Source organism: Lithobates pipiens, unplaced genomic scaffold (assembly GCF_037356315.1).
Source record: "Lithobates pipiens isolate NorthernLeopardFrog02 unplaced genomic scaffold, aLitPip1_a1.2 Scaffold_3, whole genome shotgun sequence".
NCBI lineage: Eukaryota > Metazoa > Chordata > Amphibia > Anura > Ranidae > Lithobates > Lithobates pipiens.
In genome coordinates, this window is record NW_027507790.1 from 167,816,549 (window position 1) to 168,393,264 (window position 576,716).

General features: G+C 43.4%; 2 protein-coding genes across 2 annotated transcripts; one reads left to right on the forward strand and one right to left on the reverse strand.

The window, feature by feature from the left end:
• Positions 1-101,666: 101,666 nt before the first annotated feature.
• MSH3 (mutS homolog 3) lies at positions 101,667-392,337 on the reverse strand. Its single transcript, XM_077462464.1, has 24 exons — positions 392,144-392,337; positions 385,898-385,997; positions 380,700-380,899; positions 379,567-379,770; positions 371,155-371,271; positions 365,116-365,233; positions 353,603-353,745; positions 345,755-345,921; positions 315,519-315,622; positions 281,744-281,864; positions 268,448-268,532; positions 260,647-260,756; positions 250,344-250,476; positions 222,038-222,225; positions 219,705-219,873; positions 206,172-206,236; positions 204,661-204,777; positions 188,977-189,084; positions 185,627-185,741; positions 161,392-161,549; positions 128,848-129,034; positions 120,632-120,761; positions 116,962-117,136; positions 101,667-102,471 (listed from the first exon to the last, which is right to left on the reverse strand). The coding sequence occupies exons 1-24, from the start codon at positions 392,264-392,266 to the stop codon at positions 102,384-102,386; spliced, it is 3,225 nt and encodes a 1,074-aa protein (XP_077318590.1). The 5' UTR covers positions 392,267-392,337; the 3' UTR covers positions 101,667-102,383.
• Positions 392,338-392,501: 164 nt separating this feature from the next.
• Positions 392,502-453,240, forward strand: DHFR (dihydrofolate reductase). The gene is made up of 6 exons (XM_077462463.1): positions 392,502-392,718; positions 396,812-396,861; positions 400,688-400,793; positions 411,592-411,718; positions 451,262-451,377; positions 453,109-453,240. The coding sequence occupies exons 1-6, from the start codon at positions 392,627-392,629 to the stop codon at positions 453,185-453,187; spliced, it is 570 nt and encodes a 189-aa protein (XP_077318589.1). The 5' UTR covers positions 392,502-392,626; the 3' UTR covers positions 453,188-453,240.
• Positions 453,241-576,716: the final 123,476 nt, after the last annotated feature.

Here is a 576,716-nt window from a genome sequence, read left to right on the forward strand (position 1 = left end):
TTGGGGAAGGGGGGCCGCGCGGCCCCCCACCCCACATGTCACATGGCTTTATGTCACATAGATTGGTGTCACATGGTGACCCCGCCCCCTTACGATGTCATAGTCCCCATGTGACATCAACCCATGTGACCAACCCATGTGACATAAAGCCATGTGACACCGCCCCTTGTCCCTATATAAGTGGCCGCGCAGCACGGCCCTGGCATTGTGGCCGGAGAGAGCGTCGAGTCAACATCTCCTGGAGAAGAAGGAAAAGAAGAAGAAGAAGAATGGAAGGCGGCGGCGGCGGAGGCGACAGAAGACCGGGCCACCGCCTGTAAAAGAGCTATAAGAAGGCGCGGTGGCCCGGCAGAAGAAGGGGGACAAGACCCCCGAAGTCGGGAGAAGAGGCCGGCGGCGAGGAAGAAAGCCGGACTCCTCCGCTAGCAAAAGAGCTACAAGAAGATAGCGGAGGAGTCCGGCGAGAAGACCCCCGAAGACGGAAGACCCCCGGAGCTGTGCAATAAAGTATTTTATCTCGTGTGTTGTGTTTTTTTTTTGTACTTTTATTTTACAGGTGAATGGGTAGGGGTACATTGTACCCCATACTCATTCACATAGGGTGGGGGGCCGGTATCAGGGGGCCCCCTTATTAAAGGGGGCTCCCGGATTCCGATAAGCCCCCCGCCCGCAGACCCCGACAACCAACGGCCAGGGTTGTCGGGAAGAGGCCCTTGTCCTCATCAACATGGGGACAAGGTGCTTTGGGGTGGGGGGGCCGCGCGGCCCCCCCTTCCCCAAGGCACCCCCCATGTTGAGGGCACGTGGCCTGGTACGGCTCAGGAGGGGGGGCGCTCGCTCGCCCCCTTTCCTGGCTGGCCGGGTAGCGTGCTCGGACAAGGGTCTGTTGTGGACTTGGGGGGGACCCCCACGCCGATTTTTTTCGGCGTTGGGGTTCCCCTTTAAGTCCATACCAGGCGGCGGGGCCAGCGACGTCTCCTTCGCGGGCCCCGCCTACCTGGATACCCGCTCGAAATGAGCGGACTTTTCTCCGGGCGGGAAAAGTCCGCTCATTTCAAAAGTACGGCGGACTGGCATACACACGGCCGGATTGTCCGCCGAAATGCGAGTACGACGGACAGAATTTCGAAAAAAACAAAATTCTTAGTACGCTGGACGGCACGCTGAAAAAGTCCGCTGAAGCCCATACACGAGCGGACTGTCCGCTGAAATGTGTTTCGGCGGACTAAGTACGCCATACAGTCCGCTCGTGTGTACGCGGCATTAGGAGGGCAGTCTGTCCTTCGAAGTTTGAATTCTCCTTGCCTTATAACCCCCGGAAAGAGCAACAAGGCAGCAGATGCCTTATGGCTGCACTCACTATCCAGACCTCACCAAGATGTGGATGAAGAAACTGAAGAGATAGAAATCTCTGACTTAAATAACTTGAACATATTCTCTGACTTCCTGGATTCAGGAATGGAAATTACATCTCTGACCAGTGGCAGTTAGTTACCTCTTCATGCTGCATTAGCGGTCAGTGGTAGTGGTTACTAACCACTTCATGTTGCAAGGGGTTATTTAACATTGCCACTGGTCACTGCTGCATTAGCAACCATTGACAGTGTTAGTTAACCCCTGGTGCTGCATTACGAACCAGTGGCAGTTTTAATGACCCCTTCATGCTTCATTAGTGGACAGAGGCAGTGCTAATTAACCCCTCCTTCTTGCTGCATTAGTGGCCCGTGGCAGTGTTAATTAACCCCGTCATGGTGCACTATGAAGTTAGGAGTTAATAAACACAGCATGGCTTACAGTGCCGGACCTTCAGAGTCCGTGCTGGAAATGTGGTGGCTCCCGGGCACATGTGCTGGAGTGACGTCATCGATGCTCCAGCCAATCACATCCAGCTCGATAACCCAAGAGACAGACAGGGGGAACATGTCAGCTCTTTCAGCAGTGACTTTACAGCACTGGACGGCTTTGAAGCATTTCATGATTTGCTATTGCTAGTATGCAATGATAATAGCACACTATGCCATTGCCTTGCAGGTTTTTTTTTTTAACATCGGTGGTTTACAACCACATTAAACTGCTGGAGTATGGGGGAAAAGACACTGCAGGGATGAGTTTAGTAGTGCAGAGGAGCGTAGGACCAGGTAAGTAAATCCACTTTAGCAAAAGTGCCCTAGACCTAGACAACCAGGACATTGATTGATGTGGGTGACATTTGTGTTCACTGTGCAAGCATCAAATGTTCACATAAATAGATATAATGTGATTCAAATTTTTAGCCACCACAGACCTGTGAAATTACGGGGGGAAATTACAAGTTTTTTTTTCAATTTTTTCAATTTTTTTTACAATTTATTCCTAATAAAAACCACAGAAGTAAAAATAGATGCATCCAAACTTGCTACAAAGTTTAAGCCTTAGATGTCCCCCCAAAATATGATATATAATATTTTAGTGTAGACTGCAAAACCTAGAAGAGAGTTTGGAAATGAGCAACATTTTTTGGGACTTTAGGGAATTTAAGGATAAAAGCATCTGGAGACTCAAGTGGTTAAAAATAGTGTAGAATAGACTCTACCGTATTGCTGGCAGGTAGGAAAGCACTCCTCTACTGACATAGTGTGCTATAGTCCCTCGCTCCACCACCTTATGAATACCATAGATGATAACTCTGGTTTTGATGCAGATGTTGGCTTTTCTGCAAGAATGCCAAAAATATAGGCTGCATTAAAAGAACTCAGGTCCACATTATTGTCTCTATTCCCATTTACACAGCAGGTTGGAGTATAGCATTATTGTTTGGAAGGAGGAGAAAGTTTAATTCCCAGATGGAGGAGAATATTTCTGCCTGGAAGCAGTACAGGGAGTAGATGTGAATATGCCTTTGCATTTTTTGTAGGAGTGTTAGCACAGATATTACCAGCACTTAGTTTTTTGGCTGCAGGACATTGTGCATGAATACAGCACTGACAATACTGGTCACACACAAAGCACTTTTCAGTCAATATCAACTACTTTTAACGTGAAGAAATCTTCCATCAGCTGTTTCTGTTGAAACATGAAATGGCGGTAGTCTGTAGAACTTTATACAGTGTATACATACATTGCCAAGGTTGCCTGGATAGGTACAATTACAAATTAATAACAGAGATTTCCTTAAACGTGGGACTTTAAATGTGCTTAATAATATAGTGCATATAAAATACTGTTAAAATTCCATCAGTTTATTCCATTCATAAAATCATTAAAACACGTGGCGTACTTTGTTCAGCATAGCTTCTTTTTTATATACACAGACATATTGTGTGTAGAAATTGTACATATTCAGTATGTTTGACAGCATGTCGTTTCTGTGAGACTACAAAAACATTCAATGTTAATTCAAAAACTAATAAATTAAAACATCAAAAAATATCTTAGCAATATCATTTACCTTTCACCAAAAATTGGAATCAGGAGCCTGAAGGTCCCACATGTTTTAATGTTTTTTATGAATGGCATAAACTGATGGAATTTTAACAGTATTGTACAGTATATGTACTGTATTATTAGGCCCCTTTAAAGTCCCATGTTAGAGGAATTTATTTTATTTATGGTGGTAGGCTGTGTTGCTCCAGTTAGTTGTTTTGAGGCTGAAAGTTGATTAACAGTGGTGAAAATAACCTGAAAATTTCCTCTAATTGTGGGTGATCAGTATTCTTTTGTTGGTTAGTATTCACTGGTATCAGTCATTCCTATAATGCTTATATTGTTGCTAAATTAATGTATAATGCTATGTCTATGTCTCTTTAGGACATTTTCAGACATACAGTATATACGCACACACACACTGCTTTTTTATGCAGAAACACAAGGGAACACAGTTCCAGCACCTCCATAACTGAATGTATGTAATGGCAAGGGGTGCTGGGATGCGCTGGAGGATCTATTTTTGCTCGCTGATGGGGTATCTATGGTCACTAGGGGGAACCATTGCTGCAGGGGGAATATTGTTGCTGGGGGGTCAGCTTTTGATGGACCAGATCTACTGTTGAGGAAGGGGTCCACTGATGGAGGAAGGGTCTACTGTTGCTGGGGGGGGGGGTTGTTGTGAGGAGTTATGTTGTTGCTATTGACAAATTCCATATACATTTAAGTAAATAGGTCTGTGCAAAATTGCAGGTTTAATTGAAAGAAAAATGATGATCAATTACACAAAAAAATGAGAAAAAAAGAAAAACAAATACAAAAACCTAAAACTAAAATAAGATAAATGACCCTAAGTACATGCATTAAAAACCTCACACCCTATAAATAAAAAAGAAAAATCTTAAAAGCAACAGTACACAAGAACCATCAATTACACATAAAAATGGAAAAAATGGGGAAAATAAAGTATCCTAAATGCTCAAGAAAACACCACACCTAAATAGTGGGAAAAAGTAGACTGTGGGTTTTTTTCTTCCACCAAACTTTTGCTGAAGTAACTCATTGAGCGAAATTAAGATTAAACGGTACTGATGGCTAAATCAATTTAGCCATACTCACCCTGCTTGTCCTTACTAATAACACATATATTATAGGGCAGAATAAATCAACCTATAAGTTGCAAACCTGCAGTCACATTTTGAGGTTCCCCAGATTGATCAAGTATTCGCTCAGGAACCATTAGTAATCAAATCATTCTGAGGCCACAGAATATTGCATACTGCAAATGGAGTCCTTAAGAAATGTCACTTTGATAATTAAGCCTACCATATACAATAAAATCTAACCATACAATCACTTTTAAATCTACCAACAACTAGACAGTGCAGGGCAAAACCACTTGGATATAAAGTGAATTGTTTGTTTAGGTAGGCCTTTCAATTACAGTAGCATTGGTAAATTCAAAGTAGACTGTGCAGAGATTAAACAGTCAGACTGTAAGGTGAATGGTCATCTTACGGGCCCCAACACAAAATTGATTTAGGTTTAAAAAAATGAGGATTACCTCAGTAACCCAATTTTATCAGGTTTTATCAGATTTTATGCACAGCCTATTATAGAATAAATATTCACATTGCTGTGTGTCAGGGCTGGGCTCTCAGCCCTTCCTTCTCTGTCTTCAGGTTGCTCAGCTGTCGGTTAATTGCCAGTACTCATCGTTCCACAGTGGCTCACCTGTTGATCATCTCCTGCTTGTCAGTCAAGCCCACAGCCAGCCCCTTCTGGCTATTTAAAATGCCTGGTTAATTTCTTCAATGCCTTCACCTTGGTCAACATATCTAGAGACTCTCTGCTGTGTTCCCGTTGAAGACTTGCCTGGCTGACAGTCCTTCTGGTTCCTGATCCTGTCTACTGCCTCTGACTATGCCGATCTCTGGCTTCCTGATTACCTGGCTTGTTCTGACTACCCAATTTGGCTACTGAACCCTGGCTATGTTTTGACTACATTTGCCAGTTGTACCATTTTTACCATTTTATTAAAAGGTGTAATTTTTACTACATTTTCTGTTTCGGTCTGTTTCAAGGTTCCCGACAGTAGGCGAAGGCCATGAATTCAGAAGATGCAGGCAATCCACCAAGTGGTAACATTTTTTCTATGTTGAATGAGCAGGATCACAGACGCTCCTGATTTGCACTGCTCATCTTGATCCTCCCACTGTGGCTGTTCCGGTTCAACCTGTGTTGCAGGCTGTCCCTGCTGCTGCTCCAGTCTCTGTGCAGGCACCCGCCTTGGATATAACCTCTGTATGCAAGCTTTGGCTGTACTTCTTTAATATTTCCATACAACCAATTTATTTGTCCCTGGACTTTAAATGAGGCACAGCACATACAACCAATAAATAACTAGTTTCCTACATTGTTGATTGATAAATGAATAAATATTGCATACTAAAAGAGGATAAAATGGTAAGAAGCTGATTTGTAATGAATCCATATTAATGCATTTTATACATAATTAAATATAATGTTGACCATATACAATTCAACTGTCAAGCACATAATTAAAACAAACATTGATTCTTTGTTTACTCTTCAGGAATAGATGCATGTATAGTATCTGTAAGATAAAACATCAGGCATGTAACATACCTAATGGTATCTTGTAGTACATAAGGTAATTCCAAACTCAAAGCCACCAGAGGGGCTCTAATACTTGCAAATCAGGTAAGAATAAATATGACAATTTTCCAAATGTTGAATGCCAAAGAGTTATGACACGCATTCAGTTTATTGATGCATTTTTTTTTTAAATGCTGTATTGCCAGTTGGATTGTATATGGTCAACACTATATTTAATTATGAATGAAATGCATTAATATGGATTCATTACAAATCAGTTTGTTATCATTTTATCCTATTTTTGTATGCAATATTTATTAATTTATTAACCACCTCAATACTGGGCACTTTCACCGGTTTCCTGCCCAGGCCATTTTTCAGCTTTTAAGTGAGTTTTTTATGATTTTCTTCCCTCAAATAGAATTTTTTTTTTGGTGGCATTTAATCACCACTGGGTTTTTTTCTTTTTTCTAACAAAATAAAAATAAAAAAAAGATTGACAATTTTGAAAAAATAAAAGTTTTTCTTAATTTCTGTCAGAAAAATTTGTGAATAAGTAATTTCTCCTTCACTGCTGTTCGATGATGAGGCTGCACTAATGAGGTGGCACTGAAGGGCACTGATAGGGTGGCACTGATGGGGAGGCACTAACATGCATCACTGATGTGTACTAATAGGTGACACTGTTATGCAGCACTGATAGCTGGAATTGATGTTCACTGATAGGTAGCATCATGGGCACTGATGGATGGCACTTATGGGCAATGATAGCTGGCACTGATGGGAACTGATAGGCGGTGCACTTATGGGCAATGATAGGTGGCACTGATGGGCACTGAAAGGCAGCACAGATGGGCAATGATATGTGGCACAGATGGGCGGCACTGATGGGCACTGAAAGGCAGCACAGATTGGCCTCACTGACCTATACAAGTCTCCCCTGTGAGGAGATGCCACTGATCAGCTCCCCTCACACTGTCAGTGTGAGGCCAGGAGAGCCGATAAGCAACAATGTTAGAAACTAGTTATTCATATTCGTATGTACTGTGCCTCATTTCAAGTCCCAGGACCAATAAATTGGTTGTATAGGCGAATAAATACATGACACTACAAACTGCAACCACAATATCTAGCCCATCATTACAAGGTAATGGAAACAAACAGCACAGGGAATATAACTACACTAATACTTAGCCAAAACAATGAAAAACATTTGAAAGTGTTCAATGCCTTTAAGGAGAAACTCTGCAGCAGACTGGTTGCTGTTACAACTGCCTGTTCTATAGTAGCTCACTTTTTTCAAGCAACCCGTGCAATTGCAACTTTGCAACTATACAGTATATATTTCCATACTTAGAACACATAACCTCTTCACCATGATTGCCCATTTGTTACCCATGTATTCTAACAATTGTTGATTGTAGTCCAGGTATTTCATATTTTTTTGTCTTTGTATTATCAAGTCTGGCCTATTTGTTTAGAGCAGGGGTCTCCAAACTTTCTAAACAGGGGGCCATGTTACTGTCCCTCAGACTTTAGGGGGGGCCAGACTGGCCATTGGGAGTAGAAAAGGTCCCGACCTCAATGGGAATAAACAATGCTCCATCTTTGGTGTCAGTGGGAGGGATTATGCCTTATAGTTGGTGTCATTGAGAGAAATTGTGTTCCGTCATTGGGTGCAATTGTTGGTGTCTTTGGGAGGGATTGTGCCCCATCATTAGTGTCATTGTGCCTAATTGTTGATGTCATTGGGAGGAATTGTGCCCCATCGTTAGTGTCAGTGGGAGGAATTGTGCCCCATCGTTGGTGTGAGTGGGAGGGATTGTGCCCCATCGTTGGTGTGAGTGGGAGGGATTGTGCCTTATCGTTGATGTCATTTGGAGGAATTATGTCCCATCATTGGGCCCAATTGTTGGTGTCATTGGGAGGAATTGTGCCCCAACGTTGACGTCGTTGGGCCAAATTGTTGGTGTAATTGGGAAGAATTGTGCTCCTTCATTAGTGTCGGTGGGAGGAGTTTTGCCCCATCATTGGTGTCATTGGGTGGAATTGTGCCCCATTGTTAGTGTAATTGGGAGGAGTTGTGCCCCTTCACTGGTCTCAGTGCAAGGGACTTACAGTGGTGTGAAAAAGTGTTTGCCCCCTTCCTCATTTCCTGTTCCTTTGCATGTTTGTCACACTTAAGTGTTTCGGAAAACATCAAACCAATTTAAACAATAGTCAAGGACAACACAAGTAAACACAAAATGCAATTTGTAAATGAAGGTGTTTATTATTAAAGGTGAAAAAAAATCCAAACCATCATGGCCCTGTGTGAAAAAGTGATTGCCCCCTAAACCTAATAACTGGTTGGGCCACCCTTAGCAGCAACAACTGCAACCAAGCGTTTGCGATAACGTGCAATGAGGCTTTTACAGCATCCTGGAGGAATTTTGGCCCACTCATCTTTGCAGAATTGTCCTAATTCAGTTACTATAGAGGGTTTTCGAGCATGAACGGCCTTTTTAAGGTCATACCACAACATCTCAATAGGATTCAGGTCAGGACTTTGGCTAGGCCACTCCAAAGTCTTCATTTTGTTTTTCTTCAGCCATTCGGTGGTGGACTTGCTGGTGTGTTTAGGATCATTGTCCTGCTGCAGAACCCAAGTTCGTTTCAGCTTGAGTACACGAACAGATGGTCGGACATTCTCCTTCAGGATCTCTTGGTAGACAGCAGAATTCATAGTTCCTTTTATCACGGCAAGTCTTCCAGGTCCTGAAGCAGCAAAACAGCCCCAGACCATCACACTACCACCACCATATTTTACTGTTGGTATAATGTTCTTTTTATGAAATGCAGTGTTCCTTCTACGCCAGATATACTTGGACACACACCTTCCAAAGAGTTCCACTTTTGTCTCATCGGTCCACAGAATGTTGTCCCAAAAGTCTTGGGGATCATCAAGATGTGTTGTGGAGAAATTGAGACGAGCTTTGATGTTCTTTTTGCTCAGCGGTGGTTTTCTCCTTGGAACTCTGCCATGCAGGCCATTTTTGCCCAGTCTTTTCCTGATGGTGGAGGCATGAACGCTGACCTTAACTGAGGCAAGTGAGGCCTGCAGTTCCTTGGACGTTGTTGTGGGGTCTTTTGTGACCTCTTGGATGAGTCGTCGCTGCGCTCTGGGGGCAATTTTGGGCGGCCGGCCACTCCTGGGAAGGTTCACCACTGTTCCATGTCTTCGCCATTTGTGGATAATGGCTCTCACTGTGGTTCGCTGGATTCCCAAAGCTTTGGAAATGGCTTTATAACCCTTTCCAGACTGATAGATCTCAATTACTTTCTTTCTCAATTGTTCCTGAATTTCTTTGGGTCTCGGCATGATGTGTAGCTTTTAAGGATCTTCTGGTGGACCTTACTGTGTCAAGCAGCTCCTATTTAAGTGATGCCTTGATTGTGAACAGGTGTGGCAATAATCAGGCCTGGGTGTGGCTAGAGAAATTGAACTCAGGTGTGGACAACCACAGTTATAGTATGTTTTAACAAGGGGGGCAATCACTTTTTCACACAGGGCCATGATGGTTTGGATTTTTTTTCACCTTTAATAATAAACACCTTCATTTACAAATTGCATTTTGTGTTTACTTGTGTTGTCCTTGACTATTGTTTAAATTGGTTTGATGTTCCGAAACACTTAAGTGTGACAAACATGCAAAGGAACAGGAAATGAGGAAGGGGGCAAACACTTTTTCACACCACTGTATGCTCCATTGTTGGTATCAGTGGATAAAATAGTGCCCCAAGGGCCCAATAAAAGCAAGCAAGGGGCTGCATCTGGCCCCCGGGTCGCAGTTTGGAGATCACTGGTTTAGAGGACCATATTAATATATAATTTAATCCCCTGCAGGTGTGACACTACCAACAAACCAATTTGTTAGCCGCTATGAAATCATTGCTTTCATTTTATCAGTCAGCTAAGTCCCCTCTTTCTTCACCTTATTCCATCTAAATCTAGGCATACTAACCATGGAAAGTTTCCCAGGTATGGTTATCATAAACAGTAGACACTGCATTATAAATTCTTGAATTCTATTGCATCCAGACAGTGATTAAGGTTGCAATTGAGGTTTATTATAATAAATAAATAAAGGGGTTAATATATTTTTCCTATTTTCCATCAATTATGGCAAAATTAAGGAAGAATCTGATTGGCTGGTAGGAGCAATTTAGGCAGTTTTTTTCCTCTAAAGTGTCATCAAAGGGAAAAAAAATGAACAGGCATGTTATACTTACCTGCTAGGTGCAATGGTTTTGCACAGAGCAGACCCAATCCTCCTCTTCTCGGGTCCCCCACCAACTTTCTGGACTCCCCCTCCCTGCTGAGTGTCTCCATAGCAAACCACTTGCTATGGGGGCACTCACGCATACTCGCTCCCGAGCCCCACTCTGCGTGTCCATTGACACATAGAGTGGGTCTCAGCCCCACCCCCTCCCTCCTCACTGGTTGTGATTGACAATGGTGGGAGCCAATGGCTATATCTGCTGTATCTGAGCCAAGGGAGAGATTTGGGAGAGCAGCTGCTCAGATTCATGTGTGAAGGTAAAAAACCTTTAGCCCTTAGATCCACTTTAATTCAGGTTGCATGCTTTAAATACATTTGACTTAAAGCATGTCACAGTCCTGGGCAGTTGAAAGGAGAAGTGTAGGTTAGCAAAAAAATAAACAGACATATTAACCTATATGGCTACAGCATTGATAGGATACTGCAGCTGTCCCCACTGGCTTTAAGACTGAAAACTGAGTGATCACATGACCACTGAACGTTCAGTTCTTGGTCTTCATTGACAGTCACCACTCTCTGCTCTGTCCCCCCCAGCATTCATTGGAGGATTAGAGAAAAATTTATTTGCTATGCCCTGTGGTAGCAATTACACCTCTGAATAATAGCTTGCCACATCCTAGTAATATATTTGTTATGAATAAGGAAAAATTGACTTTAACCTCTTCCCGCCTGCCCTATAGCCGAATGACGGCTATAGAGCAGATGCTTTCGTTCGGGAGGCCGTCCCTGGATGTCCTGGTGTTTACTTCCACAATACGCGCCGCCGCGGGCACGCATCGGGGAATTTTTGTGTTTGCCGTGTCCCCCGGAGACAGGCAAACACAGATCGCTTTAAACGGCCAATCAAAGCGGCTGTTTACAGCGCGATTGGCGTGTCCAATGTGAGATGATCTCATATGTAAACATATGAGATCATCTCTCAGCGCCGCTCTCCCTCCTCACACAGACAGCATGTGAGAGGGGAGAGATGAATGGCTGCAGCGGCCGTAAGTGTGAAAATAAATAAATAAATAAAGTGCCATGCTCCCCCAGTGCCATCCTCCCCCAGTGCCATGCTCCCCCAGTGCCATCCTCCCCCAGTGCCATCCTGCCCCAGTGCCATCCTGCCCCAGTGCCATCCACCACAGTGCCGTCCGCCCCAGTGCCATCCACCCCAGTGCTACCTGCCCCCAGTGCCACCTGTTAGTGCTATCTGTCCCCAGTGCCACCTGTTGTCAGTGCCATTTGTCCCCTGTGCCATCTGTCATCAGTGCCACGTATAAGTGCCATCTGTCATCAGTGCCACGTGTCATCAGTGCCACATAGTGCCATCTGTCATCAGTACCACATATTAGTGCCATCTATCATCAGTGCCACGTATCAGTGCCATTTGTCATCAGTGCCACCTGTCAGTGCCATGTGCCAACTGTTGTCAGTGTCACATGTCATCAATGCCACTTATCAGTGCCATCTGTCATCAGTGTCACGCGTCATCGGTGCCATGTATTAGTGCCATCTGTCATTGGTGCCACGTATTAGTGCCAGGTATTAGTGCCATCTGTCATCAGTGGCACGTATTAGTGCCACGTGTCATCAGTGCCACGTATAAGTGCCATCTGTCATCAGTGTCAGATATTAGTGCCATTTGTCATCAGTGCCACGTGTCATCAGTGCCATGTATAAGTGCCATCTGTCATCAGTGTCACATGTCATTGTCCTGGTGCTCCAGGGCCTTCAAAAGTGTAATAGGTTGTCAACAAGTTAGATGTGTAATTTATGCTCCTAGAACACCTGATGGTGCTCCCTGCATGTTGGGCCTCTCTATGTGGCCAGGCTGTGAAAAAGTCCCACACATGTGGTATTGTAATACTCAGGAGGAGTAGCAGAATTTTTTGGGGGGTGTCATTTGTGGTATACACATGCCACGTGAGAGAAATAACCTATTACAATGACAATTTTGTGGAAAAAAATAAAAAAAATGAAAAATCTTAATTTTGCAAAGAATTGTGGGAAAAAAATGACAACATCAAAAAGCTCACCATGCCTCTTACTAAATACCTTGGAATGTCTACTTTACAAAAAGGGGTCATTTGGGGGGTATTTGTACTTTCCTGGCTTGTTCAGGTCGCAAGAAGCGAGATAGGCCACCAGTACATCAGATGTGATCAACTTACATATTTTATAATCACTCTAGTTACTGGATGTACCCCCATATCCCCCATTCCATCCCTTGATGTCTGTCTGGGTTCATCTGGGGTGGTACCCCTGTGGAATTCTTCCCCGCGACGTACAGGTCACGAAACATGTTAAGCAAGTTTTTAACCTCCTCGCGCCCGCCCTATAGCCGAATGACGGCCGTAGAGCAGGCGCTTTCGTCCGGGAGGCCATCCCTGGACGTCCTGATGTTTACTTCCGCAATGCGCGCCGCCACGGGCGCGCATCGGGGAAGTTCTGTGTTTGCCGTGTCCCCCGGAGACAGGCAAACACAGATCGCTGTAAACGGCCAATCACAGCGGCCGTTTACAGCGCGATCGGCGTGTCCAATGGGAGATGATCTCATATGTAAACATATGAGATCATCTCTCAGCGCCGCTCTCCCTCCTCACACAGACAGTGTGTGAGGAGGGAGAGATGAACGGCTGCAGCGGCCGTGAGTGTAAAAAAAAAAAAATAAAGTAAAAAAAGTGCCATCCTCCCCCAGTGCCATCCTGCCCCAGTGCCATCCGCCCCAGTGCCATCCTGCCCCAGTGCCATCCGCTCCAGTGCCATCCACCCCAGTGCTACCTGCCCCCAGTGCCACCTGTTAGTGCTATCTGTCCCCAGTGCCACCTGTTGTCAGTGCCATTTGTCCCCAGTGCCATCTGTCATCAGTGCCACGTATAAGTGCCATCTGTCATTAGTGCCACATAGTGCCATCTGTCATCAGTGCCACATATTAGTGCCATCTCTCAGTGCCACGTATCAGTGCCATTTGTCATCAGTGCCACCTGTCAGTGTCACGTGCCATCTGTTGTCAGTGTCACATGTCATCAATGCCACTTATCAGTGCCATCTGTCATCAGTTTCACGCGTCATCGGTGCCACGTATTAGTGCCATCTGTCATCGGTGGCACGTATTAGTGCCACGTATTAGTGCCATCTGTCATCAGTGCCACGTATTAGTGCCACGTGTCTTCAGTGCCACGTATTAGTGCCACGTGTCATCAGTGCCACGCATAAGTGCCACGTATAAGTGCCATCTGTCATCAGTGCCACATATTAGTGCCATCTGTCATCAGTGCCACGTGTCATCAGTGCCACGTATAAGTGTCATCATTGCCACGTATCAGTGCCATCTGTCATCAGTGTCACGTGTCATTGTCCTGGTGCTCCAGGGCCTTCAAAAGTGATATACAGGACTTTCTCGGCCATCCAGGACTCTCCCTCCTGATTGGCTGGGACATAGCAGTGATGCAATTGTCTCCCGCTGCTGTCAATCAAAGTCAATTGCCAATGAGGAGAGAGGGGGGGCAGAGCTGAACTGCGTCTCTGTGTCTGAATGGATGAATTACATATAATTAATATTTTATTGGTGCATTTTGCGCTGCAGCTATTTCACAAGACTATGCTGGTGCTTCTACATTGCTGCTCACATTGAGGACCATGTCACACTGGCGATCACAACACAGGGTGAAATAAACCATACTTGCTTACATGTCTCTGCTGGATATTTTGCAGCAATTTTAGCAGCGAAGGAATGACAATTCCCAGCTTGGGAGAAGCAACTACAAAGAAGGCATGTGTCTTCCCTGTAATTACTCATAAAGTCTAGCTAGCATCAGGATCACTAGTGTGACATAGCTCTTACAGAAAGTACTAGGGGGGCTGAGGCACACTAAAGGTTTTTTTATCTTAATACATAGAATGCATTAAGATAAAAAAAAAACTTTTGCTTTTACAACCACTTTAAGCCTAGTACACACTATTAGTTATTTTTCATCCAACCCAACTGGCTGAACGAAAAAAAAAACTGAAGAGCCTGGGAGGGGCCGCTGTACTAATTATGTGATGTTTGTACAGTGATCTCCCTCACTGAGCTATTTTGTTCTGACAGGGGGATTGCCCCCCGCCAGAATACACCGGCCAGCACTCTCAGCCATTTTTCAATTGGCAGACATTTTTTTTGTCAACTTCTGTCAGATCGACTGCCGTACACACGGCAACTCAGACCGTGATATTCGGCCCGTGTGTACAACCCTTTGCATCAACTCTTAGGCCGCGTACACACGGGCGGATTGTCTGCCCAACTAAGTTCGTCAGACAATCCGACAGACAGTCCGTCCAACATTTGAATGAACGGACTTGACCACACACGATGAACAGACAGTCCGCTGAAAGCTTGCGCGATGACGTGTACAGCACGTACGACGGGACTAGAAAAACGACGTCCAATACACTGCAATGCAACCTTCGGCCGTGTAAATCCTTTCTGAGCATGCGCCATACTTAGTCCGTCCAACTTGCCTACACACGAGTGGACTGTCCGCTGAAACCAAGTTTGGACGGACAAAACCAAGTTTGGACGGACAAAATTACGGAAATTCCGAAAGACTTTGTCCGTCAGACTGTCCGCTGAAAAAGTCAGCTGAAGCCCACACACGAGCGGATTGTCCGCTGAAACACGGTTCAGCGGACTAAGTTGGGCAGACAATCCGCCCGTGTGTACGCGGCCTTAGGCTGGATTCACAACTATTTTTTTTTTGTGCTTTTTGCATTTTGCAGATTTTCTCTACAGAACATGTTCAATAGGAAACCATGTTAAATTGGCTGTAGTGCAAATCTGCAAAATGCAAAAAGCATTTAAAATGCATATTTGTGAATCCAGCCTTAAGGGGAAGCTACTCAATGCGATCGATCCAATGCAAGGTTTTGGGCTCCAACAAGCTGACGAGCAGAAGGTTCAGTACCCGTGGTCTACTGACTGTTGACTGTTGATGCTGTAACCACCTATAAGTCCTCTACATTCTCCTTAGCTAGGTCACCTTTTTAGATTAAGGAAAGAGGTGGATTATTGGATTCATTGTTTGCAGTTTGTTAATCATCTCAGTTAATCACTACAATATTAGTTAACAATAAGAAATCCTGTTTCAGTTTGCGAGAAGCCTTGTGGGAGGACACAGCAAACATGTGGAAGAAGGTGCTCCTGTCAGATGAGACCAAAATTTAACTTCTGGCCTAAAAGCAAAATCGCTATGTATGGCAGAAAACGTAAGCCCCATACACACGATCAGAAATTCTGCCAGCAAAAGTCAGATATGAGCTTTTGGTCAGAAATTCCGACCCTGTGTATGCTCCATTGGACTTTTGCTGGAAGAATTCCGGCCAGCAAAAGATTGAGAACAGGCTCTCTATTTTTCAGTCGGAAAAGGTTCCAATCAGAAAAGGTTCCAATCGGAAATTCCGATCCTCTGTACAAATTCCTACCCGCACAGTTCCTACGCATGCTCTGTAACAATTTGACGCATACTCAGAAACATTGAACTTCATTTTCTCGGCTTGTCGTAGTGTTGTACATCACCACATTCTTGATGGTCGAAATTTCAGAAAACTTTTGTGTGACCGGGCGTATACAAGCCAAGCTTGAGCTTAATTCCATCGGAAAAACCATCCAAGTTTTTTTCTGCCGGAAAATCGGCTCATGTGTACGAGGCATTACACTGCGTATCACCCTGAACACACCATCCCCACCGTGAAATGAGGTGGTGGCAGCATCATGTTGTGGGGATGATTTTCTTCAGCAGGGACAGGGAAGCAGGTCAGAGCTGATGGGAAGATTGATGGAGCCAAATACAGGGCAATCTTAGAAGAAAACCTGTTAGAGTCTGCAAAAGACTTGAGACTTTTGCAGACTCTAAGTAGAGGTTAAACTTCCAGCAGGACAACGACCCTAAACATACAGCCAGAGCTACAATGGAATGGTTTCGATCAAAGCATATTCATGTGTTAGAATGGCCCAGTCAATGTTCAGACCTAAATCCAATTGAGAATCTGTAGCAGGATTTGAAAATTGCTGATCACAGACGCTCTCCATCCAATCTGACAGAGCCTGAGCTATTTTGTAAAGAACAGGCAAAAAGTTCGCTCTCTAGATATGCAAAGCTGGTAGCCCTTGTACACACGGTTGGAGATTCTGACAACCAAATCCGTCGGATTTTGTCCGAAACTGTTGCATACATACGGTCGGACAAAGTTGTCGGAAAATCCGAAGTGATGACGTTATTTTGTTTCGACGGGACTACGTTCCCGCTAGTAGCCAATAGCTTTGGTGTAGGAATATGATCTGAGCATGCGTGGCACTTTGTCCGATCTGAATTCTCTACACATGATTGGAGTATGTCCGATCGGAGCATTGTGTCGGAAAATTTTACCAGCAAGTTGGAAAAGTTGGTTCGTCGGATACTCTGACGGAAACAATCTGATGCAGACCACACACAGTCGGAATATCCGACAAAACGGTCCAATGGGACATATTCCGTCTGAAAATCTCCGACCGTGTGTACAAGGGCGTAGAGACATCCCCAAAAACACTTGCAGTTGTAATTGCAGTGAAAGGTGGTTGTAGAAAGTATAGAGTCGGGGGGGGGGGGGGGGGCTGAATACAAATGCACACCACACTTTTTACATATTTATTTGTAAAAAAAATTGAAAACCATTTATCATTTTCCTTCCACTTCACAATTATGTGCCACTCACTTTGTGTTGGTCTATCACATAAAATTCCACCAACATTTTTTTTGGGCTGTAACATGCCAAAATGTGGAACATTTCAAAGGGTATGAATACTTTTTCAAGGCACTGTATAATATTAAGATATTATAGTGGTAATTTTACTGTATTTCTATATTTACTTATATATATTTGTTATTGATATAATATGTAATAGCAGAACACCCTTTTTCACTTTAGGGCTGTAGTAAAATTATACAATAAGACCACGCTGTTGTTAACTCAATTATATTAGATTTGATCTGCCACTCTAGTACAAAAAGAGATGAATGAACAAAAGCAGCTATAACCTCCATTAAATGTCCCTGTAGCTGCTGGACATACTTACATAATGGTTAGCAGGAATTTTAAACCATTCTGGTTTGCAAATTTGTTTCATAGGTTGTCTGAAAAAAATAAAAAATAAAGACTAAAACGGAAAATAAAATATGGCCATTGTTTGTAGTAAAAACTGTTTTATTTTAGGAAAATAAAATATAAAGGAATGTGTGGAAAAACAGACCAAAAAACAAGAAAGACATGGTTCTTGCTTCCTGTTTTTGAAAAAAAAAAAAGAAAAGAATAAATAATAAAAAATAAGAAAAAAGATTAGAAACAGATGTTGAAAATCTTCATTATGCTAACACAGCTCCTTGAGCTATCTTGTCCTTTTAAGAGGAATGTAAAACATTGGTTTGTATATATTGTTGATATTTATTGTGGTTAGGATTTAAAAAAATAATCAAAATAATTTTAGGCAGGTAAATATTAAATACTTGTATGCTAAAACCAAAGGTATGCTAACATTTTTTCTGTGCTTTCAACTGTATTTGACAGGCCATAAATCGCCAAATAAGCGTTCATTGTTAGAGTTTATTTACTTTTTAAGGTATGCAGTTAGGCTATGGGGTAGGTGCTAAGGATTAACCCCTAAAACTTGGCTCAAACATAATTAAAGCCAAAGTGTCAGCATAGCAAATGGGTAAATTTGATTTTAACCACTTGACCGCCAGATGATTTAGCCCACTTCATGACTAGGCCATTTTTTGAGATATGGCACTGTGTTACTTTAAATGACAATTGCATGGTTGTGCAACACATCAAAATAAAATTGATGTCCTTTTTTTCCCCACAAATAGAGCTTTCTTTTGGTGGTATTTTATCACCTCTGTGGTTTTTATTTTTTGTGCTATAAACAAAAAAGTGCGACAATTTAAAAAAGAACAATACTTTTTACTTTCTGCTTTAAAACATATCCAATAAAAAAAAATGTGAAAAATAAAATTTCTTCATAAAATTTAAGTCAATATGTATTCTGCTACATATTTTTGGTAAAAAAAAAAAAAAATCCAATAAGTGTATATTGATTGGTTTGCGCAAAAGTTATAGCGTCTACACACTACGGGATATTGTTTTTCTAAATGTATTTATAATGTTTTTTACTAGTAATGGTGGCGATCAGCGACTTATAGCGGGACTGCGATATTGCAGCAGATAAATCAGACACTAAGACACTAACTGACACTTTTTAGGGACCAGTGACACTAATACAGTGATCAGTGCTAAAAATATGCACTGTCACTGTACTAATCACACTGGCTGGGAAGGGGTTAACATCAAAGGGGTTAAATGTGTACCTAGCCTGTGCTTTCTCATTGTGTGGGGAGTGCTTTTACTATGGAAAGGCATTGATCTATATTCCTGCTTTGCAGGAACACAGGATCAATACCTTCCTTACTGACAGAATGGCAATCTGTCTGTTTTATATAGGCAGATTGCCATTCTGCCTGTGCACTATACAATCGGTGGGTGCTGGTGGACATCGAATCCACAGCAGCCCGCCGCTGGGCTCCCGCGGTGTTAAATCACACGCGGGCGCACTCCAGACCTGGAAATTTCAGACCATGTACTAGGCACATGATTTGGCACAGAGCAGCCACCCTTCTGCAGTATATCTGTGGTGGGCGGTCTGGAACTGGTTAAGAAGAAATACAACTTCAAGGCTGGCCACAGATGGAGGCGAGAGATACATTGTATCTCTCCCTCTCCTTGTAAAGAAAGAAAAAGTGCGTATAAAAAAAAAAAAATACCAAAAAATACCTAGATCAAGGTTTGATCTAGGTCAGTGCAGGGTTAGTGCTTGGGTCAAGGTTAGGATCAGTATTTTTTTTTTTGTCAGTGTGTTTTAGGTAGGATAAAAAAAGCAAAATGTGCACTATTGTTATTGGGCTGTACTACAGGTACAGACAACAACTAACATACACATACAGTATGTGATATCGTTGCGATCGTCAGGAGCAGGAGAATTTAATTTGGGTTTACATTTTGTTGGAATTTTTTTTTTTTTTTTACTATTTAAAAAATAAAAAAATTCAGGAGATGTTCACTATCATTTACCACCAAATAAAAGCCCAATTTGTCCTAAAAAACAGGTATAATCTACCTGGAAGTAGTTGTGGGGATTTGTACGATTTTAATAACACATGTCAAAGTTGCAAAAGTGTGCTTAGACATTTAGATTTATTTTACTCTTAGGCACAAAGGGGTTAATATGTATGATTTCATTAACCACTCCAGCCCCAGAAGAATGTATCCCTTCCTGACTGGGCCATTTTTTGTGATATGGCACTGCGTCGCTTTAATTGACAATTGCATGGTCGTGCGACACTGTACCCAAACAAAATGTACGTCCTTTTTTTTGGTGGTATTTTATCACCTCTGCAGTTTTTATTTTTTGTGCTATAAACAAAAATACACTGACTATTTAAAAAAAAGCAATATTTTTTACTTTTTGCTATAATAGATATCCCCAAAAAAATACATTAAAAAAGTCTTCCTCAGTTTAGGCCGATATGTATACTTCTACATATTTTTGGTAAAACAAAAATCGCAATAAGCGTATATTGATTGGTTTGCACACAAGTTATAGTGTCTACAAAATAGGTGATAGATTTATGGCATTTTTATTATTATTATGTATTTTTTACCAGTAATGGTGGCGATCTGCAATTTTTATTGTGACATGCGACATCGCAGCAGAGAGATCGGAAACTTTTCACACTATTTTGGGACCATTGACATTTATACAGCGATCAGAGCTATAAAAAGCTATTGATTACTGTATAAATGTCACTGGCAGGTAAGGAGTTAACACTAGGGGGCGATCAAGGGGTTAAATGTGTGTCCTAGGGAGTGATTCTAACTGTGGGGGGATGGGACTGCCTGGGGAAGGAGATTGATTGTTGTTCCTAAGCATAAGGAACAATAGATCGCTCTCCTCAGCCCTGACAGAATGGAGATCTGTCTGTTTACATTGACAGATCACCATTCTCTGCTTCTCATGAGCAATTGCAGGTAGCCGACGGCCATCGTGGCCGACGGCCACGCGCACAGGCTCCTATGTCATGCGGAGTGCGCCCTATACTTCTTTAAAGTGCCCGCCAGCTACGGCGATTCATACAGGAGTGCCATTCTGCCATCATCAATCGATGGCAGGTGTGTGGTTGGCAAGTGGTTAAAATAGTAAACAGTATATATGTTTTTTTTTTTACTTTTTTATATTCTCTGTGGAACTCTAGCTTCTGAATTGAAAACTTTTGGCGGCCTCTGCTCTATAGGAAATAAAACAACTTGGCAGTTTTGGATGTAACAGAGCTGAAAGGAGATTTTAAATGAAGTTCCACTGTAAAACAATTTGATTCTCAGTTTGCCCTTTAGTCTCCGGACCAGACTTGACCAATCCACACCCTTTTATCTGTATAGAGATCCAATTCCCAGCATATCCTGTCAGCTACTGTAAGGTTGTGCAATATTTTTCTTTTTAGACATTACTAAAAAGTTGGTTGGTGGGAAAGTTTACAAAACAAATATCTCTTAACATATCTCAGTGCTAAAAAATATTTTTTATGATTTTTTTTTTTACCCTGCTTAAAGGTCCACTAGAGCAGTGGTCCCCAACCTTTTTGGCACCGGGGACCGGTTGCATGGAAGAAAATTGTGGCAAGGCCCGGGGTGGCGGAGGTTAGGGATGGCACGCGAGGGGTAAGCGATTTTTCACGGGCAATTTGTCAGCGCATTATTTCTTTATTACTGTTATTACATTGTAGTATTAAATGAAATTTTTCTACTCACCATAGTGCAGAATCAGTGGGAGCCCTGAGCGTGTCACTTGCCATGTCGCGTGCCACCATAGTTACATAGTAATGTTGAATAAAGACACCAGTCCATCCAGATGTAGTAAAGTCGCCACAGATGAAGGTAGCCCCCCCACAGATGAAGGTAGCCCCCTCACAGATGAAGGTAGCCCCCCCCACAGATGAAGGTAGCCCCCCCCACAGATGAAGGTAGCCCCCCCCACAGATGAAATTAGTGCCCCCACTAGGCCCTGCACACTCCATGCACACAGGTGACCCCACTCCCAGTCAGTCCCCACTCACACTGACCCTGTCACTGGTAGTGTTGTCATACTCGCCCCCCCCCCCCCCGCACCTCTCCTCCAGAGCTCAGTCATGTTGGTGAGTGTTCAGTGATGAGGGCTGAGGATTAGCAGCAGGTAAGTATATGGAGGGATCAGAGGGGAGGGGGCGGCTCCCTGCTCTCCCGGAAGAAGTGTGCACTGGTCTCCTCTCAGCTCTAGCCACCCTCAGCCCCGTTACCAAGGGACACCAGTGGCTTCCCTGCTACTGTGGGCTGTCCTGGAGGTGATGGTGTGCTGCACCTTCCCCTATGACAGAAAGACGGAGTGAGGCCAGTGAGGAGGGGGCACGTTCATTCACATCGTACGGAGAGTGTCCGTGTGATAGACAAAGGGAGGGTCCACTGTGCATAACAAACACAGCGCTCAGCAATAGACAACACTAACTGCTGTGTACAGGAGGTGAGGGAGAGCACGTGACCACACTGAGCAATGGAATGCGCGCTTCACTCTCACCATCCCCGACATTGTTCATCCACTCCGAGGAACTTCACATTCTACAGCTGGCCGCCGGGCTCTCTCATGCCACCCGTCCGCACCCGCGGCCCGGCTGCAGAAGAGCCACGGCCCGGTAGTGGGCCGTGGCCTGGGGGTTGATGACCCCTGCACTAGAGCAAAAAATATTTTATTACTGTAAGTTTATGAGGTTATTCCCTGTTATAACAATATTCAATAAATTATTTCCTTTTTTTATTTTACAAAACTTAGTTCATATTTTTCTTCAACTTTACATGCAAGCAAACTGTGGTGACAATGTAGATCCATGATAAGCAATGCCCTGATGACTTGCCAACACAAACATTAAGACCTGTGCACGATCATCTTCTCCCATCGTTCTCTCTCCACAAATGACAGCTCGATGGTTGAATGCTGGTCATGACCATATTTAGGGAATGACACCACCCAGGTTACACAGCTGCTTTGTTGATATTCAATAAAATGTAATTTGCAACAAGATTCCTGGAGGAGAGGATCAGGGACAATTGTAACTTTTTTTGTGTTACTTTTGTAGCACAAATGAACTACCACAGCGCTATTCGGCACTACATTGAGAACTACATATTGACAGCCACAAAGGCTGTGGGACCTTGTAGTTTTCCCAATCACAGAACACTGTGAATGGACGACACATCTGGGTGGGCGGAGCCTCGCGCAGCTGCGTTTGTTGCAGATTGTGACAGCTAGAAGGGGGGGGGGGGGATCCCCTATTAGAACGGTGGAGCAGGGAGAGCAGTTTACATGTTACATGTAAAACCTTAAATATGGGTGAAATGTAACATGTTACAAAAGGTGAACTTATCCTTTAACTTATAGATTTTTGACTGGAGATAAATTTTTATTTATTATTATTATTATTATTATTATTTTTGAAGTTAAATTCTTTTTTGACTGGATCTAAATTTATTTTGACAGTTCTGCTTCTGCAATCTAAGCACTGAATGTGTGATCTCCATAAGTGATCTAGTTGTGGTGAGATGGCTTAATTTGCAGTCTCAGTAGCTTGGCAGACAGTGACTCGATCCAAATGGCATCTTGCAAATCATAGAAAGCTTTCATTCAAAAACTTGTGCAGATCATAAGAGATGAACACCAGATGTACAGTACATGTGGTAAATGAATGCATAATCATGAAGATTAAGGGGACTAACTACATAGAATATCCCCTAGCTACGGGGAGAAAAGGGTAAACAAAAAGACAATGTATGTGAAACATGATAGGAAGTTATTTGGTACATTTCAAGTGTTACTTGTGAATTCTCAATAGCTGTAAATAACAGTGGATCTTCACTAGCAGATGATGGCTGTAAGCCAACAAGTAGAAGACCTAAGTGTGGCTGTAGTACAATTTACAATGCAGCACCATTGAAGGATCTTGTTTAATTTTCAGATACCATCAAAGTAATCTGTAGCTGATAGGTATAATGAGGTTGGATGCATCCCGATGTTTTGTTATCCGACGCAAGAGTTTCTTTTTGCAGGAAAAACCTACTTAAAACCTTTTCTGGCTGTGTGACTGTTTTGATTGTCTCCATTTAACAGCTGAAGGACTGGATATATTTTTGTTTTTTTGTTTTATTTTTGATCTCTGGGTGGGAAAAGTTGTTATCAAAGTAAGATGAACTCAGTTCAACAGCTGCAATAATATTATTATCAACAACTTCTCGCTGCTTAGCCTATCACATTTTAGGTATACCGTTGAGTTAGACGGCATGGACTTTGATAGAGGATCTATCCACGGCGCGGAAAGCAGCTGAATTAGGTCCCATCCCCCCCCTCCCCTTCTTATTTTTTTTTTTTTTCTTTTCTGAGAGTAAGCTAGCCGTTGTTGTTGATATCCTTGATCTAATTGTATTTCATTGTGGGTGGTTCTAGGTCTCTGGGAGATTTTCAGTGGTTCGGACGCAGGTATACTAGATTAGGTTGGAGGTAGGAGGGAAGAGCAGGAAGGAAGGAAAAGAGAGGGGGCTGATAGTAAAAAGGAATACCTGGTGAGCGTTAGATAAAGGGAGGAGGGTTTTCAGTCCTGTCAAAATGAGGGGAAAGACAAGTAAAGTTAACAAGACAGTCACCCCGGCTACAAGCCCGGTCGGGATTCAAAAATATTTGGCTGCAAATTCTAGTATAAGAGAGGATGAAGGGACCGATAGCCCCAGAACAGAAAAATCTATTCGCTCGGGCCCAAGTAGACAGAAGGGGGAAGAGGGAAGGGGGGTAAAAAATCCCACCATAAAGTCAAGTGAGCTTAAAAAAAAAAGCGGGGTAAATCTACAGAATGTAGAAGTAGACCAGAATAATCCCTGGGGAGAGGGGGAGGTGGTTAATAGGGAGACAGAAGAAATGGTTCCGGATAGCCATAAAGAAACCCCCCAACCCCCACAAATCAGGGAGATGCTCTCTGAGATGTTCTCGAGAATGGAGATCTCCCTAAGGGCAGATATCGCAACAATAAGAAGCGATATAGGTTTGGTATTGGGGAGAGTTGAGGAGTTAGAAAACAGAGTCGAGACTCAAGAGAGTAAGATGGAGGGAATCCTAGAGCAGATAACAGCCCTCCGGAAATCAAATAGAACAATTAGATATAAGCTGGAGGACCAAGAAAATAGAAGTAGGAGGAAGAATATACGGATAAAAGGTCTCCCCGAGACATATGGTGGGTCCGCCCTGGGAGAGATAGCTCAACAGATTTTTAACCCTTTATTGGACAAGGAAGTCACAGCCCCTTTGAAAATTGATAGAATACATAGAATGACTCGACCCCGGGGGATTAGAACAGAAGCACCTCGAGACGTTATAGTGAGATTTCATAATGTAGTAGAAAAAATGCAGGTAATGAGAAGAGGGAGAATACAGTCTGGGGTGGTCCATGAGGGCACGGAACTGCAGATTTACCCTGATTTAGCGGGTGAGACATTGGGAAGGAGGAGATGCTTAAAACCACTCACTGAACTACTGAGAGCGGCGGACATCCCATATCAATGGGGATTTCCTGCATGCCTCATAGGGAAGAAAGAGGGACGATCTGCAGTTCTGCGCTACCCTGAAGACCTCCCAGAATTTTGTGAACAGTTAGGTATAGACCCCGCCCCTCAGATAGAATGGGGTAGTGAAGATGTATTAGGGGCTGAAGGGAATAGTACCCGGGGGAGGAAAGGGCAGGGCCGACCGAACAGGTGGAGTCGAAAGTAGATTACTGGAATTGAGCTGAACTGATGAATTCGCACTGAGAGTTGAGGGGTGCGGGGGGGGGAGTTGGGGGGAGGGAGGGAGGGAAGGCGAGGGGAGTCTTGGGCGGATAAGGGTTCAAGCTCTAGGGATACTATGGGGGTGAGGCGAACACAAACAGCGGCCCACCAATGCCATAGGCTTAACGGGAAGGGGGGTGTCCTACCCAGTCTCATGAGACGTTCCGTTATAGGACAAAGGGGGAGTAGGGAGGGGAGATGGGGGGAGGGAGGGAGAGGGAGGGGGGTGGTTTTTGGTTGCTTTTTGGGGCTCTCACTCGGTCCTCCCATGGGACTAGCGGGGACAGGCACCACTGGATCCACTAGACGCTTAAAAAGGAAAAGAAAAAGGAAAGAAGAAAGGGAAAAAAATAGGGAGGGGAATTACCCCTGTAGAGAGGTATGGTAGTCCTTAATGTTGTTACGTATAACGTAAGGGGTTTAAACTCAAAAAGGAAAAGATTCCGGGTAAATGACGAACTGCAATATATGGATGCAAATATAGTGTGTTTGCAGGAGACGCATATAACATGCACTTCTGGGGTTAGACTGAATTCGGCCAATTACCCGGTGTGGTTCTATGGGGATTCCCCATCCCCCTTTTCGAGAGGGGTTGCAATAGGGTTCAGTAGAACAACAAGATTCAACCTAGATGAGCGACTGGTGGATCCGGAGGGTCGTTACCTGTGCTTAAAAGGTATGCTGTTTAATTTTAAATGTACAATTGTTAATATTTATGCCCCAAACAAGAATACGGGTAGATTCTTGAAGAAAGTTTTGAATAAAATAGAAGACTTTAAAGAAGGGAAATTAATCCTGGCAGGTGATTTCAATTGGAGTATGAACCCTAAAATAGATACCACAGGGGCGGGGCCTAGGATATCCGAACATAAACAGAGGATGTTTTTAAGGGCGTTAACTGCATACCAATTACATGATACTTGGAGAACACTGCACCCTAAAGATAGGGATTATACATGTTTCTCCTCGGTCCATGGTTCCTTTTCCCGAATAGATTATATTTTCCTGGAGCATTCATTTTTAAGGGCACTTAAGAAGGCTGAAATAAAGATAAGAACTGTTTCAGATCACGCTCCTGTGTTGATCCAGTGGGGGGGACCATGGACCGAGGTTGAATTGGAGACTGAATGAATCTCTACTACAGGATAAAGATACAGCAGAAAGGATTGAGCAGGAGATTATACAATTTTTTAGTCTGAATGATATACCGGAAACATCTAGCCCTGTATTATGGGAAGCGCACAAGGCAGTCATAAGAGGCGTATTAATAGGGATTGGTGCAGGGAAAAAGAGAGAGAGGGAGAAGAAGAAATCCCTATTATACGAGGAAATTCAGAGATTGGAACAGTTGGGGAGACCATGGGGGCTTCGGGACACCCAAGACTTAATAACAAAAAAACGTGAGTTAGAGGATTGCTTAGAGCAGAATAGGAGATCGATCTATCATATTCTGGGAAGAGAAAGGTACCAATGGGGGAATAAATCAGGTAAATGGCTGGCTAGGAGGGTGAAGGAAAAAAAAAAATAGAACTTTCATCCCAAAAGTAAGAAATGCTGCGGGGGACTTACAAAATATGCCAGATGATATTGTTAACACATTCTTCACATATTATCAGGGCCTGTATAATATCGGGCAACAGGATAAGGTTGAGAATCAAGTAGAGGAGGGAATAAAGGAATACTTAAATCGGTTAGATATCCCCAGGGCCAAGCAATTAGAAATGGAAGCATTAGAAGCCCCAATAACAAGGGCGGAGGTTGAGAGGGCGATCAAAAATACAGCTAAAGGAGGGTGCCCGGGGCCCGATGGTTTCCCGATCTCATACTACAAACAATTCCAAAAACAGCTAGTCCCAAAATTATGCGACTATTTTAATGCAGTGGGGAAGGGTGAAGAATTTCGCGAAGAAACACTTCGGACACATGTGGTCCTGATCTTAAAAGAGGGAAAGGACCCGGCGGCAGTAGAAAGCTATAGGCCAATTTCTTTATTAAATTCAGATATTAAATTGTTTGCAAAAATTATTGCAGAGAGATTGGGACCACATGTGCCAGAATGGATATTGCAGGACCAGGTTGGATTTATCGAGGGGAGAGAGGGTCGGGATAACACACTAAAGACCATTATGCTATGCCAAGAAGCGGTAAGACGGGGTACCCCTGCGGTACTCATGTCAATAGATGCGGAAAAGGCATTTGACCGAGTGGGGTGGAGGTTCTTGTTTGAAGTCCTGGAAAGGTATGGAGTGGGGGACCGTATGAGGGGTTGGGTAGATGCCCTTTACACCCACCCTAAAGCTAGAATAAGAATAAATGGGGCCCTGTCCTGCCCCCTCGAGTTGTTCAATGGGACAAGACAGGGCTGCCCGTTATCCCCATTATTATTTATATTGTCGCTTGAACCCCTGTTGAGGGCCATCAGGATGAATCCAAACATTCATGGGATATGGGCCGCTGAGAGGGAGTTCAAGGTCGCGGCGTTTGCCGACGACCTTTTGCTCTACATTTCCAACCCCGGGTCTTCCATACCAGCAATAATGGAAGAACTATCAAATTATGGGAAGGTCTCTAACTTTAAGGTTAATATATCTAAATCCGAAATTTTGAATTTGAATATTTCAATAACAGAGCAGAGCCGCCTTCAGTCTAAATTCCCCTTCAGATGGTGTGGGAGGGAATTGGTCTATTTGGGAATAAGGCTGACAGCAGAGGTGAGTGATCTGTTCGAGGCCAATTACATACCCTTATTAAATAAAATTAAACAACATTTGGAAAGATGTCAATATAAAGCTCTATCATGGACAGGTAGAATAAACGTAGTTAAAATGTTTATTTTACCAATTTTCACCTATACATGCCAAATGATCCCAATAGTGTTACCACAGGTTTATCTAAATAAATTAAAAATTTTGATTAATAGATTTATATGGAAAAAAAAAGCGGCGAGGGTGGCTCGGAATACCCTGATTAGAAGTAAAGAAAGGGGAGGGCTGGCAATGCCGGATCTCCAAAAGTATTATGAGGCCATAGCAATCTCTCGAATACCGGACTGGATTTATAATAAAAAGGGTAAGGACTGGGCTGAATTAGAAATTAAGTTAAGTAGAAGGGAATTAGGGGAAATAGTATGGATACCTGCAAAACACAGAGAATTAGGCCCTAACACAAGCACACTCACAAAAAATTTATTTCAGATATGGGACACAATAAACAAGCGACACAACTGGGAACACAACTCACCATTAATGCCACTACTGGATACTAAATTTTTTATCCCAGGTCAAGAGGAATATTTATATTATAGTAGTTGGGTTAAGAAAGATAACATTAAAGTACAGGAGGTGATGGAAGGTAATAGGATGTGCACATACGAAGAAATTATAGGGAAATGGGGACATAAACCATTAGACAAATGGAGATATTTTCAATTATATTATTTCATTCAGTCTTTACCACAGCCACTACGGGGTATGGAACAACTTAGACCGTTGGAGAAGCTATTAGTGAACCGTCAGTGCCTTCAAAAAAGAATCTCAAAATTTTATAAAATTCTAATAGAAAGAATAGAGCAAAATAACCCCCCCTATCTAGAAAAATGGGAAAGCGAAATCGGGTCCTTAGGTAACGATGGCCATAGAAATAGGATAATTAGACGAACCTATTCGGTTACCGTAGATTCGCAAACACGAGAGATGTCATATAAACTTTTAACAAGATGGTACATAACCCCACAACAAGGAAATAAAATATGTAGTGCGACCCCCCGGCTATGCTGGAGAGGCTGCATGGGGGAGGGGTCTTTTGCCCACATATGGTGGTTGTGCCCTAAGATACAGATATTTTGGGATAAAGTAATAGAAACTATTTTTGAAATAACAGGGGAAAGGATTAGGAGGGATCCATGGGTATGTTTGTTTCATGATATAGAAAAAGGAGAGAAGGAGTATGGGTATTCCTTGATACCCTCTTTATTAAATGCTGCTAAATCATTGATACCGCTTAGATGGAAAAGATCTGACCCTCCCTCAATGAGGGAGTGGGCAGATAGACTAGAAAAGATTCGAATCATAGAAGAGTCAATGTACAAACTGGATAACTTGGAGGAAAGGTACCAGAATAAATGGCGTCTTTGGGTATTGTTTGGTAAAACTGAAAGTTATTTGAAGATGGTGGAATGCTAGTCAAAAGGAGTCCCATGGAGTAGGATCGAGTGAGAGAGGGGTGGGAAGGGGGGGGGGGGAGGGAAAAGGAAGATAACCTGTATAAGAAATGATGTTGTATTTATTATGCGAAATGGTTTATATATGAATTGTGGCTTTTTGTAAATTTTGGAAAATCTTATAAATAAAGAATTAAAAAAAAAAAGTAATCTGTAGCTGAAGAGAGGCAACAATCTTGTTTTATTTTTTTGTCATTTTAACAATTGACATCTAAATGAATTCAGAAGTGACAGGGACCTAGGACTCAGGTTTCAGAAATCATTAGGTTTTTTTAAGCTAGCATCCAAAGTTATACAACAATTTAAAAATAACAATAATGCATTATTATAATAAGCAGCACAAATGGAATTTATCTGGCTATAACAGATATTGAACTAAAACAGAATTTGTGCATTGTGAGATAAAATTGTACACTTATACAAATTCTTCTTGGTGTCACTGGGCAGGGTTTTTAATATAATCCCCACAGCTATTAGTGTGATGAGAGTGACTAAACATGGTTAAATGTGCGCTAAATCTTTCTTGCAATAGACAAGGGAAGGCAGATGTTGTCACATCTGTGCTTAATTGCCTAATTAGCGCAAGAGATCGGAAATCAGCAGTGCTTTATTTGGTGACAGAGTAGGCACGTATGGGTAGATTATTTTAGTGGAATTGGATGCTCAAACACTACTCCAGATGCTTAGTCAAAGGAACCCTATACTGAGAGAAATATGCAGGCAGTTTTACCCTGGCAGTCTGGACATAGTCTTCAATGTCCTAAGCTGCGCTAAAACATTCTGCCTTACACAAGTGTGAGTATACACATATGACATGTAAATTACATTAAAAAAATGCAATTTTTAACTATTTAGATGGATTGGGTGGGATCACATTTTTTATGTATTTGTTATTTGTTTGTATTATTTTATCAGTATTTTTTAATATATATATATATATATATATATATATATATATATTTGTTAATTTATGTAATTATGTATTTAATGGCCGTTTTATATAAATATGTATTTAATGGCCATTCCTTTACTCTTTTGAGCTGCTGAGATGGTTATGGAACTGATAATCCTTGGCTAGTATAATTATTTTCCACTAGATGTCGCATGATTTATTTCTGCATCTTTAAGTGTCAAACTACTACCTTTTTTCCTCATTCAGAGTCTGGCATGACTAGTGACGTTTGGAGGAACTATCCAAACTGAGGCTTGGTCATATGGTGGAGTGTGATCCAAATCCGGACTTAGATTAGATTGAGGCTTGGTTGTGGCCATTCTAGTATATAAGATAATGACGCAGCATGGTGCCCGTGCCCTGGAAGATGTCATTTATGACGAAATGCGTAGGATGGAGCTGCATGCTGATGTCATCACATTCCTACAATTCCAGATTGTGCAGGTGGTTTGAAGTGTTTGCCAGCAAAAGGATAAATTAATTGTGCAATATCTACATTTTTGGGTGTAAGTGCATTTCTATTTTGATAAATCTGATAAAAAGCTTTTTTTACTCTATGTGGAATGCTTGTTTTCATGTTCCCACATGAATGCTCCTGGAATGGTGCTGTGTAGAGCATCTTTATAAGGAACCTGGCCATCTTGGGATTGTGTCAAGGAAAGTGTGGTGACTCCAATGCAGTTTGAATGGGCTCTTTGTGATCTTTTGGTCATGTACAGCTGGTAAGCTTGTATTTTTACCATTGAGGTGGTGGCATTTGTTGCATAGATTTTCCAATATATTATTGGTGGAGAACCAGCTTTGATGCTGTGGCTTCTATATGACCTTTCAATAAGAGGACTTTTTGATACATGGACTGCATTTTCATTTTTTCTTCTATTGTTATGTTTTTTTTAATGCAATTTACAAGTGATATGTGTATACTCACATTTTGGTAAGGTAGAATGTTTCCGCACAACTTAGCACATTGAAGATTAGCATTTACTGTGAAAAATATATCATAGTAGAGCTGCTGCTTTTATATAGTTTAAAGTATTTATGTAACTTAATGTTTGATCTACATGAGAGCGCATTTTTTTTCTTGATTTTTTCAAGTCTGGACATAGTGCCTTTGCTTAGGCAGCATCTATAGTATACCTTAGAGACGACAACAAGCTGACACTTCTACTTTAATAAGGGAAATGCAAGTATACAGTATTCCAATATAATACACCAATAGATGCGAGTGTCAGGGCTGGCTTAGCCCTTCCTCTGGGCTGGCCGCTCAGCTGTCGGCTAATTGCCAGCTCTCTTCTCTTTCCACAGTTACCAACTGTTCCCGATGATGCTCGTCTGACCTGCCTATTTAAAGCCTTCCTGCTCACTTTTTCATTTGCCTTCGCGTTGGTCACATCACAGGAAACCATCTCCTGCTGTTTGTTTCAAGACTGGCTTGCTGACATCTCACCTGGCTTCTTATCCTGCTTGCGGTGGCTCTCCTTGGATCCCTGACTTCCAGCCTGCCTGATTAACCGATCTGGTTAATGAACTTTGGACTGGCTGACTACCCGATCTGGCTACAGGACTCTGGCTATGCTTGACTACGCTTTTTTCTATTTACCTTTTTATTTTTATTAATAAACAAGTGTGATTTGATTGTACTTCTGTCTCTGTCTGTTTCATGGTTTCTGACAGGGAGGTAAGGCTGCACTAATATAATATCTTAAAATAAGCTGAAATAGCTCTATTTGTGTGTAAAAAATATACAAACTTTGTATGGGTACAGTGTTGCATGACCATGCAATTATCAGTTAAGCTAGCACGGTGTCGAATAGCAAAAAAGGAGTATGTAACATCTGATATCCCTTCCTCCTTCTGAAGCCATCGCATACCATATGTTACCAGTAGAGGTCGACCGATATACCGGCTGGCCGATATATGGCATTATTTAATTAATCGGCAACGCCGATTGTGCTGATAAAAAAGACCAATTATAACTTCAGCAAGACTTGCAAATGACTTCTGTAATAGAAGTCTATGCAAGTTGCCTAGGTCTTCCATGGAGCGACTTGTTTCTCCTCTCTGGGCAGTCTGCTAAGAAAAGACCAAAGAGATGCAATGTTTCTACTTATCAATGAGCTGAACTCTGTGTGTAGGAGTTCTCAGTTTAACCATTTAAAGACTAAATCTTTTCTGACACTTGTTGCTTACAAGTAAAAATCCTGTATTTTCTGCTAGAAAATCACTTGGAACCCCCAAAAATTATATATATATTTTTTAGCAGAGACCCTAGGGAAAAAAAAAGCAGTTTTTGCAATATTTTATGTCACATGGTATTTGCGCAGCGGTATTTCAAACACAATTTTCTTGGAAAAAATACACTAATGATTTAAAAAAAAAAAAATGAAAACATTAAAGTCAGCCCATTTTTTTTTCATCCAAAAGTTTTGAGTGTATTTAATATATAGTTTTTTTGGAGGTTTGTTTTGTTTAATAAATGTTTAAATGTAAGAAATTTTCTGTATCACTTATTACTTAAGGCTGCTTACATACAGGAGTGGGCAGGCGTTGACGGTAAAAACGCTGCTAGTTTTAGAGGCGCTTTACCGTCATTTAAGCTGCACTATTCAGCTGCTAGCAGGGTGCTTATAACCCAACTAGTAGCCGAGGAAGGGGTTAAATGCGCATTGCAGGCGCTTCGGCAGCAGTGCCCATTCATTTCAATGGGCAGGAGTGGTGGAGGAACGGTATTCACCACTCCAATGATGCTGCTTGCAGGACTTTTTTTAACATCCTGCCAGCGCATCGCCTCAGTGTGAAAACACTCGGGCTTTCACACCGAGACTGCAGGGGAGCTGTTTTGCAGGCACTTTACAGGTGCTATTTTTAGCCCAAAAGTGCCTGAAAAACGCCCCAGTGGGAAAGGTGTCTAACTGTTCGATTTTATGAGATGAAGGGAAAAAAAATAAAAAATAAATCGGCCTAACATATCGGCCCAAAAAACGGCATTATATATCGGCCATTGGCCGCCGCGATTTCTAAATATCGGCATCAGCATCGCTCCCTCTGTACAGAGCTCTGTGTTGTTTACTAGAACAGAGCTCTGGGCGGTGATTGCACACAGCTGATTAGCAGGTCTCGGCCAAGAATCATTGGCTAGGACTTGCTGACAGGCTTCCGCTGTGTACAATGACAGCGGGAGCCGCTTTGCCTACAGCCGCCACTTGCCCGCAGTATATTGTGGACAGGTGGTTGGCAACTGGCTAAAGCCCAACTCTGGGAAACCTTAATAATTATCCCTTGCAGTGGGGCTATGACTGCACTGCAAGAGTTAATTTCTTCTTTAGTCTAGGGCAGAGTAAAATCACTTTTAGCCCACATTCACCCGCACAGATGTCTGTCAAATCGCCCCCGAAGTCAGACTGCTTTGCCGGTTTTAAATTGTGCTAAGCTTACTTACCTGATCTTCCATTTTGCCGGCAAGGGATGTATTGTTCTTTCTGCGTGAATCTGATAGGGCACAATCACTGTTCACCAGATAATTTTCTATCTGGCTCAGCTGGGTGGTGCTTGCATTAGACGCTCCATGAGGGAAGAGCAGAAATCTTCCTGAGATTTTAGCACCATGTGTAAAGTAAGAAGATATTTGCACTTCAGAATTTTAGCTGCCAAATCTTTTCAGAAGTAGTGCAAGTGTTCTTATTCCTTTTACTAACTGTAACACAGAAACTGATAACAAAAATAATCCTGCCAGGTACAATGGGTGTGCATGTGTATAGTGTATTTAAATGTAGCACTAACCCCCAAAGGAGCTGCTGGTTAGATTGGGCTTACCTTCTTTTTCCTCACTTCACGTCTAGGTGCGTCCCGTGGTAGATGGCCCATTAACTTGAGAGTCTGGCGACAGATCCACTTAAATAGATTTTATTTGCAAAAACGTAGACAATGAACAGTCTCTTAAAATAGGATCAGAGGGTTGGAAAGGAAGTTCAGGTACTCTTAAGCCCCGTACACACGAGCGGACTTAAGTCCGAAGGAGTTTCCGCCGGAGTTCCGCCGGAGTTCCGACAGAGTTCCGTGGAAACGGACTTGCCTACACACGATCCCACTAAAGTCCGCCCGTCTGGTACGCGGTGACGTACACCAGGTCCGACGAGACTATAAAACGGAAGTTCAATACCAAGTGCGCCACCCTTTGGGCTCCTAATTTCGTGTTTATCTCGTGTTAGTAGAAGTTTGGTGAGAGACGATTCGCGTTTTTCAGACTCGTATTTTTCAGAAAGTTTTTCACTGCTTTTCAGTTTGTGCTTGTGAGGTTTGTATCTGTTTTTTAGTGCGTGTAGTCAGTTCGTCTCTGTATTTTGCAGTGCGATCTAACTGCGCTCGCTGACTTTCAGCACGCTCTTCACAGGCCTTGCTGTTCTTCAGTGACTTCTGTTAAGTTCGTTCTGACAAGCCGACCGTTTTGAAGCCATGTTGCGTGTACGTACTCGTCGTCGAGTTCGTGCTTTGCTTGCGCTTGGTGTTGTAGTTCATTCTTCAACCCAAGAACAGTCCGTGGACGGGGTGTTGAGGAGTTCATGGACGAAGAATTGGTTGCTCCAGCGTGACCAGTTCTCGCACATGCCTTTGCTTCGTGAGATCCGGGAGAATAATCCTGATGATTTCAGGAATTATCTCCGGATGACGGACCCCGTTTTTCACCGTCTGCTGGCTTTGCTGACCCCTTATATCAGCAGGCAGGATACCTGCATGCGGCAAGCCATCATTCCGGAGCAGAGGCTCGTCGCCACGTTGCGCTACTTGGCGACAGGGAGAAGCCTTCAGGACCTCAAGTTCTCGACAGGCATCTCCCCCCAGGCTCTGGGGATCATTATCCCAAAGACCTGTTCTGCCATCATACAGGTCCTGCAGGAGGACTATATTAAGGTAAGATTTATCATTTAACATCACATTTTATTGTCTTTAATGTTTGCTAATGCCTTGTATTTCTTTCCTCAATCTCTAATTACCATGATTGCAATATGCTGTGAATGTCCCCTTTGTCCTCATGCATGCTGTAATCTTTTAATGCTCCTTTTTTGTCTTTCCTGCATATTTGCCTTCATTAAACCTCACCAACATGCTATGGTAGGCCCATATCCACCTAGTCTAGTCACTTAAAATGTCTTTTGTCAGCTCCATTCTATTGCTTTATCCTAAAACCAAACATTTAAAGATTATTCCAAATGGTCTGTGTCCCCTTAACTGAATCCCCCCCCCCCTTAATAGTATCCCAAATGGTCTGTGTGTCCTTTAACTGGATCCCCCCCCCCACTTAATATAATTCCAACTAGTCTGTGTGTCCTTAAATTAATGTGGAGTTATATATTGTATTTTTAACCCACTTCAACCCTGGAATGATTTTCCCCCTTCCTGACCTTCAGCACTTTTTTGGGTGATTTGGCAGTGCGTTGTTTGAATTGACAATTGTGCATCCTTGTAACATGGCTCCTCCTAGTAAATTATCTTCATTTTATTAGCACAAATAGATTTTGTATTTGGTTGTCTTTGATCACCTCTGCTTTTTTATTTTTGGTGATTAACCACCAACAAACCCAAAATGCATTTTTCAAAATATGCATTATTTTTCACTTTTCGCTCTAAGAAATATAGGCACAAAAATATATCACCCTGATTTTTTTGGACATCATTTGATGCCGATACGTATTCTTTTAGTAAACAAATGTGTTAAAATGAATCACAATAAGCGTTTATTGATTGTTTTGTGCAAAAGTTCTATCGTTTCGTAAATATGGTCTATTTTGCTGGCATTTGTAAAATCTTGCTATTTTTTAAAATAGTAATGGCGGTGCTAACCGTTTGTTTTTTTTTTCTGGTGACTGCCACATTATGGCGGACACATTGGCCAATTTCCATACATTTTTGTGACCATTGTCATTAATACAGTGATCAATGCTGTAAAAAATTGTATTGATTACTGTAAAAATGTCACATGCAGTGAAGGTGTTATTAAGCACAAGGGAGCTGAGGAATGGTTTAAAGTGTGTTCTGGGTGAGTGTTTATCAACTGTCTGGGGGATGGGCTAGCAGTGACATGACCCTGATCACTGCTCCCAATGACAGGGAGCAGACGATCGGTGTCCTGTGACTAGGCAGAAGCGGGAAAGAAAGTTTGTGTTGTAATGTACAATGTTTAATGTGCAAAAGTACTTATTTTTGTTTTTTCTGCTTTGCCTCCCCAGTTTCCTTCATCGCCACAGGAATGGCAGACTGTGGCATCCCATTTTGCCACCCGTTGGGACTTTCCTAACTGCGGTGGTGCGATAGATGGGAAGCACGTCCACATTGTGCCACCACCCCATTCGGGGTCATACTATTATAACTACAAGGGGTTTCACAGTATTGTGTTAATGGCGGTGGTGTCGGCACAGTATGAATTTCTGTATGTGGACGTGGGGAAGAATGGCCGGATGTCGGATGGAGGAGTCTTCGCCCAGACGGAGTTCTACCGCCGTATACAGACAGGTGGACTGGGATTGCCACCTGATTCCGAGAATGTGGAAGAACTCCCCTTCGTGTTCATCGCTGATGAGGCTTTTGCTCTGGACGACCACATCATGAGGCCATTCCCCCAAAGAACCCTCACCCCGGAGAGGAGGGTTTTCAACTACCGGCTGGCCAGAGCAAGAAGAGTTGTGGAAAATGCGTTTGGAATAATGGCCAGCCGGTTCCGTGTTTTTCTGACTGCTATTAACCTAGCCGAATACAAACTGAACCATGTAGTACTTACGTGCTGCATTTTGCACAATTTTTTACATAAAAACTCCACAAATTATTTATCTACAATAATGCCTGAGGCTGGACTTGGTCCGGAATCGCTGACAGGCCTGGATACTGGCCGTACTGGCTTGGCCCCCCAAAGTGCCCGTGAAGTTCGGCAAAGATATGTCACTTATTTTAACGGTAGGGGGGCCATTGCAATGCCACAGAATATTTAATTTTTAAAACCAGTAAAATAATAAAAGAACCTCAAATCTGAAATGTGTTTTCTTGCTTGCTTTTGGTTTGTGCTGTCTCCTATGTTATCCTAGTGCACTTGTAGTGCCAAGTGTATTTTCATTAATTCAATAAGGCCCATTGTCACTGGATACACAAAATCACTTTTCCCAAACTGGTATTGAGCATTGAAAGAATACGCCACACATTCTTGATTCTTCAAAATTTTAATTTGGCCACATTCACATGTGCCATTGAATATTTATTGATATAATTTTTTTTAGGTTAATTTAACTTTCTTTGCCAAACATTTTTTAGTTTCCTTTTTTTTATAATTTTAAAAAACAATTTTTTTTGGGGGGTTTTCTTTTTCTTAAAAAAATATGAAAAATGTAACAACAATCAGCCACAATATTTAAAATTTTGGAAGTAACAATCTTTGAACTAAAACAAGGGAAATGAAGAACATGATCGATATTATGGAGAAACGGATTATATTCTCCCCAAAATATCGATCATGTTCTTCATTTCCAGCTGCATATTGTCAATCCGATTCTTCAGGAGGTCCAGGCTAGTTCGCATGGCATCTAGTTCCCCATTCCAGCCCATTATCTGGCCAATCAGCCTATGTGTGCTGTCACTGGAAAACGGGGCCCTTTCCACAACCAGAACATCACCTACAATAGATGGTAAAAATTGGGTCAAAAAATATGCAGTCATACATGGATTTCAACAAGCTGGGGTGTCAGACACTCACCTGGTGGGGTGCCCATCTCCCCTACTTCCTCCACCTCTCCTTCCTCAACCTCTCCTTCCTCGACATCCTCGGGGGGGCACTGGTGCTTGGAAATGTGTCGCTTTCCACAACCAGAACATCACCTAAAATAGATGTAAAAACATGTGTTTTGAAATATGCAGGTATACATCGATTACCTGAAGCTGTGGTGTCAGACACTCACCTGGTGGGGTGCCCATCTCCTCTCCTTCCTCCACCTCTCCTTCCTCCACATGCACATCCACGGGGGGGATTGGGCTAACCTCACATTCATGCTGGCAAGGGTGGCGGTCCCTGGGATCCTGCTTTGTGAGTCTTTTCTCCCCTATGAGAAATTAACAAACAAAAAGGTATACTTTAGCACACAGATATTTAAGGCCAGAACTAGGAAGATGAAACCTTGATTAGAAGTGTTGTACAATTGTCGGTTTATGAAGAGATGCAAAATGTGAAGACATGATAAATCAATTCACTTTGCCAAAAAATAAACTAATTGGCTTGTTTGCCCAAGTTTCACACCTGCCCAAACCCCCCCCCCCCCCCAAGTATACAAAGGAACCCCGTGTGGTTTACCCTAATAAATGTTCTCTGGTGTCCCACACTTTTGCTCATGAGTGCAGATGTGTTTTTAGCCAGCTGCCAAGTGTCCTCTCCTTCAATTACACTGAATGTTCTTTTCTAGTCATTGTATTTTGAAACACATCTAAACCACAATGTCCTAATCTTTTTTTGGGTCCTAAAAATTACACAGCCAAAAAATGCTGTTTAAACCCTGTATCATAAACGAGGTTTGCCACGAACAAATTACGAGGGTTTGTTAAGAACGATACGATTATTACTGTATCCAACATGAAAGCAGCATTTTTTACATTGTACAAAGGTAAAGCATATGGATCTGTATGCAATAATCATAAAATAGGAACACACGACAAGTACTTACTTTTTTTAAGAACTTTCTTGATCCTTCTGTATTGATCCGGCTCCCTCAATTTAAGGTCGGACCACCGTTTCCTCAATTGGTCTTTTGACCGTCGTACCCCAAAACGATTGTGCAGGGTCTTAACTACTTTGCCCATGATTCTGGCCTTGCGCAAGTTCGGATGGGTGTATGGTCCATGCTTGCCATCATAATCCTTACTTCGCAAGATTGCCACCATCTCCACCATCTCTTCAAATGCCATATTTGAGGCCTTAAATCTCTTTCCGGATTGGGACGTTTGTGGCTCCGGGGATTCGTGACTACTGGAGTCGTTAATATCAAGCACCTGTTGTGTTTCCGCCATGTTTCTCCTACTGCGCACCGTAGAGAAAAGGGGGCGGGAAATATTCTTGGAAAAGAACGTCATGGGCGGGCAACGCAGGCGTAGTTCTACGCGTACGCACTGGATCTTAAGCCAAAATGCACATGTCGTACGTACGTTATGTGCGCAGAAAGGGGCGGGAAAACAAGAACTTGACTAAAAGAACGTCATGGGTGGGCAACGCAAGCGTAGTTCTACGCGTACGCACTGGATCTTAAGCCAAAATGCACATGTCGTACGTACGTTATGTGCGCAGAAAGGGGCGGGAAAACAAGAACTTGACTAAAAGAACGTCATGGGCGGGCAACGCAAGCGTAGTTCTACGCGTACGCACTGTATACAACGACAAAATGCACATGTCGTACGTACGTTATGTGCGCAGAAAAGGGCGGGAAACCAAGAACTTGACTAAAAGAACGTCATGGGCGGGCAACGCAGGCGTAGTTCTACGCGTACGCACTGTATACAACGACAAAATGCACATGTCGTACGTACGTTATGTGCGCAGAAAGGGGCGGGAAAACAAGAACTTGACTAAAAGAACGTCAGGGGCGGGCAACGCAGGCGTGGTTCTACGCGTACGCCCTGTATATAACGACAAAAATCACATGTCGTATGTTCGTTTGCGAAAGTAGGAACGGAAGTTGGGAGCAAGCAAAACGAAGGTAAGTTTAAACAAATTCCCCAAATAAGTGGCAGATCCTGGGGTCTATATTGGGCTAAGATTAGGAGAGTCTGAGCTAACATTATTGTTTTTGGCTTGTGTATTGTCTTTCAGAAAAATGAATCAGAAATTTAAGGATCCGGAATTTTTAAGTCTATTTATAGACAAATATAAAGAGCTGACAAATCTGTGGCATTCCAAGCACATTGATTATTATAATAAACCAGTAAGGAGGGCAACACTGGCGAAATTTGCGACATTTGTGCAGCCTTGGATCCCAGAGGCAGACGTGGACTTTGTGGAAAGGAAAATTCAATTATTGCGAAATATGTACCGAAAGGAAAATAAGAAAATCGAGAAATCCAAAGCATCAGGAGCAGCACCAGGTGCTGTGTATGTACCCAGGCTGTGGTACTTTAACAAGCTACGGTTTATTGGCGACCAGTGTAAAGCCAGGGAGTCGCTTTCACTCTTCCCTCCACCCTTCCCTCCACCCTTCCCTGCAGCATTCCCTCCACCTCAGCAGAGGCTGATGAGCAAGCGGAGCCTTCCATCCTGGAAGAAGCGGATGCACCCAGCTGGAGCCAGGTATTTTGTTACAAAAAATAGTGATATTCATAATATTAATGATGTTAACTAGATGTTAGAATTTTAACGCTATTATTGATGTTAAAAAAACCTAAAAATTTGGACATATCAATTTACAGTAGTCGCCACAAATGTTTGTCACCAGCAGAAACAAGAAATAGTGGTGTCATAATGATACTCTTTTATATGTATTAACAGAATTTTGAAGTCAGGAGCTGAAAAATGTTGATGATTGATGAACAAAAAACTAAAACAATGTCCCTTTTTTATACACAGGATGAGCTCAGCCAGGAGGAAGGTGGGGAAAGTGGCAGGCAAGAGGAGGCTGGGCCCACTGTCAGCCAGGAGGAGGCCGGGCCCACTGTCAGCCAGGAGGAGGCCGGGCCCACTGTCAGCCAGGAGGTGGCCGGGCCCAGTAGAAGACTGACAAAATCACAGGTGCCTCCCCTCCGTCTTCCAGCAAAAAGGGCAAATAAAATTACAGTAACACAGGAGGAATCCCTGCGCCTAATTCGAGAGGCTACTAATGTGTTAAAGAGCCCCCCTGAAGCTGAAGAGGCCTATGGCTGCTACATCGCCAGCCGTCTACAGCAATTGGAGATGGGTCAACGTCTCCAGTGTGAGAGACTAATTTTCTTGGCGTTGCAGAAGGGGCTGAGTGGCGAATTAACTGCCACCAGCGATATTGTGGAGCAAGTTCCTCCTGTTCCTCCTCCTCCTCCTGCCACGAGTCCACCACCGGAGACACAGCCTCCCAGGAAGGCTACAGGGAAGTCTGCAGGGAAGGGTGCAGTGAAGGGTGGAGCGAAGAGAAGAAGGTGCTGACCTGGCTTCACTCTGGTCTGACCAAAGACGCAGCCTGTTGTACCACAGCCTGGGGACATATATACCATCTGATGCTGCTCTTGATGTCTGGGATTCTGGGACCATATTGTATTTCGGAATATTTGAATTTTCTTTTCCAAAGAGTTTAATGTTTGCCCTGGGGCCAAAAGGCTACACAAATGTCACCTGTTTCTCCAGTGTTGCCTTCATTTTTTTTTTTTTTTTTGAACCAGAATAAATGGATATTTTTGTTTGAAAATATAATTGCCTATGTGTTTTTGGGTCAAATACATTTCTAAAAGACAATGTGAAATTAACAAGGGACACTAACCTCCTTGAGGTTACAAACAAAATAAAAATGTTATTGTGGTAACTTGTCACCAGAATAAAAATAAAAAGGTTATTGTGGTAATGAAAAACACACAAAAAAAAAAAAAAAGGTTTTTGGTGTTAACTTGACAGAATAATTAAATATGGAGATCACAAGAAAAAATGGTAAAGAATTCTACAAAAAATATGGAGGAAAAAATTACTAAAAAAAAAAAAAAAAAAACTGGTGTTAACTTGACAGAATAATTAAATATGGAGATCACAAGAAAAAAAATGGTAAAGAATTCTACAAAAAATATGGAGGAAAAAATTACTAAAAAAAAAAAAAAAAAAAAAAAAAAAATGGTGTTAACTTGACAGAAAAATTAAATATGGAGATCACAAGAAAAAAAATGGTAAAGAATTCTACAAAAAATATGGAGGAAAAAATTACTAAAAAAAAAAAAAAATGGTGTTAACTTGACAGAATAATTAAATATGGAGATCACAAGAAAAAAAAATGGTAAAGAATTCTACAAAGAATATGGAGGAAAAAATTACTAAAAAAAAAAAAAAAAAAAAAAATTGTGTTAACTTGACAGAATAATTAAATATGGAGATCACAAGAAAAAAAATGGTAAAGAATTCTACAAAAAATATGGAGGAAAAAATTACTAAAAAAAAATATAAAAATAAAAATAAAAAAATATTAATGAGATGAGGCTTTAAAATAAAAACAAGATCATTCATCAGATGAGGAGAAATAAGACAGAAATGTGTTTTGTGAGAACTCTGTGAGTGAATATGAGCAGCAAAGCAACTTCGTTCTTCTAGCATTATAAATAAAGACTTCATTCTTCTAGCATTATAAATAAAGACTTCGTTCTTCTAGCATTATAAAGAAGATGCGCTACATTTAAACGAGCACAGAATTTGCAGCATGACGAATGTGCTACTTCCAATACGAACTGGAGTTTTACAAGACCAAGCACTTCCGTCTCGTACTTGCTTCAGAGCATGCGTCGTTTTAGGTCTGTCGGAACAGCATACAGACGAGCGGACTTCTACATTGGAACTGGGTCTGACGGAGTTCCGTCGGAAAAATTTGTAGCATGTTCCATATTCTAAAGTCCTTCGGACTTTGGCGAGTCAAAAGTCCGTTGCAGCCCACACACGATCGGATAGTCTGACGGACTCAGTCCTTCGGACTTTGGATGTTGAAAAGTCCGCTCGTGTGTACGCGGCATTAGTGTCAAAGTCATGTTGAAGAACTTGCTTACTTTGACTGCATCCAGAGAATAGCCATTCACAATTGTATGTTCACTCAAGTTGGATAGTCCCTCTCTCATAAGGCCTAGCAGCCAACAAGGTGCTTACTCAGGAACAACTCTCTGCCACAGACGTTGTTGTAGAACATACAAGGATAAGTCTCTGCCACAGACGTTGTAGAACACGTAGGAAAACTAAACTTGTAGAACACTCGTGTGATACCTGGATCTTTCAGCCAGCTTGGCGATATCCACGAGAGCGGATTCTCTTGGGTAATTCAGCTCCTCTAGGCTCTTGCTAAGAAACCAACCCATACATGGCCTTCTTCTGAAGAGTCCTCCCCCGGATAGTGTGAAGTCACTGGGTCTCTCCCAAACCAGAGACGGCACCCAAACACCTCAAAATCCTCCTTTAGTTTCCTTGCCCCGGGCTAGCCAGCCCCGAGACAACAAGATCGTGTGGATCCGCACCCCAGGCCATATCCTTCCTGGGGGCTGGTCAGGAGGACCAGGACCATGAAGTCAGTACATCCTTCTGGACTGGAACCCCAAACCACGTGACCTCCGCATCTTAAATACCCTCTCCCAGAAAGCACAGAAAGAGCGCCACTCCCACTGGGCGGGCTCTGAGAGAGTAACTTAAGCACCCAATCAGACCATAGTTCCATGCCTGCCAGAAGAGACAGTGCCCCCTGTGGCCAGGCTGCACATCCCATAGTCCAGTCAGACTGATGCTGAGGTCCCAATTTAAACAATTGTACCCAAACCAAACTGCAGTTCAGGTGTAACCTTAAATTTGAAAAACACATAGTGCATGCTCTTCAGGAGCTGGCGCTACATAAACGATGATACACTTGTACACCCATTGTACCTTGCAGGATTATTTCTATGTTATCTGACACCATTGCATATGTCTGAAAAGACTATACCTCTGCAAATGATTAAACTCTACATTTCAAATCCTTCAGAAAAAACGTATTATGCCATCAAATCCATGTCCATGTCCAAAGTACTATTAATCCATCAATGGGATTTTTTTCACCAGAATTGTGTTAGTTGAGTTTATTGCAATGGTCTAGACTCTACAGCAACTTTTCCTAACCCTTTTTACTTTGGGAACCCTTGAAATAACTTTCAGGTTTTAGGGAACCCTTCGTAATAATCTATCTAATGATCACAGTGCATTCAAAAAGTATTCAGTCCCCCTGCACTTTTTTCAATGTTGTTATGCTGCATTCTATTTTTTTCTCATTAATCTACACTCAGTACCCAATAATAACAAAGTGAAAACAAACATTTAGAAATAAAATATCACATTGACATAAGTATTCAGACCCTTTGCAGCACTACTTGAAATTTATCTTAAGTGCCTTCCATTTCTCTTGCTCATCACTGAGATATTTCTACACCTTGATTGGAGTTCACATGTGGTAAATTAAATTGTTGAAACAATACAATCAGCGCAAACCTTAATATCTACTAAATTGAATAAAATACACCAGCTGAACACCTGGGAAACTCTGAGGCCCAATGGAAATGTAAAAATCAAGAAGGCGCAGCACATACAATTTAATAAAAATGTCCATGTATGATAAAATGTACAAAAAACAGAAGGGTGTAGATGTATAATGTAAACAGTCCACAGCCAAGAAGGAATCCACAAAAGACAGAATCCAGATGAATAACCCAAGGTACAGGAAATAATGGACCATTTAAGTGAATATAATCCACCACCAAATGCGGGTTGCTTCGTTCACCACCAAGACTGACCTCCAAGACTGACCCAGTCATAAAGTGCCCTTTTCCAACTATCCCGGGGGAAATGGATGTAAAGGTGATTACTTGCCTCAATTAATAGGGTCTTTACTGACAACCAAATGGCATTTTAAGAAACATGAAAAAAAGAGAGACTCTAAGTGCTCACCGTATAATAAAAATTTATCATGTTTTATTGAGTATTACTTACAAGATTCCTTGTCTTGTTCCAGCAAATAAACATCTGACAACGGCTGAAGGAACAAACGGTAAATTCATTTGATTGGACATGATTTAGAAAGGCACACCCTTCTCTATAATTGGACTCAACGCTGACAGTAGACATGTGCACAACAAAAAAAAATGCGTTTTGTTTCTTTTTGTTACATTACATTTCCGTTGATTCGTAACGATTCGTAATTTCGTAAGACACAAGTTTTCTCATTTTCTTGAAATTCGTACTTTTGTTGGATAATCATTTTAATTTATTCGGTACGCTAATCGTAATTTAGTAATTGCTACTTTAGTGAGATTGCCTTTTTCATAGATTTTTCATTGATTCGTACTTTCGTAAGAAATAAAGAATAATAATCCTATGCTTGCTTTTCTAATAAGTCCTATACATACTCCAGTCCACTCCCTCAGTCACGAGCTCTGACTCCTCCTCAACTGAATCTAAAAAGATTCAGGAAGTCAGTGTGACTCAGACACAAAAGGGATAAGCTGATTGGCTAAAGATGTTACAATACATCACTAATACACTGCCCATTCGAAAGAGCGATTCGAGGACACGAAATTACGAACATATATATTAAGATACACTTACACTGTCCATTTAAAAGAACAGTTCGAAAACACGAACAAACAAAATTATGATCAGACGAAGAAACAAAATTACAACACACAAATTAAAATACGAACATACGAAATTATGAACAGACAAAGGATTGAAAATACAAAATGTAAATCATTCATTATCAATGTAATTTTCTTTCTTTTACAGTTTCGGAGTTTCGGATTGTCCATTCGTAAGTTTGTATTTTCGTGTGTTCGTTATTTTGCTTATTCGTAATTCCATAATTTTCGTATTATGGTTAATTCAGCTATTCGGATGTTCAAATTGTACGAATACTAACAAATTAATACAAAAATCGATTTGTTACGAATTAAATGTCTAGCTGACAGTGCATACTGTATCAGAGCAAAAGCCACAATGTCAGAGGAACTGCCTGTAGAGCTCAGAGACAGGATTATTGCAAGACACAGACCTGGGGAAAGCTACAAAAAAAAAATTCTGCTGCACTGATGGTTCCCAGGAGCACAGTGCCTCCATCACTCTCAAATGGAGGAAGTTTGGCACAGCTAGGACTATATGTATGCTGCTACATGCCTTTGTTTAAAAAAATCCCAATAAGTGTATATTAATAGATTTGTGTAAAAGTTATAGTGTCTACAAAACTATAGTTTATATATTTGAAATTTAATCACACCTTATGTACTGACAGCCTATTTCATTTTTTTTAGGCCCTTAAAATGCCAGAACAGTACAGATTCCTCCTAAACTACCCCTTTTTGGAAAGTTGACAGTCTGAGGTAATTAGTAAGAGGCATGGCAAGTTTTCTGAAGATGTAATTTTTTTATCACAATTTTTGAGAAAATTAAGAAACAAAATTATTTTTTTTCACATTTGTTTTATCACCAGTGCAGTACAGCATCATCATCATATGACTGCTTTGGTGGTGATCAGAGATACTGACTGGTGACAATATGTTAAATTACAGCATCACTCTATAGGAAACACAGCTGTTATAAATGAAATTCATTCATAACAGCTTTGTTGACATTGTGATTATCTGATTGCATAGTGGTTACATGATCCCCCAGCAGCCGAAAGCGAACGTACACGAGAACCCGCAATCAGCTGTCTCTGGTGGACACAGCGGTTGCAGGAGCGGTATGCCGGCCGCCTGCAGTAAATGCACTGTGGGCAGTTAGCAAGTGGTTAAACAATTGTAGTATCAGGCTACAACATAACAAAATTTTAAAAAGTGAAGGAAGTCTGAATACTTTATGAATGCATTGTATGCATGATTAGTATGTTGAAATACTCTTCTATGATACAACAAAATTAGTTTCAGTAATAAAAATTTTATAAAAGAATGATCATGGAAATGAACAGAAAAGGCACAGCCAGTGAAAATTATACGGAATGTGTTCCCTCACATGTGTGGTCAATGAAGAAATTCCCCCTAAATTGCTGGTCTGTGAAGTGCCCCCCTACATTGGTAGTCAGTGGAAGAAGGACCCCTTTACACGGGTAAGAACCCGTGTGCAGGCAACTAGGCCAAAACCTAATAGGATGCAGCTTCTCAATAAGACCCAGCTACTATGGAGAGCCCCTTCCTGAGTGATATGAGAGTGCTCCATTTCAGTGGATCATGGATGCTGGTGGAGGAGATGTTAACCACATATTAATTGAAAAAAAGATTTTGGCCCTTGTCTGACTAGATTTGTCTATTGATCCCATCCCTAGATACATGTAGTAAAGACAAGTTCCTCAGAAAGGTGGGACTTTAAATGGATCACAGACAAAATGTTTAGAAAAATATTCAATTTTAATACATAAATGAACAACTCATGATGAAACGTATAGTACAATACATTGGATAAAACCAGAAGATGCAAATGAAAACCTAAAATTAAAAGACCAATTAGGAACCAAAACCCAGAATCTGTCACAACGACATACCATCCAACACGTTTTGAAAAACACACATGGTATATTTATCTTCTTCAAGGACTTAACCAAGCTTATTATTTTCAGAGCTGAGAGCTGTTCCGAGAGTTTCACCAACCCAAATATGATAATTCAGTCAAAAGATAAAAGGATCAGAGAGGAGTATTCATCCGCCAAGTGCACATGTAAGTCAAAGAATATTATATACCCAAAATTGGACTTGTGTCCCCAGGGATATGCTGTGTTGAGCAATGAGGAATCCTGACCACCAGAAGTATTAATAATGAATATTCTCAAAAGATTGATAATAGCGTATCAAGTAGATCCATAAGAGATCGGCCAGCTTTTGGCATGATCTGTTGTCCGTGTTCCAATTTTGTCTGGTAATTTGGGCAGGGCACCATGGAGGAAAAGGTATAACCTCAACTGGGATCTGTAATAGTCTTACTTCTGTATTAGCCAGACGTGGCTCCAATCGTTGGTCAGCAAGATAGAGATATTATTAATTGAAGTTCACCTTTAATTGCCTTTGAAATACTGCACTTTTTTGGAACATCCATCATTGGACATTGAAGTTATTTTGCACAATCTGCATATTTCACTTCTTTGCACATCTTTTGCACTATATATATATAATTTGTTTGTTTTTCTGCTAATTATGGACCTTTGAGTTTATATCCTCTGGACTTGTTTATTATTATTGCACATGCACTTTGCACATTTTTATTTGCTGGTTGTATTTGAAGATCTCTGAGAGAATCCTGGCTGAGGAAGGCTTGTCTAGGGGAAGCATTTGCAAGAAGCTTCTGAAATATAATTAACAAAATTTACAGCCACAATCAAGTGAAGATGTGAAAGTCACATGAAAAATAAAATACTGCAATAAAAACTCAAAATATACGTTTACTTAAAACAGTAAAGTTCTACCTGTATTCTATAATGCCATGACATGCTATAATATAACCAATCTAGGACTTTTAATTAAAATGCTTATCCTCAAAACATGTCTACAATTTTTCAGGAGTGACATTTGAGAAAGTCCTTATAGATGTTACACTGTTCACTATACCATTCTCAAGCACTTGAATTAATAAGATGACCCCCGAATCAATTTTTCCTGGGCAAATTTTTCATTCTGTCTTGTATGGTTAATGTCATGTTTCCTTCACTCTCTGTAGGACATCAGATAAACATGTGTCTTATCAGGCATTACAGGCTCTGCTTTTTAAATGAAATTGATTTCAGTTTGGTAATGTCCACTGGTTTGCCTAGCAGGCGTTCCACGGCAGGAAGTGTTTATGTGTGGGCTTGACATGGCTTACTGCTTCCAATCAATTTATCCAGATGATGTATATAAGCGAATAATCTTTAAACATGGACTACATGTGTCTAATGCCAACTATAATAATTTCCTTCGTATTTTCTTTGTTCAGTGCTACTGCAGTCAGCTATTATTTGTGAATTTTCTTGCAGAACTGTTTCCTAAACATTATTTAAGTTCATTCTATATATCAGATATAGAATACAAACGTGCATTGAAAACAGGCAGAATTTGAACATTGCTAATGAAAACAGAGGCATTGCTTCATTTATGTGAAATATCATTTGGACAGAGCTTATATCATTAACTCTATTGGATTTTATTCTTAGAATAAACTAAAGTCATGTATAACTAAGTGGTTACTTTAGGTTCCTTTAATTATGAATATGAAGATAAATATACAACTCGTCTTATTCATTTGCATGATAAATCTTTAGTGATCCATGTTGCTTTCACTAAAACTCCAATTTTCCCTGAGTTATAATCCCCTCCAGATGAACCATAACTAGTGGAGCGCCCATTTACTCACCATGCTCAGATGCAGGACACTTTAACTCCTTTCCCACAACCTCTTGGATTCCTGGACAAGCCAAGGGAGTAAAAAACTCCTCAGCTTCCCTCTCTCAGCAACTCAGAAAGGCCAGATGAGGCAGACGTAACTGGGCAAGTGATCAGCAGCCAGGTAGGCAGCCCTCCACTGTCAAAACCCATGTCCAGGTAGCTAGGCCAAAACCTAATAGGATACAGCTTCTCCATAGGACCCAGCCACTATGGAGAGCCCCTTCCTGAGTGATATGAGAGTGCTCCAATTCAGTGGGTTGTCCTAGGGTCTTGGTCCCCTCCTGCTGTTCACCTGTGTTACCAGAGCTGCCCTGGATTTCATTGAGATGGACACTGTTTTTGGGGATAATTGCTTGTTCTAAACTCCCTATACATGGCTCCTGCAATGTGGGAGGAAGTGAGGTAGCATGGCTGGGTAAATATACAGTACGTGTCTGAAGTGTGGGTTTCACAAAGCAAAGTGACAATGTCTCTTTAACCACTAGACCTCCAGAAGATTTACCCCCCTTCATGAGCAGGTAATTTTTTTGTGATACAGCACTACGTTACTTTAACTGACAATTGCGTGGTCATGCAGTGTTGTACCCAAAATTATCATTATATCATTTTTTGGTGGTATTTGATCACCAATGCGGTATTAATTTTTTGCGGTATAAAAAAAAAAATACGTTGACAAAAAAACTATATTTTTTACTTTCTGCTATAAAACATATCCAAAAATAAAATATTCATATATATATAGGCCAATATTTATTCTACTACACATTTTTGGTAAAAAAAATCCCAAGTGTGTATTGATTGGTTTGCACAAAAGTCTACAATCTATGGGATATATACTGGATTTTTTTTTAAACTAGTAATAGCGGCGATCAGTGACTTATAACGAAACCACAATATTGGAGTGGATAGTAGGACACTAACTGACACTTTTTGTGGGAACCAGTGACACTAATACAGTAATCAGTGCTAAAAATATGCACTGTACTAATGACACTGGCAGAGAAGGGATTAACATCAGGTCCGATCAAGGGGGTTAACTGTGTGCTTAATCAGTGTTTTACTGTACTGCATGCTGCTGTGTTTGCTGCTTTTACTTCCCCCCTGTCAGAATGGAGATCTGGCTTGTTTACTTAGGCCGTTCTATGTCTACCTGGTGGTTGGCGGGTGCCATTGAACATCTAATGCCTGGCACCCGCAGATCAGCTTCTGCTGTGAGTAATCACAGCAATAGTGGACCACAGGGGGTGCAAGAGCGCCCCTAGGCGGAAGTGCAGAATCACATACAGGTATATATATGTGATTCTGCACAGGAGGGCTGCCCTGTAGCAGTATATTTACTATGGGGTGGTCCTTAAGCAGGTAAAGTCCAATTTTTTTTTCAGGTTGCAAGTGTACAAAACATGGAGAGGTCCATGTGGAGTGAGTAAAAATGCAAAGCACTGTTCAGTTTTATAGTTCTCTCTCTCTCTCTCTCTCTCTCTCTCTCTCTCTCTCTCTCTCTCTCTCTCTCTCTCTCTGTGTCAAGAGCTCTGTGAGACATTGTGATAAAATAAATATATATATATATATATATATATATATACATATAAAATGGTTACACTTAAAGTCACAGGCAATATTAATGTTTTAAAGCCTAGCAATCATGTGAGACCTAGATGAAGAAAGTCCCAGAATCACTGGTTATAATTAATGTGTCAGCGCAGTTTAAAATTCATTCATTTAATTTTGCATAGATTATGTTCTCTTTGTTCCTACAGTGGGCCCTTATAAATTATTTGTGGGCCCTGCATGCAGCCCGACCCCGGATGTGCAGCTTATTCCTAAAGGACTGAATAAATAAATTGATTTACAGTATGAGGGAAGCTAATGCCATACAAAGATCATTAAGAGATCGCTCTTTATAAATTTTCGCTCAAGTCACATTACCAGTCAAGTTAACAGTAAAATCACTATGAAAACCAAATACACATGGGTGACATTCCTAGGTATTTATAGATGTCCATTGGAACCATCTCAGCTTCAACTTGTTCTTGCTCTACTGTAGCTCCAAATTAGGACATTTCTGGAAATCTGCCCATTTTCCATTAAATACTAGAATGTGAACACTGCTTGTGTTTGGGAAATTCTAACTTCATTTCTAAATGTATTTTTCTAATCTCTTCTGATTAAAAATAGCTTTTAAAGTAAACCTGTGCTGAAATCATGAGAACATCAATCTCTGCCCCAATTGTAATGACTAGAGAAAATAACCCAGAACATAGTATTGTATAGATCAAAAGGCTCAATTTAGAAAGCTAACATATCAGGGGAAGGATACAAATTAAAAAAAAGTGACAACTATCTTTAGCTAACCCCAAGGAGATTTGAAAATTAGTCACATGGTTTAAAATAAAGGTGCATATCCTGGTGTTACTATGCACAGGATTGGAACAGTGATATGAGTGCTCCCATCTTGGATTTTTTTTAGGAGAATCAGGTAGACAAGAGCGAAATTAGACAATTTTGCTTTGCTGGACTTTTGATGAAATTTTGGATACTTATAAAAACATGAGATTGACCTTACAACATATGGGTTGGATGGAAAAATATGTGTTTGAGTATATGGTGAAAGTGGTGGTCGGGGCAACATGAATTGCTGTTAATTTGCTTGAGAAAATAGTATTAAAAATAAAAATGAAAATAAGAAAGACAATGAAAATGAAGATTATTCATATTTGTACACTTTTTAGAAATGGTGTTGGAGTAGACCACAACAAACCAGGAGACATTCTTTATTATTGAATATGGTATTATAACTTTAGACCAGGGGCGCCCAAACTTTTTTTTTTAAAGAGGGCCAGATTTGATGAAGTGAACATGCTTGAGGGCCGACCAATTTTGCCTGACATTCTTGCAGCCTCACTATTGCCAGGAATGCAGCCTCACCATTACCATGAATGCGGCCTTACCATTGCCATGATGATGCAGCCTTACCATTGCCATGATGAATGCAGCCTTACCATTGCCATCAGTCCAGCCTGATCGATGCCCACCTGCAGCCTTGGAGGGGACAGGGTGAGCGCCGACAGATTACAAGTCCTGCCTCCTATGATAGACAGAACAGTCATCCAATGGAGATTCTCCTGTATGTAATCCGAGGCAGCGTGCGATAAATACGTTATATATGTTTTTTGGCCGGGGGGGGGGGGGCGGCGGGGGAGTATTAAACCGGAACCCGGGCCGGACTTTGGACATGCCTGCTTCAGACTAATAATTGTTACTATGGGTACTTACTTTTGTAGTTGAAGACCTTGAGTGTCCGGGATAAATATGTGAACTGAAAGGGAGGAAAAATTGATTAAATATGATTATTATATAATGATTTAATATCCTACAAAAATAATATTTATATCTAACACAGAACATGTGGTGTATGAATCCATACATGTATTTGATCACACGCTCACATGTGCCAACATACTGCATAAAGCATTGTGTTCTATAACTTACAATAGCACTATCTGTACTTAACCATGCCATTTTATGAACCCACGGGAGGGATGGGGAATTAGTATATAAATGCGTGTATGGGCCCACACTGGCACCACCTTAAACACACACGTGCATGGGGAGGGCAATAGAGGGGTTGGTTTTTTGGGGAATGGGAAAGGAAAGGACTAACACTGAGGAGATGGCGGGAGACAGATGTATCAGATCAAACTGTTGACCTCTATTTCCTCGTTTAAACCTCCAGGCGTAAGGGAATCCAATGTGTATATCCAATACGTTTCCCTCTGGCAGAGGCGTATGAAACGCTCTGCCAGTGGAAGCGTGCCAGGAATAGATTCTATGATCCACAGACTGAGGCCCGCGGAGGATTTACTGTGTTGTTTTAGAAAGCATTGGGGCAAACTATGTTTGTCTCCGTTCACAAAGCGGCAGTGTACCCCAAACCTCTTCCTCAACATCTGTATGATTCTTCCAACGTTATGTAGGCCACAAGGGCAAATAAGACAATAGACCACAAATTCTGTGGAACAGTTGAAAAAACTAAGACTCTGATAGGTTTTCCCTTTTGCCATAAAATTCCTTTTGGCCCTGGTTAACATGTTTATATGTCAGGTACAGTGCCTTACGGCACTGGTACACGTCCACTAGGGGAATAAGGCATAAAGTCTGTGTCAGTGAAGCGGAGTGAGATTTGTACTTACTAGGGGCTACCAAGTTTTCGATATTTCTGGCTTTTCTATATGAAAATTTAGGTATTGCCAGGATGCTAGATTGCAACTGAGGGTCCTCAAGCAGAATGGACCAGTGTTTACCCACTATACATTCCATTTCCTTATGTTTGGTATGGAATTGGGTGACAAACCTAACTGGTTGGAGGATGGAATTGTTTGTGTCTTTGGGCTGCACAGAATGGTCAGATAAATAAAAATTCAAGGCTTCATCTATGAATTTGACTGGGATGGCTTTCTCTGTAAATTTTTGTTTTAGATAGGACCCTTGTTCGATATATTCTGATTCCCTGGTACAGTTCCTGGGCAGGCAGCAGAACTGACTCTTTATTTTTATTAATATTATTATAATTTTCTCAAGCAAATTACCAGCAATTTATGTCCCCCCGACCACCACTTTCACCATATACCCATACACATATTTTTCCATCCAACCCATATGTTGTATGGTCAATCTCATGTTTTATAAGTATCTGTAATGTGCTTTTTTAATGTGCGTGTGTTCTTTTGCAGTGTGTTGTTTTATAATGCTGTTCTTAACATTGTTTTATAATGCTTTTATCAAGTCTATCCATATTAATGCCCAATCAGTGAGGTAGCTCTGTATTTTCATATGCTCCGTTATATAGCCAGCAATGTATATATTCAAAAGCCGTGGGACTTTAAGACCCAGCAGCAGTGGCTCCAATGTTTAAAATCCCTCATCCAACATGGCCCCTGTTAGGCCTGAAGAAGGAGCACATAAACGCGTTGCCTACTGGTTCATTATATTCCGGAAGTGATATCATCCCCTGGCTCTCTGTGCGTTCCCGATCCAGGACGTAGCGGTGACCACCGACGTGGCCCGCTCTGAGCCACTAGCAAGAAGCTCCTCGGATGTACTCTCTTCACGGACACCCGGCAATTAGTGCCCAATGCCTGTTACTACCTTACCCTTGTGTGTACCTATACCTGTTTGTGAATTAAATTAACTTTCATACTGCACTTGAGTGGCGCCTGTGTTTTATCCTCAGCTAAAAATTTGTTGTGTGCTTTGGTTTTAGGTGTGGTTTGTTGTAAAGGCAGGTACACACTAGACGAATATCAGCTGATATTAGCTGGTTCAACAGAAACCGGGAGACGTTCTAAAATGTGTACAGCAGCTTGTCAAGCTTCTGTTGCATGGGCATGCTGGAAAACCAACAGCTAATCAGCAGCCAATGGCTGCCAGCGCTGACCAGTGTGTTCTGGTGGAGGGGCGATCCCCCTGTCCGAACACAATAGCTCAGCAAGGAGATCGCTGTATTAATATCGCTTAGTCAGTACAGTGAGCTACTCAGCTTTTTTCTTTCTTCTCGCTGTGTGTACCAGGCTTTAGTTAACATGCTTTTGACAATAAAAGTGTGATAAAGGTATAAAAATGGCACCTTGAAAATTTTAAATTGACAGTATACTGTAGGGTTTCTTGTCTTTTTTATCTTTATATTTTTAGTTTTTTTAATGGTGTGTTTTGTTGCCCATTGAGTTTTGTAAAAATAGCTTGTGTTACAGCAATTTTCGTTCCATTGTTAAAATACACACACAAAAAACACTGAAAGGGCCAAAAATAGTTTTTGCATATTTTACCTATTTTGTGGGGAATATCCATGTTTTTTTCCCATTACAACATGCATGATCATGATCCCACAATACGTGATTTAAAAAATAACATATAAATTCAATTCCCCTAAAAATGTGGAAAATAAAGATTAAAAAAAAAAAGTTCTATTTTTATGTTTTTCACATATGCTTAGGTGTATTTTGTTTTTTTTGAGCTGAGATTTTTGCGCTTTTAACATTGAGTGCATCACAAATATAATTATAAATTTTTTTTAAACAATTTTGAGCATTTATTTTTCTGCTTCTAGAAGCTAATAGTTTTATCCTATGTGTCCATGCACACTATTTTAGTCTAGTAGGGTTTTGGAAGCTTCAACTTGTAGAAGCAGAAAAAAACTGCTCTTTTTTTTGTTTGTTTTTAGGTGTGACTTGCAGAAAAAAAAGCGCTGAATGCTCCTAACTGCTGCTAAAACGCTGCTTAAAGCTGGCACAAAAACGCTATTATGAGAATTTTTACAGCATTGTTAGCTTATAGTGTGCATGGAGCCTAAGCCCCCATTAACACTGGTATGGCTTTGAAATCACGTAACTTCAGAGATTTTGAACTGTCAAATCTCATCACGGTAGCTAAAAAGGGAAGAGACTCAAAATTATTATTTTTGTTTTGATTTATTTAACCACTTGCTTACTGGGCATTTAAACACCCTTCCTGCCCAGACCAATTTTCAGCTTTCGGTGCTCTCACACTTTGAATGACAATTACTCAGTCATGCAACACTGTACCCAAATTAATTTTTTGTCCTTTTTTTCCCACAAATAGAGCTTTCTTTTGGTGGTATTTGATCACCTCTGGGGTTTTTATTTTTTGTGCTATAAATGAAAAAAGACGCATATTTCTTTGTTTCTGTGACAAAATTATGCAAATTATTAATTTTTCTTCATAAATTTGGCCACAATTTATACTGCTTCATATCTTTGGTAAAAATAACCCAAATTAGTGGATATTATTTGGTCTTTGTGAAAGTTAGAGAGTCTACAAGCTGTGGTGCGAATCATACAAAATTGATCACATCTGATGTACTGGTAGCCTATCTCATTTCTTGCGACCCGAACAAGTCAGGAAAGTACAAATAACCCCCAAATTACCCCTTTTTAGAAAGTAGACATTCCAAGGTATTAAGTAAGAGGCATAGTGAGCTTTTTGATGTTGTTATTTTTTTCCCACAATTCTTTGCAAAATTAAGATTTTTTATTTTTTTTATTTTTTTCCACAAAATTGTCATTGTAATAGGTTATTTTTCTCACATGGCATGTGTATACCACAAATGACACCCCCAAAAAAATTCTGCTACTCCTCCTGAGTATTACAATACAACATGTGTGGGACTTTTTCACAGCCTGGCCACATCTAACTTGTTGACTACCTATTACACTTTTGAAGGCCCTGGAGCACCAGGACAATGACACGTGACACTGATGACAGATGCACTGATACGTGGCAATGATGACACTTATACGTGGCACTGATGACACGTAGCACTGATGACAGATGGCACTAATATGTGGCACTGATGACAGATGGCACTTATACGAGGCACTGATGACACGTGGCACTAATACGTGGCACTGATGACAGATGGCACTAATACGTGGCACCGATGACAGATGGCACTAATACGTGGCACTAATACGTAGCACCGATGACAGATGGCACTAATACGTGGCACCGATGACGCGTGACACTGATGACAGATGGCACTGATAAGTGACATTGATGACACGTGACACTGACAACAGATGGCACGTGACACTGACAGGTGGCACTGATGACAAATGGCACTGATACGTGGCACTGATGACAGATGGCACTAATATGTGGCACTGATGACAGATGGCACTATGTGGCACTGATGACACGTGGCACTGATGACAGATGGCACTTATACATGGCACTGATGACAGATGGCACTGGGGACAAATGGCACTGACAACAGGTGGCACTGGGGTGGCACTGGGAGCAGGTAGCACTGGAGAGGATGGCACTGGGCGAGGATGGCACTGAGGAGGATGGCACTGGGGTGGATGGCACTGGGGAGGATGGCACTGGGGGAGGATGGCACTGGGGCGGATGGCACTTTTTTTTTTTTTTTCATCTCTCCCTTCTCACACGCTGTCTGTGTGAGAAGGGAGAGCGGCGCTGAGAGATGATCTCATATGTTTACATATGAGATCATCTCTCATTGGATAGGCCGATCGCGCTGTAAACGGCCGCTGTGATTGGCCGTTTACAGCGATCTGTGACTGGCTGTGTCCGAGGGACACGGCCAGCACAGAACTTCCCCGATGTGCGCTCCCGGGAGCGCGCATTGCGGAAGTAAACAGGAGGACGTCCAGGGACGGCCTCCACGCAGATAGCGTCCGCTCTGTAGCCGTCTTTCGGCTATAGGGCGGGTGCGAAGCGGTTAAAGCGGCGTTCCACCCAAAAGTAGAACTGCCACTCATTTGCCACATTTGGCACCTTTTCGGAGGGGAGCAGATACCTGTTGTTAGACGTTATCCTGTTCCCACTTCCAAAAGCCACAATCGCGGCTGTTGATGTCACTGCTCAGCACCCTCCTCCTTCTTCTGTCGCCGGGCCAGTAGGGTTCCCGGCGTGAAGCTATCAGGCTACACTACCGGGTTGTCTTTCCCGCAATGGCGGTGGCAGCACCTGACAGATGGTGGAAACATCAGCTGCAGTGTCAACATCGCTGGACTCCAGGACAGGTAGGTGTACTATTATTAAAGGCAGCAGCTGCAGTATGTGTAGCTACTGGTTTTTAATTTTTGCGGTGGTGGGCAGACCTCCGCTTTAAGCTAAGGAATGGGCAGCATTGTAAACAAATGTCAATACACGTGTGACTGATAATATGGTGAGTTGGCATGTCCTCATTTCATCTGTTCAGAGATTATTTTGGGGGATTTATTTCTAAAGCCATAACGATCATTTGCCTTGCACTGCTAGGCTAGCAGACTAAATGTTCACTTTGCAAAGTTAATGTGGAATAAGGTGAATCATTTTGAAAACCCAATCATGTTTCCCATGCAAGAAGGTGACAAGCATCCGCTAACTTTAATTCATGTCTGATCAATACCTTTGTTGATTGTTAAAACTTCTTATTTGATAATGACAGGCAATGTAAAATGTACACTGCTTGATACAGCGTCTTCAGTTAATATTATTATTATGACTTAGATGAAGATCAGGTAGCATCATCCCAGATAGCAAGTAATTGTGCTGCAAGTTTGAAAATGACTTGCTAAGCTATTGTTAGACTTCACAAGTTTGGTGCACAATTGCAGCAAGTCCGCATTGCATGACACCAGATCAACTTTCTTTGCAAACATTCTGCAAGTCTGCTGCAAGTTCTGGTTCAGTTATGATGTGCAATAGTCCTCCCACCACAGGGGTCACTGTGGCTGAATTTTAATGCTATAGACTTGCAGAGCTGTTGCTGTAGACTCACTACTTTGCTCTTGCTAGAGACTTGCCACGCAAATTTGCTGGAAACTTGTCAACTAGAACTTGTGCTTCAAGTGCTCTGCAAGTGTATAACTTGCCAGTGAAAATGTGCAGCAAATTACCATACTTACAATTCAACACTTTCCTACTGAATGAGCTGGATCCTAAGTGGATGGTGACCAGGCTTAGACTCCTATGGTGGATTGCTGCAGTATACTGACCCAATTTAACTGTAAATGCACCTTACCTGAGAGTAGGTCATATCCTGGAGGTAAGACACAGCAGAGAAAGGTGGTGGGACACAGAGGTGGTGCACATTAAAATTATGTTTGAGAGCACATATGAAGGACAGACACACATGAGATTACCGTTTCACTGATATTTAATTACACTTGTAAGATATTTTATATTTTGATTCCTTATTAATTGTTGTAGTTTTATTTTCATTTTTGTTGCGCTGTGCTTTTTGGAGATTACAGTGATTTGTTGTGTGGGAAAACATGACAGTGATTGGTGTCAACATTCACATTGATGATAATTTGACATTGTCTATGATAGTTGGGGAGCGCGGAGATATTTTTTGGCTTCACTTTGGAAAGCTTTACTCTCACTTCCTGTTTTATCTCCAGGATAGGAAGTGAAGTGAAATCTCCGAAATGGGACCTAAATGACAAAAAACAGACAGATTTTAACCATTTATACTTTCATGTTTATTGAAGTGCAACATTAGACACAACTTTTTTTTCTTTTGGAGAGAGGTTTACAAAAAGTGGGAAGAAATAGAACCTCTGTCAGGTTTAAATTGCTGTCTGTGTCCCCATTGGGTACATTTCTGTTCCATTGGTGGTGACATAATATAAACTGAAATCGACCTGTCTGGGCTCTTGGTAGGTCATAATTTCTTTCTGTAATACGTTATTCTTGTACCCTCCAAACTCAAAACAATACCTTAAAAAAATAGCCGTACCCAAAAAAAGACATGTGAAGCTTAATATGGATGTAAACCCTCACATATACCCAGTGAAGTGAACAGCCTCAGATGATACACGGAGATTAAACAAATCTCCTTACATAAGATTTACATGTATATCTGCTGTCTTCAGCTTGCTATATTCTTTAGAGCGTGCACATTGTGTTGGAGATTTTCTCTTCCTGTTCAGCACTGGGAGTGTAGTCTTGACATACACTGTGTGACAGTTGATTGGAGGAAAGGCACAGTCCCTCCGCCCCCCCTCCACATAGGCAGTGGAATGTGCTGTGAACAGACCAGCTCTCTGCCAATCTATTCATAGCACCCACCCCAACAACACAAATTTCAGGCTGGTTTTATCTCTGTTGTGGGAGAACTTATCTGATGCTTATGATTATGCTGATAACAGAAGAATGGAGCAGCAGAAAGACACAGGACTTAGGGCTTTGGAGAGAGAGAAGAAAACACTACAGCTATATGTGCCTAGGTCAAATTTCATGAATCAGGTTTACACCCACTTTAGGAATCAGATTCCATTATTACCTGTAGGCTCCCTGTAGCTGATCTTATCCTTATTGCTGATTTACCATGTCTTCTTTCCCACTAGTCTCTGTGTGCAGATGGCAATCTTGGAGAAGGAGCAGGGCATTGCTTCCACATGTAAAACCTTTCTAATGACTAGTGATTTGATGATAGGTGGGGTAATGAGAAGAGGTAGAGGAACACAGATCCAAAGGATAAATGAAGCTGTAGCACAGTGATCGTATCTTCTGGTAAAGCTTCCTCTTCATCAGGCCTTCATGAGAACAATGAGCAGCACAGTTGTAGGATATCATTAAATCTCCTTACAAATATCACAAGATTAGCAGTCAGAGGCAGCATCTTTAGCTATACAGCTATGAGGCTACGAAACAGGAGTGCCTAGGCACCCTCATGTGCCAGAAAGTGCACTGCTATTTTTTTTAGGAATAATTTAAAGAATTTAGATTCTTTAAGGTACTGCTTTGAGACAATTAACGTTTCTTGATGTTCCCTCTATAACAGTAACTTTTTAAGTTCAGGTCCACTTTAATTATTTCTGTTAACCAGGTTCACCCTTTATGCCAATACTTGGTAGTCTGGATGGAACATAAAATGGCATAGTGATCTGGGTAAACATTAATACCTGCTTATGTGCACTATAGGACTCCTTAGATACCATTCTTTGCAGCAGTCGGTGTACCTGTCTCAATACCAGACTCAGAAAGGAAGCATCGGTTTATTTTCCTGCACCTTATGTTGCTTATCATGGTAACCGACGCATTTCCTGTACTTTATCAAGCACAGACCCTGAGCTAATTCACACTGCAAATATTAATGGCACATGTACAATGAAATGTAAGCTACATGACAATGGTATGCTGTCATCTGACTGTACATTGCCCCCACAAGAACATCACATTCCCCATGTCATCAAATCTGACCTATTCAGAATCATTTTTTGTGATGTCAGTGGAGACACACATATTAGAATAATGACAATAGGTAAAGGTTTGTCAATAAAGAGCTCTGTGCACTTTGCATAGAGGAATAGAAGGATGGTATTTATAATCACTCTATAATGAATATCTGCAGAACAGATTTGATAAATGATGTGCCAATAAAAAATAAGGAACTTATTCCATGATACAACAATAATAGGAATGTTACTTCATTTGACAAGGAAGCCAAACTTAGAAGACTGAGACTAGAGGATCTTGCGCTAAATTGTGATGATAGACTTAAAGGGAACTTTACATGAAAATTCAATGTCTGTATCTAGTAGCCTTCCAACTCCATGATTAAAATACACCAGGTGAAAACCATTCACAAAAAAAAAAAAAAAAGGAAAGAAAAATATAAGAAAAGAAGAATTACTTTATTCACCGACTTCCTGACATCACTGGCTCTCGCTACAGAATCCTGGTAAAGTCGAGGATCCCAAATCTCAAAGGTAGACTTTCTAGAAATATGCAAGACTGTGTTTTTGTGAAGAAAAAGGCCCAGTAATATCACCCGGTCCTAGACAAGCCTGCTAGAGGCAGGGCTGTAGAGGGGAGAACTTTTTACAACCCCCCCCCCCCCCCCATACCTTATCAACTGTGGGAACTTTTTGAATTCTGCCAATTGTAGGAGAAGGGCCAGCTCTTCAATTCAAATCTCTTCTACATACATGCATGCAACCTCAACATATGCATGCTTAGCCCATCTATTCTACTGCATCAAGGGGATGGGAGGGCTGCGGGTACACAAACAGGCCAGACACTGTAATTGACAGCCCAGATAATGGCCCGGTGTACTAGTACAATCAGAGCTGGAGTAATACTTTCTTTTCCCCTAGGCTAGCTGCCTTGTACCGCCTACACACACTTTACCAAGAATTACAATATTATAAAAAATATTATTTTTATAGATGTTACAACTAAACAAAATTAACACAACCATAATTAGTAACCTGTTTTCAGAGACATTATAAGTACTGTATTAACATACCCAGAGGCCTCTGCAGAGATGAAAACAGTGCCATACTGACAAGGTGACCATATGACTATACAACAGATTCCTGCTGCAAGCATAAGCAGTGAACAAGTCTGTATAGTTGTAGTATGTAGATGTATGTGATAAGGCTAGACACTATTTGTTATACTGTATATTATGCTCTATATTACGATAGACTTTCAGGTTATGATGCATATTTTTGGTACATCAATATATATTGCTTTGCGTTTGATTAACCAATTTCTATAGGCCCACAGACTAAAAAAATGCATCTGACTTTTTTTCAATGAGCCACACGCATTCTTTACTACATGCTTAACACTGTATACACTGCATGTTGTTGCAACCCATGTGCACTGCAATAACTGCAACATTGTGAATATCCCATAAACAAACATATATAAATAAAAACATACTATGTAGCATACTTTTTTTTTTTTTTTGCTCTAGCCCTATTAACTGTGCCTAAATACTACATTTAGAAGTAAAATTCATTCCCACCAGTAATTGTGTATTTGTTCACAGTTAATAACTATAAATTGCTACAATGAAAAATTCAGCCAAACTTTTCTTTAGTATTTATGGGCCTCGGTCAAAGATTGAAATCATCCTAATTCACCGTATGTTTGTGATTCACTGAATGAAGTTCAACACACGTGGATAGGTGTGTTTGCTTCTTAACCACTTGAATACTGGGCACTTTACCCCCTTCCTGCCAAGGACAATTTTCAGCTTTCAGCGCTGTCGCAATTTGAATGACAATTGCACAGTCATGTAACACTGTACCGAAACTAAATTTTTACACGTGTTAAGGAGTGTCCATCAGAGGCTCCTTACTACGATTGGAGATGGAGTGTGTCAGAGTGACACACAGCATCAGTGATCACCTTCATATGACGTCCAGTCAGCATAACTGAACCACCACCCAGCCGTCATTCTGCTATAGGCCATAAGGGAAGTGGTTAAAGAATATGGAGTTTATTTTCTCTTGGTTTGGTCTATAATCAATCAAATTCAAACTTCTAAGGCTACTTTCACACTGAGGTGCAGTGTGACTTTTCACACTGGGGCGGTGCACTTGCAGGGCGTTACGAAAAGTCCTGCAAGCAGCATCTTTGGGGCGGGTTGGGAGCGCTGTATTTAGCACTCCAAAAATGCCCTTCCCATTGCAATGAATGGACAGTGCTTCCAAACTGGACTGTTTAAAAAATTTTGGGGGTAAAAAGTGCACTGTTTTAGCGGTCAAAAAGCGCGCTAAAACAGTGCTAAAGTGCTGCCAAAATGAGCGACGCTTTAGCGCTAGTGGCGCCAGTGTGAAAGTAGTCTAAAGGAAGATTGAATCTCATTGGTGGCTGTAAGAAAAGTCTTATTAATTACATATTCATTCAAGTTTTCATATGTGAGAAACATTGAGGAGATAGCAATGGGTGTGTTTAGGAACAGTCTGCATTACAAAAAGGGTTCCCAGTTCACCAAATTATAAACAAAGAGGAGTGGATTGGAATAGTTCACCACAGGATTGCTTGAATAGAAGCTTTGATCATGTAGGCTGTGTTCACTTTAACATGTTTGATTTCGGGTGGAGTGTACCTTTTTGTATTTGGTGACAGAAATTCAAGATCTTTTTTGAGTAGGACACAATATTTTCTATTAACAGGATGTGGCCGCAATATCATGGAAATAACAATGCCGTTTTCTACTCCAGTTCACTACATGATATCACTAAATGAAATAGAGTATAATTTGGGAAATCTCTGCCAGTTTCATCCAAATTACACAATGCTTGGGACAAACATAGATCTATAGTCAGACAATAAACTTAACGAAAAACAAAACAAAAAATAAAATAAAAAATGGTCAGACTTCATGGACTACCTGGTCTTTTTTTGTGCTGTAATTTTTCCTTTTTTTTATCCTTTTTCTGCTGTGGAAGACGGGATATTTGTGTTGTCAGTTAAATTTGCTAGTGTATGGGAGCCTATAGTGCACAAATGACAAAGGGTTTCCACCGTAAAAAGACTGTTATACATCTGATAGTATTAATCAGTTAGTTATAAACATTTTGATTCCTCATACTGTAGATACTAAATCCCTTGGAAGAAAATTAAAAAAAACAGCCTGGGTATGGCTTTTGCTAAAGGAGGGCTGATGCAAACATAACATGTATCACGTGGATTTGTCTTATTTAGCTTTCTTGGGACAATTGTGGGCAAGGATATGTAAGAGGATACACAACGCTGTGATTATCCCCAACAACGTATATTTATTCTTTTACAGTGGTGGACCGCCCAGTCAGTGAATCAGATTTATAGGTGGGGGCATGAAATAAAAATGTATAGGCAGGGCTCAAGTCCTGCGGGAACGCATGGGAACGGAGTTCCTGTACTTTTTCCACAACAGGAACTCAATTCCCATTAGCAGCCGTGTCCTGCAAGACTTTGAAGTATGCGAGCTGTGTGGTAGGTGCTACACCAGCAGCCGCCGACACAGCTCGCAATAGTAAGTGCCCCACACCTGACCAGACCATTCAGGCATTGCCAGTAGAGGGCCCCGTGACAGCTTCCACTTTGATCTACCTGTCAATCACAGCTAGCTGATGGGTAGATCAGGTCCCTGCTGCTAAGAGATTGTATTCAGTCAGACCTCTCGTGATGCGCTCCTTCCCACTGGCCCCTCCTGATTTTCTGTCTCCTCATCCTCCCCCCCCCCCAGTCTCCTGCATACTTGCCCTGTGTGTCCCGCTGAATCCCCCCCCCCCTCCTCTACCTTCAGTGCCATATGATGAGAGAACCCAGGGGGGGAGCACAGCTATTCCGCTCACAGGACATGCGGGAGAGAGGTGAGCTAAGGGAGGAACATCAGGGGTGGTAAGCTGAGCACAATACCTGGCAAAGTTTAATGCCAGGAGGAAAGTTTATGTGGAAATATATGAAGGGTTGGAATAGCAGCGAGTGTGTGTTGGAGCCCTGCAGAGTTTGCAGCCCCCCAAGCTAACATACATCTCCTAAGCAGGAAGACATCACTATCTCCCCAAGCATTCTGTCCAGATAATGAGCAGTTAATTAACCATGTGTTATCCAAACTCTGTTCAATGAAAACTCACCACATACAGGGGGTCCCCGACTTACGAACGCCCGACCTACGAACAACTCCTACTTATGAACCGGGCACTGCGGGGACCCTCTGCCGTTCTGCGTGGACATCGGCCGTTCTGCGCAGCCAGATGGAGCCATGGAAAACAGTTAAGCTTCATACACACAATACGAAAATTGGATGAAAAATACCCCTTTTGAAGCGTTCGTGCATATGAGCGTGTCTTTTCTTTTTTCTTTTGGTGGACAAGGGGATCTTGGGTGGGAGTTCCCACACTTTTTTCCCCAGGACTTGACCCCTGTCTTTGACACTATGTTTTGTTAAGTTTGTTCTGCCTCCTTTTTGGAAGGCTGTTAGTTGAGTTTTGAAATACCTAATATAAATACTGTTGTGTCTATCGGTCCAGTAATACATTCTTATAGAGGTATAGGAAACAGTACACTAGCTGAGATTACCTACCCTTGCTACTGGTAACAACATGTATTTCTGTCACCTGTACCAAATCACTTTCACTGTATTTTCTTTATACCTGTATTAATTGTTTGCTTTTGTACCTTTATCGTTTAACTTTATGACACAATAAAATCTTTTCTGATTTAAAAAAAAAAAAAAAAACATGATCTTCACTTCCCCAATTAAGGGCACAGACAACTTTTCTTCAAAATGAAAACTCCACTTACTGAATCATTTTGAAATGTAAAACTTTAGGTATTTAACTTTTAGTGCAGTACATATCCTCTCATACAAGGCTGTACAATGCATTTGATTGGCTGTGCATAAATTTGGTGATGTATAGATTAGCTGTGCTGTCCCTAGTGGTGCTGCCTATGCCCTATAGGAGTCCATAAATGTGAATGCCCTAAAGAATGGGTCCAATTGGAAGGGAATGCAGTCAGGAAAAATGGATTACATGGTACACTGGTCCCTCACTTATACAGCTCCCACACCATACTTCTTATAACAAGGCGGGTTCCCCTGTATATATATGCCCTAGGAAAATGGGAAGTGAAACACATGCAGGGGAAACCATGTCACAGAATACATTAACCCCCTACATGCATCAGTCAATACCTAAGGCAGTGTTTCTCAACTCCAGTCCTCAAGGTGCCCCAACAGGTCACGTTTTCAGGCTGTCCATTATTTTGCACAGGTGATTCCATCAGTTTCACTGCCTTAGTAATTACCACAGCCAATTCATCAGAGGGAAATCCTGTAAACATGACCTGTTAGGGTGCCTTGAGGACTGGAGTTGAGAAACACTGACCTAAGGTACACAACACAGTGATACAAGAATGCAGTATAAAGTAGGCAACTAACTACACACTGATTGCACATCTACATCCTTTTGGTCTTGTGAATCCCCTGTATTGTATATTTACTATATTGGTTTTACTAGTGCTACTTCCCTTTATATACACCGTATTGTATACAATTGCAAATTTATAGTCCAAGTATTGCCAGTGTTGCCTTTTTTTAATGCCTCCATATTGTCAAATTACCTCTGTTTGGAGGACTATAATAGACCCGCAGGGACATCCCTATTAAAGCATGTTACTATTATCCCCATGTTGTGCCATGGTTCACTGTGGGGTTGGGTTATGGTTGTTTTATCCCTTTAATGCAACAGTTGGAAGACATTGTTGAGTACTCTGAGGTTCTAAGCCATGCAGGGTGAGAGATTCTGTGGCAGTCCAGTTGGAGAGGAGAGGACCATTTTTCAGTACTCTCTGGATTGGTAAGTCCCCATTAGGGAATCATAATTTCAGTGGTTCAAAGACTATTGATGGGGAAGAACCTCCAAACTCTGATTACAGGGACTCTGATCCTGCAAGGGAGTCTTGAAAAGTAGCAGGATTTGAGAGGTAATGCCTAGTGGTTCACAACTGTGAACGAGGGGGGGGTGGATTTTCTGGAGATTGAGACTCTTCATTTTTCTGAACTCCTGTGGATTGTCTTGTACCCTGAAACAAGAGGGAATGGGTGTGGGATGGAAGGACTGGCAGGGAGTTGTGTTGTGTGGTTTTCTGTAAACCGGGACTGCGAACTGTTTACTTTTGCTGAAGAAAGACATTTGCAGTTTGCTTGATTTGAGAGTCCAATACAGACCATTTACTTTTACAAGTAGCTTACTAATCATCTCAGGCCCTTCATATGACAATTTTTTAAATCTACCATTTATGTAATTTTGTGATTATTATTGAAAATGTTGTCATATTAAGGAGTCAGGGCTGATAAAAAATAAAAATTGCCCTTGGTGCTAAATAGGCATCTGCATACGGTTTATAATTCTTACAAGCATTTATAAGGACTCTCAGTACATTCCACATTTGTTGCTTTGTGCAGTAGATGATGAACTGTTTCTCATAAATATGAAATCAAATCAACATATATTGGCAGTCTAATGTCTTACTATTTACAATTGTAATAATTATAAAAATAAGCTCTGGGCATATAAAATTATATATTTTTTTTTTGCTTAGTTTTGTTACATTTAGACAATTAAGTTCATTCTAGCATGAAGTTTCATTGTTGATGGCTCCCAGTTACTATAGCTACATTCCATAAATGAATGCATAATGACTGTTGAGCTCCTAACTCCATAACCCAGGGGCACATTAAACTCCTGAGGATTGGCTGACAACACAATATATGTCCATTTGAAGCAGGGTGCCAAATTTGTTACCTGACTGTGATGATGCAGCTTGTCAGCCTTTACACTTGTGTGGAGTTGATGTGTTGATGTGTGTTAAGCGGCCTGCTTTCTCTGATGCAGAATTAATGTTTGATGCTCACGTCATCCTGGCTGATTATATAATAAATCTCAGAGGTTTTACAAAGATGTTCTACTTGTCAATCATGCTCTGCCACTTCCATGGACCATTTGCAAATAAAGTTTTACTTTTTTTGTCTCTGAAAAAATGAATAACGTTGGTGTAGGAACCCTACCCTATAGGGTGATGTCCCTAATTACATTTATTGTTTGTTGCTAGGCTGTAACCAGCCTGAACATTTGTTTACTTTTTTCTAGATCAGTGGGTTAATTACTTCTGTCTGTTACTTTGAAGGAGCTTCCAGTAATCAGAGTGGCAGAGGCATAACTAGAATCTTCAGGGCCCCAGTGCAAGAAACCATGAAGGGCCCCCACCACGGGCATTGCTGGGTCTACAAAAGATCTTGGGCTGCAGCCGATAGCAACAAAGTAAAGAAAATCATACACTTGGGTGGGAATACACATGTATATAATATACATGTGTGTGTGTGTGTGTGTATATATATATATATATATATATATATATATATATATAAATATATCGTTACATATCTGAATGCGGATCCCCCACTTACATCGGGGTCCCCAGAACCCCCCCTCATTACATCAGGGTCCCTAGAGAGCCTCCCTACTTACATCAGGATCCCCAGAGAGTATCACCTTAAATCAGGGTCCCCAGAGAGCCTCCCCTTACATCAGGGGCCCCAGAAATTCCCCCCTTATATCAGTTGCCCCCAGAGAGCCCTTCATACATCAGGGTCCCCAGAGAGCCCCTCTTACATCAAGGTCCCCAGAGATTTCCCCTTACATTAGTGTCCCGAGAGAGCCCCTTCCTTACATCAGTGTCCTCAGAGAGGCTCCCCTTCCATCAGTGTCCCCAGAGAGGCTCCCCTTACATCAGTGTCCCCAGAGAGGCCCTCCTTACATCAGTGTCCCTAGAAGAACCCCTTACATCAGTGCCCCCAGAGAGCCTCCCTTACATCAGGGTCCCAAGAGAGCCTCCCCTTTACATCAATGTCCCCAGAGAGACCCCCCCTTTACATCAGTGTACCCAGAGGGCCCTCCCTTACAATAGTTTCTCCAGAGGGCCCCTTCCTTACATCAGTGTCTCCAGATGTCTTATATCTTACCTTTGTTGCAATATTAAGCTGAAATGCCTATCCGGCATTAGTACCTCACAGCATACTATACTACAGTCACTTGCAAGGGAGATCATGCAGTAGGAGCATCAACAACTGGTCACCAGGGAATAAATGGAGACCACAAAGGGTGCAGCCTACCACGCACCCTCTCCTGCCCATGACTGCACTAAACCCTGGGTACCTGTGATAAGCTACCACTTGTAGACGCAGAAGCTGAACTTCAGTGTTACCAAGTGATAGTGGTGAGCAGGGAGCAGAAGACCTGTGCCAGAGGTGGTGTAACTGAGTTCCACCTAGTTCCTGCTGAAAAAAAGCCCTGAATGTATATATCTGACTCAAACATTCCCATAGGTCCTTGTTCAAAGGTATGGCTTGGGAGATTATAAATACTCTGGAATGGTGATCCAAATATTTAACGTGTCTTGGGTAATACATCAGCCTGCGGCATGTGCTGTAGGCCCAAGAACCTAAGCTGGAGTGTACATCTGGAGGTATTTGGACTTTCAAAGAATCTTGCTGAAGAGTGTGGCAGAGAAGCTGGGTAGAAGTGACTACTGGCCATTGTAAGGATTCACTCATCAATCAAATTATCTTTGACTGCCAATTTGCTGGCATTTTTTAAGTGATAATTTTTGTGTCTTCTAGCGCATTTTCAGCTTTGTTCGCAAATGAGGCTGCTTTTCCTCTAGTCACACCATAAGGGAATGTGCTTTCAGGTTTTCTGTGTATGGAGCTGATTCAGCATGAATGATTTTACACTTCTGTTTGCAGCTGCCACAGCAACTATTGGTGTCTTTATTAGGACTGAGCACATGGCAGATGAATGGTAGCTGAGCACATAGCAGATATCCAAGGGAAGCACTTGTAACTCTGAGATGACAAGCTGCCATGTGTTCACACACAACATGAAACTGCCATGCACTCCCATAGACTTCAATGGGCCATAAAATGCATACAGATGCATGTAAAATCAGACATTCCTAATTTTTAACAAACATATGTTTTTATGCATTACAGAATACAGATAAAAACACAAAGGTGTGATCTGTCTGGCTGCTCTTACAGGATCAGCAATTACCAAGAGGCTGCACTTAACCGCTTCCATACTGGGCTAATTCCGTATTTTCTCTCCTACATGTAAAAATCTTAATTTTTTTTGCTAGAAAATTACTCAGAACCACCAAACATTTTATATATATATATCTATATATATAGATATATATATATATATATATATATATATATATATATAAAGCAGAGACCCTAGCGAGTAAAACAGTGGTCATTGCAATTTTTTTATGTCACACAGTATTAACGCAGCAATTTTTCAAACAAATTTTTTGGGGAAAAAAAACAATTTCATGAATTAAAAAAAAAAAAAGTAAAGTTAGTCCAACTTTTTTAAATAGATATTTAACATGTCACATTTTAAAATTGCACATGCGGCACAATGTACAGGGATAGGGACAATTGTAGACACGCACCCACACTCACTCAGGTTGAACAGGATGAACTGGTGTCTTTATTCAACCTTCCCAACTATGTAACTATGATGACATCATGCCAGCTGATTGGGAGATCAGCTGAAGTGATGTTATATACTGAGCATGCACAGATTTCAGAGGCATTATCCGACGATCTGCAAAGTGTGATCATCAGATTCTTCCCTGCTCTGTACGCACCCGTAATTGGCTGTGTAAAGAAGCCCTAAACGGGAGGGGGAAGTGTTGGGATCACATTATCTACTGCGGTGTACAGAGCGAGGCAGAATATGACGATCAGATTTTGCCTCCGCGCTTTGCAGATCATCGGACAATGCCTCCGAAATCTGTGCATGCGCAGTACGCAACGTCACGCCAGCTGATCTCATGATCAGTTGGCCTGACGTCATCACTGCACATGCGCGGATTGTCGGCATTATCTGACGATCTGCACTATTCGACAGAACACCGGCTCACTGATCACACGGGCGAGCCATTAGAAGCGCCGGAGGGCAGCGGGAGGGGAAAGGTCCCCTCCTGTAGCTGCAGGCATATCTGAATTATGCCTGTAGCTGCAGGCATCATTCAGACATCTCCACTGAAAGCCCATGGCGTCATAGAACGTTCAGCGTTATGGAAGTGGTTAAACTACTCCTACTTGTTTTTGTGCTATTTTTTATTTTATTTTTTTGGGGCATCCTGCATCTTCTAATTGATTTCAGTAAAAAAAAATGGCAAAAAAATAATAAAGTGACTGCCAACCAATGCATTTCACCCCACCATACACCAAGGACAAGTTGCTGAGATTGGTATGGTAGCCTTTCAGGAAGAGTGCTACATCAAAATGGAGATGTCCCTCTTTGCCCAAATACCAATCTATTCTAGGTAACTAAATAAATGTGCTGGGAAAATACTACTACTGTTAAGCAAATGCTATAATATTAAATCTGGAAGTCTTTTCAATTTATTTTTATCTGGGCACTGTATAAGCTGCTGCAGCCAGATTCCAGCTAATGTATGGTGGGTGAGTTTGTCCACAAAGCTTGTGTTGTATAACTTTCTCTGGTTCTCTCTTCTCTATTACAAATCAGATTCAAATTTCCAATCTGTCTCAATTACAACTGGTGGTGGATAAATACTGACATCAAGATTTCTGTATTTGGAAATCTATGGTGGGTGAGTGGACTGGGAGAGAAACAATGCAACTCTATGGAAATGCAAAACCCGCTAGAAGGTCAAATGCAGGTCGGAAGAAGGTCAGGTCAACTAAGGTTTAAATCGCCTGTCCGTGATTTTTGAATGAGCTCTTAAGCATGCCAAACGGATATCATTGTAGCCGGGTGCTGCCACTTGCTGTGATTGGATTCCTCCCCCTTCCTAAATGTCTGAAGTCAGAGCAGCTCTGTGTAAAAAGAGTGACTGATGCTGCGTACACACGATCAAACTATCCGGCGGAAAAGTGTGTGGGCTCTGGCGGACTTTTTTTTACCCAAAAGTCCAGCGGACTTAGAAAGTAGTTTTGACTAAAAAAAATTCCGCCAGACTCGCAGTCCGGCGGACAATCCGGCCACGTGGGTGCTAGTCTGCCGTACTTTTGAAATGAAGGACTTTCCCGTGCACGGAGGGAAGTCCATTCATTTTGAACGCGGCTCCAAGTAGCTGGGACTAGCGAAGGAAGTCAATTTTGCCGCCTTCGGCGGCGAGATTGACACGTCGCTGGCCCGGTCAGCCCTACGCTGAAAAAACAGTGTGGGCCCCCCCCCCAGGTCCATATCAGACCCTTATCTGAGCACGCAACCCAGCCGGTCAGGAAAGGGGGTGGGGATGAGCGAGTGGCCCCCCTACCCCAAAGCACCTTGTCCCCATATTAATGAGGACAAGGGCCTCTTCCTGACAACCCTGGCCGTTGGTTGTCGGGGTCTGCGGGCGGGGGGCTTATCGGAAGCCGGGAGCCCCCTTTAATAAGGGAGGGCCCCGAATACTGGCCCCCCACCCTATGTGAATGAGTATGGGGTACAATGTACCCCTACCCATTCACCTGTGAAAAAAAATGTAAATAAAACACAACACACAAGGGTTAAAAATAATTATTTGCACAGCTCTGGGGGTCTTCTCGCCGGATTCCTCCGCTATCTTCTGCTAGCTCTTTTACTAGTGGAGGAGCCCGGTCTCTTGTCGCCGCTGTCTTCGCCGCCTTCTGTTCTTCTCTTCTTCAGATGTTGACTCGTCGCTGTCTCTGGCCGCAATGACAGGGACGCGGCGTGTGGATTCCGATAAGCTCCCCACCCGCAGACCCCGACAACCAACGGCCAGGGTTGACGGGAAGAGGCCCTTGTCCTCATCAACATGGGGACAAGGTGCTTTGGGGTGGGGGGGCTGCATGGCCCCCCTTCCCCAAAGCACCCCCCGTGTTGAGGGCACGCAGCCTGGTACGGCTCGGGGGGTGCTCGCTCGTCCCCACCCCCTTTCCTGACCGGCCGGGTTGAGTGCTCACATAAGGGTCTGATGCGGACCTGGGGGGAGTCCCCCCCACTCTGTTTTTTTCAGCATAGGGCTTCCCCTTTAAGTCCATACCAGGTGACGGGGCCAGCGACGTGTCAATCTCGCCGCCGAAGGCGGCAAGATTGACTTCCTTTGCTAGTCCCGGCTACCTGGAGCCGTGTTCAAAATGCCATGCGCAGGAAAGGCCGTTCATTTCAAAAGTACGGCGAATAGTCCGGCGAACTATACGGCAGATAGTCTGGTGGACCTAGTCCGGCGGAAAAGTCCCGTGTGTGGTCAGGTCCGCTTGTTCGGACAGTCCGGCGGACTTGACGGTGGTTTGTCTAGCGGAAGTCTGCCAGACTAAGTCCGCCGGATAGTCTGATCGTGTGTACGCGGCATGAGAGCTTCAGAGCTGGACCGTGTGCACCTGCTTTCTACACCCTTCTCGTGCTGCATATGCAAGCTTCGGGCTGTGTTCACTGGTGCCCTGTTCCCCTCAGCTGCTGCTGAAACTATGAATGTGACAGAGGGGCTCTGGGGTTGATTTACTAAAGGCACATAGACTATGCACTTTGCAAAGAGCAGTTGCTCCAGAGCTGAGCAAAAGCTCTGCTGACTTCCATCATCCAAACATGTGCAAGCAAATATGCATTTTTTTTTTCTTTGCACATGATTGGGTATTCTTTGTAAAGTGAAGTGTTACCTCATTTACTTAGCTCTGAAGCAACTGCACTTTGCAAAGTGCAAAGCCTATTTGCCTTTAGTAAATCAACCCGTGAGTCTTCAGCCAACTCTCTCCCTTCTCAATGCAGGCTATGGATCAGTGTCATTTCCCCACTCGTTCTCTGCTCTTTATCCTCCCTCCTGGCAGTTGGATCAGACTTTATCAGAGGACAGGAGAGAGACAGCCAATGAAAGCATCAGAGAGGCCACACTGGGCAGCCAATGGAACTTGTACTTCTTAAAGTGGTACAGCACCATACAAGTCAATGGGGGGTAGATGAACTCTAAACTACAGGACCCAAAATTGCTGCAGAAAGAGGTGTAGAAGATGGACTGTTTTTCTTGGGCAAAGGAGAGACACTGGGGTCTTTTACAGAGGAAAACCATGCTGAGAGGACCTACAGAAGGCTGTTCCACAGCTGTACCAGAGAAAGTGTTCCACAGAGGGGACCTGCTGCTTGATCCTCTCTGCATACTTCAGAGGGAGGACAGATCTGCTGCTGAGGCTGCCAGCACTTACTAGAGACTGGGCCATGTGGGTGAACCAGAGCAGAGAGAGACAAAGCCTACAGAACACGACGACTTGAACTACTAACTGCCACGATTGTAGAGTCAGACCTGTTGCCTGCCAGGAGCGGTGAGAGGAGATACAACATCTAACCCCTTACAGACTGCTCATTAATGTGCAGCCCTGTAACTATTCTCAACATACATTTAAAGAGACAGGGTGTATCTGTGTGCACTATCCACAAAAGGGCCCCACTGCAAGCTGACCAACACTTACATTAGGGCACCAGGTACTTTGTATTTACCTTCTAGGAGGTATCCCGCTCAGGAACACTTACGGATACCAATATGGGGGTATCACTATAGAGTGCACTCGGCACATTTATTGAGTTAATTTGGTCTGACACCGCTCATTAACCACTTCAGCCCCAGAAGGATTTACCCCCTTCATGACCAGAGCACTTTTTTTGATTCGGCACTGTGTAGTTTTAACCTCCCTGGCGGTATGATTATTTCGGATTTTAGGTGCTGAAAGTGGTACAGTTATTTTGCATGAAAATTTGGTGTTTTATATTGTAGTCCTGTAATTCTTAGGAATAACTCACTTAAATCTGTCCAAACCAAAGTCTAGCAGACATCCCGGGTATGATAAAGTTTGAAAAATGAAATCATAAATTATAATATAATAAATGCACTTTTACCAGCTGCCCCCCTATGGTTGAACCCCACCCTTGAACATATTTACAAATTGCCTGAACCCCATGCTTGGACTAAATTCAACATCAAAACAGTGGTCCAAATAGTCTCCAATCAATCTCTGTTTCTGTTCCCCAAATTGGTTTCTGATTTCAATGTCCCTCAGACCTATCTTTTTAGATATCTACAACTTTCCCATGCCTTCAGTCACCAATTTTCCAGTTCTCCCCTCCAGATCATCCAATCCACTCTAGAGGACCTCCTTAGATCCAAGTGTGCAAATAAGCCCACCTCACAACTTTATGCTCATTTGATAATGACCTCCCTTCCCTCTCTAGACAAGCTTAGAAATAAATGGCTGCAAGACATCCCCGACTTTGACTATGACGATTGGGACGATTTGTGGGACTCCCTCTTCAGATCCCTGGTCTCCCTGAGAGACCGACTAATACAATTTAAGATGGTCCATCGTGCAAATTTTACTCCACACAGATTGCACAAGATGAACCCTGCTTCCCCCCTGGCTGCTGGCACTGTGGAACAATACCAGGTGATTTCACTCATTTTCTGGACCTGCCCAGCCATTGCCGAATACTGGAAAGAGATATTACAGGTCATCAAGCAGCTCACCACCATTTCACTCCAACCCTCCATGGCAATATGTATGCTTGGCCTGATAGAACAGATAATCCCCACTGTGCCAAGCCGCACTCTGGTCAGGCTACTTCTTTTTTACGCCCACAAAGCCAAAACCCTAAGTTGGCGTAAGCCCACTCCTCCTCCTCTCTCTCTCTCTGGAAACACCTGGTCAACCATAGTCTGCCTCTATATAAGGATTGTTATACCAATAGGGGTTGCCCTCAAAAACATGATAAAGTTTGGTCCAAATGTTTGGCAGATTCCTTCACAGCCTTAGACTCAACTCTTTCTTAACCCAGTATTTCCTGTTAATAAATAGGAATCTGCAACTGTGAAAGCACTATATGCTTCTGGAACACATGCTTTAGCCCCACGGTGTCCTCCTACCCATGAAGGTAAACCTGTTGAGATCATTGTGAAGTTTTGAGCTCCCTGCTGTATTTCGTATAATTGTTTGCCTTATAGTACACCTCTGTATGTACCCCAGTAAGTCTACTCTGTCATGACCAGTGTATATTGTTTTTTCTGTTGAATGTTATTAAATTTAATAAACAGATTTAAAAAAATAAAATAAATAATTATTCAATAATGTAATCAAATAAAAAACACTGAAATTTGCTCAGTTGCAGAATTGTCACGATCATTACTTTTCAGTATTTGATGACGGATCTCCCCACAAATCACTATCCCTCAATTCTGCGAGTGATTCCAATTTATTATCGCTGTTTTCTAGCTGGTCTAAAATCATTTCAATCAAGTGACAGTTTTGGTTGCTATGGACAATCTCCAGTTTTCAGGCATAAAGAACAGTTTTTATATTATAAAACTGCATGCAGGACACTGGACAGAACACTAGGGACAAAGGGGATGTGAAATAATTACATACAGCAATGTAATCTGTAAGATTACATTATACTGTATGTATACTGTGTGTTTCACTTTTTGAATTTGGCGCTGATCTCCGTCCCCGTGCATTGCAACGCTCGCAGGGAATGGAGATCGGCTCCGTGATGAATCGAGCAGAGGACGAGCCGCTCGTACAGCGGGGGGACATCGCTGGATCCAAGGGAGACGGTAAGTAAACCTCCTCCTGCATTCAGCGATGTGGTCCTGTGTCTGGCTCCAGGTTACCGCTTTTGGTATAAACTTCCACCCCGAGCCAGACTCGGGAACACCGCCAGGGGGGTTAACTGACAATTGCACAGTCGTGCGACGTGGCTCCCAAACAAAATTGATGCCTTTTTTTCCCCACAAATAAAGCTTTCTTTTGGTGGTATTCGATCACCTCTGCGGTTTTAATTTTTTGCGCTATAAACAAAAAAAGCGTAAATTTTGAAAAAAATATTTTTTTTACTTTTTGCTATAATAAATATCCCCCAAAAATATATTAAAAAAACATATTTTTTCCTCAGTTTAGGCCAATATGTATTCTTCAACATATTTTTAGTTAAAAAAAAATCGCAATAACCACTAGGGGGCTGGGAGAGGGGTTAAGTGTGTCCTGGGGGAGTGTTTCAAACTGTCTGGGGGATGGGCTGTGTGTGACATGACACTGATCTCTGCTCCCAATGACAGAAAGCAGACGATCAGTGTCCTGTCACTAGGCAGAATGGGGAGATGCTGTTTACATTGGCATCTCCCCGTTCTTCAGCTCCGTGACACGATCGCGGGTATCCCAGCGGCGATCAAGTCGGCAAGTATATTCACAGAGCTCGCGGCGCCCACGCACGGCGAGAAATTCAAAGTAATGTACGGGTACAATACTTTGCCCAGCCGTGCCATTCTGCCGCCGCATATTTGCTGACAGCGGTTGGCAAGTGGTTAATATTTATTTCAGTTAAAACTTAGACTAACAATTAAGGCGATTGTGTATGCTTTGGTCAATGTATATTTTTCTCCTCCTTTCAACCAGCATGTCTTGTACAAGGTATATGAAAAATTGGCCACATTGCAATTCTCCAGGCTCTATATAGCAGGGGACTTCAATTCCATTTTAGACCCATGTTTAGACTCGTCTAATCCTAATAGGGTTTATACACCTGATTTACTCCACTGGGCACAGGCCTTTAATTACACTGAAATATGGAGATGGAAAAAAAATAATAATAGGGCCTACTCATTTCACTCCACTACTCATAAATTGGTTCCAGGATCGACCTGGTCTTTGGCGGCAGTGGGGGAGGTCTCGTACCTACCTAGGGGCCTCTCTGACCCATACCCCTTTGGAGATTAACCACATCATTACAGAGCAGTTACACCCCCTTCCTGACCAGACCAATTTTCAGCTTTCAGCGCTCTCACAGTTTGGATGACAATTACTCAGTCATCCAAACACTGTACCCATATGAAACTTGCGTCCTTTTTTCCACACAAATAGAGCTTTCTTTTAGTGGTATTTAATCACTAGGGGTTTTTTTATTTTTTGTGCTATAAATAAAATAAAACGTAAATTTTGTGAAAAAAAATGCCTTTTTCTTTGTTTCTGTCATAAATTTTTGCTAATTATTAATTTTTCTTCATAGATTTTGGCCAAAATTTATACTGCTACCTATCTTTGGTAAAAATAACCCACATTAGTATATATTATTTGGTCCTTGTGAAAGTTATAGAGTCTACAAACTATGGTGCCAATCACTGAAAATTGATCACTTCTGATCAGGCCTTCAGAACATCAGGTGTACCTCATTTCTTGAGACACTAACAAGTCAGGAAAGTACAAATACCCCCCAAATGACCCCTTTTTACAAAGTAGACATTCCAAGGTATTAAGTAAGTAGCATGGTGAGTTTTTTTAAGTTGTCATTTTTTCCCCCAATTCTTTGCAAAATGAAGATTTTTTTTTATTATTATTTTTTTTTACAAAATTGTCATATTATCAGGTTATTTCTCACACACAGCATATGCATACAACAAATTACACCCCAAAATACATTCTGCTACTCTTCCCGAGTATGGCGATACCACATGTGTGAGACTTTTACACAGCCTGGCCACATACAGAGCACCAACATTGATGTAGTACCTTCAGACGTTCAACGAGGAAAAATTACGCATCTCATTTCTCAACCACCTATTACACTTTTGAAGGCCCTGGAGTACCAGGACAAAGGAATTTCCCATAAAATGACCCCATTTTGGAAAGCAAACACCCCAACGTATAATCTGTGAGGCATAATGAGTCTTTTGAATAGTTAATTATTTTTCCAGAAGTTTTTGGAATATGTGGAAAAAAATTAAAACGCATTTTTTTTTTTTTTACACAAAATTGTCAATTTATAAGATATTTCTAACACATAGCATGTATATAGCAAAAATTACACCCCAAAATACATTTTGCTACTCTTCCCGAGTATGGCAATACCACATGTGTAGGACTTTTACACAGCGTGGTCACATAGAGAGGCCGAACATTGAAGTAGTACGTTCAGGCGTTCTAGGAGAATAAATGACACATCTCATTTCATTCCTACCTATCACACTTTTGAAGGTCCTGGACCACCAGGACAGTGAAATTACCCACAAAATGACCCCATTTTGGAAAGCAAACACCCCAACGTATATTCTATGAGACATGGGCTGCAAATAGTTACTCGGGTACTCTGATGGGCTGGATATAGGTACTCTGGTACTCTGATGGCCTGGTGACAGGTACTCGGTTACTCTGATGGCCTGGTGACAGGTACTCGGGTACTCTGATGGCCTGGTGACAGGTACTCAGATGAACTGTGACAGGTACTTGGGTACTCAGATGAACTGTGACAGGTACTCGGGTACTCAGATGGACTGGCACAGGTACTCGGGTACTCAGATGGACTGGCACAGGTACTCAGATGGGCTGTGACAGGTACTCGGGTACTCAGATGGGCTGTGACAGGTACTCGGATGAACCGTGACAGGTACTCGGGTACTTTGATGGGCTGTGACAGCTACTCGAATGAACCGTGACAGCTACTCGGGTACTTTGATGGGCTGTGACAGGTACTCGGGTACTTTGATGGGCTGTGACAGGTACTCGGGTACTTTGTTGGGCTGTGACAGGTACTCAGGTACCCTGATGGACCGTGACAGGTACTCGGGTACTCTGATGGACCGTGACAAGTACTCTGGTACCCTGATAGACCGTGACAGGTACTCAGGTACCCTGATGGACCGTGACAGGTACTCAGGTACCCTGATGGACCGTGACAGGTACTCAGGTACCCTGATGGACCGTGACAGGTACTCGGGTACCCTGATGGACCGTGACAGGGACTCGGGTACCCTGATGGACCGTGACAGGGACTCGGGTACTCTGATGGACTGTGACAGGTACTCGGGTACTCTGATGTGCCGTGACAGGTACTCGGGTACTCTGATGGGCTGACAGGTACTCGGGTACTCTGATGGGCTGTGACAGGTACTCGGGTACTCTGATGGGCTGTGACAGGTACTCGGGTACTCTGATGGGCTGTGACAGGTACTCGGATGGGCTGGGACAGGTACTCGGGTACTCTGATGAACTGGGACAGGTACTCGGGTACTCTGATGGGCCGTGACAGGTACTCGGATACTCTGATGGGCCGTGACAGGTACTCGGATACTCTGATGGGCCGTGACAGGTACTCGGATACTCTGATGGGCCGTGACAGGTACTCGGATACTCTGATGGGCCGTGACAGGTACTCGGGTACTCTGATGGACTGGGACAGGTACTCGGGTACTCAGATGGACTGGGACAGGTACTCGGGTACTCAGATGGACTGGGACAGGTACTCGGGTACTCAGATGGACTGGGAAAGGTATTCGGGTACTCTGATGGGCTGTGACAGGTACTCAAATACTCTGATGGACTGTGACAGGTACTCTGATGGACTGTGATTGACAGGTACTATGAGGGGTGGTGACAGGTCCTCTTTATTGGGGGGGGCAATCAGTGTGCTTGATGTGTACTGTGGGCGGTAACGAGATGTTACCGCAATCTCCTCCTTACACACAATCGGTGTGTGAGGAGGAGAACCCGGTAACATCTCGTTACCGCGGTTTGTTTACATTTTAGTGATCGGCTGTGAAAGGATCACAGCCGATCACGTGGGTAAACAGATTACCAGCGTCGGTGACGAGCAGTGTTCCCGGGGAACACGCCGCCACCGACGTGCACGTGCAGCGCGCTCACGATCGCACGCATGCACCGTGCACAGTCGGGGTGTGACCATCTGTGATCGACCGTGACTTCATCATGGCCGATCACGTGGTAAACAGCCATAACCAATGGCTGTTCACCCCCTTCGGTGGCGAGCGGTGTCTCCGTGACACGCCGCCACCGAAGAAACAGGGGTGTGCGTGCATGATCGCGCGCATTCCCTGTTTAAACGGGAGGCCGTCATATGATGGCCTTCCGCCACAATAGGGGCGCCGCCTGGCCGTCATTGGACGGCCGGCGGTCAGCAACTAGTTAAGCTGGTGTTATCGGAGAACAGAAGTGAGAGATGCTAGTCTAGGTGCCAAGTGGTTGTAGGACCCTAAGGTTGAGGAGATAGTTTCCCCTAAACTACAAAAATACTGGGACTTTAATGAGGGCTCCGCCTCAACTCATGTGGTCTGGGAGGGTTTTAAGGCCAACACTAGGGGAGTGTACATCTCAGCTATCAAGACAGTCAGATCTGAGATGTCCTCTCAACTACAACAGCTCGAGTCCAGAGAAACTGAGGCTGCCAAGGCTTTTTCTGACTCCCCGCCTCCTGATCATTGCAGCTAACTGGCCGAGACGAAGAGAGTTTTGTCTCTTCATCTTACTTCAGTCATGCACTTAGATCTAGGTTCTTTGGCTGGCAGGATCTTTGAGCCTGGAGGCAAGAATAGCAAACTTCTGGCAAATCTGGTTGCGGAATCTAAAATGCAAACAGTGGTATCTGAAATTTGTTGTCCAGATGGCAGAGTGGTCTCCGATTCCAATCAAATCCTAAATGAATTTAAAGATTTTTATGAAAATCTCTATACAGCACCCCCTAATTGGGCAGCTGACTATCTACAGTCCTTACATTTACCCACTCTATAGCAGGAAGATTGTGAATCTCTGGATAGGGAGTTTACTGCTGAGGAAATAGAAGCAGCAATCCGCTCGTTCCCAGGCAACAAAACTCCGGGCCCAGACAGCCTTCCTGGCGACTGGTAGAAAAACATATGCAGCATTAATTGCAGCTAAACTTTTACAGGTATACGCTGAGTGTAAAAAGCAGATGTCCCTGCCCCCTATGTACCAAGATCATATTGATTTACTTCCTAAAATGGGTAAGGACAAGTCCCATTGTGCCTCATACAGGTCGAGCTCTTTACTGAATTATGACTTATCCCGCTTACACACGACCGGATTTTCCGGCAGACTAGGCCCGACGGTCTTCCTGGCGGACTTTTGGCGGAGTTCCAATGGACTTTCCGAACGAACGGACTTGGCCACACACGAACAAATTAAGTCCATTCGAAAGTCTGTTTGTTTTGAACGTGATGACGTAAACGGGACTAAACAAGGAAGTTCAATAGCCAGTAACCAATAGCTTCCCTTGCATTGTATTTGGTCTGTCGGACCAGCACACAGACTAACGGTTTTCCCGATTTTAGTCTGTTGGAATTGAGTCCATTGGACAGATTTCAAACATGTTCTATTTCTAGGTCCGTCTGATTTTTTTCCCGAAAAATTATTGGACTAGCCCACACATGATCGGATTGTCCGACGGACTAATCCCTTCGGACCTAGTCTGCCGGAATGTCTGGTCGTGTGTACGCGGCTTTAAAGATATTAACCAAGATGTTGGCAACTTGTTTACAGACGATTCTCCCATCTTTGGTCAACATAGATCAAACTTGGTTTATATCAGGAAAATCGACAGACCTCAACTTATGCAGTCTTCACCCACTTGCAATTACCGCCTTCTGAGAACTCCGCTAGGGTACTGGTGGCATTGGATATAGAGAAGGCATTTGACTCAAGGGCTTCGCCATATATGTCCTCAGCTCTGGAAGTCATGGAAAATCGGGGTTGAATTCCGCAGGTGCATTGAAAGTCTATATAGGTGCCCGACAGCAGAGGTTAAGCTAGGTGGTACCCTTTTGCCCCTCTCACAATTGGTAGAGGTACGAGGCACATTTTGCCCTGGTGATGGAGCCACTCGCCTTGGACCTTAGACAAGCGAACATGGACAGGGCCATTCAGGGCAGCTTCATGCATGAAAAACTAGCCATGTATGCAGACGATCTTATTCTATTCCTAAATGACCCAGGTCCTTCCCTTCAAGCAGCTCTAGGCATCCTCTCCAGTTTCACTGACTGCTCAGGACACAAAGTCAACTGGGACAAATCCCAAATATTGCCGATTGACACTGTGGCAAAATCTTTACAAGACCCTAATCTCCCCTTAATATGGACCAACAAAATTAAAGCGGAGCTACACCCTAAAGTGGAACTTGTGCTCATCGGACCCCCCCCTCCGGTGCCACAATTGGCACCTTTCAAGGCGGGAGGGGGGTGCGGATACTTGTATAATACAGGTATTTGCACCCACTTCCGAGCATAGAGAGCTGCAGAATCTGTGGGAATTTATGCCACTTCCTATCCCTTCCCCACTGTCTGCTGGGAAACACACGGGTCCCAGAGACAGCAGGGACCATCCATATTAGGGCTGCAACTAACGATTATTTTAAAAATTGATTAGTTGGCCGATTATTGTTTCGATTAATCGGTTAATAACCTTAAAAAAAAAAGTGGCTCAAATTGAGGTTCATTTTCAACCACAGTGATGGGAAAATTTGGAAATAATAGAAAACTGCTTGGTCAAAGGAATTTTCAGACAATGTATGTGGTTTTCAATCAGAAATTACATTCATTTTAAAAACACATCATTAAAAACAAGTGAAAATTTCAAACAAAATTCTTTCATTCAGCGAATATACAAAGATTTTTCATCTGAAAATTGATCTGTGTGGCCAGCATAAGGCTCGGTACACACCTATGCAGTTTGCTTTTGATCTGTTTCTGCAGTGCATTTTGCTGTGCGTTTTTGATTTCTGCGCATGTGATTTTACTGCAATTTGCATTTTTGCATTTTAAAAATGTTTAAAAAACATTTGCTGCAAAAAACGCATTACATGCATTTCTGCAGCTTCTCCATTGAAGTATATTGAACCATAGAAGCCCCGTTTTGCGTTTAAAAGTTCCTGACCCTTTCCAAATACGCAGCGGCTGATAAAAGCACAGATATGAACATGTCCCATGGGAAACATTTAATGAACTGTAGTGCGTTTCTGCAAAAAGCACCAACAAACATATGGATTATATGTTATAGATTATAGCTATACCAGGTCTAAGACGTTTAGTAACATAATGGGATTAAAAAGACTAAAATGAGCCCTTTATAGTAAAAAAAAAAAAAGCAGATTATGCACTACTTTAAGCGGTTCATTTTTTACTGTAGAACTGTGAAAGTAATATTTACAGTAGCAATTGTTTTCTCTTTTTGTACTATAAAGAGTTAATTTTTTTTTTTAAATCCCATTATGTTACTGGCTGATTAATGGATTATAAAAATAGTAATTGATTAATTTCATAATCGATTAGTTGTTGATTAATCGATTAGTTGTTTCAGCCCTAATCCATATTGTGCAGCGCAACTTGCACATGCACAGTAAGAACGGAGAAGTGAAGCTGCAAGGCTTCACTTCCTGATTCCCATAGCGAAGATGGCAGCTGCAGCAGCTGAGAGCCAAGCAACAGATCGGCTTCAGGTGCCGACATCGCGGGCGCGCTGGACAGGTGAGTGTCCATATTTTAAAAGTCAGCAGCTACAGTAAAAAAAAAAACAAAAAAAAAAAACACACACACAGCGGAACTCCCTCTTTAAATATCTGGGTATCTACATTTCCTCATCCACTGCTGACTATTATACATTAAACATGGCTCCGTTCATACAAAATATGAAAGCTAAACTGAAAGCATAGGCTCAGCTCACCCCTTTCTCCGTTTGCGAATTCATGTATTCAAGATGAAGCTCTTGCCTGCTTTTCTCTATGTTCTTAGACATTCCCCAGTGTGTATACCCAAGAAGGTGTTCGGTTTAAAAAAATACTACCCTGCTTGCTTTTTTCTGGGGCACAGGCCAGCCGAGATTTAAGTTAGCGGTTTTGCAGAGACCTTGGAAGGAGGGTGGTTTGGCTTGTCCTGGCCTACATAAATATTTCTTGGCAGCCCAGTTGTTGCACGTACACAATTGCTTAGTCTCTGATGAATCCAACGCAGCAGTGGTTCTGGAGGCAACATGTTTGGGCTCCTATGAGGCGTTGCGGAACCTAATCTATCGTGGACCCAGGGCACCTTTTCACCTGATAGTTGCTATGCGAACTGTCCTAAGGGCGTGGTCAGCAGCTCTCTCTCTACGCCCCATGCCTTTTGGACACATCTCACCACATACTCCCCTTCGGTTTAACCCGTCACTGTCGGAGTTTATTGGTGTTGTTTTAGTTATGTTTGCTGTTGTATGTTCGAGCCTGGATATGCCTAATAGGCTCTATTCTGTACTTCAATTGAAATGCAATTAAAAAATAAAAATAAACTTAGACTAACATTGCAGCAGTTTTGTTATTCCCTCCTGTTATAAGCCAGAGCCTGCTCTGCATAGTTCTGCAGTTTTGATGTGTTCTTTTTGTCTGGTGCGGTTTACCCTGCCTTGACATAGTACATTTATTTGACCTACCATCTGGTAGTCATTGGCCTCATTTCTTTGCATTATTATATCGCTGTGGCTTACCAACACTTGATTATACAGGTGTGAGCAGTCCTCTACCATTAACTGAGTGTGTCATTGGGGACCAAGCAGTTTTAAAATGTATAACAGAACAGAGGACCCATCATCAACAGAGGCTCTTGCAGCGGTAAGCACTACATCATCAAACGCAGGCCCATATATTTAACAGCTTTATTTTTTAATTCCATTATGTCATATTCTGCCATTCCTCAACTCTGCTCAGCATATACAGTAGTCCTTAGTAAAAAATAAAATAAAAATAATCATCAGCTGTGGGGTCTGTGGAAGCATCTTATACAGGCTTGTAATTTTATATAATATACTATACACGCAGAACAAGGAAGTAATACCAATGCCATAAAAATATCTACTTGCCTGCCGTTCGTTGAAACTGCTCTTTTGAAAGAAAAGCTAATAGTTTATCTCAGGCGTAATTATCTCTCAAAGACCTCTGAGCAGGTTTGGGCTCATACTGGTCTTGTCTACTGCTAGTGTGGCCCTCAATGTACACAGTAATACTACTCAGTGTAAGGTAAAAGCAGGTAAATACACTGTAAAAGCAACGATTAGTATAGCAGCTGGAAGGCAGAGATGCTGAGGGTTTTTTCTATTTCATAGATATATCACATAATGCCTAACAAGGCAACAGTTCATTGCATTTCATGAATGGAAGCTGGATTAACTTTCCCTAATATTACTAAAGCCATGTATACACGACCAGACTTTCCGGCAGAAAAAAGTCAGACGGTCTTCCCAACGGACCTCCGACCGAACGGACTTGCCCACAAATTAATGAAGTCCGTTCATTTTGAACGTGATGACGTACGACGGGACTAGAAAAAAAGTTCAATAGGCAGTAGTCAATAGCTGCCCTAGCGTCGTATTTGGTCTATTTCTAGGTCTGTCTGAATTTTTGAAGAAAAAAGTCAGATGAAGCCCACACATGACCTTTTCTGCCAGAAAGTTTGGTTGTGTGTACTCGGCCTAAGTGTTACTCAACCCACAATAGTGAAATCAAGCTGTATATGCAGTAAAGCTTGCCCATTATACTCACTGTGGAACGTAAGGGGTTAATCCTTTGCATTGTGTAAAAAGGCCCACACATGACCTTTTCTGCCGGAAAGTTTGGTTGTGCGTACACGGCATAAGTGTTACTCAACCCACAACAGTAAAATCAAGCTGTATGTGCAGTAAAGCATGCACATTATACTCACTGTGGAACGTAAGGGATTAATCCTTTGCTTTGTGTAAAAAGGCTGTTTGATCCTGTCTTCTCTGACCCTCCCCTTCTTCCACAGTCTCCAATTCATCTCCTGCTATTACAGAGCCTTGGGGAAACTCTGCATATGTTTCGTTTGGTGTTTATTGCTAGTTTTTTTTTTTGGAGGGTACATGTGACCAGCACAGGGCCAATTAGCACTGTCCAGACAGAGGGTCAGGTGTCATGAAACCTCCTACAAGTTTTAACCAGTGCTCAGCCAGACACTGATAGAAGTCATAAGTCTGCTTTATACTGCTGATGAGAAAAGGTATTTAGTAATTTATATTTACTAAAATAATTGCATCTCCATGTTCTGTGTATTGTGGGAGACCAGATATAGTGAATGCAGGGTCCTGGGTTTAGTAACACTAAGGCCTCAAGTCTGTATTTGCCTTTTTTTTATTTTTATTATTATTATTCAAATTTGCATTTTAGACCCATGTTTTTACCAGTCTGGCTACATTTCTTTTATTAGGACATTTTGATGAAATTTCCGCATGCAAAAAATGAGAAGAGGTCTATAAATCATATTATATAACACAACCATCATAGAATACAACACCATTACATTTAATTGTTTTCAAGCTCGCATAGTGAAATTTTACATACATTCAAAAGAAGGGTTGACATAGTAAAACTTTTAAATGGTATTTTGTTAACTATGCTTTCCAAACTTTACAGAATTTATTAAGAAATTCCCCCGTCTCTCTCCTCACTGGCTGTGATTCACAGTGGCAGGAGTCAATGGCTCCCACTGCTGCTTCCAGGACCAGTGAGGAGAAAGAGGGGAGAGAGCTGCTGCTCTCAAGACAGTCAAGACAGGCTCAAGTAAGTATAAGGAGGGAAGCTGAACAAAGGTTTTTTACTTTAATGCAGGGAATGCATGAAGGTGAAAAGCCTTCCGCCTTTAGCATCACGTTTTAAACTCCAGGACAATTAGGAAGTGCTCAGGCTGGGGTTCCTATGAACATCAGAAAGGGAAACGTATGCAATCACATAATACTCAATGTGTTTTTGTGGTATATCGGCAAACTTCATAAAATATATTTTCTCTTATATTCACCGACCGACACAGCTCCTGTCTTAGCTATTAGGTTGTATACCTTACCTCAAGGAGAAATACTAGGCAAAGTTGTAATACAACACTCAGACCTTTCAGTTCCGCCCATGGGGACGGTCCCTTAGGTATCAACCCTCCTGCCTGCTAGCAGACCTCAGTTTTATTTTGCCTAGTGAAGGAGAAAGACCTAGGAACCCTGGGGGCCCATAGGTCCGTGTTTTTTATGCAGAAGCTTCGCTTTTTGCGCAAGATGAGTAATCCTGTGATCCTCTATCAACAGCCGGCTGGGTGAAAGGCTGGTTCACTTGACCTTGTAGTCTCCCCAGTCCGGCCATTGAGCATGTGCAGGTCGCAGCTACGGCTCGGCAGGCCACAACATACCTCAGCTCCAGAGGTGGTCATGAGCTTTTATGCTCCGGGGCATACATATGACCGGGCTACTGATGTCTGCGTCACAGTATGCCGAGGCCAGTAGCCTTCCCTGTACTGATCAGGAGTAGGTCTACAGTGGAATGTCTCCCAGCTCTTCAGGACTGGTAAGTACAGCTCTCCCTGTTCTGATGGGGCTGAACAGCTGGGCATTCCCTGGGAGGTCGATTCAGGGGCCCCCTCACCTCCCTATCTTCTCTCCCCTGTCCCTATCTTCCCTCCCTCCCCCCTTCGGGGGGTAATGCTGCATGTGGCTGCTGAGCGGTGTCTGTGTGCCTATATAGGGGCTCTCACCTGACATGGGGGTGCTGGCTGAATGGCGGTGGTCCTGGGGCCTGTATGGTATGCCCCTGAAAGGTGCCTGTGTGGGTCTGCTGAGAATAGTGCAGAGCTGTGGCTTTGCAGGGGGCTTTTTATTTCTACCTCATGGCAATGTTTGGTGGCCATTTTAGGTGTGGGCAGAGCAGGCTGACTATCTGGGCTTCAGCGGCCATTTTCTATGTGATTACTATTCAAGGCACTGGCGGACATTTTCTGGAAGCCTGAACACATTTTCAGTTCCCTGACAGCAGCATGGCTCATGTACTCTCACAGCTTTTTCCCCTGTATTTCCGGTCTGTGTACTGGACGCTGAGCGGCCATTTTATTGAAGCCTGAGCATTTTTTCTGATTGTTTTAGCGATCACTTGTTGACAGCGCAGAACTCCCCAGGGTGGTGGGTCCGGCGGGAATGGGCCCCTCAGTCAGCGGCAGCAGGGAGGGTGGGACTGTCACTGTACTAATTCCCCTTCGGGTGGCAGACAGAATAGGGTCAGCATGGCTTCAGAAACTAGTGTTTCTTCCCCCAAAGTCCAGGCAATGGCAACCGGGTCACCTGCAGACTGCACAGTGCCCATGGACACCCTGATGGCGGGCCTCAACTCATTCATTGCTAGTAGGAGGCGGTGCGTGGGAAGATGGGTGCAATAAGGTGGCCCCTGTTCCTCCCCGTCCTCTGGGGAGAGCTCTGGCACAGACTCGGGCCCTGATAAGGCTGGTTACCCCTGCTCTGTTTTGTCAGATGACGCTGACCAGGACCGTTCGGAGAGTGAGAATGACTCCCCGTCCGGGCGCCAACAAAAAAAAAAGTGCTTGTTGGAGCACTTATCACAGCTGTGCGTGATACCCTGAGGATTCAGGAGCCAGCAGGTCCCCCTGCTGATGTATCGGTCCCTTTTAGGTCCAGCAAGCCAGCATGTTCACCTAAGGTGTTCCCGTATCTGACTTATTTGACAAGTTCACTTACAAGGAATGGGGGTCGCACGCAACGGACCTTTTTGGTCCCAGACACAGGGCGGTGCGTTACCCCTTTGAGGAAAGCCTTCTCACGAAGTGGTCGGCTCCTCCGGTCGCAGACCCTCCCAGTATCCAGGTTAAATAAGTAACCAGGATCCCAGAACTCCTGCATTTAAGGATCCCCGCGGACAGGAAGGCCAAGGCAGTGGCTCGTTCCTTGTTTACAGTTGTGGGGTCCGCTGTGCGACCAGTACTGGCATCCGCACTTGTGTCGCAGACACTGACTGAGTGGGCAAAACTTTGCACCGCAAATTGGGAGAGTGTCAGGCTTTTCCTGTCTGCATGAAACTGGCAGACCAACTAGTGCAAGGCCTTAAGTACATTTGTGACGAGGCCCTGGATACCTCCCTCTGTATCTAGGGCTTCAGTGTCAGCTGTGGCGCCTGATTTGACTGAGATGCTGGTCTGTTGACAAGGCATCAGGTGGGGGGGTCGCCTTCGGGAGTTTGCAGCCTGGTGGTCCCCCCGGTTTTCGACCAATGGACCTGCGATCTGATTTCCTCAGGCTACAAGATAGAGTTTTGGTCGCCAGACAAATTCTTTCCTTCCACCATATCCGTATCCCTGGCTCGCCGGGAGGCCCTCTTGGGGGCAGTAAGGGATCTGCTGAGTCGCAGCATGGTTGTACCGGTTCCGGAACGTTTCCAAGGATTCTACTCAAATATTTTGTAGTTTCCAAGAAGGAAGGGGTACGTCCAATCTTGGACCCAAAAGCCCTCTATCATTTTGTTAAGGTGTAGAGGTTCAGAATGGAATCAGTCGCCCAGTAGTTGCTGCACTCCATCAAGGGTACTCCCTGGCGCCCTTGGACATCCAGGATGCATACCTGCACGTACCCATATTCCCATGGCAGCAGAAGTTCTGCGATTTGCAGTCAGGGAAGCCCACTACCAGTTTGTGGCTCTCCTTTTTGGTCTGGCATCAGCCCCAGAGTCTTTACCAAGGTTTTGGCTCGGGTTTTGACGTTGCTACGGCAACGTGGGATCGCGATCGTGGGATATCTAGACGATCTCCTCCTGGGAGCATCTTCCACCTCAGAGTTAGAGGAGGATGTAGCGATCGCCATGCAGACTCTGCGAGAATTTGGGTGGCTGTTGAACCTAAAGAACTCGGTGATGGTACCGACTCAGCGTTTGGAGTACCTAGGCTTGCTGCTAGACTCTATGGAAGCAAGAGGTTTTTCTCCCTTCAGACAAGCTGCAGACTCTCAGATCCGAGGTAAGACTGCTGATGAACCGCAGGTGGTCGTCGCTTCGCTTTTGCATGCGAGTCCTGGGACTCATGGTGGCCTCCTTTGAGGCTGTACCGTTTGCCCAGTTTCTACACCAGAGTCCTGCAGAAGGAGATCTTGTCTAAATGGGACAAATTTCAGTTGTCCCTGGATCATCAGATTCAGGTGAGCCAATCTGTCAGAGAATCACTGATCTAGTGGCTGAGGCCCCCAGTGATTCAGGCCGGAAAGTTGTTCCTACCTCTAAAGTGGACAGTGATCACAACGGACACCAGCCTTTTTGGCTGGGATGGAGTAATGGGGTTTCAGTCAGCTCAGGGCCTCTGGTCGACGAAAGAATCCGAGTTGCCGATCTGCTCGAACTGAGAGCGATCAGGCTGTGCCTCTCCACATGGTCAATGAGACTGCAAGGACGTCCAATCAGGGTCCAGTCAGACAACGCCACTGCAGTGGCATACGTCAATCACCAAGGGGGGACAAGAAGCTCAGTCGCGGCACAGGAGGTCGCTTACATACTTCGGTGGGCAGAGCGACATGTGCCGGTTTACATTCCCGGAGTGGAGAACTGGCAGGCGGACTATTTGAGTCGCCAGATGCTGGACCCAGGAGAATGGGCGTTGCAGCTGGAGGTATTCAGGTTACTGTGCCTGAGGTGGGGCACACCAGACGGGAATCTTCTGGCCTCCCGTTTCAATCAGAGGGTGCCAAGATTCGTGTCCAGGACAAGAGATCTGTGGGCGGACGCGTCAGACGCGCTGGTGGCTCAGTGGGATCAGTACCAGCTGATCTATGCCTTTCTTACACTAAAGCTGTTACCATGTATGATTCGCAGAGTGGAAGCCGAGGCGATCACAGTAATACTGGTGGCCCCAGATTGGCCGTAGCATCCATGGTACGCAGACCTGGTGCGTCTGGTGGCAGATGCTCCCTGGCGACTGCCATTACGAGAGGACCTTCTGTCTCAAGGTCTGATTCTCCATCCTGTTTTACCATCGCTGGCTTTAACAGCATGGCTATTGAGAGCCAGGTGTTGAGGAACCGGGGTCTATCAGACTCGGTGATCCCAACTATGTTGAGAGCACGGAAATCTTCTTCTAGGAAGATATATCATTGTACCTGGATGGCATGCATCTCCATATGTGAGGAGAAAGGTTGGCATCCGCACTCTTTTTCCATATCCAGGATCCTGCTGTTTCTTCAACAAGGAGTAGACCAGAAATTGGCGTTAAGCACTATTAAAGGGCAAGTTTCAGCTTTGACTGTCTTTTTTCAGCGACCCCTGGCGTCTCACTCATTAGTGAGTACTTTTGTTCAGGGGGTCCGTCATGTAGTCCCTCTGGTGCATCCACCTTTACCCCCATGGGATTTGAACCTGGTGTTATCGGCGCTTCAAAAACTGACGCTTAAAAATATCAGGGTGTTTCCCCAGTTGACTTTTTTTCAGAAAGTGGTATTTCTAGTGGCCATCATATCGGCCAGGAGGGTCTCGGAACTGGCGGCCTTGTCTTGCAAGTTGCCTTATCTGGTTATCCATAGGATAAGATGGTGTTATGTTCACAAACGCCCTTTCTACCGAAGGTGGTCGCGGCTTTTCACATTAATGAGGATATTGTGTTACCATCTCTCTGTCCTAGGCCAAAACACCCTAAGGAGGTGGCCCTTCACCCTCTAGGCGTGGTTTGGGCTCTGAAAGTGTATTTGTCTACCACGGCTCCTTTTCGGAAGTCAGAGTCGCTGTTTGTCTCGGTAGCTGGTCCCAAGAAAGGCATGGCGGTCTCATCAGCCACCATTTCCAGGTGGATCAGACAGATTGTAGTACAAGCCTACACCTTAAAGGGGCAGGTGCCCCTCTTTTTGGTTACGGCCCACTCCACAGGGCAATCGGAATGTCTTAGGCCTTCTGACACCAAGCGTCTGACGCTCAGGTGTGTAGGGGGTGGCGACCTGGGGGTCTGTCCACACGTTTACCAAGTTCTACAAGGTAGACGTCAGTGCATCGGCTGATGCCTGTATTTGGCCACAAAGTTTTGCAGGCGGCTGTATAGTTACAATTGAATATGAAATATTTTGCCTTTTTTCCTGTTTTTTCGATAAAAACACAGTACTTTTAAGTTAATGCACTGTTGCATTACATTCCGCAGTTTTTTGTGCGGTTGTGGGTAGTCATTCCTGTTGAGGGAACCCTGATTTTGTGGTGGATTTCTCCACGCACTGTTCTTTTTTGTGGGTAAAGTTTCACTTGTTCCCACTTGCCACAGTGGATGAAGTGTTTATGCTGTTTTCCCACCCCTCGTTTGGCACTGCTTGGGAACGTCCCAGTGGCTAAGAGAGGAGCTGCATCGGTCGGTGAATATAAGAGAAAATAGGATTTTTTGTACTCACCGTAAAATCCTTTTCGCTGTAATTCACCGACCAACACAGCACCCGCCCCTCCTTTTTTCTTTATGTTATACTGCTTGTTGGCGTACTGAGGTCTGCTAGCAGGCAGGAGGGTTGATACCTAAGGGACCGCCCCCATGGGCGGAACTGAAAGTTCAGAGTGTTGTATTACAACTTTGCCTAGTATTTCTCCTAGAGGTAAGGTATACAACCCAATGGCTAAGAGAGGAGCTGTGTCGGTCAGTGAATTACAGAGAAAAGGATTTTATGGCGAGTACAAAAAATCCTATTTCAGTTAATCTAAATATTGCAGTTTTGCACTGCCTTGATGATCTGTACAATTAAAATTGATAAATGCCCTCCAATTCCTTCTTTTCCTCAGTTGTGACAGCTCTTGTGTGTGTGTGGGCTGTATGATTGTGCCTTTGTATGGTCTGAGACCTAGCTGATGAGCAAAAGAAACGCAGAATACAAAACATTTAAAACCTAAACACAATAAACCTGCTGGAAAGAGACCTGTGTATAGAAATATCAATTCCACTTAGACATCTTCTATCTGGTCAAGAGGGAGGAAAACATTTCTTGTGTGACCTCCCTGACCACCTCTGTGGTCATGCTGCTGAGCAACGATATCTTTGGTCACCACAGTTCAGCTTTGTGATCATGTATTGTGTAATCACATGCTTTTTTTTTTTAACCTCTGGATGGTATAAGTATGGATGGAGAAATTACTTTTACAACATATTGCTTTCATAGCATTTGGTTAGCAGCTTGTAATTCTCTTGGGATCAGCAAACTGAACCATGTAACACAATTGTATATTGCTATGCAATATCTGTGTTACAGACCTACTGATATTGACACTGGTAACTTGACAATGAGGGGGCATATCTTCTTGATGGCACATGTCACTGAGATGTTATAAGCACACAGTGATGCAGGAAAGATTACATTTATAAACACATTATATTCCTATTACATTTAGAATACAAAAAAATTAAAATAACATTCATTGTAGGCAAAAACACATTTAACCCTGAAGGAAAGACCTCACACAATACAGCCAAAATTGTTCTACAAACAATAGCCCATATTGACAACGTGAAAAAGGGGTTTGTTTGAAATCTTTGCAAATTTATTAAAAATAAAAAAACAACATCCAAGGAATTGTCTGTAGACCTCCATAACAGTATTGTATAGAGGCACAGATCTGGGGAAGTGTACAGAAACATTTCTGCAGCATTTAAGGTCCTAGTGAGCAGTGGCCTCCATCATTCATAAACGGAAGAAGTTTGGAACCACCAGAACTCTTCTTAGAGCAGGCCGTCCAGCCAAACTGAGTGATAAGGGGAGAAGGGCCTTAGTGTGGGAGGTGACCAAGATCCCGATGGTCACCCTGACAGAGCTCCATCATTTCTGTGAGGGGAGGAGAACCTTCCAGAAGAACAACCATCTCTGCAGCACTTCACCAATCAGGCCTGTATGGTAGAGCCACCAGACGGAAACTACTCCTCAGTTAAAGGCACATGACAGCCCACCTGAAGTTTACCAAAAGGCAGCTGAAGGACTCTCAAACCATGAGAAATAAATTCAGAGAAGGAAATTCTCTGGTCTGATGAAACAAAGATTGGGAATGGTATGTCTGGAGGAAACCAGACACCGCTCATCAGCTGGCCCATACCATCCCCACAGTGACGCATCATGCTGTGGGGTTTTTCAGCGGCAGGAACTGGGAGACTAGTCAGGATTGAGAAAAAGATGAATGCAGCAATGTACAGAGACATCCTTGATGAAAACCTGCTCCAGAGCGGTCTGGACCTCATACTGGGGGTCGAAGGTTCATCTTCCAACAGGACAACAACCCTAAGCACACAGCCAAGATAACAAAGGAGTAGCTAACGGACAACTCTGTGAATGTCCTTGAGTGGCCCAGCCAGTGCCCAGGCTTGAACATCTCTGGAGAGATCTGAAAATGCACCGACGTGCCCCATCCAACCTAATGGAGCTTGAGAGACCCTGCAAAGAAGAATGGGAGAAACTGCCTAAAAATAGGTGTACCAAAGCTTGTAGCATTATACTCAAAAATACTTGAGGCTGTAATTGGTGAGGAAGGTGCTTCAAAGTATTGAGCACAAGGTGCGAAATACTTATGTAGCCATGGTGATAGCACTACCAACAAACAATCTGCCAAATCACCCCACTGCCAGACTTCATGCATCCTTTCAGAGACAATGAACAGTCATTTGCGAGCTTTGTTTTTGTTGTTTTATTGGGGAGTAAAAATTGGATAGGGATTGGGATATGGGATGCCCATAGAATTAATAATTTCCATTATATTTACAGGTTTCAATATACTTTGATCTGTTTAGAGCCTGAAGATAGAATGTGCACACTTGACTAAGTAGAAATCTTCTCCTGCAGCTCCATGCAGACTGTTATTCCCTCTTCATCTCCTACGCAGACTAGTGCTCCCTGCATCTCCATGCAGACTGCTGTTACTAAGAGTTCTCCATCCATCACTGTATGAGGGACAGAAACATCACTTTTGACCATGTAAAAGTAATGGTCTTAGTTCTCTTCACCACCTGCCCAGACTTGCTTCTCCTTGCACACCTGGTTTCCTCCTGCACAACTTGTAATTACATTAGAGTATAACACATCCTCTTCTAATGGGTATGAAGAACTCACTCTGAATGAGCCCCTCTTCTGGCTCTGGGGACTCGCTGCTACTAGGCCTGAGGCCTGCAGAACCTCTCCCCCAGAGGCCTAGTAGGTTAAAGTCTATTCTCTAGGAAATGGATTACTGCCCCTAGCCAGTCCAACTTTCAAATCATGTGTTTGCTGGCCACACTGATTTGACACACACATCCCCAGAGTCTCTTTTTTGGACCAGGACTCCTCACTATCCACAGTGTGCATGATGAAGACTCTGCTAGTGACCATGTAGAAGCAAAGTTCCCTTACAGACTCCCTGGCACATCCTCGAGCCATCCACTGTGGTAACACTCACCGACCTTCCAACCTTCCAGCCCTGAGTCTTTGATGAGGAACATGCGTTCCAACAGCTTCTCCTGCCCCTTCATCTCCAGGAGTTCCCTACCAAATGGGTGACAGACAATGCCAATGACCGTGTAAAGGCAATGTTCCTTCACAGCTCTCCCCGGGCCTCCTCCTGTGATCCCACACCCTATCCCCCAGATGGGGGTGTGATCCTGCGGCTGTCTAGCACTCAATTCCTCACGTCACCCAATCAACTCCTCCTCCCCAGCAGCATGTGACCTCAGCATATATAGGAGGCCTGCCCCCACCAATACCAGTTAGGGATTGGTCAGAGCTCCCACATGTACTGCCTGCCACTCCAGCTCTAGGCCCAGCCTCCTCTTCCAGAACCTTCTCCCTGGAAGCAGGGGAGGCGCCTCAGAGTGGAGCCCAGGTGGTCACACCCACTGCTACTCTAACTACTCCCTGTCCCAGAATCTGCTCTGTTTTCCTTAACTTGCTATCTTAAAGAGACAAGAGTAAGAGATCTCCCAAAAGTGAGGAGATATCCCCACTTAGACTGTTGTCATCAGAACAAGTTTACTCATTGAAGGACTTTTCCTCACTTTCTGTTAATGGGATAAAAATGCTTTGGATTTTCCATCACTTTCATTCTCATTGACAATGTTCACCAGAGGCGATTGTGAGAATGAATATCTCCAACAGGGACACAGGCAGCAATAAAGACCTGACAGGGATTCTAACCCTTCAACTCCCCAGGCAAAGCTACAGTAAAATAAAAAAAATAAAAAAAGTTTTAAACTTTGCATACATTTTAACCATTAGCTAAAAGGCTTTTGTATGTCCTAAAAAATTTTTATTTACTGTAAATTAAACACTGCCATCTCAGACAGGATTAATTTCCTTTCCCAACAGTCCTTGTATGCAGGAACTGAAGTATCTGCCATTGTCATTACCCTAAAAACATGTCTAGAATGCTTCAGGACTGTCCTCCATTCTTCTTTGTCCTTGGCTTTAACACACCATCTTCTAATTCTTATCTGCACAGCATCCTCATTGATTTTATCCATCCAGAGGAGAGCACCCACTAAAATAGATTTCAACAAGAAAGGAGCAACACCCATACTGGATCTCATCAAGAAAGGAACACCCACCATTGGATCTCGCCAAGAAACAGCACCCACCAAACTGGATCACAAGAAAGGTATGCTACCCGTACTGGATCTCACCAAGAAAAGCGCACTCCCCCCCATACTGAACTTGTCCCTCCCCTTTAATGTCTCTTTTAAACTACACTTCCCACAATCCTCCACCATTTTCCTCAGTCTCTCTTGTACTCTGTTTCCTCTAGTGGATGGAGGCAGAAAGAACACTGGCTGTAATTAGTGTGGAAGTCTTTTGTGGCTACACACACAAAAGTAGCAACAGCACAGTGAGATGGTAACTACTCCCCTCTTGCCAGGTAAATACCAGGCCACACATACCATGTTTTGTGAAACCTCTATCATGCAATTTGATCTAGGACCTGTCTCACATGTACAGCATAAGTCCTTGTCAATAACTAAAACAATTGGGAAAAATAAGCTGTGTATAATACATCCGGATACATCAACATCATGGCCGATCACGCATATCCATACATGTTTGTATTACACAAGGGAAGTTTCCTATATAATAGGCTTGCATACAGTCTTGTCTGTTTTTCACAGCACATTCTACTTTCCAGGGATCCAAATTACACAGCTGTTTTACTTTCCACAAAAAAGAGATAATACGTTAGAAGACAATCAGTATGAATTATTCATAGAAAAGAATTTCCCTTTAAACTGCTGAGTGACACAAATTACAAAGCTCATTGTAAGCAAATGGGCTGCTTCATGCGCTGTATCATGAATTTGCGGAATTAGTCGGCGCAGTGTGCGTAGCTGGGAAGCGTGAGACAATTTGTCTTTCCTGGAAATAGAATTACACAAAGCAGATGTGTCAATGAGTTGCATATGGTGTTAAATGCAGGTGCTATGCAGCAATATCTCTCTTATACGTCATTACTTTGATGTTGTATACCATGGTTATGGCAAACATCTAAGCCTCTGGAGAGATGGGCAAGAAGTAGAGTGAGGGCAAAATGGCCCCTACTTGAGTCTATGCCCTTGCAGGACCGGGGAGACGTCTCACGTCACTTTCGCCTAACAGACTTATTTTTTTTGCTTTTAAGTGTAAATGTGAGATCCGAGGTCTTTTTGACTCTAGATCTTGCAATAAAGAGAATCTGTCGTTACATTTCTATTATAAGGGAGGTTTACATTTCTTGTAATGGGAATAAAAGTGATCAAAAATGTTTTTTTTAAAAGGGACAGTGTAAAAAAAATAAAAATAAAATAAAAGTGCCCCGTCCCCCTGAGCTCGCACGCAGAAGCGAACTCAAAAGCAAGTCGCGCTCACATATGTAAACGGTGTTCAAACCACACATGCAAGGTATCTCTGCAATCGTTAGAGTGCGAGCAATAATCTCTCTGGACATCTTCTGTAACTCTAAACAGGTAACCTGTAAGTAATTTGAAAGCGTCGCCCATAGAGATTTGTAAGTATTGTAGTTTGTCGCCATTATATACGCAATTGTGAAGCATGACATGTTAGGTATCTATTTACTCAGCGTAACATCAACTTTCACACTATATAAAAAAATTGGGCCCACTTTACGTTTTTTTTTTTAACTCATGAAAGTGTATTTTTTCCCCACAAAATTTGATCTAAAAAAAACACTGAGCAAATACAGTGTGATATAAAACATTGCAACGACCACCATTTTATTCTCTAGGATCTCAGCTAAAAAAATATATATACAGTATCTAACAAAAGTGAGTGCACCCCTTTTTTGTCAATATTTTATTATATCTTTTCACGTGACAACACTGTAGAAATTACACTTTGCTATAATGTAAAGTAGTTAGTGTACAGCTTGTATAATAATGTACATTTGCCTTCCCCTCAAAATAACTCACCACACAGCCATTAATGTCAAAACCGCTGACAACAAAAGTGAGTACACCCCTAAGTGAAAATGTCCAAATTGGACCCAAAGTGTCAATATTTTGTGTGGCCACCATTATTTTACACACACACACACATCTGGTCTGATCGGCGTATATTGTCAAGGTTGTGTTTATGCATAATGTAACTGTAAAAATAAAATAAAATCAGGTAACATTACAAATAACTTCGGTATCATCTCACTCCCATATTTTATAGGAGTGAAGCACCACTATTTTTAATTCCATAATTCTAGTAGTTAAAGTGGTAGTAAACTGGTTCATAATCCTATTAAACACAAATCTCCAAGGCAAACCACATCACAATCTAACCAGGCATGTCACAGCACCATTGGACTGTCCTTAGTTTTATTGCTGCTGAAGTTTTTTATTCTTCCGGTGCTGCTTAAGCCAATGCCATCTTTTGGGAAACCTCCTGATGCCCTTCTGCCCTTCTACTACATCACCGTGGCAATCTCATGCATGTGTTGTATGATATAGCAAAGCCTAATGAAAATACTCTAAGCTCTCCCGGGAATGAGCTACAATGCCAGGAAGTGAGGACTATGTCACTACAGCACATCGCTATGTACATTCATGGCACAGTCAGTGTGCTGTCCATGCTGTGCCCAAGTGATGTACACACAAAATCTCCTAAATAGCACATCTCCAAGAGCATTTACCGGAAACTACAGATCTATACTACCACCTTTAATAATAGACAAATGTTCCCAAATACAATTTGAAAGGAAAGAACAGACTTGTAGGCCAGAACGGACATCTATATGCCAACAGAGTTCCCACATTCTTGTAGCTAAAGATACTGTAAGCCTAAACACACAGTTACCTTACTGAGCCTCAATGTCACTCTCTAGCCATTTCAATTATAAGCTCAGCCGGGGAAGAGGGCTGTACAGTCAGACGACTCCAAACCGTCTACCAACAATTGACCTTGTTTTAAAGACCAGAAGATTCTTTTTTTGAGCTTCCATCAAACATAAAATTGTAGTTGCAGAGAGATGCAACTAATGATAATGCACATTTCAGGCTATGTGCAAAAAAAAAAAAAAATGGTATGTGTCAGTAGTACAGAAACCCTGAGAGATCTGCAAAACAGTTGTATGAAGCCTGCTTGCATTTTGACCCAGCACTCAGAACCGGACGGTTAATTTAACCCATCGCCACTTCAGAAGGTGGAAACTCTCCTAGTAGGGGAGGCACCACCCCGGCCTTGACTGGCCAAAGGTTAGAGTCCAGCCCACATCAATATCTCAATCAAGGAGCATGAGATATGGACAGTGTTCTACACAAGACCAATTGCTGGACCTCAGCATGCTCCCGTCAGCAGGATAAACAATATTGTTTATTTCTAGTTTTTTCTCCCATTTTATTTAATAGCCACTAGCCAAACTTTGCATGTCCTTTTGTCTTTTTTCCTCTTTGTACATATTTGACGCACTGCCCATCTTTGGGATACTTAATTACAAAAAGAATAAGTGGCTCATGTGTACTAAGTTAAAACTTAATGTATATCCCCAGAGACAGCGTTATGTTGTAGGATCAGTCTAAGCAACTTAATAGTTATATAGTTATTCTATATATTGTGTGTTGCGGAGTGCAAGCAGATTCAGTATTCGTGTGTAAAGTATTCAGATTTGCCAGAGAACTGTGTGTGTGTGCATGTTCGCCTAACACACCAGTCAGGGGACAAACTGCTAATTAGCAGCAAGCTATTGTAAGTCGTGTTTCTGGCAGGGGCGGACTGACAACTCATGGGACCCCCGGGCAATAGGAGATTATGGGGCCCCCAGACATTATGGGGTCACACAGTATACACAAACACACACAGTATACAATCACACAGTATACACAGACATGTTTCTATTGGCTGAGAAGGTACTGGAGAGGTGGGGTAGCTATAATGTAAGGATTTTTAGACCAAAAGGATGTTGGTAAGGGACATTTCAGAGACAGATGTAAAAGAAATCAGATTTTTACATACTTTCCCTGGTTTTAATGAGGCTGGCAACCCTGGGGCCTAGTGGCACGGGGCCCTCGGGAGTGGCCCAATGGTCAGTCCGTCCCTGGTGTCTGGTGTGTGTGGGCAGTGGGAACAGTGAGTAACACCAGTATTGTAGCTGGCAGGTAAATTTGAGGGTTGCAGATAAGATTTGTATCTGCCTGTACATGGTCAGTCAGTTAGATTTGGGTCTCCTCATTTCCTCCTACACCAAACAAGGTTCTCATCTTGCTTAGCTAGTCGCGACAGGCTTGTATCCTTCACATTAATAGTTTGGGAAATGATGATAATAGCACCTTATACTTAAAAGATTTTATTGACAGAAGTTGATGATTACATTTTGTAGTCAACAGTGACAAAAATGTTAATGTTAAGAGAAAACGCCAGCACATATACGAGTAACTGTTAAATGAAGTTCTCCTAAAGCGTATCTAAACCCCAAAACAAAAATGTAATGTTTTTCAGTTTACAGGTCCTTAGGTGTGGTGGCTTGCATTTGTTGATTTTTTTCAGGCTTTTTTCCCTTTATTTTCACCTAATTTTTAAACGAATCAAATTCTAATAAAAAACATAAATATTAGTAAATAACACACTTTCTGTCTCTGGGTGGCTACACTCATCCCATTGTATTTATGAAGGAAGCTATGGTTGCATTTCTGGCAAAGTCAACAGGTATTTTTCTGTACTTGCTAAAAATGTTCTTAGACTGAAAACAAATGCAGCCACCACATGTAAGGACTAGTAAGCTGCAATATAATACATGTTTGTTTTTAGGTTTTGTTATATTTTACGTTAAATGAAATCCTTACACTTTAACCAAACTGTGTAGGAGTCTACGTATTATTTGCTGAGTCTATATCTAAACAGCTAGAGACCTCTAATCAAGGAAGAGAGATTCCCAGCTGCATTTAACAAACATGAAAAACGGATTTCGGTATCACCAGCGAATAATGACTAGTCTTTCAGCACAGGGACATCATGATGTTGGTATGTTCAGTTTGTTGCAATGTATATTTAGTTAAGATGCTTAGCATCTAATAATTCCCGTAGATCCTCCGAATTCTGACTATTCCAGGCTCCTTGAAATGTCTTCATTTTCTTCCTGGCAAAACACAACATGCAAAAGGAAGGTTTAAAATATATTATGCCCATTGAAGATAGGATGCCTTCTTATTGTTTGATTAGGATAATAGCTTAAAAACAAGACATTCAAGTAAATACAGATCAAACTTTCTGCTTTTCTTCCCTCGATTTGTTATTTTCTAACCATGTTTATTTTCAGCAATTTATGTCTATTATCTCACAAGTTGACCGTTATCAACTACTTGCCTTCAGGACATTTGTTTAATTTAATGAAATCTCTCCCATCTTTTGTGGGACCAGCACATATCTCCAGCTTCAGCAAGCAAGAAGGAACCAATGAAAGCAGCTCCTGCTTGAATGATCGATGCAAAAATTGACTGCAATAGACTGGGAATTTTGTCTTTAACCACTTGACCACTGGCCAATTAAACACCCTTAATAACCAGACCAATTTTCAGCTTTCGGTGCGCTCACATTTTGAATGACAATTACTCAGTCATGCAACACTGTACCCATAGGAAATTTTTGTCCTTTTTTCACATAGAGCTCTCTTTTGGTGGTATTTAATCACCGCTGTTTTTTTTTATTTTTTTTGCTATAAAAGAAAAAAGACAGAAAATTCTGTAAAAAAAAAAAATGAATTTTTCTTTGTTTCTGTTATAAAATTTAGCAGATTAGTAATTTTTCTTCATACATTTTGGCCAAAATTTATACTACTACATATCTTTGGTAAAAATAAGTACAAATTGGTGGATATTATTTGGTTTTTGTGAAAGTTATAAAGTCAATATCTGAAAATTGATCACACCCGAAGGACTGACGACCTATCTCATTTCTTGAGACCCTAACATGCCAGAAAAGTACAAATACCCCCCAAATGACCCCTTTTTGGAAAGAAGACATTCCAAGGTATTTAGTAAGAGGCATGGTGAGGTTTTTGAAGTTGTCATCTTTTCCCACAATTCTTTGCAAAATCAAGATTTTTTTTCCTTTTTTTTTTTCACAAAATTGCCATATTATCAGGTTATTTCTCACACACGGCATATGCATACGACAAATTACACCCCAAAACACATTCTGCTATTACTCCCGAGTATGGTGATACCACATGTGTGAGACTTTTACACAGAGTGGCCACATACAGAGGCCCAACATGCAGGGAGCTCCATCAGGCTTTCTGGAGCACCCAGGCCAATTCTGACATTTCTCCCCTACATGTAAAAATCATCATTTATTTGCTAGAAAATTACATAGAACCCCAAAACATTATATATGTTTTTTTAGCAAAGACCGTAGAGAATACAATGGTGGTATTTGCGCTGCAATTTTTGGAAACACGTTTAAAAAAAAAAAACCAAAAAACTGTTTTGTGCTTAAGAAAACAAAACAGTAAAGTTTGCCCAATGTTTTTGCATAATGTGAAAGATGAAGTTATGCTGAGTAGATACCTAACATGTCACTCTTCAAAATTGCACACGCTCGTGGAATGGCGCCAAACGTCGCTACTTAAAAATCCCCATAGGCGACGCTTTAAATTTTTTTACTGGTTACATGTTTTGAGTTACAGAGGAGGTCTAGGGCCAAAATTATTGCTCTCGCTCGAACGTTAGCAGCGATACCTCACGTGTGGTTTGAACACCGTTTTCATATGTGGGCGGGACTTACGTATGCGTTCGCTTCTGCATGCGAGCACATGGGGACAGGGGTGCTTTAATTTTTTTTTTCTTTTTTAGTGTTAATTTTACTTTATTTATTTTAGTTTGACATTTTTTTTCCCCAAAAATAAATTTTTGGATTACTTTTAATCCTATTACAAGGAATGTAAACATCCCTTGTAATAGGAGTATGGCATGACAGGTCCTATTTACAGTAAGATATGGGGTCAATAAGACCACACATCTCACCTCTAGGCTGGGAAGCCTGAAATAAATAAATAAAAAATATAAAAAAAATGGCAGGGTATTGCAGAGTATTGGCAGGGTATTGCAGAGTATTGGCAGGGTACTGCAGAGTATTGGCGGGTATTGCAGAGTATTGGCAGGGTATTGGGTATTGCAGAGTATTGGCAGGGTATTGGGTATTGCAGAGTATTGGCAGGGTACTGCAGAGTATTGGCGGGTATTGCAGAGTATTGGCAGGGTATTGGGTATTGCAGAGTATTGGCAGGGAGTTGAGGAGTTAAATTTCGGTGAGCAGCGATGTGGGCACTGCAGATGCAGCCCACAGCGCTGCTGACACCGATCTCTTCCCCCTCCGCTGTACCGATCGGTACAGAGAGGGGAGGGAGGACCTTACAAGTGATCGCTCCATCATTTGACGGAGCGATCACGTGGTAAACGGCCGCGATGATACCGCGATGCGCCGGGTCCTGTGGACACGGCGGTCACGGATGCTCTCGAGTGCACGCCCCAGGGGGTGCGCGAGAGCGGAATTCCAGGAGGCCATTAATTAACGGCCTTGCAGAGTTAAACAACCGCCCTGTAGCCATTAATCGGCTATGGGCCGGTTGTTAAGTGGTTAAACTGATTGTAAAGGATGTTTTTTTTTCAATAACAAACATGTCATACTTGCCTCCACTGTGCAGGTAGTTTTGCACAGAGTGGCCCCAAACATCCTCTTATGGGGTCCCCTGACGGCTCTCGTAGCTCCTCCCCACATCAGATAACCCCCTAGGAGAAGTGCTCTCCCGAGGGAGTTACCTTGCGGGCTCGCTCCTGAGTCCAGCATTTGTGTCCACAGACCAGAATGCCGAACTCGGCCCCGCCCCCCGCATCATTGGATTTGAGCCAATGGCTGCGCTGCTATCAATCTATCCAATCAAGAGCCGGGACCCCATTGGGAGAAGGACAGCACATCCCTGAAGAGATGAAGGGGCTCAGGTAAGTAAAAACGGGAGGCTGGTGACTGCCAAGTGATTTTTCACCTTAACCACTTTCAGACCGGACCATTTTGCTGGCTTAAGACCAGACCACTTTTTGCGATTCGGCCCTGCGTCGATTTAACTCACAATTGCGCAGTTGTGCGACGTAGCTCCCAAACAAAATTGGTGTCCTTTTTTTCCCACAAATAGAGCTTTCTTTTGGTGGTATTTGATCTCCCCTGCGTTTTTTATTTTTTGCGCTATAAACAAAAAAGAGCAACAATTTTGAAAAAAAAAAACACATTATTTTTTACTTTTTGCTATAATAAATATCCCCAAAAATATATATAAAAAAAACATTTTTTTCCTTCAGTTTAGGCCGATACGTATTCTTCTACATATTTTTGGTAAAAAAAAAAAAAAATATCGCAATAAGCGATTATTGATTGGTTTTTATAGCGTTTACAAAATAGGGGATAGTTTTATGGCATTTTTATTAATTTTTTTTTTTACTAGTAATGGCGGTGATCAGCGATTTTTATTGTGACTGCGACATAATGGTGGGCACATTGGACATTTTGACACTTTTTTGGGACCATTGGCATTAATACAGCGATCAGTGCTATACAAATGCACTGATTCCTGTGTAAATGACATTGGCAGTGAGGTTAACCAGGGGGTGGCAGTGTAGGGGTTAAGTGTGTCCTAGGAGCGTGTTACTGTGGGGGCGTGGCTGTGTTAGTGAACACTGTTCTCTGCTCCAATCACAGGGAGCAGAGATCAGTGTCATTTGTTACTAGGCAGAACGGGGAGATGCTGTTTACTTCCGCATCTCCCCGTTCAGCTTCCCTGTGAGACGATCGAGTATGCGGGACCCGAGACTGGACTCACGGGGGTCCCAACCGGAACGTGCGATGGCACGGCGGCAATTTTAAATGGATGTACCTGTACGCCAATTTGCCTGTCCGTGCCATTCTGCCGACTTAGATCGTCGTGCGCCGGTCGGGAAGCGGTTAATGCACAGGATACATTAAGGTGAAAAAACACGAGTTTCCTGAACCACTTGCCTACTGATTACTTTCACCCCCTTCCTGCCCAGGCCAATTTTCAGCTTTCAGGGCTGTCACACTTTGAATAACAATTGCCCAATCATGCAACACTGTACCAAAAACTAATTTTATATATATATATATTTTTTTATAGACAGATATAGTTTTCTTTTGGTGGTTTCTGTTATACAAATTTTGTAAATAAGTAATTTTTCTCCTTCACTGATGTGTGCTGATGAGGCTGCACTGATGGGCACTGATAGGCTGCACTGATGGGGTGGCACTAATATGCATCACTGATATGCCCTTATAGGCAGCCCTGATAGGAAGAACTTTATGAACACTGATAGGTGGAAATGACAGATGGCCCTGATAGACATCAGTGGTGGGCACTGTTGGGGCTGCACTGATCACCAGGACACTGATGATCAGTGCCCTAATGGTCAGTGCAGATGTCCCCGCTGAGGAATGCAGATTACCGGCTCTCCACATGCGCTGTAAGTGTGTGGAGAGGAATGCCAATAACCGGCATTTCCTGTGTACACTGTGATCAGCTGTGATTGGACACAGCTGATCACATATTAAAGAGCCTTTGTCACAGGCTCTTTACAGTGATCAATGATGCCCTGTATCCCAGGGACACGGCGCACCACCGATCACTGAGCTGTGCACATGCAAGAGTGCTCCTGCCTATCTGTCATTTTACTATACGGCGGTCGGGAAACAGTTAAAGAAGTTAAGAGTTGGGATTGAATGCCGAGTTTGAGGGGGGACCTTCAGGTAGCAAATTCTCTGCTGTAAAAACAAGCAGTGCCGATGTCCCTGATGCCAACTGCATAAACTGTGTTTAGGGCTTGGACGACGCATAGGAAAGCTAGGTGGCCGTCTTGGGCACGGCATGCTACAGCAGTGCAAGTAGTGCAGCCCCAATGTTTCAGTGGGGCTGATAGATGCTGTGCATTACCTAAAGCCTAGTACATACGGGCCAAATGTTGGGTGACATTGGCTGGTTCAATAAAAAATGTCAGACATTCGGTCCATGTGTAGGGCAGCCAGTCCAACAGAAGCCGTTTGGTTGGCTTCTGTCAGACAAGCATGATGGAAAACCAGCACAGTTCACACGATCACTTTGCATATAGACACATGGATGCGGCATCCTGCTACAGCCATGATCCTGGCATCACCACTTGTTCCCAAGGACGTTGGGTATTGTCCCAAGGATGGGAAGTGGTTAAAATTAAGTTTCTAACTAAATAAAATGTTTTCTAAAGCCGTTGATGGCATAAGATCACGTGCAACTTTGTTATGGTATGATTAAGGGCTAACTACACATTTTGCAACATTTTACACTCATACTTGGGGTCTAACATGTTCCTAAGCAAAATCCACCCCCAGAACCCCCCCCCCCCCCCCGTGACAGCATGAAGGGATTCATTTTTTTCAGCCATTGACTTTTTTTTGTACAAGTGATCCGAGCGGCTCTACAGCCACCCAATTACTTTTGCAGGTGGTGAAAGGGGTCCCCCCCCCCAAACCACCTTTCACAGGCTCTCTCATCCCACCGGGGAGCCTAGGACCGATGCGACCATCTAATCTCCAGCAAAGCTTTAAAAAAATATATAATAGCTAGCTCTCCTACATTGCCCGGTACCTGGTTTGCGGGGCCCTCAACAGAAGTTGGCTACTTATCTATTTATAGCGGCCAAGCGGACCATTGCCCAAGCCTGGAAGTCCCAACGGGTAGATTTTCAAGGTGTTAAAACCCGCATGACTGCAATGTTACTTCAGGAACGTATGTCCAGTATTGTTCATGATTCTCATGCTAAATTTCTAAAAATCTGGGAGCCGTGGATCTCCTATGAGTTCCCCGCGCTCCAAGCTGCATGCCTGGGCTTGGTCTGACTCCTCTTGGCGAGGCACCCACACCCGAACGTTCCCCCCCCCCCTTCCTTCCCCTTCTTGTCTCTCTATCTTTTCTTCTTTTGTTCCCTATTTTTCTTCACTTTTCTTTGTAATCTCTCCCATTGCTAACGAATTCTGCTGCCCCCCGTAGGAGGGGGTGGTGGAAGAAGGGCCTGCCCTCTGGAAACCACGAGGGAACGAGTTGCCTGGTTCTGGAACCAGTCTAAATACCATCCCCTACTCATATTCCCTCTTTTTTCTTCTGTTTATTATAAGTATAATGTGATGGCTGGCCCTTTGGTTTTACATCCATGCTTTGTAGCCCCTGCGAGGGCGCACAAGGAGCAGATTGTAGTCTCTTGTTTGTTCCTGTTTATTCTACTTTTCAATAAAAATATTGAAACAGAAAAAAATATATAATGTTTGAGGTTCTAAGTAATTTTCTAGCAAAAAAAAAAATCAGATTTTAACATGCATGAGAGAAATATCAGAATTGTTATTACTCCTATATACCCGATAAAGCCTCAAAATGATCCCTTTCAAGCCCTTTTTATTTTTTCCTCTTTAGGTTTGTTTTCTAGTGGTTTAAAAAAAAAAATGAAAATAATTGCATAAACGTAAAAGAGAAGAAAAAAACTGGCAAGTAAAAACTTTGATTTCAAAATTAATTACAAATTGGAACAGAGCTGAAATTTAAATTTGCTCTAGTCTATAAGTGGTAAGCAAGTGCTTTTACTCTGGTGATGCATTACTAAAGTATGTCCACTCATGAACTGATACATAGAGGGATCAAAAGCAGCTGGGAGAATATTAGTACAAACTCTAATGAAGCATAAGTACTACAGTAAGTGAAGATGCAACCAGAGGACTTCATTTAGTGAGGGATGCATTTTAGTTTCCTCAGATTCCATTTAGATTGCTAGGTGTCACGGAAATTAAGAGCAAGTCCATCAAAGCAACTCATCAGTTGTAAAATGTAACATCGACCTATATAAGACCAAAACAATGATATAATACCCTCTTGGAACATTTTCTCATTTCAGTATTTATATCAGCAAAATAAAATGTACCAATATAAAAACTGGGACAAGATTTTTTTTTACTATTAACAATATACAATAATATAAATAATAATAATAAAATACACACAGTCATGTAAAACGTTTATGTGGGCATTTTGTATAGCTGACAACTGTCTCGCACATTGTTTCTAAAAACTTTTTGGCTCAATGCTGGTCTTATTTGTATGATAGGATAAACCTATTTCCATCCACGCTATAGCTGAATGACGGCTACAGCGCGGACCTACATTGCTGGGAGGCCGGCAATAGACGTCCTCCCCTTTGCATGCTCCGCTGTGATCACAGAGTCAATGGGACTTGGGTGCCAATCCTGGCCCCTTACCACATGATCAGCTGTCAGCCAATGACAGTTGATCACGTGATGTAAACAGAAGATCGGTAATCGTTTTTTATCATCACGCTGACAGCGAAAAAAAAAAAGCCGATCACCGGGTTCTGTGTAAGGGACATCGGTCCCGAAGAGGAAGAGGCACAGCCGCTGCATCTGTGCCAACCAGTACCGCCTGCCAGTGCCCACACAGTGCATCAGTGCCACCAATCAGTGCCCATGAGTGCCACCTATCAATGTCCACCATTGGTTCCAAAAAAAAGTCTCATTAGTACCACCTAGCAGTGCTGCCTATCAGTGTCACCTACTAGTACCCATCACTGCCACCTATCAGTGCCCAGAAGTGCCACGTATCAGTGCTGTCTCTCAGTGCCACCTCATCAGTGCCCACCAGTGATCATCAGTGCAGCCTATTGATGCCCATCAGCAGCCTCATCAATAAAGGAGAAAAATTGCCCAATTACAAAATTTTATAACAAAATATAAAACGGTTTTGTATTTTTATTCAAAATTTCCGATCTTTTAAAAAAAAAAAATTAACAAAAAATAAAAATTCAAGGGGTGATCAACTACTACCAAAAGAAAGCTCTTTGTGGGAAAAAAGAATGATAAAAATGTAATTTGGGTACAGTGTAGCATAACCTGCAATTGTCATTCAAAGTGTGCCAGCGCTGAAAGCTTTGAATGGTCTATTTCTTCTTTATCAGCCATTCATTGAACATGATGATGTGCTTTGGATAATTATGAGATCCATTTCCAGTTCAAATTCAACTTTCAGACAGATGGCATTACCTTCTCCTTAACCATCTGCTGCCCGCCCTATAGCAGTTCTACTGTGCAAAGCAGGGACTCCAATCCATCTCTTCCCCTTGTAAAAGCAGCACACATAGTAAACACAAACACTAGCTAGACACAGTAAACCCTTCCATAAACCTCTGGTGTTTAACCCCTTCCCAGCCAGTGTCATTACTGTGACAGTGCATATTTTTAGCACTGATCACTGAATTAGCTTGCCTTTATCTGGCCCTTGGGACACTATTCCTCCCACTGACACCAAAGATGGGGCACTATTCCTCCCACTGACACCAACTATGGGGCACTATTCCTCCAACTGACACCAACTATGGGGCACTACTCCTCCCACTGACACCAGTGATGGGTGTACTATTCCACCCACTAATACCAATCATTGGGAACTATTCCTCCTCCACCTAACCACAGGGGTGCTATATAATTTTCTACTCCCACCAAGCTTGAGGCATTATCCATTCCTATTGTTTACAGTACGGCCCCCCTAAAGTCTGAAGAACAGTAAACTGGCCCTTTATTTACACCCCTGGTGTAAACCAACCAATATACACTTTTTGGGATTTTTTTTTTATTTTTTATCAAAAACATGTAGCAGAATACATATTGGCCTAAATTTATAAAGAAATTCGATTTTTTTCAATTTTTGTATTGTTGATGTTTTATAGCAGAAAATAATTTTTTTGATTACATTTTTTCTTTTTTAAATTGTCTTTTGTTTATAACGCAAAAAATAAAAACCGCAGAGGTGATCAAATACCACCAAAAGAAAGCTCTATTTGTGGGGAAACAAAATGTAAAATTTTATTTGGGTAAAATGTAGCATTCCTACAGAAATGTCAGTTAAAATAATGCAGTGCTGTATCGCAAAAAGTAACCTGGTCATGAAGGGGGGTAAATCTTCCAAAGGCCAAGTGGTTAAAGAAGAGCTTCAGTCTCCACCAAAAAAAAACTGTAGCTGTTGACTATTTATAAGGACACTGTACCTGTCCAGGAGTCCAGGGCAGTCCTCTCCCGAGTTTCAGGTCCCTAGTGCCAGAATCCGTACTAAGGGAAACCAGCTGTAAAACCGCAAGGCGAGCCGTGCTTTGTGAATGGTCCCAGTGTCTTCTGGGGCCTGTGATGTGTCCCGGAACCCCTTGCAGACTCATATCCACACCAAAGAGAGTTCTTTTAATCTTGGCATGATAGCACCACACCTCAGTAGCAGCCCCTAGATAACACCTTCACACTTCTTAGGAAGGTTCTAATCAATTGCATCTAACCTAGGAAACCTGATCTTAGTTTCATAGATTTGAAGTGGTGTTAAATGTAGGGATGTATTTACTATTTCCATGTGAAAAATATGCATTTTGCAAATTTAGATTTTGAGAATGTTTACTACTTGTGCTCTAATGCCCTGTACACACGGTCAGATATTCTGACCACAAAATGCGCAAGTATTTTCTGAATCTTGTGTTGCATACACATGGTCGCGCAAAGTTGGCAGAAAATCCGATCGCTCTGAACGAGGTGACGTCAAACGCGTACGTCGGGACTATAAACTGGCCAGTAGCGAATAGCTTTTGTCTCTTATTTTATTCTAAGCATGCGTGGCACTTTGTCCGTTGGAATTGTCTGCACACGATTGGAATTTATGCGATCTAATTTTGTTGGAAAAATTTTAGATCCAGCTCCCAAACGTTGTGCGTCGGAAATTCCGATGGAAAAAGTCCGATAGAGCCTGCACACAATCGTATTTTCTGACGACATAATCCGATCTGACTTTTTCCATCAGAATTTCTGACCGTGTGTACAGGGCATAAGGCTTCATGCACATGGGATGTCGTTTAACCTCTCCTGAAAGATTTAAATTGACAGCTAGAATCCGACATTTAAAAAAGTCAGTTTAGCCGCGTTTGCGAAAAAAATAAAAATAAATTATATATATATATATATATATATATATATATATATATATATATATATATGTATATAAAAAATTGTTAAAATGAAAAGCGTCTGTAAACGAAACAATGCTAAACGCGAGTTACGTAAGTTGTTACAGGCATTTTGCGTTCCAAAAAATGCTTATAAACTCAACTGCCTAGAAAAGACCCTGTGTACATGTACTGATAAGATAACATGTTTAGGGACAGCTGAACCAACTGCTCCTAAATGTCCATTTACCAGCAAGTGTACATGAAGCTTAAGAGGTGCAGCAGGAATTCCCAGGTTTTGGTTCTGTGTACTTTGCCTCCTCCTCATTAACCTGAAGCATAGCTATAATAAACACTGCACACAGAGGGTTTAAAAAAAAAAAAAAAAAAAACATTTTAGGAAGTAAAACAATATTTCCCCCATTCATCACTTTTTTTTGAATAGTAAAATAAAATGTTGTTAAAAGGGATCTTATTTCACACATGCCATCCTTGCATTTGCCTGGTATACTGGGGAACTATCACTTGATTTTAAATAAACCACTTCAGCCCCAGAAGGATTTGCCCCAGTAATGACCAGGCCATTTTTTGCGATATGGCACTGCATCGCTTTAACTGACAATTGCGCGGTTATGCAACGTTGTACCCAAACAAAATTGACGTTCTTTTTTTCCCACAAATAGAGCTTTCTTTTGGTGGTATTTGATCACCTCTGTAGTTTTTATTTTTTGCGCTGTATACAAAGAGCGACAATTTAAAAAACAAAACAAAAAACAACAACAATCTTTTACTTTTTGCTTTAATACATATCCAATATATATATATATATATATATATATATATATATATATATATATAAAAGCTACTTTATTCATCAGTTTAGGCAGATATATATTCTTTTATGTATTTTTGGTAAAAATAAATCCCAATAGGCGTATATTGAGTTGTTTTTGCAAACGTTATTGCATCTACAACTATGGGATAGATTTAGGGACTTTTAAAAAAAATGTTTTATTGTTTATACTAGTAATGTTGGTGATCTGCGATTTTTAGCTGGACAGACATTGTAGCGGACAAATCTGACCCCAAATTACACTTTTTGGGGACCAGCGACATAAAAATGCTACAAAAATGCATTGATCAATGTAAAAATTACATTGGCAGGGAAAGGGTTAACACTAGGGGGCGATCAAGGGGTTAAGTGTGTTCCCTGGGTGTGTTCTAACTGTAGGGGGGTGGGCTGCCAGGGACATGACAGAGATCACTGTTCCCGATCACTGGGAACAGTAGATCTCTGTCATGTCTCCTGTCAGAACGGGGATTCGCCTGTGCTCCCCCCGCAACTGCGTTAGCCGACATTCAGCTACTGTGATTCGCGCAGGAGAGTCAACCTGCCGCCGTATAATGACGGCAGCTGGTTGGCAATCAGTTAAATGAATACTCATAAAAAAAAGGAAACATCTGCAAATCTCTTTCCTGTGTGAATCTTACACTTCCTGATTGCAATTGAAAAAGCTGGCCAGTCTTTTACTGCCTCTTCCTATTGGCCAGTGAGGCCATCACAGGGAAGAGCCACAGTGCGCGTGTGTTGGGGCAGGGTTCGGTAGCAAGGTCTGACACAACTGGAAAATGTGATGCTTTGCTGTTAGGGGAGCTCCACATTTGGCTTGCACCTTAGAATGTACCTCCAGCAGTTTTGGCTTTTTTTCCCCATGACCAGGTCTTTAAGATTTTAAATGGGTACCGTATATACTCGAGTATAAGCCGAGATTTTCAGCCTCTTTTTTGAGGCTGAAAGTGCCCCCTCGGCTTATACTCGAGTCGCCGCTGTCTGACTGCTCGATCAGCGTATCGAGCAGACAGACGGCGGACATTAATTTTCAAAAGCCGCGCCTCCTTCTCCGCCTCCGCCTGTGATAGGCGGAACACTGAATTTCCCAGCAGTCAGTGTTCCGCCTATCACGGACATCCGCTCATTCTCATACTACGGACGAGTATGAGAGGATGTCCGTGATAGGCGGAACACAGGCTGCTGGGAAATTGAGTGTTCCGCCTATCACAGGCGGAGGCGGAATTTTGAATTGTAGAATGGCCGCCGAGAAGAGCGGCGATCCATCGGCACGGGACGGAGGAGGCACGGGACGGAGGAGGCACGGCACGGGACGGAGGAGACACGGGACGGAGGAGGCACGGCACGGGACGGAGGAGGCACGGGACGGAGGAGGCACGGCACGGGACGGAGGAGGCTCGGGACGACGGCGGCTCGGGACAGAGGCTTGGGACACAGGTAGGCTGGACACACACACAAGGCTGCACGGACACACACACACACACACACACACACACACACACACACACACACAGGGATGGATGGATGGATGGATGGATACACACACACACACACACACACACACACACACACAGGGATGGATGGATGGATGGATACACACACACACACACACACACACACACACAGGGATGGATGGATGGATGGATGGATACACACACACACACACACACACACACACAGGGATGGATGGATGGATACACACACAGGGATGGATGGATGGATGGACACACACACAGGGATGGATGGACGGACACACACACAGGGATGGACGGACACACAGGGATGGACAGCCATGTCTCACCCTCGGCTTATACACGAGTCAATAAGTTTTCCAGTTTTTTGGGGGTAAATTGGGGGCCTCGGCTTATACTCGGGTCGGCCTATACTCGAGTATATACGGTATATGAATTTGCTCCTCTCTAGCAAGATAAAAGTGTGTATAAGAGCGCACTGAGTAACAGACAAGCAGATTTCAGTCTATGTAGACATAGAAGAGGGTCTTCATGCACCTCTGGTAGCACTTTAAAGCGGGAGTCCACCGTTTTTTTTTTTTTTTTAAAGCCAGCAGCTACAAATACTGCAGCTGCTGACTTTTAAAATAATGACACTTACTGACACTTACCCGCCCAGCGCGCCCGCGATGTCGGCATCTCTCAATCATCTCTCGGGTGCTGCCGCCGCCATCTTGGGTATGGGAATCAGGAAGTGGAGCCTTTTCGGCTTCATTTCCCAGTTCCCTACTGCGCATGCGCGAGTCGCAACGCGCAATAAGGGTGGTCCCCGCTGTCTCTGGGATCCGTGCGTTTCCCAGCAGGCAGCAGGGGACCTTCGGAAAGGGGCGTCGATTCTGCGGAAAGGGGCATACCTTCTGCAGAATCTACGCCGGAAGTGGGTGCAGATACCTGTACTGTACAGGTACCTGCACCCCCTCCCCCCTGAAAGGTGCCAATTGTGGTGCCAGAGGGGGGGTTCCAATGAGCGGAAGGTCCACTTTAGGGTGGACCTCCGCTTTAAGAGAAGCAAACTCTGGAAGTAAAATGAAAAGAAAAAAAGGAGCCTCTAAGTGCACAATTAAAACGTTATACTCCCAAAAGAGTTAAAAACACTTACAAAAGGATGGATTGATAGAAGCATATCATATTAGTAATATGGCAAGTGGTCCGGCATTCCGGTAGTCCCAAGAAGTCTCAGGCATATTTGGAGGTGTAATTCTATGGTAGCATATTCTGAAGTGGCCGGCAGATGGAAGCCACAACTCTCCTGGATACTGGGAAAACAGCTAGGCTTTCAGACAGCATCGAAGCCGAATCCAGGAAGTGACGTCAACAGGAAGGGGCCAACAACCAGCGTAGACAGCAAACCGGAAGTGATGTCATCAACATGTCGTATTACTGATATGATGTGCTCCTACTCATCCGCCCCTTTTTTAAGTGTTTTTAACCCTTTTGGGAATATAAAGTTTTACTTCTGCACTCAGAGGTGACTTGTTTTCTTTTCATACTCCTCTCTAGCAAGGAATTGAAATATAAATGATAAAGCAGGCCTCAATAAAAGCAAAGGAGCCCAACTCAAACATCAATAGTACCTAGGGTATATTAAAGTAGCCTCTCAAGCAGCACCGTCGCATGTGATAAGCTTGAGAGCTACTTTAGCGATTGCAATAAGATGAATCATGGACAAAAAAGTAGAACTGGGGCAGAGTCCTGTTGTTGCAAGCTTGCTTTTACACACACTTTAGTTTTAGTACTTCCTTCATAAAGAGTATTTTTTTTCCCCCAAAACAGATATTTTAAGTTATAGGTTAAATCTGGTATACTGAGACACCTGCTGACCACTTTTACGTCTTGCAGAAGGAATCAAATATTCCCTCTTGGGGCTGCTGGCTTTCTTCTCATCCACAAAGATCAGAGTATTCCTGCTCAGGTGTTTTACTTATCTTCTTCACAGTATAAAATAATTGTATCATCCCATATGGGGAGATAGGCCTTTGTGACTGCAGCAGGTGTGCAACTGCTCCATTTTTCCTCCAGTTCTTGGAAATCAGCCAAACAGTATATATATATATATATATATATATATATAAAAAAAGACATAAAAAATATTTGCTTACACATAAGTCAATTAACTGATAAAGAATAGATATGGAATCCTCTGGTGTGAAAAAGAAAGACATACAGGGCTTTAGAATGAAGCATGCTGTTGATGTACTCACCTTTTCATCTCCACTAACCCCTCCAGCTCTTTTGATTTACAAGCTGCTTTCTTTAAAACTTCCTCTGGGACATCTGCCAGTTTAGCTACATTCAATCCATAACTCCTAGCAGCAATTCCTCTGGTTATCTGATACAAAAATGTAATATACTCAGGGTTATCCGCAACTTCAGACTCTGAAAAAAGAATTAATAAAGCATACAATGGCGGATCAGACATTTATAACAAGACATTTTCAACCTGAACACTGCTTTTTTTCTAAATGCCTTTATTTCTCCAATAAACAACTCTGCATTACAAAGATTTTATGTAAGATATGACTATGTATACATATGAAGAGCAACAGATTAGAAATAAAAGTGGAACTCCAGTAAACACTTTTTTTCTCCAAATTTTGAGTATAGTGGGGAATGGTTATTAAAGTTGTCCCTATTGGAGACATTCACACTTACTTTCTGTCATTATGACCAAGACCTAACGTTTTACTGCTGTTACAAGAACAGGAGGTGAATCTTGCAATAGGGACTATTTATGTCACCTTTATGCTTCCCTCCTGAGAGACACATCATAAAAGTGACAATTGTTATAGGAAGACAACATGAAATGTCCACCAATAGGGACAATGACATCAATAAAAGTCTGGCAGAATTTCTAACCATTTCCCATTCTATCAAAAAATAAAAAAAATAAAAGCTTTTGCATGAAGTTCCCCTTAAACTCCGTTAGAACAGGAACTAAATATAAGACATGTCCATTCTCAGCAGAACCGATTTCTCTTTCCTTTTAAGAAAGGGGAATGATCATTTATCAACAGTGAGATGTTTATAAAAGTTATAAGAATCATCACTAAGCAATTCTTAAATTTAGAAACCAGTGTTATTGTTCTGCTGTCAACACCTAGATGGCCCATTCGCATCAAGCAATGCTGCTATTTGTGGCAGTTATCAGGCCAGGTATGACAAAATACCAGAAAATAATGGCAGCTTTTTAAATAATGTGAATTTAATGACAGGAGGCAATATGACAATAGAGGATTGCAGAAGGTAGGATGGGGGGCAGTATGTGTAGGAGCTCAGAGGAAATACAAGCGGGTAGCATGCACAGAGAAGTGCAGAAAGTATAGCAGTGGGTAGTATGTGCAGGAGAGGAGTGTGACAGGTATGACAGTGGGCCATATGTGCAGGAGAGGAGTGTGAAAGGTATGACAGTGGGCCATATGTGCAGGAGAGGCATGGGGGGGTATCACAGTGGGCCACATGTGCAGGAGAGGCATGGGGGGGTATGACAGTGGGCCATATGTGCAGGAGAGGCATGGGGGGGGTATGACAGTGGGCTATATGTGCAGGACAGGAGTGTGGGGGGTATGACAGCGGGCCATGTGTGCAGTAGAGGAGTCCAGGACATGGCCAGTTAAAGTTGAAGCAGGTTATTCTGGGACAGTGGAGGTGGTAAGCAGGGTGTTAGTAGTACTGCATTCCACAAAACTCGGACACACTCCTCACCACTGAAGGTGGTGGAGAGGACCCAGGATAAAACAAAAGGTGTGGAATTGAGGACAATGCAGAAAAGTGGACACTAAAATGTAAGCAGCTTATTAGTAGAGACTGTGTCATGGTATCCAGGAACAGTGGAAGTGTTGTTGGGGACGTGAGAAATGGCACAGGGGTTTGTTGCAGGGGATGTGTATACAGGAAATGGCACAGTGGAGCTGAGAATACAACTGGACCAGAGTCAGTGGAGATGAGGCTGATATTTGGTGTTGTACACTGAATAATGAGGGATTATTCGCTCTTCTCAAGACCTCCTACTCTTAAGCTCTCTCGTCTCCTCCTCTCATGCTTGTCTCCAGAGCCTCTCCCATCCTCTGGAACTCGCTACCACCACGAAAGCCCATCATGTCTACAACTAATCTCCTACCACTTCCATCAGCTCATTCCCCACAGTTACAACCTTTTGTACCACCTGCCCCACCCTATTAGACTGTAAGCTCTTCTGAGCAGGGCCCTCTTAATCCTCTTGTATTTTATTGTATTGTAACTGTATTGTCTCGTTTGATATTGTAAAGTGCTGCGTAAACTGTTGGTGCTATATAAATCCTGTATAATAATATTCCAACTGATGGAAGGTTAAGGCACATGTACAGGCCATGGAAAGGAACAATCTGCTAGGTACTGGCTGTTGAGGGTTAACATGTGCTGGTGACCTGCTCCTGATCATTTCTAAATATTACTATAAAGCTGACCATCTGGCTGTACTTGTGCGTGCATATATATTTTAATAAAGAAGTATATATTTTTTAATAATACTGCACCATTGGCGATGTTTCTTTCTTTCCCTGGGAGTGACACTCTTTAATATAGAGATGTAAAACCAAATCTCTTAAAGGGAATGGTCTACCATTTTTCCCCACATGAAGGATCATATCCTGGAAGGTGGAGAGGTTGATTTCCTTTATGATCTGCAGTGAGAAATCACAAGCCTGTGTGACCTATATGATATCGTTTTTAAGGTTACAATACCAGAGGTGAGCAAAAAAAGCGCACAAACGTTGACCACAGGTTTATCACAGTCATTCGGGAGTGTGCTTCCACGATTAAAGTGGAAACTTCAGCACTTGGCTATGTGGACTTTGTTTTTGCACAGGTTTAGTATTATATGTATTTGGATTGGTAAATTGGTTGTGGTACCTTCAGTTGTATTGTACTTATTGTGATTGTGTGGCACTCCAAGTGTGATGGGAGTTGTAGTCACAGTAGGATTGTGGTATCACCATTATTATAGTTATGGTATTTTTCATAGCTGAATGATAATAGGGGTAATCGTCTTTGAATTTTATTCACATACAAAACATTTGTGTATTTAGTAACATTTTGATTACTTTATTATATATATATATATATATATATGTATATATATATATATATATATATATATATATATATATATATATATATATATTTCTTTTTTTTTCTTTTTTTTTTTGCTCTCGGCGGCTTTCGGGTATTTTCGGCTGCACTTGCCATTCTTGGCTATTTTCGGCCACACTCGACGGCTTTCGGCTTTCCAAAAGCCACCAAAAATGGCCGAGTGCGGCCGAAAATAGCCGAGAATGGCCGAAGATAGCCGAGAACGGCCGAAAATACCCAGAAGCCGCAGAGAGCGGCAGAAAGGGTTAGAAATAGCGGGGGATCTGCGTTTAACACGCACCCCCGATTTCCCCCTGATTTTAGGGGGAAAAAAAGTGTGTGTTATATGCCAATAAATACGGTATATTGTATTTGCAGCTTTCATTAAAATAATACCTTGTTATCCTCCCATGAAAGTTCTTGTTCAGGCACCTCCTGTTATGGGGTGATAATGCCCTTTCCCTGTCTCCCAGTTGGTCTTCTGTGTCGTCACACTTTCATACCTGGTTTCAGTGGGGACTACAAACAGCTGCGCTGATGCTTATTGCAAGGGTATGTTCTGAAATTATTACCATCGAGAAGCCTAACTTGCTGCTACTGCTTTAAAACACATGTGTTCAAGCAGACAGGGCTGCAGAAAATCAGCAGCACCGAGATGCAACAAAAGGGTGAAAACATGACAAAACAGTATTTTCTAAGGAAAGAAAGCACTAGTTAAGGTTTACATCTACTTTAGAGGCAAGAAAGAATTTCTTCATATCATACCTTTTGTAGTACCTTGATGTTCTTCATCAACGAAGAAAGCCATATGATAGTTTCCAACACATGCAGGATAGCGCTTCTCCAGCTCACACAGAGGTGGGTAATGTGTGACAAATAATGTTAATGATGAAACCTGAAATAAATGAATAAATAAATTATCTATACAGCAGGTAAAATAAGTATTGAACACCACCATTTTTTCTAGGCAATAAAGATTTCTAAAGGGGCCAAAATCACACCAGAGCAATGCATGCGACTAGATTCTCCATACAGGAAGCATCTTGAAGCTGTCATTACCAACAAAGGATTCAGTGCGAAGTATTAAAAGAGAAGTATGGGAATCGGGGTTACTGCAGATTTACTACCTAGGTGGATGTAGCATTAGTCCGATGCTGCATCTGTCCCCCGATGCCTCTTCATTGAGAATCGAGCGATTGAACATCGCCAATGACTTGGTTCTCTTAGTTCCCTGAGCAGAGAACTGCTGCCTATCAGCAGCTCTCCTGCTCTGCTCCTCCACACTCACTGGAGCGCTGAGCTGTGGAGGGGTGGGGAGCGGTCGTCCCTGCGGCTCGCCGAGAAGACTATCAGTTCAGGCACGGATCTAGACTCCCAGAGTTGGGATGACGCGGTGCCTGGACTGATATTGGCGACGTCAGCAGAGAGTGGACTTCAGACTGCTCTCTGATGAAAACGGGTCACAGGCGTGGAAAACTAATTGCACTCTTTTTGCCCATAGGTGAAGCCCAGCCAAACAAGCTCAGGCTGGACTTCTCATTTAAATGAATTTCAGTTAGCGTGTTCAATACTTTTTCCCTGTCATTCCATTTTATTACACATCATTTCTGAATGGATTTGTTTTGGTTTCTTTGTATGGATTGCATGGGTTGTTACCGACATGTGGTGAAATATATTTACCTAGCAAAATGGTAACGTACTCTATACTTATTTTACCCGCTATGTGTAATATATATATATATATATATATATATATATATATATATATATATATATATATATATATACACATACATATACACACACACGTGTATATATATATATATATATATATATATATATATATATATATACATATACACACACATAAAATTAAAATAGAAGCCCAGTCAAATACTATCTAAGCTTAAACCAGCTCCCACACTAATTCTAAGCCCTATGCCAACTACCCTGTACAGGGATGTCTTTACTTACCTATTCTGAAAACACTCTGGTCCAGTCACATGAACTCCCCAACAGCTGGCTTTAGTGAAATGGAGAGATCGTTGACAATGGCTGCATTGCCTTTGCACTAACGTTACCTATAGGCTTTGTTGGCTGCGTCTTCTCTACACTGAAGTCAGCTCTGGGAGCCAATCATGTATCTAGGCCACAGCACCCTCAGAATGGGCAAGTATAGATATCTTTTATTTACAGAGTATCATAGGTGTGGGAGCAGGTTTAAGACTCCTGAGCTGTCAGGTTTTTTTTTTTTTGTTCAGCCCGCTAGGTTGAACAAAAAAAGAAAAACAGCTAGCGTGTACGAGGCATTAGGCTTAGATAGTATTTGACTGGACTTCTATCTTAGCAAAAAGAAAATTCAAACTGAATGAGTACCAAAGGAATGAAGAATCCAGTGCTGATATAAAGAAGGACACTGGCGCCCAGTTGTTTTTTATTTAATAAAAATAAACTTTATTGAGAAATCAATAAAACAGAGAAACAATACAGAATTGCATAGCGATACAAATTACACTGAAACACCTGGCATTTAGTATACAGCACCCACGGCACATAATCACATTTCAACCGCATACATAGTAAGGTTGAATAAAGACACCAGTCCATCCAGTTCAACCTGAGTGAGTGTCTACAATTGTCCCTATCCCTGTACATTGCACACTCACATCGGTCCCTACCCTCAAGGAGCCCACGATCCAAGGTCCCAATTCATATACTAGGGCCAATTTTGGACAGAAACCAATTAACATACCTGCAAATCAGTTGTAACAATGGAATACATTCAGTCACAGAGTAGCTGAAACAATCAAGGCCTCGGGCTGGAGGATCCAGCCCTTTCACCAACGCAGCCTAATTACATGAGTAAGAGGTCCATAATCAGGTCTACAGGGGTTAAACCAGGAACAGCTAGCCATGATGCCCACCTTTTTGGGAATTTTGTCACACTAACCCTGTGTAGGTAGATATATTTTTCCAACCTTATAGCGTCGCTTATTTGCGTCAACCACTTCTTCACCGTGGGAGATCTGTCGATTTCCTGTGCATCAAAATTAATTTCCTGGCCTGGAAAAGGGCCCTGGCTATAGCTAGTCTAGAGGTCTCCTCCACGGGACTTCATCTATAATTCCTAACAGGCATAGTTTAGGGTGTTCTACAAGATGAATATGAAATACACGATTAATAGTCCCCATCACCTCCTTCCAATATATGTGCAGTTTGGGGCGCCTCCACAACATATGGATCAAGTCCCCATGATCCCCCATGCATCTAGTGCAAGATGGATCATCACGCACCCTCATTCTCACCAGTTTAGCCTTAAAGTTTTCCCACACCACTCCTGCGTCTGGGTGGCCAACGTGATCCTGCCAAAAATCTGTAATTTTCTTCCCCATCTGGGCTTGAGCTGGGAAAAGATTAATCCAAAAAGCATTCAGTTTCCATGGGGCCCTAGATAGTGTTGAGGGGGTGCATACTGCAAGAGTGAGAACCAGTAGGGAATGGTCTGAAAACCCCCCAAGTGCATATTTAATCTCTGACACAGATCTGACAGCAATGTCTGAGCTAAGGCATAGATCTATGCGGGAAAATAAGTGGGATTTAAAAAGGCATAAAAATTGTCTTTCCCCAGGGTTTTCTTTACAGGCAGGTATCCTGTACAGCACAGATAACAGGGAGATACTTGCACAGGGATGTAAATACCATAGCCCGCTTGAAGGGGTCACCCAACCCTCTAACGCTCCAAGACACCACAAGGCCCATATGTCATGATGTAACTTGCTATTAAGCATTGAACATTAGGACTGTAAATAGGACAACAGATCCCATCATCCACTGGCCACACAACTACCAGCAGCAAGAACCACATTTGAAATCGCCTCGCATCTCATTACCCAACTTATTGAAATATCTGGAGTACTTTGGCAGTCTATCCAACCTCAAGATCAATTATTCTAAATCACATGCCTTAAACGTAACTCTTCCCATTCAGGAAGTAACTCATTGTCAGGATGCCTTCCCATTTCGTTGGGAGAAGGAGGCGATCACATACCTGGGAATTAGAATCATGTCCCGGCTGTCAGACCTTTATATGTCCAACTTTCATATAGCCCTTACCAAAATCCAAAACCATTTTAAGGAGTGGATGGGCTTGAACGTTTCCTGGTCCGGCCACTCGGCACTAATTAAAATGATCATCCAGCTGAGATTATTATATCTAATGCAAACCATCCCTATCCATCTTTCCCCAGCTTTTTTCTCAGCCTACCATAAGGCTTGTTCTGCCTTTATCTGGAGGAACTCGCCACCTCGCATAAAATATTCCGGTCTTGCGCTGCAGAAAAAGAATGGGGGCATCGGCCTCCCAGATCTATATAGATACTACCTGGCGTGTCACCTAACTAGGATAGTTGACTGGAATGTGCACGCCACCAGGAAGACCTGGGTGGCTTTAGAAAAATCAGTTATACCGGGTCCTCTACATTTACGTCCCTGGATATCTCCGAAAAACTGGCCACAGGAGACCCTCACACATCCCCTCATCCGCCCCTCCCTCCTGGCCTTTGGGGGAGCGACAGGTTATCCGTCTCTGTGCTGGGACCATTAACATCCCTAAGAGAAAATTCAGCTTTCCCCCTGGGTGATTCCCGCTTCTTCCTGCTCCACGAATGGCCACATGATGATGTCCTAGTTCTCCACTTTTTCTCAAAAGAAAAAAAAATTAAAATTAAAGAAATAGAAGAGCTGATCCATATTTCACAGGAAAGAACACACAAATTCTCACTTACCTGGGCATGTTGGTCTCACTTCAGGACTACTGAACGCTACCGCCAGTTTGTACTGTAAAGGCTGGCACATGAATGTAGAACCTAACTGTGGACTCTCCTCAGCTGGTGGGATGTGGTGGTGAGCGGGCCCCCTGGGGGTGGTGTCTATGGCACCTGCTCAACCCCCTCCCATCCCTGGAGCCCCTTCCCTCCCTATCTTTTTCTGAGGTCCTGATCTTACTTTCTTTGTCCCTTCCTCTCTCTTCCCCCTCATGCTCTGTGTCCTTACCTTTCCTACTTTGGTCGTCTACTTGACGACCGACCACAACAAATAGATCATACCAATGCCCTGCCCACATACCCTCTAGGATACCTCACACATGATTTCCTAACTGGGACCAACCATTCCAAACATTTTCTCTCCTTGGTTGGCCTTCATTGCTTGGGGGGGAATGAACAATGGGCCTCCCCCCCACCTCTATTACAATATGTATATCTGATTGTGTTGCTGGTTTTCTAATTAATATAGTGTACATAAGATGTATCCTACGTTTCTTTTGTCTGTAAACCCTACATGTTAATTACCTTACCATGTCTTTTGATGTGAATTGTTACCTTTCTTCTGTACACTAAATAAAATCTTTATGGGGAAAGAAAAAAGAACCACGTCTGTCAGAACATGGTACATTTAACACTGTGTAGAAAGTTGCCTCACACATGCTCTCCTTAGGGAGAAATAGCACATCAAATCAACATTTGTTCCCAACTCGGCTTTGAGCGGTGGAGTGGCTAGGATAGAAAAACAGGTATTGTAAGGAGCCAAACGGGGTATTTCCAAGGCACATGGAGGTAAGTAATTTTCTGGAACCTGGATTATGACAATCCTCTTAAGCCGCAAGTCTTCTGGCCTGACGAAAGGTGTTTTCATTGGCATCCAGCCAAACAGAGGCATCTGGTTGGCTAGCACTTTCAAAGAAATGGGCTTGACCATTTTCAGTGATCTGAAGCCTGGCAGGATAGAGCATCGCACACGGTGCCTGCAATTTCTGCAGCCTTTTTTTCATGTCTGATTGGATGTCAGGGTAGCAGAAGGCACGTGCTCCATTGAACAATATTTTTTGCCTATTCCAAGCCAGGAGCAGGATGATATTTCCATCTCTTTAGTGTAGCATGTGTGTCAAAATAGGGTGGGGAGGGTGCCCTGGTGGCAAGGGCCTCGTGGGAACCCTGTGGGCTCTCCACCGCATACAGAGCAGTAAATGACTCCTTCCCAAAGACATCTAGCAGCCATCTTTCCACAAAATCAGTGGGGTCTCTAGCCTTTGTTTTCTCAGGTAGACCCACTATGCGCACATTGTTGCGTATCAGCCTGTTTTCAAGATCGTCTGCACATCGATCGACCACTGTAGCCAGCCTGGTATTAAATTAGGGCATCTCTGATCAATGGAGAAAGTTTTTCTTCTATGTCACTTATCCTGCTTTCTGCAGCAGTGGTTCTCTCCCTGATCTTTGGCAGATCCTGTCTTATCAGAGACACCTCCTCCTTCAGACCAGCAAAGCATTCCTCTAATGTGTTAACTGAGACAGTACATTTATTAACTGCTTTCAGAATCATAGCTACGGTCGGCTGTTCAAATTCCTCTCCTCCACTGTCCTCTGTCTGTGCCCCCATGTGTTCTGTGTCTGTTCCTCTTATGTCTTCCTCCTGCTCTGCAGCTTCCCCCTCAGGTCCAACCCCCACTGCTGCTGAGTCTGTGAGCATCAATGTGCCTGCCAGCTTCTGTGCATAGGACCGTATGTCCTTAAGTGGAACCCCACCAGTGTTTAGTGGTTTTCGGAGGTTTACTCACAGATTCCTTTGGCTTCTCTGTGCAACGTAGGCCGCAGTGCTGGAAGCCCGCGGTGGCGCCATTTAGGATCTCCGTATGCTGGAGGTCCTCTCTTCCCTTTCCCCGGGTAACTGTCATGGATCCAAGCATACTGGAGGGTAGCGCGGGGGTCACAAGAGGTTCTGGAGCTGCCAGGTGCCCGGGAGCCTGTGTATCTGAGCCGGGAACAGGATCAAATCAGGGTAATCTGTGGGAACTCTGAAAGATGCAGCTGCTCATATGCCAGTCCTGGCCACCCCCCCCCCCCCCCACTGCTGTCCAGTTGGGGAACAGGCCTTGTTTATCTGTAAACTAATAGGCTGATCTAGCGCCTCAATATATACAGTGGTGTGAAAAAGTGTTTGCCCCCTTCCTCATTTCCTGTTCCTTTGCATGTTTGTCACACTTAAGTGTTTCGGAACATCAAACCAATTTAAACAATAGTCAAGGACAACACAAGTAAACACAAAATGCAATTTGTAAATGAAGGCGTTTATTATTAAAGGTGAAAAAAAATCCAAACCATCATGGCCCTGTGTGAAAAAGTGATTGCCCCCTAAACCTAATAACTGGTTGGGCCACCCTTAGCAGCAACAACTGCAACCAAGCGTTTGCGATAACGTGCAATGAGGCTTTTACAGCGTCCTGGAGCAATTTTGGCCCACTCATCTTTGCAGAATTGTCCTAATTCAGTTACATTAGAGGGTTTTCGAGCATGAACGGCCTTTTTAAGGTCATACCACAACATCTCAATAGGATTCAGGTCAGGACTTTGGCTAGGCCACTCCAAAGTCTTCATTTTGTTTTTCTTCAGCCATTCGGTGGTGGACTTGCTGGTGTGTTTAGGATCATTGTCCTGCTGCAGAACCCAAGTTCGTTTCAGCTTGAGTACACGAACAGATGGTCGGACATTCTCCTTCAGGATCTCTTGGTAGACAGCAGAATTCATAGTTCCTTTTATCACGGCAAGTCTTCCAGGTCCTGAAGCAGCAAAACAGCCCCAGACCATCACACTACCACCACCATATTTTACTGTTGGTATAATGTTCTTTTTATGAAATGCAGTGTTCCTTCTACGCCAGATATACTTGGACACACACCTTCCAAAGAGTTCCACTTTTGTCTCATCGGTCCACAGAATGTTGTCCCAAAAGTCTTGGGGATCATCAAGATGTGTTGTGGAGAAATTGAGACGAGCTTTGATGTTCTTTTTGCTCAGCAGTGGTTTTCTCCTTGGAACTCTGCCATGCAGGCCATTTTTGCCCAGTCTTTTCCTGATGGTGGAGGCATGAACGCTGACCTTAACTGAGGCAAGTGAGGCCTGCAGTTCCTTGGACGTTGTTGTGGGGTCTTTTGTGACCTCTTGGATGAGTCGTCGCTGCGCTCTTGGGGTAATTTTGGGCGGCCGGCCACTCCTGGGAAGGTTCACCACTGTTCCATGTCTTCGCCATTTGTGGATAATGGCTCTCACTGTGGTTCGCTGGATTTCCAAAGCTTTGGAAATGGCTTTATAACCCTTTCCAGACTGATAGATCTCAATTACTTTCTTTCTCAATTGTTCCTGAATTTCTTTGGGTCTCGGCATGATGTGTAGCTTTTAAGGATCTTCTGGTGGACCTTACTGTGTCAAGCAGCTCCTATTTAAGTGATGCCTTGATTGTGAACAGGTGTGGCAATAATCAGGCCTGGGTGTGGCTAGAGAAATTGAACTCAGGTGTGGACAACCACAGTTATAGTATGTTTTAACAAGGGGGGCAATCACTTTTTCACACAGGGCCATGATGGTTTGGATTTTTTTTCACCTTTAATAATAAACACCTTCATTTACAAATTGCATTTTGTGTTTACTTGTGTTGTCCTTGACTATTGTTTAAATTGGTTTGATGTTCCGAAACACTTAAGTGTGACAAACATGCAAAGGAACAGGAAATGAAGAAGGGGGCAAACACTTTTTCACACCACTGTATTCAAGTTAGCAACATGAAAGGCACTGCCTACAATTTTCCTTTCCTAGAGCTGTAGGGTAAGAATTCTCTCAGTCTTTGATGAAGAATTCTCTCAGACAGTTCATCCCAGATCCTCTGCTCCATCTCTCATACTGCAAAAGAATCTGTTTTTTATGAGCCAAAAGAATATTTAACACTTTAATAACAAATGTGACAAAATAAAATAACTAACTGCATAAGTTTACACATCTCTTGCTGTGTGATCTCTCACCGACTTGGAAAACAGTAAATATACAGCCAAACCAAAACCACTACCTATTTTCATTGATTTAAGATTAAAATATGGTTATAAACAATATCTCATACTTCAAACCTAATATATAAAAAGAGATAACTCTACTTACATCTTTGATGAAGTATTCAAGAGTGGCATATGCAATGGCAATGCCATCATGAGTACTGGTGCCTCTTCCCAATTCATCCAAAATAACAAGAGAGCGAGGAGTAGCTTGTTTTAGTATCTCCGATGTCTCAGATAACTCTTCCATAAATGTGCTTCTCCCTTTATATATATTATCCGCAGCGCCCATTCTGGAGAGATCAACAAAAATTCTTCTATAAAGAAGATACTTATCCGAATAGAACTCCAACACATGCATAAAACAACTCTTGAAAAAAACTGCACCGTAAATTAGCAAAGAAGTCTAATTTGGGGCTAGTCTTGGTAGTATCAAGTTGACATCTTAAAAAACTCCTGAAATCATTCCGAATTAAGTGGCAGGTACATTTGACCTACATTTAGCCTTCTCAGGTGGGTCTTGCATACTATAGACTAACATGGAAGGGGCGAATTACTTGTTTTTACAATTAAGTTTTGTTGCATATTAGCACATGTGATCTCCAGCAGCCTAATTGCAACATTGCCTAAAAATAATGAACACTGGGCCCTTGCATATTTTATAAATTCATTAACTCCCATAGACCACTCACCCATGGTCACTATAACCAAACATACAGTGTATTTACACAACCCTAGCAATAAGCTATCTGGAATACCAAAGGGGTTTTGTGACAGTTGATTTTAGTGCTGAAATAATTTTTGATATCAAGCCATGAATAAAGTTTATTTATTTATTTTTTGCCATTAAAACCTATTACATGCAACATTGGCTTTTCTGTATGTATGCATTGCAGCAACTGCTGCTACTCATTTCTCGTGGCAAATTTACTGATGGTGATAAGAGTTTAGCATCTGTTATGCAATGTGCATGACGTGCTGACAGTGCAGGAGCACAACTGAGAGACAGGAACAGTGTCACTATATAAAAGGAAGTGCCTTCATACAAAGACTGAAAGGTTTATTTTTATAAAATCTGCAGGATTAGTATGTTGTAATTTTGAAAATGACCTGAAATTACCTTAACCACCTCAATACAGTGCAGTTACACCCCCTTCCTGACCAGACCAATTTTCAGCTTTCAGCGCTCTCACAGTTTGAATGACAATTACTCAGTCATCCAACACTGTATCCATATGAAACTTGCGTCCTTTTTTCCACACAAATAGAGCTTTCTTTTAGTGGTATTTAATCACTAGTGGGTTTTTTATTTTTTGTGCTATAAATAAAAGAAAACGTAAATTTTGTGAAAAAAATGCCTTTTTCTTTGTTTCTGTCATAATTTTTGCTAATTAGTAATTTTTCTTCATAAATTTTGGCCAAAATTTATACTGCTACATATCTTTGGTAAAAATAACCCACATTAGTATATATTATTTGGTCTTTGTGAAAGTTATAGAGTCTACAAACTATGGTGCCAATCACTGAAAATTGATCACTTGTACCTCATTTCTTGAGACACTAACAAGTCAGGAAAGTACAAATACCCCCAAAATGACCCCTTTTTACAAAGTAGACATCCCAAGGTATTAAGTAAGTAGCATGGTGAGTTTTTTTAAGTTGTCATTTTTTCCCACAATTCTTTGCAAAATGAAGATTTTTTTATTTTTTTTTTAACTAAATTGTCATATTATCAGGTTATTTCTCACACACAACATATGCATACAACAAATTACACCCCAAAATACATTCTGCTACTCTTCCCGAGTACGGCGATACCACATGTGTGAGACTTTTACACAGCCTGGCCACATACAGAGCACTAACATTGAAGTAGTACCTTCAGACGTTCTACGAGCAAAAATGACGCATCTCATTTCTCAACCACCTATTACACTTTTGAAGGCCCTGGAGTACCAGGACAATGGAATTTCCCATATAATGACCCCATTTTGGAAAGAAACACCCCAACGTATAATCTGTGAGGCATAATGAGTCTTTTGAATGGTTAATTTTTTTCCAGACGTTTTTGGAATATGTATATTTTTTTTACACAAAATTGTCAATTTATAAGATATTTCTAACACATAGCATGTATATAGCAAAAATTACACCCCAAAATACATTCTGCTACTCCTCCCGAGTACGGCGATACCACATGTGTAGGACTTTTACACAGCCTGGCCACATAGAGAGGCCGAACATTGAAGTAGTACGTTCAGGCGTTCTAGGAGCATAAATGACACATCTCATTTCATTCCTACCCATCACACTTTTGAAGGTCCTGGACCACCAGGACAGTGAAATTACCCACAAAATGACCCCATTTTGGAAAGCAAACACCCCAACGTATATTCTATGAGACATGGGCTGCAAATAGGTACTCGGGTACTCTTATGGCCTGGTGACAGGTACTCGGGTACTCTGATGGCCTGGTGACAGGTACTCGGGTACTCTGATGGCCTGGTGACAGGTACTCGGGTACTCTGATGGCCTGGTGACAGGTACTCGGGTACTCTGATGGCCTGGTGACAGGTACTCGGGTACTCTGATGGCCTGGTGACAGGTACTCGGGTACTCCGATGGCCTGGTGACAGGTACTCGGGTACTCTGATGGCCTGGTGACAGGTACTCAGGTACTCTGATGGCCTGGTGACAGGTACTCTGATGGTTTGGTGACTGGTATTTGGGTACTCTGAAGGGCGGTGACAGGTACTCATATGGACTGTGACAGGTACTCGGGTACTCAGATGAACTGTGACAGGTACTCGGGTACTCAGATGGACTGTGACAGGTACTCGGGTACCCTAATGGACTGTGACAGGTACTCGGTACTCTAATGGACTGTGACAGGTACTCGGGGTACCCTGATGGACTGTGACAGGTACTCGGGTACCCTGATGGACTGTGACAGGTACTCGGTACTCTAATGGACTGTGACAGGTACTCGGTACTCTAATGGACTGTGACAGGTACTCGGGTACCCTGATGGGCCGTGACAGGTACTCGGGTACCCTGATGGGCCGTGACAGGTACTCGGGTACCCTGATGGGCCGTGACAGGTACTCGGGTGTGCCGTGACAGGTACTCGGGTACTCTGATGTGCCGTGACAGGTACTCGGGTACTCTGATGTGCCGTGACAGGTACTCGGGTACTCTGATGTGCCGTGACAGGTACTCGGGTACTCTGATGTGCCGTGAGAGGTACTCGGGTACTCTGATGTGCCGTGACAGGTACTCGGGTACTCTGATGGGCTGTGACAGGTACTCTGATGGGCTGGGACAGGTACTTGGGTACTCTGATGGGCTGTGACAGGTACTCGGGTACTCTGATGGACTGTGACAGGTACTCTGATGGACTGTGATTGACAGGTACTATGAGGGGTGGTGACAGGTCCTCTTTATTGGGGGGGGGGGGCAGGCAGGCAATCAGTGTGATTGGTGTACACTAGGCGGTAACGAGATGTTACCGCAATCTCCTCCTCACACACGATCGGTGTGAGAGGAGGAGAACAACCCGGTAACATCTCGTTACCGCGGTTTGTTTACATCTTAGTGATCGGCTGTGAAAGGATCACAGCCGATCACGTGTGTAAACAGCCGGCCAATGACGGTTTACCAGCGTCGGTGACGAGCAGTGTTCCCGGGGAACACGCCGCCACCGATGTGATCGCGCGCATGCGCCGTGCACAGTCGGGGTGTGACCATCTGTGATCGGCCATGACTTCATCACGGCCGATCACCTGGTAAACAGCCATAACGAATGGCTGTTCACCCCCTTCGGTGGCGAGCGGTGTCTCCGTGACACGCCGCCACCGAAGAAACAGGGATGCATGCGCACGATCGCGCGCTTTCCCTGTTTAAACGGGAGGCCGTCATATGACGGCCTCCCGCCACAATAGGAGCGCCGCCTGGCCGTCATTTCACAGCCGGCGGTCGGCATCTAGTTAATGTGCTACAGCTAGTATAAGATTATAGTGACTGGGTGCACATATACTTTAAATTTACCTCCAACTTTTTTGTTTTTTAATACTTCACCATAAGGTGTCATACAAAAATACTCAGAGCACCAAGTGATTATTATTTTTTTTTTAATTGGATACTGTGTTGGGAGGCAAAATAAAAAAATGTGCATAATGGTGTTTGCATAAATATTGAATCCCTACATCTACTGTAACTGCAGGTCATCAGTTAAATACAATAGAAATACATGTATGAGAATTGTTTTATCTGACTAAAACATGTAATTCTGTGCAGCCAGAACCTTGACTTCCATTAGAAAAGCAGTAGGACATCAGCTTGATAAAAAAAAAAGCATCCTCAGTCTTGTGATTGGAAAATTAAAGAACAGCAGCACACTGATGACCTCTCCTCCTGGCCCTCCCTGTCTGGATGCTTATGTGCCACAGCTTTACCCCGGATGCCTACATACTTAGATGTGCCTGTTTTATTCATCAACCATGTGAGTTGCTAAATGTTGTACCTTCATTACATGTAACCATATTGCTACACTTAGAGGTGCCTCTTCTCTTTTATACTCAGTTGTGACATGACGCTACTTGTATATCAAGCTAAAATTTATCAAAAAATTTGTCTTGTTTTGGAAAACGCTCTCAAACCAAGGTTTTACTTTATGTGTTAGGAAACTGCTGCATGCCACATACTGTCAAAACACTCCTGAGCACAACATTAATGAACAGTCTCAGCAGCAAGCATTGAAATTGCTTGTGTTTAAGCATTTAAAAAATACAAATGTACCTAGAACATTTATATTTTGATGGAACACAATAATAAATAAAAAATGGGACTCTAAGGTGCCTGAGCATACCTTCATACGCGATAGGGGCCATATCTTAATTTGCAACCTTTTCATTTTCCTGCCCCCCTCCTGCATATGCCTATTGGGCTGTAAGTTTACCCATAATAGTATTGGGCCAATTGGGAAACGTAATTAGTTGTACAACCTTTGGGACAATCATGATATAATAAAGCTTACTGTTTAAAATGTCCCATGTTTTAAGAGTGCCACAGTCCTCTTTGTAGACTTGTAAGTGTACAAAGTGCTCTTACTTTGCTATCTTTGTAAACATAGGTGTATTTTAAACGCATTACCATGCTCACGATTACTACAGCTATCTGGAAAAAAAAATGCTAAAAGTTTAAAAGTAAATCTAAAGCCAAATTTTGTTTCCACTTTGAACAGAGCAGGATATAGTTAAAACTATCAGGTTATTTTCACCATTGTGTCTTATAGACAAAAAAGGAAATTAGGGGCAATTCCTCCAGATCAAGGGGAAAAGTTTCCCTGTTGAAAGATTACTTCTGATGACAACTCTAAATTTAGGATTGTCCTTCAGTCCCAGAGATAGTGGTCATCAGGACAAATGGAGAGGGTGAATTTAAACTAGTGGGGACACATACAACAATAAAAGCTGGGTAGGAGTTTTAACCTATCACAGTTCTATAAAAAAAAAAAAAAGAAGAAGAAAAGAATTACCCATGTATTCACTCAAGTCCATGATAAAAGAGGTATCCCTGCGCTATCGTAGATAAAATCTATTAAACCTCAAATAGGGTTGCAGCAAAACACCGACAGAGGTATAAACCCTACCACTGAAACATATAGCGAAAAATCAAATAAATGGTGCTGCGCTCCCTTAAACCAATAAACTAGATAAATTATTCCATAAAGTGCTAACCAATAAATAAATAAACTATCTGTGAATAAATTCTGATTCCCGTGACAAATCGTGATCAGTGATTAAAGTGACTAGTGCAAAAAAACATTCCAAACGAATATATATGTGCAAAAATAAAAAAACATATATAAAATCGCATAAACCAAAGCAAAATCGCATAAAATCACACAGTGATAGTGATGAATGCAAATAAATAAATTATCTCACTAAGTGTAAATACAAACATATAAAATCGCATCAGCAAAAGGAAAATCCCATACAACCGTACAGTGATAGTGATAAATGCGAGTAAGTAAAATATCTCACAGAGTGTGTATAAAAATAATAAAACCAAACTTAATGATAGTGAATCATTCAGTGCAAAAAAATGAATAAGTCTCTCAGACTGCAAAATAAGTAAAGGGTGGCAGAAAATCCATAAGGTGCTTCTCGTAGTAGCAGGTGCAATACAACGCAAACTGTGCACACTCTGGTGTCTCTTCAGTGTCCCGCACCTAACAGTTAGGGTGGCCCCTTACCTTACTGCTGTAAGGTGAACAGCATATAGAGACCAGAGTCTAAGATGGTAACAGCGGTGTACCCTTAATTCCAACTAGGAGGTCTTATCCCCACATCAGGGTGTCAAACTGGCAAGATCTCACAGAAAGGGAAACAGGAGGGCTCCAAATAGTGAAGTATGTATACACTTTTTATTGAAAAACTCAAACAATGGAAAGGTACTCACAAACAATCAGTTTAAAAACGCCAGATATGCAGTTAAGTGTTTCTTTTCATTTCTCAGACGTGACTTCCGGTATCCACAAACGCTTCCTTCCGACGCGTATCGTCATGTGACTTCATCAGGGAATGCATTATGGGTATAAGGAAGTGTCTTTTATATTATTATCTACGGCGGCCATTTTCCCGAAGTCCCCTATTCATTAACATTAGGTCGGCCATTTTCCCGAAGTATTTATATAGTTAGGTCCGGCGGCCATTTTCCTATAGTCTCCTATTCGTTCCCATCAAATCGGCCATTTTGCCGAAGTCCGGGCTCGACGTATGGCCATCTCTCCCGTGTTCCGCCATCGGTCCCTTTTCGTTTCCGATGGCCTCCCAACGGGAAATACTGGGTAACAAAATACACTTATATTCGCCATCTATTTCTAAATGCTGGCAATTTCTACGAGGCCCGGGTAGCCGCCCCCTGCCATTCCTTTCATATCAGGTCGGCGGCCATTTTCCCGTAGACCTCTCATAGGAATACACTGTAAAGTGTATTTACCTATGGCATTTCTAAAAAACATATATAAGACCTATACCATAACAAAATAATCGACCCATATGGGCTATAAATTAACTCTCTCATATCTAATATTGAGTAGAGCTACTGTATATATAATAAAATCTACTAAGTAATAAAAAGTTCTTTATACAGTCCCTATTTAAAAAGGCTTTACTTGAAATATAAAATATTAACTATATGTTGCCCCTAATGGCTAAAACTGCTAAAACATATGATAAAAGTTATATATAAAAAGTCTATTAAAATATATAAAATATTAGATAAAATTTGTAATGGCATCCATTTTCCTAAGTAATTAGTATGCACTGCCACCAATGCATACTATTAAAACAGTGCTATGAAGAAAAAAAAAATCTAATAGGTTGCCACAATTACTCCAGATTATGCAAATCCTAAAACAGTAAACGAGAACAGAGGCGTGGATACCGAGAATAACGTTTAAGATACCCAGAGGTTAATCATTAAAAATTACCACAAATCAATACTATATGTTCTCATCTTCTAAATCCCTTAGTTATCCTCAACGTTATATCATTAAAAATCACTAATAAAACAGTTAACATCAAACTCTATATTCAGGCCTTGAGGTGAAAAAGTATCTAAAATAAAGATCCATTTGGATTCAAGCTGGCTGAGTGTCCTGACTTTATGGCTACCTCTCCAATGTTTTTTATAGGGTTCGATCCCCCAAAACGTGAGGTGGGTGGGATCCCTATTATGGTGAGTGCTAAAATGTCTGGTCACACTATGTTTGTCAAAGCCGCTCATGATGTTTTTTACGTGTTCCTTAATCCTTACTTTTAGTGGTCTTTTTGTTCGTCCTACATACTGTAGGCCACAGCTGCATTGGAGAACATATACCGCTCCTTCCGTATTACAACTTATGACGTTTTTTATTTCATATGAATTACCGGTACTGGTCGACATAAATTTAAATTTCTTCTCAACCGGTCTTTTAATCCTTGTACAGGCATAGCAGCATTTACATGGATAAAATCCTTTTCCAGTAAAAAACGTAACCCCATTAAAAGGTGGATCGGGGACGTTCTTCACAATTTTATCTCTTAGCGTCGGGGCCTTCTTATAAATAAATTTCGGATGCTGAGGTAAAATTCCTTGTAAGTGTACATCTGATCGTAATATGTGCCAATGCTTTTTGATCATTTTTTCTATACTTTTGTATTGCATATTATAATTAAGTATTATTGGTACTTCATTCGGTTTGTCTATGGTCGATTCTTTGTCTTTAATTAATGTTGTTCTATCCATCTCTTTTACTTCCATGATTTTCCTCTCAATTTCTACGTTTCTGTATCCTTTATCAGTGAACCTTTGTCCAATTTTCCTTGCATGCATCAAAAAATCTCCAGGAAGGGAGCAATTCCTTCGCAGCCTAATCAGTTGGCCCTTCTGAATATTGCATAACCACGTACGATGCTGACAACTATCTATTGGCAGGTAACTATTTCTATCAACATTTTTAAAATGTGTTTTAGTATAAGTAGGTTATCTTCCTGCCAAATTTCTAAATCCAAAAAGGAAATTGATTTCTCACTTATTTCCCATGATAAACTAATACTTCTATCATTGTTGTTCAATTTTTCTAAGAACATGGTCAGGCTATCTTTTTCTCCCTTCCACAGTATCAGGATATCATCATTATATCTCTTAAAGATTATTAATTCTTCTGGAGGGTTCTTAAATACAGACTCTTCTTGCCATTGGGACATAAAAAGGCATGCCACACTAGGTGCAAATTTTGCCCCCATTGCAACTCCTATTTTCTGATGATAGTAACTTCTATCGTACCAAAAATAACTATTTTTTAAATTTATGTCGACCAGTACCGGTAATTCATATGAAATAAAAAACTTCATAAGTTGTAATACGGAAGGAGCGGTATATGTTCTCCAATGCAGCTGTGGCCTACAGTATGTAGGACGAACAAAAAGACCACTAAAAGTAAGGATTAAGGAACACGTAAAAAACATCATGAGCGGCTTTGACAAACATAGTGTGACCAGACATTTTAGCACTCACCATAATAGGGATCCCACCCACCTCAGGTTTTGGGGGATCGAACCCTATAAAAAACATTGGAGAGGTACCCATAAAATCAGGACACTCAGCCAGCTTGAATCCAAATGGATCTTTATTTTAGATACTTTTTCACCTCAAGGCCTGAATATAGAGTTTGATGTTAACTGTTTTATTAGTGATTTTTAATGATATAACCTTGAGGATAACTAAGGGATTTAGAAGATGAGAACATATAGTATTGATTTGTGGTAATTTTTAATGATTAACCTCTGGGTATCTTAAACGTTATTCTCGGTATCCACGCCTCTGTTCTCGTTTACTGTTTTAGGATTTGCATAATCTGGAGTAATTGTGGCAACCTATTAGATTTTTTTTTTCTTCATAGCACTGTTTTAATAGTATGCATTGGTGGCAGTGCATACTAATTACTTAGGAAAATGGATGCCATTACAAATTTTATCTAATATTTTATATATTTTAATAGACTTTTTATATATAACTTTTATCATATGTTTTAGCAGTTTTAGCCATTAGGGGCAACACATAGTTAATATTTTATATTTCAAGTAAAGCCTTTTTAAATAGGGACTGTATAAAGAACTTTTTATTACTTAGTAGATTTTATTGTATATACAGTAGCTCTACTCAATATTAGATAGGAGAGAGTTAATTTATAGCCCATATGGGTCGATTATTTTGTTATGGTATAGGTCTTATATATGTTTTTTAGAAATGCCATAGGTAAATACACTTTACAGTGTATTCCTATGAGAGGTCTACGGGAAAATGGCCGCCGACCTGATATGAAAGGAACGGCAGGGGGCGGCTACCCGGGCCTCATAGAAATTGCCAGCATTTAGAAATAGATGGCGAATATAAGTGTATTTTGTTACCCAGTATTTCCCGTTGGGAGGCCATCGGAAACGAAAAGGGACCGATGGCGGAACACGGGAGAGACGGCCATACGTCGAGCCCGGACTTTGGCAAAATGGCCGATTCGATGGGAAGGAATAGGAGACTATAGGAAAATGCCCGCCGGACCTAACTATATAAATACTTCGGGAAAATGGCCGACCTAATGTTAATTAATAGGGGACTTCGGGAAAATGGCCGCAGTAGATAATAATATAAAAGACACTTCCTTATACCCATAATGCATTCCCTGATGAAGTCACATGACGATACGCGTCGGAAGGAAGCGTTTGTGGATACCGGAAGTCACGTCTGAGAAACGAAAAGAAACACTTAACTGCATATCTGGCGTTTTAAACTGATTGTTTGTGAGTACCTTTCCATTGTTTGAGTTTTTCAATAAAAAGTGTATACATACTTCACTATTTGGAGCCCTCCTGTTTCCCTTTCTGTGAGATCTTGCCAGTTTGACACCCTGATGTGGGGATAAGACCTCCTAGTTGGAATTAAGGGTACACCGCTGTTACCATCTGAGACTCTGGTCTCTATATGCTGTTCACCTTACAGCAGTAAGGTAAGGGGCCACCCTAACTGTTAGGTGCGGGACACTGAAGAGACACCAGAGTGTGCACAGTTTGCGTTGTATTGCACCTGCTACTACGAGAAGCACCTTATGGATTTTCTGCCACCCTTTACTTATTTTGCAGTCTGAGAGACTTATTCATTTTTTTGCACTGAATGATTCACTATCATTAAGTTTGGTTTTATTATTTTTATACACACTCTGTGAGATATTTTACTTACTCGCATTTATCACTATCACTGTACGGTTGTATGGGATTTTCCTTTTACTGATGCGATTTTATGTGTTTGTATTTACACTTAGTGAGATAATTTATTTATTTGCATTTATCACTATCACTGTGTGATTTTATGCGATTTTGCTTTGGTTTATGCGATTTTATATATGTTTTTTTATTTTTGCACATATATATATTCGTTTGGAATGTTTTTTTGCACTAGTCACTTTAATCACTGATCACGATTTGTCACGGGAATCAGAATTTATTCACAGATAGTTTATTTATTCACTCAAGTCCATGTTTTAAAACAGGATTACACAGCAATCACAACCTGATATTATTATTATACAGGATTTATATAGCGCCAACAGTTTGCGCAGCGCTTTGCAACATGAGGGCAGACAGTACACTTACAATACAAATCAATACAGGAGGGACTAGAGGGCCCTGCTTGTTCGAGCTTACAATCTAGAAGGGAGGGTCAAGTTGAAACAAAAAGGTAATAACTGTGGGGGATGAGCTGATGGAGAAAATGAAAATACGGTTGTTAGGTGTGGGTAGGATAGGCTTCTCTGAAGAGAAGGGTTTTCAGGGATCGCCTAAAAGCTAATAAAGTAGGGGATAGGCAGACAGATTGGGGTAGGGCATTCCATAGGATTGGAGAGGCTTTGGAAAAGTCCTGGAGGCGAGTATGGGAGGAGGTGATGAAGGAGCTAGAGAGCAGGAGGTCTTGAGAGGAACAAAGAGAACGAGTAGGTTGGTATTTAGAGACTAAGCTAGTGATGTAGCTGGGGGCAAAATTGTGGATGGCTTTGTACGTAGTTGTTAGTATTTTGAGTTTAATTCTTTGGCCGAGCGGAAGCCAGTGGAGGGATTGACAGAGAGGAGTAGCAGATATCTTTCCATGCTTGCTTGCCTCACCTGGAAAGGTCACAATCTTCCCCCAACTTAGCAGATGTGTTGATATGATATATGTGCCATGGGAGAGGCATTTCATTTTTCTCCATGGGACAGGGAACAATATAAGACACAAACAATGGGTGGAAGTAAAACAACCATTGGCAGAATACCCCATTAAGGGGATCACCATTGGTACATCCACCCATCCCCTTAACCCCCGATCCATTCCAACTGCCTTGGAATCTGACCCTTACACATTTGTGTTCTTTACTAAATACTCAACAAACTTGATCATCTCTCAAAGTCCATCTTCCCTTCCTGGGTAACCCTGACTTCCCAACTGGTAGCATTCGATACTTAAGATATTCCAGTATAAATGCAAGGTAGTACACCAAACAGCTTATATAGATATAATACAGCTAACAATCACACATCAGAACTCACCATCAAGAACATGAAAGTAGACATACGCAAATCTATATATCAGGAATCTGGTGAGATTTTAAGTATCAAGAAGTGTACACATAAGATAGTAGCAGAAAGGTGCCAGAGACAAAATAGCTAAATTGTATGCTGGTAAACAGGATGGCAGTGAAGGAGATTGAACATGTTACAGGGAGAACGTATTTTTCAAGTTAGATCCACCTTTTAAGGTGTGGTCCAACCGCCTAATGCTGAAGGGTTGAAACAATAGCAACAATAGTTGATCTGACTTGAGTGTTTATTGCCCTCTAAGGCTTCTTGCACATGGGCATTAGCTCTGCATGCTGATTCCTGCTGACAGAAAAAAAATGGATCCATTAACCACAGCCCAAACAATGGAAAATTTAATGGAACAATACATAATCTTTCCCAAAGAGGGACCACCCTTAAATCTTCCCAAGAATACAGATAAACTCTAATAATGACTTAAAAGTAACCATAGAAAGAACATCAAGAGATTGTCTAAACTTTTTATTTAGCTTAAATCACAGATCATATATTGTACATTTATAATTAGCCATAAGTTTATGACCACCCACCTAATATTGAGTAGGTCCCCCTTTTGCTGTCAAAAACAACCGTGACCCATTGAGGCATTAACTACACTAGACCTCTGAAGGTATAGCCTTCAGTTATAGATCCTTTAAGTTTTGGAAGTTGCAAGGTGGGGGCTCGATGGATTGAATTTGCTTTTCAAGCACATCCCACAGATGCCCGATTGAGGTCTGGAGGCCAAAATCAACACCTCAAACCATTCTTGAACCATTTTTGAAATATGGCAGGGCAAGTTATTCTGCATTTTGGCTGTGGACATGGGTCAGTCCCTACGCAGCCCTATTGACAGGATATGGATCTGAACCCACGGCCTCTGCTACATCTGGCTGTTCTTGCTGAGCCACCCAAGATGCTGGACAGCACGCTGTCTGATCCTTTGGACAATCCTGCCTTGTGCGTTGTTTCTGGTGAACCTTGGACTCCTTGCTCTTCCCATGAACTCCCTATTTAAGCTATGCCTCTGCGCTGTTTGCCAGATCATTGTGCTCTACTCCAGATAATATCTTACGCTCGCTTTGTCCCTGCTGCCATCTGTATCTTCACTACTACTCATTACTGACTTTGGCTTGTTCCTTTACTACACTTCAGCACGATCCCAACCTGCAACCACTCGTTACCTACCTTAGGCTAGTTCCTAGACTACGCTTCTGCTTGATCCCAAACCGCAAACCACTTGTCACCAAGTTTTGGAATGTTTACTGACTATGCTTATTCCTTGTCTACTATATCTGCTACTGGACCCTGGCTTGCTCCTGGTGGGGCAATCCTGAGGACTATGCCTTGGTACTAACAAGCAAAACCCATCTCCACAATCAATAACTCTGCTGAATACCGGTCAGTGCTTAGACCCTGCATCATCCACCAGTGTAACCTGCTTGTGCACTCATCTAGCTGGTTGGTGAGAGTCTCTCTACTGCTATAGCTACTGGTCTCTGAGCCTGACCCCTGACTGTGACACCCATATACAACAAACTGAAATGCCCATTTTTATCTGCTTTCAACACATCAACTGCAGGGACAACATATTTACTTGTAGCCCAATATATCATATGACTTTCAGATGCCTTTGTAACAAGATAATCAATTGTATTAACATAATAAAACCGACAAAGGGTCTAATCCAAAAATACACTTGGACTAATCCTTTTCTATACAACAAAACCGCAAATGCACAGAAATAAATCTTGAAAAATGTACCATCAATGACATGTCTATACCTAATGTCGGGTACACATGGAAGGAATATTAGCTGGTACAATAGAAACTTGCCAAACGTTTAGCCCGTGTGTACAGTTGTCTGTCTGACAGAAGCCGGTCTCGCAACTGGAACAAGTATGCTGGTAAACCAGCATCCGATCAGCATGAAATGGCTGCGAGCGCTGACCAGTGTGTCCCCTTCTCAGCACACAAAAAGCGCAGATGGGGAAATTGCTGTACTTGTGTTAGTATAGTGATCTCACTATACTAACACAATATATTCATATTTTTATATGAGATCACTGGGCTGAAAGGAAAAGGAAAAAAAAAAAAAAAAAAAAGTAGTGTGTACAAGGCTTAAGGGTTAATTGACACAGGCATACTTATCCCTACACCTGTGTGAAGGGGCATCGATACCCACGTGGGATGCACTGGTGTTCTGTAAATACCTGTGCAAGTAGCCTGTTAAAATCAATAACAGCCCGTCAGCTGCACAGATCTTGAAAACGCATCCCCAAATGTACATTAATATGGGTCCGATGCACAGATCAGATTGCATTCTGATCTGTGAATCGGACCCGTCAGGATGTACAGATGGGGATGCGTGTGGGGTGATCTGGCTACCTGCATGGGTCTGCCTGAAACATCGGTGCATCCTGCATGGGTTATGCCAGGCGTAGACATCAGTAAAAGTCTATGCTAATGAGCCGGAACAGTTTTTTTCGAATCACCTGTGAACAATGATAGTACTTTGTAACACGTTTGTGTTATATGATGGATAAGGAAAGAAAACAGACAGAAAACAACGTAAGATACTTAATTTTCGCTCTTTCAATAGAATACACGAGTGAAGGCTCAGCTGTAAGTGTTCTGACACAGAAACACGCTCAATGTGGATTAGCTGGTAATCGTGGAACTAATCAATACATCAACACAATGGAGCCTTATGTATAGTTATGGTTGTAGAACTCAGCCCAGGCTCCCCTGGCTGCTGTGAAACCACAGCTGCGGAGTCTGTCACAACAGTCAATGTGAGCCTCGGAGGAGCCACTTTCTCCCTACAAGGGAAGAGAATTTATTTTTAATGTCTGCAGGCATGCTCTCCAACACAGAAGCATGTTTTATAGCGTCTACTGAACTGAATCCATGGCAGACTGCTTCAGTGGATTAATAACATTGAAAACTGTTGAAGCTTTACATACCCCGATAGCTTAATTAGTCAGCAGCCGCAATATCTGTTTATCTTATAAATTACTAGGAACGTTTCCTTATAAACAGACAAAAGGAAGCCGAGTACAGGGATAATTGGGCTTGCACTCTAACTAGGTTGACAAGTTTCAAGAATAAAGTTGCATGTTGGAAAGGATTGAAGTTCACGCATGGCACCGATTTCATAAACCCAGTGTAATATCCGGGGACAGAGTAGTCGTATGCCTCGCTACAGTAGTTAAAGAGGAGAGCCAGTTATGAAAAAAAAAATGTAAAAGTCAGCAGCTGCAAACACTGTAGCTGCTGACTTTTAATAAGCAGACTTACCTGTCCACGGTGCCCGCGATGTCGGCCGCCTGAGGCTGACCCGTCCCTCGGCTCTCGGGTCCCGGCGCCGCCATTTTAACTAAGGGAAACAGGCAGTGGAGCCTTGTCGGCTTCACTGCCCGTTCCCTACTGCGCATGCGCGAGTCGCGCAGCGCTTTGTGAATGGGACGCGCTGTGTTCTGGGACACGCAGTTCCCAGAACACACAGCGCCCCATTACCCAGAAGACGCCGCACGGAGGAGAGAAGACCAAAGATCACCGCGGAGGAGGAAGAGGCAGATTAGGACAATGTGCCTAGCAACAGGCATTTCTGGTAAGTTAAAAAAAAAATACATTTTTTTTTCAGATTTTTTTCTAAATTTTAATGTATTTTTGTTTTTCAAGGTGGCCCTCCACTTTAAAAACCAAAATTTCTACATATTGTAAGCTCTAACTAGCCATGCCCTCTGATTCCTCCTGTATTGAATTGTATTTTAACTGTACTGTCTGCCCTCATGTAAAGTGCTGCGCAAACTGTTGGCTCTGTATAAATCCTGTATAATAATATTTTATACATTCATGTGAAAAAGTAATTACATCGCATAGAAATTGTTGATGGTTTCAACATATATGATCAAGAAAACAATGCCTACAAATAAAAAGTGATGTACTTGAATACATAACACATACAACTGACACTGGGGGTTATTTACGAAAGGCAAATCCACTTTGCACTGCAAGCGCACTTGGAAGTGCGGTGGCTCTAAATCAAAGGGGTAGATCTGAAATGAGGGGAAGCTCTGCTGATTTTATCGTCCAATCATGTGCAAGTTAAAAAGCTGTTTTTTATTTTCCTTGAATGTCCCCCTCGGATCCACAGCGACTTTACTTACAAGTGCACTTGCAGTGCAAAGTGGATATTCCTTTAGTAAATAACCCCCATTGTGTATTTACGCTCAATCCAAATAAAAAAAAAGATTTCTCATGTGCAAACGTAAGCACACCTCTACACGAGCGATTGTGGGCATGAGAAGCAGAACAGGGATGTGTGTGTACACACACACACACACACACACACACACACACACACACATCTCTGTTCTGAGAGGAGATGCAGATTGTGAGTTCCTAATAGCTAGGAACCATGATCTGTCATCTCCTATAGCCAGTCCCCTCCCCCCACAGTTAGAACACAGTCAGGGAACACAGTTAACCCCTTGACCGACCCCTAGTGTTAACCCCTTTCTCTGCCAGTGACATTAAGACAGTAATCAGTGCATTTTTATAGCACTGATCGCTGTATAATTGTCAATCTTCCCAAAAATTTGTCAAAAGTGTCCGCCATAATGTCGCAGTCAAGGTAAAAATCGCAGATTGCCGCCATTACTAGTAAGATAATAAATAATAAAATGCAATAAATCTATCCCGTTTTGTAGATGCTATAACTTTTGCGCAAACCAATTAATGTACACTTACTGCGATTTTTAGTACTAAAAATATGTAGAATACCTATCGGCCTAAACGGAGCAAAAAATTGTCTTTTTTTAAAAAAAAATTGGGGATTTTTATTATAGCAAAAAGTACAAAATAATGTTTTTTTCAAAATTGTCGCTTTTTTTGTTTACAGCGCAAAAAAACAAAAACGCAGATATGATCAAATGCCACCAAAAGAAAGCTCTATTTGTGGGTAAAAAGGATGTCAATTTTGTTAGAGTACATCGTCGCACGACCACGCAATTGTCAGTTAAAGCGACGCAGTGGCGTATCATGAAAAAAATGCTCTAGTCATTGAGCAGCCAAATCTTCCCTGGCTGAAGTGGTTAAAGGGATGAGGTGGCAACCCTGTGTGAATCTGGCTTAAACTTCTGACAATGAGGGTTCGTTGTTCTCTCTGCTAGTGACGTGTGGTTTCATAATATGTATAAAACTGCCAATAGATTTAATCACTTCAACACTGGACACTTTTACCCCCTCCTTCCCAGGCCAGTTTTCAGAGCTGTCACACTTTGAATGGCAGTTGCACGGTCATGCAACATTGTACCCAAATTATTTATCTTTTTTTGTACACAAATAAAGCTTTTTGTGATATTTAACCACCACTGGGTCCTTTTTATGTTTTGCTAAATAAACAAAAAAATCCCCAAAATGTTTTAAAAAAATGTTTTGCAAACAGATAATCTTTCTTCATAAATTGAGCATAAAATGTATTCTGCTACAATTCTTTGGCAGGAATAACCCAAATCAGTGTTTATTATTTAGTCTGTAGGAAAGTTCACAAACTGTAGGAGTCCACAAATTCTGGTATATATATATATATATATATATATATATATATATATATATATAAAAATCGATCATATCTGATGACTCTTTGGGGCTGGTATGGATTTTAAGGGGAACCCCATGGCAACACAAAAGGGGGAAAAAAACAAAGAAAAAAAAACGTGAGGCTCCCCTCTGAATCCATACCTGACCCTTATCCGAGCATGTAGCCTGTCAGGCCAGGAAGGGGGGGGGGGCGGATGAGCGAGCGCCCCCCCCCTTCCTGAACCATACCAGGCCACATGCCGTAAACATAGAGGGGGTACCCCCCCAAGAACCTTGTCTTCATGTTGATGAGGACAAGGCCCCCCCCCATGTGCATGACTACTCATTCACCGAAAAGGTGTCAAAAAGTAAATACAAATGCACACAGTTTTTGGTAGATCCTTTATGAAAAAACAAACAAAAATAATGGCCCCCAGTGTAGATCCATCTTCAATCACATCACCAAAAAATTTTCATACCCGACGAAGGCTTGCGCAGATAAATTAAGTACTGGAGCCTGCTGGGTCAATGATGTCACAAGGGGACATCATTCTGTGGCCCTGTCCCTTCGTTTATTTATCTGCAGAGCTGTCAAGCCTACGCCAGGTACGCGCCTTTTTTTTCACAATTTTTTTTCTAATGCTGGCAATTGTTTTTACATTCGGCCTGGTTTCCCCACTGACAGCTGCTGACTCATCTGTTGTCAAGGATGTGGCAGTTGCCTTACTGGCCCGCTCCTTAACAGCCAGCTATTTACTGGTTGTTGAGGACACCGGCGGCCTTCGCTTAGAAAAGGAGAAAAACTGATGGGCATCAGCGTTTAACAGAGATTGTGAGCTGACAGCGTTTTTTTCTATAAAAGCACTGCTGCTCCACTATATGTTGGCAGCAGGGTTTTATTTCTGCCACAAAATGCTGCTAAAATCCTATGTGTACATTAACACACAGAATTAACATGCCAGGCAGTTGAAAGGCAGTTTAAAAAAAAAAAAAAAGTCTGACACCCAAAACAGCAGCTGCAAAAATGATTGGAGGAAAGGCATAACACCCCCCCCCCCCCCCCAAATTGGTAAAGACTTGTAGAGCTCTGCTCTGAATAGACCAGTTTTCTGCTAATCAATTTATAGCAACCCCACACACCACAAACTTTAGGCTGCTTTTATCTCCTGTCTCTGAGAACTTGTCAGGCTGATAACAGAGCTACTGAGCAGCACAAACACACGGGACATAGTGCTTTAGAGAGAGAGAGAGAGGAAAAAAATATAGATATAGGTGCCCAGCTTAAATTTCATGAATCAGGTTTACATCCACTTTAAAGCAGCCCATAGGGATGGCCTGATTTCCCCATACACACACTCAATGTGGGAATCCTCCCTATTGAGCTACTGCATTCTGATGGGCAGATCTCATTGCCATCAGAATACTATGGCAGGGAGGTCTGGGATGGCTGTCCACAAGGTTTAGGAGTGTGCTATCGCCTGCAGTGCTGATGTCACGGTGAAAATTCGACAAGGTGATCATACAGAGGTAGATCGACGTCTGTATAAACTTAGTGCCCATACATGGATTGCAACTCAGCTGCTCACTGCTAAACTGGCTGAATTTCACTCCATGAATAGGCAGCTTAAAGAGGAACTGCAGTGTGCTCACATAATTTGTAATAAAAACATCTTTGCCATCCTGAAGCTTCCCTCCAACCACTTTGCATATTTTACACATACTGGGATTCTGTACTTGCCAAATATGCTGCAGAAATCTCCCTCCACTGAGTCTAGCTGCAACCATTTTAACTGTGGGCAACTGAAGCTGCTACCTGTTCACATCCTGGATTTACACAGACACACTTCCAGCTCTGCAGCTCTCACTGGCCCTCTTATGACTCATCCCCCCTCCCTTTCTGGCAAACTCTCAGGAGAGTGTGAGAGAGAGCATGATGTCATAAGCCTAGGCTATTTACTAGACAAGAAAAAGGAAGTGGGTTGTGTACGGTATTTACTGGTAGAAAACAAAATGTTTTACTATCCAAAGTTAAACAACAAGGGCAGAAGATTTACTAGATGGAAAGATGAAAAAAATTACTGAAGGTCCACTTTAACTAGGCTGATTATTGAGACCAGATGCACTGTGAGAGCAATTGAAATACATCATATATTTTTATACCATTGACAGACTTTAACCGCTTGCCAACTGCACCATACCCATTGACAGACTTTAACCACTTGCCAACTGCACCATAGCTGATAAACGGCTACAGCGCGTTTGTGTTTTTCTGGGTGGGCGTCCATAGATGTCCTCCCAGAATGTTGCTCGGCACGCTCCCGCAAACATCCGTGACCGCCAGGTCCGGAAGACCCGGCGCATCACAGATCGTGGTAAACAGCCACTGGTAGTGCCCGTTTACCATGTGATTGCTCCGTCAAATGACAGAGCGATCACATGTAAACAAACCGGCGTCATGTCATGATCCCGGTTCCTCCCTCCCGATCGATACAGTGAGAGGGGAGAGGCGGAGAGATGGCATTAGCGCTGTGGGCTGGATGTGTAGTGCAATATGCCTCTTTATCCTCTTTAATGAGTGGCTAAAAACAGTTTTGTGTCACTTTATGAGGCTTGAGGACAGTAGCCAAGAACCTCTGGACTACACTACTGCTACAAGCGTTTTTTTTTTTTTTTTGTATCTATAAATTGCAGCAAACAGTATATATCACTGCTCTCTTGTATACATTGGAATGTCACAGTAGGACTGTACTCTGACTTGAGATTATCTACAAAGAAAAATATACTTTACTGTGTTGCACGAATATCTCAACCCAACCCCCTAGTGATATCTAGAGTGATTACAGACACTCTATACTTCTTTATACATTAATTCAAAGTAAGTGACGCTCTACTCTTTATTTTAGCTGCAAATGCCATGGCTTATGACACAGGGGAAGCACAATATCAAAGTACAAATTCTTTGATTTTAAATCAAACTGTATCTGAATCTGATATCAAACACTGTTGGACATTCTTCATTTACCAGATAGTGCTTTTTTTGGCAGAATTTCCCTTCAGCTATTTATACACTGAAATTTTATATCAAAAGCAAAGGTCACAGCGAACAATAAAGTTCACAATCTCCATATAGCAGAGATATGACATACATATGCATAGGGAAATGGAAAGAAAACATCAGCGTGGTGCCTTCCTCATTTATGAATCCAGATAACAAGTACTGAGCTACAAACGTGGACAAACTTGTTGCTACCCTTACAGCTCTTTGAAACAATGCTTCTATCCTCCTAAGAAGTGATGACATTAAACATACTGGACATATGTATACCTGTATGCCTTTGGTATGTTATAGAGCAGTGGTCTCCAAATTGAGGCCCCTTGCTTGCTCTTATCTGGCCCTTGGGGCACCATTCTTCCAACTGATATGAGGCATTATTCCTCTCACTAACACCAACAATGAATGGGGCACCATTTCTCCCACTAACACCAACAATGGTTCACTATTTCTCCCACTGACACCAACCATGATCTCTATTCCTTCCACTGACACCAACCATGGATCACTATTCCTTCCACTGACACCAACCATGGATCACTATTCCTTCCACTGATACCAACCATGGATCACTATTCCTTCCACTGACACCAACCATGGATCTCTATTCCTTCCACTGACACCAACAATGGGTCTATTTATATATACCCATTTAAATCATATTTAAATCATTGGCCATGATCCTTACCACTGAAACCACTAATGGAGCACTATTCCTCACACTAATACCAATGATGGGGCACAGTTTCTCCTACTCATATAAATGACTGGGCATTATTCTTTACATCATTGATATCAACAATGGGGATCTATTCCTGCCACTGACCACAGGTGCTACGTAATTTATTCTACTCACACCGATCACAAACCCACAGACATTGGGGTTAATTTTCTAAAGCAGGAGAGGCTCACTTCTGCATAGAAACCAATCAGCTTCAAGGCTGTATTTCCAAAGCTTAAATGAAAAAGGTGAGGTTAGAAGCTGACTGGCTACCATGCAAAGCTGCACCAGATTCTGAGCGCCCCAGTTTTAGTAAATTTACCCCATTGTCTACTCCCACTGGCCATACTCTGCTGTACCCCCCCTCCCCCAAAGTCTAATGGACAGTTAACTGACCCTTTGTTTAGAAAGTTTGGAGACCCCTGTTATAAAGTAATGGAAAAAGAGAAGAGAGATAATTTATTGCTTATTATACAAGATATGTTAAAATAGCCTAGGCAGATTTGTTGGTACCTGTAGAAAAGATAATAAATAGTTTGATCATGGTGATATTTCAAACTAACGGTTGTCTATAATTAGTATTGCACGCATCTTCAAATCTTGTAATTAGTCGGTCAATTTAAATGCAGAAAAGTAATCGCTGTAATCTACTGTAACATTGTGTGCACCACACTGAAAATAGACCAGAGAGAGCAAAGAAAAGAGTTATCAGAGGAGATCAGAAAGAACATTATAGACCAGTTAAAGATAAAGGCTCCATGACCATCTAGAAGCAGCTTTATGTTCCTGTGACTACAGTTGCAAAGATTATTAGGTAGTGGCAACATTCCCATGCAAGGTCCTATGGAGTCACCCTAAAGTGCATCTAGGGTGATGTAATGACGCCGCCTGTGCCAAAATGCATAGGCAGTCTGAGAAGACACCCCTCGTCTTCTCTTCCAGGGAAGGCGATTGGCAAGTGGATTTTGAAGCTCAGTCTCTGGAGCCACTGTCATTCACTTTCTTTAGAGGAGGAACAAAGGACGTGCTGTGTGTTTAGTAAGGGCTACCTGTGTGCGCGGGTACAGGCATATCATAGCGGAGCAACTCTATTGGAGTCAAAACATTTTTCACCAGCGTATGCATTACAGAGGCAGGTTACTTATTATTGGTATACCACAATGATTTACAAAAGGTTTGTTTTTTTAGTGATTTTATGGGCTAGAGCAGGGGTCTCCAAACTACGACCCCCTGCCAGATTTTAACTGGCCCTTTGATGTAAGAGGGTAACCTGATGGGGATCCTTATAAGGGGGAACTCAGATGTAAGGGGGACTTTAATGAGAGCTGTGATGCAACAAAGAACCTGATGTAAGGGGCGATACTGATGGGCTCATAATTATTTGGAATTTATTTTCTTTGTTTTACTGTTACTGTTTTTCAGGGAATTGCCAACTAAAATGAATTTAAATTAGATTAATTCATTTATTTTTATTTTTTTTGATTAGTTGAAAAATTGATAAAAAGTTTTTTGGTTGTTGTTTGTAGAATTTTCAGTGGGGTAGATCCCTTTTCACAGTTGTGCTGTGCAATATGTTGATCATCATCAAGTTCCTCTGGCACAGACCAACAGTGATCACTGGAGAATGAGTATGGTTAGTCACAGACAATAGAAGCTCTGTATAGGATCTAACCCTGCCTCACTATACCAAGACTAAAAAAATAAAATAAAATAAAATAAACTTAAATGCTTAGAATATAATTATCCAGTCCACAGTTCACATTGAATATGCAGTTTCCCCCTTTATTTGGCTACTTTTTACAGCATATCTATTTGCAAAAAAAAAAATTGCCTGGTGACCTTTACAATTGCCTTTGTTAGTGAAGAAAATAATTAACACAAGGTCCCTGCAGGCTGTCTGCTTGTTGTCTACATTCCAATTAAATCAATCCTGGATCACACAAGGCAGGAACATATTTTTCTCAAAGTTGTTGTGAGTAAAAAGTCAGGACACTTTCTATTTAACCACTTGCCGCCCGCCACACACAGATGTACGTCAGCAGAATGGCACAGGCAGGCAAATGGGCATACCTGTACGTCCCTTTGAATCTGCCACCTATCGGGCATGCGCGCCCACCAAGCGCGATAGGAGCATGACCACGGGTCCTGGGAACTCTATGTTCGCCAGTGGCCCGCGATTGCAGTGAGGAGAGGCGGAACGGGGACATGCCTATGTAAACAAGGCATTTCCCTGTTCTGCCTAGCAACATGACAGAGACTGTGGCTATTTGTAGCTCTAATCACTGTATAAATGACAATGGTCACAAAATCATGTCAAAAGTGTCCGATGTGTCTGCCATAATGTTGCAAAGCCCGATAAAACTCGCAGATTGCCATTACTAGTAAAAAAAAATAAAAAATAAAAAATAGAAAAAATCTATTCCCTATTTGGAGAAGGCTATAACTTTTGCGCAAACCAATCAATATACACTTAAGATTTTTTTTTACCAAAAATACGTAGAATACATATCGGCCTAAACTGAGAAAGAAATTCGTTTTTTTACATTTTTGGGGAGGATATTTATTATAGTAAAAAATATTGCTTTTTTTTTCAAAATTGACGGCCTTTTTTTGTCAAAAAATAAAAACCGCAGAGGTGATCAAAAGAAACCTATTTCTGGGAAAAAAAAAGGATGTCAATTTTGTTCGGGTACAACATTGCACGGCCGCGCAATTGTCAGCTAAAGTGACACAGTGCTGAATCGCAAAAAATGCTCTGGTCAGGAAGGGGGTAAAATCTGCCAGGGCTGAAGTGGTTAATAGCTAGTACTTATTCTGTATTAAGAGAAATAGCAGCACCACTGTTTGAAAAACATGTCAGGTTGAAAAAAGTATTAAAAGTGAACTATTGTCTCACATTAAAAAACGTGCTGAGCATTTAACGATCAGTGCATCTGTTTTTACGGTTTTCTCTTAAGGCCCGTACGGCCCACATGATATGAAAATCATAAGAAACATTTCGTCCGACGAACGAGCTGCCGATTTTCAGATTGTTAGTACGGTGCTTTCTACAGCCAATTCAGATTTTTCATCCGACAAAAGCTTGATGTGCAGACTATAAAATTTTTGTCGTACGTGAACTCAATGCCTGATTTTTGTTTAACTAGTATGGTTTTTGTCTGGAAAAAAAAAAAAATCGTAAGATTAAGACTACGCATGCTCAGAAATGAAAGAATAAATACAAAACTATTCAACACATTAAGTCACTTCTGAAGTGGTACTCTGTCTTTTTCGAATGGTTGGTAACCTCTTCACTTTTGACATGAGACTAGCATGCAACAAAAAATGGAACGAAGAGTCATCCGAAAACCTGTTCGTGTATACGAGGTTTTAGGGGCTGTGATGTTAACTGGGCCCTGTAATGTAAAGTGGGGCTGTATTGTAAAGAGGGTGCTATGATGTAAAGGGGGGGGGGGGGGGGGAGTTGCAATGTATGGCTTTTTAAAAAGCAACCATCTTGAAGGAACTTGTTCTGGTAAGTGTGCGCTGCACTGATGGGAAGTGTAATCAGCAGCACTCATATCTGCTGATGCTAGTTCTTCAAGCCAGCAGACCCTTTGATTTCCCCAAAGCACAGACCAAACTAGGTGTCGGGCACCTAATACATCCACTCAGACCCACTGCCACCGCAGGGACACAGAGGGCCCATCCTCCCAGCAAAACACACAGTACATAGTAGGTGAGGTTGAAAAAAAAAGACACAAGTCCATCAAGTCCAACCTATGAGTACTTTGCGGACTCAATCAAAGCCTTGCCCCTGAGTCTGTTGTGGCATCTCTCTTCCCTCCACTGTGCTCCTAAGAAGTTCAACATCACCAGATCTTAGACAGACACCTGTAATCATATGCGACAGTGAGTTGCAGAATTTCCCTAAATCTCGGCCCACCAAAGTGGATCTGAACACCTAGCCAAAGATGCACTGCACGCTGAAATTAAAGAGTTATGCTAATACAAATATCTCATGGACTCTAGGGTCACCTCACTGGAACACTCACACACAGACCTTAGGTGGTACTTAACCCACAGCAGTAAAATCAGTGTGAATATGCAGTAAAGCATTCTGGTTATACTCACTGTGGAACCTAAGTGGTCAATCATCTAAATTGTGTAAAAAAAACTATTTGATCCCATCTTCTCTGATCCTCCCCTTCTTCCACAGTCCCCAAACCATCTCCTGATAGAACAGAGGCTAAGGGATAAGCTGCACATGCTCAGTTTGGTGTGTATTGCTAGAGAGTTTTTTTTTCCTTGGGAGAGTGCATGTGATCAGCACAAGGCCAATTAGCACTGTCAAGACAAAGGGTCAGGGGTCATGCAGCCTCACAGGACAGTCAGTGCAGAATGAAAACTCATCCTACAAGCTTTAACCAGACACTGAGAGAAATCACTAGACTGCTTTCACCGCTAATGAGAAAAAGTATTTTGCAGTTTATATTTACTAAAACTATTGCATTTCCATGTTCTGTGTACTGTGGGAGACCAGATATAGTAAATGCAGGGCCCTGGGTTTAGCAACACTTAGAAAATGACACAAAGGCACAATCTGAGTTACTCCTTCAGCTGAACATTAAGAATTGCAACAGCAAGAATAATCTTGTCATCATAGGCCTTCCCCCCTTAACACTATGTTAATCCAGCTACCACATGCTGACCTGTAAATCAAATGGAGGCACAAAATATTTTATGGGTTCGGCAACAAACCAGGCGAACTACTTGCTCAAGTCCTTAGAACAGTGGTTCTCAACCTCTGTCCTCAAGTACCCCCAACAGGTCATTAGGAATCTCTCAGATAAAATAGCTGTCCAAAAATACCAAGCCACTGACTCTGATTTAAAGCACCTGTGCAATATAAAGGAAAACATGCAAACATGGCCTGTTGGGGGTACTTGAGGACTGAGGTTGAGAACTACTGCCTTAGAAAACGGTGGTCCGCCTAACATTCCTACCATTACCTCCCCAAATAGAAAACTCCTCCACAGACAATACAAAATAGTGGCAATGTTCAAAACAGTTCCAGTCCATATAACCTGCAACCCCATGATGCCTCCCAACTTGCCCAAAACACAGAAGACTCAGATTAAAAATAATATTTTAGATGCAGGTCTCCCCTCTGATCTTGTGGATCTGCACTGAATTGGAAACACTTCTAAAAACTGGGAATTTAACCCCTTGCTTACTGGGCACGTATACCCCCTCTTCCTGCCCAGGCCAATTTTAAGCATTCTTACAATTTGAATAACATGCAACACTCTATCCATATGACATTTTTATAATTTTTTTTCACACAAATAGAGCTTTCTTTTGGTGGTATTTAATCAACAATTGCTTTTTGATTTTTTGCTAAAACAAAAAAAAAGTCCAAAAATTTTGAAAAAAACAAACAAAACCAAAACAGTTTTCATTATTTGTTATAACATTTTTCTTCTTCACTGATGGGCACTGATAGGTGGCATAAATGGGCACTGATAGGAGGCGCTGTAGGGGGGACCGATTAGCAGAACTAATAGGCAGTAAGGGGACCGATGTCCCTCTAACAGAAGGAGGTGAACGGCTTTCTTCTTTTCTTCACGCTAACAGTGTGAGGAAAATAAAAAAAAGAAGCAGAATACCAGCTTCTGTTCACTTCCATGATCAGCTGTCATTGGCTGACAGCTGATCACGTGGTAAAGGGCCCGCTGTCATTGGCCATTTACCTTTATCTGTGATCAGCCAAGTCCCAAGGACTCAACGATCACAGAGCTTGTCACCCACATGCCCCCTGGGGTGAACATCGGCAGTGCGAGTACGGGGGGACGTCGATGTATGCCCTGCCAACAAAAGAAGCCTGTGCTGTAGCCGTCTTTTCAACTATAGCGCAGGCGCCAAGTATTTAACCTGCACCATTTCCTACACCAAAACTGGCAAGGCCCCAGGCACAGGTAGTTTCACTCTGCCATATTACAAGTTTCTACCTCTCTTGTCCATTCATTTCTTGGCAGTCTACAATATTTTGGTTACGGACCACAACATCCACAAAGACACTCTGCAAGTGCACATTACAAATATTTACAAGGAAAACAAGGACCCAAAGAAATATAAAAACTATCGTCCCATTTCTTTACTCAACTAGGATCATAAACTAGACTCAAAAATCCTCTTATGCTGGCTCGTTTATCTTGACCCAGTAGGCTTCATATCCTCCAACAAAGAACCATGAGAGCTAACACCCTTATTCATATGGCCAGATAAAGGGCCATCCTAATACTTCTAATATCCACTGACAAGACCTTTTATTGAGTTTACTGGGAATTCTCCCACTTCACCCTTGAACACAATGGCCTTCAGACCAAGCTATAACGGACGGGTGCGCATATTCAAGGTCAAAGTCAACATCATCCTTTCTGATTCATTAACAGATAAATTCACCCTTTGGAACATGGTACACGTTAAACCCATATTTAGGGTGTCACTATAAGCTCGCCCTTGTTATTTAATGCTCCTTCATGACATGTTATGATCTCTCCCCCATCAAAAAAAAGAATTCGGCATCTCCAGCAAATATTTGTATTTTCTTTTTGTCAACAACTGGATGTGTAATACAAGGTAGCTCTAGCACCACAATATTCCTTCTCTTTTTGATGCAGCCTTATCTAAAACCTGTGGATAGATATCAAGCCAGAACTTCAGGCATTTATTCAGTAATTTTTTATTTTTTTGCACTGTCACATCTCAGGAGATGCCATTATAGGGGGCAACTTGTAGTGAGACAAACCAGCTGAGTAGCAAAGGTTAGTAAACAGAAAGTGCCAGCTGGCACAAGGAAGTCTGTCTGAAAAAGCAGAGAAAAAGAGGGAGAAAGGGAACCATCTAGTCGAAAATATAAACATGTTTCTTAAGCTGCAGGGTACAAAATAGTCTCTACCAGCTTTGCACATCGCAAGCTTTGTCAGATTGGATGGAGAGCGTCTGTAAACAGCAATTCAAGTCTTGACATCGATTCTCAATTGGATTTAGGTCTGGACTTTGACTGGGCCATTCTAACACATGAATATGCTTTGATATAAACCATTATATTGTAGCTCTGGCTGTATGTTTAAGGATGTTGTCCTGCTGGAAGCTGAACCTCTGTCCCAGTCTCAAGCCTTTAGCAGACTAACAGGTTTTCTTCTAAAAGGGCCCTGCATTTGGCTCGTCATCTTCCCATCAACTCTGACCAGCTCCCCTGTCCCTGCTGAAGAAAAGCATCCCCACAACATGTTGAAGCTATCACCATGTTTCCGAGTGGTGATGGTGTGTTCAGGGTGCCCCTGAATTCCAATTATAATGCCCTAACATAAAATAATAGCCAATGCATAACTTCTCTCAGCTGAGCTGTTGATCTCTGCAGCTCCTCCAGAGTTAACATGGGCCTCTTGGCTGCTTCTCTGATGAATACTCTCCTTGCCCGGCCTGTCAGTTTAGGTGGACGGCCATGTCTTGGTAGGTTTGCAGTTGTGTCAGCTCTGATAAGATGTTCAAAGCTTGGGATATTTTTTTTTATACTCTAACCCTGCTTTAAATTTCTCCACAACTTTATCTCTGACCTGTCTGGTGTGTCCTTGGCCTTCAGGATGCTGTTTGTTCACCAAGATTCTCAAATAAACCTCTGAGGGCTTCACGGAACAGCTGTCATTTATATGTCATTCATTTATAATGAGATTAAATTACACACAGATGGACTCTATTTACTAATTAGGTGACTTCTGAAGGCAATTGGTACCACTAGATTTTAGTTTGAGGTATCAGAGTAAATAAGGTTGAATATAAATGCATGCCACACTTTTTAGAGATTTCTAAAAATTTCTGAAAACCGTTTATCATTTTCCTTCCACTTCACAATTATGTGCCACTTTGTGTTGGTCTCACACAAAATCCCAATAAAATACATTTATGTTTTTAGTTGCAACATGACAAAACGTGGAAAATTTCAAGGAGTATGAATACTTTTTCAACCAGGGTGCCTTCTGGATTCTTTAAGGGTGCCAATTTGCCCAAAAATTGTCCACAAGCCGCCGACTGGATCAAGCCTGCCTTTTTTATTACACAAAGACACAGTTTTTTATTGTGCATCATTACAACCTTAGGCCCTGTGTAGGCCAGCTGCCAGCCTGTTTGCCCGTTCCCTGTCCCTCTCTATCAGCACTGGGGTTACATTGGCTGAATAAGGAAGAAAAATTGAGGGGGAGGAGGAATGCTTGAATACTAGTTAATTCCAGTGTGAAAAGGTATTCTGCTTTGTAAAAATGAATCATCTCTAATGTTGGGTGGCCCACGTGTGTGAATACTGCTGTAATATGTAAAACTATTAGTTCCGAGGGCATGGCCTGAAGCGGCATAGCATAGGGTGCTTTAGCTGTGAGCTCCACTGTACATTACTCCTGTTGTCAGAAATCCTGGGGATATCCTGTCAATTTTTGCTACTCAATCTCCGCCATGAGCAGCGGGAGACTGAGAAGGAAATGGAACTGAACCCCCTGCAGAGCTTGAGCAGGCTGCCGGTGAGACACCGTCAGGATACTTGAGGCAATATCACAGTGCCAGACTACATTAACCGCAAAAAATTGAAGAGGTGACGGTGGACATCTTTCTGCTAAGGCAAGATTTCCAGAAACTGTGTGAAAGGGTGACAGACTGAGCGACAGATCAGCCAAGTAGAGGATGACACCCCCCCCCCCCCCCCCTCGATACAGGTCTTCACGGAGCAACTACAATACCAGTTTCATTCACTTATGCAGAAACAAGACGACATGGAGAACAGGCTGAGACTCTGTAACCTCTGATTTGTGGGCTTGCCCAAAGGCACGGAGGGCTTGGATCCCCAATCCTTTCCTGAAAATCTGCTTACCAACACTTATGGCAGGGAGACCTTCTCAACTTCCATCGTTTTGGAACACACACATCGCCTGACCGCTAGACCCCCTCCTAGTGGCGCTCCTCCGTGTACCTTTATCGCTAAATTTCTGAACTTTAGAGATTGAGATGCCATTCTCAGACTTGCTCAATAGAAAGGGAATATACCATTCCACAACCCGAAGGTGGCAGTGTATCCGGACCTCTCCGTTGAGGTCCAGCATCGACGCGCCCAATTCACCGAGACCAAGCGCCAGCTGCAGGTCAAACACCTGAAGTAAGCCCTGCCAGGTTGCATTTAGTGGGTGATGATCACGTGCACTTCTTTGAGGACCCAGATTCGGCAATCGCATGGCTGGAGCGCTGCAATGGCACCAAACAACCTCCATCATGATCCACGCACCTGGATGTCTTCACTTGTTGTCTAACTTTTGGGTCGCAATGCCCATCAAAACACCATATATCCTTATCCCATTTTCGACTTGGATTCTCCAACTGCATCTGAGTTTCTCTCCTACGATCTGTGCCCCATCTATTTTTTCTGCTTGCACATAACTGTTCTCCCTTTACTCAAGCATTCTTTGATGCTGCAAAATGCAATATTTCCTCCCATGCCTAACCAATTATTCCCCAATTCTCACTTATTATACACTGGCTGGGGCTCCTGGAGACTTCTGAATGGACTGTCAACGCCCCCCCCCCCCGCCTGCCTAAACATCTCCCCGCGGGCTGTGTTCAATGGCATATCCACACCTAGCAGATGAACCCCCTGCGCCAAGGCAGGCTTTTCAGCGAATGTTCGCTCTCTTCTGCACTAGAGTAGTGCTGGAACGTTATTTCTGTATTTGGTCCATGCTCATTGTTCAAGCTGAGTTCCATGGCCAGCACATGCATCCCTGTTGCACCCAAGCAACCCTGACTGTTTTCTCAGGCTGGTCCAGTGAATGTAGTTCACTTTATTTTTTTTAATTTTTTTGTTATTGTTGTTATATATTGCTAATGAGGTTATATAGAAATCTTTATTCCTTACATCATTAATGATTCTCGCCATGTTGAATATTTTATCCTTGCAATATAGTAAAATGTTAAAACTATTGGTTCCATTTTCAAATAGGGACCCTTGAGATTGTGTATAATTTTAAAGGGTGCTTTGACTGAATAAAGGATGAGAAGCACTTGATTAGCCAAAGACCTGTTCAGATAATACATAAAGTTCCATTGGGAATGCATGGTTTTGAATGTGTTGGCCTACTCACAGGCTAGCATGGTGTGAAGGAGCAGTAAAACACAATTATTGCATATTACAGCATAGCAGGAAGGAGTCTGAGTATGTAATATGCAAATATGGCTGCCCTTATGTATGGTCGTAAGTAGCTATCAATAGATCAATGAAACATTTCAAACTCTCTTTTACAAATACAATATGTAACCCTTTGAGAAGACTATATATTTACTTTCAATTATTCAGGTTAAAGTGCTACTAAACCCACAACAGTAAAATCAGTCTGTATATGCAGCAAAACGTGCTTATAATATTCACTATGGAACCTAAGTGGTTAATTTTCAGCAAAAGGCTGTTTGATCCCATCTTCTCTGATCCTCCCCTTCTTATACTGTCCCCAATCAATCTACTGATAGAACAGAGCCTTGGAGGCACTCTGCACATGCTCAGTTTGGTGTGAGTGAATGCAGGGTCCTGGGTTTAGTAACACTTTAAGCATTTTTGGTGTTGCTTCCATCTGGACTGGAAAGCATCCATTTTGGAATGTCTGGAATTTGTCTGATAGCTTGTGTGGACTATTAGCTCATACTAGAAGCAGAAGTATTTGAATCAGGACCACATAAAAAATGGCTAGAGTTCTCTTCTAATTAAAATTAACACTATAATTCTCGAATAGTGGGAGACCATGTAGTAAATCTATTATGGCAAATACAGGGAGGCTGTCTTAGCTGCCATTTTTTTTTAAATGCTGGTTGACTGGCTGTTATGCTGACCCATTTTTTGAATGCAGACATACATTTTGATTTCCAAAAAGAGTCAAATATATGACTAATAATGTAAATAGCTTAGTAAGTTGTGTGACCTAAGGTCTTATCATATGACTGATGAGCTATGTTTAGCCAGTGCAGTAGCATCATTCAGCACCTGCTGGATGTCAACATGCATGGGCACCAAGGTTCTTCTTTAATCTTCAGTCTTCACTATGTTGATATAGAGCACAAGGTGTACTGTACCTGGTATACATTCCATCCACAATACCAATAGTGGCTTCTTCTGCGGGCACATAGGAGCCTAACTGTGCCATGACTGTTATAAGAGCCACCTGTTTGATGTATGAGCTCTTTCCACCCATGTTAGGCCCAGTGATTATCATTACTCTTTCCGTGTTTGCCTGCAGAAAGGGGGGAAAGCCAAGATTTATTATTCTAGCAATTACAGCCATGATTTTTTTTTAACACACAGGCAGTTCTGATGGAAACTTAAACAGACATTTTCAAACATGAGGCCCAGGATAGGGAGAACTAACATTTAACTGAATAGACACCTAACTGTGCTGAAGATGTTAATAAAAAGATCACGACCAACACCTGTCGTTTTCCTGCTTTCCAAATCCTTAGGTTTATGGGTTCTTATGTTAAGCAAAGCTGTACAGTACCTATGGTGATTTTTAAATTCACATTTTAGAGCAAAAAAAAATAAAATAAATACTCTTGAGGCCATAACTCAAAAATAAAAATATAACAAAGTCTAATCTAAACATATGAACCTTTTTTTTTTACGTTTAAAGCTGAACAAATGCACTCCCTAGAATACTCTGACCCTTGTCATTATTAAAACCATTTTTTAAATGTTTATATTACGTTACCTTATGTTGTCATTCTGTCAGTCTTTGTGCATTTCCATCTCCATTTGAAATGCCTGCTCGGGGTAGGGTAGTGCTATGGTTCATTTGGTGATGAAGGTTAATGCTAAAAAAATATATATATTTCCAGGAAATGGACTAATGTGCTGTTGGAAGCTCATGAGCCATTTTATATAGCAATTATGTGGTATTGACAGCAACTAAAATGGCAAATTTCAGTCTAAGTGGGTATGACTGGGGAGCAACAGTTTTCTGGGAACAACCATACAAAGGCCAGGCTGAGCTGTAAGTGGGCAGGTAACAGACCCATCACTTGTCACTAATGCAACTGGCAGCAGTAACTGGTCCTCATGGCATGAAGCAGCATGAAAAGACGTAGTATCACTTGAAGTTAGGCATTTAACACTCAAAGGAAACATTCATATGTATATAAACAGGGCTTCAAAATGTTATATGGTACCTATTCTATCATTGTAATTTCTTTCTCATTCATGAAGGGACAACTGATTCAGAGCCATTTTGGGTATACAGAAGCATATAGAAGGACTTGAACACCCATAAAACAACAAATCAATACAAATATAATGTTGACCGTATAACCCCTCGCATGCTTCCATTTTTGTAAAAGAGCTGTACTAGGCATAGATTACAAATACAGAGGAGTGGGACTTATATGATATAGCATATACAAGAATCCTATTTTCTCTCTCATTCAAGGGATACAAGATTTAGAATCAAACTGGATGCCCAAAAAACAACCCAACTAAGGAGTGGGTAACAGTAACCAAACTCTAATAAACCCACATAATAAAACAGTAAAACTGGAGACAGCCTGGAGCTGCCTACTGTTAGCACAGGTACTTTTACCTGACTACTCAGGGGAAAAAGTCAGACCAAATAGTAGGGTCACAAGTTGTGCCGAGCACCCACAGCTAAAAGGTAAAGAGGATATGCAAAAAAAAAAAAAATAGGGGCATGCAAATATGCATTATTGAGGACCACAAAAGCTATAGAAGTCTCTTTCATGGAGGGAACCATGTGTACCCACAAACCAGCTGCTGAAAGCAGGAGAGGTGTAAAATGGCCATAACCAAGTGTTGGCAGCAGCAAGGACTGAGGTGAAACGGCTTGTCTCCTGCAAATAGCAGGAATGGCAGGAAAATTGCTACCTCATGCTGAAAACATAGGAACAGGAGATGTGAAGTGCACCCACAACACATTAGCCAGTTATGCAGAAAAAAATTCTTCAGTTTGTTACACCTTCCCATCGAAACAATAGAAAAAAGATGGTATTGATGGCGCCTAGTGGTACCAATAACCGTAGCTCCTGATGCTTGCCCCAAACTGAACACTCACCAGAGTTTTCAGAGATTGGGTCACAACAAAGCCACACCAAAGTCCATGTCCCAGCTCTGGATCAGGAAAGCACTCTGACTAACACAGTGCACAAAGGTCTGGAAAATGTTACAAACACAGTCCAGTGCCCACATGCAACATTCCAGGCAGGCCCCAGGTACACGGTCTGGGTATGGCCTATCGCGATATTGTATACCCTCAGCTATTGCTAAGGATATGCTAATCCAGATGGCTTCATATTGAGCCCAGCTCAGCAGCATGTAGAAGAAAACTTGGTTGAAGAAAAAAAAAAACCTATCCTGAAAATGAGAAAATAGCTAGTATAGAAGTCAAACTTTTCAGTAGAGAAAAGACATCTATCCTCCCTGGATAGTAGCAAAACACTGAAGTACGCTGGGAGTGGGAGATTTATACCTGGCTGACTAAAGTCTTTTTTGTTTATCTGTGGCCAAATCCCCCTGTAGGTGGCAGTATAACCAAACTGTCTCTGAATTTTGTGTCCCTAATAAACTCTAAGAGAAAGTATTTACGATATCCTATTTTATTTTTATCAGAAAGAAGCTTAAAATAAATAATAAGGCTACACACAAAAAATGGTCTACCTTGTTTTACTCATATTTTTGCCTTTCTGCTTAGCTAATCACCAACATGGAACAAGTCCTGACCAGCTTACCGGTGTTAGGTCAGTGATTCGCTAAAAGCATGTAAACAATGGCATCCTCATTATTTTAAGCAATTAGAATGATGCATGCTGGGACATTTCTTAGGATCTCATGCAAGGTATTGAGAAGCACAGTGAGATTGTATAGCTAGAATCAGGCATGTTTTGATTTTTTCTAATAAAAGGCAGCTCATGTGCATGTTAAAATTTACTCATACAAGCTATAAAAGCATACAAAACAATCAGTATAACACAGGTTTAGTAATAAACCACGTGCTCATTAATTTGGAGTTGTAAATGTCGGTTATATCTCAGCAACAAAAAGTACGAATAGACTAACATTTGGTCTGGTCTATTGCGGCACACTGTCTGCCAGATGTCTGGCATATAACAGTGATCACTAGTGATCCTTGTCTTACTGAAAAGCAGCAAATTGAGACATAACAGAGATACATCCCTCCATTCAAGTTCCACATGCTTTCTGCCAATCCTGTTAATATCAGTGTAGTATGGGGATTTTATTCAAAATAGATTAATAGAGATATGGTCATATTCTTTTGGCCGCTCATATTTTACAAAAGAAAATCTTTTTCATAGTTTACTCTTTTTCCCAAATGATACAGTATCTGCTTATTTTGGGTTTGCTTCAGCTCCAACATAAGACTCAATTCACACTACTATGATGTCACATGCAACTTCTGACATAAGTGCATGACAATGGAAATCAAACGGTTATCAATGGTGCCCATTCACATCAATGCAACTCAGCACAGTGCTATTTTGGAAAAGGTTACTGTACTCTTTTAGTGTCTAAGAATACAGGCATCCATGTTAAATAAAAAAATACATATTAGGCCCTTACATTTAACCTGCTTAGGTTTTCTGGAAGGGGCAAAGTGAAAAATATAATTTTACCATTTGTTCTGAAATGTTCAAAATATATTTAGTTGTAAATACTAATTGAAAGAAAGACCTAATGTTTTGCCTTTAAGTTAAGAAAATTGGAATTCTGCTTAGCTGATAGGAGCTGAAACCGGTTGTTTTGTTAGTACTGTGCAGCGGTGATCACACATCTAGTCCTCTATACCCAAGGCCAGTTTACATCACTGAACCTTTCTACTTAGCTTCAGGGCATTCACTGATGTTGTTTCAAATAAAGATTACAGGTTACAGGCTATCATTAGATTGCCGCATAAATTGTCAGCTGGGGCTAGAAAAAAAACACTGATGTACTACATAGCAACAATTCAATCTGAATACATGAAATTCAAAAATTACATCTTAAAGACGAAGCATTCATGCTGTATAAATATGTAATTGATTTCTCCACACAAACAGGATATTTTGTGAGGCAATGCCATTTCCTTTACATAAATATGACTAATAGATTATACTGTATATTACCCATCTTAAAGTATGCATTTGATCAAATGGTAGATGATCACATGTTGCTTTTTGCCATGAAGTAGAAAGGCGTGAGACATGGTTCGTCATTTTCTATAAAATAGTAAAATCCCCATCTGATAAAGGGATTTATTAAAGTGGACCTACAGTCATATATATTTTTCACTGTACTAAAATGTTTAAGGGGCATATTTATAAAGCAGTGAACGTGAGTTTAATCAAACATGGTCTGATGGTGGGTCAGTCACTGTCATTTAAAACAAATGCACCCAGAAGGTTCACCTGCAGTGAATATCAGATTCACTGCTTTATAAAAATGACTTTACGTATAATACTTGCAGGTATGTATTACCTCTTGAAGAGATTACAGAATGTACCATGGAGAGGGATGACAATACTTTCCTATCCAGCACAGGATGTAATCCACTTCCAATGATACCTCTGGACTCGCAGGTCCCCCTAGGTAAACTACAGGAGTGCCATTTTCAAACTGCACCCTTAGGCTGGATTCACACCTATGCATTTTTAATGCTTTTTACAGAACGTGTTCCATAGGAAACAATGCTAAATGGACTGTAGTGCAAATCTGCAAAAATGCACTAAAACTGCATAGGTGTGAATCCAGCCTTACCGTGTACCTTACAAGGAGAATTGTCCATTGAAGGAGATTCAGCTGAATTGCCAGGAGCTCAAGGACATTAAAGGACATTGAAGGAAGGTCTTCCTACGTTCCCCCTCCCTGCACTGTGAGGGTGCCCAATACACCTTTATAGTTTTGGCGATTTACATTGGTCATCAGACTCTTCTACCAAACTGGAAGAAAGGGCCCTCCCAGAGCATAACATCAGAGATTCTGGCAACTAGTGCAGAGGTAATGACAGGTGAGAGCACAGCACACCCATAAATCCATATCCAGGGATAATGTCTATGTTTCCCCTTGTCACTGAATTGTATTTTGTGCAAAGTAGACCGCCTCAAAGGAAGCTACGTGCACTTTCATGCATCAACTCAGGGAAGACCAGAAACTACTCTAATTAAGTCTCAACTAGTCTTGTAATTTCTCAAATAAACTGGTGTTCTAATTCAGATCCAGATATTTTAGGCTCAGAGAGGGAGACAGGGAAAACTTTTTGAAGTTCAGAAACCAAACTAGAATCCTAAGACGACTCCCCTCAAAGTAGCAGGTCACTTTCCTATCCAATCATTGAGACAACCCTCAGGTATAAAGCAGCCAGCACTTTGGTGAACACCTGTAGTGCCAACCCCAGTCCAAACTGATGCTTTTTCCCTACCACAAATTGAAAAAACAGCCAATTTACAAAGATTGGTTCATAAAGGTACACATTTTAATGTTGATTGATGAAGAGATGCTACCACAGAGTGAATCAACTCACATGAATACAAAAAATCCAAAAAGATCCCATTTCTTGCCAAATTCTAGTATAACGGTCTCATCCATTCCCTACTGCTTTGGGAAATGACCAACAAGGCTAACACTGGATGAAATATCCATTCAGCAAAATATATAGACCCTAATTTCTCATTTGTGGGATCCTTGAAGTAGGTAGAATCCTCTTTAGGAATAATCATAGCCCTTTGGATAGGGATGCCTATTTCTTAGCAAAGTTCTCTGCAAAGGGGTAACACATTAAAAATAGTTTGAGAAGATTTGCTTGGGCACTTACATTATTTATAGATGAAACTATCAAAAAATAGAGTGGTAGGGGACTAAGCTGGAAGACCGCTTAGGTTTGTGTTGTGCATGCCAAATGCTAAAGCACATCTGAGCGGACATGAACTACAACTTATTGGTCTCATGGGCCTTGATAATTAACCTCCCTGGCGGTATGATTATTTCAGATTTTAGGTGCTGAAAGCGGCACCATTATTTTGCACGGAAAATTTGGCGTTTCATATTGTAGGCATATAATTCTTAGGAATAACTCACTCAAATCTGTCCAAACCAGAGTCTAGTAGACATCTCAGGTATGATAAAGTTTGAAACACAAAATTATAAATTATAATATAATAAATAACTATAAATAATAACAAATAATACTTTTCATTCAATAAATTTTAGTAAATAGAATAAAAAACACTGACTTTTTTTGGCCAAACAAGGGTGCAATATTAGTAGTCATATTGCTTCAGTAAAAGTCCTGGGTATGGAAAATTTTAAAACATGGTATAGCACGAAGTCCGAAGTCACAGTCAGGACAGTAGAACCTGGTTTCTTTTCTGATTTTTCTTACAGTGTCGTCACGCTTAGAGCAGCAAACCACACACATCCTTGTGGGTGCTGCCTTCTTTTTCGTTGGTGGAACATGGACCATAAAGTGCCGACCAGTCAGGTGTTCTGGGTTCACAACGCCAGCAGCACAATGTCCAGATCTATTTACAGTCGTTGGTGTTTGGTGCTTGAGAAATATAAGTTTGGCAACTTTCCAAACAAAGTCCGCATGAGCAACAGGCTTGTCGCTTTTTTTTTTTTTGAAGAAGAAGAAGAATGAAAGCATTCTACATGCACTGCTCAAGAAGGTGCCTGAAGATTTTTTTAAATTATTTTTTTGTTGCTTTCTCATGGCTGGGTAAAAAGTCATGGCCTGGTCAGCTTGGTCAACACCTCCCATAGTGTGCTTGTAGTCCATCACGACTTGTGGTTTCATTACGTCTTTTCCACCTAGTGTGTGTACCATGACAGTAGAGGTGTTGTGAATAGTACTCATTAGGCTCACATCTTTTTTGTTGCGCCATCTCAGTGCCATCATTTTTTTTTTTAACAGTTAAATTTTATTAAAGAAATAGCCAGTTACAGTACAACATAACAAAGCATAATGATCGCAGATGCATCTGCCTGAGTGAACAATAGGGTAGCAACAGCGTTACAGACTCATACTTTTAGACATCTTGATTGCGTATAAACGGATTGACAAAAATCCCATTAAGCTAGTGGGCCCCTCCAAAAAGTAGAAAAACTTCTTAATAAAAGGATAGGTACATTGCCATTCCTAGTGCATCAATAGGACCTAAATATATACACTAATGTATTGTAAAAGCCTGTCCCAACATATCTGCATTATAACTTTATGCCAATCAGATTACACCCCATTATTTATAATCCAAAAGCCAAATGTGGCAAATGAAGATAGAAAGAAAAAGAGGTGACAGCCTGTCTCAAGGCTGGCACCTTAGAAAAAGATAGAAAAAGAAAGGGAAAAGATGCGGTTCTCCCTAGGTAAAAAGCGGGCCTTGTCAGCCCAGACACTCAGCGCCCCCTCCACCTCATGCTCGTGTCGGGGAAGCATATGCAGAGGAATAGATAAACACGACCCAAGGTCGCCAGGTAACCATGTACTTATCCGTGCTTTCATGAGCTATGGCCCTAATTTCTTCCATTTTGTGCAGATATCTTATCTCTCCCAACCATTCCGTAATTGAGGGAGTCGTAGTGTTCCTCCAGTATCTCGGTACCACCGCCTTGGCGGCCGTTAATAGGAATCTGATCAACGATTTTTTATATTTTCTCATTGAAAGGTCAGTAATATGTAATAGACAACATTTAGCGTCTAGGAGGATATGTGTATCGGTTATTTGTTGTATAATGCTAATCACTTGAACCCAATATGGTCTAATTAGGTCGCATTCCCACCATATATGTTGTAAAGTGCCCTTAGCTTGGTTAGAACGCCAACATAAGTCCGAAACGGCTGGGAACCATTTATGTAATTTAATTGGCGTATTATACCAATTCGTCAAAAGTTTAAAAGAAGTTTCCTGTAATCGAGTGCTAATTGCACATTTATGGGCAAATACACATGCCTGTAACCATTGATCGTTTGTAAATGATGCATTTAATGCTGCTTCCCAGAAAAGCTTATGTTTATTGGGTTCCAGACGTGCTGCGGATTGCAACCAAGCATACAGTGGTGTGAAAAAGTGTTTGCCCCCTTCCTCATTTCCTGTTCCTTTGCATGTTTGTCACACTTAAGTGTTTCAGAACATCAAACCAATTTAAACAATAGTCAAGGACAACACAAGTAAACACAAAATGCAATTTGTAAATGAAGGTGTTTATTATTAAAGGTGAAAAAAAATCCAAACCATCATGGCCCTGTGTGAAAAAGTGATTGCCCCCCTTGTTAAAACATACTATAACTGTGGTTGTCCACACCTGAGTTCAATTTCTATAGCCACACCCAGGCCTGATTATTGCCACACCTGTTCACAATCAAGGCATCACTTAAATAGGAGCTGCTTGACACAGTAAGGTCCACCAGAAGATCCTTAAAAGCTACACATCATGCCGAGACCCAAAGAAATTCAGGAACAATTGAGAAAGAAAGTAATTGAGATCTATCAGTCTGGAAAGGGTTATAAAGCCATTTCCAAAGCTTTGGGAATCCAGCGAACCACAGTGAGAGCCATTATCCACAAATGGCGAAGACATGGAACAGTGGTGAACCTTCCCAGGAGTGGCCGGCCGCCCAAAATTACCCCAAGAGCGCAGCGACGACTCATCCAAGAGGTCAAAAAAGACCCCACAACAACGTCCAAGGAACTGCAGGCCTCACTTGCCTCAGTTAAGGTCAGCGTTCATGCCTCCCCCATCAGGAAAAGACTGGGCAAAAATGGCCTGCATGGCAGAGTTCCAAGGAGAAAACCACTGCTGAGCAAAAAGAACATCAAAGCTCATCTCAATTTCTCCACAACACATCTTGATGATCCCCAAGACTTTTGGGACAACATTCTGTGGACCGATGAGACAAAAGTGGAACTCTTTGGAAGGTGTGTGTCCAAGTATATCTGGCGTAGAAGGAACACTGCATTTCATAAAAAGAACATTATACCAACAGTAAAATATGGTGGTGGTAGTGTGATGGTCTGGGGCTGTTTTGCTGCTTCAGGACCTGGAAGACTTGCCGTGGTAAAAGGAACTATGAATTCTGCTGTCTACCAAGAGATCCTGAAGGAGAATGTCCGACCATCTGTTCGTGTACTCAAGCTGAAACGAACTTGGGTTCTGCAGCAGGACAATGATTCTAAACACACCAGCAAGTCCACCACCGAATGGCTGAAGAAAAACAAAATGAAGACTTTGGAGTGGCCTAGCCAAAGTCCTGACCTGAATCCTATTGAGATGTTGTGGTATGACCTTAAAAAGGCCGTTCATGCTCGAAAACCCTCTAATGTAACTGAATTAGGACAATTCTGCAAAGATGAGTGGGCCAAAATTCCTTCAGGACGCTGTAAAAGCCTCATTGCACGTTATCGCAAACGCTTGGTTGCAGTTGTTGCTGCTAAGGGTGGCCCAACCAGTTATTAGGTTTAGGGGGCAATCACTTTTTCACACAGGGCCATGATGGTTTGGATTTTTTTTCACCTTTAATAATAAACAACTTCATTTATAAATTGCATTTTGTGTTTACTTGTGTTGTCCTTGACTATTGTTTAAATTGGTTTGATGTTCCGAAACACTTAAGTGTGACAAACATGCAAAGGAACAGGAAATGAGGAAGGGGGCAAACACTTTTTCACACCACTGTACGTAAGGGAGATATTTTTTGTCGAGGTGGTGGCTTGAAAGCAAACCACCTCAAATGGCGTTAGTGGTCGTATAAAATGTTTGAGCCTCCGTGGGCTCAAAATATAGTCGTGTATTTGTCTATATGTCCAGTGGCCCAGGAAGGTTAAGCCCAGAGTATGTTGTAGGTCCGACATTGATTTAATCTTGTTACCCTCGAAGCAATGAATGGCTAATAACGGCGAATTCCCACATGTATAGAGCCGGATAGGTTTATACATGCCTGGGATAAAGTCCGGATTATCTACTAACGGTGTTAATGGGCCAGGTGAAGTAGTCAAACCCGTCGTTTGAGTCACTGTTTGTAGTAATCTTAAAGTGGTCCCTATGAGAGGATGTTGCTTAAGTTGTTTAGGGCATAGGTCCCACAGAATCCAGGGGGAATATGTCACTGGAATAGGGCCTACATCGTTTTCAAGTGTCACCCAGTCTTTATTGTCCGCATGGCAGGTCCAGTCAATCATTCTAGTAAGATGGGTGGCCTTATAATAATTTTTGAAATTGGGGAATCCCATTCCCCCGCTGCCTTTATCTCTAGTGAGTATTACAAGGCTTATGCGTGGCTTTTTGGACGCCCATAGGAAGTGTCTAAGAATGGCATTCAGTGACCGAAAGAAATTTGCAGGCAACCATATGGGCAAAGTCTGGAAATGATACAGAACTCTGGGCAGAATTGTCATTTTGACAATAGCTGCCCTACCAAACCAGGAGAAGTGTTTAAGTGTCCATCTCTCCAGGTCTTTTTTTACGTTTTGTAACAGTGGCAAGAAATTTTGGCTATATATCTCGTTCAAACTAGGGGTCAAAAGAACTCCTAAGTATTTAAGGGCGCGGGATTCCCATTTAAATTTGCAATTGCGTAAAACGGCCTCTCGCGTGGTCTCATGTAGCGTTAAATTGAGGGCTTCAGATTTTTTGTAATTTATTTTGAAGTTCGTTATATAGCTATAATGCTTAAATATAGTGCACAAGTTGGGCATAGTAACATGCGGCTGAGTTATAAAAAACAACAAATCGTCCGCATAAGCAGCACACTTGTATTTCTTATCGCCTACATGAAAACCATGTATAGAGGATGATAAGTTAACTGTGCGGATTAACGGTTCCAAGGTAAGTATAAACAGCAAGGGTGAAAGAGGACACCCTTGCCTAGTCCCATTCCGTATCTGCACCGTGTCTGACAGTGTCCCATTCACCTTAATATGTGCCGTCGGGTTATAATAAATAGTTTTAATCCAGGATAGCATATGTGCTCTCAGGCCTATATGGGAACAAGTCGCATACAGGAAGTCCCACGACACACGGTCGAAGGCCTTCTCAGCATCTGTAGATAAAAGCATGCCTTCAAATTGTTCTGTTTGGGCCTTGTGTATAAGATTAAGGGCCTTAATCACGTTATCTTTCGCCTCCCTACCAGGCATAAAACCTACCTGTTCGGGGCCTATAAATTTGTGCAATAGTGGGCGCAGTCTGTTCGCTAGTATTTTCGTGTAAAGTTTTAGGTCCACATTCAATAAAGAAATCGGCCTATAACTGGCACAGTCTAAAGGATCCTTATTAGGTTTAGGCAGTACTGTAACATGCGCTCTCAGAAAATCTTCTGGTAATGCTTGCGTGTCTCTAAAGTGATTAAATGTCCTGGTCATGTGTGGTATCAATAGTTCCGTGAAGATTTTATAGTAGTGGGCTGTCAAACCGTCCGGTCCGGGGCTTTTCCCCTTTTTTAATTCCTTAATAGCTGCGGTGAGTTCACCTTCAGTTATCGGTTCTTCCAGCGACAGCGCATCCTCCTCGGTAAGTTTGGGGAGTCCGCTGTCGGCAAGAAATTTGTAAGTAATCTCTGCTGACGTCCCCCTTAAATCACTAGGTTTATGTAGCTGCGGTAAATTATACAAGTTGGAATAATATTCCTGAAATCTTTGCGCGATCTTTGCGGCATCCTGTGTTATCTGTCCAGCACTGGTTTTAATTGCAGCAATATTTGTCGATAGAAGTGTTTCTTTAAGGGCCTTCGCTAAAAATTTGCCTGTTTTATCCCTGTGTTCATAGAAGAACCCCTTCCTAAAGAAAAGGATCTTCTGTGCTTTAAGGTTCAGGTGAGCTTGTAGTTTTTTCCTCAAATCAAGTAAAGTTACTGCTGTATCAGTTGCTAAAGATTGCTTGTGCTTCCCCTCTAGGTCTCTAATGGTCTGTATAAGGTCATTGGTCTCCCTCTCCGCGACCCTTTTTCTCGCCGCCCCCAACCGTATGAGCTCCCCCCGAACCACGCATTTATGAGCCGCCCAAATTGTAAGAGGCGACAATTCCTCTGTAACATTTTCTATAAAATACAGTTTAATTGTATCCGCTATTTTGTCAATATTGTCCTTGTCCGTAAGTAGGGAGGGGTTTAGTCTCCACGAGTGGGGGTGTCGATGTATATTCATTCTGTAAAATTGCAGCGATATAGGGGCATGATCAGAGAGGGTCTGCACACCTATTTTGGCAGATTTTATACGGGATATATCCCTTTGAGTAACAAAAATGTAGTCTATGCGTGTAAATTTGTTATGCAAGGAAGAAAAGTAAGTATAGTCCCTACTTGAAGGGTTTGCCAAACGCCAAGTATCTACTAAAGTGAGGGAAGCTAAAAGTGTCTTAATTTTACGCAACTTTTTATACGGGATACTGGACCTGCCATCTGATGTATCCTGAAGGGGATTTAGTGCTAAATTGAAATCTCCCCCCAACACCACACAGCCAGATGCAAAGCCCTTCAATTCGTCTACCACATGTTGACAAAAAGTGACCTGTGCAGTATTGGGGAAGTAGACATTAGCCAAGGTAACCGAAGTTCCCGCCCAGATCCCCATCATTTTGCCTTTCTGCCAGGCAACTATTTCTCCTGCCTTGAGCTTTTTATTGCCAAAGGTTGGTGGCATGTCACGCCGGTTAGCTTTAACGGTCCCATATGCATCCGTCTTATGCTGGAGAAGGAACTCAAGAGTTCTGGAGAACTGTAAAAATTATCTGTGATTACACAGTAGCCCCGATTCAACAATAATTCAATCAAAGTAAGAACAGAAGTGGTTGCCATTCCATAATTACTGAATCTTTTGTTGAACTTGGTTCCTTTCCCAGTGTAAAGGATCGAATTCCATATGTAACCAGTGCTGGATTCAGAGCATGAATGATTTTATGCCAAATCGTGCTCTCTTAGACGCAATATACTGTATCCAGCTGAGTGTTCCTTTGTAGGCCATTAGACTTTCGTCGATACTAATGTCTCTATCAGGTCTGCTGGAAATTTTTCTGAATAATTTGATATACCCCACAAATCTTTTTGAGTTTTGGTGCTGGATGAGAAGTCTCGTCAAATTCTTCATTATTTTCAAAGTGCAAATATTTCATAATAAGAGAAAATTTGTACTCTGACATGATGGTGCCAAAGAGTGGCTAGTAATTTGTTGGTTGTCCAATACCACTTCTGCGGGGCTTTTCCCACCAATCCCTGAAGAATTATGAGGCCCAGAAACTTCCAGATGTCCTCCTTGGTTACTGGTTCCCACTTTTTGCTCCTTGCAAACCTCTGATGCGTAGCAGCTTGTTGTTCCTGATACCGATTTGTCTCCGCAAATTTTTTTTTCTATAACCTCATTGGTCACAAAGAGTTGGAGGTATGCGAATGGGTTGTCATCTTTCACATACAATTTGATACCAGGTGTTCCAGTAAATGGGAATCTTGGGGGCACAGTCGCTGGATCATCGCTGAAATTGCTTTCCGTGCCTGATGACGAACTTCCCCACGAATTGCTATCACTCAATTCTGCAAGCGATTCTGTATCGCTGTTTTCCAACAGGTCATATGCCGAATTCGATGTAGTGGTGCGCATTTTTGATGCCATGGTCACTCTGCAGTTTCCAGACACAAAGTACAGTAAAACTGCAGGCCAGGGCACTGGATAAAGCACTGGGGGCAAACTTAGGTCAATTTTATTTTATTTAGTAATGTAATCCAATAGGATTGCAAAGTATCCGTGTGTTTGTGTTTTATACTTTTTGAATTTGCCATTGGTTCCACCTCCCTGCGTCGCAACGCTCGCAGGGAACGGAAAGCAGGGCACAGTGCATCAGGCGGAACATGCGGAAGATCCAGCCGCCGTACACAGCAAGAATACATCGCGGGATTCCGGGGAAAAGATAAGTAACCTCTTCCAGGATCCAGCGATGCAATCCCGACTCGGGGTTACCACTAATGGTACTGAAATCTCACCCCGAGCCACACTTGGGAATACCGCCGGGGGGGTTAAGGCTGAAATGAGGTATCTTCAGATTCCATCTGCAGATTTAGTTCTGAATCATTCAGATACTCAAAGTCAGAATCCTCTGAGGAAATCAGTAACTTTAGGGCACTTTCTATATGACTGGTGCTCAGGCTGCGACAATGTCTACCCCAAGGTACAAGGCAAAAGTCAGCCCTTCTAGTGTCTCAGAGTAGCTGCTGGAGAGATATAGCAGATCACAGGATCTTTAATCTTGCGCAAAAAGCAAAGCTTCTGCAGAAAAAACATGGGTTCCTGGGTCCTTCTCCTTCACTAGGCAAAATAAAACTGAGGCTGCATGGCAGGCTGGGGGGGTTGTTACCTAAGGGACCTTGTGCGGAACTAAAAGTTCTGTGTTTTTCATAACATGTTATGTCTAGTCCTCTTCTAAAGGTGGCATAACAACCCAATGGCTAAGAGAGGAGCTGTGTCAGTTGGTGAATATAAGAGAAAAATGCACTATAACAAGGAAGGTAAGTGCCATGTGCCACGTGTGAAGAGCCCAGAAAAATACCACAGATGATAATTATATTTAAATAATTTATAGTATGAAAAAGAGTATACCAAATACCATAAAAAATGACAATGGAGAAAAAATCCTACACCTAACATCATGTAGACAATGTTGTCTGGGACAAAGGACAAACACCTAGAAACAAACAACAAAGCAACAGACAAAACCCAAGCAAATATATTATATCTGCCACAGCAAAGCATTTCATCAAGCATCCCCCCAAGGGAGCCACAAAAATCAGAAGATTTTCAGGTAGTTTCAAGGAGAGGGAACTGCAGCTCTGTAGCCTGGAGGGACTACACTGACAATGACAGGTAATAGAGAACAACCAGCAGAGGTAAGGTTTTTTTTCTTGTGTGTTTTTTTTTTATGTACCCAATGTCCTCCTTGTGCAGTTAGTGATAGAATCCTACTGATCTTGAATAAAGCTGTGTCCCTCAATGCATAATAAAGAAAACTGACTTAAAGTGCATGCAAGCCCCAGGAATATGTAGTATATTGCAGCATAGCAGACCTTAGATATTGTGGCTACATTAATTATTTTCTGTCTTTTTTTCCCTTTATTTTCACCTGATCTTCTTACAAGTTACACAGCTCCTGTGCCTGTGTGGCTATGCTCTGTCCTTCATGGAATCTATGGGAACAGCCATGGTTGCTACCCAGGCTGGATTTCAAACACATCTGACCGTGTTCATTTAAATTACATGGGGGATGATGGAATTAGTAGTCACATAAATAAGGTGACATTGTTTTCTTATTCTGGGGAAAATCATAGGTAGTGGCAAGGCCACTGCATTTCTGGTGAGATTATTACACAGGATTTATATAGTGCCAACAGTTTGTGCAACGCTTTACAATATAAAGGGAGACAATAGAGTGACTGTACAATTCAATACAAGTGGGTTAGGAGGGCCCTGTGAGCTTACAATCTAATAGGGAGGGGCTGGAGGAACAAAGGGTAATAACTGTGAGGGATGAACTAATTGGAGAAATACAAGATTCCACTATTAGCTGAAGGCAGAATAGTATTCCCTGAAGAGATAAGTCTTCAGGGATCACCTTAAAGTGGACAGAGTAGGAGATAGCTGGACAGATTGGAATAGTGAGTTCCAGGAGGATGGTAAAGGGTCTGGAGAGGTCCTGGAGATGAGTGTGGAAGGAGGAGACAAGGGAGCTAGAGGGCAGGAGGTCATGGGAGGGGCAGAGAGGATGGTTTGGGTGATATTTGGAGATAAGATTGGTGATGTAGCTCAGGGCAGAGTTGTAAATGGCTTTATATGTTATTGTTAGGGTTTTGAATTGTATCCATTGGCTAATGGGAAGCCAGTCGAGGGGTTTGGCAGAGAGGAGTGGCAGACACTGAATGGTTGGTAAGGTGGATGAGTCTGGCAGCGGCATTCATGTTAGACTGAAGAAGGGAGAGCCTATGGAGAGGCAGGCCAATGAGGAGGGTGTTACAATAGTCAAGGCTAGAGATAACAAGGGAGTAAATAAGTTGCTTAGTTCAACAGGTATTTTCTGTACTTGATGAAAATATTTACACAGAAAAATTGAAATGAACGCAGCCACCACATCTAAGGATTTGTATGCTGTAATATAAAAACCATTTTTGTTCTTGAGCTTAGTTACATTCTAATAATATTAAAAGCAAAAGCGTGTCACAAGAAACAGTTATTAAAAATGCCTGCAAAACACTGTATTATAAAGAAAAGTAGGTCTTTGCCTCTTTTAAAATGTATGTTCTAGCAACTGTATAGAAAAGTGTCTGAATTTTCAGAGAAAGTTTAGGATTAGCTTCAAAAGGAACTTAGTAAAAAAAAAAAAAAAAAAACCCCCAAAAAATAAACAGAGAACTAGTAATTCTGAAGCCAGCAGCGTGAAGTCACTAGATACAGCAGATAGCAAACATGTATAACATCCTGCATGGATCAATAAAAAATAGATGTCTAAAACAGTAGTGCTTTGGAATTATACTTAGCAGAAGCCCCAGGGTTCAGCAGAGCCCCACTATCTGGAAGGACCTCTATACTGGATCAAACACAGTGTGCATGCTGATAATCCACAGCTCCAACGAAACCCCTTTAAGAATTCTCATCGCCATTAGCTAGAATTTTGACAGCTCTCACTGCTGGCTCCTCTAGCTCTGCCACCGGCCACAGCATATGTATATTCTGTATACAGATCTTGTGAATTCCACCCTGCTAAGTGTTAAGTGCACGACTGTTTTTTACTTCATTTTTTTACTGATCTCCCAAACCAGGTATTGTACATTTTTGCTATCTGCTTAAAAAGGAAACTAAGCATGATATACAGTGCATGAGCAAAGTAATCACATCGCTTCACTTTTTCTACATTTTGTTAAGTTACACCCTTATTCCAAAATGGATTAAATTAATTATTTTCCTCAAAATGCTACAAACAATAGACCATAATGACAACGTGAAAAAAGTTTGCTTGAAATCTTTAAAAATTCATAAAAGAAAAAAATCACATGTACATAAGTATTCACAGCCTTTACCGTGACACTCAATATTGGGCTCAGGTGCATCCTTTTTCCACTGACCATCCTTAAGATGTTTCTACAACTTGGAGTCCACCTGTTGTAAATTCAGTTGATTGGACAGGATTTGAAAAGGCACACACCTGTCTATATAAGGTCCCACAGTTAACAGTGCATGTCAGTGCACAAACGAAGCCATGAAGTCCAAGGAATTGTCTGTAGACCACCTAGACAGGATTGCATCAAGGCACAGACAGGGCAAGGGTACAGAAACATTTCTGAAGCATTGAAGGTCCCAATGGGCACAGTGGCCTTCATCATCCATAAATGAAGGATGTTTGGGACCACCAGGACTCTTCCTAGAACAGGCCACCAGGCGAAACTTAGCAATCAGAGGGAGAAGGGCCTTAGTCAGGGAGGTGACCAAAAACCACATGGTCACTCTGACAGAGCTACAGTGTTTCTCTATGGAGTGTGGAGAACCTTCCAGAACAACAACCATTTCTGCAGCACTCCACCAATCAGGCCTGTACGGTAGAGTGGCCACTCCTCAGTAAAAGGCACATGACAGCCCTTCTGGACTCTCAGACCATGAGAAACACAATTCTCTGGTCTGATGAAACAAAGATTGAACCCTTTGGCCTGAGTGGCAAGCATGTCTGGAAGAAACCAGGCATTGCCTGGCCAAAACCATCCCTACAGTAAAGCATGGTGGTGGCAGCACCATGCTGTGGGAGATTTTTTTTTAGCAGCAGGAGCTGAGAGACTAGTTAGGATGGGGGGAAAGAGGAATGCAGCAACGTACAGAGACATCCTTGATGAAAACCTGTTGCAGAGAGCTCTGTACCTCAGACTGGGGAGAAGGTTTATCTTCCAAAAGGACAATGAATCTAAGCACAAAGCCAAGATAACAAAGAAGTTGCTATGGGACAACTCTGTGAATGTCCTCGATTGGCCCAGCTAGAGCCCAGACTTTAACCCGATTGAACTTCCGTGGAGAGATCTGGAAATGGCTGTGCATCGATGCACCCTATCCACCCTTATGAAGCTTGAGGGGTTCTGCAAAAAAGAATGGGAGAAACTGCCCAAAAATAGATGTGCCAAGCTTGCAGCACCATACTCAAATAGACTTGAGGCTGTATTTGGTGCCAAAGGTGCTTCAACAAAGTATTGAGCAAAGGCTGTGAATACTTATGTACATGGGTTTATTTTGTTTTTTAATAAGAATTTGCAATGATTTCAAACAAACTTTGTTCACATTGTCATTATGGGGTATTGTTTGTAGAATTTTGTAGGAAAACAATAAATGTATTTCATTTTGGAATAAGGCTGTAACATAACAAAATGTGGAAAAAGTGAAGCGTTGTGAATACTTTCCGAATGCACTGTAAAATATGGGGACAGGCATTGCTCCAGGACTTTCTCAATTTTTTTCTCACTTCCCAAAAACAAGCTTGTTCCAGAGTCAAAAATGTACATAAGAAATGATAAAACTGCAGCACAACACTTATACACTTTCAAAAGGCAAAACCAGCAATGACAGCTACCACATTTTTAGACTGACAGGTTTTCTTTTAAAGATAGCTCCTGCGAATGTAGGCCTAGCAACTTTTTTTTTTTAACAGAGTATATACTTTACATTTAAATGTTGATAATGCTTCAATGGAAAATTACTACCGAGTGCACATAATGAGGCAAGTTATTCCAAACTTTTTTTACATTAAAAACTGATTTTTAAAAAAAATGAAGTACTTTGCAAACCTTACTAAAAAGTAAGTGAAGCATTAAAAATGTAGGCTGCTCCTCTCCATAGCAACAGCTTTCTACAGGAAGCCTACATGAATATGGAAATAGAAACACATAAATGGCAAGTTTGCACTTTACAGACAACGATAAAGTCAGTCTATTATGTCAGATAACGCATTTACCAAAGCTTGCTTTAAATAACCTCAAAGTATTATTGAGTATATCTATGCTAGGCAAGCTTCTTGACTGTGATAACACACCACTGACATTTAGATGTTAAAGTGACATGGCCTCTTGCATGGTAAAATACATACCATCACTTTCAAAAATACAATTTAAGGTGCTATGTGCCGCATCAAAATCTCAGAAATGGATGGACAGACCATGGTGTTCCTTGGACTTGTAGGAGGTTGCTCTAAAATGAACTTGTTAGTAAATACTATTTGTGTAGTTACTATGTTGTTTAATGCATAGCACCAGTCTGTCACTTTTGAAATATTTTAAAGTGTTTCTTAACCCAAAAATAAATTAAAATCCTGGTCCCTTAAAGCATATTAAACAGCACAGTGCTTGTGCTGTATAATCTACCCCCTCTAAACTGTAAAAAAACAAAACAAAAAAAGACCCTGAATATGCCACTTCCTCTATGCCCTCTCTAAACAGACCACAATAACCAGGGCTGCTTTGCCCTGATCACCATGGTCAAAGTGCGTCCCTCTGTCAGGCACTGCCTGCTCCCCGCTCTACCCCCCCCCCCCCTCCTTCCTGCCCGTCATCTCCCTCTCTGTCTGTCTCCGCTGATAAGGAAAATTCGTCTTGTATAATTTATATATGTTTTTATTGTTATCCAACAGTCACTATGATCATGGAAAATTACTTTATTCTGTCAGTTAGTGGCCAATTCGCTTTTGGCTGACGAATAATCGTTTAGTCTGCAAACGGCTGAGATTCTGTGTGTGTATGGCCAGTATAAGTTACATAGTAGCTAAGTCTATTGCTTTTAAACAGAACAAGTTGTCCTACAAATGTATCACTTAGAGAACTGAGACAAACTATTTACCACTGACGAGGGTGCTTATAACAATCAGTTTTTATTTATTAACCACTTGCTTACTGGGCACTTATACCCCCTTCCTGCCCAGGCCAATTTTCAGCTTTCAGCTCTGTTGTACTTTGAATTACAATTGCGTGGTCATGCAACACTGTACCCAAACTAAATGTGTATCATTTTTTTTTTCACACAAATAGAGCTTTCTTTTGAGGGTATTTAATCACCACTTGTTTTTTTTTTTATTAAACAAAAAAAACACGAAAATGTTGAAGGAACATTTATTTTTTCATACTTTGTTATAAAATTTTGTGCGCTGATGAGGCTGCACTGATGAGGTGGTAATGATGGTCACTGATGAGGCTGCACTGATAGGCACTAATGAGGCAGCACTGGAGGGCACTAATGAAGCGGCACTGATAGGGACCACTGACGGGCACTTATAGGTGGCACAATAAGTGACATTGATGATGAGGCACTGTTTGGCACTGATTAGCAGCACTAGTTGGCACTGATAGGTGGTACTAATCAGCAGCATTGGTAGGCACCGAGGCAGAGACCGATGACCCTGTAACAGAAGTCGGTTACCGGCATTATTCTTTTCTCGTCGTGCTGATAGTGAGAGTAAAAAAAAAAAGGCGATAACCGGCTTCTGTTTACTGTTGCTGACGGCTGATCACGCTGTAATTGGCCTTTAACCCTGTTCTGTGATCAGCTGAGTCCAACGGACTTTGCGATCACAGAACGTAGCCGGAGAGCAGCACGCTCATGGGAGGTGGTCTATTGATGCCCTCCAGGCACTGGTAGCCTGTGCTATAGCCATCATTTAGGTATAGCATGGACGTAAAGTGGTTAATGTAAAACCCCTTTATCCCAAAAGGAAAAAAACTGTTTGCTGTAACTGCAATGTGAGCTGTAGTTTGGCTTCAATTTGTTAGTGTATCTAAATCTGCTAACACATTTAACACTACCTTCTCCCAGGCCGACAATGCTGCTCTCTTCTGTGCCTCCTATGCTCATTCCTCCAGGGTTGTGTCTCGCTAATACAGGAGGTATGTTACTGGTCAGATCACCAGGTGAAAACAGAGGGAAAAAAAGCCTGACAAAGAAAACTAATGCAGCCATCACATCAAATGATTGGTAGGATGCAATACAATACATTACATTTTTTGTTTTGGGTTTAATATGACTTCAAAAAAGATGCAGCTCCACCTTCGTTTAGATACTGTCATTTTAGTAAAATTACATTTACATACATAAAGGATAACTTTTTTAGATGCCTAAACCTGCAACCAGTTCTAGGTTTAGTCCTACTGTGGGTTCTATAATGTAGCAGCTGCAGGAAGGTGACATGGATGCTTTTAGCTGGCAGGAAGTACGTTCAGCCAGAGCCACTGATTTGTAAAACAGCCTGAACGACAACCCGCCTGACGACAACCCCTTCATCGCATGGCCTGGCGACAACCCCTTCATCGTATGGCCTGACGACAACCCCTTCATCGTATGGCCCCGACGACAACCCCTTCCTCGTATGGCCCGGCGACAACCCCTTCATCGTATGGCCCGGCGACAACCCCTTCATCGTATGGCCTGGCGACAACCCCTTCATCGTATGGCCTGGCGACAACCCCTTCATCGTATGGCCTGGCGACAACCCCTTCATCGTATGGCCCGACGACAACCCCTTCATCGCATGGCCCGTTTCCAGGGACCAAACCCGGGCCATGTGAAAACAACATTATCAGTGAAGTATGATAAAGTCAGAAAGGGAGACTAATATAAGTTTGTACAAAAGATGTGGTATCAGGTAATACCCCAGTTAAAAGTAGGTACATACTGCATATCCAACATTAAAGAAGAAGTTATAGTGATACTAAAGGTTCATTTTTTATTTGTTTAAAATAACAAACATGTCACACTTACCTCCACTGTGCAGCTCGTTTTGCACAGAACATCCTCTTTGAGAGTCCCTCGGCGGCTCTCACGGTTCCTCCCCACATCAGATAACACCCTAGGAGAAGCGCTCAGCTGGGCGGTTACCTTGCGGGCATGCTCCTGAGTCCAGCATTTGCGTCCATAGACACGAATGCTGGACTCAGCCCCCGCATTATTGGATTTGACTGACAGCAGCGGGAGCCAATGGCTGTGCTGCTATCAATCCATCGAATCAGGACCCGAGACACCAGCTTTTACTACTGTGCTTGTCACTGGTATGAGATAGAGGGGATACAAGTAATTAAAATGGGGGCTTGGGGGGGGGGCAGCAGCATTACAGGTTTTTCACCTCAATGCATAGAATGAATGCATTGAGGTGAAAAACCTTGAAGGTTTACACTTATATTTAGAGTGTAACATGCTCCAGGTCTGCCCCCCAAATTCACTGATCATAGGTGCAGGCTCATCAGAAAATAATAGTGCACTTTTTTTTCTGTTGCATGTTTAATGACGTAACACATCCAAGGGTAGGGCCAGAGATGTCATTACACAAGTACAGGAAGTGAACAGGTACCAGCTTGAGCGATGCTGCTCATGGAACACAGAGTTCTTAAGGGGACATGTATTTTCGAATATTGCAATGCACCAAATTAGTGGACAGACATATGTTTATTTATGTTTTTTTAATAATGAAAAATGTGATACCGAAAGTACTATGATCCTTATGTGTTTACTTTGAGCTAGATTACTAGCGGATTACTATAAAATGGACTTTGGAGCTTTTACCCATTTAAAGGGAAAGAGTTGCCTAATTGTGCTACAAGGTGGACAGTGGAATTGGAGGGAAAAGGGATTTCTTAAAGCTTAAAAAAATAAAAAAAGTTAGCAGCTACAAATACTGCAGCTGCTGACTTTTCATAAATCGAACACTTACCTGTCCCAGGGTCCAGCAATGCGGCGGGGGGGGGGGGATAGATAATGCCCCACTTGTCGCCCCCTCCTCTCTGCGGCGCTGCCATTGTAACTGTGAGTGCCCGGCTGTGACTTCACAGCCAGGCACCCACTGCACATGCACGAGCTGCGCCGCAACGGGCCCAGGCAATCATCTGAGACTAGTGACGTGTCCCAGATGATTGCTGAGAGGGAGGGGGAGAAGTGATCTCCCCACTGGTGCCGTGGTGCGCCAGGAGGAAGAGTTAGGACCCTCTAAAAAGAGGTTATCTGCTCCCCCCACCCCCCCCCCCAAAAAAAATGACATGCCAAATGTGGCATGTCAGGGGGTCACCTACCTTAAAGTGGAAGTTCCATTTTTGGGTGGAACTCCGCTTTAAAGAGGAAGGCACATATTTGATCTATAAACAATGCATTGGTCGACAACAGAGGTGAGCGCATAATAAGTACAAAGGGTGAAGTTTTACATTACCGAGCATTTATTCTGTTATGAGCACTAGAGTTGGATTTATTTATTAGGTATTGATTTTGAAACAACATTAAAAATGTATTTTGGTTGTTTTTTTCGCACTGAGTAAAATATGAATCAGACTTTTTAATAAGTACAAGCACAGCACATGTTTATTTGTACAAGAGGTGGGAATTAAGACATTTTAGCTTGAAACGTAGTAATTAGATAATTTACACATTTTCCAGCACGCTGGACACCTTTCTGTCCAATTGTTGATTTACATAGGTTTATGTTTAAAGCAGTGCTGCACTTTATTGGGTGAAAGGCAAATAGCTTGTAGCTCTAAATGAGCTGTGAGGGCGCTAATGAGTAGCCAACGCTTTCTCCAGATTTGTTGCCGTCTGTCCACATGGAGGTATAAGCAGGCAAGCTGGACGCAGTGCCTGCAGGAGCCTTATATTGATCTACTGATTGTGGGTGCAATGCTCTGCAGTCTCATCATAAAAAAATAAAATAAAAAAAAAGAATTTAAAAAGATAATGCACTTTTTTTGCTGCAAAAATAGGTTGATTTATTTATTTTTTCTAAAAAGGTGAACTTAGCCCTTAATATGAACAATTTCATTTAATAGCACAAAGCAACAGTGCATGTCATGGCAAAAACAACAAAGATGCTTTACTGTGATCATTTTTGCCATGTCACTTTCTACAAAGAAATTTTTTTACAGCTGACATTTTTCTTCAACGGTATGGATAACATCTAAAGATGTCGTCACATTATTGTCTAATGTCATGCCTTGTGATGTTTTGCACAGCTCTCCCTGTAACTGCTATACTTGTTACTAACTGGAAAAATGAATTAAAAATAAATAATGAAATTGGGCAATTTGCGCCCCAACCACAAAACTGATTTACTTGACACAGTTGAGATTCTTAATAAATTGTAAATGTTTTCTATTTGAATACCCAATCATGTGTAGATGAAATAAAAGGAATTTGGCTTTCACATGATTGGATACTCGAAAAGAAATTTCATGCAATTTGTTATTACCTTTGTACATATCAGCATCAGTAATGCAAGACTTACTGGTGAGTTTGCAACATTTATATTAATCGATGCATACGACTACAAAATGCTTTCTTTTGGAGCTTTACCTACCGAGAGGCTGGTACTGTTCGGAACGTACTGGTTTTGTTCTTCAAGAAGTAAGTCAATTACTGGATGTCTACCGTTTTTAATGACTATTTCACATCCCTGGTCATGAACCGTAGGCCTGGAAACACATTTATACTAAGAATTACATGCTATTTTGTTAAGATAAAGTGTCTCACAGTTCTTGCACATTTTGATTAGGTAATGCAACTTGACTTATCAAAAAAATTAGAAAAATGTCAGCATTGCCTGAAGCAACCAATCAGAATACAGATGTCATTGCTTGTGCAGGGTCATAAAACTTTTAGGGAAACTTTCAAAAACAAATCTTTTTGCCTGCTAAAGATCCACACCTGCTGCACTATAAATGTAGGCTGTTTTAAAGTTCTTCAGAGTTCATGCTACCACTCTGCTAGCTTGGTTAGGCATCACAACATTGGTAACACCCACCCAGAGCCCTTTTTATTCTGTAAATCCATTCGAAACACCAAAAATGTATTCATGTATATAGAGCAGGAACTCCAAATGCAAGTATGGTTTCAAAATTGCAAAGACTTCCGGCAACTCCATTGTGTCTTCTTAAATCTTTATTGAGCACAGACAGCAGTGTGACATCAAAACGCTAACATGTTTCGGCAAAAGCCTTCCTCACATTGAGGAAGGCTTTTGCCAAAACATGTTAGCGTTTTGATGTCGCACTGCTGTCTGTGCTCAATAAAGATTTAAGAAGACACAATGGAGTTGCCGGAAGTCTTTGCAATTTTGAAACCATACTTGCATTTGGAGTTCCTGCTCTATATACATGAATACATTTTTGGTGTTTCGAATGGATTTACAGAGCACAGACAGCAGTGTGACATCAAAACGCAAACATGTTTCGGCAAAAGCCTTCCTCATAGCATTGAGGAAGGCTTTTGCCAAAACATGTTAGCGTTTTGATGTCGCACTGCTGTCTGTGCTCAATAAAGATTTAAGAAGACGCAATCGAGTTGCCAGCATTCTTTTTGCAATTTTGATGTATCGGACACAATGGCCTGAGCACCGTTATTCAGCTCATTATCCTATAAATATGTGGTAAAGCTTGGGTGAGTTTGTGTCCAAGTAAGATTTCAACCTTAAGAACTTGTGAGTAAATGCTCAGGCAATTATACTAGCTGAACTAAAATGGTTGCTCATTTGAGGCTTGTCCATTTTATGCACCAGCTTGAGCTGCACACAAAGTATAAATCCAAACTTCAGGTTCCTAATTTTTCTTAAAATGGTATTAAACCCAAAATCAAAAATATAATCTATTGCAGCTTACCAATTCTTAGATGTTGTGGGTGCATTTCGTTTTCTTTTTAGACCTTTCTCCCCTCTGTTTTCATCTGGTGATCTTGACAGTAATGCAGCTCCTGTAATAGAGTGTCCCCCACTCTAGATGAAGGATCACAGGAGCACTCTTTGGGCAGCAGCATAGTTAATTGGGGGGGGGAGCGTTAGATGTACTAGCAGATTTATATACACTAACAAGCTAAACTCCAGCGCACACTTTATAACCAGTTACAGCAAAAAAAAAACAAAAAAAAAACAGACTTACTGGGCAGATCACCAGGAGAAAATAAGAGAATTAAAGGCTAAAAAATAAAACTAATGTAGCCACCGCAATGTAGACTTGGAAAGCTGCAATATAATAAATGCTTTTGAGTTTAATAACTCTTTAAAAATATTTGTATTTGGTCTTTGCTACGGTAGTTACCGCCTCTTCTTCCTTCTCTGACAGTGTGAAGGTCTTGAACTGCGGCACACTGGTGCCACTTTCTACAGCATTCTCTTGTAAGCTCAGGGCAACCTAATGAAACATCACTTCCCCCAGAGATAAGCATCTAATACACAGGGCTCACATGAAGTGAGGTGAATGGGTGTCATTTAACCTTAAAGAGCACCGGCACAGGATTGAAATTTGATGAGTTTGCAGGGAACATGAAGATAAGGTGAGTATTGCAACTATTGCATTGTAAATTATTATTTTTTTTTTTTTACTTTGCTGGAAACTTGAAGTTGGGCTAGTATACTAAGAATTGCAGTTCTACTAGGCAACAAGTGAAACAAATCCCTGAGCTACTCATCAGAAAACATCACTCAATTTATCTTCAAGGAAGCACGTCATGAGTGAAATCCAAAGGCATTGTTTGAATGTTGTGCTAAAGCTTTGGCTTTAATACTTTAAAAATTACTGGCATGGAACAAGTACCGATGTGAGGAAATCAGACTTGACTTTTATTTAGCTCTTGCTTGCAAATGAGTTAAATACCAAAAACCAGAGAGTCACAACTTAGCATTTTCAGAAGACGGTTAGCAATCACTTCTATTGTTTTCATGATGTGTTTTCCTTATCCTGAATTCTCTAGATTCTCTTGTGCCCAGAATTCAATGAAGACCTCACAGGGTCACTGGGAGTACACTCCTTGACGTTTGAGCTTTGATTATTATTGGGGTATGTCTTGTATTATACCAATGACATTCAAAATCCCAAAGTAGGTTTATTTCAAATTTGTTTTTGGGAGAAACATTGTGGTATTGGTTCCATTTTTATGGTTTTCTGTATGCAAGAGACCCACATAACAAGATCACCAAATTATTAAAACAAGGGGCTATAGAAAATCACTTTAATACAATAATTATTGAATGAAAAACAGGAGCACTTGGCAGGTCGGCTCTATTCCCTGTATACATCCTAAAGTTGTTTTAAACTCAAAGTCCATACAACATTTAATGTGCTACTGCGATTTAAAAAAAAAAAAAAGTTTTTTTAAATCTGCAGCTTTTATTAAAAGAACACCTGGTAATCCTACCATGAAGGTACCCATGCACCCCTGGTGGAGACTATAGATCGTTCAAGCAAATGTGGAGACTATAAGGACCCATGTCGATACTCATTGCACAGGCAAGATCCATCATGGTCACCATCAGGAAGCTGAAGCAGTGTGGTGCCATTGACACTGGGGTTGATGCATGCATAGATAGGAGAAAATTCTGGAGATGATCAACACAATGATGCAAAAAAATAAAAAGAATAAAAAAAAGATAAAAAATTTGAAAACAGCGCGTTTATAAAAACAAATTCACAGAAATTTTTAATTTATTGTTAGCAAACTAAATGTCAGCTCTATAGGGTTTAATTTTCAATTTTAACTTGTGTACTTTAATTATGGTTATTGTAATTTTCTACAGAAACTAATTTTTAAACATTTTAAATCCAAATGCTGTGGGTGATCCCCTCACTTTTTTTTCCCCTCAGTTTGTTTTGTAAAGTACATTATATTAAATATACAAAAATATACAAAAATGAACATGCAGACACTAAACTGATTTACCTGCAATAACCGCCTTGTTTTGCTACTTCCGCCAGAGAGAAAATGCAGTCAGCAGTTGCTAGGTGATTAACAGCTTTAGACACTGAATGATAATGTTCTCCAAATTTGCTATAAATAAAACACTAATTAGAAACTTGAATCGTGTACAGGTAAGACTACTACAAAATGTATGTTATGGTAACCAAGTTAATGCCAGGAAATGAAAGATCACATGTAGCAGGAAATTAATACCTGCCAAAGCAAAGCATTCGTGCATTTTTCTATAACGTCATATGGAAAAAAAACGTAAGTTCAACAGTGGATATACAGTATAACAGTCTATGGGTCTGCTTCTTGTTTCTAAAAGCATTGTTTAGCAAGTACAAAATTGTTTTAAAATCCCTTGGGCACCTGGTCGCAAAAAGAGCCTGGATTTAGGCTCACCTGATTTATAAGGTTTCATTCAAACCTGCAAATAGGCCCGTCACAAACTACATGCAAGAATCCCAGGGGGGGAGAAGGGTTCTTAAGCCCCATACACACTATCAGATTTTCTGCAGATTTTTTCCTTCATATTTACCAAAACTATGTAGTGCAAGGTCCTGCCTGATTACATACAAATTGAAACTCCTAAGGATTGACCTCATATTATATGGTTTTGGTAAATCTGAAGGAAAAAAATCAGCAGAAAATCTGATAGTGTGTATGGGGCTTTAGAGATTAGCTGTGGAGGGCATCCCAATTGAAAGCAATGGGATTCTGCTGGTTCCTGCAGCTAATTGTGGCCACTAACATATAAGCACTCATGCAATGATAACCTGCCAGTGATTGGGTCTAGACGCAGACAGCAATTAACTGAAGGAGCTTGTACCCTACCATTGCTTTCAATGGGGCTGCTTCCCACAGCTAACTGCTGGGAACCCCCACTGTGGTTCTCTCATTTAATCGGTGTTGGACCCCATTCACATTCTGCCATTGCTTACATTGATAATAGGTTTGTAACTTCCATAAGCAGGTAAATGTTGAAGACATTAAAAATGTAATTTAACCAGAGGACCCACTGCGTATTTGCAGCATATGCAGTGAATCATCGGTTTAATTGTAACTGCTTAACATTTCATGGGCCTCGCAATTGCTGATCTTAGTATACCAGGAATGTTTCCAGATAAATATTAGCTGTACATTTGGGTTCCTATATTGACCCAGGTTTATAAAAAAAGGGCTCAATTTCAACCCTCCCTTTTTTCCACATATATACATGGGGATGGAGACATGTGTATGACATAATCAGGTTGGACTCAAGGGGGTCACTCCTTGCTTTGTTTTCAATGTAAACCCAATTTACAGAGATCTCTGCTACCATCTGATTATTAATAAAAATAAAAAAAACAGGGGTCACCGGAGATACTCAAGGTCACTGAAAACATAGGAGCACTCGGGTCACTGGAATCAAAGGAGACACATGAACACAGAAGCACCAAGGTTGTTGGAGACACCACAGACAGGTAGGGTGCTCAGTTTAGGTGTAACGAGCAACTCATCACCTAGCCCTTTAGATGGTGCTGTCTGCTGAATGGCTGTTGCACCTGCATTTCAGGTCAAAGCCATAACTGTTGGTGGTTGTGCTCTGGAGAGAAGACCAGACACTGAATCAAGGAGGAGGCGAGTGATAAGCTTTCCATGAAATCTAGGGAAAATAAGAATATGATCATAAAATCCCAACCCATTGATTACAGAAATAGATACAAGTCATAGTCTCTATTCATACCATTAGAACGAAGAGACTGTAACTTCTTAATCCATCATACCTCACTTTTCTTGAGTTTTAAAATTCTGTCACCCCCTCTTTTATCTCTGGATGCTTCCTCTAATACCATGAAAGCAAATCAGAATCTTTATGTCCCCTTTCTAGGCAATGTCTTGATACCGGTAAACCCAGCTGTTTAAGTCTTATCGTGCTGCAATGTTGGGCTGTTCTATCCTTGATCTTTTGTCTCATCTATATATATATCAAATTACAAGGGCATGTGAGGATATATACCACATATGAGGATTGGCATGTGTGGAATCCATTAATTACTACTTTTTCTCTACTGGTGGGATGAATGAAATGATCACCTTTGAGTAGCAAACTGCATTGAATGCAATTCAAAAACAGGGAAAACATCCCTTTCTTTTTCTACCCAGAAATGTCATTTTTGTTTCATGTGTATTGGTCCTAAATTCAGATTTGACTAAGGAATCCCTTAGAGTCTTATTACGCCAATAGGCTCTCATGGGGACTTGTTGTAAAATGTCAATCTGAGGATAGGACCGTTTCAGAAGGGGCCAATGTTTTTTAATGATATTAAAAATCTTTTCACTGTAACTATGAAACTGAAAAACAAATGATAATCTTGGTCTCTCCTGTTTTAGTTTTCTCAGAGTGCAAATCGCATCCTCTTTCTGAATTCTAATCAATTCCTGTGTAATCATCCTTTCTGGGTAACCTCGTTCCTTACATTTTTGGCACATCTCCTGTAGTCTCATTTGCCTTACTATCTCATTACTAGCAATGCCCTTAACCCTTAGTAGTTGACTTCTCACGATTGATTTAAACAAGGTGCATGATAGCAGTTAAACAATACGTTGATTCCTATCAGTGGGTTTAATATACAAATTTAGAATTAATACGACCCTGGTCAATACAGACCCTTGCATCCAGGAAAGGAATCGAATTACCACCAATGTTGATTTTAAACTGTATATCTGGGCTGAACCCATTCAACATCTCATCAAAGGTTTCAATGTTGCCCCGCCACACTGCAAAGACATTATCTATATAGCACCACCAGGTGGCGCAATGCCTCTGAAACAATTCCTTAATAAAGATGTGTCTGTGTTCAAATTCATTCATAAATGAGCAGGCGTATGGCGGGGCAACATTGGAGTCCATGTAAAATTGTTCTTTAAACAAAAAATAATTGTTACACAACACAACATGGAATAACTTCAAATAGCGTCACTTGGGCATCAGAATACTCATTACTATTTCTAATAAGTCCAATCGCAGCATCAATCCCTGCCTTATGTGGGATAGATGTATATAGACTTGTAACATCCCAAGTGACTAAGATTTCGTCACCATGGCATATGGGTTCTTCCCTGATTTTTGTTAAAAAGTCATTAGTGTCCCTAATGTAACATTTAGTGTTCTTCACAATGGGGGGGGCAGAATTTTACCAAGAAGTTGTGCCGTTGGAACAAAGATAGAGTCTCTCCCCGAGACTATGGAACGTCCTGGCGGAGATTGACTGTCCTTGTGTATTTTCGGCAACATATGCAGGACTGTAATCCGTGTATGGGATGGTAATAAGAATTCAAATAGGTCCCGGGAGATCAACCCATCCTTCAGTGCAGGTTTCAAAATGTTCTCCAATTGTTTCCTTATACCCCATGTGGGATCAGTAGTAACCTTTTTATATACCGTATGATCACTTAGCTGACAACTTAATTCATCTTCATACATTTGTGGATCCATGATCACTACTGTGCGCCCCCTTTGTCAGCTGGTTTCAGTACTATATCATCACATTTGCTTAAGTTTTTCTAAGCAAACCTTTCTTTCTGTGACAGGTTGTTCGGTATATGATCCCTGTAGTCAACTTGAGAGAGCTCCTTAACAAAAGGTTTCCACTGGGTCTTACAATTCAATGCATCCTCCAATGGTTTCCCATATGTAAATGGTCTTTGAATAAAGTGCACCTTCCACCTTATTTTACAAAACAATCTATAAAGGTCTTAATCAAGTAAAAAAGGATTTAAATAGCTTTTGGGACAAAAGGAGAGGCCGCAATTTATCAGTCCTACCTCCTAAGACAATAAAACCCATCTGGATATGTTATGGACTAGATCTCCTTTGCTCATCCAGACCTCCTGCTTCATCTCTACTGAGTCGGGATCTGGTTTGCAACCAGGGGGAGGGGGGGGCCTCCTCTCCGACCTGACTGTAAAAAATTTGAGGCGGAATCTGTGCCTGTGTTAGTGGAGGAATTATCCGAAACATCCCTCCTAGTGCTTCCATAGTCCAAGCGACCTCGTCGGTTGTATAGACGGGGCCATCTGTAAACTTGATTACGCTCATAATATTCGATGTCACGATCAAATTTATTCCTCTTTGTTATTTCCAAATTGGAGCAATGTTTAGTCACATTTTCATCCACCAAATCCTTACATTTAGTGAATGCCTCAGCTGTCAACAATGATTTCAAATCCTGTTCGACTTTAGAAAATTGTTCCAATAGTAAAATCAGTTCCTTACGTAAAAATGAAATGGTAAGGGTCATCAAATCAAAAGAACACTTATTCAGAATCTGCATGAAGGTATTTTTATATTCATCATTATCACTGGAAAGTGTAGGGACATACTTCATCCGTAGACCCCTTGGAATTCTCTGTACCCGAGGTATTCTGCCAAGGTCAATCTATGTAGTTCCAAAGAAGTATCTTTTTTCTGCAATTTCTCCCAAACAGGAGTATTATGGGTATGTGTGTTCTCAACAACAAAAAATTCCTTGAACCAGATATTTGGGACATAATCGGGTTCAGCCCAGATATACAGTTTGTTGTTTTGTTTAACAGCTATCATCCACCTTATGTGTTTAAATCGATTGTGAGAAGTCAACTACTAAGGGTTAAGCACATTGTTAGTAATGAGTTAGTATGGCAAACAAGACTACAGGAGATGTGCCAAAACTTTAAGGAACCAGGTTACCCAAAGAGGATGATTACACAGGAGCTGATTCGAATTCAGCAAGAGGATGCGATTTGCACTCTGAGAAAAGGAAAACAGGAGAGACCAAGATTATCATTTGTTTTTCAGTTTCATAGTTACAGTGAAAAGATTTTTAAAATATTTAACATCGCAGCACGATAAGACATAAACAGCCGGGTTTTACTGGTATCAAGACATTTCCTAGAAAGAGGACATAAAGATTCTGATTTGCATTTCATGGTATTAGAGGAAGCATCCAGGGATAAAAGAGGGGGCGACCGAATTTTAAAACTCAAGAAAAGTGAGGTATGGTGGATTAATAAGTTACAGTCTCTTCATCCTAATGGTATGAATAGAGACTATGACTTGTATCTATTTCTGTAATCAATGGATTGGGATTATATGATCATATTCTTCTTTTCCCTAGATTTCATGGAAACGACATGGAAGTTGAGATTGGGAATATTACTTTGATGATGATCATGTGAAAATAATGTTCTGATGTAGCACTTTTGATAATTATTTGGACTTTATTGTTGATAGTGATGTGCATCTGGAGATGGGCGTGGGATGTTAGATGTTTACAGTTTAAGATATTATGTTTCATGCGGTATATATATGTCATTCCCCTCCCATCTTCAGTGTACTCTATAGTTAAATTCTTGTTTGACTAGGTTCTTTTGATTTATATGTTTATTAATGGATCTGTTTTTTCACATAGTAGGTATAGGGTTTAGTTAATTCAGCAAGAGGATGAGATTTGCACTGAAAAGTGAAAAGATTTTTAATATCATTAAAAAACATTGGCCCCTTCTGAAACAGTCCTATCCTCAGATTGACATTTTGCAACAAGTCCCCATGAGAGCCTATTGGCGTAATAAGACTCTAAAGGATTCCTTAGTCAAATCTGAATTTAGGACCGATACACATGAAACAAAAATTACATTTCTGGGTAGAAAAAGAAAGGGATGTTTTCCCTGTTTGAATTGCATTCAATGTAGTTTGGTACTCAAAGGTGATCATTTCATTCATCCCACCAGTAGAGAAAAAGTAGTAATTAATGGATTCCACACATGCCAATCCTCATATGGCATGTCAAGCCTCATACGGTATGTAAGGATAATTGGGTTGCATGTTTGTGGTGGCACACTCTTTTTTTTGGGATAAAGGTATGCGTTTCATGATAGTACGTTACACATAGCCAGATAAGCCTGATGAAGAGCGTTGTCCCTCGTAACTGTACAGTGGCTTGCTTACAGATTTGTAAATTTTTTCTAAAATATATACACTTTATTATATAAATATCTATAATATATATATATATATATATATATATATATATATATATATATATTATATATTATATATATTAGGGTTGTTACTGATTAAAAATGTTGTGTTCCATTAATCGATTTTTTTTAATCGATTAATCGACTAATTTTGATTAATTATAACGCACATACAGATTTAAATACTTTTAGCTGATCTCCTTGCATTGCAAGTCTGCATAAGTCAGTGGTAAATGTGGTATACACTATATACAATCACCTGACACTAGTTAGGTTCCACAATCCATGACTTAACTACACAGTTCACACAAACATTTTAAATTCAAACTGCAGCACTGAAATAAGTATTTTTTTTTTCCACAGTAGCGTGACAATCCCTCCACCTCCGGTCTAACTAATCCCTCTCACCTTATGGCATGGACCCCTGTGCAAACAGGTGGTCATGCATGCGGGTATCAAAAGGGTTAACACGGGCCATAAACTTCTCTCACAATCTCAGGTCATGGGTAGAAAGAAAAGATCTAAGTGCTCACCGCTTAAGTATAAGATTAAATGTGTGTGTTCAAAGTCAAACTACTCACATAAAGATGATAAAAACACAGCATGTAAAGCTGACAATCATGTTAGTTCCGTAGGGTGGCAGCAGCGGCTGGCGTCATGTGTAGCTCCTCCCCCGTACATGTTACGTTCAATCAAAAACTTCAACGTCACCGGACTCCTCCCCCCTTCCCTTTGTTAGCAGACGGAGGCACTTGGGGAAGGGGGGAGGAGTCTGGTGACGTCCCCGGATCTCCGGCGGAACTCCCTGAAGACCCGGGAAGTCGGCAGAGAGGTAAGTATTGGTCAAAAGAATTTTGATCGATCAAAAAAATTAACGATTAATCGGGGAATTCATCTTTAAATTTTCACAGCCCTAATATATATATATATATATATATATATATATATATATATATATATATATATATATATATATATTAGGGGTGCAACGGATCATCACCAATCTGTAATCCGGTTCCTCTCTCCCCTCTGTGTAGTGATCTGTACAGTGGAGGGGAGAGATCAGATGGCAGCAGCACTGAGAGCTGGACCTGTAGTGCCCACAGCGCTGCTCTGTGACAATTGCAGTCACATCCCTCCATACTCTGGCAATAGTCTGCAATACCCTGCCAATACTCTGCAATACCCAGCCATGCTCAGCCATACCCAGCCATGCTCCATACTCTCCATTAAAGTGGGGGAGATGATGTGGAAATTACAGTGGGGGAGATGACGTGGATATTACAGTGGGGACTATATGGTGGTGGAATTTTCACAGGTTTTTGCAAATTCAATTATTATTTGCTGATCCGAAAAATAATCCGATACATGACTCTGATCTGAGGAACGATCCGATAGTTTTTTGATCCACTGCACCCTATATATATATATATATATATATATATATATATATATATATATATATATATATATATATATATATATATATATATACACACATACACACACACACACACACACACAGTGCTTTGCGAAAGTATTCGGCCCCCTTGAACTTTTCAACCTTTTGCCACATTTCAGGCTTCAAACAAAGATATAACATTTTTATTTTTTGTGAAGAATCACCAACAAGTGGGACACAATTGTGAAGTGGAACGAAATCTATTGGATTTTTGAAACTTTTTTAACTAATAAAAAAATGAAAAGTGGGGCGTGCAAAATTATTCGGCCCCCTTGCGTTAATACTTTGTAGAGCCACCTTTTGCTGCGATTACAGCTGCAAGACGCTTGGGGTATGTCTCTATCAGTTTTGCACATCGAGAAACTGAAATTCTTGCCCATTCTTCCTTGCAAAACAGCTCGAGCTCAGTGAGGTTGGATGGAGAGCGTTTGTGAACAGCAGTTTTCAGCTCTTTCCACAGATTCTCGATTGGATTCAGGTCTGGACTTTGACTTGGCCATTCTAACACCTGGATACGTTTATTTGTGAACCATTCCTTTGTAGATTTTGCTGTATGTTTGGGATCATTGTCTTGTTGGAAGATAAATCTCCGTCCCAGTTTCAGGTCTTTTGCAGACTCCAACAGGTTTTCATCCAGAATGGTCCTGTATTTGGCTGCATCCATCTTCCCCTCAATTTTAACCATCTTCCCTGTCCCTGCTGAAGAAAAGCAGGCCCAAACCATGATGCTGCCACCACCATGTTTGACAGTGGGGATGGTGTGTTGAGGGTGATGAGCTGTGTTGCTTTTACGCCAAACATATCGTTTTGCATTGTGGGCAAAAAGTTCGATTTTGGTTTCATCTGACCAGAGCACCTTCTTCCACTTGTTTGGTGTGTCTCCCAGGTGGCTTGTGGCAAACTTTAGACGAGACTTTTTATGGATATCTTTGAGAAATGGCTTTCTTCTTGCCACTCTTCCATAAAGGCCAGATTTGTGCAGTGTACGACTAATTGTTGTCCTATGGACACTCTCCCACCTCAGCTGTAGTTCTCTGCAGTTCATCCAGAGTGATCATGGGCCTCGTGGCTGCATCTCTGATCAGTCTTCTCCTTGTCTAAGCTGAAAGTTTAGAGGGACGGCCAGGTCTTGGTAGATTTGCAGTGGTCTGATACTCCTTCCATTTCAAAATGATCGCTTGCACAGTGCTCCTTGGGATGTTTAAAGCTTGGGAAATCTTTTTGTATCCAAATCCGGCTTTAAACTGCTCCACAACAGTATTACGGACCTGCCTGGTGTGTTCCTTGGTCTTCATGATGCTCTCTGCGCTTTCAACAGAACCCTGAGACTATCACAGAGCAGGTGCATTTATACAGAGACTTGATTACACACAGGTGGATTCTATTTATCACCATCAGTCATTTAGGACAACATTGGATCATTCAGAGATCCTCGCTGAACTTCTGGAGTGAGTTTGCTGCACTGAAAGTAAAGGGGCCGAATAATTTTGCACGCACCACTTTTCTGTTTTTTATTTGCTAAAAAAGTTTAAAATATCCAATAGATTCCGTTCCACTTCACAATTGTGTCCCACTTGTTGGCGATTCTTCACAAAAAATTACATTTTTATATCTTTATGTTTGAAGCCTGAAATGTGGCAAAAGGTTGAAAAGTTCAAGGGGGCCGAATACTTTCGCAAGGCACTATATATATATATATATATATATATATATACACATACACACACACACACACACACACACACACACACACACACACACACACTTACATACTCACTGAAAAGGCATCTACCACTGAGCTAGACATCCCCCAATGGCACACTATATAAATATACATAGCTACACACATACAGAATTATTTTTTCGATGTTTGCCTAAAGATCACAATAAAGCGTACGCTTACATTCCATGCAGAAAAATAAATGCATCTTAAAGGGACTTTACACTTTCAACGTGCACTGCCACTGCAACATGCAGTGGCTGATAAGTTTGAGATATAAACTAAAATATTATATAAATAGCTGTTGGTAAATAGGAATCCTAGGTATATTTTCAACACAATCTGTATGTTTAGGCAAGGGACAATGGTAAATACCTTATACATGCTGTAAAATATTAGGAAGACATAAAGCAACATTACATAGAGCTCTGTAAACAACAGAATTAGAATTGCATTTTACCTTGTTTAATACGCCATAGCCGTTTTACCAGTAAATAAGAATGTTGAAAGTGTACAATAATTCCCTTATGGTTACTGACATCACTAGAAGCATCTATCAAATTGATTAATAAAACCAATTTTACTCTCCACCAACTGACTTCTCTAGGGTAATTTAACAGTAAACCAGTAGTGTCCAAAGGCTACGTTCTGATAACAGAGATATATGAACGGGTTAGAGAACTATTGTACAAGTGAAATTAAAGCTTTATTTTTCCGTTGCTATATAGAGTAAACCCTGACCGTATTTGTGTATATGGAGATCTAAACTGTCACATATTTATTACATGACAAATGTATTTGTCATGTAATTGTTAATATTTAGAAGGAGAATTTAGTCCCAAAAAAATAAAAATAAATAAATCATAATTTAATGCAATACTACATTCATATAATACTGTATATTATATAATTATAATATTTTAGCGCTGTGTAGCAGGATGTAGAAACTTCTGCTGAGTTCAGGTTTACCAAAACCATGTAGTGCAAGAGCCTGCCTGATTGCATATCAATTTAAACTCTTAAGGTTTAACCTCATATTATATGGTTTTGGTAAATCTGAAGGAAAAACCCAGCATAAAACCTAATAGTGTGTATGGGGCATTAGAGCAGTTTTCAGCAGCAGGTTTCCGCAGGGAGCACCGATAATTAAAAAAAACACTATAAGGCTCCATGCACACTGGGCATTAAAATAACTTTATAAAAACACCAGTAGCTTTGCAGTGAGTCTTTTTTTTTTGCAATAGCGTTTATTAGCGTTTTTTTCCCCCGATGAATCAAAAACATTGAACGCTGGTGAGCCAGAAATGTAGGCAGAGAGCAGAGGCAGGCGCAGCCGACAGGAATCCTCACTGGGTCGAGGATACTCCACTCCGCTGAGTGAAGCACAGTGCAGGAACTTCTTCTGGCATTGGCTTCATTCCGAGGAGCCTTTGATGGGATCCTCTACTGGCTCCTCTGGGCCCTTGGGCAGTGCCCGATGGGTCAGTCTGCCCCTGCACCTTTGGCTATCATGGTAGCCATACAAGAAAGTGATACCCTAGAGTTACCTAAAGGCCTGGATCAGTTTGGGCTTTTGCCAGTGGGTAATAGCAGCTGGATTCTAACATTACTTTGAGACACTGCGTATATTTAGACCAGCCTTCAGGTTTCTTCAAGGGTGCCTTGGAAAAATGCCTAAAATTGGCCCAAAAATGTACACAGGTGGATCAAGCCTGCTTTTTAGTTACACAAAGCCACAGGTTTTTATTGTGCACCATTTGAACCTTCCAGCTACCGATGTCCTAATAACCAGTGAGGTCATCAGCGTTGATCGCCTGCACAGCTTCCTTGTTTGACCACCCCCTGCCCTTCTCCATCAATACTGGGGTCACATTAGCTGAGTGATGGAGAGAAGCTGAGGGAGAAGAGAAATATTGGAATACTAGCCAGTACTAGTTTGCATAAGTGTATTTGCTTTGAAAGAATAAATCATCTTGAATGTTGGGTGTCCTACATGTCGATGCTGCCGCATTATGTAAAACTATTTGAAATCTTTTATATATTTCAGAATGGGGTGCCTTGAGTCCATAATTTTAAAGGGTGCCTTGAGACTGTCCATAATTTTAAAGGGTGCCTTGACTGAAAAAATGTTGTGAAGCACTGATTAAGAGTACCGTATATACTCGAGTATAGGCCGACCCGAATATAAGCCGAGGCCCCCAATTTACCCCCCAAAAAACTGGCAAACTTATTGACTCGTGTATAAGCCGAGGGTGAGACATGCCTGTCCATCCCTGTGTGTGTGTCCGTCCATCCCTGTGTGTCCGTCCATCCCTGTGTGTCCGTCCATCCCTGTGTGTCCGTCCATCCCTGTGTGTCCGTCCATCCCTGTGTGTCCGTCCATCCCTGTGTGTCCGTCCATCCATCCATCCCTGTGTGTGTGTGTCTCCATCCATCCATCCATCCCTGTGTGTGTCTCCATCCATCCACCCATCCCTGTGTGTGTGTGTGTGTGTGTGTATGTGTGTGTGTGTGTGTGTGTGTGTGTGTGTGTGTGTGTGTGTGTGTGTGTGTGTGTGTGTGTGTGTGTGTGTGTGTGTGTGTGTGTGTGTGTGTGTGTGTGTGTGTGTGTGTGTGTGTGTGTCCAGCCTACCTTTGTCCCGAGCCTCCGTCCCGTGCCTTGCCTCCTTGCCTCCGTTCCGTCCCGTGCCGTGCCTTGCCTTGCCGTCGTGTCGTGCCTTGCCTTGCCTCCGTCCCGTCCCGTGCCGTGCCGTGCCGTGCCGTGCCGTGCCGTGCCGTGCCGTGCCGTGCCTTGCCTCCGTCCCGTGCCCTCTTCGGCGGCCATTGTAAAATTCAAAAGCCGCGCCTCCTCCTTCGCCTGTGATAGGCGGAACACTGAATTTCCCAGCAGCCTGTGTTCCGCCTATCACTGCCTTCGTATCATCCTCGTCCGTAGTACGAGGATGATACGATGTCCGTGATAGGCGGAACACAGGCTGCTGGGAAATTCAGTGTTCCGCCTATCACAGGCGAAGGCGGAGCCGGAGGAACGGCTTTTGAATAGAATGGCCGCTGTCTGTCTGCTCGACACGCTGATCGAGCGGGCAGACAGCGATGACTCGAGTATAAGCCGAGGGGGGCACTTTCAGCCTCAAAAAAGAGGCTGAAAATCTCGGCTTATACTCGAGTATATACGGTACTTTGATTTGGCCTGCAGTTAAAAGTGAAACGAAACCCTCCTATCCTTCATAGACAGGCTGCCATCTTAGTCTCTGTTTGCCGTGGTGCTGCACAAATGAACAGTTATGCCACCAGCCATTTAACGGCTTGACAGATTTGTTGAGAGTGTAAAGCCACTGTGACAGGTATTGACGGAATCCCATGAATGTAATCATTTTGGGAAAAAATTAAATCTATGGGTTTAGTTCCGCTTTAACCTCCTTATGCAAGCGGATTTTACATCCCCAACACAAATCTTTAATCCGGCATTGCTTATATCTCCAAAGTACCAGAAGATGTTTAACATAAACAAAATACATTGTCTTTCCAAGAACCCTTTCACACGAGCACCTTCTATTCCAATCAGCATGGGATCTGTGAGCCGATCCTCCGCTGATCAAAGCAGAGCAGGGGGATGACAGGTCTGTGTCGCCTCAGTTTATGCAGTGTGAACATGAGCAGACCCAGCTCTGTTATATGGGTGGCTGGGGGTAAACAGACTATTAAATATTGAAAAAAATGCTAAAAGTATTTAAAAATAAGGCCAAGACATTATTTTTGTTTAGAGTAGGAAATGGTTTTGGAAAAGGTTTTTAATTGCCACCCGTCTCCCATTAAAGAGACTTGCCTTTGCCTGTCTAACACACAACAGAGAGAGAGAAAATTTAATTTTTACACAGTTGTCACCAAAACCAGTATCCAGTTTGGAAGAATTTTTCAGCTATTTGTGATCTGGTAACAACCCAATATTTCGGATTTTTTTCCCCTTTTAGTGCTGGCTACAGTGGCCACCAGAACTAAGGGAGGGAGAGCCCCCCCTAACAGGAACACCAGTAAGAGCCTAAAAAGGGGTTACGACCCTTTCACATGCTATCCAAAACAAAAAAAAAATGGCTTTGGTTACCCCTTCAAGGATAAGTTCACCTTTAAAAATAAATGCACATCTTTTGCAGTTAAAAAAATGTGCATTATTTTTTTACTTTTAGTCTGCAAAGCATTGCACCCGCAATCATCAGATCACGGGTGCCATGCAGGACTCCGGCAGACTTGTCAGTGTATCTATCTGCTTGTACCTCGTATGGGCAGGCAGATATACATTGACAGGAAGAGACGATGAACTACCAGGAGTACTAACAGCACTATGATAGTTCATTGAGAACTAAAAGCTGTTGCTACTTGTAGTTTCCCAGTCACAGAAATTTGAATAAATGATGCAGCCGGGTGGGCAGAGCAGTTCTTTTTTAACCACATGCCTACCAGCCGCTGTGTGGCCACGCCCCCCGCTCGCCCATGCGAGTGCCCGGTGGTCTCGATCACCGCCAGGCTCCCACAGAGACACGGAGAACCTGGAACTGTGTGTGTAAACACACAGTTTCCGGTTCTCTGAGGGGAAAAGTGACATATCGTCTGTTCATACAGAGTATGAACAGCAATCTGTTATCTTCCCTGCACAGTCCCCATCCCCCTTCAGTTAGAACACAAACTAGGACACACTTAACCCCTTCACTGCCCGTGACATTTTTACAGTAATGAATGCATTTTTAATCGCACTGATTGCTGTATTAATGCCAATGGTCCCAAAAATATGTCAAAATTGTCTGACATGTCCGCCATAATATCGCAGTCACGATAAAAATCGCAGCCACTACTAGGAAAAAAAATATATATATATAATAAAAATGCTATAAATCTATCCCCTATTTTGTAGACGCTATAACTTTTGTGCAAACCAATCAATATGCACTTATTGCGATTTTTTATCGCAAATATGTAGAAGATTAAATATCAGCCTAAACTGAGGAAAAATAAATCTTTTTTTTTATATATTTTTGGGGGACATTATAGAAAATAAAATAATGTGTTTTTTCCAAAATTGCTGCTCGTTTTTTTGTTTATAGTGCAAAAAATAAAAACCGCAGAGTTGATCAAATACCACAAAAAGAAAGCTCTATTTATGGGGGAAAAAAATTTTGGTGCAACGTCGCACAACCGCGTAATTGTCAGTTAAAGAGTCACAGTGCCAAATCGCAAAAAGTGCTCTGGTCAGGAAGGGGATAGAATATTCCGGGGCTGAAGTGATTAAATAGTGACAGGAAGTGGGGGAGAAGATCCCCCGCTTGCTTTAACTAGAGGCAGAGTGGGCAGCGGCTGCAAGGGTGAGAACGGATTACACCCTAAAAATGGGTGGAACGTGTAACATGTTCTCAAAAGTGAACTTATCTTTTAAAGCCTAAATACAGCCAAAAAAAATAAACACACAAGGGATGTAAAACAGCATGAGGGACATACAGTAACTTAGAATCAATAGGTCGTGTCCCTTGTGCTGATGCCTCTTCTGTTAGGGGACATCCCCTCTGTCCATAAACTACGGCTGCAACCTTCTGGTGTGGCGGGGATTTAGGGAACTTAGGAGAGCTGTCACAGACTCCCATTAAGAATGCCCGACTATACCTGCCCTTTGTGTCCAGCTAATCCAGTCATAGAAGCCATTTTACAACTTCTATGAATGAAACTGGATCTATAAATGGAGGAGGGGTGGTTGATTGAGAGGTCCGCCTACCCCATTCATAGATTATTTTTTATTTAAAGAAGCTTTGATAAATGGAGCAGCTCAGAAAAGGTGGGCATAGTCGGGCACTTTTGATAAAAGCCTGTGACCCGCAGTTCTAAGCGATAAAGTCTAGTTTTTTTTTGTTAAAAAATAAACAAACATGTTATACTTACCTGCCCTGTGCAGTGGTTTTGCACAGAGCAGCGGATCCTCCTCTTCTCAGGTCTTCGGCACTCCTGGTCCCTCCCTCCTGTTGTGCCCCCACAGCAAGCAGCTTGCTATGGTGGCACCCGAGCCAAGCCGCAGCCCCACCAGGTCTCTCTCCTCATTGGCTCCCCGCCTTTGATTGACAGCAGCGGGAGCCAATGGCACATCTCAGCCAATGAGGATGGCGCGTTTTGGACAGCCCTACCACAGTAAAGACATTAGTTACGCGAGCTCCTCAGCCAGTTGCATTTCATACTATGCTGGCAGAGAATACAGAAATGAGGGTAGTGATCTATGTTGTGTATTGAGCTAATCCAAATGTCATCACTTGGCTCCTAATACCAAGATTTCATGGCACATGTTTTATGTTAAAAGACCATTTCATTCTTAAGATTGGTGTATATCAAGCCAGAGCGTAATAACTCTCCCATTCTGTTGCTGGACCAATGATGTTAGTCTCTGGTACAGCAATCCAGCACTACAAGCAAACGGTCTATAAATGTTTAGACTGTTTGAAGAACTCACTCAAGAAAACGTAGCCATTCAGTATTGCAGTCAAGGACTAACTGCTCCCGAAGCCGATTCAGATGTCTGTAATGTTCTACAATAAAAGGAGAGTGGAAGCGACTGACAGCCTTTGTACTGAGAAGAGAGAAAAGAAGAAATCAAGGTTACTAAGAAATCAGTTATGTAATCACTGAGAACAATTCGACTAAATTTTTTTATTTATTTTCTTGAACTTCCACCAAACCTTCGAATAAATGGATTGCAATAAAAAATAGCTCCATTATGGAGAACTTAGGCTCGGTTGATTCATATATCCCTTTTTATAAATAGAGCAGCAGGTTACTATGGTGAAGAGCACTGAGAATGTCTTTCATGGAATACATAATACAAGTTTGCGAACATAAGGACATTTTTATGAACTGAACAAATAAAATGCTGTACCCCCCCCCCCCCAAAACAATCTTGTTTAGGAACGTGAAAAGGATTATGCTCATTTGAATAAATATGTGCTGTGTAACTGTTCCCACTGGATTATGGTAATTGGATCACATTTAAATTTAAATAAAGGGCAATAAAATGAACATGTGCTTACTTGTTATGACAGGGTTATTGGATATGAATGTTGGTGCAGCAAACGCTCACGATTCAAAAAGCGGAAAAAAAAAAAGAGGGCTGCCAGTGTTGGGGTGCATTCACACCCGAGCGATGCAACGTGATGCATTTTGCGTATTTTGGCAAGACAGTCTTTTTGGCACGACAGCCCATTGACTTGAAAAGGCTGCCTGTCACGCGACAAACGTGGCAACAGAGCTGAAGTACTCATTTTTGGCACTGAGCCGAGCGCGTTTGGAGACATGCGTTTTTTCCTGTGACAAAATGTGTCACTGCTACCCTTTTGGGGTGCAATTAGTAAACAATTATTTATTGTTTTGGAATGTTATTAGCAGGTTTCTGCATGCGTTTCCAAGTCACTCAGGTGTGAATGCACCCTTAGAGCTTACTCACTTCTCTCCCTCCTTGAAACGTCCAGGTAAAAATGTAGTCGCACTGTGTAGATGTTATTCTATTACCGGCAATTGCGGGCCGGCATTCCTTCTCTCCAGCTCTTCCATTGCAGCAGTGGGAGCTGTGCAGGCATCAAACTAATATGGGGGCTCTCGCTGCCCAACCATACAATATTTCCACAAGTGCGCAAGATGGAGCATCAGGGCACAAATGAATTCACAACTCTGTGTTTGCATCTGCGCAGTGGGACTAATATGTTAGTGCTTCTGCCCACTGGGAAAAATTGTTTGCCATAAACAGACCCCTCAATACAGGGAGAATGGTAACCATATCTTAAAGGATAAGTTCATCTTTGGGAACATGTTACATGCATGTTCCACTTGTTTTTAGGTGGAATGCTTTCCAGACTTCTACAAATAAAAAACTTAACTTGCAAACAAAATTTGATTTAGATTTTTTTTTTAAACAGTGAATTTATCCTTTAACAGGAACAACATATATACAATAGCAAATCAAACACATACCTGCTTACAGTGACCCAGTTGGATGGCACTTTAGACACCAAGGAATTCTTCACTTCTATTAAAAACTTAAAAAAAATAAAAAATCAATACAAGTAAAATAAAATTTACAGCATAACAAGAAAATGCAACCTAGGTTTTGTAGTAAAGATGCAAGAAAATGAAAAGGTACGATCACAAAAGTACCAAACACCGTTAGGGTTGTTAACAACCAATTTTAACGCACAACCATAATCAATTTTGATTAAAGAAAACCTGTACTAAAAAAACAAACTGGTCATTACTTACTCCTGCCTGAGAATGCAATCCTGTTACTTATTCCCTCCAAAAAAATGAAATGCATTTTTTTACATTAAACTTCAAATACTATGATAGCTAGACAACAAGGACATACAATATAGCTATCCCGCATTGTACCCCAGTAGCATGACCCCAAACTCTTCGTTTCAGCGCCCCCCTCTCTAAACTGCTCCCCCAGAGCATGCCTAACCTATAGGTATCTAAAAAAGGATTTATTCGGTATTGTGTATGGCTAATAGACTTTATTCCACACCTTTCCCATTCCTTAGTTGTCCCCACCTTCTGGATGTCTCCCAGATTTCTATTCTCTCATTGCGGGTGGATGTGTTTAGTATACACTGTGAATCCCTTATACCCCAGCAGTGTCTTCACTGTATTTGATACTCTCACCATTAAGCTTACTGTGGAGAGCCTAGAAGACAAAGAGCCCGCCTCCATGGCTTCCACCATTAATCCAGGCGGAGTGGTTTGTAGCAACATTTCCCTCCCTACATATCCCCTTACAACCCATTACACCCTCCCATATGCTGTAACTGTCGCAAGGAAATAACTGAGGGTGTGGAAGTGCAACCCCTCCTTCCTGCCTTTGGAATTGGAGGATATGTAAGCAGATTCTTGTCAGACCACCTTTCCAGATTAATTCTCTAAAGATAACATCTAACTTTTGGAACCACTTTTTGTATACCTACACTGGCGAATTATGTAATGCATACAAAAGCTGTAGCATCCATAGCATTTTAATCAAGTTACATCATTCTGCTACTGATAATGGGTGACGTTTCCATATTTAGATTTTTCCTCTGAATTTTTCCAGAAGTGGGACAATATTATTTGTGATATACTGTTTGGGGTCTCTTGTAATGTTAATTCCCAAATATTTAATTTTGTCCACTATTTGAATTTGAGCAACCTCCCCAGGCAAAGGATCCCCCAGGGGGTCGACTGGTAATAATGTCGATTTTTCCCAGTTTATGGAAAGTATGGAAAATAGGCCAAAATGTGTAATTATTTCCATTGCCCTCAACAGGGAAGTCTGCGTGTCACCCAGAAATAGTAGATGTTCATCCGCGTATAATGTCACGTTTTCTTCCACTACTCCGCTGTTAAATCCTCTTACCTCCAGGGAGGACCAGAGAACCACTGCCAGAGGTTCCATTGTGAGGGTAAAGAGCAGGGGGGAACATAGGTCACACCTGTCTCGTTCCCCTCAGCAATCAAAATTTGTCAGAGTATTCACTGTTCACGCTCACGTTTGCTTCTGGCACTTTGTATAGCAATTTTATCCAGTTAATAAAGCAAGGACCAAATTAGAACTCGGCCAGGACCCTCCACAGTTATTGCCATTCGAGGCTGTCGAAGGCCTTGGTGGCATCCAAACACAAAATAGTCCTCAATCCATCCCCATCACCCGCGATCTGTAAATTCAAATACAAGCGTCTTATATTTATACTAATAGATCTTCCAGGGATAAATCCCGACTGATCAGTGTGGACAAGTTTCTGGATGACCCTGTTTAACCAGCCACCAAGACCTTTGCCAGGATTTTTATATCTGTATTCAATAAGGAAATGGGTCCATCACAACTATGCTATATTTCCATCATACATGTAGGGAGCACCCCCACTGTCGCTGACAAGTTTAAGATCCCCAGCAGCTCGGGCAGTAACACCTTCCCATATCTTCTGATACAGAAGGCCATCGGGTCCTAGAGATTCCTGACCAGCCATCTTCCTTGTGGCCCACTGTAGTACCTCTACTGTTATAAGCGAGTCCAACGCATCCCTATAGGTTTCAGAGAGGGTCGGAATTGCCAGACCCCTAAAAAAAAAAAAAAAAGGTCCACTTCCTCCCCATCTTTTCTTTGCCGAGCGGTATACAGATGCTCGTAATATTCTTTGAACTTATCTACAATTTCCAGAGTGTGCGATGAAACCCTGCCCACTCCATTACTAATCGCGGGGACCATAGATGGGGGCAAGTTTGCCTTAAACCAGGTGGGCCAGCATTCGCCCCTCCCCTTCCCCCTCCCCAAAAGGTATCCTGCCTCTAAAAAAGTAGTTTATTCTCTGCCTTCCTAACCATTAGTGTCCTATAAGTCTGTTGTTCCTCTGACCAAGCCCTGAGAGTATCAGGGGTCGGGTTGCTCACATATTGCTCTTCCATTGTTGCCACCCTTTCTCCAGCCATCCTTTCCCAGTCCTTGATCCGTTTTTTGTTTTTGACACTTGTTGTATCATTATACAATGAAGGAAGGCCTTCAAAATGTCCAAAATTACCCCCACAGGAGCAGTTTCTCTATTCAAGTCTACAAATTCACTTAAAGCTGTGAGCACCTCACCTGGGTCGCCCATCAATTCTATCCAAAAGGGGCTTATTTTCCACTCCCCGGGGCGATAATTCTCTCTTACTTCTACTGATACGGTCATCGGGGAGTGATCCGATAGACTTCTTGGCATATAACTAACATTTTGTATTACCTCATTTCCCAGTATCAGATCAATTCTGGAAAGAGTGGAGTCTGTCCTGTTAAAACACAAATACTGCCGGAATTTCGGATTTGGCACTTTCCATATATCCATTAATCCAGCCTCTCCCAAAAATGGGGACAGTCGGTCATCAACTATAGCACCCATCTGTGTTCCCTGGGGGAGCCTATCCGCCTTTCGGTCCATGACCATGTTAAAGTCTCCCATAACAATAACCTGCAAACCTGGTTTGTCCAGAACAAACTCCATTAATTTTAAAAAAAATTTAAGTATTGACAGGAGGAGGAATATATAAATTAGCCAGTACATAGGTTCTATTCTATATTGTACAATATAAAAAGATGTAATGCCCCAATTTGTAAGTCTTAATCTGCCTGTAGGTGAACATCACTCCAGATCTAATCAAAATGCTCACCCCCGCTAGAACAAAAGGTGTGAACGGAATGATACCGGGTTCGAAAATCACCCCAACCCTGCTGCGGGATAGAGACATTGATGAGATGCATCTCCTGGAGACAGAGTAGTCCCACCCCATACATTTTTGCTACAGAAAGGACTGTGTTTTTGCGGGGTCTCCCAACCCCCGGACATTCCAAGAGCATATAATTTACTTTTTTGCCTGCATAAGATTAACCATTTAGTGTTCAACAAACGCTTATAATTTAAAATACCCAATCCTATTTGTCTGATTTCCGTGTACTTTGTGTAATCTTTCTTTAAAAACAAGTAGCCGTTATTATATTTCTTCTGTGATAGTTTTGTCACATAATGTTTCCTTTTTGAAGTGCATTTATTCTACACCTTTCATACCTATCACACCATCTGTGTCTCATTCCCACTCCACTCACCACCCCTTTGGGTCCTCTCTGGGCCTTCCCATGTGCTCAAAATGATAATTATTATTTCCTTCGAGTATAACCCCCGCCCCCTCCCATCCCCCAAAAAACCTCATACAAATAAAAAAAGAATAACAAATTCTCCCAAATCTCTTTGAGAAAGGGGGCCATATACACATTAATCCCCTTAACCTAAAATGTAAACCCCCACCTCAGCTACTTAATGTGCCAAATAAGTGGTCAGCTGTGCCCTAAAATCACCCATGCAGTTATTATACTTTTATCTTTAAAACTTTATTTTCCAGTACTTCTATAATTTTCCCTTATGGGATGTTAACCACTGCGCCATCCCCTCTGGGGAATCAAGGCGTTCCCCCGCAGTCTCGCTGGATATAGCAGGGAATAGGATACTTTCAGATGTTGTAATTTGCATATAATTTCCAGAAACGTAGCCCTCCGTTTTTGCAGTTCCAGTGAGAAATCTGGGTAGATGGATAACCTTGCACCTTCATAGAGAATTTAGAGAATTTCATACCAATTTCCCTGGCCTTCTGTAATATGGTTACTCTGTCTTTATAAAAAGGCATTTTTACCGGGAGGGATCTTAGGTGACCCCCTGGTGGAGGAGGCCTAGAGGGCACCCTATCAGCTCTCTCCATTGCGAAAAAGGGTGAGAAAGTGTCCTTTCCAAATAGTTCCCAGAACCATTTTTAGAAAAATTCCACCAGGTCGGGGCCCTCACTGCGCTCGAGGAGCCCGACAATCGTTACATTTTTCCTTTACATCCTGGTTTCCATATTGTCCATTTTTATCTTGTAATTAGCCATTTGCTCTCTTACGGTCATCTCCTGCTTAAGGGGCTTCAGGTCATCCTCCACTAGACTCGCTCTCCCTTCAAGGGCGCTAGTTCTCATACTTTTTGCAGATCGTGCCTAATAAAAGAAAGCTATTCCCCGATGGTTTTAAGCTGGTTAGACAGTTCACCCAAAGATGTCCTACATTAATTGCCTGCAGGACCTCCTTCAGTGTTGGTTCACCCTATGTTAAGGCTCCAGCTCCAGTCAAGGGTTCTGGGGCATCCTGGATATCCTCACCTGCCAGTTTCAACCCTGTGCAGTCTACCTCTGGTGCTGCTATAGCTTGCCCTTGACCTTAGCTTGTCCTCACAGCGGCAGCCCCAGTATGCACCTTAGGCTGTGCTTGCAAGTTCTGTTGCCCGCCTTTTGTGGGGGTCTGACCCAGGGTATGGGTAAATTTCTCTAATTTGGCAGCCGCCTGGTTCCCCTTCACAATTCATTGTGACTGGGAACTGGAGCCGGCACTGTCCTGTTGCGCTGGGTCTTCCCCTCTCTATCTCGATATAAATACTGTGCCTTGCAAAAAGTATTCACCCCCTTGGCTTTTTACCTATTTTGTTACATTACAGCCTTTAGTTCAATGTTTTTTTAATCTGAAATATATATGATGGATCAGAACACAATAGTCTATATTGGTGAAGTAAAATTAGAAATATATACATAAAACTATTTTTTAGACTAAAAAAAAAACAGATAATTGGCATGTGCGTATGTATTCACCCCCTTTGTTATGAAGCCCATAAAAAGCTCTGGTGCAACCAATTATCTTCAGAAGTCACATACTTATTGAAATGATGCAACACCTAAGCAAGAGGCATCACTAACAAAACCCTCTCATGAAGACCAAGGAACTCTTCAAACAAGTAAGGACAAGGACAATGTTGTTGAGAAGTACAAGTCAAGGTTAGGTTATAAAAAAAATCCAAATCTTTGATGACCCCTAGGAGCATCATCAAATCTATCATAACCAAATGGAAAGAACATGGCACAACAGCAAACCTGCCAAGAGATGGCCGCACACCAAAATTCACAGACTGGGAAAGGAGGGCATTAATCAGAGAGGCAGCACAGGCCTAAGGTAACCCTGGAGGAGCTGCAGAGTTCCACAGCAGAGACTGGTGTATCTGTACATAGGGCGACAGCAAGCCGTACGCTCCATAGAGTTGGGCTTTATGGCAGAGTGGCCAGAAGAAAACCATTACTTTCAGAAAAAAATAAAATGGCACATTTTGAGTTTGCAAAAAGGCATGTGGGAGACTCCCAAAATGTATGGAGGAAGGTGCTCTGGTCTGCTAAGACTTTAAATTGAACTTTTTGGCCAAAGAAAACGCTATGTCTGGAGCAAACGCAACACATTACATTACCCAAAGAACACCATTCCCACAGTGAAACATGGTGGTGGCAGCACCCTGACACTCAGCTGCAGAAAATTGGGTATTGCAGACACAGGGTGCAATGTCCACCAGGTGCCACTAAGGACAAAGTCTAGTCTCCTCTATTAGATGTATTGCAAATGCAGGACTCACGTTTCAGCTTTAAGGTTTCTCCCCTCTATGAACGGTATCCAAGCTGTGTGGTCAATCCCCTTGCTCAGCGTCAGACTGTCCATGCAGCACGGAATCTCCAGGACAATAGCAGAGGGTAATGCAGCATGGTATTCACAGGACAATGGCGCAGGGTACTGCAAACACACCAGCGGCTTCCCTCTATTTCCGGTCCTTCGATTCCTCTGTGAGAGCTGGGTTTCCCCTGACAGAGCGGTGAGGCAGAACGGCGAGGCAGCGGAGTGGCTGGATCAAGGGCAAGCCGTCCCAACGCTACTGCATTGGCTCCAGCTTGCAGGATTTCTTCCGGAGCTACGGCAGAGCTGGATCACATGTGGCTGCACTCTAGAGCATATGGTCCCACCACCCCCTCCCAGGGACATCTAACACTTATTGGACCAAGGGCAAACATTTTCTTGGCCCCAGCCCAGACCCCCACCCCGAGAGATACAGGAAATAGCTCATTGACTGGTTGCTAGAGTTTACAACACACATTACAGCTTACTTATTGGTTGCTAGAGGTTACGGCACATCATTACCGCTCACAAATTGGTGGCTGGGCTGGCGAGATTTCGAATTGGATCAATGGCAGTGCTGGAAATTGGGATCAGTAGCAAATGGCACCTGAACATGGGGGTGGAGAAAGTGCTCACTGTGAAAAAAATAGACTAAGGCCCCTTTCACACTGGCAATCTGATCGGGTCCCTCTGACTGTTTTTCAGGTGGATCAGATTGAACCGTCCATTCTCCTCTATGGAGCGGCGGGTATAATTCCGTCTACATCTAATCTGAACCTATCTGACCGCCCGTAGAGGAGAACGGGACTGTCTGTGTCCACTCTGCAAAGCGGAGATCAGCGGACAGAGCCTCTGCTCATCAAGCACACTCCTGGCAGGGTCTGAGAATCTTAGTCACCAGATTACAAGAGAAGAAAACTGCAGTGACCTGTGAAGAGAGTGCGCACTCCTGTTGTCAGGTCAGTTCAGCCTATATCCCACATTTATCCCACAGTTAAATCGCTTTTGCCTCTTACCAATAAATTAAAAAAAATGTGGCTCAGGATTCTTCTGCATCTGGTAGACAGTGATTGCCTCGCCACCACCTTATGATACCTCCTGGACTGTTTTTAGAAGCTGCTCTCACCCTCTGCACAGCCCTGCCCCCTCCCTCTGGATCATTAAAGCCAAGCATTGGCAATTGCAAGCGGCCGCCGTCTTTAAGCCACTGGTTCATCCACTGACAAGGTAAGTGGAGTGCAGAGAGGCCAGTTCCAGATCAAACACGTAGAGTGGAGTTCATGCTCGTGACATCACCACAAATGATGAAACCATGAGGTGGTTGGATCGGATCCCCGGACTGGTATTTTTACATACATGCTTGTTTTTATGATTAACATTGTAATCAATTGGTACTTTATTGCTTTAATTTACCATACAGTTTCATACTATGTGGATATCTTTGATTATTTTTCTCTGCCTGATATGATGGAGCAATTCACATCATTACTTGTGATATTGCTCTAACTAGAGAGGAGGAAAGGAGTCATCGGTTTCCACCCCAAGTGATATTTATTTACACAGCGCATTTGACTGTGATTGCGAGTCCATCATTTTTGGTAAGAAGCCACTTTTTACCCTATGGTGGAGGTGCACTTGGCCGATTCACATTTTGGCTGGTCATCATATTGTACACACTTGCTGGGTGTATAAAAATAATTGGAATCTTCACACTTTCCTGTTGTGTTATAAAGGACGGTTTTATCACATGAGACTCACCTTTTGACACATTTGATTTGTTTCATATTTCTATATGTTGTCACATTACATTTTATGGATTGTTAGCGCAGCAAACCTAATCTTGCACGTACTTACAATTTCATCTGATTGTTATTTGTTTTGTTTTTGCCAGCGGCTGGTTTGATCTACCAGCACAGTCGTTGTTTTTCTGAGGTCTTCGCACCTGCCTAAAACTTTTGCACAGTACAGTATATTTTATATATATATATATATATATATATATATATATATATATATATATAAATAATGTGTATGTCAACATCTCCAGGTGACAGATTGAAAGGAGGTGGAGAACACAAGAGATTCACTGGATAGTATCAGTCATGAGCACGTGTGAAGAATTGACTTATATGTCTAAGGAGAAAGAACCAATAATAACAGATCTGTTTTGTCCACATATTATTTAGGGTACAGTATTACTAATATGAATTATTCTCGTGGATTATGCTCATATAATTATTTTAAGTACATAGGCAATTTTTTTTTTTGATTTGATTTATATGTATTTTTTATTTAATAATGCTGTATTTTAGTTTGCAACATACTACAGGTGTATGATCATTTCTAGCACACAGATAATTTTTTCTGATCATCGTGTATTTGTATTGTGATTTGATTCATGATGATTTATTCAGAGCACTCTCACTTTTATAACATATTTAGTTTGTTTGGATTAAGAATACATGTCAGTGTTGGTGGCAACTGAAGGGTATACACACAGCCTTTGGCAATAGAGAACAAAACTGATTGCGCAGAGGGTTATTTGGTTATTACTAATCCTGTCAACTATGTTGAATCAATTAATTGTGATTGATGTTATGTATAAGACTATCTTGCCCTGGGACCACAATAGTCTTCACGATCAAGCCCTTTAAGGCGAAATGCATTGGAGCAGGTGAATGACAGGTGGCAAATAACACTGTGGATTTGTGTTGCTGGAATAAAGCTTTTTAATCATTGTGAGGTCAGTGTATTTCCCTTTCTTTCCTTTCAATTACATTTTTTGCCTATTTAACTACACAGGTTATGGAGAGATTGGGAGTTAAAGTGAACCAACGCATAGCCCATGCAGTTTAGGTTCCCATTAACGCTGGCCCTGCCAGTAATATATACTAATCCTTACCTTTGATCCTCTGGATCAAAGACTGGATACTTCTAGGAATGGAGGAACATAGGATTTAGGCCTGCCATACACAGAGTGAAAATTTGCTTGATTCCCCATTAACGCAGACAGTATTGATCCCTCCTGCAGAGCCATTGTCTTCTCCCAGCGGGGGAGGGGGGGTGGAAGCCATTATTGTCTAAACCGCTGGCAAGAAAAGTGAGTACACCCCTAAGTAAAAGTGTCCAAATTGGGCACAAAAGTATCAATATTTTGTGTAGCCACCATTATTTTCCAGCACTGCCTTAACCCTCTTGGGTATGGAGTTCACCAGAGCTTTACAGATTGCCACTGGGGTCCTCTTCTACTCACCCAAGATGACATTACGGAGCTGTTGGATGTTAGAGACTGCTCCTCCACCTTCCGTTTGAGTATGCCCCACAGATGCTCAATAGAGTTTAGGTCTGGAGACATGCTTGGGCAGTCCATCATCTTTATCTTCAGTTTCTTTAGCAAGGCAGTAGTCATCTTGGAGGTGTGTTTAGTGTCGTTATGTTGGAATACTGCCCTGCTACCCAGTCTCTGAAGGGAAGGCATCATGCTCTGCTTCAGTATGTCACAGTAGATGTTGGCATTCATGGTTCCCTCAATGAAATGTAGCTCCCCAAGGCCGGCAGCACTTATGCAGCCCCAGACCAGGACACACTCACCACCATGCTTAACTGCCGGAAAGACACAATCGTCTTTGTACTCCTCACCTGGTTGCTGCCACACATGCTTGACACCATCTGAACCAAACAAGTTCACCTTGGTCTCATCAGACCACAGCACATGGTTCCAGTAATCCATGTCTTTAGTATGCTTGTCTTCAGCAAATTGTTTGCGGTCTTTCTTGTTCATCATCTTTAGAAGAGGCTTCCCCCTGGGATAACAGCCATGCAGACCAATTTGATGCAGTGTGTGGTGTATGGTCTGAGCACTCACAGGCTGACCACCCACCCCTTCAACCTCTGCAGCAATGCTGGCAGCACTTATACGTCTATTTCCCAAAGACAACCTCAGTCTGGTTATGATGCTGAGCATCTGCACTCAACTTCTTTGGTCGACTGTGGCAAGTCCTGTTCTGAGTGGAACCTGTCCTGTTAAACCACTGTATGATCTTGGCCACCGTGCTGCAGCTCAGTTTCAGGGTCTTGTAGCCTAGGCCATTATTATGTAAAGCAACAATTATTTTTTTCAGATCCTCAGTGAGGTCTTTGCCATGATGTGCCATGTTGAACTTCCAGTGACTAGCATGACAGAGACTGATAACACCAAATTTTAAGACACCTGCTCCCCATTCACATCTGAGACCTTGTAACACTAACGAGTCACATGACACCAGGGAGGGAAAATGGCTAATTGGGCCCAATTTGGACATTTTCACTTAGGGGTGTACTCACTTTTGTTGCCAGCGGTTTATACATTAATGACTGTGGGTTGAGTTATATTGAGGGGACAGTAAATTTACACTGTTATACAAGCTAGTCACTCACTACTTTACATTGTAGCAATGTTTTATGTCTCCAGTGTTGTCACATGAAAAGATATAATAAAATATTTACAAAAATATGAGGAGTGTACTTGTGTGAGATTATATATATATATATATATATATATATATATACATACATATACATACACACACACACACACACACCTCACTTCTGTCCTCTCCTTATTACTGCACCCACCAACTCCTGCTAATTCTAAATCCACACAAGAAAAAAAAAAAAATCTCCAGGACCCTAGGGCATGTCCTTTCATATAAATCTCACTCCCATATTACATCCCTCATCCTCCTGCTTCTCCTAACCTGTGGAGATATATCCCCAAACTCCGGGCCTCCATCATTTAACTCTACCCCATGCATCCATCACCCTGCATCCTCTGGCAGCAGCCCCAATCAACACAATTTAATTCCCATTTCAATTCTAGTTCTAATCCGACACTGCGTCTTCTGCTGCCCTATCCCATGGTGGACTTCTCTGGACTCATTCCCCCAGATCCAGTGGACGCAAGGGAGGAGGTGTCGGAATCCTTCTAGCCCCACATAACGCCTTTCAGGTACTTCAACCACCTCCCTCTCTGTCATCCTCCTCTTTCGAAGCACACTGCATTCATCTTTTCTCCAGTTTCTCTAAGGATAGCTGTGATCTACAGGCCCCCTGGACCTGTATCAACCTTTCTGGATGACTTCTCTGCCTGGATACCCTACTTTCTTTCTTCTGAAAACCCCACAATCATTCTCTGGGACTTCGACATCCCTATTAATACACTCCTGCCACTTCCAAACTTCTCAGCCTAACCTCCTCCTTTGACCTGAAGAAGTGGATACATGCTCCTACTCACTCTGAAGGCAATACCTTGAATATGGTTGGTCATTAGGCAAACATAACATGGATTAACAGTGGGCAAGACACAATTTAGCATACAAACTGATTAACAGTAAGGACTAGTCATAAGATGAGATTTGGTGTCCAGATCAGTAAAGCCACCTCAAGTGCATCAGTGAGCAGTAGTATTGTTTAATCTGTAGAGTTCTGGGAGCTATACTACCAGAGTGCATTTATGGTGGCGATGCTAGTCCTAAAGTGATTGGATATGTACTGTCTAAAAGAAAGGAGAATGGTATAGGAGATGGCAGGGAGACAAAGGGGACTTGCATAAAAAATATTTGGGGAAGGGCATTCCTTTGAGATGTTTTTCTGCTGGGTAATGCTGGGGCCATTTAAGAGTGTTGGTGCACTTAATGACAGTTTCAGTTAACCTGCATGCACTATAGGTACAGTGTAGTCTTAGCACAAGTGCAAGGTAGATGTGATTCAGATGCAGTAAAGGTTTGGCATAATGCAGCATAGTTAGTATACAGTATGTGCAGTCTAGGTTTGGAATAAAGGCCGTATAGAGTGTAGCATGGGTGCAGTATGGATTTGGTATACTTGGTGCCCTGCGCTCCGTGGCTCAGTCCCTGTTAGCAGTGTCAGTAATGGGTGAACTGCCCACTCACCAGTCCCCAGAATGCTGGAGAGACCACTCTCTGTAGAAGAGGGGTCCTCGGACCTTCACTCGGTCGGTGATTAACAGTGGAAAGCAGAAGCTGAGTGGACGAACAGAGTTTAACTGCTGCAGCAGTGCAGGTGCTGTGATAAGGGTGGTGCTGCACTGCCTCCAGGTGCCCTCACTCCCAGTCTCACTGCTGGTAGGGTCTCTCGCTGCAGGCAAATATCCAAAGGTGCTCTATCTCTCTAACTGCCTTATTGCCCAGAAGAACTTTCCTGGGCAGCTTATTAGAAATCATCCATACATTCCTCCCACTACACAGTACATATTGGGATCTGTAGTGCAAGAAGTCCATTGGCCCCACAATATGGCTGCCATCTCAAACTACAACTCCCAGGATTCAGTGCTCTGCATAGAAGTCTACTTGCTTGGCTTTCACCCCCTGCTACATCAGTATCTTAGTAGAGGAAGAGAATAAAAGGCAATATCTCCTTCTCCATATTGCTATACCCCAGCACCTGGCTACAGCTGTTATGTAACCACTCAGTCTCCTTAGACTGTCACATCCAAAAGGATTAGATGAAGAACAATAGCCAAGAAAAAAAAATTCTTTCTCTGCTTCATTTTATCAGTCATGATAATGGTGGTAGAGGCAGGCACAGACACAACAAGACTTCTACATACATATTTCCAATGACCCCAACATAGGGTGGGAATGGACAACCAATAATTCTAGGGGTCTTTTTTTTATGAGAAACTGTTAATTGGGTAGGTGTGCAGATTTAGGAAAATTCTAACATCCAGGAATATGGACAGCTTTTGCTTAGACTAGAGCCTTGTCTAATAAAGAATACGTGCAACAATCCGTGATAAATTCAAGTACAGTAACCTATGAAAGCCATAATAAATTTGAACTTCAGTCGAGCTAAAGTGTTTTAGGACAATGGTTAACTAAAAAGAAAAAAAAAAATTGATTTGTTTTTCTCCTACTGGAAAGATCCCCCATTACTTCCTCCCAACACCCTTCTTTCCTAGTGGCAGGAAGTAAAGGCATGTCTCCCCAATGGAGAAAAAGACAGGAATAGGAAGGCGAAAGAAATCATAACCCTTTCCCTCTCTACACAAAATAAAGTTTTGGGTGAAGTTGGGCTTAAAGTTGTTTAGTGTAGTCAAACCAATGGAAGACCCCTGATTTACAGCTATGAAATATTGCATGTTGTCTCATTAAAATAGGTTGATAGTAAATTTAAAAATATTGCTTAAGCTTCCATAAATACCAAAGCCAGTCACAGCCTGCTCCAGATGATTACACACAGAAATATTCTTTGGAATGTGAGCAAATACAAAGGCTATTAAAGTAAAAGATAAATAGGTAATTAGACACCAGAGACTAATAGTAGTGCGTTACTTCTGGTACATCAGCCACGTAAAGACTGTACAAAACACTTCCCCTTAACGAGGCTTCATTATTTCACATACAGGAGTTTTCATGACACAAAGGTCAAAGAACCGCACGCAAACACCTTAAAAGAAAAACAACATGCACATATTGTTATTTATTACATATAATTACCTCTTGCCCAGACACAGAATTGTAAGAAATGGAAGGATTTTGCAAAATTTTTCGGACATCAGTAAGATGGTGATGAATTTGTGAAATCACTTCTTTGATCTCTGCCTTTCTTTCACTGATCAATGGAAAATCTGTGAGATCTTTAAAAAGTTCAGTTTTGTTCCCAGCCCTAAAACAGAACAATATGGGTTAAAGAAAAAATGAACCTGAAGTAACCTAGCTTAGCTATGAGTATTATTTATGGATGCCCATGAAATAATTCTAGAAGCTTATCAAAACCAACGACAATTAAAGCAAACATTGTTCTTAAACTATACTAGGCAAAGGTCACAGTTTTTCTTAATGGGGAGCAGCCGCAACAAGCTCCTCCCTTTTCTAACTTATCAGTACTTGCGCCTGGCACCGAATGCTCAGGTACCCAGTAATACATTATAGGAAAGGAGGAGGGTTATTATAGGTTCCCCATTACCCAGAAGTACTCTATATCACGAGGGACGAACATGTGGAAACAGTAAAGTTTGCTGTGACTTAAAAAGAAAACATGTTACTTTTTCTACTATGGCCAAAATAAAAGTTCAGTTTAAGATAAACTGATCTGACATGTGCTATACACTGGAGAAAAAATTTCAATATTGCAGCGGTCATACATGTGCCTCTTATCAACCACATACCTCTTCCCCTGGTTTCTCAGTCAAGATCGATGGCACAACTATCATCCTGTCCTTACATGCCAAAAGTTCTAGGTGTAATCCTGAACTATCCTTTCAGCCCCACAGCCAATCCATGTCCATAGCTTGCCGCCTCAGCCTATGCAACAAATCCAAAATACGCCCCTTTCTAAGCAATGACTCAACCAAGCTTCTAATTTACTCCCTGGTTATCTCTCACTTCGACTACTGCAACTCCCTCCTTGTCAGATTACCTTGATATAGGCTATCCCCTCTTCAGTCCATCATGAATGCTGCTGCCAGACTCATCCACCTTACCAAGTGTCTGCTACTTCTTTCTGTCAATCCCTCCCACTGGCTTCTGCTCACCCAACAAATTAAATTCAAAATACTAACTTACAAAGCCACCCACAACTCGGCCCCAAGCTACATCAATAACCTAGCCTCAAAATACCAACCTAATAAGTCTCTTCACTCCTCCCAAGACCTCCTGCTCTCCAGTTCCCTCATCGCTTCCGCCCATGTGTGCCTCCAGGACTTCCTGAGCCTCTCCCATCCTAAGGAACTCCCTACCCCAATCTGTCTGCCTATCTCCTACTCTATTCGCTTTTAGATAATCCCTGAAAACCCTTCTCTTCTAAGAGGCCTATTTTGCCCATACCCAACAACTGTACTTTTCATTTTCTGCATCAGCTCATCTCCCACAGCTATTACCTTTGGTATCACTTGACCCTCCAACGTAGATTTAAGCTCTAACGAGCAGGGCCCTCTGATTCATCCTGTATTAAAACTGTACTGTCTGCCCTCATGTTGTAAGTCGCTGCGCAAACAGTTGTCACTATATAAATCCTGCATATTATTATTAACAATCTTACTGAGAGCAACACGTAAAGAATAATCTGCCATGAACCTCTGGGATCACTAGGATTTTTTTTAAAGAAAGCAGATGCTGCTATGATAACCATAGAACACCTCCATGTTTATTACACACTGTTCCTACATTTTACATTTACAAAATGCAGGCTGTGGAGTTGAACATGCAATGCCCTTTGGAACATTCTCAACAAAATGCTGCAGAAATTTTTCTGCGATTGGAGGGGAGGATGGTCACTTGACTGTCAAAGTCAAGAGTTCTCTTATTCCCAGCACCCCCCACCAAAAACATAAAATGAATGTGGCTTTGCCTGCCTGCTGTGCTTTACAAATGGGCAGAGCACATTTAGAAAGCAGGAAGTCTGCGATAAGGTCGTGCCACAGCATTATCAATCAGGCCATAGGTCTCAACTCAATGTCATTTTTCGTCTCTTAGCCATTGTTGCCATGGGGAACAAATGTGATGAGAACAAGTAAGAAGGAACATTCACGGATGATTTCTACTGTTCTTTAAAAGCACCAAACACTTCAGTTTCCATTTTTTTGGAGGACTTGTTAGGTATTAATTTATCTTTCCTGAAATTCTGGAGTTTAGCTACTGACTACCCTGCCAAAGTCACACTCTTGTCTGGCCACCGAAAGGTAAGCATGGAACCCTCAACTGGAGGTCATAAAGATGGCAGTGAAATGTAAAGACTTGGCCATAAAACCTAATGTAGAATTTTATAAATGGAACAAAGCACAATGCTACGAAACCCCAAAATTTTTCTTCTCTTAGCACAATATACTTACTTTGCAGCCTCTTCATTTAACACCTCTGCAAACTTCTGTACTGGACTTAGGATTTGTGGAATCTCTGTGAAAATCTTGTTCAGCAAACTGGATTTAATTTGAGATTTAATGGCAGGAATCAATGCTTCAAGCTGGCTTTCCAAGTGACACAATGTGTTGACTATTAAGAAAAACTCCTGAGGGGAACACTGCAAAGAAAATTGCATCATAAAATATTTAGCCTAAAAAGAGCAAATGCTATCCACACTTGCCGCGTTCCTAACATATGTCAAATTTATTCACCTTTAAACTCAATTAAATTTATTGATTTGACAAAGGCCTTAAACCAGTGGTATCTGTTGTCATTCAATAGCAACACATGCTTACTGAAAAACCTTTACAGCTGGGAATTACTATTGTAAAGCTAGTTGAAACAGTAAATCCAGTAAGTACATTTTGTGAAGCGTGAATATTGACTACCTCAGAGATCCAGACTGTAAGTGTTTGTAACAATCAAAGTGGTTGTAAAGGTAGAAGGTTTTTTTTACCTTAATGCATTCTATGCATTAAGGTAAAAAAAGGAAAAAAACAAAAACAAAACCCCTTCTGTGTGCAACTCCCTGCCTTATACTTACCTGAGCCTGATCACGATCCAGTGCTTTGCATGACAACAGCGCCTCTCTCTTCATCCTCATAGGGAAGGCTGATAGCACACCGAGAAGATAAGAAGCCAAGAGCCCTGGCAGGGGGCCCCAAAAGAGGAGGATCGGGGCTGCTCTGTGCAAAACCATTGTACAGAGCAGGTAAGTATAACAGGTTTATAATTAAACCAATTAGCGACCAGCCGCCGTTATTATACTGCGGCAGGTTGGCTCTTTCCCGCAAATTGCAGTAGCTGTACGTTGGCTCCCTTAAGAGCCACAACAGGCGCGCGTGCTGTAAGGCGGGGGACACGATGCGCGTGGCCACGAGAAAGAGCCAGAATGGGGATCTGTCAATGTAAACAGACAGATTGCCATTCTGACAGAGAAGGAGAGAGAGATCTGTTCCTAGTGATTAGGAACATTGATCTCGTTCCTCCTCCAGTAAGTCCCATCCCACCACAGTTAGAAACACCTCCCAGGGAACACATTTTTAACCCCTTGATTGCCCTCTAGTATTAACCCCTTCCATGCCAGTGACATTTACACAATAATCAGTGCATTTTTATAGCACTGATCGATGTAGAAATTTCAAAGGTCCAAAAAAAAGTGTCAAAAGTGTCTGATCTGTCTGCAGTCCCGCTAAAAATCACAGATCGCCACCATTACAAGTAAAAAAAAAATGCCATAAATCTATTCTCTATTTTGTAGATGCTATACCTTTTGCGCATACCTTATATGCGGATTGTGATCTTCTTTTTACCAAAAATAGGTAGAAGAATACATATTGGCCTAAACTGATGAAGAAATATGTTTTTTTTTGCTATTTATAATAGCAGAAAGTAAAACATATATATATATTTTTTTAATTTACACTTTTTTTATTTATAGCGCAAAAAGAAAAACAGCAGAGGTGATCAAATACCACCCAAAGAAAGCTATTTGTGGGGAAAAAAGGACGTCAATTTTGTTTGGGTACAGTGTCAAGTGATCACGCGAATGTCAGTTAAAAGGATGCAGTGCCGTATCACAAAAAACGATCTGGTTATTAAGGGGGAAAATCTTCCGGTCTGTAAGTGGTTAAAGAAAAACAAAATTTCACTTTAAAGTAGCACTATAGGCAAAACTTTTTTTCCATTTTGGATAGAGCAAGGGAGAGTTATAACCCCTTTAAGGTTTTTTTTTTTTTTTTGCCATGTGCATCCCATTGCAGAAATTTCAATTCGCTTCTTGTCCCATGTCCTGCAGCTGGAGCTGCTAGAGCATATTACACGATACACCATAAATATGGGTGTAATATGCTCCAAAAGGTGAGAAAATAACATAATGGAAGAGACCAACATTCAATCACTAAACATCTATATTTTATTTTTTGATATTTTATAATACACACATTCATACATATACACACAAAGAGTCGTGTTGATAAGTTTACATACCCTGGCAGAATTTATGATTTTGTGGGCATTTTTCTGAGAATAGGAATGATAACACAAAAGCATTTCTTTTACTCATGGTTAGTGTTAGGCTGAAGAAATGTATTATCAATCAACTGTGTGTACTCTTTAAATCATAATGGCAACAGAAACTACCCAAATGACCTTGATCAAAAGTTTACATACCCTGGTGATTTTGGCCTGATAGCATGCACACAAGTTGACACAAAGGGGTTTGAATAGCTATTAAAGATAACCATTCTCTCCTGTGATGTGTTTGCTTGTAATTAGTGTGTGTGTGTGTGTGTGTGTGTGTGTGTGTGTGTGTGTGTGTGTGTGTGTGTGTGTGTGTGTGTGTGTGTGTGTGTGTGTGTGTGTGTATATATAAGATCAATGAGTTTCTGGACTCCTGATACCCTTGCATCTTTCATCCAGTGCTGCACTGACGTTTCTGGATTCTGAGTCATGTGGAAAGCAAATGAATTATCAAAGGATCTGCTGGAAAAGGTCGTTGAACTGTATAAAAAAGGAAAGGGATGTAAAAAGATATTCAAGGAATTGAGAATGCCAATCAGCAGTGTTCAAACGCTAATCAAGAAGTGGAAAATGAAGGGTTCTGTTGAAACCAAACAACGGTCAGGTAGACCAACTAAAGTTTCAACCACAACTGCCCGAAAAATTGTTCAGGATGCAAAGAAAAACCCACAAATAACCTCAGGTGAAATACAGGACTCTCTGAAAACATGTGGAGTGGCAGTTTCAAGATACACAATAAGGAGGCACTTGAAGAAAGATGGGCTGCATGGGCGACCATCCAGAAGAAAGCCATTACTATGTAAATGCCACAAATTATCCCGCTTACAATACAACAAACAGAACAGAGACAAGACTCAAACCTTCTGGCACAAAGTCATTTGGAGTGGAGTGACGAGATTAAAAATTAGCTTTTTGGCCACAACCATAAACACTTAATTTGGAGAGGAGTAAACAAGGCCTATGATGAAAGGTACACCAAATCTTCTGTGAAACACGGAGGTGGCTCGCTGATGTTTTGGGGATGTGTGATCTACAAAGGCACAGGAAATTTGGTCAAAATTGATGGCAAGATGAATGCAGTATGTTATCAAAAAATACTGGAGGAACATTTGCATTCATCAGTCAGGAAGCTACACATGGGAGGTACTTGGACATTCCAACAAGACAATGATCCAAAACAAAAGGCCAAGTAAACCTGTCATTGGCTACAGCAGAATAAAGTGAAGGTTCTGGAGTGGCCATCTCAGTCTCTTGACCTCAATATCATTGAGCCACTCTGGGGAGATCGCAAAACGTTCAGTTCATGCAAGACAGCCTAAGAATTAACAGGAACTGGAGCCCTTTTGCCAAGAGGTAAAGCTGCCAATGGTGGCTTTACCATCTGAGAAGATAAAGAGCCTCATCCACAAATACCACAAAAGACTTCAAGCTGTCATTGATGATAAAGGAGGCAATTCATGGTATTAAGAACAGGGGTATGTAAACTTTTGATCAGGGTCATTTAGGTAGTTTCTGTTGCCATTATGAGTTAAAAAGAGTAAACACAGTTGCCAATTGGTTGATACTAAATGGCTTCAGGCAAACACTAATAAGTGAAAGAAAAGTTTTTGTGTTATCATTCATATTCTTCGAAAAATGGCCAAGAAAGCATACATTTTGCCAGGATATGTAAACTTATGAGCACAACTGTATATATACACACACACACACACACACACCAGGTAAAATAAGTATTGAACAAGGCACCATTGTTCTAGGTAAATATATTAAATATATTTCTAAAAGTGCTATTAACATGAAATGTTCACCACGTCAGTAACAACCCATGCAATCCAAACATACAAAAGAAACCAAAACAAGTTCAGAAATTAAGTTAAGTGTAATAAAGTGGAATGACACAGGGAAAAAGTATTGAACACATGAAGAAAGGGAGGTGCAAAGGGCATGGAAAGCCAAGACACCAGCTGAAATCTATCAGAAAGCAATCCTGCCCCCTTCTCTGTAGAAATTAAGATCAGCTGGGTCAGTCTTAACTGATGGCCTATAAAAAGGTGTCTCATTATCAAGGTGTCACACAAGAAACATTTCAAGATGAGTAAAAGCAAAGACCTCATTTAAGCCCAGTGAGCACTGCTGGGGCCATAATCCGGTAGTGCAAAGAACATTTCACAATAAACCAGCCACAACCAGATGCTTCTCTCAAGAGAAGTGAAAAGAATTATCAGAAGAGTTGTCCATGAGCCAAGGACCCCTAATGGAGAGTTTCAGAAAGACATAGAATTAGCTGGTACAACTGTTTCAAAGCAAAACAATAAGTAATACACTCAGCCGCCGTGGCCTGTATGTACACTCACCACACAAGACTCCATTGCTGAAGAAAAAGCATGTTGAAGCTCACTTAAGGTTTGCTGCACAACATTTAGACAAGCCTGTGTACTACTGGGAGAATATATTCTGGTCAGAGGAGACCAAAATTGAACTCTTTGGATGCCATAATACACACCATGTTTGGCGGTCTGCACATCACCCCAAAAACGCTATACCAACAGTGGAGGTGGAAACATCAGGATGATCGTCTCAATGCCACGCTGCACTGATTCATGCAAAAGGAGCCCCAACCAAGTATTGAGTGCATACTATACTGTACATGGACATACTTTTCAGTAAGCCAACATTTCTGTATTAAAAAATCTTTTTTTTTTTGGTCTTTTGTAATAATCGAATCTACCGAGATATTGAATTTTGGACTTTCACTAGCTGTAAACCATATGCATCAAAATTTAAATAAAGAAATTCTTGAAATATATCACTGTGTGCAACAAATCAATATAATATAGGAACTTCATTTTTTTTTATTGAATTACTGAAATAAATGAAAGTGATACTAAAGGATAATTTTTTTTTTAAAATAACAAACATGTCATACTTACCTCCACTGTGCAGCTCGTTTTGCTGGGGTCCCTCAGCAGCTCCTCCCCGAAGCTCTCGAGGGGGGTTACTTTATGGATGCCGAATGCTGGACTCGGCCCTGCCCCCGAGCACCCCCGTCATTGGATTTGATTGACAACAGCGAGAGCCAATGGCTGCGCTGCTATCACGATATCCAATCAAAAGCCGGGAACCCGTGGAGAGAGGGATGGCGGGTGATGCACTGACTGAAATTCTGGGTTCAGGTATGTAAAATGGGGGGGCCAGTGACTGCACAGTGTTTTTTCCCCTTAATGCATAAGATGAAAAACAGGAGCCTTTGCAACCCCTTTTTTTTATTTCTTTATTTTTCTTTTTATAACAGGAGAAAAATGAACAATTCTTCTGTATATAACATTTCATTTCTGTACATACAGCCACACTTATAAAAATGTAATAATACCTCGTTACATTCCATTCCATCTACTCCTGTATGTTTCCAATATACTATCCAATAAAGATGGATACACAAACAAACTCAGGTAAAAAAACAAAACAAACAAAAAACAAAACAAAAGAAAGGTGATGAAGACAAAGAAATAAGAAGAGTACCCTTCCTCGATTAATTCGATCCTCCCTGTTACTCCATGCTGCGTCAGAGGGGGGCGCTTCCCCCAAACTCTTCCGGGACACATCAACTCCCTCCAGCTGCTGTTTCTATTTATAGTCTATTTATAGTCCATTTCCTCCTCCTTTCCCTCCTCCCCCCAAAAAAATCCCCCTTTTTAAATCCCAAAGACTCTTATTCAACAATATTCTCCTCTCCTCCCCAAAACCCATCCTCCCTTTTAACAAAACCTCTCCTCCCTTTTAAATTGCATCAATTTGTTTTTTCCCTTCCTCAACCCCTTTAACTTTTTGATGATATTCTAATTTTATGAGATGCACATTTTATTATATATATATATATATATATATATATATATATATATATATCACACACACACACACAGATAGATAGATACACACACACTGCATATGTCTATGGTTTAGGGGGCAATCAACCCCACACACACAACACCCCCCCCAGGGCGTTAACAGGGTTGCATACAGACCCCTCATATCCCTTTAAACCAGTCTCACCCGACAGCTGCGTTATTCAATGAACGAACTCCAAACCCCAACACGCAGACAAACTTCTAGTTATCAAGGGAACACAAGTACAAGTACAGTGATTATTATTTTTGTAGTCCATTGACAACTCCTCCTGCTTTTAAGTGGGACATAGAGCTGGAGGAAGAGTCAGCATGAACCTGTGCATTGCACCAGTGGGCCACTGATCACAGATGCAATATTTCGAAGGCTCATTTGCAAAAATATAAATAAAAAATTCACTTTTTTCTGCAAATAAGGGTGTACTTTTTTCCGTTCTTTTCCCTTTTTTTAAGTTCAGGAAATAAGACGGACAGGCATGCATGGGTAAACATCAATTCAAAGAAGCACTGGTATATACCAGAGTGCAACCATGTATAGGAAAAGCACAGAAAATTTAAGCTAGCCATAAAAAAACAAAAAAACAAAAAACACACTTATAATAATCCGTTTGCATGAACCTTTATTAATCCCCCTCGTTTTAGAATGGGATTTCCATCAAACTCACACAGGTGAGACAGTTCATTTTCCAAAGACTTTTAGCCCTAATGTACAGTGCATTTAAGCATTCCAGCAATTCACTTTAAAACTAAAAATCCTGCACTCCCAATAGACCAAGGTTTTTAGAAACGATGTAAAAAATGTATGGCTTTAACATACTCACCATAATCTAAACCTAGCTTCAAAATTTTGACTCAGCTTGCCTCCTGCTGCCCTCTCCCATGGTGGCCTCCATTGGACTCACTCCCCCAGACCCAACAGGCAGAAAGGAAGTGGAGTTGGATTCCTTCTATCCCCACAAAGCACCTTCCAAGTCCTTCCCATACCTTCCTCGCTTCTTTCGGGATGCACTGTATTTTGGCTGTTTTCTCCCATTTCTCTGAGGTTTGCAGCAATTTAATCGGACTCCTGGGCCGGTATCGCACTCTGATGACTTTGCTGACTGGTTACCCTACTTTATCGCCTCTGAAATACCCACCATCATTGTGGGCGACTTCAACATTCCTGTCAATGTTAACAGCCCAACTACAGCTAAACTTCTTGACTTAACCTCATCTTTTGACCTAACCCAATGGACACATATTGCAACTCACTCCAATGGTTATATCCTTGACCTTGTATTCTCCCATCTCTGCAACCCAGGCATCCTCACCAACACTCTCTTTCCTCTGATCACAACCTCATTAGTTTCACTGTATCCTTGCCTCCAACCACGCATCCCTCCAAGCAGCAATTACTTGTAGGAACCTTCACCACTTTAACCCTTCTCTTCTCTATTCTGCTACTGACCACCTATATGATATAATCTCTCCCCTGTCATGACCTGGCCACCTCTGTCTACAACAGTTCACTCTCATCATCATTAGATGCACTTGCTCCTCTAGCCACAGGCAGAATCAGGCCCCGACCGTTACATCCCTGGCAAACCGACAACACTAGAGATCTCAAGCGACAATGCTGTGCTCTTGAACGACTGTGGCATAAAACCAAATGCCTGCAAGACTTCACCCTATATAAATCTGCCCTTCTAAAATACAATTCCTGCTTCCCTGCTGCCAAACACGTCTACTTTGTCTCTCTTATTAATACCTTGTCATCCAGTCCCCGTCGGCTCTTCTCAACCTTTAACTCTCTGCTTCATCCCCCATCCCCTCTACCCACTAACTCTCTCATTGCCCAAGACATTGCCAATCACTTCAAAGACAAGATTGATGCAATTCGTAAGGACATCTCCACTGTGTGTATATCTTCCCCACCCAACATACCTTGCCAAACAGGGAATTCTTTTGAATTGGCTACTACTGAAGAGGCTACAAAACTTTTCTCAGATCCACCTAACCAATTGTCCCTTGGATCCTGTTCCCTCACAACTACTATGGTCGCACTCTTCTTCTATCCTATGCTCTCTCACTCACATCTTCAATCTCTCCCTTTCTAGTGGAATCTTCCCCTCCCCTCTAAAACATGCGCAGATCACGCCCATCCTTAAAAAGCCCTCACTGGACCCCACCAACCTGAACAACTTAAGACCCATCTCATTACTCCCATTCCCCGCTAAACTTCTACAATGCTTTGTCTAAAACCGTATTAGCTCCTACCACAGTGAAAATAACCTTCTTGACCCCTTACAGTCTGGCTTTCGCTCACAAGACTCCACGGAGACTGCCTTACTAAAACTCACCAACAATTTACTAACTGCTAAAACAGATAGTACTCCATACTCCTACTACTTGACCTCTCTGCGGCCTTTGATACTGTTGACCACCCGCTCCTTCTCAAACTACATTCCCTTGGCCTCTGAGATTCTGCTCTATCCTGGTTCTCTGCTTATCTATCACAGCGCTCCTTCAGTGTCACCTACAACTCTGTCTCCTCCTCTCCATTGCCCCTTTCTGTGGGGGTCCCCCAAGGCTCTGTTCTTGGACCCCTTCTCTTCTCTATCTACACTTCCTCCCTTGGCCACCTGATGACCGCCCACGGCTTCCACTACCACTTATACGCCGATGACACCCAAATCTGTCTGTCTACTCCTCACCTCAGTCCTTCTGTCTCCTCTTGCATTACTAACTTACTAACGGACATATCAGAATTGATGTTGCACCACTTCCTTGAACTAAATCTCTCTAAAATGGTGCAATATTACCCCCTGCCCGTGTCCCCCTCCATGACTTTTCCATCAAAATCAACAATGCAACTATCAGTCCCTCCTCTCACGCCAGGGTACTAGGTATAATCCTAGACTCTGACTTGTCATTTCAGACTCAAGTCCAATCGTTGTCAAAAGTTTGTAGAATTCACCTCCGTAACATCTCAAAAATTTGTCCCTTTTTAACAAATTAACCCACCAAGCTCCTCATTCACTCCCTTGTTATCTCTCACCTTGACTATTGCAACTCCCTTCTCCTTGGCCTGCCTCTCCATAGGCTATCCCCTCTTCAGTCAATCATGAATGCTGCTGCCAGACTTCTACATCTTACAAACTGCTCAGTGTCTGCAAACCATCTCCTCCAATCCCTACACTGGCTCCCAATCACCCAGCAAATTAAATTCAAAATACTAACCACAACATACAAAGCCATTCACCCAAATGATCCTCTCCACTTTTCTCAAGACCTCCTACTCTCAAGCTCTCTCGTCTCCTCTTCCCATGCTAGTCTCCAGTATTTCTCCAGAGCCTCTCCCATCCTCTGGAACTCGCTACTTCCACCTGTCTGGCTATTAGAGCTGCAACTAACGATTATTTTCATAATCAATTAATCGGCCGATTATTTTTTCGATAAAAAAAAAAAAAAAAATGAAAAAAGGGGAGAAATATATATATATATATATATATACACGCACACACACACACACACACACACACACACACACACACACACACACACACACACACACACACACACACACACACACGTGTCCCCCCCAGTATAGATGACAGATTCCTCCCCTCTCACATGGTGTCACTGCCCCACTTCCTCTCAGTGCTCCCCTCCCCCCTCCGGTGTGTCGGGTTTTCTCACCCCTTCATGGTAACAGCGGCTCCTCCTCGGTGTGCCGGGGTGGTGTGGGGCGGAGTCTCAGTCCGGACCCACCACACGTGACTCGGCCGACTCCTCCGAATGGAGCGAAGGGCACCCCGAAGCCGGGAGATGGATGCACCCATGTGCAGAGCACAACCTCCAATCACGGCAGCGCTGGAAATCGGCCCGGCGAAGGCTTGCCGTGCCTGCGCTCTGTGGCGGGTCTATCGGAAGGCTGCTGGGTAGAGGGGGGAGGAGGAGCCGAAAGCAGCGCAGGTGCATTGCTGGCGGGACGTCAGCTGGGTGGAGAATGCAAGCAGGCGTAGCTGCGTCCTCATGGACGTGGTGCATGCATAGGACATGGGAGGATACACAGGATTCTAACGGACCGGCAGGGGGGAAGGTGCGGACTAGGGGTGCAACGGATCAAAAAACTTACGGATCGGATCATTCCTCGGATCAGAGTCACAGATTGGATCAATTTTCGGATCAGCAAAAAAAATAACACTATCCCCGCCCCCCACAGCCACATTGTTTATTTAAATAAAAGGTATAACACTCCCCCCCAATAAAATGCAGCTTATTACAAGCATAAAAACATAGTCAGCATATCACTGATGATTTGCGCCAAGCTCACCACTGATCAAAGTTCCTCCAAACAGACCGCCGTTATGAGTCCCGGGATGATGCCTTTTGGCGCAAATTGTCAGTGATATGCTATGTTAATCATTTCAGCCCTACTGGCTATCTCCTACTCTTGCTACCTTCAGGCAATCCCTGAAAACTCATCTCTTCAGGAAAGTCTATAACGTCTCCAACTAATCTTTTACCACTTCCATCAGCTAATTTCCCACAGTTACAACCTTTTGTAACACACGCCCCACCCTATTAGATTGTAAGCTCTTCTGAGCAGGGCGCTCTTAATCCCCTTGTATTTTATTGTATTATAACTGTATTGTCTCCCTTTTATATTGTAAAGCTCTGCGTAAACTATTGGCGCTATATAAATCCTGTATAATAAAAAAATAATAATAATAATAATAACAGCATTTCTAAATTCAAGAGAACCCCCAGGAAAATCATGCAATCAATGGAAACCTGAAGAAAAATACTATAAATGATACATAAAAAACTGTTATAAATGTAAACCAAGGTCTCCGCTGATTTGTCCATTTGGAAAAAAATCCTGCAGACTAAACAATGGAATGAAAGACTGTAAACAACACCGCAGGAAAATTAGTACAGTATTGCACTGAATACCACAAACAAAGGGTGTACTTTGTAGGAACATGACTGGAGAAACTTTAGCATTATAAAAAAAAATAAAAGAGACTTTCATATGTGTTGATGTAAAATCTGAAAACCATTCTTATCACTCATACAAATCATTCAGCAGCAGAACAAAGCTGTAAGCTGCCAAAAGGCATTCTACGTTGTAGTATATGGCTTACAAACGACACAAAAGCAACAAAGCTAACACAATGTAATGCGCATGCTTTTAACAAAATGCACTTGTAATGCTACACACCAGGGACCTTTTTGGCGGTTTCTGTAGCTGTGGATTTATTCTTCTTCTCTACATGTTGACATCCAGTACCCCAGCAGTTTAGGCCGTTTCAAACTCATTAGGGCCTGCCTGTTCACATTTTAAAGTTTTTGCTAAAAAGTATGAGGTTTTACATTATCTGATCTAAATTGAACCTAGATCAATCGGAAGGGAACCTTTGGTTATACATCCGTTTGAAGATTGATTGAATCACGCACCAATCAGATAACAGAATCGAAGTTTGTGTGGCCACTATTAGAAGGACCATAACCCATTTAGGGCCAGGATTAAAGGACAAGTACTTTTTTGGTAAAAAGAATGTGCAGTTATTTTCTGTTGCAGAAGCCTGTAAAGCATTGCACCAGCGATTAGCAGATTGCTGAGGTCATGCAGGTCTCCTCCAGACCTGTCAGGTTGTATACTTCATCATACGAGTAAGCCGATACATGCTGACAGGAAGAATGAATGAACTACCACAGTGCTCACAGCGCCGTGCTAGTTCATTGAAAACTACAAGCCGACATAGGTTGCCAGACCTTGAAGTTTTCCATTCACAGAGCACTGTGAATGAGTGATGCGGCCGGGTGGGCAGAGCTTCCCATGTCCTCTTTTTTTTTTTTTACATATAAAGATTTGACAGCTAGCGGGTGAAGAACCCCCGCTAGCTGGCACAGCAGGGATCGAGGAAGTGCGGGGACCAGTGCATTCATGTTACACCCCGAATACACCCCTTAAAGTGATTGTAAAGGTAGATGTTTTTTATCTTAATGCATTAAGATAAAAAGCATTCGGTGTGCAGTAGCCCCCTTAATACTTACCTGAGCTCCCTCTTGTTCCAATGATATTGCAGGAGTGTCTCGGCTTACCGGGACTCCCCCCTTCATTGGCCAACATAGCAGTGCAGCGCCATTGGCTCACACTGCTGTCAATCAGAGACAGTCAGCCAATGAGGAGAAAAAGGGGATGGGGCCGAACTGTGGCTCCATGCCTGAATGGACACGGAGTTGTGGCTCGGTTTGGGTGCCCCCAAGTTGCTTGCTGTGGGGACACAACAGGGGGGAGGGGTCAGGAGCACCGAAGAGGAACCTGAAAAGAGGAGGATCTGGGCTGCTCTGTTCAAAATCACTGCACAAAGCAGGTGTAGTTGTGCTCATAGGTTTACATACCCTGGCAGAATTTATTATTTCGTGGCCATTTTTCAGAGAATATAAATAACAAAAACATTCCTTTCACTCATGGTTAGTGTTTGGCTGAAGCCATTTATTATCAGTCAACTGCGTTTACTCTTTTTAAACCATAATGGCAACTGAAACTACCCAAATGACCCTGATCAAAAGTTTACATACCCTGGTGATTTTGGCCTGATAACATACACACAAGTTGACACAAAGAGGTTTGAATGGCTATTAAAGGTAACAACCCTCACCTGTGATCTGTTTGTAATTAGTGTGTGTGTATAAAAGGTCAACGAGTTTCTGAACTCCTGACAGATCCTTGCAGCTTTCATTCAGTGCTGCACTGATGTTTCTGGATTCTAAATCATGGGGAAAGCAAAATAATTGTCAGAAGGATCTGTGGGAAAAGGTAGTTGAACTGTATAAAACAGGAAAGGGGTATTAAAAGATATCCAAGGAATTGAGAATGCCAATCGACAGTGTTCAAACTCTAAATCAAGAAGTGAAAAATGAGGGGTTCTGTTGAAACCAAAGCACGGCCAGGTAGACCAACTAAAATTTCAGCCACAGTTGCCAGGAAAATTGCTCTGGATGCAAAGAAAGCCCACAAATAACTTCAGGTGAAATACAGGACTCTCTAAAAACATGTGGTGTGGCTGTTTCAAGATGCACAATAAGGAGGCACTTGAAGAAAGATGGGCTGCATGGTCGAGTCGCCAGAAGCCATTACTATGCAAATGCCACAAATTATCCCGCTTACAATATGCCAAACAGCACAGAGACAGGCCTCAAACCTTCTGGCACAAAGTAATTTGAGTGATGAGAACAAAATTGAGCTTTTTGGCCACAACCATAAACGATACATTTGGAGAGGAGCCAACAAGGCCTATGATGAAAGGTACACCCTTCCTACTGTGAAACATGGAGGTGGATCGCTGATATTTTGGAGATGTGTAAGCTGCAAAGGCAAAAGGAAATTTGGTGAAAATGTATGCCAAGCTGAATGCAATATGTTATCAAAAAATACTGGAGGAAAATTTGCATTCATCAGCTAGGAAGCTGCGCATGGGATGTACTTGGACATTCCAACATGACAATGATCCAAAACACAAGGCAAGTTGACCTGTCATTAGATACAGAAGAATAAAGTGAAAATTCTGGAGTGGCCATCTCAGTCTCTTGTCCTCAATATCATGGCTATTGACGTAGTCCCGTGCACGAGCGGCCTGCGCGGCGCGCTCTGTGATCGGCGAGTCTATGAGCCTCGCCTGATCACCGATCAGAGCAAGGGGTCGATCCCGACCCCTTATCACGTGATCAGCTGTCAGCCAATGACAGCTGATCATGTGATATAACGGAGCCGGTAATCGGCTATTATTCCTCCTCGCGCTGACAGCGCGAGGAGAAAAAAAAAAGCCGATCGCCGGCGGCCGTGCCCACCTGCCCCCTCATCAATAAAGATGATAAAAAAAAGTGCCCACGTCAGTGCCACCCAGCAGTGCCCACAGTGCCACCCAGCAGTGCCCACAATCTGCCTCAAAGGTGCTGCACCCCAGTGCCACATATCTGTGCCCATCAGTGTCATCTACCAGTGCCCATCAGTGCCCAGCAGTGCCACCTATCAGAGCCACCTATCAGTGCCACCTATCAGTGCCCATCAGTCCCATCTATCAGTGGTACCCATCAGTGCCCCTTAGTGCCACCCATCTGTGCCACCCATCCGTGCCATCTTTGCCCATCAGTGCCGCCTTATCTGTGCCCATCGGTGCCGCCTTATCTGTGCCTATTAGTGCCGCCTTAACTATGCCTATCAGTGCCCACCAGTGCAGCCTATCAGTGCCCACCAGTGCAGCCTATCAGTGCCGCCTCATCAGCGCACTTCAACGAAGGAGAAAAATGACCTGTTTGCAAAGATAGAACACAAAATCCCAAGAAATTTTTTAAGTATGTACATAGTAAAAAAGGGAGGACAGACCATATTGGCCCCATACAGAATGAGGAAGGGCATGAGGTTACAAAGGATGGGGAGATGGGGAATGAATTTAATTTATTCTTCTCCTCAGTCTTTATGAGGGAACCAGGGGGCTTCAGTAACCAAAACTACAGTGTTCATCCTCGTGACACATCACATGAATCACCCTCATGGCCAAAAGAGGACAGAATTAGAAATAGTCTTGGGAAATGTATAAATCACCGGGACCGGATGGCTTGCACCCGAGGGTACTTGGGGAACTCAGTGAAGTAATTGCCAGACCATTGTTCCTAGTTTTTACTGACAGTCTACTGACTGGAAGGATACCGGCGGATTGAAGAAAAGCCAATGTAGCACCAAAATTTAAAAAGGGTCCAAAATGCATCCCTGGGAATTTACAGACCAGTTAGCCTAACATCAATAGTATGCAAGCTCTTGGAGGGGATGATAAGGGACTATATATAAGATTTTAGTAACGAAAACCGTATCATTAGCAGTAATCGGCATGGATTCATGAAGAATTGTTCTTGCCAAACAAATCTATTACCCTTCTATGAGGAGGTGAGTTTCCATCTAGATAAATGAGGTTTAATGTAGAAAAAGGTAAAATAATGCATTTGGGTGGAAAAAATATGAATGCAAGCTAGTCACTAGAGTGGAACCTCTGGGGGAATCTAGGATGGAAAAGGACCTAGTCCTAGTATATGATAGGCTCAGCAATGGCTCGCAATGCAAAGCTGCTGCTAACAAAGCAACAGAATATTAGCATGCATTAAAAAAGGGATTAACTCCAGGGATAAATCGATAATTCTCCCACTTTACAAGACTTTGGTCTGGCCGCACCTGGAGTATGCTGTCCAGTTCTGGGCCCCAGTCCTCAGGAAGGATGTACTTGGAAATTGAGCGAGTACAAAGAAGGGCAACATAGCTAATAAAGGGTCTGGAGGGTATTAGTTATAAAGAAAGGTTGTGTGCACTGAATTTATTCTCTCTAGAGAAGAGACGCTTGAGAGGGGATATGATTTCAATTACCAAATACCATGCGGCTGACCCCAAAATAGGGATACATTTTTTTTGTGGAAGGATGTTTAACAAGACACATGGCCATTCATTAAAATCAGAAGAAAAGAGGTTTAACCTTAAACTACATAGAGGGTTCTTTACTGTAAGAGTGGCAAGGATGTGGAATTCCCTTCCACAGGCGGTGGTCTCAGCGGGGGAAGTCGATAGTTTCAAAAAAACATTAGATAAGCACCTGAATGACCGCAACATACAGGGATATACAATGTAATACTAACATATAATCACACACATAATTTGGACTTGATGGACTAGGGTCTTTTTGCAGTCTCACCTACTATGTAACTATATGTTGACATAACTGTAGCTATGATGTCATTGCCATGTGCATGACAAAACATCTGCATCCTATCCTAAAGAATTAAAAAGTGTAGAGAGACCCTGTCACCAACTCAAATATGCAAGTAAAATCACAGAAATTTAAAAGTATTTTATATGCTTAATTGCAGTGTTTACAATAAACAATCTGCGATTATTTCCATTGAGTTCACATTGTAATTAATCAGTGCACAATGTAAGACATAGTTAACAACCATTGCTCATATATATGGTTCCTGACTATCCTTATCAATTTTTCTTTGACATAGAGTGAGCATAAATTCTCTATAGTCAGAAAATACATGTCTTTTTTCAAAGCCAATTATGCACAGTTATATACATTAAGAAAAACAAAAAAGAAGATAGAAAGAGAAGAAAAGGAGCACAGGAAAAATAGATAAAAGAAAAGATGTGTGATAAATTACACCCAACTTTTGAATCCATTCCACAAGTCCTACTATTAGAGCTGTTCACCAGAAATACTATATCGATCGGTTTCATGTTTTGTTTTTTGTTTTTCAAAATACCCTTATTTTGTCAAAGTGGCTGATAATTTCTTGTTTGCCATTATCCCTTAATAAAAATAATTTAGTGGTAATCGGTGCGACTGAGATGGACGAAGACATTCACAATCTGGCAATTGCTATTCTTGCAGCCAAGAATATAAATTAAATTAGTTTTTTTTTGCTATGTCTCTGTGCTTCTACTATGGGTTGGTTTTCAGTTGGGACTGAAAAGGAGATTTCTTAAGGTTAATCTGGGTTAGAGACTATATAAAATGATATACTCAGAACCAGAACCTTTAAATCTTCAGGCATGTCCTCCAAATATAGTCTGAACCGTCCTACCCACATCCCCTAAGGCAGTTATGGGAAGAACCTTTAGCTTTGGACGCTCTCTGCAGACTATGGCTTTTGCTGTAGGATGCAACTAAGAAAATGTCAGGAAAGACCTACTAGAACAGCTGACCTTTATTTGAGGTTAATCAGAGGCACTTTAAATGATGGCAGGTGTGTACTGACAAATTAAATGTGATTGCTTATCTCTGAACACAGCTACATCCCCAGTTATAAGAGGGTGTTCACACTTATGCAGCCACATTATTTTAGGCTAGGTTCACACCTAAGTGAATTGGATAGGGGTTTCCTATGGAGCCAGTTCACAGATGTCCGCAGAGGCTCCGATGTGAATTGCACGGGAGTCTTGTGTATCTTTTTTTTCCCAAGAAATGATGAACACTGTATCTGCCGTATTAGAAATAGTGGCTGATTCATAATGCTGGGACAAATACTGTTAGGAGATGCTGATGTCAATTCCAGCCACCTGTCTGTGTCTGCTATAATGTAAATGAAAAAAAAAAAGAACTGCGCTAACCTCAAATTCCCAAAGTGAATGAGATATATGTACGTGCTAAACCCACGATATAAACCTTAAAATCTTGATATTTCTGAAACCACCTCAAAGAATAGTGCATACAAAAATATATAAAATTGATATAAAATAAAACACAATTGCGTGTCAATAATGTGAACCACCCAGAAACAACAAAGATTGTATAAATCTATATGTATATACCCCTAAAAATAAAAATAAAGATTTATACAATCTTTGTTGTTTCTGGGTGGTTCACATTATTGACACGCAATTGTGTTTTATTTTATATCAATTTTATATATTTTTGTATATATATTTGTATGCACTATTCTTTGAGGTGGTTTCAGAAATATCAAGATTTTAAGGTTTATATCGTGGGTTTAGCACGTACATATATCTCATTCACCTTGGGAATTTGAGGTTAGCGCAGTTCTTTTTTCTTTTTTGTTTATTTGTGTATTTTTGGTATACATCTGAATTGCAGCTTCCGACCACTATTGTTTCCATTCCGTAGCGCAGTTTTTTCTCCCTTTCTTTTTCCTTTTTTATAATGTAAATGAGTCTAGTGTGGCTTTGCTTTCAGCCATTGTTGTCTTTGCTAATTAACCCTGCAATTGTATGAAGGAGTTCTGTGTTGAGATGTATGATAATGTGTATTGTATAGTTGGTGAGCTAGGAGATGTGAAGTCTGCCCTAAAGGTCATGTCTCTGAGTCACCTAGGCTGTCTAAAGGATTACATAGTTAGCTCATGTTTATTAGGTTTCTGGTGCTGTATATATTTATGGGAGTTCTCAAAATAAAAATTCTTTCCTGTTTGAACCTCAATACAGAGCCTTGTCTCGTACTTGGGGGAGAATTATTCCTATGGCTTCTTGTTTGGCTGATTGAAGTGTTCGGTAGCTGCCTTTGGGTTCCGAAATGTAATGTCCTAAATGGCTTTAACCTCTTTCACACTCGGGGTGTCGTTACAGATGGACCCAGTAGCTCAGACTCTCCAGTCGCTGAAACTTACTGCTGGCATCTGATTATGTTCTGGATATTCTCAACAGACATTCAAATCACATGTTACGCACTTCCCCATTTCAGGTGAGTCTGGCAGCAGGGGTGCTGGAAGGCAGTACGGGCAAGGTATAGTGCCTCATCTGCGGTGAACCTGTTACTAGTATGGGCAAAGTACAGGTTTGTTTTGAATGTCAGCAGGGCCTAACATTACTTGCAGGTGAAATTTGATCGTCACCCAGGCCACCAAGGAACCCCATCTCCTATGCGTCTTTTGGTCTGTTTCTGTTTCAGGTCCGAATTCAGCCCAAAATTCGGGTTGAAATCGGACCCAAAATGGTGAATGGAGACGCACCAGACACCTGCTGTGAGCTGATGTGTGTTCCAGTGTGAACCCAGCCTCAATTTTTTTTACCCCCCCCCTCCAGTTTGTTTTTCCATAGAGTTGTACAGTTTATAGTTTGAAAAAGTTCTGAAATTATTTATCTGTCACATTTTTTTACATCACAGAAACCTGACATTTTAACAGAGGTGTGTAGACTTTTTATATCCACTGTAAGAGGCTAATCTTGTGGGTACCATTAAAAGCACTCTATAATCACACATAACTTTATGAGCACTGACTAGTAACATAACATGAATTATTTCATTACAATAGCACCTGAAAGTGGGTAGGATATGTTGAGCAGAAAGTGAATACGTTGTCCCTGAAGTTTTTGTGTTAAAAAGCAGAATAAAATGGACAAGTGTAAAAAATTGAATTGAGGGTGTGGCGCTAACTTTGAGGCATTGTTATACACCTCAGGATTTCAGGAGTGAACTATATACAGAAGAGTGCGCTAAGTGCAGAGTTGAGGGGCGGGCTAGGTGCACGACTGAGGGGCGGGCTAGGTGCACGACTGAGGGGCGGGCTAGGTGCACGACTGAGGGGCGGGCTAGGTGCACGACTGAGGGGCGGGCTAGGTGCACGACTGAGGGGCGGGCTAGGTGCACGACTGAGGGGCGGGCTAGGTGCACGACTGAGGGGCGGGCTAGGTGCACGACTGAGGGGCGGGCTAGGTGCACGACTGAGGGGCGGGCTAGGTGCACGACTGAGGGGCGGGCTAGGTGCACGACTGAGGGGCGGGCTAGGTGCACGACTGAGGGGCGGGCTAGGTGCACGACTGAGGGGCGGGCTAGGTGCACGACTGAGGGGCGGGCTAGGTGCACGACTGAGGGGCGGGCTAGGTGCACGACTGAGGGGCGGGCTAGGTGCACGACTGAGGGGCGGGCTAGGTGCACGACTGAGGGGCGGGCTAGGTGCACGACTGAGGGGCGGGCTAGGGGCACGTCTGAGGGGCGGGCTAGGGGCACGTCTGAGGGGCGGGCTAGGGGCACGTCTGAGGGGCGGGCTAGGGGCACGTCTGAGGGGCGGGCTAGGGGCACGTCTGAGGGGCGGGCTAGGGGCACGTCTGAGGGGCGGGCTAGGGGCACGTCTGAGGGGCGGGCTAGGGGCACGTCTGAGGGGCGGGCTAGGGGCACGTCTGAGGGGCGGGCTAGGGGCACGTCTGAGGGGCGGGCTAGGGGCACGTCTGAGGGGCGGGCTAGGGGCACGTCTGAGGGGCGGGCTAGGGGCACGTCTGAGGGGCGGGCTAGGGGCACGTCTGAGGGGCGGGCTAGGGGCACGTCTGAGGGGCGGGCTAGGGGCACGTCTGAGGGGAGCGCTACGGGCACGACTGAGGGGAGCGCTACGGGCACGACTGAGGGGAGCGCTACGGGCACGACTGAGGGGAGCGCTACGGGCACGACTGAGGGGAGCGCTACGGGCACGACTGAGGGGAGCGCTACGGGCACGACTGAGGGGAGGGCTACGGGCACGTCTGAGGGGCGGGCTACGGGCACGTCTGAGGGGCGGGCTACGGGCACGTCTGAGGGGCGGGCTACGGGCACGTCTGAGGGGCGGGCTACGGGCACGTCTGAGGGGCGGGCTACGGGCACGTCTGAGGGGCGGGCTACGGGCACGTCTGAGGGGCGGGCTACGGGCACGTCTGAGGGGCGGGCTACGGGCACGTCTGAGGGGCGGGCTACGGGCACGTCTGAGGGGCGGGCTACGGGCACGTCTGAGGGGCGGGCTACGGGCACGACTGAGGGGAGCGCTACGTGCACGACTGAGGGGAGCGCTACGTGCACGTCTGAGGGGCGGGCTACGGGCACGTCTGAGGGGCGGGCTACGGGCACGTCTGAGGGGCGGGTTACGGGCACGTCTGAGGGGCGGGCTACGGGCACGTCTGAGGGGTGGGCTACGGGCACGACTGAGGGGAGCGCTACGTGCACGACTGAGGGGAGCGCTACGTGCACGCCTGAGGGGCGGGCTACGGGCACGTCTGAGGGGCGGGCTACGGGCACGTCTGAGGGGCGGGTTACGGGCACGTCTGAGGGGCGGGCTACGGGCACGTCTGAGGGGCGGGCTACGGGCACGTCTGAGGGGCGGGCTACGGGCACGACTGAGGGGAGCGCTACGGGCACGACTGAGGGGAGCGCTACGGGCACGACTGAGGGGAGCGCTACGTGCACGACTGAGGGGAGCGCTACGTGCACGACTGAGGGGAGCGCTACGTGCACGACTGAGGGGAGCGCTATGTGCAGAATGCATAGGTGAGGAGTGTGCTGGACATCCAAGTCCCCCTCAAAAAACAAAGCTATCCTCCCCTTGGATTCCAGTTTGGAGCTCCCCCCTCCCCCAAGTACAGACATTTCATTCAAAACACACTTAAAAAACAACGATGGTGCTTTAGAACAGGAGCTACAAATCACAGCATCATGTCTGTGCAGGCTGTCGGCCTCTGAATGGCAAAAGGGAGAGGAGCGCTGTCACCTGAGAATACGGACGCGCTCCTCTCCCGGAGGACAGTAGCAAGCAGCCAGCATGACCAGCACTGGAGGTGGCGGAACTCTGGTGGGCAGCTGCTTTGGCCCCCCCCCCCCCCCAACAATGACTGGGCTCAGGGCAGTTGCCCCATTTGCCCCCGCATTAGACTGCCCTGACAAAGATAGTCCACTGACATCATAGTTGTTAAATCTGATAGATGTTCTAAGGCGTGTAAGAAATGCAATAGGCTGCACCATTTATCTGTGTATTCAGAAAGCGGGGAAAGTCTCCCTGCTGTCAGAATACAATAGAACAGCGGGAGCATTCCCTGATCTACCTGAAATGTGTGGATGGGGGAATCCCGCTGACTGAATGAAAAAAAAGAACCATGTATGGCCAGCTTAAGGCTCCATTCCCGCCTAGGCGTTGTCGTGCGACAGGAGCCCCATGATTTTGTTTGCATTAATATGCTGCGATTTGATGGGCGATAATCACAGCAAAATCATGCCACTATTGGGGTGCTATTAAAAGTAACAGGATCGCAAGTGCGCCCCTTGTTTTGTGGTGATTTAGGAATCGTGGGCAGAATTGTGGAAATTCTGTGCGTAATCTGGAATGCCTAGGTGTGAACAGAGCCTTAGACACTGTACCAGTTATGAAGTGGTACAAAGCTGAGTAATGTTTGTAAGACACTGAATAAGTGCAATCTAATTGTATATATGTGTTTGCTTTAAATTCATTTTGCAGTGTTTCAACTACAAGGAACTATTGCAAAAACAATAAAAATGATACAATTATTTGTGTTTTCTTTTATAAAACTCATTATTTAATTGCTGCTTGGATAGGACAGCTTTGGAATGGTCACATTATATTTTGCTTCTGAAAATCTATCAAACTGTATACAATTAAAATATAATTATTTTCAATTACATTTAGTATTGTACTAAAATATTCCATAGGGGAATTATTGCACAGAAAATCGTTCCACTGCATTGCAGCACTCCTAGAAATTATAAATGATGTAGTCTTAATAGGATCTAAAGAAAAAAAAAAAAAGCAGGGATAGAATGATAGACACGTACAAAAAAGGGGCAGCAGCAGATGCAGTATTAATTGCAAATGTAAATCATATGTGTGCAAACCTTTTTAGAAAATGTATAATGTAAATGTAGTTAACAAAACCTTTCGAATAATCACTTTATAGTCTCTTGGAAATTTCTATTAGCTAATAGTGCAGTGTGATGCAAGTGTAGATGCTGCACAAGGAAAATTTACATAAAGTAAATTTAAGTGTTTGCTGCAACATTTGTCCACATTTGCCATATCCCCAAAGAATCCTCTAGCTCAAACTGTACTTGTGTATACATAATATTCAAATTCATACAGATAAACCATTTTAATCTAAGCTCACTGTAATAACCGATGCACCCACTGGAAGCACTGTATAAACTATATCAGCTACATACAGTATATAGCACTGTGTTCTGGGAGCAGAAAGGGGACTTCTCTTCCTGGGACAAAATTGTTGGTTTACATGCTGTGGTCACAAAGCTTTGCGCCTGTGGCAATGTTTACCCAGCATGTAGCAAATCGGCCGGAGGCAAGCCTGCCAAACACTTCACAGTCAAGCCAACGGGAACGTGCTGAAAACTTCCCGTAACTGTGTGCATTGCACGCGTTAGCGCCACATTTGACAAAAAATAGGATTAAAACAGGAGGTAAGGGGGCATCACATTGCTTTCTCACCGCCTGTCAGTAGCCTCCGAAGCAAGAGCCAATTGGGCTTCAGAGGAAAACCTTAAACATGCTACAAGTAAAGCCCTAACTACTAGTCTACCGGATTTCAGGTATCCCCACCCCTTCCATTTGTGTGCATTGATTTGTTCCATATGCTGCTGCCTTGACCACTAAGTATCTCCCCACACACTGCATGTAGGGAAAGGGCTCTTAGGATATGTAACGCTGAAGTCATGCCTATGCCTATACAACATTACCTCTTAGCAGTTGCCCCACAAAAAATTTTCAAGCCTGGTGATGAGGTAACAGGGAGTAATAAATGCTGTTTCACAGTACAGAAATGAGGTAAAAGAAAGGAATATTGCAAGGATATGCGCTAGAATAGAAGGGAAGTTTGGAGGAAAGTTTGGGTTATACAATTGCTCAGTTATAAAACACGATTCAATATGGTAGTCTGACCAGCTGTTGTAATGGCTTTTACAACATACTATTAAGGCCTCTACACACGATCGGACTTTTTGACAATAAACATGCAAAATTAGCTGTTTTGAAGCAACATCCGACCGTGTGTATGCTCCATTAGACAAACTTTTTCGGTTTTCATCTGACTTTCGTTGGCTGTGCGAACGGACAAACTTTTTGACAACATAAGTCCGATGGAGCAAAGTCTGATCGTGTGTACACAAAACCATCAGACTTTTGTACAAAGTACAAACACGCATTCTCAGAACCAATGCAAAAGATCAGACAACAATACACAAGTTGACCAAAGGTGGCGCTGGAGTAACCGAACATCCTCTTTTGAAGTGTCGTCAGTACATTGAAACGTCACTACGTTTGTGTTTGTTGCCTAAAGTCAGATCGTGTGTATGCAATACAAACTTACGGCCAATGCCCTTTGAACAAAAGTCCATGGGAAAGTTTGTACAAAGTCCGATCGTGTGTATGAGGCTTTATAAAGAGAAAGTCCATCCAGAACTTTACTGTACAGAGAAGGGTTAAAGTTTGACAGTTTCTTTTGAGGTTATTGACCTCTGTATCAAGTATGTAGATAAGTTGATGTTTCAAATAATTAAAGCAAGGAGGTTATGACAGTTAATCATCTATAATTTTGGGGAGAGTCCTCAAACAGCAATGGCAGGGTTTATGCTTTTTCTCATAACAAGTTAGAAACCCCTGTGACTGAACTGTCCCACACTGCGCTTGAGTACTTCCGTCAGTATACTGCTTCCTGTGACTGTCTGGCATCAAGCTCAAAAAGCACAATACACATTAGCCCAAGCGTAAACACATCCCCACAGTAATTTGGTAGCAGACAATAGGTGTGTTAATTAACACAATTAACAATGTGTGGAAGACAGGTGGTTGAGCTGATATTACCACCTGCTATGAGTCTGACTGTGTGGAGCAGTCTTTATTGGTAATGGGCAGCTAGGCCTTAAACAGGGACCCCGGACCTAGAGTCCCAGAGTCTGTGTGTCTTGGGGTAACATGGACTTGAATCCAAAGTAACTTTACTCCAAGAGTCCCCAGGCATACACCTCACAAAGAGTAATGTTCCCTCAAATGCCAGGGCCCATAGTCAGTAGGCAAGTGGCTAGCCTGCAGTCCCCTCCAAAAGTGTCTGTCCCAGGTGAATCTATAACAACCCCATCTAAACCCAAACACAGACCTGTAATACAATACAGCTTAATAACCCTAAGATGAGGTGGCTGCATTTGTTTTCTATTTTTCAGGCTTTATTCTGTTATTTTCACCTGTTAAGATTGTTAATAACACGTTTCCTGTCCCTGCGTGAGTATACTCACTCCTCCCCACTGTATCTAACTGTATCTATTAAAAGAGCCATGATTACCACTCAAGCTAGACTTCAAAGACGTCTGTCTTTGTTTATCTCCATTACATGAGAGATGGGTAGATATTTAGTGTACAGAAGGAAGATAACCCTTTGGCACTCAGGAAGTGACAAGGACACTGCACTCCTGGCAAGATCAACAGGTACTTTCTGTGCTTGCAAAAAAATAAAATGAATGCAGCCACCATTTGCAAGGACTGGTAAGCTACAATTCATTAAGTTTTTTGTTCTTCGGTTTAGTAATCCTTTAACCACATAACACTGTAAATAAACCTAAACCTGAGCTAACCTGTAAAAAGTACAGAACAAAGATATGGTGTCTAATGTGGAAAATATCCTATACAAATACTCATGTCCCACCATTCCAAAGATCCAACTTCCTAAAGGAAAACTCATTGCATTACTGGCTAAAGATGATTATATACTGTACATGACAACAGTGCAAGCAGCCAGGAAATTACTGTCCCTAAACTGAAACATTTTTTACTGAGTGCACTGAAGATAAAAGTGCTTCACCCTACTGGGTGATAGATTGGGCAGATTGGGATGATGTAAGTTCTGTACATACGTATGGGAATTACTTTACAGCCTAGTGTAAATTCTTGGCATGTCTTGGGTGCCAGGATGATGTAACTCCTGTATACACATATAGAAGTTAATTTACCCTGGCATCCAAGGCATGCCGAGACTTTACACTGAGCTTGGCATGTACAGCTCACTGTATGCGCAGAAGAAAATTTCTACCAGCTAAGACAGAAGCTTTTATGTCTCAGGTAGGCATACACAGCCTCACCTCCAATTAAAGCCTAGCCGCTAGCAATTTTTATCCAATACAAATTCTACACAACTGTAGTGTTGCTCTCTTTACCACACCAAACAAGCTACAACTCCATAAATAGTCCAAAAAGTCACTCTTGGCCTGTAATAGTAGCTTGATAACTCAAAGGTCTTGAAACTTCCAATAGACAATGGGTGGTGGATAAACTGAAATACAAGTGAAAAGAAGGGGAAGCACAGACCTTAGAGCAGTTAATCCTTTTATTGTGACTCAGTAAGAAAATAAAATGATCACATTCACATTCTGCAGAAAGCGTACAGGCACTTCAATAGTAGATTTAGTCCGGTGAGGAGGTATACTCTGTATGCTGGTTGGTATTCCGTGTGTGAGCCCACTGAACACCTGACAAATATAACAAAGCCGGCGATCCCGGGCTTGTCAACAACTCCCCAGAGCCTGCATCTCAGGGTATGCGGAGGGGCCTACAGAGCACTGATAGTGTGCAGTATGTTCGATCACAAGCAGGGAAGGTTGGCTGTGCTTGCAGCTGTGGAGAACCCTTGGTAGCTTCCACAGAAGTGAAGAACACCGGCAGCTAGAGACACTTAAAGTGGTTGTAAACCCTTGCATATACCCATATTGGCATTGGGTGATACATAAAGATGAACCAATCCTCCTTCATACGTTGTACCTGTTTATCTGCAGCCAACTCTTCTCTACATCTGTTCAAAGTGCAAAAATAATATCAGGGATGAGAGCTCTGACAACTGATTGGAGGGAAGGGACACAGCACACAGGAACAGAGGCGGTCAGTCACAGGCTGTGTGCTGGAGATCCCTTCCCTATCACCTTTCTACCTCTTTTTGTCAGGAAAGTTTGTCAGAAGTGATTCCTGCAGATACCAGAGGAACAAGGCACAGACAGAAATGATACTTAGTGTTCTGGATTGAGACAGCTACACACTATAGAGGAATATGCTTTGTTCATATTTTACATCTGAGGTTTTACAACAAATTTAAAAAGTGATATATGATATATGCCACTGCAACATGCTGTCATGGTGACGCTAGGCGTACTCTGTAGCTTCCTCTTCTGTGGAAGATACGCAAGGTTCCTCAGAGTTGCAAGGGCAGCCGGCCTCTCCTAGCAGCCAGTTTACACTGCCCATAATCAAATACGCTGCACACCATCAGTGTTCTTTTGGCCTCTCAGCATAACCTGGGTTGCCAGTTCTGTGGTGGTGTTGACGGAATCGCTGGCTTCATTTTACCTGTCAGACACTTAGCGTGCTCACACACGGGAAACCAACCACCATACAGAGAGTATACCTCCTCACTGCACTTCATATACTATTGATGTGCCTGTGCACTTTCTGCAAAATGTGAGTGTGATGATTTTCTTTTCTTATTGAGTCACAATAAAATGATTGACTGTTCTATGGTCTATGCTTCTATTTCTTTTCGCTCACAATTTTTTAAAATCAAAATGCACTTTAGTTCTGCTTTAACTGAAAGTTTGACAACAAGACCAAAAAGATATACAGGTACATTTAAAAAAAAAATATATCAATATGTTAATTTCAGTAATTCAATTCAAAAAATGAAACTCATTATATAGATTCATTACACACAAAGTGATAAATTGCAAGCATTTCTTTCTCTTCATTTTGATGATTATGGCTTACAGCAAGTGAAAACCCCAAATTCTGTATCTCAGAAAATGAAATTATTACACAAGACCAATAAAAAAACGTTTTTTTTAATACAGAAATGTTGGCTTACTGAAAAGTATGTCCATGTACAGTATAGTATGAACTCAATACTTGGTCGGGGCTCCTTTTGCATGAAAGTGGAACTTTTGCTTATCTTTTTTTTAGGCGAAGGTCGGAACTCCACTTTAATTAGCTGATTAGAGTGTGACACCATGTCCACAATATTGAACTTTTTCACAATATTCAAATTTTCTGAGATAGTGAATTTAGTTTTCTCACCAGCTGTAAGCCATAATCATAAAAAATTTAAAGAAAGAAGTGCTTGAAATATATTACTCTGTGTGTAATGAATCTATGTGTTTCACTTTTTGAATTGAATTACTGAAATAAAGTAACTTTATGATGATATTCAAATTTTTGAGATGCACCTGTATACGTAGAATAAATGATGTGGATAGGTTTTGGGATATTTCCCTATGTTCTTAACTATCCTGGTACATGGTCATACTTTTGATCAAGTGTAATATTTCTCTTATCTAAACTACATTATGCAGGCAGACTTAATGCTTTTAATTAGGTCCAGTACACAGACACAAGCTCGATAGAAAAACACCTGTGTATGCACATTAACATGGACACAAATGCCCATATTGGAAGGTTTGCACCACTGTACCAGATTCAACCTGCAAGGGGTGATGCACATAAAACAGAATTATGGTTTATGATGGCAGGCAAATGCAATAGGAGAGATAGGTCAGAGGGACCCAAAATGGCTCATAGCTGGAGTTCTGCTTTAAAATGGAACTCCAGTTCAACATATTTTTGTAGTTTTTGATACTGTAGAGAAGGGATAAAAACTCTATTGTGCTGCCCATTTTCCTGTTGGAGAAATTTCCCTCCATGTGATTGCCAGAAAATGAAGTGAAGGAAAACCTCTACAACAAGAACAAAGACAGCATTTTGTCTAGAGTTTGTCTTTAAGCCCAGAAAAACAAAAGCATAAATCGACTTTAAGCATTCGAAGAATAAACCAAGAGCACATCTGTATTGCTAAAATAAAAATACATTTTCCAACATGCAAGCACCAAACTGCCCATGTTCTCTCCATTTAATTAATAAGACCAGTCAGTTGTACCATCATTGCGGAGGCAGAAAAATATTCTCAAATTCTTTAAAGCCCTGACTTTACCTGCAGAACTTCACTGTTTGGGGTAACCGGTCTACAAAAAAACGTACATACCTTTTTGTGATAAATACTACAAATCCCTCTATCCAGATCAGGCAGTTTGATAAGGTAACCATGGATCTGGCTAAAAACACTGCTGTCTGAAAACAGAATTTCTGACACAGCGTCAAGCCGCATGTTGATTTGACTGGGGAAAAAAAAAGATAAATGGAAATACAAGTTAAAATGAAATCATTCACACAATTCCAATGAAAATATGATTAACATACAGCTACAGCACACGCTCTACTATTGCCTAATTCAAACATTTGTACATTGATAGAGTATGCTAAGTATTTTGTCAATTTTGCACACTGTATAGTATTAGCACTGTCAAATTACACAGCACTTAACATATATATTGCACATTCACATCAGTACCTGCCCTCAAGGAGCTTACAGTATAAGGTCCCCAACTACATACACATACTAGGAACAATTTAAACGGAAACCAATTAACCTACCAGCATGACTTTGGAATGTGCATAGCATACTAGCTAATTATGAACTACCTGAGAACGAATATCCCCCAGCCATCCTAGTCTCCCAGTGGTCACTTCCGGGTATCATGGCTTTGGCACGGTGATTGGCTGGAGCCACGATGTCACTCCCATGCGTGGGAGCGGCACAGTACAACTGAAGCAATGTCGCGTGCCACTGCTTCACTTGGCTTAAGTGCGCATGTGCTGATGACGTCAGCACATGCAAATACAGGGATATTTCCTAAACCATGCAGGTTTAGGAGATATCCAGTGCAGCTACAGGTAAGCCTAATTATAGGCTTGCCTGTAGTTTAAAGTGGTTGTAAAGGATTTACCACCACTTTAAGCCTAAGGCCATTATAACCAAGCTGTCTGGGGCTGAATAAAGTTTTTTCTAAAAAAAAAACTCTTCATCCAATCTGGCAGAGCTTGAGTGATTTTGCAAAGAAAAATGGGCAAAAATCTCTCTAGATGTGCACAGCTGGTAGAGACATACCCAAAAAGACTTGCAGCTGTAATTGCAGTGAAAGGTGTTTCTACAAAGTATTGACTCAGGGGGGCTGAATACAAATGCACGCCACACTTTTCACAGATTTGTAAAATATTTTGACCATTTATCATTTTCCTTTCATTTGACAATTATGTGCCCCTTTGTGTTGTTTATCACATAAAGTCCCAATAAAATACATTTACAATTTTGTTTCTAACATGACAAAATGTTGAAAATCTCAAAGGGTGTAAATATTTTTTCAAGGCACTGTAAAAAAAAAAAGAAGATTGCCTATTTGGTTGTTTTCACTGCCTTTACCAGAAGTTTGCATAGAGCTTGGAGGTAAAAATGCAGTCTTTTTTAGTAGGATTCCTAGGTCTCATTTCTGGGTTTAAAAGAAGCTTACGACAAAATGGGGGAAATTTTACTAGCGTAAAGCAGATAGACTCTGGAGCAGTTGTGAATGGCAGCCAATTAGTTTCCATCCCCAACTTGTTCAGTTAAACTTGAAAATGATTTGGAAACCATGTACAACTTCTCCAGGTTCTGTCTGCTCCAGTTTTGATGAATTCCACATAATGTCTCTTATTATACCAAGTAAACTAAAAATGTTTAGAGTGAAAGCAAAACTACCGCACAACAATGATATTGAAATATATCATATTAAAGAAAAACAAGTGGGTAAGGACTGAATTTAACATGTTTCAGTTCAGGTCAATTCTGACACGTCTGTCAAACACAAAATTACTTAGAAGCCCCAAACATTATATATGTTTTTAAGACCAGAGAACCTGGAGAATAAAACGGTCATTGTTGCCATGTTTTATGTTGCATGACAGAATCTCTTGTGATAGCATGGGTTGTGACAGGTCTAGGATATACTAGAGCCCATGTCTCTCCTCTGGCCTCCAAAGCATCTGATCAAATTGAGATCGGTTTGATCAGATGCATTTACAGGTAAACAACAAATGGAAATGCTGCCGGTCCCCTCCTCACCGGGCTCCTTAATAAGACAGGAAAACCTGGCAAAAGGTGGTGGTGGACCCCCTTCAGTCACCTGTAAAATTAATCCAGTGGCTGTATAGGCAGGGAATAGCCTGCTGTAAAAAAGGATACCAGGATCATGGTTGTAGCCTCATTCAAGATTCTGCTATAACCACTTAAACCATTTATAAATGGACTAAGGATAGGAAGTGGTTAATATATATGGTGGCTGCAATAGTTTTCTTTTTCAGGCTAAGTACATTTTGTATGAGTATAGAAAAATTCCTGCTGATCCTATAAGAAAAAATAAAATAAAATCTTGTGTCCTTGTAACTCCCGGTCACTGAACTGAAATCTCAAAACAATTTTATTGGCTTTCCCAGCTTTCGCCTGTAAACTGCAGAACACCAATACCCTTTGCAATGTAGATGAGCTGAGGGGAAGGAGTTTAGTGCCAAAATCAAATCACGAGATAAGCCTAGGTTGACAACACTGCCCATCCATGGATACGGTACAGTGAGTGAGTGTGGTCACCCTAAGTCAGGAATTGTGTTATTGGCAGGATTACCAAGTTATAATTAAAGGAAAAAAAGCCCCAAAAAATAAAACCAAGACAGCCTACAGTATTATTGATTTTTTGTTTTGAGTTTCAATACCCTTTAAAGTTAATTTTCCAATACCTTCCACAAAACAAGAGCTTCGCTATAAATAATATACCCAAGTAAAATCAATAAAGGTGTAAAACGTTTTTCAAGCCAATTTACTCATTCTGGACAGGATGTTTTGTTCTATTAACTGCTGCGCCTTGGATGCGGCTATAATGCTTCACAGTATGACACTAAGTGAACTGTGTCTCATTAACAGCCCGTGTTAGACTTCTACAGCACAGACCTCATTTCTTTAAGTCATTACAGGACAATGATATTACACCACTTTTTAAAATCTTTTAAATTAATGGCTCTAGATTTTTTTGTGCTTAACCACTTCTTCATCAAAAGTTTTCTACTCTGTACAGACCTAACTGTTCTTCTCAGATGCTCAAATCTACCAGGAGACCCCTTTTTCGTTTTTTGCATTATGACTTAAATTAAACATTGCTTTTTCTGTTTCCTCCATGCAAATAATGCAACCTAAAAAAAATTACTCTGAAATAGAATTGTCTAGCACTACTGAGCTTATTCGAATTTACCACCAGCATGAGAATCCCTTGTTATAAAAGGTTAAAGCAAACCTTTCCAGATGCACATATGGTAATTGCCATTGTCAATCCCCTTCTGAAGATGCAAGTTGTCTGGCTATTACTGACCAACCTGGTTCATTAAAGAGGGTGTAAGCCTATTCTGTAAACTTGTACCTACAGGTAAGCCTAAAACGAGGTTTAACTGTAGGTACTATGAATTTCTCCTAAACCTTCACCATTTAGGAGATATTCACACTTCATGAAGCTGGCGGAAGGAACGGTATACCCGTGCCATCCCTTCAGAGCACCATGCCACGGTCCGTAACTCCTGTGCACATGCGCAGGAGTGATGTCATTGCGACGCAGCCAATCAGACGACCAGAGGACATGTACCTGAAAGGAAGACCGGGGGAAGGTGGAATCATCTGTTAGAGCTCACAGCGCGGCGCTGCAGGGCTCTAAGGTATTTCATATTGTGCCAGTATGTGATGCATACTGGCACATAGTGCCTTTAATTTGCAGGTTTTTTTTTTTTTTTTTTTTTTTTAATAAAATTTGGCACGGTTTACTTCCTCTAACATTTGCGTCACTGACCTGAAACAAGTATGCATATCTGGGAAATCCGTCATCTTTATTTTCATACTTGGGAAGGAACACAAATTACTGACGTAAGGAGGTAAACATTAGAGCCAGGAATTTAGCAATTATAGAATGAGAAGTAGCAACCGCAGATTGCATGTCTAAGTACGAAAAGAGATCCTTTAACCCCTTTAGTCCCCAGTGATATTTTAAAGAAGCGGCCCTCACATAGTAGCCATTTGTCTTGGTGCCATTTTGAAGAGGGTGCAGGGATAGGTGGTTACGGGGGGGGGGGGGGGGGGGGGATAGAGTAAGCACTGGAACTGCCAGCTGGCTGTGACAGGTGACTTATAGAAAATGATCAGCTCCTGGGCCTTTGAGCCACTCTGTGAAAGCAAAAGTAAACACAGCACTTCCGTGCTTTTTTGAGTGACGTCACAACACCTATTCATTATAGAGGGCCCTGGATTAAGCAGGCAGCCTATAGAGGTGGATGTTGATGCAGCAGCTGCATATAAAAATCTGACATACTGTATGGGCGGGAGCAGGTACATGGATCCAAGTGCACACTGTATGTGTTTAGATCAGTGCATACGCTCTTGTCCGCAAGTCAAATTGCAGCCCCTGCACCTGCATCCACCTTTATAGGCTGCCTACATGCAGCTCACGGCAGGTGTAAGTGCAAAAACAAAGGACAGTCTCTATGCCTGTCTGGATGAACTGAACTATAAGTTGCAACAATGATATCATATGATCTGGATGACATTTGCGTTTGCTGCACTAGCATCAAACACTCATGTAAGCGAAAGCAAGGTCATTTAAACCTTTAGCCATCGCATAACTGAAAAAAAAAAAATCATGGCTACTTTTCGGCTATGTTATATAAAAATCCCACTAATGTGATATAACTTTAAATAGCAGACTTTATTAATCATATTTGAGGACAAAATTTATGTGGGTGCGCAAATTCCACAAATATTGCAATGGAAAAAATTACAGAAAAATTCTAATTCTTTTACAAAAATGTACTATTTATTATCAATAAATGCTAAGGAAATAAATTATATATGTATACAAATTTATACAAAAGTCCTACTGTCCTGAAAAGTGATATAAATACGTTAGGTCAGATTTCAAAACCTAAAAAATAAAATTTGTGGTACTGAAACATCACCATAACAGGAGCCTGAGCCCCATTAAATGCAATTAATTGCCAAAAGAAACGATAAGGCAGCATTATCCATTGACAGACAGAATGCGCTCCCTTGTTTCTGTGCCCTGCCATGTTCCCACCAAGTGTCAAGGACATACTTTTATGGTATCCTTATGTACAGGAGAGGTAGCTGAACAATATCGTTGGACGGAAAAACAGATAAACATATGAACATATAAACACTGCGATGGAAAAATTACAGAACATTTCAATTTTTTCTCATTTGTTTTACTAATCATTCTCAATAAATACTGAGGAAATAAAATCTATCTAACCAAATTTGCTACCAAATTAAAGCCCTACTGTCCTGAAAAAAAAGTGATATAAATACTTTAGGGTAGACTACAAAACCTAAGAGATATTATTTGCGGTCCTGAAACATCACAATAACAGGGGCCTGGGCCACATTAAATGCAATACAGTACATTGCAAAAAAAAAAAATATATATATATATATATATATATATATGGCAGTTTTTAGCCACTGACAGGCAGAATGCACACTTTTTTCTGGGCCCGGCCATGTTCCCACAAAGTGACTAAGGCATACTTATATGGTCTCTTTGTGTACGGGAGAGCTAGCTGAACATATTGTTGGATGCGGTTTTTACCATGCCATCACTATGTTTGCAAAACCCTTCACTGAATTTACACTTTTGTTTAAAATGTTGTATTTAAAATGTATTCCCAGTTTTGCTGCCAATTCTGCACAATTGGGCTTCAAAGTCCATGTTCTACGCTTTGATGGATCTAAGGTTATAAACAGAATCATTTTGGGGTGGTCTCTGTGGTCCTGCCACTCCTGAGCCACAATAAATACAATTTAGTGCCAAAAAACATACATAGCAATTTTCAGCCATTGACAGGCGAACGCCCTACCTTGTTTCTGGGCTTGCTATGTTCCCACCAAGTCACTAAGACATACTTGTATGGCATCCTTGTGTAGGGGACAGGTAGCTGAACATATTACTAGGTGCAGTTTTTACCATGCCATCACCAAGACATACCTTTGCGATGTTCTCACGTCTAGAAGTAGTAGTATAAAGTATTTTATAGCCTCGTTACCACTTATATACAACTATTTTTATTTTTCATTTTCTTACATTTCTTTGCTTTAATTTAAAGTAACCCTCATATACAAAATATGAATTACAAAATGTTGAAAACATACCCAGTCTAACACGGCAAATGGTTTGCTGTTCAAAATGGTAAGTTTTTGGGGGACTTTAAATATGGTTTCAAAGATAGAGCCAATGTTGTCATGTCATAGCATGAGAAAAAGCGTCTTAGATAAAATCACCATAGTTTCTACACCATATATTTTCCACATAAGCTAAAAAAACAAGCTGGTATTGTTTGGTTCCAAACAACGTAAAATAGTTTTTAGAAAAAAAAAAATCTATTTGAACCCATTAAACAAAGGATATTTACAGACATGTATCTTCCAATGATCAATTTATTTTTAAGGAATGACTAAAAAACATTATGAGCCATACATAGAAAAAGTAGTATTTGTGAAACTGATGTATAAAAAAACAAAACAAAAAAAACATGCACACTCCTCACTGGAAAAGTTAATCTCTTCTATAATCATGCTCACATATGGTTCTCTTGAGTTGTATTAATCTGGAGCAGAACTGCCTGTCTGGTGTCTATTCAATAATCCTCAGAAGGAAGACGTCATCAGACATGAACTGACCTATTTTTACCTCTTATCTACTTATCAGGCATGCTGAACAAAGAGGAAAAGGATGCATCCAAGGTGACAGTGTTCATGGGTCACTGGGTCATTCAATGAAAACCACCTGTGGTCTCAGTATGGAAACCAGAGCGCAAATAACAATTAAGGTCACCAAATTAATGTAGAATTCAGAAGCCAGTCAGGCCAAAGCGTAAGTCAGAAAAAAAAACTTCAAGTTAAGGAATTTATATACATGATAAAGCATTTGCATCCCTTAAACAGTATATGCTTCATAGGCTAGCAGTAATGAGAAAAGAGAATGCACATCTAAAATGGATGTCAGGGATGCCCCTCTTTCATGCTACAATGGGAAAATGCCATCTTGATTCTTATATACATGGGGATCGCCCTGGGACTTTAAATGAGGTGACTATGGTAAGCCAAAAACATATGATAGTAAAAAAAAAAAGTAGATTTATTACAGTTTGTTACGCATGTAAGACACAACAGCAATACAGGCCGATAAAATATGCATACAATATGAACAAGGGTCTGACATGGCATTGAAAGGTGTAACTACGAATGTCCATTCGTACTTACACCTATCAATGCCATGTCAGTGCTCCAGTTGTTCCCCCTATGTGGTTACCTTTTGCTCCGCCTCCTCAGCTCCCATGTTGGATGTCTGTTGCTGCTGCTGCCTGTGGAATTAGCGATTAATGACCAGTCCCAGCCCATTGGAGAGTATGGGGTCCTACAGTTTGACCCTGATGACGACTCACCTCCCTGCCTATTTTTTGCTACATACATTCATTTGATTTACTACTTGTATTACAGATATAGCAAAGCATTTACCCCTGAAGAGCGAGTGCAGTCTCGCGAAAACGTCGTCGGGTACTACTGATGTTTGTACTTTTCTATGATGTTTGTAATTAGTATATACTGTTTACCATGTATGTGGACTGAACCATGTTCACATTGTATGCATATTTTATCAGCCTGTATTTATTGCTGTTGTGTCTTGCATGCGCAACAAACTGTAATAAATCTACTTTTTTACTGATGTTTTTTGGCTTACCATATTCACCTCATTTAAAGTCCCAGGGTGAACCCCATGTATATACATATATTGTAATAGGGATGGAGGCGATGTTGGTGGCAACACCAGACCTTATATTATGTTATCTTGATTCTTATGAACTATCATCACATGCTTCAAAACACTTCACGCATGGCACATAATGATTAAAGGGGTTGTAAAGCTTCATTTTTTATTTTCCTAAATAGGTTCTTTTAAGCTAGTGCATTGTTGGTTCACTTACCTTTTCCTTCGATTTCCCTTCTAAATGTTTTTTTTCTTTGTCCAAATTTCTCCTCAGTAAACTTCACACCATCATCAGAGCGGTGTTTAGTGAGCCAGAACAGCTTACTGAGGAGGAACAGGAAGTGAGAAATTCAGACAAAGAAAACAAAGAAAAAAAACTTTTAGAAGGGAAATCGAAGGAAAAGATAAGTGAACCAACAATGCAATACAACCCCTTTAAGGTTGCTGTTTTGTTTTTTTTACATCACAAAGATACTTTCGGTTTCAATTGAAACTCCAAAACAGGATTACAGACTCCACTTGGTATGACCCACTCTGGTAGGTACAAAATCTGCTCCTCCACATTTCACTGCTTTCTCCTCATTACAACTCGGCAAACCTTTTTATGTCTGCTGTAACAGGTCATGTTAGGGAATCTGGCATTGCTTAAAGTGGTTGTATAGTCAATTTTTTTACTTTAACCTACAGGAAAGCCTATAATAAGGCTTACCTGTAGGTAAAAAAAATATCTCCTAAACTGTACAGCTTATTCCCCTCGCAATGTGCCGCTGACTGCAGCGGCGCATGCGCACAGGGGATTCTCGGCTGAAAGTCCGGCAGACGACGAACCCTGCTGGAAAGTAATCTTCCTGCGTTTCTTCCGGGTATCGTAGCTCCGGCGCTGTGAGTGGCCAGATGTCGGGGCCTCGTTCTAAGGTAAGTATTTCATAATGAGCTAGTATGCGGTGCATACTAGCTCATTATGCCTTTTCCTTTGCAGGTCAGGAAAAAAACAAAAAACGTCAGCGGGTATACAACCGCTTTAACCACTTCCCGACCAGCGCACGACGATGTACGTCGACAGCATGGCACGGGCAGGCATATTGGCGTACATGTACGTCCAATATTCGTTGCCGCCGTGCCAGCGGGAGTGCGCCGCCGGCGGCGCGCTCCCGCGCTGGTCGGGACCCCCGTGAGTCCGGTCGCGGGACCCGCGGACTCGATTGCTGCGGGCATCCCCGCGATCGTCTCACGGAGCGGCCGAATGGAGGAAATGCTGTATAAACAACATTTTCCCATTCTGCCTAGCAACTAGTGACGCTGATCTCTGCTCCATGTGATTGGAGCAGAGATCAGTGTACACTAAATGAAAGCCCAACCCCCCCACAGTTAGTAACACACCCCTAGGAACACTTAACCCCTACACTGCCACCCACTGGTTAACCCTTTCACTGCCAGTGTCATTTACACAGGAATCACTGCATTTATATAGCAGTGATTACTGTATAAATGACAATGGTCCCAAAAATGTGTCAAAAATGTCCGATGGGTCCCCGACAATGTCGCAGTCACAATAAAAATCGCAGATCGCCGCCATTACTAGTAAAAAAGAAAATAATAAAAAATTATTAATAAAAATGCTATAAAACTATCCCTATTTTGTAAACGCTATAACTTTTGCGCAAACCAATCAATAATCGCTTATTGCGATTTTTTTTACCAAAAATATGTAGAAGAAAACGTATCGGCCTAAATTGAGGGAAAAAAATGTTTTTTTATATATTTTTGGGGGCTATTTATTATAACAAAAAGTAAAAAATAATGCGTTTTTTTCAAAATTGTCGCTCTATTTTTGTTTATAGCGCAAAAAATAAAAACCGCAGGGGTGATCAAATACCACCAAAAGAAAGCTCTATTTGTGGGAAAAAAAGGACGTCAATTTTGTTTGGGAGCCACGTCGCACGACCGCGCAATTGTCAGTTAAAGCGACGCAGTGCCGAATCGCAAAAAGTGGTCTGGTCTTTGACCAGCAAATTGGTCCGGTCTGAAAGTGGTTAAAGAAAAAGTTCACCTTTTATAAAAAAAATAAAAAAATAAATGCACATCTTTTTGCAGGTAAAAAAAATTTGCATTTATTAATTTTTTTGTTGGGAGCCTGGAACGTATTGCACCTATGATCAGCAGATCGTGGGTGCTATGCAGGGCTCTTGCAGACTCTGTGTGTAAGCTGTTTGGCCTTACATTGTACAGCCAAGCAGTTACACACTAGCAGAAGGCATCAATTAACAACCAAAATGCTCAACAGTGCCTTGGTAGTTCATTGAGAACCACAAGCCAACAGCTGCAAAGGTTACCGAACCTTGTAGGTTTCTATTCACAGAGCTCTGTGAATGAGTGACATGGCCGGGTGGGCGGAGCCTGGGGAAGAAGATCGCCGTCTGCCTGTCACATCAGGGAACAGGGGAGGTTTGTGGGGCGAGTGGATTTGTAACATATTATAACCTGAATATGAATAAAAAAAAAGGTGAACTTATCCTTTAATGGAGTTACCCTCAAACAATATCAACAGTCTCTGCCTCATACAGCTATGGTTAAGAAAAAGGCACACAGATATTTAACAATTACCTGGAATTTATCAGTGGCTGAGTCACCCATTGCCTGAGCTTTCGTCTACCAAATGCGGTTTTGGTATGGTCCAACACCCAGATCAAGCTGCCCTTTGTCTTCTGGTCAGTCTGAGATATAGAAGAAATCATCAGAGTAATTAGTAATTTCTTAAAGGAAAAAATAGGATTTTTATAACAGCTTACCTGTAAAATCCCTTTCTTGGAGTACATCATGGGACACAGAGCCATAGTAGTTACTATATGGGTTATAGGACACCTTCAGGTGATGGACACCGACACATCCTAAAACAGGAAGTCCACTCCCAATATAACCCCTCCCACTACTGGGAGTAACTCAGTTTTGTAGCAAAGCAATATATCTGTATTAGAAGAGGGGAGGGACCTCTGTGTCCCGTAATGTACTCCAAAAAATAGGATTTTACAGGTAAGCTGTTATAAAAATCCTATCTTCTTAATCGTACATCACGCGACACAGAGCCATAGCATTTACTATGTGGGATGTCCCAGAGAAAAGCCAACTGAGTGGAGGGAGACATAACAAAAGTAGTTCACCATGAGACTAGAGGACTGCCTGCAGCACACTACGCCCAAAGGCAATATCCTCACGTCTTTTTACATCCACCTGATAATATCTTGTAAATGTATGGACTGAAGACCAAGTTGCGGCCTTGCAGATTTGAGCCATGGAATTTTGGTGATGCACTGCCCACAAAGCACTAACAGCCCTAGTGGAGTGCGCTTTGATTTCATAGTTAGTTAGGTTGAATAAAGACACCAGTCCATCCAGATCAACCTGAGTGAGTGTCTACAATTGTCCCTATCTCTGTACATTGCACACTCACGTCGGTCCCTACCCTCAAGGAGCCCACAATCCAAGGTCCCCATTCATATACTAGGGCCAGTTTTGGACAGAAGCCAATTAACCTACTTGCATGTCTTTGGATTGTGGGAGGAAACCGGAGTACCCGGAGGAAACCCACACAGGCAGAGGGAGAACATGTAAACTCCACGCAGGTAGTATCGTGGTTGAGATTTGAACCAGCGACCCTTCTTACTGCTAGGTGAGAGTGCTAACCACTACACCACCGTGCTGCCCTAAGAGAGGGTGGAACCTTCCTCTTCAAACCATAAGCATGAACAATTAACAATTACTTGCCGAATCCATTTAGAAATAGTGGATTTTGATGCTGCCTGTCCTCTTTTAGGACCTTCAGGCAACACAAACAAAAAATAATTTTTTTTAATCTGAGCAGTCGCCTTCAAGTAGACTGACTGCTCTCACCACATCCAGAGAATATAGTGACTTCTCTTCCGTAGAACAGGGATCTGGAAAAAATGAAGGTAGAACAATATCCTGGTTTAGATGAAAACCTGACACTACCTTCGGTAGAAAGTTAGGATGAGGACTCAATACCACCTTATCCTTGTGAATAATTAAATATGGCTCTTTACAAGAGCGAGCAGGGAACTCCGATACCCTTCTTCCAGAAGATATGGCTACCAGAAAAATTAGTTTCCTTGTCAAAAGGACCAAGGGAATATGCCGTATCGGCTCTAAAGGCTGTTTCTGCAATACCGACAGAACTAAAGTCAAATCCCAAGGGTTCAGGGGTGACCTAACCGGAGGATTAAGCTGCGTTACCTCCTGAATAAAGCTACGAACCAAAGAATGCAACGCAAGTGTTCATTGAAATAATACCGATAAGTCTGAGACTTGGCCTTTGATAGTACTCAAACTCAAGGCCAGCTTCATTTCTAACCCCATCTGCAGAAAGTCAAGGATTCTACCTATGACATTCTTCCTGGGGTGTAAACTCCTGGATTCACACCAGGAGACATATGCCTACCAGACTCTATAATATATGAATCTGGAGGCCAGCTTCCTTGCATTAATCAAGGTAGGTACCACTGAACCTGATAACCCACACTTCTTCAGAATATGGGTCTCAACAGCCAAACCGTTAAATTTAGTATTTGTAAGGTAGGATGGAATACCGGACTCTGTGAGAGAAGGTCTGGACGTAGTGGTAGGGTCCATGGGTCCCCTACCGCCATCCTTATGATCACTGCATCTTCTGGGCCACAAGAATCCCTGACTTCCCTTCCTGCTTGAGCCTGCAAAGAAGTTGTGAACGCAGCAGAATAGGAAGGGAATGCATAAATCAGTGAGAACTGATTCTGCTGGAACACCAAGACATTTGTTCTGCACGCTAGCAGATCCCTTGTTCTTGACACAAAGTTGTTGATCTTTTTGTTGAACCTGGACGCAAACAGATCTATGTCTGTGATCTCCCATCTTTGGCATATTGTCAGGAAAACATTGGGGTGAAGGTGCCATTCTCCTGGGAACAACTGCTGGCAACTCAAATAGTCTGCCTGTCGATTTTCTATTCCTGAAAAGAAGACTGCCGATAGGCAAGGTACATTGTTTTCTGCCAAAATTAGTATATGATTCACCTCTCTGGGCCGTACGACTTCTAGTGCCCCCTTGGTGATTGATATAGGCCCCTGCTGTGGCATTGTCGGATTGGATCCTGACAGGACAATTCCATAACCTGAACGTCCAGGCCCTCAGGGCCAAGCGCACTGCCAAAATCTCCAGAATGTTGACGGATAAAGTAATTTCTGATCTGGACCATTTCCCTTGGACAGTCTCCTTCTCCTTGACTGCTCCCCAACCTGAAAGGCTGGCATCTGTTGTTACCACCTTCCAGGTAATTGGGGGGGGAAGGATTTTCCCTTCTGCAGATTCTTGATTATCAACCACCAACTCAGGCTCCGATGCACCTTTGGAGACAGACGCATTGGAAAATCTAGAGCTTGGACCTTCTTGTTCTAAGCCGATAGGATACTATTTTGTAGCAGCCTCGAATGAAACTGAGCATAAGGCATGGCCTCAAATGAAGCCACAATATTTCCCAACAACCTCATGCAAAGTCGAATAGAAGGATTCTTTGCCTTGACCATCTGAATCAGTTCCTTTATGGCACTGATCTTCACCTGGAGAAAGAATACCCTTTTGTGGACTGTATCTAAGACCAGACCCAGGTATTCTAATCTCCTTGATGATTTTAAGGAATATTTCTCTAGGTTGAGAACCCAACCTAGGTATTCCAGGTAGTTGACTGTGGTGATCATACTTTGGTCTAAGCGGGCTACCGACTGGTCTATCAAGAGCAGATCGTCTAGGTAAGCTATAATTGTTATACCTTGGGCCCTTAATCTGGCTAGAGGAGGGCCAGGACCTTTGTGAACACTTAAGGTACAATAGCTAGACTGAAAAGGCAGAGCTACAACCCGAAAATGAAGATTTTCTACCTCAAAACGTAGATATATTTGTGGTGAGCGAGGGAAATAGGCACATGCAGATATGCATCCTTGATGTTGATTGATGCCAGAAGTTCTCCACCTTGTAGGATGGGGACTACTAATCGGATTGACTCCATGTGAAAATAGCAGACATTCAGAAACTGGTTTAGATCTTTGGAGATCTAGAATGGGTCTGACACCTCCATTTGGGTTTGTTACAGTGAAAAGGTTTGAATAAAACCCCAATCCCTGCTCTTCCATGGGTACCACTGAGATCACTTTTTGAGAGAAATATGGTCTAATGCTTGAAAGACTTTTTTCCCTTTTTTCCTTCCTTGGAAACATTTGATCTGAGAAAATGAGGAGACAGGAACTTTTGGAACTCTAGTTTATACCCTAGAGTTATTGAGGAAGTCACCCATCTATCTCGACACTCTTCCTGCCAGACCCTTGAGAACTGTAGAAGTCTTCCCCCCACTCGATTGTGCGGAGCGCCCCTTCATAAGGAGGCTTTAGTATTTTGTCTGGTAGGTTTCCTCCCCCAGGACTTCTTTTGTTCCTGGGTTTGACCTTGAGGTTTACCTCTTGAACTTAATGGCCGAGGCCGTCGTCACTGTGTGGAGGCTGATGCCCCTGGAACTGGAGAAGGAGCTTGTTTAAAATAAATACATTTACTCCTCTTCCTAACTGGCAAAAGGGTACCTTTTCCACTAGAAATTTTTTGGATGTATCTATCCAAATAATCCCCGAACAGCCGTTCACCGTGAAAAGGAAAAACTAGCCAGGAGCTTTTTGCATGGCACTTAGGCTGACCAATTTTTTAACCATAAGATTCTATATAGCCCAAGCGCAAGGCCTGGAGAATAGAATCTCTTTTAGCGTCTATTGCAAAACATAAGGCCCCTGGTAGCTCGGCTAAATCATGGACCTACTGATTAGGAATAACCTTGAGCACCTGTTTAAACTGGTCTTTCAAGGATTGACATACACCATTTGCTGCCAGCACAGTCAATGAACCTGCCAGAGAAAAAGTGCTTTTTAAAAAGAATTCCAACTTCTTATCCGTTGGATCCCTAAGCATTTGAGCGTTGTCTACCGGACAAGTCAAACTTTTATTCACAGAGGATATAGCAGCATCAATTGCTGCTATCTCCTACTTCTTAGTGAATTTTTCCTCCATAGGATAAAGTGTTGAAAACTTTTTAGGAGGAAAAAAATGCTTATCTGGGCAATCCAAGTCACAATACATAAGCTTTTTCAGCAATGAACGGACAGGAAAGGCATGCACAGCTTGAGGAGGCTTTAGCAAACCTAAACAAGAAGTAGGCTTATCAACCGACTCAGTTAAGGGTAGAATAAATTTGGAATGGACCAGATCAGTAAGAGATTGTACCATCAATCTTTCAGATTGCAAAGCTAATCCTTTCGCATTTAACCCCTCAGAAGAGGAGTCATCAGCCTCTTAATGGTCCCCTGAGAGAAATTAATCTTCTCCCTACCCTAGTTCCTCAGTTTCAGGGTCCTGCATAATGGAGGGAGACCTGTTGCTTTTTGTCCCACACTGGGATGCGATTAAAGCTGATAAGCTTTCCTCCAAACCTTACATAGCTGAGGAAATAAACTTCTTCAGTAATAAAGACAAGGGCTGCAGTGTTGGAAACAGTTGCAACATTTAACAGCCCTGATGGCTCACTCTGACCAGCCACCTCAGATCTCTCAGGAGAGGATGCCATTGTAGAGATGAGTTTAGGCTTTTTTGAGCTTGAAGGAGTCCCTTTAGAGCCTTTTTTGTGGTGATTCTACCTCCCTTTCTGACCATAGTCTGATGCACAAAATGTAGAGGTACTACCAGAAGAAACTGCACCCACTGCTTGAGCACATAGTCCAGCAACTACCACTGCTATTAGTGCTCAGCCTGGTGCTTTAGTAAATGTGCCAATGGAATGCCTGTGTCACCACTTACATGCCCCCTTTCTGCTCTTGTGTCCCTTCCGACATCTGCAGCCAGCAAAATGTTGCCTTTCAAGTGTACTCCAACGCTGGACGTTGCTGCACGCCAATGCTGTGCTAAGCCACACCACCTCCATATTACACCGTGCCCCCCTCCTTTCAAAAGACCGGTTTCCCAAGTGAGCACGGGCCTCCAATCTGACGGGATAAGCGCATGGGGGGGGGGGGGGTCTGCAGCCAGGAGGAGATCTGTGACAAAAACCACCGTGCAGAGGAGGTGGAGAATGGAGCAGCATCCGCTCTATCCAGGGAGGGGGGGGGGGGGGGGTTGCTAACTTCTATCCAAGTGGGGGGTGTTTTGGGGAAAAAATCCCCCCCCCCCCCAACAGCTTACCGAATGCCTGTGACTGCTAGCCGGAGGGAGATCTGCAGCTTTTGCTGAGACAGCGTGATCTGAGGAAAGCATGACAAGGTACATGCTCCATACAGCCCCCAGTGGTGACTTTTAGGCATGACAACATTTACTTTTAAAGGAGATAATTCATAAGAAAATTAAAAATTCCTTAGAAATCTCCACCTACCTTTACTGCTGCAGGGATTCTGTGGTAAAACCAACAGACCCAATCTTAACCCCTTATGGTGGGTTCCATTTAAAAAACTTTCAGGAACGGGGGCTCCTTTTTAATCGGGATCCACACTCCTGGACCCGTAAAGCACAGCACCAGGAAAACTTTATGGCTGAACCAACCAAAGCACTGGGTTCCAGGGTCCAGCTCTCTAAAAAGAGAAGCGTTACAGACTAAACCTCGTTTATTCCGCTATGAGGCCCGGGTACCATTCAATTCTGCCTAAGACCCTTTAAATGGATCCAGTTGCATAGTCTTCCCCAGCAAGGAATAATCCAGAGGAGCTCGGCATAGCACATCTTTACTCATGACCAACACCTAAGACACTGGTGAAAAAAATTAGGTACTTCCAGTAGTGGGAGGGGTTATATAGAGAACGGACTTCCTGTCTTAGTGTGCCAGTGTCCATCACCTGAAGGTGGCCTATAACCAACATAGTAACTACTATGGCTCTGTGTTCCGTGATGTACGATAAAGAAATATATTTTATTTGAAAATGTATCTTGAGAATTGTATTTTTTACCCAACAGTTATTTCTACCATCATTCTTCTGCAACACGTGTTCATATTTTAACCAGGCTTTCCCTGTTGCAGCCATCTGTACTTCCAGTTTGCCTAAAAAATAATCTACATACTGTATGCCACCTAGATTGTATACTAATTGAGGTTTATTGACAGAGCAGTGCCTCCAGACTTAAATTTTCTCTACTGCACTTTTAGGGAGGATACACTGCATGCATATACAATTAACAACCTGTGTGCCATTTTCTTTTGATTGTTAAATGTAAGGGTGCTTATTCTGCAGTTTTTATACCCATGCATCGATAGGCATTGTTAGAAATGGAGAAAATTCACACCTGGCTTATCAGCTAAGTAATTACATGAAGGATACAGATTAAATCAGGGAGAGAATACTATAACCTCACACTCATACAAGGTTTTAATAATAAAGAAACTAACAGAGCCATCAAGGTGGCCTTGAACACAACACTGACATGGATGCATCAGTTGCTTAGCAAAAGGACATTTTTATGAAATCTACATCCTCCTGAACCAAGGTAATTTGGGAAGCTTGGAAAGTAACTAGCAAAATAACATGTTTACTGGAAAACCATAATACTTTAATACAGAAGTTACCAAGTCTTTCTGAGGGACTCAGATATTCACAACAAGGAGAAAAATACCACATTCTGCTATTATCTAGTACTTTTTACTATATTTAACATGGAACACTAGTCGGTCCCTCCTTCCTCCACAGCTGACACTGGAAAAGTTTTCCCTACACTGGGAGATTATTCCCTCTATTTCCTTTTGGTGACAAATGTCAATAGTCAGATTTGCCCTCACTTTTGGTTTAGAGGAGAGGAAGGATGCATTTAACACCTCAGCAATGCGATTTTGAGAGGATTTTATTTGAGCACATATATGAGGTATTTTACATGTATATTTAAGCTGCAGGTGGTTGCTTTAGGCTTCACACTGAAAGCACCGGCTGTTAGCTGTAGAGCGCCGCTCCTTTTAGCAGCGCTCAAACAGTATGTCCAGCCAAAACTTTTTTCTTTGGGTTTTGTTTAGATTAGGGAATGAATCCCCTGATCAGGATTCAGTTGCTATACTGCTCCCATTGCTGGCACTAGCAATTTGTCTCTATTTTATTCACTAAAAAGTTCATCTAAATTAACATAAAATAACACTTTTTATTTATCTCACAATTATCTGCTAACTAAAAGAGTGACACAAAGTTTTTTAAATATGTAGTTAAGTGTTCTATGTTAGAAAAGTAAGAATTAAGTGACTATCCCTGTCAGTTCATTGCAATTGTTCTGGAAAGAATGCAGTGAATGCAACCCCAGCGTTGGTTGCTAGGCAACAGCTGAAAAAGAAGGAAATTAAAAGATGTGATCAGAAACTTACTTGATTTTGTAAGATTTCCAGATTTCTTAGAGTTGTCCCATTTATATTCATGCACTCAACTGAACTGGACATCGGCATAAATTGACTTTAAAGAAAGAAAAAAAAAAAAAAAGAAGAGAGATAAGGCTATATGTATAAAAACCATGTCCTTTTGAACTGCCTTCAGTGGTCATTTAATATTCACTGCACAATTTTAGACTTCATTATGTGTTTACTGAAATCCACAAATTACTGTAGAAAAATATCTGCCGTGTTGTCTTACGGTAAGCACAGGGCAAAGCCTCTTATCCTAAGTGTCTATAGGACTTTAAGGTCTAACGTGCAAGATGTTTTACTATATATTTTTGATTTGAAAAAAAAAAGTACAATTATGCATAATAACAGTAGTAGGCATACAGTATATGAATGCTAGGAAATTCAGACCACAAGTTTACTGTATTGCAGTCAGCAGACAAAATGCAGCATTAGAAATTATGGATGGCTACAAACCAAAAATTGAACTTTTGTGCTTCTAAAAAATCAATTTTCTGGGAAATCATTGGGGACGCAGAATTCAGACAATTGGACTCTACCGATGTATGCAGGGAAATTTGAACGCATGGAAAAAAAATATATAAAATAAAAATGGTGACTAGCCTGGTTCACACTTCTGCTTCTGAGCGAAAAATTTAGAAACCAAACAGAAGACAGGGTGGCAGCCTAGCAAACTTTACAAAAAGTATCAAGAAGCACTCAGACTTAAGCCCCATACAGACCATTACATTTTCTGCAGATTTTTCTCTTCAGATTTACCAAAACCATGTAGTGCAAGGTCCTGCCTGATAGCAAACAAACTCACTCTTAAGGTTTGACCGCATATTATATGGTTTTGATAAATCTCAATACCTTATGACAGTCAGGGTGCCATTGTCTAGCCTGTAGTGACACTGACCCTAGCCAAATGCAAAACTAGTGAAAAACAGTTAGAAAAGAGGAGTAGGGAAAAAACAAAATGTCAGTAACCTCCACCTGTAAAACCATTCCGGTTTTGGAGGCCATCTCATTGTTGCCTATCTAGTGCACCTGTTAATTTCATTAAAGCGGAGGTCCACCCTAAAGTTGACCTTCCGCTCATCGGAACCCTCCCCCCCCTCCGGTGCCACAATCGGCACCTTTCAGGGGGGAGGGGGGTGCAGTTACCTGGATAATCCAGGTAACTGCACCCACTTCCGGGATAGCTCTCTGCGGAAAGGGGCGTAACTTACGCCCCTTTCCGCAAGTGCCCGCCCCTTCCCGCAAGTGCCCCGCTGCCTGCTGGGAAACACACAGATCCCAGAGACAGCGGGGACCGTCCTCATTGCGCAGCGCGGCTCGCGCATGCACAGTAGGGAACCGGGAAATGAAGCCGAAAGGCTCCATTTCCTGATTCCCATACCCAAGATGGCGGCGGCAGCACTCGAGTGTCGATCTAGAGATCGGCTTCGGGTGCCGACATCGCGGGCGCGCTGGACAGGTAAGTGTCACTATTTTAAAAATCAGCAGCTGCAGTATTTGTAGCTGCTGGCTTTTAAAAAAAAAAAAAAAAAACGTGGAGTCCCGGTGGACTCCCGCTTTAAGGCAGCAGAAACTGATTAACAAACCCCTCTGATTAGAAGAAAAAGAGAACGTTGGGACTTTAAATGAGGCGGTGACCGGGTAAGGTCAGTTGCCTCCATCCCTATTTGAATAAAGCAATCAGGATGACTGGGGGTTGGGACTTTGAATGAAGCAGGCAGGTGTAAAACATTTAAATTTATTGGAAAATCAATGGTAAGTTGCATGAGGGTATTCATGAGTACACCAAGAAGACCAATATATTCCATTCAATGGATAAACATACGGCAATAACAATTGACCACTAAAAATACAAATCACATATTACAAGTGATCATTAAGTAAGTAAAACATATAGTTGGCATAAAACATGGCATATAGTAGCTCTATGCATTTCGTGGATTCATCCAGTTCAGGAGCATGCACGTGGAAAACTGAATGATGTAGTATAATAACAATATCTGTAAGGTCTGACCCCGTCATGGAAAGTAGAGATTAAAATAAAGTAATTAGAAGTAATATTGGCTAGGACAAACCCCCCCAAAACCACTCTCAAAAGTACTTACATTATCTGTATCTATGCAGTAGCAATGTGCCAAAATGAATCAGAATAACCCCATATGGGTATCACTGATGGGAGCTGAGGTGGTTAAGGCAGACCAGGACTGGACAAAGATGGTTTCCAAGAAAGGAAATTCCAAAAATGAATAATGGTCAACAGTGACCATATGTGCTAAAAGTAAAAGAAGGATTGTAAAATAAGTTGGAGGATCATATTATGTGGTACAATAGGTCATCTGTCCTAAACTTGGTAAAGGATAGGATAATGAGATGCTAATGAGCGTAAAGGTAAGGTTAACTTAGTGAGAGTAGAAAGTTAGAATGATTGGAAAGGTGAAATACATAGAATATAAAAAAAAATGTTTTTAAAGAAACCATATCAACCAAAGGGGTTAGATGAAATAAAATAGAAGTGCAGCATAAATCAAATGGTGACAAAGCAAGTTCAAAATACCTAATAGACACTTCAGTGTTGAGTGATCCACAAAGGTGTGCAGATAAAGGGCTGGAACCACCATGTGAGTCAATCTGCCCCAGAAGACTTATAAGGGCTAGTCTGCCCTGCACTAGCATCGACGTCACGCTTTATTTGATGGAACCGCTGCGCCATGTTTTTGGCGCCGCCGCTTTCCATCACTTTTTACATCTAGCAGCCAGGTGGAGGAATAATTTGGCACTGTTTTGCTTGGGGGAGGTTCCGCCCGACTGCAGCTGCCTATCCTCCTTAGTGCATGCTCTCACGTGACGTCGGTGGGTGTGGCAGACTAGCCCTTATAAGTCTTCTGGGGCAGATTGACTCACATGGTGGTTCCAGCCCTTTATCTGCACACACCTTTGTGGATCACTCAACACTGAAGTGTCTATTAGGTAATTTGAACTTGCTTTTTCACCATTTGATTTATGCTGCACTTCTATTTTATTTCATCTAACCCCTTTGGTTGATATGGTTTCTTAATTTTTTTTTTTATATATTCTTTTTTTTTGTTCCATAAGATTTATATATTCTATGTGTTTCACCTTTCCAATCATTCTAACTTTCTACTCTCGCTAAGTTAACCTTACCTATACACTCATTAGCATCTCATTATCCTATCCTTTACCAAGTTTAGGACAGATGACCTATTGTACCACATAATATGATCCTCCAACTTATTTTACAATCCTTCTTTTACTTTTAGCACATATGGTCACTGTTGACCATTATTCATTTTTGGAATTTCCTTTCTTGGAAACCATCTTTGTCCAGTCCTGGTCTGCCTTAACCACCTCAGCTCCCATCAGTGATACCCATATGGGGTTATTCTGATTCATTTTGGCACATTGCTACTCCATACATACAGATAATGTAAGTACTTTTGAGAGTGGTTTTGGGGGGGGGGGGGGGGGGTTTATCCTAGCCAATATTACTTCTAATTACTTTATTTTAATCTCTACTTTCCGTGACAGGGTCAGACCTTACAGATATTGTTATTATACTACATCATTCAGTTTTCCACGTGCATGCGCCTGAAGAGTGGATGAATCCACGAAATGCATAGAGCTACTATATGCCATGTTTTATGCCAACTATATGTTTTACTTACTTAATGATCACTTGTAATATGTGATTTGTATTTTTAGTGGTCAATTGTTATTGCTGTATGTTTATCCATTAAATGGAATATATTGGTCTTCTTGGTGTACTCATGATTACCCTCATGCAACTTACCATTGATTTTCCAATAAATTTAAATGTTTTACACCTGCCTGCTTCATTCAAAGTCCCAACACCCAGTCATCCTGATTGCTTTAACCCCCTCTGATTGATACTTAACTAACCATATAAGTATCCCGGGAGTCTTGATGCTATACTCTGATTAAAAAGTGCTCCTTTAATTTTTTTGAGCAGTGTAATTATATACTATATATATATATATATATATATATACACACACATATACACACACACACACACACATAGGGCTGGTGCAAGGTTTTTCAACACGTTAAGCAAAACTTCATTTTGCCACCCCTGACTCCACTCCCTTTGCCCTGCCCATGTAATACATGTGATTTACCTGACCACATACACTGACCTACCTGACTCCCACTTCCTGCACTACTCACACCTCAAAGCCACCCCCCCCCCCCCCACAAATACACACACAGCTCGATGTAGATTGGAGGGATTCATCCACCTCCTTACCTCTCTATGGCCTCATCGTCCATCCCATCTCTCCTGAGGACTCTCCCCAGCACTGGTCGGGCAGTATTGCTTAGGAGTCCCCGCCAGTGCAATCCAGCTTCTCTGTGGTGTCCCCCACTGGCCGGGAGGTTAGCGCAACAGCTGATGTGCCTCTCTCAATGCTCTCATAATCTCCATCATGCCCTGCCCCCTCTGCTGTATTCACACAGGGTGCACAAGAGGGACAGGCTGGAGCAAAAAGAGTCCCGGGGCAGCACTAAGGAGATGTGGTAATGGGGCGCTCATCGGGACACATCACGGGATTGGCGGCTTGGCACCTGCAGCGGAAATATTCCCGGAACAGCCGACACTGAATGGGGAGAGCGATCAGAAGAGGGGAGCCAAGCTCACACATGCCTCAGACGACAACATTCCAGGCTATTAGCGTCCGGCCCTTGAGTGGGCACAGGCAGCATCGGAATAGCTTAGAGGACCGTGAGTTGAAGAGACCATTACAGCAAAACTGCAATCCATGTGTCTGGATTCCAACATACTGCGCTGCAAGGAAGGAACACTGAAGTTCAAGGCACAGCACTGTGCCTTGAATAATCACAAACTGGCTGTTGGTAGCAGACGTTTAGACTGGCCAGAGGTCACCACGTAACTATAGCCAAACAGTAAAGTCCAAATAAGGTGAATCCCCATATAATTTGTGAAAGGAGCAGTGTCTTCCACTCCTGGAATGTAGACTGCAGATAGGAAAGGAACAGGTTTCTCTGCCCAAGACAGAATATGGTCCCCCTCCCTTTGGGCTGCATGGCTTCTGGTACCTCCTTGGTGATAGATATAGGCCAATGCTGTGGCATTGTCGGATTGTATCCTGACAGGAGCATTCCACAAACTGGACGACCAGGCTATTAGAGCCAGATGTACTGCCTGAATCTCTAGGATATTGATGGGCAGGGTCTTCTCGGACTTCCCTTGAACCGTGGTCTCTTCTAGAACTGCTCCCCAGTCCCATAGGCTGGCAACCGTAGTTACTACTTTCCAGGAAACTAGAATGAAGGATTTCCCCTTCTGTAAATTCCTGGTTATCAACCAACAGTTGAGACTCTGGCATACTTTTGGCGCCAGATTCATTGGATGATCCAAGGCTTGAATCTGTTCCAAGCAGACAGAATACTGTGTTGTAACGGTCTTGAATGGAACTGGGCATAGGGAACTGCTTTGAAAGGAGCTACCATCTTCCTTAGTAATCTCATGCAAAGGTGAATGGAAGGACCCTTCTTTGCCTTGACTGTCTGGATCAGCTCTTTTAGAGCATTGACCTTTTGCCTGAGGCAAGAACACCTGTGATGTACTTCAAGAAAAGGATTTTACAGGAAAGCTGTTTTAAAAAAAACATTTTTCTTTATCATACATCACAGGACACAGAGCACTATTTATGACTATCTGGGATGTCCTAAAGCAATGCACCTAAGGGGAGGGAGACACAGCCTATACAAGCCCCGACGGGCCCCCAGCCTTATAGGGCTCCCTGCAACACGCTGTTTTGAGATCTAACATCCACCTGGTAAAACCTGGTGAACGTATGAACCGAAGACCAAGTGGCTGCTTTGCAAACCTGAGCCATAGACACTTGTTGGCGCACTGCCCATGATGCACTAACCCCGCTAGTGGAATGTGCCTTTAAATCCCAAGATGGAAACCTTCAACCCATACACCTGAATACCCTGGCGAATCCACCTCGAGATAGTTGATCTCGTAGCTGCCTGTCCTTTTTTAGGACCCTCCGGCAGAACAAAAGGGGAGTCAGTCTTCTGGAACGGAGCTGACATACTTAAGTAAACTCTGATTGCCCTCACCACATCAAGCGAGTGAAGTAACCTTTCTTTCCTAGACTTAGGGTTTGGAAAGAAGGAAGGCATATCTTGATTTAAATGAAAATTGGAAACCACTTTAGGCAAAAAATCCTGACGAGGGCGCATGACCGCCTTGTCCTGATGTAGAATCAAGTAAGGTTCCTTGCAAGAAAGGGTGGCCAGCTCGGACACCCTTCTGGCTTAGGTTATGGCCACCAAAAAGACCAATTTCCTAGTCAATAGGATCAAAGGAATATGCCTAATAGGCTCAAATGGTTGACTCTAAAGGGCCGACACCACCAAGTTCAGGTCCCAAGGGTATAAGGGCAGTTTAACCGGCGGCCTCAGGTGCGTTACTCCCTTGACAAAGGCTCGCCCCAGAGAACGGGATGCAGTCGGTGTCTGGAAAAAAAAACCGATAAGGGCAAAATTTGTCCTTTAATTGTGCACAAAGCCAGTTTTAAGTCTACTCCTGCTTGAAGAAAAGCAAGGATCCTCCCAATCGCATGCTTACGAGGGTGTCATCCTTTCCCTTCGCACCAGGAAATGTATGATCTCCAGACTCTATAGTAAATAGCTCTAGAGACTGGCTCCCTAGCATTTATCAGAGTAGACAAGACTGAACCCTTAACACCACGGTTTTTCAGTATTCTGGCCTCAATAGCCATGCCATCAAATTCAGCAACCGTAAAGAAGGATGGAATATGGGTCCTTGAGACAACAGGTCCGGACAGAATGAAAGGAACAATGGGTCCCCCACTGCAAACCTCACAATCTCTGTGTAACAAGACCTCCTGGGCCAGGCTGGGGCCACCAGGATCACCAACTTTCGTTCCTCCTGTATCCTGCGTAGCAGGTGCGCCTGAATTTGAATTAGAGGGAAGGCATACAACAGAGAATACCAGTACCAAGAACCCCCAATGCGTCCATCCCGACAGCAAGCGGATCATTGGTTCTGGACACGAACCTGTCCAGCTTGGCATTGAACCTGGACGCCAGAAGATCCACATCTGGGGTCCCCCAGTGTTGACAGATCTGGAGAAAAACTTTGGGATGAAAGGACCATACCCCTGTAAATAACTTTTGGTGACTTAGAAAGTCTGCCTGCCAATTGTCCACACCCGGTATGAACGCTGCCAAGAGGAACGGCACATGCCTCTCTGCCCAAGTCAATATGTGATCCACTTCTTTCTGGGCTGTCTGGCTCTTGGTTCCCCCTTGGCGTTTGATATACGCCACCACTGTGGAGTTGTCGGACTGGACCCGGACCGGAAGGCCCCGCAATCTGGATGTCCAGAAACGCAGAGCTAGCCGGGCTGCCTGAATTTCCAATAGATTGATGAGCAACGTTTTTTTCTGCTTGGAACCATACTCCCTGGACAGACGTTTCCTCCAGGATTGCTCCCCAGCCCAGACGACTGACATCCATAGTCACCACCTTCCAGGCTACCGTTGGAAAGGATTTTCCGCTTTTCAAGTTGCTGGGTTTTGACCACCAAAATAGGCCCCGTTGTACCTGTGGAGACAGAGCCATAAGATGATCCAAGGTTCGAACAGTCTTGTCCCAGGCTCTCAGAATATTGTTCTGGAACACTCTGGAGTAGAACTGAGCATAAGGAATTGCATTGGCAGACGATACCATCTTACCCAGTAACCTCATGCACAGCCGAATAGGTCTCTCCACTCTTTTCACCTTCCGGACGTGCTCCACTGTACTTGAGTCTGGAGGTTTTGGACACAGTTGCGTAAGGTTGGCGGGGAGTGTTTTAAAAGCTGTGATTAGCCGCTTTATACTGGATTACAGCTGGTGGCTCAGAGAGAGTACTTTCTTCCTTATTTTTGTAAGCAATGTCTTCCAGAAAATGAGGAACAGGGAGCAAGGCAAATACAGTTATAAGAGTACCTCCTTTAAAGCAGTACCTGCCCAAGTACAGCTCTGTGTCTCCACAGCGCACGCCAGGAAACTCCAGCTTATGTCTGCCGTTCAATAGAAACGCTACTCGCGCACCCATGCGTGCCCCACGTGAACTGCCGCACGAACGCCTGGGAACACACATGGCACGCATCCTACTGCGCACGTGCCGTCACCAAGACATGGTGCATGCGTGCATGGAAACGAGCCAGTACCACGTGGCACACGCTCATGCCACAGGAATCCTTGCGGTGCGCGTGCGCACACGCGGCTATACTGCTATAAGTGTAAGCAGCTGGACACAGTCTGACGCCTTACCCCTAAGAGAGAGGGCACTCAGTAACAGAGAGGAACAAACAATAGCCATCCCAGAGGGAATAATCACTGCTCCACGCTGCAGGGCCTGAAAAATCAGGTCCAATCTTCCACCATCATGGCGGGTAGTGTCTCTGTGGACCTTCAAGGACCGGGTCCCCCAATCTTTGGGGTCCACACCCTTCGACCTGTAAGGCACCCTTATTGGTTATCTTGGGCATGTTTTCAACCAGAATACCAATATACAAGGGTCCAGCGCCATAAAAGGACACGTTACAAGCAAAACCTTGTTCTTGAACCGAGGCTCGGGTACCATCCACTTTAGCTTTCTTGAGCCATCCGAATGGATCCGATTACAACATCCTCACTGGGACATCATTGAAGAATTTAAAAGCGCTTTAACAGCCATGACCTTCAAGACACTGGCAAAAAAACTGAGGTAATTCCCGTATGGGAGAAGTTATATGGGAGGGACCTTCTTGCTATAACCAAGATAGTCATGAATAGTGCTCTGTGTCCCGTGATGTACGATATATATACATACATACATATACACACATATACATAAACACACACACATACATACGTACATACACACACATTTCCTGTCTTTCTGACTTAACTGATCCTCAGCCGCAAGACTGCTGGAAATTATCACAGACAGATCCAGCCTTCACCCATCATGGCGGGCCGTGTCATGCCAGACCTTCAAGGACCGGGTCCCCTTTCATGGGTCCACTCCCTTAGACCTGTACAGCACCACTGCTGGAAAACTCTTTGGCTGTATTAACAAGACCAAGGTGCCGGGTCCCAGGGTCCAGCTCTCAAAAGAGAAGCATTACAGACAAAAACCTTGTTTCTTCTTGTACGAGGCCCGGGTACCATCCATTTGGCTTTCAAGCACTTACGATGAATCCGTTTGCACAGCCCCTTGATCCCGTCAGGCATTATTTAGCAAGCTCTCTTAGCACTTCATCAACCGTGACCAACACCTTAGACACTGACGAAAAACTGAGATACTCCTGGTATGGGAGGGGTTATATAGGGAGGGGCACTTCCTGTTTCCTTTTTGGTTATACCAGTGTCCATTCACCCAAAGGTGGCCTATAACCATATAGTTATTACTATGGTGCTCTGTGTCCCGTGATGTACGATAAGGAAAATGCAATTTTTAATAACATTAAAAATTATAATTATGTGTGTGACAATTAAAGTATATTAAACACTGGATAATTCTTGATCGGCTTTTGGACTGGGTGACCTATGCCAAAATTTTAGACTGATTAGTCTACCCTGCATGTCTGCCACACTGTATTCGATATTAAAAAAGCACAACTTTGGATTGGAGTAGAACCATGTTCTATACCATCACACACTGACAAGAATGCAAATTTTATGTAGTTTCAAAGACTACGCTCACTTGTTGCTTGAAGCCTTATATACTTCAGCTTACCAGTTTTCGGATGTGGTGGCTTCACTCGTTTTGTCTTTTTAAAAAAATTTTTTATAATAATGCGTGTGAATCACTTTCTGTCCTTGGGTGACTACAACCACTCCACTGTATCTACGGAGGGAGTCATGGTTGCCATCAAAGCTGGACTACTAAAGCATTCATGTGAAAAGGTACGTACATACTATAGAAGTAGTTGACTTTGTCCACTTTTTTTTTTTTTTTTTGGTAAATGCTTTATTTGATTTTCCAACATGAACAGGATTATGTTATAGTGCAGGAAAAGATGATATTGAGGTATACATTGAAGATTTGGTAGTCTGATGACTAATAAGCTAAATGTTTCATGCGCGCATGCGAAAGTTCAGGTCGGGTTCAGAAATAGAAGTTGAAGGAACTAAGTTGAAGGAAAAAGGAGTGGACGGAAATTATTCCAAACCTTTATGCGTCACCTCTCCTCGGCTCCAACCAGGAGGGGGAAAGGGGAGGCAATCGGGAAGGGGCTCTAATGTCATATCTCCTGGGAAGGAAGCAGTGGACCAGGTCTGTGACCCAGAGGGGACTTATAATGACACAATTAATCAAATGCTGAGTAGCTAACATTTGCAATGGACTATAACTTGGAGACTATGGATGGATCACATGACTGAAGAGGAGCACGCGAGTTGTTTTGCAATAAGGTAACATAGTTGTGCTGACTGAGTATTATTGGCTGCCATAGAGATGGTGAAGATGTGAGGGTGGGGGTTTGCCTTGGAGTAGTACCAGTTCATACATCATTTAAGTGGAAAGAAGACTCCCATTGAGGTTAGAAGCTGGTGAGGTGAGGAAAAGGGTGATGTGGGAGCTGCTGAGTTGAGTTGTAGGTTGGTAAGTTACACAAATAGAGCTCAAAAAGAATATAGAGCTGCAGGTTGGGGGGGGGGGGGGGGGGGTTTCCAGTAGTTGCAGAAGAGGAGGATAGGGTACCAGGATGGTCGACAGTTGGTAGTGTTATAGAGGTGAAAGAAGACCACCAAGAATAATTTGTCTGTTTGAATATTGCTTAGAGGATATACCTACAAGTTGTGGGAACCTTGGCATATGGTTACCAGGATGAGAGCAGCAGTCATTGTCCCTACTATGGCAAAAATCGTGATGAGTCAGTATAACCATGCAGTGCCTGTTTTTCAATTTCATTCAGTCTGATTGCACTAAAAGAAATTTATGTTGGTAATACATACAAGAAGTCTTTCACCTTACAACAGAGGACTATCAAGAGAAAAAGAACATTCTATATAGCATTTTTTGCCTGTTCTATAGAACAAACTGTCTCTTTTCCAGCCGGAGATATCTCTTGACGGACGACTGACTGTTTGACTTTATATTACTATTTCCCAGGTCATTTTGGAGGCAATAGAGTTAATTGATATCCATGGTTTGGAGCTACGCTGCTGCCCTCTGAAATTGTACAGATTCTCCTCGCATTATAGGTGGATTGTGGGGGTTTATATAGGTGTTCGACTGGGGGTGTCAAATATTAGGAGAGGGTGGTAATCATCCACTGTATCATGTATTCCTCCTCTCCTTTGTGAGGGTGGTTTATTTCTAACATTTTATACAGATATGGTTTATTGGGGAATGGGTTACATCTATATAGGGATGGTGGTAGAGGGATTTTTATGTATGGAGCCAGTATTGGGGATTTAGGGATTTTTATATGGTTGTTATTTATCTTTGCTATTGATAGCTTAATAAATGTTGGCAATTTAACTCTTTAGGGTGTATTAGCATCAATTTCTTTTTTGTTTTTTTCTTTTGGAGTTATTACAAGACCTTCAGGAGAGGACTAGGCAGAACATGTAATACATGTGAAAAACAACAGAACTGCACAGGTCCGTCCAGAGGGTGGTCCCTCTGGTAATAACCCTGCAGCCCGCTTCCTGCAGCTCAGTACGTCAACAAGCAGTATAATGTAAACTAATAGGAGGGGAGGGTACTGTGTCCGTCAATGAACTTCAGAGAAAAGGATTTTACGGTGAGTACAAAAATCCTATTTTCTTTCGTATATTGACAGACACAGCTCCAGTAATCTTGAATGTAGGGATGTCCCCAAGCAGTGTCATAACGAGGGGTGGGAACAGCAAACATAACTTCACCCACAACCAGAGGTGCTCTCCAATGGAGGAGTCACCATCTGAACCAACCACATCAGAACTTGCAGTCAACATATGCATCAGAATGCATTGACAATCAAAATGTAACTTTCTGTAACAAGAAGAAAGAGTGTACATTGCAACATTACAAGATGATGCTGAGGGACAGTCCACCGCTGGCGCATGGAGGAGCACCATTTGGCAGGTGAGTGGAGGATCAGATAAGTAAAATAATTTCTCTTCTTCCCTAGAATAAATGAGACGTTAAAGCTTGCAGTCTCAGCCGAACAGCAAGGGATGTTTTTTAAGTTATCTGGAGTTTAAAATGAAAGCAGAGCTCCACCCAAAAGGAGAAATTTTGCTTTAAGGACTCTGCCTCAATTTGGTCAGGTACCCACTCTCACTTCTGCTCCAACCACCTAGGTAATCGGAAGAAAAATTGCTCCTCCCTCCCTTCCCCCTAAAGTCTTCTGGGACACGACAGGTTCTAGAGGACTGCTTGACCATTCACGATGCGCAGCGGGCACCCAGCTGTGAAGCCGCAAGCTGCCACAACCGGGTGCCCATAGTTAAGATGGCAGTACAGAGGAAAGACGACAGCAGGTGAAACCAGCTGGGATGAGCACACCGCTGGATCGCGGGAAATGGGAGTGGCTGTTTTTTTTTAAAGTCAGCAGCTACAGTTTTTGTAGCTGCTTACTTATTTTTTTCACTGAAGACTGAAGGTCCTCTTTAAGAATTCTTTGTTTAGGAAAAGCACCTTACCTGAAGGACGGAAGCAAAAATAATGGCATCATCAACTGCAACACTCAAGGCTGAAGGACACTTTACCAGAATGCTATAATACACCATGCTTAAAGTGATTGTTAACCCACTTTCAGTAATTTACATACTCAGTTCTATATTCTAATACAGTGACCCACTGTCTCTGTTTCATTAAAAAATACCTCCTTATTTCACCATATTTCACAGCAGCTCCCGGTGCTCATGTAACCGGCTGTGTTTCCTTCCTGCCCATCTTGCAGAGGCAACAGGCGAGGCTGAGATTTCCCAACACGAGGAGGACAGAGGAGACACACACAGGAGAGCAGGCTGCGGATGACAGAGGCACGCAAACAGACCACGGTATCAGGGGTACAGCAGCCATGATTATTATGGTCTGTTTGCAGAGGGGAGGGTATAGCCAGGCAGGAACAGCCAGGTATTACAGGGTGACATATTACACAGCACAAGCACTGTGCTGCGTGCTTTAAAGGAACAGAATTTTAACAAATGTTTTAAACAAAAGGAGAATTTCCTTTACAAAAAGTTAAAATTATACTTACTTTGGATTATGAAGTATCTTTTCCAAATTAAATTCTTTAAGATATGTAATAAGTGCTGCTAAAGAACAAATTACAGCTCTGTCCAGTTTCAGAATCTGGGTTAACCTTTCAGAACTTGAACCTTAAAAAAAAATAAAAAAATAAAGGATTTAGAAATATTTTAAAATTGTAAAAGGTTTTAAAAAAATTTATTGATTTAAAGCATTCCATAATTTTCAAACAAACAGAATATTTCAAGGCTGTGTTTTTTTATTGCAAATGGATACTAATAAAATGAGCAAACATTTAGCTCTTTTGTACAGTAAAACTCATTCACCGGTTCCTGTCATACAACAAGGTGAGAAATAGCTTTTCATCTTTCCATTATGTTTAAGGACAGCATCAAAAATGTCATGTGTAAAGGCCAGTACTCAAAGCAAGCATAGGCTGTGGCTTAGTCTAAAGAAAATCTCATAAACCATTAAGGCTCCATGCACACTGGCTTAAAAAGGTTTTGTGTTCTGCCTGTAGAAGCAACTCAATGTTTTCCTACGTGTCCATGCATATTAAAAAAAAAAAAAAAACCTTTTGGTTCGTTTTTCTGATTGGAGCTTACTGACAGAAAAAAAAAAAAAATGTAAAAAAAGACTCTCCTAAACTCATCTAAACTCTATCTGCTCTATATGAGGGGTTTTTTTTTACTCCCAAGAGAACAGACATTTTTAAGACCACTGTGCATGGAGCCTTAGGCTTAAAGGGGTTATAAAGCTTTGTTTTTTATTTTCTAAATAGGTTCCTTTAAGCTAGTGCATTGTTGGTTCACTTTCCTTTTCCTTCGATTTCCCCTCTAAATGTTTTTTTCTTTGTCTGAATTTCTCACTTCCCGTTTCTCCTCAGTAAACTTCACACCATCATCCGAGCGGTGTTTAGTCAGCCAGAAGAGCTTACTGAGGAGGAACAGGAAGTGAGAAATTCAGACAAAGAAAACAAAGAAAAAAAACATTTAGAAGGGAAATCGAAGGAAAAGGTAAGTGAACCCACAATGCGCTAGCTTAAAGGAAACTATTTAGAAAATAAAAAACTAACCTTTACAACCCCTTTAATGTATATAGGATGTTTTTACAACCTCTCCTGAACGATTTAACTTGACAGATAAAAACCCACGTTTAAAATACCCATTTTGCCGCGTTTACGGGCCACATCTAGTGGCGTTTTGCCGTGTTTGCGTTTAGAGGCATTTGAAAAAAAAATTATGTTTTTTTTAAATAACCAAAAATGAAAAACGCCTGTAAATGAAATGCGGCTAAACGCGGGTACCACGTTTAGCGTCCGAAACTTGTGCGTCTGAACGAATTTTTTTGTCTTCAAAGAAAAGCCTCTAAAGGCTTCAGGGGCAGCTGAAAAAAGCAGCTAACTGCCTCTGAACATAGACGCCCACCACAAACTAACAAAACTAACATTCCTTCATTTCTTGGAATGACTGGAGCAAACCATGTAAGAGGCAAAATATTCGGGACGTTTTTACAACTTCTCCTGAATGAATTAACTTGACAGCCAGTAACCCACATTTAAAATGTCAGTTTTGCCGCGTTTACATGCTGCATTTGCATGCTGCATTTGCATGTAGAAGCATTGGAAAAAGATATATATGTTTTTTTTCGAAAATAGCATCCTGTAAACGAAATGTGGCTAAACGCAAGTTACTGTGTTTAGCAGCGTTTAGCGCTTGAAATGCCTCTAAACTCAGCGTCTGAACTCATTTTTTTTTTTTTTTGCTTTCCAAAAAAGGCCTCTAAACTCAACTGCCTAAAAACAACATTAACCACTTGAGATCCGCGCTATTGCCAAATGACGGCATTAGCGCGGACCTACATTTCCGGGACTACGTCTATTGACGTCGTCCCGGTTACAAGCGGCCTGCGCGCCCCCTGAGGGGCGCGCGCGGGGCGCTCTGTGATCGGCGAGTCCATGAGACTCGCCTGATCACCGATCCGTGCAAGGGGTCGATCCCGACCCCTTATCACATGATCAGCTGTCAGCCAATGACAGCTGATCATGTGATAGAACGGAGCCGGTAATCGGCTATTAAAAAAAAAAGCCGATCACCGGCGGCCGTGATCGGGACATCAGTCCCGATCACGGCCATCAATACAAGGGACCACCTGCCACCTGCCAGTGCCCACCTGCCTCCCGCAGTGCCATCCTGAAGTAAAATAAAACGCAAAAGTAAGTGCCCCCCGTCAGTGCCCCCCGTCAGTGCCCATAGTGCCCACAGTGCCACCCACAGTGCCACCCCACAGTGCCACCCACAGTGCCGCCCATCAGTGCCCAGCAGTGCCGCCCATCAGTGCCCAGCAGTGCCACCTATCAGAGCCACCTATCAGTGCCCATCAGTCCCATCTATCTGTGGTACCTATCAGTGCCCATCCGTGCCACCCATCCGTGCCACTTATCCGTGCCACCCATCCGTGCCATCTTATCTGTGCCCATCTTTGCCCATCAGTGCCGCCTTATCTGTGCCCATCGGTGCCGCCTTATCTGTGCCCATCGGTGCCGCCTTAACTATGCCTATCAGTGCCCACCAGTGCAGCCTATCAGTGCCCACCAATGCAGCCCATCAGTGCCCACCAATGCAGCCCATCAGTGCCCACCAATGCAGCCCATCAGTGCCCACCAATGCAGCCCATCAGTGCCGCCTAATCAGCGCACTTCAATGAAGGAGAAAAATGACCCGTTTGCAAAATTTTATAACAAACTATTAAAACATGATTTTATTTTTTATTTTTTTTGCATCTTTTTTTGTTTGTTTAGCAAAAAATAAAACTCCGAGCTGTAACTAAATACCACCAAAAGAAAGCTCTATTTGTGGGAAAAAAATGATAAAAATTTAATTTGGGTACAGTGTTATATGCCCGCGCAATTGTCATTCAAAGTGCATCAGCGCTGAAAGCTGAAAATTGGTCTGGGACTGGGGGGGGTTTAAGTGCCCAGTTAAGCAAGTGGTTAAACAAACCTGTGTACATGTACTCATACACCTCAAATGGATCACAAAGAATCTGTCTGCATCACCTAATTCTTTTATAATTTTAACGACATGTAAACCCAATCACTAAAATCTCATATAAGCTTTATCAAAGGTCCCTTAGGATTAGATGCACACTCATCACTGAGCACGTGCATTGCTCTTGAACACAGTGCCAGTAGGGTACCAAGGGGTTAACGCTCATAAGCCAAAAGGTAAGTGACTGAGTGGTTAATGTCCACACACTGCAGATTTATCAATAACCGGGTAATGCAAATACTTTGCTGACTAGAAAGTTCTGCATAGTGGAGGGACGATCCCAGTGTTATTATAGATACTGGGGAGTACAGTATGTGTGCTGTTAACAGGCTACACAGAGACCAATATACAGGAGGTCCTAAAATAAAATCTGCACTATACACCACAAGTACTAAGAAGCAATAAGAATCGTTCTACATGGACATTTTAACTTAGGAGTGTACTCACTTTTGTTGCCAGTGGTTTAGACATTGATGGATGCGTGTTGAGTTATTTTGGGGGACAGCAAATTTACACTGTTATACAAGCTGTACACTCACTACTTTACATTATAGCAAAGTGTCATTTCTTCAGTGTTATCACATGAAAAAGGTATAATAAATGGATTCCCACCAGGAGACATATGCCTTCCAGACTCTATAATATGACTCTGGAGGCCGGCTTTCTAGCATTAACCAAAGTAGAAACTACTGAACCTGACAGCCCACGGTCTTTCACAATGTGGGTCTCAATAGCCAAACCGTTAAATTTAGCGTTTGTAAGGTAGGATGGAATACCGGACCTTGTGAGAGAAGATCTGGCTGAGATGGTATGGTCCATGGGTCCCCTACCACCATCTTTACAATCTCTGCATCCCAAGATCTCCTGGGTCAAAAGAATCACCTCCTTTACCTTCCTGCTTGATCCTGCGAAGAAGGCGCGAAAATTGATCCCATGGATCCTTTGTCCATAACACAAAGTTGTCGATTTTTTTTTTTACTCTGGACGCAAATAGATCCATGTCCGGAATTCCCCATCTTTGACATATTGATAGAAAGATGTCGGGGTGAAGAGACCATTCTCTCAGGAACGTCTGTTTACGGCTCAAGTAGTCCGCCTGCCAATTCTCTATTCCTGGAATGAAGACTGCTGATAGGCAAGGAATGCTGTCTAGGATATGATTCACCTCTCTCTGGGCCGCACGACTTCTCGCGCCCCCTTGGTGATTGATATAGGTCCATACTGTGGCACTGTCGGATTGGATCTGGACAGGACAATTCCATAATCTGAGCGTCCATGCTTTCAGGGCCAGACGAGCTGCCAGAATCGCTAGAATATTGATGGACAAGGTCATTCCTGATTTGGACCATCTTCCCTGGACAGACGCTTCTTCTAGGACTGCTCCCCAGCCCAGAAGACTGGCATCTGTTACCACTTTCCAGGTAACTAGTAGAAAGGATTTTTCTTTTTGGAGATTCTTGGTTAACCACCAACTAAGGCTTTAAACCCACTTTTGGGGATAAACGCACTGGGAAGTCTTTCAACTTGGACCTTCTTGTTCCAAGTTGACAGGATACCGTTTTATATCGGTCGCAAATGAAACGGAGCATAAGGAATGGCCTCGAATGAAGCCACCATCCCAACAATCTCATGCAAAGTCAAATAGAAGGATTCTTCTTTGCTTTGATCACCCGAATCAGTTACCTTATGGAACTGATCTTTGCTTGGGGCAAGAACACCCTCCGAGCTGCATAGGACCCAAGTACTCCAATCTCCTTGATTGTTTTAAGGAGGATTTGATTTCGACTGACGGTAGCAGTTCTCCACCTTGTAGAATGGAGACCACTGATCGGATTGACTCCATGCGAAAAAAGAGCGGATATTCAAAAACTGGTTTAGATCTTTGAGATCTAAAATGGGTCTGACATCCCGTTTGGTTTTGGTACAGTGAAAAGGTTTGAATAAAATCCTAACCTTCGCTCTTCCATGGGGACCACCAATATCACCTTTTGAGACAAGAGATAATACAAAGCCAGAAAGAGATAGACTTCTTTTATTCCAGATCTCTGGGAACGCTTGATCTGAGAAAATGGGGAAACGGGAACTTTTGGAACTCTAGTTTGTACCCTAGAGTTATTGAGGAAGTCACCCATCTGTCTCGACACTCTTCCTGCCAAACCCTTGAGAACTGCAGATGTCTTCCCCCTACTCGAGCAAGCGGGGGAGCCCCTTCATAAGGAGGTTTTAGTATTTTGTTTTGTGGGTTTCCTCCCCCAGGGCCTCTTTTGACCCTGGGGTTGACCCTGAGGTTTACCTCTTGAACCTGATGGTTGAGGCCATCGTGACTGCCTGGAGGCTGATGTTCCTGGCACCGGAGAAGAAGCTTGTTTAAAAGAAAAACGCTTAAACTTCTTCTTAACTGGTAAAGGGGAACTTTTTCCATTGGAGATTCTTTGGATATATTTATCCAGATCGTCCCCAAACAACCATTCCCCGTGAAATGGAAAACTAGCCAAGAGCTTTTTGCATGGCGCTTCCGCTGACCAATTTTTCAAGCATAGAAATCTACGCACATGCACCAGCCCAAGTATAAGCTGTGAGGTCTGGAGAATAGAATCTCTCATAGCGTCTACTGTAAAACAAAGCCTCAGATATCCTGGCCAAATCTTGGGCCTGCTGATCAGGAATAATCTTGAGCACCTGTTTAAACTGGTCTTTTAAGGACTGACATACACTGATCACTGCCAGCGCATGCTGAACCACTGAACCTGCCACAGAAATAATGTTTTTAAATAGGAATTCCAACTTCTTATATGTTGGATCCTTCAGCATTTGAGCATTGTCTACCGGACAAGTCAAGTTTTTATTCACAGAGGATATAGCAGTGTCAATTGTGGGAATCCCCCATTTCTTATTAAACTCTTCCTCCATAGCATAAAGTGTTGAAAACTTTTTTGGAGGAAAAAACTTTATCTGGGTGCTCCCACTCAGAATACATAACCTTTTTAGTAATGAATGGATAGGAAAAGCATGAATAGCTTGGGGAGGCTTTGGCGAACCCAAAAGAAGTGGTGGGCTCATCGACTGACTCGGCTACTGGCAGCAAAAATGTGCGGACCAATTCAATGAGAGATTGTACCAACAACCTTTCTTGTGAACCTGATTTTTTTTTTTTAGATGGTGCTAGGCTTCCTTGTGGTGGTAGAAGTCTTTCTATAGCCCTTTTTTTAGGTGTTTTTACCACCCCTTTCCGACCATAGCCGATGCACAAGGCAGAGGTACGACCAGAAGGAACGCATCCACTGCTTGAGCAATAGTCCAGCCCTGCCGCTGCTATTAATGCTCAGCCTGATGCAATAGTAAATGTGTCAAAAGGACGCCTGACGCCAAAACCTCTTTCATGCCCCTCTTGCTCGTATCCCTCTGTCAGCTTGCAGCAGTACTAATGGTGCTTTTAAAAAAAGCAGTCCCGCGCTGGACATTGGAGGACACCAACGCTGCGCTAGCCCCGCCCACCTCCATCACCTATGGCCTCCCTCCTCTTTTTAAAAAATAAAAAAAATAAAAAAGCTTTCCCACACGAGCGTGAGCTTCTGATCATCGTTCTGTGAGGGGAAAAAATAGCGAAGGAGAGAGCCTGGAAGCCACCGAGTAGGGCGGCGTACTGACTGTTTTTTTTTTTTCGTTTTCTCCTGCACTCTTCCTCGTGAAGAGGGGGGGAGTACAGTCCAGGTGGGGAGTGTCTGGTGAGGAGGAAACCCCCCCCCAGACTTACTGGAGGTCTGCTGCTGACTGGAGGAAATGGAAGCTGCTGCTCCGGACAAAGGTATGTGCTCCATACAGCCCCCCAGTGGTGACACATGGCGTGACAACAATTACTAATTAAAAGAGACATTTCATAAGAAAATTCAGAAATTTCTTAGAAAACTCCACTTGCCTTTCCCGCTGCAGGGTTTTCTTTTTTTCTTTGGTAAAAATCAACAGACCCAATCTTCACCCTTCACAGTGGGTTCCGTTAACAAACCATTAGGAGCCGAGACCCTCTGGGAACACACAATCTTGGACCTGCAATAGCATCCCACCAGTAAAATGTTATGGCCTTAATATCAAAAGTACTGGACCCGGGATCTAGCTCTCTTCAAAGAGAAGCGTTTACAGGCAAAACCTAGTTTTATGGGCCATGAGGCCCGGGTACCATTCAATTCGGCCTAAAAGCCACTTTGAATGGATCCATAGCTAGCCCCGGCAAGGATTGCTCCAGAGGAGCTCAGCACAGCATATCTTCACTCATGACCAACACCTTAGACACTGGCGAAAAAAAACGGAGGTACTCCCAGTAGTGGGAGGGGTTATATAGGGAGTGGACTTCTTGTCTTAGGGTGTGCCAGTGTCCATCACCTGAAGGTGGCCTATGACCCACACAGAAACTATGGCTCTGTGTTCCGTGACGTACGATAAGAAAGTATAGTTTTACCCACATTGATCAAAGTGAATAATATAAATGGTCTTTATTAATAATGTACCAAATAAAAGTCTAAATAGACAATGATAATTGTTATTTAGGTAGGGAAATAAAAATTAAAACATCATTCTCAAGGTTAAAACGTATCTAAATTCAAAAAATGTATTGCAGGTTACTAGTCCCTAAATGTGGTGGCTGCATTAGTTTTCTTTTCAGGCATTATTTCCTTTTTTAACCTGGTAATCCTGTGAATAACATAAAAAAGGGTAATCAAATATGACCTACTAATATGGGTAATGCCAACACTCTCTATAAAGTGAAATGTGCATACAAAAATAAATAAATCAAATGTATAAAATTCAGCAAATACTGTGAACAAGAGTGTAAAAAGTTCCAAAGGAAAAACGTGTAATGCTTAAAAAAAACTAAAATAAAGTGACAAGTCATATATATATATATATATATATATATATATATATATATATATATATATATATATATATATATATATATATATATATAATATATAGTGTTTGGATGATACATAACAGTCTATAAACAGTGATCCGTGCAGAAGCAAAATAAAAGGTGACTCTTCAGTGCGACCCTCCTTCATCTGCATCCCCCTCTTATGCCTGCACTCACCAGAGTGCCTCACCCCTACAGGGGTAACAGGCATAATAGCTGTATCCAAATGGCGATGTCCCCCTTGACGAGGTATCCCTCTGGTTTACACAGCTGCAATCCTCAATCACTGTCCACCTCACCAGTGCGATTTAGAAGCCCTCAACAACGGGCATCCATTTTATAGAATCTTCATCTCAGGAAAGGTAAGTGATCCGGATCAGAGATCTGTCCCGCAGGGATCACCGTTAATAGACTGTTATTTATCATTTTCCGGGACTTTTTTATCACACAACACACAAACACTATATTATAGTTGGTTCTACGCCTCCATTTGAGTGCAGCTGTGTTTGATTACACTGATTGCACTTGATTAGGAAAGCCACACACCTGTCTATATAAGACCTTACAGCTCACAGTGCATGTCAGAGCAAATGAGAATCATGAGGTCAAAAGGAACTGCCTGAAAAGCTCAAAGACAGAATTGTGGAAAGGCACAGATCTGGCCAAGGTTACAAAAAAACATTTCTGCTGCACTTAAGGTTCCCAAGAGCGCAGGGCCTCCATAATACTTAAATTGAAGACGTTTGGGATGACCAGAACCTTTCCTAGAGCTGGCCGCCCGACCAAACTGAGCTATCGGGGGAGAAGAGCCTTGGCGAGAAAGGTAATGAAGAACCCAAAGATGACTGTGGCTGAGCTTCAGAGATGCAGTCGGGAGATGGGAGAAAGTTGCAGAAAGTCAGCCATCACTGCAGCCCTCCACCAGTTGGGGCTTTATGGCAGAGTGGCCCGACGGAAGCCTCTCCTCAGTGCAAGGACACATGAAAGCTTGCATGGAGTTTGCTAAAAAAAAAAAAAAAACACCTGAAGGACTACAAGATGGTGAGAAATAAGATTCTCTGATCTGATGAGACCAAGATAGAACTTTTTGGCCTTAATTCTAAGTGGTATGTGTGGAGAAAACCAGGCACTGCTCATCCCCTGTCTAATACAGTCCCAACAGTGAAGCATGGTGGTGGCAGCATGTTGTGGGGGTGTTTTTCAGCTGCAGGGACAGGACGACTGGTAGCAATTGAGGGAAAGATGAATGCGGCCAAGTACTGGGATATCCTGGACGAAAACCTTCTCCAGAGTGCTCAGGACCTCAGACTGGGCCAAAGGTTTACCTTCCAACAAGACAATGACCCTAAGCACACAGCTAAAATAACGAAGGAGTGGCTTCACAACAACTCCGTGACTGTTCTTGAATGGCCCAGCCAAAGCTCTGACTTAAACCCAATTAAGCATCTCTGGAGAGACCTAAAAATGGCTGTCCACCAATGTTTACCATCCAACCTGACAGAACTGGAGAGGATCTGCAAGGAGGAATGGCAGAGGATCCCCAAATCCAGGTGTGAAAAACGTGTTGCATCTTTCCCAAAAACTCATGGCTGTATTAGATCAAAAGGGTGCTTCTACTAAATACTAAACGTAAGGAGGAAAAGTGCATAAATGTAAATAAATGAATGAAAAACGAGCTAGCTGCACACCCCTAAGTATTCGAGAGAGAATAAAAAAAAAAAAGAAGAGTTCCCCTTGGGGTTTTCAGGCAGCAACAAGAAGCAGAGATAAATCCGTAAAAAGTTATATTTATTTTATTGATTCAACGGCTTATTTGCCATCATAGATTTAAAAATACAGGCTCTTTTTTTATTTTTTCATTCTTTTTTTCTTCTTTTTTTATTCTCTCTTCTACTAAATACTGAGCAAAGGGTCTGAATACTTAGGACCATGTGATATTTCAGTTTTTCTTTTTAAATAAATCTGCAAAAATGTCAACAATTATTTGTTTTTCTGTCAATATGGGGTGCTGTGTGTACATTAATGAGAAAAAAAATTAACTTAAATGATTTTAGCAAATGGCTGCAATATAACAGAGTGAAAAATCAAAGGGTGTCTGAATACTTTCCGTCCCCACTATAATATATTATTTGCTGAATTTTATACCTACATTTGATTCATTTATTTTTGTATGCACATTTCACTTTATAGAGACTGTTGGCATTACCCATATTAGTAGGTCATATTTGATGCCTCCTTTTCTTTAATTATGTGTGCTTAATTTGCATATAGGTTCTATTTTCATTTTTGAACAGTGCCACTTTTCTAGAGTTTAACTATTTTTGGACTCCACCTAGGTGGTGTTGCTAATTAGGGAGGCTGCAACTCTCATTTCCTAAGCACGGATACCTGTTACTTTATAATCCTGTGAATAACACACTTTCTGTTCTAGCATGACATGTTCACGCACTCCACAGTATCTAAAAGGTATCTTTGCATTTAAACCACTAATATATATTTTCTCTACCTATACAGTCTGGTCCCTTTTTAAAAATGTTAAAGAAGTCAAATACATCCAGGTCAGTAGGAGTTCAGTGTATCATGCTATGAGTCACACAAATTAAAGAATATTGAATTACTTTATGGATCTGCTTGCTGCAAAGTCTACCTTCCCTCGATATCAGTGCTGGTTTATGTCCTACAGGGACACAGCTATAGAAAATGTTATATTTATATTACGAGGCTGCACACTGGGGTGATCCTGTGTTATAGATGCCAAGTAAAACAATAGGACAATTACATACAAAAACAACAATACAGAAAAATCGGTTCCATTTATCAAATTCCACATTTTGTCACAATGAATAATGTAACAACATTTACATTGATGCAATGTTATAGCTAGAAAAACAATACACTACCTGAAGAATAATCAAAATATACAGTCAGTGATGTGCATATAATCTAATAAACAGTAACAATAAAACAGAGTGGATTTAAAGTGGTAGTAAACTTTTTTTTAATTTTTTTTTATCACGGCTCCCTGCAGGTTTGTTGTATAATGTAACTGCTTCTGGACCACACAACGCACATTTAAAAAATAAATATATATATATATACACACACACACACACACACACACATGCACAGTGTCTTGCGAAAGTATTCGGCCCCCTTGAACTTTTCAACCTTTTGCCACATTTCAGGCTTCAAACAAAGATATACATTTTTTATTTTTTGTGAAGAATCACCAACAAGTGGGACACAATTGTGAAGTGGAACGAAATCTATTGGATTTTTTTTTAACTTTTTTAACTAATAAAAAAATGAAAAGTGGGGCGTGCAAAATTATTCGGCCCCCTTGCGTTAATACTTTGTAGAGCCACCTTTTGCTGCGATTACAGCTGCAAGTCGCTTGGGGTATGTCTATCAGTTTTGCACATCGAGAGACTGAAATTCTTGCCCATTCTTCCTTGCAAAACAGCTCGAGCTCAGTGAGGTTGGATGGAGAGCGTTTGTGAACAGCAGTTTTCAGCTCTTTCCACAGATTCTCGATTGGATTCAGGTCTGGACTTTGACTTGGCCATTCTAACACCTGGATACGTTTATTTGTGAACCATTCCTTTGTAGATTTTGCTGTATGTTTTGGATCATTATCTTGTTGGAAGATAAATCTCCATCCCAGTTTCAGGTCTTTTGCAGACTCCAACAGGTTTTCATCCAGAATGGTCCTGTATTTGGCTGCATCCATCTTCCCCTCAATTTTAACCATCTTCCCTGTCCCTGCTGAAGAAAAGCAGGCCCAAACCATGATGCTGCCACCACCATGTTTGACAGTGGGGATGGTGTGTTGCTTTTACGCCAAACATATCGTTTTGCATTGTGGGCAAAAAGTTGGATTTTGGTTTCATCTGACCAGAGCACCTTCTTCCACATATTTGCTGTGTCTCCCAGGTGGCTTGTGGCAAACTTTAGACAAGACTTTTTATGGATATCTTTGAGAAATGGCTTTCTTCTTGCCACTCTTCCATAAAGGCCAGATTTGTGCAGTGTACGACTGATTGTTGTCCTATGGACAGACTCTCCCGCCTCAGCTGTAGTTCTCTGCAGTTCATCCAGAGTGATCATGGGCCTCTTGGCTGCATCTCTGATCAGTCTTCTCCTTGTCTGAGCTGAAAGTTTAGAGGGACGGCCAGGTCTTGGTAGATTTGCAGTGGTCTGATACTCCTTCCATTTCAAAATGATCACTTGCACAGTGCTCCTTGGGATGTTTAAAGCTTGGGAAATCTTTTTGTATCCAAATCCGGCTTTAAACTTCTCCACAACAGTATTACGGACCTGCCTGGTGTGTTCATTGGTCTTCATGATGCTCTCTGCACTTCCAACAGAACCCTGAGACTATCACAGAGCAGGTGCATTTATACAGAGACTTGATTACACACAGGTGGATTCTATTTATCACCATCAGTCATTTAGGACAACATTGGATCATTCAGAGATCCTCGCTGAACTTCTGGAGTGAGTTTGCTGCACTGAAAGTAAAGGGGTCGAATAATTTTGCACGCACCACTTTTCAGTTTTTTATTTGCTAAAAAAGTTTAAATTATCCAATAGATTTTGTTCCACTTCACAATTGTGTCCCACTTGTTGGTGATTCTTCACAAAAAATTAACATTTTATATCTTTATGTTTGAAGCTTGAAATGAGGCAAAAGGTTGAAAAGTTCAAGGGGGCCGAATATATATATATATATATATATATATATATATATATATATATATATATATATATATATATATATATATATATATATATATATATATATATATATATATATATATATATAAAAAAGATTACATAAGCAGACTGCAGTTCCTCTTTAAACACTGTGCAGCAGAAAGTCAAGTGATTTCAGGGAGGACCAGGCTGCATTTGATGTTCTTGGTATAATAACTAACGTGGGGTTGGGCATGTATTGTTTTCCAAGGTATGACTGTACTTCGATACTTCCAAGTATACTAAAAGAGACAGTTGAAAGAGGACAACTACTGCTTTGCTCAACCTTTAGGCTGGGTTTACATACAGTATATGCGAACGTTTATTGTTTTAAACGCATCCAATTCACATAACATGTGAAATGTGACCGGCTTTCAATGAAGCCTGTTGACAAATTTGCGGGACGACCGCGGTGTGGTTTTGAAAAAGGTCCTGTACATTTTTGGGTGCGGTTTCGGTGCGAATTCAGAGAAAAACTTGCACCCGATTTGTATCTGAACCGGTAAACTGAAATGCACCGGACTCTGGACTGCAAACCGCAGCCGCATATATGTGAACCCAGCCTTAGAAAACAAAGTCTGGGAATCCTTCACTATGTATTAAACGTTTAACCATATAAAGTGAACAAACTACTAAAGCTAACCCAAAACCATTCCAGTTTTTAAAGTACCGTAATATTTCAGATATTTTTCATTGGTAATGAAATTACATTTTAAACCACTTGCCGACCAGCCACTGCTGGCAGAAATTACGTTATGTAACGTCGCTTCGCCCTGTGACCACTAGGGGCTTGCGCCCAGAGAGCCGATGCGAGTGCCCGGCAGCTGCAATGACCTCCGGGCTCCCACAATTGCTTGTGACACACTGAGAACCGGGATCTGCGTGTGTAAACAAAGATCTCAGTTCTCTGAGGGGAGAAGAGACTGATCATGTGTTCATACTTTGTATGAACAGAGATCTGTCATCTCCCCTAGACAGTCCCATCCCTCTTCAGTTAAAACACAGAGAGAGAACACAGTTAACCCCTTGATTGCCCCCTAGTGTTAACCACTTCCCTGCCAGTGACATTTTTATAGCACTGATCGCTGTATAAATGCCAATGGTCCCACAAATGCGTCAAAGGTGTCCGATGTGTAGTCCTGATAAAAATTGCAGATTGCCACCATTACTATTAAAAAAAATTAAAAAAATAATAAAAATGCTATAAATCTATTTTTATTAAAAAAATATGTAGAAGAATACATATCGGCCTAAATTGAGAAAAATTCACTTTTAGAAAAAAAACAAAAAAACGGGATATTGATTATAGCAAAAAGTACAAAATATTGTGGGTTTTTTTTTCAAAATTGGCACTTTTTTTAGAACGCAACAAATAAAAACCGCAAAGATGATCTAATACCACTAAAAGAAAGCTCTATTTGTGGGGGAAAAAAAGGACATTTTGTTTGGGTGCAGCGCCGCACGACTGCGCACTTGTCAGTTAAAGCCACGCAGTGCCAAATCGCAAAAAATGGCCTGGTCATTCAGCAGCCAAATCATCCGGGGGTGAAGTGGTTAAAAAGAGAAATACGAGACATTTAAACAAATTGCACTGGTGTAACAGAGCATTATGAGTTTTTAAATATAGAGCAAAGTTAGAAGCGGTTTGCTTTTATGCCATCACTCTCTAGCTGAATTCTCATACACTCATATGGCAGGGTGTGGAGATTAGTCTCCAATATGGAGCTCCAAAAACAATAGGCTATTTTAGAAAACAAAAGTAAAGACTAGCCTGAAAAACACACAGAAAGGAACCTAGATATCTGAAGCTTGGTCAACTCTCAAGACCAGCAAAAAATATATATCTTTGGACAAAATTTTATACAAGCAGGGACAATAAAAAACAGAAATCTGTTTAATCTTATGAAATATACTTTGAAAACTAAATTAAAATCAAGAATTGCTCATCAAAATTCTAGTACATAATGTCTGTTCTAGCAATAATAAGCTCTCTTTATAAGATATTATTATCTAAGTGTCTACACATAAAATTGGAAGCCGTGGCAGAAAACTATAAATACAGAGTTAAAGAAATACAGTTCTGCTGAAAAATATGGCTTTTAAAAAGATGAACTACAATCAATAAAATATATATAAAAAAGCTTTTTTTTACCAAATTACTCTCCAATCTCCAAATCAATTTAGTAAAATCCAGGGCAATAAATGTCTTCCTGCCTGCATCTACTGTGACATTATGCCAAGCTAATTTTCCCTTTGGCTGGGTTCCACACGCCATCATCTATCTTGGTATCCAGCTACCAGTAAAACTAGCGGATCTATATACTAGAAATTTCCTCCCTATGCTTAAAACCATCCACCGCGATCTCCAAAAATGGAACCAGGGCCCCTTCTCATGGTTCGGAAGAGCAGCAATTGTGAAAATTAATAGTCTTCCCAGACTCCTCTATCTCCTATAGACTTTTCCGATTAAAATTTCGTTAACACTTTTTTCCATATATAGACAGATGTGCAAAAACTTCATCTGGGTCTCCAAACACCCTCCCTTGGGCTGGGATAGACTAGTGACTACACTGAAAGGAGGAATTGGACTTACTGATATCCATAGGTACTACTGGTCGTGCCACTTGGCTAGAATAGTTGACTGGCATCTCCACGCAAAGACTGAAGACTGGATCAAACTTATCGGGATCCCTAGGTTGCCAATCCACCACTTACTGGGATCAGACCTAACGGAATCCCTAGGGAAAGCACTGTTCGTCCCCTGATTGGCCCTACCTTAAAGAATTTCCAGGAGGTGTATAAAAGGTTGAATATAGCCTCTTCACCCTGGCAGCTGACCCCTATCGACCAAAACCCAGACTTCACACCAGGGTTTATGGAGCTCCCCACACATAGCCTACACGCATATCACTCGATTAGGGCAGAAATCTTCTTTGACCAGGGTAAGCTCTTTCAAGCCCTCTCTTCCCGATACCCTTTGCAAAACATTCCTTTCTTCAAATTCCTGCAGATTAGAAAATATTTAAATAGCTCCAAACCACTCTCCAACTGGTACAGAGACTGCACTCCCTTTGAAGCAATCTGCACCAGATCGGAACCCCAAAGACACTTGATATCAGATATGTATTCTCTACTATTGGCAGGTAGCAATCCCAAAGACAACGCGACTAGTCAACAATGGGAAAGGGAACTTGCAATAGATATATCAAAGGACTGGGAGCAAATACACACCCACATACACAAAGGGTCCACAAACTTTTCCGCACAGGAAAATGGATTCAAAAGCCACACAAGGTAGTATAGGACCCCGGATAGAATCCGTAAATACCATCCCAGTGTGTTGGAGATGCAACATAGCCCATGGTTCTATGCTCCACATATGGTGGGACTGCCCACTAAAACAACCCTATTGGAAAGAAGTACACTGCATGATTTCTCATAACGACCTACACCCCAGATTTCACACCGAATCAATGTCTACTTCACCACACATCCTTACCCCAATTGGCCTACAAACGATCCCTCATCCTGCACCTCATCAATGCAAACTGTGTATATCCTTACACTGGAAGGTTAGCTCCCTCCCTAGTATCTCAGAATGGCTTCAACATGCAGGGAGGATCGCCAAAATAGAAGACTTAATCCAACAGGCGAGAGAGACCCCAGTGAATCGCCACAAAACATGGGCCTGCTGGAATCATTTCACAGAATTTGCAGAATTTCGCATTCTATCAAACGTAATACCATAGCTTGACCTGGGGGCACCTGAACAGTGTCAGATAACTAATCCGGATAACTACCTGCACACTTACACTTCACCACCTGTTCCCCATTCTTCCCATACCCTTCCTTTCCCATAGCAGAAACAAAGGTTCCCTAACTGATTCCCGAGCTAAACCACCCATAACTCACATAACTCCAATCTAAATATTAGGAGCTTCTCCCTTGAAACCCATCCCCAACGAGGGATCTGATGTACATGCACTACCCTAGACATAGATTGACTTAAATATACCACTCGGAGAACTGGTAAAATAACATAAGGACCGGTTGTAAGCGCCCAAACCCCCAATTTGTTCCCAACAGGGGTATTTGGGTGCCTTGGTGGTGATCCTGGTTTCTCTACAAACTCCTCATAGAATCCCTCAGCTGTCTCACCTTATTACCCAATGGGCTCGACCTGAATGGACATTTCTGGTTATATGCATTATTTTGTTTAACTGGTTATTGCTGTAGTTTTCATTATCATTATTCTGGCTTTACTTCACATGTATTATGACTGTGTGAATGCAAATTGATATCGGTTTCTTTTCATGTACAATGGAATACCTTAATAAAAAAAAATAAAAAAAATAGAAAGCTTTTTTTTTACCAATAATGTGGTCTGATCTCCAAAATCAATATCCAAAGTCCAACATTTCTTTTGTTTTTACTGCTACAAAATTATTATCATTAATATTATTTATTTTTTTAGCGAGAATGGGGGAATGACTAGATCTTCTGTTAGAGTTTACTATTCTATATGAATAGATTGATGAGATTTTCTCCTCACTTTCTATGCTTGCGATCTTAACAGTCATTTAGACCAAGCAAAAAGACATTAACCACATGCCAACCAGGCCATAGCTGAAAAACAGCTACAGCGCGGACGGCTTATATCTGGGAGCGCACCCATGGACGTCCTCCCAGAATCTTGCTCCCTGGGGCACGCACCCGGGAATATCCGTGACTGCCGGATCCCGAGGACCTGGCGCATCACGGTAAATGGCCACTGACCATTTAGCATCCATACTCAGCAATACTCATCCATCCATCCTCAGCAACACTCATCCATCCACGCATCCATCCATGCTCAGCAATACTCATCCATCCATGCTCAGCAATACCTATCCATGCTCAGCCACCTATACTCAGCCATGCGCTTATCTCCAACTTTCACACAAACCAGTGTATATTATTTGATTTGGATTATTTTTACCAAAGATATGTAGCAGTATAAAATTTGGCCAAAATTTATGAAGAAAAATTCTTAAACTTGCAAAATTTTATAACAGAAAATTATGTAATTAAGAAAAATGTATTATTTTTATTTTATTTATTTTTTTTACAGAATTTTTGGTCTTTTTTCATTTATAGTGTAAAAAATAAAAAACCCAGCGGTAACTAAATGCCACCAAAAGAAAGCTCTATTTTTGTGAAAAAAGGGTCATAAATGTAATTTGGGTACAGTATTGTATGACTGCGTAATTGTCATTCCAAGTGTGAGGGCACCGAAAAATTTAAACTGGTCTGGTTAGGAAGGGGGTTTAAGTGCTCAGTTGTCAAGATGTTAAGCAAAAATCTGCTAAAAGTTTTAACTCCTTAAGTGATATTAATCCCAAAAGCAAACATTATATTGCAGATAACTAATTCTTAAAGGTGTTGGCTGCATTCATTTTCAAGTACCGTTTTTAAGTATCGTAATCTGTCGCCATTCCACGAGTGTGTGCGCAATTTTAAAGCATGACATGTTAGGTATCTATTTGCGCGGTGTAACATCTTTCAGATTATAAAAATGGTCAACTTTACACTTTGTTTTTTTTAATTCATTGAAGCGTATTTTTTCCCAAAAAGTTGCATTTGAAAGACCGCTGTGCAAACAACCGCCATTTTATTCTCTAGGGTTTCTTCTATAAATATAAATTATATAATATAAATTATATACATTTTTATATATATATATATATATATATATATATATGTGTGTGTATTTATATTTTGGTTCTAAGTCATTTTCTAGCAAAAAATCCGGATTTTAACTTGTAAACAATAAGTGTCCGAAATAGGCCTGGTCTTGTAGTGGTTAAATATATCAGCATCTACAGTACATAAGATCAAAAAAATCTGGAGAAATGCAGTGTTGGATGCCAGTGATTTTCGGGCCTTCAGGCAGCATTGCAGTTAAAACAGGCATAATTCTGTGATGGACATGACTGCATGGGCTCAGGAATACTTACAAAAAATTGCTGTCTATGAACACAGTACACTGTGCCATCCAAAACTAAAAGTCAAAACTCCATCATGCAAAGAAGCAGGCATATCTGAACATTATCTAGAAATGCTGTCTTCTCTGGGCCAAAGCTTTTTTTTTTTTTTTATTCTTTTTATTGAAATTATAAAGCTTGGTATAAATACAAAACAGCTTTCGGCATTCCCAAGCACAAAAGTTGCAATTCAATGTACAAAAGTTACCAACCGTTGCTCACGTCTACCGAGCAAAAGATCTCAGTGAACAATCCAGCACTGAAAAAAAAATAAAAAGGAACTTCTCACATGACATGACCCCCACAGTCCAACAAAGTACAAACTACAAGCATTTATCATTACGCTCTTCCTAGGTAGATATAGCTATATTAGCCAGGGCCAGTAGAGACATGAGCAGGATCGATACAAGACCCAGCCATAGACTTTAAATTAAGCCATATGCCCCAACCCTTGTTGAATTTTTCAGGACAGACACAAGAAAGGTATGTTGCTTTGTAAAGGGAAATTACAGAGTTAATTAAGACCTTCTAGTACTCCAGCATGAGAGCCCTATAATACTTCAAATTTAATGGCCTTACTAGCATAAAAAATTAGCAATCCCAGAAGCTTAAGTGAATGCCAAGGGGTTCACTGGCCCTAATAGGCACACTCCTACTATGAGTGGGATAGGGATAGTAGTTAAAACATATGTAGAAAGTCTGCAGTCACTCGCATAACATGAACAAAGGGCATGAGGGCCTTGTAAGTTTCAGACAATGGTTTTTGTAAGGCGACGTCTTGCAGGAGTGACTGCAGATGATGCAGAATCAACTGCAATGTGGCAATGCCAAATTGGGAACTATAGGCTTGATGAAGCTGTAGGAAACTGAAGGAGTTAGGGAAACCAATTGCTGTTTCAACTTCTCAAAGGTTACCAGAGCCCCCATCTCAAAGATGTGCTCTAAGGTTTTTATTCCTCTCGATGCCCAAAGGGAAGGATCTGGGATTAACTAAAGTTCTGAGAGTGACAGATTAAATCATAGGGGGTATTAGAGGACCGAAAGTTAAGAGGTGTTTGAGCGTTTAGGCATAGTTGGTGCCAAACTTTAATTATTGCTTTCATGGGAGTCATAAGGGGAGGAAAATGGGAATTCTGGCCTTCATAAAGAAAACCTCACAGCATTTCATAGTACCTGAAGTATATATATATATAGCCTCGAGACCAATCGAAAAAATATTTGGTGCATCTTGAAATGAAAAACATGACCCAGGACTGTTCAGCAGTTAGAATACTATAAAATCGGTATTCTTGACTCAAATTCCCAATTGAACACAAGCCAAAAAAGGCAATTGTTAGAGCTTTTTCCAAGCCCGTAAACTTATTCTCCAACACTGGAAGGCGACTGAGCCTCTTAGCTTCAGGAGTGGATAGCTCAGATGGGAGCTACCCTATGGTTAGAGAGGTATATATTTCAACACCGAGGCCAACCAAGAAAATTTGAGCTGCTGTGGGCCCCTTGGTTGAATACCCCAGGACTGTCCGCGGTAGAATTAGTATTGGATAGATTGCTTCTATATCCCATAGGCGATTGTGTACAGAGAGGGCCAAATTCTTGCATGGTCTGATCTGTACAGCTGGAAGATGCTGAGGCCTGTCTTACATTAAAATTATTGAAGGTCATGCTGCTGGATATAAGGAAATTGTGATTTTTTTTTATGCTGGAAGGTATTTCTTCATATGTGTTTATTACCTTTTATGTTAATAAAATCCTTTCTGAGAAAAAAGAATACGATTTCAGGCAAGAATGGGAAAACATTCCTCTCCCAAAACTCTAGCAACTGGTCTCCTCAGTTCCCAGATGTTTACAAAGTGATTTTAAAACAAGAGGAGATGCTACAGCGTAGTAACATGGCCCTGTCCCAACGTTTTTGAGACGTGTTGCTGTCATCAATTTCAAAATGAGGCTGTGAGGATGTGGCTCTCGTTCTGGGTGGATGTCATATGACGGCACCCAGAACGGCCACTCTCGTGGGACCACAGGGGCGCACATCCCGGCGTTAATGGCTGCACCATGTTGCTAGGACACAGCTTGACCTTGATCTGTGTAAAGATTAGATCACGCGGCTCTTTAACTATGTAATCGGCTGTTTCCAATCATAGCCGGTCACATGCAAACACCAAAGTGCCGACAGACAGTGTGTGGTGAGGAGAGCTGATAAGCGCCATCTCCTTGCAGGAAACACACGGACATGTAATCGAGGCACTGATCATCAGTGCCCTGACTATATTAAAGCCCCCCCAGTGCCACCAATCCGTGCCCATTGGTGATGCCCCTGGCCCGGCATTGGACCACTGTTCTGTCTATCATATGAGCTGGGCAGGACTGTGAGTGACTGAGTGCTGGATATACAGGAGATCACAGATCTGTGTCATCCAGCACTGGCGTGGCTGCAATCATCTGCAAAGATGAGTCTGCAGATGTGTACTAAACAGGCTGCAATGATGGGTATGTTAGAGGCTGCAGATGGTCACATTAGGGCTGCAGATGGGCATGTTATAGACTGCAGATGGGCATGTTAGAGGCTGCAATAATGGGCGTAGATCAGGCTGCACTGATGGGCACTGGTGAGGCTGAAGAGCCCTGACCCTTATTTCAAAATTTAAGGTTTCTTTCTGAAACTTCCCAGTTAAGGTGTGTGTTGTTATAAGCAGGTGCGTGTTATACGCCGGTAAATACGGTACTTATTTACAAAATTAACTGACAAACTAAGAAAAACTATTTTTTTCAAAATTTTCGGGCTTTTTTCTTTTTTTTGTAAATTTTTTTTTAAAAAACAGCAGTGATTAAATACCACCAAAAGAAAGCTCTATTTGTGTGAAGAAAATGAAATCATTTGGGTACAGTGGTGCATGACCCTGCAATTGTCATTCAAAGTGCGACAGCGCTGAAAGCTGAAAATTGGCCTGGGAAGGAAGGGGGTGAAAGTGCCCAGTATTCAAGTCGTTAAACATTTGATACAGTATGTTATCTATTGTGAATAAAATGTGGTTTGGGCTGAGATTTGCAAATCATTGCATTCTTTTTTGGTTTTGGGTTTAATACGCTATAAAACTAAACAGAAAAATCTTGTCCACAACCAGGCTTTAATACATACACAAGACAAATTCTTAAAGTGTTACTAAGCCCACAATAGTAAAATCAGTTTGTATATGCAGTAAAGCATACTTGTTTTACTGTGGAACCTAAGGGGTTAATCCTATGCATTACATAAAAAGGATGTTTAAACATGTCTCATTTGATCCTCCCCTTCTTCCACAAACCATCTCCTGATAGTACAGAGGCTAGGGGACAAGTTGAACATGCTCAGTTTGGTAGTATTGCTAGAGTTTTTTTTTTTCTTGGGAGAGTGCATGTGAAGCCTCATAGGAGCCAGAGTAGACTAAAAACTCCTCCTACAAGCTTTAAGAAGACACTGATAGAAGTCACAAGACTGCTCTAACTGCAGTTGAAAAAAGGTATTTATTCGTTTATATTTACTAAAACGATTGCATTTCCATGTTCTGTGTACTGTGATACCAGATATAGTGAATGCAGGTTCTGGGTTTAGTAAGACTTTAATTTGTTAAAAGGTAAAGAAATATTAAACCCTCCGTTTGATAAGTACTTTTAGCAGCTGATTTATTCAGTTATTGAGTATGCAGCTTCTTTATCTTCTAATTCTTGCCTATGTTCCAGTTTAAGTTAGTGCCATGATCTCTGCCCCAGGTTTTCTGTTTTAGGGTGGCTCCTTTCTCTTGCAACATCCTATGGAACCACCATTGCATGCAAGGGCTAGAGCTGTGTTTCCCTATACTGGGTGCATCAATAGAAACGCACAGCCCTATAAGCCTTAAAATGGCAAGGCACTCCCCCTGCTCCTTCACCCCTCCCCTTCTGAGAGTTAACAGACTGGCTTGAGACTGCACTGTCCACTGTTAACTCTTTCCCGGGAAGATCAAAGGGTAAGCAGCGTCCGTCTGACTACACACCCTTGCAGGTAATACTGACTCTTGCCGAGGGATGCCACAATGCGTCCTGGAGACTGCACCCTGGGTGGGTAAGAGGCCCTGGTTTTGCTTAATCTACAGGAATACTGGGAACACAATGAGGGCTTGATGGGGGGCCTATAGTATGGGATGCGTTCAAAGCGTCCACTAGAGGAGCATAGGTGTCGGCCAATAAAGCGGCACGGGCTGAAAAAAACTCCAAGTCTGATGAACTCCAGGCTCATGAAACGCACTGTGCTAAAGCTCCTGCTGAGGCACCCACCACCTCCTCCCTAACCAAGTTGTAGATGGCTAGAAGGACCCTATTGGTACATTTCCAAAACCTTACACAATGTAACTGCAGAAACAGGGCTGAGGAACTATTTGAGAAAGGGGACAAAAATGGGAAGCTGTTGGCATAAATAACTGCAGATACACAGACACACACACAGCTATACCCTGTGTTTATTCCTCAGAGAGTAACATGGTAAGGGATAGAGAGGGTATCATGCAGGCTTTTGTAGCATATTACGTGGACCTTTACTCTGCTATCCCACAGTATGACCACCAGATACTGACTAACCTGCTGGGCCCCCTTCAGATCCCGGTGTTACCCGATGAGGCGGTGGCCAGTCTTGAGGCCCCCTTCACAGACAAAAGAACTGGCAATTGTTATTGCATTCTTCCCTAACGGTAAATCGCTGGGACCTGATGGACTCCCAGCGGAGTGGTATAAGCAATATTTAGATGTCTTGTCGCCCAGACTTCTACAACTCTACATGGACTGCATTGAACAAGGGGGTTTACCAACTTCCTTCTATGAGGCACATGTAGTGTTATTGCCCAAACTTGAAAAGGACCCACTCAACTGTTCCTCATACAGACCCATAGCCCTGTTAAATATGGATTTAAAAGGGCGTGGCTTAGCGGCTGATGTAGGAGGACGTGCATGCCTTGAGCTCCGCCGGCCATCCGTGCTTACATCCTTACAGTCTGATCTGAAAAGCTATTTTTGGAGCCCTTACCTCCTGCCACACTGGGAGAAGCATCCCGGACCACCGCGGCATATCTCGGGACCCCCGCTGTGATGTCCAGACGCCATACAGGAGGGAAGGGGCTGACGGACCCCCCAGGCCAAGATGGCACCGGCGTGCAGCCAGAGACCAGTACAAGGAAGCGGCACAAAAGCTCCTCTATGGTGGTAAATCGTACAAGGATGCCCTGGCTGGCCAGCCCTCGCCTCAAGCTACCCCTGGAAGTTCTCCTGAGGCAGATGACACGGTCCCCTTGGAGGATGATGATGGATTGTCCGCAGCATGGCGCACAGTGAGTACACCTAGAGACAGTGATAGGCCTGAGACGCAAACCATCCCCTCTCCAGTATCGGAGGGAGAGCCTACGCTAAGGGACATATTTGCTGCTGTCACCTCCTGTAATCATTCTATTGCAGCCCTCTCAGAGGACATCAAAGGGGTTAAGGCTGAAATAACTTTTGTCCGCCATGACATGCAAAAGCTAAGGGAGAGGACAGCTGCCCTTGAAGGCAGGCTGAGCACAGTAGAAGATGATCTGGCCCCCATGCAAAGGGATCTGAAATATAATTGCCATCTTACCGAACAGCACGCTATGCGACTTGATGAGATGGAAAATCGCATGAGACGCAATAATATTCGCGCACTGGGGATTCCGGAACGTGTTGAGGGTAAAAACCCGGTTGACTTCATTGAAAACTGGTTAATTGCCACCTTTGGTAAGGACTCCTTATCACCGCTTTTTGCTGTGGAACACGCCCACCGGGTGCCGTCTCGCCCCCTACCTCCGGGCAACCGCCCCAGGCCCTTCTTGTTTAAACTCCTCAACTATAGAGACAGGGACACCATTCTCTCTAAAGCGCGGGGGTTGTCCGACAAAATGGAGATTGAGAACTCCAGAATTTCGCTATTCCCGGACATTTCAGCAGAGCTTCAGAAAAAGCGTGCAACATTTCTTGAGGTTAAGAGACGCCTTCGGGACCTTAACGTTCAATATGGTATGCTATATCCGGCCCGGCTCAGGGTTACGGCTCTGGGCTCCACGCACTTTTTTGATCGCCCTGCGGCGGCGGCACAGTGGCTTGACCAGGAGCACAACGCACTCAAAGACGCCAAGCTTCAAAGATCTCCTCCACGATAATGACACCTTCAGACAAGATGACTGGACTTACATTTCTTCAGGCCCGGCGGAAGGCAAAGGTTTATGGCTCCATTACAAACCCACCAGAGCTACAGGATGCCTGCACATGTGAAACCCTGTTTGCCATCTAGAAGAGTCTTCTATGGGTGTTTCCATGGCCTTCCCCCCGCCCCAGAGTTCCGGATGGGGGCTATTAGACTGCTGCTTCTCTCGTTTGGGAGCCCAGCGGGCTTCGATACAGAAGTTACCACTGTTTTTTGCTGTTTAACTGTTTCTCTTTTCTTTTTCCTTTTACTTAATTTTTTCTCTCTCAGGACCACAATGGACACGGACTATATCCCAGCATGTCTGCACCCGTCTGGGCGACTCTTCCTCGGTACTGGTGCTCATGAAGGACTTTTTTTCTCCCCCTTTTTGGGGCATCCCAGGTGATGCGACTTCTCAGTCGCTTGTTGTTGTTATATATGGGTTAAATGCATCTTTCCTCCCTAGTTGCTTACGAATGTTAATAAGGTCACTCCTATCTACACTTATGTTTTGTATTCCTGATGGCAAAGGTTAGATTTCTCTCTTGGAATGTCAGAGGGTTGGGCAGCCCGGTAAAAAGGCTGGCGGTGTTAAAACACCTCAAAGATATGAAGGCTGGAATTGTGTGTCTGCAGGAGACACATTTTGCTCCTGTTGGTGCGCATAGCCTTGGGCCTAGATTGTATACACAGCAATTCCACTCTACATACTCTGCTTATGCAAGGGGAGTGAGTATCCTAATCAGACAACATACCCAATTCTCTTGCTCCCAACAGGTTATTGACCCAGGGGGGAGGTACATCTTTTTGCTGTGTAAGATTGCCACTGTACATTGCATTATAGCCAACGTATATATACCACCTCCGTACTCAGCAGAGGTTCTCAGGCGCCTCGCTGGGTTTATGGCACAGTTCCCTGGCATACCCCTACTGGCGATGGGTGATTTTAATAACTATGTTAATGGCATGTGGGATAAGATTCCAACGCCTCCTTTGGTCCCCTCCCGCCCTAATAGCGATACTCCCTTTGCTGCCCTATTAGCTGAACTTGGGTTGGTGGATGTCTGGCGGAGAGCCCACCCCCACACCCGATTGTACTCCTGTTGCTCTCCTGAGTTTGGGAGCTTGTCTAGAATAGATTTGGGACTGGGGAACTCCGCCCTTCTCCCCCTAATTGGTGACTCTGGGTATGGGGATAGACACATATCCGACCACTCCTCTTTGTGGATTGAGATGTCCCTATCTACTGACCTCGCACCTAGGAGTTGGAAGCTTAACCCTTTTTGGCTTACACTCTTTCCGCAGCCTGACCCCATAGCGAGTGCCCTTAAACTCTTCCTGCAGGACAATTTAGACTCGGCCTCTATAGATGTAGTCTGGGATGCAGCTAAGGCCTTCCTTAGAGGGCAATTTATCACTGCTATAAATGGTATAAAACAGAACACTAAAGCTTGGGAAATGGAGGTCGGTAGGGCACTCAGAGAGTCAGAGCAGGCCTATATTGCCAACCTCTCAGAGGACACAAAGAGAACTTGGTTGGAGTGCAGTCTATGTCCAGACAGGTGGCTCTACAACTGGCAGAATATAAACGATTTTTCCTACAACAAACACACTTTGAGGAAGGGGAATCGACAGGCCATATGCTGGCTCTGCTGGCAAAGGCTCAGGGTTCTACACCTATGGTTCACTCGCTGTGCGATTCGCAGGGGGTGACCCACTCTGATACCCCCTGGGATCTTACAGATATTTCAGTCCTTTTATGCAGACTTGTACTCATCCAAGGTGCAGCCCGGTGACGGGGAGATTGTGGGCTTCCTGGACGGATGTGATATCCCATGCTTGTCTGCGTCGGATGGGGAGCTGTTGAACGCCCCCATAACGGAGGATGAATTGGCCTCTGCACTGGAACACTCCCATAATAATAAAGCTCCGGGGGCGGATGGCCTCCCATCCGAGGTATACAAGCGTTACGCTGGTGTTCTTCTACCCACTCTTTTGAAAGTGTTTAACAACGCCCTAGAGACAGGGGTCCTGCCTGCTTCTATGAACGAAGCAATCATAATTGTACTTCTAAAACCGGGTAAGATAGCGACATCACCGGACGCATACAGGCCCATCTCCTTGCTCACGACGGACGTTAAACTATTGGCTCGGGTCTTGGCAACGAGATTGTCCCTGGTAATCCATAAACTGATCCATAGGGATCAATCAGGGTTTATTCCCTCACGTTCGACTGCCCTAAATATTCGCCGTTTATTTCTAAACCTACAAGTCCCTGTGGATAACCCCGGGAATCAGGCCGTCCTATCGCTGGACGCAGCTAAGGCCTTCGATAGTGTTGAATGGCCTTATCTGTGGAAAGTGATGGAAAGGATGGGGTTGGGCAGTACATTTATTAGCTGGGTCCAACTACTATATGCCAAGCCTACGGCTAGAATTAGAGCTAATGCGGAACTCTCCGAACCATTCATGCTGTATAGAGGCACGAGACAGGGGTGCCCTTTGTCGCCCCTGCTCTTTGCCATGGCGCTTGAGCCACTGGCAGCAAGAATGAGATCGGCTCCGGACATTGTTGGATTCTGCAGGCCCACTGGGACGGATGTGGTATCGCTATACGCGGATGACACCCTTATTTACCTGGGGGACACACAGGGTTCCCTAACAGCAACTATGCACTTGATTACCCCATTTGGTACACTGTCCGGTTTTAAGATAAACTGGGACAAGTCTGTATTAATGCCCTTGTCCCCTTTAACGGCACCTCTACCCCCATGCGCAAACATGATACAGACGGTTGCGTCCTTTAAATACCTGGGGGTTCAGATATCCCCCGAGGTGACGAACTATGCCAATCTGAATCTTCTACCGCTATTACTTAAGTTCAGGGAAAAATGTAAAACTTGGTGCAAACTACCGCTATCGGTAGTGGGAAGGGTGAACCTCATCAAAATGGTATGGGCTCCGCAGTTGCTCTACGTTTGTCATAACTCGCCGACCTGGATTCCGAAACGTTGGTTCGATAAAATTGACTCTCAGTTTAGGGAATTAATATGGTGTAGGAAGACGGCCAGGCTTAGTTTACTTACCATGCAATATAAAAAGGACGAAGGGGGGTTGGCACTACCACATGCTAGATTGTATTTTTTGGCTTCGCAGCTTCAACATTTGGGTGGTTGGGGATCGGATGATCCCCTGGACCCGATACGTAGGATACTTGATGACACTGTCGCCCCGGACACAGCATTGTCCAGGTTGGAAGCAGGCTTCCCTCATATGGACAGGAGTTCCCCAACTATTATATTACTGAATACCCTGTGGTCCCATGTTAAACGACTGCTACGAATACGTGGCTTCCTTGGTCTCACCCCTATTTGGCGGAACGCTAACTATGGCGAGCTTTTTAAGCTCAAGGGATTTGTTAACTGGAGAAGGAGCGGCCTCCGGTACCTCTCGCAGTTGTATAGTGGCCGGGTGCTGAAGTCCTTCATGGAAATACAGGCTGAGTTTGGTATACCACGTAGGGACTTTTTTTAAATACTTACAGTTACGACATGCGCTACAGGCGCAAGCCCGCAGTATGCAGCTTTGCCTAACGGATCATGCTGTAGTACAGGGGATATTCATGCAGACTGGACGAAAGGGTATGATATCTAGGGGGTATGACATGCTTCTTGACGCAGTGCAGGACCCGGCACATCTTCCATGTCGGCAGAAGTGGGAGGCGGACCTGGGGCCTATGGACGCGGAGACCTGGAACCTTTGCTTGTCCTCCGCTCCGTTGGTGTCGGTATCGGCCTCCCATAAACTCTCCCATCTATATCTACTGCATAGGGTGTATAGGACGCCAGTTAAACTGCACAGCTGGGGTGTTAGGGGGTCCCCCCTTTGCCCAAAATGTATGCGGGACCATGGGGATCTCATGCATATGTTCTGGAGGTGCCCGAAACTAAAAAGGTATTGGGATGAGATCCTTGACACTATCTCTTCTGTATTCTCTGTTGGTATTCCGCGGTGTCCATTGGTCTGCCTGTTGGGGGCCCTAGACGAAGAATCGTTAACGCCTTCGGCTCATACTGCCATTATTCGGTTATTATACGTAGCCAGGAAATTAATAGCGCGATTGTGGATAACACACAGGGTCCCCACCAGGCAGCAATGGACGGACCAAGTGAACCAGATGCTGATCAGGGAAAAAATAACATACCAACACAGAAACGCACCGCACAAATTTAATGCTATGTGGAAGGGATGGCTCGAGGTTCCGGGGCTAGCCCCCCACCAACTTATACAGGACAGACTTTTACAGGGCTGAATGTGGGTCCAGGGGCTTGTGCATGGAGGTACATAGACACTCTTGATCTCGTCATGGGGCTAATTCTATGTCTCTCCCTCACCCGGCATTTGTGGGGGGTGTGAGGAGAAACCAGCAGGACTGGGTGGAGGGATGCTGGACGTTGTGCATAACATTGTACTTATATAGTTGTCTCAAAATGCAATATGGTCTCAGAGAGAATGCCACTTTTGTTTCTATTCTTGGGTTATTTTTCTTATTTTTCAGTTTTAATGACATTGCCTATGTCTCAGCGGTCTACAAACCGGGTCAATTTGTACTTTGTATTCCCAGTATACCTTTAGACGTAAAAACCAATGCTGCTGTACAACTGTATTTTCTATCTATGTTTGGTTTGTACCATATATGTTTTGCAATAAAAACTTATTTGATTTAAAAAAAAAATATATGGATTTAAAAATACTCACCAAAATACTTGCCAACAGACTGATGAAAATTATACACCACTTAGTGTCACCTGATCAGACAGGATTTATGCCCAAAGAAGCCACAGATATCAACATACTGAGAGTATATACCCATACGCAGTTGGGGCGGAGTCATCCTCTGGGGGGGCACTGGTGTTTTTTGACCTGGAAAAGGCCTTTGATTCTATCAACTGGGGCTTTATGACTCATATATTGCAATGCATGGGGTTTGGTCCTACATTCCTCAAATGGATTTCGCTGCTGTATGAGCGCCTGGTAGCGGCCCTACGTTTCAACGGGGGGGGGGGGTGTCAGACTTTTTCAGTGTCCAGGGGTACCAGACAGGGCTGCCCCCTCTCTCCTGGTCTATTTGCACTAATAATGGAGCCCTTGGCGACTGCACTGCGCTCCTCCCCCCAGATTCAGGGCACTAACTGAAAACACAGCACTTTATGCGGATGACTTGGTTCTGTTTGTCAGTGACACCGGACCTTCCTTACAGGCTGCGTTTTCACTCTTAGGCAGATTCACACTGGTCTCTGGGCTCAAGGTAAACTGGTCTAAATCCTAAATACTCCTCTTGCACTCCCATCCTATCCCTGAACAAGCTGACCCCAACATCTCCCTACAATGGGTCTCCCGAATCAAATACTTGGGGCTCCAGATCACTAACTTGGTGTCTGACTTTGTCAATCTAATATTTCCCCGCTGCTTGTTATAATAGCTAAAAAGTTTCAGGCGTGGAAAAACCTCACTCTGTCTCTCATTGGAAAGATAAACTTGATAAAAATGAAAATTCTACCCCTTTTATTGCACAACCTTCGGAATTCCCCGGTTTGGATCCCCAAGTCCATCTTTAAATCAATTGATGCCATGATTTCCTCCTTTTTGTGGCAGGGAGGAATCCCCCATCTCAAATTAGCAATACCACAACAGCCATGGGGAGAGGGGGGCCTCGCGGTTCCTAATTTTCAAAAATACTTTCTGGCTGGACAGTTGACGGTGGCACACCGCCGGCTGACTGCTCCTCCGGATGATGCCTCTATCCCTGGAAGCGGCCTGTGTGGGATCCTACGAGGCACTGTCTCATTTGGTATACAGCGGTCTAAAAGCTTCATACCCACTGACATCCTCCATGCGCTCAGCGATAAAGGCATGGATCATGGCCCAGGGAGGGCGATCGCCTAGCTCAACCAGACTTTCCCCCAATACCCCGCTGTGGAAGAACCCCAATTTAACCCACTTTTTTGGTTACCTAGATCCAGTGGTGTGGACCAAATATGGTATCAAAACCTTGCTCCACATTGTATCAAGCGGTATTTTATTGTCATTTGAGGAATTAAAACTAAAATATGATCTGCCAAACTCACACTCTTTCAGGTATATTCAACTGCGGCATGCTTTTTGCTTGCAATTTGGTAGGGAGCCCCTTGATCTTGAGCCCAGTGACGTACAGCTACTAACCCGCAGTGAATGACTGCAAAAAACAGTTTCCTACCTATATAAAGACTTATTCCATGAAACAACCCTCCTTTGGGGTCTTGCAGGAGAGCTTGGGAGGCTATGGCTTTGGGACTGGACAGAGACTATTGAGACGACATGTGAGGGACTGTGTTCCACTATCTAGCAGAGACAGATTGATTCATTACAAATTCCTACACAGAATCTACCTTACCCCGGCTAGACTGGCAAAGATGATTGGGAATCAGCACTCTCTGTGCTGGAGATGCGCTGCACCCTTAGCTAACTTCATGCATATATTATGGGAATGCCCACTAATTAAATCTTATTGGCAAGCCATTGCCTCCTGTATAAGGTCGGTCACCTCAATTTCTATTCCCAGGTCAATCGAAGTATGTCTTCTACACTTAGTGGAGCCCTTGGCCACTACCAGGGCCATACGGACCCTTCTTACCCTGTTACTGTTCTATGCTAAAAAGCTAATTATCATCTCATGGAAGAGCTCTGTGTCACCGACCTTGGAGTCTTGGAAAACATTGGTCAACAAGGCAGTACCCTTTTACAAGGCTACATATTTGAGCAGAGGGGCTCTGAACAAATTTGAGAAGGTTTGGGGGGGGGCGGGGGGGGGGGGTGGATGGCTTCCATGGACAGTTTCAGATTAACCACACTGGGACATAACCCAAGATCCTTTGTAGACATAGTAACATGGAAGGGCGATGGTTTTAAAGGACTAGAAGATTAGTGAGCGATTGTAGAAATTGCACACTGCACAGTTGGGGATGGGCAACTCTCCTTAATTAGCCATGTCACTATGGAGAGGGGGGGGGGGGGGGTTGGGGTGGAGAGCGTAACCATCCCATGGAGGATATCTGATAGAACACTGGGAGCCGCAGAACTGTATCCTTGGGTCATGGTAGACTGCCTCCGGCTGGAGGTAGGAACATTTGTGTACCTGTCTGGGCAAAGTTAGGGGGGATGTATCACAAGTTTCTGTGATAACGTTTATGTTGTATTGCTTTTTTGTAGTATACTGACAAGTTTGTGGCCAGTTTCAGCCCACTTTGCCATGGCTTGTTATAATCTGTATTGTATAAAACAAAAAAAAAATAAATAAAAAAAAAAAAAGGTAAGCAGCACAGAGAGGAGGAACCAGCAGCAATTCAAGTTTGTACATTGCATGTGCTAGTGCAAGAACAACAAAAAGGGGACTCCCTTTCCCCAACAGATCCTAGATTCTATAGACCAAGCAGTCGAAAGTGCAAAAGCATGTGTTTTTTTTTTGAGAATTTATCGTCATAACATGCACCTTTTCCCCCTGAAAATAGAGGGTAAACAGGGCCTGCCTGGTATACTCCAATGGGGGTGGGGATCAGGTGGGTCTGCCCCGAGTGCCACACGATAGGGTGGTGCCCCCTGACCCTGTGACAGCACTGCCAGCATAGTTTAAAGTTAAGAAAGCATTATTGCCAGCCCTTTCTCATACACCGTCCCTCTTGTGTCACTCTCAATATAAATCAAAGCCTCTAAATACCTCAATTAATGCCAATCTGCTCCTCCCGCTCCGCCGCCTCATCAAGTGTAGCTTTTGATTGGAGGAGAACAGTCAACTGACCGTCAAAGAAACATCAGAGGAGAGCATTCACATAACCGGGTGCACGAAATGAGGTATTTAGAAACTGAGATTTACATGGAGAGTGACACAGGAGGAGCGGTGTATGAGAAGGGGCTGGCAGTGATGTTTTCTAAACTTCAGAGTGTGCTGGGAAAGGGAGGTCTGCGTACCGTGCAGGGAAAGGGAGGTCTGCGTACCGTGCAGGGAAAGGGAGGTCTGCGTACCGTGCAGGGAAAGGGAGGTCTGCGTACCGTGCAGGGAAATAGAGGTCTGCGTACCGTGCAGGGAAAGGGGGGTCTGCGTAAAGTTTTTTTTCCCGAAACTTCCCTCTTTAAGTTAGGGTGCGTGTTATAGGCATTTTGATAACCACCATACATTACAACTCAATGGATCACATTATAGCAATGGGCTTTGTGTACAGATAATTACAATTATATCTGATTGCAAACATTGGATTCATTTTTGCTGATAATTTATGCCCTTTCCTGAACATGTATTTACAGAATATAAGCAAAGTTATATATTTGTCTGTTGGGAGAAGTAACATCTGCAAGTTTGACCAGTTCTGAGCATTCAATCCCTATAAACTGTCTTTTACCAAAATAAACCCATAATGGACAAGTGATTCTCAATATCAGATTCAGGAACAAAGACAATATACTGTACGCCCACCTTTACCCCAGAGGTTTCTATGATTACTGAAGGCCACAATTGCATGCTTAATTGTGAAAAACTGCTTCAACACGAGATTGCTGAGCAATCGGAACATGAGACAAAGCTGGCAGTAAAATACGCAAATCTACATTTAATTGATGTCAGTTTCTGCTTTTATGACGAAGGATCGACATGAGTGTAATAAGTTCATACTGTATATGAACTTATTGGTCAAGAGTCAGAGGAGGTATAGTATCACTAGCCATCATGATTTCCAGTTCTGTGACAGATTTAAATGACAGTTCAGCTGCCTCCAACTTTCATGAGGACATGGAGTATTAGAATTAAAACGTACCTGAACCACCACTGTAGAATTCACTGATGAGCTGAAATGCTTGACTGTATTGAAAATGAAGACTATCCATTCTCTCAATACGTATTCGGTCATCATCTCGTAAACTAAAGCAAAATAAACAAACATAAAATATCAGTATTTGCTTAATAGAGTTTTATGGTCACATGGTACACTTACATTTTATAACATCAGCATTGTAATAACAATGCAAACAATAGTTCTATGTGACAATCCAATATAAGCTTATTTGAAAAAAATCTCCATTCAGGTTGTTAGTGCTGCCCGTTTGCTGGCCATCTCTATGCAACTTCCTGGATTTCTTGTATACAGTACTTTGCAGTGTCTCCCGTGAGGTTTCATTTAAATTTCTAAGAACTAAATAGCCCATGGTATCTTGCTGCCTGCAAGCAGTTATTCCTGTATGGATTTCTGAAACTCCTCCTCTCAGCACCGCTGTAGTCTGAAGGCACGTTCAGTCGTGGCCATCTTGGTACACCCCACATTCGTCCGCACTAAGCCTACAGTCTGAAGTCGCAAAATGGACATGTTTTTACACCCACTGCATTTTGAAATCCATGACATGGTTTTGATGTTGAATCTTAAAAGCATCGGCAAGCCTGCTGATCTCACAGGTTTGCTAATCTGACAGAACACCGCTGCTTTTAAAGAGGCGGTAAACCCTGGTGGGTTTTACTTCCTCTTTATTTCCATACAAAGGTAAAGCAAAATGGGCTACTATGCATCGCTACTATGCAAATGCCATAAAACTATCCCCTATTTTGTAAACGCTATAACTTTTGCGTAAACCAATCAATATACGCTTATTGCGATTTTTTTTTACCAAAAATATAGAATACCTATCGGCCTAAACTGAGGAAAAAAATAGTTTTTTATATATATATTTTTGGGGGATATTTATTATAGTAAAAAGTTAACCACTTACGGACCGCTGTTTGAAGGAGGGTATCTTTGTTATGGCAGCAGCTAGCTGCCATAACCCCGGTATTCCCTTCTTCAGTGGGTCCCTATGGCGGATTCTCTGCAAGTTCATTGGTGGCGGGAGAGGCCCCCCCCCCCTCCTGCCACAATCCAGTGCCTTGCACCGCTTACCGTCGAGTGCCCCCCCCCCCCCCCCCGATGGCTCAGTATGGAGACGAGTGAGGGGAGGATGGCCCCCACCCGTCTCCATACAATTGCTGGGTGGAAGCGACGTCAAAACGTCACTTCCGCCCATAGTTCTTAAAGGGCCAATTTTTTTAAATGATTTTTTGATTACAATTTTATTTTTATTTTTTACGCCATTTTAGTCTAAATATGAGATCTGAGGACTTTTTGACCTCAGATCTCATATTTAAGAGGATGTTTTTTTTCTATTACAAGGGATGTTTACATTCCTTGTAATGAGAATAAGTGTGTCATTTAAAAAAAAAAAAATTGTAAACAATGTAAAAAAATAAAAAGGTAAAATAAATAATAAAAAATGTTTTAAAAACGCGACCCGTCCTGCCGAGCTTGCGTGCAGAAGCGAACACATAAGTGAGTAGCACCCGCATATGAAAACAGTGTTCAAACCACACATGTGAGGTATCACCGCAATTGGTAGAGAAAGAGCAATAATCCTAGCCCTAGAGCTCCTCTGTAACAAAAAAACATGCAACCTGTAGAATTTTTTAAACATTGCTTATGGAGATTTTTAAGGGTAAACGTTTGTCGCCATTTCACGAGCGGGCGCAATTTAAGCATGACATGTTCGGTATCAAGTTACTCAGCGTAACATTATCTTTCAAGATATAAAAAAAAAAAAATTGGGCTAATTTTACTGCGGTCTTATTTTTTTTTATTCAAAAAAGTGAATTTTTTCCAAAAAAATTGCGCTTGTAAGACCGCTGCGCAAATATGGAGTGAAAAAAAGGATTGCAACTACCACCATTTTATTCTCTAGGGTGTTAGAACCCCCAAACATTATATATTTGGGTTTTTTCTAAGTAATTTTCTAGCAAAAAAAAAAAGTTTTAAACATGTATACACAAAAATCTCAAAACAAGGCTGGTCCTTAAGTGGTTAAAAAATATTGCTTTTTTTTCAAAATGGTCTCTGTTTTTATGTTTATAGCGCAAAAAATAAAAACCGCAGAGGTGATCAAATACCACCAAAAGAAAGCTCTAGTTGTGAGAAAAAAAGGATGTCAATTTTGTTTCGGTGCAACGTCGCACGACCGTGCAATTGTCAGTTAAACCAACGCAGTGCCAAAAAAAAAAGTGTAAAAAGTGTTCTGGTCAGGAAGGGGGTAAATCCTTCCGGGCTGAAGTGGTTAAAATTAGAAGAAAATAGGTTTAACTTTAAACTACATAGAGGGTTCTTTACTGTAAGAATGGCAAGAATGTGGAATTCCCTTCCACAGGTGGTGGTCTCAGCGGAGGGCATCGATAGTTTAAAAAAAAAACTATTAGATAAGAACCTGAACGACCGCAACATACAGGGATATACAATGTAATACTGACATATAGGATGGACTTGATGGACTTGTATCTTTTTTCAACCTCACCTACTATGTAACTGCACATGGACCACTACCATTCAACTAGCATTTTCAAAAACAAGGGCAGCCTACACACATTTCTCACAAGAGGTTCTGTTTTCTTTAATTACCGTATATACTCGAGTATAAGCCGAGATTTTCAGCCTCTTTTTTGAGGCTGAAAGTGCCCCCCTCGGCTTATACTCGAGTCATCGCTGTCTGCCCGCTCGATCAGCGTGTCGAGCAGACAGACAGCGGCCATTCTATTCAAAAGCCGCGCCTCCGGCTCCGCCTTCGCCTGTGATAGGCGGAACACTGAATTTCCCAGCAGCCTGTGTTCCGCCTATCACGGACATCGTATCATCCTCGTACTACGGACGAGGATGATACGACGTCTGTGATAGGCGGAACACAGGCTGCTGGGAAATTCAGTGTTCCGCCTATCACAGGCGAAGGCGGCGGCGCAGCTTTTGAATTTTACAATGGCCGCCGACGAAGAGGGCACGGGACGGAGGCAAGGCAAGGCACGGCACGGCACGGGACGGGACGGGACGGGGGCAAGGCAAGGCACGACACGGGACGGATGCAAGGAGGCAAGGCACGGCACGGGACGGAGGCAAGGAGGCAAGGCACGGGACGGAGGCTCGGGACAAAGGTAGGCTGGACACACACACACACACACACACACACACACACACACACACACACACACGGATGGAGACACACACAGGGATGGATGGATGGATGGATGGAGACACACACACACAGGGATGGATGGATGGATGGATGGAGACACACACACACAGGGATGGATGGATGGATGGATGGAGACACACACACACACAGGGATGGATGGATGGATGGACACACACACACACAGGGATGGATGGACGGACACACAGGGATGGACGGACACACAGGGATGGACGGACACACAGGGATGGACGGACACACAGGGATGGACGGACACACACACAGGGATGGACAGGCATGTCTCACCCTCGGCTTATACACGAGTCAATAAGTTTGCCAGTTTTTTTGGGGGTAAATTGGGGGCCTCGGCTTATATTCGGGTCGGCCTATACTCGAGTATATACGGTATTATGAATATTGGTACTAATTGGAAGCTATGTGCATTTATCTTATTTAGGAAGTAGTTCCTATTTAATGTGAAATGAGCAAGATTCAGAAAGAGAATTCTATCGCCCCTGTATGAATTTTACAAAAGGTCAAAGCAGGGCAGACTGCATAGATGCATTTTGTGTATTAACACTTCATTGTGATAGACATTTTCTAATTTACAGCTTGACTCTACACAGTATATCAGCTTTTAGGTATGAATATATTTTACACAGTAATGTGATGCATATTTAAAAGGAAGGTGTTTATATAAATCACCATTATGCTAACCATGACTAGAACAATTTACATGGCAGTAATAAAGCTTCAATGATTTATGATAACTGGACTTTGAATGGGCGATTAAAGCAATTAACCACTTGCTCACTGGGCCAGTTCTGACACTTCTCATATACATTTAAAAATATAAAAAAAATGTTGCCATAAAATTTCTTAGAACCCCCAAACATTACATATATTTTTTTAGCTGAGGCCCTATAGAATAAAACGATGGATGTTGCAATCGTTTTATTTTTGTATTTGCACATCAGCTTTTTAAATGCAATTTTTGAAGAAAAAAAAAAAAAAGAGACACTTTAAAAAAGGAGAAGTCCAAGCTGAGCTCATTTGGCTGTTCTTCTCCTATGGGTCACAGGAGTTCAATTTGTGTTTTAACCTGCGGGAGATGGTTGCGATGGGGGAAGAGGGTTCATTCCCTGGAGGTCACAGAAAGCAATCAAATGGCTGTACAGCCACTGGATCACTTGCGTTAGAAAGCCAACAGTCAGCTTGTAACATGTACAGGCATTCCCAGTGGAGCATGTGTGAACACTCACGCTGCTACTGCTGTAACACATATGGAGGTGGCAGTATAAGGGTTAATCCTTTCTCACCATAACCTTCAGGGTGGCACAGTGGTGTAGTGGTTAGCACTCTCACCTAGCAGTAAAAAAAGGTCACTGGTTCAAATCCACAGCACTACCTGCCTGGAGTTTGCATGGTCTCCCTGTGCCTGCGTGGGTTTCCTCCGGGTACTCCGGTTTCCTCCCACACTCCAAAGACATGCTGGTAGGTTAATTGGCTTCTGTCTAAAATGGCACTAGTGTGTATGAATGTGTGTTAGGGACCTTAGATTGTAAGGTCCTTGAGGGTAGGGACTGATGTCAATGTATATGTAAAGTGCTGCATATATCAACAGTGCTATATAAAGTATCTGAAATAATAATAATAACCTTCAGGGTTATACTTTCCTGCAAGAGCTGTATGCAGTTTGGAATAAATGGCTCTAACATTAGGCTGTATCTGTGCTATACACTAGTGGTTCTAGATAAACACTTTGCTATGGGGTGTAAAGGGATTTTTTCCATGGCCTCGCCCATCTAAGGAATAATCCCTTTAATTCCAAATAAGCACGTGAATCCCTTTAATTCCAAAAAGGCTCTACAGCGCCATCTCACTTTAACAAATTTTATTACAGATTTCAATTTTTTTTTACATTGAAGAAATCTGACACAGTTGTTTCTCTTTCTGTGGCTACGAGCTTTCAAAATAAGGGGCAGCAAAATTCCCCGTGCTATTATAGTAACAATAAACACACCACCATCAATAATTCTTATTTGACGACAGGAGAAAAAAATATATTCCCTCCCCTATGAGTTGTTCTGCACCACACTGGGTGTTATTTGATCTCGCTGTCATTTTGGACTATTTCACAGCAAAAACTATTGTGACTTCCCTAAAGATTACCACCTATAGGCAGCTTGTAGTAAATACTCTATACAATATTCACCTGCAATATTGAATAAATATCAAAAGTCCAAAAAAAAAAAAACACTTTAAAAAAATGTATTCTATAATCATAATTGGTATTAAACCCAAAAGCAAACATTTATTACATTGCAGCTTACCAGTGCTTAGATCTGACAGTTGTATTAGTTTTCTTTTTCAGACTCTATTATTTTCTTAACTGGTGATCCAGCCAATATGTGTTTTTCAAAAGAACAAGCTCACTTGCAGTTGCACAGATTTTGTTACACAGTAGGTGAGGCCGAAAAAAGACACAAGTCCAACCTGTGTGTGCGATTATATATCCCTGTATGTTGTGGTCATTCAGGTGCTTATCCAATCGGTTTTTTTAAATCATCGATGCTTCCCACTGAACTCACCGCCTGTGGAAGGGAATTCCACATCCTTGCCGCTCTTACAGTAAAGAATCCTCTACGCAGTTTAAGGTAAAACCGCTTTTCCTCTAATTTTAGTGAATGGCCGCGCGTCTTATTAAATTACCTTTCATGTAAAATTTGTATCCCTATTGTCACCAGTACGGTATTTGTACATTGAAATCATTTAGCACTGTCGTGGTGCTTACAATGATCAGCTTTTATTTATGTTAAACCTTTATCCCAAAAGGAAAAGAACCTTTGCTGTAACTGGTTTTAAAGTTTTAGTTGAAGTTTGGCTTCAATTTGTTGGTGTATTTAAATCTGCCACTACACTACCCTTTGTCATGTACCTAGTGATGAGCCTGGAATGCAGAAGGAGACCTCTTGTGTGTCTGACTCGCGGCCCCTGATAGAGGAAACAGGAGGCATGGGATTCTAAGGTAGCATGAGTGCCTGGCAAGATCAATAGCCGGAGGATGGATGAGGCAGTCTTCAGGGAACTGTAACTGGATCAGCAGACCTTGACGGCAGAAGACAGGAACCAGCAGGCAGCAGGGGACACACAGGAACAGATAAGTCCCTCTGGTGCAGGCACACAGAAGAGTCAGGCAAGCCGGGTCAAAGCAGATGGTCAATACAGGAACAGGTGCAGAAGACAGACGGGATCGTGGAGTAGGCCTGGTTGGTAACAGATGAGCATGGATGGACCAGAGGATGAGGCAATTGCAGCGTTGTAGACAAGCCGGAGGTCAGAGGCCGGCAGAAGGCAGGGAAGGTCACAGGTCAGGCCGGGTCAATACAAGATCAGATTGGGTCAGATGATAAACTCAGGAACTCTGTAGATCAAGCAGCAAGATCTGAGGGGAGAACTGGTTTAAATATCCCGCCTGGCTCCAGTAACCGCGAACGCGCGCACAGACAGGTGATGGACCACTGTTCCCAGCCAGCCTTTCCTGACACCCTTCCCTCAGACTATCCAAAATTGAGCTCTTTGGCAATAACTCGACTCGCCGTGTTTGTAAGAAGAAAAATGTTGACTATGACCCTAAGAACAACATCCAGGAACCGTAAAGAAGAGTGGATCAAAATCCCTCCTGAGAGGTGTGCAAAACTGGCCACTAAGTAACGTCTTACCTCTGCTTTTCAAAAAAACATTTCTCCACCGAGTACCAAGCAGGAGGTCCTGGGAGGAGCGGAGAGGACGATTTGGGTGATATCTGCAGATGAGGTTGGTGATGTAGATTGTTACTTTTATTGGCTTAGTGTTGCTCACCTCATCTAAAGTCCCAGGGCGAATTTCTCTTTTTTTGTTGCATATTATAGGGATGGAGGTGTGTTACCGGTAAAACCAGACCTTATCTTGTTTTCTATGGTGATGTAGATGGGGGCGCGGTGGTGGATGGCCTTGTATGTTGTAGTTAGCATTTTGAATTTTATACGGTGGGTTGGGGGAAGACAGTGGAGAGACTGGCAGAGAGGGGCAGCAATCATGGATCGGTTAGTAAGGTGTATAAGTCTGGCAGCATTCATGATAGATTGGAGGGGGGGGAAGTAGCATGTGTAAAGGTAGGCCAGTGAGTAAAGAGTTGCAGTGGTCAGGGCAGGAAGTAACCGAGGCGTGAATAAGTGGTTCTGTGGTGTCGTTCGTTAGGAAGAGGTGAATTCTGGAGATGTTGGAGGTTAAGGCGGCAAGATTTAGCCAGTGATTGGATGTGGGGCTGAAGGAGAGGTCAGAGTCTAGGATTACACCCAGCACCCTGGCATGTGTGGAGGGACCAATGGTTGTGCCGTTGATCGTAATGGTAAGGTCATAGAGTGGGGATCGTGGGGGGGGGTGAATATTGCAAGCTCAGTTTTAGAGTTGAGAGATAGATCTTGGTGTCGTCAGCATAGAGGTGGTATTTGAAGCCAAGAAAAGTCATTCACAAGTCTGAATTGGACACTTATAGTGTATGATCAATGTGGGGAGATTTTGTACGGACTTATTTGATGCAAAATTATACTGAGTATTGTTATATGTTGCATGTCATACAGTGTGTGCATTTCTCTCCTATAGAATATTTTCATTTTGTTACTGTCATTTTAACTGCTCACTATTTGTTTGTTCTATTACTTATTAAGGCCATTTTTATGATTATTTGAAAAGCTGCACCAGTGTTTCTCAATTTATAATGCCTGGTGTAACGCTCAAATAAAGTCAGAGATGGATAAGGTTGAATAGACATTACACTATCAACCTCCATTTTCATAGTCTTTCCTGTTATAGCAATTGTGCATGGTATGAAATATGACTGTGAATTCCAATAGACACCAGGGTTAGAGGACATGACGACGCCAAGAGATATAGTCCACTGCTGAAGCATGGGGAAGTGCCGCCTGCTGGGGAAGCAGAAAATCACGTAAATAAAAGTACTTTTATTCTCCCCTAGAATAAACGAGCAGATAACCCTTGCAGCGTCAGCACAACTCCACTGCAATGGAGAATATTCAAATTTCCCCAGAGTTGAGCTTTAAAGTCACTTCTGCACTCTCATTTTTATCTGTTACGGTTTTTTTTTTTTTTTTAGGGCAGAGGGCAAAAGTCAGAAGGCACAGGCACTCAGGATACAGCTTTGAGCTGGCCATGGATCAAAGGAGACCTTCCGCCCCACTGGGATATCGCCAATCCCTTCACCTTTTGTTTTCATTGTGGGGAATCCCAAATTTGCATCGGGTCTTTAACACAAACTTTTTGGGCGCCTCCAGTCTAATGGCTACTCCCATTTGTCAGACTTTTTGACACAAGATTAGATTTTTTAGATTTTTTGCAGTGGTCTTAAGCTTCGTCACATTCTCAGCAAGCTCTACAAGCAGAAGGGTATTGCCCAGCCTTTAACAGAGCTGGAGGGTACTCGTTGTAGAGGCAAAACAATCCGTCACTGCTTTTATCATTTATGCTGCCTTGATTAGGCCAGATCCCGAATTTGCCCCTCCTTTCCTCCTCCACTTGGAAAAGTCTTAATTTTGCCCCAAAATCCTCTATTGTGACGAGGAGTCATGAGAAACTATAAGATATTGACACGGTGATACAGGGTTCCTAGTGCGCTTTATCATGTGTTCTCCCAAGTGCCGAGTACATGTTGGTGATTCAAAGAGGAGAGGGGTACCGTGCAGTGTGGATCTGATTTAAATCAAGTCGATTTAACGCATGATTTTAATCACTAGTAAAAAGGCTGACTTTATGCAAACCTCGATTTAAATCATAATTTTTAAAGAGCAACTGTCATCTCTGTACCACAGCGGCTCCTCCTCTGACCCGCTGTTGACTCACTGACAGTCCCATTCTCTTTAATAGCATGGCTGGTGATGCGGCAGTGACACAATAAGCTTATGGACGTGGTGGCAGCAGGTGAGCGGATAGCTGCTAATGAGTGCTACCATGATGGATCTGAAATGACAGGTGCTCTTTAAATGCAAGGACATTTTCTTGCTGGTAGTTAGAATCTTTAAATATCTGTAAACAAAATGAAGGTTTCCTATTCAGAATAATAAGCGATCAGGTTATTAAAACAGCAATATCAGAAACGATTTAATCATACAGTTTATGGTGTACATAGATTAGCAAAACAATGGGATAAAAGAATATTCCTGAACTTTGTTTTATCTCATGGCTACTGGGAAATTGTGTGAATGCATAAATTCAGTGCATGTTATCTCATCTTGCATTTATTGAATGAGTTTACAAAAAATGTAAATATTGCAGAATATACAGCCTCATGCTAGATAACTAAGCTCCATTTCATGCTGAATAAACTCAATTATTCATGTATCTTAAATAGAAAACTATCGATAGATTTTTACTACAAAAGCATTTTATTCAAAGACATTTGATCATTTTTTTAAAATCATCAATTTTTATCCACCCTGGTACCGTGCTGCATATATTCTGGCACTACTCCAAAATGAAGCCTTTCTGGCAGGAGGTTACGTGCATAATTAAATAACTTATAGTACCTCAGTGGACCACCATGATGACATAACATTGTGCCTGCTGCATCTGTCGGAATGGCCTATTAAAATGTATAGGTCCTCTCTGATCATCCAACTTCTGAATACGGTGAAGGCCTGTATACCACTCTGTTGGAAGCAAATTTGCCCGCCATCAAAGTCTCTTTGGTTTGCCAAAGTAAATAAATTAAGTGGCATGGAAGACCTAACAGCTATCCTGCATAAAATGGAAACCTTCAAATCTACCTGGAAACCTTTGCAATACTTTGTTTATACTGATGACCATCTCACTGCCTGCTCACTAACTGCTCCGACTAACTTCTCTGCCTTCACCCTTACACACCCTCTCTTCGGAAGAGTCCTGTGCCTTCTCTTCCATATTTCCCCGCCTCCACTTTTTCTTTTTCACCATTTTTCCCTCCCCCAACTGTTTTTCTCTGATCGGCTGTCCTGCTACCTTACTATATTGCTGGCTTTACATGTCAACCATACTGTGCAACGCCTTCTCTTTGCAACTAAGCGATTTCACTGTGATCAGGAAAATAGTATACTTTGGCATTTACCTTGCTCTATGATACTTTAGTGTTACCTTTACAGTTTCGTCAACGACTGCTTACATCACCACTTAAACCAGCTCTCTGTAGCTGTGGTACTTATTTACCTGTCAATATAACCTGGATCATACTAATGTATCACCTACTCTCTGTTCTGTGCTTTGGGCCATTCCTGATGTGTATACAGTGTTCTTTTTAATCTCTGCATTGTGATGCTTGCACAAAATGGTGGCACAGGGACTGGTTAGAAACAGAGATTAGGAATCAACTACTGACTTGACAAAAGCCCCAATTTATACATTAATCCCAGCCCTGTTTAGTTTTTTTAGGCTCTGTTTTTTGGAAAGGAGGAGTGCATTTAAATAAACTAGTGGGACACATTATGAGTGAACTGCAATGCTTATATGCTTGAAGACTGGAAATACTTATTTTACAGAACAAATGATAAATGGATTCATAATTATGATTGTTTTAGCCATGTAAATCCAAACCAATGAAAAATAGGATTTTTGTACTCACCATAAAATCCTTTTCTCTGCAGTTCATTGACAGACACAGCTCCTTTAATTCTTTAATAACCTCCTTTAATAACCCATCATCCGAGCAGTACGGGGTGGCTGTTGGCCACGGCACACTGACACGGACAGCAGCAGTATGTGTGCCCCGGAGCATATAGCTCACCGGCCGCCCCTGGACCAGAAGGGGCCTGTCATGGCCGACCCAGCGCATAGCTAGGGTCTGCTCACACTCGATGGCCAGGGTGGGGAGACTACAAGGATCTATATTATCCAGCCTGTCACCCAGCCCGGCTGTTGATTGTAGATCACAGGATAAAAATTGCAGAAAAAATGAAAAAATTCCCAGGACCAATGGTCCCCTCACGGAGCAAGGTCCTTCTCTAAACACTAGGCAGAAAAAAACTGAGCTGCAGGAAGCGGGGCGAGAGGTTATAGCCAGTGGGCCACCCCCTGGGCGGTGTTGTGCAGTCTTGAAGGTGGCGTGATAACCCTAAAGTCAAGAATTAAAGGAGCTGTGTCCGTCAATGAACGAAAGAGAAAAACCCGTTAGCTGTCAGGACCTCTGGTTTGACGTATCAATTATGCCATTTCTTTAGAGACTATTCAGAAGCACAGGTCTGTCTGTATACAAGGTGGCTCTATTAAAAAGTCATCTCCTGGTTGTTTGCTTCTGCACAGAAACTGGCTTTGTTGTCATCTTCTATTACAAGCTATCTATCCATATCACCTCAAAAGGACTGACCAAGTGAAAACACATTTAAAATTTGCATCCTTTAGGTTTCAATTAAGATCCAAACTCCCGTACATACAGTATGTACAGATAGTTAATATATTCACTGAGCAATCTATTTCCATACTAAATTTTCTAAAAAGCACATCACTGTCAATTTAACATGTCTAAAACTATGGGGTGGAAGGGAAGGATCTAAGCATGCTGGAGTGAAGAGATCACAGGAGAGGAAGCACAATAAGGGCACCCACATTGCACAGCAAGTTGCAGAACAAAAGACTATCGAAATATTTTGTTCCATCTCTATTTCAACCAGACAAATTCTCTATGTGATGTTACAAGCCACCAATGTGTTTTACGAGGAGCTGGTAGGTCACGACTAATGGCCACACACAGCTAATGAGGGTCAAGGCTACAGAGAGTTAGCGTTTCTCTGGCGAGAAGCCTTTCAAAGATTTGTTTTAGTAAACAGACAAGTTTGCTGATTATTCCGTCTGTTTTCATTTTTCATTAACGCTGCAAACATCCAGTAGGAGCGTCTTGAAGGCCCAAAACTCAAGTAACAAGGTCTAGATCAGCAAGAAAGGCTAAAAAGCACCAAGTACATTTAGAATAGCTTTAATGTTTGACTTGATATCAACATTGAAAAAAAAAATCCTAGTATTGAGTAATTACTTAGCAGAAATGATTATTAAGGCCGTAAAACAGAGGGACAACAGAGAAAGTATGAGAAAATCCCAGGAGCCAAGCAGTCTTAGGGGGGTGGTGGAACACACTGAAGGTACATAATGGCAAGGTGTGCTGGGCAGGTCTATTGATGCCGACTGTTGGGGGATCTATTGTAGCTGGGTCGATCTAATGTTGAAGCAGGGTCTATTGTTACTGGGGAGGTACACAATTAGTGGTTAGGGATCTTAAGTTGCTTGGGATTAATTGTTGCCAAGGAGGATCTACTGTTGAGGGAAGGGTCTAAGGTGGCTGGCTGCTAGCAGGTGTATAACTCTGGCCACTGTTTAGATTTATTGGTGCTGGGGTGAAGTTATAGTTGGTGGGGGGTTTATTTTGTTGCAGGGGGTCTATTGTTGCTGACTGTGGGGGATTAACGTGTATAAAAGAGAAGAGAGGTACCTCTAAGTGTAGCAATATGGCTACATTTAAGGAAGGTACAACATTTAGGAACTCGCGTGGTTGATGATTAAAACAGGCACAACTAAGTATGCAGGCATCCGGGTAAAGCTATCCAGAGACCATCCTCCACACCTCTGTCTCTCACTGCTGTCAGTCTGCAATCATGACCGGGAAGACTACCCTGAAAGTGAGGCGTGGAGCCAGGGCTGGCCCAAGACATTGTGCTGCCTGAGCCCAACAATGAAATGCTGCGCCCCCCCCAAAAAATAAATAAATAACACGCCAACCACATCCATTATTTTATATCATGACAATTAAAGCTAAAATTAAACTCTGATCAGAGAGTCAGATTTACATGCAACAGTGGTGGTGGGGTCCGTCCAGTGCAGCTGTGGTGGTAAGGGGGGTTCAGACAGAGGCGGCCATGGTGGGGGTTCAGTCAGAAGATGTGGTGGTGGGGATGGGATCAATGGCGCTAGCATTTACTTGCTTACAGTGTCAGCCGTGCCTCCAGCGATGCGTTTTCCAACATGGGGTCTATGCTCACAGCAGAAAGCTTCTCCCCCTTCATGCTGTTGGACATCAGCTGGTCAGCTGACTTTCTCCTGCAGTTTCTGCCTCTTGTCCCGACATGGCAATTGTCTGCAGCAATGGGGGGAGCCATGGAGAGGATGAGAGGGCAGTCCACTGTGTGAGTATGGCAGTGAGTGCTCTGCTCAGGGCTGAACTGAGACAAAATTTGGCCCTGGAATTCATCCACACCGACCCACTTTACTTCAAACATCTGGTGGCCACTTGCCACGTCACTTGCCAGCAGATGCAGCTTGTCACTTGCCACATTGCCTGCCAATGAGTCGAAAGGGTGATTGATTTCTAACAGCAGCCCTGATGCCCACTGTAGTGGCTGTCATGCCCAGAGCAAGAAGGGACTCTGTGGACAGGGGAGGAAAGATACACAGCGCCTGCTCTGCTGCTTATTTCACGGGGACCGATCGGGGCAGTAGATGCAGAGCACAGATGTGTGTACTTCTACTTCATGGTAGTGGTGGAACGCATGATAGGGTGGATGTGATATCATCAGCCGGAAATGATGCAAGACATCATTTCACAGCCATCATTTCCGGCTGATGAAATCACATCCACCCCATTATGCATTCCACTGTCAGCAGGAAGTAGAAGTATGCACTGATGCTCTACTAGCCCGGTCACTTCCCGTAAAATAAGCAGCGGAGCGGGCTGGCAAGCGGGAGTTTGCTGCCCCTCTGAAATTGCCGCTTGGGACCCATGGTTCCACCGGGTCCTATGGTTGGGCCGACCCTCTGTGGAGCGCATTGTGGAAGGGAGGACTTCGATGGCAGTGCACATGATGGTCTATGTGGACAGATTTACCCTGGGTGCCTGCATACTCAGATGTGCCCGTTTTAATTATCAACCATGTGACTTGATAAATGTTGTACCTTCATTAAATGTAACCATACTGCTACACTTAGAGGTGCCTCTCTTCTCTTTTATACCCAGTTGTGACATGATGTTACTTGCATATCATGACATTACTTGCACATCACTCATTAATCAAGTCAAAATGTATTAAAAAATGTTGCTTGTGTTGCAAAATGCCCTCAAACCAAGGTTTTACTGTAATAGATTTGACCAGACAAACAGAACGTACAAGACCGGTAGCTACTAGTGTGTGCTGTGTCTTTAGCGAATGCATAGTTCTCTGGGAATCCTCTGAATCCTTTGTAAAAACAAAGAATGCAAATCTATAGTACAAAAACAGATTTAAAAAGTTTAAAGATCTAGCATTAAAAACGTATTTCAACTTCTATTCAAATCAGTCCCTTTGTATCTATACTGTGTGGTGGGGCAGGTTCCTCCATCCAACATCACTGCTAGTAAGTAGATAGAGTTGTGATCGACACCTCTAGCAGTAGGGCTCGCTCCAGAGACCAGTCTGCCATTCACAAAAATAGATCACACAGCCGGCAGCGTTGTGTGTCTATCAGCGGCTGTACACATCCACAGTCAGGCCAATGAATGATGCAGTGCTGTGGGAGATTTTAGTTTGATGAATGAGTGATCAGCTATTCCAGGTTGTGTTATACACAGCACTAGCCTGATATCATTGATTTCTCATTCATACATAGTGAAAGCCCAGACAGAGCTATGTGATTCATCATTCAGGCTGTGCATGCGTACAAGCAGCCCTGATATAGACAGAGAGAGAGCCACAGCTCTGAGAGATCTGTCACTGTATGAATGAACAATCAGTGCTGCTTGTTCATTCATAATTGCGACTCTGTGTAAAGTATCTGCAGCTGCTCATACACTCAAAGGGGCAAATTCTTTGCACAAAGCCAAAGCTATTATAATTGAACAAATAGCACTGTTCATTCACAAAAAAGTGACAGATCACTCAGTTTCTAGAACTAAAAGGGATCTATGCTGGCTGTACCTCCCCCTACTGAAATGCCCATAATTTGGGCTTCAAAGCGGTTAGGGCCACCAATCAGAACAGGACCAAGTGCTATATGTACTTAGTCCCCTGAGGGAGTTATTTAAGCACTTGCTTACTAGGCACTTAAACCCCCCTCCTATCCAGACCAATTTTCAGCTTTCAGCGCTGATGCACTTTGAATGACAATTGTGCGGTCATACAACACTGTAACCAAATTACATTTTTATCATTTTTTTCCCCCCAAATAAAGCTTTCTTTTGGTGGTATTTGATCACCTCTGCAATATTTTATTTTTTGTTTATTTTGTTATAAAATTTTAAAAACGGGTCATTTTTGTCCGTCATTGATGTACGCTGATGAGGCGGCACTGATGGGAACCGATGGGTGGCAGGGATGGGCACTGATAGGCAGCACTTCTAGGTGGCGCTGATTGGCACCACTGGTGGGCATTGATAGGTGGCACTTGTGGGCATTGATAGGTGGCATACATGAGGCATAATTGCCTCTTCCTTTCTGGGACCAATGTCCCTTTAAGATGAGCCGGTGATCGGCTTTTTCTTTTCTCCTCCGCTGCAGAAAACAATGAAAGGAGCCTTATTGTACATGCTCCTCATTTGCATAATGGGGAAGCTATTCACTTCTTTCTTTCCCCTAAAGAGAAATCTGCCGTCAATCAAGGCAGATGGAGGGGGCAAGGCTATTTATTAACTACAGAACTACTGTGCTCTTACATAGCATGCCTATATCTTCAGCGGGGCAATGGCAACTTGTAAACTGACCATGCTAGCATAGAAGGGCTGCCATGCTAGCGTGGTCAGTTTAGTTGCGTTAGAACTTTGGCAGGAAGAAATTTTATAACATGACATATCACATTAAACTAAATTTAAAGTACAGTACAATTTATTATTATTTTTTATTGTTAGGTTTACACCCATTTTCAGGCTGTGCTCACACTGTTGTGAATTGCGGAGAAATCCGCATCCAATTCGCATGACAGGAGATTGTGACCAGCTCTCTATGGAGCTGGTTTAGACCTCTATGGAGAAGCTGCAAAGCGGATTGCACAGAGGTCCTGTGCGTCTTTGGCTCAGTTTCAGGTTCGAAATCAAGCAAAAATTTGGCCCAGATTTTTCCCTGAAACGGAGAACATGGGCGCATCGGACCCCCTGCTGTGAGCTGCATTCAAATTAAGTGTGAACCCAGACTAAAGGTTTAAGACTTTCAGTTTCCCTCAATAGATGAGAAATAAACAACAATTTTGACCCATGTATGTATGTATGTATGTATGTATGTATGTATGTATGTATGTATATATATATATATATATACACTAATAAGGAACTGTCAGTATAACTGCACATTCACATCTACACATTTAGTCCAAAACCTTTGCCACATTTCAAAACCTCTGATTTTGATTTGTTTTAGCCAACAATAATAAAAGGCACACAATACCAAGTCATTAACAGCGCTGGGAGAGAAATGGGTAATTACAGATTAGGCCTTGCTGACTGCAGTGATTGGCATTACTAGATGCTTTACTCACAGGAAACCGGAAGAAAGTAGGAAGCAGGTTTACCTAGTGACTGGTGACACCAAATCTTTACTGTTCAGAGCAACTACAAAATCTACAGGATGTCAGAAATCTGCTTAACAAAAATTAAATAAATATAAAGAAGAACCAAGAAGCAGAAACTCAAAGAAGGAACAGACATGGAATCTGGAAATATACTCTAAATCTAATTAAAGTGGTTGTTAACCCACACAAATAACTTGTATATCATATGATCTAATCCTCTTTGTTTCCTAATGAGATTTGATCCCGTCTGTGCTTTAAAAAAAAAAAAAAAAATACCTTTTATACCTGTTTTCAGAGCGCCGCTCAGTGCTCACGTGACCGGCCGGTTCTCTCCTCTCTCTACCTGACAGTTGCAGTGGGCGGGGCTGAGATTCCCCCCTGATGTCAGTCGGGACTAGAGCCGGCCGAGAGGCGCTCTGAAGACAGGTAAAAAAAAAATTTTTATATAAAAAAAACACAGACAAGAGCAAATATCATTAGGAAACAAAGGATTATATGAGACATTAAAAGTTATTTCAGCAGCAGGAGGGGAGGGGGCGGGTACTGACACACAAGCAGACAGGCAGGGAGGGGAGGTGGGAGGAGGACAGGAGAGATGCAGATAGCAACAGATGACAGAGGTGCGTAAACTGACCACGGTGTCAGGGCTCAGCAGCCATGATATACCGTGGCAAGTTTACAGGGGGCAGAACCAGGCAGGATTCGCCAGCTATTTCAGGTGATACAGATGGCCAAATGACACAACACAAGCACTGTACTGTATACCATGCTTTAAAGGAGCAGGATATTTTTTTTTTACGGTAACACACTTTAATCACTACTGTCTGATGAAAAATATGTGAATTTTAAAGCTGCCTAGCAAACACAGCGCACTTGAAGTGTTATTTTTGGCTTTAATTTACAATTGGTCCATGAAATCATTCACCAATCTAAAGTCTTAATAAAAAAATAAAATCAGGAGAGTTTAAAGTTTGAATTTGATGATTAAGATGACTGACCAATGCCAATACTCTGACTTCTCAATTAGGGTGCTTATTCATGCAATCAAGCTGTCCTCAGCTACAATGGTTTAGGACCCAATGAAATAAACCTTCCACCAAAAAAAAAAGGCAAAGCTAGCAAAGAAAGCGCTAAACACATTTGTAAATCACACATGCTTTATACAATATTTGCACTTTTATTTCTTTAACTTTTTCTCTCTTAAATGAGTATGGTCGTGCTAAGGCTGCTTTATAACTTGGACCCTAGTGTTGTTGCTGGTGGGAACCCCGCTTGCACAGTAAGCCTTTTGCACATGGGGACCTGAGCTCATGAACGTGAATTTAAAGTGGTTGTAAAGGCTAATATTTTTTCACCTTAATGCATTCTCTGCATTAAGGAAAAAAAAAAAAAGTTTTTTTTAGGTGCAGCCCCATCCCAGGCCTCCCCTAAATACTTACCTAAGCTAAGTCTCAATCCGGTGCTGTAACTGAGCATAGCAACGCTGCTCTCTCCTCAATGGACTCAAGCAGAGCAGCCATTGGCTCCTGCTGCTGTCAGTCACATCTGGTGAGGAGGGAACAGTGGTGGGACTGAGTCGCACAGTGTGTGTGCTCAGGATCGAGCCCGCACATGTACACCACTAACATACAGTCCATAGGGGGTTGCTCAGCAGGGAGGAAGAGCCAGAAATGCTGGTGCTCTTTGACTCTCAACAAAGAGCTTAGGTCCTTACTCCATGACACTAGGCAAAAATAGAGTGGTGGAGTTTGGGGGGAATGATCACCAGCAGGGGCTGCCCCTAGACTGTGCTCTGTTATTTGCGCCTAGTGTCCTACTACTAAAAGTGACACTATAATGCAACAGTCAAGATCTAAAGATCCCCACAGTGGCCTTCAATGATTGAAACAAATGATGGATCTATGCAGAATAGGTCTTCAGAGTGCTTGACAGGAAACTGGATGGCAATACGTTGCCTCTTCACTCCCAATTTTAACTTCTAAATGATGGCACCAGCACACTGTAACTGTGTGCATTGCACGGGGTTGTAGGGTAGTTGTAACCTGGCCCCATTTACTTGAATGGGCTGCATTGGGTGGGTAATGCCCACCGAACACCAAATGAGGTATTATTCTTGTTGTGTCACAAAGCTGCTTTGCTACTTAGGAGAAGCAGTCAAGGTTTTGGGGGGGGGGGGGGGGGGGCTGCTCAGCTGTCTAATTTTACCATCCCCAAACTACAAAACCCCTTTATAGCACTGTTAAGCTCAAAAGAATTAATCTAACATTGCCAGCTAATAAAAAATGAGGACAATTTATAACAAAATCCACAACTTTAGAAAGTGTTGCTGTTACTGCCAAGCAAGTCAAAGTGAAGGCAGATAGCAGCCTATATTTTTATTTCAGCATGTTAATTATCCTGCAGCCCACATATGGGAATTCAGTCTACACCCACTTAAGAAGAGCTCAAAGACACGAGCACAGTACATACCCATAAAACCTAAGGTTTTCAGGCTTTTTTATTTTTATATACACATATCAGCATGAGAAGTTTACTGTAAATAATCTTATAAAGGTCTATTTATGCTTTAAAAATCTTCTTTCTCTGTATTGTAAATCTACATTAAGACAGCCACATATTCTTTCTAAAGTCTAAAGGTGAAATCAGACATGTACTTATTATACAAGCAGACTGTTCTTTACGCTTGTAGAGAAATATACGTGGTCCTGAACACAGAACATTTCCAGCACTGGAATGATACCCAATCCAGCATACCATGTTGTAGGCGCCATCGTTGTATTTATTTACTTAGTCTCCATCTTGGTTTATCTTCCCTTCTTCGTCTCCTTACACCTGGGTCTCATTCCAAATCATTTTCTGGGTAGTAATTCAATTTCCTGCTTAATATGTAAGTTTTCCAGCGACCCTGACACAGGGAAAATTTACCCATCTCTGCCATCAGTGGTAGGCAAAAGCAAACCCAATCTTTACTATGAACTACAACAACGATGGATTTCTTTTTTTCTTTCTGAAACTAACAAACATGTTATACTTACCTGCCCTGTTCCATGGTATTACACAAAGCAGCCCCAAACCTCGTCCTCTGGAGTCCCCACCAGCACTTTGCTTCTTGTGTGCCACCACAGCGAGCCACTTGCTATGGGGGCATGTGGGCTCAGTGCATCCTTAGGCACACAGAGCGCGGCTTGGCCCTGCTCCATCCTCACAGGATTTAACTGACAGCAGCAGGAGTCAAGGGTTAGCACAGTGTTCAAGTCTCCTTCGAAGAAGAGCTGCGGCAGGTGGGCACAGCGCTGGATCAAGATCGGGCTCAGGTAAGTGTTTAAGGGGGGCTGGGGGGGGGGGGGGTTTTGAAAGGCGTTTTACCCTAATGCACAGAATGCATTAAAGAGGAACAGCAGTCTGCTCACATAATTTGTAATAAAAACATCTTCGTCATTCTGAAGCTTCTCTCCAACCACTTTGCATATTTTATATATACTGCGATTCTGTACTTGGCAAATATGCTGTAGAAATCTCTCTCCACTACGTCTGGCTGTAGCCATTTTAACTGAGGGCAGCTGAAGCTACCTGTTCACTTCCTGGATTTACACAGACACACAGAGGCACACCTCCAGCTCTGTAGCTTTCATTAGCCCTCTTATGACTCACCCCCCCCCCCCCCTTCCTGGCAAACTCATGAAAGAGAGAAAAGTATTCTTCCCCTCCCCCCCCCCCCCCCAATTTATATTAACCTAGGTGGATGCAGCATCGGTCCGATGCTGTATCGGTCTCCCGTTGCTTCTGTACTGAGGACCGAGCGTTCAAACATCGCCGATCAATCGGCCTTCAGAGCTCCGTGAGCAGAGAGCTGTCAGTCACAGCTCTCTGCTCATCTCCCTCCATGCACATTGAAGTGCTGAGCCGTGGAGGGGGCGGAGCAGCCATCTCAGGCTCTCAGCAGCTCGCTGAGAGGCTGAGGCAGGTATCAGTGCATACACCTGGCGGACCCAGAGTTCCTTGTTGCGATGACGCGGTGCCTGGACTGATTTCTGTGAACGTCAGCGGACTGCTGAAAAAATGAATTGCACTCCTGTGATCCATAGAAGCCCAGACAAAAAAAGCTTTGGCTGGACTTCTCCTTTAAAAGGTAAAAATTAGATTTTTGTACTCACCGTAAAATCCTTTTCACTGAAGTTCATTGATGGGCACCGCTCCTTTAATTCTTGACCGTAGGGTTATCACGCCACTTCAGGAGAGGACTAGGCAGAACATGTAACACATGTAAAAAACAGCAAGACTGCACAGCACTGCCCAGGCAGTGGACCCTCTGGCTATAACCCCTCACCCTGCTTTCTGCAGCTCGGTTTGTCAAAAAGCAGTACAAACATAAATAGGAGGGGCGGGTGCTATGCCCATCAATGAACTTCATAGAAAAGGATTTTACTGTGAGTACAAAAATACCACTTTCTCTTTTGTTCATTGACGGACACAGCTCCTTTAATTCTTGACCTTAGGGACATCCCCAAGCAGTGTCAAAAAAAGGAGGGGTGGAAACAGCAAAACATAACTTCACCCACAACAAAGGGAACACCTCAGAGGAGTCGCCATCTTAAACGGCCGCCATCAAAACCAGCGGCCAACTTGTGCATCAAAGTATGCGTTTACAACAAACTAGTAACTTAAAGAGTAATTGCAACCTTACACACCTGCCTGCAAAACCTTGCGTCCAAAGCAAGCACCCGAAGATGCACTTGAGTCAACTTTGTAGAGTTTAGTGAAAGTGTGAACGGACAACCAAGTTGCCACCTTACACACCTGGGAGACAGGCACTTGATGTTGGAAAGCCCAGAAGGTCCCAATTGCTCTTGTGGAATGAGCCATGACAGGAAAAGGGGGCCCCCGCCCCTTTAAGGCATAGGCCTGGAACCACGATCTGTCTGATCCACCAAGAAATGGTGGACGAGACCGCCAGACCTCTTTTCAGACCAGCCTCCGAGACAAACAAACAGAGTCTGACTTTCGAAAGGGAGCCGTAGCAGACAGATACACCGTAAAGCCCGGACCACGTCCAGGGAATGTAAGGCAACCTCTTTTGGGTGTGTCGGCTTAGGACATAAGGAAGGTAAAACATAATGTCTTCATTTAGATGGAATGCCGAAACCACCTTTGGAATGAAAGAGGGCTGCGGACGTAGCACTGCCTTATCCTTGTGGACGACCAGGTAGGGAGACTTGCATGACAAGGCCGCCAACTCAGAAACCCTCCTGGCAGATGTAACAGCCACTAGAAAAACTACTTTCTGAGAGAGAGTGTTAACAATGGAATCTCCCTAATGTTCTCAAACGGCAGTTTCTGACCTGCCGATAGCACCAGATTCAGATACCACGGAGGTAGTGGAGGTCAAACCAGAGGGACCACGTGTCAAACCCCTTGCACAAAAAGGTACTCATCAATGAGTGAGTCGCCAAGGGGCATTGGAAAAAGACAGCCAAGGCCGATATCTGTCCCTTAAAGTGGTTGTAAACCCTTACAAACCAACCACTTTGACCTACAGGTAAGCCTAGATTAAGGCTTACCTGTAGGTCCAAGAAATATCTCCTAAACCTATATGGTTTAGGAGATATTTGCCCGAAAACGGGCACCGCTGTCTACGGCGCATGCGCCGTAGACAGCGGCACGCAGGCGCACTGAGCGCGGCATTCTCAGCGATGGAGCTGCCGCGCGTGCCAGCTCCCGTGCGCATGCGTGGGAGTGACGTCATCGCGGCTTCGCCGAACGACAGTGGCGGAGCTGCGAGACCCCACCAACAAGATGGATGCGGCGGACTACAGGGGACAGCGGCGACTTCGCTGGCTCCTGTGTCAGGTAAGTGACACATAATGGGCTACTATGCGATGCATAGTAGTCCATTATGCTTTGCCTTTGCAGGGAATGAAAGAGGAAGTAAACTCATCAGGGTTTACTTCCTCTTTAATGGTGCTTAAGGCAAGTTTCTGATCCACTCCTCGCTGCAAAAACAGCAGGATCCTAGAAAGAGAAGAAGACTTCCATGCCCTCAGCATAGTGGAAATTACAGAGTCTGACACCCCTTGGTCCTTAAGCACCTGGGTTTCAACAGCCATGCCGTTAAAACCAGGGGCGGTGAAGCAGGATGAAGTATCGGACATCGAACATCGGCCACCAGTCGTTCTAGGTCGGCGTCCAAAAGGACGCCAAGGCCAATCAGAATTACTGGAATCCCCTCGGCCTCCACTCTGCGCAGCAGATATGGTAGAAGCTTGAGTGGGGGGGGGGCATAAATCAGCCGATAATGCCTTCATGGAGCCATCAACGCGTCTGATGCGTCCGCCCAGGGGTCTCTTGTCCTGTACATAAACCTCTGCACCTTCCAATTGAGCAGAGAGGCCAAGAGGTCCACATCTGGTGTGCCCCACCTTAGGCAAAGGAGCCTGAACACCTCCAGATGCAACGACCATTCCCCTAGGACCAGCATCTGATGACTCAGGTAGTTCGCCTGCCAGTTTTCTATGCCTGGGATATATGGCCGACAGGGCCGGTACGTGTCACTCAGCCCACTGGAGGATGTGAATGACCTCCCGTGCTGCAGCTGAGCTCCTCGTTTCTTTGATGGTTGACGTACACTACCGCCGTGGCGTTGTCTGACTGGATCCCTTAGCCTCATTGACCATGTGGAGAGGCAAAGTCTGATCGCCCGAAGCTCAAGCACATTGATCAGCAGTTGGGATTCTTCCCGCAACCAAAGGCCCTGGGCCGACTGTACTTCCAGCACTCCCCCCCCAAACGGTCAGGCTGGCGTCTGTTCTGATCACCGTTCAATTTAGAGGAAGGAACGATCTCCCGGACAAAAGGGCCAGAGACCTCAGCCACCGGGGAAGGGAATCCCTGACTAATAGGCTCGTCTGAATTTGACAATCCAGGGATAATGAAGATTTGTTCCATTTTGGCAAATTCTCCTTCTGCTAAGACTCGAGTGTGAAATTGAACGTACAGTACCACCTCGAAAGTGGCTACTATGAGGCTCAGAACGTGCATGCAGAAGTGCAGCGACGGCCACCTGCGGTTCATCAACAACTTCACCGCAGCTTGAAGAGTCTGCAGCTTGTCTGAAGGGAGAAAAACTCTCTCTTCTGAGGAGTCCAATAGCAAGCCCAGGTACTCCAGGCGTTGAGTCGGCATTAACACCGACTCCTTTAGGTTCAGCACCCAACCAAACTCCCAGAGAGTCTGCATGGTGATCGCTACATTCTAAATTCTGAGGTGGAAGCTGCTCTCAGAAGGGGGGGGTCCTCTAGGTATTCCACGATTGCGATCCCACGTTGCCTTAACAGCGCCAGAAATGGAGCTAACCCTTTGGTAAAGACTCGGGGTGCTGATGCCAGACCAAAAGGGAGAGCCACAAACTGATAGTGCTCTTCCCCGACTGCAAGTCGCAGAAACCTCTGATGCCTGAGACATATGGGTACATGTAAATACGTCTCCTGGATATTCAGGGATGCCAGGAAGTCCTCCTGATGGAGTGCAGCGACCACGGAGCAAATGGATTCCATCCTGAACCTTTGCACTTTCACAAAGCTGTTGAGGGCCTTCAAGTCCAGGATTAGACGTACCCCTTTCTTTTTGGGGGACTACAAACAGACTGGAGTAGAAACCCTGAAACCTTTCCAGCATCGGTACAGGTACTATCACCTCGCGCAGTAGCAGGTCCCATACTGCCCCTTACAGGGCTTCCCAACAAGATGGAAGTAGAGGTAGGTTGGAGGGAAAAAATCTGTTTGGTGGACAAGAAAGAAACTATCCTGATGAAACCAGTTCACAAACCCACTGGTCGGACAGTAGAGAAGTCCACCGGGCTGCAAACTCGCGAAGGTGACCCCCCCCCCACCCAAGAGTTGGGCAGGCGCAAACCTTCATGTGGTAACATTTTTGTTTGCAGACTTGTTTGGTTGCGAAACCAGGGATGCTTTTGTCCTTCAGCAGACGCCTTGTCGGACTGGGAACGCTTACCTGCCGACCTAGGTGGGTGAAAAAGCCGTTTGAGTGGAAAAAGAGGGCCCTTGCCTACGGCATGACTCCTTACCCTTCCTGGACTGTGGGAGCAACGTGCACTTCCCACCGGTAACATTTTTAATAATGTCATCCAGCGAAGCTCCAAAAAGGCTCTCACCTTGGAAGGGCAAATTGGCCAGAGCTTTTTTAGATGCCTGGTCCACAGACCAGCATTTCAGCCAAATCAAGCGCTGTAGCACCACTGCTGATACTGATGCTCTAGAGAGCAGGGGGACCATATCCAGGGCCGCATCACAGGCATACTTAAGGCCATGCACCAACTGGTCTGCCAGCTCTACGCAGACCGGGGGAGTCTGTTGCTTCTCCAATTCATGGTGCAACAGCTATGCCCATTCAGTAAGCGTCTGCGACACCAAGGCCGTGGCCAGCACAGGTTGTAACAATGACCCCACTACCTTAAACATGGACCGGTCCACTGCTTCGGCCCTCCGATCGGCAGGATCCTTGAAAGCAGGAGTTCCTACTACCGGAATCGTGGTTACTTTATTTAACCTGGATACTGGGGGGGGTTCAATGACCGGAGGAGATGTCAATTTTTTTAGGAGGCACTCCTCAAAGGGGTAACGTACCACCATTCTTCTTGGGACTGAAAAGGCCCACTGCAGGCTTCCCCATTCCCTGTAGATGAACTTATCAAAATAAGTTAAATACGGAAACACCTTAGGCGTGTGGGACAGTTTTCAGGACCCAAAAGGGACCACCACTTCAGCAGAGGTTCCTGTTGCATCCTGTATTTTCAGGGTATCCTGCACCACAGTGATAAGTGCTCCTACTAGCGATTTTCCTGTGCTAACCTGGACACAGAGTCCTGGTCCGCATCCTCTGACACGCCAGAACAGGAGCCGCCAGTCACCGTGGGACCCAAGTCTGAATCAGAGCTCTCCCCAGAAGATGGTGAGGGGGCGTTTTTTTACCCCCCTTGCACCTGTACGCCGCTTCCATCCTGGCAACAAAGGTCTCCAGGACGCCAAAGCGTTCATAGGCACCACATTTTTTGCAGGTGAGCCGGTTGCAATAGCAGAGATGTCTGGGGAAGATGCACCAGCTTCTGACACCATGCTGACCCTCACTCGCCTGCCACAGCTTAGGGATTTAAGGCAAGATACACAAATTCCACTCTTATACTTCAAAGATCTGCAATTGCCAGTATTTCCAGTATGCCTGACAAATTTTCATTTGGCACTGAATGGTTAAGTGTAGTTTTATGTATATAGTTCTTGGCATGCCATCTAATCAACATTGGGGCAGGGGGGATTTTTATATGCCGCACTGTTTCGGACAGTGAGGGGAAGAAAATGCCCCAAGGGCCGGATAAAAGGAAGAAAAGGGTCCCTGGAGCGCAGTTTGGTAACCACTGTCATACACCAAATTTACCTTACACACATTTGCCCTTCTAAAAGATTACCAAATTATAATACTCTATGCCTCAAATGCCACCAAACTCTTATCCACCAACCTTCTCGCCTGTCCAGGTCTAGAAGGAAAAAAAACTGAGTAAAGGGTTGCAGACATTTCTGTTTTTACATGACCTAAACATGATGGATTTAAGGTATCCAGATGTAAATGTACACAAGCCTGTTTCCATGTGGCAGCTGAACAAAAGTCCGCCATAGTCCACTGTCAAAATGCGGACAAAAAAATGATTGGCACACATAAAGAAGATATCATCTTGCTCCGATTCAGCAGGTGATCTGCCCATGGATATCCTGAACAAAATAGACATGGCCCGTGTGAAAGAACTCTTACATCCATCACTTTCCTACAAGAAACAGTGTTGGCCACCAAAAACTTTGTCCAAAAGGTGTCCCACCTACTCCATATCGATGGAAGAGGGGTAGTGATACTACTTTACAATACAAAACTTTTTTACACACTTTAGGTTGCCCTCCCAAATGAAACAAAAAAGACATGCAATGTAAACCTTTTTATTATTTTAATTGTTTGTATACCGCAATATGAAGAATGAGCCAATATTTAAAATGTATTTCAACAGCATTTTGCAATGGATCTGTGCGTTTTGTGTTCTAAAAGATGCCATCTGTATGTGCACAGGTTTACTGTACCATAGTGCCCTCTAGAGTACATGCTGGAAATTGCTATTGCATATGGCTTTCAGTCTACAGTACATACCGATGGACTTCATGAAACTTTTCAAGTCTTCTGCAAGCTATACCAAAATATCAAGTTAATGTAAGTATAGAGAAAGCCAATTTAGCACAAACTCTACTGAATACTCTTTTTAAATGAGTCAACATAAATAGATTTTTTTAATTATAGGATTTTATCTTTTAAATGTTCAAACCAAACAGGCCATTTCAATAACTAGGGTGAATGTTCTAGACCACGGGTCTCCAAATTTTCTAAGCAAAATGTCCAGTTTACTATCCTTCAGATTTTAGGGACTGTGGATAGTGGGAGTAGAAAATATCTGGCATTGTTAACAATCCCCCACCATTGGTGTCAGTGGGAGGAATAGTGCCCCAAGGGCCAGATAAAGGCAAGTAAAGGGCCACATCTGGCCCTCAGGATGCAGTTTGGAGACCACTGTTCTAGACAGAAATAATTTTCATGGCCTCACAGGTGGGCGTCATAAAACCCCTGAAGTAGATCAGAACTAAAAAGTATTTTGGGGACAGCATCAAACATTCTTTTTTTATTTAACATGTGTAGGACAAACTGTTATTCGGTGTGTGGATATAAATCAGTGAATTTTTTTAAAGAATCAAAAAAATAATAATCTGATTTTAATGATTATTATCAAATTTATTTTAATAAAATGCTTTTGGGGTAAAAATCTATCTAAAGATAGTTCTCTATTTAAGATACATTAATAATTTTGTCCATTCAGTATGAAATGGGGGCTTAGGTATGTAGCATGAGTCTGTATATTCTGCAATATTTAAATTTTTGGTAAACTCATTCAATGTATCCAAGCTCTGCAAGCAGAGATATCATACACTGCATTGATGCATGCACACAATTTCACAGCAACCATGAGATAAACCAAACTTCAGAAATATTCCTTATATCCCATTGATTTGCAAATCTACGTACACTACAAACTTTATGATTGAATCGGTTCTGATGCGCTCTTTTACTAACCTGACAGCTTATTATTCCAAATAGGAAACCTTAATTTTGTTTGCAAATATTAAACATTCTTACTAGCAGCAAGAATGAGTCCTTACATTTAAAGAACCATCATGGCAGAGCCAGTTAGCGGGCATCCAACCATCTGCAGCCGCCACATCCCTCACCTTGTGGTGTCACTGCCGCATCACCAGCCGTCCCATTAAAGTGAATGGGACCGTCGGTGAGTCAACAGCGGGTCAGAGGAGGAGCCACTGCGGGACAGAGGTGACAGTTGCTTTAAAAATCATGTTGATTTAAATCAAGCCATTTTACTAGTGATTTAAATCATGACTTAGAGCTCTTTCACACTGTGCCGCCTAGGGCATCAGCAGTAAAGTGGCGCTATTTTTAGAGCTGCTTTACCGTTGTTTTAGCGGCACTATTCGGCTGCTAGCAGAGCGTTTTTAAACCCCTGCTAGCGGCCGAAAAGGGGTTAAATCTGCCCGCAAAACACTGCTGCACTGGCGTTTTGCCAGCGGTATAGCAGCGCTGCCCCATTGATGTCAACGGAGAGGAGAGGTGGGGGGGCGGTGAGTTCACCGCTCCAAAGCAGCTGCTGGCAGGGCTTTTTCTGATGCCCTGCCAGCGCACCGCTCCAGTGTGAAAGCCCTCAGGCTTTCACACTGGAGTGAATGGAGCAGCTGTTTTAGGGTGGTTTGCAGGCGCTATTTTTAACGCTATATAGCCTGCAAAATGCCCCCAGTGTGAAAGGGGTCTAAAAATCAAGTTTTTAAATAGACTTGATTTTAATCAAATCCACCTGTCTGGAGTTGGTTTCGTTTTAAAGTATTTTTTGCTCTCTTTGTCCTATCTGGAAAAATGCTTTGCTTTCTATCCTGAAGTTGCAAGTGACACTGAGATGAACTCTTTACAAAGTGAGAGCAGTTACCCTTAGATGTTTGTCAGTGGAACAGGGATCCCCATCGGAAAGGTATTTCCTCCTCTTGTTGATCTTTTGCTCTAGTGACAAACCAAAAATGCTGGATTTCCCATCACCTGTCTCAGTGACAATGGCTACCAGGAAAAACTGAATAATTTTTTTTGGGGGGGAGGGGGGGGCGGGCACCTAGTTCTGACTGGTACCCTGTCCCGCTTCAGCTCACATCACCATGGTGATGCAAGTAGATATTCACCCCTCCCTTTGCTCGCAGCCTTCTAGGACATGTCACAGGCACCATTTACAGAGTGCAGTGCGGCTTGTGCATACGCATTTGTGAAGCTGCAAGGAGTCAGTCGGTTTCCCATGGTAAACAGGCCAGCGCCGTGGACCTAAAGACCAGCAAAGAACTGGCTTGGGTTAGGACTGCGCTGGATCTCTGGACAGGCAAGTATCCTTTTATTAAAAGGTCAGCAGCTACACTATTTAGTAGCTACTGACTTTTAATTTTTTTCTCTCTAGGATGAAGATCCTCTTAAGGCCCCTTTCACACTTGTGCAACTTATCCTGCGACTTGGGACTGTAAAATGGCATGACAAGTAGTACCCCATTATTTCCAATGAGTACCGTTCACATCTGTGCGCCTTCAAGTCACAGCAACTTCCCTGCACTACTTTGGTCCGACTGATGCGATTTGAAGTCCATAGACCTCAAGATTACACAGGCATTTCTTAGGTCGGGCGCCTTTCAGGTTGCACAAATGTGAAAGGGGCCTTAATTTACTCATCACACCACCCATGAATGCAAACTAAAACACACAAATTAAACAATTTTGATTAAAAAAATTTTTTATAAGAAGGTATTTACTAACACTCATTAATAAACATTTATTGAAAACAAAACTTCAAGCTGAAGTGAACAGTAGAAGCTATATTAAAGCGGTTGTATACTCAAATTTTACACTTTAACCTACAGGTAAGCCTTATTATAGTACGGTTTAGGAGATATTCCCTATGCATGCAGCCGCTGACGTCAGTGGCGCATGCGCTCTGAATGCCCCAGCTGAAGGTCCTGCAGCATTGCCAGACCTCGCCAGGAAGAAAACTCCTGCACGCGTGCGTGGGAGTGACGTCATCGTGGCTCTGGCCACTCACAGCGCCGGAGCCGTGAACCCGGAAGACACGCCGAGGGCAAGATGTCAGCTCCCTCGGTGTGGACTGCGCACCGATATGGGGGCTTCGTTCTGAGGAAAGTATTTGATAATGAGCTAGTATGCGCTGAATACTAGCTCATTATACCTTTGCCTTGCAGGGTTTTCTTTTTTTTTTTTTAAATGTGCGTATTTACTACTGCTTTAATCATCACACATTCCTATCCAGTATGTACATACAATCTAGCACCTACCATGCCGTTGTAATGCTACTGATCAGCTTTTCAGTTCCATCAGAAATGTCACAAGGAAGCAGGATTTCCACTGGCTGTAAGCGAAATATTCGAGTCTCCAGTTCATAGCAGCACTTAGAATCAGGGAAGTTGTCATATATAACCTCTCCTGTAGAAGGCTGAACAGCCTGTGTAAGAAGAAAAAATGTATTTGTAAAGAAAAAAAGTGTATTATATAAATTCAAGCACAATGTGTTCTCAAAAAAAATGTACTTTCGAAAAATCTGAATAAATTTCTAAAGTAGTTTACAGGCCAAGTTTGCCTTTAAAAAGGTGTAAAAAACTAAAAAAACATGCATTTAGAATTTTTTTGCACAGCAGCCTGCAAAGGATTGCACCAACCAACCTTGTGTAGATCACAGGTGCAATGCCAGACTCATGTAGACTCTTTCTTGAGCTCTCTGTCCATATAGAGGTATAGGCTTTTACTAAAGGCTCTTTTTACACTTGTGCGACTTGGGACTCCAAAGTCGCATGACAAGTCATACCCCATGATTTCCAATGTGTACCATTCATATCTGTGCGAATTAAAAGTAGTCTCTTCTCTACTTTGGTCCAACTTTGATGCGACTTGAGGTCCATAGACCTCAAGATTAAACAGGCAATGCTTCAAGTCACAGCAAAATATCATGCCAAAATCAGGGAACTTTCAGGTCACATGTGAGAAATGGCCTTAGAAAGCTGGAGGATATGTCAACAGATTACAGGTGCAGTAATTACTGCACTTGGGTGACATGATTGCACATGTTCCATTGAGAACTACAAGTCTATCTGACACAGTGGAAGAGGATATATGTAGTTCATTCATTTGCAGACCTCTCTGCAATAAGAAAAAAAAAAAAAAAAAAAAAAAAAAAAAAAGGGTCGCAAATGTGTTCTTAAGTCCAACCAATAGGTGGTGCTTTTCATGTATTCCAGTTTCAACCAAACCCCCCCCCCCCCCCCCCCCAAAAAAAAGGGTCTACAGAGCACAGTAGTTTAAAGCGGTAGTAAACCTTTTTTAGCTTGTACCTACAGGTAAGCTCACAATAAGGCATACCTGTAGGTACAGTGAATATCTTCTAAACGTGTGCTGTTTAGGAGATATTCACAGATGCTTCAGTCGGTGACGTCACCAGAACAGGTGCCATCAGCAGAGAACGCTGTGGTGGGGCCACTTTTTTTTCTTTTTTTTTCATTACCACTTTTTTTTTAGCTTCATTCATTTCCTTTTTTTTACTTTATTTTTACTTGGTGATCCTGCCAGTAAGTGTTATTTTTCCACTTCAGCTTTTATCCATTTAGGTTTTTTTCCTGTATTTGAAAATTGGGAAACTTAAAAAATACTATATTTAAAAAAAATAAAACAAACTTTATTCCAAAAGGAAAAAAAACTGTTGCTTTAAGTACTTAAAAAGTGTTAGCTGGAGTTTGAACTTGTCCATCTTGTTGCTAGTACATCTAACCCCCCCCCCCCGATTGACAATTCTCATGTCCAAGGTGGTCTCCTTTGTTCCTCCAGATTAGACACCCTAAAAACAGGAATTGTGTTACTGGCCAGATAACTAATTAAAACAAAATGCAGCCACTAAGCAAAGGCAAAACTAGACCCTAAAAGGGGGAATAATCGGAACCCCCCTCCCCCCCAACTTCTTTTTGAACTTTTTGGTGGGATCACTTTCCATTAAAGTTTCCCACCCAACCGCAACCTTCTGGGAACCCAAAGACCAGCAAAGAACTAGCCAGTGCTGGATCCCTGGACAGGTAAGTGTCCCTTTAATAAAAGTAAACAGGTATAGTTTTTGCAGGTGCTGATTTATTTATTTATTTTTCACACAGTGTCAGGAACCTTTTGTAAGCTGCATTAGATCAATTTTTGTTTTTTAAGTTGAATAATGCTTTAAGTCATGGGTGCTCAACCTGTGGCCCTCCTGCTGTTGCAGAACTATGAGGCATTGCAAGCCACTGATAGTTCCAAGCTTGACTCCCAAAGGTAGAGGCATGATGGGAATTGTAGTTTTGCAACAGCTGGAGGGCCATAGGTTGAGCACCCATGGTTTAAGTGAATGTCACTTTGCTCAAACCAATAAAAAAAAAAAAAAAAAAATATATTAGAGTTACGCTTACCGGTAACGTCTTTTCTAGTAGTCTTTCAGGACAGCCACTATGAGAGAGATAGACTCCTCCTCTTCCTCTGGAAACACTGCGCCAGCCCATAAATTCTTACTTCCCCTGCCGGACCTCAGTTTATATCGAGAATACCTCCGGCCAGCTGGGGAGACACAAGAACACATTAATAACATATTTATCAAATACCATTATCTTGCTGCGCTCTGGTCTTTTGTAAGACTCCCCCCAATTTTCGGGTCGGAACTAGGGCTGTCCTGAAAGACTACTGGAAAAGACGTTACCGGTAAGCGTAACTCTAATTTTCCCTAATCGTCTTTCAGGACAGCCACTATGAGAGGATAAGCGAGCACTTACCAGTTAGGGTGGGACTACAGCTTGCAAAACCTTTCGCCCAAAGGTCTGCTCACCTGCCGACACCAGATCCACTCTGTAGTGTTTTACGAAAGTGGAATAGCTGGACCATGTTGCTGCTCTGCAAATCTGCTCTGGCGTTGCTCCCGCTTTTTCTGCCTGGGAGGCTGCCATAGCTCTAGTGGAGTGTGCTTTAATACCCACTGGGATTTCTTTCCCTGCTACTGCATAAGCCTGCTCGATGGCTACTCTGAGCCACCTAGCAATAGTGCGCCGGGACGCTTTACAACCTTTCCTGGCCCCGGAAAACAAAACAAATAAGGAATCTGACCTTCTGAATGTCTTGGTCAGTTCCAGATAGTGTAGGATACATCTCCTAACATCTAAATAATGAAATTTTAGTTCCTTCTCACCGGAGGGATTGGGACAAAAAGAGGGCAAAACAATTTCCTGGTTTCTATGAAAGCTGGATGCCACTTTCGGCAAAAAGGCTGGATCGGTCTTTAAAACTATCCAATCCGGAAAGATAACGCAAAAGGGAGCCCTGACTGATAAGGCCTCCATCTCACTGACCCTCCTGGCAGTTGTTACTGCTACCAGGAACACTGTCTTCAGAGTAAGCTCTCTCAGAAAACACTCCTTTAAGGGCTCAAAGGGGGGTCCAGTTAAGCTTTGCAAAACTAAAGATAAATCCCATCTGGGAAAGGACAGACCCTGGACCGGTCTCTGTCTGGACAGGGCCCTAAAGAACCTGACTACCCATGGGTTGGCAGTCAAATGATCTTCCAAATAAACACTGAGGGCTGATACTTGACCCCCAAGGGTACTAATGGATAAGCCCTTATCTGCCCCACATTGTAAAAATTCCAACACTGCGGAGGAGCTCCGTACTGGGAAAGAGCTCTCTGCGCACCACTTGTTGAAACGCAACCAGACCTTTTCATAGATCTGGCGAGTTTCCTTCTTCCTACTGTCCAGGAGGGTAGAAACTAGTCTCTCTGAGAATCCTTTAGATTTTAATAAACCCTCCTCAGTAGCCAGGCCGCTAACTTCCACTGGCGTACCTGTGGGCATAGGACTGGCCCCTGAGAGAGGAGATCGTCCCGAGGGGGCAAGAGCAGGGGAGGTTCTACCGCCAACTGCTTTAGCACTGAGAACCATGCTCTCTTGGGCCAATGTGGAGCCACCAGAATCAGAGAAGTGCTTTCCATCTGAAACTTTCTCAGAACTGCTGGCAACAACACTGGAGGTGGGAAGGCATAGCAAGTTCTGAAATGCCAATTCTGGCTCAAAGCGTCCACCCCTAGAGCTCCTTCTGCCCTTTTTAGGGAGAAAAAACAAGGGGTTTTTGCATTGTTTTTGGACGCGAACAGGTCCACCTCTGGAGACCCCCATCTCTTTTTCTCTATGAGATTGAAGACCTCCTGGTTGAGAACCCAATCGCCCTCCCTCAGCCTCTTTCGGCTGAGAAAGTCTACCACCACATTTTTCTCTCCCCTCAGGAAAACTGCTGAGAGCGAAAGGGTGTAGGTTTCGGCCCAGGACAGGATCTCTGTCGCTAAAGACAACAGGGCTCCGCTTCTCGTGCCACCCTGTTTGTTCAAATAGGCCACTACGGAAGAGTTGTCCGACCGCACCTGAATGTGGTGACCCCGGAGCTCTTTTTTGAAGAATTTAAGGGCTAGTCCCACTGCCCTTAATTCTTTCCAGTTGGACGATCGAGTCAACTCGCCGTCCTCCCAAGTGCCCTGGGCTAGAAGGGAACCCAAATGTGCCCCCCAACCTTTTCCACTTGCATCTGTGGTTACTACCCGAGAAATCGGGATGAGCCACAGACGACCTTGCGACAGATTTGTCACTTTCCTCCACCACCAGAGGGATCTCTTTACCTGGTGTGGAATATGTACTAGGGTGTCTAGGGCCTCCTGACTGTGGTCCCACACCCCTAGGATGAAGGTCTGTAGGGGACGAAAGTGTAGCCCTGCCCACTGCACTGCTGGAAGGGTGGATGTAAGGAGACCCAGTACTGACATCAGAACCCTTATGGAAACCAGCTGGTTGCTCTGAAGAGAGGCCACCGCACTGTCCAGTTTTTGTACCTTTTCTCTTGGTAGAAAAACTCTCAACAGTGTTGAGTCCAACAGGAAACCTAGATAGGAGATCTGTTGTGAGGGGATCAGGCTGGACTTTTCCAAGTTCAGAAGCCACCCCAGGTCTGTAAGGACCCCTTTGGTTAGATCGAGATCCTTGACCAACTGTGTTGGGGATGCTGCAAATAAAAGCAGGTCGTCCAGGTAGGCAATTATACATATCCCCTGGAGCCGAAGAAAGGCCATGGCTTCTGCCAGGACTTTGGTAAAAATGCGGGGTGCAGAGGATAGCCCGAATGGCAGGGCCTGAAACTGAAAGTGTACTGTTTCTCCGCCCAGATCTATGGCAAGGCGTAGAAACCTCTGCGAGGCTTCCGCTATAGGGATATGTAAATACGCGTCCCTTAGGTCCAGAGATACCATGAAACAGTTGTGGGGCAGAAGATCGATTCCATGCGGAATCTTTTGTATGTCACTGAAGCGTTCAGGGGTTTTAAGTTCAGAATCAACCTGAACTTCCCTGAGGGTTTTTTCACTATGAAGATGTGAGAATAAAACCCCCTTCCCTCTTCTGCTTTTGGGACCCTGAGAATAACATCCTGATTCTCCAATTCCCTCAGAGCTTCTAGCAAGGCCTCGGCCTTTACCATGCACCTGGGTAGATGCGTGACAAGGAGCCTTTGAGGGGTGGTCTTAGGAATTCCAAGAGGTACCCCCTTCTTATTACCCCTAAAATAAATTGATTGGGGGATATTGTCTCCCACTGTGGAAGAAAGGCCCCCAGTCTTCCTCCCACTGTAGCTGGAATGTCACTGGGTTTTACGGGGCTGGATAGGAGGGCAAAAAATCGCCCCTCCTCTGCCCCTGCCTTTTTGGGGCCAGGTTTTCTTTTTCCCCTCTGGTTTAGAGGTTTCCCTACGCCCCTGCGGACGAAACCCCTTTTTTGTTGGTACGGGGGTTTTCCGTTTGAGAGGAAAGGACTTTTTCCTGTCCGCTGTCCGGTCTAGAACCGTCTCTAGCCCTGGGCCAAAAAGGAGGTCCCCCGTGAGGGGTATCCCACATAGCTTTATCTTGGAGGCATTATCCCCTGGCCATGTTTTTAACCAGAGGGCCCTTCTGGCCGAATTGGCTAGAGCCGCCGTTCTGCCCGACATGCGGACGGACTCAGCAGAGGCATCTGCTATGTAAGTGATCCCTCGCAGCATAGTAGGGAAGGATGACAGAATGGTTTCCTTATCTGTGCCTGCCTCAATATGTTGTTGGATCTGTGAGAGCCAGTGCTCTAAATTGCGAGCCACAACTGTAACTGCCATTTCAGGCTTAAGATTGCCGATAGCCGAGTCCCACGTTTTTTTAAGCAGAGAGTCAATCCTTTTGTCCATGACATCTGCCAAGGCCCCCATGTCTTCAAACGCCAAATCTGTGTGTCTGGAGACCTGGGAGAAAGCGGCATCCAATTTGGGATTTTTATTCCAAAGGCATGCCGGGTCCTCTGAAAATGGGAACCTTCTTTTGAGGGATCTAGATAAAAAAAAAGGTTTTCTCTCCGGATCCTGCCACTCTTTTTTAACTGTTTCCATTAAAACTTTGTGCACTGGAAACACCCTTCTTTTTGGCTCCCCCAAACCTGAATACATTTGGTCATGCAGGGTTAGGGGCTTTTTATCCGTCTGGATACCGAGGGTTGCATAAATTGCCTTTAAGAGGTCCTCTACCTCATCAAGGGATAATTTATATCTGGAGGCTTTCCTGGACCCATCCTGGTCCTCCCCCTCGGAACCCTCCTGAGAATCGGAAGAGGAACTGTCTGGAAGTTCCCTACCTGTCCCTGAAGGGCCTGCAACCTCTGTCCCCCCTGTACTAGCAGGTTGGACCGGAGCAGAACTCTGTGCTAGAGGTGGGGTTGTATCCTGGGGAGATGGACCCGTGGGAAGCTGAAATCTTTCAAAAAGGGACCTAAAAGAAGAGAAGGTGGACGAGAGCTCCTTGACCGAAGCTGCTAGTCCTGACTCCTGTTCAGATTCCCTTTCCCTAACGAGGGAGTCAATACAGCCTTTGCACAACACTTTGGTCCAAGATTCCCCTAAAATGTCCCTACAGGAGGCACACTTCTTTTTAGAACTATGCGTAGACCTAGTTTTTTCCGTAGCTTTCTAAAAAAAAAAGGAAAAAGGAAAAACAGAAAAAGACAAAGTCAATCAAAAGCTCGGGATACAACCCTGGGAGTGCACTAGACCCTTTTTTAAACGAAAGGATCTAAGCCTCCCCTCCCCCCTGGCCACCCAGGGGGTCTGCCCCCCCCACCCATGATAGAACCATACATTGGGGTGGGGGGATCCTAGATAGAGAGTACCCCTCCCCAGGGTGCTCTTACCTTAGGAATGCTGGAGATAGAGTCTGTCGTTTGAGCCTCAGCTTCCGACATGACTGCAGGTGGCTGCTTACTACAGAGTTCCACGCTGCCTGTGCGCGTTCTGAACTCATCTCCAGCTTGTGCCCGGCCCTCCTATCAGCTCCACGACCCGGAAGTCGATCGTATTCGTGGTCAAGCCTTCGTTTCCGCCGGATACGACGTCGCCCGTCGTTCGGCCCGCTCGGTTCAAAGAAAAAAAGAGGCGGACTGTACCCTTGTACAGGGAAATCTTCCGAACGGCTTGCCAGCTGCGTCCCTGTAGACGCGATAGGAGTCCCCCACGACCTGAAGCCGCGCTCGACTCGGAAAGGGTGGCAGTACCTGGTGAGGTAAGTAAACCGTTCGACCCGTCCGACACGCGGACGTTGGTTTCGAACGGTTTGAACCCAGCTTTCTTCAAACGAAGCCCCTGCTTCTTTCAACCGGGTTCTTTAACGAAAAAAACGGCCACAGCCTCCCTGACTGATCGGCCTGGTTCCTTGCACAGTGTCTCCCCGTCGGAGGAAACACTAATAACTGAGGTCCGGCAGGGGAACTAAGAATTTATGGGCTGGCGCAGTGTTTCCAGAGGAAGAGGAGGAGTCTATCTCTCTCATAGTGGCTGTCCTGAAAGACGATTAGGGAAAATATCCCTCTTGGGTGAAATGTTTGGAGCAAGTCAATGAAAAACACTGACTGAAGCCAAAGGAACAACATGACAGCCAGAAGACATTTTCCAATCATTGTGAGCAATTGTATTCTATGCATTTCTCTGACAGATATGCAACCCTGCTAATTCTTATGTGCAACAAAAGAAAAAAAGATCTACACAAAAACAGAAAACAAAAAACAAACAAACAATCTTACCACTAGACCAAAGAGTGGCCTGTCGGATTTGTTTTTGGATCTCTCCAGATTTTCAGAGATACATAAAAGGTAGCTGTTTGGGCACTCTGTTGTGACTGTCCCAACCTCAAGTGAGTCATCAATGTTCATCAAAGGGTTCACATGTACACAGAGTTAAGGTTAATACAATATGTATAAACATCCTTCTGTTTCCTCAGTTCTTTAAAGTGGAGTTCCAGGCAAATAGACAACTCAGTCTCAAACAACTGACCCCCCCCCCCCCCCCCCACCACTTGTTTTTGGATTTTTTTTAGTCTCTTTGGTACCTTTTCTAAGTTTTTTAGTCAGGACTTCCGTACTATGTCGCCATGGCGAGGTGCGTCACTTCCACAATTGTATCCGGGCCCTCCTCCTCCCCCCAACCACTGCCTTCTGGGACCTGTGTGTGTCCCAGAAGACTACGACGAGACCATTCAGACTCGCACATGTAGGAAACTGGCTGTGAAGCCTTAAGGCTTCACTGCTGGCGCCTGCACTCGAAGTGGATGGATGGATCAGCTTGGGGGTGTCGACATCGCGGGCTCCCTGGATAGGTAAGTGTTCTTGTATTAAAAGTCAGCCGCTACAGTAGTATTTGTAGCTGTTGACTTAATTTTTTTTCCCCCAGGCTGGAACTCCACTTTAGAAGAAAACTATTTAATACGCAAATCAAATACAAACATGGCTTTCTACCCTACCAGTTCAAGATTTTGTGTTTTTGTCCAGAATCACAGCATAGTCCAGTCTTGCAGGGGGGGGTATATTATATATATATATATATATATATATATATATATATATATATATATATATATATATATATATATATATATATATATATATATATATATATATATACACACACACATATACATATATATACATATACACATATACACAGTGCCTTGCGAAAGTATTCGGCCCCCTTGAACTTTTCAACCTTTTGCCACATTTCAGGCTTCAAAACATAAAGATATAAAATTTTAATTTTATGTGAAGAATCACCAACAAGTGGGACACAATTGTGAAGTGGAACGAAATCTATTGGATAATTTAAACTTTTTTTAGCAAATAAAAAACTGAAAAGTGGTGCGTGCAAAATTATTTGGCCCCTTTACTTTCAGTGCAGCAAACTCACTCCAGAAGTTCAGCGAGAATCTCTGAATGATCCAATGTTGTCCTAAATGACTGATAGTGATAAATAGAATCCACCTGTGTGTAATCAAGTCTCTGTATAAATGCACCTGCTCTGTGATAGTCTCAGGGTTCTGTTGAAAGCGCAGAGAGCATCATGAAGACCAAGGAACACACCAGGCAGGTCCGTAATACTGTTGTGGAGAAGTTTAAAGCCGGATTTGGATACAAAAAGATTTCCCAAGCTTTAAACATCCCAAGGAGCACTGTGCAAGAGATCATTTTGAAATGGAAGACCACTGCAAATCTACCAAGACCTGGCCGTCCCTCTAAACTTTCAGCTCAGACAAGGAGAAGACTGATCAAAGATGCAGCCAAGAGGCCCATGATCACTCTGGATGAACTGCAGAGAACTACAGCTGAGGTGGGAGAGTCTGTCCATAGGACAACAATCAGTCGTACACTGCACAAATCTGGCCTTTATGGAAGAGTGGCAAGAAGAAAGCCATTTCTCAAAGATATCCATAAAAAGTCTTGTCTAAAGTTTGCTACAAGCCACCTGGGAGACACACCAAACATGTGGAAGAAGGTGCTCTGGTCAGATGAAACCAAAATCGAACTTTTTGCCCACAATGCAAAACGATATGTTTGGCGTAAAAGCAACACAGCTCATCACCCTCAACACACCATCCCCACTGTCAAACATGGTGGTGGCAGCATCATGGTTTGGGCCTGCTTTTCTACAGCAGGGACAGGGAAGATGGTTAAAATTGAGGGGAAGGTGGATGCAGCCAAATACAGGACCATTCTGGATGAAAACCTGTTGGAGTCTGCAAAAGACCTGAAACTGGGACGGAGATTTATCTTCCAACAAGACAATGATCCCAAACATACAGCAATATCTACAAAGGAATGGTTCACAAATAAACGTATCCAGGTGTTAGAATGGCCAAGTCAAAGTCCAGACCTGAATCCAATCGAGAATCTGTGGAAAGAGCTGAAAACTGCTGTTCACAAACGCTCTCCATCCAACCTCACTGAGCTCGAGCTGTTTTGCAAGGAAGAATGGGCAAGAATTTCAGTCTCTCGATGTGCAAAACTGATAGAGACATACCCCAAGCGACTTGCAGCTGTAATCACAGCAAAAGGTGGCTCTACAAAGTATTAACGCAAGGGGGCCGAATAATTTTGCACGCTCCACTTTTCATTTTTTTATTAGTTAAAAAAGTTTCAAAAATCCAATAGATTTCGTTCCACTTCACAATTGTGTCCCACTTGTTGGTGATTCTTCACAAAAAATAAAAATGTTATATCTTTATGTTCGAAGCCTGAAATGTGGCAAAAGGTTGAAAAGTTCAAGGGGGCCGAATACTTTCGCAAGGTACTGTGTGTGTGTGTGTATATATATATATATATATATATATATATATATATATATATATATATATATATATATATATATATATATATATATATATATATATATATATATATATATATATATATGAGGGAGGGTGGAGTGTATTGTTTAAGACAGAGTTGTCTTTTTGCCTGGAACTCCGCTTTAAGTACAGATTCATATATCAGTAAGCTCATTTAAAGAGGGAGTAAACCCAGTTTAAAAAAACACTTACATTCCCGGCATGCCGGAAATGCTAACTTTCACATTGGTTGTGCTCTCAACCAAACTTTCAAACCATCCAGTGGCTGGTTTCATAACTGATCAAATGTGCAGCATTATGGCAGTTGAAGAATCATTAGAGGTCAAGATGGCAGCTTCCTTGACTGAAAACGATAGAGGGGTTTACTTCCACTTTAATATCATACACTGTACACTTTGATTTTCTTATTAAATAATTAGCATTTAGGAGCGTGGCCTGACGAATGGAGAGGTGAGACGTGCTTGCACTCAGCTCCTGGCACCCTCGGCTCCACTGACCTCATAAAGGCCAGTAAACCAGACAAAAACTAACTAACGGGGAAAGACAAGCTCAAGGCACCTAAGGGCAGCGGCGGGCGATTTGGATGATTATTTTGGACGTTTCAGATCCACTTCACAGCGCCGGCCGGAATCCAAGATGGCGCCGGCCCCGCCGTCCCTAGCATGTTCGGAATCAGCTCTGCACACTCAGGTGAGCTCACAAAGCCAATTCTCACTCCGAGGACCCCGATTTCACACCGAGGCTCCCCAAAAGCCGATCTAATGTCTCCCTGGGATCAGGGGAAGACTGGGACATGGAGGCTCAGATTAGATCCCTCCACAGCTACATCAGGTCCCTGCCCGCTAAAGCAGACTTTGAGCACTGTGTACACAGGATTGAGAAAACCTATGTAGCGGCGACACTTTGGACAAGGTATCTGCTATGTACATATTTATTTTTTCCTCAGAACAGTAAAGGGGTTCTGAGGGCTGATTGTGAAGGTTTAACTTTGACATTAGTTTGGCTGGGCTGTGTAATGCCCCGTACACACGAGAGGAATTAAGTCTGACAGACCTCCAAAGGAGTTCCGCCGGAGTTCCGCTGGAGTTCCGACGGAGTTCTGGCGGACTTTTCGACCGAACGGACTTGACCACACACCATCACACCAAACTCCGACGGAGTCGAACGTGATGACGTACGACTGGATTCGACGTAGGAAGTTCATAGACAGTAGCCAATAGCTGCCCTAGCGTCGGTTTTAGTCCGTCGGAGTAGCACACACACGAGCGGATTTTTCAAAGGGGACCGGGTCCGGCGGAGTTCCGTCGGGAAAATTTAAAGCATGCTTCATTTCTAAAGTCCGTCAGACTTTAGCTTCGCTAAAGTCCGTTGCAGCCCACACACGATCGGATAGTCCGCCGGACTCAGTCCGTCGGAGTTTGGATGTCGAAAAGTCCGCTCGTGTGTACGGGGCATTAGAGTTCTGCCTGGTCATGTGTACGGTTGGGTGCACATGACAGGCCCAGAACCAGGCCTGGTTGCACACTTTAGGTATCAGTGTTCCCCGGAACCAATCAGTGGGTGCGTCTGGCCCCGCTGAGGAGTCTGGGGAAGGGTACTTAAGATGTTGAAGTCACGTGTTCAGGGTTCGTTCGTGAGGCCATAGCTGCCTGTTCCTTAGTCTGGACCGGGGTAGGCCCACGAGGGGTCCCGGTCACGGGAGCGTGTGTCGCCCCACAACATGGTTCATTTGACTGACCCCCAATAGACCCGCCTGGTCTGGGGTAAGGATACATCTGTTCCCGGGTCTTGGAACCGGCTGGTCCGAGGCGCAGTAACTGAGGGAGGATTCAAGGCGTCCGGGTGTGCTCTCAACTTGGAGGGACACCGCAGCTCGTGTAAGCAACCAAGGGAGGACTCTTCGGAGGAGGGCCAACAAGCTGGCATCCCAAGAAGTGCCTGGTTGCTGGGTTGTTAAGGACACCAACGAATCCACGTTTTTTCCAGTACTGCCAAGGAGACAGGGAACGTTCCAGGTACTGAGGAAAGGTTCCTGTTCACTTTCTGTTACAAATTTATTCAAGGTCAGAGATTTCACAAGTTCCAGATCAAAGTGCTGACTGCCATAATCTCTGGCTAGAGATTTGTTCAGCTTTGAAGCGCCCAACTGCGAGTGGCTACTCTCTGGGTTGTATTAGAGACTTTCCGATGATTAGCAGTTCAAGGTGCCCTAGTTTCTTCACCCTTGCCCTCTGTTCCCATACGAGACTGTTTGTCGGATGTTATCCCTGCAAATATAAACCTTTCTAAAAGGACATTTATGGTGTCAGCATCCAAAGTTGTTGGGCACTAACCCTAGGAACCCCTAGACGTGCAAGAACAAGCCAAGCGGAGGTAACCGCTAAGCCCAAAAGTCAAGGCCACCCCATCAAGGGTTATGGCCGCTACACTTAAAAGAAAGATTTCTGATCTAAAGAAGGACATGGTGGCATGCTTTGAGGATATAGAGGGCATTGCAGACGACCTGCGTGATTCTGCGCAGACGTATGACAGAATCCTTAATACCCACACGGTTATGTTGCAGCAGCTCTCTTATCAACAGGATGATCTCGAAAATTGCAGTCATCGCAATAACATACGCATACGGGAGATCCCCGAATCAGTTGACCCCAAAAATGGACCTGCGGCTGTGTTAGCCATTTTCCTTCAATGGCTTCAATGCCCTAAAGAGGACCATGAATTGAATTGGACCGAGTGCACCACATCTCAGGCCCTCGCACCCCTGATCCCTCCTTTGTGCGTAATACATTGTGCCGGATCCACTTTTACAAAGTAAAGGAGAAGATCATGAGGGCTGCCAGTACACAGCACACGATCCTTTTTAATGACGCACCTGTTATGCACCTTCCTGATCTCTCCCGCCAAACATTGGCAATGAGGAAAACTTTGAAGCCACTTACGCAACTCCCGCAATCGAAGCAGATTAAGTACCAATGGCGTTTCCCGTTCCACCTTCGAGTACATCACGAAAAAAAACGCCATCTTTCATACGATGGGAGACCTACCCTCTTTCCTCAGCACATTGGAACTTCCTCATGTCGCATTGCCAAATTGGCCATTCTCACCGACCACCCCAGGACTGCCCTTTACCCCACAATGGCAAAAACAGGGCCGCAAAACGTAATTCCAGACCCTGGCAGCAACAGGATCCCAACAATTGAACTGCTTCAGAGGGCTATTTTGCCCTATTTTTCTTTTCTCTCTACCAGGGACACCCCCTGAGCCACGCCTAGACCTGTGAGGGTCTGACTAACTACTGATCACTCCTTTTCTTTTTTTGTATTGTTCTGTTCTCTTTTACAGATGGAGTGTGGCCTCATATTTTCCTATGTTTTACATCCATATGTTCCAGGATTTGATTTTACACACTCGTTTGCTATGGTCTTTTTATTTTGCTCTTATAAAGGTTTGAAGCATGTGATTCTACTCAGTCAGAACTCTCCTCTAAGGTTTAATGTACAACAATAACCCCAAGTTTGATTATCTGTTATCCATTTTGCTGGTTTTACTATATACATCATATATGACCTTTAATGTTAAATCTTATATTGCTGTTTCTTTGTTTTCTAGAAGGTCATGACTAATTCTGTGATCCCCGTGGAGCCGGGGTGCGGCTCTGTTCTGTGGTCCTGCTTCGCACCCCCCCCCTTAAGGTTTTCTACTTTTTTTTACTGTGGAGTACACTGATGTGTACCTCAATGGAAGTTTTTTATATCACTTACTATTGATCTTTTGGAGCCACCTATTGGCCTTTTTTGTTATGGTTCTCTTTTGTTTGTTTTTTTATAATAGACATATATACATATATATATTCATTCTGACATTTGTCCTTTCTCTTTCATTTCTCATCTGCCTTTTTACTTTACCTGCATCCCTCTGTCCTCTCTCCCCTGTCTCCTCTCTTCTTAAATACAGATCAAACCTGTCCCTCTCCTCAAGAGAAGTTGTTTGCTGAACCATTAGCCGTTCATATGCCGTTCCGCACCCTCTTAGATTCCCTATGGCTAACGACGGACCGATGGCACTAGCATCCTTTAACTGTAGGGGTTTTAAGACGCCTGACAAGCGGAGCCAGAAACTAGGGCCGCAACGAACGATTATTTTCATAATCGATTAGTTGGCCGATTATTGTTTCAATTAATCGGTTAATAACCTTAAAATAAAAAAGGTAATTTTGCTGAGATTTGCATTTTTAAATTTTTTTGGCCAATTTGTTTTTGAGCAGATTAAAAACCACAAATTGCCACAAAAACACATTACATGTGTTTCTGCAGCTTCTCCATTGAAGTATATTGAACCAAAAAAAAAAAAAAAAAAATAGCACAGTTTTGCGTTAAAAAAAAAAGTCCTCGTCTTTTCCAAATACGCAGCAGCTGAAAAAATCATGGATGTGAACATGTCCCATAGGAAACCATGTAAATGAGCTGTAGTGAGTTTCTGCAAAAAGCACCAAAAACACAGAGGCGTGACCCAGGCCTGAGATGTTTAGTAACATAATGGGGTTAAAAAAAAAAACGAAAATTAGTACAAAAACAGCAAATAATCACTACTGAAAGGGGTTCATTTTTTACTATGGGACAGTGAATGTAATATTTACAATAGCGATTTCCTTTTTTTGTACTATAAAGGGCCCATTTTAGTTTTTTTTAACCCCATTATGTTAGTGGCAGATTAATAGATTATGAAAATAGTAATCAATTTCATAATCGATTGGTTGACGATTAATCGATTAGTTGTTTCGGCCCTACCAGAAACGTTCACTTTCATAAAATGCGTTCTAAAATTTTGCTTTTGCAAGAAACACACTTTCGCACAGGTGCTATACCATCCCTGAGCAATAGATATTACCCACAATGGTTCCACAGTACTAACCCTCAGGCCAAATCCAAAGGGGTATCTATTGCCTTTCCTAACGCCTTTAACCTGGAGGTACTAGATTCCTTCATCGATGATGTAGGTCGTTACATATTTTTGAAGCTGAAACTAAACAATTTTCGTTCCACAGTGGCTAACATCCATGTTCCTAACGCAGGTCAGGCTCAGTTCCTTTCATCGGTCCTCACCAGACTGTCCTCCTTCGGGGGTCCCTCCATCATCGGTGGAGATCTTAATGTTACATTGTCCCTGTCTGCAGATACATCCTCGGGTAAGTCCTCTGTTCCCTACTCAACACTGACTCGTATAAAATCACTGTTATACTCCTCCCATCTGTTGTACGTCTGGCGGGTCCAGCATCCCACAGAGAGGGACTACAGTTACTATTTTATTGCACACAATTCCTATAGTAGATTGGATCACTTCCTCATTTCACAATCCCTGTTAGACACCCCACTCCAAGCGATCGATCGGTCACATACTCTGGTCTGACCATGTCCCAGTTTACCTGACCTTAGCCCACCCTCCTGCGACTCGCAGGGGAACAAATTGGAGACTCAACGATAATTTACTACGGGATTCTGTATGTGTCGCCAATGTCTCTAAAGCCATTAAAAATGTCATAGTTGATCACTCCTCAGACACAACCTCCCCCCTCAACCAATGAGAAACATTAAAATGCATGACTCTGGGAATTCTCATACAGATTCTCGCCTCAAGAAAATTAGAGCCGACAACATACACAGACTCCTTGCCACGATTGCAGAGCTTGAACCCATTCATAAGAGAGACCTCGACTCTGCTACTTTCGTCCAACTCTCCAATGCCCGTAAAGACCTACTCCAACTTCTAGATTCGCACTCCCTGATTGCTAGATATAAAGCGCATAAACACTATTACTCATTGGCAAACAAATGCAGTAAACACCTGGCGAAGGACTATCCACCCTAGACCGCCTCGTCACTCTATCCCCTTTATTGTCCAACCCAACCAAGACATTTAACACATCCGGTATTTCTGCATCTTCCCAACAGTATTCGCTACTGTATAACCTTCCTTGCGCAGCCCCAGACACTAGCCCTCTGCACCTGGCGATCCCATGCCGGCCTACATCGCAGAGACAGCTCTACCCTCTGTCGATGTGTCAGATGTTCTAGAGCTCGATAAGCCCCTGTCCACTTCTGAATTCCTACAAGCCATAAAAGACCTGGACCTGACGGATATACACCCTGGTTTTACCAAACTTTTGCCCCCCAACTGGCGCCCCTTCTAATGAAAGCTTTTAACTCAATCGATAACTCCAACCTCCCCTCTAAAGGACTCCTATCCGCGAATATTTCTATTATACCTAAACCGGGCAAAGATCCATCCCAATGTAGTAGCTATAGGCCCATCTCATTACTTAACATATTGAAGTCCAACTTCTCATTTCATTGGCAAACAAAAGGGATTTCATATCTCTGAGTCATTATCCCCTCCAAACTGAACAACTTATGCCCCCTAAATTATATCCCTTTACTTTCCTGCATACGGAAAGATTTGGAGGAGTGGGGAGGATCCTCTTTGCCATGGTTCGGGAGGATTAATACCCTAAAAATGGACACCTTGCCCAAACTCTTCTACCTCTTCCAAACGATATTGTTCTTCACCTCCTTACGATCCCTAGCCATTAGATTTATGTGGAATCGGGGGCTCCCAAGAGTTAAATTTAATCGACTCACTCTCCCAAAGATGCAGGATAAAGCTGCCCATATGGCATGTGTCCTGGAGTGGTTCCCTCACCCGTTCCAGAAGGCTCGGTATTAATAGAGCAAGACCTTTCCCCTGTTGATCTCTGGGCCCTTCTCTGGGGCTACAAACATGACTATGCTCACTTACCCTCCTTCTCACCATTGACATTGGCATCCCTTAAACTTTGGTACAATAGGAGCCTTTACACCATTCTTTCCTCTGACCCGGGTCCCTTGAAATCTCTTTTCTGACAATTCCGCGTTTCCACAGGGGGTAGAAGCATCGACCCTGGGGTCCTTCGAACATTCTGAATGGCCTCAAGCTTACTCCTTTGTACAACACTCACAGGGGACTCCGGTTTCTCAGGAGGGACCTTGTGACTGGCTCACTGCCCAACATGTGTCAATGTACACCAAACACTTACACTCCTCCTCCCAAATACACTGCACATATACCGGTTTTGAAGATCTGTGTTCCCTTCAGGAAATGTCCTAGGCACTTTCTTTCATCCCTATTTAGTTTATTACAGGCCTTAACACATGACCAATTGCCACGTTACACGAGGATGTGGTCTGCGGACCTGGGTGAGGACATCTCCGGACCAGAATGGCAAACATCTTTCCACTTTACACATAAATCGACAATCTCTTGTTATTCTCAAGAAAAGAATTATAAGATCTTATCTAGGTGGTACAGAGACCCCATTACCCTGCAAAAAATCTTTCCGTCTTCTCCGGCCACCTGTTGGTGTTGCAATGTCTCTGTCGAGACTTACCTACATGTCTAGTGGGACTGCGAGAGGATCCGCTACAATGCTACCATTTTATTTATAAGAAAAGTACCGACCTCCCCAAAAATTGCCTTCCTTTCTATATTGCCCAGGTCAATCAAATCCCCAAAACTTTGCTTCTTTATGTCTTTGGCAAGGCAACTCATACACGCCTATTGTAAAACTCAGATTACCCCTCCACTGTCACGTTGGGTCTCTACCATGACACTGAGGATGGAGGAGATGCTGGCCCTTGATAATGACACGTTTGTCAAATTTACAACATTATGATCAGTCTGGCTCCGCTTCTCCTCCTCTGACACCTTAATGAATAAGCTGTCGAGCCCATAGGGGCACTCCTAGTGGCCCTCAACCCTCCTCCAACCCTCCCCTACGCTCCTCTCTACCTTATACCCACATGTCCTCTGTTGATTACATCCATTACCTCCCTTTCTCTATCCCCCCCCCCTCCTTGTTTCTTCTTTCTACCTTAGCCTTTTCTTTTACCTAATTCAATCTACAAGTATTACATTATGTTGTGAACCATGAGGACTGTTAATTGGCATCGTTTCGTACGTCAGAAGACTGAATTTCTTTTTGGTTTGTAAACAGGAACCTAACTATGGGCGATAGCCATCGGGCTGACTCCTTGAATATGCAACCTTATAGCAGTCTATTGATTTTGTTCATCTCATGTTGTTCACTGTCTTTTTTCTATGCTAATAAATATTTTCAACACTAAATAATTAGCCTTTAAAAGGGTTTGTTCGCTTTTCTGCACCTTTTCAAAAAGTCCCCCATGATGGATTCCCATCACCCCAGCTCAGCTGCTATTAGAGGGAGAGAGGGTTCATTGAGAGTGCACTGCTTATAATAAAAGGTTGCTGCTAGGGGTTCAATTCTAACATTCGCCCCATCCTGCCATAAGGTTTGTGCGCGTTTAGGACCGTGCAACCGCATGGATGTCATATTTGGAGTAGCAACTGTGTCAGTGCAGCCACAGTGTCCCAATTGACATCACTGCCTGCATAAGGATGTACAGAATACCTGTATGAGTAAACATGGTCCACCACAGGTGTATGTTTTAGTATGCCCCTTGTGACTGAGGCCTTAGTAAGGATGGGGGGGAGGACTCAATAGCCCAGAGCTTTCTGTGGATAGACCATGCAGGACAAAGAGGCATACAATGGGAAAGTTTCAGATTTATAAAATTTGATCTCATCGGATTGAGTAAAAGTATAAGGAATTGTTTGGGAAAAGCTACAGAAAGGTGGAGTAACCATTTAACGTTCTTATACTGAAGTTCAATGTTTTTCCAGTAGGTGTGTAATGTCAAAGTATTTACTCCAAAATATGTCCATTCACCATATAATCACTCAGGAGTAAACATACAATTCTGAAGACATAAAAAGAAAAAAACCTTTCCAAAGGTAGCACTGAAGAAGCTGGTAGAGCCTCTGAAAGTAATAATGTCGAAACGGAAATCACTCTGTATAAAAGGATATCTTCTCCAATGAGTGTTGACTTTGTGTACAGTGCAGAAAGGCGCCTGGTAAACAAAGAATTCTTGTTGTCACCTGCTGCCTTCAGCGCTGCCGTTTCTGTTTGTTTAACGACGCCAACCTGCAAGGGGAACAAAATTGCAACTTCATGAGACTGGAGCACCACATAGTGGAACATTATAGAATTACAGGATGCAGAACACATGGATGAATGGACACATTTGAAATTTCAAATGAAAGTGGTTGTAAATGCAAAATATTTTTTTACCTTAACGCATTCCCTGCATTATAGTAAAACTGCACTTGAAAAGCAGTTTGTCCTCCTCCTCTATTCTCATTGCAAACCTCCCCCCCGGGGAGCACTGACCTAGTTTTGACAGGTACCCAATCCCACTCGGCTCACCTAAGCAAGCTGAGTGCAAGTTTGACACCCCAAAACTCCCTGCCCACAAATTCCAAGGACATGTCATGGTACCATTCAGAGGATGGGTAGCCAGTTATGAGCCAGCAGAAAGTCAAAGGCGGCTTCCCACCATTAGGACTGAAGACCAGAGAAGACCCCGCCTGGCAGAACACAGCACTAGATCCCTGGACAGGCGAGTGTCTTTTTATTAATCATTTTCTTAATGGGCACTTATACACCCTTCCTGCCCAGGCCAATTTTCAGCTTTCAGCGCTGTTGCACTTTGAATGACAGTTGCACGGTCATGCAGCACTGTACCCATATGACATTTTCTTCACACAAATAGAGCTTTCTTTTGGTGGTATTTAATCACCATTGGGTTTTTTATTTTTTGCTAAACAAAAAAAGACCAAAATATTTTGAAAAAAAACACATTTTCAAAGTTTGTTATAACATTTTTCAAACAGGTAATTTTTCACCTTCATTGATGTGCGCTTATGAGGTTGCACTGATGGGCACTACTTAGTACTGATGGACACTGGTAGGTGTATGGCCTACATAGAAGCATTTGCATTCGCACTGCAGGAGGTAAACCACCCCAAATGTCTTGCAGTTCGCAAAATGCCTAGGAGTAAAGTTGACTTTGTTCGGAAGTGTTTTTTCGGGTAACAATATCCATGTATTGACAATAGCCACACCCTCCACATATGAAGGTACCCAACCTCTTACATGGATCCTTTGTACCCCCTTTGCATTCACTGGAGACTAGTTTGTTTTGCAGAGATGTCGCCCTGCGAAAAGTAAATGCTGGACTTTCCGGCAATATTGGTCCAACTATGGGATCCAGTGCTAGAACATACCAGTATTTGTGCACGATATTCTTGAATAATCGTTGAATGAGTTCCATACAGTAATTCTTGCCTAGTTTTTGATGTTGCTTTCCTAAATGCTTTTATAAGGCATTTATGAGAGTATCCACATGCAAGGAGTCTTGACTCAAGTTCATCTACTTCTTTCTTAAAGATAACCTCATCTGAACAGTTGCGTCTGATGCGCAGGTATTGGTCAAATGGTAATCGATTTAACTAAATTGGTTGGATGAAAGCTGGTGGCATGTAGAATGCCATTACCAGCCGTTGGGTTTCTATATAGGCTGCTTGATAATACGCCATTTGTATCTTTGTGTATATAGATATCCAGATATTCAATTATGTTGGTATTAGATGTCATGGGGAAAGTAAGGTTAAATGTATTGATGTTCAATTGTTGCACAAAAGTCTTCAACAACCCATCAGGACTGCTCCAAATTAGTAGTATGTCATCGATTAAACGAAACCACACTACCACGTGGTCCAAAAATGGAATCAAATCATCCAAAGTATTAATCACTCGTTCCCACTCCCCCATGTACAGATTGGCATAGGAAGGGGCACAACAGGTGCCCATAGTTACGCTCTGTACCTGGAGGAAATGGGAACCATTAATGACAAAATAGTTGTGATATAGAATGAATTCCATCAGGCTATGAGAGTGTTATAGCTCTGTTTTTCATTGGCTGTGGTCCCTACACCGCTATTTTAGCGGTAGTTGGGACTATGCCATACCCTACTTTGTTTCTTACAGCCTCTGTAGCCAATTGGTTACTTTTGTTGCCATTTTCAGTCTATATGGGTACCCAAGTCCCATGATAGACACCTGTATAATTGGCCGGTGATTTTGTGGATGCTTGTATACAGACACCATCTATTATGTGAAGCTCCTGTGATTTGAGGAATGGTGACTTTTTGACTAATTTTGGACTGTATTCCTTCATCATTAGAATACATTCCTTCACCAATAATTTAATTTAAGACACTGTACCTGAACTAAATCGGTGGAATAATCTTCATACCCATATAGATATATCAAAATTAGATTTATTGGCCAGTAGCACTCCCTTTGAGTGCTCATTTTGTCGTGAATCATTGACGGTCGGTGATACCCTGGCCTGTTTTTCATGCATGGCTTCGACTGACCACTTTCTCATTTGTTGAGTTATTTTCTGCTGTTCAGGTGGAATACTTACACTTGGGGGTCAGTTTTTTCAGCTATTTATTGGTGATGTCAAAATATGCATGATCTCTATGTATGAAATGTAAGACGATTGTAATATTTAAATCTTTGCACTCTTTACATTTTTCTGATGACATGTATTCTATCATAGACTTAAGGCACAGATGTGTACTGTGTTTTTTCAAACCGCATTGGACACTGTCGGTTTGACCGTTTTGGGTTTCCCCCTCAGCTGTTTTCATATCTGCCACCAACATATTTGTTTTTATTATCTTTGAACTTTTTTTGGTGTTAATAAATTTGTATTTTTTTACGATTACCGTTTGTGTTTGTGGTCAGTTTAAAATCCCAACCCGAGGAACTTGTTTTTTACAGTACGTATTAGGGATGTGGTCCGCAAACAGTACCAGTCAGCTAGCTGTGGCTAACTCCTTTTTTACTATGAAGTTCACATTGACAGTGTGGTCAATTCCTGTACTTATGCAATTAAAAAAGAAATCACACGAAATAAGTGAATTGATATTGGCTGAAAGAGTTTATTGCTTGTTTATGTATAACAATGAACAACCAAAGTTTTTTTTTGTTTTGTGTTTTGTATGTTGGGTCTTCTTTAAACCCAATAAAACATTTTTTTATAAAAGAAAATCGGATCACACCCATGGCACCCAATTCTGCAAATCGCACTGCGTTTTGCAAACTGATTTCAGGGTGTCATTGACTTAACATACAATGCTCAATCTGTTTGTATGAACGGGTTGCGATTTTGATTCGGTGAGGAATCCGCTGTGAATTTGCACCGCATTTAGTGTGAACCGAGGCTGAATGTCATAAGCACCAAGCCTGCAATTAATGCTAAACACACACTTTTTTATTTACATTGTCCATTCTATTCTGTATATGGATGATGGCACTGTAATTTTTTATTAAAATAAAACACATACACATCTACATCTACTTTACCTTTTCCTAATCCTCAGCTGGCACATGACCCATCTCTTTCCCAGCCTGTCTGCAGGAAAACGTAAGCAGGAGGAGCTGCTAGTCCTCTGCTACTGGTAACATGTTCAAAATAAAATAAAACAGCCTTTGGAATACAAACAATATCAATAAACAGTTTTAAATCATCATACAAATGTATATTTGAGATCAAATCTATTATTTTTGGGAAATAACATGGTGTGGCGGATTTCTGCCAGTCACAGGCTGTCTCACGCCTCTTCAGATTGTGTCTTAGAATAAAAGGGAGGTGAAGCCTTTATTAATCTACATGTAATATCCCACCTCCATTGTGTTTAGCTGGTTAGTGAACATAAAGGAAGAGGGAGGGTGTGGGCTGTCATTTACCACAGTGTATACGTCCACATTTGTGGCTCTATAGTCACATGAGCTGCTCAGATATGATAATGCTCATCATAGAAACACACTGAAAGCTGAGCATGTGCAGAGTTGCCACCAGAGCTGCAAAATTCCTAGCTGAATTGGGGAGATGAACTTAAGGGGGAGATAGAGAACAGTAGGATAAATCAGGTTTGTTGCAGAATACAGAAAACAAATCTCATAGTGACCGAGTATAAACAACATGCAAAAGAGAAGCTGCGCTGAGCATGAACATGTAATACCCCATTTGATAGTTTTTTTATGTGGTGGGTTTAGTAGCGTGTCTTTTAAGGCTATATTTCAGGTATGTTTTTTTTTTAAGCATAATCCCTATGATTAAGCCCCAAGCGGTGGAGCGAAATGCGTTGGAAGCATGGCCTGGCTGGAGTCCAGGTTGAGGCTGCCATTCATCTCTCTTCATGCACACGGGTCTGCTTTATGATATCTGCCTTCTTCGGTCTTTTCCATTTTTCTACATAGTTGCATTGTTTCAGCTTTGACCAATATTTATATATAACTGACTGATCTTTTTGAAAGAGGAGAAACACTGTAATAAAAAAAGTCCCAATTACAGCAATCCTCGCTTTCCTCCAGATCCTGTTGTCAGCGACTGCCCTGTTCCATAGCAACCACAGGGGGTTGATTGCTCGGTATGGGCGCCACTGGAAGAACATCTCTTTAAATGAGAAAACTATAAGGCATTTTTTGATTGGACAAGGTGGAGATTGTCTCATCACCAGATGACGGAGAATCATGTCTCCTGGTACTGTTGGACCTCAGTGTAGCGTTTGATACAGTGGACCACAATACTCTACTCATCCTCCTCACAGAAGTAGCAGGAGTCACAGGCTCAGCTCTCCAATGGTTCGCATCCTTCCTAGGAAATCGTTCACAGACAGTGAAACTAGGAGAATTCACCACTGAAACCCGGGCAGTCTCCTGCGGAGTCCTTCAAGGATCGCCCTTGTCGCCATTGCTCTTCAACATATACATCCGCCCACTCCTCAAAATCATAAGATCATCTGACCTCTGCTTCCACTCATACGCTGACGACACGCAACTTTACTTTCGTATCACTAGACAAAAAGACCATCATCAGCAACTAGAAAATTGCCTCACTTTGATAGAAGACTGGATGACCACTAACTCCCTCAAACTCAATGAATCAAAAACAGAGCTTGTTATCCTACACGCAAACCATAATTCCCGAACCAAGATCCCCTGGACACCACCCACCATTTTTGGGCAGACCATCTCCCCAAAGACCAAGGCAAAGAGTCTCGGGGTCACTTTTGACTCGCAAATGTCAATGGATGCTCAAATAGGAGCAGTAGTCATTGGCTCTCACCATCTGCTCCGCCTGCTACGCAGACTAATCCCATTCATCCCAAAGAAGGACCAAGCAGTGGTAGTTGGAACAGTCATTAATTCACGACTTGACTACACAAACTCCCTTTACATAGGATTCCCCTGATATCAACTTGCCCGCTTACAACTTATCCAAAACACAGCGGCAAGACTGATAACAGGAAAAAAAAACCTGGGAATCAATCTCGACATACACTGGCTAACCGTAAAGAATCAGATCACATTCAAGACCCTCTGCCTCACCCACAAATGCATGCATGGAGACGCTCCTCAATACCTACTCGAGAAAATAAAACACTACACTCCCAACCACAGTCTTCGATCATCTAACCAAAACCTCCTCCTCGTTCCCAAATTTAAAAACAAATCAAAGGGGGAACGGAGATTCGGCTTTGGAACGCTTTACCAACCAACATGCGCTTGGAAGAAAACCACCAGGTCTTCAAGAAAAAACTCAAGACCTTCCTTAAGCTGGACAACAAAGCTCTTAACAGCGCCTTGAGGCGATTCAGTTCACATTGTGTGCTATACAAATTATTCATTTATTCAACCTGTCTCTCTTCCTCATCCAATCAGAGAATGCTCTGCATTAAGAAAATGCAAAGCCTTCTTTGAAGGGTGCCCATGGAGCGACCTCCTGTGGATATGATGTAGCAAGGCAGCCACTCAGCACAAGATCCAGAAGACAGCAAGGATAGGATCCAGAAGTAGCAGTGGCTTCTACAATGATTCTCCTCTTCCACAGGTATTGGCCAGGTATGGAACAAAGATAATGGGATACAATAACATACATACAGTGCATGGTACTTATAAAGTATTAAAAAATATATACATATACTTACTTTATATCCTTTTGCAACAAGTCGTCTGACATGGACAAATAATCTGTGAGTGGGAATACTCGCAGTCATAAAATTGTGGTCAAGGTGACAGTATATGTTCAGCTCACGTGCTGCAATCTGTAAAGGGTTAAAATGACAATTAGCAGCTATATTACCTACAGAAGATGAAGATCCGCTTTAAATCTTTCAATTATCATCATTACAGTCTTTAGGAAAATACAAAATATCCAAATCCACCTAGAGTGGAGCCTTTTCTTACCAAGACAAACATCCAAGCCTGGCTAAATTTTACAAAAACACATCTGAAGTCTCCCAAAAGTATGTGGGAAAATGTGTTATGGTCTGATGAAACCAAGGGTGAACTTTTTGGCCATAATTCCAAAAGATATGTTTGGCGCAAAAACAACACTGCACAATCACCAAAAGAACACCATACCCACAGTGAAGCATGGTGGTGGCAGCATCATGCTTTGGGGCCGTTTTTCTTCAGCTGGAACAGGGGCCTTAGTCAAGGTAGAGGAAATTATGAATAGTTCCAAATACCATTCAATATTGGCACAAAACCTTCAGGCTTCTGAACATGAAGAGGAACTTCATCTTTCAGCATAACATTGACCCAAAAGCATACATCCAAAATCAACAAAAGGAATGGTTTCACCAGAAGAAGATTAAAGTTTTGGAATGGCCCAGCCAGATCCCAGACCTGAATCCGATTGAAAATCTGTGTGGTGATCTGAAGAGGGCTGTGCACAGGAGATGCCCTCATAATCTGACAGATTTGGAGTTTTTTTGCAAAGAAGAGTGGACAAATATTGCCAAGTCAAGATGTGCCATGCTGATGATAAGACTCATACCCAAAAAAGGTGCTGTAATAAAATCAAAAGGTGTTTCAACATAGTATTAGTTTAAGGGTGTGCACACTTATGCAAACCATATTATTATATTTTTTTTTATTTTACTTCTCTCCACCTAAAATATTTCAGTTTGTTTTTCAAATGAGTCGCACAATTTATAGGACACATTAAAAAAGGGGGGGAAAGTTCTGAAATTATTTATCTTTGTTTCACTTTTTTACATCACAGAAACCTGACATTTTAACAGGGGTGTGTAGACTTTTTATATCCACTGTATAACTAAAGGCAATTTTTTTTTTAAAGTTTTGGATAGACTGGAGATGAATTAGAACAAGTTTCAGCTTTTATTGCTATCTGTGGCCCGTTAGGAAGATTTATCCTCCATTTGTGCTGTTTACCATCATCATTAAGAAAAGAAAAACGAGAGTTAGACTTACCGGTAACTCTGTTTCTAGGAGTCGTCCAGGACAGCACTAGAGAGATAGGCTCCACCTCCAGAGGCAGGAAACACAAACCAGATCTTTAAAGGGCGGTCTCCGTCCCTTCCCCTTCAGTCTTGTAAACAAGAACTTCCCCGGAAACGGCTTCTGTAACGACAAAAACACTTGTCCAGCATTATAACAGCATATAGGGAGGGAATCCATGCTGTCCTGGACGACTCCTAGAAACAGAGTTACCGGTAAGTCTAACTCTCGTTTTCTCTAGTCGTCTGTCCAGGACAGCACTAGAGAGGATCAACGAGAACTTACCAGATTAGGGGGGGACTACCGCTTGAAGGACCTTTCTCCCAAACGCCTGGTCTTGCGCTGAGATAAGGTCCAATCTGTAATGCTTCATAAACGTCGAGTAGCTTGACCAAGTTGCTGCTCGACAAATTTGTTCTGGTGTTGCTCCAGCTCGCTCTGCCCATGAGGTCGATAACGCCCGTGTGGAGTGAGCCATGGGGGAAAAAGGACATTCCATTTTCATTCCTTTGTAGGCTTCTACAATAGCTTGTTTGATCCACCTTGCAATTGTATTTTTTGAAGCTTGTGACCCCAATTTTTTACCCGCATGTAAAACAAATAATGCATCTGATTTTCTAATGTTTGACATCTCCAGATATTGTAAGACACAGGCTCTCACATCCAGTTGGCTGAACTCTACCTCCTTAGGATTAGCGGGAGACCCACAGAACGAAGGCAAAACCATTTCCTGTGTTCTGTGGAATTTTGTCACTACTTTGGGTAAAAACCCAAGGTCCGTGCGCAACACCAGCCTATCCTCAAAAACTTGTAAAAACGGCTCTTTCACCGAAAGTGCCTGAAGCTCGCTAATGCGTCTGGCTGTGGAAATAGCCACTAGGAACACCGTTTTAAGCGTGATCCATCTCAAGGAAGGTTCTTCTTCCAGAGACTTTTTTACCCATCCCTGTAACACAATTGACAGGTCCCATTTGGGTAAAATTTTGAAAGGAACAGGTTTAATCCTGGTTAACCCCTTAAAAAACCTGCTAACTAGCGGGTCTATCGCCAGAGGTTGATCCAAAAAAACAGACAGGGCCGCAATTTGTACCTTTAAGGTACTAATGGCCAGTCCCTTATCCACACCGTCTTGTAAAAATTCCAAGACTGTCGGGATACTTAGACACCTTTTTAGTGTCCAACCATGAACAAAAAACTTTCCAGTACTTAACATAAATTGCTTGGGTTACCTTCTTCCTACTAGAAAGAAGTGTTTTAATTACCCTATCCGAGAGTCCCTTAGACTTCAAGAGACTCTCTTCAGACGCCAGGCCGATAATTTTAGGGTCTGTAGTTCTGGTAACAGAACTGGACCCTGGGACAACAGATCCTCTCTCTCGGGCAGTATGAGGGGAGGTTCGTCTGTCAGGCCCAGCAGCACCGAGAACCATGGTCTCTTCGGCCAATACGGAACCACTAGAATCAATGTGGTCCATTCCTGCAAAAATTTCCTCAGGACTAGAGGAATTAGCTTGAATGAGGGGAAGGCGTAGCAAATGTGAAATGCCCAGCTTTGTGCCAAAGCGTCTATTCCTTTTGCCCCTGCCTCCCTCTCTAAGGAGAAGTATACTGGGACCTGGGTGTTCGCTTTCCTGGCGAACAAGTCCACTTCCGGAAGACCCCATTTGCGCACTAACATCTGGAAAATCTCCCTGTTTAGTGACCATTATGATTCGTACACCCGGTGTCGACTCAGAAAGTCCGCCAGGTGGTTGTCCACCCCTTTTAGATGGACCGCTGAAACCGATTTTAGGTTTTCTTCTGCCCAATGCATGATCGTACTTGTTAGCTTGATCAAGGACGGGCATCTTGTTCCTCCCTGCTTGTTTAGGTAGGAAACCGCCACTATACTGTCCGAGAGAACCTGTACATGGTGGTCCTTCAGATCCCTGGCGAATACCCTTAAGGCTTCCCAGACTGCCTGCAACTCCCTCCAATTGGCTGACCTCTGGGACTGTGTCTTCCCCCAGCATCCTTGGGCTACCTTCAACCCCAAGTGGGCCCCCCAGCCCCAAGCACTGGCATCTGTGGTGATGCGAACAGACACTGGAGGAGACCACCAAAGACCCCGTACTAGGTTCTCTTCTCTCTTCCACCACCAAAGAGACCTTTTGGTCTTTGAGGATAGATGGATAGTCCCGTCCAGGGACTCTTGTGTCCCGTCCCAGCTGCTCAGAATATTGGCCTGGAGACACCTGAAATGAGCTCTTGCCCAAGGAACTGCAGGGATTGTTGCCACCAATAGGCCCAATCCTGCCATAGCTGACCTGATGGAAATTGTCTGATTGGACTGCAAGAAGGTTACCATCTCTTTCACCTTTATCACTTTTTCCCCTGTGAGGAAGACTTTCTGTGATACTGAATCCACCAGAAAACCTAGATACTGTAAGGCCTGTGTTGGTATCAGGTGTGACTTCTCTTGGTTTATCAACCACCCCAGCCTTTTTAGGCAAGAGATAGCTACCCTCAGATCTCCCTGCAGTTGGAGCTTTGAGGGGGCAAAGAATAAAAGGTCGTCCAAGTACGGTATGACAGCGATCCCTTTCAGTCTTAGGGGAGCCAATGCTTCTGCCAGGACCTTGGTGAAAATCCTGGGAGAAGAAGACAGACCGAATGGCAGAGCCCTGAATTGGAGGTATCGAATCTGACTTCCCCAAAGAATCGCTATCCTCAAATACTTTTGAGAGTCTTCTCGAATCGGGATGTGAAGATACGCGTCCCTTAGATCGAGAGAGGCCATGAAACAATTTGGAGGGAGTACTGATCTCACTGTAAAAATTGTTTCCATCCGGAATTTCTTGTAAGTTACCCACTTGTTCAGTAACTTCAAATTCAAGATCAACCGGAATTTGCCTGACGGTTTCCTTACTACAAACACGTGTGAATAGAAACCGTGATTTATTTCCTGTGGCGGAACTGGCACTAGAACCCTCTGATCTATTAAATCGCCAATTTGCGACAGCAAAGCTGACGCTTTCTGGGGGTCTTTGGGAGGTTTGGTCAGACACATCCTTGCAGGTGGGACGTGTCTGAACTGTATTTTGTAACCCTCCCTGATGATCCTCAGGATAAAAGGATTTGGGGTAGCGTATTCCCACTGTGGGAGGAACTGCCCCAGTCTCCCCCCCACAGGAACCGCGTCACTGGGATTTAGTGTTTTTTTTAGAAGAGGAAAAGAGATTGCTTTTCTGTTTTCCTCCCATCCACTGTTTCTTAGGAGTTGACTCCTTAGAGGTCTGTCCTTGTGACTGTCCCTGCCTTTGAGGACGAAAAAAAGCGTTTACCTGTAGTCTTCTTAGATTTGACAGGAAAAGCCTTCTTCTTGTCCGCAGTACGGTCCAGGACTTTCTCAAGGTCCTGTCCGAACAGAAGGTCTCCCTCAAAGGGGATGCCACATAACCTCACTTTTGAGGCCGAGTCTCCCGACCAAGACTTCAGCCAAAGTGCCCTGCGCGATGAATTTACGAGGGCAGCGGTCCTGGCTGACAATTTAACAGACTCCGCAGAGGCATCTGCTATATAGCCTGCTGCTTTATGTAGCATAGGAAGGGAATCCAGAATTTCTTTTCTGGAGGTCCCCCCTTCCAAGTGGCCTTGTAATTGTTCCAACCAGACCTCCAAGTTGCGAGCCACTATTGTCGTGGCCATTGCAGGTTTTAAGTTATTCATGGTTACTTCCCATGACCTCTTTAACAGTACCTCCATCCTTTTATCCATGGGTTCCTTTAGAACACCCATGTCCTCAAAGGCGAGATCTGTTGACTTTGCACACTGGGAAAAAGCTGCATCTACCTTGGGCACTTTATTCCAAACACAAGAGGGGTCCTCGCTGAAGGGGAATCTCCGCTTCATGCTTTTAGGGAAAAATAACTTTCTCTGGCTCCTCCCACTCTTTTTTGATTGAGTCTATCAGTGTGCTATGAACCGGAAAGACCCTAACTGAATCAGTTTTTAGGGTCTGATACATCCGGTCATGCAAGGACAGGGAGACTGGCTCCTCTCTGATTTCGAGCGTCTCATAAATTACCCCCAGTAAGGCATCAACCTCCTCGAGTGAGAGCCTGTATCTGGAAGAGCTTGACCCTTGAACAGGAACATCTCTGGATGATGCCGCCTCACTTAGGCCATCCAGAGAATCAAGTTCCTCCTCCTCCGATTCGTCACCTTCTACTGGGGTGGAAGCAGAGGGAACTGCGGCTGGTTTGGGGGTTTCAAGGTTCGCTAACATTGCTTTGATGGACTCCATTTCTTTCTGTACTCCAGAAATCAAATCCTTACAAGCTCCCGTAGCTTCCTTATAGACCAATTTGTCTATGCATGGTTTACAAAGGGGCTTGGACCATCCTTCTTTTAATTTACTCATACATGAAGGACATCTCTTCTTCCCCCCTGACCTCTCTGGTTCTTTGGGCAGAGCCTAAGGCAAGAGAAGGAGAGAAGAAGGAAGGGAAAAAACAGACAAGCCAACGTCAGCGAAACCTTTAGCAAAATAGGACGCCTTCACCAAACACCTATGTGCATCCCGCTAACAGGATTCGCAAGACTCTTTAGTCCGGATCCTGTTTGAGAGAGGGAGGGAGGAAAAATACACCTGGACCATTTCAAAATGCCTATGCATTGATTAGTCCATTACTCCCCCCCCCCTCTCTCCCAGCCCTGTAGGTACAAGACACCTCTGTGTTTGCCTACCTGAGCTGGTTCGGCTCCACTGCCACTCTCCACTGCATCCATTTTGATCGGAACACGCCTGGAGGCTTCCCTTCGTAATGGCGATAAAGCGATGCAGCACGAACGCTTGAAGCACACGCCTAACCGCCTGGATCGTAATGGCGATAAAGCGATGCAGCGCGAACGCCTCGTGGCTGCGGCTTTTTAAAAAAGCCGCCAAGGTCCCGAACGTCCACGCTCGCCGCGCGACCCGGAACCGGTAGTGGATTGCCGGAAGTCCTCTATCCTCCTCCTGTGATGCACAGGCCGGAACTCGAAGCCTGTGCCCACCCCCCACCTGACTTCGCGCCCAATTTTGAACCTATTGTCAGGTGGGGAAACGAACACCCTCCCCGGGCTTCAGAAGGAGAACACCGGTTCGAAGCTGCAGTCAACCCGACCGGAGGACTTCAAAACGTCCGTTTACCAACAGGTAATCCGAACTCCTTCCCCGTCTCTTATGGGCTATCCCACCGTCAGGGGAAGGAGAGCTCCTGATCCAGCCTCCTCCTCCGGTGGAGGAAACACAAAAGACTGAAGGGGAAGGGACGGAGACCGCCCTTTAAAGATCTGGTTTGTGTTTCCTGCCTCTGGAGGTGGAGCCTATCTCTCTAGTGCTGTCCTGGACAGACGACTAGAGAAATTCCAAATTTTGGGTTGCCCCCAGAAAAGTAATAGGGGGGAAATCTTCCAATGGGGACACTAGCTCTGGTGATTTGGGGGGGTATTGCCTTTAGGGGTCGACCCATGTTGCTTTTTTAGGGCTTATACCAGTTGCCAATACTCTGTAGATTTAGAAAATCTAGAAAACACACATAATAACAAACATTATAAAGTTCAGGGAGTAAAATAGGCATTTGATCCCCAAGCAAAATATGACTTAGTACTTGGTGAAGAAACCCTTGTTGGCAAGCACAGAGGTAAGAGGTTTCTTGTAGTTTACCAGGTTTGTACACATCTCAGGAGGGATTTTGATCAACTCTTTACAGATCTTCTCCAAATCCTTAAAAGTTACTTGGCTTTCGCTTGGCAATTCGAAGTTTCATCTCCCTCCAGGAAATTTTTTATAGGATTTAGGATTGGAGACCGTCTAGGTCACTCCATGACCCTGATGTGCTTCTTCTTGAGCCACTCCTTTGTTGCCTTGGTGGTATGTTTTGGGTCATTGTGATGCTGGAAGACCCACCCACAACCCATCTTCGGTGTTCTAGCTGAGGGAAAGAGGTTCTCATCCAAGATTTTACAACTTCATGGCCCCATCCATTGGCCCTCAATGTGGCAAAGTCGGCCTGTACCTTTAGCAGAGAAACAGCCCCCCAAAGCACAATGTTTCCACCTCTGTGCTTGACTGTAGGGGTGGTGTTTCCAAGGGTCAGTCAGCATTTTTCTACCTCCAAACACAGCGAGTTGAGTTAATGCCAAAGAGCTCAATTTTAGTCTTATCTGACCACAGCACTTTCTCCCAACCTCTCTCTGAATCATTTGTATGTTCCTTGGTAAACTTCAGATGGGCCTGTACATGTGCCTTTTTGAGGAGGCGGACTTAGTGGGTGCTGCAGGATTTCAATCCATGACGACGTATTGTGTTACCAATGGTTTGTTTGGCGACTGTGGTGCCAACTGCCTTGAGATCATTCACAAGTTTCTCCTGCGTAGTTCTGCATGGATTTCTCACTTTTCTCATGATCATCCTTACCCCATGAGGCAAAATCATGCACAGAACTCCGGACCGAGGACGATTGATTTGTTTTTTGTATTTATTCCAATTGTGAACAATCGCTCAACCAGTTGTCTCCTTCTGAACAACCCATTCCAGCCTTTTGCAGGTATACAATCTTGTCCCTGATGTCCTTGGACAACCCTTTAGTCTTGCCCATGATGGTGAGGTTTGAATGGAAGAAAGATTCTGAAGAAAGGCCTCTTTATACACATAAGGAGTTGTCATTAGGAGGACCTTCTTAAATTGGCAAGACTAATCTGTGTACCACATGAGCACATACTGTAGCCAGTCTTTCTTTGCCAGGATTATTGTTGGTTGGTAGGGGATCAAATACTTATTTTACTCACTGAACTGCAGCTCAATTTATAATATTTTTATTATGTGTTTTTTTCAGGCTTGTTGGTTGATATTCTGTGTCTATAATTTAAAATATACCTATGATAAAAATTATAGACCCTTAATTTTTTTTTGTTAGTGGACAAACTTGCAGGGGATCCAATAATTATGTTCCCCACTGTAGCTATTTCCAGCTGGGTAAATAGAAAAATACAGTCCTATGGCTAAAAATTATCCTTATCATTTGTGAAGTGAGCCCAACGTGTTGGAAAGGTAAAGCTGCCTCACTGACCTCTGCATCCTCTCCGAAAAACCTATGTTTGTATCCACATTCCACACATAGGATTGCGTCTTGGTACTGCTTCTTGATGTCCATGTACTGTTCCTCCAGAGGCGTGTACACGGATTTGGTTCTGCGGTTGGGAGTTTTCATTTCAGAAGAATGCGCTTCATGTGGCTTGAGAGAAGGAAACGTATTTGACTTTTGTGATTCTGTCTGTAAAAAAATAAAAAATAAGCTTTTTGCATTATAAATTCAATATACCACCATTTCTTAGTATTCAGAATTAGGCACACCTTGAATGATATTAATGTGGATTACAAGTACCATTAAAATTATAAATGCCCTAAAAGCTAAACCTCGAAAGGATGATTTATTTTTTTTTTTTTAATCAAAAGGTTTTTATTAAACAATCAATTTACATATACAACAGTCTTAAATGTTTGAAATGCCCTACATCAAGCAAAGGAAAAAATAAGGATGCATCTTTAGATACAGGACATATTCCAGGTTTATACTTATTTCACACAAAAAAAATGTCTAAGAAACAGATGTCAATTCCTATCAATAAATATATGGTTTGAATGAGGTCATTAAGTAACATGACTGAAGGACTAGGATGTTGTTCATGTACAGATTTCTGAATCTTGTAACCATCGGTCCCAAATTTTATTGTGCGTTTGGTTGGGCACCCTCGCCTATTAAAATAATTTTTTTGTAGGGTAGTGTATTGTCTATGTCCACCTTCCATTCAGTGAAACTTGGGGGTAGTGGCCTTGTCTAGCAATAATTTTCCTGGCTGAAATAATCTTTCCTTCCATTGATTTTTACAATGAGCTGCCAAGCTTGGGTCAAACGTTTTTTTGTAGTTCTTGACAGAGTGGGAACAGCTATGACCCTTGGCTTTTTTGTTTTAAAAGGAGGGGGCTGGGGAGTTAGGTTTACCATAATTAACCTTGTCTGTACTGTGCTGGTAAATCTCATTATCAGTTGTAAACTAAATGGGAACACGGTCTGTCCCTATCAAAGGGTTAACAATCTCAGGGATTGGGTGGTAAATTGTATGAAGGACAGCCATGGCAACCTACACATTTCTCTCCATGCAACATTTTATTTTACATTCCTGTGTTCCATGAATGGCTTACCCTGATCTTAGAAGGCAAGTCCCCATCTAGAACGGCTGTCTCCGGCTTTGTCAGTCCATCTTTAAATCCCACAAAAGGAATCAAGAGCTCAGGGATTTTCAAGCGTGAATGCTCTGTGTCTGTTCCAGATTCACTGCAAAACTGCCTTAATTTATGTTGGGTTTCACATGACAGAGATGGTTTTCCATATTTCTTTTGTTCTAGAAATCAAGTTAAATAAAAAAAACACAATGAAGAATTCTCCAAAACCCTGCATACACACTGTGGTTATAAAACATACATTTCTAGATAAATCCTTAGAAATCATAACTGCTGTTGCAACAATTTTACAAAAGGTCTTTCTTCCAAATTTACCAGTTAGTGTTCAGACCTGCCCCTACCCCATGTTCCCATTGGTTAGTAAGGCTAGCCATAACACTGAAAGGCCTACCGGAAGAGGGGGCCAAACCAGCCCTTGACACTACTAAAAATGTATCATACCTTGACAGTTACAGTACATTAATCATCCAGGATTTGGGCTTCCTTGCTGCAGGCTATTGTATGTAAAAGATGCACCATCCTGCAGAAATTTGGTGGGTCAAGATTTAAAACTTGTATCGTGCACAAAAAAAAAAAAAAAAAAAAAAAATGATATACATCAGCCCCAGCAGTGGCAAAGCATATAAGTGAAAACCAGCACTCAAATAATCTTTCTGGATGATTATGAAAGTCCACAGGTTCTTAAATGTTCTCACCATATGGCATGACCCTTCACATAACAGGTCAGAATAAAGTTTAAACAATCATTTATGTAAGTCAATCAACTAAATGTGTCAAAGTCATGACACATTGCTGGAACCAGACGTACCCAGTCAACCATCTTGGATTTGGGCTGTACAGGATTGCACATATATGCAAGCATATAAATGTGTAATAAATGTTTTTACTGCTTGATTACTACACTATAGTCATTTTTGTTTACTTTTTGCATGTATCATTACTCATACTGTTTGGGAACATCTGATGACAGAAGGTGGTGAACTGTTGTGGAATTGATTTAAAGTGCAGTTTCAATCTTTGAACATTGGGCTTATGGTCTGGCAAAGTGCACTATTTCAGGAGTAGATGCATGGATATATAGAGGTTTATCACATGGAAAAATGTAGGTTTTGGCTTTATAATGTACATGAAAATGTGAACACAATTATTTGGGGAAAGGCAATTAATATTTATAAAACCAGTATCCATTAGGCTGGTTTTACATGGGCTGTCCGATCAGGTCTGCCTTGTTAGTTTTTCAGGCAGGGCAGATCAGACCATCCATTGTTCTTTATGGAGCAGGCCAGTGAACACCCACTGGCATCCGATCCGATTCTGTCCGCCAAAAACAGCAGATCAGATGCCAGCCGGATGGAAACAGACAAGCGGTCTGTTTCCATCTGACAGCCTTATAGAGAAAAATTGAAACATACTAACACCATATTTTTCTTATAGTTTTTCCTGTTTTTGGTTTTTCATTCTATTCCCCTTTCTGTAATGACAATTTGAGCGCAGGTTGATGAAGTGAAAAGAACAGGGATATGGGAAAAGATTTTACACACGCACATATACACACACACACACACACGTTGAACTGGATAGACCGTTCTCTTTATTCAACCTGTAACTATGTAATACACACATACGTCAAGCTTTATGCTGACCCATATACAGTATCTCACAAAAGTACACCCTTCACATTTTTGTAAAGCTTTTATTATATCTTTTCATGTGACAACACTGAAGAAATTACACTTTGCTACAATGTAAAAGTAGTGAGTGTACAGCTTGTATAACAGTGTAAATTTGCTGTCCCCTCAAAATAACTCAACATGTAAGTTCAACATGGCACCTTATGGCAAATAACTCTGAGGATCTGAAAAAAAAAAATAGATTTGTTGCTCTACATAAAGATGGCCTAGGCTATGAGAAGATTGCCAAGACCCTGAAACTGAGCTGCAGCACGGTGGTCAAGACCATACAGCGGTTTAACAGGACAGGTTCCACTCAGAACAGGCCTCGCCATGGTCGACCAAAGAAGTTGCGTGCACGTGCTCAGCATCATATCTAGATGTTGTCTTTGGGAATTAGACGTTTGAGTGCTGCCAGCATTGCCACAGAGGGTGAAGGGGTGGGTCAGCATGTCAGTGGTCAGACCATATGCCGCACACTGCATCAAATTGGTCTGGGTGGCTGTCGTCCCAGAAGGAAGCCTCTTCTAAAAATGATGCACAAGAAAGCCTGCAAACTGTTTGCAGAAGACAAACAGATTAAGGACATGGATTACTGGAACCATGTCCTGTGATCCGATGAGACCAAGATAAACGTATTTGGTTCAGATGGTGTCAAGCCTTTGTGGTGGCAACCAGGTGAGGAGTACAAAGAAAAGCGTATCTTGCCTACAGTCAAGTATAGTGGTGGGAGTGTCATGGTTTGGGGCTGCATTAGTGCTGCCGGTGTTCTGTCGATTTGTGCCCTCCGTCAAAAAGTGCCTGCACATTGGCAGAACGGAAGGGCACTGCAGCCGATTTCCTGGTCAGCTGACATGACGTCAACATAGCGCATCACATGCGGACATTGTAGGAGATTTTTTTTGAACGTTAGATACCATCTGACGGGCACAATTGAATGCTATGTAAACAGCGGAGGGACACCATATTTGTCATATTGTTCCTCGTTGTTGTGGGGTGGGTTTACAGTGTGCTGAAGGTTTGGTTTTGTCTGTGTTGCAGGGTGGATTTGGTGTGTTGAACGGCAGGTTTTGCCTGTGTGTAAGGGTAGGTTGCAACACACCCACAACCTACCGTGCAACAGCGAGGCTCAATCTGACAAGTACAGCGTCCCGCCGCTCTTTGCATAGCTTTCAATTGTGCCCGTGAAATGGTATCGTTCGTAAAAAAAAAAAGCCTCCTACAATGTGCAAATGTGCTATCACATCAGCTGGAGTGCCCTTCCGTTCTGCACATGTGCAGGCACTTTTCGACGGAGGGCACTAATCGATAGAACACCGGCACTGGGGAGCAACAGTTCATTGAGAGAACCACGAATGCCAACAAGTACTGTGACATACTAAAGCATAGCATGATCCCCTCCCTTCGAAGACTGGGCCGTAGGGTAGTTTTCTGACATGATAACGACCCCAAACACACCAGCAAGACGACCACTGCCTTGCTAAAGAAGCTCAGGGTAAAAGTGATGGACTGGCCGACCATGTCTCCAGACCTAAACCCTGTTTGAGCATCTGTGGGACATCCTCAAAACGGAAGGTGGAGGAGCGCAAGGTCTCTAACATCCACCAGCTCTGTGATGTCGTCACGGAGGAGGGGAAGAGGACTCCAGTGGCAACCTGTGAAGCTCTGGTGAATTCCATGCCCTAGAGGGTTAAGGCAGTGCTGGGAAATAATGGTGGCCACACAAAATATTGACACTTTGGGCCCAATTTGGACATTTTCACTTAGGCCGCGTACACACGCGGGGACTGTTCGCTGAAACTGTCCGCTGAAACCAAGTTTCAGCGGACAGTCCGCTCGTGTGTGGGCTTTCAGCGGACAGTTTCAGCGAACAGTCCGCTGAACAAGGTTTTTCGGAAATTCCGAAAAACTGTCCGCTGAATCCTTGTTTCAGCGGACAGTCCCCGCGTGTGTAGGCTTGTTCGTCAAACAAAGTTGCGCGCATGCTCAGAAAGGATTTTCACGCCGAAAGTTATAAATGCAGTGTATAGGACGTCGTATTTTTCGTCCCGTCGTACGTGCCGTTCACGTCATCGCGCACGGTTTCAGCAAACTGTTCGTCCGTCGTGTGTGGCCATGTCCGTCCATGCTAATTTTGAGCGGACTGTTTGCCGAAACTGTTTGACGGACAAAGTTGGGCGAACAGTCCCCGCGTGTGTACGCGGCCTTAGCGATGTACTCCTGTTGGGTGCAGTTTAGACACTAATGGCTATGTATTGAGGGGGACAGCAAATTTACACTGTTATACAAGCTGTACACTCACTACTTTACATTGTAGCAAAGTGTCATTTCTTCAGTGTTGTCACATGAAAAAATATAGTAAAATATTTACAAAAAAGTGAGGGGTGTACTCACTATTGAGAGATACTGTATGTGAAGGGTCATTCCATCTGGTGAGAGCATATAAGATCCTGTGGGCTTTAATAAACATTGGGGCAGATTTTTTGACCGCTGATTTTGATTTACATCATGTATTTTGAGGGTGTTGCTTGTCAAGTTAAGATCGGCACCATCCTGCAGAAACTTGAATACCGCAGGAATGACTGGCCCTTCCATTCATTCTTTTATGAGAACTTCTTCCACACTTTCATAAATAAACTTCATGGAATGCTTCCTTCTGCCTGTTCATAATTGTATTAATCACTCTGCTGGACAAATATTTATATATTTTTATATTGTTAGAAAAGAAAATTCCCCTTTCTGGATCTATCCATTCCTGAGGAATGGTCTGACTGAGGGTGGTATGCACTGGGAAAGGCCACTTGGACTGTAATCCTGCATAAAGCTAGTCAAGTAAGGATAAGACTCTCTCTTTCTTTAAAAGCTAGTGTATCATGTATGGCTTTTAGCAATTCCGTTTTTTTCTGTGGGGAAAAAACCTTTGAATCCCTTTCCTCATCTTCTTTAAAGCGGGAGTAAACCCAGTTTCAAAAAACACTTACATTCCCAGCATGCCGGAAATGCTAACTTTCACATTGGTTGTGCTCTCAACCAAACTTTCAAACCATCTAATGGCTGGTGTCATAACTGATCATATGTGCGGCATTATGGCAGTTGAAGAATTATTAGAGGCCAAGATGGCAGCTTCCTTGACTGAAAACAATAGGAGGGTTTACTTCCACTTTAAGCTCCCCCTCCTCAGACTCAGAGGAGCAACTTTACCTTGCCCTTCTTACAAAGCTGTTACCGTGCCCTGCTCCCCTGAACCAACCGCTCAGTTATGCACCAGCGACCAAAGTGCCACTAGAGGGCCTGGGTAGTGGATTTTGCCAACTGGAGCAGGAGAGAATGTAAAGACAGGACAGTATGGGACATCTCCTTTCTTACACTATCCATGAGCCCTTCAACAAGACAATTGGCTTCCTTTTTAGTTCGTGCAAGCCTGGCTTAACTGTTTCTTCCAGGAGGCAGACAGTTTAGCTTCGCATGAAGCACATTTTTTTGACTTACCCAACGGCTCTGAAATACAGACACCATTCCCTTCACTTTCATGATGTTTTTTTCTTTTTTTCTTGCTTGGCTCATCTCCTGCTGCAATGTTACTAGACAACTAAAAGGATAAAAAAAAATTAAAAAATAACACAAACAAACATGAGCACATTTGCAGACTTATAATTGTCAGGTCACCCAAAATTCAGAAATTTCAGAAAACAGAATCACATCCTTCCTGGCTTTAAATTATGTCTCCCCTATCATTCAGTGTTATTTGGTATCAGCTACTAAGACTGTAGCCCTTGCTGGGGGTTTTGTTTTATACCTGATCACCACTTAGTCCCTGTGTACGTGAAATGTGTGTCTGCTCTCACTGAACAATAATAAAAATAAAAAAAACACACACACCCCACTGGCATCTGGTGGTAAATAACCAAAAATAAAGGAGGACATAGAGAAAGAAGGAAAAAAATAAATAAATAAAAGAAGGAGAGAGGAACAAGAAAAGGGAATTACGGAGAAGCAAGCCCTGCCCCAGGAAATCCAAGGCCAGCCCCGGCAGGCTTGTCAGAATTGTCAATAGCCCCAAGAAGGCAGGCCCATCGCCGGAAACAGGTCCAACCAGGGTTGCCAAATCTTACCAAAATTTGTCCCTAGTGTCCGGGAGTATTGCCTTAAGCTTCTCGTTCATCAACATACCATGCACCCGGCACTTCACCTCCTCAAAAGAGAGAAGTGTTTTCCACACCTTCGCCAAGGTTTAGTAGCCATAAAAACAGGTGTTGCCAAGACGCGTTCTCGTTTCATTCAATTCCAAGATAGGCTTATGAAGCAGAGCTTCCCATGGGTCCCTCCGTATATTAGAATGAAAGAGAGTTATTGACCAAAGTGTACACGCAAATCCACAGCCTTTTAACTTTAGGGCATGTCTACCATATGTGCATCATGTTGCCCAGATCAGAACAGCCCCTAAAACACAACGCTGGATACGTAGGAAGGTATTTTGCAATTCTCACTGGGGTCTAATACCATCTAGACATAATTTTGAACGTATTCTCTAGGGCTATTACATCAGCCCTAGAGAACGAAAAAGGGCCTCCCACATCTTGCACTTTAAGTGCTTTAATTGCGAGTCACACTTTGTCTTCTGTAATATCAGCACCAGGCTTAGTGCTGTGGGACAGTTTTGTAGGAAACCTGGAATCTCTGCGTTAGAGGAAGTAGCCACCAACAAATAAAGCGTTGCTAGATGAAAATGAAATTCATCCAAGATCTTAACTGGATTAGATGTTTGGATCTAAAACCTCGTTAAGTGACAGATCTGGTTTCCAAGGTTCAAAGGACCCAAACTTATTAGCCAATAATGAACCCATCTTATTGGCATAAAACGTATGTTTAATCCGGTGCAAATCACGCTCCGCCCTGTCGGTCAGACAAAGGTAAAGGTCGCAGTGCAATTTATGAACCAGACTTCTATTACAAGTCGGGGGGGGGGGGGGGGTGACATTTCAACTCCGCTGTGACAGAAGCCAGACAACAGATTTCGGCCTGATGCCTTCTTCCTCCTGAGAGGCATGTTGAATGAGATGGCCACGGATTACAGATTTGTACGCCCCCCCCAAAGGGTAACGGGAGAGGAGACCAATGGAATGTTATGTTGGAAGTATTCCACCAAACGGGAACACGATTCGTTGACAAGCACGTTGTGAGATAGGAGAGAATCGTTCAAGCACCAACTAGATAATGGAGGCTTAAATGAAATCTAATTGCACACCACCAAAATATTGTCATGGTCTTACCAGGGCATCGTTAATATAGAAGCCGAATTCTATATTACGCTAGGAATTTGTGGTCAAATGACATTCATATGGTCAATACGAGAGTAACGTGCCTGGGGATGGGAACAGTAAGAAATAATCTTTTGTCAAGGGATGTAATTCTTTCCAAATGTCCACTAAGCCCATAATATCTAGAAGGTCCCTGTAGGATCTAAATATATTTCTAAAGGTGCTATTGACATGAAATTTTCACCACGTCGGTAACAACCCATACAGTCCATACAAAGAAACCAAAACAAATAACTTTAGAAATTAAAGTGGTTCTAAAGGCAGAATTTTTTTTGGCATCTTAATGCATTCTATGTATTAAGATAAAAAAAACTTTTGCGTGCAGCAGCCCACCTAATACTTACCTGAGCCCCATTTCGATCCAGCGTTGCACAAGAGACTCAGCTGTCCAGGACTCTGATTGGCTGAGAGACACAGTGGGCGCCATTAGCTCCCGCTGCTGTCAAATTCAGCGAGCCAATGAGGAGAGAGAGGGGGGTGGGCTGAGCCACAGCTCCATGTCTGAATGGACACACAGAGAAGCAGTGCAGGTGTCCTTATATCAGGCCTTACGGTACACTCCCAGTGTGGACAGTGTTCACGTTGCCCCTAGGTTCTTGAAGCACTACATATCAACTACCCAATGGTGAAATATTTTCGCCACGTACCCCTGCCAATTATGGCACGACAGGGGTTATATATTTGATGATATGCAATTGCCTTCTGCGTGGGCAAAACCATCCAGGAATTCCCGTCAACGGATCAGTGGTCATGTATATTATTCCACCAATGGGAAACTGACTACAGTTGTTTGCCATATTGGACTGTATCATAGGTTTGATTCACAGGTGGCCAAATTTCTGATCTTGGAGGTGGTCCCTGAGGAGACAATTGGGACAGGGCCATTTTGCAACATGAGACCCAGTGGATTGAACGGCTCAATGCCACCACTCTGCCGGGCCTCAACAAAGTATTATCATACAGGCCATTTTTGTAGGATGTGGATCTGACAGTACTGATTGCAAATGTAGAAGGGGCCTTTTTTGTCTTTGTAATTAACTTCTCCTGACACAAACAATGATTTGTCCATGTGGCTTTATTATTATGTATTGATTAATTATAAATCTATGCAACCATCCTTATGTATCATTGTATTATTACTGTTTTTTTACTTTAAAATGATCAATGGAGGTGCTGCTGCTTTTAGTTCAACCTGGGCAAAAATAGTGGTGTAGGCGTGGACCTTTGTTTTCCTCCAGCAGGTATGTGACTCCCCTGGTGGAGGTGAGGTCCTGCTATCTAGTTGGGGACCGCCCACCACTTGCTCTGACCAACTTAGGCTTCCCTGCCCTTTGGTCGTGACTGCTGCGCAAATGCGCGATCTATCACACGGGTGCATTGCGGGGGCACCAGACCGGATGGCAGCGTGTGGCTTGTATACATAAGTACATAAGCTGGCTGATGTCTACTCTGTATGTGCAGTGGATGCCTTGCCAAGGGGAGACACTTTGTTATACCTACTTTAAGGTGAGCTTTTTACCATATTTCTCTCTTATTTACAGTCTATTATAGATTGCCATGGATTTTTTATGGGGTGGCTTTTAGCACTTTGTGCCACATTTAGCCATCGCTTGTCTTGCACCATTCTTTCTTTATCTTTCTATGGCCTTATATTTGAATATTTATATATGATTATTCATATATTCGATTCAGGCACTGCAGAATCCATGCACTTGCAACACATCCCCATATCCGCCCTGGGGGGAGCTTTGGTGGAGCCTTGGCTGTGACCCTGTATATGGGTTTATGGATAAGGAACAGAACACTCATCCTTTTTCATCCCTATAAGTAATTATACACGTAGAGGACCACATGTCCTGTGGGGACCTACTATACCTTCTGTCTACATCGATTTGGGAGTACATTAGGTATTAGTATTACACCCATAGGGTCACCTTTGTATTTTATTGTTTTGTATAAACATTGTACATGATATCCTGCTTTAACTTTATGTATAAGAAAATTATACTTTTTTATTTAACTCATGTGTATGCCGTCTTATCGGTACCGAGCTAGTCCATTCCCCTGTTTTTCGGAGACAAGTTTGGGGAACTGTCTCCACCCCTAATTTTTAGCTTAAAGCAGCTACAAATAAACAGTGTAGCTGCTGACTTTTAATAAACAGACGCTCACCTGTCCCATGGTCCACCGATGCGGCAGCCCGAAGCCTCGCTCCTCTCCTCCTCCTGTGGCATCATTGCAAGTGTGGGCACCCAGCTGTGACAGCTTGCGGCAGCGTAGCGGGTTGCCCACTGCACTTTCCTAGTGGCCAGGCAATCTTCTGGGACCTGTGACATGTCCCAAAGGATTGCAGGAGATTGGGACCTGTCAAAACTAGGTACCTGTTGCCCCCCCCCCCCCCCAAAAAAATGACATGCCAAAAGTGGCATGTAAGAGGGTGAAAAGTGCTTAAAGCGAAGTTCCACTTTTGGGTGGAACTCTGCATTCATTTGGAAGGTACCTCCTTTTGAATGTTCCAACCTCTTTTATACCTCAGAGGCCTTCTGCAATTCTATACCCCCCCCCCCCCCCCCCCCCCCACACACACACACACACACACACACAGTAAGAAAGCACAAACAGGGAACACACTTAACCCTTTGATTGCCCCTGATGTTAACCCCTTCCCTGCAAGTATCATTTATACAGTGTCAGTGCACATTTTTAGCACTGATCACTGTAATAATGTCACTGGCTCCCAAAAAAGTATCAGTTAGGTGTCCGATCTGTCCACCACAACGCTGCAGTCGCACAAAAGAAAAAAAAAAGAAAAAATTGTTGCCCAAAAGAAAGCTTGATTTGTGGGGAAAAAAGGGAAATCAATTTTATTTGGATACAGCGTCGCAAGACCACGCAATTGTCACTTAAAATAACAGTGCTGCATCACAAAAAATGGCCTGGTCATTAAGGGGGTAAAACCTTCCAGTCCTTAAGGTGAATGTAAACCCCATTCATGAAATTTGAGCTGGGCAAATATCTGCAGTGTTTTGTTATCTCTCTTCAAAGCCCTAAGTCATGTGGCTTTCTCCTGCTTCATTCTTCTATCAGCATAACTTCCGACAGGTTCTCCACCAACTGTCATAAAACCAGGCTGAATTTTGTGTCAAGGTGGGTGCTATAAATAGATTGGCAGAGAGATGGTCGATTCACAGCACAGCTCTGCAAGTCTCTGCCTATGTGGAGAGGGGTGTGTGCACCTTTCCTTCAATCAGCTCTCTCACAGTGTATGGCAAGAATCCACACCCACAGGTGAATCAGGAAGAGAAAAGTCTAAGCCCCTGTACACACGGTCGGAGATTTCGACAACCAAATCCATCGGATTTTGCCCGTCGGATCTTGTCCGAAACTGTTGCATACACATGGTCGGACTAAGTTGTCGAAAAATCCGATCTTTCAGAACATGATGGCGTAATTTCGTTACGATGGGACTACATTCAGGCTAGTAGCCAATAGCTTTGATGTAGGAATTTGATCTGAGCATGCGTGGCACTTGGTCCGATCAAAATTCTCTACACATGATCGGAGTATGTCCGATTGAACCAGTTGGTCGGGAAATATTTCAAACAAGTTGGAAATTTGGGTCCAACGGATATTCCGACGGAAACATTCCGATGCATACCACACACAGTCGGATTATCCGACAACACAGTCCGATCACTGCCGATTACATTCCTTGTGACAGCAATAAAAGTGAAAAAAATAAATAAAATATAAAGTAAAAGCGCCCCATCCCCCTTGCTCGCGTGCAGAAGTGAACGAATACGTAAACGACTTTCAAACCACACATGTGAGGTATCGCTGCGATCGTTAGAGCGAGAGCAATAATTCTAGCCCAAACCCTTCTCTCCAGAAATTTAAATGTTTCCTTAAATACTGTAATTTGTCGCCATTCCACAAATGAGCACAATTTTAAAGCATGACATGGTAGGTATCTATTTAGTTGGCGTAACATCATCTTTCATATTATACAAAAAAAAAAATTGTGCTAACTATACGGTTTTGTTTCTAATTCACACAAGTGTATTTCTTCCAAAAAAATTGCATTTGAAAGACTGTTGTGCAAATACACAGGGTGACAGAAAATATTGCAACGATCGCTATTTTATTTTCAAGGGTCTCTGCTACAAAAATATATAGAATGGGGGCTCATTTTCTAGCAAAAAATACAGATATTTTTAATGTGTAAGCTACAAATGTCAGAAGAAGGATTAGGCAGGTTAAACAACCAAGAGCCCATTACAGGCGTGTGTGATGATCAGGGACAGGTCAGTATATAGGACATCTAGGAGCGATTCTTCATAAGCAGCAGAGATCCCATGCTGTGTGCTGACAGATGGGGCTGATCCCTCCCCCTCCCAGTGTCATGGACTCTGCTGACCTGTGCAGGCTGGACTGTCGGTGATCGCGGGGCCCCACCACCCTGAGGTCTGAAGAAGTGACTGATGACGGGCTGGGACAGGGCTGGGGCCGGAGACCGGCCTGCTTTCTGCCGCCGCCGCATCCTACAAATCACTTGTCCATACAGCGCACGGCGCCATGCTGGAGAGTCCTAGACACGCCCTCTTCTTAGCAGCCAATGTCTGGTTGGCTGGCACCCAATCTCCGCCTAGAGGCGATGACATGCGAAGGGCGGGGCGGGTGATGGCGGGAGAAGTGAATGGTCTGGGGGACACGTGTTGTCCCGGCGTTGCTCCGCCCATTTCAGGAAGTGCAGTGTTTGTGTACATGCCGCACAAACCCCGCCTCCTCCGGTACGAGCCGCCTCAGTGCCCGGCGTCGAACTCCACCCCCACCCCGGGTGTCCCGCCCCCTCTTATTGCTTGGTGAAGAGGACAGATCCTGTGTGTGATCATAGAGAGCAATGAGGAATCTACTGCTGAATGCTATAGTGGCGGTGTGTCCTCCGGGGCAGGGTATCGGCCTGAATGGGACCCTACCATGGCCTCTGCTCAGGTAATGTGTGCACCGATCTGCTGACCCGGGGGTGTGCGCTCAGCATTGCTCTGTCTATAGCATGGGTGCTCTACCTGTCACCCGCCACCTGTTGCGAAACTACAAGTCCCATCGTGCCTCTGCCTGTAGATGTCATGGCTGTAATTATCAGTCTTGCAATGCCTCATGGGACTTGTAGTTCTTCAACAGCTGGAGGATCACAGGTTGAGCATGCATGCTCTCTATAGGCAGCTTTCCAATATTCTGGGAGCAAGCACAACATGCAATGTCCAGCACAATGCTTCCATCACCTGACCTGGATATAGAGTGCTGGGACTTCACTGGCTGCATGCTTGTTCAGGGCCTGAGACTCAGGGAGAGGCTCCTAATTTCCTGGCCACTAAGGAACATCCAGAATAATCTAGCCCACTACTTTCTTAGCCAGTCACAGCACCCTTGAAAAGTCCCTTTAACCACTTCAGCCCCGGAAGGATTTATCCCCTTAATGACTAGGTCATTTTTTGCAATACGGCACTGCATCGCGTTAACTGACAATTGCGCAATATTTTTTTTTACTTTCTGCTCTAATACATATCCCAAAAAAATCTAAAAAAAAAAACAAATTTATTTTTCAGTTTCGGCCAATATGTATTCTTCTACATACGTTGGTAAAAAACAAAAACAAATCAGCTTATATTGATTGGTTTGCACAAAAGTTAGGAGATAGTCCTTGTACCTACAGGTAAGTCTTCTTTATACTCTTACCTGTAGGTACAAGTCATAAAGCCGACTTGACTACTGCGTTAAGTCTGGAGGCACCCCAGCCTAAGGCCTGGTTCACATTACTGCGTGTTGCAGAACATGTACAAAATTGTGTGCGTTCCCAACATGCAATCACGCTGCTCTTTATCAGTCGCACAGGGGTGTCCTTCATTCTTCTTCCCTCCTTTTTTTGGGTGGAAAATTTAAACAGCAGAAAAAAAACAATACAAGGAAGCATATACCAGTCTCCTGGACCATATTCCTCACTATATATAGACATCTAGCTACGAGGCTTTTAGGCTGGATTCACACCTATGCGTTTTTAGTTCTTTTTGCATTTTGCAGATTTGCACTACAGTCCATTTAACATTGTTTCCTATGGAACACATTCTTTAGTGCAAATCTGCAAAAAGCACTAAAACTGCATAGATGAGATTCCAGCCTTTATCCTGCTGAAAGATCAAAGTGCAAAGTACCAGCTTTCTTATCTAGCTGCTAGAAGATATGTATTACTCAGCTTTCTGTCAGGTGTGTGATCAGCATGTTATTGTATTCTGTGCACACAGGTACACGTGATAATCCTCTTTTCAGCAGGCGGATTTACAAGCTTCTGCACTACATCTAATGGTCATCATGCATTTGATTTTGATTTATATTATCCTATTGATGAGCAATTCGAACGAATCTAATAGCCATATCTTCCCTTCCGATCAATTTAGTCTTCGGCTGACTGACTGATCAGTTTCAGTCAGGGCGGTTAATTGTTGATCACTTTGCATCGATCGGCAGCACTGAGATCTTTTATTTGTAAATATGACAGTTTTTCATCCAATCAGAATGTGAGATTGCATGGTGGAAACTGAAATGTGATCGATACATTTTCAATCAAAGTTACAATCATATCTTAGCTTTCAATCAAAATCCAGTTCCCCACATGTGGCTTATCAGTCGAATGAGTTGTCCTCTATGTATCAGTTATTCCTATCAGAAGGGATTGATCAGGAAATGAATTGATTGTTTTATCGAAGTGTGTATGGCCATGATAAGGCACCCCTATATAAGTTGGGTTAAGGAAATCTCTACTGCTTTTAAGTCAGACCTTTGTTGAGACAGGTTGTGTTGTTTGAGCCATGTATGGCTAGCTTGAAGTGATTGTAAACAACACATTCAGTTTAAAATAGAAATGAAATGCCAAAAGGTTTTTGTGTAGATATAAAAAAAAAAAAAAAAACCTTTTTTTTTTTTTTTTTTTTCCCTTTTTATAAGTAATCACATTCCCTCTGTTCTCAGCTGCATAAGATATGGGCGGAGAAGAAGCAACAGTACACTGAACTTTCCAATGAATGGCTGTGTGAGGTGGGGGCGTGTCAGTACAAGTCTGATCATTGGAGGAGAGTACACTGAGTTCCTAGCATAGCTAGAGAACTGACCATTATGGTGCTCTGCTGCTTAGTGTGGTCAATTTTTAATAGGAAAGTAAAGTGACTGGCAGGATTACCAGGGATTTCACACACGGGACAATACAAAGAGGACAGAATACTTTCTCATACAAGTACATGGTACAGCAGGCATATATCAGGAATATGAAGTGTTGGGGTAACAAACACTTTAGGTATTTTTGCCTTTTAGAGGTCTCCTAAATTGTCAAATAAAATGAACTTGAGTATCAATTTCCAAAGACCCTTTGATATACAGTAGTTTGGACATTATCACAAAGCAAGCCATTCCCTGCGTATTAATGGAGAACTAATGCGAAAGCTGTTTTGTCCATACTTCTCATGTTGGTCATAGGGGTGCACTTTCTTTTGCTCTCCTGTGACCCAGAATCAGCTGACAGTGAGCTAAAGCCCGCTGTTGGCTGACATTACGGAGCCACCCAAATGTCTTGCATGCAGCTGGCTCAGTTTCTCAGCCATGTATGACCAGCTTAAGTGTTATTAAAGGCACTTTTAAACAAAATAACAAGTTATACTTACTGCTCCGTGCAATGGTATTGTATAGAGTGGCCCAAACCTCCTTTTCTGGGGTCCCCCATCGGTGCTCTTAGCTTTATCTTTTTCTGTGTATGCCCCCATAGCAAGCGCTTGCTATGGGGGCATACATGCTGGTGTGTGTGTGTGTGTGTGTTTGTGTGTGTGTTAGAGCTGCACAATTAATCGTCAAAGGATCGTTATCGCGATCTTGACTAGTGTTTCACAATTCTTTCTATACAAAGAATTCTCTCTGCTCTTCTGAAGCCACAGCCTTCAAAAGAAAGGAAGAGAAAAACTGGGCAGTCTGCCAAAAATCGAAACATTCTTTATCAGTTGAACTTAAGTATAAACATTGTAACAATTTGTCAATGACATCTGACATTTGTTGGTTTCAAGTTAAAAAAAAAAATTTTTCGCTACAAAATGAAAATTGCTCAGTATATATTTCTAACTTTTTTTTGTAGTAGACACCCTAGAGAATAAAATGGTGGTTGTTGCAATATTGTATGTCACACTGTATTTGCGCAGCGGTCTTTCAAAATGCATTTTTTTTTTTTAAAGAAAAAAAACAGTTCAGTTAGCTTCTTCGTCGTCTTCGTCGTCGTCTTCGTCGTCGTCTTCGTCTCCGTCTTCTTCGTCTTCTTCTTCGTGAGAGATTTGTGATCCATCCCTTTTTTTTTTTTTTTCTAAGCAAAAAAATAGTGATTCTCATTTTGGCCAGAATCGTGCAGCTCTAGTGTGTGTGTTCCACTTCAAAGGATATTCAATTTCCAGGGAGAAAATGGTAGTGCATCTGCTATTTCTGTTGCTTGGCTCTAGTATTCCTGGTGAGGGCTAAAAAGATCAGTAATACAATTTGTTTTAAAAGATGTTCACTCACAGTACATACCTAGATGTAGCAGACGCTGTAACTGTTACAGGGCCAATAGCAGAGGGGACCCAGTGCTTGCAGTATGTAGCTGGTAAATCATTTTTGGGCAATAGAGAGAAAATTTTTTATATATTACATCCCTCACATTTTAATAAATATTTTATTATATCTTTTCACCTGACAACACTGAAGAAATGACACTTTGCTACAATGTAAAGTAGTGACTGTACAGCTTGTATAACAGTGTAAATTTGCTGTCCCCTCAAAATAACTCAACACACAGCCATTAATGTGCAGGTAGTAAGCTGTATTGGTACTTATTCTTTTTAATTATCCTGGCTTCAATCGCTGTTTGAATTTATGGAGTTATGAGAGGTGTGCGGTAGTATTGAAGTGGAGCCAGAATGCATCTCGTATTTTCTGCTGATCCTTATTAAGATTCTATTGCTATAAGTGATCTGTCATTTTTGTTTTTTTATATCTTACATCATTCTTCATTGTATTTCAGAAATGAATTTAAACATTTTCAACGGCTGACTATGACACCAACTACCGAAGGTACTTTTTTTTTTTTTTGTCACAAGCTGATTGAGAACTAAACGTCTGTCTGCCACAGTTGAAGACGGCACATGTAGTTTAGACAGTTGAAATCCTGATCTGGTTGCTTGTTCTATAACTCATAGGGTGTTATTTACGAAAGACAAATCCACTTTGCACTGCAAGTGCACTTGGAAGTGCAGTCGCTCTAATTCTAAGGGGTAGATCTAAAATGAGGGGAAGCTCTGCTGATTTTATCATCCAATCATGTGCAAGTTAAAATACTGTTTTATTTTCCTTGCATGTCCCCCTTGGATCTACAGCGACTTTACTTCCAAGTGCACTTGCAGTGCAAAGTGGATTTTCCTTTAGTAAATAACCCCCATAGTGTTGAACCCAGTGACAGCCAGGCATCTTTCTTAACCACTAGGCATCCATGATATAGCCAAAAGATGGCTGCAGAGCAGACGCCAATTGCCGGGAGGACGTCCCTGGACATCCTCCTGTTTACTTCCGTGATGCGCACTCCTGCGAGCGCGCATCAGAGAAATTCTGTGCTGCCCGTGTCCCTTGGACACAACCAGTCACAAATCGCTGTAAATGGCCAATCACTGCAGCTGTTTACAGCGCGATTGGCGTGTCCAATGAGAGATGATCTCATATGTAAACATGAGATCATCTCTCATCACCGGCTCTCCCTCCTCACACAGACAGCGTGTGAGGAGGGAGAGATTAGCGGCTGCAGGGGCAGTGATTAAAAGAAAAAACGAAAATAAAGTGCCCACAGTACATGACAGTGCCATCTGTGCCACGTGTTGTTAGTGCCATCTGTCATCAGTGCTGCGTCATTGTCCTGGTGCTCCAGGGCCTTCAAAAGGATAATGGGTAGTCAACAAGTTAGATGTGTAATTTATGCTCCTAGAACACGTGACGCGCTCCCTGCATGTTGAGCCTCTCTAAGTGGATAGGCTGTGGAAAAGTCCCACACATGTGGTATTGTAATGCTCAGGAGGAGTAGCAGAATTTATTTTGGGGTGTCATTTGTGGTATACACATGGCATGTGAGAGAAATAACCTATTAGGCCGCGTACACACGCGCGGACTGTTCGCCCAACTTTGTCCGTCCAACAGTTTCGGCAAACAGTCCGCTCAAACTTAGCATGGACGGACATGGCCACACACGACGGACGAACAGTTTGCTGAAACCGTGCGCGATGACGTGAACGGCACGTACGACGGGACGAAAAATACGACGTCCTATACACTGCACAGCTTTCGGCGTGAAAATCCTTTCTGAGCATGCGCGCAACTTTGTTTGACGAACAAGCCTACACACGAGCGGACTGTTCGCTGAAACAAGGTTTCAGCGGACAGTTTTACGGAATTTCCGAAAAACCTTGTCCGTCAAACTGTCCACTGAAACTGTCCGCTGAAAGCCCACACACGAGCGGACTGTCCGCCCAAACACTGTTCAGCGGACAAAGTTGGACGAACAGTCCGCCCGTGTGTACGCGGCCTCACAATGACAATTATGTGGGGAAAAAAAAATGTTCATTTTGCAAAGAATTGTGTGGAAAAAAATGACAACATCAAAACCCTCACCATGCCTCTTACTAAATACCTTGGAATTTCTACTTTCCAAAAAGGGGTCATTTGGGGGGCATTTCTACTTTCCTGGCTTGTTGGGTTCACAAGAATTGAGTTAGGCCACCAGTACTTCAGGTGTGATCATTATTTTGTTATGATTTGCACCATAGCTTGTGGGCTCTAACTTTCACAAAGACCAAATAATATCCACAATTTGGGTTATTTTTACCAAAGATATGTAGCTGTATAAATTGTGGCCAAAATTTATGAAGAAAAATTAATAATTTGCAAATTTTTATCACAGAAACAAAGAAAAATGCGTTTGTTTGTTTTTTTCAAAATCTTTTTTCATTTATAATACAAAAAATAAAAAACCCAGAGGTAATCAAATACAATCAAAAGAAAGCTCTATTTGTATGAAAAAAAGGACAAAAAATTCATTTGGGTACAGTGTTGCATGAGTAATTGTCATTTAAAGTGTGAGAGCACCGAAAGCTGAAAATTGGTCTGGTCACGAGGGGGGTTTAAGTGCCCAGTTGTCAAGAGGTTAAAAGTAGGTTTGTAGGGGTAGTTACCATATTTCTCTTTGCATATTTATCCTTTTATTATTTGCCTTCATTCAGTAAATAAAGCTTAAACTGTATGTGTGGTCTCAAAATTATTTTGTATATTTCTCCAATAACATTTAGGCATCATGCACACTGGATGTTTTTACAGCTGCTGTTTTTGGCTTCAGATTGTTTTTTTTTTTTTTTTTTTGGGGGGGGGGGGGTTCTACAGTCAATAAACTCTCCAGCATGTTATCCTATGTGTCTATGCACACATAGGCTGTTGTCAACTGTTTTTGGCTGTAAAAAAATAAAAAATAAAACCAAAACTAGTGGGTTCTGAGACAATGCAAAATAATGTTTTTCAGCCTTGTAGTTAGTATAAAAAGCAAAAACAAACAAGTACAAAAATGTGGTATCAGACCACGTTGGTAGTGCTATTACAAAGGTCCTGAGTTGGGACCTGGTCCCAGCAAGAGTAAGGCCTGGGTGAGTAATGTGTATTGTAGAGAGAGGAGGGGAAAGGGAGTAGAGGACTTGATGTTATACTTCCCTTCTCTGTGCAGTGGTTTTGCACAGAGCAGCCCCGATTCTCCAGTTCTGGGGTCCTCCATCTTGGTTCCCGTCTCCGGCCCTCTGCTGAGTGCCCCCACAGAGAGTCTCTTGTTATGGGGGCATTCATGTAGGCTCAATCCCCAGCCACACTCTGTCCATAGACACGCACACCGCGGCTAAGCCCTTCCTCCAGCTCTCTCCTCGCAGGTGATCGACAGCAGCAGCAGACAATGGCATCTGCTGCTGTGTCCATTGGCAGTGAAAAGGCAGAGAGCCCCTGCTCTTGGGCACAGCGATGGATCAAGATCAGGTTTTTTACTATAATGCATTAAGGTAAAAAAAAAAAAAAAAAAACTTCTACCTTTACAACTACCTTAAGGAGGTGTTCCGCTTTCCTATGTAAAAATTTAAAGTTTGGATTGGGGAAGGAGGCTTTAACGCAGAGCGTTCCCTTTTGGGTGGAGCTCTGCTTTAATAACTAAGGAACCAAGCTCCTTTTGTGGCTTGCCAACATAAAGTAGATTTGCTGTGGGTGAAAAGATGGGCGAAAACAATAATTTAAAAAATCTTGCATTATTGGTTTCAAAATTCAGTAGCTTGCAAACGTTTGGTTCCTTGGTTTATGTTCTACTATGAGATGAAGTTCTTTAGAAACTTTAGAAGTAAACCAATGCCCAGGTTTAGTATATTTCAGGTATTTGTCTATTCATAATTACCAGTACATTTGCTTTTAAAAAAAGCCCTTACTGATCTTTGTTGCTGCAGATACTGTGGAGCAATTTATCATCTTTTCATAGAGGCACTGAAGTTATTTCTCTGCAATTTTTTTAACTGACTCTGCTTTTCTCTCAGGGCCTGCTCACACCAGTAGCTGGGTTATAGAGAAGCTTCTGATGTGCGTTGTGTCCGGAGTAGTGTTGACACATTGAATACAGTGTATTGCACTGTAATAAATAGCGACATTTCATTCCGTCCTCTTGACTGCAGTGGTGTTATCCTTTTAACTTCACGATGTTTGTATAGACAATACAAAATAGACAAAATTGCAATGTGCAGATTTACCACAAGATGGCAGCACAGTAGTACTTTTGTTTAATGAGCTGCAGAATCCATGTGCTGGATTGGTGTAACTTGCCATTTTCACTTCTTCTACACAGGCAAGCAAAATGTAGTTATAATGGGCAGGAGAACATGGTTCTCTATACCAGAGAAGAATCGACCATTGAAAGGAAGAATAAATATTGTTCTAAGCAGAGAGCTCACGTAAGTAAAGTTCATGTTTGTGCAATCCTGTATGGTCAAGTATTTATTTTTATTTTTTTCTATATATTTATATATAGAATAATAAATCATAACTTTATGACTACCCACCTAATATTAAGTAGGCTCCCCTTTTGCCTCCAAAACAGCCCTGACCCATTGAGTCATAGACACCACTAGACCTCTGTTTTTTCAGCACATCCCACAGATGCTCTGGAGAAATTGGATGCCAAGTCAACACCTAAAACTCATCGTTGTGTTACTCAAACCATACTTGAAAAATGTTTGCAGTGTGCCAGAGCGTATTATCCTGATGAAAGATTCCACTGCCATCAGAAAATACTGCTTCTACCAAGGGGGTGTATTTTATTAGCAACAATGTTTAGGTAGGTGGCACATGTCAAGTAATATCCACATGAATGCCAGGCCCCCTTTTTTGCACTTTATTTGCACAATTGCGTATTTGCAAATTTTTTTGGGAGTTTCACTGCATTTTTAATTAATTTTGCACATGAATTTGTTAACACAATACACATATGCTATATTTGTATTGGTTTTTTATTTTTTTTGGTATAATTTTAAAATTGAGTTTATTTATATTTAGGTAGCGCCACATTACCCCTCCTTTTTTTTTTTTCATTATTTACCTAATGGTGTAGAGGACCCCAGGTTTCCCAGCAGAACATTTCCTGTAGAATCACTCTGCCGGCTTGCCTTCCTCCCATACTGCATCCTGGAGCAATCTCTTTCCCAGATAAGCCCCCAACTTCTTTAGCAAGGCAGTGGTCATCTTGGAGGTGTGTTTGGGGTCATTATGTTGGAATACTGCCCTGTGGCCCAGTCTCTGAAGGGAGGGTATCGTGTTCTGCTTCAGTATATCACAGTACATGTTGGCATTCATGGTTCCCTCGATTAACTGTAGCTCCTCAGTGCCGGTGTCCTATCAGAAACTCTTCCCCCATCACATAGTGTCCGCCGAGAAGCCGAACATCTCCGAAGAAGAACGGCGCCTGCGCACTGTGTCCCAGGTTCAAGCCTCACCATCCAAGTGGACATAGAGTTAGAATATAAAAGAGCCGAGTGAAGCGTGGCGAGCCCGCGAGGGGCCCTCTTAGTATCTGCAACCCTATGTCCACTTGGATGGTGGGGCTTCAACCTGGACTCTTCTTCTTCTTCGGAGATATTCGGCTTCTCCTTGTCCCCCGTACTGCGCAAGTGCTGCGCCTGAGCAGTACGGGCCGCACACTATCCGATAGGTGTACACTTTGTGTCAGAACATCGGCAGCACTCATGCCGTCCCAGACCATGACACTCCCACCACCATTCTTGACTGTAGGCACACTTGTCTTTGTACTCCTCACCTGGTTGCCGTCACACACGCTTAAGACCAAATAATACGCTGAACCAAATAATTTCATCTTGGTCTCATCAGACCACAGGACATGTTTCCAGTAATACATGTCCTTAGTTTGCTTGTCTTCAGCAAACTGTTTGCAGGCTTACTTGTGCATCATCTTTAGAAGAGGCTTCCTTCTGGGATGACAGCCATGCAGACCAATTTAATGCAGTGTGCGGCGTATGGTTTGAGCACCGTCAGGCTGGCCCCCACCCTTCAACCTTTGCAGCAATGCTTGCATTAAACTGCTGTATGGTCTTTGCCACCATGCTGCAGCTCAGTTTTGGGGTCTTGGCAATCTTCTTATAGCCTAGGCTATTTCAGTGTAGAGCAACAATAATATTTTTCAGATCCTCAAAGTTTTTTGCCATGAAGTGCCATGTTGAACTTCCAGTGACCAGTTTGAGAGAGTGAGAGTGATAAATCCAAATTTAACACACCTACTCTCCATTCACACCTGAGACCTTGTAACACTAATGAGTCACATGACACCAGAGAGGGAAAATGGCAAATTTTGGCTCAATATGGATATTTTCACTTAGGGGTGTACTTACTTTTGTTGCCAGCAGTTTAGACATTAACGGCTGTGTGTTGAGTTATTTTGAGGGGACAGCAAATTTACACGGTTATACAAACTGTACACTCACTACTTTACATTGTAGCAAAGTGTCATTTCTTCAGTGTTGTCACATGAAAAGATATAATAAAATATTTACAAAAATGTGAGGGGTGTACTCACTTTTGTGAGATACTGTAAGTTGTACCCATCTATGTGAAGTCTTCTCTACATCCGATCCTGAACCTCTCCCTTTTCCCCCTCACTTCTGTATTTGGAATGAGCAGTAGTGCGTTAGTTGTGGTGATATGCACGCTACAAATCTCATATTTTATAGTCCCTAGTCCACCTCAGGAGTGAGAGAGAGAGAGGGTGGCTACGTTCCCAAATGCAGTAAACATTCCTTGTGGTAGAAATAAGGGATGATATGTCCTCTGTAAGGAATGATCTGGGGATACCTTTTTGAAAGCGTGGGTTCACAAAGGGTGGAAAAAAAAACAGATCTACTGCTTTTGTTTACTTCCGCCTTGGACTGGAAGTGACATCATGATTTCGCTTTGGTCCTCCTAGATCAGAGGTCTGGTCTCTCCTCACCTCTGTGCCGTTGGATCATTTCCGGGGCTTGCCAGTGAGAACGGTAAGCCCGAAAAACACCGGCGAGAGTGGGGGAATGCCCTCCTGCTTCTAAAAGCGATCTAGTGGCTAATCGGCTGCTTGGATTGTTTTATGAGAGAGAGTCACCGGCTGAAAAAAACTAAAATACTGGAGTTATGGCTAATGGCTTTAGCCATAACCCCTGTAAACCACTTCAAATCCTCAACGTGTATGTATACGTATTGTGGTCCTGAAGTGGGTCAGCTGAGCTGGCTTGTTAGAAGCAGGTTAAACACCTTCCCATTCAAGGGGAGCGTTTGGTCCTGGCTTGGATCATTGCATCCAAAAGGTAACTGTGTGTAAGAGTATGCTATAACCATTTAAGAAGAAAGCAAAGTCTGTAGTGCAGAAGTCTACCCCCCCCCCCCCTCTACTGTACTTCCAAAAAGCATTCCTTTCATCCAAAGGCCTCTGGCTGTAAACCTAGGCCTAATGAATTCTGAAACTAGCCATGGACATCAAAACCTCCTCCCATTTAAGAGGTAGGGGGGGGGCCCTATTACTGGCCTTCGGACATTTGGCTCAGAGATTGATTGTGGACAAATGGGTCTGCAGCATAGAAACTTGGTTACAAGCTGGAACTTCTGAGCATTCCCTTTTCGTGTTTCATGCACTCAGATTTTTATTTTATTTTTTTTTGATCCCACAAAAAAAACTTTTTTTTTTTTTCAGGCACTCAATTTTCTGTCTGCTTGCACAGAGAGTTATTGGTTTAGTCCCCGGGGGGACAGAAGTTCTGCTCATATCTTCTCCTCATGTCTTTGTATTCGCCCAATTCTGGATCTCAAGGGTCAAGTTCCTTCGTGTATAAAAACTCAGAATGGAATCTATAGGGTTAATGGTCACCTTCCTCTAGCAGGGGGGATTATCTATCTGGTGTCAGTAGACATAAAGAATTGGTATCTACACATCCCAATTTGCCTGCCACGGCAACAATTCCTGTGGTTTGCAATAGGGAGAAAACCTTTTTTAGCTTGTTGCTCTTCCATTCGTCCTGTCCACAGCCCCCATGGTTTTCACCAAGGTGTTGGCTGTTTTGACGTCTTGGGTTGCCTACGTTGTCAAGGTATTCCCATTGTGGGTTACCTGGATGGCCTCCTGTTCCGGGTGTAATCTGCTTCACGTCTGGAATAAAATCTGCGTCAGACAGTACTCGCTTTTGAAAGGGATGAGTGGCTCCTACACTTCCAAAATTGGCCTTGGTCCCAAATGAACAACTGCAATATCTGGGAGTCGAAAGTGATCCTACCCCAAGATGAATGCATGTTGCTGCAAACTCAACTTTGGACTTTACCACAACCTTCAATACACGTCTACATGAGGGTTGTGGGAAGATTGATGCTTCATTCAAGGCAGTAATATATGCACAGTTTCAGGGCATCGCATGCATTGCTTAACCAATGTAAACCCCATTGGCTTTGTGGGACCTCAACTTCTTTTCTGTGTTAATGAAGTCTGTTTTGAGCCCATCCACGACATTTGCTTAAAGAGGAAGTAAACCCTGATGAGTTTACTTCCTCTTTGATTCCCTGCAAAGGCAAAGCATAATGGACTACTATGCATCGCATAGTAGCCCATTATGTGTCACTTACCTGACACAGGAGCCAGCGAAGTCGCCGCTGTCCCCTGTAGTCCGCCGCATCCATCTTGCTGGTGGCGTCTCGCAGCTCCGCCGCTGTCATTCGGCGAGGCCGCGATGACAACACTCCTGCGCATGCGCGCGGGAGCCGACACGCGCGCCAGATCCATTGTTGGAAATGCCGCGCTCAGTGTGCCTGTGCGTCGCTGTCTACGGCACATGCGCCGTAGACAGCGGTGCCTGTCTTCAGGCAAATATCTCCTAAACCGTATAGGTTTAGGAGATATTTCTTGGACCTACAGGTAAGCCTTAATCTAGGCTTACCTGTAGGTCAAAGTGGTTTGTAAGGGTTTACAACCACTTTAATACTTAGCACTTCCTTGTTTTGGTCGTTATAACTTTGGCTCACAGATTTTTCAGATTTGGTTTCTCTTGACTGTAAGGAACCTTTCCTGGTCATTCAGCGGGAGAAGTTTGACTTACAACCTCCGTTTGTCTTTTTTGCCTAAGCTGATTTCTTCATTCAACCAGGATATTGTTTTGCCTTCTTTCTGTCCTTCTCCTCAGATGACAGAAGATAGAGCTTTTCATATCTTGCATGTGGTTTGTGCATTAAAAGATTTACAGTGCCTTGCGAAAGTATTCGGCCCCCTTGAACTTTTCAACCTTTTGCCACATTTCAGGCTTCAAACATAAAGATATAACATTTTTTTTTGTGACGAATCACCAACAAGTGGGACACAATTGTGAAGTGGAACGAAATCTATTGGATCTTTGAAACTTTTTTTAACTAATAAAAAAATGAAAAGTGGGGCGTGCAAAATTATTCGGCCCCCTTGCGTTAATACTTTGTAGAGCCACCTTTTGCTGCGATTACAGCTTCAAGTCGCTTGGGGTATGTCTCTATCAGTTTTGCACATCGAGAGACTGAAATTCTTGCCCATTCTTCCTTGCAAAACAGCTCGAGCTCAGTGAGGTTGGATGGAGAGCGTTTGTGAACAGCAGTTTTCAGCTCTTTCCACAGATTCTCGATTGGATTCAGGTCTGGACTTTGACTTGGCCATTCTAACACCTGGATACGTTTATTTGTGAACCATTCCTTTGTAGATTTTGCTGTATGTTTGGGATCATTGTCTTGTTGGAAGATAAATCTCCGTCCCAGTTTCAGGTCTTTTGCAGACTCCAAAAGGTTTTCATCCAGAATGGTCCTGTATTTGGCTGCATCCATCTTCCCCTCAATTTTAACCATCTTCTCTGTCCCTGCTGAAGAAAAGCAGGCCCAAACCATGATGCTGCCACCACCATGTTTGACAGTGGGGATGGTGTGTTGAGGGTGATGAGCTGTGTTGCTTTTACGCCAAACATATCATTTTGCATTGTGGGCAAAAAGTTCGATTTTGGTTTCATCTGACCAGAGCACCTTCTTCCACATGTTTGGTGTGTCTCCCAGGTGGCTTGTGGCAAACTTTAGATGAGACTTTTTATGGATATCATTGAGAAATGGCTTTCTTCTTGCCACTCTTCCATAAAGGCCAGATTTGTGCAGTGTACGACTGATTGTTGTCCTATGGACAGACTCTCCCACCTCAGCTGTAGTTCTCTGCAGTTCATCCAGAGTGATCATGGGCCTCTTGGCTGCATCTCTGATCAGTCTTCTCCTTGTCTGAGCTGAAAGTTTAGAGGGACGGCCAGGTCTTGGTAGATTTGCAGTGGTCTGATACTCCTTCCATTTCAAAATGATCGCTTGCACAGTGCTCCTTGGGATGTTTAAAGCTTGGGAAATCTTTTTGTATCCAAATCCGGCTTTAAACTGCTCCACAACAGTATTACTGACCTGCCTGGTATGTTCCTTGGTCTTCATGATGCTCTCTGCGCTTTCAATAGAACCCTGAGACTATCACAGAGCAGGTGCATTTATACAGAGACTTGATTACACACAGGTGGATTATTTTTATCACCATCAGTCATTTAGGACAACATTGGATCATTCAGAGATCCTCGCTGAACTTCTGGAGTGAGTTTGCTGCACTGAAAGTAAAGAGGCCGAATAATTTTGCACGCACCACTTTTCAGTTTTTTATTTGCTAAAAAAGTTAAAATTATCCAATAGATTTTGTTCCACTTCACAATTGTGTCCCACTTGTTGGTGATTCTTCCCAAAAAATTAAAATTTTATATCTTTATGTTTGAAGCCTGAAAAAGGCAAAAGGTTGAAAAGTTCAAGGGGGCCGAATACTTTCGCAAGGCACTGTACCTTACCTACTGTTGATTTTGACAAATTGATTCTGTTTGTTCTTTCTGACTGAGGAAGGGACAAGCAGCTTCAAGATCTACAGTTTCTACGTGGATCTATTTCTCAGGAAATTGGTTCCGCTGTTCAACATCAAGCAGTAGCTCAAGTTTGTAAGGCTGCTACTTGGTCTTCCATTTATACCTTTACTAAGTTCTGCCTGGTAGATGTTCTGGCCCCTGCGGAGGAGGGAAGGGTCTTGGAAGCGGCTCTTTTGACGTTCTAGCCTATTGTGGTTTTGATTTTTGGGGCCTGTTGAATTGTTGCTGCATTGCCCTTTCCTCCTTTTAGTGCTTTGGTACATCCCTATCATAATGGATATGAAGATGTCCTGGGATATTGATAAAGAAATTTTAGCATTTTTGTTTACCGGTAAAACCGTTTTCCTTGAGTACATCACAGGATGCAGGGTTCCCACACCTTTTCCTATGATGTACATAGCTTCATACAAAACTGTACCTACAGTAGCTGATGGATTATGCCTGGCAATGGATTTCTGCCTTTTAAAAAAAATAAAAAATAAAAATTTAATTCTCCTTTTATTCCCAATATTTTTACTTTTTTTTTTTTTTTTTTTTTTCAGTCAGCATTAAGGTTTGAGCTCCGGCATATTCGCACAGCCCACGTGCAGAGCCCGCCAGGTAGTCGGCACAGCACTAATCACAGGCAGTTGGACATTTCCCGATCACTGCATTGTCTCACTGCTGGTGATTAGAGCAACGCAATGCCAACTTCCTGGCAAGCTCTGCGCGTGGGCTGTTCGAACACGCCGGAGCTCATCCTTAGCATGATGCATATTAGGCTTGCACCGATACCAAGCATTTGCACAAGTAGCTCTACTCGTGCAAATGCTTTGATGCTTGACCCGATACCTGGACAGTCAGGGACGATTGGTGCGATGGTAGGGGAGTTACAATCGCCAATCTCTCTGTATGGCTTTTCAATAAAGCATCTGACAGCTGCTTATCCTCCTCCTACTCCACCCCCTGCAGCTTTCAGATGCTTTATTGAAAGCCACACAGGGAGATTGGGGATTGTAACTCCCCCACCGCCACACCGATCACCCCCGACTGTCCCGTGTTCTGCATGTGCTCCAGTCCGGTCCCCTTCCATGTCCTCCGTGCACCCCGTGTCCTCCCTGTACTCCACCTATTCCTCCATGACACTGTGCTCCTCTGCCCTCCCCTGTCCCAGATCTGTCAGAATGGAGAGCAGCGGGAAGGAGCCGGTATATATGTAATTTACCAGCTCCTTCTTTTTTCGAATGGACAGAGTCACTGACGCTCTCCATTCATAACTGAGCATCGTAAACTATGATTACGATGCTTCAGTTTATGAATGGACAGGAGCCTCTGCCTCCTTTCCATTCATCTTCAGTGCAGCTGAGGCTGCAGAGAAAGGGACTGAGGAATCTGTGTCCCCTAGTCCCTTTCCCTGTCTCAAAGGGGAGATGTCAGGGGTCTCACCAAAGCCCACCCCACTCCAACAGTGTTAAAAAAAAAAAAAAAAAGGAAACCTTTGTAATATTTTAAAAGTGAAACTGTAAAAAAAAGTAATAAAAAATGACTGACAGTCCACGTCATATTAGTACCACTGTAAAATGACATTTAAAAAAAAAAGTATCCGTACTCGTACTCTGGAAACTATAGGAATTAATGTTGTTGGCTTTGTACCAGCATAAGAGAGTAAAGCAGTTTAGCTATAAATCTGAGCAGTTGAGGGGAGAATTTGCCTTCATATAAATCCTTGTTCAACCTTTTACATTCTGCATTATATTTTTGTGCTCATTTGTGTACTAAACGCTTCTAGTTTCAGGGTGTCAGAATCCATTGAGATTCTGAAAAGCTTTTGCTGCTGCTACATGTGGCCTTGGCTGTCTGTTTTGTGTCTCCAGAGTGAAAGATCATACATACGCTATCGCCATAGTAACCATGTAGAAAGAGTTTAGAGTCTCGGTATACATTGGGTAGTGCAAACCTCTGATAGTTGAATCGGGAAGATTAGGAGTTCAAGGTTTATTCATGAATAACATGCATTGTTGCAATTATAAAATCTAGTCTTTGCAAATTATTTTTTTTTTCCTGCTCATACAATACAGGGCACTAGTTTTTTTTTAAAGAGCAAATTAACCCTTAGCCTAACGATTATGACAACGGCAATTTTTAGAATTGTTTAGTAATGGCTGCCTACAAACAAGTGCTTATAGATAATTGCTGACTTTTTATTCTTTCCATACCTTATTAACCACTTCAGCCCCGGAAAAATGTACCCCTTTTTGCAATTCGGCACTGCGTCGCTTTAACTGACAATTGTGCGGTCATGTGACGTGGCTCCCAAACAAAATTGACGTCCCTTTTTTTTTTTTTCCCCCCCCCACAAATAGAGCTTTCTTTTGGTGGTATTTGATCACCTCTGCAGTTTATTATTTTTTGCGCTATAAACAAAAAAAGAGCGACAATTTTTGAATAAAAAGCATTATTTTTAACTTTTTGCTATAATATCCCCCAAAAATATATAAAAAAAAAAAATGTTTTCCTCAGTTTAGGCCAATGCGTATTTCTCTACATATTTTTGGTAGAAAAAAAAATCGCACTAAGCCAATATTGATTGGTTTTCACAAAAGTTACAGCATTTACAAAATAGGGGATGGTTTTATGGCATTTTTATTATTTTTTTTTCTAAATGGTGGCGATCTGCGTTTTTTTTTATTTATTGCGACATTATGGTGGATACATCAGATATTTTTGACACGTTTTTGGGACCATTGTCATTTTATACATCTATCAGTGCTATACAAATGCACTGATTCCTGTATAAATGACACTGGCAGTGAAGGGGGTTAAGTGTGTCCTAGGGGCGTGTTGGTAACTGTGGGGGCGTGGCTGTGTTTTACAGACCGCTGATCTCTGCTCCAATCACAGGGAGCAGAGATCAGTGTCACTGTTGCTAGGCAGAACAGGGAGATGCTTGTTTACTTTAGCATCTCCCCGTTCTCCCTCTCCGTGAGGCGATCGCAGGTATCCCCGTGGTGAACGAGTCCGAGGGACCCGCGACCGGACTCAAGGAGCTTCCCGCGGGCGCGTAAGTCCACCGCCATTGGCGCGCGCCCCCGCCACCTCTTAAAGGGCAACGTACAGGTACATGATTCTGCCTGTACGTGCCTTCTGCCGACTTATATCGGCGTGAGGCGGTCAGGAAGCGGTTAAGACTATTCCTCAATATTCTTATGCTGGTCACTTTCATTAAAGTGGAGCTAAAGTGTCTGAGCACCTCAAACTCAAAACATTATTTAATTTGTTTTTATATTCTAAGCAAATTCACCCATCCATGTCTCCCATCTATCGATTTACTAATGCTAGCAGTGGAAGGATTAAATATAGTTAATGTTAATTGAAAGAGTTTAGTTCTGTGTTAAGGGCAGAATATTGCATCTCCCTTTTACTTCCTGGATTCCTGGATCTCAGGATGCAGCTGTAAGTTCAGGGTTACATCACCAGTGCCTCACTCAACCAGGAAACGGAAAAAAACAGTAGATGGAAGTAAAAGCAAAAAATGTTTAGTGAATGTAAAATTATTATTTAATATAATTTTTAGTGAAAGGAGGAAAAGGTTATATTTGTATGTATGTGTGTGTGTATATATATAATATATAATTAAAAAAAATTCCTGTAATATACAACTTCAGTTGCTTGTTTCCATAAGTGGGAGGCCTCTTCTATCTTCTAGGAGAAGCTATTAAAGAGAGATACCTAGGGCTGCCCCAAAAATGGACAGGATTGGACTATCTCAATACCCAATGATTAGGCAAATGGTATGATTATAATGTAACAATTTATTAATAGAAAAACATAATTAAAATAAGAAAGGAAAGCAATTTACAAAAGGGGCTATATACAATCGATAGTTACAGCCGTGCATTGTTCATTCAAGAGATTTCAGAGTAGGTGAGCCCCAAAGATCACAAGGGGCACCGAAATGTAGAGCTTGACACAATCCCATTTCCCTAATGCCTACACCTTACCCATCTCAGTACTGCTGTACGTATAAATACAGCCTGGCATTGAGATGGTTATACCAGGATTATGGTTGCAGCTACAATCATGTTCCTGGTATTCTTCTCTGCCTGTGATTTCTCTTTGTAAGTAAAAGTGATCAGAGTGGCTACAAACAATAGCTCAAATAGAAGGACAAATCATAGTGCTCACTGTTGGAATCATTTTATTTAGAAGCTATATGACAATAGGGAGCATTAAGATTTGCATTTCAGTTTATGCAAAAAATGTATGTTTTCTTTAAAAAAAAAAAGCCTTTCTTACTTCTTTACAGTGAACCTCCAAATGGTGCTCACTATCTTGCCAAGAGTTTAGATGAGGCTGTTCACCTTCTGAAGACACCAGAAATGAAAGAGAAGATCGATCTAATCTGGATCATTGGGGGAAGCTCTTTGTATAAGGTAAACGTCTCGTACCATTTAATCAATTACACTATGTAAAATATCAAGCAGTTACAGAATCATGAGCTGATTTACTACAACTGGAGAGTGCAAAATCTGGTTCAGCTTTGCCAGTAACACACTTAAGCAGGCCATGGGCTGTTCGAATCTCTGCTGGTTCAGCAGGAACTGGTCAAGATTTGAACCATGTGTAGACATGCTTAATATACCCAAGTTGATCAACTTGAGAGTATGACCATGTGATTATTGTTATCGACTAATGTAGCCGCTAGCAGTAATCGCTGTGTTCTTCCAGCACGTAGGTTGCCGGAGAGAAAATTTCCTCTGTTACTGTCTTAGGGTTACTCTATGGAGAAGCGGAGGAGATGCACTTGGACAGCAGCACTCTCTGTATCGGGTAGTGTTGGATGGATTGTACACAGGTAACTAACAAACTTAAACTTAAAGCCTAATGCCAGTTAAAACTTTTTAAGCAGTTACAGAAAACTTTTTACCTAAATAAAAACTGACCATTGTAAGCACCCTTGCCAGTGTTGAATGGTTTTTCTAAACCAGTGGTCTCCAAACTGGCCCAGGGGCTGGATGCAGCCTTTTTGCTTGCTTTTATCTGGCACTATTTCATCCAATGATACCAACAATGGGGCATAATTTCCTCCACCGACACAAATGGAGGGGCACAATTCCTTCTAGGGCTGCAACTAACGATTATTTTCATAATCGATTAGTTGGCCGATTATTGTTTTGATTAATTGGTTAATAACCTTAAATGCGTGGTGTATAATTGAGTTAATATGTAAAGTTGAAAAAAAAAAGGCAATTTATTCTTAAATATCTCCTATGCAGTGGTAAATATAAATATCCAACTATGTGGTTAGATAGAAAAATCTCTAATCCACTCAGGACAGACAGAAGAGATATACTGTGTATACTATTAGAGGAGATATATATACAGTATATACTATTAGAGGCAATACTTATGCTTTTAGAATCCCTCACTTCCTGCCTGAGGACTACATGTCCCACGGGGCATTGCTCCTCACACATTCACAAGCTCTCAGGCACTTACTGACACATCTGGATGGTGTAATGAGCTGTATGTGTGCTGCACTGTATTTCCTGATATATAAACAATTAATGTATTCTGTATGCAAGTCAACTAAACGGCTGGCTGATTAATCGATTATGAATATAGTAATTAATTTTATAATCGATTAGTTGTTGATTAAACGATTAGTTGTTTCAGCTCTAATTCCTTCCAATGATGGGGCACAATTCCTTCCAGTGACAAACGATAAAGTGCCATTCCTCCCACTGACACCAAAGAAGGGACATCGCTTATTCCCACTGACATCTGTATCTTTTTTTTTTTTTTTTTTTTTTTTTATATTCCCACTAGCCACAGTCGGGCCCCCCTAAAGTCTGAAGGACAGTAAACTCACCCTTTGGAATGTTTGGAGACCCCTGGTCTAAACCACCTTGCTTCCTCTTTTGCTGCAGCTTGGTCTGTAAAGAAAGTTGAAAATAACAGCAGGATCAGCGGCTAAAAAATAAAGTTACAGGGGGGACTCGGAAAAACAAAGACTACTTTAGTTAATGTTGGTTACAAACTGCGTGATATGTAAGATTTTTTTTTTTTACTTTGCTTTTAATTCCACTTTAAATAAAAAAAATAAAATAAAAAAAAGTTTACATCCATTAAAATGGTTCTAAAGCCTTAAGGTTATGTTTACACTACTTCCGGACCACCAACCACGCATATGCTGTGGCAGTCAGTCCAGCCCCAGCTGCGTGAAACAACATACCTGTACATCGGATTCCCGTTCTGACAGGAGACAACACTGAGATCGGCTGTTCCTATTGATCAGGAAAAGCGATCTCTGTGTTGTCCCAGTGAGACCATCCCCCACACAGTTGGAACACACACTGAGGGAACACGGTTAACCCCTTCCCGGCCAGTGTCATTTATACATTGATTACTACATATAATTTTTTTTAGCACTGATCACTGTATTGGTGTCACTTAGGGTCAGATTTGTCTGCCACAATGTTGCAGTCCCGTCAAAGATCGCCACCATTACCAGTAAAAATAATAACAAAAATTTTAAGTCTCTAAATCTATCCCCTATTTTGTAAAGGCTATAACTTTTGCGCAAACCAATCAATGTAAGCTTAGTGGGATTTGTTTTTTGGGTTTTTTTTTATTTTTTTTTTATTTTATTTTTTTTACCAAATATATGTAGAGGAATACATATTGGCCTAAATTGATGAATTATTTTTATTGGATATATATTATAGTAGAAAAAAAAAAATCTCTAATAAAAAAAAAATATATATATATATATATATATATATATATATATATATATATATATATATATATATATATATATATATATATATATAATATTGTATGTATAATTTTTTTTTTTTTTTTTTGTTTATAGCCCAAAAAATAAACCGCACAGGTGCTCAAATACCACCAAAGGAAAGTTCTATTTGTGGGGGAAAAAAAATACATCAATTTTGTTTGGGTAGAATGTCGCACAATTGTCAGTTTAAACACCACAGTGCCGTTTCGCAAAAAATGGCCTGGTCATTAAGGGAATAAATCCTTCCGGGGCTGAAGTGGTTAATGCATTCTATACATTAGGGTAAAAAAAACCTTCTGTGTGCAGCTCCCCCTTATGCTTACCTGAGCCTGATCTTGATCCAGATCCAGCGTAGTGCCTGAGAGCACAACATGGCTCAGAATCAAGCCTGCACGAGTGCCCTCATAGCAAGTGGTTTGCTATGGGGGCACTTGGCAAGGGGGATGATCCAGATGCTTTGGAGGGGACCCCAGAAGAGAAGGATTAGGGCTACTCTGTACAAAACCATTGAATAGTGCAGGTAAGTTTTAATATGTTTGTTATTTGAAATAAATAAAAATATAATAATAATGATGATAATAAATATATATCTCTATCACAAAAGTATTATATCTTTTCATGTGACAACACTGCAGAAATTGCTTTGCTACAATGTAAAGTAGTGAGTGTACAGCTTGTATAACAGTGTAAATTTGCTGTCCCTTCATTAATGTCTAAACCGCTGGCAAAAAAAGAGATACACCCCTAAGTGAAAATGTCCAAATTGGCCCCAAAGTGTCAATATTTTGTATGGCCACCATTATTTTCCCTCACTGCCTTAATCCTCTTGGGCATGGAGTTCACCAGAACTTCACAGGCTGCCACTGGAGTCCTCTTCCACCCCTCCATGATGACATCACAGAGCTGGTGGATGTTGGAGATCTGCGATCCTCCACCTTACATTTGAGGATGCCCCACAGATGCTCAATAGAGTTTAGGTCTGGAGACATGCTTGGCCAGTCCATCACCTTTACCCTTGGCTTCTTTAGCAAGGCAGTGATAGTCTTGGAGGTGTGTTTGGGGTCCTTATCATGTTGAAAAACTGACCTCCGGTCCAGTCTCCGAAGGGAAGGGATCATGGTCTGCAGTATATCACAGTACATGTGTTTCCCTCAATGAACTGTAGCTCCCCAGTGCCAGCAGCACTCATGCAGCCCCAGACCATGACACTCCCACCACCATGCTTGACTGTAGGCAAGACACACTTGTCTTTGTACTCCTCACCTGGTTGCCAACACCCATGCTTGAAACCATCTGAACCAAATAAGTTTATCTTGGTCTCATCGGACCACAGGACATGGTTTCAGTAATCCATGTGCATCATCTTTAGAAGAGGCTTTCTTCTGGGACGACAGCCATGCGGACCAATTTGATGCAGTGTGTGGGGTATGGTCTGAGCACTGACAGGCTGAACCCTCCCACCCCCCACACACACCTTCAACTTCTGCAGCAATGCTGGCAGCACTCCTACATCTATTTCCCAAGGACAACCTCTGGATATGATGCTGAGCACTTGCACTCAACTTCTTTGGTTGACCATGACAAGGCCTGTTCTGAGTTGAATTTGTCTTGTTAAACTGCTGTATGGTCTTGGCCACTGTGCTGCAGCTCAGTTTCAGGGTCTTGGCAATCTTCTTATAGCCTAGGCCAGGGATATGCAATTAGCGGACCTCCAGCTGTTGCAAAACTACAACTCCCATCATGCTCTGCCTCTGGGTGTCATGCTTGTGGCTGTCAGAGTCTTGCTATGCCTCATGGGACTTGTAGTTCTGCAACAGCTGGAGGTCCGCTAATTGCATATCCCTGGCCTAGGCCATCTTTATGTAAAGCAACAATTCTTTTTTTTTTTCAGATCCTCCGTTTTTTGCTATGAGGTGCCATGTTGAACTTCCAGTCACTAGTATGAGAGGGTGAGAGCGATAACACCAAATTTAACACACCTGCTCCCCATTCACACCTGAGACCTTGTAACACTAACGAGTCAAATGACACCGGAGAGGAAAAATGGCTAATTTGGACATTTTTACTTTAGGGTGTACTCCCTTTTGTTGCCAGCGGTTTAGACATGAATGGCTGTGTGTTTGTTATATTGAAGGGACAGCAAATTTTACACTGTTATACAAGCTGTACACTCACTACTTTACATTGTAGCAAAGTGACATTTCTTGTTGTCACATGAAAACATATAATAAACTATTTACAAAAATGTGAGGGGTGTACCCACCTTTGTGTGTGTGTGTGTGTGTGTGTGTGTGTGTGTGTGTTTACAATCCTATTAAATCATTTGGCTGGTCCAGTGACTTCAGTTCCTTCCCCTCCTTGTTTAGCAGTGAATGTTCTGTTTATTGCTGCACTAAATGACAGTCGTGTATGCATGGTTCAGGACAGCTGTACTGTTAATCCAGCCTGCCAGAATGATGCAACCTCAAGGAGGAGCACCACCTAGTGGTTGAATGGGGTTTCTGTGGGGACAGCACATACAGTACCTAATTTAAAGGGGCTTAATGCATTCTATGGGTGCTCTGGGGGGCTGCTACACTACAGAAGGTTTTTCACTTTAATGCATAGAAGGCATTAAGATGAAAACCCTTCTGTAGTGTAGCAGCCCCCCTTTTACTTGCCTGAACCTGATCGTACCAGAGAGTGGGACGAGCACAGCAGCCCCAGCTATCATCTCGGGTCCTCATTGGATAGATTGATAACAGCAGGAGCCATTGTCTCCCGCTGATGTCAATCAAATCCAGTGACACGGGGGGCAGGGCTGACTCCTGCTGTCTGTGTCAGTGGATGCAACAGCAGGACTCTGGAGCACGCCCACACAAGTGCCCCCGTGGAAAGTGGCTCTCAATGGAGGCACTCAAGAAGAGGAGGAGCCAGGAGTGCTACTGGATGACCCCAGAAGAGGAGGATCGGGCCACTCTGTGCTATGGTTTATTCAAATATAAAAAATATTACAATGATCTGCAAGATACAGAATATAAAATTTATCACAAAAATCGATAAAAAAATAAATAAAAACATTACTGTCTTCCACATTGGTGTTTGGGTCCACCATTTCCGGTAAGGGTACCTCACCTTTTCTATGTGAACCTGCACAAGCATCCATAGGTATACCATCCGGTTTATCGGGAGTACACATCCCAGCCCATTTAGGAATGGGGGGAATAACATCTCTCTCCACTTCTTATGGACTTGGCGTCTTTGGACTATGATCCAACACACCATTGTTTTGTACCCAGTACATTCTGAATCACTTTCACAGATGTATTTGATTTTATTATGGTGTATTGATATTTTTCACTTGGATATTTTCACAAGCACTAAAATGTTGGTATCCGCCTTAGTTTTTGATATTTATATTATTGCATGCATATGTTTTCTTTATTAGACACTTTAAATGCGTGCATTTTAATTCTTTTGGCTGGTCCTGTGATGTCCCAGGTCCTTCCTTTCTTTGCCTAGAGGTGGCAGTAATTGGTCCTTATTGCTGCTCTGTATAGTTCTAATGCAATGATGTGTGAATGCAGCATTACTATGAGCCCAGGCTGGAGAAAAGAGAACTCCCTAGGCAGCGTGTCCATGACAGCCTGGGTTCACAGGACATGGAAGATCGTACTGGTGAGGAGTGCAAATCCATAGACTCAAACTCTGCCTTCATGAAGATGGTACACACTACTGTCTTCAATTATCACATTTTATGACTGTTTACAGAATTATTTTACAGCTGCATGACGGAACATCGTCGGTAACAAAGCTCTCTAAATGACTGAATGTTCTAGCAATATTAACGTTTCTATAAAATGATACCTTTTACACAAATTGTTATCCTGTACTTTTTGTTCTCCTTTTAAGCCTTTTGATCTAAATCGGCATCTCCCTTGTAGCACACTTTCAGCTCTTGCTCAGCTTCTCAGCCCACATCTGCTCTTTTCTATGAAGCTAATAAGCTCAGTGTGAAACGGCCTTTCAGAAAATATTATGAGCAAGATGACCTCTAGGCTTTTTTTTTTATTTGTGAATAAGAAAAGTCTTCAATTAAAGTAGACCTCCTCCCACAACTGTCCGTATTATTTTTGTGGCTGGTGCTTGGAATCCTTTCAGTGCAGTATTTCTGAGGAGCCTGGGGGAGTAAATAAACGCTACATTCATCTATTGGTATTTCATAAAAAGTTTGCAGTCCTGGCCACACACAAGCTATGCAGCATAGGGAGTTGGCTAAACAGCAATAACATACCTTCATTAAATGCAGAACGACGCCTTCTCTGTCTGCATCCATCAGTCAGATGAGCTACTAGGCAATTCTGTGATCTAAGCAACTGCCATTAAAGTAGGTCTACCAAAAATATATTTAAATTATAAAAGGTTTCTATTTCCATTTGCTTCTCTACTGGGAGGATTTCCCATCACTCCCTATTCTGGTGGCACGCGGAACAGAGTATTGGGGTAAATGAACACTGCTAAAGACTGAAATCAAGCGCTGGTGGGGTTTATATATATATAATTTTTTTTTTTTTTTGTTTGGAAACCAATACTACAGAGGTAAAAACTTTAAGCCCTAAAGATGTTCTTGAATAAAGATGGGGCCACCATTCCATGTGGCATGGGGAGTGTAGCTTACCTTTTTACTTTGCGATGTGGAATGCATGAGGTGGACTTTAACTGGCTTGGACTAGTATACCAGTGGTTTACCATAAAGGCAGTAAACTCTTAAGAGTGGTGCTCCCTACTCTCCAGCCACGTATGTTCCTTCGAGGATACCAGTAGTGTTTGGTCAAAAGTGAACCCAGCCTAAATACTTTAGGCATGGAGATAACACACATCTCTACATGTCAGAGTTGAGCTTTAAACTTTCCTTTTAATCAATCTCTGCCCCCCCCCAAACCCCCCACACCCCCAACATCCCCAAACATAAAGGACCACAAGAGAATTGCAGAAGATATGACAGAGCTACTTCTTTATATATTTTGGCCCTGAGGGTACCTTTTTGATGTCTAAAGCTGCTTACACCTGATGACAGGTGGATTTTAGGAGTATAAGTGATGGGTAAGGTGACTTTGATACCAATTCTACTAGCAAGTGTGCCCAGTCCAGAAGGGGCAAGCTTGGGGGGAATAGTCTAAGAAATGCTACAGAAGTTGGTGCCTGATTAACCACTTCTGGACCGCTCACCATAGTTATGTCAGTACTTTGAAGAGGAATATCGTTGTTACGGCAGCAGCTAGCTGCTATAACCCCAGTATCCTCTTCTTCAGCAGGCGGTCCGCTTCAAGATAAAAGTGGTCTCTGCAGCGGATTCGCCACGAGATCACTATTATTGGCGGCGGGAGAGGGCCCTGCCACGCTCCGCTGCCCTTCGCCACTTACCGGAGCAGTCGACAGCAGTGGAGGCGATTGAATGTTGTCCCTTGTGTGACATGGAGACAAGTGAGGGGAAGATGGCCCGCACCCGTCTCCATATCATTGTAGGGCGGAAGTGATGTCAAAATGTTGCTTCCGCCCATAGCTCTTCAAGGGCCTTGGGCGGAAGTGACGTGGGGTCCAGAGGGGTGGCCAAAATCTTTGGAGTTGGTTCACTTTTAAATTTTTCATGAAAAGGTGAACTTGCCCTTTTACGATCTGAGAAAAAAAAAATTCTTTAACCAACACCGCTTCTGAAGCCACTTATAATATGTAGATGAAAAACCTAGGTGACGCATGTACACTACCCACAACCCTGCCAGCCCGTGCCTCACATAATATCCCCCTCGGCTTTTTTTAAATGCAGTATACATGTGACCGTCTATTAGCAGTCCAGTGATGGGTCCCTGGCAAAATTTTCTGTACATATTTTAAAATGGCTTTCTCAGACCTTCAGGTCCCTGATGAGGTTTTAACTATACTTTTGATGTTAGTTTCATCCCCAGTGTCTTGCTAAATTGCATTAGTTCAGTCAGGTAATTCTATTGCAAAAACTTTCCCCCCTCCTGAATCAGAGTAGCAGGCTGTCTCTGACGTCTAAGCCCTTGTACACACGGTCGGACATTCTGACAACCAAATCCGACGGATTTTGTCCGAAACTGTTGTATACACACGGTCGGACAAAGTTGTCGGAAAATCCGATTGTACATAATGTGATGAGGTTATTTCGTTACGATGGGACTACGTTCAGGCTAGTAGCCAATAACTTTGGTCTAGGAATTTGATCTGAGCATGCGTGGCACTTTGTCAGTCGGAGTAGGCTACACATGATCGGAGTATGTCCGATCGGACCATGTTGTCGGAAAATTTTATAGACACGTTGGAAAACTTGGTCCGTCGGATATTCCGACGGAAACAGTCCGATGGAGAGCACACACAGTCGGATTATCCGACAATACGGTCCGATCGGACACATTCCGTGGGAATCTCCGACCGTGTGCACAAGGGCTTAAACGTTGGTATACCTTTCAGTGGTGATAATTTTAGGGTCGGTTTCTGCTGATGGAGCACCCTGATCCTTCTTGGGTCTTAATGGGTTAACATAGCATATTTGGAGATGCTTCCCTTTTTCTGGGCTGGTACAGTGCCTTGCGAAAGTATTCGGCCCCCTTAAACTTTTCAACCTTTTGCCACATTTCAGGCTTCAAACATAAAGATATAAAATTTAAATTTTTTGTGAAGAATCGCCAACAAGTGGGACACAATTGTGAAGTGGAACGAAATCTATTGGATATTTTAAACTTTTTTAGCAAATAAAAAACTGAAAAGTGGTGCGTGCAAAATTATTCGGCCCCTTTACTTTCAGTGCAGCAAACTCACTCCAGAAGTTCAGCGAGGATCTCTAAATTATCCAATGTTGTCCTAAATGACTGATGGTGATAAATAGAATCCACCTGTGTGTAATCAAGTCTCTGTATAAATGCACCTGCTCTGTGATAGTCTCAGGGTTCTGTTGAAAGTGCAGAGAGCATCATGAAGACCAAGGAACACACCAGGCAGGTCCGTAATACTGTTGTGGAGAAGTTTAAAGCCGGATTTGGATACAAAAAGATTTCCCAAGCTTTAAACATCCCAAGGAGCACTGTGCAAGCGATCATTTTGAAATGGAAGGAGTATCAGACCACTGCAAATCTACCAAGACCTGGCCGTCCCTCTAAACTTTCAGCTCGGACAAGGAGAAGACTGATCAGAGATGCAGCCAAGAGGCCCATGATCACTCTGGATGAACTGCAGAGAACTACAGCTGAGGTGGGAGAGTCTGTCCATAGGACAACAATCAGTCGTACACTGCACAAATCTGGCCTTTATGGAAGAGTGGCAAGAAGAAAGCCATTTCTCAAAGATATCCCTAAAAAGTCTCATCTAAAGTTTGCCACAAGCCACCTGGGAGACACACCAAACATGTGGAAGAAGGTGCTCTGGTCAGATGAAACCAAAATCAAACTTTTTGCCCACAATGCAAAACGATATGTTTGGCGTAAAAGCAACACAGCTCATCACCCTCAACACACCATCCCCACTGTCAAACATGGTGGTGGCAGCATCATGGTTTGGGCCTGCTTTTCTTCAGCAGGGACAGGGAAGATGGTTAAAATTGAGGGGAAGATGGATGCAGCCAAATACAGGACCATTCTGGATGAAAACCTGTTGGAGTCTGCAAAAGACCTGAAACTGGGATGGAGATTTATCTTCCAACAAGACAATGATCCCAAACATACAGCAAAATCTACAAAGGAATGGTTCACAAATAAACGTATCCAGGTGTTAGAATGGCCAAGTCAAAGTCCAGACCTGAATCCAATCGAGAATCTGTGGAAAGAGCTGAAAACTGCTGTTCACAAACGCTCTCCATCCAACCTCACTGAGCTCGAGCTGTTTTGCAAGGAAGAATGGGCAAGAATTTCAGTCTCTCGATGTGCAAAACTGATAGAGACATACCCCAAGCGACTTGCAGCTGTAATCGCAGCAAAAGGTGGCTCTACAAAGTATTAACGCAAGGGGGCCGAATAATTTTGCACGCCCCACTTCATTTTTTTATTAGTTAAAAAAGTTTAAAAAATCCAATAGATTTCGTTCCACTTCACAATTGTGTCCCACTTGTTGGTGATTCTTCACAAAAAAATTTTTTTATATATCTTTGTTTGAAGCCTGAAATGTGGCAAAAGGTTGAAAAGTTCAAGGGGGCCGAATACTTTCGCAAGCCACTGTATATATTGGTTGTTGGCATCACTGATTTTTCTCTCTGATCTCCTCATGGGAGCCCTGCCGATTTGACAGAAAACCACTGTCTATACCTAGCACCACTATTTGCTAGCATACATCTCAGGGTTTTAATGACCCATTCTACCAGCCCATCGGGGAGGGGTGTGTGTGTGTGTGTGTGTGTGTGTGTGTGTGTGTTTTACAGAGGTGTACGGTTGAGTCATTTTCAACAACCAAACACCTTTTGCTTACCTTTTTGACATGGCAGGGATTCCTTGATCCACCAAAACTTCCCTAGCAGTACCTCAACAGAAAAAACACATGGAACCGCTCTTTTGCTAAACTTGGTGATTGTAAACAAACCTGTCAAGCTTACCTGCTCTATGCAATGGTTTTGCACAGAGCAGCCCTGATCCTCCTCTTACATAGTTACATAGTAAGGTTGAATAAAGACACCAGTCCATCCAGTTCAACCTGAGTGAGTGTCTACAATTGTCCCTATCCCTGTACATTGCACACTCACATCGGTCCCTACCCTCAAGGAGCCCACAATCCAAGGTCCCCATTCATATACTAGGGTCAATTTTGGACAGAAGCCAATTAACCTACCTGCATGTCTTTGGAGTGTGGGAGGAAACCAGAGTACACGGAGGAAATCCACGCAGGCACAGGGAGAACATGTAAACTCCAGGCAGGTAGAGTTATGGTTGGGATTTGAACCAGCTACCCTTTTTACTGCTTGGTGAAAGCGCTAACCACTGTGCCACTCTTCTCTGGTCCCCTTCTAGTACTCCTGACTCCTCTCCTTGCCGAGTTCCCACCATAGAAAGCCACTTGCTATGGGGGCACTCTTGCAGGCTCACTCCTGAGCTGTGCTGTGTGTCCATTGATGCACACAGTGCGGCTTAGCCCTGCCCCCTTCTCACTGCCTATGATTGACAGCAGTGGGAGCCATTGGCTCTGTTGGCTCTGACCCTATAAGGAGAGGGAGAAAATGGAGAGAGCCACTGCTTTCCTTAGCAAGCCACTTGCTATGGGGGGCACTTGCACAGGCTTGTTCTCGGGCCACTCTCTGTGTGTCCATTGACACCTAGAGTGTGGCTCAACCCGGCTTCCCACTCTCTCTTCACTTGTCGTGATTGACAGCAGTGCTGAATCGAGATCAGGGAGCTGCACTGAAGGTTTTTTTTACCATAATGCAGAGAGTACATGAAGGTAAAAAGGAAAAAAAAAAAAAAAAACCTTCAGCCTTTTAGACCCCTTTCACACCGGGAGCATTTTGCAGGTGCTATAGCGTTAGAAATAGTGCTTGCAATCCGCCCTCAAACTGCTGCACGATTGTCTCCAGTGTGAAAGCCCGAGGGCTTTCACACCGGAGCGGTGCGCTGGCAGGAGGTCAGGAAAAGTCCTGCCAGCAGCTTCTTTGGAGCGGTGAGTTTACCGCTCCTTCACCGCTGCTCCCCATTGAAATCAATGGGGCAGCGCTGCAATACTGCCGGCAAAACGCCGCTATTGCGGCATATTGCAGGCAGTTTTAACCCTTTCTCAGCCGCTAGCGGGGGGTAAAAGCGCCCCGCTAGTGGCCGAAATGCACTGCAAATCCGACGATAAAACGCCGCTAAAAATAGCAGCGTTTTACTGCCGACACTATGGGCACCGCAGTGTGAAAGTCCTCTTAGAACCACTTGAAAGGTTGTTTGTCTGAGAGGAATTGCTTCTGGACACCGGATGGAATAGTCAAGGACCAACAATGTGTTTGTGCCTCTTGGTAGTCTTCTGCCGTGGCCCTCCAGATCTATAGCTACCTTAACTATAGGCAAGAATACTAGCAGACTTTGGAAATGTGGATGGGGTAAATAAGTTTGACACTTGGGGCAAGATATACAATGCTCTTCAACGGTTGTGTAAATACTTGGGATTAAAAAATGCTATTCAATATGTTTTTCTACCCCTAAGTGAATCAATACCCTCCTTATATGATATTGGGAGAACCATGACTTCCTTTCCCTTTTTTTATTTATTTACTTATTAATTTTTTTTTCCTTTTGCATAAGTCGAGGGGTGCTGCAAAATGGAGGGTGTACCGGCTAACTTATGATTATAGGGGTACTCCATTAATCACTGCTACATTTTTCTATGCATTTACAAAATGAGATTCTGCAATTGTGCGGTCCCAAAATCTTCCCAGACGACAGGTATGTTCGTTAAGTGTGGCATGGTGGCTCTTCCCACTGGTTGGAAGTTGTTGGGTACCTGTGATTTAGGGCTACTCACATCCCCTCAAGTTCAAGCAAACTAAGATCTTTTTCTTAAGACACTTTCATAACTGGTTACTTGTCCCCTCCTAGCCCTTGCCCACAGGGGCCAATTGATGCAATGAGAAATGTGACATCCTCTCAAACCCTTTTCTACTGGTGAACTGTAGGAAAGCGTAGGAGCGTAACCGGACCCAGACATTTCTGTAGTTGTGAATACTTATGTTTTTCATGAAACAGTAAATTCTTCACCGAAAAATAAAAATCTAATGGTACAGACACTTCCACTCTGAGACGCGTGGGCAGCTACTTTTCCATGGATACTAGCTACCTGCAGGGAGTTCAAAATGACTCACTTGCTCACTCTTGATCCAGAGTAATGTGGATTAATTCCTGTTCTCATAACTTTCACATAATATGCCTCTGGGCTCTGACTAATTACACATTCACCCTTTCTTTTATACGCCACGGGACCAGAATTTACTCATCACTGGCGGGACAGTGCACGTGATGTTTGCACTTTATTTACAATAAATGCTTTTACAATTATTTAATGATAAAACTCTAAGAACAGTTTAAAAGGCACACCTCAAACTATATACAAAAACTGTGTGTTTTGCATGACAAATCACCAGCGAGACACAGATTTGTCATTTTGTAGCACTTATTCAAACTTGGTCTTATTTCTGAAACCTGGTTTGATTTTAAAGGATTTCAGGTTTAAGGTTTTGGAGGGGTGCCAGATAGTAAGGCCCCTTTCGCACTGAGCCGAGGGGTGCGTCGGCGGTAACGCAGCACTTTACCAGTTTTAGTGTCGCTGTTCGGGCGCTAGCGGGGTGGTTTTAACACCCCCCCCATCGCTAATGGCTGAAAAGGGGTTAAATCTGCCCGCAAAATGCCGCCAGAGCAGCGTTTTGCCGGTGGTATCGCAGCGCTGCCCCATTGATCTCAGTGTGGAGCAGCGGTGGGGGAGTGGTGAGTTCACTGCTCCTTCACCGCTCCATAGAAGCTGCTGGCAGGACTTTTTGTGACGCCTTGCCAGTGCACCGCTCCTATGTGAAAGCCCTCGGGCTTTCACACTGGAGTGAGAGGAGCCGCTTTTTTTCAGGCTCACTGTCGTGCCTGAAAAACGCTGGCAGTGTGAAAGGGGTCTTAATCTTCACAAAGTTATTGCTGGTATTTGTGCAAGCTGCGTTTGGCTGACGTATAAAAAGGTTTCAATTCATTAAAGTGTTACTAAACCCACAACCGTAAAATCAGTCTGTATATGCAGTATAACATGCTTGTTCTACTCTGTGGAACCTAAGGGGTTAATTCTCTGCATTGTGTAAAAAGGCAGGTTGATCCTGTCTTCTCTGATACTCCCCTTCTTCCAATGTCCCCAAACTATCTCCTGATAGAACAGAGCCTTGGAGGGAAGCTGAACATGCTCAATTTGGGAGAGTATGTGATCCACGCAGGCCCAATCAGCACTGTCAAGACAGAGGGTCAGGGGTCCTGCAGCCTCATAAGGGAGTCAGGGTAGAATGAAAACTCCTGACACTGATGGAAGTCGCAATACTGCGCTAACTGCTGATGAGAAAGGGTATTTAGCAGTTTATATTTACTAAAGCTATTGCATTTCCATGTTCTGTGTATTGTTGGAAACCAGATATAGTGAAGGCATGGTCCTCGGTTTAGTAACACGATGTGTGCTCCCACGCAGACCTAAATTATGCATCAAATTTTATTTGGCCCCCTTTCACGCGGGGGCGGCCGTATTTAGCATCCGCTTGCTCGGCGGGGATCGCTCCGTTGATCCTCGCTGAGCCGGCGCATGACAAGTCCGTCTCTGCACTCTGTGCAGGGACGGACCTGTCCGAGTCCGCTATCCCCTATGGGGGGATCGGATGATTATGGACCACCTGTCCATTTTCATCCGATCTGCCAGACGGATTGAAAATGGGGTTTCCATCTGTCTGGATTTTGCGGAGCGGATTGGATGTCAGCAGACATGTTACCGCTGACATCCATCGCTCCATAGAGCTGTATGGAGCGACCGCTCAGATCCACCTAAAAAACTGACAGGCGGATCTGACTGGTTCGCATGTGTGAAAGGGGCCTTAGGTGTATGTCTGTCTGTAGCTGAAATGTAAAAAATGTATAAGTGTGCAGATGCCAAGGACACGCAAAGGCCCACCTCTTTCTGTTCCACCCCGACTTGCATATGGGAAAAATGTATTAATGATATTTCATATTGGCATCAGTCGATTCTAAAGCTGCTGCAAGGTTGGTTGAAATAACCTGGTTAGCAAAAGAGCAATACCCACCATTAAGAAGTGATGCTTATCTGAAGTGTCAGTAGTAGACCGTAGCAAAACCCTTCTAAAACGCTGGAAAATCAATATGATTTTGTAAATTAGGCCAAGCAGAGCCTTTGCTTAACCGTAAAATTAAGTGCTTTTACATTGCCTGCTCATTTTTCGTTAACGTCCTAACATTACCATACATCCATAAGGGCATTTGTTATCTTAATTACATGTGTCTTAAAACAACTAAACAAAAAAAATAAAAAACTTCAATGAAACACTAGGCAGCAGTAATTGGGTGTGTATCTTTTGCTCACTGTATCTAGTGTTTAATTTCATGTCTGCTTTTACTGGGATCACGCATTCTTTTCATAGTAATATGGCATGCCTTGGTTATTTACTGTTTTAGACAATGTGATCAGTAAGTGTATGGAATTTTGGGGTTGATTTACTAAAGGCAAATAGACTGTGCACTTTTGAAAGTGCATTTGCACGCTGCAAGTGCAGTTGGTCCAGAGCTTAGTAAATGATGGAGAGCTCTGACTTCCATCGTCCAATCATGTGCAAGGAAAATTACAAAAACAGCCTTTTTGCTTACACGTGATTGGATGATGGCAGCCAGCAGAGCTCTCCATTATTTACTATGCTCTGGAGCAACTGCCCTTGCAGGGTGCAACTGCACTTTCAAAAGTGCACAGTCTATTTGCCTTTAGTAAATCAACCCCAATGTGTTATGTAGATGGTGCCCCATTGTGTTTAACAGCAATTTACTGCCTCGTCTTTCAGCTGTTTGTACAGAGAATATACATCACCTTTCTCTTCGGTGTTAAATACGAACAGCTGCTAGTATTCTCACACCAGTAGACTGCTGAGCACAGATTTGTGCTTTTTATTATTCGTTTATTGACTCAAGTCTTGTCCATCTCTTCCTCGGTTGTAACCTGGATTATTTAGATGTTGTTTTCCACTAATGCTTTGCATTAAACCCTTCAGATTCATTATTACAGCAGGCTGATTGAGGAATTCTCTGCCGATGGGCACCTAATCTAGTTAGACATTGTGTATCTATGTACTGGCCAGGGCAGTGTAGTTAATGCATCATCTATTATCAGCTATGCGAATGTCCCTGTCACTATGATACAATGGAAACCTCATAGGGTTCCCATCAGTTTGTTCAAAGGAAATATAATTTTAAAAAAAATTAGCGTTCTACCACGGGGAATATAGTGGTGGTGCAGTCGTTTTGGCTTAAGCAACAGCTTAGTTTTATAGCAAGTTTAGTTTAGTTCCACTTTAATATCTCCAGCACACTGCCTGGAAGGGTTAGACCGCCTTTCCCTGGAAGACCAGGGTAAAGGGAACTTCTTTATCCTTCCTCTTCTTCCCTTAAAAAAAAAAATCTTTATTTAAAGAAAGGAGTACACCTCATACATTTTACAGAGAAACGGTGAACAAATTAAATTGTTCAGGAAGGACCGAGCAAGAAGCACAATAATTATGCACATTAAGAAGGCATCTGTTGGCTTACACAACTCCAATGCAATCTGAGCATCCACATAGATTATAAAGTATAAATAATGTTACAGCGATACAGTGGCTATAAAAAGTCTACACACTGCTGTTAAAATGTCAGGTTTCTGTGATTTAAAAAAAAAAAAAGATAAATTGTGACATGGACCCTGATTTCCCTACTGTTCCCACGCACCAGCCCTACAAGTGTTTGCATGGAAAGGAAGAAAGGTAACAGCGCTCTCTGCAGGGACAACTCCATACACCAGGTCCATTCACAGGTGCCGAGGCTCGAAGTGTCCCAACACACTCCAATGCAACAGTAGTAAGAAGAGCCAGCAAAACTGTAATCCTTGAAGTGTTGTTTATTTGTACATCAGCGTGACAATAAAATAAGCTGACGCGTTTGGGCAATAGCCTTAGTCGTAGCTAGGACTAAGGCTATTGCCCAAATGCGTCAGTTTGTCACCAATTGTACCAATAAACGACACTTCAAGGATTACGGTTTTGCCGCCTCTTCTTACTACAAGTGTTAGTGCCAAGTGTCACTGTAGGAGTCACTTTGGGTGTGGTTGTATTCCATTGTTCTGTTGGATCTCTTGGCCTTGGAAGAAAAGTATATTATGGAATGTGTGCCTATGTGTAGGGGGGGCGACTCCTCCCTGCTGACAAGACTGTTTTGATGAGTAGTTTGAATACACCTGACCTGTGTGTCTGTTTCTTGGACAGTTTACCCCGCCATGAATCCAAGGGGGTGGGGTAGTGTCCCTGAGTTGTATACCTGTTACATGTGCTTAAATAAAGAATCCTGTTGAGGACAGAGATCCCTTACATAAATAATTTCAGAAATTTTTCCACCCTTTTTAATGTGACCTATAAACTGTACAACTCAGTTTAATAACAAACTGAAATCTTTTAGGTGGAGGGAAGTAAATAAAATAATATAGTTGCACAAGTGTGCACACCTTTAAACTAATACTTTTGTTGAAGCACCTTTTTGATTTTATTATAGCACTCAGTCTTTTGGGTATGAGTCTATCAGCATGGCACATCTTGACTTGGCAATATTTGCCCACTCTTCTTTGCAATAACACTCCAAATCCATCAGATTGCGAGGCTATCTCCTGTGCACAGCTCTCTTCAGATCACTGCACAAATTTTCAAATCTGATTCAGGTGTGGACTCTGGCTAGGACATTCCAAAACGTTAATCTTCTGGTGAAGCCATTCCTTTGTTGGTTTGGATGTATGCTTTGGGTCGTTGTAATGCTGAAAGATGAAGTTCCTCTTCATGGTCAGCTTTCTAGCAGAAGTCTGAATGTTTTTTGACAATATTGACTGGTATTTGGAACTGTTCATAATTTCCTCTACCTTGATTAAGGCCCATGTTCCAGCTGAAGAAAAACAGCCCCAACGCATGATGCTGCCACCACCATGCTTCACTGTGGGTATGGTGTTCTTTTGGTTATATGCAGTGTTGTTTTTGCTCCAAACATATCTTTTGGATTTATGGTGAAAAAGTTCAACCTTGGTTTAATCAGACCATAACACATTTTCCCACATACTTTTGAAGAATACGGGAGATTTTTGTCACATGTACCACACAGCCAGTACTTGCCAGATATTCCTGCAGCTCCTTTAATGCTGCTGTATGTCTCTTGGCAGCCTCCCTGACCAGTTTTCTTTTTTGTCTTTTTATCAATTTTGGAGGGACGTCCAGTTCTTGGCAATGTCACTATCGTGCCATATTGTCTCCACTTGATGACTGTCTTCACTGTGTTTCATGGTATATCTAATGCCTTGTCATTTCTTTTGTACTCTTCTTTTGGCTGATACCTTTTTAATAATGAGATCCCTCCTGATGCTTTAGAACAGTGGTTCTCGACTCCTGTCCTCAGGACCCACTAACAGGACAGATTTTAAGTATTACCTAGTATTACTAGAATACTGCAATCGCTGAGCAGAAAATTATATCACTTGTGATATATTTCAGTTATCTTGCAAACCTGGCCTGTTAGTGGGTCCTGAGGACAGGAGTTGAGAACCACTGCTTTAGAAGCTCTCTGTGGACCATGGCTTTTGCTGTAGGATGCGACTAAGGAAATGTCAGGAAAGACCTACTAGAATAGCTGAACTTTATATAGCTGAACTTTATTTGGGTTAATCGGAGGCACTTTAAATGATGGCAGTTGTGTACTGACTCCCATTTAACATGAGTTTGAATGTGATTGCTTAACCACTTAAGCCCCCGGATCATTTGGCTGGCCAAAGACCAGAGCACTTTTTGTGATTTTGGCACGGCGTTGCTTTAACTGACAATTGCACGGCCGTGCGACATGGCTTCCAAACAAAATCTACGTCCTTTTTTCCCCACAAATAGAGCTTTCTTTTGGTGGTATTTGATCACCTCTGCAGTTTTATTTTTTGCGCCATAAACAAAAAAAGCGATAATTTTGAAAAAAAAAAGCATGATTTTTTTTTTTTTTTTTTTTTTATGATTTGCTATAATAAATATCCCCAAAAAATATATTTAAAAAAAACTTTTTTGGCATTAATACAGCGATTGGTGCGTTTAAAAAGGCATAGAATGCTGGATTTCCAGTATTCCTGTTCAACAGAAGCCGTCCATTTTGGCCTAGTTCTGTCAGGCAGGCTGGTGTACACACGGGCTGAATATCAGCCGGTTTCTGTTGAACCCACTGATATTCGGCCTGTGTGTATGGCGGGCAATATGGAAAAAAAAAAAAAAATACCATAGTGACACTTTACTATTCTGGGGAGGTGATCATGATTTGCTTACAACAGTGAATATATTGTTGTCATTGTTATAAACAATCATTGTTACTGAATGAAATTGATGTATTCAGGGTTTTTACTATTGTAATGAACTGATTGGCCACAGCAAATCACATAGTATAAATGGGCTGTCATTGGCCCGGTCTATACCATGTGATCAATTGCAGAGATTAACACAATGAATGAAAGCTGTCTATTGTGTACAATTGTCGTGAGATGTTGTGATTGGTTACAGAAATCACTTGGTACCGGCAGCAGAACGGTACACTGATAAGTCATCTGGCGGACACATCGGGTGACAGATCGCCGGTGTGTTCTATAGTACACTGACAGCTGAACTGGTTAAAACCATAAAACTTGATTGCAGTTCATGACTTCTATCCACCACCTACTTATCAGTTGTTGAACTCTAGTTCACTATCAGACCTGTCTGTGCAACCTCACTTATGGACATGTAGATGTTTTGATTACAAGAACCATAAAGGCATATGGTCAAATTTACAATGTTCAGCCATCCTGACACTGAATTTAGTATATGAGGCCTGGTTCACGCTAGTGCGATTTGAGTCGCACAGAATCGCACAACAATGGAAATCACAGGGTGCCCATTCACATCAATGCAATGTAGCATGCCACAATTTTGGAAAAGGATCCTGTGCTTCTTTGGTGTGGTGCAGTGCAATGTTGTGCACCATAGACATCAATGGAGATGTGCCAAGAATGCCTGTACACACTGCTTTTAATTTTTCCTGACAGGCTAATTTCTTTACATTCTGCTGTCAGTTGTGAATCCCCAGGCTGACAGCAGAGATGGGTCACTGATTTATTGGGATGCTGGCTCCGTAACAAAAACCAATGACTCATCCCTGCTGACTGAGTCAAAACGCAGTAGTATCAAAAACGCACCAAAATGCAACCAAGTTGCACTACGTAATCGCACTGAAAATTGAATCAAAATTGCAGCCGCACTAGTGTAAACGTTGACTGATTTTCAGTAGCATAATTGATGTTACCGTACAGTGGACAAATAACATGAACCATCAGCTAAACTCATTAGAGACCTCATCCGAGTTTTCAATAGCCGCGTACACACGACCGGACTTTCCGGCAGACTAGGTTTGACGGTCTTCCCAACGGACTTTCTGAACGAACGGACTAAGTTTGTTCGGAAATCTGTTCGTTTTGAACGCAATGACGCAAACAGGACTAAACAAGGAAGTTCAACAGCCAGTAGCCAATAGCTGCCCTTGCATCGTCTTTGGTCCTTCGGACCAGCACACAGATGAACGGTTTTCCCGATTTTTAGTCCCATCGGAAATAGAGTCCGTCGGATAGATTTGAAACCTGTTCTATTTCTAGGTCCGTCTGATTTTTATTTATATTTATTTTTTATTTTTATTTTTCTAAAAACGATTGGGCTAGCCCACACACACTATTGGATTGTCCAACGGACTGATCCCGTTGGACCCAGTCTGCCAGAGAGTCCGGTCGCGTGTACGCGGCATAAGGGTTACTCCATTAAAGAGTGTTTGCTGTTTTTTTATCTGGCTTTTAAAGAAAATATTTTAGATGGAGTACCGTTCTAAAATGTTAGTGGATCTTTGTATAAACAGTCAGATTGATTTGACTTTCTCTTGGAAAAATAATGAAGGGAAAAGATCATTGTATGAGTCAGAGCAGTAGCACAATGCATGTAAATATGAGAGGCTTTCTGGCTTGATGCTTCTTAAAAACTGTTCTTGCCAGAAATTAAAAAGGATGTCTGGTAAAGCCTCAAAATGCTGATTAACTGGCGTGACAATTATGGTAGTTTTTTAGTTTAAATACCTGCCTATACAGCCATATAAAAGAGTATAATTTACACAGTTGCAGATATCTGGAGATTGTGCTAGACTTTTTATACAGTCATTTGATTACACTTGTGCACAATAAATACTGAATAATGCACAGCGCTGTTATGCTGCTAGTACTGTGGTCAATCAGTGCCTTTTAATTTAAGAATAAAGCTTGCACCGTATTCCTGAATGTTTAACCGTTCACTGCGGTCACTATTGTGTTTTATTCAGCATTTCTGGCTGTGAAGTGAATTCTTATAATAGTTGCAATTCACTTATGCAGGTATGCACATGCTACTGCGTTTACACTTAACAAATCTAAATGCTTATTGGTACCTTCCTATGGAAGCCATGCAGACTTATTTATATATCCTACCTGACTGTTTCATAAACAAGTATATTTGTGTTTTTACAAATGCACATTATTATGTGACCTTAAAGGGGTTGTAAAAGTTCGTTTTTTATTTTCTAAATATGTTCCTTTAAGCTAGTGCATTGTTGATTCACTTACCTTTTACTTTGATTTCCCTTCTAAAATGTTTTTTTTCTTTTGTTTTCTTTGTCTGAATTTCTCACTTGCTGTTCCTCCTCAGTAAGCTGTTCAGTAAGCTGTTCTGGCTGACTAAACCCCGCCCGGATGGTGGTGTGAAGTTTACTGAGGAGAAACAGGAAGTGAGAAATTCAGACAAACATTTAGAAGGGAAATCGAAGGAAAAGGTAAGTGAACCAACAATGCATTAGCTTAAAGGAACCTATTTAGAAAAAAAAACAAAGCTTTACAACCCCTTTAAGATACCTGCTATTTTCTCTTAGAGGGGAAGTGCCCCTGCATATTATATGCTAGAGAATTATTTGAAGAATACAGAAACCAACTGCATGCCTACGAAAAGAAAATGGATAATTTTTATTAGAGGTCGACCGATATATCGGCCGATATTTGCAGTTTTTTTGATTAATCGGCATCGGCCGATTGAGCTGATAAAAAGGCCGATTTAGAACTATAGCGCGACTTGGAAATGGCTTCTGCAATAGAAGTTCGTGTAACTTGCCTGAGTCTTCATAGAAGGGACTTGTCTCCTCTCTGGGCAGTCTGCCAAGAAAAGAACAAAAAGATACAATGTTTACACTTGAATGAATGAACTCATCTCTGTGTGTAGAGTTCTCACTTTAACCATTTAAAGACTAAATATTTTCTGACTGCTTACAAGTAAAAGTCCTGTATTTTCTGCCAGAAAATCACTTAGATCCCCAAAAAATTATATATATTTTTTTAGCAGAGACCCTAGGGAATAAAATAGCGGTTGTTGCCATATTTTATGTCACACTGCATTTGCGCAGAGGTCTTTCAAATGCAATTTTTTGGGGGAAAAAATACACTAAATGATTTAAAAAAAAAAAAACTAAAAAGCAGTAAAGTTAGCCCATTTTTTTTTTTTCATCCAAAAGTTTTGACTACCTGTTTTTATTTTATAGGCTGCTTTCACACTGTAGCGGGCAGGCGTTGATGGTAAAATGCTGCTAGTTTTAGCAGCGCTTTACCATCATTTTAGCGGTGCTATTTGGCTGCTAGTGGGGCGCATATAATCCAGCTAGCAGCCGAAAAAGAGGTTAAATGCGCCCGTGAAGCACCGCTGCCAAATCGCATTGCATGCGCTTCGGCAGTGGTGCCCATTAATATCAATGGGCAGGAGTGGTGGAGGAGCGGTATATACCACTCCAAATGTGCTGCTTGCAGGACTTTTTTTTTTTTAACATCCTGCCAGCACAACGCCTCCGTGTGAAAGCACTCTGTCTTTCACACAGACTGCAGGGGAGCCGTTTTGCAGGCACTTTACAGGTGCTATTTTTAGCCCAAAAGCGCCTAAAAAAAAAAAAAACGCCCCAGTGGGAAAGGTGTCTGTTAGGTTTTATGAGATGAAGGGGGATAAAAAAAAAATCGGCCTAACATATCGGGCCAAAAAAATCGGCATCATATATCGGCCATCGGCCGCCATGATTTCTAAATATCGGCATCGGCCAGAGAAAAACCCATATCGGTCGACCTCTAATTTTTATCCCTGCGGGCCACCCTTGCCTCTGAGGTCTGCTGTTTTCATGAGTTGTGCTGACTGAAACATCTTCAGCAAGGGGCATGCTTCAGGTGCCCTGCTACCGTCTCCTCAGGTCCCAAAATGATTTGTGTCCAGAGAAAAGACCCCCAGTGCAGAGGGATCACTTGATTGTGAATCTGTGCCTAGGCTATGCACACTAAAGTATTTTACGTATTCATTTTTTTTTCCAATTCTTTATTTAGATAGGGCATACGGTAATATAGAAACTACAACATTGGTGTACATATAGTAGATCGTCTCCACAAACAAGGCCACATGCACAAACATTACAATGTCATCAATGATGAACACAAATGATTGAAGACCAGATAGTGGACTTCAGGGTTTAAGAAATCTCTGCATCCTGCACAGTATTTCAATGGTTTACACCGTTTTATTCAAAGTGTAGAAAGAGTAATTATGTCCCAATGGGCCAAGTAGCAAAAGAGAGCAAAATAAAAAGTAAAGAAAGAGGAGGGAAGGAAGGGGGGGGGGGGCACCAGCCAATCCCTCCATCCATACCTGGGGAGCCTACCCATGTCTCCACTCCCAGGGGAGTTAAGTCGCCAGCTCCTCATGCTCCTCCAGAATAAACACTCGTGCCAATAAAACCATTTCTTGAGGAACTTCTCATGAAGGCATCTTTCTGTGGCCGCCAAGTCCTCCATTGCATTAATTTCAGCTACTCTTTTCAGCCAGACTGCCACCAACGGCAGCTGTGTTTTGCTTCCGCAGCAGTGGGATGCAGCTCTCAGCTGCTCTGAGCAGGAGAGGCAAGGTGGTTTTCCTATAGCTCTTAATTGGGATCTTGTGGTGGTGCAAGAGGGGGAACAAGGTAACTCCCGCTCAGTGAACCTCCGTCCAGTAGTGAAGTATGAGGAGACGAGACCAAAAGATGTGGAGGAGAGAACCCGCTCCCTCCCCACACCTCCAGCGCAAATCTGAGCCCTGAGGGAACATCTTGTGGATCCTCACTGGCGTAAACAGTTGTGCCCATAAGTTTACATGCTCTGGCAGAATTTATGATTTCTTGGCCAATTTTCAGAGAATATTAATGATAACACAAAAACATTTCTTTCACTCATGGTTAGTGTTTGGCTAAAGCCATTTATTATCAATCAATTGTGTTTACTCTTTTTAAATCATAATGAAAACAGGACCCAAATGACCCTGATAAAAAGTTGACATACTTAAGTTCTTAATACTGTGTATTGGCCCCTTTAACATCAATGACAGCTTAAAGTCTTTTGTGGTATTTGTGGATGAGGCTCTTTATCTTCTCAGATGGTAAAGCTGCCCATTCCTCTTGGCAAAAAGCCTCCAGTTCCTGTAAATTCTTGGGCTATCTTGCATGAGCTGGACGTTTTTTGAGATCCTCCCCAGAGTGGCTCAATGATATTGAGGTCAGGAGACTGAGATGGCCACTCCAGAACCTTCATTTTATTCTGCTGTAGCCAATGACAGGTTGACTTGGCCTTTGTATTTTGGATCATTGTCATTTTGGAATGTTCACGCATGTCCCAAGCGCAGCTTCCTGGCTGAGGAATGAAAATGTTCCGCCAGTATTTTTTTGATAACAATACTACATTCAGCTTGCCATAAATTTTGACCAAATTTCCTGTGCTTTTTTGTAGCTCCCACATCCCCAAAACATCAGCGATCCACATCCCGTGTTTCATAGTAAGAATGGTGTACCTTTCATCATAGGCCTTGACTCCTCTCCAAATGTAGCCAAAAAGCTCAATTTTGGTCTCATCACTCCAAATGACTTTGTACCAGAAGGTTTTAGGCTTGTCTCTGTGCTGTTTGGCGTATTGTAAGTGGGGTACTTTGTGGCAATTGAGTAGTAATGGATTTCTTCTGGATGCAGTCCATCTTTCTTCAAGTACCTCCTTATTGTGCATCTTGAAACAGCCACACCACATGATTTCAGCGAGTCCTGTATTTCACCTGAAGTTATTTGTGGGTTTTTCTTTGCATCCCAAACAAATTTCCTGGCAGTTGTGTCTAAAATCTTAGTTGGGCTACCTAACCGTGGTTTGGTTTCAACAGAACCCTTAATTTTCCACTTCTTGATTTATAGTTTGAACACTGCTGACTGGCATTCTCAATTCCTTGGATATCTATTTATATCCCTTTCCCGTTTTATACAGTTCCGCTACCTTTTTCGCAGATCCCTTGACAATTCTTTTGCTTTCTCCATGACTCAGAATCCAGAAACGTCAGTGCAGCACTGGATGAAAGATGCAAGGGTCTGTCAGGAGTCCAGAAACTCATTGACCTTTTATACACGCCCACACACTAATTACAAGCAAACAGATCAAAGGTGAGGATGGTTACCTTTTTTTTAATAGCCATCCAAACTCCTTTGTGTCAACTCCTTTGTGTCAACTTGTGTACATGTTAGGCCAAAAGCACTGTTCACTTTTGATCATGGTCATTTGGATAGTTTGTGTTTTCGTTATGATTTTTTAAGACTACAGTGGATTTATAATAAATGGCTTCAGCCAAACACTAACCACGAGTGAAAAAAGTTTTTGTGTAAGCTTATAGCACAACTGTAATACTACTGGGTCAGCACCTTTATATCCCACCTCCTTGTGGTTAACGCAAACAGAAGTTTTACAAGAAAAGAGAGCAAGTCTCTCCACTTGCTTCTCTGTGAATTGTAGTCCCAATTCTTGCTCCCACTGTAGTTACATATTCTAAACAAGCAGTAAAGGTACTTTAAATCAAATCATCATTCATCTCTGTAGCTATAGACGTTATGGAAAAATTTAGCTTCAAGTTTAGAAAGAAACCCCAAAATTTTAGCTCTGTTGGCCCAGAAGCTTTGCAGCCTGTAATCCTTTTAATGTAAATGCACAGTTGTTAAAAACAGAGCAGCAGCTCGGCTCAAATGCCCTCATTCCAAGCTGCTTGCTGTGGGGTATTTGGCAGGATGGAGAGGCAAGGGACCCGAGAAGAGCAGGATCCGGGCTGCTTTGCAAAACCACTGCACAGAGCAGGAAAGTAGAACGTGTTATGGAAAAAAAGCAAGAATTTACAAATCACTTTTACGATTAAAGGTTTTTCTTTCGTTCATTGACGGACAAAGCATCTTCATCTTGACATTGGGGTCCCCACCTTCAGGAGAGGTAAAGATGAAGATGCTGTGTCAGTCAATGAACTTCAGAGAAAAGGATTTTACGGTGAGTACAAAAAACATATATTTTTACCTTGATGCATTCTGAGCATGGTAAGCCCTGTACAAAATAATCTTGAGTGGAAGACTGGGGACAAAGAGAAGGCAAATGTATTAAATAGCTTCTTCAGCTCTGTGTATACAAAGGAGCATTGGAGAGCCCATGACCATATTGGGGATGATATTGACCCCAAATACTTGCTTGAGCCCCATTGCTCAAGTCATACGGTCCAGAAATATTCAGAATAAAGCACCTGGACCAGATGGCATACACCCACGGATTGTAAAACAATTGAGCTCTGTCATTTCAAAGCCATTGTTTTTTAAATTTTTAGGGACTCTCTTTAATGGTCTATGGTTGTTAGTGGTGTACCCAAAGGTTCAACGTTGGGACCCTTACTTTTTAATAGATTTATAAATGATATGGGGTCTGGGATTAAAAGTACAATTTCGGTCTTTGCAGATGCCACCAAACTATGTAGTGGAATAACGTCCTTGCAGGATGTCTCCAATTTACAAGCCAATCTCACTGCTGTGTTTTAATTGGGCAACTATGAGGCAAATGAGGTTTAAGGTTGATACATGTCAAGTTATGCACTTGGAGGCTAAGAATATGCATACATCATACATACTAGGGGGAGTACAACTGTGTCAATCAGAGGTGGAGAAGGAACTGGATGTTCTGGTAGATCATGGACTTGATAATAGCATGCAATGCCAAGCTGTGGTTTTTAAACGGAGCAAAGTCATTTCTTGTATTAAGATGTATGGACTGCAGAGAGAGATATCATTTTGCCCCTGTACATTCCAGACCTCATCTGGAATATGCAGTTCAGTTTTGGGCACCAGTTCACAAAAATTGATATCTGGGAACTGGAGACAGGGCAACCAAACTGATAAGAGGCATGGAAGAGCTCCTCTATGAGGAGAGATTAGAGGAACTCAATTTATTCTCTTGCGAAGAGGAGATTAAGAGGGCATATGATCAACATGTATAAATACGTAAGGGATCTATAAGTGAAACTTGAGTTATTCACCTTAAGGTTATCAGAGTACAAGGGGGCACTCTTTACATCAGGAGGAAAAGAGATTTGATCTCCATACAATACAGTAAGAGTTGTGAAAATGTGTAATAGACTCCCTCAAGAGCTGGCTCTGGCCAGCTCAGTAGATTGTCTTAAAGGCCTAAATTCTTTCCTAAATGCACATATGACTGGATACTAATATTTTATAGGTACAGTTGATTAACTATGTAACTATTTTCGTCTTCCATTATCTGCTTTCTTTGTGGCATTCAGCCTTTGGTCACCTGACATCTCAGTGCTGCAAATTAAATGGGAGCTGGAAGATTTCCCTCTGAATGGGGAACAAGTAGCTATATAATGCCTAGCGTGTCACTGATTGCAGGCCCCAAAACATGTTTACTTGCTATTTTATATGGCCCTAATCAGTGTATTTATGTCTATTATAGAGCTGCTCATTGAAGGAAAAGTTTCAGTGATTGAAGTGTTTCAAGAGTGGATGTTGCCCCATGCCTTTAAGCCATTTTAATGTAAACAACTCCTCAATCATCTGTGATGTGAAACATGAAAGCAGCCCCCAGAATGCTGATTTCCTGTTGCCTAAAAGGCGCTGCTTTATATTTAAAAATATTTCCCTTCCTCTGGCTTTCATCATTTGTAATAAGGATGGTTATATGCAATTTTATAAAATGAACATGCAGCAATGGATATTAAAGTAGTCTACTTAGCACTATTTGTATCTAAACTGATCACAGAAGGTAAAGGCAATGTAGTGTCCAAAAAACACCATTTTGTGAGGGTAAAAAGCACTAAGGCTAGGTTCACATGATAATAAAAGGTTTTCATTTGTTTGGGGTTAGTGCAGGGGCAAGCAATACAAATCAATAAACGCCTATCTGATCAGGATCCAAACTGCATATCAGAATGGCATTTCTTGGCTCTACTTCCTTCCACCCTTCAACTGGTTTAGGGTGCATTCATACATACGTCTGTGTGAGTATGTAATATACACCAGTGTATTTATATGTACACATAGGTTTGTTTGTTTTTTCCCCAAAAGGCATTGCATAGGCTGGAATGAGCGGCATTAAAAAAAATGTTTTTGGTACGATATGCATTTCTCTGCATTATAACACAAGTGTGAATGACCAACACAGCCCAAATCTGGGCTATTCCAGTACTTGTCCACAACCCAGGGCCACCTTTCTCCTCTGCCTGTAACTTGACACATCAAGTCCTCTTCCAATCTTCCCCTTAGGCTGGGTACACACAGACCAGAAATCATCAGAAAACAGTTGATTTGATGGGAACTGGCCAACTTTCGGCCCGCATGTACAGCTCCCTATCACAGAAGTCGGTCTTGCGACTGGCTTCTGTCCAGCAAGCGTGCTGAAAAACTAGCATCCAATCAACGCTGGCAGTCTTCCTATCAGAACACAATAGTTCAGCGGGGAAGATCACTGCGCTCATTTTTCTGCGGGTTGAACGAAAAAAAAAACTATGGGTGTACCTAACATACGCTTGTATCTGTCCACTCTGGCTCCGGTCCCAGATACTTTATCACTATGACTATTCCTGCAGATTGGGCGTACTAAAACTAGACCAAGGCCCCCTCTGGCGGAATACTCTTGCTCAGTGGAGGATGTCTCCACTGATCCCCGCTGAGCAGGCCGATGACAGGTCCCGCTCTCCTCTATGGGGCAAGATAGAAACGAACCAACTGTATGTTTCTATCTGATCCGCCAGACGGATGGGGAATAGGACCACCATCCGTTGTTTCTTATCGGATGGAGGCAGGTGTCAGCGAACATGTGTCAGCGAACATGTGTCCACTAACATCCGACACACCAAAGAAGAAACGGGCGGATCTGATTGCCTGTGTGAAAAGGGGTTAGGTGCCTTTCCCTTCCTTATGCCATTAGGCACCTTTTACACACTCTCACTATATGTATTCACTGCTATATTGCAGCCAGCATTGCACTTTTTTTTTTGCTTGCTCATTACCCATTTTGATGTTATTTTATCATTATAATGCATAGTTGAAACTTCATTCTATAGACACTATTTTGGGTGCCATCATGGATTGCCCACCCACGTTGAATCTGCTTCCTGTTTGTCCCCTTGAGTTCTCGCTGATTCACACTTCCACAGCTCCTGGAGGAGACTCTCCTGGCAATCACTTATACATATTTATCGTTTCTATTAGCTGATTTGTAAGTATGAGAGCCCATTAGGGGGCTTTTAAGGTTGGCATTACTCTATGTATTACGAGATACCATTAGGTATGTTACATGTCTGATGTATTGTATCCGAGAGAAAACAAGCCTGCATCTACTCCTGAAGAAGTGAACGGAGTCGTGAAACGCGTCAAGCTTTCGGATACAACTTTTGTTTTAACTATGTATTGACAGTTTGATTGTATATAATCAACATTATACTTAATTATGTATGAAACGCATTAATATGGATTCACTACAAATCAGCTTGTTACCATTTTATCCTCTCTTTGTATGCAATATTTATTAACCGCTTCAATACAGGGCACTTTCACCCTCTTGCTGCCCAGGCCAATTTTCAGCTTTCAGCATTGTCACACTTTGAATGACATTTGTGTGGTCATGCAACGCTGTACCCAAGTGAAAATTTTATAATTTTTTTCACACAAATAGAGCTTTCTTTTGCTTTAGTCACCACTGGGTTTTTTTTTTTTGGTTTTTTTTTGCTTAAAAAGACAGAAATTTTTTTAAAAATAAAGGTTTTTCTTAATTTCAGTCAGAAAATTTTGTAAATTTAGTAATTTTTCTCCTTTCACTGATGTGCACTGATAGGTGGCACTAGTGAGGAGGCAGTAATATGCTGCACTGATAGGTGGCACTAATATGCCGCACTGATGGACGGCACTGGGTGACACTGATGAGCAGGCACTGATTGGTGTCACTGATAGGCATTTATTGGCCTCACTGATGGGCAATGACTGGCATCACTTGCTGAGCACTGTTGCAGCTGCACTGTAATCAGGGAACTGATCATCAGTGCCCTGATTACCTGTACAGTCTCCTCCTACAAGGAGATTACATTGATCGGCTCTCCAGAGTGTGAGGAGAGACTGTAAATGGCACTTCCGCGTTTACATGTGATCGGCTGTGATTGGCCATAGCCAATCACATTGGTAAAAAGCCACATCATCGGCTCTTTACCAAGATCGGGGTCATGTGAGAGCGGTAATGCTAAGGCGACGTCATATGACTTCGCCCCAGAACGACAGGGGTTCCCGTCTGCCATCATTTCCCTAATACGGCAGGTGGGAGGAGGTTAAACAACAATGTTGGAAACTAGTTATTCATTAGTTGTATGTGTGCCTCATTTAAAGTCCTAGGACAAATAAATTGGATGTATGGATTTACATAGAAGCAATTTGGCATGTGAGGTACCGTATTTGCCGGCGTATAAGACGACTGGGCGTATAAGACGACCCCCTATTTTTCAAGTGAAAACATAGGTTTTGGGCAATACTCGCGGTATGAGACTACCCCCCTTCTGAGGCAACACCGTTTTAAAAAAACATTAGAACGATTAAAAAATACAAAGCAAGAATGCCAACTACTCATCTGCCATGCTGTGATATGTCATAAAGTAAATCAAACAATAATAACACAAACAGAGATCTATTGAATGCCACAACTCTGGAAAGTAGAATTTTTCACTAACCAAACCTATACCACTGTTGGGTTACATTCTATGGGAATTGTCCACCAAAATGCATTTAATAACCCCCCTGTCATATGTCCCAGATTTACCTGTCCCTCTTGGGTGCCTCAGACCTCAAAGGCAAATAGCAGGATGTATAGTAGTAGGAGATCAGTGAATGGATTTACCCAGGGAAGTATGGTGAGCAGTGTATTATTTTAATGAATACAACGCCTGCTTGGATTGGCAGAGGCTGTAGCATCATCAGCCCTTGCCTCTCTCTCTCTCTCTCTCTCTCTCTCTCTCAAAGCCAATTGGCAGTGGTTGTTACTCCAATCCAAGCTGGCTCTGTATTCATTAATAGAATACATCGCTCGCCGGGATTGGCTCAACGGAGTATACTGTTTGTTGCTGAAGCCACATACAGTATTAGCAGACATTTGGGGGCTGACATCCATCGGGCAGCATTGTATACCTGTATACCCGGTGTATAAGACGACCCCCAATTTTTGGGCATTTTTTTTAAGTGTAAAAGGTAGTCTTATACGCCAGCAAATACAGTATTCCAAATGAGCATGACAGGAGTGATAGCACTGTATCTACTGGGACCATTGCTGTCTGATTGAAGATGGTTTAAAACTACTGAACACAACCTCAGGATTGGGAGTAGACACCCAGGGAAATTATGCTGGAAAAGGTAGTTGGCACAGTAGAAGGTGCTTTGGGAAGAAATGTGTTGGGACTGATTTTAAATTGAAAGAGGCACCAGCTGTTCTCTAGTAAATAGACGCTACTAGCTGCATACCTAGGAAATAGTCTATGGTCCCATTATCTGGCATAAAACATGATTACCCTATTTCAATTGTAATGTAGAATATGGGTACTATAATCTTTTAGGGCTGATTCTGACTTTACTTGTATGTTGTGTTAAGGCAGCCCATTCAATATGAATGATTTGCCAGCACACCACAATGTGTCGCCACATGGCCCTTTTTTAGCAACGTAGATCACAGTATGTGCAAATCGGCCATTTCATTAGATTATACATTTTTGTGTATCCTGGAGCTCTTCTATAACAGATTGGGGTAAACTTTTAAGAGGCAAATGCATCTAAACCACAACCAACACAGGAATGCTCTGCTTACTTAAAGTGTTACTAAACCCAGGGCCCTGCATTCACAATATCTAGTCTCCCACAGGACATGGAAATGCAATAATTTTAGTAAATATAAAATGATAAATGCCTTTGCTCATCATCAGGATATAGCAGTCAGGCCGGGGCTGGCCATAGGGCAGACCGGGCATTTGCCCGGTGGGCCAGGGCCATCCACTCCATGGCTTGTTGATGATCAGGCCGCACAGCATGGGGGTAAGCGGCACCCGCAGCCTGGAGAGGGTTAACAGGCTGCAGCCTCCACTCACTTACTGCCATGCCTGTTTCATGTCCAGGCTCCAGCTCAACTACAAATTATGTTAGCGGCTGATGGGCTGAGCTGCGTGTCTCACACAAAGCTCAGCCTCAGAGCCGCCGCTGACAGTTCCACTCTGCTCGGACACTGTTCCTCCGCCTCCTCCTGTCTGCCCCGCCCACACATCCCCGGGCAGATGTGAAGGAAGATTGAACACAGAAGAAGATAAAAGCTGCAGGCAACCTGCGTCTGAGCCTCCATCCTGGGGTGAATAAGCTCACCCTCTCTCCTGCCTCCCAGTGTGTGTGTGTGTGTGTGTGTGTGTGTGTGTGTGTGTGTGTGTGTGTGTGTGTGTGTATTTATAAAAAACATACATACATATACAAATTTAAGAGGTGCTCTGTGTACTCTGATGCAAGAGGGGGGCTTTAACCACTTTCAGACCGGACCATTTTGCTGGTCAATGACCAGAGGTCTTTTTACAATTTGGCACTGCGCTGCTTTAACTGGTAATTGCGCGGTCATGCAATGTTGTACCCAAACAAAATTTGCGTCCTTTTCTTCCCACAAATAGAGCTTTCTTTTGATGGTATTTGATTGCCTCTGCGATTTTAATTTTTTGCGATATAAACGTAAAAAGACCGCAAATTTTGAAAAAAAATGATATTTTCTACTTTTTGTTATTAGAAAAATCCAATAAACTCAATTTTAGTCATACATTTAGGCCAAAATGTATTCAGCCACATGTCTTTGGTAAAAAAAAAAGTCAATAACTGTATATTTATTGGTTTGCGCAAAAGTTGTCACATCTACAAACTAAGGTACGTTTTCTGGAATTTACGCAGCTTTTAGTTTACGACTGCCTATCTCATTTCTTGAGGTGCTAAAATGGCAGGGCAGTACAAAACCCCCCCCAAATGACCCCATTTTGGAAAGTAGACCCCCTAAGGAAATTGATAAGTGGCATGTTGAGCCCATTGAATATTTTTTTTTTTTGCCTCAAGCGATTGAATAATGACAAAAAAAAAATTTTTTTTTTTTTTTACACAAAGTTGTCACTAAATGATATATTGCTCACACATGCTATGGGCATATGTGAAATGACACCCCAAAATAAATTCTGCTGCTTCTCCTGAGTACGGGGATACCACATATGTGGGACTTTTTGGGAGCCTAGCCGCGTACGGGGCCCCAAAAACCAAGCACCGCCTTCAGGCTTTCTAAGGGCGTTACAGTTTTGAAGGCCATAAAATGCCAAGATGGCACAAACCCCCCCAAATGACCCCATTTTGGAAAGTAGACACCCCTAAATTTAGGGGTACACTAGTGAGACTAGGTAATAAATGGCGGGTGCCCTGAAACTATAAAAAAATAACTAACCAACCAGCGTCACCTGTAACAGTTATATGGTGATCACTGGTGAAAGGGTTAACTAGGGGGCAATCAGGGGGCTTTATGCGGTAGTATATGGGGGTCCCTGGCGCTATAAAAAGCTGCGGCGAACCTAAATACCTACCTGCCTAACTAGCGTCACCTGTGACACTAATACAGCGATCAGAAAAATGATCGCTTATTAGGCTGGGTTCACACTGGAGCGATGCAGGAACGCCACGAATCCGCGGCGGGTTCCCGCATCGCATGCCTCCCGGCGGCAGTTCACACTGCCCTATGCGAACTGCTGGGAGTGTCAGTGAAATGTTAATGACACCCCCAGATCAGTTCGCATATCGCAGTGCGATCTGCAAACTCGGATCGCATGGTGTGAACACCCATGCGATCCGATTCTGCTGCGGACCAAAAAAAGGGTCCCGTGCGAATTTGCAGCGGGTGCGACGCAAATTCAGCCATACTATCTGTATGGCTGAACTCGAATCGCACAGAGATCGGATGTGATTTGCACTGCAGTGTGGTGCGAATCACATCCGTTCTCATAAACCGCTGCAATGTGAACCCAGCCTTAGTGACACTGGTGACGGGGGGTGATCACGGGGTTAAACCTTTATTGGGGGGGTTAGGGGGGTACCTTAGAACTAAAGGGGGCTAACCCTAACTGCCCTAACAGTTATTAGTCACAAATGACACCAATGCAAAAAAAAAAAAAAATGACATTGGTGTCACTGTGACTGGGGGGCAGGGGTAATTGGGGGGGTGATCGGGGGGGTGTGAGTGTGCCTGGCATGTTCTACTGTGTAGTGTAGTGTTGGTGCAACTCACCGATCCTCTCTCCTCGGTGTCGGAACGAAAAATACCGACACGGAGGAGAGATTACATCACTTCCTCTCCTGTGTTTACATTACAGGAGAGGAAGTGATGTCACGGAGCATTTCCATTCGTCGGGAGCGATCGCGAGGGGGTGGCCATGAATGAATGGCCGCCATCTCATCCCGGATCGCTCCCGAACGAATACCGACCGCCGCAGGCACCGGGGGGGGCCCGATCGGGCCCCCCACCCGCGGGAAGGCAGGGACGTACAGGTACGCCCATATGCCTGCCCGTGCCATTCTGTCGACGTACATCGTCGTGCGGCGGTCGGCAAGTGGTTAAACAGAGACCCTCCTTACATCAGAGTTCTCCTTTTTACACCAGAGTCCATAGAGCTCCCCCTTGCAGTAAGTGGAAATTCTACAAACTCTAAGAGAGGCCCGTGCGGAAGCAGGGGGCCGAGAGGAGCTTGAGATCTGCACAGTGAACCGAGAGTAAGGGGGGGGGGGGGCATTATTGCAGGGACAGTAATATAAAGGGGACTGCTTTGTAAAGGTCCCTCAAAAAATTGGCCGCTCAGCCTAAAATGCCCGGGCCTATTTTTTGTCCCAGTCCAGGCCTGATAGCAGTCTTGTGACTTCTGTTACTGTCTACTTAAAGCTTGTAGGAGGAGTTTTTATTTTCCCCTGGCCCTCTGTCTGGACAGTGCTGATTGGCCCTGTGCTCTGTGTCACTCTCTCCCAAAAAAAAACAAAAAAAAAAACAACCTCTCTAGCAATACACACCAAACTGAGCATGTGCAGCCTGTGCCCCTATTGCTATGTTCTATCAGGAAATGGTCTGGAGTCAGTGGAAGAAGGGGAGGATCAGAGAGACAGGATCAAACAACCTTTATTACACAATGCAGTGGGCTAACCTATTAGATTCCATATTGAGTATAACAAGCATGCTTTACTGCATATACAGACTGATTTTACTGTCGTGGGTTTAGTAACACTTTGAGGTTTATTTACTAAAGCTGAAGAGTGCAAAATGAGTCTCCCTTCTGCATAGAAACCAATCGGCTTCTAGGTTTCATTGCCAAAGCTTAATTGAACAAGCTGAGATTGGAAGCTGATTGGTTTCTCTGCAGAAATTAGCCTGATTTTGCACCCGCTTTAGTAAATGACCCCCTTTAAGTCTGTAGTTATAGATTATTTACAGAAGTTATCGGTGTTTGCAGCAATAAAGGATTGTTCAAAAAATGTAAATAACCAAATTTGCCCATGTGTACATGACAGTTGGACATGTTGACTCCATAAAAGGGTGGCATTGTTCATGGAGTCATTCTGTGATTCCATTATAAATATAAATGGTGCTTGTGGGGTTCTTGGGCAAACAGGTAGGTGACTTACCCTGCTGGGTATATCCAAAACAGATAAAATGCAAGCCTTTGGCAGGCCACAGATGTTGCCATTTTTATTTCCTGCAACCACAAGTTGGAGGGAAGACAATCGCTTGATTCCCCCATCAACGCAGTCATTGTTGATGGGGGAATGCCAACCACAGCCCTATTATGTTCTCTTGGCAGATGAGCACTGGGAGCCTGCCGGGAGAATACAATGATTAGTGGCCATAATCGCATGGAAAATTCCAACATGTTGCTTGTACCCAAGTTGATTGATGGATCGTCTTGTGTACAATCAGCTTGCCCATAGGTGGTTCAAATCTCAGCCGGTCCATACTGAACAGGCCGAAATTCTAATCGTCTATGCCTGGCCTTTGGACAGAATTCCCCACTAATTCCTGCCACTTTATTCACGTATCAAAACAGTGTGAGATTGATCTGCTTAACAGTTTTAGCCTGACAGATAGCCATTAAAGCAATATGAAGCTGCCCTCAGGAGTCAGGCCTCTGCAGGCTGTTAAGCTTCACTACACCTCAATATTAAGGATTTTTTTCTGAATGTTGTGTGTGTCTCCACTTTCTATTACTGGTTTTAATTTGGACTAAATACGAGAGACTTAAAATTATATTAAAAGGTGTTTGTTATTTAAAAAAAAAAAATAATAATAATAATAAATGTCCTACTTGCCTGCTCTGTACAATAGAGGAATGTTGGCAGCTGGCTATCGTATTCAGCAGTTGCTGCTCCAATGGTTGCTGAATACCTGAACAATGCTTACACCTGATTGGATGCAATCTGTTTGGTTGAGGGATTTTCAATCCAGCTCCAACAGAAGTTGATTAAAATATCAACTTTTGTTGCGTGAAGGAAGCCAACAGGGCCACCCACAACTCAATTTTAGATTGGTGTATGGCCACCAGGCTCGGGCTTAACTATTTGCTGGCAGTTACTTGAGTAGGCTGGAGCTACACAGAGGAACTATAGTTGCTCAATCCTGCTATGAAAATCGCTAGAGGTTTTAACCTCTTCAATACTGGGCACTTTCACCCCTTCCTGCCTAGGCCAATTTTCTGCTTTCTGCCTCATTTTGAATGACAATTGCACAGTCATGCAACAACTGTATCCATAGGAAATTTTTTATATATATTTTTTTGAGACCAATAGAACTTTCTTTTGGTGGTATTTAATCACCATTGCTACACAAATGAAAAAAATATTTAAAAAAATGTGGGGTTGGGGGATTTTTTTTATTTTTATTTTTTTGCTTCCGTTCTAAAATTTTGCGAATAAGTTTTCTTCACTGATGTGCACTGATGATTCTGCCCTGATGACCCATGTAAAAGTGCTGACAGGCTTGCCAGTTATTGGTACTTCGCTCTGTGTCAGTGGAGCAGACTAAAGCCGCCGGCGCCTTCTCCTCTGTTTACATCCAATGAGGAGGGGAAGGAGGAGGAGCCAGAGGGACACACAGAGCTATGGGAGGGGAGGTCTGCACTAAGGGGGTGTCTATACTGTGGGGGTCTGCACTAATTGGGGGGTGTCTATAATGTGGGGGGGTGTCTATACTGATGGAAGGGTCTGTATTAAGGGGGGTGTCTATACTGATGAGGTCTGTGCTAAGGGGGATTCTATACTGATGTGGGGGGTCTGCACTAAGGGGGGTTCTATACTAAGAGGGGGGATTCTACACTGATGGGGGTGTCTGTACTGAGTGAGGGGGTCTATACTAACAGAGGGTGGTCTGTACTGAGGGAGGGGGGTCTGCATTTAGTGGGGGGGGCCTATACTGATGAAGGGGGGTCTGTTCTTAGTGAGGCGGATCTATACTGTGGGAGGGGGGGTCTGTACTTAGTGGGGGGGGTCTGTACTGAGGGGGACTATAGTTGGTGGAGAGGGGGTGACACCAATGTTTTCTGCACCAGGTGACCCCAACCCTAGTGACGCCACTGGCTGTGATTGGACACAGGTGATCACATGGTAAAGGCCACTATACTTGGCCCTTTACCCCGACCTGTGATCAGCTGTGTCCAAGGAGCATTATGATCAGAGTGTGCGCAATGTGCTACACAGGGGGCGGGGTTGTGGGTAGACATCTATGGATGCCCTCCCAGAACTTTAGTACCACGCTGTAGCCGTCTTTTGGCTATAGCGTGGTACTAAAGAGGTTAATCTCTAAGTGTTGCAAATGATCGCTAAATAACTGGCTTCCCATGGAGCAGACTACACTACACTAGTAACATCTTGTAGCGATAAATTGCATGTGAATGAAGCATTGTGTATAGCCTTGCTCTTTAGGCAGCCATGTGCTCCTTTTACTTAGAGATCATTTGCTACACGTAGTGATTAAATCTCCTAGTTGCAAGAGACCGTACACAAAATTTTTATCCATAGAATATGGAGAAGCACAGACTACTTTTCAGAAAGAACCCTTAATAACGAGAGTTGTTATGATGCAATTTTATCACCATGTTTGTTTACTGGTATCCATTGTGCTACAGTAACGTACAGTATGTGTGTCATGCGTTTCAATGCCATTCATTCTGAATGGCACCTCAGCACACTTGAATCGGAGTGCACTCCTGAAAATGCTGCGTGCATACTTTTTGGTCCATTATGGTGTGTTGGACTGTCCATTCAAATTAATGAGCTGCCTTAACTTTAATTGTAAAGGTTATTTTTGAAAGATAAAAAAATGAAAACATGTTATACTTACCTGATCCGGGCAATGGTTTTGCACAAAACAGCCCAGATCCTCCTTCACTGGGGTCCCCCGATGGTGCTCTGGGATCCTCCTCTTCTTCGTGTACCACCCTAGGAAGCCACTTCCTATGGTGGCACACATGCGGGCTCTATTGACACAGTCCAGTGAGGAGGGAGATCAGTGCTGGATCGAAATTGGGCTCAGGTAAGTATTTTTTTGTGAGGAGCTGCACAGAAAATGTTTTTTACATTAAGACAGAGAATGCATTAAGTTATGACTTTACAATTACTTTAATGCCATGCGCAAACAAACACACGTTAACATGCATGCATTTAACGTGCCGCAGAGGACCCGGCTGGGGTAAATGGGCATTCATGTTGATTATTTTAAAGACTATCACACTACAGAGGTCAGAGTACCAGACACTTAAAATGAATGGCAACACAAAGTAAACAGTTGCGCATTGCAGAAACGCACATTTTACGCCTTTGCAATAGTGTGACTGTAGTTTGGCTATTAATCACAATACGATCATTTACCATACTAGCAGAAATACTTACCTAGTTTACGGGTCTCCTAAAAAGCATAATTTCTGTTTCTTTCTATGCAGGAAGTTATGGACAAACCTGTTAGCCAGAGGCTGTTTATAACCAGAATTCAGCAGGAATTTGAATGCGACACATTTCTACCAGACGTTGATCTCCAGTCATACAAGCTGCTGCCAGAGTAAGAAAATTTGGTTTTATAATCGGGAGTGAATGTATATGATTGTGTAACATCATTATAGGACACTAAACACAAGATTTTTTATTTTTTTTGTCTACTTAGACCACTTGTTGACCGTCCACTCATTAGCAACACTTGGATCTCAGTGAACTTTTAGATACGTTAATTGCCAACTAGTGTTTTTACGTTTCTTAATAATTTATTATAATATTACAATTAAAACTCTACATGTAGCCCTACCCAAAATGCTTTAAGGGAAACATTTTCTTTCAATTATCTTTACAAGTTAATGTTCAGTCTTTGAGCATGTCGTCTTCGGTTTCTCCAACCTTTCATGATGCTGGTCTTCTAGTGGCAACAGATGCATTCATTTGCACATAGTACTCATTTTTATCCCACTGAGATACCTGATTAGATGGATTTTTTTTTAGGTAGTCCCTCACATTACATCTTTCTGATAAATCTAATGGCTACACAGATATTGTACAATGAGATTGCAATTTGTCCCCATCTTATGCCACATCGTGTCTGATTAAAAATGGTCACCAGCTGGGATCAATGCCTGGAAGCAAGAACACTTGGCAACATTTGGACTTTTTATTTATTTTTTTAGCTTAATGGTAAAGAAAATCCTGGTGTGGATAGTTTATATATGGTTAGATTGTTCTAGTGTAACTGTGTATACACCATACCTGGCTGATGTCCCTGGAAGCTACAAAACCATTGATGTAGACACGGCTACTCAAGTGATCTCTTGATTCCAGGTCACGTGGAGAGCAGCTGGCCTGCTGCATTGTGAACACAGGTGATCGGCCACTCGGCACAGATGGCATTCAGAGAATGCCTCCCATTTTCTGAATGAATTCAAGTGTTCTCTGATTGGATGAAATAGAGAGGCGGGGTAGTGAGGTCATGCTCTCCACCTCATCTATTTAGAGAACGCTTTGCAGCCATTTAGAAGATACAAATTGTTCTCTAAATAGTGCAAGGCCATATGGAGAGGCCAACCTTTCCTGTGTTTACAATGCAGCAGGCCAGCTGCTCAGCACCGGACCTGGAAGCAAGAGGAGATGATTGGAGTAATCGTGTCTACTTCAATGATTTCCAGCTTTCAGAGGCATCAGCTAGGTATGGTGTACATACATAGATACGTTTGTCCAAGGTGGACAAGTCTAAACTCATGTAAAATATACAATACCTGGAAGTAATTTTTCAGCCCTTTATAAGCGTTTCTATATGGATATGGACCATATAGGTTACATAGTAAGGTTGAATAAAGACACCAGTTCAACCTGAGTGAGTGTCTACAATTGTCCCTATCCCTGTACATTGCACACTCACATCAGTCCCTACCCTCAAGGAGCCCACAATCCAAGGTCCCCATTCATATACTAGGGCCAATTTTGGACAGAAGCCAATTAACCTACGTGCATGTCTTTTGGAGAGTGGGAGGAAACCAGAGTACCTGGAGTAAACCCACGCAGGCACAGGGAGAACATGCAAAAACCAGGCAGGTAGTGGCGTGGTTAGGATTCGAACCTTTTTACTGCTAGGTGAGAGTGCTAACCACTACACCACTGTGCCACTTAACAGATAGGTATACATAAACTTATCCAATCATATTTCAGCATCAACCTTTTACTGACAAAACCATCATTATGCATATCGTTTACATTTGCAGTGTTTGTGCCATCATGTGAAATAATTAATTCTATTCCCTATCTTGCACAGGTATCCGGGTATATCTTCTGAAATGCAGGAGGAAAACGGTATTCAGTACAAGTTTGAAGTCTATGAAAAGATGCTATAATTTGTTCACGTTTACTGTAAATTTGCTGCACAATAAAGATTTTTTTTTTTTTACTGTTTTACTATTTTTCACTGGCTGTTTAGTTTTATTTAACTTTAATTTAAACTTTATTTAAAAAAGAGCTAATCTTACCTGGAAGCAAAAGACATTTCTCAAAGGAGAATATAAAATGCAAAAAGTAAATATATGTTACTTTCCCCTGACCATCAATCAGATGTGAATTTACTAAACCCACAACAGTAAAATCAGTCAGTATATGCAGTAAAGCATGCTTGTTCTACTCACTGTGGAACCTAAGAGTTCATTTTTTTTTTTTTTGGGGGGGGGGGGTGCATGTGATTAGCACAGGGCTAATCGGCACTGTCCTCCAGCTTCATACAGCCTTATAGAAAATCGGACTCCCCCCTTCAAGCTTTAACCAGTGCTCAGTCACACTGATTAAAGTCACAAGACTCCTTTAAGTGCCGATGAGAAAACATATTTAGCAATTTATATTTACTAAAACAATTGCATTTCTATGTTCTGTGGGAGACCAGATATAGTAAATGCAGGGTCCTGGGTTTAGTAACAATTTACGTATTCATTACCAGTGCCTATGGGGAGAAACTTGATGTATCAAGTTTAAAATTCAGTGATTTAATATGTAAATTGAAAAGTAATTTGCCTGTGTCAGCATTTTATTTTAGGAGCACCACCAATAAGTTAAAATAATATTCCTGTGGTCTTTTAGTTATTATTCACTGTGTGTAAGGGTTAGCAGATCAGAACACATAGAACAGTCAATGTTGGCCCATTCTGAAGTACTTCACCTAAAACTGAAATTGCAGCTGGCAGGAGTGACGTCATCGCGGCTCCAGCCAGTCATGGCACTGGAGCCGCGATACTCATGGCAGCGACGGAGGACATGGACGAGGGTCGCTTCGGGGGCTTCGATCTCGGGTAAGTTATTCATAATGAGCGAGTATGCTCATTATGACTTTGCCTTACTGGGTGTAATTTTTTTTTTTTTCCAGGCTTTACTTCCTCTTTAAAGTGCTTAACTTGCATGGTTTTGACTTGCTGTGCATTCTCTAGTTCAAGCTTAAACAGTGGCAGAGTGCTACTGGTAATGGTGTGCCTCAAACTTCTACCTGCCCATACTACACTTTGCAGTTTCAGTTTTGTGTATATCCTTTAATTCAGGGGTAGGCAACCTGGGGACCTCCAGCTACAAGGCCCATCATGCCTCTGGGCATAATTCTAACTGCCAGTCTTGCAATGCCTCATGGGAAATGTAGTTCCACAACAGCTGGAGGGCCCCAGGTTGCCTATCCTTTGTTTCATTTGACAGGACTAGCCTCCAGTACAGACCCCTACTTCAAGTATTTGATAGGCTTCACTAAGTTAACCATATCATCCCACATTCTGTATATTAGGTCTTAGGCTGGATTCACACCTAGGCATTTTTAGTGCTTTTTGCATTTTGCAGATTTACACTACAGAATGTGTTCCATAGGAAACCATGTTAAATGGACTGTAGTAGAAATCTGCAAAATGCAAAAAGCACTAAAAATGCACAGGTATGAATCCAGCCTAAGTGATGGCTTCCATGTGTTGCAGGGAATATATTTATCCAGACTACATACTGGAAGGGTCTGGGACTGTGGAAACCATTAGACCTTTCGTGCCACCCTTGGCTCACACAGAAATTAAATATTAACGCATAAATAGAAAACTGTCAGGACTGAGATTCAGTAATGACCATACTCCAGGTGCATTCATGTGTAATTGGTGGCTAATTGACAGATGTGTCATCAGCTGTAATGGCAAGTCTAGTTTGTTTTGCTGCTGAATAGTAAGACGTGCTTAGGACTATAAGGTCTTAAATAAGGCTGTTGGGTTCCAGTGCAAACACACAAGCCCTAGTGAGTGTATAAGGTGATTAAAGTAGGCGAACAGTGATGCACTGCTTGAACTTTAGAGAGAGTTTGATGTATGAACAGCTATTCCTGCTCAATGCTCAATTAAAGTGGAATCCCAGTCAAATGACTAAATACACAGGTGGAATAAATGTCTTGTCTAACCTGCCAAAGAATTTATCATTTTGTTCAATCACTCATGATACACACTCCTAAGCTGGGCAATGAGGTCACTGCTACTTTGTTTTATTATTGTTGTATCCTGCCTCACCTTCAGCAGTGGAGTAATGTTTTTTCCCCACTGACACCTCCCCCTGCACTTTTTCTTTAACCACTTAAGCCCCAGAAGATTTTACCCCCTTCCTGACCAGAGCACTTTTTGCGATTCAGCACAGCATCATTTTAACTGACAATGTGGTGTGGTCGTGCAACGTTGCACCCAAACAAATGTTACATCTTTTTTTCCCCACAAATAGAGCTTTCTTTTGGTGGTATTTGATCACCTTTGCGGTTTTTATTTTTTGCACTATAAACAAAAGAAAAGCGTAAATTTTGGGGGGAAAAAACAAATTTTTTGCTATAATAAATATCCCCCAAAAATATTTAAAAAAATGTTTTTCCTCAGTTTAGGCCGATGTGTATTCTACATTTCTGGTTAAAAAAAAAAAAAGTAAATTTTTTTTTTTTATATATTATTAGTAATGGCGGCAATCTGCTTTTTTTCGTTCTTCTTTTTTTTTTTTTTTTTTTTATCATCATGACTGCAACATTATGGCAGACACATCGGACACTTTTGACACTATTTTGGGACCATTGTCATTTATACAGTGATCAGTGCTATAAAAATGCACATTACTGTATAAATGACACTGCCAGTGAGTCCCGATGACAGGGAGCAGTGATCTCTGTCATGACACAAGGCAGAATGGGGAAATGCGTCACGATCGCCAGGAGACTGGTGGCGATGTCCACCGTTCCTGCAGGCATGGTCAGGCTGTACACAGTTGGCGTGTGTGCCCGCTATCACCCCCTCTTAAAGGGAACGTAATGGTGCACCCATTTGCCCACCGCTGCCATTGTGCCGACCTATATAGGTGTGCAGTGGTCAGCAAGTGGTTAAATAAAAGGGTGTCCGTGTACATATGCATCAGACCCTGGATTTGTTTTGTATGTGCACAAACAAGAAGGGCCAGAGAGCCACTAGATCTATTGCCAGGTGGCTGGGGATGGCTGTCTCAGAAGCCTATACTCAAATGGACCTAGTCCCGCCATAGGGAGTTTGTGCTCACTCCACTAGAGCTTTTGCAGCCACTTGGGCAGGATAGACTGGTGCCACCCCTGAACAAATTTGTAAGTTGGCCACATGGTCAAGCATATTCACTTTTTTTTCCATTCCAGATTGGATATATTGGCAGTGACGCATCAGGCCTTTGGTAGTAAGGTCTTGCAGGCTGTTGTCCCTCCCTAGTTGGGTCTCTTGTCCTCTCAGGTGCTGTCCTGAAAGACATTTTGGGAAATTTCAAGTTAAACTTGCCGGTAACTTGTTTTCCAGTAGTCTTTCAGGATGGCAACCACCTGACCTAATGTTGTATTTTACTATGTTGTGCTTAAGTTTCGGGCCAGATGTACTCTACTACAACTGATGAAATGTGGGGAGAAGCCTCCTTTTTTTAAAGTTTGGCAAAGAGGTATTTCCTGTCTCTGGTAGGAGGAGCTACGATCTCTCAGGTGCTGTATTGAAAGACTGCTGGAAAACAAGTTACCAGTAAGGCTCCTTTAACACTTATGCGACCTGAAAGTCGTGTGATTTTACTGCGATGTTCACCCGACTTGAAGCAATGCCTGTATAATGTTGAGGTCTAGGGACCTCAAGTCACCTCAAAGTCGGACCAAAGTAGTGCAGGGACTACTTTGAAGTCGCATAAATGGTACAGATATCATGGAATACGACTTGTCCTGCGACACAAGTTGCACAAGTGTGAAAAGGGGCCTTGGTCTAACTTGAGATTTGTGTTTTAACCAAACCTCATACTTACCTGCTCTGTGAAGTGGTTTTGCACAGAGCAGCCTTGATCCACCTCTTCTCGGGTCCCATGCCAGTGCTCCAAGTGCCCCCATTTTAATCAAGTGGTAATAGACCTGAAATTATCAGTGGCAGTAGCTGCCACAACAGATCTAAAAAATATAGAAAAGCTTATGCATTAAAAACAAACCTAAAGTCACCAACTTCCTATAGATTGACCAGGGGCAAAACCGTTTCATAGTATAGACTTTTTATTTTATATTTTGCAGTACCCACACTACATTGTCTTGGAAATGTAAAAAAAAAAGTCAAAACTGCACAAAAAAAACATTACCCCTCCTGCTGCGATAAAGGCCCTCTCAGACAGCACAATGTATAGCCTGGCTTTGACACAGAAAAGGCAGACTTGGTCTGTCTATAGATGGTGCAGCCTAGCCACTGCTTTTATCCTGCAAAACCTGCCCACCCGCTGCAGCCTATGCATGCAGAATTTCCACCTCTCACTTTAGGAGTGCCCGGTATTTTTAATAAATGAGATTGCCTATATTGGCAGCTATGGCTATTAGGAATAAATATGTGGTGCTTTGGTGCACACTAATTTACAACACAAGTATGTTTGTGTGGGCAACAAGTATACACTGCAGACCCCGAAATAAAAATTTAAAAAAAGGCCCTAGCAAAATAACATTTCTCCCCAAAGAAAAAAAATGAACCCCGCTTTTTACATGCATTTTTTTTTCTCTACAGATCTGTCTGTTTTTAAAAGTTCATTTTATTTGATATTGTATGTTCTTTTTACATTTACAATGTAATGCACCTCCCTCACAATCATGCAGCAATGTTTGCCACTTGTGTTAGATTGACATCATCTGATGAATTGATTGAAGGAGAGCTTTAGGCCGTGTGTGTGTGTGTATGTATATATATATTACACACAGTTGCAAAAAAAGTATGTGAACCCTTTTGGTATGAGATTTCTTCACAAATTGGTCATAATGTGATCTGATCTTCATCTAAGTCTCAACAATAGACAATCAGTCTGCTTAAACTAATAACACACAAAGAATTAAATGTTACCATGTTTTTACTGAACACACCATGTAAACATTCACAGTGCAGGTAGAAAAAGTATGTGAAGCCCTGGATTTAATAACTGGTTGAACCTCCTTTGGCAGCAATAACTTCAACCAAACGTTTCCTGTAGTTGCAGATCAGACGAACACAATGGTCAGGAGTAATTCTTGACCAGCCCTCTTTACATAACTGTTTCAGTTCAGCAATATTCTTGGGATGTCTGGTCTGAATCGCTTTCTTGAGGTCATGCCACAGCATCTCAGTCGGGTTGAAGTCAGGACTCTGACTGAGCCACTTCAGAAGGCATATTTTCTTCTGTTTAAGCCATTCTGTTGATTTACTTCTATGCCTTGGGTTGTTGTCCCATTGCAACACCCATCTTCTGTTGAGCTTCAGCTGGTGGACAGATGGCCTTAAATTCTCCTGCAAAATGTCTTGATAAACTTGGGAATTAATTTTCCTTCAATGATATCAATCCGTCCAGGCCCTGACACAGCAAAGCAGCACCAAACCATGATGCCCCCACCACCATACTTCACAGTTGGGATGAGGTTTTGATGTTGGTGTGCTGTGCCTCTTTTTCTCCACACATAGTGTTGTGTGTTTCTTCCAAACAACTCAACTTTGGTTTCATCTGTCCACATAATATTTTTCCAGTACTGCTTTGGAACATCCAGGTGCTCTTGTGCAAACTGTAAACGTGCAGCAATGTTTTTTTTTTTGGACAGCAGTGGCTTCCTCTGTGGTATCCTCCCATGAAATCCATTCTTGTTTAGTGTTTTACGTATCGTAGGTACGCTAACGGGGATGTTAGCATATGCCAGAGACTTTTGTAAGTCTTTAGCTGACACTTTAGGATTCTTCTTCGCCTCATTGAGCAGTGCTCTTGCAGTCATCTTTACAGGGTGCCCACTCCTAGGGAGAGTAGCAGCAGTGCTAAACTTTCTCCATTTATAGACAATTTGTCTTACCATGGACTGATGAACAGCAAGGCTTTTGGAGATATTTTTATAACCCTTTCCAGCTTTATGCATGTGTGTTCAATAAAAACATGGTAACATTTAATTATTTGCGTGTTATTAGTTTAAGCAGACTGTGATTGTCTATTGTTGTGACTTAGATGAAGATCAGATCACATTTTATGACCAATTTGTGCAGAAATATCATTCCAAAAGGGTTCACATGCTTTTTTTTTTTTTTTTTTGCAACTGTGTGTGTGTGTGTGTGTGTGTGTGTGTGTGTGTATATATATATATATATATATATAAAATTTGTGTTTGTCATTCTTGGACAGAGCAGTGAAACACGTCTGCTGCTCCCTTTTTTTTTTTTTTATACTTTTTATGATACAATAAAGACCACAGATGATAAATCCAGAGTGCCGACTTTTCTTCAGTTATCTTCAAGTTTGGTTGTAAGAAGGACATCCTGAGCCTCAGAGCACCTGGATTTTGGGTGTGCCAAAGCTACCGATTATCTGCTATCTGGATAGCGTAGTTTAGAGCAGTGTTACTTTGTGTTGTCACTTTGGATTACCTTCATTACACCACGCTCCATGATAACAGCTTTTACAGAGGTTAGTCACAACACCTGTCATCTGTCTGATTTACTGCAGTTATCATAAACAAGCAAATTTACATAGTAACATGGATCGTCACACGAAAGCTTCACAAGTTTACACCAAGGATCTGCCCCCCATAACAGATGATTCAATATGCATTACTCTCTTTAAACAATTAAGGACAGCTTTAACTAAAGAAACTAAGTTATGGTGGGATGTGGATGGTCTTCGACATTATGTTGGAGAGTTCATGATTCCAAGGGGGGTTTAAGAATTAAGAAGTTTCCTTCAACAACATACTCTGAGAATTTCATGGTGGAATGGAACAATGTTTTAAGTAGATGCTCGCTGGGCTTAATCATCGCAGAAAAGGATAAGTTGCTTGCCTCCGTTAATGAAGAAATTCAGTCCACCCGTGAGTCTCTTAAATTGCATCAAGGCACAGAAACATATGCAAAACTCAATATGGATCTAACTGATTTTCCCAATGGTTTTGAGCAAAATATAATGGATAACAAAAAGACATACATTTTTGAGAGATTTACAGGATTATCTAAACAATCAAGTTTATATACACAGATGTTTGGATAGACCTCATTCAATACTCAAGAATAGAAGGCGCCGGAGACCTAAGACGGAGGCATGTTAATTTTATCTCACTGGAACAATCGGAAGTCTCAGATGCCACAGATGGAGGATCATCCATTGCATTTCGTAGTTCTACATCATCTGTTTTTTTCTAGGGACATTGATTGTGGCCCTCCATCAAAAAACTGCACAGGAATATCAGACAAAACAACTAATAGGGTAGAGAGTACTTTTAGATTTATGAATGATAATCGAACAAAACAGGGAGCGGCAATTAAAACTTTGAAATCCCAATCTAATTTTAGTTATAAAAACAAGCTGACAAAGGTGAGGCTTTTGTCCTGAACTCTGAGGATTATAGATTGGAAGCCTTACATCAACTCAGTGACACGACAACATACTGTACACTGAAAAACAATCCTACTTTAGAGATCAGGAGACAACTGTCCCACCTCCTGGATACAGGAAAGGGTTTGGGAGGAAATAGAATATCTTATGGTTGACAGCCCAGACGTTCCAGTTTTTCATCATTTATCCTAATTGCATAAGAACCACACTCCCATTCAAGAACGACCCATAGTTTTGTGTATGGGGTCTCTTTGGGAAACTGGGTTGATGACTACTTAGAACCTCTTGTCCTTAGGCTAGAAAAATTGGATTACCATGGATGTTAAATCCCTGTACTCCAGTATTCCCCATGAACTAGCATTGGAATGCTTATATTTCATTTATGTCATCATAGTTCTTATTGTAGAGTTAAAGGACTTTTTTTTTACATTGACAGTTGATTTTCTGCTCAAACATAACTTTTTTACTTTTGATAAGGCTTTTTATTTACAGATCAGGGGAGCTTCCATAGGAGCCAAGTCTTCTCCCTCTAGCGAATCTCTACATGGGATGGTGGGAGGAGACATTTATTTTCTCCCCCCCCCCCCCCCCAATAATCCGTTCATGGATAGCATTAGGTGGTATGGACGCTACATAGATGATTTGCTGCTTATATGGGAAGGCTCTCCAGACAATATTGTGCCTTTTTTGTAGCTTACATCGATGACAATTCCTTGAATCTTGAGTTTAGTTGCGAAAGCTATGCTAATACCATCAATTTCCTAGATATTCTATTGGAGGGATGCAGCGCCTCAGGGGAATATACACACTCGTACCTATCGTAAAGCTTGCACCGGTAACTCATTGCTATTGGCTACGAGCTGCCTTCTGGCATATGTGATATGGGCGATCCCTCTAGGGGGGCATATTAGAGCTAAACGCAACTGCTCATTATTCGATAGTTTCACAGATGAATGCAGTGTTATAACTTCTAGGTTACAAGCACATAACTTTAAATCTGAGACCATAGCTAGAGTGTCTCTTTTGAAATATGCACATAAGAACAGCAAAAAAAAAAGCTAAAAGAGAGGACTGTTACATGTGTAACAAATTACTCATGAGAATTCAATTCTGTCAAAAGTATCATAAAGAAACAACAGATCATGATTTAGCAGATGTTATCCAAGCTGGGTGCAGATTTTCTAGCAGACGAGCCAGCATGCTGGGTGATATTTTATCCCCAAGCATGTTTCAGTCAGGAGGCAGTAGAAGGACTTGGTTGAGTACCACGGGATCATATGCCTGTGGGTACAACACTTGTTGTTCTTGTGACAAACATACAAAACAAACTAAAGAAATATTATCTTGTTCCATGGCCAAAACATTCTGCATACGAGATTATCAACTGCAGTACAAATTTTGTAGTGTATTCAGTACAGTATATTTCCTACTATTTACAATATGTAGGATGCACTGTGAGACCTTTGAGAACTAGAATTGGAGAGCATTACCATGATGCTTAGTATTCTTCATCCGATCAAGGTCTGTCCAACGTATCCAAACATTTTAAACATCAACACTCAGGCGATGTCATATTTTACTTTTTATGGTTTGGAGAAAATTAGAAATCTGCTTTAGGGAGGAGATCTGCATCGCAGACTCCTGGAATGAGAAGTTTCGAGGATTTTTATTTATTGAAATACAAGAATACATGGCATGAACCTGAGATATATTTACATTAGGAAAAAAGTCTACTTCATATCTATACAATCATGGATTTAAAGTGACTTTTTCGTGTTTGTGGAAGTATATGGGCAGAGCTGTGAACAACGCTTGTGCAGAAACGCGTCTCTTGTCCTTTTTATACTTGTCATGATAAAATAAAGACCACAGATGATATATCCAGAGTGCCGGTTTTTCTTCAGTTATCTTTGTTTGAATGTAAGAAGGACATCCTGAGCCTCAGAGCACCTGGATTTTGGGTGTGCCAAAGTTACCAATTATTTCCTATCCGGATACTGTAGTTTGGAGCGGTATGGCTTGGGTTGTAACCAAAAATAAAGACTGAAAGGGGGAGACCCAGCATTTGTTGCTGACATACACAAAAAGACAAGCCTAAAAATGACTGTTGGGTCTTTGAATGGTGAATACAGGTGAGGTACACAAGAATATGTAGCCCACCCATGCACCTTATAGCAACTAATTCTCCATACACAGACTGTCTGCTATCCCTAAACTACTCCAAAACACACTGACAAATGGCTGCTGGAAACCAATATTGAGGGGGATTGCATATAACAAACCCCCATTATTGGCCCCTCTAAGCAAGGTGACGATTTCAAAGGCCAAGCAGTACAATATGGTTACATAGAATTCAGTCTGCTGAATTCCAGCAATACATCATAAGGAATGGGAAACTCAAACACTCCAATTTCATCCCAGACCCAAGGTGCCAACAAGCCTGAACCTCATTCCAAATGTTTAGGTTTAGAAGTGTACATGTACAGTTAATTGTAGCTTGGAGAGTTATAGTTGTGTTGAATTTCAAAGACCAAAAATGAGGTTTTGTTCTTCAGACTGAAAGCATCAGACAAAGCCAATGAACAGAAAAAAAATTTGTATTAATAGGTGGTGGTCACAATTGCTTCCGTTTCCTACCTCCTAACTTGCCCTTAGTCATCATTTGAGACTCGAGAAGCTGGACCTGTGACAAAGCACCGCATAATTCGCTGTGAAATATCCTGCCACAGAGTCCTCCTTCCCATATCTCAACCCTACGGTTCTAATCAACTTAGGCATATATACATTAAGGCAGCACCTGGACAGGCTGGCCAATTCTAAACCAGTTCCCCTTTATAAAAAATAAAAAAAGAGAAAAACTACTATATTTAGCATAAGAGTCTATTACAAGCACCATTTTTCGTTTATTGTCAATTTCTTTTTTAGATATAATGAACAGCAAGTGCAGCAGGAGTTTTTAACTTTCAATAAAAAGCAGTCTTCACGTGAGCAATAGTGATATATATCCTGCTGACTTTCTATAAATATCTACTGCTCCAAATCTCAAGACAATTGTCACATAGATTTAAATCTATTCCAATGTGACATATTTCCTTTCCAAGTTGCTTAGTTACTGTCGACACAGTATATTTATATAGTAACAAAGTCTTGTATCATGGGGAAAAAGACACGTGTCCATCAGCTTCTATCTATGGTAAAATACAGTCATGCTGATCATGTGAATTTTAGAATTTACCTATTCCCTTGAAACTTGCAAGAAATAGATGAATGCTACCATACCAGTTCACTATTGTAAACTAATTTTCTTGATCATACATCACGGGACACAGGAGCTTCATTACATAGTGGGTTATATAGGCACCTTCGGTGATTGGACACTGGCTAACCCCAATTAAGGAGAATTCCTCCCCTATATAACCCCTCTCATATGGGAGGCACCTCAGTTTTTTCGCCAGTGTCTAAGGTGGTTGGTCACGTAAAATATGTGCTATGGAGAAAGCTCTATACAGGTCCCTGCAAGGGGTCTAAGGGCTATGATAACCGGATCCATATCTCGGGCCGATATTTTGACTCCCAAGATGATATGGTTCCCGGGCCTCGTCATCCGAAGAAACAAGGTTTTGCCTGTAAGTCCTCTCCTTTGGAAGACTGGGCTCTGGGAAAACCAGACTTGGTGTACTATTTAAACAGTGGCACGAAAGTTTCTGGCAGAGTCTTTTACAAGGTCTAGGTAAGAGGTTCCTCTGAGAAGGAACCCAAAAAATCCTGAAGGTTGGCACAACTCTGCCCGCCGTGATGGATGAAGGTTGGAATCTGTCTGTTTCAGCAGTTCCTGCGACGGGGACAGGTAAGAGAAGTTAATCCTATATAAATCATATATTATGTATTTCTTCATGTGAGTAGTTGTATGTGTTACCTGGTTTCCGCCACTAGAGGGGGGTAAAGAGCAGCCTGGTGTATACTTGCATGCCTTTCCAGGATACACGCTCAGTGAAGCCAGTCTCCGGATGGCTCACATCCTCCCCTGCAGGCTCTGCCACAAAAAAGGTAAACGAGAGGTCCCACGTAGTCTGGGGGTCCCACGCAGCTCAGCAGGTGGTCCTCTTCCTCCCCCTCGGACGCCGGCAGTCCTTGTGCACATATGCTGGGTGCACTCCTATAGTAAAACGAAGGGGGGGTGTGGTTGCGGGGCGTGCACGGTGCTTCACTGCGCAGGCGCCAAAGTGGAAAATTTAAAGAGCCCAGAACGCCAGAGATCTGTAAGCAGATGACACAGAGCTGTGGGCAGTAAGCATCCTAAGGGGTCGGATCCAGGCAATCCTAAGACACCTACTCAGCATCAGGTTGTGCAGTTTAAGCATTTATGTTTATTGTGAGACTTGTAGCACAACACTGATTGCACTTTTGTACTAGAATCTCTGCTTTTTAGCTTAGGACTATGTCTCCCCGTAAGAGGGTCTCAGGAGGAGGTAACAAGGGCACTGGAAAATCGCTGCCTAGGTCTAGGGGTCCTAAAGATGCCTGTAGGTTACCACCCCCCCCCGCAAGACTTGAGCCAGCCTCACAGGATGAGCCAGTGCCCCTGTCAGGTTTTGCAGCCTCTCCTAATGTTTCAGCCCCAGCGTATGTCACTGAAGACTCCCTTAAGGCTACATTGGAGGGTTTTGAAGGGAGAATTATGAATATTATTTCAGCTTCCCTGAAAGATAGCAGAAAAAGGGGTAGATCCCCTCCCTCTGCTGAAATTCCTCTTTCAGGTGACACCTCTGACAATGAGGAGAGATCCCTTCCATGGGATAGGGATCAAGAGCAGTCGGATGAATCAGAGGAAGAGGAAAGAGTCTCCTCCTCCCAGGCACTCAGAAAGCAGGTTCAATATTACACTAAATTTGTGCGTACCACTTTCAGAATGCCCACTGCTGAGGCCGCTACATCCTCTGTTTCTTCCCTGGGGGTCAGGAGAATCCCACAGACTGCCTTTTCCTTTCCAATTCATCCCTTAATGGATACATTTTTGTATGAGGATTGGGGACATCCCGATAAACAGTTTTCTCCTCCTAAAAGGTTTTCAATGCTTTATCCTCTGCAGGAAAGTTTCACCAAGAAATGGGGGGTCCCATCTGTCGATGCGGCTGTTTCTTGTGTGAATAAAAACCTGACCTGTCCTTTGGATAATGCTCAGGTATTTAAAGATCCAACTGATAAGATGCTGGAAACGTTATTGAAAGCCTCCTTTTCCATGGCTGGCGCTGTAGTGCAACCTACAGTCGCAACTGTGGGGTTGTGTCAGTTCCTCAAGGAACAGGTTAAGCAGATGCTTGGCCTCCTTCCCAGTGAGGAAGTGGAGAATTATGCAGAACTTCCTCAAATTCTGTGTTTCATGATTGATGTGATTTTGGATTCTGTCCTGTGGCTCAAAAATTGGGCAGCTGAGCTGTCGTGTAAAAAATATTTGACTGGGTTCCCATTTAAAGGGGAACGCTTATTTGTGGAGGACTTGGATAAATTTGTTCAAAAGATTACAGGAGGTAAATCTACTCTCCTACCAATCAAAAAGAACAAACTTCCATCATTTAGGCGTTCTGTTTCTCCCGGAGCATCAAGCTCTAAGCAGTGGCGACGGCCTTCCCAACCTCCCTCTAGAGGAAAGGCCCAAGGTCATGCCCAGGGGCAGAAAAAGACTTGGGGGCGAAAGCCGGCCAAGCAGAGCCCAAAAGCTTCCTTGTGAAGGGGCGCGGCCGAGGGGGGGGGAATGCTCCTGCAGTTTGCAGAAGCCTGGCGGGAAGAGATTCGGGACAAATGGGTAACCTCCTCAATATCTCTGGGCTACAAACTAGAGTTCCAGGAGATTCCACCATCTCGCTTCCTAAGGTCAGGGATCCCCAAGGATCCTACTTCTGGCCTTAGACCACTTACTATCCCAGGGGGTGATAGTAGAAGTGGACCCAAAAGAACAGGGTTCAGGGTTTTACTCAAATCTCTTCACCGTTCCATAGTCAAATGGAGATGTCAGACCTATCCTGGATCTAAAGGATTTGAACCAGTTTTTGCACATTCAGTCTTTCCGAATGCAGTCAATACACTCTGTGGTCTCTTCCCTGCAAGGGGGAGAGTTTATGGCATCAATAGATATCAAGGATGCATATCTTTATTTGCCAATATTTGCCGCACACCAAAAATATCTTCACCAAGGTTCGCGGTAGATCAGCGCCATTTTCAATTTGTAGCCCTGCCTTTTGGTCTCGCTACAGCTCCTCGAGTCTTCACAAAGATTCTAGACCCTCTCTTGGCAAACCTAAGAGCTCAGGGCATAACCGTGATAGCTTATCTAGACGATTTGCTACTCATGGAGCAAACAGTAGCGCTCTTGAACCACAGTGTTATCAAAACATTAGAACACCTGAAAAACCTAGGTTGGATTATAAACCTAGAAAAGTCATCCCTGCAGCCTGCTACCAGGTTGGAGTATCTGGGCGTGATCATAGACACCGCTCAGGGCAGGGTGTTTCTGCCAAAGGCCATGGCTATAGGGGTTCTGGTTTGCCTAATACTGAGCAGAAGGACTTCCCCCATTTGGCTGTGTATGAGACTGTTAGGGAAAATGGCCGCCTCCTTCGAGGCCGTTCCATTCACCCAGTTTCACTCAAGGCCTTTGCAGAGATGCATCCTTGCGGCTTGGAACAAGAAGCCCCAGGCCTTTGATCTTCCTATGTGTTTTTCCCCAGGGATACGCAGGAGTCTCATTTGGTGGTTACAGACCAAGAATCTGCTGAAAGGCAAAACTTTTCTCCCCCTTCCATGGAAGATTGTAACTACAGATGCCAGCCTAACAGGCTGGGGAGCAGTGTTGGAAGAGGTATGCACGCAGGGGAAATGGTCTGCGACCGAAAAACTCCTGCCCATAAATATTCTGGAAATTCGGGCAGTTTATATGGCCCTCATGGACTGGTCCTACAGATTACAGGGTCACCCTATTCGAATACAGTCCAACAATGCCACAGATGTGGCTTATATCAATCACCAGGGTGGCACCAAGAGTCTGGATGCACAAAGAGAGGTGAATCGCATACTTGCTTGGGCGGAGAGGCATGTTCCGTGCCTTTCTGCAGTTTTCATTCCAGGAGTGGAAAATTGGCAAGCGGACTTTCTAAGCCGCAAACAGTTATGCCCAGGAGAATGGGCTCTACACCCTGACATATTTCAAACCATATGTTACAAATGGGGCACTCCAGATGTAGATCTTTTTGCATCCAGATTCAACAGGAAGCTGGGCAAGTTTGTGTCAAGGACAAGGGACGTACTTGCTCAGGGGTCAGATGCTCTGACAATTCCCTGGGATCGGTACAATCTAATCTATGCCTTCCCACCATACCCGCTTCCTTTGCGGTTCCTGGAAAGAGTCAAGAGGGAAACATAGTCGGTTCTATTGGTAGCCCCGGCTTGGTCCAGGCGACCTTGGTACGCAGAGATCATGAAAATGGCAGTAGGCAGGCCTTGGATCCCTCCTCTCCGGACAGATTTGCTCTCGCAGGGTTCAATCTACCATCCTGCTTTACACAGTCTGAATTTAACGGTTTGGCTGCTGAGACCCACATTCTGAAAGACCGTGGACTCTCGGAGTCAGTCGTTTCTACTCTGGTCAATGCCAGAAAGCTGGCCTCCAGGCTTATTTACTACAAAATCTGGAAGGCATATGTTTCCTGGTGTGAACCCAGGGGATGGCATCCTAGAAAGTATGTCGTATATCTTGGCCTTCCTCCAGTCAGGCCTAGAAATGAATTTGGCCGTAAGCACTATCAAGGTTCAGATTTCGGCCTTGTCAGTGTTTTTCCAGAAGCCACTTGCATCACATTCTCTTGTCCGGGCTTTCATTCAGGGGTCCATGCGGTTAAAGCCGCCAGTCAAACCTCTGGTATGCCCATGGGATCTGAATTTGGTTCTCTCGGCATTGTAGGGACAACCATTTGAACCATTGCATCAGGCTTCATTCGTTCTTTTGACTAAAAAATTTGTCTTCTTGATAGCAATATCCTCGGCTAGAAGAGTGTCAGAGCTGGCAGCTTTTTCAAGCAAGGAACTTTATCTAATTATTCATAAGGACCGAGTGGTGATGCGTCCTAATAGTTCCTTTCTACCTAAGGTAGTTTCGGGATTCCATTTGAATCAAGATGTAATCCTACCATCCTTTTTTCCAGATCCACAGTCCGCAGAAGAAGAGTCTTTGCACACTCTAGATGTGGTTAGGGCAATCAGTATCTATCTCCAGGCAACTGCTCAGATAAGAAAGACTGATTGTTTATTTATTTTGCCAGAAGGCCCTAAAAGAGGCTAGGCGGCATCGAAATCCACTCTCTCAAGATGGATTAGACAAGTTATTCTTCAGGCCTATAGTGTAAAGGGGAAGATTCTTCCTTTTCAAGTGAAAGCGCACTCAAATAGGGCTGTAAGTGCTTCTTGGGCAGTGCATCACCAGGCCTCCCTGGCTCAGATCTGTAAGGCTGCAACTTGGTCATCAGTCCACACATTCACCAGATTTTATCAGGTGGATGTCAGAGGGCAAGAGGATACTGCCTTTGGGCGCGGTGTACTGCAGGCTGCAGTTTAGTTCCTCTGGTCCATGGAGGTCTATAATTCTGATCTGTGTCTCCACTCAAACTGAGCATTGCTTTGGGACATCCCACTATGTAATGAAGCTCCTGTGTCCCGTGATGTATGATCAAGAAAATAGGATTTTTATATACAGCTTACCTGTAAAATCCTTTTCTTGAGAGTACATCACGGGACACAGAGTTCCTGCCCTTCTTGGTTTTTTTACGTGGTTTCTTATTGCTTTGCTACAAAACTGAGGTGCCTCCCATATGGGAGGGGTTATATAGGGGAGGAATTCTCCTTAATTGGGGTTAGCCAGTGTCCAATCACCGAAGGTGCCTATATAACCCACTATGTAATGAAACTCCTGTGTCCCGTGATGTACTCTCAAGGATTTTACAGATAAGCTGTATATAAAAATCCTATTATTTGATGAATTCAATGATTGTATTAGAAGACGTCAATAATATTTAATATGGTAAGATCTAGTCTCGGAAGAAGCTTGTATGTAGTAAGAAGGTGGGGTGTGCACTGTGTTCAAGTGACCGGAGAGGTGTGAGAGCTAATTGCCATTAGTAAAAGGATCAGACAATTGCCTTTTATTGTAGAAAGAACAAAATAATACCTTTTTCTGTGAAAAGGCTAATTTTGTTAGTTCCTTTATGCTTCCAGTTGACTGCCATGAAAGCAGCAATTCACATTTTTATCCCTGTGCCTGGCCAAAATTTCTAAGGTAAAACAAAAAAAGATTTCAATAGAAAAATTTGGAGATTCCTAAATTTAAAGCCAACCTCCAGACAAATCAATAAATATACAGATAAAATAAATATATGAGAGCTGTTTTACTCAAAGATTTCTATTTTTGCCATACAATTCTGACCTGACAAGCCCGGTCCCTGCCCCAGCCTATGACTGGACAGTGAAAGGAGAAGCAGCAGACTGATGAGCTCATCTCTCTGCTCCCTCTTCTTATCAGCATATGAACACTGCAAGACAGCTTACTGGCTTCTTGTGCTGCTTCTCCCTGTCCTAGTCTGAGTTCTGTTGTACAGGAGGTGGGGGGTTGGTAGAACAAGATGATACTAGGTCAAATTCAGGTACACACACTGCTTGCACTAAAAGATCACTATAATGTATATAGAGCTGTATTCATTTGTGTCTTTGATATCTGTCTGTAACTAGTCTTAAGTGATGAGTAGTTAAACCTGTGATTGGTGTGAATAAAACACAGTTGGGGAGAGGGAGTTTTATGTTATTTTCCGAAATTCTGGAGGAATATTTTTCGAGTTGTTTCCATATTTTGCAATGAATGGGCTGTCAAAAACGCACCGCGCAAAATGATCTGGTTCTCGTGCGAACCTGGCATGAACTAGCCTATTAAGTAGATATATGCAGCATGTAAAAACCACAATACTTTCCTTTTCAATGAATTCAAATCCTTTTTAATGATTTACTGTTTGCTATAGGCCAGGGGCATAACTAGAAATCACAGGACCCCATAGCAAAATGTTGTATGCCCCCCCCCCCCCCCACAAAAAAAATTAACTAATGCCATTGAACAACAGATCCCACCCCATGGAACACATATACTGTATGCAGCCCCTAAAGGACACACATTGCTGACCTCCATGCCTTCTAAACAGGTTCTGTTCTGATTAAACTTAAGTGTAAATACAAGACAAATGGGGGAGAAATAAGACAGCAATGATGAACAGTGGCCCTAATGGTAGTTTGATCAAGTACCCTTGAACCTGGCATTTGTGCCAAAATTATCCTACTGAAAAAATATAGCAAATATTTTCTTCACAAAAAGTGCAAAACAGATGACAGTCTCCCACTTCCTCCTGTCCAGACTCCAGAGCCTCCTCATGTACCCAAAAACGATGTCCCTTCACAGGTACGCTCGAGCGTTCTGCCCCGCCCACTCTGCTCTCTGCTCCTGCTGTATGCGGCTGCGTGTGTCGTGACACGGCTGTACTCGCGGGGCCTGGGAGGCCTAACGGTAAACTTACATTCTTCATCCTCACAGGGCCCCAGGGGCATACCTAGAGCATTTGGGGCGGATTCTATATCTGGCACCCCCCCACTTTAAAATGTAAAAACACCCTACTGTGCCCCCTGCATACCTCTGCATCCCCCAATATCTCTTTGTCACTACTTTGTACTACCTCTCCACAACTGCATCTCTGGACCCCTTTACATTACACAGCCCCCCTGCATCTCTGGACCCCTTTACATTACACAGCCCCCCTGCAGCTCTGGACCCCTTTACATTACACAGCCCCCCGCAGCTCTGGAACCCTTTACATTACACTGCACCTCTGGACCCCTTTAAATTACACAACCCTCTGCACTTCTGGACACCTTTGCATTACACAGCACCCTGCACCTCTGGACCCCTTTACATCACACAACCCACTGCACCTCTGGACACCTTTACATTACACAGCACCTCTGGACCCCTTTACATTTCACAATCCCCTGCACCTCTGGACCCCTTTACATTGCGCAGCCTCCCACCCCACAGCTCTGGACCCCTTTACATTACACAACCCTCTGGACCCCTTTACACTACACAACCCCCTGCACCTCTGGACCACTTTACATTACACAACCCCCTGCACCTCTGGACCCCTTTACATTGCACAGCTTCCTGCACCTCTGGACCCCTTTACATTGCACAACCCCCGGCACCTCTGGACCCCTTTACATTGCACAGCACCCTGCCCTTCTGGATCCCTTCACATTACACAACCCCCTACACCTCTGACTGCCTTTACATTACACAACCCCCTGCATCTCGTGACCCCTTTACAGTGCACAGCACCCTGTACCTATGGACCCCTTTACATTGCACAGCACACCGCAGCTCTGGACCCCTTTACATTACGCAACCTTCTGCACAGCACCCTGCACCTATGTACCCCTTTACATTGCACAGCACCCTGCACCTATGGACCCCTTGATATTACGCAACACCCTGCACCTCTGGACCCCTTTATATTACACAACCCCCTGCACCTCTTGCCCCCTTTACATTACACAGCCCCCCAGCTCTGGACCCCCTGCACATTACCCCCCACAGCTCTGACTGGATCCCCTGCACATTACCCCTCACAGCTCTGACTGGACCCCCTGCACATTACCCCCACAGCACATTAACCCCCCCCCACAGCTCTGACCTGACTGGACCCCCTGCAAATTACCCCCCACAGCACAATCCCCCCCCACAGCTCTGACCTGGCTGGACCCCCTGCACATTACCCCCCCCTACAGCACATTACCCCCCACAGCTCTGACCTGACTGAACCCCATGCACATTACCCCCCACAGCTCTGACCTCACTGGACCCCCTGAACGTTGCGTAGCTCTGTGACTGTCCGTTCGTATTCACAAGATGACGATTGGTTGCTAGGCGGACCTGCTACTCCTCCAGCATTTCCTGCCCTATGTCCCACTGTCTCTCGCTCTCCCTCTCCTACTGTACAAGAAAGCGAGAGACTGTGTTTTTTTTTCTCCTGCCCCGGGCCGGCATGCTGCTCGATTGTGTCTCCCGGGTAGGGCTGAGCCCCCCTCGGCTGCAGGCCCCATAGCGCCCGTGTGGGTCACTATGGCAGTAGCGCCGCCAGTGCTATAGGCCTTTTGTAACAACCTGCATCCCCAGTGGCAGAGACTTTGGCTGGCCATTTATTATGCAATGCAATTATACTATTGTATTCTGACAGGGGGAGGTTTGCCTACTGTCAGAATACAATGATTACTGCTGTCGGTTATAGCCAGAAGCTGTAATTGCACAAAAAAAATCCTGACAAGCTGCTCATAGATGGATTGAAATGTGTCTGGTTCCTGCTTATCAAAATAAACTGAACCATGTATGGCCAGCTCACAGTGGTTCTAAAGAAGGTTTTTTTTCTACCTTAATGCATTCTATGAATTAGGGTAACAAAAACCTTCTGTATGCAGCCCCCCCTTTAATTACCTGAGCACCCCATCTTGATCCAGCGAAGTACAATGAGAGCAGCGGCTCTTCTTGATCTCTCTCCTCATTGGCTCACAGCAACGGGAGCCATTGGCTCCTGCTGCTGCCAAATCACAGCCAGTAAGCTAACAAGGAGAGAGCGCGGAGCAGGGCCAATCAGTGCTCTGTGTGTGAATGGACAAGGATAGGAGCACGGCTCGGGAGAGGATTGGAGCTTTTTTGTGCAAAACCAATCCACAGAGCATGTATATATAACATGTTTTGGTATTTGATAAGAAAAAAAAATGAATTTGGGATTATTCAAGATAAAGAAGCATTGTGAGAGATTGTGAAGTTCATAGAAAAAGCTGGAAACCAAACACTTTGTTGCAGTTGCAAATGAAAGAGGGGGAGTGTTAATCTTTTTTACTGAGAGTGTTACAACTCCACAATATATAAAGTTGAAATTCAGCCAGTTCAGCAAGATTGAATCTTGATCCATGTGTGATCTTGATCCATCTATTGATCAACTTGTGTTGAGCGATCAGTGCCACCGGCAAGACTGATCATTGCATTATGCCAGCGGGGAGCCTTCAGTAGCTCAGCAGGAACGATTCCCCATCCGGAACAAATATACTGGGGATCAGCTACACAGTTAAAGTATAACTAAAGGTGAAACTTTTTTTCCATTTTAGAGACAGAGGGATTATAACGCCAGTCTGGGTCCCCGTTACTGATGAACTGCAGTCTGCTCATGTAATTTATAGTAAAAACATCTTTGCCATTCTGAAGCCACACCTCGAGCTCTCATTGGCCCTCTTATGACTCATTCCCCTTCCTAGAAAACTCTCACGAGAGAGAGAGAGAAAGAGAGCTGTGTATACTGTCATAAGCCTAGGCTTCTTACTAGACAGGAAACAGGAAGTGGGCTGTATAGCGTATTTACTGGCAGAACAAAAATGTTTTACTATCCAAAGTTAAAACAACAAGGGCAGGAGGGGCATGGCCTGGCTATGGAGGAGTGAAGACGTGCGTCTCCTCAGCTCCATCTCACCACCGCATTACAATAGCGCTAACGGAGTGACACCCATCCCACCGGCCACCTAACGTCCCACAGGAACAGGGCATCCTCCCAGCCACCGCAGAAAGAGAAACCAGGGCAAGCCCAGCTGGATTCTTTCTTTTCCGGGCAGAGTGGAAAAGGCCACGAGGCTTCCAAGATGGCGGTGGCTGCCAAGGCCCCCAAAGCGCATCAGGCCTCACAGCACACTGCCACCAGGTCAGACCAACAGACTAACTCACCTATACCATCCCCACGGTCGGTAAGTGACTCGGCTCCCCGGGCTCCCCCGCATTAACTGAGCATGCCCCTGATGATCTGAACCCCCTGGCTGACGCTGACATAAGGCGCCATATTATGTCCTTACCTACCAAAGCTGATCTTGAGCGGTTCGCTGACAGGGTGGAAAGAGCCTTCAAAGAGGACATTGCTCAACTCAAAGCTGACACGACACAACTGGGAGGCAGACTGTAATCCTTAGAGCAAAAGATTGAGGAAGCCCTCCCTGTCATCTCCATGCTGCAGGACAAATGCGCCAAACAAGACCACCAGATTGAGACCTTGCTCTGTCAGACGACAGAGAATCACAGCCGCCGAGCTAATATTAGGATCTGAGGTCTACCCAAAGCCACTGGACTGGACATTATCCCCACCTTGGAAGGCGTCTTCAAATAAATATTGGGGTTACCCAACACTGCCACCATTGAAATAAACCGTGCACACAGGGCCTTGAAACCCCCTTCTCAGGATGTGAATAACCAAAGAGATATTATCTGCAAACTGCATAAGTATACACTCAAAGACTGCATCATGCAGAAAATGAGAGGTAAACCCTACTTTGACTTTAATGGTGCCCAATTAGCCTTTTACCAAAACATCTCTAAGTGCACCCTCATGCAACAAAGGGCACTTCATCCCCTCCTGACTGCCATTCAGGACGCAGGCCTGTCGTATCGATGGGGGTTTCCCTTTTCCCTCCAAGTCACTAAAGAGGGCAGAACCGTGACTCTTCGTACCAAAGATGACCTCCCACATTTCCTGACCTCCCTGGACCTGGACCAAGTGGACCATTCCTTACTGGAGGGGCTCCTCGGATTTCAGACCCACCAGATTGCCTGCATCACAGCCATGGCAACCTGCCAGATGCCAGAACCACAGACGAACCCGCAGGCGGCATCCCTCTGATTCTCCAACGGGCCCGGCCCCCCTGGGAACCTGATAGATCTACTCTGCTTTGACGACGAGAAACGATCGAGATCTGAGCACTTTTGACTATAACAATTGGGAAATCCATCAGGCACTAACTGAGCCTACGTTCCTCCATTCCCCTCCCTCTTTTTTCCCACCACATTAGATGCGGTGGACGGAGATGGAGGCCCTCTTCCCTGTGTTGGTTCACGTACCTCCCGTAGGACACCCTTTTTTCATTGGTATAGATCCATATTGGGATCTCAGGTTGTGGCCCGGGCCTCCTCCCCCTGGCATGACCCTTAGTTGTTCTATGAGTTTGGATGGCCTCTTCCACCCTGCTCTGATGGTTATTTATTGTACATATCTCTTACGTATGTCTTTTCTCTCCCTTCTCGCCCTCCTCTGTTCTTCCCTTCCTAATCCTCCTACTTCAAGGTCAGCCTTGCCACCTCATTTTCTGCACCGGGCGCACCACCAATCTGCAAACTTGGACCATCTTCACACCATCCCATGGCTACACTGTGGGTGAGTACATACAACGTTCAGGGTCTCTGCTCCCCTCATCAATGTGGTAAGTTGTGGGGGGAGCTGAAATGGCTGAAAACCCAGGTGGTCTTCCTCCAGGAGACTCACTTCATGTCAAAGTCTCTACCCAAACTGCCTACCCACCTTTTTAACCAATGGTTCATTAGCACTTCCCCAACACCTAAATCTAAGGGGACAGCCATAGCTATACATAAGACATGCCCCTTTCAACCCTCTGACCACAAGGTAGACCCTCTGGGCAGGTATGTCTTCTTGAAGGGTAGTATCGCTGGCCAGATATATACGTTTGAGACAATATATGCCCCTAATACCGATCAACTTACTTTCCTTGATAACACTTTAGATTGCCTAGCAGAGTTTAGAGAGGGCTTCCTGATCTTAGGAGGCGACTTTAATGTAAGCCTGACCCCTCGCTAGACACATCCCATGCGAGACCCCCCCATTCCTACGCATTCCTTAAACACTTCCATAAGACCATTCAATCCCAACTTTTGGTCGACAGCTGGTGGATTTTTCACCCCTCAGACCGTGACTTTAGCTACTATTCTAAAGTGCATGATGTATATACACGCATTAGGGATGAGCTTCGTGTTCGAATCGAACATACGTTCGACTCGAACATTGGCTGTTCGTCCGTTTGGCGAAGTCCGAACATTTTGGTCCGTTCGCGTCAAATTTGTGTGGCGTTCACGGCCCACAATGCACTGCGATGGCGCAGTGCATTGCTGGCTCATGATTGGCCAAGCATGCACTGTGACCCCGCATGCTTGGCCAATCGCAGCGCCAGCAGCGAGGAGAGCCATGATTGGCCACAGGCAGGATGTCTGTGGCCAATCATAGCTCAGGCTGTGTAGTGCACGCCCCACACTATATAAGGCCGCCACCGCGGCGGCCTCGTGTAGTGTGTTGGCGTCTGAAGCAGTGGGTGTTCTGTGTACTTTCAACACAGTACACACCGATCGTTTTCGGCCGATTTTCGATCTTGCTGTTGTGTAGTGGTTATTGTCTGCGTGCCCTGACCGCAGTATACACCGCTATATTCACCTCACCTATATAGCTAGTGATCTATCTTTTATAATAGAGCTTGCAGTCAGTAGTGTTAGGAGATAGTGCGTGCTGTCTGCGTGCTCTGTACCCAGTACACACCGCTATATCCACCTACATAGCTGTTCTCTATTTGAGCCCACTTGCCATCTGCAGGAGTTATTGGAAGTTGTGTGTGCTTCCAGCACAGCACAGTATACATCTGTATATACCCCTTTATCTCTGGTGTTCTATAATAAAGGCATCTGCAGGAGTTAGTGGGTGTTGTGTGCCTCTAGCACAATATACACTACCCAACTGCTTTTTTACCCAACTCCCTTCAGGCCATTACCATGTCTGGAAGGCCAGCAAGGAGAGGCAGACAGGCGCGAGCCGATAAAAGAGGGCAAGCAGGCTCTGTGTCTAGAGACAACAGTGCTGGTCGTGGACGCGGTGCATTGTCATCAGCACGTGGCCATGGGACACGCTTGTCCTTCTTTTCGGCAGCTGGACATGTTGAACCGCAACATGCCAACGATTTGGTAGAGTGGATGACCAAGCCCTCTTCATCCTCCTCATCCTCTCTCACCCAGTCTCAGGGTACTAGCAAAGCAGCTGCCAACGCATCGTCTTCCCTCCTCTCAATGTCATCATCAGTGACTCCTTCCCTAGACCCACCACGTCCTCCTGAGGAGTCTCCTGAACTCTTTGAGCACAGTGTTGGGTACATGCTCCAGGAGGATGCCCAGTGTTTTGTGGGCTCTGATGATGACACTCAGCTAGAGGAAGGCAGTAGCGTGAGCACAGAGAGAGGGGATGCTCAAGAAGGACAGCAATCTGGCAGTCATGTTCCACAAGCTGCAGCATACTGCCAGGTTTGCTACAGCGATGAAGAGGGAGGGGATGATGAGGGCACTGACTCCACGTGGGTGCCTGGAAGGAGAGAGGAGGAGGAGGCACATGTCCAACGAGGCAGGATGCCCTCCGGGGGCCAGCTTAGGGGCAGCACACCGACTGAATCACACCGCAGAGCTCCGCCTGTGCAGAGCGCTGCCTCTGCGCGTTATTCTAAAAGTTCTTTGGTGTGGGCCTTTTTTGAGACGAGTGCATCAGATCGCACCGCTGCTATATGCAACATATGTCTCAAGCGTATCTCACGTGGCCAAAACATCAGCCGCTTGGGCACCACATGCTTGACCAGACATGTGTTGACCTGCCATGCAGCTCGTTGGCAAGCGTACCTCAAAGACCCACACCAAAGAACAAAGCGGACCTCTCCTTGTTCCTCATTAGCTGGCATCTCCAACCCCACTAGACCATTTAGTCCTCTCTGAAACCTGCTCTGAGAGGAATGAAGGTGTAGAATTAGGTGTGTCACAGCCAAGTGCTTCCGGGAACTTTGCTAGCGGTACACCCACGTCCGATTATAGCAGGCAAATGTCCCTGCCCCAGCTGCTGGACCGGCGAAAGAAGTTCACTCCCAGCCATCCACATGCCCAGCGGTTGAATGCTAGCTTGGCTAAATTGCTAGCACTTCAACTGCTGCCTTTTCAGTTGGTAGACTCAGCCCCCTTCCGTGAGTTTGTACAATGTGCGGTTCCTCTGTGGCAGGTCCCCAAACGCCACTTTTTCTCACGGAAGGCGATTCCGGCTCTCTACCGGCATGTGGAAGGCAATGTCCTTGCCTCGCTGGACAGGGCGGTCAGTGGTAAGGTGCATATTACCGCTGACTCATGGTCCAGCAGGCATGGACAGGGACGTTACCTGTCTTTCACGGCCCATTGGGTCACTCTTCTGGCAGCTGGGAAGGATGCAGGACAAGGTGCAGTAGTGTTGGAGGTTGTTCCGCCACCACGCCTCCAAAATGCTACTATTGTTTGTGACACACCTCTCTCCTCCACCCCCTCCTCTTCTTCTTCCTCCATGGCCTATTCCAGTGCTCTGTCCTCAGAACCAGCGGTGCTCCGTAGGCGTTCCAGGGGCTACGCAAGTACGCAGGCAAAACGATGCCATGCCGTGCTTGCGCTGGTTTGTTTGGGGGACAGGAGCCACACTGGGGCGGATGTTTTGTCAGCTCTGCAGGGGCAGGCCGAGAGGTGGTTGACGCCACGCCAGCTTAAGCCAGGAATGGTGGTTTGCGACAATGGCACCAACCTCCTCTCCGCCCTCCGACAGGGACAACTGACCCATGTGCCCTGTGTAGCTCACGTCCTTAACCTGGTGGTGCAGCGGTTCTTGGGCAGGTACCCCGGCTTACAGGATGTCCTGAAGCAGGCCAGGAAAGTCTGTGTGCATTTCCGCCGATCATTTAATGCCTGTGCTCGGCTGGCTGAGCTCCAAAAGGAGTTGAACCTGCCCAAGAACCGCCTTATATGTGACATGCCCACCAGATGGAACTCAACATTGGCCATGCTGCAGCGGCTGCACACGCAGCAGAAGGCCATCAATGAGTACCTGTGCGACTACGGCACCAGGACAGGGTCAGGGGAGCTCGGTTTTTTCTCACCACGCCAGTGGGGCATGATCAGGGATGCATGCACTGTCCTGTCACCGTTTGAGGAGGCCACAAGGATGGTGAGCAGTGACAGTGCATGCATCAGTGACACTGTACCTCTTGTCCACCTCTTGGAGCATACGCTGCGTGGAATAATGGACAGGGCACTTGAGGCAGGACAGAGGCAGGAAGAGGAGGACTTCCTTGCCTCTCAAGGCCCCTTTTATCCAGACAGTGTTCCTGCTGTGCCACCCATCACACAGGAAGAGGATGAGGAGGAGGAAGAGGAGGAGGAGGATGATTGTGTCAGCATGGAGGTGGAGGCTGGCACTCAGCATCAGCAGCAGCAGCAGCAGCAGTCTTGTAGGGATGATTTACAGTCCCAAGAAACACGTGGACTTGTACGTGGCTGGGAGGAGGTAGCTGCGGATCATGTTGTCCTTAGTGACCCAGAGGACTCCGGACCGAATGCCTCAGCTAACCTACGTTGCATGGCCTCCCTGATCCTGTAAAGCCTGCGGAAGGATCCTCGTATTCTTCGGATCAAGGAGAGGGACCATTACTGGCTGGCCACTCTCCTTGATCCACGGTACAAGGGTAAGGTTGCCGACCTTATCTTGCCATCGCAGAGGGAGCAGAGGATGAGACATCTCCAGGAGGCCTTGCAGAAAGGTCTGTGCAACGCGTTCCCAGAGACTGGGAGGTTACAAACTCCTGGTCCTGGACAACGTGTTGCTGAGGCATCGGTCAGAAGGAGCGGTGGAGAAGGTGGCCGTCTGACTGATGCTTTCAGACAATTTTTTAGTACGCAGCCCCAAGGTATGATCGGTTCCAGCACCCATCGCCAGCGTCTGATTTACATGGTGCAGGAATACCTAGGGGCAAGGTCAGACTTGGACACCTTTCCCACGGAAAATCCTCTGGCTTACTGGGTCTTGAGGATGGATCACTGGCCAGAGCTTGCACAGTATGCAATTGAGCTACTGGCCTGTCCTGCATCCAGCGTTCTTTCGGAACGCACCTTCAGTGCTGCTGGTGGCTTTGTTACCGATCACAGGGTGCGCCTGTCCACCAAATCAGTTGATCGACTGACCTTCATCAAGATGAATCAGTCTTGGATCACCCACAGCTACCAAGCACCTGAAGCTGATGTAACAGAATAATTTTTTTTTAAATATCACATCCCTTCAAGACTGCCTATGCTGATGCTGAGTGACTGTCCTGTTATGTTGATTGTCTATCCTCTTCCTCCTCCGCTGATATGTTGGAAGAACATTTCTGGTTCTGGTTGATGCCATCAGCCCAATCTTTCTGCCCCTGTTTAACAGGGGCGTTTAAGTACAATTTTTGATGCAATGCTTTGCAGCAGGGCTAATTCCTGCAATCAAACAAGAGTATATGGGAGAGGTTGCAGTGTGGTGGCACCAGCACCAGTGCCTAAGGCCCAATTTTTCTGCCCCTGTTTAACAGGGGCGTTTAATTAAAATTTTTGATGCAATGCTTTGCAGCAGGGCTAATTCCTGCAATCAAACAAGAGTATATGGGAGAGGTTGCAGTGTGGTGGCACCAGCACCAGTGCCTAAGGCCCAATTTTTCTGCCCCTGTTTAACAGGGGCGTTTAATTAAAATTTTTGATGCAATGCTTTGCAGCAGGGCTAATTCCTGCATTAAAACTAGAGTATATGGCAGAGGTTGCAGTGTGGTGGCACCAGCACCAGTGCCTAAGGCCCAATTTTTCTGCCCCTGTTTAACAGGGGCGTTTAAGTACAATTTTTGATGCAATGCTTTGCAGCAGGGCTAATTCCTGCAATAAAACTAGAGTATATGGAAGAGGTTGCAGTGTGGTGGCACCAGCAGCAGTGCCTAAGGCCAAATTTTTCTGCCCCTGTTCAACAGGGGCGTTTAAGTACAATTTTTGATGCAATGCTTTGCAGCAGGGCTAATTCCTGCAATAAAACTAGAGTATATGGCAGAGGTTGCAGTGTGGTGGCACCAGCACCAGTGCCTAAGGCCCAATTTTTCTGCCCCTGTTTAACAGGGGCGTTTAATTACAATTTTTGATGCAATGCTTTGCAGCAGGGCTAATTCCTGCAATAAAACTAGAGTATATGGCAGAGGTTGCAGTGTGGTGGCACCAGCACCAGTGCCTAAGGCCCAATTTTTCTGCCCCTGTTTAACAGGGGCGTTTAATTACAATTTTTGATGCAATGCTTTGCAGCAGGGCTAATTCCTGCAATAAAACTAGAGTATATGGCAGAGGTTGCAGTGTGGTGGCACCAGCACCAGTGCCTAAGGCCCAATTTTTCTGCCCCTGTTTAACAGGGGTGTTTAAGTACAATTTTTGATGCAATGCTTTGCAGCAGGGCTAATTCCTGCAATAAAACTAGAGTATATGGCAGAGGTTGCAGTGTGGTGGCACCAGCACCAGTGCCTAAGGCCCAATTTTTCTGCCCCTGTTTAACAGGGGCGTTTAAGTACAATTTTTGATGCAATGCTTTGCAGCAGGGCTAATTCCTGCAATAAAACTAGAGTATATATGGAAGAGGTTGCAGTGTGGTGGCACCAGCAGCAGTGCCTAAGGCCAAATTTTTCTGCCCCTGTTTAACAGGGGCGTTTAAGTACAATTTTTGATGCAATGCTTTGCAGCAGGGCTAATTCCTGCAATAAAACTAGAGTATATGGAAGAGGTTGCAGTGTGGTGGCACCAGCAGCAGTGCCTAAGGCCACATTTTTCTGCCCCTGTTTAACAGGGACATGTAATTACAATTCTTGATATAATATTTCACAAGAGTGCCCCTTCCTGTGCCCACCCAGAGTAACGGTGAGGACTTATAGTGTTGTGGCACCAGCACCACAACCACCAAAGGTCAATTTTTCTACCACTGTTCAACAATGGCATGTAATTACAATTCTTGATATAATCGTTCACAGCAGGGCGCTCCAGCGCCCACCAAGAGTCACTTTGAGGGCTTACAATGTTGTGGCAAAACCAACACCTTGTTCTGCCATTTCTGCAGAGCATATAGGGCAGGCCCCTACTTTCAAACATCCAATTTACAAACATCTCCTATTTGCAAACGGAAGGAGACAACAGCAAGTGAGATGAAAAAAGATGGACGACAAAACAAATTATACAGGGGTGATAACCCTTCCCTATGTTTTCCAAAAAGCTTAAAAATAGTTTTTTTGACTGGAGCTACACTTTAAAAATGTACCAGTTGAAAATTACAAACAGATTCAACTTAACACAACAAACCTACACAGTCCCTGTCTTGTTTGCACCGCCTGTATACTGCTGTTCTGAATATATAGGGCCTGGGGGCCACACGCATTTCCTTTTTTTAATATGGGTGCAGGGTTCCCCTTAATATGCGTACAAGACCCAAATAGGCTGGTAATGGGCAGGGAGGGCTACCCATGCCATTTTTCTCAATGATTTTCAACCATATTGCAGGAACCAGATATAACATTAAAACCGCAAGCAGTTTTAAATGGTGTTATTTCCGTTTAATGTCATTTTGTGCAGGGACTGTTCTAAACACGGGAAACACGTGGCACTTCACAGGCATACTACAGACACCCCCCAGGCACCATATTTAAAGGAATATTTCACTTTTTTTTTCACTTTAATCGTCAATAAAATCAGTGCTCCCGCCAAAACGGCCATTTTTAAAAACATTTTAGGCATTGACCCATGTCCCCTGGGGCAGGAGCCAGGTCCCCAAACCCTTTTTAGGACAGTATCTTGCATATTAGCCGTTAAAATTAGGGCAAGGACCCCACAGTCCCTCACAGCTATCGCCCCATCTCCCTCCTCAATTTGGACATAAAGATTTTAGCTAAAGTATTAGTGAACAGATTTAAACACCTTATTTCCCCAAATTGTCCATCCGGACCAACCGGGCTTTATAACCGGTAGAGAGGCTAGAGACAATTCCCTCAGGGCGGTACACCTTATACATTGGGCCGGAAACCGACTCTACATTATTTTATCAATAGATGCGGAAAATGCCTTTGATCGTGTAGATTGGTCCTACTTGACAGCGGTGCTATGGTCAATACGGTTAGGCCTGCGAATGATGGCCGCAATTGCGGCTTTATATTCCATGCTTTGCACCCAGGCCAAGGTAAATGGGACCCTCAGAAATGGCACGAGGCAGGAATGCCCTCTCTCACCCTTCTTGTTTGCCCTAGTGCTGGAGCCACTTCTCCACACAGTGCGAGCTAATCCCAACATCAAAGGCCTCCGAGTAACACAGAACACAAACTCTCGGTATATGCCGACGATGTACTGTTCCATCTCTCAGACCCCCTGATCTCCCTGCCCAATCTTATGAAGGAACTGCAGCTTTTTGGATCTCTTTCCAATTTTAAAATAAATCTCTCGAAGTCTGAAATTCTCCCCATCTGCCTGGGCCCTCATATGTCCACGAACCTAAAGACGGCCTTTCCCTTTGTTTGGACCACATCATCACTGCAATACTTGGGAGTGCAACTTACCGACCGCTTTGACACCCTATATGCCGCTAACTATCCCCCACTGCTTGCCGCTGTTAAAAGGGACCTCTCACAGTGGACACGGACTGCCTTTACGTGGCTAGGTCAGGTGAACATAATAATGATGAATGTCCTACCCCGCATACTTTTCCACCTATAGATGCTACCGATCCCCCTACCCAGACTCTTCTTAGACCGCCTATCCAGCCTGCTATCTGACTTTATCTGGAACGCGACGTCCGAAGCGGAGGGGTGGTCTGGGGGTCCCAAACATTAGACAGTATTACCGAGCCATAGCTCTTCAGAAGCTACTCAATTGGCGTTTTCATACTCATACGAAACTCTGGATCTGGGAGAGAAATGTCTAGCAGGAAGAAATTTGCGTCTTGGCTGCCTTGGGAACATAGGGGGCTATTGGAGACGACCTCCCCTCTGACGGCCCATTTGCTGTCAGTCTGGGATAGGATAAACCCACTGTTGAAATGAGCCCCCCCCCCTGTCACCGCTGGCTCCACTGGGTGTTATCCTATGGTTCCCCCCCAGGCGAGCATATGACCTTCTTTGAGCCGTGGGTAGAGGATGGGAACGCCAGTTGTGGCAAACTCATGAAAGATGGTAGACTCCTGAGTTATGAAGCTTTAACAGCCGGGAGACAGGGCCCACAGATGGATTTTTGGAAATACAGGCAACTACACCATTTCTTCCAGATACATGGCCACACGATTAGAGACCCCTTGTCCCTCACCCCATTTGAGCGCATCTTCATTGCGGAAAAACCAACACCACACCGGGTCTCAGAACTATACCAACTTCTGGGCTCGGCTGGCCCCCAGGCCACACCGGCTTACATCCGGCGATGGGAGACTGTCCTAGGGCTAACATTAACAGAGACGCAGTTGTCCCACCTATACTATCTATACTATACTATATCACCCACTCATCCTCCATAGGCAGTCGATGGCTTATTGTCTCCACAAATTGGTGAACATGTTTTGTTTATGTGGTTTTGAAAATAAAAATTGATTATACAAAAAAAAAAAAAAACAACAAGGGCACAAGATTTAATAGATGGAAAGTTGAAAAAAATTACTGAAGGTCTGCTTTAAGGAGATTCTCCCTCTTTTTGTCCTGTTTGCCATTATTTTTTAAAGTAAAAGAAAATCCCAAATTGGATTGTCCCCAGAAAAGTAATAGAGGGGAATTCTTCCAATGGGGACACTAGTTCTAGCAACCTGGGGGTCCCCAGGGAATTCCCTTAATTTGCAGGGATTTCCTCTCACTTCTGATTTGGCTATGGGATAGCAAGAAAAAATAAATCTGACAGGGTTTATAACTCTCCCTTGCGCTATCCAAAATGGGAAAAAAAAAGTTTTGCCTATAGTTTTACATTAAGTTGATTTACTAAAACTGGAGAGTGCAAAATCTGATGCAGCTCTGCATATAAACCAATCAGCTTCCAGGTTTTTTGTCAAAGTTTAATTGAACAAGCAGAAGTTAGAAGCCGATTGGCTACAATGCACAGCTGCACCAGATTTTGCACTTTCCAGTTTTAGTAAATAAACCTTAGGGTTTCCCCAGATCAGTTGACCTTGGTGCTCTAAGATCTTAGCGGCAGAATGTTACAACGCCCCACACCAAGTACAACTGCATTTGGAATATCAAAGTGGTTGCATCCCTAAAAGTGTGGGACATCCACCACTGGTGGTACTCATGTTCACTGAAGATGGGACATTGCGGAGCTCAGGATCTATGTGTAGAACTGCCTTGTAAAAGATACCCCAGAGAGCATGGTGAAACATCTGTAGCTGAAGACACACATTTATACAAAGTATAGCTGGCCTTAGTAATTTAATGTACATATTAAAAAATATGTGTAAACTTACCACAGCTGAACTAAAGAGACATTAATAGGATTTGTTTAATAATTCCAATTATATATGTTTGTGCACTGAGCACTTAGTTGCTTTTAAGATGGTGTTAGTAGTTCTGCGGATTCCAATAATTATTTTGTTAAGAAACTCCATCATTTTTAGTTATACCCTTGACAAATAACAGTCATGTATCTCAATAAAGGCTGAATTTGCTTTCCCTTTTATCAGTGGTGTATCCACATATCCTAATACACCAGAGAGATTAGTCTACTGGTGAGTCATCTTTCTGCAGTATGCTGTGTGCCTGCTTAAGTTAGCCATACACAGAGTCAAATTATCTCATGATATGCAGTATTAGGGTAATCATGAAAAAAATTTACCATGAATGTAAAGAAAACAATCACAGCAAATTATCAGAGCATCAATGGAAATTGTTGGCCTATCCTTCATTGCTCTCTGTGTATAGTGCAAAGATAAAGTAGCACAACCTCTTTGGAGGTCTTGGGCGCAATCCTTCTCTGAGAAAGCTTGAGCAGGGTTGTCAGCAAAATTTACAATACTTCTTGTAACATCACCAATGAGACTAATACCATGCCACAGATATTTGGGCAATGCCTTCAGAGCCAAGGGCTGACCTGCTTTCTTCCACCTTCCACAGCTTCTTTTGTGAAATTGGGGCCAACCATCACCTTGCACAACCCAATAATGGAAGGCATTAGCCATAGCCAAGAAAGTCTACATTTGCATATCAGAGTATACTCCGATACGATTTAGCGGATCTGGGGCATTGGAAATGCTAATCACATAACAAGTTGGCATTTGAGAGTGTTTGCATTATAGTTAGGCTGTTAACTAATACCTCTACAAACCAAATATAATGTATTGATGGATTTTAAAACACTTAAAATTCTGCTGTTCCGAAGTATTAGTGCACCAAAAAAAAAAAAAAATTAACATTTTTTTTTTAGAAGTGTAATCTGAGTAAAACTTTACTTTTCAGACAGACCCACTTGGTAATAGACATTTGGAAGATGTGAATCTCTACGCTTACCCTTTTAATGTAATGCATCACTAACTCTTTGGGAGAGCTGTATGTCCTGATGTTCATTTGTATTTTCTCCTTGTCCGAATAGAAATGTCAACTTATGTCGTCCAATCTTCTGTAGCAGGATGCCAATAGGGCTTAAACTATCAAGTAACAAATACCTTAGATTTCTATCCTCTAATTTCAACAGCACCTTTGTATTTTTTAAGTGTCTGTGATCATGATTGGGTTGAAGCAGGATAAAGGACAATCTCATTGGAGATTACCCCTAATGAGGTAGAGAATACAAATAACAGGACTCTAATAACTTAAAGCGGAGCTCCACCCAAAGGGGAAGTTCTGCTTTAAGCACCCCCCCCCCTCCTATGCCACATTTGCGGAAGTTCTCCTCTCCCTCTCCCTCCCTGCAATCTTCTGGGACACATCACAGGTCCCAGAAGATCCCCCGACCCTTGAGAAGGCGCAGCACGACTCGCAGCTGGCTGTGAAGGAGTAAGAGAGGGTTCGGGAGGTGAATGTGTGTTTATTAAAAGTCATCACTTTTTGTGTTTATTAAAAGTCAGCAGCTACAAAAAAAACTTCTAGAACGCTGCTTTAAGCACTTACCTACTGGGCACTTTCGCCCCCTTCCTGCCCAGGCCAATTTTCAGCTCTCAGCACTGTTACACTGACAATTGCACAGTCATGCAACATTGTACCCATATGAAATTTTTATCATTTTTTGAGAGAGGGTTTTCTTTTGGTGGTATTTAATCACCACTGAGTTTTTATTTTTGCTAAACAAATGAAAAAAACAAAAAATTTGAAAAAAATAAGAAAAGGCTCTTTAAAGTGATCAGCTGCTTCCAATAACAGCTCATGGTAACCCGGAAGTGCCGTTTATTGGCTTTTCCTCTATTTGCGCTGACAGGCACAAGTAGAGGGGTGGTCAGAGCATGTAAAACAGATAAGTCCCACTTTAGGCAGCCACTACCGCTCTGGGCCGGGATAGGACCTTGAAGAATCGAATCACTAATGGTTCTGATGAGAGATAGTTTTTTTTTTTTTTCCAAAAACAACCTAGACTTTAAGGGTACTGACTGCCAAACCTTTATACGCTCCATCTTGCAGAAATTCCAGGACAAAAGAAATATCCTCTAAAGGGCCGGCTGGACTTAGTGAAGCAGGAGTTGAAAACTTTTGACACCTTGGAATAAATTGCTCTGGTAACACTCTTTCTACTTGATAGGAGGGTAGCAACTAACCTATCTGAAAATCCCTTCTTCCTCAAAAGCTGCTCCTCAGAAGTCAGGCTGTGAGTTTTAGCTTTGCCACATTCTTTTACATAATAAAAGCAAGAAGCACATTCTCTATAGCACGTGTAACACTTATTACACCTTTACAAATACAGTGATACTATAGTGAGTAATAAAACCTTTAGAAAACGTTCCTATCCATGATGTGTCAATAATTCTTCTATCTAACCCCTCTTTTTTCACTCATTGCTCAGATATTTCTCCTTCCCCTCCTACTTCCTCTCTCTCTACCCAACTTCCTCCTCTCCCATGCCTCATTCTGGATATCTCATTCTATCCAGCCAGGGTTTCCACATCTTTTTAAATTCTTTAAAATTTCCTCTCCTCAAATATAACACCCTCTCCTTCCATATTGTCTCCATAATTACTAACTGCCAGTCCGCTACAGAGGGGGCATTTTTTGCTTGCCACCTTTGAGCTAACAATTTTCTTGCCTGAAACAGACATCTCAGTATTGCCTTATTTGTATGTCGCGATCTTCCTATTGCTTCACCCAGGCCCAGCACACATATCCTGGGATCCCCCTTGATCGCTACACCAAATGTTTCATTCAAGATGATAACAATCTCTGACCAGTAGCGAAACAATTTTGGGCATCGCCAGAACATGTGTGCCAGGTCTCCAGACTCTTGACATCTAGGGCATTTGTCATCTGCTCTGCGTCCAAAACTAAACAGTCTTTTTGGTGTATAATAGGCTCTGTGTAGCAGCATTAAGTGTGACATCTTCTGGGCAGGCGAGACTGAAACTGAATAACCATCCTCCAGTATTTTCCTCCACTGTTCGTCCGTAAATATTCCCAACTCCTCCTCCCATTTCCTTCTACATTTAAACCTTTCTGGGCTTCCTATACTTCCTTCACATATGACTGGATATACATCCGCTATGAATCCTTTTGTCCTTACTGGGGCATTTAATCTGCTAAAAATAGGGGAGTTATTCCACACGGGACCTTGCCTATTAAATTGTTTCCCTAGAGCGTGTCTAATTTGAAGGTATTTATAAAATGATTGTTTTGATATATCAAACTCTGATCTTAAAGCACTAAATGTTTTTAATATTTTCCCTGTGTATAACTGGGCCAACTTATCTATCCCTTTAACTTCCCATTCTTTATATACCCCTATATCTACCATTTCCTGCAGGTTCCGGTTATCCCACAAAGGGGTGTACTGAGTTAAGCCCCCCAGGCCCTTAATCGCCTTAACTGCCTTCCACACCTTCACTACTAATTTTATTGTAGGTATTTTTTTTTGGGGAAATGAATTTGCCTCCAGAGCTTCTACCATATTCTTATGGGGTGTCTCCATTAGTATTAGGGCCCTGTTAGTTCCCCCACCCATCTCTTCACTCATTTCCAAGTGTTGTAATTGAGCAGCTAAAAAGTAGCTCCTTGGATGTGGAACTGCCATTCCTCCTTTTCTTGTAGGTGATTGCAAAGTTTGCAGAGCAATCCTAGATACTCCCCCTTTCCATATAAGCTCTCGAAATAATACCTCCATTTTCCTAAACCACATTATGTCTACCCAAATCGGAGAGTTATGTAGCACATATAATAACTGAGGCATCCATACCATTTTAATCAAATTGCATCTCCCTGCATTCGATAATGGGAGTTTTTTCCAGATTTCGATTTTCTTTTTAAATTTAGCTATTAAGAATGGATTCTAGTTCCAATCCAAATAGCAAATCCCCTGCAAAGGGGATGCCACACAGCCTGTTCTTTGATGCTGCATCTCCAGGCCAGGTTTTTAGCCACAAGGCCCTCCTAGCAGAGTTTGTCAATGCTGCAGACCTAGCTGACATACGCATAGACTCTGCTGAAGCATCTGCAATGTATGCCACTGCTGCAGATAGGGTTGCAAAGGATTCCAGAATCTCTTGTTTCGGGGAATCCTCTATAATATGGTATTTCATCTGATTAACCCAGTGCACCAGATTCCTAGCAACGCATGTTGTTGCCATTGCCGGTTTCATGATTGATTGCCAGGCTTTTTTAAGAAGTAGGTCCATCCTCTTATCCATAGGCTCCTTTAGTATGCCCATATTTTCAAAAGCGAGGTCAGATGATTTCAAAATCGGTGAGAAGGCAGAATCCAGTTTTGGAACTTTGTTCCAGATGGACTCAGGGTCTTCCTCAAAGGGCAATCTTCTTTTGTGGGACACAGAAAATATTGGTTTCTTCTCCGGCTCCAGCCATTCTCTTAACCATGTCTGTGACTATCGAATGAATGGGAAAAACGCAGCTTTTGGAGTCCCCTAGACTTGCATACATACGGTCGTGCAGGGAGAGCTCCTTCTTCTCCTCCTTTATCCCCAAGGTAGCGTGGATTACTTTAAGAAGACTCCCTACCTCATCCAGGGATATTTTGTACTTAGGGGCGGCATCTGCCTCATTCTCCTCTTTTGAATCTGTCCCCCCCCCCCCCGAGAGGGTGAAACAGGATCTTGGGAAGAATCCTGGGAAGTCAAGACTTCATGCTGAATCAGAGAAACCCCTTGAGAGTCTTAGGTCCGCTGCAGGGCCCTAGTTTCCCCTGAGGGCCTAGGCTCTTCTCTCAGGTTTGACCTGAAAGCCTGAAAAGTGGCATGAAGCTCATCCTTAATAGTTGTAAAAAGATTGTCACAAATGGATGGAGACTCCTTGACTAAATCCGTGATACAATCTTTGTCTATGATTCACTTAACTTTTCTTTGCAAACAGGACACCTTCTCTTTACTGAATGAACAGCACTTTTAGCCTGGGCAAACAAAAGGAAACAATAGAACCATGCTGAAGTACTGCTGCCCAGTGCACTAGGAAAGGACCTCTTAATTCCCTGTGCGCAAGCAAGCCCCACCACCACAACCAATCCTAGTGGAGTGGGGGGGGGGTGATAACCCATGGGAGAAACAGTCACAGTCTCCACTGCACTGTTTGACATTGCAGAGTGCATTGCAGTTGCGTGGCTGCAAAAAATCTAGTTCAAAAACGCAGACGTGCCGACCTGGAAGCTTAAAAAAGGCATTGGGTGACCCTGCCCTCTCTTCCTGTGCTTTGCGTCCGTAAATGACGCCACATGCCTGACCCGGAAGTGCCGCCTCTTCCTGTGCATTGCCACCAGAACAATGGCAGCTGCTCAGCCTTACACTGCCCCTGTCCCGCAATGCTGGAGGTCTTCGCACACCGCCCATCTGGAAGAAAACTGGGCAGCACTCCCGGGCAGTACAGGCTCTCCCCGAGCACAGAAGGGTGAGAAAGAGCCCACAGGACCACCAAGCAAGAGGCTAGTGGGGGGATCACATCTGCAGATGAAAAAAAGAAAAAAAAAGAGGACACGCGAGAACCTTTTCCCAGGATAGAACTGAGAGATCATTGCTCCCACTATGAGAGATCATTATTCCCACTAGAGGTGTTCCTACCAGCTGGAGGAAACCAAAAAAAAAGAAAGGAAAGCTGGTTGGAGGCCTCCTTGTAAAGATTTGGATGATGAGTGTTTCCTGTTATGGGAGGAGCCATGATCTCTCGGGTGCTGTCCTGAAAGATGTTTTGGGAAAACGTAATTATTTACAAAGTTTTGTAACAGAAACGAAGAAAAGCTTTTTTTCAAAAATTTCAGTCTTTTTTTATTTGTAGAGCAAAAAATAAAAACCCCAGTGGTGATCAAATGCCACCAAAAAAAAGCTCTATTTGTGGGGGAAAACATGATAAAAATGTTGTTTGGGTAGTGTTGCATGACCGCGCAATCTACATTCAAAATGCCACAGTGCTGAAAATTGGACAGGGCTGGAAGGGGGTGAAAGTGCCCTGTATTGAAGTGTTTAAAGTGTTACTAAACCCAGGACCCTGTATTCACTATATTTGGTCTCCCACAGTACACAGAACATGGAAATTAAATTATTTTAGTAAATATGAACTGTTTTTCTCATCAGCAGTATATAGCAGTCTTGTGACTTCTATCCATGTCTGGTTAAAGCTTGTAGGAGATTTCATTCTCCCTTGATTGTCCTATAAGGATGCAGGTCTCCTGACCCTCTGTCTGGATAGTGCTGATTGGAGAGTGCATGTGATCAGCACAGGGCCAAAGGAAACTCTAGCAATACGCACAAAACTAAGCAGAAGAAAACACCTTGGTCAGTATTCTAGCTGTGCTAGGAACTCAGCCCGCTCTCCTTCAATTACTTCTCCTGACCCCCCCCCAATGCACAGCCTATCACTGGGAAGATCTGTGTGCTGCTATTTCTCCTCCACCCAACTCTTAGGCCGCGTACACACGCGGAGACTGTTCGGCCAACTTTGTCCGCTGAACAGTGTTTCGGCAGACAGTCCGCCCGTGTGTGGGCTTTCAGCGGACAGTTTCAGCAAACAGTCCGCTGAACAAGGTTTTTCGGAAATTCCGAAAAACTGTCCGCTGAAACTTTGTTTCAGCGAACAGTCCCCTCGTGTGTAGGCTTGTTCGTCAAACTAAGTTCCGCGCATGCTCAGAAAGGATTTACACGCCGTGTAATGCAGTGTATAGGACGTCGTATTTTTCGTCCCGTCGTACGTGCCGTTCACGTCATCGCGCACGGTTTCAGCAAACTGTTCGTTCGTCGTGTGTGGCCATGTCCGTCCATGCTAATTTTGAGCGGACTGTTTGCTGAAACTGTTTGACGGACAAAGTTGGGCAAACAGTCCCCGCGTGTGTACGCGGCCTTATACAACTGAGAACAGAGGATATGTGATCACTTTATACAAAAAAAAAAATAATAATGACAACAGTATTTAGATTTTTGTTATATCCTTAAACAAATGTTTTGCCTTTCATTTCTCTTTTAAACTGAATAGATTGCTTTACAAGGTGAGGGTTTGCAATCACTTTTAGCCTGGGTTCACACATATACGAACACAGACATCACATGTGATTGTGCCAATAACATGCGATGTCTGCGCAATGTGAATTCAGCCCTACAGTTAGCCTGTGCTAACTCGCATTGGATTCGCACAAAAAAAAAAAAGTGCAGGGACCATTTTCCCTGCACTGGAATTGGATGTGAACACAAATGCGATCCGATTCCTGTCCGAATTCACAGTTCGCACTGCCGTTAACCTTGTGTTGACACTTGCACCGGTTTTCAGATGGCGGTGTGAACTGCCTGCGGGGGAGATGAGATGCGGGAACTGGCGCTGGAATCACACTGGTTTAAGCATCGCATATATATGTGAACCCAGGATAAAAGTCAAGGTTCAGCTTACTACACAGGCCTATTTGTCACTAGTTACCTTTAAATGTGTTTGTTTTAGGGAGGAAAGGGTTGTGTTATAGTGGTAAATCTGTCTCAGATGTTTCACAGGCTCTCAGCCAGCTAACTAGGTTTTACATTACAGTACTGCTTGGACCTTGAGGAAGGGGACATACTCTGAAAGCTAGTTCTGAAAAATTGTATGTTAGTGCAAATAAAAAAAGTATCACGGACAGTACTCAATGTTCTCTGTCACAATTGCACTAATACGGCTACAATCACATCAAGTGAGAAATACTTGTAATGAGTATCGTTTTTGTTTCAGTTGATTAAATAATTACCCTTATCAGAGACTGGTAAAAACATGGATGCTGCCGAGGAAGCAAAAACAAGCCCTGGACTTTCTTTTATAAAATTGGTAATGGCAACTACAAATTGGTAGCTTTTCATTTTTTTTTTATATTGAAAAGGCAAGAGGTCCACCTAGAGTACCTTACACATAGTTCCCAACTGTCCCTGATTTTGGGCAATGTCCCTCTGTCCCTCATTCCTCCTCATTTGTCCCTCATTTTGGTCTGATCTCTATAGCTGTATATAAAATGCACTTTTTATCTATCAAAAAGTGTTTTCCAGCACTAAACCTTCCATCTGATTTCTAAATGTCTGCATTTGTAAATTCCAAAAGCCAATATAAAGGAATAGTAGTAGTAAAAAAAAAAAGCACTTGTGGGTTTAGCCAATCTTGTTTTTTTGTACAATTTTCCTTTAAGGGGGCGTGGTAAGGGATGTGTCCTATGCCTGCCTACATTTGCTGATGCATGTCCCTCATTCCCATCTCAAAAAGTTGGGAGGTAGGCCTTACCTGATAAATTGCACATAACTTCCTCCTGCCCTTCCACACATATATATGCTGGCACTAGAAGAGATTGGTACCTTTTAGCATGTGAAATAAGATCTTTTTTTTTTTTGGGGGGGTGGGGTGTTAATGTTTTGGGTCACTCTTTCACAGAGAAGGGACCCAAAACATTGAAAAGCATGAGAAAATATTTACCATGGCCAGAGGTGCTTACAATGATCAGCTTTTATGTAAAACAGTTATCCCAAAAGAAAAAAAATGTTGCTGTAACTGCTTACAAAGTGTAAGCTTGACTTTGTTAGATGTACTGGCAGATTTGGATACACTAACACTCACCTCCCCCCTAGACTGTCAATGCTGCTGGCTGTCCAAAAGGTGCCCCTCTGCAGCTCCATCCAGAGTGGAGGCACTCAAATACAGGAGGTGTGTTACTGGCCAGATCATGGGATGAAAACAGAAGTTTAAAAAAAAGGGAAGAATACAAATGCAGCCACCACATCTAATGATTAATAAGCTGCAATATATGAAATTTTTTATTTTGGGTTTAATACTGCTTTAATGGCTTGCAAACGTATATATGTCCTCCCTGCTCTAGACAACATACCTAGTACGTGGTCCATGCACCCACCGGCCCAGCTGTGCTGTGATTCGTCACAGCACAAGCCGGTCTGCAGGTCTCGGCCAATGATTGAACACTGGCACATGCTGATTGGCTCAGTGATTCACAGAGCAAAGCTCTTTTAACTGACAATAGGGGATCTCGCTGTTTTTTCCCCCTGCTAAGGGGGGGGGGGGGGACACACACACACACACAATCCTTAGTAAAAGCAGCACATATCACACACAGATTTAACCTTTTGATCGCCCTAGATGTTAACCTCTTCCTACCAGTGTCATTAGTACAGCGACAGTGCATATTATAAGCACTGATCACTGTATTTACGTCACTGCAGTATTGCAGTCCTGTTATAAGTCACTGACTACTTAGTATTTAACCACTTGCTTACTGGGCACTTAAACCCCCCTCAGTCCCAGACCAATTTTCAGCTTTCAGCGCTGATGCGCTTTGAATGACAATTGCGCGGGCATACAACACTGTACCCAAATGACATTTTTATCATTTTGTTCCCACAAATAGAGCTTTCTTTTGGTGGTATTTAATTACAGCTGGGAGTTTTATTTTTTGCTAAACAAACAAAAAAAGATGCAAAAAAAAAATCATGTTTAATAGTTTGTTATAAAATTTTGCAAACAGATCATTTTTCTCCTTCATTGAAGTGCGCTGATGAGGCGGCACTGATAGGCTGCACTGGTGGGCACTGATAGGCTGCATTGGTGGGCACTGATAGGCTGCATTGGTGGGCACTGATAGGCTGCACTGGTGGGCACTGATGGGCATAGTTAAGGCGGCACTAATAGGCACAGATAAGGCGGCACTGATGGGCAAAGATGGGCACAGATAAGATGGCACGGATGGGTGGCACTAAGGGGCACTGATAGGTACCACTGATAGATGGGACTGATGGGCACTGATAGGTGGCACTGATAGGTGGCTCTGATAGGTGGCACTGCTGGGCACTGATGGGCGGCACTGCTGGGCACTGATGGGCACTGGTAGATGACACTGATGGGCACAGATATGTGGCACTGGGGTGCAGCACCTTAGTTGAGGCAGATTGTGGGCACTGCTGGGTGGCACTGTGGGCACTGCTGGGTGGCACTGACAGGGGGGGACACATTTTTTATTGATGTGGCAAAGCAGGGGGCAGGTGGGCACGGGCAGGGGGCAGGTGGGCACTGGCAGGGCTGGCCGTGATCGGGACTGATGTCCCGATCACGGCCGCCGGTGATCAGCTCTTCTTTTTTTCTCCTCGCGCTGTCAGCGCGAGGAGGAATAATAGCCGATTACCGGCTCCGTTGTATCACATGATCAGCTGTCATTGGCTGACAGCTGATCACGTGATAAGGGGTCGGGATCGACCCCTTGCTCGGATCGGTGATCAGGCGAGTCTCACAGACTCGCCGATCACAGAGAGCGCGCCGCGCGCGCCCCTTAGAGGGCACGCAGGCCGCTCGTGCATGGGACGACGTCAATAGACGTAGTCCCGGCAAAAGAGATCCGCGCTGTAGCCGTCATTCGGCTATAGCGCGGGTCTCAAGTGGTTAAAAAATATCAATTTTTGTTTTGTTTTACCAAACATGTAGCAGAATACATTTTGGCCAAAATGTATGAAGATTTTTTTTTTACTGGATATGTTTTATAGCAGAAAGCAAAAAATATATTTTTTTTCAAAATTGTCAGTCTTTTTTTTCGTTTTTATATTGAAAAAAGAAAAAGAAAACCTAGTGGTGATCAAATACCACCAAAAGAAAGCTTGATGTGTGTGAGAAAAAAAATGATCTAAATGTTTAAGTACAGTGTTGCATGACCGTGCAATCGCCAGTTAAAGCAATGCAGTGCCGAATAGCAAAAAATGGCCTGGTCATGAAGGGGGCAAAATGTTTGCGAAGTGGTAAAGTGCATATGAATATTTAAAAATTGTAAATTGATTAACTATTAATAAAAGAAAAAATGCTTAATAGATTTTAAAAAACTGTCTGTCATAGACGGCAGGTGCTCTAACAATTTATTAATTGCAGCCTTTGCTGGGACACATAAGACGGTAGAACATTCGCAGCCTAGGCACTGAAACCTTTATATTGTGAGTGACAGTGTAATTATCAGTCTCCCAGCACAGCACAAATACAATTCCACCTCCCTTGTTCAGTTATTTTGGCCAAAATGTTCTAAACAGGTTAAAACAAACAGTAAAATGCGGCAGGGCTGCAATTTTCAGTAATGCCGTATAACAGATATCATTTCATAAAACGCTTTTTTTTTTAAATGAAACATAACAGCTTATTAATTGCTATGGGCTTCATGTCCATATCTCTCTTCCTATAGTTTCCTATATTTCAGCCTTTCCACACTTGTGCATATGAAGGAATTTATGCACATTTTTGTTCGTTTTTTTGATCATTTAATATGGATGTAAACCTACTCTCATCCTTTCTAAACTACTGCAATATTGATTATCTAGAAGGATATACATGCCTCCTGCATATATACTTATCTGTCAAATGTCTCCCCTCTGTCTGCTTTGAGACCCGAAAAACTGCAGATTTTGTGGGTGGGTCTGTTTTCCAGGGCTCAGTGGGTGGAGTCGTGAAGTCAGTAGACTCCCCGCCCACCTCTACACTCCCCTTATCAACAAGCATTTTCTCCTGTGTATTTCTTACACTGAACTTCTGCTATGATCGCTAACATCCAGTCAAAACCCAGAAAAGTCTCCACATTACTTCAGCGTGCCAAATCATGCTGAGGTGTGGAACAGCCAATCCTTGCAGAGCTGCTGAAAAAAGGAGTGGGAGAGAATTAAAAAATAATGGATGTCTCTTAGGCTAGTGCACGAGTTTGTAAATCACCTGTCACTCACAGCAAGGGGGAGGATTTGACAAAGTTTTTCTCTGTCAAGATTTATCTGACCGAACAATAAAAGAGGATTTCTCAGAGATGGATTAACTCTTTGTGGCAAGACTGGGCTCAAATGATAGGAAATCTTATACTCTACATTATGACATCAAAGGAAAAAAAATTGGGTTTACATCACTTTAAGTGAGAGAGATACACTCAGGACATAGATTATTCATGCATTTTTCTGCATGTACCATTCATGTTAATGGGCCTGAAGCTTGCACTAAACTGCAAAGTCTACTTCCCCCTATCCCCTGAATAAGACACACAGTTAAAAGGGATATATATATATATATATATATATATATATATATATATATATATATATATATATATATATATATATATTAGATAAAAGCTTTAGCACTGGGAAACACTTTTTGAAAGATAAAAAGTGCATTTTATATACAAATATATGGATCAGACCAAAATGAGGGACAAATGAGGAGGAAAGAGGGACAGAGGGACATTGCTCCAAATCAGGGACAGTTGGGAACTACGTATATCTATCTATCTATCTATCTATCTATCTATCTATCTAGCTATCTATCTATATATATATATCGCTCTATCTATATATATATATATATATATATTGTAGACATGTCACTGGAGAAGTGATCGAGGGGGTGTACATCTCACCTAGGTTGCTACACAGTGTGAGATGGTAAATCCAGGATGGATCAGTTTCTCAGCAGCGATATGCTGCTGAGTTGTTATTTAATTTTGCCGGGCCTGGGTTTATATGGAATGGCAGGTAGGTTTGGTAGAGGGACCTGTCATTCCACATCCCCCGATCCAGTTCTGGGTTTGGGATCAGGTGAGCTTTGATCCTAATTAGCCTGGGAAGCTAAAGGCTCTGCAGGGTCTGCAGGTGATTGCTCTCAGCCAGGGAATGAACAATCTGTGTGTTGAAGGAAGCTGCAAGCACAGCCACTGCTGGAGCTAAAACTCACCCTGCGATATCCAGGTGAAAGACGCTGTGTTTGTAAGTGTCAGATAGGTGAGCAGAACCTGTTAGTAAGCGCCCAGCCAGGCTAGGACTTTTATTTTTGTTGTACTTAGAAAGCACGGTGTTGCTGTATATTTTGTTTGCTGGACTGTTTGTACCACGAATAAACGCCAAGATCTGCTTTATAAATTCCAAGTCTGCTGTGAACTGTGTCCAAACACACCCTACCCCGGGAAGATCCCTTACAATTGGTGGAGGTAGCGGGCAACACGGTTGCTAGGGGCAACGGTGTGGACAGACTTGGCTACAGCTGCTTATGTCTTGGGTGAAAGCTGCAACTACACTCCAAGAACAGTCCAGCAACATGGAGGAGATGCTGAAGCAGTTTATGCAAGTGAGTTTGCAACAACAGCAACGACATGAACAGTCCATGGCTGCACAACAACAACTTATCGAGCACCTGATAGCAATTCGAGAGGCGCCTGTGGTTGCTAATCCACCCACAGTGATGGGAGCCGCTCCAGAGATTTTTTTTGGGAGAAGGACTGTGCAGAAAGCGCTGCAAAAGATGACTGCTGAGGACGATGTTGAGGCCTTTCTAACAGTATTTGAGCGCGTGGCTGAGCGAGAGAAGTTACCAGCCGCTGAGTGGGCAGAGGTAATTGCGCCCTATTTAACAGGTGAACCCCAAAAGGCCTACTATGACCTCAGTGAGCAAGAGGTTAAGGACTATACTCGGCTAAAAGAGGAGATACTTGCCCGACTAGGAGTTACTACTGCAGTCCGTGCCCGGAGGGTACACAACTGGAGCTACAGTCTGGACAAGTCAGCGAGGTCCCAGATGTATGACCTAATCCATTTGGCAAGAAAGTGGTTGGAGCCAGACACTTCTACTCCTGCACAAATCCTAGAGAAGGTCGTGATGGATCGCTACCTCCGAGCACTTCCTACTGACCTGCAACGCTGGGTGGGACAAGGTGATCCTAAGAATGCAAACGAACTTGTCAACCTTGTGGAGAGGTTCCAGGCGACTGAGGACTACCTCCGTGATGTTCCTGCAGCATCTTCACCTCCCCGGAGCGCCAGATCTGTGCCGTCAGCTGGTAAGAGACTTCCATCTATTGGGGGAGTGTGGAGGGGTGCTGATGGGGGGAAAAGGGCTCAAGTGGTGTCTCAGGGACAAAAGACTGGTGATGGTCCCGGGTGGCTAAGGGGCTCTGAAAAGGACTCCTTGCCAAAGAGACCAGGCCCTATCCAGTGTTGGAGATGCCATGAGGCGGGACACGTGTCGGCCCATTGCCCTCTTACCTCTGAACCCATGGAATGTGACGCTAGCCGGCGTCAGTCGCTATTTGCGGAACCATCTTGTGCTGCAGTTCCTGGACTAGAGACTGAACCGCAAATCTGCAACATCACAATCAATGACTTTCCTGTTAAAGCGTTAATGGACTCAGGAAGCCTTGTAACCTTGGTGCATGCTAGCCTGGTGGCTGGGGACTTAGAGTCTAAAAAGCATATGAGCGTTGTGTGTATACATGGTGATACAAAAGTGTACCCTATAGTGCTGGCTAAAGTCGGGACTGAACAAGGCACAGTACAATATGAAGTGGGTGTGGTTAAAAACCTCATGCATAATGTAATATTGGGGCGCGATTTTCCTTTATTCTGGGCTCTCTGGGAAAAAAGAAAAATCCCCAAAAGGAGTGAGGATACCTCTAAGGTGGTTGCCTTGTCCACTGTGAATGATAAAAGTGTACAGGATGAAAATGATTGTTTTCCTTTGCAGGTCCTGGCTGGGGAGGAGGAGGCTCCTCCCACTGAGCAAAATATACTAGACTTAGAGGTGTCTAGCGATAATTTTGGGGCTGCACAATTACAGGACCCCACTCTCAAAAATGCGAGAGAGCAGGTTGCTGTTATGAACGGGGTACCTCAGGAACCAGATGCTGAAAAAAGATTTCCACATTTTTCGGTGACTAATGATCTTTTCTATAGAGTCAATAAGGTTAAGGATGAGATTGTGGAACAGCTTCTGGTACCTAAGCCGTACCGGCGTCAGGTGCTTGACATGGCACATAACCATGTTCTTGGGGGACACTTGGGGACTGACAAAACGCGAGAGAGGGTTCTCCAGAGGTTTTTTTGGCCGGCCATATATGATGACATTAAAAAATACTGTGAGTCGTGCCCCACATGTCAGGTTAGTGCCCCAGTGTCACATTTTCGCAGTCCTTTGGTTTCGCTCCCTATTATAGAGGTGCCTTTTGAGCGTATTGCCATGGATTTAGTGGGTCCCATTGTAAAGTCAGCTAGAGGACACCAGTATATTTTGGTAGTCCTGGATTATGCGACCCGCTATCCTGAGGCTGTACCCTTAAGAAACACTGCATCTAAAACAATTGCACGTGAGTTGTTTTATATGTTCTCTAGGACTGGGATCCCCAAAGAAATCCTAACTGACCAAGGGACGCCATTTATGTCGAAAGTAATAAAGGAATTATGCAGACTATTTAAAATCTCACACATCCGTACCTCTGTATACCACCCCCAGACGGACGGATTGGTGGAGAGATTTAATAAAACTTTGAAACATATGTTGAAGAAAGTGGTGGCAAAAGATGGTCGTGACTGGGATCATTTATTACCCTACCTCATGTTTGCTATTAGGGAGGTGCCCCAAGCGTCCACAGGGTTCTCACCATTCGAGTTGGTCTATGGTCATCACCCTAGGGGTCTACTAGACATTGCAAAAGAGACATGGGAGAATGAGTCCACCCCATACAAGAGTGTTATTGAGCATGTAGCACAAATGCAGGACCGTATAGCCACTGTAATGCCCCTGGTAAGGGAACACCTCCAGAGGGCTCAAGAGGCCCAAAGTAGAATTTACAACCGGTCCGCAAGAATCAGGACATTCAACCCAGGCGATAGGGTCCTTATACTAGTCCCCACTGTTGAGAGTAAATTCTTGGCGAAGTGGCAAGGTCCCTATGAAATTGTTGAAAAGGTCAGTGAGGTGAACTACAAGGTGCACCAACCAGGTAGAAGGAAGCCTTTCCAAGTTTATCACATAAACTTGATCAAGCCCTGGAAAGACAGGGAATCCTTGGTGGCGACAAATACTGTTAATAATTTGTCACCACCAATCCCTCCAGTCAAGGTAGGTGATACTCTATCAGTGTCACAGAAACAGGAGGCTCAGGAATTTTTACAGAAAAACAAAAACAAGTTCTCTGACCTCCCAGGGCGTACACACCTCATCCATCATCACATTGAAACTGAGCCTAGAAGCAGAGTAAACCTTAAGCCCTATAGGATACCCGAGGCACGTAGGGAAGCCGCATCTGCCGAGGTAAAACGTATGCTTGCTCTGGGGGTAATTGAGGTGTCACAGAGTGAATGGTCCAGCCCAATTGTGCTAATCCCAAAGCCCAATGGAACTTGGAGGTTCTGTAACGATTTCAGAAAGTTGAATGAGATCTCCAAGTTCGATGCGTATCCTATGCCCAGGGTAGATGAGTTGATTGAGAAGTTGGGTAACGCCAGGTACATAACCACCCTCGATCTCACAAAGGGCTACTGGCAGATTCCACTTTCTGGTGAGGCTAAAGAGAAAACTGCATTCTCCACCCCTGATGGGCTATTCCAGTATGTAGTGATGCCATTCGGGTTACATGGAGCGCCTGCAACTTTCCAGAGGTTGATGGACTTGATTCTGCGACCACATCGTGATTACTCAGCTGCCTACCTCGATGATGTGGTCATTTTTAGCCCTGATTGGGAAAGTCACCTCTGTAAGGTACAGGCCGTGTTGGATGCCATAAGTGATGCGGGGTTGACCATAAATGCCGAGAAGTGTGCTCTAGCCCTAGAAGAGGCCAAATATCTAGGCTACATTATTGGGAGAGGGTTGATTAAGCCACAGCTAAATAAAATTGAGGCAATACAGAATTGGCCTAGACCCCTGACAAGGAAACAGGTTAGAGCTTTCCTGGGTATTACGGGGTATTACCGTAGATTTGTGCCGAACTTTGCCTCAGTTGCTGCTCCACTAACTGACTTGACAAAGGGCGGAAAGACAGCAATGGTCACGTGGACCCCAGAGGCCGAGAAGGCTTTCCAAAGCCTTAAGTCTGCCTTGTGCCAACCACCTGTCTTAGTTACCCCCGATTTCAGGCGAGAATTTCTGGTCCAGACAGATGCCTCTAACACAGGCTTAGGTGCAGTACTCTCACAAGTAGTGAATGGTGAGGAGCATCCAGTGACGTACTTGAGTAGAAAACTAACCCCGGCCGAGAAAAATTATGCCATTGTGGAGCGAGAATGTTTGGCAGTAAAGTGGGCCCTAGAATCTTTAAAGTATTACTTGCTAGGCAGGAAATTCAAGTTGGTGACAGACCATGCCCCCCTAACATGGATGAAGTTAAACAAGGAGAGAAATGCAAGAGTGACTAGATGGTTTCTCTCCCTACAAAACTTTAATTTCACTGTGGAACACAGGCCAGGGAAATTACAGGCAAATGCTGACGCATTGTCAAGGGTAAGTTGTCTGTGGGGACAAAAGGCTCAGCCCTCCGGTCTGAAAAAGAGGGGGGGGATATGTAGACATGTCACTGGAGAAGTGATCGAGGGGGTGTACATCTCACCTAGGTTGCTACACAGTGTGAGATGGTAAATCCAGGATGGATCAGTTTCTCAGCAGCGATATGCTGCTGAGTTGTTATTTAATTTTGCCGGGCCTGGGTTTATATGGAATGGCAGGTAGGTTTGGTAGAGGGACCTGTCATTCCACATCCCCCGATCCAGTTCTGGGTTTGGGATCAGGTGAGCTTTGATCCTAATTAGCCTGGGAAGCTAAAGGCTCTGCAGGGTCTGCAGGTGATTGCTCTCAGCCAGGGAATGAACAATCTGTGTGTTGAAGGAAGCTGCAAGCACAGCCACTGCTGGAGCTAAAACTCACCCTGCGATATCCAGGTGAAAGACGCTGTGTTTGTAAGTGTCAGATAGGTGAGCAGAACCTGTTAGTAAGCGCCCAGCCGGGCTAGGACTTTTATTTTTGTTGTACTTAGAAAGCACGGTGTTGCTGTATATTTTGTTTGCTGGACTGTTTGTACCACGAATAAACGCCAAGATCTGCTTTATAAATTCCAAGTCTGCTGTGAACTGTGTCCAAACACACCCTACCCCGGGAAGATCCCTTACAATATATATATATATATATATATATATATATATATATATATATATATATATATATATATATATATATATAAAATAAAAATAAATAGTTTTTTTCGTTACTTTCTGTCCTGGTTGCCAGAACAGATAGCAAGGTTAGAACTGCCTTAAAGGGGCAAAGACAAATACCTGCCAGAGGTTCTAACCTATCCACACCATAAAAAAAAAAAAGTTTTAACTGTATACTTTAACAAACTGTAAAAAAACAAAAAAAGTCTGAAACAAAAGATTTTCCTTCAGCCCCATTTATTTTGGTTTCAAGTACCGTATATACTCGAGTATAAGCCGAGATTTTCAGCCTCTTTTTTGAGGCTGAAAGTGCCCCCCCCTCGGCTTATACTCGAGTCATCGCCGTCTGACTGCCCGATCAGCGTATCGAGCAGACAGACGGCGGACATTCTACAATTCAAAAGCCGCGCCTCCGCCTCCGCCTGTGATAGGCGGAACACTCAATTTCCCAGCAGTCAGTGTTCTACGGACGAGGATGAGAGGATGTCCGTGATAGGCGGAACACAGGCTGCTGGGAAATTGAGTGTTCCGCCTATCACAGGCGGAGGCGGAGGCGCGGCTTTTGAATTGTAGAATGGCCGCCGAGAAGAGCGGCGATCCTGGAAGGACGGAGGCTCGGCTCGGCACGGGACGGAGGAGGCACGGGACGACTGAGGCTCGGGACGACGGCGGCTCGGGACGACGGCTCGGGACGGAGGCTCGGGACACAGGTAGGCTGGACACACACACACACACACAAGGCTGCACGGACACACACACAGGGATGGATGGATGGACACACACACACACAGGGATGGATGGATGGACACACACACAGGGATGGATGGATGGACACACACACAGGGATGGATGGACGGACACACACACAGGGATGGACGGACACACACACAGGGATGGATGGATGGACACACACACAGGGATGGATGGATGGATGGATGGACACACACACAGGGATGGATGGACGGACACACACACAGGGATGGACGGACACACAGGGATGGACAGCCATGTCTCACCCTCGGCTTATACACGAGTTTTCCAGTTTTTTGGGGGTAAATTGGGGGCCTCGGCTTATATTCGGGTCGGCCTATACTCGAGTATATACGGTATGTGAGGATGGCCGGAATATAAAAAAAAAAAAATCCACTGTTGCAGGGGGCTCCCCCTGCTTTACAAGGGTGAAATGTTGTCTAGGGGGTTTCACAAGAGGCTCAATCACTTACCTGATTTCCCACTCCAGCTGGCCCCGGGACTCTCCTCTACCTGAAGCTCCGGTCTGGTAGAGGCATTAACCCTGTATAGTGCACTTGGGAGACTGGAGTTGGTCGCAACTTACATCAGATTTGGGGGACTGATCACAGCACAGGAGGGAGCCTGCTGGAGCTAGGAGTAAGGTAAATATTTACTCCTTAAGGCCAGATTCATACACTATATTACCAAAAGTATTGAGACACCTGCCTTTACAGACACATGAACTTTAATGGCATCCCAGTCTTGGTTCGTAGGGTTCATTATTGACCCACCCTTTGCAGTAATAACAGCTTCACCTCTTCTGGAAAGGCTGTCCACAAGGTTTAGGATTGTGTCTATGGGAATGTTTGACCATTGTTCCAGAAGCACATTTGTAAGGTCAGGCACTGATGTTGGTTGAGAAGGCCTGGCTTGTAGTCTCTGCTCCAATTCATCCCAAAGGTATTCTATCAGGTTGAGGTCAGGACTCTGCTGGCCAGTCAAGTTCCTCCACCCCAAACTCGCTCACCCATGTCTTTATGGACCTTGCTTTGTGCACAGGTCCAAATCATTTGTTGGAGGGGGGATTATGGTGTGGTGCTGTTTTTCACGGGTTGGGCTTGGTCCCTTAGTTCCAGTGAAGGGAACTTTTAAGGCATCAGCATACCAAGACATTTTGGACAATTTCATACTTCCAAATTTGTGGGAACAGTTTGGGGGTGGCCCCTGTGTTCAAACATAACTGCACACCAATGCACAAAGCAGGGTCCATAAAGACATGGATTAGCGAGTTTGGGGTGGAGGAACTTGACTGGCCTGCACAGAGTCCTGACCTTAACCTGATAGAACACCTTTGGCGTGCCGTGGCCATTCTGCAGCCAGATTGCGGGTGTGGGCGGCCGGCATTAGACACCTGGGCGGGCATGAAAGAGCCGGGTGGCCAGCATAAGAGAACCGGGCGGGTGGCACGAGACAGCCGTGCGGCCTGCATATGAGATCGGTGGATGGAAGAAGTGAGAGGGAAAAAAGAGATAATATCATCTCTCTCCGCCCCCGCATCACCACTCTTCTGCCCTCACAGCTGGTGTCCTGTCAGCCTCAGCGTCGGAGGTGCGGCAGGGAGCAGAGAGATGACATTATCTCTCACTTCCCGCCCCGCATCACCGCTCTCCTGCCTTCATTCTGTGCTAAATGGACCGATGCTGTCACCAATGCAGTGGTGACAGGCAGGATGGCAAGTGACACGCTTAGGGCTCCCACTGATTCTGCATTATGGTGAGTTGAACTATTTAATTTATCACTACAATGTAATAATAGAAATAATGCGCTGCAATCGCCCAGACACCATATCAAGCATGGTGCTGTGATGATTGAAGCGCTAACAACAGCCATTGCCCGTGAAAAATCGCCCCAAGTGACCCCCGATCCTTGGCACAATTTTCTTCCATGCAGCCATTCCCTGGTGCCAAAAAGGTTGGGGACCACTGCTTTAGGGGGTCTGTACTCACAAGGCCCTGGTCGCAGGTCACCTTCCTCTGTGATACCAGACAGGATCCGTGGACATCCTCACTCTGTCAGAAAACCATGGGTTGCAGCTTCAATGTTTCAGGCCCTCAGGTCACCCAACTGAGGCCACATGGCAGCCTGTGCTGGAGAGAGGTGGCAGCAGCCCCCTCCCCATCTGGACCCAGGGCCGGATTTCCCACAAGGCCACCGGGGCCAGGCCTCTGAGCGGCAGTGGTGCAGGGGCGGCAGCAGCTACTGCGGCCACTTCTCGGCTTTCGTAAGAAACTCCCGCCCGCTAGCCAGCCCGTTTCGTCAGCACCACTGCTTATTTCACGGGGACCAATCAGGCTTATATACTCCAACTTCCTGTGACTGGATGGTTGCGTTGCCTCCCATGTCTTGCATCATTTCCGGCTGATGACATCACGTCCGCTCTATTGTGCATTCCACCGCTACCAGGAAGCGGGAATACACAAGCCCGATTGGGCCCCGTGAAATAAGCAGCGGTGCCAGTGAAACAGGCTTGCTAGCGGGCGGGAGTTTGCCGCCCCCCCTTAATGTGCCCCTGAATGTCCCCTTGAAATAAGCAGTGGAGCAGGCACCGTGTATCTCTCTCTCCTCCCCTGTCCACAGAGTCCCTTCTTGGTCCAGACATGACAGCCACTAAAGTGGGCATCAGGGCTGCTGTTAGCAATCATGGGGCCCCGTACATCCTACCTGACAGGGCCCCCTTCAACCCGATTTCAGGCGACGTGGCAAGTTACACCCTGCATCTGCTGACAAGTGACTGGCCAGTGACACCCTGCTTCCGCTGACAAGTGACATGGCAAGTGTCACCCTGCACCCGCTGACAAGTGACGTGACAACAGGAGCCCTGCATCCGCTGACAAGTGACATGGCAAGTGACACCCTGCATCCGCTGACAAGTGATGTGGCAAGTGACAATTCGTAATGTGTGGCAGGTGGCGTCGTGGCAAGTGACAATCCGCATCTGAAGGCAGGTGACGTTGGCAAGTGACACGCTCAGGCTCTGACTGATTCTGCCTATGGTGAGTTGAACTATTTTATTTTATATAACAATGTAATAATAGAAATATTGCACTTCAATCATTTTTTTGCAATACAGCACAGCGTCGATTTAACTGACAATTGCGCAGTTGTGTGATGCTGTACCCAAACAAAATTTAGAATAAAGTTAGAACTAAAAAATTGTAGGGAGTTTCTTACTTCTATAATCTTTACAAGGCATTTTCTGCATTACAGAGTATTTTCAGTCTGTACAATTAAAGACAGTTATTTTCAGTGTTCTCGTGTGTGGAGATATGTTTTTAATTGATCAATTGTAGCAGTCATCAATAAAGGACGAGAATGATGGTGTGTGTGTGTGTGTGGGGTGGGGCAGCATTGAAGGAGCCGGCCTTGGGGCGGCAAAGGGAGTAAATCTGGGCCTGTCTGGACCTCTCTCTGTAGAGGAAGATCCAGAGCCCATGTGCTCTTCACATGTAAATACAGTCACCCAACATGCATTGGGGCACTTCCCCTTCTAATTGGCCAGGGCCATATGGACATTCATGCCCTCATCTGTTAAGGTTTCCACCCACTTTATAGTACCTCCCATAGCAACTAGACCAGTGTGAAACATCATACACACATTCCATTGTGCACCTGTGATAATGGGTGCCCGCTCACCTGGGCAGTAGGACCTCTAATTATAGGAGGTCTTAGGCCTGTTACACACAGGCTTCAGGTTGTATAAGAGCAGTGTGAACAGCAAGCTTTTACTAAGCATTTGCAGAGCTTTCAGCATTCAACTCCAGTTTGTAAATGTTGAACACAGATCCTAAAGGGAGTGTTGATTGCCACTTTAAGCACGCGGCTCGCAGGCTTCAGTAGGCTTTCAACAAACTTCATGAAGTGCTAAAGCCTGCCAGAAGCTTGTTTAAAGTAGCAATCAACATTCACATTAGGATTTGTGTTCAACATTTACAAACTGGAGTTCACGCTGCTCTTATACAAGCTGAAGCCTGTGTGAAAAAGGCCAGAAGCACAGGAGACACCCACTGGATAACAACTCCTTCATCACTCTTCTCCTCCAGAACACAGGACTTGGACCACTTCCACACGGGCTTCAGCTTTGTATAAGAGCAGTGTAAACAGCAAGCTTTGACAAAGCATTTGCAGAGATTTTAGCAAGGTTTGTTTAAAGAGGAAGTAAACTTCCATCTTTGAATTTTACCTATAGGTAGGCCTATAATAAGGCTTACCTATAGGTAGTTTAAATATCTCCTAAATGTGTACCGTTTAGGAGATATTTACTGTACATGCAGCCAGTCACATCACTGGCACATGCGCTCCGAAAGAACAGCCACCTATGCCTTTCTTTCAGAGCCCTTTGCCATGCCCGCCAGCTCCTGCACGCATGAGCGGGAGTGGCGTCATTTCAGCTCCGGCCAGTCACAGACCCAGAGTCCACGAACCCAGAAGCACCGCTTTCTGATTGGTCGAAAGGAGAAGATTCTCGATTGGCTGCCGAGGAGGGAGGAAACGGAACCCTCTGTCGTCCCAGTGACAATCCATGGAGAGCAGGTGAACGCGAGGCCACCGCCGCCAAGGAGGGGAAGCCGCCAGTGATGGGGCAAGTGCTACTGACCGACCGGGTGGCTGACACTGGTCAGGGCTGTTTTGGCAGCAAAAGGGGGACCTACTCAACATTAGGGGGGTAGTCATAATTGCTGTATATGAGGGCCACAGGCTGGGCAGCAGGGATGACAATACCATTCAGAGCTTAAAAATTTTCCAATTTGGCATATCCCATGTGACACCCATTTTGAAATCTGACCCTGTCCTCCCACCCATCAGCTTAAAAAGCTGGCATTTCCATTGAAAACATGATTATTGCTTTGGGCTAGCCCATAACAGTTTAGCTTAAGAATAGTTTTCATGTGATTATTCTAACTGAATTAAAAATTTCTAGGTAAAGGTACAGAAAGTGAACAAAACGTGTTTTTAATTCAAATGATTCTGCCCTTCAAATGCAATCATGCATTGCCTCTATTATATATTGTAACAAAAAAATATCATTCTAAATTTTAAATGACAACTGATATCATTTACCTCTTGGGACTGTTGCAGTTATCCTTTTTTTTTTTGTACTTTTCAAATTCCACTTAAAAATGATTGCTGCTTATAGAGCAGCTTAAACACTTAGCACTTATCAGAATAGAGCCCACACTGCAGAAATTAGTTTTATTGATCGAGAGATCACACAGTAGAATCAAAGCTGCGCTCTCTAGGAAAGCGTCACTCGTTATGTCAGCATGTTAAGAAGAATTTAGCATTAAAGTTAAAGGGAGTCAAGTAACATTATGCAGACATTAGAACCCAATAATAATATTATTCTGACATGTACAAATGGGAGGTCAAACCAATATATACTGGATACTTTTATCCAAATAATAAAGTAATATATACAAAGCACACATTTTCTTTTACCAATTGTAGCAACCTCCAGAGCATATGGCAGGCATGTCCAAAGTCCGGCCCGCGGGCCAATTGCGGCCCGCGGCCCGGTTTTGAACGGCCCGCCTGGTTATTTGGACATACATATCTTTTGTGGCCCCCGACGATCTCCCAGCGCCGTGGCCACAAAAGATATATATCAGCCGTCACTAAATGCCGCCAGTGTAGCAAGCGACAGCAATCACTGGTTTGCTGGGACCGCGGGTTTCCCCAGCAACCAGTGACGCTGCGCGCATGCGCCCGCCCCCTGCTCCTGGCCGCGTCTCTCGGAGCTGAAGAGACACGGGCAGTAGGGGTGTGACGTCACGTGCGCGCCCCGCCCCCCTGCTGCCCGCGGTTCCCGGGTCCTGGATCTCATCGCGAGGCAGCTTCAGTTGTGCCCACACTCCTGCAGTTAAGGTATGTGGGCACATTAGTTATCTATTAGTGATCAGTGTTGTGCACACTGTTGGGCATATTTTAAGGGGCTTTTTTTTGTAAAGGGCACGCTGATGGGAAAATTTTATGTTAAAGGACACTCTGATGGGCACATTTTATTTTAAGGGGCACGCTGATGGATATATTTTTTATGTGCACACTGATGGGCATGTTTTGTTAAGGTGCCCCTTAACAAAATATGCCCATCGATGTGCACATTAAAAATATACCCATCAGCGTGTCCCTTAAAATAAAATGTGCCCATCAGAGTGCCCTTTAACATAAAATTTTCCCATCAACGTGCCCCTTAACATAAAATAAGGGTCACGCTGATGGGCACCTTTTATGTTAAGGGGTAATCCGATGGACAAATTTTATTTTACGGGGCACGCTGATGGGTATATTTTTAATGTGCTCATCGATGGGCATATTTTGTTAAGGGGCACTCTGATGGGTACAACAAAATGTGCCCTACAAAATATGCCCATCGATGTGCACATTAAAAATATACTCATCAGCATGCCCCTTAAAATAAAAATTGTCCATCAGAATGCCTCCTAACATAATAGGTGCCCATCAGTGTGACCCTTATTTCATGTTAAGGGGCACGCTGATGGGCAGATTTTATTTTAAGAGCAACACTGATAGGTATATTTTATATTAAAAGGGGCACTTTGATGGGCAAATTTTAAGTTAAGGGGCATGTTTTGTTGTGTCCATCAGAGTGCCCCTTAATATAAAATGTGCCCATCAGCATGACACTTATTTTATGTTAAGGGAAATCCTGATGTGCACATTTTATGTTAAGGGGCACTGTGATGGGGACACCTGATGTAAAGGGGCACTGTGATGGGGACACCTGATGTAAAGGGGCACTGTGATGGGGACACCTGATGTAAAGGGGCACTGTGATGGGGACACCTGATGTAAAGGGGCACTGTGATGGGGACACCTGATGTAAAGGGGCACTGTGATGGGGACACCTGATGTAAAGGGGCACTGTGATGGGGACACCAGATTTAAAGGGGCACTGTGATGGGGACACCTGATGTAAAGGGGCACTGTGATGGGGACACCTGATGTAAAGGGGCACTGTGATGGGGACACCTGATGTAAAGGGGCACTGTGATGGGGACACCTGATTTAAAGGGGCACTGTGATGGGGACACCTGATTTAAAGGGGCACTGTGATGGGGACACCTGATTTAAAGGGGCACTGTGATGGGGACACCTGATGTAAAGGGGCACTGTGATGGGGACACCTGATTTAAAGGGGCACTGTGATGGGGACACCTGATTTAAAGGGGCACTGTGATGGGGACACCTGATTTAAAGGGGCACTGTGATGGGGACACCTGATTTAAAGGGACACTGTGATGGGGACACCTGATGTAAAGGGGCACTGTGATGGGGACACCTGATGTAAAGGGGCACTGTGATGGGGACACCTGATGTAAAGGGGCACTGTGATGGGGACACCTGATTTAAAGAAGCACTGTGATGGGGACACCTGATGTAAAGGGGCACTGTGATGGGGACACCTGATTTAAAGGGGCACTGTGATGGGGACACCTGATTTAAAGAAGCACTGTGATGGGGACACCTGATTTAAAGGGGCACTGTGATGGGGACACCTGATTTAAAGAAGCACTGTGATGGGGACACCTGATGTAAAGGGGCACTGATGGGGACACCTGATTTAAAGAAGCACTGCGATGGGGACACCTGATGTAAAGGAGCACTGTGATGGGGACACCTGATGTAAAGGGGCACTGTGATGGGGACACCTGATTTAAAGGGGCACTGTGATCGGGACACCAGATTTAACTTGATCTGGGATCACCAGATGTAACTTGACAATAAATATTGTTGAAATGCTAAGGAAATTGTACATTTCTCATGTTTTTGATAGATATACAGTTACTACAATATTTCTGAGTCGTAGCACAGACTTGAGATTCGGACCTCGGCCCAAAGAAAATTTTGGCGACCGGACCTCCTTTAATTTTAATTCATTACCCCTGATATATATGCTTCGGAAGGTACAGGGAGGACAGGACCGAGCCCGTACACAGGAGAATTTCCTGTTTACGGGCGGCCTCTGTAATAGGAAGTCCTTCTCCTGCACTGCCATTGGACGACTTTTCTGTCCATCAAAGGAGGCGGGACTTTCTATTAAAGAAGCCGCCGTGTAAACAGGAGATTCTCTTTTGGCGCTCGTCAGTGCATTCCTGGCAATGGTGCTGTGTTCCTGACAATGGTGCTGTGTTCCTGGCAATGGTGCTGCGTTCCTGGCAATGGTGCTGCGTTCCTGGCAATGGTGAGTCATTCCTGGCAATGGTGCTGCATTCCTGGCAATGGTGAGTCATTCCTGGCAATGGTGCTGCATTCCTGGCAATGGTGCTGCATTCCTGGCAATGGTGAGGCATTTGGGGAGGCATTCCTGGCAATGGTGCTGCGTCCCTGGCAATGGTGCTGCGTCCCTGGCAATGGTGCTGCGTTCCTGGCAATGGTGAGACATTTGGGGAGGCATTCCTGGCAATGGTGAGGCATTTGGGGAGGCATTCCTGGCAATGGTGAGGCATTTGGGGAGGCATTCCTGGCAATGGTGCTGTGTCCCAGGCAATGGTGCTGTGTCCCTGGCAATGGTGCTGTGTCCCTGGCAATGGTGCTGTGTCCCTGGCAATGGTGCTGTGTGCCTGGCAATGGTGGGGGAATTCCTGGCTATGGTGGGGGAATTCCTGGCTATGGTGGGGGCATTCCTGGCTATGGTGGGGGCATTCCTGGCTATGGTGGGGGCATTCCTTGCTATGGGGGGGGGCATTCCTTGCTATGGGGGGGGGCATTCCTGGCTATGGGGGGGGGCATTCCTGGCTATGGTGGGGGCATTCCTGGCAAAGGTGGGTGTGTTCCTGGCAAAGGTGGGTCTGCAGATGTGCACTGATTAGGCTGCATTGGTGGGCACTGACCATTATTTTGCTTCACAGTTCTTTATTTAAACATTTTTTTTCCTGAAACTTCCCTCTTAAAGTGAAGGTGTGTGTTATATGCCAATTAATACAGTATGTACAAATACGCCCAAGCTCATTTCTTCCCACACACAGCCACAAAGGCAAGAGAATTCTTGTTGGGCAGTGTATTAGAGCTCGAACGAACACACTTAGACCGAATTTTAACGATTCAAAGAATGTCAGGCAAAATGGTCGGCCCTCGCGCATGTTCACTTCATCAAATCCGGCCCTCTTTGAAAAAAGTTTGGACACCCCTGGCATATGGGGTATCACAGAGGTAGGGTGTGCTAGAAGTTCCCCTCATGGTTCTCTGCTATAGTGGTCCTCAACTCTTGCTCAACACTCCTGGGAGAGAGGGTTAGGGCACAGGACACCCGAGGACTTGTCAGACTCCAAATGGGGTACAAAAGTACAGGTGGCAGCAAACCTCTACAGCATTCCCTTATGCATTGGGCTGCTAAGATGTCTTTCTCTCTAGTGGAGTGCTACACTGCAGCAGCAGCAGCACACAAAATAGAGAGACTAGTGCCACATACATATATGATGAGTGCCATTTTAGTGGTTCCCGGAACAAAACAACACGTGTTTCCATGTAAATGCAGCTTAAACCAACCATTCGGCAGTTTGGCTATTTTGCACACAAAGTAGCAACATAGCACATGCCACAAGTATTTGGAGACACTCGATCACAGGCCTACAACCCTTCCAGGTGGCTGAATGTTTCGCTTGGGGGTATAACAGGCTTACAGATCCTCAGCAAGCCATGTGGTTGCCCAGACAGAGAGGTGGGGGAAGTTTGATGGATCTGCTCATAAATCCCTCAGTCAGGTAGGGAGGACACATTGCACAGTTTAATTTGCAATGGATCCCCAAAGGGTCAGATTACCTCTGAGTCCTGGCCATAATCTGGTAGTTCCACTTTTTTCAGAAGCACAATTCTCCATTTCCTTTGTGTCAAGGGAGGATTTTTTTGTAGCTTTTCTGTGAGACAAGCTCTTAGAAATGGGCTTCTCTGGCTGTTGATGAGCTCCCAGTCTTTAGAAGACTCCATGGATAAGAGTTTAGAGGTCCCCTTTAATGCATCCTTCTCTCTGCTGAGAGCATCTCTGCAGCCTGCAAGATTTTGCCAAGACCTTAAAGTGGTTGTAAACCCCATTCATGAAATTTGACCTAAGCACATACAGTTGTTCTCATAAGTTTACATACCCTGACAGAATTTATGATTTCTTGTCCATTTTTCAAAGAATGTGAATGATAACACAAAAACTTTTCTTTCACTCATGGTTAGTGTTTGGCTGAAGCCATTTATGTTATCAAAAAATACTGGAGGAACATTTGAATTCATCAACCAGGCTGCGAATGGGATGTACTCGGACATTCCAACATGACAATGATCCAAAACACAAGGCCAAGTCGACTTGTCATTGGCTACAGCAGAATAAAGTGAAGGTTCTGGAATGATCTCTGGGGAGATCTCAAACGTGCAGTTCATGCACAACAGCCCAAGAATTTATAGGAACTGGAGGCTTTTTGCCAAGCGGAAGGGGCAGCTTTACCATCTGAGCAAATAAAGAGCATCATCCACAAATACCACAAAAGACTTCAATCTGTCATTGATGTTAAAGGGGGCAATACATGGTATTAAGTACTGGGGTATGCAGACTTTTGATCCGGATCATTTGGGTAGTTTCTGCTGTGATTATGATTTAAAAAGAGTAAACACAGTTGATTGATAATAAATGGCTTTCATTCATGTTCTCTGAAAAATGGCCATGAAATCATAAATTCTGCCAGGGTATGTAAACTTATGAGCACAACTGTATATCTGTAGTGTTTACTTATCTCTCTAAAGCTCTAAGTGTCATTTGTCTCTGGTGCTCCATTCCTCTGTTGTGAGCAGAGTCACTTCTGACAAGTTCTCCGACATATGAGATAACATGAGCTGAAAAATTGTGTGGGGGAGGGTGCTTATAGGGAGATTAGCAAGGAGCTGGTTTATATAGAATACAGTTCTGCATGTTCCTTCCTTCCTCTGCCTATGTGTGTGTGGGGGGTGCCTTTCATCCAATCAGCTCCCGACCCACTGCTGAAAGAGGAAGAAAGATTTCTAACATGACAGGGGTGTAGATGAGGGGGGTCAGGGGTGTTCACCCCCCCCCCCCCCCGAGCATCCTGGCAAAATTCCCAGACAGTGTCCCTGCTGTTTATCCTCAGCAATTCTATTGTGCCCCTCTGAAAAATATGAAATTACATTGAGGTATTATATGACACAGCCGAATAGAGACTGGGAATGCATACGTTTTTCTACTTCTGTACTGTGCTGAATCTGAGGTCTGGTAAGTGGGGGGGCATCAATTTTCTGTTTTGGGAAGGAGGAAGTGAGAATTCCAGCCTGGGGGTATTTCTTTTGGTGGGAGGTTAAGGAAAGGGGGTGGGTTTGCTTTTGGAGAAGGGGTAGTTTCTTGTAGAGAAGTTTACAGGGGGTGGTAATGGAAGGGATTTTCTTCTGTGAGGGAGTTTGATTGGATGAAGGTAGATTTTATTCATAGTTAGGAATCTTTACTGGGGGAGAGGGTTTTGTCTGAGGGAGATGTTTTTGGTTTGGGGGATCGGAGACAGGGGGGTTTCATTTTTGGGGAGATATTTGAGGGAGGGAGATATTTTACAGTGGGAATCTTTGCTTGGGGAGGGAGGGTTCTTAGGAGGCAGAGGGTTTACCTAGGTAGATGGAGCATTGATCCAATGTTGTATCTGTCCCCAGCTGCATCAAAGACCAACAACAGAGCAAAGACTGCTGATCACTCAGTTCTCAGCCTTCAGTGAGTGGTGACTGTTAGTCCCTGGTTCTGCCCCCTTCTCCCCCAAGCTCACTGAAAGGCCAGGCTGTGGAGGAGGCAGGAGTGGCTGGCTCAGGGTCTCTGCTGCTCACTGAGAGACTGAGCTGCTGGTCCAGGCATCTGGATGAATCCTGACTTTAAAGTTAGGATCTTTCCACAGCCTGGACCTGCTAAGTAATGTCTTCTGACAGCGAGCTATAGCTGACTGTCAGCTAAAAATGGGTCACAAAAGTACAGAACAAACTGCACTCCTCCCCAGGAAAAGTACAGCCAAATGGTATCCATTCAGAGTACATGCACTGGTGGCATCACCGGCTGCTTTTCATGTGAATATCTCCTAAACACTACATGTTTAGGAGATATTCACTATACCTACAGGTAAGCATTATTACAGGCTTCCTTTTAGGTACAAGTTCAAAAGCTGGGTTTACTACAGTTTAAGACTGAATAAAAGCCAACCATATTTACCAGATGCAAAGGGCACCGTCCTGTGGTGGGCAGTGCACAATATATTTCTTCATCTGTTAAAACATTTCATAAAATTTCTTAAGACACAGTTTTTTAAGGTTTAAATAAATCACTGAATTTACTGAATTTACAATATGTTGCCCCTTGCACCTGCTCAACTTACACAGTAAGGTTAGCTAAAATCCAGTCTTGGGTCTCATTCATACATCCTACATGACCAAGTATACTGCAAATACCTGCACCTGGGATCAGATGTTCTAATATCTGCTCAGCCTGTACACCTGAGTGCAGGGGAGGGCTGGCAGCCTTAGGCCTGGGGGGGCAAGTCTAGTCAAGTTGCCCATTAATCCACAAATCAGCTCACCATCACCAGTGCCCATTAATGCAGCCTCACCAATGCCCATCAATGCAGCCTCACCAATGCCCATCCATGCAACCTCACTAGTGTCTATCAATGCAGCCTCATCAGTGCCCATCAATGCAGCCTCACCAGTGCCCATCTGCTCAGCCTTGTCAGTGCCCATCAATGCAGCCTCACCATAGCCCATCAATGCAGTCTGTTGAGTGCATGGGGATTAGAGAGAGAAAAGCTGATGGATAACACAGAGCGGAGATCTCCCGCTTACCCAGTGCGGCTGCTGTCATACGAAGTCCTGCTTCCTGGACCAGGTTCTATGATAGATGTCACCCGTGTGCTCTTTATCATAGGACATCCTTGGCTTCCTGGCGGTACACTGAGGTACACGTCACAGAGGAGCCGATGCACGTACCCGGTTGCTGCGATGTCTGCCGGGCACCCACAATCGCTCATGACAGAGCAGGAATGTGGATCTGTGTGTGTAAATACACAGATCCACCTCCTGTCAGGGGAGAGGAGACAGATCGTGTGTTCCTAGTATATAGGATCGGTCTCCTTCCTAGTCAGTCCCATCTCCCCCACAGTTAGAATCACTCCCTAGGTAACACATTTAACCCCTTGAATGCCCCCTAGTGTTAACCCCTTACCTGCCAGTGATATTTATACAGTAATCAGTGCATTTTTATAGCACTGATCGCTGTATAAGAGTCACTGGTCCCAAAATAGTGTCAAAAGTGTCCGATCTGTCCACCGCAATGTCACAGTCACAATAAAAATCACAGCATTACTAGTAAAAAGAAAAAAATTATAAAAATTCGATAAATCAATAACCTATTTTGTAGACGCTATAACTTATTACTCCTTATCGCAATTTTTTTTACCAAAAATATGTAGAAAATTACACATTGGCCTAAACTGAGTAAACATTTTTATTTTTTTAAGTTGGCATATTATAGCAAAAAGTAAAAAATATTGTGTTTTTTTAACCAGTTCCCGACCAGCGCACGCCGATGTACGTTGGCAGAATGGCACGGGCAGGCATATTGGCGTACAGGTATGTCCAATCTTTAATGCCGCACTGCCATCGCGAGCGCGCTGTCGGGGGCGCACTGGTCGGGACCCCCGTGAGTCCGGTCGCGGGTCCCGCAGACTCGATCGCTGTGGGCATACCCGCGATCGTCTCATGGGGCGGCTGAACGGAGAGATGCCATTGTAAACAGCATCTATTCTGCCTAGAAACAAGTGACGCTGATCTCTGCTCCATGTGATTGGAGCAGAGATCAGTGTTCACTAAATGAAAGCCCAGCCCCCCACAGTTAGTAACACACCCCTAGGAACACTTAACCCCTACACTGCCACCCACTGGTTAACCCCTTCACTGCCAGTGTCATTTACACAGGAATCACTGCAGTGATTGCTGTATAAATGACAATGGTCCCAAAAATGTCCGATGTGTCCGCCATAATGTCGCAGTCACAATAAAAATCGCTGATCGCTGCCATTACTAGTAAAAAAAAAATATTAATAAAAATGCCATAAAACTATCCCCTATTTTGTAAACGCTATAACTTTTGCGCAAACCAATCAATAATAGCTTATTGCACTTTTTTTTACCAAAAATATGTAGAAGAATACATATTGGCCTAAACTGAGGGAAAAAAATGTTTTTTTATATATTTTTGGGGGATATTTATTATAACAAAAAGTAAAAGATAATGCGTTTTTTTCAAAATTGTCGCTCTATTTTTGTTTATAGCGCAAAAAATAAAAACCGCAGGGGTGATCAAATACCACCAAAAGAAAGCTCTATTTGTGGGAAAAAAAGGATGTTAATTTTGTTTGGGAGCCACGTCGCATGACCGTGCAACTGTCAGTTAAAGCAACGCAGTGCCGAATCACAAAAAGTGGTCTGGTCTTTGGCCAGTAAAATGGTCCAGGGCTGAAGTGGTTAAAATTGTCCCTCTTTTTTTGTTTAAAGCACAAATAATAAAAACCGCAGAGGTGATCAAATACCACCAAAAGAAAGCTCTATTTGTGGGAAAAAATTCATTTGGCTACGACGTTGCATGACCGCACAATGAAAATTGACCTGGGCAGGAAGGGATGAAAATGCCCGGTATTGAAGTGGTAAATTAATGAAAGTGTATTTCTTCCAAAAAAATTGTATTTTAAAAACAGCTACATAAATACAGTGTGACATAAAATATTGCAACGATTGCCATTTTATTCTCTAGGGTCTCTGCTATATATATATATATATATATATATATATATATATATATATATATATATATATATATATATATATATAATGTTTGGGGGTTTTAAATAATTTTCTAACAAAAGATTTGTTACTTGTAAACAAGTGTCAAAAAAGGTTTAGGCATGAAGGGGTTAATAATATCCGCTCCCAGCTTGAAACAATGGGAAAGAAGTGAGAAATCCTCATAGTGTAAGACCTTACAAAACGCATTCATCAAAAAACTTACATTATCTCTGCTCTGTCCTCAGGATCAGCCTCATGGGGTGACAGTCTGCTCCCCCGCAGCCTCTCGTTTGTCCTCTTCCTGTGGGCAGGCTAGGGAATTTTTTGCGCCCAGGAATTGCTATTGGGCAACCGGCAATAGGGACTACATGTCCCACAATGCTTTGCAGCTGCTGGAGGCTTGGCTGATGGGCTCCCTCCCTCTACCAATGAGGAAGTAGGGGAGGGAACAGAGTGGGCGGGCGCTCACACATGCTGCAGTGTTCAGAGGAGAGGAGGAGAGGAGGGGGGGGGGAAATCCCCCACACGAGCTGAAAGGTGGGCTCTCACTCCACTGTCAGTGGATTAGTGTGAGCGTGACCGACAGGAAGTGCGGGAACAGAGCGGCCTCCACTACATAAGTGAGTATGAGTGCCTCTTGAGTTTCCGCGCCCCTCCCTCTGCCTCAGCTTGCAGCCCCGGCCCTGACCCGAAAAAAAAAAATCGTGAGTGGTGGCCGCCGGCCATTATGCGTATATTGTTAGGGCAGCCTAGGGGGAAATTGCTACCCTGCCCCCCGGCCCAGCCCGCCCCTGCCTGAGTAATGGGCTGAAAAGAGCCAAGGCTGTCTGCTGCTGTAAACATGTATCCACCTGTATCTGCTCATCCAGTGGTTACCTGCAGGTAAGGATACATTTTTGACCTAGGATAAAATCTCTCTGCATCCAGGGTCAGAAATTTGTCCCTAACAGCAGGTAACCACTGTGATGGTTTGTTAGTGTGTTGCTCAGGCTCAATCGATGTGGGAAGTAATGTAGATGACATCGAATGTGCTGCAGTAGTGCCGGCAAGGGATGGAGCTCATCCCAGCTCCTGTAGTCACTGAAGGGAAGAGAGAAAAGAAATCCCCGGTGCCGCACATACACAGAGTCCTATGTTAATGTAGTAATGATGGAAGAGACTACCTCAGCCTGGGTTCACACCAGGCCACACCCCAACGTGTTTTGTTTTGTCCCTCGGAGCTTAAACATGGGGACCACTGGATGTACAGATACATGTTAACAGCAGTGGCTCTTTTCAGCCCATCACTCAAGTGAACAGGCTGAGCAGCTGACAAAAATTGGAACATCTGGGATCCTGGCTGTAGGTATTCATAGTATATTTGCCATTTCATGGCCATTTAGAAAATATGTATGAGCTCTAAAACCAGGTTCACATGGCAAGTTTTTTTTTAGTTCAACCCAGTGGGCTTAATGAAAAAAAAGCTAGGGAGCTTAGGAGGAGCTTGCTGTACTAATGAGTACACTACCGCACCACAACTATGTGAATTGCGTTCTATTAAGTTGAATGGGGATCATTTTTGCTGCGCTGCATTGCAAAGCCTCATGGCCCCACTCTGCTGTCACATGTTTTTACCATACCTCCCCCAACATAAAAGTGTAAATGATGCCTTTAAGTTTGAAAGACCTGAACCCCCCCAGGAAAAAAAATGATCTACGTCCCTGTAACACGGTGTGCACTTTCTAAAGAATGTAGAAAGGGAAAGACAGGAGATATTCAAGTAAAGCTTTTGTATCATCTGAGGCTGTTCACTTCACTGGTTATAAGTGAGGGTTTACAACCACTAAGATATGTACAAAGTGTAGGCTTGATTCCAGTGAATTGGATTCGGGATCCTGCTATCTGGCAGTTCTTGGAAGGATTTCACAGAATTTTGGATTTCTTGTGTAGCACTAACCCCCAAAGGAGCTGCTGGTTATATTTGGGCTTACCGTTACCTTCTGTTTTCCTCGTTGTATGTCTAGGGGTGTCTGGTGTTAAATGGTACAGTAACTTGAGAGACCGACAACAGATCCACTTGAATGGATTTTATTTGAAAACTTGGATAATGAACAGTCTCTTAAATTGGGATCAGAGGGCTGGGAAGGAAAATTCAGGTACTCTTAGCCCTTGTACACACGGTCGGAGAATCCGTCGGAATGTGTCCTATCGGACCGTGTCGTCGGATAATCCGACTGTGTGTGGTATGCATCGGACTGATTCCATCGGAATATCCGTTGGACCCAATTTTCCAACATGTTGGAAATATTTCCCGACCAACTGGGCCGATCGGACATACTCCGATCATGTGTAGAGAATTTTGATCGGACCAAGTGCCACGCATGCTCAGATCAAATTCCTACATCAAAGCTATTGGCTACTAGCCTGAATGTAGTCCCATCGTAACAAAATTACGTCATCACGTTCTGAAAGATTGGATTTTTCGCCAACTTTGTCCGACCGTGTGTATGCAACAGTTTCGGACAAGATCCGACAGGCAAAATCCGACGGGCAAAATCCGACGGATTTGGTTGTGGAAATCTCCGACCGTGTGCACAGGGGCCTAGTGTCAAAGTCAAAATGTTGAAGAACTTGCTTACTTTGACTGCATGCAGAGAATAGCCATTCGCAACTGGATGATCACTCAAGTTGGACAGTCTCTCTCTCACAAGGCCTAGCAACCAACAAGGTGCTTGCTCAGGAACAAGTCTCTGCCACAGATGTTGTTGTAGAACGTACAAGATAATGTCTCTGCCACAGACGTTGTAGAACACGTAGGGAAACTTAAGCTTGAAAACACTTGTAGGATACCTGGATCTTTCAGCCAGCTTGGCGATATCCACAAGACCAGATTCTCTCGGGTACCTCAGCCCTTCCAGGCTCTTGCTAGGAAACCAACCCATTCGTAGTCTTCTTCTGAAGAGTCCTCCCCTGGAATGCTTGAAGTCACTGGGTCTCTCCCAAACTGGAGACAGCACCCAACCACCTCAGAATCCTTCTTTAGTTTCCTTGCCTCGGGCTAGCCAGCCCCAAGACATCATAACCGGGTGGATCCGCACCCCAGGCCATAGCCTTCCTGGGGGCTGGTCAGGAGGACCAGGACCATGAAGTCAGTACATCATTCTGGACTGGAACCCCGAACCACGTGACGTCTGCATCTTAAATACCCTCTCCCAGAAAGCACAGTGAGAGCGCCCCTCCCACTGGGTGGGCTCAGAGAGAGAGTAACTTAAGCACCTAACCTAAATGTTAAGGGTAGGAATGGGAAAAAAAGGGAAGGGAAACAATAAACTTTCTAGTATGTGTGAAGACATTGTTAAACACAAAAGTTATCATAAAGTAAAGATTACCACCTAAGCCTGTCTAGCTAAACCACCCATTCTCCGGCAGCTTAATAGATGCTCCTTGTTGAATCCTGAAAAAGAAAAAAAACATGCAAACAATACACTGTACACAAACTATTAGAAGGCAGGATTCCATCCAATCTCAATGGATTCCTCTCCTCTAAACTTTAAAACTTTCAAGACCCTTTTTTTCCCCTACTTATAAAACAATGCTAGTTGCACCCACTCATGCCACCTAGTGGTATGCGTCGCTAAGGTGCAGTCTCCTACTAAAACAAGTTATTAGTCCGGTAAAGTGATCTTGACACGGTGGATGTTCCTTTCTTTGTGTAACTGGCTCTGTCTAACTACCCCACAGTTCAGTAGTTCCAAAGGAAAATTGCAAAGAGATAAAGACCCAGATAAACTCTCCTTGCAAATTCAAAGTCTTGATTCAGGAACAGTTCACCAGTAGAAACGGGGATCGGGCAAAGTTAAATCTTTCCCCTGTGCATCCACAGTAGTAATAAAATAAACAGCACTGTCTTTATCCGGTCTGCAAATCACAACTTTGTCCTCATAAATGTGCCGGCCATAACTCCAATGCTGTAGACATCCGACAAACCATTCATACAACTCCGGTGAAAAAGCCTTTTGGTACTTTTAAATAGCTCCAAACATCGTCCTCGTACCATGCCTCGCGGTTCTCCTCAATAATGGTCATAATGTCCCTTGGGACATAGGGGAACTCCAACCCCATACTCTATTGTCACCCGCTTATTTCAAAAAGTCTCTGAGACCAAGGGTGGTCTCGTCATAATCGGGCAATTTTTTTTCTTCACAGAATGGCTTAACAACTAAAGGTCTTTAACCACTTGCTTACTGGGCACTTAAACCCCCCTCAGTCCCAGACCAATTTTCAGCTTTCAGCGCTGATGCACTTTGAGTGACAATTGCGCGGCCATACAACACTGTACCCAAATGAATTTTTTATCATTTTTTTCCCACAAATAGAGCTTTCTTTTGGTGGTATTTAGTTACAGCTCGGAGTTTTATTTTTTGCTAAACAAACAAAAAAAGATGCAAAAAAAAAAAAATCATGTTTTAATAGTTTGTTATAAAATTTTGCAAACGGGTAATTTTTCTCCTTCATTGAAGTGCGCTGATTAGGCGGCACTGATAGGCTGCATTGGTGGGCACTGATGGGCTGCATTGGTGGGCACTGATGGGCTGCATTGGTGGGCACTGATAGGCTGCACTGGTGGGCACTGATAGGCATAGTTAAGGCGGCACTAATAGGCACAGATAAGGCGGCACCGATGGGCACAGATAAGGCGGCACTGATGGGCAAAGATGGGCACAGATAAGATGGCACGGATGGGTGGCACGGATAAGTGGCACGGATGGGTGGCACGGATGGGCACTGATAGGTACCACAGATAGATGGGACTGATGGGCACTGATAGGTGGCACTGATAGGTGGCTCTGATAGGTGGCACTGCTGGGCACTGATGGGCGGCACTGCTGGGCACTGATGGGCGGCACTGCTGGGCACTGATGGGCGGCACTGGGGTGCAGCACCTGAGGCAGATTTTGGGTGGCACTGTGGGTGGCACTGCTGGGTGGCACTGGGGGTGGCACTGTGGGCACTGCTGGGTGGCACTGTGGGCACTGCTGGGTGGCACTGTGGGCACTATGGGCACTGCTGGGTGGCACTGACAGGGGGGCACTTACTTTATTTCAGGATGGCACTGCGGGTGGCAGGTGGGCACTGGCAGGGGGCAGGTGTCCTTTTAAATTGCTGGCCGTGATCGGGACTGATGTCCCGAACACGGCCGCCGGCGATCGGCTTTTTTTTTTTCTCCTCGCGCTGTCAGCGCGAGGAGGAATACTAGCCGATTACCGGCTCCGTTTTATCACATGATCAGCTGTCATTGGCTGACAGCTGATCACGTGATAAGGGGTCGGGATCGACCCCTTACACGGATCGGTGATCAGGCGAGTCTCACGGACTCGCCGATCACAGAGCGCGCCGCGCGCGCCCCTCAGGGGGCGCGCAGGCCGCTCGTAACCGGGACTACGTCAATAGACGTAGTCCCGAAAATGTGGGTCCGCGCTATTGCCGTCATTTTGCAATAGCGCGGATCCCAAGTGGTTAAAAGAAAAGTTCAAAAGTGCTTACAGCAACCTTGGTTCAAAATGCCAGTCATCTCCTTCATTGGAGCCAGAACTATTTCCTGAGCTCTGTGACGACTCCCCTGCTGTCCGACAGTTCCCAGTGGCATCACCTGCAGCTTGTCCATGGGTATCTTTTTCCAAATATTTGGCCCGGGTAGGCATGAGGATGGTCTGCCTCTGTGACTACGAGGAGTGTTGGGTTGTCTTCCCTCTTTGCAAACGAGTACCTCAGCAGCAGTACTCACAGCTGGGGTCATGTCCATGACCTCCGGGGTAGTCTCCTGAACTTTGGAGGAGGCAACATCCCTTCTTGCAATGCGGGCTCCGACGGATGATGCTGGGGCATAGACGATCGACTCCTTGGTTGCTATGCCTTTGACCCAGTTCATGTAGTAGGCCCAAGGCAATTTGGTGGGCTGCTCCACTTTAAAGGTGTATTCTCCACACCTTCTGCATCTTGCAAATGGTCGAGGGTTGGCGATCAGGCCGTCACACTTCCCGCATAACATGCCAAGGCCCTCTATATCTCCTGCAGTATATAGCACAAACCGCCCCTGCGGCAGAAGGTGAATGCCCGTGTCTGTCAACACGGTACCGGGCATCTGCATACCTGTGGAACCCCTTCCAGTTGCCACCCTGGGTCCTGACACAGACTGCATACCCGGAGCACAGTACATTCTCAAAGAATCTTCTCTCCAACACTTCAAGAGAAGAATTGACTGGCCTCTTCTCCTTCCGCAACACACTCTCACGCAGTGCCTCGTGCAGGAAAAGAACAACTCAGGCTCCTCCTACTGTAATGCTTGGGCTACGTAACTTTGCAGACTTTTCGGCAAGGGCTTCTCCCATGCTTACGCACCTCAGTGAAAGTCTGAGTAAAGATGGTGCTGATGGCGCAGTTCAAAAACACAACCCTCTATCCTATGCTTTACCATGTGTACAGTTCTTTGCGGGGTAATGGTAAATCCCGGGCTGTGAGCCCCACATGTAGCACTAACCCCCGAAGGAGCTGCTGGTTATATTTGGGCTTACCGTTACCTTCTGTTTTCCTTGTTGTACGTCTAGGGGTGTCCCATGGCAAATGGCCCAGTAACTTGAGAGACCTACAACAGATTCACTTGAATGGATTTTATTTGAAAAACTTGGATAATGAATACCATCTTACACTTGGATTTCCGAAATTCTATGGGAGTAAGTACATGAGTACAGTCCCAGTAAAATTTGCATGCAGTAAACAATGCTGCTAGTTAGATGGCCAGTCTCTATGTACTCAGCCTCTGCTAGCAGCAGTGTTCTTTCACCAGTCCCAGCGATGCAGCAACAGGGGTCTGTCTCACCATTCAGATGTGAGCTCACTTATGGATTTGCCTGGATCGATTCTGGACCTCCCCACACAGCCATAGGCTTGGGGAAGGTTGATGTGCACACAGGAGCAGTGATGTGCACACAGGAGCAGTGATGTGCATACAGGAGCAGTAACGTGCACACCTCAGTCTACTTGCAGCAAAAATAAGTCCTCTCGATATTCATTAATTTTTTCTATATGCATCTACCTGATTCAGTGGAACACACCTAACTTTAATTAATTTATACACAATTAGGTGAATGGTTTATATTTGGGCAGTTGAAGAATTATTTGTATTTTTTATTAACTACTTATTCTTCTTTGCTCAAGTCCATACATTAGGGTGATCGTTCATGACAATTCTTTTTTTTTTTTTTTTATTTATTTTTATTGAAAGTTTTTCAACACATTAATAACATACAAACATAACCTCCCCCCCCGCCCTTCCCAACCATTCCCTCCCCCCGCCCGACAAAACTCCCTCCCGTGCAGCCCTCCATTCTCCTTCTGAAGCTCAGTCTGTGATCATCGACAGCATCACACAGATAAGAAACACATTGTGTGTACCGTTACTGAGTATTTAGCTACCCAAGATGGGGATGCAAGCCAACCCAAAGGGTAGCCCCTCCCTACCCCGCCCCTCACCCGACACACAAGGAGTACACCACCCGCCTAGCGATCAATTCACAGTGTCTGCGGCATCAAGCCAACACCTCCACACCCTCTCAAATTTGTTAGGACACCCTCTGCTGAGATAAGTGGCTTTATAGAACGGTAAAGCTTTATTAATTAAACCTTTCCAATAAGAAACCGTAGGAGGTTCAGGTTTCTTCCAACATAGCAGGATAGATTTGCGGGCATAAAACAGCGCCAGAGAAATCAGAGTCCTCTGCGCCTTTCGAGGTGCCAACTCCTCCACCAATCCGAGCAAACATACCGCAACTGTGACTGGAATCGGCACCGAAAGGACAGATTGCATAACCTGTGTCACTTCCCTCCAGAACTCCTCAATCCGCGGGCACTGCCAAAACACATGGTCAAAATCAGCCCGGTCAGCTGTGCAACGCCAACATCCCCCCGTCCCCGTACCGTAAATTCTAGCCAGTCTGGCAGGGGTGTAGTATACTCTATGTAGGATTTTAAACTGGATAAGTCTGTCTCTAGCCGATACTAGGGTCTGGAACGGGTATCCCCACATGTCGTCCCAATCCTCCCCTCCAAAGTCAGGTACCAAGGCACTCCAAACTTCTCTACATTGTTGGAGGCGACACTCCCAACTGCAAAGCCCCAGGACCGAACTGAGAGAGAAAAGCATGCCGCAACTGTAGGTACCGAAAAAAATACCAATTGGGAAGATCATGTTGCACCTTAAGCTGATCAAACGTCAAAAGCTGCCCCCCTCCCACCAAATGCTTAAGCTGTTTAATACCAACCCTGGCCCATATCACCGGATCCGGTATGTCCCCAAAATGTGACAATTTAGGATTGAACCATAGAGGAGTGTCAGGAGACCAACTCCCTTCTGGCTGTTTCATCAAAGTCTGCGCTTTCCCCCAGGCCCGGATCGTTGCCCGCATAGAGGCCGCCAGCGCTCGTGAAGCCCCTGGACCTCTATACACCAAATGGGACAGGCTCTCATATGAGCCCAAAAGAGCCGCCTCCAGTACATTTGCCGAATCCCCGTCCTCCCGTGTCAGCCACCGCTTGGCGACTACCATTTGCCCAGCCAGATAATATTTAAAAAGATCCGGCAATGCCAAGCCACCTTGACCCCACGGCTCCTGCAAAACCCTGAGACCTATACGGGGGTGCGTAGCAGCCCATAAAAAGGATCCAAAAAGACTATTAACCCTCCGAAAAAATGAGCAGGGAATCCAAATAGGAGAATTACGTAAAAGATAAAGGAATACAGGCAGAACCTTCATTTTGAGCAGGTTAACCCTACCAATGAGGGACAGCGGCAGATGCTTCCAAGCTTCCAGCTGCACCCTAACCCTGGCCAGCAGGGGGAGAAGATTCAGAGACATAAAGTCGCCCACTCGTGGTGAAACTCTCACTCCCAAATATTTAATTTCTTGCACCCAGGCGATGGGGACCCTAGCGGTAGCCACCTCTCGCGCCTCCCCGTCAATAGCCATCACGTTTGATTTCTCCCAATTAACCCTGAGCCCGGAGAACTCAGCAAATTTGTCGAGCACCCCAAACACCGCCTCCAAAGATGGCCCTGCATCCTTCAAGAAGAGGAGCATGTCATCTGCATAGAGCGCTATACACTCCTTAATACCCCCCACCTCCAGTGCTCCTACCCCAGGCGATAGCCTCAGGGCTATAGCCAGCGGTTCTATGGCTAATGCGAATAAGAACGGGGATAGAGGACACCCCTGACGCGTGCCCCTGTGGACGCCAAATTGGGGTGAGACTGAATTGGCTATCTTGATACCGGCCTGTGGAGCACTGTAAAGTAGAGAAACCCAGGTCACATAGGTCTCCCCAAAGCCCATTCTCCTCAGAACTGTCAACATATACTGCCAGTCTACGGAATCAAAGGCCTTGGCCATATCCAAAGAAACTACCACTCTAGATCCCTTGTCAGTGTGTTCAATCTGTAGGTGGGTGAACAATCTGCGTAAATTTGTGTCAGTAGATTTCTGCGGAATAAACCCCGTCTGATCTATGTCAACCAAGGTAATTCTTTTATTTTTTCAGTAAAAATAAAGTCCTCTCTGTATTCGGCCTATGAAAAATACAGCTTGCTCTCTCTCCTTATACCCGACTCTGATTGGGAAATGTAGCCCAATTGTCTATAGACTGCCATAGTAAAGTTTCTTTCCTGAACTTTATCTCCCATGATTCAATGCTGCCAACCTTTAAGTCTCTTGAGCTCCTTCTGCTTGTCAGCTCACCCTGGTGGATGGAGGCAAGCCACTGTCAACCCATTCAGCTGAAGTCCATTAGAAGCACAGAGAACACTGCAGCAAGCTGTCTGTCTCTAGCCAAACACTAGAGATGGGATCAGGGCACCATAAATCAATATAAATTTCTATGTGATTAAATGCCAATAAACAGAAACCCTTTTTTTTTTAGAGTGGGTAAACCTGTGTAAGGCTACTTTCACACTGGGCCCTTGCGTGCGCTGGTGGTAAAGTGGCGCTATATTTAGCGGCCCTTTACCGTAGTTTTATTTGGCCGCTAGTTTTAACCCCCGCTAGTGGCCGAAAAAGGGTTAAAACCGTCCACAAAGCGCCACTGCAGGCGGGTTTGCAGCGCCGCCCCATTGTTTTCTATGGGAAGGGGCGCTTTAGGAGTGGTAAATACACCGCTCCTACAGCGCTCCAAAGATGAGGCTTGCAGGACTTTTTTGACCGTCCTGCAAGCGCACCGATCCAGTGTGAAAGCCCGCAGGCTTTCACACTGGAGAGACAGCGGTTGTTTCAGGGCGCTTTGCAGGCGCTCTTTTTAGCGCTGTAGCACCTGCAAAGTGCTCCAGTGTGAAAGGGGCCTTAGGGTTTTATTGGCAAGTGAAATGTCTGTGCATGTATATCCATGTCAGGGACATAACTATACAGTTTTTTACCCTTCCATATTATAAGCATTGATAATATTGATATTAGTGTTATTTAGCAAAAAAATAAAATAAAAGATGCAACATATTAACCAATCTCATAGCAATATGATAGATGTATTCAAATTAAATATACACAAATTTTATGGAAAATGACTTCTCATATAATATTACAACTTACTCTATTATGTGATTAGACCATATTTGGTCCCCCAGTGCTGCTGAGCAGTGAGCACCATGTACAATTGCATAGTCTGCTTATGGTTGTACCTATTCCCATGATCACAATAAGATGTATGAAATAATGATACAGACCCATACACTCCATTTTTTCACCTCTCACTCTATGTAACCTAAAAATACAGTGCTTGACTGAGAAATCCAGGTAACAGGCAGACAATTTTCAGGCTGATATCTAGAATGGACTTTTTAAAGCTGCTAGTCACCTTGGTGAAGGGGCTGGAATTTATATTAAACCCAGCTCAGAAAGAATTATGAAAAAGATGAGTCACAGATAGAAATTCCATGCTCCTGTTAAATTGCTTCAGTGATTCTCTGTCAACCACACTTCCACTTCTTATTACAAGGATGCACATTGTGTTTCAATGACTATAGATTATTTTATTTAACTGCTGCACAAACCGGCAATTAAGGGAAAATCAAAATAACAGAAAGAGCTCTAATACTTGAATCGATCATATTGCCATTTTCATCTAGAATTCTTCAATTGCATATTAAGATAACGCATTTATACCCTAAACATTTATTGAAAGCAACATTTAGCTGAAGATATTATTATTGTGAAAATAAAAGTGATTTTAGAATGAAATAATATTGAGAGCCTAGAGCAGTGATGGGGAACCTTGGCACCCCAGATGTGTTGGAACTACATTTCCCATAATGCTCAAGTACACTGCAGAGTGCATGAGCATCATGGGAAATGTAGTTCCAAAACATCTGGGGTGCCAAGGCTCTCCATCACTGGCCTAGTGTATCAGGGCTTCTGAGTGTATCACTAGCAATGTCAAGACCCTCAGGAATCACAGTTTCATACTTATCTATACCTGCGCTGTATTTGGTCATAGCAGCCCAGAAGCTGCTATGGGGCCCAGGGTTGGGAGGGGACCCTATTAGGTAGGTGAATATTAATGTGCAAATAACAATAAACACAGATCCAGTACTGTATCAATAAGCCTGATCCTGAGCTGTCATTAGTCACAGCTTTCTCTTGCTTCTCCCCATCTGTGAGTAGATATATTGCCTTCAGAGCTTCTAGTAATCTTGACTGTCACCCTGACATTAACCCTGTATGTCTAACCCACTTACTGAGGCTAAAAAATCCCAGAATGGCCTTTTTTTAGCTAAAAATAAGACACTAGAAGCAGGGGCGTAACTAGAAATCACAGGGCCCCATAGCAAAATGTTGTATGGGCCCATCCCCCCCCCCCCCCATCAAAAAAAAAAAAAAATGAACTAATGCCATTGAACAACAGACTACCACACCCATGTGGCACAGTACCCAGGCAACAGCTTATATTAATTTTGAACAACAAAGTATGCACTATACTGTATGCAGCCCCTGAAGGGAACACATTGCAGACCTCCAGGCCTTCTAACCAATTTCTGTTCTGTTATATAAAATGAAATAGTTCAACTCACCATAATGCAAAATCAGTGGGATCCCTGAGCGTGTCACTTGCCATCATCGCCTGCCACCAGATGCAGATTGTAACTTGTCACAGGTTGCGGAATGTCACCTACCACATGTTGCAGATTGTCCACTTGCCACATCCCAGATTGTCACTTGCCAAGATAGATAAGTCACACATTATGCCACACATTATGGATTGTCACTTGCCACGTCCTGGATTGTCACTTGCCACGTCACTTGCTAAACATTATGGATTGTCACTTGCCACGTCCTGGATTGTCACTTGCCACATCACTTGCCACACATTATGGATTGTCACTTGCCACGTCCTGGATTGTCACTTGCCACGTCCTGGATTGTCACTTGCCACATCACTTGCCACACATTATGGATTGTCACTTGCCACGTCCTGGATTGTCACTTGCCACACATTAAGGATTGTCACTTGTCACATCACCTGCTACATGTTGCGGATTGTCCACTTGCCACATTGCCTGCCACCAGATGCAGATTGTCACTTGTCACACGTTGCAGAATGTCATCTGCCACATGTTGTGGATTGTCCACTTGCCACATCCCGGATTGTCACTTGCCACGTTACCTGCCACACATTACGGATTGTCACTTGCCACGTCCTAGATTGTCACTTGCCACGTCCTGGGTTGTCACTTGCCACGTCACCTGCCACACATTACGGATTGTCACTTGCCACATCACCTGCCACACATTACGGAATGTCACTTGCCACGTCACGGATTTTCACTTGCTACGTCCCCTGCCACATGTTACGGATTGTCACTTGCCGCATCCAGGTTGTCACTTGCCACGTCACCTGCCACACATTACGGATTGTCACTTGCCACGTCATTACAGATTGTCACTTGCCACATCCTAGATTGTCACTTGCCATACATTATGGATTGTCACTTGCACGTCCCGGGTTGTCACTTGCCACGTCACCTGCCACACATTACGGATTGACACTTGTCACGTCACGGATTTTCACTTGCCACGTCACCTGCCACATGTTATGGATTGTCACTTGCCACATCCAGGTTGTCACTTGCCATGTCACCTGCCACACGTTATGGATTGTCACTTGCCACGTCCCGGGTTGTCACTTGCCACATCGCCTGCCACACATTATGGATTGTCATTTGCCACGTCATGGATTTTCACTTGCCACGTCGCCTGCCACACATTATGGATTGTCACTTGCTCTGCCACTTTCCTGCTGTGTCACTGAGTCAGGCAGCAGATTATCAGTCAGACAGCAGAGAGATAATGTCAGCTCTCTGCTTCCTGGCTGCCTGCCCAGTGAGGGGGGAACTGCACTGCAGGGATGCAGGGCGGCCAGAGATGATGTCATCTCTATGCTCCCCGCCTGTCACCTCCCTGATTGGCCAGCCCACTCTCTCACCAGCTAACTGGCCACTCTCATCCGCCTCCCACGGATCCTCTGACCGCCCGCTCTCACTCACTGAGCCGCCTGTGGACCACCCGCGGAGCCGCGGACTACCCGCGGAGCCGCCCGCGGACCACCCGCGGAGCCGCGGACTACCCGCGGAGCCGCCCGCGGACCACCCGCGGAGCCGCCCGCGGAGCCGCGGACTACCCGCGGAGCCGCCCGCGGACCACCCGCGGAGCCGCGGACCTCCCGCGGAGCCGCCGGCTATCTCCCGCGGAGCCGTGGCGCCTGTCCTCACCGGGCCCCACTTGACTGCGGGCCCCATAGCGCCCGCATGTGTTGCTATGGCGGTAGTTCCGCCACTGACTAGAAGTTTGTAATTCTGAAAAAAAATAATAATAATAAGTTTATGTTCAGTTTATATAAGATTTGCACATAGGAACATTAAACACATATATAACAATATAAAATGAAATAATACACATTATTTTTTTTTTTTTTTTTTTTTACTGAAAACGAAACCCCAATGTTCAGTCCTAGTTGGCTGTGGTGGTGAAAGGCTTTAGGATTTACACTAAAGTCCTAAGATCTTATATACTAAAAAGATCAGTTGATGCTGGTAAGCTATTTACTTCTATCAACAGTACTGGTCCCTAAAACAGTGTACTGAGTATGCTGTGAGCTCTATGGCTGTCCTTAATTTCCAGCGCCTCTCCCCACACCCCTGATCTCCCCACTCCCTGTGACAGTGGGCTGGGGTTCCTTTCCCCTGTACCCACTGCCACATTTGAAAACAGCGGTGCCCCACACAGTCATGTCTTCAAATGAGAAAACTACAAGTCCCACCTGCCACCTCGGCAGATGGCTTGCAGTTCTCAATGGACTGCGAGGGCGCTGATGAGTGCCCTCGCAGTCAACTGACATGTCCTTCAGCTCTCTGTGCGAGACCAGTCACAGTATGTGGGGAATCAGTCACCAGTGATGAGGCCAAGCATAACACTGCTTCACTACCAGAGTATCCGTCACCCTGGTCATGTCACCTGTTTCCTGGCTGGTTGGTTGATTTATCATGTGGCACAAATGCATAAGTCATTAACAAAGGCAATATAGTCTCCTTAGAACAGCTGCTCTGCTTGTTAGACCCATGTACTGTATCTTCTCTAACTTCTCTTGTCCCCTTGAAAAAGCTGTGTTCTTTTGATACACCCTGCATGCACCCCTTTAATAACTTCAGACCAGGCAGTTAAACAAGTTATTTTACTAAAGGAGTTGAAGGTAAGCAGTTAAAGGAGTTAAAGGAGTTACCACCCCTCTCTGTCAATCCCTTCACTGGCTTCCCCTACCCCACCGTGTAAAATTGAAAATGCTAACCATAACATACAAAGCCATCCACAACATCGCCCACATCTACATCACCAACCTCATCTGCAGATATCGCCCAAATCGTCCCCTCCGCTCCTCCCAGAGCCTACTGCTCTCTAGCTCCCTTGTTACCTCATCCCATGCTCGCCTTCAAGACTTCTCCAGAGCCTCTCCCTGAGGCGATTCAGTTCGCATAGGTAGTGCTATACAAGTCATTCACTCACTCCCATCCTCTGGAACTCCCTGCCCCAGTCTGTCTGATCAGCCCCTATCCCTGTCCACCTTTAGGAGATCTCTGAAAATTCATTTATTCAGGGAAGCCTATCCCACACCCACCTAACAACTGTCTCTGAGACACCCCCATCAAATCATTCTCTGCAGCTATTACCTTTTGTACCACCACCCCCTCCCTTTAGAATGTAAGCTCTATGAGCAGGGCCCTCCTGTACCTTTTGTATTGTAACTGTACTGTAATTGTGTTGTCCCCCCTCTATACATTGTAAAGCACTGCTTAAACTGTTGGTGCTATATAAATCGTGTATTATAATAATAATAATAATAAAAGGTAGTACAGAAGCATTTTTCCAAGGCATCTCCAACACACATTCCTGACAAATTTCTCTTAAGTGCCCATACTCAAGTGCTCCATAAGTAGTCATAAGTGGTAAAATCCATTAAAGTCCTTAGTAAGGCAAGAGTCCATGATTAGCAGTAAATACTCATGAGGTAGAAATAATCCACAAAAGCCAGTTAATCCATGACTGTCATGAATATGATCCAATTTCATACCCCTTAGAACCCCAAATGGGCTCCATCTCCCTCCCTCTTCTCTCTCAGGGGAAAAATGAGCCCCTATTTATAATGTGTGAACTACAGGGGGTGGTAACCTCCCTGAAAAGAGCAGAAAAACCTGACCAGCAGTGTTAACCCTTCCTATATATATATTGTCAAAAGTATTGGGATGCACATGAACTTTAATGGTATCCCAGTCTTAGTCTGTAGGGTTCAATATTGAGTTGGCCCACCCTTTGAAGCTATAACAGCTTAAACTCTTCTGGGAAGGCGGTCCGCAAGGTTTAGGAGTGTGTTTATTGGAATTGTAGCGCTGGCTCCTGAAGAGCACATACTATCTGTTTTTCTCTATTTAAAGTCCCTAGAACCGCAGTTTGGTTTTGGGTTTAATTATACCAAATTATGATTTCAGTACCAGTCTAGCTGGATTGCACTGTGTTCTGCTTGGCCACAGGTGGCACTGTCATCACTGGCAAGTGTGAGAATGCAGTTCAGCTGGGCGCATCGAGTGACACTTTTTCTCGGGGCCAGCCCAGTGGGAGTGTCATCTTGCTGTGAATTCTGGGAGATGGTACTTAAGGTACTGACATCACGTGCTTCTGGGTTCCGGTCCAGAAGATCTTGCTGTCTGTTTCGTCCTGGTCCTCCTGACCAGCCCCCATGGATTTCATGGCCTGGGGTACGGATCCATCCAATTCCAAGTCTCAGGGCTGGCTAGCCTCATGCAAAATAACTGGAGGGAGGATTCGGAGGTGGTCCGGTGCCATCTCATCTGTGGAGAGGCCCGGGAACTGAGGAAGCAACCAGGGGAGGACTCTTCGGGAGAAGGCCACGCTGAAGGCTGGTTTCTCAGAAAGAGCCTGGAGGCTTAGTTGAAAGACCCCAAGTGAATCTACACTCATACGGTATTGCCAGAGCGCCTGCAAGATACTGATACCGTATGAGGGCTCTCTAAATTTGTCTACATCCTTCATTTACTACAAGTGTTCTACAACAAGTCTGTGGCAGAGACTTTATTCAAACGTTCTACAACAAGTCTGTGGCAGAGACTTCGCTTTATCTGGACACTCTATCGGCTGCTAGGCCTAGTGAGAGGAGGTCTATCCGGTAGTTGTAAGAATCCAGTTGTGAGTGGCTATTCTCTGGATTTCTATATTGAGAGACTTCCTATTTTGAATAGTTCCAAGAGTACCTGAATTTTCTACCTAAACCCTCTAAACCTCATTGAGAGAATGAGTTTGTCTACTGCTTTTTTGCAAATAAAAATCCTTAAAGCGGATCCCGTGTCAGTTTCTACAATTCTTTGGGCCATCTACCTCGGGAAACCCCTAGACATACACGAGGTCAAGAAGGTAACGGTAAGCCCAACAAAATCAGCCACTCCTTCGGGGGTCAGTGCTACAGAATGTTTGACCATTCTTCCAGAAACACACTTGTGAGGTCAGGCACTGATGTTGGCTGAGAAGGCCTGGCCTGTAGTCTCTGCTCTAATTCATCCCAAAGGTGTTCTATTGGATCAAGGTCAGGACTCTGGGGTGGAGGAACTTGACTGGCCTGCACAAACTTGCTCAACCATGTCTTTATGGACCTTTCTTTGTGCGCTGGTCCAAATAATTTTTTGGAGGGGGGAGGGGGGATTATGGTGTGGGGTTGTTTTTCAGGGGTTGTGCTTGGCCCCTTAGTTCCAGTGAAGGGAACCCTTCAGGCGTCAGCATACCAAGACATTTTGGACAATGTCATGCTTCCAACTTTGTGGGAACAGTTTGGGGATGGCCCCTTCCTGTTTCAACACAACTGCGTACCAGTGAACAAACAAGGTCCATAAAGACATGGACTTAGCAAGGGTGGTGGAAAATGTACTTCAAGAGCAAAAATTCACATTATAATAGTAACTAAAATATCTAAAATTAAGTGTAACAATCCAAAAAAAAAACTTCCAAAGTGCTATAATGGTGTGAATCTCCCAACTAAAAAGTTGTTGCACGTGAAGTTAATTTGTATTGCAATTATCTGAAGAGGGGTTTCCACCACTCCTGATAAATTTCATTTGTTATGTCTTGTTTTCAGTTTGATATGTATTATATGTGACGTTACATATCACAGAGATCGGTATTGTGGTAATATTGAAGTATATGAGATTTCCATACATTTAGAGCCGGTTCACACTGCAGGCGATGCGAGGCGACACCGACTTGCCTCGCCGCGACCTGCCGCGACCTCAGCGGCAACTTGCAGATGACTTCTGTATAGAAGTCAATGCAAGTCGCCCCGAGGTCGCCCGAAAGTAGTACAGGAACCTTTTTTCTGAGTCGGAGCGACTCGAGTCGCTCCTCTCAGAACGGTTCCATTGTACAGAACGGGGGCGACTTGTAAGATAGCGGCGAGGCGATTCGTGTCGCCTCGCATCGCCCGCAGTGTGAACCGGCCCTAAAGGGTTCCACCATTATTGTTAAGTTATTGATTAGTAAGTTAGCACTGCGTTTTTTTTTTGTGGTGTGGGAAAACATAACAGTGTTTAACATCAGGCCTTCTACTGACACTATGTTTACTTTACCTCCAGTAGTTTATTGTACATGCGGTCCCCTAGGTGCAAACATTCGACTTACAAACGACTCCTACTTATAAACGGAGGGAGACAACAGAAAGTGAGAGGAAATCTACCCCTAGGAAGGGAAATTCACTCCTGTAATGCCCCGTACACACGACCGGACTTTTCAACATCAAAAGTCCGACGGAATTATTCCGGCAGACCATTCGATCGTGTGTGGGCTGCAGCGGACTTTTGATTTGCAAAAGTCTGACAGACTTTAGAAATGGAACATGTTTCAAATTTTTCCACCAGAACTCTGCCGGACCCAGTTCCACCTCCACTGATGCTTTATCACCAAGGCTTGTTTCCACGACAACCCACATTTTTTAAAATCCAATTGTTATTGGGAAAGAAAGTGAGGTGAAATCTTCTGAACAGGGGCACAGACAGAAAAACAAACAATACAGGGTTGTAACCCTTCCCTATGCTATCCAAAAAGCTTAAAAATAATTTTTGTTGGCTGGAGTTACACTGTTCCGACTTACAAACAGATTCAACTTAAGATCAAACATACAGACACTATCTTGTTTGTAACCCAGGGACCGCCTGTATATAGATTGATTAGCACTGATGAGTAGCACTGGATGGCACTGATAGCGGCACTGATGGGCAGCGCTGATTGTCACTGATAGCGGCACTGACAGAGGAGATCTGAGGCCAGAGACCTGCTCAGTATGTGAAACTGTCAGCTAATGTAACTAATGCACACAGGGAGAAGATCAGCTGTCACAACTTTGTGGTAATGTCGGGGGTTGGCGGTACTGAGCAGCTATCACACACCAGCCAATGATTGGACTGCTTAAGAAAGTGGGCGGAGCCACATACATGTAGCAGCCTGCCCAGATCCCATCCCATTGGCTGGTGTTTGATGTCCTTTTCGGTCCCGCCCACACCGACATCACCGCGGAGTTGTGACAGCTGGTGCAAAAGTTTCACAAGCTGAGCAGCTCTCGCCTCACCATCTGCTCAATGTTTCACAGACAGCTCGGGCTACACAATGCCTGTGTGACTACGCAATGCCTGTGTGCATGCCTATGTCAGGGTCCATCAACTCAACAAGTCAATCCAGGACACATTGCAATAAATTTACATTGTAGCAAATGGTTGGCCACAATTGAAAATCTTTTGGCAGGTAAGATACAATAGTAAATGTACACTGTATGTATTATAACCATGTATCTAGTCTAGAGTTCCACTTACATTTTTAATATTCAGGCTGGGTTCACGCTATACATGGCTGCGGAGCACAGCAGGGGGTCCAGTGCATCGCATTCACTGTTTCAAGTCTGAATTGGGTCTGAATTTTTGCCTGAATTCGGACCTGAAACGGAGCCAAAAACTCACAGGGCCCTTCTGCTGTGCGCTCCACAGCAGCCCAGAGATGTATGAACCGGCTTCATTAAGAGCGGTTCACACTCTCCTGTAATGCGAATTGGATGTGGAGAAATCCTCATCCAATTTACATAAGTGTGAACCCAGCCTTACTCTTGAAAGACGCCCCTAGCATTTCTGGCTGTGGCCATCTTGAGTAAGGGCAGATGATTCATGCAGGGATGTCTTTAACGCTCTTCCAGCAGTTTTCCCAGAGTAGCGGGTGTAGCCGATCCCTCTCCCTCCCCTGCTGTCCCAAGCAGCGGCCAAAATATGACAAGAGAGCAAGACAACTGCAGGCTTCATGTGCTTGAGCCCGCTCGTCCCGCTTCTCCCTCTGTCAGGAGCTGTGGACTGGAGTGACAGGGAATAACAGAGCGGCACTCCATGTTCCTCCCACCCCCACCCCTGCCTGACAGACCTGTGTAGCACACAGCTGAGTGAAGTGTTCTGGCTGGATGCTAAGGGTCTGATAGGCGGAGACTGTGTTGCACCGCCACGTCATCAGGTGAGAAAGATCACTGTAGATAAAAAAGGGGGATTCACATGTGCAGAGAATTGGGGGTACAGAGGTGAACATCGATGGGGGTACAGAGGTGGATGGAAGGATACAGAGGTGAACGTAGATGGGGGGATACAGAGGTGGACATGGTGGGGTACAAAGGTGGACATGGGGGTACAGAGGCGGATGGAAGGATAGAGAGGCGAACATGGATGGGGGGTACAAAGGTGGACAGAAGGATACAGAGGTGAATGTGGATGTGAAGGGGTACAGAGGTGGACATTGGGGGGGTACAGAGGTAGAGTGAACGTGGATGGGGGGATACAGAGGTGAGCTGTGAATGGAGGGAGTACAGAGGTGAGCTGTGGATAGAAGGAGGTACAGAGGTGAGCTGTAAAAGAGGGGGGTACAGAGGTGAGCTGTGAAAGAGTGGGGTACAGAGGTGAGCTGTGGATGGAGGGGGGTACAGAGGTGAGCTGTGGATGAAGGGGGATACAGAGGTGAGCCGTGGACGGAGGGGTGGTACAGAGGGGAGCTGTGGATGGAGGGGGGTACAGAGGTGAGTTGTGGATGGAGGGGGGTACAGAGGTGAGCTGTGGATGGAGGGGGATACAGAGGTGAGCTGTGGACGGAGGGGTGGTACAGAGGGGAGCTGTGGATGGAGGGGGACAGAGGTGAGTTGTGAATGGAGGGGGGTACAAAGGTGAGCTGTGGACGGAGGGGTGGTACAGAGGGGAGCTGTGGACGGAGGGGGGTACAGAGGTGAACTGTGGTAGGAGGGGGGGACAGAGGTGAGTTGTGGATGGAGGGGGTACAGAGGTGAGCTGTGGATGGAGGGGGGTACAGAGGTGAACTGTGGATTGAAGGGGGTACAGAGGTAAACTGTGGTTGAGGGTGCAGAGGTAAGCAAATTGGTGGTTAGATGGTTACTTTGGGGGAGGGGGGAAAATATGCACATGTGACGGACTGGGGTTTATATGGTCACAAAACAGACACCCCAAAGCAAAGTACATATTCATTTTTTTTATATATTTCTAAACATCTCCCTTCTATTCTATTAATAACCAGTAGATGGCAGAGAAGGTACACAAACAGAGTCTATATAAGGCCACACACCATGTGACTGGAAATTAAACTACTTCCAGCCATAAAGTCAGTGGTCATATCTCATGCTGTTTGTGTGATTCTTTGCAGGTATGTACTCTAAATCGTTCCTAATCTGTATTAACTTGTGATAGAAAGATTCCTAAACATCTTGAGCAGATGCAGAAAAAGTCTCAGCAGATTTTATGCTATAGTTTTGCTGTAATTAGAAGTTTAGAACAGCATGTGTCAGAAACAAGTGAAAAGTGCATAAGAACATGAAAATACTGCATTAGTCAGAACAAATGTCTATGATAAACACTAAACCTTTCTAAATAGGTATATTTAAACCTGATTTCTTGAAAATGGCATAGATTTATAGAAGCACACGTTTTCTGTTATTTAATATAGAAAAAAACCTATTGTATGTAAAGCTTATGTATTGCATCATACAGACATGCAATGTGCACCATCTAGTGGTTAAAAAAGAGTACTACCATGAAAATATTTGTATTAAAGCAATGCATTGCCAGTATGATTATTGCACACTTAAAATGTACCAGAGAGATAAAGATAATTATCTATAACACTGAATAACAGGGATATATATGTTATTAAATTTAGTAATGTTCATTGTTATAACTACGTTTTAAAATACTTTAGTTAAAATCGGTATTATATATATTGTTAATGGTTATAAACATGTGATTATAAAAATGTAAAAGATGTATTGTTATGTAAAAAAAAACTACTTCCAGCCATAAAGTCAGTGGTCATATCTCATGCTGTTTGTGTGATTCTTTGCAGTCCACGCCAAGCTGATCACCTTATCTCATCGCGTCTACAATCATCGACTCTCTTAATTCACATTTTGAGGCCGGTAACATTTTGGGGGCTCGTCTGCCGGGATTCGTTGTGTTACCAGTGAGAAGGAAGCGCGAGACAAGCGTGAGCCTGCTACAGAGCTACAAGGAGAGTCTTGAGTGTTGTCTGCCTTGTGAGTGCAAGTCTTCAGATTGCAACAGAGATGGCGTCTCCTCATCGCACGCTGATGTGGGATATCCAGAAACAAATTCATCTGCTTAATGAAGAACAGCTGCATAGCCTTGCTATTACGCTGGGAGATGAAAGAGACGTGGACGTTCCATCAGTGACTGGTACCAACGAAATGGAACTTGTTGAATTTATTGAAGACTACTTGAGAAGTGATCAGCTGGAAAAGTTGGAAGATCAAGGTATGTCTTACCTACTCATCATCCAAGACAAGATCAATGAACTAAAACTTAACAAGGAAAGTACACCAACTGTGGACATTGCAACCGCTGCAAAAAAAAATAAGTAGTGGGACTGCAAGGACTGAACAGGTATCGGAGGTGGTGAGATTAACTGATGTTGTTGCTTTATTGCCACGTAGAGAATTTAAAATGCATGGTGGTGTAATTTCAGATCATGGTTCGGACATGAGTTACAGTAGCGTGTGCAGACAAATTGACGAGGGTCTAACAGAAAAATTCCCTGAATCTGAAATTATACGCACAGTGTTGAGAATAATCAAACCTGGTAATTTTAAAGATATGTTGACTGACAAAGATGATCTTACTGTTGCTGAATTGAAAAGGTTTTTGAAGTTACATATGAGAGAACGAAGTGGTAATGAGTTATTTCAGGACCTTAGCAATGCTACCCAGCAAGAAAGAGAAACAGCACAACAATTTGTTTACAGGCTAGTGGGGTTAAAACAAAAAGTTCTGTCTACATCACAACATGATAGGCAAGAGTTTAACTATGACAAAAAACTGGTGCAAGGCATATTCCTTCATACACTGTATCAGGGACTAAATGAGAAAAATTCTAATGTTAGACGAGATATCAAGCCTTATGTGTCTGATTTGACAGTAACGGATGACTTTATCATAGAGCAGGTCACCAGATCAGTTGATGAGGAAACAGAAAGGCAGAGACACTTAAACAGTGCTCCTAAACATAAACCTATTACTGTTCATTCATCACAGACACCAGGGAATAGCGAAAAAGACACCTTCCAAAAGGGAGTTGAGGGAGATGCTAGAGCAAATCACACTGCATTAATGGAACTAACAACACAGGTCTCTGCTCTCACAAAGAACCTGGAAAAGATGATGAAGCAAACTCCTATTGTTGGAAACCAAATGACTAAGCCACTAACCAATGTTCAAGTTCCAGATACAACTCACTGTAAGCCCAGGTGTGATGATTGCATTAAACGAGAGAGTCAGAACTGCTACCATTGTTTCTACTGTGGTTGGACAGGACACAGAGCGGTTGATTGCTTGAAGAAAAGAAGGCAGTCGGGAAACGACAGACGGTCACTGGGAAAGGGACAACCAGTGACCACCTCAAATGATCTGTCCCATGCTAAGGTAAACAGGGTATTCACCCACCGGTCAACTAGAACACTCCCAAAAGAGAATGGATTCTCCAAACAACACGTAGCACAATTAATTGGAGGAAAATGCCTACTGTCATGTCAGATGAATGGTGTACCGGTTGACATGTTGATGGATACAGGAGCTCAGGTCAGCATTGTCGGGAAGGCATGGTTAGAAAAGTTTCTACCCAGCGTCTCCATTAGGCACATACAAGATTTACTTTGTGATGACAACTTATCCATTACAGCTGCAAATGGTTCTATCATTCCATTCATCGGGTGGATTGAAGTCTGCCTGGAATTCGAAAGTAGTGGACATGGAAACTCAGCCATTTATGTGCCAATGCTGGTGAGTGACTGCTGTAATGACAATCCAATTCTTGGGTTTAATGTTATCGAAGAATTGATCAGAGAAAACCGTGACCGACCAAACAGCACCCAAAACCTGACTATCTTGCTGAGTGAAGCTATGAAAGTAAGACAGAGTGTAGCGAATAACATTGTCAATGCTGTCAGTCAAGCAACTGACCCAGGAGAAATATTCGATAGTCGTATGGTCAAAGTGGGGAAGAAGGGACTCCAGATTAAAGGAGGCGAGCTCTGTGAAGTCAAATGTAGAATTAGAGCGTGGCCAAAAGGAGGAATCATGCCATTTGAACCACTTCCCGAATATCCAGTCGAGGAAGGACTTGAACTATTTCCTTCAGTGGTAGATGTGCCAAATGGGTTCTCTAAACTGGTGAAGATACCTATACTGAACCGTGCTCAACATGACATCTACCTTCCACCCAGAACAGTATTGGGTACCATTTCTCCAGCAGCTGAGATTCTACCATTGTCTCCAAACAAAGACGATGGAAAGGGAATTGACCAGAAGAAAAGGGTGTTTCATGTAAACCAGTTGAATAAAGTGGACACTGGAAATCAGCTACCCACTAACAAATCTGTTAAGTGGCACCCACCTGTCAATTTGGAAGGTCTCTCAGAAGAAGAACAGGAGATAGCGAGACAAATGTTATATGATGAATCAGATGTCTTTGCTCGAGATGAGGGAGACATAGGATGCATCCCTAACCTGAAACTGAGGATAAATCTGAAAGATGAAACTCCTGTCCAGAAACGCTACAATTCGATACCGAAACCCCTATACAAAGAAGTGAAAGAATATATCCAAAACCTTCTTGACCGAGGTTGGGTAACAAAATCTTCTTCCGCATACTCATCACCAGTTGTTTGTGTTCGAAAGAAGGACAGTAGCCTACGACTATGTGTTGACTTTAGGGAGTTAAACCGAAAGACTATCCCAGATAGACATCCACTACCCAGAATACAAGATCTGCTGGATAGCTTAGGAGGATTTACGTGGTTCTCAATCCTGGACCAGGGTAGTGCGTATCATCAAGGCTTTGTGCATGAAGATTCCAGACATCTGACGGCTTTCAGCACCCCCTGGGGACTCCTGGAGTGGAACCGTATTCCATTTGGATTAACGAATGCCCCAGCAGCTTTTCAGAGATGCATGGAGAATGTATTAGAGGGCATCAGAGACAAATGTTGTTCTCCATACTTGGATGACGTACTTTGCTACTCCAAAACTTTTCAGGAGCATGTCAATGATATTAGGCAAGTGCTTAGTCGAATGCGTGAGCATGGTATCAAACTTAGACCGAAGAAGTGTGAACTCTTTAAACGACAGATTCGATACCTTGGACGAATGGTGTCAGAAGAAGGCATAAAAATTGACCCAAAAGATCTTGAAGCGGTATTACATTTGAAAAGGAAAGAACCAAAAACAGTGGGAGGAGTCAGATCTTTGTTAGGATTCCTGAGCTACTACAGGTCCTTCATTCAAGATTTCTCTCGACTTGCTAAACCACTGTATGAACTTTTGCAGAACACTGAGAAAGAATCTGCTACATCCATCCCCAAAAACAATCGGAGGGAATCTACAAAGAAAAACGGGAACAAAGCACAAGTGCCATCTAAAACACTGATTCAATGGACACCCAAACATCAAGCTGTAGTATCCAGACTGGTGGACATGCTAACCAATCCACCAATTCTAGCATACCCTGATTTTGATTTACCCTTCGTCTTACACATTGATGCTTCCAATGAAGGCCTAGGTGCTGTACTATACCAACGACAAGGAGAAAAACTTAGTGTTATTGGGTTTGGCTCCAGAACATTGACTCCAGCAGAGCGCAATTACCATCTTCACTCTGGTAAACTTGAGTTTTTAGCTCTCAAGTGGGCAGTCTGTGACAAATTCAGAGATTACTTGTACTACGCTCCAACATTCACCGTTTACACAGACAACAACCCATTGACATATGTATTGAGTACTGCCAGACTGAATGCTGTGGGTCATCGCTGGGTTGGCGAGTTGGCTGATTTCCACTTCGATATCAAGTACAGGCCAGGTAAACAGAATGCAGACGCAGATACACTGTCACGATTTCCGGTGGAACTCACAAAGAATCTGAGTGAGTACACAGAGCTTGTACCATCTGAGGTTGTGTCCGCTATGTGGCAAGGGAGCAAAGCTGTTGACGAAGAAGAGGCATTATGGGTGGCTTCATTGACTCTTCACTCAGAAAGTGATGTGGCCGAAGAATTGCTGAAAGGACAGACAATCTGCCCAATGACTCAGGAGAATATCAGAGCATTACAACAAGACGATACCAACATTAGAGAAGTGGTCTGGCTTAAGGAGAACGACTGGATTCCAAACCACAAAGAAAAGGAGAGTATGACCAGCAAAACAAGACGTTTGATACATGAATGGAATAAACTCAGAGTCAATGAAGGAATCCTCTACCGACACTCTGGAACCCGGAAACAGCTAGTTCTACCAGAAAAGTTAAAACCATTGGTCTTAAGAAATCTTCATGATGACATGGGTCACATTGGTACTGACAAAGTAACCCACCTAGCACGTGAACGATTTTACTGGCCATTTATGCAAAGAGACATTGATGAATATGTGCTGAAGAAGTGCAGCTGCATCAAACGAAAGCGTCCAAATATCACCGAAAGAGCACCTATGGGTTTGATTACTACCAGTTCACCTTTGGAGTTAGTATCCATTGATTATCTTCACTTGGAGAAAAGCAAAGGAGGATATGAGTATATACTTGTAATAGTTGACCATTTCACACGCTTTGCACAAGCGTATCCAACTAAGAACAAATCTGGAAAAACGACGGCAGAAAAGATCTTTCAAGATTTCATACCACGTTTTGGCTATCCAGAGAAACTCCACCATGACCAAGGAAGAGAATTTGAAAACCACTTATTTCAGACATTGCAACGATTGGCAGGGATTTCTCATTCAAGAACTACTCCATACCATCCACAGGGTAACCCAGTGAAGAGACTGAACCGTACTTTGTTACAGATGCTTCGCACCTTAGAGGAAGAGAAAAAGTCAGATTGGAAAGAACATCTTCCACATATGGTTCATGCATACAATTGCACCAGGCATGAAGCCACAGGATACTCGCCATTCTTTCTATTGTATGGAAGATCTCCTCATTTGCCAATTGACCTAATGCTCAACCTAAATTTGGAAAAGGAATCAGAAAGTCAACCAACATTTACTCAGAAATGGGCATCTAGAATGCAAGAAGCTTACAAAATCGCATCCGAGAATAGCAAAAAATCATCTGCTAAAGGGAAGAAGTACTATGACAAAAAGATAAAAGGAGCACCTCTTCAACCGGGTGATCGGGTCTTAGTACGAAATCTCTCTGAAAGAGGAGGACCTGGTAAACTTCGTTCATACTGGGAAGAATCAGTACACAAAGTGGTAGAAAGAATCAAAGATGGGCCTATGTACAAAATTCAGCCTGAAAGTGGTAAAAAGACTATTCGAGTACTGCACAGAAATCTTTTACTACCAGTAAATGACCTACCAATTGAAGGACACATTCCAAGAGTACTGATGAAACAAAGACAATCAAGTAACAGAAAGGATACCAGAATGGATGTGGACCAGGAGGAGGAATGTTCAGATGAAGAAAGATGGTATTATCCTTATATACCAGAGACTACAGAAAGTCATGATTGTATTGTGTCTCAACCAAACTCTCAAAACATACAGAAAATTCCATTAAGAGTTTCTGCTGAAGAGTTCTATCCTACAACTACCACACCCAATCTTGAACAAGAACAAAATGATGGAACAGTAGTTGGCGACCAAATCTGGGCTACAGACATGGTGGGACTAGACACTGCAGAATTACCCTCATTAAGTCAAGACTTACCTGTGAACCAAGATATGCAAATGGAGAATGATGTTGATGGAGAAGACTCAACTCCTGTCAGAAGATCTACCAGACAAGTTAAGCCTAAAGAGATCTTTACATATGACACACTAGGTCAGCCAAGATACATACCAAGTCAGATTCACACCGTACAAACTCACACAATGCTAGCTACTCCCATGACATGCCAGGTAGTTAACGTAGCTCCTTGGTGGCAACAAGTACCTATTTGGGTTACTTAAATCACTAAATAGTGTTCAGATACCAATTGAGTTTAATGTCGGGAGCCATTAACTGAAGGAGGGGAGAGTGTGACGGACTGGGGTTTATATGGTCACAAAACAGACACCCCAAAGCAAAGTACATATTCATTTTTTTTATATATTTCTAAACATCTCCCTTCTATTCTATTAATAACCAGTAGATGGCAGAGAAGGTACACAAACAGAGTCTATATAAGGCCACACACCATGTGACTGGAAATTAAACTACTTCCAGCCATAAAGTCAGTGGTCATATCTCATGCTGTTTGTGTGATTCTTTGCAGGTATGTACTCTAAATCGTTCCTAATCTGTATTAACCTGTGATAGAAAGATTCCTAAACATCTTGAGCAGATGCAGAAAAAGTCTCAGCAGATTTTATGCTATAGTTTTGCTGTAATTAGAAGTTTAGAACAGCATGTGTCAGAAACAAGTGAAAAGTGCATAAGAACATGAAAATACTGCATTAGTCAGAACAAATGTCTATAATAAACACTAAACCTTTCTAAATAGGTATATTTAAACCTGATTTCTTGAAAATGGCATAGATTTATAGAAGCACATGTTTTCTGTTATTTAATATAGAAAAAAACCTATTGTATGTAAAGCTTATGTATTGCATCATACAGACATGCAATGTGCACCATCTAGTGGTTAAAAAAGAGTACTACCATGAAAATATTTGTATTAAAGCAATGCATTGCCAGTATGATTATTGCACACTTAAAATGTACCAGAGAGATAAAGATAATTATCTATAACACTGAATAACAGGGATATATATGTTATTAAATTTAGTAATGTTCATTGTTATAACTACGTTTTAAAATACTTTAGTTAAAATCGGTATTATATATATTGTTAATGGTTATAAACATGTGATTATAAAAATGTAAAAGATGTATTGTTATGTAAAAAAAAACTACTTCCAGCCATAAAGTCAGTGGTCATATCTCATGCTGTTTGTGTGATTCTTTGCAGTCCACGCCAAGCTGATCACCTTATCTCATCGCGTCTACAATCATCGGCTCTCTTAATTCACATTTTGAGGCCGGTAACACACATACTGCCCCTTGTGCTGATTTTTTTTCTGTGCCCTGTATGATACAAACACCTCACAGTACACACTCCCAATCCCTGTGTGTCATCCTGGACTCCTCTATCTCCTCCTTTTCACCATCATCCTGGACTCCCCTATCCCCTCCCCCGCATCATCTTGAACTCCCCCATCTCTCCCCCCCAATCATCCTGCACTACGCTATCCCCCCCTCCTACCCATCATCCTGGACTCCTCTATCTCCCTTCCTCCCCCATTATCATTATTATTATTATTATATTATTATACAGTATATATATATAGCACCGACAGTTTGTGCAGCGCTTTACAACATGAGGGCAGACAGTACAGTTACAATACAATTCAATACATAGGTTTACGTGTGTTTTTGTTTTTTGGAATGTTGGGGGTGGAGAGAAAATTTGCATGGGGGGAGGGGAAGAAAATGTTTGCCCAGGGTCCAATCAATATTAAAGATGACCCTAGATTCATGTAGCATTTACTTCCTGGAATCCATGTTCCCTTAGCTCAGGCTTGCAGACAGGGGGTGTGCTTAGCTGGGAGAGCACCTACTCCCCTACCCCAGATGTAGCACTGTCCCTGTAGGGCTTGCTGTGTGTTGACTTCTTAGGCCTCCCTCTGATTACCTGCAACCAGTTGCTAGGGGTTTTCACACTTGCTCGTTACTCAATAAACAGGCCAGGGTATTTGTGGTTTTGATATTTATTGTGGAACTTGGATGGGAAAAGGGAATAGTGGGATACTCCAGCTTGAACTGTTCACAGTAGATAAGGACAACTCTCACTTGGGTTTACTAGAATATTTGTGGAAACAGACCCACTGCTTTTACCATACTGACACATGTACGGAAGAATTAAGTCTTCTTGCTCTTTCTAGCAGCAGACTTGATGCAACTACTTTAGCTTCAGGACACTCTCTAGCATTCTCTTGACTGACACTCATCCACTGACTCTTCTAGCTAAAGGGATGGCCCTCACAGGACAGGCCCAAAGACACAGATCTGTACTCACTGTAGATTGAGACTCACTGCAGATTCAGATCCTTGCCGGTGTCCCCTTCCAGTCAGCTGTGCAAAACCTCTGGGTTCAGCTCCTCTCTGACTTCAGGCCCTTAGGTCGACTACTCAAGACCCCGTAACCACTTCTAAAGAGAAAGGAAAGCCGTCCCCTCCCACCGGGACCCTGTTCTACAGCTGAAAGATCCTGAGCACATGTGCCCTTGGCATTTATACAGTGGCCCAGCATGCATTGAGGCACTTTCCTCTGCCAATAGCCAGGGCTGTAACAACACCTGTGCCCTCACTTGCCAGGTCACCTCCCACTGTCCAATATGCCTTCCGCTCTTCTGAGTGAACTGGTACTTGAAGAGCTTCTTCTTCCCTCAGTCCCCCAATCCCACTCAATCTCTGCATCTACTCACCGATTCCCTCTTCCAGGGACCTAAATACCTAAATCAGTACTTGAATTGGGATGACCTCACATCAATGAACCCTGCCTCCTTCTCACGGGACGAACTTGAGGACTTTAGCTTCTGGATCCATTGAAGCCCATCTGCCTATTTAAAGCGGGATTCCGCTGCCGAATCTTTTTTTTTTTTTCTGTCTCTTTGTTATGCGTTTACTAATGTGTTTTTGTACTCACTACTTGTGGCTTTTTACTGCCCGGCTTGCTGATTTCTTGCGGAAGAAACAGTTTTAAAAATTCATGCCGGCTGTTTCCATGTTGCTTGTGGGCATTTGAAGCCTACAAGCATTTCCTTCCGGGATGCGGTGATGCTGTGCTCCCAGCATTGACCGCTCGATCCCACACATGCTCATTGTTAGCAGTGAGCAGCGCCATAAAACTTCAGGTTGCCATCACAACAGGCGGCGTCCTCGGAAGTTCCCGCCCTGTTGTGATGGCAATGGAATAAACAATGGTGCCTTCTGAGACGTCCTCGTCACATGACCGGCGTCATGTGACGCCGAAATCTCACGAGATTTCGGCAGGACAGCGTTCCCCACTGATTCATGGGAACAATGTGAGAAACCTCCCAGGGGACTCTGCGGAGTCGGGGAAAGGCAATAACCACGCCTACTCCCACGGGAGGAGAGCCCGGAAGTCACCTTTGAAATGTAAATTAAAAGTTAATTACGGCGATTGGATTTTTATAAAGGTTCATTTTGGCATCTATGGGAGAAACACTATGGCTTGTGAGCTTTTTAAAATGTGAGTACAACACCGCTTTAAGAGCTGACTTTGGGTTGCTGCGACTGCTACTAATGCATCCTGTGGCCACTACTCGGCCTTCATGACTTGCGCACATTGCACTTCTGAGATGTGGGACTTCCTGTTTGGCGAATTGTGGTACAGTGTGCCGCACTGGTCCTGGCCCCAGCGGTGTTCTCAGCACTCCCCGTCCTCTCCCAAATGAAATAGCCACTATGGTTGTCAGTAGCTCAGAAGTGGTTCCTACCTCCTAGTTCACATATAATCTTCTGGGATGGAAATAACTCCACTCTAATAGCAGCAACATGTCACCACAGTGCCCACACTGGCTCACAGCTGCACAGACACATGCAGGCATTTGTTACATATCAGCCCAAGATGCTCTGTGTCCCCTTCACTGCACAACGCCAGACTTCTTTTGGGCAGCAATCAGACCCCTGTATCCAACAGGGTCGGATTCTGCATCCACTCTGCAGGTTCTCCGCCAAAACGTATAGCCTCTACGTTCCGGCTCACTCTGGTACTCGCCATCTTGTTACTCCTCACACGTGTCTCCTCTGCAAGTGATGTCACAGCTCTCTTCCTCCACTCAGGTTGGTGGCTCGCTGTACTGTACTAGATCAGTAGATGCTTCTTGGGCTTTTTGGCATCCGGTTATTGTTTCTTTGATTTGCAAGGCAGCCACCTGTCCTTTTGTTCACACGTTTCTAAGTTCTACTTGATGATCATTGAGGCCTCATCTGATGGCAGGTCATTCATGTGGTTCTTTAAGATTACAGCAGTTTTCACTTATTCCCCCTTACTCCTGTTTGCTTGTTACTCAATAAAAAGGCCAGGGTAGTTGTGGTTTTGATATTTATTGTGGAACTTGGATGGAAGAAGGAAATAGGGGGATACTCCAACTTGAACTATTCACAGTAGATAAGGACAATTCTCACTTGGCCTTAGTAGAAGATTTGTGGAAGCAAATCCACTGCTTTTACCATACTGCCACATGTATGGAAGAATTAAGTCTTCTTGCTTTCTCTAGCAGCAGGCTAGATAACTACTTTATCTTCAGGACACTCTCTAGCATCCCCTTGACTGACACCCATCCACTAGGGTTGCCACCTGTTCGGGATTCAGGTTTTAAATTGTGTGTCCAAATTTCAGTTTGCCTGACACCCAGACACAATATTCAGACAGGATTGTGGCTCAGAACATGGCCTGATAGGAGGGTAAGGGAGCAATATGCATGCCACATTACTATTCTCCTGCCCAAAGGTTTCCCAAGTCTGTTATAATCCTATAGTGTTTGTTTAAAAAAAATTTTTTGCTGTGCACCACTAAAGTGTTCAGGTTTAGCTTGAGGAAAAAGTGGCAACCCTACTGTCCACTGACTCTTCTAGCTCTTAAGGGGTGACCCTTACAGGACAGGCCCAAAGACACAGATCTGTACTCGTGGTAGGCAGAATCAGATCCTTGCTGGTGTCCCCCTTCCAGTCAGATCTACAGAACCTCTGGGTTCAGCTCCTATCTGACTTCAGGCCCTTAGGTTGACTACTCAAGGCCACATAACAACTTCTACAGAGGAGTGGCAGCCGCTCCCTGCGGGACCCCAGCTGAAGACCTCAAGCACTTGTGCCCTTGGCTGTTATACAGTATCCCAGCATGCATTGAGGCACTTTCCTCTGCCAATAGCCAGGGCTGTAACAAAGCCTGTGCCTCACTTGCCAGGTCCCCTCCCACTGTCCAATATGCCTCCCTATTGGACCAGTGTGGGACATTCAGACAAGCTGATCTGCACCTGAGAACAATCAGCAGACCTTACGAATGGCTCCTGCTCCCTGGTCGGCAGAAAGCACTCTTAGCTTGCCTAACAATCTTCCTGGTAAGCAGAAAGGCCGAAAACTATACTCTCTTCTAGCACCTACCCAGGAGGGTGCTTCACAGATAAGAGAAAAAAAGCCCATGAAGATTCCTGGGATGTATGAAATCATTTTGGCCTAGGCCAGAAACCACAAAGCAACTGAAGAAATGTAAAAAAAAAAGGTTAAACCAAGTAAATATACTGTAATATCCTTTCTTATTTATTTATTAATGCTAGCAGCATAAGCATTAAAATAGTTAATGTTCATTGAGAGAGTTTAGTTCCACTTTAGTTAATGGAAAGCAGAAATTCAAAGTCTCCCGCGAGTAGCGGGAGTCTCCCGCATTTGACTGCAGGCTCCCGGACACCCGCGAGCACCGGGCATTCTCCTGGCTGGGCCTGTCACTCAGCCAAAGACAGAGCAGCCCAAGTGGCCACATGGAGTACGGCAGCTCGGGCTGCTCTGCCTTCTGTCTGTGGCCAGAGGAGGGGGTGGGACAGAGCCGGGAGCGCTCCGCTGGTGGACCTTGAGGCTGCTCTGGCAGACACTGATGAGGTGGCACATTGCCAATAGGGATCCTCATGACTGTGAGCCAGCCATCAATCACAGCTAGTTGATGGGTAGATCTGGTCCCTGCAAAGCGGCTGTCATTAGATCTCTCATGACACGCTCCTCCCTGCCGGCCCTTCCTTCCCTCCTATCTACCCCAGGTGCTTCTGGGGTGCACCGGAGGGATGGAGGGGCCGGCGGGGAAGAGTGTGCCATGAGAGGTCTAATAACAGCCGCTTTGCAAGGACCAGATCTGTCATCACCTGGGATGGATGAGAAGAGAGACGCGTCGGCAGGGAGCAGTGTGCCACAATAGACAGCCGCTTCCCATGCTACTCTGCAAGTAATGTAAACAGCAGCTGCTTGGATCTTGCTGATGTGTTTCCCCCATTGTGTGTCCCATAGTGTACCCACCAATGCAATACTCCCAATGCACACATACCTGCACAAACGACTATATCTTAAATTGGGTGCTGAAATGACCAACGGTTGGAACCGACTGCAATCATGAGAAGGAAGTGTCACCAGCACACCAGGATCTCCAAAACTGGGTCCAAAATTGTAATCACATAGTATCAAAAAAATAAATAGAAGCAACGTTTCAGAGCCATGCAGAACCCCTTCATCAGGCATGTGACCTGTGGCATGGTGTGCCCAGTGACTTTCTGCATGTCCCATGATGTTCCCAGTGCCGTGATGTGTGCCGTACTGCATGCCCCATGCCGTGCTGTGTGCCCCATTATGTGCCCCATGCCCCACTGTGTATCCTGCTGTGTGCCCAGTGCCTTGTTGTGTTCCTCATGCCCCGCTGTATGCCCTGCTGTGTGTCCCATGTCCTGCTGTGTGCCTCATTATGTGCCACATGCCCTGTTGTGTGCCTGATTATGTGCCTCATGCCCTGCTGTGTGCCCAATGCCCTGCTGTGTGCCCTGCTGTGTGCCCCATGCCCTGATCTGTGCACTGCTGTGTGCCCCATGATGTGCTTGGTGCCATGATGTGTGCCCTACTGTGTGCCCCATGTCCTGATGTGTGCCCAGTGCCCTACTGTGTGCCCCATGCCCCTCTGTGTGCCCTGTGCTCTGTTGTGTGCCCCATGATGTGCCTTGTGCCCTGCTGTGTGCCCCATGCCCTACTGTGTGCCCCATTATGTGCCTCATGCCCTGCTGAATGCCCTATGTCCTGATTTGTGCCCTATGATGTGCCCTGCTGTGTGCCCTACTGTATGCCTCATGCCCGGCTGTGTCCCCTATTATGTGCCCCATGCCCTGCTGTGTGCCCTATGCCTCTCTGTGTGCCCTATGCCCCGCTGTGTGCCCCATGTCCTAATGTGTGCCCAGTCCAAGGGGTTGGCTCCGGCGCAAAGCGCCATCTCCCTGAAATGAGTTTGCCACCTCCCTGAAATTAGTTTTTGCAGGGTGGTATGTCTGGGAAAGGCTGTTTTTTTAGATATGTATTTTATGTGACATGTGTTACAAAGCACCTTTTTATTATTATTATTATTATTATTATTTATCAGGTGTAGGACCAAAAGTCCCAGCATTTTCCATCAGGACACTGGATAAACAGAGCCCATGAAAATAGTGTGCTTATATGCAGATAAAACCGTTTTATTTTAAAGGCCCAGCAGGCCAGAGCAGTAATTTAGTTTAGTGATGAGGAGGCATTTTACAAAGATTAGTATCTAGGACAAATCAATATCTAGGCAGAAGCCATCATGTAAGCAGCAATATTATGACATATTACCCCCGTGAATTGTTATCATGGCAGTTAACGTCTACAATTGAAATTGATAGTGATAATCGACACTGAGTCAGACATGCAGCAGTTGAGTTCACTAAAAAGACAGGCACTTGTGTTTTATGCATTAAAGAAAATTGCCCCAAATCATTTTGCATGGCATCAAAACACTCTGCACCGCAAATCAAGTCATTTACATGGTATTAAAGGCAATTTAGCTTGAAGCCAGACCACTTAACATAGGAGAAAATGCTCTGAGAAAAAAAAGTAATTTCATGATTATCATACAAATCTATAGTGGAAATGAAGACGTCTGACACAAAGACTCTGCAACATGATCACAGGCTGGTAATGCTATTCTACATTTGCCACTGTGTTTTGGTTGCAACAGGTGGTATCCAGGTAAGCTCAATTTTAACATAATTTCACCCTATGCTTTTCAATTATAAACCCAGCTTTTAGTATAAAGGCAAATGCAGGCAGAAATTTTAAGTCCCTGAATTTATCTTGGCCTCCTGAAACCTCCTATATGGGAGTACTCATGCTGGGAGAGGGAGAGGCAGCACTGGAAGCGAATCAAGTAATTTGAAAGCAAATGTGCTGACGAGGAACGTAATTATAGGTGTTGAGAGCAGAGTAAAATGGTAACCTTATCAGTCCCCTGCTGCTCCAAAATTGTTTAATCAGGAGGCTGAGGGTGGGAAGATGACTCTACTGGAGTCATCCACCTGGCTGTCCAACCTGGCAGATCTGTGTAAATCGAAGAACTTAATGGGCAAAAATGCAAATGCTTTGGCAGGTAAAATGGTGCTCTTATACAGTTTGTATTTCATCTCTGTTTTTAGATGTTAAAATTACCTGATGTAGCACCCTAAAGTTTAGGCAGGGTTGATATCATATTTAGTTGCCAGGCAATAGTTGCCTTGGCCATTGTTAGGAGATCAATTGATTGCTCTCTAAATCTGGACTTGTTGAACTCTTTCTCTTTTGTCACTAGGTGGCACTATGCTAATGACATTAGATAAGACAGGGCTTCCCGTTCCTATGGAGCACCAAAGGCATATCGTACTTGGGGATAACAATACCATCTAATTTGTCGGACTTATACTCCCTTAACTATCTTCCTTTACTTACCCGACTCAGGAAGGAACTAGATGCCTAGCGCTCCTCCTCGCTGCCCTGGTTTGGTCGCATTAAGTCCCTGAAAATGGACACCCTACCTAAATTACTGTATCTATTTCAAACAATACCTATTACCGTCCTTCAGCACTTTTTTAACTCCCTCCGTTCCATGTCCATCCGATTCATTTGGCAACAGGGCCTATCCCGCATCTGCCATACCTTGCTCACTTATCCTAAATTCTGGGTGGACTGGGTCTCCCGGATTTTGAACTATACCATAGGGTGGCTCTGCTGTCCAGGGTCCTGGAATGGTTCCCTTGCCCTTTCCCTAAAGCATCCACTTCGGTGGAACAAGACCTGTCCCCCTTTGACCTACGGGCTCTACTCTGGGGCTACGGGCAGAAACTACACTTACTTTCCTCAGCCTTCCCCTTAACAATCGCTGCCTTACATCTCTGGTATAAAAAGGGCATGTCATCTCTTCTATCCACGGACCCCTCGCCCCTCACTTCATTATTTTCCCACCCCTCTTTACCTGAAGGAATGTGGTCCAATACAATAGGCCCATTCTCCAGATCAATATGGCCTGTGGCGGGTTCATTTGTAGATCCTTCTTTAGGTACTCCCGTTTTACCAGGCGCTCAAGGGAACTGGCTCACGACACTTCGGATATCCTTTTTTTTTGATCTGACTTGTTTTCCTCTTCCCAAATTCATAAACCTTTAACGGAATTAGAACAGCTGTGCTCTCTCTCAGAAACACCTAGACACCTACTCTCCTCTTTATACTCTCTGCAACATGCACTGCTACATGTTCAAACCCCTTCTTACACCAGGAAGTGGTCTACAGGCCTGGGCAGGGATCTTCCTTTGGTGGACTGGCAAAAATCATTCCACTTTACGCATAAATCCTCTATATCCTGCTATACTCAGGAAAAAAATGTTTAAACTCCTCTCCCGATGGTGCAGAGATCCTCAAATTCTTCATAAAATATTCCCGTCCGTATCTCCCTTATGCTGGAGATGTGGCGTGGCGGAGGGTAGTTACTTACACATCTGGTGGGAATGCGCAGCAATACAACCCCTATGGTCCCAGGTTTTTGCTATATACAACAGCCTATATGACCGAACATTATCGCCCGCCCCAGAAATAGCCTTATTGTCCATGCTCCCAGGATCGATAGCCTCGCAGAATCGCTCTTTGTTAAGTTTTTTCATATCAGCTGCCAGACAACTTATACCTTTGTTCTGGAAAACTACCACCACCCCACCCCTGTAAATCTGGGTCTCCATGGTCAACGATATCATGCGCATGGAGGAGATGATAGCCCTAGACAATGATACTTTTGACAAATCTAAGGTCCTTTGGCTTATTTGGATCGACTACTCGACCTCAGACTCTCTGAAAGCGAGGTTGGCACCTTACAGCCGACTCAGACTTATTACCTGAATCCCGCTAAGCGGGTTTGTTGTACCAAGGTTTGCCCAGCACCCCCCCCCCCCTTCTCCCCTCTTCTGTGGCTAGTCTGCACTTCCTCTCTTGTTTTTCCCCTCTCTCCTTCTTATCTCCTACCGCCTACCCTCTTCCTCTCTCTTTTTCTACCACCACCCTACGTCTATCTCTCTCTATACTATTCCTGGATATATTTTCACAGGGTTCTAATGCTTAGTCTGTTGATACATTTTGATTTCAAGGTCTGACTTGTATGTTGGCTATCTGTTTCTTCATTGGAAAAGACTACTGCCACATATTTACTATATGATCAAATGTATGTATGTTCTGTACTGTTTCCCTGTTTTTCACTCAGGTTATGTTATTTTACTTTATCAAAATATTAATAAAAATATATTCAACCCTAGATAAGACAGGGGCTTTGCAAGCTCAGACCTGAATGGATGGGGTGTCTCAGCCAATTAGCAGGGATTTTCTTTGGTCCCTTTGCTTGCTGGGAGAGCCTATTTATTTGGGTGGTGTGAGGTGATTGGGGTTCTGTGCAACCTGACGGCTGTCTGGGTGGATGTGTTTTGTGCTGACCCAGGCTGGTAGGCTGGAAGCCTGAGGCCTATCTCGGGGGGCATCTGGATGCTAGGCTGTCTGAGGGCCTTTCCAGGAGCAAGATAACAGCGTAGGGTTGGGACTGCTGGCCTGTAGTCCAACCAGAAGTAGTTGTTCAGTCGGATGGGGAATCAGCTGTGGTCGAAGGTAGAAGGGGAAGCTGTCGCCACTAAGGGGCCATCCACCTTGTTACTGGAGACCACTGTGAATAAGCTGAAGACAGTACCAGAGCAGTCTTCTCACCAGCCAGGGACGGGGAAGAAGGGGGGGGGGTCTAGTGAAAGACTGGGAGTTCATTGCGTGAAGACCCACAGTGAGTGACTGTGGAGTAAGTGGAGAACTGTTTGTGTTGCCAATAGTTGAATACTATTGCCTTGTAACCCACTCTACACAGAAGGATGTCAGCTGTTCCTAACTCTGGAGGTCACCATTGGGCCTGAAGGGACCCAGGACTTTGCTACACTTTTATTATAAAATGAGCGTTAATTATTACTTTTTTTATATAGACATTGGGGTTTATTTACTAAAGCTGGAGAGTGCAAAATCTGGTGCACTTCCATAGAAACCAATCATCTTCCCGGGTTTTATTGCCAAAGCCTAATTAAACAAGCTTAGTTTAGAAGTTGATTGGCTACCATGCACAGCTGTACAAGATTCTGGGTGAACCCGTTTTAGTAAATCTACCCCACTGGATCTATCAGTAACCTATGGTATATGAATGAACCTTACACTCACTTTGTAAAACATTAATGGAACATAAAAGCTAAGAGGACGGTAACCCAAGAGAATCAATCACTTTTACTGTGTTGGGCCATGGCAAAAAGTGATCCTACAACACTCAGAAAACAAAAAAAGTTATCAGTGCACACTCATCACATAGTCATAACATCATCCTTCAGAGAGAAACGGAAGAGTGAGTCCATCGTGTCTGCATTTTTTAAAATCGTTTTTTGTAGTTTGTTTTGATGTTTTATGTAGATCTATGTTTATCACAAGCACGTTCAATATTTTTCTCACATACAGACTAGCAGATCTCCATCAGGCCCTTTCAGGTCAACTGAATCAAGTTGTCATTGCCCCAGTTTCAGAAAATTTTCAGGGGTTTTACGCTAACCTATTCACAGTACCCTTCCCCGAAGGGGGCACCTGCCCTATCTTGGATGTCAACACCCTAAATGTCTTCTTTCAAGCTCAGAAATTCCACATGGAATTCACCAGGTCTGTCACCTGCACCAGGAAGATTTTCTAGCTTTTGTAGTCATATCTTCATCTTTCTAGCGCATCAGTGTTTGCTGTGTTTTGCTGTGGGTTCCCTGTCTTTTCAGTTTATGGCCCTACCATTAGGTCTTTGGTCTCCACCTCAGGTGTTCACCAAAGTGCTGGACCCAGTACTAGGTATGCTATGCTCTTGTGGTTTCCCCATCATGGCTTACTTAGATGACCTTCTGTTGAGGAAACAGTTAAAGCAATATATTTATTTATGGGATCATAAACCTTCAGAAATTGTCACTGGAATTGACTCATCAAGTGGATTATTTTGGTCTAGTTCTAGACAGAGGCGGCTCTAGGATTTGTGAGGCCTTAGGCGAAACTTACACATGAGGCCCCAATCACGCCCATAATGGGAAAAAAATTCAAGCAATAAAAATGGCTGCAAAAAGATGCACCGATCTAGCAAACAAGTTCATCTGCACCTGTAATGAAAAATACTAATGCGCTCCACCTACCTAATGGCTATATAACTAAAGATATTAACATATACAAAGGAAGCAGCCAGCACGAAAATGGTGATCTCAACACCAAAAGTAAATGAAGAAAAAATAGATAAATGAATGCGGCGCTACCTAAAAAATATATAGATTAAATAAAGTGCAATATCCAAATAAAGCTAAAGTGCAAAAGTGATTCTGTCCCACTACAGTGAAACACTGTGACACAATAAAAGATTAATAGGATGCATCTACTGTGCAATGAAATATAGTTCTGTATACAAAATCAAAAATTGCATACATGAAATAAATATAAAATATGAAGTGAAAAAATATGCCAATCAAGTGACAATGTGCAAAAAATGCAATATTAAAAAGTGATTGTCCAAAAAACCATGCATAAAATGTTGATTATAAAACAAAGTCCATGCAAAAATATTGAAGTGATTTCCAATAGGTGACAATCCACTGCAAACTTCAGTGCCTAATTCGTGCACCACCTATTTCCCCAAGCCTCTCGCCTCTCACCTTTTTCAAAAAAAGTCACGAGGTGTGACGCAACGCGTCAGGGAAGGAGTTAGGTGTCGCACATACCACTTCCGGTCACGGCCGAGACCGGAAGTTCGCGTCTGCTGAGTGTTTGCTGTCGTATACTTATATGTAAGTGTGGATATCTTTTATTAAAGTCTTTATTTGATACTACACATGAGAGCCCCCCCTTGTTTTCTTTCATTCCATGTATACCATCAATGCTAACTGGATACTTTTGGAGAAATTGGGAGAAAAATAATTGTACATATACAGCGGTATACAGCGGTATACAGCGGTACACATACAGTGGTGTGAAAAAGTGTTTGCCCCCTTCCTCATTTCCTGTTCCTTTGCATGTTTGTCACACTTAAGTGTTTCGGAACATCAAACCAATTTAAACAATAGTCAAGGACAACACAAGTAAACACAAAATGCAATTTGTAAATGAAGGTGTTTATTATTAAAGGTGAAAAAAAATCCAAACCATCATGGCCCTGTGTGAAAAAGTGTTTGCCCCCCTTGTTAAAACATACTATAACTGTGGTTGTCCACACCTGAGTTCGATTTCTCTAGCCACATCCAGGCCTGATTATTGCCACACCTGTTCACAATCAAGGCATCACTTAAATAGGAGCTGCTTGACACAGTAAGGTCCACCAGAAGATCCTTAAAAGCTACACATCATGCCGAGACCCAAAGAAATTCAGGAACAATTGAGAAAGAAAGTAATTGAGATCTATCAGTCTGGAAAGGGTTAAAAAGCCATTTCCAAAGCTTTGGGAATCCAGCAAACCACAGTGAGAGCCATTATCCACAAATGGCGAAGACATGGAACAGTGGTGAACCTTCCCAGGAGTGGCCGGCCGCCCAAAATTACCCCAAGAGCGCAGCGACGACTCATCCAAGAGGTCACAAAAGACCCCACAACAACGTCCAAGGAACTGCAGGCCTCACTTGCCTCAGTTAAGGTCAGCGTTCATGCCTCCACCATCAGGAAAAGACTGGGCAAAAATGGCCTGCATGGCAGAGTTCCAAGGAGAAAACCACTGCTGAGCAAAAAGAACATCAAAGCTCGTCTCAATTTCTCCACAACACATCTTGATGATCCCCAAGACTTTTGGGACAACATTCTGTGGACCGATGAGACAAAAGTGGAACTCTTTGGAAGGTGTGTGTCCAAGTATATCTGGCGTAGAAGGAACACTGCATTTCATAAAAAGAACATTATACTAACAGTAAAATATGGTGGTGGTAGTGTGATGGTCTGGGGCTGTTTTGCTGCTTCAGGACCTGGAAGACTTGCCGTAATAAAAGGAACTATGAATTCTGCTGTCTACCAAGAGATCCTGAAGGAGAATGTCCGACCATCTGTTCGTGTACTCAAGCTGAAACGAACTTGGGTTCTGCAGCAGGACAATGATCCTAAACACACCAGCAAGTCCACCACCGAATGGCTGAAGAAAAACAAAATGAAGACTTTGGAGTGGCCTAGCCAAAGTCCTGACCTGAATCCTATTGAGATGTTGTGGTATGACCTTAAAAAGGCCGTTCATGCTCGAAAACCCTCTAATGTAACTGAATTAGGACAATTCTGCAAAGATGAGTGGGCCAAAATTCCTCCAGGATGCTGTAAAAGCCTCATTGCACGTTATCGCAAACGCTTGGTTGCAGTTGTTGCTGCTAAGGGTGGCCCAACCAGTTATTAGGTTTAGGGGGCAATCACTTTTTCACACAGGGCCATGATGGTTTGGATTTTTTTCCACCTTTAATAATAAACACCTTCATTTACAAATTGCATTTTGTGTTTACTTGTGTTGTCCTTGACTATTGCTTAAATTGGTTTGATGTTCCGAAACACTTAAGTGTGACAAACATGCAAAGGAACAGGAAATGAGGAAGGGGGCAAACACTTTTTCACACCACTGTACAGCGGTAGAATATTGAGGCTGGATGGATAAGGATTCAGCAACATCTGATTACATACAGCGCTCTTTTGCCATTTATTGGAGGTGAGAGGCTGGGGGAAATAGGTGGTGCACGAATTAGGCACTGAAGTTTGCAGTGGATTGTCACCTATTGGAAATCACTTCAATATTTTTGCATGGACTTTGTTTTATAATCAACATTTTATGCATGGTTTTTTGGACAATCACTTTTTAATATTGTATTTTTTGCACATTGTCACTTGATTGGCATATTTTTTCACTTCATATTTTATATTTTATATTTATTTCATGTATGCAATTTTTGATTATGTATACAGAACTATATTTCATTGCACAGTAGATGCATCCTATTCATCTTTTATTGTGTCACAGTGTTTCACTGTAGTGGGACAGAATCACTTTTGCACTTTAGCTTTATTTGGATATTGCACTTTATTTAATCTATATATTTTTTAGGTAGCGCCGCATTCATTTATCTATTTTTTAGTTCATCTGCACCACTTCCAGGGCACTCTCCTCACCCATCAGACATATGCAGCCATTAAAACATCTGGGGCCCACCAAGGTGGCAACCCCTCTAAGAATTTCCTGTGTCTTGGGAGAATGGGGAGGGGTTGTCACTGAGCCATTCCACATCCGCAGAGGAAGTAGAGTGGGGGGATCCCAGCACAGTGCAGGGGGAGCAAGAGAGGGGAAGGGAGACAGAGAGGAGGGGTGAGAGAGGGGAGGGGGAGCGAGAGATTGTGAGAGATAGGGGGAGGGAAAGATGGAGAGGGGGAGGGGAGAAAGACATTGTGAGTGAGAGGGAGAGTGGGTGACTGAGAGGGAGGCAGAGAGGGGGGTAGATAAAGGGTGCACAAAAGGGGGATAGAGAGGTGGAAAGAGGAGAGGAGGGGTGGGGGAGAGAGAAGGAGGAGAGGGAGAGAGGGAGGAGAGAGGGAGGGGAGGAGAGGGAAGGAAGAGGGAAGGAAGGGGGAAGGAAGAGGGAAGGAAGGGGGAAGGAAGGGGGAAGGAAGGGGGAAGAAAGGGGGAAGAAAGGGGGAAGGAAGGGGGAAGGAAGAGGAAGGAAGGGAGAGAGGGAAGGAAGGGAGAGAGGGAAGGAAGGGAGGAGAGAGGGAAGGAGAGAGGGAGGGAAGGAAGGGAGGAGAGAGGGAAGGAGAGAGGGAGGGAAGGAAGGGAGAAGAGAGGGAGGGAAGGAAGGGAGGAGAGAGGGAAGGAGAGAGGGAGGGAAGGAAGGGTGAAGAGAGGGAGGGAAGGAAGGGAGAAGAAAGGGAGAAGAGAGAGAGGGAAGGAAGGCAGAAGAGAGAGAGGGAAGGAAGGGAAAAGAAAGAGGGAGGGAAGGGAGGGGAAAGAGGGGAGGGAGAGAAGGGAGGGGAGGGGAGAGAGGGAGAGAAGGGAGGGGAGAGAGGGAGGGAAGGGAGGGGAGGGGAGAGAGGGAGGGAAGGGAGAGAGGGAGGGAAGGGAGAGAGGGAGAGAGGGAGGGAAGGGAGAGAGGGAGAGAGGGAGGGAAGGGAGAGAGGGAGGGAAGGGAGGGAGGGGGGAAGGGAGAGAGGGAGGGAGGGGAGGGAGAGAGGGAGGGGAGAGAGGGGAGAGAGGGAGGGAGGGGAGGGAGGGGAGAGAGGGAGGGAAGGAAGGGAGAGAGAGGAAAGGAAGGAAGGGAAAGAGGGAAGCAAGGAAGGCAGAGAGGGAGGGAAGGAAGTGAGATAGAGAGGGAAGGAAGTGAGATAGAGAGGGAAGGAAGGGAGATAGAGAGGGAAGGAAGTGAGATAGAGAGGGAAGGAAGTGAGATAGAGAGGGAAGCAAGGGAGAAGAGAAGGAGGGAAGGGAGGGGGAGAGAGGAAGGGAGAGGGAGGAGAGAGGGAGGGAAGCGGAGGGAGAGAGGGAAGCGGAGGGAGAGAGGGAAGCGGAGGGAGAGAGGGAAGCAAGGGAGAGAGGGAAGCAAGGGAGGAAGGGAGAGAGGGAGGGAGGAAGGGAGAGAGGGAGGGAGGGAGGGAGAGAGGAAGGGAAGGAAGGGGGGATAGAGGGAAGGGAGAGAGAGGGGGAAGGGAGAGAGGGGGGAAGGGGAGAGAGGGGGGAAGGGGAGAGAGCGAGGGAGGGGAGGGGAGGGAAGGGAGAGAAGGGAGGGAAGGGAGAGAAAGGAGAGAAGGGAGAGAAGGGTGGGAAGGGAGGGAAGGGAGAGAAGGGAGGGAAGGGAGGGAAGGGAGGGAATGGAGAGAAGGGAGGGAATGGAGAGAAGGGAAGGGAGAGAGAAAGGGGTGGGAAGGGGTAAGAGAGAGGAGTGTGGTGAGAGAGAGAGAGAGAGAGAGAGGGGGAGGGAGAGGGGGGTAGGAGGGAGAGGGGGGTAAGAGAGAGAGGGGGGAGGGAGAGAGGGGGAGAGGGGGTAAGAGAGAGGGGGGAGAAAGATAGAGGGGGATAGAGGGGTACGAGAGAGAGAGGGGGAGGTGAGAAAGAGAGGGTGAGGGAAAGGGGGAGAGAGAGATCTAGAGATCTGTCCCTGTCTGCAGTCCCTGGGGGGGAAAGAGCAGGGAGGAGCTGTAGAGTGCTGGGGGGTGGGGACCGGAGAGTGCTGGGGGGTGGGGACCGGAGAATGCTGGGGGGTGGGGACCAGAGAGTGCTGGGGGGTGGGGACCAGAGAGTGCTGGGGGGTGGGGACCAGAGAGTGCTGGGGGCCAGAGAATGCTGGGGGTTGGGGGGCGGAGAGTGCTGGGGCCCAGGGAGTACTGGGGGGTGGGGGGCATTGCGTGCTGGGGGGTGGGGGGCGGAGAGTGCTGGGGCCAGAGAGTGCTGGGGGTGGGGGCTGGAGAGTGCTGGGGGTGGGGGCTGGAGAGTGCTGGGGGCCAGAGAGTGCTGGGGGTGGGGGCTTGAGAGTGCTGGGGGCCAGAGAGTGCTGGGGGTGGAAGGTGGAGAGTGCTGGGGGTGGAAGGTGGAGAGTGATGGGGGCAAGAGAGAGAAGTAGGGGGTGTAGGGTGGAGAGTGCTGGGGGCCAGATAGTGCTAAGGGTGGGGGGTGGAGATTGCTGGGGGGGAGCTTGAGAGGGGAAGCAGAAAGAATTGGAGAGCAGGGGGTGCTGGCGAAATGGGGGTGGAGCCAGGGAGGACAAGAATTGGCTGGAGAGCAGGAGGGGCGGAGCCAGGGAGCAAAGGGAGGGGCTGAAGAGCAGGAGGCGTGGAGAAAGGGAGTACAAGAAGGGGCGGAGCCAGGGAGCACAAAGGGGGCTGGAGAGCAGGAGGGGCGGGGCCAGGGAGCGCACGGAGGGGCGGAGCCAGGGAGCGCACGGAGGGGCCGGAGAGAATGGGGATGCAGAAAAAGTTAGATAGGAGGAGCGGTGGGGAGACTGCACATAGATAGTGGAATTGATTTTTCCATATTCCTTCATGCAACCGCTGAATGATCACTTCTCCTCCTCTCCTCCCTGCAGACATTCAGCGGCTGTATGGATTAATATGTAAAAATCAATTCCACTATCTATGTGCAGTCTCCCCACCGCTCCTCCTATTCAGGCACACAGGGAAGGCTGCACGGCACGGGCACTCACCTTTGCTCTGGTCGGCAGCATAAGAGTTCCTCCCTCTTCACACTCATGGTGGGACTATCCAGCTGGGTAGTTTTTCAGAAACACCCCGCTCCGACTCCAGAACCAAATAGGAGGCAGGTGCGGAGGAGAGGTCTGGTGAGCGGCACAAGAGAGAAGCTCAAGTGAGGGTCCCACATGGACATGCCGCCCTCATGCCGTCTGTCATCCAGCCGCTGCGCCACCTAGAGGACTCTACTGTCCCGCTCCCCGCACTTGCTGCCACCGGATTATTTACAGGCAAAATACTCGATTGCGAGGCCCTTAAGACTGCGGGGCCTTAGGCAATCGCCTAATTTGCCTAATTAGAGAGCCGCCTCTGCATACCTATCACTGTGAGTTTTTTTGCTGGAATCTTGTAAAGCACAGACTCTATCAGAAACTCACATAAAGTGTAAATGGGCACTAGTATTCGGATGTGCTTTCAATCTGCGGAATCAAAAAAGAAAAAAAAGAAAAGGGGAGGTGAACGCTTAGCTGGATGAATAAACAGGCAGGGACCTAGGATAAAAGAAAAAATTCAAAGATAATTTTGATCTATAGAATGTCAGAAAGAATGTCCAAGCATTCAGAAAGTAATATATCACAAAGATCTTACCTAAAGGCAAAGGGGGGGGGGGCTTTTTCCACATACAAACGTGAATGTCCCCTTTTTGACCACTCCCTCTATACCTCTGTTAGACGGTGTGCTTGGCACGCCAATTTTTATCCTCCAGTTTTTCAAAATGTCCTTTCTCACTATGTGGAAATGTTACCAACAATGGCATGTGTCTGTATCATAAAATAATATACAGTATGATGTCCTCATCAGTAAGGCTCTTCTAGCGCCACAGCTATTATAAAACAGGTTTAATGGAGTTAAAAAAAAAAAAAGTCAGTAGCAGAAGCTGAAAATAATAATATAATATTAGAATCAATTCCATGCTTATCTCAAATTTGATATGTCACAAAACACTAAGGTATGGCACCAACTCTTTTGAGGAAGCTCTCTCTGAAATCCTGGTATCTCAAGCACATAGTCCAGGTCGCAATCTCCTACAGTCAACTTAGTTATGCTGCCAACCTCAGGCTGGGGAATCCATTAGCACTATACATAAAAAGACAAGAAAGAGGGGTGCTCCAGCTACAAGTTTAATATATGCCTGAGCCATACTGTATATGCAATATTATATACTGTATATAGAGTATACAGTATAGTATCGCGTGTCAGAGGGGACTATGTAAAAAAGAAAAAGGTATTGATAACTTGTTCATGAATATTTTGTGATTCCTGTGAATAAAAATAGTAGTTTTCTACTTGCTGTAAAATCCTTTACTTGGTGTGCAATTAAGGACACAGGTTGTCTTTCAACTACAAGTTATACTGCTGACTACAGGTGTATTGGACACTAGCAAACAGAAAAACTGCAGGCTAGCCCAGGATGACCCCTCCAACTACCAGTGTTTGTAGCAAAGCAGGACTACGTCTCGGTTTACACTAACGCGGCTTCAAAATCACCCAACTTTGAAGCCACTCCACACAGTGCAACTTAATCGCAGCTTCCAAACTACTTTTTTAACCACTTTCAGACCGGACCAATTTGCTGGTCAAAGACCAGACCACTTTTTGCGATTCGGCACTGCGTCGCTTTAACTGACAATTGCACGGTCGTGCGACGTGGCTCCCAAACAAAATTGACGTCCTTTTTTCCCACAAATAGAGCTTTCTTTTGGTGGTATTTGATCACCCCTGCGGTTTTTATTTTTTGCGCTATAAACAAAAATAGAGCGACAATTTTGAAAAAAACGCATTATTTTTTACTTTTTGTTATAATAAATATCCCCCAAAAATATATAAAAAAACATTTTTTTCCCTCAGTTTAGGCCGATACGTATTCTTCTACATATTTTTGGTAAAAAAAATCGCAATAAGCGATTATTGATTGGTTTGCGCAAAAGTTATAGCGTTTACAAAATAGGGATAGTGTTATAGCATTTTTATTAATAATTTTTTATTATTTTTTTTTTTACTAGTAATGGCGGCGATCTGTGATTTTTATTGTGACTGCGACATTGTGGGGGACCCATCGGACATTTTTGACACATTTTTGGGACCATTGTCATTTATACAGTAATCACTGCTATATAAATGCAGTGATTCCTGTGTAAATGACACTGGCAGTGAAGGGGTTAACCAGTGGGTGGCAGTGTAGGGGTTAAGTGTTCTTAGGGGTGTGTTACTAACTGTGGGGGGTTGGGCTTTCATTTAGTGTACACTGATCTCTGCTCCAATCACATGGAGCAGAGATCAGCGTCACTAGTTGCTAGGCAGAATGGAAAAATGTTGTTTACACAGCATTTCCTCCATTCGGCCGCTCCGTGAGACGATCGCGGGGATGCCCGCGGCGATCGAGTCCGCGGGTCCCGCGACCGGACTCACGGGGGTCCCGACCAGCGCGGGAGCGCGCCGCCGGCGGCGCGCTCCCGATGGCAGGGCGGCATCGAATATTAGACGTACCTGTATGCCAATATGCCTGCCCGTGCCATTCTGTCGACGTACATCGTCGTGCGCTGGTCGGGAAGTGGTTAATAGAAGTCAATACAAGTAGAGCAGGAACCTTTTTCTAAGATGGAGCGACTTGAAAGTAAAATTACCATCAGGTAAGTATACAATTTTCCATTTTCCTGACACAAGCATGACAGAATAGACATATGGGTTCCTTACAGCAGTGGTCCCCAACCTTTTTGGCACCGGGGACCGGTTGCATGGAAGAAAATTGTGGCAAGGCCCGGGGTGGCGGAGGTTAGGGATGGCACGCGAGGGGTAAGCGATTTTTCGCGGCCAATTTGTCAGCGCATTATTTCTTTATTACTGTTATTACATTGTAGTATTAAATTAAATTTTTCTACTCATAGTGCAGAATCAGTGGGAGCCCTGAGCGTGTCACTTGCCATGTCGCCTGCCACCATAGTTACATAGTAATGTTGAATAAAGACACCAGTCCATCCAGATGTAGTAAAGCCGCCACAGATGAAGGTAGCCCCCCCCACAGATGAAGGTAGCCCCCTCACAGATGAAGGTAGCCCCCCCCACAGATGAAGGTAGCCCCCCCCACAGATGAAGGTAGCCCCCCCACAGATGAAATTAGTGCCCCCACTAGGCCCTGCACACTCCATGCACACAGGTGACCCACTCCCAGTCAGTCCCCACTCACACTGACCCTGTCACTGGTAGTGTTGTCATACTCGCCCCCCCCCCCCCCCGCACCTCTCCTCCAGAGCTCAGTCATGTTGGTGAGTGTTCAGTGATGAGGGCTGAGGATTAGCAGCAGGTAAGTATATGGAGGGATCAGAGGGGAGGGGGCGGCTCCCTGCTCTCCCGGAAGAAGTGTGCACTGGTCTCCTCTCAGCTCTAGCCACCCTCAGCCCCGTTACCAAGGGACACCAGTGGCTTCCCTGCTACTGTGGGCTGTCCTGGAGGTGATGGTGTGCTGCACCTTCCCCTATGACAGAAAGACGGAGTGAGGCCAGTGAGGAGGGGGCACGTTCATTCACATCGTATGGGGAGTGTCCGTGTGATAGACAAAGGGAGGGTCCACTGTGCATAACAAACACAGCGCTCAGCAATAGACAACACTAACTGCTGTGTACAGGAGGTGAGGGAGAGCACGTGACCACACTGAGCAATGGAATGCGCGCTTCACTCTCACCATCCCCGACATTGTTCATCCACTCCGAGGAACTTCACATTCTACAGCTGGCCGCCGGGCTCTCTCATGCCACCCGTCAGCACCCGCGGCCCGGCTGCAGAAGAGCCACGGCCCGGTAGTGGGCCGCGGCCCGGGGGTTGATGACCCCTGCCTTACAGGATTAGGCAGCCAGTTCAGACACTCACTTTGCTGAGGTAATAACTACAAGGAACACTACCTAGTGGGTGAGTATAGAGAGAGAGGAATAGTTCTAACGGGTTTAAACAGCAATTTTAGAAAGACAGATTCAGATTCTATAGGACATGAACAGGTGAGGCCACATGGGAAACACCCTGTACAATGATCTTAATTAACCACTTGCCGCCCGCCCTATTACAAATAGACGGCGGCAAAGTGGTTTCATAATCCTAACCGGACGTCATATGACGTGATCAGGTTTATGAGCCGCTGCGATCGTTGTTGCGGGGTGTCAGTCTGACACCCGGCAACTACGATCTCGGTAAAGAGTCTCCGATCCAATGTGTCCAATCACGGCTGATCACAGTGTAAATGGGAAGAGCCGGTGATCGGCTTTTCCTCACTCGCGTCTGTCAGACGCAAGTAGAGGAGAGCCGATCGGCTGCTCCTCTGACAGGGGGGGTCTGTGCTGATCGATTATCAGCACAGCCCCCCCGAGGATGCCCACACTGGACCACCAGGGACGCCACCAGACCACCAGGGATGCCCAGCAGAGGTAATCCTCCCTAGACCACCAGGGATGCCAGTCAGGCACAATGGATGCCAATCAGTGCCCATAATGGATGGCAATCAGTGCCCACAATGGGCATCACTGATTGGCATGCATTATTGTTTGGCACTGATTGGCATCCATTAGTACAGTATAACACCTGTGTTGCTAATGAGTGCCCACCTGTGCCGCTAATGAGTGCCCACCTGTGCCGCTAATGAGTGCCCACCTGTGCCGCCTATCAGTGCCCACCTGTGCCGCCTATCAGTGCCCACCCATGCCCATCTGTGCCGCCTACCAATGCCCATCTGTGCCGCCTACCCATGCCCATCTGTGCCACCTACCCATGCCCATCTGTGCTGCCCATCCATGCCAATACGTGCCAGCTATCAGTGCCAATTTGTGCCACCTATCAGTGTCCATCCGTGTCGCCCATCCGTGTCGCCTATCAGTGTCGCCTATCAGTGTCGCCTATCAGTGCCGCCTATCAGTGTCCATCAATGCCACCTCATCAGTGCCACTTCATTGGTGCCCATCAGTGCCGCCTTATCAGTGCCCATCAGTGTAGCCCCATCAGTGCCCATCCGTGAAGGAGAAAACGTACTTATTTACAAAGTTTTGAAACTGAAACAAAAAAAAAACATTTTTTTTTTCAAAATTTTCGGTATTTTTTTATTTGTAGCACAAAAAATAAAAACCGCAGAGGTGATCAAATACCACCAAATACCACCAAAATTCAAAGTGCGACAGCGCTGAAAGCTCAAAATTGGTCTGGGCAGGAAGGTGTTTAAGTGCCCTGTATTGAAGTGGTTAAGAAATGAGAGGCAGTCTCTGACACAGCAAAGCAAGAGTAGAAACATGATCCCTGATAATGCTGACATTCAGGGACTGGTCCAGACCCAGCTATGGGAAGGAGGTGACTTATCCTATGGAGAATCTCCAACGGTGGAAGCCCTGACACTTACGAGTGAAGCATGACTTTATGTGCCATGATAGACCTTGTGAGAAGAAGATTTGCCATCAAAAGCAATGCCATTGGGGCCAGCAACCATGAATCAGAAGGGTAAAACCTTCCAGAGACAGAAGATCCCCATGGCCCAGTAGAGCCCACAGATTGTCTTTTAAAGTCAAAGTAACACATTCATCTGGGACATTCCAGGGCAAGGGGGATCATTAAAATGCCCTCTATCTTTACACTACAAGGAATAGGCTTCTTAGGAGAAAATGGCATAGAACAGGGTGTACTAATTCCACAGAGCCACCAGAGCATCCAGTGCTCCTGCTAGAGGATCTCTGTACCATAGGAATAAACTTCTCTAGTTTGTTGTTAAATCTGTAGGTTAGGAAATTCATATCAGGGGTCTCCAACCTATGACATAGGTCTTGGGACACCTCTGCAGGTCAGGGTTACTCCCCTGGTTCTAGACACTGCCAGCTGAGGAAGTCTGCCTGCCAATTGTCCACATCTGGTATGTATACAGCAGACAAGGCTAGAATGTGAAGATCAGCCCGGGACAGGATTCACTCTACCCCTCCTGCCATGGTGAGACTTCTGGTTCCTAGATGATAGGTGATGTATGCCACTACCGTGGCATTGTCTGACTGGATCCTGATCAGATGACGCTCCAGTAAGATAACAGAAGCCTGGAGAGACAGTCAAACTGCCCAAAGCTCCAGGATGTTGATTGGGAAATTAAATTCCTTCACAACTAAGTTCTCTGCACTGACAGGGTGCCTAGGAGTCCACCTCGGCCCAGTAGACTGAAATCTGTTGTGAGGACCTTTCAGAAGATGGAAAGAAACAACTTTCCTGATTCTAGATCCAGATTCCTGAGTCTCCAAGCCAGGCTTGTCCTGGTCTTCTGTGTCAAACGGGCTTGACTGACTTGTCCTACAACAACAGAATGTAGCATTGTAGAGGTCTGGTGTAAAACTGTGCAAATGGGACTGGCTCAAAGGGGTTTATTATAAGGACCAGTACTGTCATACAAATGTGAAGAGTCATAGGACTCTGGGACTGAAGGGTACAAACCTGGGATAAAAGGGCTTGAAGATTCTCCTCAGGGAAAAAATATGGCCTGAAATGTGTCTAGAACCAGAGGCGGCTCTCTAATTAGGCAAATTAGGCGATTGCCTAAGGCCCCGCAGTCTTAAGGGCCTCGCAATCGAGTATTTTGCCTGTAAATAATCCGGTGGCAGCAAGTGCGGGGAGCGGGACAGTAGAGTCCTCTAGGTGGCGCAGCGGCTGGGTGACAGACGGCATGAGGGCGGCATGTCCATGTGGGACCCTCACTTGAGCTTCTCTCTTGTGCCGCTCACCAGACCTCTCCTCCGCACCTGCCTCCTATTTGGTTCTGGAGTCGGAGCGGGGTGTTTCTGAAAAACTACCCAGCTGGATAGTCCCACCATGAGTGTGAAGAGGGAGGAACTCTTATGCTGCCGACCAGAGCAAAGGTGAGTGCCCGTGCCGTGCAGCCTTCCCTGTGTGCCTGAATAGGAGGAGCGGTGGGGAGACTGCACATAGATAGTGGAATTGATTTTTACATATTAATCCATACAGCCGCTGAATGTCTGCAGGGAGGAGAGGAGGAGAAGTGATCATTCAGCGGTTGCATGAAGGAATATGGAAAAATCAATTCCACTATCTATGTGCAGTCTCCCCACCGCTCCTCCTATCTAACTTTTTCTGCATCCCCATTCTCTCCGGCCCCTCCGTGCGCTCCCTGGCTCCGCCCCTCCGTGCGCTCCCTGGCCCCGCCCCTCCTGCTCTCCAGCCCCCTTTGTGCTCCCTGGCTCCGCCCCTTCTTGTACTCCCTTTCTCCACGCCTCCTGCTCTTCAGCCCCTCCCTTTGCTCCCTGGCTCCGCCCCTCCTGCTCTCCAGCCAATTCTTGTCCTCCCTGGCTCCACCCCCATTTCGCCAGCACCCCCTGCTCTCCAATTCTTTCTGCTTCCCCTCTCAAGCTCCCCCCCAGCACTCTCCACCCCCCACCCTTAGCACTATCTGGCCCCCAGCACTCTCCACCCTACACCCCCTACTTCTCTCTCTTGCCCCCATCACTCTCCACCTTCCACCCCCAGCACTCTCCACCTTCCACCCCCAGCACTCTCTGGCCCCCAGCACTCTCAAGCCCCCACCCCCAGCACTCTCTGGCCCCCAGCACTCTCCAGCCCCCACCCCCAGCACTCTCCAGCCCCCACCCCCAGCACTCTCTGGCCCCAGCACTCTCCGCCCCCCACCCCCCAGCACGCAATGCCCCCCACCCCCCAGTACTCCCTGGGCCCCAGCACTCTCCGCCCCCCAACCCCCAGCATTCTCTGGCCCCCAGCACTCTCTGGTCCCCACCCCCCAGCACTCTCTGGTCCCCACCCCCCAGCACTCTCCGGTCCCCACCCCCCAGCACTCTCCGGTCCCCACCCCCCAGCACTCTACAGCTCCTCCCTGCTCTTTCCCCCCCAGGGACTGCAGACAGGGACAGATCTCTAGATCTCTCTCTCCCCCTTTCCCTCACCCTCTCTTTCTCACCTCCCCCTCTCTCTCTCGTACCCCTCTATCCCCCTCTATCTTTCTCCCCCCTCTCTCTTACCCCCTCTCCCCCTCTCTCCCTCCCCCCTCTCTCTCTTACCCCCCTCTCCCTCCTACCCCCCTCTCCCTCCCCCTCTCTCTCTCTCTCTCTCTCTCTCTCTCTCTCTCACCACACTCCTCTCTCTTACCCCTTCCCACCCCTTTCTCTCTCCCTTCCCTTCTCTCCATTCCCTCCCTTCTCTCCATTCCCTCCCTTCCCTCCCTTCCCTCCCTTCTCTCCCTTCCCTCCCTTCCCACCCTTCTCTCCCTTCTCTCCCTTCTCTCCCTTCCCTCCCTTCTCTCCCTTCCCTCCCCTCCCCTCCCTCGCTCTCTCCCCTTCCCCCCTCTCTCCCTTCCCCCTCTCTCTCCCTTCCCTCTATCCCCCCTTCCTTCCCTTCCTCTCTCCCTCCCTCCCTCTCTCCCCTCCTCCCTCTCTCCGTTCCCTCTATCCCCCCTTCCCTTCCTCCCTCCCTCCCTCTCTCCCTCCCTCCCTCCCTCTCTCCCTTCCTCCCTCCCTCTCTCCCTTCCTCCCTTGCTTCCCTCTCTCCCTTGCTTCCCTCTCTCCCTTGCTTCCCTCTCTCCCTCCGCTTCCCTCTCTCCCTCCGCTTCCCTCTCTCCCTCCGCTTCCCTCCCTCTCTCCTCCCTCTCCCTTCCTCTCTCCCCCTCCCTTCCCTCCTTCTCTTCTCCCTTGCTTCCCTCTCTATCTCACTTCCTTCCCTCTCTATCTCACTTCCTTCCCTCTCTATCTCCCTTCCTTCCCTCTCTATCTCACTTCCTTCCCTCTCTATCTCACTTCCTTCCCTCCCTCTCTGCCTTCCTTGCTTCCCTCTTTCCCTTCCTTCCTTTCCTCTCTCTCCCTTCCTTCCCTCCCTCTCTCCCCTCCCTCCCCTCCCTCCCTCTCTCCCCTCTCTCCCCTCCCTCTCTCCCTCCCCTCCCTCCCTCTCTCCCTTCCCCCCTCCCTCCCTTCCCTCCCTCTCTCCCTTCCCTCCCTCTCTCCCTTCCCTCCCTCTCTCCCTTCCCTCCCTCTCTCCCCTCCCCTCCCTTCCCTCCCTCTCTCCCCTCCCTTCCCTCCCTCTCTCCCCTCCCTTCTCTCCCTCTCTCCCCTCCCCTCCCTTCTCTCCCTCCCCTCTTTCCCCTCCCTTCCCTCCCTCTTTCTTCTCCCTTCCTTCCCTCTCTCTCTTCTGCCTTCCTTCCCTCTCTCTCTTCTCCCTTTCTTCTCCCTTCCTTCCCTCCCTCTCTTCACCCTTCCTTCCCTCCCTCTCTCCTTCCCTCTCTCCTCCCTTCCTTCCCTCCCTCTCTTCTCCCTTCCTTCCCTCCCTCTCTCCTTCCCTCTCTCCTCCCTTCCTTCCCTCCCTCTCTCCTTCCCTCTCTCCTCCCTTCCTTCCCTCTCTCCCTTCCTTCCCTCTCTCCCTTCCTTCCTCTTCCTTCCCCCTTCCTTCCCCCTTTCTTCCCCCTTTCTTCCCCCTTCCTTCCCCCTTCCTTCCCCCTTCCTTCCCTCTTCCTTCCCCCTTCCTTCCCTCTTCCTTCCCTCTCCTCCCCTCCCTCTCTCCTCCCTCTCTCCCTCTCCTCCTTCTCTCTCCCCCACCCCTCCTCTCCTCTTTCCACCTCTCTATCCCCCTTTTGTGCACCCTTTATCTACCCCCCTCTCTGCCTCCCTCTCAGTCACCCACTCTCCCTCTCACTCACAATGTCTTTCTCCCCTCCCCCTCTCCATCTTTCCCTCCCCCTATCTCTCACAATCTCTCGCTCCCCCTCCCCTCTCTCACCCCTCCTCTCTGTCTCCCTTCCCCTCTCTTGCTCCCCCTGCACTGTGCTGGGATCCCCCCACTCTACTTCCTCTGCGGATGTGGAATGGCTCAGTGACAACCCCTCCCCATTCTCCCAAGACACAGGAAATTCTTAGAGGGGTTGCCACCTTGGTGGGCCCCAGATGTTTTAATGGCTGCATATGTCTGATGGGTGAGGAGAGTGCCCTGGAAGTGGTGCAGATGAACTAAAAAATAGATAAATGAATGCGGCGCTACCTAAAAAATATATAGATTAAATAAAGTGCAATATCCAAATAAAGCTAAAGTGCAAAAGTGATTCTGTCCCACTACAGTGAAACACTGTGACACAATAAAAGATGAATAGGATGCATCTACTGTGCAATGAAATATAGTTCTGTATACATAATCAAAAATTGCATACATGAAATAAATATAAAATATAAAATATGAAGTGAAAAAATATGCCAATCAAGTGACAATGTGCAAAAAATACAATATTAAAAAGTGATTGTCCAAAAAACCATGCATAAAATGTTGATTATAAAACAAAGTCCATGCAAAAATATTGAAGTGATTTCCAATAGGTGACAATCCACTGCAAACTTCAGTGCCTAATTCGTGCACCACCTATTTCCCCCAGCCTCTCACCTCCAATAAATGGCAAAAGAGCGCTGTATGTAATCAGATGTTGCTGAATCCTTATCCATCCAGCCTCAATATTCTACCGCTGTACAGTGGTGTGAAAAAGTGTTTGCCCCCTTCCTCATTTCCTGTTCCTTTGCATGTTTGTCACACTTAAGTGTTTCGGAACATCAAACCAATTTAAGCAATAGTCAAGGACAACACAAGTAAACACAAAA

What these genes read in the sequence shown, in the direction of transcription:
- MSH3 (XM_077462464.1), bottom strand. Translation starts at nt 392,266, where the DNA reads ATGCGGCGGCGGCAGAAAGCAGGCCGGTCTCCGGCCCCAGCCCTGTCC. An exon ending in ACTTGCCTTCTAAGATCAGG is followed by an intron (nt 379,771 to 380,699) that starts GTAAGCCATTCA and finishes ATTTTTTTACAG; the next exon opens with ACAGAATCACAAAAGTCAAA. An exon ending in GTGGATGGAATGTATACCAG is followed by an intron (nt 129,035 to 161,391) that starts GTACAGTACACC and finishes TGATCTCTCCAG; the next exon opens with AATGGGCGCTGCGGATAATA.
- DHFR (XM_077462463.1), top strand. Translation starts at nt 392,627, where the DNA reads ATGAGGAATCTACTGCTGAATGCTATAGTGGCGGTGTGTCCTCCGGGG. An exon ending in CTACCATGGCCTCTGCTCAG is followed by an intron (nt 392,719 to 396,811) that starts GTAATGTGTGCA and finishes ATTGTATTTCAG; the next exon opens with AAATGAATTTAAACATTTTC. An exon ending in TCATACAAGCTGCTGCCAGA is followed by an intron (nt 451,378 to 453,108) that starts GTAAGAAAATTT and finishes TATCTTGCACAG; the next exon opens with GTATCCGGGTATATCTTCTG.